This window comes from Xylocopa sonorina, unplaced genomic scaffold (genome assembly GCF_050948175.1).
Source record: "Xylocopa sonorina isolate GNS202 unplaced genomic scaffold, iyXylSono1_principal scaffold0027, whole genome shotgun sequence".
In the NCBI taxonomy this organism is placed as follows: Eukaryota; Metazoa; Arthropoda; class Insecta; order Hymenoptera; family Apidae; genus Xylocopa; species Xylocopa sonorina.
In genome coordinates, this window is record NW_027490098.1 from 1530366 (window position 1) to 2107081 (window position 576716).

The following is a 576716-nucleotide window of genomic DNA, read 5'->3' on the forward strand; positions in this document are numbered from 1 at the left end:
CAAATGAATGTAGATGCGACACTTCCTTGCAAGGAAATAGCGTTTGCGGATGTCTACGTATCGTAGCAATAGATTTCTAAAACTTCTTAAAACGCGATATCGCATGCCATTTCTATGTTTCATGGTAAGATATAATGTGATTTGCGAAGTGTCATTTATTCCTCGTCTACACTTCAAATGAATGTAAATGTTACACTTCCTTGCTAGGAAATAGTGTCTGCAGATGTCTAGGTATTGTAGCAATAGTGTTCTAATGCTTCTTAAAACGCGATATCGCATCTCATTTCCATGTTTCATGGTAAGATATAATATGATTTGCGAAGTGTCATGTATTCCTCGTCTACACTTCAAATGAATGTAGATGCGACACTTCCTTGCAAGGAAATAGCGTCTGCAAATGTCTAGATATCGTAGCAATAGAGTTCTAATGCTTCTTAAAACGCGATATCGCATCTCATTTCTATGTTTCATGGTAAGATATTATATGATTTGCGATGTGTTATGTATTCCTCGTCTACACCTCAAATGGATGCAAATGCGACACTTCCTTGCAAGGAAATAGCGTTTGCAGATGTCTACCTATCGTAACAATAGATTTCTAATGCTTCTTAAAACGCGATATCGCATCTCATTTCTATGTTTCATTGTAAGATATAATATGATTTGCGAAGTGTTATGTATTCCTCGTCTACTCTTCAAATGAATGTAAATGCGACACTTCCTTGATAGGAAATAGCGTCTGCAGATGTCTAGGTATCGTAGCAATAGAGTTCAAATGCTTCTTAAAACGAGATATAGCATGTCATATCTATGTTTCATGATAAGATATAATATTCATTGCGAAGTGTTACGTATTCCTCGTCTACACTTCAAATGAATGTAAATGCGACACTTCCTTGCAAGGAAATAGCGTTTGCAGATGTCTACCTATCGTAACAATAGATTTCTAATGCTTCTTAAAACGCGATATCGCATCTCATTACTATGTTGCATGATAAGATATAATATTCATTGCGAAGTGTTATGCATTCCTCGTCTACGATTCAAATGAATGTAAATGCGACACTTCCATGCAAGGAAATAGCGTTTGCAGATGTCTACCTATCGTAGCAATAGGGTTCTAAAGCTTCTTAAAACGCGATATCGCATCTCATTTCTATGTTTCATGGTAAGATATAATATGATTTGCGAAGTGTTATGTATTCCGCGTCTACACTTCAAATGAATGTAAATGCGACACTTCCTTGCAAGGAAATAGCGTCTGCTGATGTCTAGGTATCGTAGCGATAGAGTTCTAATGCTTCTCAAAACACAACACCGCACCTCATTTCTATGTTTCATGGTAAGATATAATATGATTTACGAAGTGTTATGTATTCCTCGTCTACACTCCAAGTGAATGTAAATGCGACACTTCCTTGCAAAGTAATTGCGTTTGCAGATGTCTACGTATCGTAGCAATAGATATCTAATGCTTCTTAAAAGGCGATATCGCATCTCATTCCTATGTTTCATGGTAAGATATAATATGATTTGCGAAGTGTCATGTATTCCTCGTCTACACTTCAAATGAATGTAAATGCGACACTTCCTTGCAAGGAAATAGCGTTTGCAGATTTCTACGTATCGTAGCAATAGAGTTCTTATGATTCTTAAAACGCGATATCGCATCTCATTTCTATGTTTCATGGTAAGATATAATATGATTTGCGAAGTGTCATGTATTCCTCGTCTACACTTCAAATGAATGTAAATGCGACACTTCCTTGAAAGGAAATAGCGTTTGCAGATTTCTACGTATCGTAGCAATAGAGTTCTTATGATTCTCAAAGCGCGATATCGCATCTCATTTCTATGTTTCATGGTAAGATATAATATGATTTGCGAAGTGTCATGTATTCCTCGCCTACACTTCAAATGAATGTAAGTGCGACACTTCCTTGCAAGGAAATAGCGTTTGCAGATTTCTACGTATCGTAGCAATAGAGTTCTTACGATTCTCAAAACGCGATATCGCATCTCATTTCTATGTTTCATGGTAAGATATAATATGAATTGCGAAGTGTTATCTACTCCTCGTCTACACTTCAAATGAATGTAAATGCGACACTTCCTTGAAAGGAAATAGCGTCTGCTGATGTCTAGGTATCGTAGCGATAGAGTTCTAATGCTTCTCAAAACACAACATCGCATCTCATTTCTATGTTTCATGGTAAGATATAATATGATTTGCGAAGTGTTATGTATTCCTCGTCTACACTTCATATGAATGTAAATGCGACACTTCCTTGCTAGGATGTAGCGTCTGCAGATGTCTACGTATCGTAGCAATAGAGTTCTAATGCTTCTCAAAACGCGATATCGCATCTCATTTCTATGTTTCATGGTAAGATAGAATATGATTTGCGAAGTGTTATGTATTCCTCGTCTACACTTCATATGAATGTAAATGCGACACTTTCTTGCAAGGAAATAGCGTTTGCAGATGTCTACCTATCGTAGCAATAGAGTTCTAATGCTTCTTAAAACGCGATATCGCATCTCATTTCTATGTTTCATGGTAAGATACAATATGATTTGCGAAGTGTTATGTATTCCTCGTCTACACTTCAAATGAATGTAAATGCGACATTTCCTTGAAAGGAAATAGCGTTTGCAGATTTCTACGTATCGTAGCAATAGAGTTCTTATGATTCTCAAAACGCGATATCGCATCTCATTTCTATGTTTCATGGTAAGATATAATATGATTTGCGAAGTGTCATGTATTCCTCGTCTACACTTCAAATGAATGTAAATGCGACACTTCCTTGCTAGGAAATAGCGTCTGCAGATGTCTAGGTATCGTAGCAATAGAGTTCTAATGCTTCTTAAAACGCGATATCGCATCTCATTTGTATGTTTCATGGTAAGATATTATATGATTTGCGAAGTGTTACGTATTCCTCGTCTACACTTCAAATGAATGTAGATGCGACACTTCCTTGCAAGGAAATAGCGTTTGCGGATGTCTACGTATCGTAGCAATAGATTTCTAAAACTACTTAAAACGCGATATCGCATGTCATTTCCATGTTTCATGGTAAGATATAATATGATTTGCGAAGTGTCATGTATTCCTCGTCTACACTTCAAATGAATGTAAATGCGACACTTCCTTGCTAGGAAATAGCGTCTGCAGATGTCTAGGTATCGTAGCAATAGAGTTCTAATGCTTCTTAAAACGCGATATCGCATCTCATTTCTATGTTTCATGGGAAGATATAATATGATTTGCGAAGTGTTATGTATTCCTCGTCTACACTTCAAATGAATGTAAATGCGACACTTCCTTGCAAAGAAATAGCGTTTGCAGATGTCTACGTATCGTCGCAATTGATTTCTAATGCTTCTTAAAACGCGATATCGCATCTCATTTCTATGTTTCATGGTAAGATATAATATGATTTGCGAAGTGTCATGTATTCCTCGTCTACACTTCAAATGAATGTGAATGCGACACTTCCTCGCTAGGAAATAGCGTTTGCAGATGTCTACCTATCGTAGCAATAGGATTCTAATGCTTCTTAAAATGCGATATCGCATCTCATTTCTATGTTTCATGGTAAGATATAATATGATTTGCGAAGTGTCATGTATTCCTCGTCTACACTTCAAATGAATGTGAATGCGACACTTCCTCGCTAGGAAATAGCGTTTGCAGATGTCTACCTATAGTAGCAATAGAATTCTAATGCTTCTTAAAACGCGATATCGCATCTCATTTCTATGTTTCATGGTAAGATATAATATGATTTTCGAAGTGTTATGTATTCCTCGTCTACACTTCAAATGAATGTAAATGCGACACTTCCTAGCAAGGAAATAGCGTTTGCAGATGTTTACGTATCGTAGCAATGGATATCTAATGCTTCTTAAAACGCGATATCGCATCTAATTTCTATGTTTCATGGTAAGATATAATATTCATTGTAAAGTGTTATGTATACCTCGTATTCACTTCAGAAGAATGTAAATGCGACACTTCCTTGCAAGGAAATAGCGTTTGCAGATGTCTACCTATCGTAACAATAGATTTCTAATGCTTCTTAAAACGCGATATCGCATCTCATTTCTATGTTTCATTGTAAGATATAATATGATTTGCGAAGTGTTATGTATTCCTCGTCTAGTCTTCAAATGAATGTAAATGCGACACTTCCTAGCAAGGAAATAGCGTTTGCAGATGTTTACGTATCGTAGCAATAGATATCTAATGCTTCTTAAAACGCGATATCGCATCTCACTTCTATGTTTCATGATAAGATATAATATGATTTGCGAAGTGTCATGTATTCCTCGTCTACACTTCAAATGAATGTAAATGCGACACTTCCTTGCTAGGAAATAGCGTCTGCAGATGTCTAGGTATCGTAGCAATAGTGTTCAAATGCTTCTTAAAACGAGATATTGCATCTCATATCTATGTTTAATGATATGGTATAATATTCATTGCGAAGTGTCATGTATTCCTCGTCTACACTTCAAATGATTGTAAATGCGACACTTCCTTGCAAGGAAATAGCGTTTGCAGATTTCTACGTATCGTAGCAATAGAGTTCTTATGATTCTTAAAACGCGATATCGCATCTCATTTCTATGTTTCATGGTAAGATATAATATGATTTGCGAAGTGTTATCTACTCCTCGTCTACACTTCAAATGAATGTAAATGCGACACTTCCTTGAAAGGAAATAGCGTTTGCAGATTTCTACGTATCGTAGCAATAGAGTTCTTATGATTCTCAAAACGCGATATCGCATCTCATTTCTATGTTTCATGGTAAGATATAATATGATTTGCGATGTGTCATGTATTCCTCGCCTACACTTCAAATGAATGTAAGTGCGGCACTTCCTTGCAAGGAAATAGCGTTTGCAGATTTCTACGTATCGTAGCAATAGAGTTCTTACGATTCTTAAAACGCGATATCGCATCTCATTTCTATGTTTCATGGTAAGATATAATATGAATTGCGAAGTGTTATCTACTCCTCGTCTACACTTCAAATGAATGTAAATGCGACACTTCCTTGAAAGGAAATAGCGTCTGCTGATGTCTAGGTATCGTAGCGATAGAGTTCTAATGCTTCTGAAAACACAACATCGCATCTCATTTCTATGTTTCATGGTAAGATATAATATGATTTGCGAAGTGTTATGTATTCCTCGTCTACACTTCATATGAATGTAAATGCGACACTTCCTTGCTAGGATGTAGCGTCTGCAGATGTCTACGTATCGTAGCAATAGAGTTCTAATGCTTCTCAAAACGCGATATCGCATCTCATTTCTATGTTTCATGGTAAGATAGAATATGATTTGCGAAGTGTTACGTATTCCTCGTCTACACTTCAAATGAATGTAGATGCGACTCTTCCTTGCAAAGAAATAGCGTTTGCAGATGTCTACGTATCGTAGCAATAGATTTCTAATGCTTCTTAAAACGCGATATCGCATCTCATTTCTATGTTTCATGGTAAGATATAATATGATTTGCGAAGTGTCATGTATTCCTCGTCTACACTTCAAATGAATGTAAATGCGACACTTCCTAGCAAGGAAATAGCGTTTGCAGATGTCTACGTATCGTAACGATAGAGTTCTAATTCTTCTTAAAACGCGACATCGCATCTCATTTCTATGCTTCACGGTAAGATATAATATGATTTGCGAAGTGTTATGTATTCCTCGTCTACACTTCAAATGAATGTAAATGCGACACTTCCTAGCAAGGAAATAGCGTTTGCAGATGTCTACGTATCGTAGCAATAGATTTCTAACGCTTCTTAAAACGCGATATCGCATCTCACTCCTATGTTTCATGGTAAGATATAATATGATTTGCGAAGTGTCATGTATTCCTCGTCTACACTTCAAATGAATGTAAATGCGACACTTCCTTGATAGGAAATAGCGTCTGCAGATGTCTAGGTATCGTAGCAATAGAGTTCAAATGCTTCTTAAAACGCGATATCGCATCTCATTTCTATGTATCATGGTAAGATATAATATAATTGGCGCAGTTTTACGTATTCCTCGTCTACACTTCAAATGAATGTAAATGCGACACTTCCTTGCTAGGAAATAGCGTCTGCAGATGTCTAGGTATCGTAGCAATAGAGTTCTAATGCTTCTTAAAACGCGATATCGCATCTCATTTGTATGTTTCATGGTAAGATATTATATGATTTGCGAAGTGTTATGTATTCCACGTCTACACTTCAAATGAATGTAGATGCGACACTTCCTTGCAAGGAAATAGCGTTTGCGGATGTCTACGTATCGTAGCAATAGATTTCTAAAACTTCTTAAAACGCGAAATCGCATGCCATTTCTATGTTTCATTGTAAGATATAATGTGATTTGCGAAGTGTCATTTATTCCTCGTCTACACTTCAAATGAATGTAAATGTTACACTTCCTTGCTAGGAAATAGTGTCTGCAGATGTCTAGGTATCGTAGCAATAGTGTTCTAATGCTTCTTAAAACGCGATATCGCATCTCATTTCCATGTTTCATGGTAAGATATAATATGATTTGCGAAGTGTCATGTATTCCTCGTCTACACTTCAAATGAATGTAGATGCGACACTTCCTTGCAAGGAAATAGCGTCTGCAAATGTCTAGATATCGTAGCAATAGAGTTCTAATGCTTCTTAAAACGCGATATCGCATCTCATTTCTATGTTTCATGGTAAGATATTATATGATCTGCGATGTGTTATGTATTCCTCGTCTACACCTCAAATGGATGCAAATGCGACACTTCCTTGCAAGGAAATAGCGTTTGCAGATGTCTACCTATCGTAACAATAGATTTCTAATGCTTCTTAAAACGCGATATCGCATCTCATTTCTATGTTTCATTGTAAGATATAATATGATTTGCGAAGTGTTATGTATTCCTCGTCTACTCTTCAAATGAATGTAAATGCGACACTTCCTTGATAGGAAATAGCGTCTGCAGATGTCTAGGTATCGTAGCAATAGAGTTCAAATGCTTCTTAAAACGAGATATAGCATCTCATATCTATGTTTCATGATAAGATATAATATTCATTGCGAAGTGTTACGTATTCCTCGTCTACACTTCAAATGAATGTAAATGCGACACTTCCTTGCAAGGAAATAGCGTTTGCAGATGTCTACCTATCGTAACAATAGATTTCTAATGCTTCTTAAAACGCGATATCGCATCTCATTACTATGTTGCATGATAAGATATAATATTCATTGCGAAGTGTTATGCATTCCTCGTCTACGATTCAAATGAATGTAAATGCGACACTTCCATGCAAGGAAATAGCGTTTGCAGATGTCTACCTATCGTAGCAATAGGGTTCTAAAGCTTCTTAAAACGCGATATCGCATCTCATTTCTATGTTTCATGGTAAGATATGATATGATTTGCGAAGTGTTATGTATTCCGCGTCTACACTTCAAATGAATGTAAATGCGACACTTCCTTGCAAGGAAATATCGTTTGCAGATTTCTACGTATAGTAGCAATAGAGTTCTTATGATTCTTAAAACGCGATATCGCATCTCATTTCTATGTTTCATGGTAAGATATAATATGATTTGCGAAGTGTTATCTACTCCTCGTCTACACTTCAAATGAATGTAAATGCGACACTTCCTTGAAAGGAAATAGCGTCTGCTGATGTCTAGGTATCGTAGCGATAGAGTTCTAATGCTTCTCAAAACACAACACCGCACCTCATTTCTATGTTTCATGGTAAGATATAATATGATTTGCGAAGGGTTATGTATTCCTCGTCTACACTCCAAGTGAATGTAAATGCGACACTTCCTTGCAAAGTAATTGCGTTTGCAGATGTCTACGTATCGTAGCAATAGATATCTAATGCTTCTTAAAAGGCGATATCGCATCTCATTCCTATGTTTCATGGTAAGATATAATATGATTTGCGAAGTGTCATGTATTCCTCGTCTACACTTCAAATGAATGTAAATGCGACACTTCCTTGCAAGGAAATAGCGTTTGCAGATTTCTACGTATCGTAGCAATAGAGTTCTTATGATTCTTAAAACGCGATATCGCATCTCATTTCTATGTTTCATGGTAAGATATAATATGATTTGCGAAGTGTCATGTATTCCTTGTCTACACTTCAAATGAATGTAAATGCGACACTTCCTTGCTAGGAAATAGCGTCTGCAGATGTCTAGGTATCGTAGCAATAGAGTTCTAATGCTTCTTAAAACGCGATATCGCATCTCATTTGTATGTTTCATGGTAAGATATTATATGATTTGCGAAGTGTTACGTATTCCTCGTCTACACTTCAAATGAATGAAGATGCGACACTTCCTTGCAAGGAAATAGCGTTTGCGGATGTCTACGTATCGTAGCAATAGATTTCTAAAACTACTTAAAACGCGATATCGCATCTCATTTCTATGTTTCATGGGAAGATATAATATGATTTGCGAAGTGTTATGTATTCCTCGTCTACACTTCAAATGAATGTAAATGCGACACTTCCTTGCAAAGAAATAGCGTTTGCAGATGTCTACGTATCGTAGCGATAGAGTTCTAATGCTTCTTAAAACGCGATATCGCATCTCATTTCTATGCTTCATGGTAAGATATAATATGATTTGCGAAGTGTGATGTATTCCTCGTCTACACTACAAATGATTGTAAATGCGGCACTTCCTTGCAAAGTAATTGCGTTTGCAGATGTCTACGTATCGTAGTCAAATGAATGTAAATGCGACACTTCCTTGCTAGGAAATAGCGTCTGCAGATGTCTAGGAATCGTAGCAATAGAGTTCTAATGCTTCTTAAAACGCGATATCGCATCTCATTTCTATGTTTCATGGTAAGATATTATATGATTTGCGAAATGTTATGTATTCCTCGTATACACTTCATATGAATGTAAATGCGACACTTCCTTGCAAGGAAATAGCGTTTGCAGATGTCTACCTATCGTAGCAATAGAGTTCTAATGCCTCTTAAAACGCGATATCGCATCTCATTTCTATGTTTCATGGTAAGATACAATATGATTTGCGAAGTGTTATGTATTCCCCGTCTACACTTCAAATGAATGTAAATGCGACACTTCCTAGCAAGGAAATAGCGTTTGCAGATGTCTACGTATCGTAGCGATAGAGTTCTAATGCTTCTTAAAACGCGATATCGCATCTCATTTCTGTGTTTCATGGTAAGATATAATATGATTTGCGAAGTGTCATGTATTCCTCGTCTACACTTCAAATGAATGTAAATGCGACACTTCCTTGCAATGAAATAGCGTTTGCAGATGTCTACGTATCGTAGCAATAGGTTTCTAATGCTTCTTAAAACGCGATATCGCATCTCATTTCTATGTTTCATGGTAAGATATAATATGATGTGCGAAGTGTCATGTATTCCTCGTCTACACTTCAAATGAATGTAAATGCGACACTTCCTAGCAAGGAAATAGCGTTTGCAGATGTCTGCGTATCGTAGCAATAGATTTCTAACGCTTCCTAAAACGCGATATCGCATCTCATTTCTATGTTTCATGGTAAGATATAATATGATTTGCGAAGTGTCACGTATTCCTCGTCTACACTTCAAATGAATGTAAATGCGACACTTCCTAGCAAGGAAATAGCGTTTGCAGATGTCTACGTATCGTAGCGATAGAGTTCTAATGCTTCTTAAAACGCGATATCGCATCTCATTTCTGTGTTTCATGGTAAGATATAATATGATTTGCGAAGTGTCATGTATTCCTCGTCTACACTTCAAATGAATGTAAATGCGACACTTCCTTGCAAGGAAATAGCGTTTGCAGATTTCTACGTATCGTAGCAATAGAGTTCTTATGATTCTTAAAACGCGATATCGCATCTCATTTCTGTGTTTCATGGTAAGATATAATCTGATTTGCGAAGTGTTATCTACTCCTCGTCTACACTTCAAATGAATGTAAATGCGACACTTCCTTGAAAGGAAATAGCGTTTGCAGATTTCTACGTATCGTAGCAATAGAGTTCTTATGATTCTCAAAACGCGATATCGCATCTCATTTCTATGTTTCATGGTAAGATATAATATGATTTGCGAAGTGTCATGTATTCCTCGTCTACACTTCAAATGAATGTAAATGCGACACTTCCTTGCAAGGAAATAGCGTTTGCAGATTTCTACGTATCGTAGCGATAGAGTTCTAATGCTTCTTAAAACGCGATATCGCATCTCATTTCTATGCTTCATGGTAAGATATAATATGATTTGCGAAGTGTGATGTATTCCTCGTCTACACTACAAATGATTGTAAATGCGGCACTTCCTTGCAAAGTAATTGCGTTTGCAGATGTCTACGTATCGTAGTCAAATGAATGTAAATGCGACACTTCCTTGCTAGGAAATAGCGTCTGCAGATGTCTAGGAATCGTAGCAATAGAGTTCTAATGCTTCTTAAAACGCGATATCGCATCTCATTTCTATGTTTCATGGTAAGATACAATATGATTTGCGAAGTGTTATGTATTCCCCGTCTACACTTCAAATGAATGTAAATGCGACACTTCCTAGCAAGGAAATAGCGTTTGCAGATGTCTACGTATCGTAGCGATAGAGTTCTAATTCTTCTTAAAACGCGATATCGCATCTCATTTCTATGCTTCACGGTAACATATAATATGATTTGCGAAGTGTTATGTATTCCTCGTCTACACTTCAAATGAATGTAAATGCGACACTTCCTAGCAAGGAAATAGCGTTTGCAGATGTCTACGTATCGTAGCAATAGATTTCTAACGCTTCTTAAAACGCGATATCGCATCTCATTTCTATGTTTCATGGTAAGATATAATATGATTTGCGAAGTGTCACGTATTCCTCGTCTACACTTCAAATGAATGTAAATGCGACACTTCCTAGCAAGGAAATAGCGTTTGCAGATGTCTACGTATCGTAGCGATAGAGTTCTAATGCTTCTTAAAACGCGATATCGCATCTCATTTCTGTGTTTCATGGTAAGATATAATATGATTTGCGAAGTGTCATGTATTCCTCGTCTACACTTCAAATGAATGTAAATGCGACACTTCCTTGCAAGGAAATAGCGTTTGCAGATTTCTACGTATCGTAGCAATAGAGTTCTTATGATTCTTAAGTCGCGATATCGCAACTCATTTCTATGTTTCATGGTAAGATATAATCTGATTTGCGAAGTGTTATCTACTCCTCGTCTACACTTCAAATGAATGTAAATGCGACACTTCCTTGAAAGGAAATAGCGTTTGCAGATTTCTACGTATCGTAGCAATAGAGTTCTTATGATTCTCAAAACGCGATATCGCATCTCATTTCTATGTTTCATGGTAAGATATAATATGATTTGCGAAGTGTTATCTACTCCTCGTCTACACTTCAAATGAATGTAAATGCGACACTTCCTTGAAAGGAAATAGCGTCTGCTGATGTCTAGGTATCGTAGCGATAGAGTTCTAATGCTTCTCAAAACACAACATCGCATCTCATTTCTATGTTTCATGGTAAGATATAATATGATTTGCGAAGTGTTATGTGTTCCTCGTCTTCACTTCAAATGAATTTGAATGCGACACTTCCTCGCTAGGAAATAGCGTTTGCAGATGTCTACCTATCGTAGCAATAGATTTCTAATGCTTCTTAAAACGCGATACTGCATCTCATTTCTATGTTTCATGGTAAGATATAATATTCATTGCGAAGTGTTATGCATTCCTCATCTACGATTCAAATGAATGTAAATGCGACACTTCCTAGCAAGGAAATAGCGTTTGCAGATGTCTGCTTATCGTAGCAATAGATTTCTGATGCTCCTTAAAACGCGATATCGCATCTCACTTCTATGTTTCATGGTAAGATATAATATGATTTGCGAAGTGTCATGTATTCCTCGTCTACACTTCAAATGAATGTAAATGCGGCACTTCCTTGCTAGGAAGTAGCGTCTGCAGATGTCTAGGTATCATAGCAATAGTGTTCAAATGCTTCTTAAAACGAGATATAGCACCTCATATCTATGTTTCGTGATAAGATATAATATTCATTGCGAAGTGTTATGTATTCCTCGTCTACCCTCCAAATGAATGCAAATGCGACACTTCCTTGCAAAGAATTTGCGTTTGCAGATGTCTACGTATCGTAGCAATAGATATCTAGTGCTTCTTAAAAGGCGATATCGCATCCCATTTCTATGTTTCATGGTAAGATATAATATGATTTGCGAAGTGTCATGTATTCCTCGTCTACACTTCAAATGAATGTAAATGCGACACTTCCTTGCAAGGAGATAGCGTTTGCAGATAACTACCTATCGTAGCAATAGTGTTCTAATGCTTCTTAAAACGCGATATCGCAAGTCATTACTATGTTTCATGATAAGATATAATATTCATTGCGAAGTGTTATGCATTCCTCGTCTACGATTGAAATGGACGTAAATGCGACACTTCCTTGCTAGGAAATAGCGTTTGCAGATGTCTACGTATCGTAGCAATAGATTTCTAACGCTTTTTAAAACGCGATATCGCATCTCATTTCTATGTTTCATGGTAAGATATAATATGATTTGCGAAGTGTCACGTATTCCTCGTCTACACTTCAAATGAATGTAAATGCGACACTTCCTAGCAAGGAAATAGCGTTTGCAGATGTCTACGTATCGTAGCGATAGAGTTCTAATGCTTCTTAAAACGCGATATCGCATCTCATTTCTGTGTTTCATGGTAAGATATAATATGATTTGCGAAGTGTCATGTATTCCTCGTCTACACTTCAAATGAATGTAAATGCGACACTTCCTTGCAAGGAAATAGCGTTTGCAGATTTCTACGTATCGTAGCGATAGAGTTCTAATGCTTCTTAAAACGCGATATCGCATCTCATTTCTATGCTTCATGGTAAGAAATAATATGATTTGCGAAGTGTGATGTATTCCTCGTCTACACTACAAATGATTGTAAATGCGGCACTTCCTTGCAAAGTAATTGCGTTTGCAGATGTCTACGTATCGTAGTCAAATGAATGTAAATGCGACACTTCCTTGCTAGGAAATAGCGTCTGCAGATGTCTAGGAATCGTAGCAATAGAGTTCTAATGCTTCTTAAAACGCGATATCGCATCTCATTTCTATGTTTCATGGTAAGATACAATATGATTTGCGAAGTGTTATGTATTCCCCGTCTACACTTCAAATGAATGTAAATGCGACACTTCCTAGCAAGGAAATAGCGTTTGCAGATGTCTACGTATCGTAGCGATAGAGTTCTAATTCTTCTTAAAACGCGATATCGCATCTCTTTTCTATGCTTCACGGTAAGATATAATATGATTTGCGAAGTGTTATGTATTCCTCGTCTACACTTCAAATGAATGTAAATGCGACACTTCCTAGCAAGGAAATAGCGTTTGCAGATGTCTACGTATCGTAGCAATAGATATCTAGTGCTTCTTAAAAGGCGATATCGCATCCCATTTCTATGTTTCATGGTAAGATATAATATGATTTGCGAAGTGTCATGTATTCCTCGTCTACACTTCAAATGAATGTAAATGCGACACTTCCTTGCAAGGAGATAGCGTTTGCAGATAACTACCTATCGTAGCAATAGTGTTCTAATGCTTCTTAAAACACGATATCGCAAGTCATTTCTATGTTTCATGATAAGATATAATATTCATTGCGAAGTGTTATGCATTCCTCGTCTACGATTGAAATGGACGTAAATGCGACACTTCCTTGCTAGGAAATAGCGTTTGCAGACGTCTACGTATCGTAGCAATAGATTTCTAACGCTTCTTAAAACGCGATATCGCATCTCATTTCTATGTTTCATGGTAAGATATAATATGATTTGCGAAGTGTCACGTATTCCTCGTCTACACTTCAAATGAATGTAAATGCGACACTTCCTAGCAAGGAAATAGCGTTTGCAGATGTCTACGTATCGTAGCGATAGAGTTCTAATGCTTCTTAAAACGCGATATCGCATCTCATTTCTGTGTTTCATGGTAAGATATAATATGATTTGCGAAGTGTCATGTATTCCTCGTCTACACTTCAAATGAATGTAAATGCGACACTTCCTTGCAAAGAAATAGCGTTTGCAGATGTCTACGTATCGTAGCAATAGATTTCTAATGCTTCTTAAAACGCGATATCGCATCTCACTTCTATGTTTCATGGTAAGATATAATATGATTTGCGAAGTGTCATGTATTCCTCGTCTGCACTTCAAATGAATGTAAATGCGGCACTTCCTTGCTAGGAAGTAGCGTCTGCAGATGTCTAGGTATCATAGCAATAGAGTTCAAATGCTTCTTAAAACGCGATATCGCTACTCATTTCTATGCTTCATGGTAAGATATAATATGATTTGCGAAGTGTGATGTATTCCTCGTCTACACTACAAATGATTGTAAATGCGGCACTTCCTTGCAAAGTAATTGCGTTTGCAGATGTCTACGTATCGTAGTCAAATGAATGTAAATGCGACACTTCCTTGCTAGGAAATGGCGTCTGCAAATGTCTAGGAATCGTAGCAATAGAGTTCTAATGCTTCTTAAAACGCGATATCGCATCTCATTTCTATGTTTCATGGTAAGATACAATATGATTTGCGAAGTGTTACGTATTCCCCGTCTACACTTCAAATGAATGTAAATGCGACACTTCCTAGCAAGGAAATAGCGTTTGCAGATGTCTACGTATCGTAGCGATAGAGTTCTAATGCTTCCTAAAACGCGATATCGCATCTCATTTCTGTGTTTCATGGTAAGATATAATATGATTTGCGAAGTGTCATGTATTCCTCGTCTACACTTCAAATGAATGTAAATGCGACACTTCCTTGCAAGGAGATAGCGTTTGCAGATAACTACCTATCGTAGCAATAGTGTTCTAATGCTTCTTAAAACGCGATATCGCAAGTCATTTCTATGTTTCATGATAAGATATAATATTCATTGCGAAGTGTTATGCATTCCTCGTCTACGATTGAAATGGACGTAAATGCGACACTTCCTTGCTAGGAAATAGCGTTCGCAGATGTCTACGTATCGTAGCAATAGATTTCTAACGCTTTTTAAAACGCGATATCGCATCTCATTTCTATGTTTCATGGTAAGATATAATATGATTTGCGAAGTGTCACGTATTCCTCGTCTACACTTCAAATGAATGTAAATGCGACACTTCCTAGCAAGGAAATAGCGTTTGCAGATGTCTACGTATCGTAGCGATAGAGTTCTAATGCTTCTTAAAACGCGATATCGCATCTCATTTCTGTGTTTCATGGTAAGATATAATATGATTTGCGAAGTGTCATGTATTCCTCGTCTACACTTCAAATGAATGTAAATGCGACACTTCCTTGCAAGGAAATAGCGTTTGCAGATTTCTACGTATCGTAGCGATAGAGTTCTAATGCTTCTTAAAACGCGATATCGCATCTCATTTCTATGCTTCATGGTAAGAAATAATATGATTTGCGAAGTGTGATGTATTCCTCGTCTACACTACAAATGATTGTAAATGCGGCACTTCCTTGCAAAGTAATTGCGTTTGCAGATGTCTACGTATCGTAGTCAAATGAATGTAAATGCGACACTTCCTTGCTAGGAAATAGCGTCTGCAGATGTCTAGGAATCGTAGCAATAGAGTTCTAATGCTTCTTAAAACGCGATATCGCATCTCATTTCTATGTTTCATGGTAAGATACAATATGATTTGCGAAGTGTTATGTATTCCCCGTCTACACTTCAAATGAATGTAAATGCGACACTTCCTAGCAAGGAAATAGCGTTTGCAGATGTCTACGTATCGTAGCGATAGAGTTCTAATTCTTCTTAAAACGCGATATCGCATCTCTTTTCTATGCTTCACGGTAAGATATAATATGATTTGCGAAGTGTTATGTATTCCTCGTCTACACTTCAAATGAATGTAAATGCGACACTTCCTAGCAAGGAAATAGCGTTTGCAGATGTCTACGTATCGTAGCAATAGATATCTAGTGCTTCTTAAAAGGCGATATCGCATCCCATTTCTATGTTTCATGGTAAGATATAATATGATTTGCGAAGTGTCATGTATTCCTCGTCTACACTTCAAATGAATGTAAATGCGACACTTCCTTGCAAGGAGATAGCGTTTGCAGATAACTACCTATCGTAGCAATAGTGTTCTAATGCTTCTTAAAACACGATATCGCAAGTCATTTCTATGTTTCATGATAAGATATAATATTCATTGCGAAGTGTTATGCATTCCTCGTCTACGATTGAAATGGACGTAAATGCGACACTTCCTTGCTAGGAAATAGCGTTTGCAGATGTCTACGTATCGTAGCAATAGATTTCTAACGCTTCTTAAAACGCGATATCGCATCTCATTTCTATGTTTCATGGTAAGATATAATATGATTTGCGAAGTGTCACGTATTCCTCGTCTACACTTCAAATGAATGTAAATGCGACACTTCCTAGCAAGGAAATAGCGTTTGCAGATGTCTACGTATCGTAGCGATAGAGTTCTAATGCTTCTTAAAACGCGATATCGCATCTCATTTCTGTGTTTCATGGTAAGATATAATATGATTTGCGAAGTGTCATGTATTCCTCGTCTACACTTCAAATGAATGTAAATGCGACACTTCCTTGCAAAGAAATAGCGTTTGCAGATGTCTACGTATCGTAGCAATAGATTTCTAATGCTTCTTAAAACGCGATATCGCATCTCACTTCTATGTTTCATGGTAAGATATAATATGATTTGCGAAGTGTCATGTATTCCTCGTCTGCACTTCAAATGAATGTAAATGCGGCACTTCCTTGCTAGGAAGTAGCGTCTGCAGATGTCTAGGTATCATAGCAATAGAGTTCAAATGCTTCTTAAAACGCGATATCGCTACTCATTTCTATGCTTCATGGTAAGATATAATATGATTTGCGAAGTGTGATGTATTCCTCGTCTACACTACAAATGATTGTAAATGCGGCACTTCCTTGCAAAGTAATTGCGTTTGCAGATGTCTACGTATCGTAGTCAAATGAATGTAAATGCGACACTTCCTTGCTAGGAAATGGCGTCTGCAAATGTCTAGGAATCGTAGCAATAGAGTTCTAATGCTTCTTAAAACGCGATATCGCATCTCATTTCTATGTTTCATGGTAAGATACAATATGATTTGCGAAGTGTTACGTATTCCCCGTCTACACTTCAAATGAATGTAAATGCGACACTTCCTAGCAAGGAAATAGCGTTTGCAGATGTCTACGTATCGTAGCGATAGAGTTCTAATGCTTCCTAAAACGCGATATCGCATCTCATTTCTGTGTTTCATGGTAAGATATAATATGATTTGCGAAGTGTCATGTATTCCTCGTCTACACTTCAAATGAATGTAAATGCGACACTTCCTTGCAAAGAAGTAGCGTTTGCAGATGTCTACGTATCGTAGTCAAATGAATGTAAATGCGACACTTCCTTGCTAGGCAATAGCGTCTGCAGATGTCTAGGAATCGTAGCAATAGAGTTCTAATGCTTCTTAAAACGCGATATCGCATCTCATTTCTATGTTTCATGGTAAGATATTATATGATTTGCGAAGTTTTATGTATTCCTCGTATACACTTCATATGAATGTAAATGCGACACTTCCTTGCAAGGAAATAGCGTTTGCAGATGTCTACCTATCGTAGCAATAGAGTTCTAATGCCTCTTAAAACGCGATATCGCATCTCATTTCTATGTTTCATGGTAAGATACAATATGATTTGCGAAGTGTTATGTATTCCCCGTCTACACTTCAAATGAATGTAAATGCGACACTTCCTTGCAAAGAAATAGCGTCTGCAGATGTCTACGTATCGTAGCAATAGATTTCTAATGCTTCTTAAAACGCGATATCGCATCTCATTTCTATGTTTCATGGTTAGATATAATATGATTTGCGAAGTGTCATGTATTCCTCGTCTACACTTCAAATGAATGTAAATGCGACACTTCCTAGCAAGGAAATAGCGTTTGCAGATGTCTACGTATCGTAGCGATAGAGTTCTAATTCTTCTTAAAACGCGATATCGCATCTCATTTCTATGCTTCACGGTAAGATATAATATGATTTGCGAAGTGTTATGTATTCCTCGTCTACACTTCAAATGAATGTAAATGCGACACTTCCTTGAAAGGAAATAGCGTTTGCAGATTTCTACGTATCGTAGCAATAGAGTTCTTATGATTCTCAAAACGCGATATCGCATCTCATTTCTATGTTTCATGGTAAGATATAATATGATTTGCGAAGTGTTATCTACTCCTCGTCTACACTTCAAATGAATGTAAATGCGACACTTCCGTGAAAGGAAATAGCGTCTGCTGATGTCTAGGTATCGTAGCAATAGTGTTCTAATGCTTCTTAAAACGCGATATCGCAAGTCATTTCTATGTTTCATGATAAGATATAATATTCATTGCGAAGTGTTATGCATTCCTCGTCTACGATTGAAATGGACGTAAATGCGACACTTCCTTGCTAGGAAATAGCGTTTGCAGATGTCTACGTATCGTAGCAATAGATTTCTAACGCTTCTTAAAACGCGATATCGCATCTCATTTCTATGTTTCATGGTAAGATATAATATGATTTGCGAAGTGTCACGTATTCCTCGTCTACACTTCAAATGAATGTAAATGCGACACTTCCTAGCAAGGAAATAGCGTTTGCAGATGTCTACGTATCGTAGCGATAGAGTTCTAATGCTTCTTAAAACGCGATATCGCATCTCATTTCTGTGTTTCATGGTAAGATATAATATGATTTGCGAAGTGTCATGTATTCCTCGTCTACACTTCAAATGAATGTAAATGCGACACTTCCTTGCAAAGAAATAGCGTTTGCAGATGTCTACGTATCGTAGCAATAGATTTCTAATGCTTCTTAAAACGCGATATCGCATCTCACTTCTATGTTTCATGGTAAGATATAATATGATTTGCGAAGTGTCATGTATTCCTCGTCTGCACTTCAAATGAATGTAAATGCGGCACTTCCTTGCTAGGAAGTAGCGTCTGCAGATGTCTAGGTATCATAGCAATAGAGTTCAAATGCTTCTTAAAACGCGATATCGCTACTCATTTCTATGCTTCATGGTAAGATATAATATGATTTGCGAAGTGTGATGTATTCCTCGTCTACACTACAAATGATTGTAAATGCGGCACTTCCTTGCAAAGTAATTGCGTTTGCAGATGTCTACGTATCGTAGTCAAATGAATGTAAATGCGACACTTCCTTGCTAGGAAATGGCGTCTGCAAATGTCTAGGAATCGTAGCAATAGAGTTCTAATGCTTCTTAAAACGCGATATCGCATCTCATTTCTATGTTTCATGGTAAGATACAATATGATTTGCGAAGTGTTACGTATTCCCCGTCTACACTTCAAATGAATGTAAATGCGACACTTCCTAGCAAGGAAATAGCGTTTGCAGATGTCTACGTATCGTAGCGATAGAGTTCTAATGCTTCCTAAAACGCGATATCGCATCTCATTTCTGTGTTTCATGGTAAGATATAATATGATTTGCGAAGTGTCATGTATTCCTCGTCTACACTTCAAATGAATGTAAATGCGACACTTCCTTGCAAAGAAGTAGCGTTTGCAGATGTCTACGTATCGTAGTCAAATGAATGTAAATGCGACACTTCCTTGCTAGGCAATAGCGTCTGCAGATGTCTAGGAATCGTAGCAATAGAGTTCTAATGCTTCTTAAAACGCGATATCGCATCTCATTTCTATGTTTCATGGTAAGATATTATATGATTTGCGAAGTTTTATGTATTCCTCGTATACACTTCATATGAATGTAAATGCGACACTTCCTTGCAAGGAAATAGCGTTTGCAGATGTCTACCTATCGTAGCAATAGAGTTCTAATGCCTCTTAAAACGCGATATCGCATCTCATTTCTATGTTTCATGGTAAGATACAATATGATTTGCGAAGTGTTATGTATTCCCCGTCTACACTTCAAATGAATGTAAATGCGACACTTCCTTGCAAAGAAATAGCGTCTGCAGATGTCTACGTATCGTAGCAATAGATTTCTAATGCTTCTTAAAACGCGATATCGCATCTCATTTCTATGTTTCATGGTTAGATATAATATGATTTGCGAAGTGTCATGTATTCCTCGTCTACACTTCAAATGAATGTAAATGCGACACTTCCTAGCAAGGAAATAGCGTTTGCAGATGTCTACGTATCGTAGCGATAGAGTTCTAATTCTTCTTAAAACGCGATATCGCATCTCATTTCTATGCTTCACGGTAAGATATAATATGATTTGCGAAGTGTTATGTATTCCTCGTCTACACTTCAAATGAATGTAAATGCGACACTTCCTTGAAAGGAAATAGCGTTTGCAGATTTCTACGTATCGTAGCAATAGAGTTCTTATGATTCTCAAAACGCGATATCGCATCTCATTTCTATGTTTCATGGTAAGATATAATATGATTTGCGAAGTGTTATCTACTCCTCGTCTACACTTCAAATGAATGTAAATGCGACACTTCCGTGAAAGGAAATAGCGTCTGCTGATGTCTAGGTATCGTAGCAATAGTGTTCTAATGCTTCTTAAAACGCGATATCGCAAGTCATTTCTATGTTTCATGATAAGATATAATATTCATTGCGAAGTGTTATGCATTCCTCGTCTACGATTGAAATGGACGTAAATGCGACACTTCCTTGCTAGGAAATAGCGTTTGCAGATGTCTACGTATCGTAGCAATAGATTTCTAACGCTTCTTAAAACGCGATATCGCATCTCATTTCTATGTTTCATGGTAAGATATAATATGATTTGCGAAGTGTCACGTATTCCTCGTCTACACTTCAAATGAATGTAAATGCGACACTTCCTAGCAAGGAAATAGCGTTTGCAGATGTCTACGTATCGTAGCGATAGAGTTCTAATGCTTCTTAAAACGCGATATCGCATCTCATTTCTGTGTTTCATGGTAAGATATAATATGATTTGCGAAGTGTCATGTATTCCTCGTCTACACTTCAAATGAATGTAAATGCGACACTTCCTTGCAAAGAAATAGCGTTTGCAGATGTCTACGTATCGTAGCAATAGATTTCTAATGCTTCTTAAAACGCGATATCGCATCTCACTTCTATGTTTCATGGTAAGATATAATATGATTTGCGAAGTGTCATGTATTCCTCGTCTGCACTTCAAATGAATGTAAATGCGGCACTTCCTTGCTAGGAAGTAGCGTCTGCAGATGTCTAGGTATCATAGCAATAGAGTTCAAATGCTTCTTAAAACGCGATATCGCTACTCATTTCTATGCTTCATGGTAAGATATAATATGATTTGCGAAGTGTGATGTATTCCTCGTCTACACTACAAATGATTGTAAATGCGGCACTTCCTTGCAAAGTAATTGCGTTTGCAGATGTCTACGTATCGTAGTCAAATGAATGTAAATGCGACACTTCCTTGCTAGGAAATGGCGTCTGCAAATGTCTAGGAATCGTAGCAATAGAGTTCTAATGCTTCTTAAAACGCGATATCGCATCTCATTTCTATGTTTCATGGTAAGATACAATATGATTTGCGAAGTGTTACGTATTCCCCGTCTACACTTCAAATGAATGTAAATGCGACACTTCCTAGCAAGGAAATAGCGTTTGCAGATGTCTACGTATCGTAGCGATAGAGTTCTAATGCTTCCTAAAACGCGATATCGCATCTCATTTCTGTGTTTCATGGTAAGATATAATATGATTTGCGAAGTGTCATGTATTCCTCGTCTACACTTCAAATGAATGTAAATGCGACACTTCCTTGCAAAGAAGTAGCGTTTGCAGATGTCTACGTATCGTAGTCAAATGAATGTAAATGCGACACTTCCTTGCTAGGCAATAGCGTCTGCAGATGTCTAGGAATCGTAGCAATAGAGTTCTAATGCTTCTTAAAACGCGATATCGCATCTCATTTCTATGTTTCATGGTAAGATATTATATGATTTGCGAAGTTTTACGTATTCCTCGTATACACTTCATATGAATGTAAATGCGACACTTCCTTGCAAGGAAATAGCGTTTGCAGATGTCTACCTATCGTAGCAATAGAGTTCTAATGCCTCTTAAAACGCGATATCGCATCTCATTTCTATGTTTCATGGTAAGATACAATATGATTTGCGAAGTGTTATGTATTCCCCGTCTACACTTCAAATGAATGTAAATGCGACACTTCCTTGCAAAGAAATAGCGTCTGCAGATGTCTACGTATCGTAGCGATAGAGTTCTAATGCTTCTCAAAACACAACATCGCAACTCATTTCTATGTTTCATGGTAAGATATAATATGATTTGCGAAGTGTTATGTATTCCTCGTCTACACTTCAAATGAATGTAAATGCGACAATTCCTTGCTAGGAAATAGCGTCTGCAGATGTCTAGGTATCGTAGCAATTGAGTTCAAATCCTTCTTAAAACGAGATGTTGCATCTCATATCTATGTTTCATGATAAGATATAATATTCATTGCGAAGTGTTACGCATTCCTCGTCTACGATTCAAATGAATGTAAATGCGACACTTCCTTGCAAGGAAATAGCGTTTGCAGATGTCTACGTATCGTAGCAATAGAGTTCTTATGATTCTTAAAACGCGATATCGCATCTCATTTCTATGTTTCATGGTAAGATATAATATGATTTGCGAAGTGTCATGTATTCCTCGTCTACACTTCAAATGAATGTAAATGCGACACTTCCTTGCTAGGAAATAGCGACTGCAGATGTCTAGGTATCGTAGCAATAGAGTTCTAATGCTTCTTAAAACGCGATATCGCATCTCATTTCTATGTTTCATGGTAAGATATTATATATTTTGCGAAGTGTTATCTACTCCTCGTCTACACTTCAAATGAATGTAAATGCGACACTTCCTTGAAAGGAAATAGCGTCTGCTGATGTCTAGGTATCGTAGCGATAGAGTTCTAATGCTTCTCAAAACACAACACCGCATCTCATTTCTATGTTTCATAGTAAGATATAATATGATTTGCGAAGTGTTATGTATTCCTCGTCTACACTCCAAGTGAATGTAAATGCGACACTTCCTTGCAAAGTAATTGCGTTTGCAGATGTCTACGTATCGTAGCAATAGATATCTAATGCTTCTTAAAAGGCGATATCGCATCTCATTCCTATGTTTCATGGTAAGATATAATATGATTTGCGAAGTGTCACGTATTCCTCGTCTACACTTCAAATGAATGTAAATGCGACACTTCCTTGCTAGGAAATAGCGTCTGCAGATGTCTAGGTATCGTAGCAATAGATATCTAATGCTTCTTAAAAGGCGATATCGCATCTCATTTCTATGTTTGATGGTAAGATATAATATGATTTGCGAAATGTCATGTATTCCTCGTCTACACTTCAAATGAATGTAAATGCGACACTTCCTAGCAAGGAAATAGCATTTGCAGATGTCTACGTATCGTAGCAATAGATTTCTGATGCTTCTTAAAACGCGATATCGCATCTCATTTCTATGTTTCATGGTAAGGTATAATATGATTTGCGAAGTGTCACGTATTCCTCGTCTACACTTCAAATGAATGTAAATGCGACACTTCCTAGCAAGGAAATAGCGTTTGCAGATGTCTACGTATCGTAGCGATAGAGTTCTAATGCTTCTTAAAACGCGATATCGCATCTCATTTCTGTGTTTCATGGTAAGATATAATATGATTTGTGAAGTGTCATGTATTCCTCGTCTACACTTCAAATGAATGTAAATGAGACACTTCCTTGCAAGGAAATAGCGTTTGCAGATTTCTACGTATCGTAGCAATAGAGTTCTTATGATTCTTAAAACGCGATATCGCATCTCATTTCTATGTTTCATGGTAAGATATAATATGATTTGCGAAGCGTCACGTATTCCTCGTCTACACTTCAAATGAATGTAAATGCGACACTTCCTTGCTAGGAAATAACGTTTGCAGATGTCTAGGTATCGTAGCAATTGAGTTCAAATCCTTCTTAAAACGAAATATTGCATCTCATATCTATGTTTCATGATAAGATATAATATTCATTGCGAAGTGTTATGTATTCCTCGTCTACCCTCCAAATGAATGCAAATGCGACACTTCCCTGCAAAGAAATTGCGTTTGCAGATGTCTACGTATCGTAGCAATAGATATCTAATGCTTCTTAAAAGGCGATATCGCATCTCATTTCTATGTTTCATGGTAAGATATAATATGATTTGCGAAGTGTCATGTATTCCTCGTCTACACTTCAAATGAATGTAAATGCGACAATTCCTTGCTAGGAAATAGCGTCTGCAGATGTCTAGGTATCGTAGCAATTGAGTTCAAATCCTTCTTAAAACGAGATGTTGCATCTCATATCTATGTTTCATGGTAAGATATAATATGATTTGCGAAGTGTCATGTATTCCTCGTCTACACTTCAAATGAATGTAAATGCGACACTTCCATGCAAGGAAATAGCGTTTGCCGATGTCTGCCTATCGTAGCAATAGGGTTCTAATGCTTCTTAAAACGCGATATCGCATCTCATTTCTGTTTCATGGTAAGATATAATATGATTTGCGAAGCGTCACGTATTCCTCGTCTACACTTCAAATGAATGTAAATGCGACACTTCCTTGCTAGGAAATAGCGTCTGCAGATGTCTAGGTATCGTAGCAATTGAGTTCAAATCCTTCTTAAAACGAAATATTGCATCTCATATCTATGTTTCATGATAAGATATAATATTCATTGCGAAGTGTTATGTATTCCTCGTCTACCCTCCAAATGAATGCAAATGCGACACTTCCTTGCAAAGAAATTGCGTTTGCAGATGTCTAGGTATCGTAGCAATAGATATCTAATGCTTCTTAAAAGGCGATATCGCATCTCATTTCTATGTTTCATGGTAAGATATAATATGATTTGCGAAGTGTCATGTATTCCTCGTCTACACTTCAAATGAATGTAAATGCGACAATTCCTTGCTAGGAAATAGCGTCTGCAGATGTCTAGGTATCGTAGCAATTGAGTTCAAATCCTTCTTAAAACGAGATGTTGCATCTCATATCTATGTTTCATGATAAGATATAATATTCATTGCGAAGTGTAATGCATTCCTCGTCTACGATTCAAATGAATGTAAATGCGACACTTCCTTGCAAGGAAATAGCGTTTGCAGATGTCTACGTGTCGTAGCAATAGAGTTCTTATGATTCTTAAAACGCGATATCGCATCTCATTTCTATGTTTCATGGTAAGATATAATATGATTTGCGAAGTGTCATGTATTCCTCGTCTACACTTCAAATGAATGTAAATGCGACACTTCCTTGCTAGGAAATAGCGACTGGAGATGTCTACGTATCGTAGCAATAGAGTTCTAATGCTTCTTAAAATGCGATATCGCATCTCATTTCTATGTTTCATGGTAAGATATAATATGATTTGCGAAGTGTTATGTATTCCTCGTCTACACTTCAAATGAATGTAAATGCGACACTTCCTTGCAAGGAAATAGCGTTTGCAGATTTCTACGTATCGTAGCAATAGAGTTCTTATGATTCTTAAAACGCGATATCGCATCTCATTTCTATGTTTCATGGTAAGATATAATATGATTTGCGAAGTGTTATCTACTCCTCGTCTACACTTCAAATGAATGTAAATGCGACACTTCCTTGAAAGGAAATAGCGTCTGCTGATGTCTAGGTATCGTAGCGATAGAGTTCTAATGCTTCTCAAAACACAACACCGCATCTCATTTCTATGTTTCATAGTAAGATATAATATGATTTGCGAAGTGTTATGTATTCCTCGTCTACACTCCAAGTGAATGTAAATGCGACACTTCCTTGCAAAGTAATTGCGATTGCAGATGTCTACGTATCGTAGAAATAGATATCTAATGCTTCTTAAAAGGCGATATCGCATCTCATTCCTATGTTTCATGGTAAGATATAATATGATTTGCGAAGTGTCATGTATTCCTCGTCTACACTTCAAATGAATGTAAATGCGACACTTCCTTGCTAGGAAATAGCGTCTGCAGATGTCTAGGTATCGTAGCAATAGATATCTAATGCTTCTTAAAAGGCGATATCGCATCTCATTTCTATGTTTGATGGTAAGATATAATATGATTTGCGAAATGTCATGTATTCCTCGTCTACACTACAAATGAATGTAAATGCGACACTTCCTAGCAAGGAAATAGCATTTGCAGATGTCTACGTATCGTAGCAATAGATTTCTAATGCTTCTTAAAACGCGATATCGCATCTCATTTCTATGTTTCATGGTAAGATATAATATGATTTGCGAAGTGTTATGTGTTCCTCGTCTTCACTTCAAATGAATGTGAATGCGACACTTCCTCGCTAGGAAATAGCGTTTGCAGATGTCTACCTATCGTAGCAATAGATTTCTAATGCTTCTTAAAACGCGATACTGCATCTCATTTCTATGTTTCATGGTAAGATATAATATTCATTGCGAAGTGTTATGCATTCCTCATCTACGATTCAAATGAATGTAAATGCGACACTTCCTAGCAAGGAAATAGCATTTGCAGATGTCTACGTATCGTAGCAATAGATTTCTAATGCTTCTTAAAACGCGATATCGCATCTCATTTCTATGTTTCATGGTAAGATATAATATGATTTGCGAAGTGTTATGTGTTCCTCGTCTTCACTTCAAATGAATGTGAATGCGACACTTCCTCGCTAGGAAATAGCGTTTGCAGATGTCTACCTATCGTAGCAATAGATTTCTAATGCTTCTTAAAACGCGATACTGCATCTCATTTCTATGTTTCATGGTAAGATATAATATTCATTGCGAAGTGTTATGCATTCCTCATCTACGAATCAAATGAATGTAAATGCGACACTTCCTAGCAAGGAAATAGCGTTTGCAGATGTCTACTTATCGTAGCAATAGATTTCTGATGCTCCTTAAAACGCGATATCGCATCTCATTTCTATGTTTCATGGTAAGATATAATATGATTTGCGAAGTGTCATGTATTCCTCGTCTACACTTCAAATGAATGTAAATGCGGCACTTCCTTGCTAGGAAGTAGCGTCTGCAGATGTCTAGGTATCGTAGCAATTCAGTTCAAATCCTTCTTAAAACGAGATGTTGCATCTCATATCTATGTTTCATGATAAGATATAATATTCATTGCGAAGTGTTATGCATTCCTCGTCTACGATTCAAATGAATGTAAATGCGACACTTCCTTGCAAGGAAATAGCGTTTGCAGATGTCTACGTATCGTAGCAATAGAGTTCTTATGATTCTTAAAACGCGATACTGCATCTCATTTCTATGTTTCATGGTAAGATATAATATTCATTGCGAAGTGTTATGCATTCCTCATCTACGATTCAAATGAATGTAAATGCGACACTTCCTAGCAAGGGAATAGCGTTTGCAGATGTCTACTTATCGTAGCAATAGATTTCTGATGCTCCTTAAAACGCGATATCGCATCTCATTTCTATGTTTCATGGTAGGATATAATATGATTTGTGAAGTGTCATGTATTCCTCGTCTACACTTCAAATGAATGTAAATGAGACACTTCCTTGCAAGGAAATAGCGTTTGCAGATTTCTACGTATCGTAGCAATAGAGTTCTTATGATTCTTAAAACGCGATATCGCATCTCATTTCTATGTTTCATGGTAAGATATAATATGATTTGCGAAGCGTCACGTATTCCTCGTCTACACTTCAAATGAATGTAAATGCGACACTTCCTTGCTAGGAAATAACGTTTGCAGATGTCTAGGTATCGTAGCAATTGAGTTCAAATCCTTCTTAAAACGAAATATTGCATCTCATATCTATGTTTCATGATAAGATATAATATTCATTGCGAAGTGTTATGTATTCCTCGTCTACCCTCCAAATGAATGCAAATGCGACACTTCCTTGCAAAGAAATTGCGTTTGCAGATGTCTACGTATCGTAGCAATAGATATCTAATGCTTCTTAAAAGGCGATATCGCATCTCATTTCTATGTTTCATGGTAAGATATAATATGATTTGCGAAGTGTCATGTATTCCTCGTCTACACTTCAAATGAATGTAAATGCGACAATTCCTTGCTAGGAAATAGCGTCTGCAGATGTCTAGGTATCGTAGCAATTGAGTTCAAATCCTTCTTAAAACGAGATGTTGCATCTCATATCTATGTTTCATGATAAGATATAATATTCATTGCGAAGTGTTACGCATTCCTCGTCTACGATTCAAATGAATGTAAATACGACACTTCCTTGCAAGGAAATAGCGTTTGCAGATGTCTACGTATCGTAGCAATAGAGTTCTTATGATTCTTAAAACGCGATATCGCATCTCATTTCTATGTTTCATGGTAAGATATAATATGATTTGCGAAGTGTCATGTATTCCTCGTCTACACTTCAAATGAATGTAAATGCGACACTTCCTTGCTAGGAAATAGCGACTGCAGATGTCTAGGTATCGTAGCAATAGAGTTCTAATGCTTCTTAAAACGCGATATCGCATCTCATTTCTATGTTTCATGGTAAGATATTATATATTTTGCGAAGTGTTATGTATTCCTCGTCTACACTTCAAATGAATGTAAATGCGACACTTCCATGCAAGGAAATAGCGTTTGCCGATGTCTGCCTATCGTAGCAATAGGGTTCTAATGCTTCTTAAAACGCGATATCGCATCTCATTTCTATGTTTCATGGTAAGATATAATATGATTTGCGAAGCGTCACGTATTCCTCGTCTACACTTCAAATGAATGTAAATGCGACACTTCCTTGCTAGGAAATAGCGTCTGCAGATGTCTAGGTATCGTAGCAATTGAGTTCAAATCCTTCTTAAAACGAAATATTGCATCTCATATCTATGTTTCATGATAAGATATAATATTCATTGCGAAGTGTTATGTATTCCTCGTCTACCCTCCAAATGAATGCAAATGCGACACTTCCTTGCAAAGAAATTGCGTTTGCAGATGTCTAGGTATCGTAGCAATAGATATCTAATGCTTCTTAAAAGGCGATATCGCATCTCATTTCTATGTTTCATGGTAAGATATAATATGATTTGCGAAGTGTCATGTATTCCTCGTCTACACTTCAAATGAATGTAAATGCGACAATTCCTTGCTAGGAAATAGCGTCTGCAGATGTCTAGGTATCGTAGCAATTGAGTTCAAATCCTTCTTAAAACGAGATGTTGCATCTCATATCTATGTTTCATGATAAGATATAATATTCATTGCGAAGTGTAATGCATTCCTCGTCTACGATTCAAATGAATGTAAATGCGACACTTCCTTGCAAGGAAATAGCGTTTGCAGATGTCTACGTGTCGTAGCAATAGAGTTCTTATGATTCTTAAAACGCGATATCGCATCTCATTTCTATGTTTCATGGTAAGATATAATATGATTTGCGAAGTGTCATGTATTCCTCGTCTACACTTCAAATGAATGTAAATGCGACACTTCCTTGCTAGGAAATAGCGACTGCAGATGTCTACGTATCGTAGCAATAGAGTTCTAATGCTTCTTAAAATGCGATATCGCATCTCATTTCTATGTTTCATGGTAAGATATAATATGATTTGCGAAGTGTTATGTATTCCTCGTCTACACTTCAAATGAATGTAAATGCGACACTTCCTTGCAAGGAAATAGCGTTTGCAGATTTCTACGTATCGTAGCAATAGAGTTCTTATGATTCTTAAAACGCGATATCGCATCTCATTTCTATGTTTCATGGTAAGATATAATATGATTTGCGAAGTGTTATCTACTCCTCGTCTACACTTCAAATGAATGTAAATGCGACACTTCCTTGAAAGGAAATAGCGTCTGCTGATGTCTAGGTATCGTAGCGATAGAGTTCTAATGCTTCTCAAAACACAACACCGCATCTCATTTCTATGTTTCATAGTAAGATATAATATGATTTGCGAAGTGTTATGTATTCCTCGTCTACACTCCAAGTGAATGTAAATGCGACACTTCCTTGCAAAGTAATTGCGATTGCAGATGTCTACGTATCGTAGAAATAGATATCTAATGCTTCTTAAAAGGCGATATCGCATCTCATTCCTATGTTTCATGGTAAGATATAATATGATTTGCGAAGTGTCATGTATTCCTCGTCTACACTTCAAATGAATGTAAATGCGACACTTCCTTGCTAGGAAATAGCGTCTGCAGATGTCTAGGTATCGTAGCAATAGATATCTAATGCTTCTTAAAAGGCGATATCGCATCTCATTTCTATGTTTGATGGTAAGATATAATATGATTTGCGAAATGTCATGTATTCCTCGTCTACACTTCAAATGAATGTAAATGCGACACTTCCTAGCAAGGAAATAGCATTTGCAGATGTCTACGTATCGTAGCAATAGATTTCTAATGCTTCTTAAAACGCGATATCGCATCTCATTTCTATGTTTCATGGTAAGATATAATATGATTTGCGAAGTGTTATGTGTTCCTCGTCTTCACTTCAAATGAATGTGAATGCGACACTTCCTCGCTAGGAAATAGCGTTTGCAGATGTCTACCTATCGTAGCAATAGATTTCTAATGCTTCTTAAAACGCGATACTGCATCTCATTTCTATGTTTCATGGTAAGATATAATATTCATTGCGAAGTGTTATGCATTCCTCATCTACGATTCAAATGAATGTAAATGCGACACTTCCTAGCAAGGAAATAGCATTTGCAAATGTCTACGTATCGTAGCAATAGATTTCTAATGCTTCTTAAAACGCGATATCGCATCTCATTTCTATGTTTCATGGTAAGATATAATATGATTTGCGAAGTGTTATGTGTTCCTCGTCTTCACTTCAAATGAATGTGAATGCGACACTTCCTCGCTAGGAAATAGCGTTTGCAGATGTCTACCTATCGTAGCAATAGATTTCTAATGCTTCTTAAAACGCGATACTGCATCTCATTTCTATGTTTCATGGTAAGATATAATATTCATTGCGAAGTGTTATGCATTCCTCATCTACGAATCAAATGAATGTAAATGCGACACTTCCTAGCAAGGAAATAGCGTTTGCAGATGTCTACTTATCGTAGCAATAGATTTCTGATGCTCCTTAAAACGCGATATCGCATCTCATTTCTATGTTTCATGGTAAGATATAATATGATTTGCGAAGTGTCATGTATTCCTCGTCTACACTTCAAATGAATGTAAATGCGGCACTTCCTTGCTAGGAAGTAGCGTCTGCAGATGTCTAGGTATCGTAGCAATTCAGTTCAAATCCTTCTTAAAACGAGATGTTGCATCTCATATCTATGTTTCATGATAAGATATAATATTCATTGCGAAGTGTTATGCATTCCTCGTCTACGATTCAAATGAATGTAAATGCGACACTTCCTTGCAAGGAAATAGCGTTTGCAGATGTCTACGTATCGTAGCAATAGAGTTCTTATGATTCTTAAAACGCGATACTGCATCTCATTTCTATGTTTCATGGTAAGATATAATATTCATTGCGAAGTGTTATGCATTCCTCATCTACGATTCAAATGAATGTAAATGCGACACTTCCTAGCAAGGGAATAGCGTTTGCAGATGTCTACTTATCGTAGCAATAGATTTCTGATGCTCCTTAAAACGCGATATCGCATCTCATTTCTATGTTTCATGGTAGGATATAATATGATTTGCGACGTGTCATGTATTCCTCGTCTACACTTCAAATGAATATAAATGCGGCACTTCCTTGCTAGGAAGTAGCGTCTGTAGATGTCTAGGTATCATAGCAATAGGGTTCAAATGCTTCTTAAAACGAGATATAGCACCTCATATCTATGTTTCGTGATAAGATATAATATTCATTGCGAAGTGTTATGTATTCCTCGTCTACCCTCCAAATGAATGCAAATGCGACACTTCCTTGCAAAGAATTTGCGTTTGCAGATGTCTACGTATCGTAGCAATAGATATCTAGTGCTTCTTAAAAGGCGAAATCGCATCTCATTTCTATGTTTCATGGTAAGATATAATATGATTTGCGAAGTGTCATGTATTCCTCGTCTACACTTCAAATGAATGTAAATGCGACACTTCCTTGCATGGAGATAGCGTTTGCAGATAACTACCTATCGTAGCAATAGTGTTCTAATGCTTCTTAAAACGCGATATCGCAAATCATTTCTATGTTTCATGATAAGATATAATATTCATTGCGAAGTGTTATGCATTCCTCGTCTACGATTGAAATGGACGTAAATGCGATACTTCCTTGCTAGGAAATAGCGATTGCAGATGTCTACGTATCGTAGCAGTAGAGTTCTTATGCTTCTTAAAACGCGATATCGCATCTCATTTCTATGTTTCATGGTAAGATATAATATGATTTGCGAAGTGTCACGTATTCCTCGTCTACACTTCAAATGATTGTAAATGCGACACTTCCTAGCAAGGAAATAGCGTTTGCAGATGTCTACGTATCGTAGCGATAGAGTTCTAATGCTTCTTAAACCGCGATATCGCATCTCATTTCTGTGTTTCATGGTAAGATATAATATGATTTGCGAAGTGTCATGTATTCCTCGTCTACACTTCAAATGAATGTAAATGCGACACTTCCTTGCTAGGAAATAGCGTCTGCAGATGTCTAGGTATCGTAGCAATTGAGTTCAAATCCTTCTTAAAACGAGATATTGCATCTCATATCTATGTTTCATGATAAGATATGATATTCATTGCGAAGTGTTATGTATTCCTCGTCTACCCTCCAAATGAATGCAAATGCGACACTTCCTTGCAAAGAATTTGCGTTTGCAGCTGTCTACGTATCGTAGCAATAGATATCTAATGCTTCTTAAAAGGCGATATCGCATCTCATTTCTATGTTTCATGGTAAGATATAATATGATTTGCGAAGTGTCATGTATTCTTCGTCTACACTTCAAATGAATGTAAATGCGACACTTCCTTGCTAGGAAATAGCGTCTGCAGATGTCTAGGTATCGTAGCAATTGAGTTCAAATCCTTCTTAAAACGAGATGTTGCATCTCATATCTATGTTTCATGATAAGATATAATATTCATTGCGAAGTGTTATGCATTCCTCGTCTGCGATTCAAATGAATGTAAATGCGACACTTCCTTGCAAGGAAATAGCGTTTGCAGATGTCTACGTATCGTAGCAATAGAGTTCTTATGATTCTTAAAACGCGATATCGCATCTCATTTCTATGTTTCATGGTAAGATATAATATGATTAGCGAAGTGTCATGTATTCCTCGTCTACACTTCAAATGAATGTAAATGCGACACTTCCTTGCTAGGAAATAGCGACTGCAGATGTCTGGGTATCGTAGCAATAGAGTTCTAATGCTTCTTAAAACGCGATATCGCATCCCATTTCTATGTTTCATGGTAAGATATTATATGATTTGCGAAGTGTTATGTATTCCTCGTCTACACTTCAAATGAATGTAAATGCGACACTTCCATGCAAGGAAATAGCGTTTGCAGATGTCTACCTGTCGTAGCAATAGGGTTCTAAAGCTTCTTAAAACGCGATATCGCATCTCATTTCTATGTTTCATGCTACGATATAATATGATTTGCGAACTGTTATGTACTCCTCGTCTACACTTCAAATGAATGTAAATGCGACACTTCCTCGCTAGGAAATAGCGTTTGCAGATGTCTACGTATCGTAGCAATAGAGTTCATATGATTCTTAAAACGCGATATCGCATCTCATTTCTATGTTTCATGGTAAGATATAACATGATTTGCGAAGTGTTATGTATTCCTCGTCTACACTTCAAATGAATGTGAATGCGATACTTCCTCGCTAGGAAATAGCGTTTGCAGATGTCTACGTATCGTAGCAATAGATTTCTAATGCTTCTTAAAACGCGATATCGCATCTCATTTCTATGTTTCATGGTAAGATAAAATATGATTTGCGAAGTGTCATGTATTCCTCGTCTACACTTCAAATGAATGTAAATGCGACACTTCCTTGCTAGGAAATAGCGTCTGCAGATGTCTAGGTATCGTAGCAATAGATATCTAATGCTTCTTAAAAGGCGATATCGCATCTCATTTCTATGTTTGATGGTAAGATATAATATGATTTGCGAAATGTCATGTATTCCTCGTCTACACTTCAAATGAATGTAAATGCGACACTTCCTAGCAAGGAAATAGCATTTGCAGATGTCTACGTATCGTAGCAATAGATTTCTAATGCTACTTAAAACGCGATATCGCATCTCATTTCTATGTTTCATGGTAAGATATAATATGATTTGCGAAGTGTTATGTGTTCCTCGTCTTCACTTCAAATGAATGTGAATGCGACACTTCCTCGCTAGGAAATAGCGTTTGCAGATGTCTACCTATCGTAGCAATAGATTTCTAATGCTTCTTAAAACGCGATACTGCATCTCATTTCTATGTTTCATGGTAAGATATAATATTCATTGCGAAGTGTTATGCATTCCTCATCTACGATTCAAATGAATGTAAATGCGACACTTCCTAGCAAGGAAATAGCATTTGCAAATGTCTACGTATCGTAGCAATAGATTTCTAATGCTTCTTAAAACGCGATATCGCATCTCATTTCTATGTTTCATGGTAAGATATAATATGATTTGCGAAGTGTTATGTGTTCCTCGTCTTCACTTCAAATGAATGTGAATGCGACACTTCCTCGCTAGGAAATAGCGTTTGCAGATGTCTACCTATCGTAGCAATAGATTTCTAATGCTTCTTAAAACGCGATACTGCATCTCATTTCTATGTTTCATGGTAAGATATAATATTCATTGCGAAGTGTTATGCATTCCTCATCTACGAATCAAATGAATGTAAATGCGACACTTCCTAGCAAGGAAATAGCGTTTGCAGATGTCTACTTATCGTAGCAATAGATTTCTGATGCTCCTTAAAACGCGATATCGCATCTCATTTCTATGTTTCATGGTAAGATATAATATGATTTGCGAAGTGTCATGTATTCCTCGTCTACACTTCAAATGAATGTAAATGCGGCACTTCCTTGCTAGGAAGTAGCGTCTGCAGATGTCTAGGTATCGTAGCAATTCAGTTCAAATCCTTCTTAAAACGAGATGTTGCATCTCATATCTATGTTTCATGATAAGATATAATATTCATTGCGAAGTGTTATGCATTCCTCGTCTACGATTCAAATGAATGTAAATGCGACACTTCCTTGCAAGGAAATAGCGTTTGCAGATGTCTACGTATCGTAGCAATAGAGTTCTTATGATTCTTAAAACGCGATACTGCATCTCATTTCTATGTTTCATGGTAAGATATAATATTCATTGCGAAGTGTTATGCATTCCTCATCTACGATTCAAATGAATGTAAATGCGACACTTCCTAGCAAGGGAATAGCGTTTGCAGATGTCTACTTATCGTAGCAATAGATTTCTGATGCTCCTTAAAACGCGATATCGCATCTCATTTCTATGTTTCATGGTAGGATATAATATGATTTGCGACGTGTCATGTATTCCTCGTCTACACTTCAAATGAATATAAATGCGGCACTTCCTTGCTAGGAAGTAGCGTCTGTAGATGTCTAGGTATCATAGCAATAGGGTTCAAATGCTTCTTAAAACGAGATATAGCACCTCATATCTATGTTTCGTGATAAGATATAATATTCATTGCGAAGTGTTATGTATTCCTCGTCTACCCTCCAAATGAATGCAAATGCGACACTTCCTTGCAAAGAATTTGCGTTTGCAGATGTCTACGTATCGTAGCAATAGATATCTAGTGCTTCTTAAAAGGCGAAATCGCATCTCATTTCTATGTTTCATGGTAAGATATAATATGATTTGCGAAGTGTCATGTATTCCTCGTCTACACTTCAAATGAATGTAAATGCGACACTTCCTTGCATGGAGATAGCGTTTGCAGATAACTACCTATCGTAGCAATAGTGTTCTAATGCTTCTTAAAACGCGATATCGCAAATCATTTCTATGTTTCATGATAAGATATAATATTCATTGCGAAGTGTTATGCATTCCTCGTCTACGATTGAAATGGACGTAAATGCGACACTTCCTTGCTAGGAAATAGCGATTGCAGATGTCTACGTATCGTAGCAGTAGAGTTCTTATGCTTCTTAAAACGCGATATCGCATCTCATTTCTATGTTTCATGGTAAGATATAATATGATTTGCGAAGTGTCACGTATTCCTCGTCTACACTTCAAATGATTGTAAATGCGACACTTCCTAGCAAGGAAATAGCGTTTGCAGATGTCTACGTATCGTAGCGATAGAGTTCTAATGCTTCTTAAACCGCGATATCGCATCTCATTTCTGTGTTTCATGGTAAGATATAATATGATTTGCGAAGTGTCATGTATTCCTCGTCTACACTTCAAATGAATGTAAATGCGACACTTCCTTGCTAGGAAATAGCGTCTGCAGATGTCTAGGTATCGTAGCAATTGAGTTCAAATCCTTCTTAAAACGAGATATTGCATCTCATATCTATGTTTCATGATAAGATATGATATTCATTGCGAAGTGTTATGTATTCCTCGTCTACCCTCCAAATGAATGCAAATGCGACACTTCCTTGCAAAGAATTTGCGTTTGCAGCTGTCTACGTATCGTAGCAATAGATATCTAATGCTTCTTAAAAGGCGATATCGCATCTCATTTCTATGTTTCATGGTAAGATATAATATGATTTGCGAAGTGTCATGTATTCTTCGTCTACACTTCAAATGAATGTAAATGCGACACTTCCTTGCTAGGAAATAGCGTCTGCAGATGTCTAGGTATCGTAGCAATTGAGTTCAAATCCTTCTTAAAACGAGATGTTGCATCTCATATCTATGTTTCATGATAAGATATAATATTCATTGCGAAGTGTTATGCATTCCTCGTCTGCGATTCAAATGAATGTAAATGCGACACTTCCTTGCAAGGAAATAGCGTTTGCAGATGTCTACGTATCGTAGCAATAGAGTTCTTATGATTCTTAAAACGCGATATCGCATCTCATTTCTATGTTTCATGGTAAGATATAATATGATTAGCGAAGTGTCATGTATTCCTCGTCTACACTTCAAATGAATGTAAATGCGACACTTCCTTGCTAGGAAATAGCGACTGCAGATGTCTGGGTATCGTAGCAATAGAGTTCTAATGCTTCTTAAAACGCGATATCGCATCCCATTTCTATGTTTCATGGTAAGATATTATATGATTTGCGAAGTGTTATGTATTCCTCGTCTACACTTCAAATGAATGTAAATGCGACACTTCCATGCAAGGAAATAGCGTTTGCAGATGTCTACCTGTCGTAGCAATAGGGTTCTAAAGCTTCTTAAAACGCGATATCGCATCTCATTTCTATGTTTCATGCTACGATATAATATGATTTGCGAACTGTTATGTACTCCTCGTCTACACTTCAAATGAATGTAAATGCGACACTTCCTCGCTAGGAAATAGCGTTTGCAGATGTCTACGTATCGTAGCAATAGAGTTCATATGATTCTTAAAACGCGATATCGCATCTCATTTCTATGTTTCATGGTAAGATATAACATGATTTGCGAAGTGTTATGTATTCCTCGTCTACACTTCAAATGAATGTGAATGCGATACTTCCTCGCTAGGAAATAGCGTTTGCAGATGTCTACGTATCGTAGCAATAGATTTCTAATGCTTCTTAAAACGCGATATCGCATCTCATTTCTATGTTTCATGGTAAGATAAAATATGATTTGCGAAGTGTCATGTATTCCTCGTCTACACTTCAAATGAATGTAAATGCGACACTTCCTTGCAAGGAAATAGCGTTTGCAGATTTCTACGTATCGTAGCAATAGTGTTCTTATGATTCTTAAAACGCGATATCGCATCTCATTTCTATGTTTCATGGTAAGATACAATATGATTTGCGAAGTGTTATGTATTCCTCGTCTACACTTCAAATGAATGTAAATGGGACACTTCCATGCAAGGAAATAGCGTCTGCAGATGTCTAGGTATCGTAGCAATAGAGTTCTAATGCTTCTTAGAACGCGATATCGCATCTCATTTCTGTGTTTCATGGTAAGATAGAATATGATTTGCGAAGTGTCATGTATTCCTCGTCTACACTTCAAATGATTGTAAATGCGACACTTCCTTGCTAGGAAATAGCGCCTGCAGATGTCTACGTATCGTAGCGATAGAGTTCTAATGCTTCTTAAAACGCGATATCGCATCTCATCTCTGTGTTTCATGGTAAGATATAATATGATTTGCGAAGTGTCATGTATTCCTCGTCTACACTTCAAATGAATGTAAATGCGACACTTCCTCGCTAGGAAATAGCGTTTGCAGATGTCTTCGTATCGTAGCAATAGATTTCTAATGCTTCTTAAAACGCGATATCGCATCTCATTTCTATGTTTCATGGTAAGATATAATATGATTTGCGAAGTGTCATATATTCCTCGTCTACACTTCAAATGAATGTAAATGGGACACTTCCTTGCAAGGAAATAGCGTTTGCAGATGTCTACGTATCGTAGCAATAGATTTCTAATGCTTCTTAAAACGCGATATCGCATCTCATTTCTATGTTTCATGGTAAGATATAATATGATTTGCGAATTGTCATGTATTCCTCGTCTACACTTCAAATGAATGTAAATGCGACACTTCCTTGCTAGGAAATAGCGTCTGCAGATGCCTAGGTATCGTAGCAATAGTGTTCTAATGCTTCCTAAAACGCGATATCGCATCTCATTTCTATGTTTCATGGTAAGATATAATATGATTTGCGAAGAGTCATGTATTCCTCGTCTACACTTCAAATGAATTTAAAAGCGACACTTCCTTGCAAGGAAATAGCGCTTGCAGATGTCTACCTATCGTAGCAATAGAGCTATAATTCTTCTTAAAACGCAATATAGCATCTCATTTCCATGTTTCATGGTAAGATATAATATGATTTGCGAAGTGTTATGTATTCCTCGTCTACACTTCAAATGAATGTAAATGCGACACTTCCTTGCAAGGAAATAGCGTTTGCAGATGTCTACGTATCGAAGCAATAGAGTTCAAATGCTCCTTAAAACGAGATAATGCATCTCATATCTATGTCTCATGATAAGATATAATATTCATTGCGACGTATTATGCATTCCTCGTCTACGATTCAAATGAAAGTAAATGCGACACTTCCTTGCAAGGAAATAGCGTTTGCAGATGTCTACGTATCGTAGCAATAGAGTTCTTATGATTCTTAAAACGCGATATCGCATCTCATTTCTATGTTTCATGGTAAGATATAATATGATTTGCGAAGTGTTATGTATTCCTCGACTACATTTCAAATGAATGTAAATGCGACACTTCCTAGCAAGGAAATAGCGTTTGCAGATGTCTGCGTATCGTAGCAATAGATTTCTAATGCTTCTTAAAACGCGATATCGCATCACATTTCTATGTTTCATGGTAAGATATAATATGATTTGCGAAGTGTTATGTATTCCTCGTCTACACTTCAAATGAATGTAAATGCGACACTTCCTAGCAAGGAAATAGCGTTTGCAGATGTCTACGTATCGTAGCAATAGTGTTCTAATGCTTCCTAAAACGCGATATCGCATCTCATTTCTATGTTTCATGGTAAGATATAATATGATTTGCGAAGTGTCATCTATTCCTCGTCTACGCTTCAAATGAATGTAAATGCGACACTTCCTTGCTAGGAAACAGCGTCTGCAGATTTCTAGGTATCGTAGCAATAGATATCTAGTGCTTCTTAAAAGGCGACATCGCATCTCATTTCTATGTTTCATGGTAAGATATAATATGATTTGCGAACTGTTATGTATTCCTCGTCTACACTTCAAGTGAATGTAAATGCGACACTTCCTTGCAAGGAAATAGCATTTGCAGATGTCTACGTATCGTAGCAATAGATTTCTAATGCTTCTTAAAACGCGATATCGCAACTCATTTCTATGTTTCATGGTAAGGTATAATATGATTTGCGAAGTGTTATGTATTCCTCGTCTACACTTCAAATGAATTTAAATGCGACACTTCCTTGCAAGGAAATAGCGTTTGCAGATGTCTACGTATCGTAGCAATAGATTTCTAATGCTTCTTAAAACGCGATATCGCATCTCATTTCTATGTTTCATGGTAAGATATAATATGACTTGCGAACTGTTATGTATTCCTCGTCTACACTTCAAATGAATGTAAATGCGACACTTCCTTGCAAGGAAATAGCATTTGCAGATGTCTACGTATCGTAGCAATAGATTTCTAATGCTTCTTAAAACGCGATATCGCATCTCATTTCTATGTTTCATGGTAAGATATAATATGATTTGCGAAGTGTCATGTATTCCTCGTCTACACTTCAAATGAATGTAAATGCGACACTTCCTTGTTAGGAAATAGCGTCTGCAGATGTCTAGGTATCGTAGCAATAGAATTCTAATGCTTCTTAAAACGCGATAACGCATCTCACTTCTACGTTTCATGGTAAGATGTAATATGATTTGCGAAGTGTTATGTATTCCTCGTCTACACTTCAAATGAAAGTAAATGTGACACTTCCTTGCATGGAAATATCGTTTGCAGATGTCTACGTATCGAAGCAATAGAGTTCAAATGCTTCTTAAAACGAGATATTGCAACTCATATCTATGTTTCATGATAGGATATAATATTCATTGCGAAGTGTTATGCATTCCTCGTCTACGATTCAAATGAATGTAAATGCGACACTTCCTTGCAAGGAAATAGCGTTTGCAGATGTGTACGTATCGAAGCAATAGAGTTCAAATGCTTCTTAAAACGAGATATTGCAACTCATATCTATGTTTCATGATAAGATATAATATTCATTGCGAAGTGTTATGTATTCCTCGTCTACACTTCAAATGAATGTAAATGCGACACTTCCTTGCAAGGAAATAGCGCTTCCAGATGTCTACGTATCGAAGCAATAGAGTTCAAATGCTTCTTAAAACGAGATATTGCATCTCATATCTATGTTTCATGATAAGATATAATATTCATTGCGAAGTGTTATGTATACCTCGTCTAGACTGTAAAAGGATGTAAATGCCACACATCCTTGCTAGGAAATGTGTTTCCAGACGTCTACGTATCGAATAAATAGAGTTCCAATGCTTCCTGTAGCACCATATCGCAACTCATTTCTATGTGTCAGGATAAGATATAATATTCATTGCGAAGTGTTATGTTTACCTCGTCTACAATACCAAAGGTTGCGAATACCGCACTTCCTTCTTAGGAAATAACGTTTCCAGATGTCTGCGTATCCAAGCAATGGAGTTCTAATGCTGCTTAAAATGTGATATCGCATCTCATTTCTACGTATCATGATAAGATGCAATATTCTTTGCGAAGAGCTATGTGGACCTCGTATACACTTCAAAAAAATGTGAAGGCCACACATCCTTGCTAGGAAATAGTGTTCTCTGATGTCTACGTACACAAGCAATAGGGTTCCACTGCTTCTTAAAACGCGATATCGCATCTCATTTCTGGGTTTCAAGATAAGCTATAATATTCATTGGGAAGTGTTATGTATACCTCGACTACACATCTAAACATTGTAAACGCCACGCTTCCTTGCTAGGAAATAGCGTTCCCTGATGTCTACGTATCGAAGCAATGGAGTTCTAATGCTTCCTAGAACGCGATATCGCATCTCATGTTTCATGATAAGATATAATATTCATTGCGAAATTCATTGTGTTATGTATACCTCGTCTACACTTCAAAAGAATACAAATGCCACACTTCTTGGTTAGGAAATTGCGTTTCTAGATGTCTACGCATCGAAGCAATAGATTTCTAACTCTTTATAAAACGCGATATCGCATATCAATTCTAAGTCACATGATAAGATGTAATTTCAATGCAACGCGTTATGTATATCTCCTCTACACTTCAAATGAATGTAAATGGATCACTTCCTTGCTACGGAATATCATTTCTATATCTGAAGGTTTAGAAGCAATAGAGTTCTAATGCTTCGTAAAACGCGGCTGCGCAACTTACTTCTATATTTCATGATAAAATGTAATATTCATAGCATCGCGTTATGTTTATCTGCTTCGGCATATGAATTGAGTGTGAACCCTACACTTTCTTGCCCGGGGATAGCGTTTCTAGATGTCCAGGTGCCGAAGCATTTAATTTGTCATGCTTCATGCACCTCAATATTGCATTTCATATAAACAGTTCAAAGTAGGTTAGAAGGTTGTAAAGCTCTATGCATCGCATTATCCTTATCTGCTTTTGTGCTTTATAATGCTCTGGGATGTGAGAAGGTCCTCGACCATCCTTAACCCCCTAAAGAGAAGTCAAAAGTCCAGCGGCCCTGCAGGTGGGCCATGGGAATGTAATGACAAACGCATTCTCAAATAGCCTATACCAACACGGCCATAATCTCGCTAGAGGAAACACACAAGAGTCACCCGCCTGACGCATCCCGTTTATATTATCATACCCTAATTCCAAAGAGCAGGGTTAAGGTCCTACCCCTACTCCAGAAAAACATAACGTATAAAAGACCTATGGATTGTCTAGGTCAGTAGTCTTAAATTTATCATCGGCGTACATCCTGAAACTCTGCCCTACAAATGGTAATATAAAAGTTTATATCTTGTGTTAAATAAAGAGTCGAGTGAACAGTTATTCACTCTCGCTTCATTCTAAGTCATTTCTCTCAATTTTACGTGACAGGAGCGCGGCGCGCGAGGCGCTACGCAATTTAAATGATCAGGAGGATCCCCTCAGGGACACCCAAAGGGGCGAGAAGAGGAAATCGCCGAAATCCACTGATCGATGGACTCGAACAATACCGAAGCCTACAGCCCACTCCACCAAGGAGCCCCGAGGAGGATGCAGGAGACCCGAGGACCACCAGCGAATTCAAGGAACCTGAAGAAGAGAACGTGAGAGCTTATTCGCTAAAGCGTCCCATTTCTTGTGTCGCATATTGTATATTGTATCTTATATCGTGAAGCGTGTTATGATACCCGGTAATTTGCGGCGTGTTGCGTAGTTTCCCGTAGCCCTTCTTAGTTAAACCCACGTCGAGACCATAAATAAACATGCCGTGACTTCAGTATCTTGCGACCTGAGTGTGTGTACTTGGCTAGGCGTAGTCGAGAGGAGGACCATTTCGAAGTTTCAAGGGTTGTTCCGCCCCAGGGTTCCCGGGGTCGTGTAGTCTATCCCTTTGCTACTTTCTGAACAGCTGGCGCCCAAGAATAGTTGTACGTGAGCGGATACCTTGGAACGATAGATCGCTTTAGATTAAAGTACGTTTTACACTTTAAAGCATTTAGATAATTAACCCCTTCGAGCTTCCCTGACTTACTATATATAGGTTTCCGTCACAACTAATAGGAACCATCACTTTACATAGATATATAGAACACACATAGTTTTAAACGTAGAACTTAGAATTTGAGAACTTACTTTGAAACGTTAGTAGTGAGAAATTCCATAGGATTTCATAGAAATTCAGAACTTACTTGCTATGAAACATAGGCAGATAAGGGCCATCGCGTTGCTTAGAACTTTAGAACTTGCTTACTTCAACAAAGATTTCTATTGGCTTCGTCCGTTCTTTTAGAAGAGTTTTTGATAAACCACATACTTTTCACGCTTCTGATATCTTTGAAAGTTTGCGAGATGTAATCGTTTAAGTTTTAAAATGATTACTTAGTGTGGATTATTATTTAGTAACTCGCTCATAAACGAGTCTGCATAGGATTTAATCCATAAGTTTTTAAGCCTGGAATTTATGCAGTTACTTGTTATTCACTTATTGCTCAAACGACAAAGATTCTGTCCACTTCAAAATGGTTGACTTTCATCAATTTTCTTAAAAATTGAAATACTGCCCAACTGCTTGCATTAAAGACTGTAATTAAAGCTTTCGAAACATTTTACCTCTTATAGATGAATTCTGGAATTGAAATTGAATGTTTGACTTTTCTAGCTCCTGTTTAGACATCTTTCTATTGGAATGTTCAAGTATTTTTCATATTCGTAATTATTAAAAACGTTTTACTTGATTCTTTTATTTAATATTTAGAATTTTCTGAGAAATATTTTTTATCGTAATGAACTATATAATTGCAATTATAATTCTTTATGAAATAATAATAACAGAAAGGTATGTATCCATTCTTGTAGTTTTGTAAAGAGTATTTAATCTTACTATCTAAAATGAAACATTGAGATCTGTTTACAATCTAATGGAATTTAATTACCTTTTGATTCAAATTCACAATGATAATCTTCCATAGTTCAACAATTTTGTGAGCTGTGCTCAGGAATCCGCAGCTCAATACTTATAAAATGAACGACACAAAGAACAGCCTAACCAAACGTATTCGAACCGATTTTCTCAGTACTAATCTTATCATGTTTAACTTATGCTGCAAACTATTGAAATGCCCTTCGAAAAGTGTTTATTCACAGTGAAGTAAACGGTAAGTATTACGCCTTCCACCACGGTTTACAATACGTATGTTTCATTTACTATCAAAACCATGAGTATTATCGCCTTTCTTTACTTTTTGTAACCTTCAATGCCTTCATGTTACAGATCGTTAAACTTGCTTTAAAATGCTCTATCGTATTACGGAAGAATGGACATACCAATTCATTTTAAAAAATGAAGGTAACCTTCATATGTCCAACATAACTCCACTTACAAAAAAACTATTTTCATTAACGGATGGCCCCTTTGTACTATGCAATTTTATATTAGCAAAAACTTCTATGAAACTTGTAGTTTCGTGGATATCTGAGGTGTTAATTATTACTGCCCCACCCTGTATATTGTTATGGATGTGTCCAACAAGGCAACGATATACAGAGTTAAATTTAATATTATGATGTTTATTATTTTACTTATAGTATATTTGTTTTTCTGGAATTTTGCCATAAAACAATGTTCACGATGTCGACAGGTGAATATATTTGCCTTAGAATTACAAGAGCCAACAATTTCGAAAGTAGAATATTACTTTACTTCGCTAACCGAATCATTGCAAACGTTAAGTAAAGTGCGTGCCTTTCAAAACAGTCAGATGCAAATTACGATACAACGTTTCTAAGAAATGGTACGTGCCACTGTTTTTTAATTTCCGTTTATTTAATCAAAGGAAATTTAATTGAAATATCAGCAAAATTTGAGGACAAAAGTTATTGTAATTTTACGCAACATATATGATGGTGATAAAGGATAAGTATACGGAACTGAAAATGGAAAGTAACGAGCAGAAAAAGAAACTGATGGAGCTACAAAGTAGATTGATACATCCGTCAAATGATGATTCTAGGTTAATAAAATCTGTTAATGAAAGAACTATTGCAAAAATCAAGTATAATCAATATTACTTCTGCTCAAAGGCTATAATAGAATTGGACCGAAATGGGTACAAAACAGGCAATTATATCTATACGTTCTATTCTATGCAAAGGCAAATATTTCAAAGAGAAAAGATGTGTTACTTACAAATTACTTATGTTCCTAGATATCTCACTAATTCAGGCTTCTTGTCTTGCAGAACTTATCATTCATGTAACATGTAAAGGGGTCGAAGAATAGTAAAAGATTTTTATATTTCATAGCCTCACTTGATACGTCGATTGGATCACGTAAAATATCGGACATTAATTGCATCTACATCTTCAGACCTTAAATATATAATTGCAACAACATATTTAATAGCGTTTTAATAACATTTTTCTAATTGTTTATATCTATGTCTAATAAATATATATTAATCGAATAAGTTGCTTTACCAAAGAATAAAAGTATCTGAGGCTTACAAATCGGAGCATTACATAACAAACGTGCATCACATATATAATATTACATGTAACAAAAGATGAAGACCAAAAAGATCGTACATAAGTTGAATCCACAATGCGGTCATAGAGATACAGAAACGGCAAAAATTCCAAACAATAATTTAAAAAATTCAAAAAGGGGGGAGTGAAAATCCATCTCCTTGACGATGATAAGGAACAAGTCTGCCTCATGCACTACAATATCCCAAACAGCCAGCGATTGGCACGCCAATGACAACGGATGGAACGAATTCCGTGTCAGAACTGTGCTAACAAAGTGCTCCTACTCAGCTCTCGACATGGCATACTGTTAGTACTGGGGCGGCATTCGTATCACGGCACTATTAAAGCACCGAGATATAGCACACGGGCTACACGGCCGTGACAATGACACTATCAGCTCACCATAGCTACACGCGTGGTTGTGGCGTAGGCTGACATTTACTAATGGGGAAGCTGTTTCCGTAAAAATTATAAGCAAATATGAAAAATGACTAAACTGTGCAATTTATTTATTTTGATTCCAATATAGATACACCGGCACAACACAAAGATATAAGAACTCGATTTATTATTTTCTATAAACTAGCTCGATAGGGCGATTTTTTCCATAAAGTCGATAATTACTTTGTCATAAAAATATATACACTTATTTTATATATATTTTCTTCAATTTATTGTTACAAATTCATGCAATTGAGGGTTACATTAAATACGATGACAGCATGTTATTTCAAAAATTACACAAGGCGAAGTTAGGGACGCAACAGCATGAATTTTTATTTTATAAGTAATATTTTTCTTATAAATAATATTTTTAGTCTATGATGGATTGAAAGAAATATATACGAGTCGCTCAATAACTATAAATATAGGAAAACGACCATCAAAATGTCTATCAATACTCATATGCTGAACATCTACTGACATCTAACGGTTCTAATTTGTATGAAAGCACAGGTTCCCCATTGCCAAATGTGATCCTGCGTCATTGCTGAGGAGATTCATGAATGGAGCGATGATACGCGTGTCACCATGGTGCTGGTTCTGCGCGATTCGCTTGTCTAGAACGTGCTGGTAACACGTTCTGGCATTTTAGTCAACGAATCCGGTCACAGATGACTACGAATCAGTTAACACTCCTCGGAAGTGGCAATATAGTGCCGGCATGGTGTCGCTACCATCTTGCCGTTTGTTATCTGGGATGCTTTTTAGTGCATTATTCGGAATTGAATTTGAACACATAGCTACTTAATCGCAAATTTGTATGTACTGTGACGTGGTGAAGTCACAAGGCTCGCTCACACCCCCCCCCCCCCCCCCCTGCTTCGGTTAGACTAGCTCGCAGATCACAACCCCATGCGAGAAGCGCGACACGGACCATCGCGATAGCTGTATTTGAGAGGAGCGTGAAATACACGACGGTAGAACCTTCCCCCCCCCCCCTTCCGTTCGTTTCTCTCTCACCGTTCTACGGATTAGACTGGCGAGCTGATGGAAGAAGCGACCCATAAGACAACTCTTCGGCGGATAATAAGACCGCAGGTTCGCGGAAGGGCTGTGCGCCGAGGTAGCGTGACGGGCTCGACGGTGGAGGAGTCGGGAAGTGAGCAAGAAGAGACCCTGAAGCCCGAAGGATACGATCCAAAGCCCTGCAACGATAAGACCGCTGCTATAGTCCATGGAGACGAACGGGATGGTTCTCGGGTGTGAGAAGGACCTCCACCCCTCCCCTGAGCCCATGGAGAGGAAAACTCAAGATGCGCAGCGGAATTGCAGATGAGCCGTGGAAAGCGCGGCGCGCGACACGCGCCGCAGTTCAAATAATCCAGAGGACCCCCTCTAGACACACCAGAGGGGGCGATCAGGCAAGATCGCCGAAATCCACCGATCGATGCCCCGAACAATACCGAAGCGTATGGCCCCACCCCACCAAGGAGCCCTAAGGAGGATCTAAGGGGATCCGAAGACCCCCAGCAAACCTATATAATGAGCTAGTCAGCACGAAGACAGCCTCTTATTCTTCTCAACGACTTAGCGACTACTTAGCGAGCAACCGAGCAAGCGATTAGACGGAGCGATTCGGAGGAGAGAGAGAGGGAGAGGGAGAGAGAGGTAGACGGACTGAACGAGATCCATACTTGTTGGAAACGAGAACGTGAGTCCTTATACGCTAAAGAGTCCCATTTGTTCCCTGCCGCAATTGTGATATCGCGTATTGTAATTTGTATTGTATAACGGGTGGTGATCCACGGTCATTCGCGACGTGTCGTATACCCTTTTGTAATACCGCGTCGAGGCAATCTAGAAAGAAGCCGTGAGTTCAGTATCCCGCGACCCTAATTTGCGCACTCGGCTAGAAGCAATCGAGCGAAAGAGTATTTCGAAATTTCGAGGGTTATCTTGAACCGGGTTTCTCCGGGTTGCGTGGTTTACTAGTTTTTGCTACTTTTTGAGTAGCTGGCGCCCAAAAAGTCCCAGCCCTCGCAGCTTCGAAATACTCGCTGGATAGGAAATTTATTTTTCTGTACTTCGCGTTGCCGAATCACGCGGATATTCTGTACCCCGATATAACCCCGGATTAAACATCTGATACCCCGTTATTATTGGTTCTATATACCCTTTTCTTGAGGATTGAAACGGGAAAAACCGTCACAGTACATAATTATACATGACTGCATAAGAAGAATATCATATACTTTTATAATGAATGCGATATAAGAATATAAAACGAAGAACTATCCACTCCCATCAGGAGTAAAAACAATGTTTGGTACGCAAAGTTCATTGCAAAATATAATCAAGCAGTTAATATATCAAATCACAGCACACAATAAATCACTGAATGTATAATGATATGATAGTAAGAAAAACATATTTACCTGTTAGATGTTTATAAATTCAAATTTAAAAGTCCAAATCACATTTAATATATTATTGTTTAACAAGGTGATTTAATGTTGTTTACAAATAGGCGTGCAGAACTAGCTCGTACTTCTGTCAATGTAATTTCATTCGAAAAATACAAAGGATAAGAGGAAATATTCTCCAATATATAACATATATAAATCAATGGATGCAAGAGAGAACATTTGATCTCGGTGTAACGAGACCGGGGCGTCATCCTGCAGTAATCGTATAAAGCCTTGTACCGAGATGGTGTAGAGAGGGAATGTGGAGGGTGAAAAGCATAAAATAACAACAATGTAACTAAAGAGAAAGAGAAAAGAAAATATGTGGAAGCATTGCATTTATTAGGAGGAAATCCTAGAAATATCAAACAACAGATTATATACCATACTGTAAGGGTAAGGTACAACGAAATAGACGATATCGTGAGAGAAACTAAAAAAATCGAGAAACTTAAAAAGAAAATAATAATTTAGATGAGCGAATCAATATCACTGATCCCGGCAAGCTTAATGGAAAACGCATAACGATGAATCGGTTAGAGTATAAGATAGATGTTGGTCGCGGTTTGAGTGGCCCTGGGAATCCTTTGCCCGCATCAGGGCAGGCAGTAGGATGGTGGAGGGGCCTGCCCTCCTGTTGCTTGGATCTACAGAATTCACATTCTATTGTAGAGTAGAAGCAGATAATTATAATGCTTTTCATAGAAGATTACAGCTTACTTAACTCGAAACGTTGAAATGAGATGAGTCATGGCATTGTTATAATGCATTAGTACTCTATTGTCTCGACATGTAGACACTACGAAGGGCAATCCTGTTGCATGGAACTGTAGAATTTACATTCTTATGAAGTTTCAAAGCAGATAAGCATAGAGCTATGCATAAGAGATTACAGCATTCTTACTTTAAAACGATGAAATGGGATGCGCCAGCGCATTGCATTGAGAATTCTAGCTCGATTGCTTTAACAGACAGACACTACGGAGCGCCATGCCGTTGCATGGAATTATATAGTTCACATTCCATTGAAGACCTCTAACAGTTAAGCATAATGTTATGGATATATGATTACAGATTCCTTGCTTTGAAACGTTGAAATGAGATGCGACATTGCGTTGCATGAAGTATTATAAATGTCTTGCTTGGACACGTAGAGATCTGGAAAAGACATTCTGTTGCAAGTAAGTATAGGATTCACATCCTTCTAAGGTCTAGATGCAGACAAATGTAACATATTGCATAGAACAATGCAATTTACCATGAATCATTAATGACTTGCGACATCGTGTTGAATGAAGCAATAGAACTCCATTGCTCCGATAAGTAAACAACTGGAAACGCTATTTCCTAGCAAGGAAGTGTGGCATTTACATCCTTTTGGAGTGTAGTCGAGGTATACATAACACTTCGCAATGAATATTATATCTTATCATGCAACATAGAAATGAGATGCGATATCGCGTTTTGAGAAGCATTGGAATTGTATTCCTACGATACGTAGACATTTGCAAACGCTATTTCCTAGCAAGGAAGTGTCGCATTTACATTCTTTTGAAATGAGTACGAGGTATACATGAATCTTCGCAATGAATATTATATCTTATCATGAAACATAGAAGTAAGATGCGATATCACGTTTTAAGAAGCATTAGAACTCTATTGCTTCGATACGTAAACATGTGCAAACGCTATTTCCTAGCACGGAAGTGTCGCGTTTACAATTCATTTGAAGTGAACACGAGGTATACATGACTCTTCGCAATGATTATTATATCTTATCACGAAACATAGAAATGAGATGCGATATCGCGATTTAAGAAGCATTAGACCTCTATTGCTACGATACGTAGGCATCTGCAAACGCTATTTCCTAGCAAGGAAGTGTTGCGTTTACATTCATTTGAAGTGTATACGCTGTATACATGACACTTCGCAATGAATATTATATCTTATCATGAAACATAGAAAGGGGATGCGATATCGCGTTTTAAGAAGCACTAGTACTCTGTTGCTACGATACGAAGATATCTGGAGACGCTATTTCCTAGCAAGCAAGTGTCGCATTTACATTCTTTTGAAGTGAATACCGGGTATACATGACACTTCGCAATGGATATTATATCTTATCACGAAACATAGAAATGATACGCGACATCTCGTTTTAAGAAGCATTGCAACTATATTGTTTCGATTCGTAGATATCTGGTGACGCTATTTCCTAGCAAGGGAGTGTCGCATTTACATTCTTTTGAAGAGAATGCTGGGTATACATGACACTTCGCAATGGATATTATATCCTATCTTGAAACATAGTAGTGAAAAGCGATGTCGCGGTTTAGGCAGTATTAGAACATTATTCCTACGATACGTAGACATCTGCAAACGCTATTACCTAGCATGGAAGTGTTGCATTTACATTCTTTTGAAGTGAATACAATGTATACATGACACTTCGCAATGAATATTATATCTTATCTTGAAACATAGAAACGAAATGCGATATCGCGATTTAAGCAGCATTAGAACTCTATTGCTTGGATACGAAGACATGTGCAAACGCTACTTCCTAGCAAGGAAGTGTCGCATTTACATCCATTTGAAGTGAATACGGGGTATAAGTGACACTTCGCAATGGATATTATATCTTATCATGAAACGTAGAAATGAGATGCGATATCGCGTTTTAAGAAGCATTCGTACTCTATTCCTACGATACGTAAATATCTGGAGACGCTATTTCCCAGGAAGGAAGTGTCGCATTTACATTCTTTTGAAGTGAATAGGGTTATACATGACAATTCGCAATGGATATTATATCTTATCATGAAACATAGAAACGAGATGCGACATCTCGTTTTAAGATGCATTAGATCTCTATTGCTATGATACGTAGACATCTGCAAACGCTATTTCCTAGAAAGGAAGTGTCGCACTTACATTCTTTTGAAGTGAATACGATGTATACATGACACTTCGCAATGAATATTATATCTTATCTTGAAACATAGAAACGAGATGAGATATCACGATTTAAAAAACATTAGAACTCTATTGCTACGATACATAGATATATGGAGACGCTATTTCCTAGCAAGGAAGTGTCCCGTTTATATTCTTTTGAAGTGAATACGAGGTATACATAACACTCCACAATGAATATTATATATTATCATGAAACATAGAAACGAGATGCGACATCTCGTTTTAAGATGCATTAGATCTCTATTGCTATGATACGTAGACATCTGCAAACACTATTTCCTAGAAAGGAAGTGTCGCATTTACGTTCTGTTGAAGTGAATACGAGGTATACATGACACTTCGCAAATGGATATTATATCTTATTATGAAACATAGGACAGAGATGCGATATCGCGTTTTAAGCAGTACTAGAACACTATTGCTACGATACGTAGACATCTGCAAACGCTATTTCCTAGCATGGAAGCATCCATTTACTTTCTTTTGAAGTGAATACGAGGTACACGTGACATTTCGCAATGTATACTATTTCTTATCACTAAACATAGAAATGGAATGCGACATCTCGTTTTACGAAGCATTAGATCTCAATTGCTACGATACGTGGACATCTGCAAACGCTATTTCCTAGCATGGAAGCGTCCATTTACTTTCTTTTGAATTGAATACGAGGTATTCGTGACATTTCGCAATGAATACTATTTCTTATCACGAAACATAGAAATGGAATGCGACATCTCGTTTTAAGATGCATTAGATCTCTATTGCTGCGATACGTAGACATCAGCAAACGCTATTTCCTAGGAAGGAAGTATCGCATTTACAATCGTTTGATGAGTATGCGAGGTACACATGACACTTCGCAATGAATATTATATCCAATCATGAAACATGGAAATGAGGTGCGCCATCTCGTTTTAAGAAGCATTAGAAATGTATTGCTTCGATACGTAGACATCTGCCTGCGATGTTTCCTAGCAAGGAAGTATCGCATTTACATTCATTTGATGTGTAGACGAGGAATACATAAGATTTCGCAATCAATATTATATCATATCATGAGACATAGAAATGAGATGCGATATCGCGATTTAAGAAGCATTAGAACTCTACTGCTTCGATACGTAGACATCTGCAAACGCTAATTCCTAGCAAGGAAGCGTCGCATTTACATTCATCTGAAGTGTATGCGAGGTATACACGACACTTCGCAATGAATGTTATACCTTTTCATGAGACATAGAAATGGGATGCGATATCACGTTTTAGGAAGCATTAGATCTATTGCTTCGTTACATTAACATCTGCAAACGCTATTTCCTGGCAAGGAAGTGTCGTATTTACATTCATTAGATGTGTATGCGAGGTATACTTAACACTGCACAATGAATATTATATCTTATTGTGAAACATAGAAATCAGATGCGATATTGCGATTTAAGAAGCTTTGGAACTCTATTGCTTCGATACGTAGACATCTGCAAACGCTAGTTCCTCGCAAGGAAGTGTCGCATTTACATTCTTTTCAAGTGAATACGAGGTATGCATGACTCATCGCAATGAATATAATATCTTATCGTGAAACATAGAAATGAGATGCGATATCCCGTTTTAAGAAGCACTAGCACACTATTGCTACGATACGTAGACATCTGCAAACGCTATTTCCTTGCAACGAAGTGTCGCATTTACATTCTTTTGAAGTGAATACGAGGTATACATGACACTTCGCAATGAATATTATACCAAATCATGAAACATAGAAGTGGGATGCGATTTCGTGTTTTAATAAGTATTAGAACTCTATTGCTACGATACGTAGACATCTGCAAACGCTGTTTCCTATCAAGGAATTGTTGCATTTACATCTTTTGAAGTGAATACGAGGTATACATACCACTGCACAATGAAAATTATATCTTATCATGAAACATAGAAATGAGATGCGATATCGCGATTTAGGAAGCATTAGAAATCTATTGCTTCAATACGTAGGCATCTGCAAACGCTTTTTCCTAGGAAGGAAGTGTCGCATTTACATTCTTTTGAAGCGAATACGAGGTATACATAAGACTGTACAATGAATATTATATCTTATCACGAAACGCAGGAATGAGATGCGATATCGCGTTTTAAGATGCATTGGAACTCAATTGCTTGGGTACGTAGGTATCTGGTAAAGCTATTTCCCAGAAAGGAAGTGTCGCATTTACATTCATTTGAAGTGTAGACGTGAAATACACAACACTTCGCAATGAATATTATATCTCATCATGAGACATAGGAATGAGATTCGATATCGCGTTTTAAGAGGCATTGGAACCCTAATGCTACGATACGTAGACATCTGCAAACGCTGTTTGCTAGCAAGGAAGTGTCGCATTTACATTCATTTGAAGTGCATGCGAGGTATACATGACACTCCGCACTGAATATTAAATCTTATCATGAAACATAGAAATGAGATGCGATATCGCGATTTAAGAAGCATTAGAACTCTTTTGCCATGAAACGTAGACATCTGCAAACGATATTTCCTAACAAGGAAGTGGCGCATTTACATTCATTTGAAGTTTATGCGAGGTATACATAACACTTCGCAATGAATATTATATCTTATCATGCAACATAGAAATCAGATGCGATATCTCGTTTTAAGGAGCACTAGAGCAGTATTGCTTCGTCACGGAGACATCTGCAAACGTTATTTGCTAGCAAGGAAGTGTCGCATTTACATTTTTTTGAAGTGTCACGTCCTGAAGTCGCAAAAGCGCTCGTCACGTGGACACTTTTCGTAGCCGTTCCCGAAATCGACGCGAATTGCGCAGAGCTGCGTTTGTCGGTGGACAAGACTCGATTTACCGGGTACAAAGAAGTGCAACTTACCTTTCGATGCTCTTGGCGTCGTAGCTCTCCTCATCCTCATAGCGTGGAGTGGAATCCTCCCTCGCGTATGTGTGGCGTCGCATCCCCGTTCCGTGGCGGCGAGTATACGGGTTGCCAGCGTGTAGGGGATCCCGATGCTGGAGGAGATGCGGATGCAGATCTGTGGCCGTCGAGGTTGGCGGGCGGCGTCTGAGGGTGGCAGGCTGTACGCCTGAAGTCACAAAATGCGACACTTTGCTAGGAAGTAGCGTTAGCAGATATCTACGTATCAAAGCAATAGAGCTCTAATGCTTCTTAAAACGCGATATCGCATCTCATTTCTATGTTTCATAATAGATATATTATTCATTGCGAAGTGTCATGTATACCTCGCATACACTTTAGATGAATGTAAATTCGACACTTCCATGCTAGGAAATAGCGTTTGCAGATGTCTACGTATCGAAGCAATAGAGTTCTAATGCTTCTTAAATCGTTATATCGCATCCCATATCTACGTTTCTTGATAAGATATAATATTCATTGTGGAGTGTTATGTATACCATGTATTCACTTCAAGAGAATGTAAACGCGACACTTCCTTGCTAGGAAATAGCGTTTGCAGATGTCTACGTATCGTAGCATTAGTGCTCTAATGCTTCTCAAAACGCGACATCGTTTCTCATTTCTATGTTTAATGATAGTATATAATATTCATTGCCTAGTGTCATGTACACCTCGCATACACTTCAAATGAATGTAAATGCGACACTTCCTTGCTAGGAAATAGCGTTTGCAGATGTCTACGTATCGAAGCAATAGAATTTTAATGCTTCATAAATCGCCATATCGCATCTCATTTCTATGTTTCATGATAAGATGTAATATTCATTGCGAAGTGCCATGTATACCTCGTATTCCTTTCAAAAGAATGTAAGTGCGGCACTTCCTTGCTTTGCAGATGTCTACGTACCGGAGCAATAGAGTTCTAATGCTTCTTAAATCGCCATATCGCATCTCATTTCTATGTTTCATTATAAGATATAATATTCACTGTGCAGTGTTATGTATGCCTCGTATTCACCTCAAAGTAATGTAAATGCGACACTTCCTTGCTAGGAAATAGCGCTTGCGGATGTCTACGTTTCGAAGCAATAGAGTTCTAATGCTTCTTAAATCGTCATATAGCATCTCATTTCTATGTTTCATGATAAGATGTAATATTCATTGCGATGTGTTATGTATACCTCGCATACACTTCCAACGAATGTAAGTGCGACACTTCCTTGCTAGGAAATAGCGTTTGCAGATGTCAACGTATCTAAGCAATAGAGTTCTAATGCTTCTTAAATCGCCATATCGCATCTCATTTCTATGTTTCATGATAAGATATAATATTCACTGTGCAGTGTAATGTATACCACGTATTCACTTCAAAAGAATGTAATTCGACACTTCCTTGCTAGGAAATAGCGTTTGCAGATGTCTACGTATCGAAGCAATACGGATCTAATGCTTCTTAAATCGCCATATAGCTTCTCATTTCTATGCTCCATGATAAATATAATATTCACTGCGGAGTGTCATGTATACCTCGCATACACTTCAAATGAATGTAAATGCGATACTTCCTTCCTAGGAAGTAGCGTTTGCAGATGTCTACGTATCGAAGAAATAGTTTTCTAATGCTTCTTAAATCGCGATATCGCATCTCATTTCTATGTTTCATGACAATATGTAATATTCATTGCGAAGTGTCATGTATACCTCGCATACACTTAAAATGAATGTAAATGCGACACTACCTTGCTAGGAAATAGCGTTTGCAGATGTCTACGTATCGAAGCAATAGAGTTCTATTGCGTCTTAAATCGCCATATCGCATCTCATTTCTATGTTTCATGATAGGACATAATATTCATTGTGCAGTGTTATCTATGTCTCGTCTATACTTCAAATGGATGTAAATAAGACACTTCCTTGCTAGGAAGTAGCGTTTGCAGATGTTTACGTATCGGACCAAAAGTATTCTAATGCTTCTTAAATCACCATGTCGCATCTCATTTCTATGTTTCATGATAAGATATAATATTCATTGCGAAGGGTCATGTATACTTCGTATTCACTTCAAAAGAATGTAAATGCGACACTTCCTTGCAAGGAAATAGCGTTTGCAGATGTCTACGTATCGAAGCAATAGAGTTCAGATGCTTCTTAAAACGAGATATCGCATCTCATATCAGTGTTTCATGATAAGATATAATATTCATTGCGAAGTGTTATGCATTCCTCGTCTACGATTCAAATGAATGTAAATGCGACACTTCCTTGCTAGGAAATAGCGTTTGCAGATGTCTACGTATCGTAGGGATAGAGTTCTAATGCTTCTTAAAACGTGATATCGCATCTCATTTCTATGTTTCATGGTAAGATATAATATGATCTGCGAAGTGTCATGTATTCCTCGTCTACACTTCAAAGGAATGTAAATGCGACGCTTCCTTGCTAGGAAATTGCGTTTGTTGATATTTACGTATCGTACGGATAGAGTTCTAATGCTTCTTAAAACGCGATATCGCATCTCATTTCTATGTTGCATGTTAGGATATAATATTCATTGTAAAGTGTTATGTATACCTCGTATTCTCTTCAGAAGAATGTAAATGCGACACTTCCATGCTAGGAAATAGCGATTGCAGATGTCTACGTATCGTAGCAGTAGAGTTCTAATGCTTCTTAAAACGCGATATCGCATCTCATTTCTATGTATCATGGTAAGATATAATATAATTGGCGCAGTTTTATGTATTCCTCGTCTACACTTCAAATGAATGTGAATGCGACACTTCCTCGCTAGGAAATAACGTCTGCAGATGTCTAGGTATCGTAGCGATAGTGTTCTAATGCTTCTTAAAACGCGATATCGCATCTCATTTCTATGTTTCATGGTAAGATATAATATGATTTATGAAGTGTTATGTATTCCTCGTCTACACTTCAAATGAATGTAAATGCGACACTTCCTTGCAAGGAAATAGCGTTTACAGATGTCTACCTATCGTAGCAATAGAATTCTAATGCTTCCTAAAACTCGATATCGCATTTCATTTCTATGTTTCATGGTAAGATATAATATGATTTGCGAAGTGTCATGTATTCCTCGTCTACACTTCAAATGAATGTAATTGCTACACTTCCTTGCAAGGAAATAGCGTTTACAGATGTCTACCTATCGTAGCAATAGTGTTCTAATGCTTCTTAAAATGCGATATCGCATCTCATTTCTATGTTTCATGGTAAGATATAATATGATTTGCGAAGTGTCATGTATTCCTCGTCTACACTTCAAATGTATGTAAATGCGACACTTCCTTTCTAGGAAATAGCGTCTGCAGATGTCTAGGTATCGTAGCAATAGAGTTCTAATGCTTCTTAAAACGCGATATCGCATCTCATTTCAATGTTTCATGGTAAGATATTATATGATTTGCGATGTGATATGTATTCCTCGTCTACACTTCAAATGAATGTGAATGCGACACTTCCTCGCTAGGAAATAACGTCTGCAGATGTCTAGGTATCGTAGCGATAGTGTTCTAATGCTTCTTAAAACGCGATATCGCATCTCATTTCTATGTTTCATGGTAAGATATAATATGATTTATGAAGTGTTATGTATTCCTCTTCTACACTTCAAATGAATGTAAATGCGACACTTCCTTGCAAGGAAATAGCGTTTACAGATGTCTACCTATCGTTGCAATAGAATTCTAATGCTTCCTAAAACTCGATATCGCATGTCATTTCTACGTTTCATGGTAAGATATAATATGATTTGCGAAGTGTCATGTATTCCTCGTCTACACTTCAAATGAATGTAATTGCTACACTTCCTTGCTACGAAATAGCGTCTGCAGATGTCTAGGTATCGTAGCAATAGTGTTCTAATGCTTCTTAAAACGCGATATCGCAACTCATTTCTATGTTTCATGGTAAGATATAATATGATTTGCGAAGTGTTATGTATTCCTCGTCTACACTTCAAATGAATGTAAATGCGACACTTCCTTGCAAGGAAATAGCGTTTGCAGATGTCTACGTATCGTAGCAATAGAGTTCTTATGATTCTTAAAACGTGATATCGCATCTCATTTCTATGTTTCATGGTAAGATATAATATGATTTGCGAAGTGTTATGTATTCCGCGTGTACACTTCAAATGAATGTGAATGCGCCACTTCCTTGCTAGGAAATAGCGTCTGCAGATGTCTACGTAACGTAGCAATAGCTTTCTAATGCTTCCTAAAACGCGATATCGCATCTCATTTCTATGTTTCATGGTAAGATATAATATGATTTGCGAAGTGTTATGTATTCCTCGTCTACACTTCAAATGAATGTAAAGGCGACACTTCCTTGCAAGGAAATAGCGTTTGCAGATGTCTACGTATCGTAGCAGTAGAGTTCTTATGATTCTTAAAACGTGATATCGCATCTCATTTCTATGTTTCATGGTAAGATATAATATGATTTGCGAAGTGTTATGTATTCCGCGTGTACACTTCAAATGAATGTGAATGCGCCACTTCCATGCTAGGAAATAGCGTTTGCAGATGTTTGCGTATCGTAGGGATAGAGTTCTAGTGCTTCTTAAAACGTGATATCGTATCTCATTTCTATGTTTCATGATAAGGTATAATATTCATTGCGAAGTGTTATGTAAACCTCGCATTCACTTTAAAGGTATGTAAATGCGACACTTCCTTGCAAGGAAATAGCATTTACAGCTGTCTACGTATCGAGGCAATAGAGTTCTAATGCTTCTTAAAACGCGATATCGCATCTCATTTCTACGTTTCATGAAAAGGTATAGTATTCATTGCGAAGTGTTATGTATACCTATTATTCACTTCAAAAGAATGTAAATGCGACTCTTCCTTGCAAGGAAATAGCGTTTGCAGATGTTAACGTATCGTAGGGATAGAGTTCTAATGCTTCTTAAAACGTGATATCGTATCTCATTTCTGTGTTTCATGGTAAGATATAATATTCATTGCGAAGTGTTTTGCATTCCTCGTCTACATTTCAAATGAATGTAAATGCGACACTTCCTTGCAAGGAAATAGCGTTTGCAGATGTCTACGTATCGCAGCAATAGAGTTCTTATAATTCTTAAAACGCGATATCGCATCTCATTTCTATGTTTCATGGTAAGATATAATATGATTTGCGAAGTGTTATGTATTCCTCGTCTACACTTCAAATGAATGTAAATGCGACACTTCCTTGCAAAGAAATAGCGTTTGCAGATGTCTACGTATCGTCGCAATTGATTTCTAATGCTTCTTAAAACGCGACATCGCATCTCATATCTATGCTTCATGGTAAGATATAATATGATTTGCGAAGTGTCATGTATTCCTCGTCTACACTTCAAATGAATGTAAATGCGACACTTCCTTGATAGGAAATAGCGTCTGCAGATGTCTAGGTATCGTAGCAATAGAGTTCAAATGCTTCTTAAAACGAGATATAGCATCTCATATCTATGTTTCATGATAAGATATAATATTCATTGCGAAGTGTTATGCATTCCTCGTCTACGATTCAAAAGAATGTTAATGCGACACTACCTTGCAAGGAAATTGCGTTTGCAGATGTCTGCCTGTCGTAGCAATAGAGATCTAATGCTTCTTAAAACGCGATATCGCATCTCATTTCTATGTATCATGGTAAGATATAATATAATTGGCGCAGTATTATGTATTCCTCGTCTACACTTCAAATGAATGTGAATGCGACACTTCCTCGCTAGGAAATGGCGATTGCAGATGTCTACGTAACGTAGCAATAGCTTTCTAATGCTTCCTAAAACGCGATATCGCATCTCATTTCTATGTTTCATGGTAAGATATAATATGATTTGCGAAGTGCTATGTATTCCTCGTCTACACTTCAAATGAATGTAAAGGCGACACTTCCTTGCAAGGAAATAGCGTTTGCAGATGTCTACGTATCGTAGCAATAGAGTTCTTATGATTCTTAAAACGTGATATCGCATCTCATTTCTATGTTTCATGGTAAGATATAATATGATCTGCGAAGTGTTATGTATTCCTCGTGTACACTTCAAATGAATGTGAATGCGACACTTCCTTGCTAGGAAATAGCGTCTGCAGATGTCTAGGTATCGTAGTGATAGAGTTCTTATGATTCTTAAAACGCGATATCGCATCTCATTTCTATGTTTCATGGTAAGATATAATATGATTTGCGAAGTGTTATGTATTCCTCGTCTACACTTCAAATGAATGAAAATGCGACACTTCCTTGCAAGGAAATAGCGTTTGCAGATGTCTACGTATCGTGGCAATAGAGTTTTTATGATTCTTAAAACGCGATATCGCATCTCATATCTATGTTTCATGGTAAAATATAATATGATTTGCGAAGTGTTATGTATTCCACGTCTACACTTCAAATGAATGTAAATGCGACACTTCCTTGCTAGGAAATAGCGTTTGCAGATGTCTACGTATCGTAGCAATATATTTCTAATGCTTCTTAAAACGCGATATCGCATCTCATTTCTATGTTTCATGGTAAGATATAATATGATTTGCGAAGTGTTATGTATTCCTCGTCTACACTTCAAATGAATGTGAATGCGACACTTCCTTGCTAGGAAATAGCGTCTGCAGATGTCTAGGTATCGTAGTGATAGAGTTCTTATGCTTCTTAAAAGGCGATATCGCATCTCATTCCTATGTTTCATGGTAAGATATAATATGATTTGCGAAGTGTTATGTATTCCTCGTCTACACTTCAAATGAATGAAAATGCGACACTTCCTTGCATGGAAATAGCGTTTGCAGATGTCTACGTATCGTAGCAATAGAGTTCTTATGATTCTTAAAACGCGATATCGCATCTCATTTCTATGTTTCATGGTAAGATATAATATGATTTGCGAAGTGTTATGTATTCCTCGTCTACACTTCAAATGCATGTAAATGCTACACTTCCTTGCTAGGAAATAGCGTTTGCACATGTCTACGTATCGTTGCAATAGAGTTCTAATGCTCCTTAAAACGCGATATCGCATCTCATTTCTACGTTTCATGAAAAGGTATAGTATTCATTGCGAAGTGTTATGTATACCTATTATTCACTTCAAAAGAATGTAAATGCGACTCTTCCTTGCAAGGAAACAGCGTTTGCAGATGTTTACGTATCGTAGGGATAGAGTTCTAATGCTTCTTAAAACGTGATATCGCATCTCATTTCTGTGTTTCATGGTAAGATATAATATTCATTGCGAAGTGTTAGGCATTCCTCGTCTACACTTCAAATGAATGTAAATGCCACACTTCCTTGCAAGGAAATAGCGTTTGCGGATGTCTACCTATCGTAGCAATAGTGTTCTAATGCTTCTTAAAACGCGATATCGCATCTCATTTCTATGTTTCATGGTAAGATATAATATGATTTGCGAAGTGTTATGTATTCCTCGTCTACACTTCAAATGAATGTAAATGCGACACTTCCTTGCTAGGAAATAGCGTTTGCAGATGTCTACCTATCGTAGCAATAGAGTTCTTATGATACTTAAAACGCGATATCGCATCTCATTTCTATGTTTCATGGTAAGATATAATATGATTTGCGAAGTGTTATGTGTTCCTCGTCTACACTTCAAATGAATGTGAATGCGACACTTCCTTGCAAGGAAATAGCGTTTGCAGATGTCTACCTGTCGTAGCAATAGAGTTCTAATGCTTCTTAAAACGCGATATCGCATCTCATTTCAATGTTTCATGGTAAGATATTATATGATTTGCGATGTGATATGTATTCCTCGTCTACACTTCAAATGAATGTAAATGCGACACTTCCTTGCAAGGAAATAGCGTTTGCAGATGTCTACCTATCGTAGCAATAGAGTTCTAATGCTTCTTAAAACGCGATATCGCAACTCATTTCTATGTTTCATGGTAAGATATAATATGATTTGCGATGTGATATGTATTCCTCGTCTACACTTCAAATGAATGTAAATGCGACACTTCCTTGCAAGGAAATAGCGTTTGCAGATGTCTACCAATCGTAGCAATAGAGTTCTAATGCTTCTTAAAACGCGATATCGCATCTCATTTCTATGTTTCATGGTAAGATATTAAATGCTTTGCGATGTGTTATGTATTCCTCGTCTACACTTCAAATGAATGTAAATGCGACACTTCCTTGCAAGGAAATAGCGTTTACAGATGTCTACCTATCGTAGCAATAGAGTTCTAATGCTTCTAAAACGCGATATCGCATCTCATTTCTATGTTTCATGGTAAGATATAATATGATTTGCGAAGTGTTATGTAATCCTCGTCTACACTTCAAATGAATGTAAATGCGACACTTCCTTGCAAGGAAATAGCGTTTGCAGATGTCTACGTATCGAAGCTATAGAGTTCAAATGCTTCTTAAAACGAGATATTGCATCTCATATCTATGTTTCATGATACGATATATTATTCATTGCGATGTGTTATGCATTCCACATCTACGATTCAAATGAACGTAAATGCGACACTTCCTTGCAGGGAAATAGCGTTTGCTGATGTCTACGTACCGTAACAATAAAGTTCTTATGATTCTTAAAACGCGATATCGCATCTCATTTCTATGTTTCATGGTAAGATATAATATGATTTGCGAAGTGTTATGTATTCCTCGTCTACACTTCAAATGAATGTAAATGCGACACTTCCTTGCTAGGAAATAGCGTCTGCAGATGTCTAGGTATCGTAGCGATAGAGTTCTAATGCTTCTTAAAACGCGATATCGCATCTCATTTCTATGTTTCATGGTAAGATATAATATTCATTGTAAAGTGTTATGTATACCTCGTATTCACTTCAGAAGAATGTAAATGCGACACTTCCTTGCAAGGAAATAGCGTTTGCAGATGTCTACCTATCGTAGCAATGGAGTACTAATGCTTCTTAAAACGCGATAGCGCATCTCATTTCTATGTTTCATGGTAAGATATAATATAATTGGCGCAGTTTTATGCATTCCTCGTCTACACTTCAAATGAATGTAAATGCGACACTTCCTTGCTAGGAAATAGCGTCTGCAGATGTCTAGGTATCGTAGCAATAGAGTTCAAATGCTTCTTAAAACGAGATATAGCATCTCATATCTATGTTTCATGATAAGATATAATATTCATTGCGAAGTGTTATGCATTCCTCGTCTACACTTCAAATGAATGTAAATGCCACACTTCCTTGCAAGGAAATAGCGTTTGCGGATGTCTACCTATCGTAGCAATAGTGTTCTAATGCTTCTTAAAACGCGATATCGCATCTCATTTCTATGTTTCATGGTAAGATATAATATGATTTGCGAAGTGTTATGTATTCCTCGTCTACACTTCAAATGAATGTAAATGCGACACTTCCTTGCTAGGAAATAGCGTCTGCAGAAGTCTAGGTATCGTAGCGATAGAGTTCTAATGCTTCTTAAAACGCGATATCGCATCCCATTTCTATGTTTCATGGTAAGATATAATATTCATTGAAAAGTGTTATGTATACCTCGTATTCACTTCAGAAGAATGTAAATGCGACACTTCCTTGCAAGGAAATAGCGTTTGCAGATGTCTACCTATCGTAGCAATAGAGTTCTTATGATACTTAAAACGCGATATCGCATCTCATTTCTATGTTTCATGGTAAGATATAATATGATTTGCGAAGTGTTATGTGTTCCTCGTCTACACTTCAAATGAATGTGAATGCGACACTTCCTTGCAAGGAAATAGCGTTTGCAGATGTCTACCTGTCGTAGCAATAGAGTTCTAATGCTTCTTAAAACGCGATATCGCATCTCATTTCAATGTTTCATGGTAAGATATTATATGATTTGCGATGTGATATGTATTCCTCGTCTACACTTCAAATGAATGTAAATGCGACACTTCCTTGCAAGGAAATAGCGTTTGCAGATGTCTACCTATCGTAGCAATAGAGTTCTAATGCTTCTTAAAACGCGATATCGCAACTCATTTCTATGTTTCATGGTAAGATATAATATGATTTGCGAAGTGTTATGTATTCCTCGTCTACACTTCAAATGAATGTAAATGCGACACTCCCTTGCAAGGAAATAGCGTCTGCAGATGTTTAGGTATCGTAGCAATAAAGTTCTAATGCTTCTTAAAACGCGATATCGCATCTCATTTCTATGTTTCATGGTAAGATATTAAATGCTTTGCGATGTGTTATGTATTCCTCGTCTACACTTCAAATGAATGTAAATGCGACACTTCCTTGCTAGGAAATAGCGTCTGCAGATGTCTAGGTATCGTAGCAATAGAGTTCAAATGCTTCTTAAAACGAGATATAGCATCTCATATCTATGTTTCATGATAAGATATAATATTCATTGCGAAGTGTTATGCATTCCTCGTCTACACTTCAAATGAATGTAAATGCCACACTTCCTTGCAAGGAAATAGCGTTTGCGGATGTCTACCTATCGTAGCAATAGTGTTCTAATGCTTCTTAAAACGCGATATCGCATCTCATTTCTATGTTTCATGGTAAGATATAATATGATTTGCGAAGTGTTATGTATTCCTCGTCTACACTTCAAATGAATGTAAATGCGACACTTCCTTGCTAGGAAATAGCGTCTGCAGAAGTCTAGGTATCGTAGCGATAGAGTTCTAATGCTTCTTAAAACGCGATATCGCATCCCATTTCTATGTTTCATGGTAAGATATAATATTCATTGAAAAGTGTTATGTATACCTCGTATTCACTTCAGAAGAATGTAAATGCGACACTTCCTTGCAAGGAAATAGCGTTTGCAGATGTCTACCTATCGTAGCAATAGAGTTCTTATGATACTTAAAACGCGATATCGCATCTCATTTCTATGTTTCATGGTAAGATATAATATGATTTGCGAAGTGTTATGTGTTCCTCGTCTACACTTCAAATGAATGTGAATGCGACACTTCCTTGCAAGGAAATAGCGTTTGCAGATGTCTACCTGTCGTAGCAATAGAGTTCTAATGCTTCTTAAAACGCGATATCGCATCTCATTTCAATGTTTCATGGTAAGATATTATATGATTTGCGATGTGATATGTATTCCTCGTCTACACTTCAAATGAATGTAAATGCGACACTTCCTTGCAAGGAAATAGCGTTTGCAGATGTCTACCTATCGTAGCAATAGAGTTCTAATGCTTCTTAAAACGCGATATCGCAACTCATTTCTATGTTTCATGGTAAGATATAATATGATTTGCGAAGTGTTATGTATTCCTCGTCTACACTTCAAATGAATGTAAATGCGACACTTCCTTGCAAGGAAATAGCGTCTGCAGATGTTTAGGTATCGTAGCAATAATGTTCTAATGCTTCTTAAAACGCGATATCGCATCTCATTTCTATGTTTCATGGTAAGATATTAAATGCTTTGCGATGTGTTATGTATTCCTCGTCTACACTTCAAATGAATGTAAATGCGACACTTCCTTGCAAGGAAATAGCGTTTGCAGATGTCTACCTATCGTAGCAATAGAGTTCTAATGCTTCTAAAACGCGATATCGCATCTCATTTCTATGTTTCATGGTAAGATATAATATGATTTGCGAAGTGTTATGTAATCCTCGTCTACACTTCAAATGAATGTAAATGCGACACTTCCTTGCAAGGAAATAGCGTTTGCAGATGTCTACGTATCGAAGCTATAGAGTTCAAATGCTTCTTAAAACGAGATATTGCATCTCATATCTATGTTTCATGATACGATATATTATTCATTGCGATGTGTTATGCATTCCACATCTACGATTCAAATGAACGTAAATGCGACACTTCCTTGCAGGGAAATAGCGTTTGCTGATGTCTACGTACCGTAACAATAAAGTTCTTATGATTCTTAAAACGCGATATCGCATCTCATTTCTATGTTTCATGGTAAGATATAATATGATTTGCGAAGTGTTATGTATTCCTCGTCTACACTTCAAATGAATGTAAATGCGACACTTCCTTGCTAGGAAATAGCGTCTGCAGATGTCTAGGTATCGTAGCGATAGAGTTCTAATGCTTCTTAAAACGCGATATCGCATCTCATTTCTATGTTTCATGGTAAGATATAATATTCATTGTAAAGTGTTATGTATACCTCGTATTCACTTCAGAAGAATGTAAATGCGACACTTCCTTGCAAGGAAATAGCGTTTGCAGATGTCTACCTATCGTAGCAATGGAGTACTAATGCTTCTTAAAACGCGATAGCGCATCTCATTTCTATGTTTCATGGTAAGATATAATATAATTGGCGCAGTTTTATGCATTCCTCGTCTACACTTCAAATGAATGTAAATGCGACACTTCCTTGCAAGGAAATAGCGTTTGCAGATGTCTACCTATCGTAACAATAGATTTCCAATGCTTCTTAAAACGCGATATCGCATCTCATTTCTATGTTTCATGGTAAGATATAATATGATTTGCGAAGTGTCATGTATTCCTCGTCTACACTTCAAATGAATGTAAATGCGACACTTCCTTGATAGGAAATAGCGTCTGCAGATGTCTAGGTATCGTAGCAATAGAGTTCAAATGCTTCTTAAAACGAGATATAGCATCTCATATCTATGTTTCATGATAAGATGTAATACTCATTGCGAAGGGTTATGCATTCCTCGTCTACGATTCAAATGAATGTAAATGCGACACTTCCTTGCAAGGAAATAGCGTTTGCAGATCTCTGCCTGCCGTAGCAATAGAGTTCTAATGCTTCTTAAAACGCGATATCGCATCTCATTTCTATGTATCATGGTAAGATATAATATAATTGGCGCAGTTTTATGCATTCCTCGTCTACACTTCAAATGAATGTAAATGCGACACTTCCTTGCTAGGAAATAGCGTCTACAGATGTCTAGGTATCGTAGCAATAGAGTTCTAATGCTTCTTAAAACGCGATATCGCATCTCATTTGTATGTTTCATGGTAAGATATTATATGATTTGCGAAGTGTTATGTATTCCTCGTCTACACTTCAAATGAATGTAGATGCGACACTTCCTTGCAAGGAAATAGCGTTTGCGGATGTCTACGTATCGTAGCAATAGATTTCTAAAACTTCTTAAAACGCGATATCGCATCTCATTTCCATGTTTCATGGTAAGATATAATATGATTTGCGAAGTGTCATGTATTCCTCGTCTACACTTCAAATGAATGTAAATGCGACACTTCCTTGCAAGGAAATAGCGTCTGCAGATGTCTAGATATCGTAGCAATAGAGTTCTAATGCTTCTTAAAACGCGATATCGCATCTCATTTCTATGTTTCATGGTAAGATATTATATGATTTGCGATGTGTTATGTATTCCTCGTCTACACTTGAAGTGAATGTAAATGCGACACTTCCTTGCAAGGAAATAGCGTTTGCAGATGTCTACCTATCGTAGCAATAGATTTCTAATGCTTCTTAAAAAGCGATATCGCATCTCATTTCTATGTTTCATTGTAAGATATAATATGATTTGCGAAGTGTTATGTATTCCTCGTCTACTCTTCAAATGAATGTAAATGCGACACTTCCTAGCAAGGAAATAGCGTTTGCAGATGTCTACGTATCGTAGCAATAGAGTTCTTATGATTCTTAAAACGCGATATCGCATCACATTTCTATGTTTCATGGTAAGATATAATATGATTTGTGAAGTGGTATGTATTCCTCGTCTACACTTCAAATGAATGTAAATGCGACACTTCCTTGCAAGGAAATAGCGTTTGCAGATGTCTACCTATCGTAACAATAGATTTCTAATGCTTCTTAAAACGCGATATCGCATCTCATTTCTATGTTTCATGGTAAGATATAATATGAATTGCGAAGTGTCATGTATTCCTCGTCTACACTTCAAATGAATGTAAATGCGACACTTCCTTGATAGGAAATAGCGTCTGCAGATATCTAGGTATCGTAGCAATAGAGTTCTAATGCTTCTTAAAACGCGATATCGCATCTCATTTGTATGTTTCATGGTAAGATATTATATGACTTGCGAAGTGTTATGTATTCCTCGTCTACACTTCAAATGAATGTAGATGCGACACTTCCTTGCAAGGAAATAGCGTTTGCGGATGTCTACGTATCGTAGCAATAGATTTCTAAAACTTCTTAAAACGCGATATCGCATATCATTTCTATGTTTCATGGAAAGATATAATATGATTTGCGAAGTGTCATGTATTCCTCGTCTACACTTCAAATGAATGTAAATGCTACACTTCCTTGCTAGGAAATAGCGTCTGCAGATGTCTAGGTATCGTAGCAATAGTGTACTAATGCTTCTTAAAACGCGATATCGCATCTCATTTCCATGTTTCATGGTAGGATATAATATGATTTGCGAAGTGTCATGTATTCCTCGTCTACACTTCAAATGAATGTAAATGCGACACTTCCTTGATAGGAAATAGCGTCTGCAGATGTCTAGGTATCGTAGCAATAGAGTTCAAATGCTTCTTAAAACGAGATATAGCATCCCATATCTATGTTTCATGATAAGATATAATATTCATTGCGAAGTGTTATGCATTCCTCGTCTACGATTCAAATGAATGTAAATGCGACACTTCCTTGCAAGGAAATAGCGTTTGCAGATGTCTGCCTGTCGTAGCAATAGAGTTCTAATGCTTCTTAAAACGCGATATCGCATCTCATTTCTATGTATCATGGTAAGATATAATATAATTGGCGCAGTTTTATGCATTCCTCGTCTACACTTCAAATGAATGTAAATGCGACACTTCCTTGATAGGAAATAGCGTCTGCAGATGTCTAGATATCGTAGCAATAGAGTTCTAATGCTTCTTAAAACGCGATATCGCATCTCATTTCTATGTTTCATGGTAAGATATTATATGATTTGCGATGTGTTATGTATTCCTCGTCGACACTTCAAATGAATGTAAATGCGACACTTCCTTGCAAGGAAATAGCGTTTGCAGATGTCTACCTATCGTAACAATAGATTTCCAATGCTTCTTAAAACGCGATATCGCATCTCATTTCTATGTTTCATGGTAAGATATAATATGATTTGCGAAGTGTCATGTATTCCTCGTCTACACTTCAAATGAATGTAAATGCGACACTTCCTTGATAGGAAATAGCGTCTGCAGATGTCTAGGTATCGTAGCAATAGAGTTCAAATGCTTCTTAAAACGAGATATAGCATCCCATATCTATGTTTCATGATAAGATATAATATTCATTGCGAAGTGTTATGCATTCCTCGTCTACGATTCAAAGGAATGTAAATGCGACACTTCCTTGCAAGGAAATAGCGTTTGCAGATGTCTACCTATCGTAGCAATAGAGTTCTAATGCTTCTTAAAACGCGATATCGCATCTCATTTCTATGTATCATGGTAAGATATAATATAATTGGCGCAGTTTTATGTATTCCTCGTCTACACTTCAAATGAATGTAAATGCTACACTTCCTTGCTAGGAAATAGCGTCTGCAGATGTCTAGGTATCGTAGCAATAGTGTTCTAATGCTTCTTAAAACGCGATATCGCATCTCATTTCCATGTTTCATGGTAAGATATAATATGATTTGCGAAGTGTCATGTATTCCTCGTCTACACTTCAAATGAATGTAAATGCTACACTTCCTTGCTAGGAAATAGCGCCTGCAGATGTCTAGGTATCGTAGCAATAGTGTTCTAATGCTTCTTAAAACGCGATATCGCATCTCATTTCCATGTTCCATGGTAAGATATAATATGATTTGCGAAGTGTCATGTATTCCTCGTCTACACTTCAAATGAATGTAAATGCGACACTTCCTTGCAAGGAAATAGCGTCTGCAGATGTCTAGATATCGTAGCAATAGAGTTCTAATGCTTCTTAAAACGCGATATCGCATCTCATTTCTATGTTTCATGGTAAGATATTATATGATTTGCGATGTGTTATGTATTCCTCGTCTACACTTCAAATGAATGTAAATGCGACACTTCCTTGCAAGGAAATAGCGTTTGCAGATGTCTACCTATCGTAACAATAGATTTCCAATGCTTCTTAAAACGCGATAGCGCATCTCATTTCTATGTTTCATGGTAAGATATAATATGATTTGCGAAGTGTCATGTATTCCTCGTCTACACCTCAAATGAATGTAAATGCGACACTTCCTTGATAGGAAATAGCGTCTGCAGATGTCTAGGTATCGTAGCATTAGAGTTCAAATGCTTCTTAAAACGAGATATAGCATCCCATATCTATGTTTCATGATAAGATATAATATTCATTGCGAAGTGTTATGCATTCCTCGTCTACGATTCAAATGAATGTAAATGCGACACTTCCTTGCAAGGAAATAGCGTTTCCAGATGTTTACGTATCGTAGGGATAGAGTTCTAATGTTTCTTAAAACGTGATATCGTATCTCATTTCTATGTTTCATGATAAGGTATAATATTCATTGCGAAGTGTTATGTAAACCTCGCATTCACTTCAAAAGTATGTAAATGCTACACTTCCTTGCTAGGAAATAGCATTTGCAGATGTCTACGTATCGTAGCAATAGAGTTCTAATGCTTCTTAAAACGCGATATCGCATCTCATTACTATGTTGCATGATAAGATATAATATTCATTGTAAGGTGTTATGTATACCCCGTATTCACTTCAGAAGAATGTAAATGCGACACTTCCTTGCAACGAAATAGCGTTTGCAGATGTCTACGTATCGAAGCAATAGTGTTCAAATGCTTCTTAAAACGAGATATTGCATCTCATATCTATGTTTCATGATAAGATACAATATTCATTGCGAAGTGTTATGCATTCCTCGTCTACGATTGAAATGGACGTGAATGCGACACTTCCTTGCTAGGAAATAGCGTTTGCAGATGTCTACGTATCGTAGCATTAGAGTTCTAATGCTTCTTAAAACGCGATATCGCATCTCATTACTATGTTGCATGATAAGATATAATATTAATTGTAAAGTGTTATGTATACCTCGTATTCACGTCAGAAGAATGTAAATGCGACACTTCCTTGCAAGGAAATAGCGTTTTCAGATGTCGACTTATCGTAGGGATGGAGTTCTAATGCTTCTTAAAACGTGATATCGCATCTCATATCTATGTTTCAAGATAAGATATAATATTCATTGCGAAGTGTTATGCATTCCTCGTCTACGATTCTAATGTATGTAAATGCGACACTTCCTTGCTAGGACATAGCGTTTGCAGATATCTACGTATCGAAGCAATAGAGTTCAAATGCTTCTTAAAACGAGATATCGCATCTCATTTTTACGCTTCATGACAAGGTATAGTATTCATTACGATGTATTATATATACCTATTATTCACTTCGAAAGAATGTAAATGCGACACTTCCTTGCAAGGAAATAGCGTTTGCAGATGTCTACTTATCGTAGGGATGGAGTTCTAATGCTTCTTAAAACGTGATATCGCATCTCATTTCTATGTTTCATGATAAGATGTAATATTCATTGCGAAGTGTTATGTATTCCTCGCCTACACTTCAAATGAATGTAAATGCGACACTTCCTTGCAAGGAAATAGCGTTTGCAGATGTCTACGTATCGTAGCAATGGAGTTCTTATGATACTTAAAACGCGATATCGCATCTCATTTCTATGTTTCATGGTAAGATATAATATGATTTGCGAAGTGTTATGTATTCCTCGTCTACACTTCAAATGAATGTAAATGGAATGTAAATAGGAAATAGCGTCTCCAGCTATCTACGTATCGTAGCAATGGAGTTCTAATGCTTCTTAAAACGCGATATCGCATCTCATTTCTATGTTTCATGGTAAGATGTAATATGATTTGCGAAGTGTTATGTATTCCTCGTCTACACTTCAAATGAATGTAAATGGAATGTAAATAGGAAATAGCGTTTGCAGATATCTACGTATCGTAGCAAGAGAGTTCTAATGCTTCTTAAAACGCGATATCGCATCTCATTTCTATGTTTCATGATAAGATATAATATTCATTGCGAAGTTTTATGCATTCCTCGTCTACGAATGAAATGGACGTAAATGCGACACTTCCTTGCTAGGAAATAGCGTTTGCAGATGTCTTCGTACCGTAGCAATAGAGTTCTAATGCTTCTTAAAACGCGATATCGCATCTCATTACTATGTTGCATGATAAGATATAATATTCATTGAAAAGTGTTGTGTATACCTCGTATTCACTTCAGACGAATGTAAATGCGACACTTTCTTGCAAGGAAATAGCGTTTGCAGATGTCTACGTATCGTAGCAATAGATTTCTAATGCTTCTTAAAACGCGATATCGCATCTCATTACTATGTTGCATGATAAGATACAATATTCATTGTAAAGTGTTATGTATACCTCGTATTCACATAAGGAGAATGTAAATGCGACACTTCCTTGCAAGTAAATAGTGTTTGCAGATGTCTACGAATCTAAGCAATAGAGTTCAAATGCTTCTTAAAACGAGATATCGCATCTCATATCTATGTTTCATGATAAGATATAATATTCAACGCGAAGTGTTATGCATTCCTCGTCTACGACTCAAATGAATGTAAATGCGACACTTCCTTGCTAGGACATAGCGTTTGCAGATGTCTACGTATCGAAGCAATAGAGTTGAAATGCTTCTTAAAACGCGATATAGCTTCTCATTTCTATGTTTCATGGTAAGATATAATATGATTTGCTAAGTGTTATGTAGTCCTCGTCTACACTTCAAATGAATGTAAATGCGACACTTCCTTGCTAGGAAAAAGCGTTTGCAGATGTCTACGTATCGTAGCAATAGATTTCTAATGCTTCTTAAAACGCGATATCGCATCTCATTTCTATGTTTCATGGTAAGATATAATATGATTTGTGAAGTGTTATGTATTCCTCGTCTACACTTCAAATGAATGAAAATGCGACACTTCCATGCAAGGAAATAGCGTTCGCAGATGTCTACGTATCGTAGCAATAGAGATCTTATAATTCTTAAAACGCGATATCGCATCTCATTTCTATGCTTCATGGTAAGATATAATATGATTGGCGAAGTGTTATGTATTCCTCGCCTACACATCAAATGAATGTAAATGCGACACTTCCTTGCTAGGAAATAGCGTTTGCAGATGTCTACGTATCGTAGCAATAGAGTTCTAATGCTTCTTAGAACGCGATATCGCATCTCACTTCTATGTTTCATGGCAAGATATACTATGATTTGCTAAGTGTTATGTATTCCTCGTCTACACTTCAAATGTATGTAAATGCGACACTTCCTTGCTAGGAAAAAGCGTTTGCAGATGTCTGCGTTTCGTAGCAATAGATTACTAATGATTCTTAAAACGCGATATCGCATCTCATTTCTATGTTTCACTGTAAGATATAATATGATTTGCGAAGTGTCATGTATTCCTCGTCTACACCTCAAATGAATGTAAGTGCGACACTTCCTTGCTAGGAAGTAGCGTCTGCAGATGTCTAGGTATCGTAGCAATAGTGTTCTAATGCTTCTTAAAACGCGATATCGCAACTAATTTCTATGTATCATGGTAAGATATAATATGATTGGCGAAGTTTTAAGTATTCCTCGTCTACACTTCAAATGAATGTAAATGCGACACTTCCTTGCAAGGAAATAGCGTTTGCAGATGTCGACTTATCGTAGGGATGGAGTTCTAATGCTTCTTAAAATGTGATATCGCATCTCATATCTATGTTTCAAGATAAGATATAATATTCAATGCGAAGTGTTATGCATTCCTCGTCTACGATTCTAATGGATGTAAATGCGACACTTTCTTGCAAGGAAATAGCGTCTGCAGATGTCTACGTATCGTAGCAATAGAGTTCTAATGCTTCTTAAAACGCGATATCGCATCTCATTTCTATGTTTCATGGTAAGATATAATATGATTTGCGAAGTGTGATGTCTTCCTCGTCTACACTTCAAATGAATGTAAATGCGACACTTTCTTGCAAGGAAATAGCGTTTGCAGATATCTACGTATCGTAGCAATAGTGTTCATATGCTTCTTAAAACGCGATATCGCATCTCATTTCTATGTTTCATGGTAAGATATAATATGATTCGCGAAGTGTTATGTAAACCTTGCATTCACTTCAAAAGTATGTAAATGCTACACTTCCTTGCTAGGAAATAGCATTTGCAGATGTCTTCGTATCGTAGCAATAGAGTTCTAATGCTTCTTAAAACGCGATATCGCATCTCATTACTATGTTGCATGATAAGATATAATATTCATTGTAAGGTGTTATGTATACCCCGTATTCACTTCAGAAGAATGTAAATGCGACACTTCCTTGCAAGGAAATAGCGTTTGCAGATGTCTACGTATCGTAGCTGTAGAGTTCCAATGCTTCTTAAAACACGATATCGCATCTCATTTCTATGTTTCATGGTAAGATATAATATGATTTGCGAAGTGTCATGTATTCCTCGTCCACACTTCAAATGAATGTAAATGCGACACTTCCTTGCAAGGAAATAGCGTTTGCAGATGTCTAGGTATCGTAGCAATAGAGTACTAATGCCTCTTAAAACGCGATATCGCATCTCATTTCTGTGTTTCATGGTAAGATATAATATGATTTGCGAAGTGTTATGTATTCCTCTTCTACACCTCAAATGAATGTAAAAGCCACACTTTCTTGCAAGGAAATAGCGTTTGCAGATGTCTACGTATCGAAGCAATAGTGTTCAAATGCTTCTTAAAACGAGATATTGCATCTCATATCTATGTTTCATGATAAGATACAATATTCATTGCGAAGTGTTATGCATTCCTCGTCTACGATTGAAATGGACGTGAATGCGACACTTCCTTGCTAGGAAATAGCGTTTGCAGATGTCTACGTATCGTAGCATTAGAGTTCTAATGCTTCTTAAAACGCGATATCGCATCTCATTACTATGTTGCATGATAAGATATAATATTAATTGTAAAGTGTTATGTATACCTCGTATTCACGTCAGAAGAATGTAAATGCGACACTTCCTTGCAAGGAAATAGCGTTTTCAGATGCCGACTTATCGTAGGGATGGAGTTCTAATGCTTCTTAAAACGTGATATCGCATCTCATTTCTATGTTTCATGATAAGATGTAATATTCATTGCGAAGTGTTATGTATTCCTCGTCTACGCTTCAAATGAATGTAAATGCGACACTTCCTTGCTAGGAAATAGCGTTTGCAGATGTCTACCTATCGTAGCAATAGAGTCCTAATGCTTCTTAAAACGCGATATCGCAACTAATTTCTATGTATCATGGTAGGATATAATATGATTGGCGAAGTTTTAAGTATTCCTCGTCTACACTTCAAATGAATGTAAATGCGACACTTCCTTGCTAGGAAAAAGCGTTTGCAGATGTCTACGTATCGTAGCAATAGATTTCTAATGCTTCTTAAAACGCGATATCGCATCTCATTTCTATGTTTCATGGTAAGATATAATATGATTTGCGAAGTGTGATGTCTTCCTCGTCTACACTTCAAATGAATGTAAATGCGACACATTCTTGCAAGGAAATAGCGTTTGCAGATATCTACGTATCGTAGCAATAGTGTTCATATGCTTCTTAAAACGCGATATCGCATATCATTTCTATGTTTCATGGTAAGATATAATATGATTCGCGAAGTGTTATGTTTACCTCGTCTACACTTCAAATGAATGTAAATGCGACACTTCCTTGCTAGGAAATAGCGTTTGCAGATGTCTACGTATCGTAGCAATAGAGTTCTAATGCTTCTTAAAACGCGATATCGCATCTCATTACTATGTTGCACGATAAGATATAATATAATTTGCGAAGTGTTATGTATTCCTCGTCTACACTTCAAATGAATGTGAATGCGACACTTCCTCGCTAGGAAATAGCGTTTGCAGATGTCTACGTATCGTAGCAATAGATTTCGAACGCTTCTTAAAACGCGATATCGCATCTCATTTCTATGTTTCATGGTAAGATATAATATGATTTGCGAAGTGTCATGTATTCCTCGTCCACACTTCAAATGAATGTAAATGCGACACTTCCTTGCAAGGAAATAGCGTTTGCAGATGTCTAGGTATCGTAGCAATAAAGTTCTAATGCTTCTTAAAACGCGATATCGCATCTCATTTCTATGCTTCATGGTAAGATATAATATGATTTGCGAAGTGTTATGTATTCCTCTTCTACACCTCAAATGAATGTAAAAGCGACACTTCTTTGCAAGGAAGTAGCGTTTGCAGATGTTTACGTATCGTAGGGATAGAGTTCTAATGTTTCTCAAAACGTGATATCGTATCTCATTTCTATGTTTCATGATAAGGTATAATATTCATTGCGAAGTGTTATGTAAACCTCGCATTCACTTCAAAAGTATGTAAATGCTACACTTCCTTGCTAGGAAATGGCATTTGCAGATGTCTACGTATCGTAGCATTAGAGTTCTAATGCTTCTTAAAACGCGATATCGCATCTCATTACTATGTTGCATGATAAGATATAATATTCATTGTAAAGTGTTATGTATACCTCGTATTCACGTCAGAAGAATGTAAATGCGACACTTCCTTGCAAGGAAATAGCGTTTTCAGATGCCGACTTATCGTAGGGATGGAGTTCTAATGCTTCTTAAAACGTGATATCGCATCCCATATCTATGTTTCAAGATAAGATATAATATTCATTGCGAAGTGTTATGCATTCCTCGTCTACGATTCAAATGAATGTAAATGCGACACTTCCTTGCAAGGAAATAGCGTTTGCAGATGTTTACGTATCGTAGGGATAGAGTTCTAATGTTTCTTAAAACGTGATATCGTATCTCATTTCTATGTTTCATGATAAGGTATAATATTCATTGCGAAGTGTTATGTAAACCTCGCATTCACTTCAAAAGTATGTAAATGCTACACTTCCTTGCTAGGAAATAGCATTTGCAGATGTCTACGTATCGTAGCAATAGAGTTCTAATGCTTCTTAAAACGTGATATCGCATCTCATTTCTATGTTTCATGATAAGATGTAATATTCATTGCGAAGTGTTATGTATTCCTCGTCTACGCTTCAAATGAATGTAAATGCGACACTTCCTTGCTAGGAAATAGCGTTTGCAGATGTCTACCTATCGTAGCAATAGAGTCCTAATGCTTCTTAAAACGCGATATCGCAACTAATTTCTATGTATCATGGTAAGATATAATATGATTGGCGAAGTTTTAAGTATTCCTCGTCTACACTTCAAATGAATGTAAATGCGACACTTCCTTGCAAGGAAATAGCGTTTGCAGATGTCGACTTATCGTAGGGATGGAGTTCTAATGCTTCTTAAAATGTGATATCGCATCTCATATCTATGTTTCAAGATAAGATATAATATTCAATGCGAAGTGTTATGCATTCCTAGTCTACGATTCTAATGGATGTAAATGCGACACTTCCTTGCTAGGAAATAGCGTCTGTAGGTGTCTAGGTATCGTAGCAATAAAGTTCTAATGCTTCTTAAAACGCGATATCGCATCACATTTCTATGTTTCATGGTAAGATATAATATTATTTGCGAAGTGTGATGTCTTCCTCGTCTACACTTCAAATGAATGTAAATGCGAAACTTCCTTGCAAGGAAATAGCGTTTGCAAATGTCTACCTATCGTAGCAATAGCGTTCTAATGCTTCTTAAAACGCGATATCGCATCTCATTTCTATGTTTCATGGTAAGATATAATATGATTTGCGAAGTGTTATGTATTCCTCGTCTACACATCAAATGAATGAAAATGCGACACTTCCTTGCAAGGAAATAGCGTTTGCAGATGTCTACGTATCGCAGCAATAGAGTTCTTGTGATTCTTAAAACGCGATATCGCATCTCATTTCTATGTTTCATGATAAGATATAATATTCATTGCGAAGTTTTATGCATTCCTCGTCTACGAATGAAATGGACGTAAATGCGACACTTCCTTGCTAGGAAATAGCGTTTGCAGATGTCTTCGTACCGTAGCAATAGAGTTCTAGTGCTTCTTAAAACGCGATATCGCATATCATTACTATGTTGCATGATAAGATATAATATTCATTGAAAAGTGTTGTGTATACCTCGTATTCACTTCAGGCGAATGTAAATGCGACACTTTCTTGCAAGGAAATAGCGTTTGAAGATGTCTACGTATCGTAGGGATAGAGTTCCAATGCTTCTTAAAACGCGATATCGCATCTCATATCTATGTTTCATGGTAAGATATAATATGATTTGCGATGTGTTATGTATTCCTCGTCTACACTTCAAATGAATGTATATGTGACACTTCCTTGCTAGGAAATAGCGTTTGCAGATGTCTACGTATCGTAGGGATAGAGTTCTAATGCTTCTTAAAACGCGATATCGCATCTCATTACTATGTTGCATGATAAGATATAATATTCATTGCAAAGTGTTATGTATACCTCGTATTCACTTCAGAAGAATGTAAATGCGACACTTCCTTGCAAGGAAATAGTGTTTGCAGATGTCTACGAATCGAAGCAATAGAGTTCAAATGCTTCTTAAAACGAAATATCGCACCTCATTTCTATGTTTCATGATAAGATATAATATTCATTGCGAAGTGTTATGTATTCCTCGTCTACACTTCAAATGAATGTAAATGCGACACTTCCTTGCAAAGAAATAGCGTTTGCAGATGTCTACGTATCGTAGCAATAGTGTTCTTATGCTTCTTAAAACGCGATATCGCATCTCATTTCTACGTTTCATGGTAAGATATAATATGATTTGCGAAGTGTCATGTATTCCTCGTCTACACTTCAAATGAATGTAAATGCGACACTTCCTTGCTAGGAAATAGCGTTTGCAGATGTCTACGTATCGTACGGATAGATTTCCAATGCTTCTTAAAACGCGATATCGCATCTCATTACTATGTTGCATGATAAGATATAATATTCATTGCAAAGTGTTATGTATTCCTCGTCTACACTTCAAATGAATGTGAATGCGATACTTCCTCGCTAGGAAATAGCGTTTGCAGATGGCTACTTATCGTAGCAATAGATTTCTAATGCTTCTTAAAACGCGATATCGCATCTCATTTCTATGTTCCATGGTAAGATATAATATGATTTGCGAAGTGTCATGTATTCCTCGTCTACACTTCAAATGAATGTAAATGCGACACTTCCTTGCTAGGAAATAGCGTCTGCAGATGTCTAGGTATCGTAGCAATAGATTTCTAATGCTTCTTAAAACGCGATATCGCATCTCATTTCTATGTTCCATGGTAAGATATAATACGATTTGCGAAGTGTCATGTATTCCTCGTCTACACTTCAAATGAATGTAAATGCGACATTTCCTTGCTAGGAAATAGCGTTTGCAGATGTCTACGTATCGTAGGGATAGATTTCCAATGCTTCTTAAAACGCGATATCGCATCTCATTACTATGTTGCATGATAAGATATAATATTCATTGCAAAGTGTTATGTATACCTCGTATTCACTTCAGAAGAATGTAAATGCGACACTTCCTTGCAAGGAAATAGTGTTTGCAGATGTCTACGAATCGAAGCAATAGAGTTCAAATGCTTCTTAAAACGAAATATCGCACCTCATTTCTATGTTTCATGATAAGATATAATATTCATTGCGAAGTGTTATGTATTCCTCGTCTACACTTCAAATGAATGTAAATGCGACACTTCTTTGCTAGTAAATAGCGTTTGCAGATGGCTACTTATCGTAGCAATAGATTTCTAATGCTTCTTAAAACGCGATATCGCATCTCATTTCTATGTTTCATGGTAAGATATAATATGATTTGCGAAGTGTCATGTATTCCTTGTCTACACTTCAAATGAATGTGAATGCGACACTTCCTCGCTAGGAAATAGCGATTGCAGATGTCTACGTATCGTGGCAATAGCTTTCTAATGCTTCTTAAAGCGCGATTCGCATCTCATTTCTACGTTGCATGGTAAGATGTAATATTCATTGCGAAGTGTTATGCATTCCTCGTCTATGATTCAAATGAAAGTAAATGCGACACTTCCTTGCAAGGAAATAGCGATTGCAGATGTCTACGTATCGTAGCAGTAGAATTTATATGATGCTTAAAACGCGATATCGCATTTCATTTCTATGTTTCATGGTAAGATATAGTATGATTTGCGAAGTGTCATGTATTTCTCGTCTACACTTCTAATGAATGTAAATGCGACACTTCCTTGCTAGGCAATAGCGTCTGCAGATGTCTAGGTATCGTAGCTATTGAGTTTAAATGCTTCTTAAAACGAGATATTGCATCTCATATCTATGTTTCATGATAAGATATAATATTCATTGCGAAGTGTTATGCATTCCTCGTCAGCGATTCAAATGAATGTAAATGCGACACTTCCTTGCAAGGAAATAGCGTTTGCAGATGTCTACGTATCGTAGCAATGGAGTTCTTATGATACTTAAAACGCGATATCGCATCTCATTTCTATGTTTCATGGTAAGATATAATATGATTTGCGAAGTGTCATGTATTCTTTGTCTACACTTCAAATGAATGTGAATGCGACACTTCCTCGCTAGGAAATAGCGTTTGCAGATGTCTACGTATCGTAGCAATAGCTTTCTAATGCTTCTTAAAGCGCGATATCGCATCTCATTTCTATGTTGCATGGTAAGATGTAATATTCATTGCGAAGTGTTATGCATTCCTCGTCTACGATTCAAATGAAAGTAAATGCGACACTTCCTTGCAAGGAAATAGCGATTGCAGATGTCTACGTATCGTAGCAGTAGAATTCATATGATGCTTAAAACGCGATATCGCATCTCATTTCTATGTTTCATGGTAAGATATAACATGATTTGCGAAGTGTTATGTATTCCTCCTCTACACTTCAAATGAATGTAAATGCGACACTTCCTTGCAAGGAAATAGCTTTTGCAAATCTCTACCTATCGTAGCAATAGTGTTCTAATGCTTCTTAAAACGCGATATCGCATCTCATTTCTATGTTTCATGGTAAACTATAATATGATTTGCGAAGTGTTATGTATTCCTCGTCTACACTTCAAATGAATGTAAATGCGACACTTCCTTCCAAAGAAATAGCGTTTGCAGATGTCTACGTATCGTAGCAATAGATATCTAATTCTTCTTAAAACGCGATATCGCATCTCATTTCCATGTTTCATGGTAAGATATAACATGATTTGCGAAGTGTTATGTATTCCTCGTCTACACTTCAAATGAATGTGAATGCGACACTTCCTCGCTAGGAAATAGCGTTTGCAGATGTCTACGTATCGTAGCAATAGCTTTCTAATGCTTCTTAAAGCGCGATATCGCATCTCAATTCTACGTTGCATGGTAAGATGTAATATTCATTGCGAAGTGTTTTGCAATCCTCGTCTACGATTCAAATGAAAGTAAATGCGACACTTTCTTGCAAGGAAATAGCGATTGCAGATGTCTACGTATCGTAGCAATAGAGTTCATATGATTCTTAAAACGCGATATCGCATCTCATTTCTATGTTTCATGGTAAGATATAACATGATTTGCGAAGTGTTATGTATTCCTCGTCTACACTTCAAATGAATGTGAATGCGATACTTCCTCGCTAGGAAATAGCGTTTGCAGATGGCTACTTATCGTAGCAATAGGTTTCTAATGCCTCTTAAAACGCGATATCGCTTCTCAATTCTATGTTTCATGGTAAGATATAATATGATTTGCGAAGTGTCATGTATTCCTCGTCTACACTTCAAATGAATGTGAATGCGACACTTCCTCGCTAGGAAATAGCGTTTGCAGATGTCTACGTATCGTAGCAATAGCTTTCTAATGCTTCTTAAAGCGCGATATCGCATCGCAATTCTACGTTGCATGGTAAGATGTAATATTCATTGCGAAGTGTTTTGCAATCCTCGTCTACGATTCAAATGAAAGTAAATGCGACACTTTCTTGCAAGGAAATAGCGATTGCAGATGTCTACGTATCGTAGCAATAGAGTTCATATGATTCTTAAAACGCGATATCGCATCTCATTTCTATGTTTCATGGTAAGATATAACATGATTTGCGAAGTGTTATGTATTCCTCGTCTACACTTCAAATGAATGTGAATGCGATACTTCCTCGCTAGGAAATAGCGTTTGCAGATGGCTACTTATCGTAGCAATAGATTTCTAATGCTTCTTAAAACGCGATATCGCATCTCATTTCTATGTTCCATGGTAAGATATAATATGATTTGCGAAGTGTCATGTATTCCTCGTCTACACTTCAAATGAATGTAAGTGGGACACTTCCTTGCAAAGAAATAGCGTCTGCGGATGTCTACGTATCGTAGCAATGGAGTTCTTATGATGCTTAAAACGCGATATCGCATCTCATTTCTATGTTTCATGGTAAGATATAACATGATTTGCGAAGTGTTATGTATTCCTCGTCTACACTTCAAATGAATGTAAATGCGACATTTCCTTCCAAAGAAATAGCGTTTGCAGATGTCTACGTATCGTGGCAATAGATATGTAATTCTTCTTAAAACGCTATATCGCATCTCATTTCCATGTTTCATGGTAAGATATAATATGATTTGCGAAGTGTCATGTATTCCTCGTCTACACTTCAAACGAATGTAAATGCGACACTTCCTTGCTAGGAAATAGCGTCTGCAGATGTCCAGGTATCGTAGCAATAGTGTTCTAATGCTTCTTAAAACGCGATATCGCATCTCATTTCTATGTTTCATGGTAAGATATAATATGATTTGCGAAGTGTCATGTATTCCTCGTCTACACTTCAAATGAATGTAAATGCGACACTTCCTTGCTAGGAAATAGCGTCTGCAGATGTCTAGGTATCGTAGCAATAGATTTCTAATGCTTCTTAAAACGCGATATCGCATCTCATTTCTATGTTCCATGGTAAGATATAATACGATTTGCGAAGTGTCATGTATTCCTCGTCTACACTTCAAATGAATGTAAATGCGACATTTCCTTGCTAGGAAATAGCGTTTGCAGATGTCTACGTATCGTAGCAATAGAGTTCATATGATTCTTAAAACGCGATATCGCATCTCATTTCTATGTTTCATGGTAAGCTATAACATGATTTGCTAAGTGTTATGTATTCCTCGTCTACACTTCAGATGAATGTGAATGCGATACTTCCTCGCTAGGAAATAGCGTGTGCAGATTTCTACGTATCGTAGCAATAGCTTTCTAATGCTTCTTAAAACGCGATATCGCATCTCATTTCTACGTTTTATGGTAAGATGTAATATGATTTGCGAAGTGTTATGTATTCCTCGTCTACACTTCAAATGAATGTAAATGTGACACTTCCTTGCAAGGAAATATCGTTTGCAGATGTCTACGTATCGAAGCAATAGAGTTCAAATGCTTCTTAAAACGAGATATTGCATCTCATATCTATGTTTCATGATAAGATATAATATTCATTGCGAAGTGTTATGCATTCCTCGTCTACGATTCAAATGAATGTAAATGCCACACTTCCTTGCAAGGAAATAGCGTTTGCAGATGTCTACGTATCGTAGCAATAGAGATCATATGATTCTTAGGACGCGATATCGCATCTCATTTCTATGTTTCATGGTAAGATATAACATGATTTGCGAACTGTTATGTATTCCTCGTCTACACTTCAAATGAATGCGAATGCGATACTTCATCGCTAGAAAATAGCGTTTGCAGATGTCTACGTATCGTAGCAATAGATTTCTAATGCTTCTTAAAACGCGATATCGCATCTCATTTCTATGTTTCATGGTAAGGTATAATATGATTTGCAAAGTGTTATGTATTCCTCGTCAACACTTCAAATGAATTTAAATGCGACACTTCCTTGCAAGGAAATAGCGTTTGCAGATGTCTACGTATCGTAGCAATAGATTTCTAATGCTTCTTAAAACGCGATATCGCATCTCATTTCTATGTTTCATGGTAAGATCTAATATGATTTGCGAAGTGTCATGTATTCCTCGTCTACACTTCAAATGAATGTAAATGCGACACTTCCTTGCTAGGAAATAGCGTCTGCAGATGTCTAGGTATCGTAGCAATAGAGTTCTAATGCTTCTTGAAACGCGATATCGCATCTCATATCTATGTTTCATGGTAAGATATAATATGATATGCAAAGTGTTATGTATTCCTCGTCTACACTTCAAATGAATGTGAATGCGATACTTCCTCGCTAGAAAATAGCGTTTGCAGATGTCTAGGTATCGTAGCTACAGAGTTCTAATGCTTCTTAAAACGCGATATCGCATCTCATTTCTATGTTTCATGGTAAGATATAATATGATTTGCGAAGTGTCATGTATTCCTCGTCTACACTTCAAATGAATGTAAATGCGACACTTCCTTGCTAGGAAATAGCGTCTGCAGATGTCTAGGTATCGTAGCAATAGATTTCTAATGCTTCTTAAAACGCGATATCGCATCTCATTTCTATGTTCCATGGTAAGATATAATACGATTTGCGAAGTGTCATGTATTCCTCGTCTACACTTCAAATGAATGTAAATGCGACATTTCCTTGCTAGGAAATAGCGTTTGCAGATGTCTACGTATCGTAGCAATAGAGTTCATATGATTCTTAAAACGCAATATCGCATCTCATTTCTATGTTTCATGGTAAGCTATAACATGATTTGCGAAGTGTTATGTATTCCTCGTCTACACTTCAAATGAATGCGAATGCGATACTTCCTCGCTAGAAAATAGCGTTTGCAGATGTCTACGTATCGTAGCAATAGATTTCTAATGCTTCTTAAAACGCGATATCGCATCTCATTTCTATGTTTCATGGTAAGGTATAATATGATTTGCAAAGTGTTATGTATTCCTCGTCAACACTTCAAATGAATTTAAATGCGACACTTCCTTGCAAGGAAATAGCGTTTGCAGATGTCTACGTATCGTAGCAATAGATTTCTAATGCTTCTTAAAACGCGATATCGCATCTCATTTCTATGTTTCATGGTAAGATCTAATATGATTTGCGAAGTGTCATGTATTCCTCGTCTACACTTCAAATGAATGTAAATGCGACACTTCCTTGCTAGGAAATAGCGTCTGCAGATGTCTAGGTATCGTAGCAATAGAGTTCTAATGCTTCTTGAAACGCGATATCGCATCTCATATCTATGTTTCATGGTAAGATATAATATGATATGCAAAGTGTTATGTATTCCTCGTCTACACTTCAAGTGAATGTGAATGCGATACTTCCTCGCTAGAAAATAGCGTTTGCAGATGTCTAGGTATCGTAGCTACAGAGTTCTAATGCTTCTTAAAACGCGATATCGCATCTCATTTCTATGTTTCATGGTAAGATATAATATGATTTGCGAATTGTCATGTATTCCTCGTCTACACTTCAAATGAATGAAAATGCCACACTTCCTTGCTAGGAAATAGCGTCTGCAGATGTCTAGGTATCGTAGCAATAGTGTTCTAATGCTTCTTAAAACGCGATATCGCATATCATTTCTATGTTTCATGGTAAGATATAATATGATTTGCGAAGTGTCATGTATTCCTCGTCTACACTTCAAATGAATGTAAATGCGACACTTCCTTGCTAGGAAATAGCGTTTGCAGACTTCTACGTATCGTAGCAATGGATTTCTAATGCTTCTTAAAAGGCGATATCGCATCTCATTTCTATATTTCATGGTAAGATATAATATGATTTGCGAAGTGTCATGTATTCCTCGTCTACACTTCAAATGAATGTAAATGCGATACTTCCTTGCTAGGAAATAGCGTCTGCAAATGTCTAGGTATCGTAGCTACAGAGTTCTAATGCTTCTTAAAACGCGATATCGCATCTCATTTCTATGTTTCATGGTAAGGTATAATATGATTTGCAAAGTGTTATGTATTCCTCGTCAACACTTCAAATGAATTTAAATGCGACACTTCCTTGCAAGGAAATAGCGTTTACAGATGTCTACGTATCGTAGCAATAGATTTCTAATGCTTCTTAAAACGCGATATCGCATCTCATTTCTATGTTTCATGGTAAGATATAATATGATTTGCGAAGTGTCATGTATTCCTCGTCTACACTTCAAATGAATGTAAATGCGACACTTCCTTGCTAGGAAATAGCGTCTGCAGATGTCTAGGTATCGTAGCAATAGAGTTCTAATGCTTCTTGAAACGCGATATCGCATCTCATATCTATGTTTCATGGTAAGATATAATATGATTTGCAAAGTGTTATGTATTCCTCGTCTACACTTCAAATGAATGTAATTGCGACACTTCCTTGCAAAGAAATAGCGTTTGCAGATGTCTACGTATCGTAGCAATGGATTTCTAATGCTTCTTAAAACGCGATATCGCATCCCATTTCTATGTTTCATGGTACGATATAATATGATTTGCGATGTGTCATGTATTCCTCGTCTACACTTCAAATGAATGTAAATGCGACACTTCCTTGCTAGGAAATAGCGTCTGCAGATGTCTAGGTATCGTAGCAATAATGTTCTAATGCTTCTTAAGACGCGATATCGCATCTCATTTCTATGTTTCATGGTAAGATATAATATGACTTGCGAAGTGTCATGTATTCCTCGTCTACACTTCAAATGAATGTAAATGCGACACTTCCTTGCTAGGAAATAGCGTCTGCAGATGTCTAGGTATCGTAGCAATAGAGTTCTAATGCTTCTTGAAACGCGATATCGCATCTCATATCTATGTTTCATGGTAAGATATAATATGATTTGCAAAGTGTTATGTATTCCTCGTCTACACTTCAAATGAATGTAATTGCGACACTTCCTTGCAAAGAAATAGCGTTTGCAGATGTCTACGTATCGTAGCAATAGATTTCTAATGCTTCTTAAAACGCGAAATCGCATCTCATTTCTATGTTTCATGGTAAGATATAATATGATTTGCGAAGTGTCATGTATTCCTCGTCTACACTTCTAATGAATGTAAATGCGACACTTCCTTGCTAGGAAATAGCGTCTGCAGATGTCTAGGTATCGTAGCTACAGAGTTCTAATGCTTCTTAAAACGCGATATAGCATCTCATTTCTATGTTTCATGGTAAGATATTATATAATTTGCGAAGTGTTATGTATTCCTCGTCTATACTTCAAATGAATGTAAATGCGACACTTCCTTGCTAGGAAATAGCGTCTGCAGATGTCTACATATCATAGCAATAGATTTCTAATGCTTCTTAAAACGCGATATCGCATCTCATTTCTATGTTTCATGGTAAGGTATAATATGATTTGCAAAGTGTTATGTATTCCTCGTCAACACTTCAAATGAATTTAAATGCGACACTTCCTTGCAAGGAAATAGCGTTTGCAGATGTCTACGTATCGTAGCAATAGATTTCTAATGCTTCTTAAAACGCGATATCGCATCTCATTTCTATGTTTCATGGTAAGATCTAATATGATTTGCGAAGTGTCATGTATTCCTCGTCTACACTTCAAATGAATGTAAATGCGACACTTCCTTGCTAGGAAATAGCGTCTGCAGATGTCTAGGTATCGTAGCAATAGAGTTCTAATGCTTCTTGAAACGCGATATCGCATCTCATATCTATGTTTCATGGTAAGATATAATATGATATGCAAAGTGTTATGTATTCCTCGTCTACACTTCAAATGAATGTGAATGCGATACTTCCTCGCTAGAAAATAGCGTTTGCAGATGTCTAGGTATCGTAGCTACAGAGTTCTAATGCTTCTTAAAACGCGATATCGCATCTCATTTCTATGTTTCATGGTAAGATATAATATGATTTGCGAATTGTCATGTATTCCTCGTCTACACTTCAAATGAATGTAAATGCCACACTTCCTTGCTAGGAAATAGCGTCTGCAGATGTCTAGGTATCGTAGCAATAGTGTTCTAATGCTTCTTAAAACGCGATATCGCATATCATTTCTATGTTTCATGGTAAGATATAATATGATTTGCGAAGTGTCATGTATTCCTCGTCTACACTTCAAATGAATGTAAATGCGACACTTCCTTGCTAGGAAATAGCGTTTGCAGACTTCTACGTATCGTAGCAATGGATTTCTAATGCTTCTTAAAAGGCGATATCGCATCTCATTTCTATATTTCATGGTAAGATATAATATGATTTGCGAAGTGTCATGTATTCCTCGTCTACACTTCAAATGAATGTAAATGCGATACTTCCTTGCAAGGAAATAGCGTTTGCAGATGTCTACGTATCGTAGCAATAGATTTCTAATGCTTCTTAAAACGCGATATCGCATCTCATTTCTATGTTTCATGGTAAGGTATAATATGATTTGCAAAGTGTTATGTATTCCTCGTCAACACTTCAAATGAATTTAAATGCGACACTTCCTTGCAAGGAAATAGCGTTTACAGATGTCTACGTATCGTAGCAATAGATTTCTAATGCTTCTTAAAACGCGATATCGCATCTCATTTCTATGTTTCATGGTAAGATATAATATGATTTGCGAAGTGTCATGTATTCCTCGTCTACACTTCAAATGAATGTAAATGCGACACTTCCTTGCTAGGAAATAGCGTCTGCAGATGACTAGGTATCGTAGCAATAGTGTTCTAATGCTTCTTAAGACGCGATATCGCATCTCATTTCTATGTTTCATGGTAAGATATAATATGACTTGCGAAGTGTCATGTATTCCTCGTCTACACTTCAAATGAATGTAAATGCGACACTTCCTTGCTAGGAAATAGCGTCTGCAGATGTCTAGGTATCGTAGCAATAGAGTTCTAATGCTTCTTGAAACGCGATATCGCATCTCATATCTATGTTTCATGGTAAGATATAATATGATTTGCAAAGTGTTATGTATTCCTCGTCTACACTTCAAATGAATGTAATTGCGACACTTCCTTGCAAAGAAATAGCGTTTGCAGATGTCTACGTATCGTAGCAATAGATTTCTAATGCTTCTTAAAACGCGAAATCGCATCTCATTTCTATGTTTCATGGTAAGATATAATATGATTTGCGAAGTGTCATGTATTCCTCGTCTACACTTCTAATGAATGTAAATGCGACACTTCCTTGCTAGGAAATAGCGTCTGCAGATGTCTAGGTATCGTAGCTACAGAGTTCTAATGCTTCTTAAAACGCGATATAGCATCTCATTTCTATGTTTCATGGTAAGATATTATATAATTTGCGAAGTGTTATGTATTCCTCGTCTATACTTCAAATGAATGTAAATGCGACACTTCCTTGCTAGGAAATAGCGTCTGCAGATGTCTACATATCGTAGCAATAGATTTCTAATGCTTCTTAAAACGCGATGTCGCATCTCATTTCTATGTTTCATGGTAAGATATAATATGATTTGCGAAGTGTCATGTATTCCTCGTCTACACTTCAAATGAATGTAAATGTGACACTTCCTTGCAAGGAAATATCGTTTGCAGATGTCTACGTATCGAAGCAATAGGGTTCAAATGCTTCTTAAAACGAGATATTGCATCTCATATCTATGTTTCATGATAAGATATAATATTCATTGCGAATTGTTGTGCATTCCTCGTCTACGATTCAAATGAATGTAAATGCCACACTTCCTTGCAAGGAAATAGCGTTTGCAGATGTCTACGTATCGTAGCAATAGAGTTCATATGATTCTTAAGACGCGATATCGCATCTCATTTCTATGTTTCATGGTAAGATATAACATGATTTGCGAACTGTTATGTATTCCTCGTCTACACTTCAAATGAATGTGAATGCGATACTTCCTCGCTAGAAAATAGCGTTTGCAGATGTCTAGGTATCGTAGCTACAGAGTTCTAATGCTTCTTAAAACGCGATATCGCATCTCATTTCTATGTTTCATGGTAAGATATAATATGATTTGCGAATTGTCATGTATTCCTCGTCTACACTTCAAATGAATGTAAATGCCACACTTCCTTGCTAGGAAATAGCGTCTGCAGATGTCTAGGTATCGTAGCAATAGTGTTCTAATGCTTCTTAAAACGCGATATCGCATATCATTTCTATGTTTCATGGTAAGATATAATATGATTTGCGAAGTGTCATGTATTCCTCGTCTACACTTCAAATGAATGTAAATGCGACACTTCCTTGCTAGGAAATAGCGTTTGCAGACGTCTACGTATCGTAGCAATGGATTTCTAATGCTTCTTAAAACGCGATATCGCATCTCATTTCTATATTTCATGGTAAGATATAATATGATTTGCGAAGTGTCATGTATTCCTCGTCTACACTTCAAATGAATGTAAATGCGATACTTCCTTGCTAGGAAATAGCGTCTGCAAATGTCTAGGTATCGTAGCTACAGAGTTCTAATGCTTCTTAAAACGCGATATCGCATCTCATTTCTATGTTTCATGGTAAGGTATAATATGATTTGCAAAGTGTTATGTATTCCTCGTCAACACTTCAAATGAATTTAAATGCGACACTTCCTTGCAAGGAAATAGCGTTTGCAGATGTCTACGTATCGTAGCAATAGATTTCTAATGCTTCTTAAAACGCGATATCGCATCTCATTTCTATGTTTCATGGTAAGATATAATATGATTTGCGAAGTGTCATGTATTCCTCGTCTACACTTCAAATGAATGTAAATGCGACACTTCCTTGCTAGGAAATAGCGTCTGCAGATGTCTAGGTATCGTAGCAATAGAGTTCTAATGCTTCTTGAAACGCGATATCGCATCTCATATCTATGTTTCATGGTAAGATATAATATGATTTGCAAAGTGTTATGTATTCCTCGTCTACACTTCAAATGAATGTAATTGCGACACTTCCTTGCAAAGAAATAGCGTTTGCAGATGTCTACGTATCGTAGCAATGGATTTCTAATGCTTCTTAAAACGCGATATCGCATCCCATTTCTATGTTTCATGGTAAGATATAATATGATTTGCGATGTGTCATGTATTCCTCGTCTACACTTCAAATGAATGTAAATGCGACACTTCCTTGCTAGGAAATAGCGTCTGCAGATGTCTAGGTATCGTAGCAATAGTGTTCTAATGCTTCTTAAGACGCGATATCGCATCTCATTTCTATGTTTCATGGTAAGATATAATATGACTTGCGAAGTGTCATGTATTCCTCGTCTACACTTCAAATGAATGTAAATGCGACACTTCCTTGCTAGGAAATAGCGTCTGCAGATGTCTAGGTATCGTAGCAATAGAGTTCTAATGCTTCTTGAAACGCGATATCGCATCTCATATCTATGTTTCATGGTAAGATATAATATGATTTGCAAAGTGTTATGTATTCCTCGTCTACACTTCAAATGAATGTAATTGCGACACTTCCTTGCAAAGAAATAGCGTTTGCAGATGTCTACGTATCGTAGCAATAGATTTCTAATGCTTCTTAAAACGCGATATCGCATCTCATTTCTATGTTTCATGGTAAGATATAATATGATTTGCGAAGTGTCATGTATTCCTCGTCTACACTTCTAATGAATGTAAATGCGACACTTCCTTGCTAGGAAATAGCGTCTGCAGATGTCTAGGTATCGTAGCTACAGAGTTCTAATGCTTCTTAAAACGCGATATAGCATCTCATTTCTATGTTTCATGGTAAGATATTATATAATTTGCGAAGTGTTATGTATTCCTCGTCTATACTTCAAATGAATGTAAATGCGACACTTCCTTGCTAGGAAATAGCGTCTGCAGATGTCTAGGTATCGTAGCAATAGTTTTCTAATGCTTCTTAAAACGCGATATCGCATCTCATTTCTATGTTTCATGGTAAGATATAATATGATTTGCGAAGTGTCATGTATTCCTCGTCTACACTTCAAATGAATGTAAATGCGACACTTCATTGCTAGGAAATAGCGTCTGCAGATGTCTAGGTATCGTAGCTATAGAGTTCTAATGCTTCTTAAAACACGATATCGCATCTCATTTCTATGTTTCATGGTAAGACATTATATAATTTGCGAAGTGTTATGTATTCCTCGTCTACACTTCAAATGAATGTAAATACGACACTTCCTTGCAAGGAAATAGTGTAACGTCCGCCGAGCCTCACGGCACCTCCCACACCCCCCGGCAGAGCCACACGCACTGCCTACCGCCATTGCAGAGACGAGAACACGAACGCACGGTAACACAGAATGATCGCCGAGCTAAGGCAGCCACCCTCGCACCCTGGAGTTGGACCTCATCAACGCGTCACGACGCGTACCCGTCAAACACCTGGAGCACGAGCGAGCCACAGCCTCCGTACGAGGACCATTCCACATATTACGAAGAGTCGTCCGCCGTTACGCACCCATATGCGTACTTCACATATTGTTATAATTAAAATTAAGCAAGTCCTAGTTTCTAAAAACACTACACTCTATGTACATACACGACACAACACACACAAGTTAGCATAAGACATCGCGTGTGTAATTCTAATTTTAAAACGTATTTAATAGAAATAGAGGATAAGCAAAGCGCGCAAGCGAGCGCCCGACGCGCGTGACTCACGCTGAACGCGCGCGCCCCACCTCGACCGTCCATCCCACTCCGCGGGCCGAGCGTCCACCCCACTCTGGCGCCCCGCGACTCGCGCGCCTCGCGATCCGAGGAGGTCGCGTGCTCGCGAGTTGAGAGTCATTTCGAGCCATCCGCTCCAAGCGAGCGGACCTCTCTCAATTCGAATCACTAATCCAAACTCTAATTCTACTATTCCAACTCAAACTCAAATTCAACTTCAAATCCAAACTCTAACTCTAATTATATTTTAAATCATCGAATTCTAGAACTTAGTTATCTTTAGCATAGGGAAGTAACAGTGTAAGCTTAGTTTTATTTTAGAATATACTTTATTTTTACCAGTACTTACAATTCTCGTTATTCGAAACATTCCTTTCTTTTATTATCGTTATAAATCCATTTATTCCGAAGTTTTCCACGAGTTCTCGCGTCTTCGTGATCATTCGCTCTGACCTTTAGTCAAACTTGGTAACCGACCAGTTAGAGCGGACCGCCGCTTAGCTGTATCGACCCACAGCGAGACTAAAGCAAGGATCTCTGTCGATTTTCCATATTTCTGGACCGGTAAACTAGAGCGGACCGCCGCTTAGTGGACACGTATCTGGACATTTGGAATCCGACTCGAATGCATCGTTCCGGTACATGCAAACGAACTCGTCGCGCGGGAAGGAAAAACTTCATACGTTCATTGGTGCGCGAATACATTGGTGCAACAGTCACCTCGTACATACATCTCTGCACCGTCTCTTCTTCCGCTTCACACAGGCCGCACAGCCGTCCAGCATCGCCGCATCCATCGCCGATCCGCTCGACCGAGCCGATCCGCACTCGAGAGCAGCCTACCTGGGTACTCGTTCCGCTGACGATTCCGCCTCGCAGTCCGAACGCTGGTTCCATACCCCAGGACGATCCGCGCCGACGACGATACCTGGAAGAAGGGTATTAAGTATTAGCAACAATCAAGAATTCAAAGGTAAGCGAATATTTTCTTATCCGCGTTCGTGGCTTCCTCGATCCGTGTTCCGCAAGTCAAAAAGAACCCGGTCTTCGACGCAATTGTGCGAGCCGAAACCGTTCGAGGCTGCGTGTCGCTCCGGCCAACGGTAAGTTTTCCGCGACCCGAGACGTGACAGTATCGTAGCAATAGAGTTCTAATGCTTCTTAAAACGCGATATCGCATCTCATTTCTATGTTTCATGGTAAGATATAATATGATTTGCGAAGTGTCATGTATTCCTCGTCTACACTTCAAATGAATGTAAATGCGACACTTCCTTCCAAGGAAATAGCGTTTGCAGATGTCTACGTATCGTAGCAATAGATTTCTAATGCTTCTTAAATCGCGATATCGCATCTCATTTCTATGTTTCATGGTAAGATATAATATGATTTGCGAAGTGTCATGTATTCCTCGTCTACACTTCAAATGAATGTAAATGCGACACTTCCTTGCTAGGAAATAGCGTCTGCAGATGTCTAGGTATCGTAGCAACAGAGTTCTAATGCTTCTTAAAACGCGATATCGCATCTCATTTCTATGTTTCATGGTAAGATATAATATGATTTGCGAACTGTTATATATTCCTCGTCTACACTTCAATTGAATGTAAATGCGACACTTCCTTGCAAGGAAATAGCGTTTGCAGATGTCTACGTATCGTAGCAATAGATTTCTAATGCTTTTTAAAACGCGATATCGCATCTCATTTCTATGTTTCATGGTAAGATATAATGTGATTTGCGAAGTGTTATGTATTCCTCGTCTACACTTCAAATGAATGTAAATGCGACACTTCCTTGCAAGGAAATAGCGTTTGCAAATGTCTACCTATCGTAGCAATAGTGTTCTAAAGCTTTTTAAGACGCGATATCGCATCACATTTCTATGTTTCATGGTAAGATATAATACGATTTGCGAAGTGTCATGTATTCCTCGTCTACACTTCAAATGAATGTAAATGTGACACTCCCTAGCAAGGAAATAGCGTTTGCAGATGTGTACGTATCGTAGCAATAGATTTCTAATGCTTCTTAAATCGAGATATCGCATCTCATTTCTATGTTTCATGGTAAGATATAATATGATTTGAGAAGTGTCATGTATTCCTCGTCTACACTTCAAATGAATGTAAATGCGACACTTCCTTGCTAGGAAATTGCGTCTGCAGATATCTAGGTATCGTAGCAATAGTGTTCTAATGCTTCTTAAAACGCGATATCGCATCCCATTTCTATGTTTCATGGTAAGATATAATATGATTTGCGAAGTGTTATGTATTCCTCGTCTACACTTCAAATGAATGTGAATGCGACACTTCCTCGCTAGGAAATAGCGTTTGCAGATGTCTACGTATCGTTGCAATAGCTTTCTAATGCTGCTTAAAACGCGATATCGCATCTCATTTCTATGTTTCATGATAAGATATAATATGATTTGCGAAGTGTCATGTATTCCTCGTCTACACATCAAATGAATGTAAATGCGACACTTCCTTGCAAGGAAATAGCGTTTGCAGATGTCTACCTATCGTAGCAATAGAGTTCTGATGCTCCTTAAAACGCGATATCGCACCTCATTTCTATGTTTCATGGTAAGATATAATATGATTTGCGAAGTGTCATGTATTCCTCGTCTACACTTCAAATGAATGTAAATGCGACACTTCCTTGTTAGGAAATAGCGTCTGCAGATGTCTAGGTATCGTAGCAATAGAGTTCTAATGCTTCTTAAAACGCGATATCGCATCTCATTTCTACGTTTCATGGCAAGATGTAATATGATCTGCGAAGTGTTATGTATTCCACGTCTACACTTCAAATGAATGTAAATGCGACACTTCCTTGCAAGGAAATAGCGTTTGCACATGTCTACCTATCGTAGCAATAGTGTTCTAAAGCTTTCTAAAACGCGATATCGCATCACATTTCTACGTTTCATGGTAAGATATAATATGATTTGCGAAGTGTCATGTATTCCTTGTCTACACTTCAAATGAATGTAAATGCGACACTTCCTTGCAAGGAAATAGCGTTTGCAGATGTCTGCGTATCGTAGCAATAGATTTCTAATGCTTCTTAAATCGCGATATCGCATCTCATTTCTATGTTTCATGGTAAGATATAATATGATTTGCGAAGTGTCATGTATTCCTCGTCTACACTTCAAATGAATGTAAATGCGACACTTCCTTGCTAGGAAATAGCGTCTGCAGATGTCTAGGTATCGTAGCAACAGAGTTCTAATGCTTCTTAAAACGCGATATCGCATCTCATTTCTATGTTTCATGGTAAGATATAATATGATTTGCGAACTGTTATATATTCCTCGTCTACACTTCAAATGAATGTAAATGCGACACTTCCTTGCTAGGAAATAGCGTCTGCAGATGTCTAGGTATCGTAGCAATAGAGTTCTAATGCTTCTTAAAACGCGATATCGCATTTCATTTCTATGTTTCATGGTAAGATATAATATGATTTGCGAAGTGTTATGTATTCCTCGTCTACACTTCAAATGAATGTAAATGCGACACTTCCTAGCAAGGAAATAGCGTTTGCAGATGTCTACGTATCGAAGAAATAGAGTTCAAATGCTTCTTAAAACGAGATATTGCATCTCATATCTATGTTTCATGATAAGATATAATATGCATTGCGAAGTGTTATGTATTCCTCGTCTACGATTCAAATGAAAGTAAATACGACACTTCCTTGCAAGGAAATAGCGTTTGCAGATGTCTACGTATCGTAGCAATAGATTTCAAATGCTTCTTAAAACGCGATATCGCATCCCATTTCTATGTTTCATGGTAAGATATAATATGATTTGCGAAGTGTCATGTATTCCTCGTCTACACTTCAAATGAATGTAAATGCGACACTTCCTTGCTAGGAAATAGCGTCTGCAGATATCTAGGTATCGTAGCAATAGAGTTCTAATGCTTCTTAAAACGAGATATTGCATCTCATATCAATGTTTCATGATAAGATATAATATTCATTGCGAAGTGTTATGCATTCCTCGTCTACGATTCAAATGAAGGTAAATGCGACACTTCCTTGCTAGGAAATAGCGTCTGCAGATGTCTAGGTATCGTAGCAATAGAGTTCTAACGCCTCTTAAAACGCGATATCGCATTTCATTTCTATGTTTCATGGTAAGATATAATATGATTTGCGAAGTGTCATGTATTCCTCGTCTACACTACAAATGAATGTAAATGCGACACTTCCTTGCTAGGAAATAGCGTCTGCAGATGTCTACGTATCGTTGCAACAGATTTGTAATGCTTCTTAAAACGCGATGTCGCATCTCATTTCTATGTTTCATGGTAAGATATAATATGATTTGCGAAGTGTCATGTATTCCTCGTCTACACTTCAAATGAATGTAAATGCGACACTTCCTTGCTAGGAAATTGCGTCTGCAGATGTCTAGGTATCGTAGCAATAGTGTTCTAATGCTTCTTAAAACGCGATATCGCATCTCATTTCTATGTTTCATGGTAAGATATAATATGATTTGCGGAGTGTTATGTATTCCTCGTCTACACTTCAAATGAATGTAAATGCCACACTTCCTTGCTAGGAAATAGCGTCTGCAGATGTCTAGGTATCGTAGCAATAGAGTTCTAATGCTTCTTAAATCGCGATATCGCATCTCATTTCTATGTTTCATGGTAAGATATAATATGATTTGCGAACTGTTATGTATTCCTCGTCTACACTTCAAATGAATGTAAATGCGACACTTCCTTGCAAGGAAATAGCGTTTGCAGATGTCTACGTATCGTAGCAATAGATTTCAAATGCTTCTTAAAACGCGATATCGCATCTCATTTCTATGTTTCATGGCAAGATGCAATATGATTTGCGAAGTGTTATGTATTCCTCGTCTACACTTCAGATGAATGTAAATGCGACACTTCCTTGCAAGGAAATAGCGTTTGCAAATGTCTACCTATCGTAGCAATAGTGTTCTAAAGCTTTTTAAAACGCGATATCGCATCACATTTCTATGTTTCATGGTAAGATATAATATGATTTGCGAAGTGTCATGTATTCCTCGTCTACACTTCAAATGAATGTAAATGCGACACTTCCTTGCAAGGAAATAGCGTTTGCAGATGTCTACGTATCTTAGCAATGGAGTTCTTATGATTCTAAAAACGCGATATCACATCTCATTTCTATCTTTCATGGTAATATATAATATGATTTGCGAAGTATCATGTATTCCTCGTCTACACTTCAAATGAATGTAAATGCGACACTTCCTTGCTGTGAAATAGCGTCTGCGGATGTCTAGGTATCGTAGCAATAGAGTTCTAATGCTTCTCAAAACGCGATATCGCATCACATTTCTATGTTTCATGGAAAGATATAATATGATTTGCGAAGTGTTATGTATTCCTCGTCTACACTTCAAATGAATGTAAATGCGACACTTCCTTGCAAGGAAGTAGCGTTTGCAGATGTCTACGTATCGTAGCAATAGAGTTCTTATGATTCATAAAATGCGATATCGCATCTCATTTCTATGTTTCATGGTAAGATATAACATGATTTGCGAAGTGTTATGTATTCCTCGTCTACACCTCAAATGAATGTGAATGCGATACTTCCTCGCTAGGAAATACCGTTCGCAGATGTCTACGTATCGTAGCAATAGCTTTCTAGTGCTTCTTAAAACGCAATATCGCATCTCATTTCTATGTTTCATGGTAAGATATAATATTCATTGCGAAGTGTTATGCAATCCTCGTCTACGATTCAAATGAATGTAAATGCGACACTTCCTTGCTAGGAAGTAGCGTCTGCAGATGTCTAGGTATCGTAGCAATAGTGTTCTAATGCTTCTTAAAACGCGATATCGCATCTCATTTCTATGTTTCATGGTAAGATATAATATGATTTGCGAAGTGTCATGTATTCCTCGTCTACACTTCAAATGAATGTAAATGCGACACTTCCTAGCAAGGAAATAGCGTTTGCAGATGTCTACGTATCGAAGAAATAGAGTTCAAATGCTTCTTAAAACGAGATAGTGCATCTCATATCTATGTTTCATGATAAGATATAATATTCATTGCGAAGTGTTATGCATTCCTCGTCTACGATTCAAATGAAAGTAAATGCGACACTTCCTTGCAAGGAAATAGCGTTTGCAGATGTCTACGTATCGTAGCAATAGAGTTCATATGATTCTTAAAACGCGATATCGCATCTCATTTCTATGTTTCATTGTAAGATATAACATGATTTGCGAAGTGTTATGTATTCCTCGTCTACACTTCAAATAAATGTGAATGAGATACTTCCTCGCTAGGAAATAGCGATTGCAGATATCTACGTATCGTAGCAATAGAGTTCTAATGCTTCTTAAAACGAGATATTGCATCTCATATCAATGTTTCATGATAAGATATAATATTCATTGCGAAGTGTTATGCATTCCTCGTCTACGATTCAAATGAAGGTAAATGCGGCACTTCCTTGCTAGGAAATAGCGTCTGCATATGTCTAGATATCGTAGCAATAGAGTTCTAACGCTTCTTAAAACGCGATATCGCATTTCATTTCTATGTTTCATGGTAAGATATAATATGATTTGCGAAGTGTCATGTATTCCTCGTCTACACTTCAAATGAATGTAAATGCGACACTTCCTTGCTAGGAAATAGCGTCTGCAGATGTCTACGTATCGTAGCAATAGATTTCTAATGCTTCTTAAAACGCGATGTCGCATCTCATTTCTATGTTTCATGGTAAGATATAATATGATTTGCGAAGTGTCATGTATTCCTCGTCTACACTTCAAATGAATGTAAATGCGACACTTCCTTGCTAGGAAATTGCGTCTGCAGATGTCTAGGTATCGTAGCAAAAGGGTTCTAATGCTTCTTAAAACGCGATATCGCATCTCATTTCTATGTTTCATGGTAAGATATAATATGATTTGCGGAGTGTCATGTATTCCTCGTCTACACTTCAAATGAATGTAAATGCGACACTTCCTTGCTAGGAAATAGCGTCTGCAGATGTCTAGGTATCGTAGCAATAGAGTTCTAATGCTTCTTAAAACGCGATATCGCATCTCATTTCTATGTTTCATGGTAAGATATAATATGATTTGCGAACTGTTATGTATTCCTCGTCCACACTTCAAATGAATGTAAATGCGACACTTCCTTGCAAGGAAATAGCGTTTGCAGATGTCTACGTATCGTAGCAATATATTTCAAATGCTTCTTAAAACGCGATATCGCATCTCATTTCTATGTTAAATGGTAAGATATAATATGATTTGCGAAGTGTCATGTATTCCTCGTCTACACTTCAAATGAATGTAAATGCGACACTTCCTTGCTAGGAAATTGCGTCTGCAGATATCTCGGTATCGTAGCAATAGAGTTCTAATGCTTCTTAAAACGCGATATCGCATCTCATTTCTACGTTTCATGGCAAGATGTAATATGATTTGCGAAGTGTTATGTATTCCTCGTCTACACTTCAGATGAATGTAAATGCGACACTTCCTTGCAAGGAAATAGCGTTTGCAAATGTCTACCTATCGTAGCAATAGTGTTCTAAAGCTTTTTAAAACGCGATATCGCATCACATTTCTATGTTTCATGGTAAGATATAATATGATTTGCGAAGTGTCATGTATTCCTCGTCTACACTTCAAATGAATGTAAATGTGACACTTCCTTGCAAGGAAATAGCGTTTGCAGATGTGTACGTATTGTAGCAATAGAGATCTTATGATTCTTAAAACGCGATAACGCATCTCATTTCTATGTTTCATGGTAAGATATAATATGATTTGCGAAGTGTCATGTATTCCTCGTCTACACTTCAAATGAATGTAAATGCGACACTTCCTTGCTAGGAAATTGCGACTGCAGATATCTAGGTATCGTAGCAATAGTGTTCTAATGCTTCTTAAAGCGCGATATCGCATCTCATTTCTATGTTTCATGGTAAGATATAATATGATTTGCGAAGTGTTATGTATTCCTCGTCTACACTTCAAATGAATGTGAATGCGACACTTCCTCGCTAGGAAATAGCGTTTGCAGATGTCTACGTATCGTTGCAATTGCTTTCTAATGCTTCTTAAAACGCGATATCGCATCTCATTTCTATGTTTCATGATAAGATATAATATGATTTGCGAAGTGTTATGCATTCCTCATCTACACTTCAAATGAATGTAAATGCGACACTTCCTTGCAAGGAAATAGCGTTTGCAGATGTCTACGTATCGTAGAAATAGCTTTCTAATGCTTCTTAAAACGCGATATCGCATCTCATTTCTATGTTTCATGGTAAGATATAATATGATTTGCGAAGTGTCATGTATTCCTCGTCTGCACTTCAAATGAATGTAAATGCGACACTTACTTGTTAGGAAATAGCGTCTGCAGATGTCTAGGTATCGTAGCAATAGAGTTCTAATGCTTCTTAAAACGCGATATCGCATCTCATTTCTATGTTTCATGGTAAGATATAATATGATTTGCGAAGTGTCATGTATTCCTCGTCTACACTTCAAATGAATGTAAATGCGACACTTCCTTGCTAGGAAATAGTGTCTGCAGATGTCTACGTATCGAAGAAATAGAGTTCAAATGCTTCTTAAAACGAGATAGTGCATCTCATATCTATGTTTCATGATAAGATATAATATTCATTGCGAAGTGTTATGCATTCCTCGTCTACGATTCAAATGAAAGTAAATGCGACACTTCCTTGCAAGGAAATAGCGTTTGCAGATGTCTACGTATCGTAGCAATAGAGTTCATATGATTCTTAAAACGCGATATCGCATCTCATTTCTATGTTTCATTGTAAGATATAACATGATTTGCGAAGTGTTATGTATTCCTCGTCTACACTTCAAATAAATGTGAATGAGATACTTCCTCGCTAGGAAATAGCGATTGCAGATATCTACGTATCGTAGCAATAGGGTTCTAATGCTTCTTAAAACGCGATATCGCATCTCATTTCTATGTTTCATGGTCAGATATAATATGATTTGCGGAGTGTCATGTATTCCTCGTCTACACTTCAAATGAATGTAAATGCGGCACTTCCTTGCTAGGAAATAGCGTCTGCAGATGTCTAGGTATCGTAGCAATAGAGTTCTAATGCTTCTTAAAACGCGATATCGCATCTCATTTCTATGTTTCATGGTAAAATATAATATGATTTGCGAACTGTTATGTATTCCTCGTCCACACTTCAAATGAATGTAATTGCGACACTTCCTTGCAAGGAAATAGCGTTTGCAGATGTCTACGTATCGTAGCAATAGATTTCAAATGCTCCTTAAAACGCGATATCGCATCTCATGTCTATGTTTCATGGTAAGATATAATATGATTTGCGAAGTGTCATGTATTCCCCGTCTACACTTCAAATGAATGTAAATGTGACACTTCCTTGCAAGGAAATAGCGTTTGCAGATGTCTACGTATCGTAGCAATAGATTTCTAATGCTTCTTATATCGCGATATCGCATCTCATTTCTATGTTTCATGGTAAGATATAATATGATTTGCGAAGTGTCATGTATTCCTCGTCTACACTTCAAATGAATGTAAATGCGACACTTCCTTGCTAGGAAATAGTGTCTGCAGATGTCTAGGTATCGTAGCAACAGAGTTCTAATGCTTCTTAAATCGCGATATCGCATCTCATTTCTATGTTTCATGGTAAGATATTATATAATTTGCGAAGTGTTATGTATTCCTCGTCTACACTTCAAATGAATGTAAATGTGACACTTCCTTGCAAGGAAATAGGGTTTGCAGATGTGTACGTATCGTAGCAATAGAGTTCTTATGATTCTTAAAACGCGAAATCGCATCTCATTTCTATGTTTCATGGTAAGATATAATATGATTTGCGAAGTGTCATGTATTCCTCGTCTACACTTCAGATGAATGTAAATGCGACACTTCCTTGCAAGGAAATAGCGTTTGCAAATGTCTACCTATCGTAGCAATAGTGTTCTAAAGCTTTTTAAAACGCGATATCGCATCACATTTCTATGTTTCATGGTAAGATATAATATGATTTGCGAAGTGTCATGTATTCCTCGTCTACACTTCAAATGAATGTAAATGTGACACTTCCTTGCAAGGAAATAGCGTTTGCAGATGTGTACGTATTGTAGCAATAGAGATCTTATGATTCTTAAAACGCGATAACGCATCTCATTTCTATGTTTCATGGTAAGATATAATATGATTTGCGAAGTGTCATGTATTCCTCGTCTACACTTCAAATGAATGTAAATGCGACAGTTCCTTGCTAGGAAATTGCGTCTGCAGATATCTAGGTATCGTAGCAATAGTGTTCTAATGCTTCTTAAAACGCGATATCGCATCTCATTTCTATGTTTCATGGTAAGATATAATATGATTTGCGAAGTATCATGTATTCCTCGTCTACACTTCAAATGAATGTAAATGCAACACTTCCTTGCAAGAAAATAGCGTTTGCAGGTGTCTACGTATCGAAGCAATAGTGTTCTAATGCTTCTTAAAACGCGATATCGCATCTCATTTCTATGTTTCATGGTAAGATATAATATGATTTGCGGAGTGTCATGTATTCCTCGTCTACACTTCAAATGAATGTAAATGCGACACTTCCTTGCTAGGAAATAGCGTCTGCAGATGTCTACGTATCGTAGCAATAGCTTTCTAGTGCTTCTTAAGACGCGATACCGCATCTCATTTCTATGTTTCTTGGTAAGATATAATATTCATTGCGAAGTGTTATGCATTCCTCGTCTACGATTCAAATGAATGTAAATGCGACACTTCCTTGCTAGGAAATAGCGTCTGCAGATGTCTAGGTATCGTAGCAATAGAGTTCTAATGCTTCTTAAAACGCGATATCGCATTTCATTTCTATGTTTCATGGTAAGATATAATATGATTTGCGAAGTGTTATGCATTCCTCGTCTACACTTCAAATGAATGTAAATGCAACACTTCCTAGCAAGGAAATAGCGTTTGCAGATGTCTACGTATCGAAGAAATAGAGTTCAAATGCTTCTTAAAACGAGATAGTGCATCTCATATCTATGTTTCATGATAAGATATAATATTCATTGCGAAGTGTTATGCATTCCTCGTCTACGATTCAAATGAAAGTAAATGCGACACTTCCTTGCAAGGAAATAGCGCTTGCAGATGTCTACGTATCGTAGCAATAGAGTTCTTATAATTCTAAGAACGCGATATCACATCTCATTTCTATGTTTCATGGTAAGATATAATATGATTTGCGAAGTATCATGTATTCCTCGTCTACACTTCAAATGAATGTAAATGCAACACTTCCTTGCAAGAAAATAGCGTTTGCAGGTGTCTACGTATCGAAGCAATAGTGTTCTAATGCTTCTTAAAACGCGAAATCGCATCTCATTTCTATGTTTCATGGTAAGATATAATATGATTTGCGAAGTGTCATGTATTCCTCGTCTACACTTCAAATGAATGTAAATGCGACACTTCCTTGCTAGGAAATTGCGTCTGCAGATATCTAGGTATCGTAGCAATAGTGTTCTAATGCTTCTTAAAGCGCGATATCGCATCTCATTTCTATGTTTCATGGTAAGATAAAATATGATTTGCGAAGTGTTATGTATTCCTCGTCTACACTTCAAATGAATGTGAATGCGACACTTCCTCGCTAGGAAATAGCGTTTGCAGATGTCTACGTATCGTTGCAATTGCTTTCTAATGCTTCTTAAAACGCGATATCGCATCTCATTTCTATGTTTCATGATAAGATATAATATGATTTGCGAAGTGTTATGCATTCCTCATCTACACTTCAAATGAATGTAAATGCGACACTTCCTTGCAAGGAAATAGCGTTTGCAGATGTCTACGTATCGTAGAAATAGCTTTCTAATGCTTCTTAAAACGCGATATCGCATCTCATTTCTATGTTTCATGGTAAGATATAATATGATTTGCGAAATGTCATGTATTCCTCGTCTACACTTCAAATGAATGTAAATGCGACACTTCCTTGTTAGGAAATAGCGTCTGCAGATGTCTAGGTATCGTAGCAATAGAGTTCTAATGCTTCTTAAAACGCGATATCGCATCTCATTTCTATGTTTCATGGTAAGATATAATATGATTGGCGAAGTGTCATGTATTCCTCGTCTACACTTCAAATGAATGTAAATGCGACACTTCCTTGCTAGGAAATTGCGTCTGCAGATATCTAGGTATCGTAGCAATAGAGTTCTAATGCTTCTTAAAACGCGATATCGCATCTCATTTCTACGTTTCATGGCAAGATGTACTATGATTTGCGAAGTGTTATGTATGCCTCGTCTACACTTCAGATGAATGTAAATGCGACACTTCCTTGCAAGGAAATAGCGTTTGCAAATGTCTACCTATCGCAGCAATAGTGTTCTAAAGCTTTTTAAAACGCGATATCGCATCACATTTCTATGTTTCATGGTAAGATATAATATGATTTGCGAAGTGTCATGTATTCCTCGTCTACACTTCAAATGAATGTAAATGCGACACTTCCTTGCTAGGAAATAGCGTCTGCAGATGTATACGTATCGTAGCAATAGATTTCTAATGCTTCTTAGAACGCGATGTCGCATCTCATTTCTATGTTTCATGGTAAGATATAATATGATTTGCGAAGTGTCATGTATTCCTCGTCTACACTTCAAATGAATGTAAATGCGACACTTCCTTGCTAGGAAATTGCGTCTGCAGATGTCTAGGTATCGTAGCAATAGGGTTCTAATGCTTCTTAAAACGCGATATCGCATCTCATTTCTATGTTTCATGGTAAGGTATAATATGATTTGCGGAGTGTCATGTATTCCTCGTCTACACTTCAAATGAATGTAAATGCGGCACTTCCTTGCTAGGAAATAGCGTCTGCAGATGTCTAGGTATCGTAGCAATAGAGTTCTAATGCTTCTTAAAACGCGATATCGCATCTCATTTCTATGTTTCATGGTAAAATATAATATGATTTGCGAACTGTTATGTATTCCTCGTCCACACTTCAAATGAATGTAATTGCGACACTTCCTTGCAAGGAAATAGCGTTTGCAGATGTCTACGTATCGTAGCAATAGATTTCAAATGCTCCTTAAAACGCGATATCGCATCTCATGTCTATGTTTCATGGTAAGAAATAATATGATTTGCGAAGTGTCATGTATTCCTCGTCTACACTTCAAATGAATGTAAATGCGACACTTCCTTGCTAGGAAATTGCGTCTGAAGATGTCTAGGTATCGTAGCAATAGTGTTCTAATGCTTCTTAAAACGCGATATCGCATCTCATTTCTATGTTTCATGGTAAGATATAATATGAATTGCGAAGTGTCATGTATTCCTCGTCTACACTTCAAATGAATGTAAATGCGGCACTTCCTTGCTAGGAAATAGCGTCTGCAGATGTCTAGGTATCGTAGCAATAGAGTTCTAATGCTTCTTAAAACGCGATATCGCATCTCATTTCTATGTTTCATGGTAAGATATTATATAATTTGCGAAGTGTTATGTATTCCTCGTCTACACTTCAAATGAATGTAAATGTGGCACTTCCTTGCAAGGAAATAGCGTTTGCAGATGTGTACGTATCGTAGCAATAGAGTTCTTATGATTCTTAAAACGCGAAGTCGCATCTCATTTCTATGTTTCATGGTAAGATATAATATGATTTGCGAAGTGTCATGTATTCCTCGTCTACACTTCAAATGAATGTAAATGCGACACTTCCTTGCTAGGAAATTGCGTCTGCAGATACCTAGGTATCGTAGGAATAGAGTTCTAATGCTTCTTAAAACGCGATATCGCATCTCATTTCTACGTTTCATGGCAAGATGTAATATGATTTGCGAAGTGTCATGTATTCCTCGTCTACACTTCAAATGAATGTAAATGTGACACTTCCTTGCAAGGAAATAGCGTTTGCAGATGTGTACGTATTGTAGCAATAGAGATCTTATGATTCTTAAAACGCGATATCGCATCTCATTTCTATGTTTCATGGTAAGATATAATATGATTTGCGAAGTGTCATGTATTCCTCGTCTACACTTCAAATGAATGTAAATGCGACAGTTCCTTGCTAGGAAATTGCGTCTGCAGATATCTAGGTATCGTAGCAATAGATTTCTAATGCTTCTTAAAACGCGATATCGCATCTCATTTCTATGTTTCATGGTAAGATATAATATGATTTGCGAAGTGTTATGCATTCCTCGTCTACACTTCAAATGAATGTAAATGCGACACTTCCTAGCAAGGAAATAGAATTTGCAGATGTCTACGTATCGTAGCAATAGCTTTCTAGTGCTTCTTAAGACGCGATACCGCATCTCATTTCTATGTTTCTTGGTAAGATATAATATTCATTGCGAAGTGTTATGCATTCCTCGTCTACGATTCAAATGAATGTAAATGCGACACTTCCTTGCTAGGAAATAGCGTCTGCAGGTGTCTAGGTATCGTAGCAATAGAGTTCTAATGCTTCTTAAAACGCGATATCGCATTTCATTTCTATGTTTCATGGTAAGATATAATATGATTTGCGAAGTGTTATGCATTCCTCGTCTACACTTCAAATGAATGTAAATGCGACACTTCCTAGCAAGGAAATAGCGTTTGCAGATGTCTACGTATCGAAGAAATAGAGTTCAAATGCTTCTTAAAACGAGATAGTGCATCTCATATCTATGTTTCATGATAAGATATAATATTCATTGCGAAGTGTTATGCATTCCTCGTCTACGATTCAAATGAAAGTAAATGCGACACTTCCTTGCAAGGAAATAGCATTTGCAGATGTCTACGTATCGTAGCAATAGAGTTCACATGATTCTTAAAACGCGATATCGCATCTCATTTCTATGTTTCATGGTAAGATATAATATGATTTGCGAAGTGTCATGTATTCCTCGTCTACACTTCAAATGAATGTAAATGCGACACTTCCTTGCATGGAAATAGCGCTTGCAGATGTCTACGTATCGTAGCAATAGAGTTCTTATAATTCTAAAAACGCGATATCACATCTCATTTCTATGTTTCATGGTAAGATATAATATGATTTGCGAAGTGTTATGCATTCCTCGTCTACACTTCAAATGAATGTAAATGCGACACTTCCTAGCAAGGAAATAGCGTTTGCAGATGTCTACGTATCGTTGCAATAGATTTCTAATGCTTCTTAAATCGCGATATCGCATCTCATTTCTATGTTTCATGGTAAGATATAATATGATTTGCGAAGTGTCATGTATTCCTCGTCTACACTTCAAATGAATGTAAATGCGACACTTCCTTGCTAGGAAATTGCGTCTGAAGATGTCTAGGTATCGTAGCAATAGTGTTCTAATGCTTCTTAAAACGCGATATCGCATCTCATTTCTATGTTTCATGGTAAGATATAATATGAATTGCGAAGTGTCATGTATTCCTCGTCTACACTTCAAATGAATGTAAATGCGACACTTCCTTGCTAGGAAATAGCGTCTGCAGATGTCTAGGTATCGTAGCAACAGAGTTCTAATGCTTCTTAAATTCGCGATATCGCATCTCATTTCTATGTTTCATGGTAAGATATTATATAATTTGCGAAGTGTTATGTATTCCTCGTCTACACTTCAAATGAATGTAAATGTGGCACTTCCTTGCAAGGAAATAGCGTTTGCAGATGTGTACGTATCGTAGCAATAGAGTTCTTATGATTCTTAGAACGCGAAATCGCATCTCATTTCTATGTTTCATGGTAAGATATAATATGATTTGCGAAGTGTCATGTATTCCTCGTCTACACTTCAAATGAATGTAAATGCGACACTTCCTTGCTAGGAAATTGCGTCTGCAGATACCTAGGTATCGTAGGAATAGAGTTCTAATGCTTCTTAAAACGCGATATCGCATCTCATTTCTACGTTTCATGGCAAGATATAATATGATTTGCGAACTGTTATGCATTCCTCGTCTACACTTCAAATGAATGAAAATGCGACACTTCCTAGCAAGGAAATAGCGTTTGCAGATGTCTACGTATCGAAGAAATAGAGTTCAAATGCTTCTTAAAACGAGATAGTGCATCTCATATCTATGTTTCATGATAAGATATAATATTCATTGCGAAGTGTTATGCATTCCTCGTCTACGATTCAAATGAAAGTAAATGCGACACTTCCTTGCAAGGAAATAGCATTTGCAGATGTCTACGTATCGTAGCAATAGAGTTCATATGATTCTTAAAACGCGATATCGCATCTCATTTCTATGTTTCATTGTAAGATATAACATGATTTGCGTAGTGTTATGTATTCCTCGTCTACACTTCAAATGAATGTAAATGCGACACTTCCTTGCTAGGAAATAGCGTCTGCAGATGTCTAGGTATCGTAGCAATAGAGTTCTAATGCTTCTTAAAACGCGATATCGCATCTCATTTCTATGTTTCATGGTAAGATATAATATGATTTGCGAACTGTTACGTATTTCTCGTCTACACTTCAAATGAATGTAAATGCGACACTTCCCTGCAAGGAAATAGCGTTTGCAGATGTCTACGTATCGTAGCAATAGATTTCAAATGCTTCTTAAAACGCGATATCGCATCTCATTTCTATGCTTCATGGTAAGATATAATATGATTTGCGAAGTGTCATGTATTCCCCGTCTACACTTCAAATGAATGTAAATGTGACACTTCCTTGCAAGGAAATAGCGTTTGCAGATGTCTACGTATCGTAGCAATAGATTTCTAATGCTTCTTAAATCGCGATATCGCATCTCATTTCTATGTTTCATGGTAAGATATAATATGATTTGCGAAGTGTCATGTATTCCTCGTCTACACTTCAAATGAATGTAAATGCGACACTTCCTTGCTAGGAAATAGCGTCTGCAGATGTCTAGGTATCGTAGCAACAGAGTTCTAATGCTTCTTAAAACGCGATATCGCATCTCATTTCTATGTTTCATGGTAAGATATTATATAATTTGCGAAGTGTTATGTATTCCTCGTCTACACTTCAAATGAATGTAAATGTGTCACTTCCTTGCAAGGAAGTAGCATTTGCAGATGTCTACGTATCGTAGCAATAGCTTTCTAGTGCTTCTTAAAACGCGATATCGCATCTCATTTCTATGTTTCATGGTAAGATATAATATTCTTTGCGAAGTGTTATGCATTCCTCGTCTACGATTCAAATGAATGTAAATGCGACACTTCCTTGCTAGGAAATAGCGTCTGCCGATGTCTAGGTATCGTAGCAATAGAGTTCTAATGCTTCTTAAAACGCGATATCGCATCTCATTTCTATGTTTCATGGTAAGATATAATATGATTTGCGAACTGTTACGTATTTCTCGTCTACACTTCAAATGAATGTAAATGCGACACTTCCTTGCAAGGAAATAGCGTTTGCAGATGTCTACGTATCGTAGCAATAGATGTCAAATGCTTCTTAAAACGCGATATCGCATCTCATTTCTATGTTTCATGGTAAGATATAATATGATTTGCGAAGTGTCATGTATTCCTCGTCTACACTGCAAATGAATGTAAATGCGACAGTTCCTTGCTAGGAAATTGCGTCTGCAGATATCTAGGTATCGTAGCAATAGAGTTCTAATGCTTCTTAAAACGCGATATCGCATTTCATTTCTATGTTTCATGGTAAGATATAATATGATTTGCGAAGTGTTATGCATTCCTCGTCTACACTTCAAATGAATGTAAATGCGACACTTCCTAGCAAGGAAATAGCGTTTGCAGATGTCTACGTATCGTAGCAATAGAGTTCTTGCAATTCTAAAAACGCGATATCACATCTCATTTCTATGTTTCATGGTAAGATATAATATGATTTGCGAAGTGTTATGCATTCCTCGTCTACACTTCAAATGAATGTAAATGCGACACTTCCTAGCAAGGAAATAGCGTTTGCAGATGTCTACGTATCGTAGCAATAGATTTCTAATGCTTCTTAAATCGCGATATCGCATCTCATTTCTATGTTTCATGGTAAGATATAATATGATTTGCGAACTGTTACGTATTTCTCGTCTACACTTCAAATGAATGTAAATGCGACACTTCCTTGCAAGAAAATAGCGTTTGCAGGTGTCTACGTATCGAAGCAATTGTGTTCTAATGCTTCTTAAAACGCGATATCGCATCTCATTTCTATGTTTCATGGTAAGACATAATATGATTTGCGGAGTGTCATGTATTCCTCGTCTACACTTCAAATGAATGTAAATGCGACACTTCCTTGCTAGGAAATAGCGTCTGCAGATGTCTAGGTATCGTAGCAATAGAGTTCTAATGCTTCTTAAAACGCGATATCGCATCTCATTTCTATGTTTCATGGTAAGATATAATATGATTTGCGAACTGTTACGTATTTCTCGTCTACACTTCAAATGAATGTAAATGCGACACTTCCTTGCAAGGAAATAGCGTTTGCAGATGTCTACGTATCGTAGCAATAGATTTCAAATGCTTCTTAAAACGCGATATCGCATCTCATTTCTATGCTTCATGGTAAGATATAATATGATTTGCGAAGTGTTATGTATTCCTCGTCTACACTTCAAATGAATGTAAATGCGACACTTCCTAGCAAGGAAATAGCGCTTGCAGATGTCTACGTATCGATGAAATAGAGTTCAAATGCTTCTTAAAACGAGATAGTGCATCTCATATCTATGTTTCATGATAAGATATAATATTCATTGCGAAGTGTTATGCATTCCTCGTCTACGATTCAAATGAAAGTAAATGCGACACTTCCTTGCAAGGAAATAGCGTTTGCAGATGTCTACGTATCGTAGCAATAGAGTTCATATGATTCTTAAAACGCGATATCGCATCTCATTTGTATATTTCATTGTAAGATATAACATGATTTGCGAAGTGTTATGTATTCCTCGTCTACACTTCAAATGAATGTGAATGCGATACTTCCCCGCTAGGAAATAGCGTTTGCAGATATCTACGTATCGTAGCAATAGAGTTCTAACGCTTCTTAAAACGCGATATCGCATTTCATTTCTATGTTTCATGGTAAGATATAATATGATTTGCGAAGTGTCATGTATTCCTCGTCTACACTTCAAATGAATGTAAATGCGACACTTCCTTGCAAGGAAATAGCGTCTGCAGATGTCTAGGTATCGTAACAATAGATTTCTAAAGCTTTTTAAAACGCGATATCGCATCACATTTCTATGTTTCATGGTAAGATATAATATGATTTGCGAAGTGTTATGCATTCCTCGCCTACACTTCAAATGAATGTAAATGCGACACTTCCTAGCAAGGAAATTGCGTTTGCAGATGTCTACGTATCGAAGAAATAGAGTTCAAATGCTTCTTAAAACGAGATAGTGCATCTCATATCTATGTTTCATGATAAGATATAATATTCATTGCGAAGTGTTATGCATTCCTCGTCTACGATTCAAATGAAAGTAAATGCGACACTTCCTTGCAAGGAAATAGCATTTGCAGATGTCTACGTATCGTAGCAATAGAGTTCATATGATTCTTAAAACGCGATATCGCATCTCATTTCTATGTTTCATTGTAAGATATAACATGATTTGCGAAGTGTTATGTATTCCTCGTCTACACTTCAAATGAATGTGAATGCGATACTTCCTCGCTAGGAAATAGCGTTTGCAGATATCTACGTATCGTAGCAATAGAGTTCTAATGCTTCTTAAAACGAGATATTGCATCTCATATCAATGTTTCATGATAAGATATAATATTCATTGCGAAGTGTTATGCATTCCTCGTCTACGATTCAAATGAAAGTAAATGCGACACTTCCTTGCAAGGAAATAGCATTTGCAGATGTCTACGTATCGTAGCAATAGCTTTCTAGTGCTTCTTAAGACGCGATACCGCATCTCAATTCTATGTTTCTTGGTAAGATATAATATTCATTGCGAAGTGTTATGCATTCCTCGTCTACGATTCAAATGAATGTAAATGCGACACTTCCTTGCTAGGAAATAGCGTCTGCAGATGTCTAGGTATCGTAGCAATAGAGTTCTAATGCTTCTTAAAACGCGATATCGCATTTCATTTCTATGTTTCATGGTAAGATATAATATGATTTGCGAAGTGTTATGCATTCCTCGTCTACACTTCAAATGAATGTAAATGCGACACTTCCTAGCAAGGAAATAGCGATTGCAGATGTCTACGTATCGAAGAAATAGAGTTCAAATGCTTCTTAAAACGAGATAGTGCATCTCATATCTATGTTTCATGATAAGATATAATATTCATTGCGAAGTGTTATGCATTCCTCGTCTACGATTCAAATGAAAGTAAATGCGACACTTCCTTGCAAGGAAATAGCATTTGCAGATGTCTACGTATCGTAGCAATAGAGTTCACATGATTCTTAAAACGCGATATCGCATCTCATTTCTATGTTTCATGGTAAGATATAATATGATTTGCGAAGTGTCATGTATTCCTCGTCTACACTTCAAATGAATGTAAATGCGACACTTCCTTGCATGGAAATAGCGCTTGCAGATGTCTACGTATCGTAGCAATAGAGTTCTTATAATTCTAAAAACGCGATATCACATCTCATTTCTATGTTTCATGGTAAGATATAACATGATTTGCGAAGTGTTATGTATTCCTCGTCTACACTTCAAATGAATGTGAATGCGATACTTCCTCGCTAGGAAATAGCGTTTGCAGATATCTACGTATCGTAGCAATAGAGTTCTAATGCTTCTTAAAACGAAATATTGCATCTCATATCAATGTATCATGATAAGATATAATATTCATTGCGAAGTGTTATGCATTCCTCGTCTACGATTCAAATGAAAGTAAATGCGACACTTCCTTGCAAGGAAATAGCATTTGCAGATGTCTACGTATCGTAGCAATAGCTTTCTAGTGCTTCTTAAGACGCGATACCGCATCTCATTTCTATGTTTCTTGGTAAGATATAATATTCATTGCGAAGTGTTATGCATTCCTCGTCTACGATTCAAATGAATGTAAATGCGACACTTCCTTGCTAGGAAATAGCGTCTGCAGATGTCTAGGTATCGTAGCAATAGCTTTCTAGTGCTTCTTAAAACGCGATATCGCATCTCATTTCTATGTTTCATGGTAAGATATAATATGATTTGCGAACTGTTATGTATTTCTCGTCTACACTTCAAATGAATGTAAATGCGACACTTCCTTGCAAGGAAATAGCGTTTGCAGATATCTACGTATCGTAGCAATAGATTTCAAATGCTTCTTAAAACGCGATATCGCATCTCATTTCTATGTTTCATGGTAAGGTATAATATGATTTGCGAAGTGTCATGTATTCCTCGTCTACACTTCAAATGAATGTAAATGCGACACTTCCTTGCTAGGAAATAGCGTCTGCAGATGTCTACGTATCGTAGCAATAGATTTCTAATGCTTCTTAAAACGCGATGTCGCATCTCATTTCTATGTTTCATGGTAAGAAATAATATGATTTGCGAAGTGTCATGTATTCCTCGTCTACACTTCAAATGAATGTAAATGCGACACATCCTTGCTAGGAAATAGCGTCTGCAGATGTCTAGGTATCGTAGCAATAGAGTTCTAATGCTTCTTAAAACGCGATATCGCATCTCATTTCTATATTTCATGGTAAGATATAATATGATTTGCGAACTGTTACGTATTTCTCGTCTACACTTCAAATGAATGTAAATGCGACACTTCCTTGCAAGGAAATAGCGTTTGCAGATGTCTACGCATCGAAGCAATAGATTTCTAACTCTTTATAAAACGCGATATCGCATATCAATTCTAAGTCACATGATAAGATGTAATTTCAATGCAAGGCGTTATGTATATCTCCTCTACACTTCAAATGAATGTAAATGGATCACTTCCTTGCTACGGAATATCGTTTCTATATCTGAAGGTTTAGAAGCAATAGAGTTCTAATGCTTCGTAAAACGCGGCTGCGCATCTTACTTCTATATTTCATGATAAGATGTAAGATTTATAGCATCGCGTTATGTTTATCTGCTTCTGCATATGAATTGAGTGTGAACCCTATACTTTCTTGCCCGGGGATAGCGTTTCTAGATGTCCAGGTGCCGAATCATTTAATTTGTCATGCTTCATGCACCTCAATATTGCATTTCATATAAACAGTTCAAAGTCAGTTAGAAGGTTGTAAAGCTCTATGCATCGCATTGCTTATCTGCTTTTGTGCTTTATAATGCTCTGGGATGTGAGAAGGTCCTCAACCATCGTTAACCCCCTAAAGAGAAGTCAAAAGTCCAGCGGCCCTGCAGGTGTGCCATGGGAGCGCGAGGCGCTACGCAATTTAAATGATCAGGAGGATCCCCTCAGGGACACCCAAGGGGGCGAGAAAAGGAAATCGCCGAAATCCACTGATCGATGGACTCGAATTCAAGGAACCTGAAGAAGAGAACGTGAGAGCTTATTCGCTTAAGCGTCCCATTTCTTGTGTCGCATATTGTATATTGTATCTTATATCGTAAAGCGAGTTATGATACCCGGTAATTTGCAGCGTGTTCCGTAGTTTCCCGTAGCCCTTCTTAATTAAACCCACGTCGAGACCACAGATAAACATGCCGTGACTTCAGTATCTCGCGACCTGAGTGTGTGTACTTGGCTAGGCGTAGTCGAGAGGAGGACCATTTCGAAGTTTCAAGGGTTGTTCCGCCCCAGGGTTCCCGGGGTCGTGTAGTCTATCCCTTTGCTACTTTCTGAGCAGCTGGCGCCCAAGAAAAGTTGTACGTGAGCGGATACCTTGGAACGATAGATCGCTTTAGATTAAAGTACGTTTTACACCTTAAAGCATTTAGATAATTAACCCCTTCGAGCTTCCCTGACTTACTATATATAGGTTTCCGTCACAACTAATAGGAACCATCACTTTACATAGATATATAGAACACACATAGTTTTAAACGTAGAACTGAGGATTTGAGAACTTACTTTGAAACGTTAGTAGTGAGAAATTCCATCGGATTTCATAGAATTTCAGAACTTACTTGCTATGAAACATAGGCAGATAAGGGCCATCGCGTTGCTTAGAACTTTAGAACTTGCTTACTTCAACAAAGATTTCTGTTGGCTTCGTCCGTTCTTTTAGAAGAGTTTTTGATAAACCACATAATTTTCACGCTTCTGATATCTTTGAAAGTTCGCGAGATGTAACCGTTTACGTTTTAAAATGATTACTTATTGTGGATTATTATTTAGTAACTCGCACATAAACGAGTCTGCATAGTATTTAAACCATAAGTTTTTAAGCCTGGAATTTATGCAGTTATTTGTTATTCACTTATTGCTCAAACGACAAAGATTCTGACCACTTCAAAATGGTTGACTTTCATCAATTTTCTTAAAAATTGAAATACTGCCCAACTGCTTGCATTAAAGACTGTAATTAAAGCTTTCGAAACATTTTACCTCTTATAGATGAATTCTGGAATTGAAATTGAATGTTTGACTTTTCTAGCTCCTGTTTAGACATCTTTCTATTGGAATGCTCAAGTATTTTTCATATTCGTAATTATTAAAAATGTTTTACTTGATTCTTTTATTTAATATTTAGAATTTTCTGAGAAATATTTTTTATCGTAATGAACTATATAATTGCAATTATAATTCTTTATGAAGTAATAATAACAGAAAGGTATGTATCCATTCTTGTAGTTTTGTAAAGAGTATTTAATCTTACTATCTAAAATGAAACATTGAGATCTGTTTACAATCTAATGGAATTTAATTACCTTTTGATTCAAATTCACAATGATAATCTTCCATAGTTCAACAATTTCGTGAGCTGTCCTCAGGAATCCGCAGCTCAGTACTTATAAAATGAACGACACAAAGAACAGCCTAACCAAACGTATTCGAACCGATTTTTCAATACTAATCTTATCATGTTTAACTTATGCTGCAAACTATTGAAATGCCCTTCGAAAAGTGTTTATTCACAGTGAAGTAAACGGTAAGTATTACGCCTTCCACCACTGTTTACAATACGTATGTTTCATTTACTATCAAAACCGTGAGTATTATCGCCTTTCTTTACTTTTTGTAACCTTCAATGCCTTCATGTTACAGATCGTTAAACTTGCTTTAAAATGCTCTATCGTATTACGGAAGAATGGACATACCAATTCATTTTAAAAAATGAAGGTAACCTTCATATGTCCAACATAACTCCACTTACAAAAAAACTATTTTCATCAACGGATGGCCCCTTTGTACTATGCAATTTTATATTAGCAAAAACTTCTATGAAACTTATAGTTTCGTGGATATCTGAGGTGCTAATTATTACTGCCCCACCCTGTATATTGTTATGGATGTGTCCAACAAGGCAACGATGAACAGAGTTAAATTTAATATTATGATGTTTATTATTTTACTTATAGTATATTTGTTTTTCTGGAATTTTGCCAAAAAACAATGTTCACGATGTCGACAGATGAATATATTTGCCTTAGAATTACAAGAGCCAACAATTTCGAAAGTAGAATATTACATTACTTCGCTAACCGAATCATTGCAAAGGTTAAGTAAAGTGCGTGCCTTTCAAAACAGTCAGATGCAAATTACGATACAACGTTTCCAAGAAATGGTACGTGCCACTGTTTTTTAATTTCCGTTTATTTAATCAAAGGAAATTTAATTGAAATATCCGCAAAATTTGAGGAAATTTAATTGAAATATCCACAAAAAGTTATTGTAATTTTACGCAACATATATGTTGGTGATAAAGGATAAGTATACGGAACTGAAAATGGAAAGTAGCGAGCAGAAAAAGAAACTGATGGAGCTACAAAGTAGATTGATACATCCGTCAAATGATAATTCTAGGTTAATAAAATCTGTTAATCAAAGAACTATTGCAAAATTCAAGTATAATCAATATTACTTCTGCTCAAAGGCTATAATAGAATTGGACCGAAATGGGTACAAAACAGGCAATTATATCTATACGTTCTATTCTATGCAAAGGCAAATATATCAAAGAGAAAAGATGTGTTACTTACAAATTACTTATGTTCCTAGATATCTCACTAATTCAGGCTTCTTGTCTTGCAGAACTAATCATTCATGTAACATGTAAAGGGGTCGAAGAATAGTAAAAGATTTTTATATTTCATAGCCTCACTTGATACGTCGATTGGATCACGTAAAATATCGGACATTAATTGCATCTACATCTTCAGACCTTAAATATATAATTGCAACAACATATTTAATAGCGTTTTAATAACATTTTTCTAATTGTTTATATCTATGTCTAATAAATATATATTAATCGAATAAGTTGCTTTACCAAAGAATAAAAGTATCTGAGGCTTACAAATCGGAGCATTACATAACAACCGTGCATCACATATATAATATTACATGTAACAAAAGATGAAGACCAAAAAGATCGTACATAAGTTGAATCCACAATGCGGTCATAGAGATACAGAAACGGCAAAAATTCCAAACAATAATTTAAAAAATTCAAAAAGGGGGGACTGAAAATCCATCTCCTTGACGATGATAAGGAACAAGTCTGCCTCATGCACTACAATATCCCAAACAGCCAGCGATTGGCACGCCAATGACAACGGATGGAACGAATTCCGTGTCAGAACTGTGCTAACAAAATGCTCCTACTCAGCTTTCGAAATGGCATACTGTTAGTACTGGGGCGGCAATCGTATCACGGCACTATTAAAGCACCGAGATATAGCACACGGGCTACACGGCCGTGACAATGACACTATCAGCTCACCATAGCTACACGCGTGGTTGTGGCGTAGGCTGACATTTACTAATGGGGAAGCTGTTTCCATAAAAATTATAAGCAAATATGAAAAATGACTAAACTGTGCAATTTATTTATTTTGATTCCAATATAGATACACCGGCACAACACAAAGATATAAGAACTCGATTTTATTATTTTCTATAAACTAGCTCGATAGGGCGATTTTTTCCATAAAGTCGATAATTACTTTGTCATAAAAATATATACACTTATTTTATATATATTTTCTTCAATTTATTGTTACAAATTCATGCAATTGAGGGTTACATTAAATACGATGACAGCATGTTATTTCAAAAATTACACAAGGCGAAGTTAGGGACGCAACAGCATGAATTTTTATTTTATAAGTAATATTTTTCTTATAAATAATATTTTTAGTCTATGATGGATTGAAAAAAATATATACGACTCGCTCAATAACTATAAATATAGGAAAACGACCATCAAAATGTCTATCAATACTCATATGCTGAACATCTACTGACATCTAACGGTTCTAATTTGTATGAAAGCACAGGTTCCCCATTGCCAAATGTGATCCTGCGTCATTGCTGAGGAGATTCATGAATGGAGCGATGATACGCGTGTCACCATGGTGCTGGTTCTGCGCGATTCGCTTGTCTAGAACGTGCTGGTAACACGTTCTGGCATTTTAGTCAACGGATTCCGGTCACAGATGACTACGAATCAGTTGACACTCCTCGGAAGTGGCAATATAGTTGCGGCATGGTGTCGATACCATCTTGCCGTTTGTTATCTGGGATGCTTTTTAGTGCATTATTCGGAATTGAATTTGAACACATAGCTACTTAATCGCAAATTTGTATGTACTGTGACGTGGTGAAGTCACAAGGCTCGCTCACCCCCCCCCCCCTGCTTCGGTTAGACTAGTTCGCAGATCACAACCCACGCGAGAAGCGCGACACGGACCATCGCGATAGCTGTATTTGAGAGGAGCGTGAAATACACGATGGTAGAACCTTCCCCCCCCCCCCCCCCGTTCGTTTCTCTCTCACCGTTCTACGGATTAGACTGGCGAGCTGATGGAAGAAGCGACCCATAAGACAACTCTTCGGCGGATAATAAAACCGCAAGTTCGCGGAAGGGCTGTGCGCCGAGGTAGCGTGACGGGCTCGACGGTGGAGGAGTCGGGAAGTGAGCAAGAAGAGACCCTGAAGCCCAAAGGATAGGATCGAGAGCTCTGCAACGATAAGACCGCTGCCATAGTCCATGGAGACAAACAGGATGGTTCTCGGGTGTGAGAAGTACCTCTACCCCTCCCCCATTAGAACTCTATTGCTTCGATACGTAGACATCTGGAAACGCTATTCCCTAGCAAGGAAGTGTTGCATTTATATTTTTTTGACGTGTAGACGAGAATACATGACACTTCCCAATGAATATTATATCTTATGTCACGTCCGGGACCGGGAGAATTTCCGGAGTCGACCGTACGAAACGAAATATAAAACACAGGGCCGATCACTCGATTGTGATGGGTACCGTGGTTTCCTTTTATGGGACGCGAGCGGTAATTTTACCCTTTTCGATGCGGTAAAGTGAAATTTACTTACCTTTCGTCGATTAACACCTTAATATCCCCTTTCCAGGTACCGCTGTCGTCGAGGGTCACCGGCTGGGACAGTGGACGCGTAAGATGGGCGTTGAGGGAGCGTCAATGGAGTGAGGGTCCAGCGACGTTGACCGGACTCGGATGCTGGCGTCGGAGATGTCGGTGGTGCTGCAGGAGGCTGGATGCGGACAGCAGTAACAGCAATCACGGAATGGTAGGCTGGGCACGCCTGGGATCCGTTATATTCCCGCACAAGTTGTCGCAAGAAATTCTTTCTACCGGCGCGGCGCGTCTTCTTGGTAGCGGTGCGACACATACGAGATCTTCTTCTCCTAACTAGATTCGAGTCGGATAAGCGGCGGTCCGCTCTATCGTCGTCGGTCCAGGAGGGCGAAGAATGATCGTCCACTCGGAAGATCTTCCACTTGTATTCGGCACAGATAAGCGGCGGTCCGCTCTATCTAATGCAGAGGTTCAAGTATCTGTATCTCCGCAAAGTAGCGCTGTGTATGGTTGTACGCGAGAACCGGAGGGTGTCGCGTAGATATAAAATGAATAAGGACTCGAATGCAGAAATAAAATAAAGATATATTCTTGATTAATCCTAGCTATACACTTACTTCCCTATCTAGATTTAGAGTAACTTAATGAACTAGAAATAGAACTTAGATTTAGAAATAGAATAGGAACTTGAATACGATTTGAGTTAGAATTCGAGGTTTGAGAGAGGTCTGAAGTCGGGTGATGCCCGGGATGAAGTCGGAAGAGAACCGGAGTCGGGCGATGCCCGGGACGAAGTGACGATCCACTCGCGTGCACGAGACCTCCTCGGTTCTCGTGGCGCGCGAGTCGCTGAGCCCTTCGAGTGGGGCGGACGGTAGGAGTAGGGCGGACGGCCCTTGCGGTGGGGCGCGGCTCGCGTTACGCGTGAGCCGCGCGCGTCGAGTGCGCGCGCGAGCGCATCGCTTCTTAGAGAGTATTGATTATAAATATATCTTAAAATTATGTGTGAGTGTTGTTCGTGTTACATCGAATAGTGTCGTGTGTACTTAGATCTAGACTTAATATGTATAATTATATATGTTGGAGAAAATGAAGTATGGCTGAGTTACGGTGGGCGATTCGGTGAGTCGTTGTTGCGAAGGTGGATCGTGAGTGCTGTGATTTGCGCGGTAGCGCAAATGATTGGTCCATCTCCGGGGCGTGATTTGCGGGTCGGCTGCCTTAGCTCGGCGAAAGGGGTGTTTACCCGTGCGCTTGGCCGTGGACGGGTGCAGGTAATTCGTCCCTGCTCTCTGTGGGAGGCGCCGGAGGGTGGACGGCGATACGCCGGACGTCACACTTATCATGTAACACAGAAATGAGATGCGATATCGCGTATTGAGAAGCATTAGATATCTATTGCTACGATACGTAGACATCTGCAAGCGCTATTTCCTAGCAAGGAAGTATCGCATTTACATTCTTTTGAAGTGAATACGAGGTATACATATCACACCACAATGCATATTATATCTTATCATGAAACATAGAAATGAGATGCGATATCACGATATATGAAGCACTATAACCCTGTTGCTTCGATACGTAGACATCTGCAAACGCTATTTCCTAGCAACGAAGTGTTGCATTTACATTCTTTTGATTTGTAGACGAGAATACATGACACTTCGCAATGAATATTATATCTTATCGTGAAACACAGAAGTGAGATGCGATATCGGGTTTTAACAAGCATTAGATCTCTATTGCTCCGATACGTAGCCAACAGCAAACGCTATTTCCTAGCAAGGAAGTGTCGCATTTACATTTTTTTGAGGTGAATACGAAGTAGACATAACGCTCCACAATGAATATTATATCTTATCCTGAAAAATAAAAATGAGATGCGATATGGCGATTTAAGAAGCATTAGAACTCTATTGCTTCGATACGTAGACATCTGCAAACGCTACTTCCTAGCAAGGAAGTGTCGCATTTACTTTCTTTTGAAGTGTGTATGAGGTATTCATGACACTTCGCAATGAATATTATACCTTATCCTGAAACATAAAAATGAGATGCGATATGGCAATTTAAGAAGCATTAGAACTCTATTGCTTCGATACGTAGACATCTGCGAACGGTATTTCCTAGCAAGGAAGTGTCGCATTTACATTCTTTTGAAATGAACACGAGGTATACATAACACTGCACAATGAATATTATTTCTTATCATGAAACATAGAAATGGGATGCGATATCGCGATTCAAGAAGCATTTGAACTCTATTGCTTCGATACGTAGACATCTGCAAACGCTACTTCCTAGCAAGGAAGTGTCGCATTTACTTTCTATTTAAGTGAATACGGGGTATACATATCACTTGCACAATGAATATTATATCTTATCGTGAAACATAGAAATGAGATGCGATATGGCGATTTAAGAAGCATTAGAACTCTATTGCTTCGATTCGTAGACATCTACCAACGCTATTTGCTAGCAAGGAACTGTCGCATTAACATTCATTTGAAGTGCAGACGTGGAATACATAACACTTCGGAATGAATATTATATCTTATCATGAGACATAGAAATGAGATGCGATATCGCGTTTTAAGATGCACTAGAACTCCATTGCTTCGATACGTAGACATCTAAAAACGCTATTTCCTAGCAAGGAAGTGTTGCATTTACATTCTCTTGGAGTGCGTACGAGGTATTCATAACACTGCAGAATGAATACTATATCATATAATGAAACATGTTAACTAGATGCGATATGACTATTTAAGAAGCATTAGAACTCTGTTGCTTCGATACGTATACATCTGCAAGCGCTATTTCCTAGCAAGGAAGTGTCGCATTTACAATTATTTGAAGTGTTTGCGATGTATACATGGCACTTCGCAATGAATATTATATATTATCATGAAACATAAAAATGAGATGCGATATGGCGATTTAAGAAGCATTAGAGCTCTATTGCTTCGATCCGTAGACATCAGCAAACGCTGTTTCCTGGCAAAGAGGTGTCTCATTTACATTCTTTTGAAGTGAATACGAGGTATACATGACACTTCGCAATGGATATTATATCTTATCATGAAACATAGGAATGTGATGCGATATCGCATTATAAGTAGCATTAGAACTCTATTGCTTCGAAACGTATACATCTAGAAACGCTTTACGTAGCATGGAAGTGTGGGATTTATATTCTTTTGAAGTGTTGACGAGATATACAAAACGCGTTGCATTGAAGATTACATCTTATCATGAGACATAGAATTGATAAGCGATATTGCTTTCTATGAAGCATTAGAACTCCATTGCTCCGATATGTAGACATCTAGAAACCCTGTTCCGTAGCAAGTGTGGCAGTTACATTGTATTGAATTGTATACGCTGCAGAACTTGAGGACGACGTGTTTGCAACCAACAACAGAATGTGAATTCCGACTCCAGCAAACGTAAAACTAGCAGATTCACAATTTCATCGACCGGCAAATGTGGATATGTTAATCGGCACCGGCCCCGTTTTATCATCCCTTAGCATCGGCCAGTACAAGCTTTCTCCTCGCAACTATTCTGAATTAATCCTCCAAAGGACTCAATTTGGATGGATCATCGGGAGGAGCGTATCCACATCGGCGTCGTGGAGGAGACATCAAACGTTCGTTACAACCCTGAATTTCGAACTTCAAAAATTCTGGGTGCTAGTAGAGGGTCCACACGTACGACAGCTATTTTCCGCGAAGCAGGAATGCGAGCAGTATTTTCACGACCACGTTAAACAGACACGAACCGGTCGTTACATTGTCGCACTGCCGTTCAGTGAAAAGAAGATGCAGTTAGGCGAAACTCGGTCGCGCGCCCTCAACCTTCTTCTTTCGCTCGAACGAAAATTCATGAAAGATCCAGAGCTGAAACGAGAATACTCCACCGTCACCGAGGAATATCTCGAGATGGGACACATGAGCCAGTTAGGGCACGCGATTCGGATGGCTTCTACCTCATCCACTACGCCGTCATCAAACTGTCCAGCTCAACAACGAAGGTTCGCGTCGTCTTCGATGGATCTGCAAGATCGAGCAGTAGACTGACATTGAACGATACGCTTTTGGCAGGACCGACGATACAGGACGACATATTCGCTTTTCTCATAGGGTTCCGTCAACACACCTATGTCTTAACCGGAGTCATATCGAGAAGATGTATCGGCAGTTCCTCGTAAGACCGGAAGACCGCCGATACCAGCCGATATTGTGACGAGATAACAAGGGAAAGGTGAAAACGTACGAGCTGAACACGATCGCGTTCGGACTATCTTCAGCGCCTTTCCTCGTCATCAGGTATATTCATCAGCTAGCGGACGACGAAAAGGTGAATGCTCCTTTCGCATCGACCGTGCTCCAGCGAGATCTATACGTCGACGATCTCCTAACTGGCACAGATAATTACGAAGACGCTAGACAACTACGGGACCAGGTAATAAAGCTACTTAACGGCGGCAACCTCCACATTCAACAATGGGTCTCGAACGAACCGAAACTTTTAGTAGGACTTCCGGAAGGCGAAATTCACCCAAAGTATTTTGGAGACTCCACAATGAAAGCTCTTGGCGTTTCGTGGCACGCGTAGAACGACCGAATCATCTATTCCGTGGATCCAAACATCGATACGAGGATCACCAAACGCACGATCTTATCCACCATGACAAAAATATTCAACCCGTTAGGTTTACTGGCGCCAGTAATAATAACGGCAAAAATATTTATGCAACACCTTTGGAAACTGCAATTGGCCTGGGACGAATCGCTACCAACTATCCTCCATACAGAATGGTCCACGTACGTGAAGGAAATGCAGTTATATAACGAAACATTCTTCGAGTGACACGTATGCCAATCGAAGGTGCGAAGGGTGGAATTACACAGGTTCTGCGACGCGAGCGAACGAGCATACGGAGCGTGCGTGTATCTACGGTCAGTCGACAATCGCGGACGAATTAAAACGAGACTATTATGCGCGAAATTTCGGGTAGCACCAGTAAAAGTTGTCAGCCTCGCACGTCTCGAACTTTGCGGTGCGGTGCTACTGACGTCATTATTGTCTAACGTCCGAGATAATAATGCACGCCGATTCGACTCGATTAACTTCTGGACGCATTCCACGATAGTTTTAAATTGGCTGTGTGACGTCCGGCGTATCGCCGTCCACCCTCCGACGCCTCCCACAGAGAGCAGGGACGAATTACCTGCACCCGTCCACGGCCAAGCGCACGGGTAAACACCCCTTTCGCCGAGCTAAGGCAGCCGACCCGCAAATCACGCCCCGGAGATGGACCAATCATTTGCGCTACCGCGCAAATCACAGCACCCACGATCCACCTTCGCAACAACGACTCACCGAATCGCCCACCGTAACTCAGCCATACTTCATTTTCTCCAACATATACAATTATACATATTAAGTCTAGATCTAAGTACACACGACACTATTCGATGTAACACGAACAACACTCACACATAATTTTAAGATATATTTATAATCAATATTCTCTAAGAAGCGATGCGCTCGCGCGCGCACTCGACGCGCGCACTCGACGCGCGCGGCTCACGCGTAACGCGAGCCGCGCCCCACCGCAAGGGCCGTCCGCCCTACTCCTACCGTCCGCCCCACTCGAAGGGCTCAGCGACTCGCGCGCCACGAGAACCGAGGAGGTCTCGTGCACGCGAGTGGATCGTCACTTCGTCCCGGGCATCGCCCGACTCCGGTTCTCTTCCGACTTCATCCCGGGCATCACCCGACTTCAGACCTCTCTCAAACCTCGAATTCTAACTCAAATCGTATTCAAGTTCCTATTCTATTTCTAAATCTAAGTTCTATTTCTAGTTCATTAAGTTACTCTAAATCTAGATAGGGAAGTAAGTGTATAGCTAGGATTAATCAAGAATATATCTTTATTTTATTTCTACATTCGAGTCCTTATTCATTTTATATCTACGCGACACCCTCCGGTTCTCGCGTACAACCATACACAGCGCTACTTTGCGGAGATACAGACACTTGAACCTCTGCATTAGATAGAGCGGACCGCCGCTTATCTGTGCCGAATACATGTGGAAGATCTCCCGAGTGGACGATCATTCTTCGCCCTCCTGGACCGACGACGATAGAGCGGACCGCCGCTTATCCGACTCGAATCTAGTTAGGAGAAGAAGATCTCGTATGTGTCGCACCGCTACCAAGAAGACGCGCCGCGCCGGTAGAAAGAATTTCTTGCGACAACTTGTGCGGGAATATAACGGATCCCAGGCGTGCCCAGCCTACCATTCCGTGATTGCTGTTACTGCTGTCCGCATCCAGCCTCCTGCAGCACCACCGACATCTCCGACGCCAGCATCCGAGTCCGGTCAACGTCGCTGGACCCTCACTCCATTGACGCTCCCTCAACGCCCATCTTACGCGTCCACTGTCCCAGCCGGTGACCCTCGACGACAGCGGTACCTGGAAAGGGGATATTAAGGTGTTAATCGACGAAAGGTAAGTAAATTTCACTTTACCGCATCGAAAAGGGTAAAATTACCGCTCGCGTCCCATAAAAGGAAACCACGGTACCCATCACAATCGAGTGATCGGCCCTGTGTTTTATATTTCGTTTCGTACGGTCGACTTCGGAAATTCTCCCGGTCCCGGACGTGACACGAATTTGGTGACAGCGGTGGGATAGCCTCGCGATTTCCGTCAGAAATTCTGCTCGATCGGGAACGCGACCAACTATGGCGACGCGAACGCCGGTAAAGACCCGTCACCAGCCGCCTCGAGGCACCGCCGCAACTAGTGAAGCCGACAAAGAGCACCTCGCAGCTCGAACAATAGACTTCCAAGACGCACTTGCCGAACCTCTTCCGCGAACCACCGATACGACTGAAAGCAATCGGGCCGCTGATAACACTATCGCGTTACTTCAGCAGTTAGATCAGATGCGTCGCGAACTGGAAGCGCTCCGACGATCTCAAAATCTCACTAGGACCGATACAGCGTCTCTCGAATTTCCCGGTCTTAATTCAACGCCACCGCGAAGCGCGTACGTGGATAATCTCAATTCACACGACGAGCTATCTTTAAAACAGGCATTAGAATCCGTCCCGCAGTACGATGGCCAAAATATACCCGTGTTGCAATTTACGCGTGCATGTAAGCGCGCGTACGACTTGATCCCGAACGGATGCGAGAGCACATTTACGCGTCTCGTGAAAAGTAAATTGAAAGGTCGCGCATATTTAGCCGTAGAGGATGAGCCATGCAATTCCATTCTTGAGCTGACAGACATCCTTAGAAATTCATTCGGAGCCATTCGATCCGCCGATCACTATAGAGGTGAATTAACGAACATCTTTATGAAGCCCGGGGAACATATCCTTGATTACGTTAGTAGAGTTAAAGATCTTCGGTCAGCGATAATTGATTGCGAGAGACTTTCCCCATACGTTTCGCAATCAGCCTCCAACGTGGATGAGCTGACGCTCCGTTGTTTTATAGACGGATTGATCCCCGAAATTAGATTACAAATTCCGTTGTCGCAGGTACAGTCTCCGCAAGACGCGTTCGCGCGCGCTCGAGAACTCTACAAACGTCATATTCTAGATTGCGAACGTTTAACATCCTCTCGACCCCGCGCTGAATCAAAAATTGTTCGCAACGAAATAATTTGTTCCGTCTGTAACAATATTGGTCACTACGCTAGAGACTGTCGCTCCAGATCCATGCCGCGACAAATCTCGAACGCGCCTCGTCCGATCATTCCACGCGATGTCCCCACGAATAGGGCATCTTACGAAAATCCCCGTCCTTTAATGTCACAGGACAGATACTGCAGATACTGCAAAAATCCGGGCCATACCATCGAAGAGTGCCGCAAAAGGCAATTCAACAATAATCTTCGGCAATCGGGAAACGAATACGGCCTCCAGCCGCGCCGCGAGACAGGTCGCGAGGCCGCCCGGAATATAAAAACTCTCGCGATAAACGACCAACAATCTATAATAGACAACCCAGCGCCTCAATAAAACTGACTGGGAAAACTAATACTCCCAGCGTAATTCTACGTTCAGCCGCCTTATTAAAAGACACGGAATTTATGATAGACACGGGCGCGGAAATTAACATTATAAAAAAATCGGCACTATCTCCTTCCGCACGTGTAGACCGGTCCGAAATATTAGTTATTACCGGTGTAACCAACGTGCAAACTAATACGATAGGTTCCGTAAATATCGTCCTATTCGGCCGCGTAGTACCGTTTAACGTTGTTAACAACGATTTTCCATTAAAACCAGACGGTATTCTAGGGTCAGGTTTCTGCGCTGACGCAGAAATTTCTTTCATTAAGAAACAAGTCAGGTGGCACGGAACGACTATACCGTTTTGTCGCGATATAATTTCCACGGAAATAATACAAAATCCTAATTCAGGACAAATCATTCCGAGAAATCGCGAAATACCGAAACCGACAGTCGAAAAGCCGCCAGTACCAATTCCAAATCCAAAATCTGTTACGAAATCGCAAAAAGAGCCGCGGAAAACCGCGAAAAATTTTTTCAAAAAGGATAAATTCTCCATTCCACCACGCGCAAATGTCGGAATTAAAGTCCGTATAATAAATACTCACATTTCCGAGGGAATAATTCCCCGAATCGACATCGCGCCGGGTGTTTATTTCGGTGACGCATTAGTCAAAGTAAACGGAGATAAGGCGATCGCGAGAATTACAAACTCCACCGACCAGACAGTCGAATTCGCTTTATCTCCGATCGAACTCGAACCGTTGGAAATATCGGATAACCTAACGGAAAAGAATAACACGCTGTTTCCAACGTTCTCACGAACGACAAATACTCGTTCAAATTCTAATTCTATTTCTGCCGAACGGTCCGGCAAAACCCAGAAGGGTAATTCGAATCTTTCCAATTCTAATTCAACGCCACGTCTTGAGCACGGATTCCCTCCTTCAGCGGAAAGCAAACGAACGTACGCACAAGTGACGAAATCTGCCGTGAAAGATAACTCGACGAAATCTCGACTCCACAAAATAATAGAATCACTTCGACTCGAACACTTAAATATAGAAGAGAGAAACCATGTAATAGAATTAATAGATAAGAGTCAAGATTTGTTTTATATCGAGGGAGATAGGTTAGGCCATACCACGGCAGCGTCGCACAAAATTCCTACGGTTGACGAAAAACCGATTAATGTAAAGCAATACCGATTCCCACCCGCTCACAAGGAGGAAATTCGAAAGCAAATAGAGTCCCTTCTACATAACGGCATTATTAAAGATTCAAAATCCCCTTATAATTCTCCTCTTTGGGTCGTCCCCAAAAAGGCGGATTCCCAGGGAAAAAAGAGATGGAGGGTAGTTATAGATTACTGCGCACTGAATGAAAAGTCGATCGCGGACGCGTACCCATTGCCATGCATAACCGAGATATTAGATCAACTCGGGAGTGCAAAATATTTTAGTACGTTCGATCTGGCCAGTGGCTTCCACCAGATTCCCATGGAACCCACTGACGCGCACAAAACAGCATTTTCAACACCCAACGGTCATTACGAATTCACTCGAATGCCATTCGGTTTGAAAAACGCACCGGCAACCTTTCAACGTCTTATGGACAGCGCGCTCTCAGGCCTACAGGGAAACGAATTGTTCGTATATCTCGACGATATTGTTGTGTATGCCAGCTCTCTCCAAGAGCACGCTGCGAAGTACTCGAAACTCGTAAATAAACTCAGAGAGGCTAACCTATCCCTGCAGCCTGATAAGTGCGAGTTCCTCCGGCGAGAAGTAAGCTACTTGGGACACATCATAAGCGAGAATGGTGTGAAACCCGATCCGGGTAAAATAAGCGCAGTCCAGAATTTTCCACGTCCGAATAACCAAAAACAGATCAAACAATTTCTAGGCTTAGCGGGATACTATAGACGCTTCATCCCAAATTTTTCAAACACGGCGAAACCACTAACTAATCTATTGAAGAAAGACGCACCGTTCGTCTGGCGTAACGAACAGCAAAACGCTTTTGTAAAACTCCGAGATGCGCTATGCGAGGCGCCAATTCTTCAATATCCTAACTTCAAACTCCCATTTGTTATCACCACAGATGCATCAACGGATGCGATAGGCGCCGTACTGAGCCAAGGGCAAATAGGTCGCGATTTACCGATAGCGTATACGTCTAGACTCTTAAATTCAGCCGAGAGAAATTATTCGACGATAGAAAAGGAGTGTCTCGCTATCATTTACGCAGTTCATCAATTCAGGCCATACGTCTATGGCAATCAATTCAAGCTGGTAACAGACCATCGTCCACTGGTGTGGATGAACTCTGTTAAGGACCCATCCAGCCGTCTCGTCAGGTGGAGATTAAAACTCGCGGAGTACGATTATGAAATTGTATACAAATCGGGTAAAACGAATTTAAACGCAGATGCATTATCGCGAAATCCAGCGAAAGTCTGTCCCTTGATTCAACCATCCTCTTCCGACGAAGACATATTTGATATTCCTCCAAAATCTCGAAAACAACAAGAATCCACAATGTCTCTGCCTCCTCCGCCTCCTCCACCTTCACCCGTTACGGATCAACCCACCTCGGATAACTTACCGACGGAACACACGAGATACGAACCATTGTTTAAATTCACACGCGACAATATCGCCATGAGACGTGATAACGTTGTTCTCTTCATTACCAAGTCCGGACAGCCTTATGACGCAGGAGCTAAACAAATTGATGAAGCGGGAAAATTCTTTTCACATAAAACGGGAATCAACCTCACAAAAGCCAAAGTAGTCCAAGTCGATAATTTTTACCAAATCCAATTGCCAGTCGTAGAACACGAAAAACGCGCAATCGATTTCGATTTAGTAGTAGAAGCTCTACGTTCTCTCTTCGATGTCGTTTCAGAATTACAACTAACTTCAATAAGCATAGCTCAAACGTACTTAGATTCAATTTCATGGTCGCGAATTCAGAAAATATTACAAGATTTATTTTACGAAACCTCGCTTCAAATTACCGTTTGCCAAGGCTTGATACTCATTCCACCCGAACAACATAGAGAGAGTATCATAAAAACAAATCACGATACACCGGTTGGCGGACACAAAGGCGTAAACAAAACATACTCGCGCGTCAGAGAACGTTATTATTGGCCAAACATGAAGGCCCAAATTCAAGAGTATATAAGTAAATGCAAGAGCTGCCAATCCGAAAAACTAGTCCGAGTCAAAACCAAACAACCTTTAACCTTAACGGATACCCCAGGATGCGCCTTCGATAAAATATCGATGGACGTCATGGGTCCGCTTCCAACCACTCCCGAAGGCTTTACAAATATCCTAACAATACAAGATCTATTAACAAAATACTCCGTCGCAATTCCACTCAAACAGACATCTGCGGTCGATACTGCAGATGCCTTGATTACCCAATTTATATGCAAGTTCGGATGCCCAAAAGGGATTTTAACCGACCAAGGCACAAACTTCATAAACAGCCTTATAAAAGCAATAGCAATCAAATTTCGAATTAAACAATATAAATCAACTGCATTCCACCCTCAGACAAACGGTTCGGTGGAAAGATCCCACCACGTGCTCGCTGAATATCTTAAACATTTCATCAGCACCAGTGGCGATTGGGAAAGATGGCTCCCATACGCCATGTTTTCATATAACACCAGCGTTCACGAAGGCACTTTGTACACACCCCACGAGTTAGTTTTCGGGCGTATCGCCAGAACGCCTTCGGAAACACCGTTCCAAGATCTGTCGGAAAACGAGACATACTCGGATTATTTAATCGAACTCAATCAGAAAATTTCTAACTCTCAGAAAATAGCGAAAGAAAATCTGGACCGTGCAAAACAGCGAGCGAAGCATTATTATGATAAAAAACAAAATGTATAGAAATTCGAGACCGGACAATGGGTGTTCCTATTAAGAGAACCACTCAAACACAAGTTCCAATCACAATACGTGGGCCCATACCGGATTCTCGAAGTTCTAAGCAATAATAATGTCAAATTGTCAATCAAAGGGAAAACAAAAATTGTCCACGCGAACAAATTGAAACTGTGTAAACGCATGAATGAATTCGAAAAGAAAAAGACTGAAAATGAAACGAGTGAGAGCGAGACAGGTGCGAGAATTAGTGCTAATCGTATCAGTACAACTGACAAAGACAGTGATAGTGCTAGTTCCGACCCAATGCGAAACGAAGGTGCAATCCACAACAAAAGAGGCCACTCCATAGAGGCAGAACGAGCACGGTACACCAATAAAAGCAGGGACTCAGCGGTACCACGGCAGCCAACCGGCAGCGCAGCAAACTTCGAGGCCCACCCCGACAGGTATCGGCCAGTCAGGAGATCTTGGCCCCGCCAAGATTCCTTTTCGAGGGGGGGAGGTGTGACGTCCGGCGTATCGCCGTCCACCCTCCGACGCCTCCCACAAAGAGCAGGGACGAATTACCTGCACCCGTCCACGGCCAAGCGCACGGGTAAACACCCCTTTCGCCGAGCTAAGGCAGCCGACCCTCAAATCACGCCCCGGAGATGGACCAATCATTTGCGCTACCGCGCAAATCACAGCACCCACGATCCACCTTCGCAACAACGACCCACCGAATCGCCCACCGTAACTCAGCCATACTTTATATTTTCTAATATATATAACTATACATATTAATTCTAGATCTAAGTACACACGACACTATTCGATGTAACACGAACAACACTCACACATAATTTTAAGATATATGTATAGTCAATATCCTCTAAGAAGCGATGCGCTCGCGCGCGCACTCGACGCGCGCGGCTCACGCGTAACGCGAGCCGCGCCCCACCGCAAGGGCCGTCCGCCCTACTCCTACCGTCCGCCCCACTCGAAGGGCTCAGCGACTCGCGCGCCACGAGAACCGAGGAGGTCTCGTGCACGCGAGTGGATCGTCACTTCGTCCCGGGCATCGCCCGGCTCCGGTTCTCTTCCGACTTCATCCCGGGCATCACCCGACTTCAGACCTCTCTCAAACCTCGAATTCTAACTCAAATCGTATTCAAGTTCCATTTCAAGTTCCTATTCTATTTCTAAATCTAAGTTCTATTTCTAGTTCATTAAGTTACTCTAAATCTAGATAGGGAAGTAAGTGTATAGCTAGGATTAATCAAGAATATATTTTTATTTTATTTCTACATTCGAGTCCTTATTCATTTTATATCTACGCGACACCCTCCGGTTCTCGCGTACAACCATACACAGCGCTACTTTGCGGAGATACAGACACTTGAACCTCTGCATTAGATAGGGCGGACCGCCGCTTATCTGTGCCGAATACAAGTGGAAGATCTCCCGAGTGGACGATCATTCTTCGCCCTCCTGGACCGACGACGATAGAGCGGACCGCCGCTTATCCGACTCGAATCTAGTTAGGAGAAGAAGATCTCGTATGTGTCGCACCGCTACCAAGAAGGCGCGCCGCGCCGGTAGAAAGAATTTCTTGCGACAACTTGTGCGGGAATATAACGGATCCCAGGCATGCCCAGCCTACCATTCCGTGATTGCTGTTACTGCTGTCCGCATCCAGCCTCCTGCAGCACCACCGACATCTCCGATGCCAGCATCCGAGTCCGGTCAACGTCGCTGGACCCTCACTCCATTGACGCTCCCTCAACGCCCATCTTACGCGTCCACTGTCCCAGCCGGTGACCCTCGACGACAGCGGTACCTGGAAAGGGGATATTAAGGTGTTAATCGACGAAAGGTAAGTAAATTTCACTTTACCGCATCGAAAAGGGTAAAATTACCGCTCGCGTCCCATAAAAGGAAACCACGGTACCCATCACAATCGAGTGATCGGCCCTGCGTTTTATATTTCGTTTCGTACGGTCGACTTCGGAAATTCTCCCGGTCCCGGACGTGACACTAGGAAATAGCAATTGTAGATGTCTACGTATCGTGGTATTAGAGTTCTAATGCTTCTCAAAACACGATATCGCTTCTCATTCCTATGTTTCATGATAATATATAATATTCATTGCGAAGTGCCATGCATACCTCGCATACACTTCAATTGAATGTACACGCGACACTTCCTTGCTAGGAAATAGCGTTTGCAGATGTCTACGTATCGAAGCAATAGAATTTTAATGCTTCTTAAATCGTCATATCGAATCTCATTTCTATGTTTCATGATGAGATATAATATTCATTGCGAAGTGTCATGTATACCTGGTTTACCTTTCAAAAGAATGTAAAGGCGACACTTCCTTGTTAGGAAGTAGCGTTTGGAGATGTCTACGTATCGAAGCAATAGAGTACTAATGCTTCTTAAATCGCCATATTACATCTCATTTCTATGTTTCATAATGAGATATAATATTCATTGTGGAGTGCTATGTATACCACGTATTCACTTCAAAAGAATGTAAACGCGACACTTCCTTGCTAGGAAATAGCGTTCGCAGATGTCTACGTATCGTAGCATTAGAGTGCTAATGCTTCTCAAAACGCGATATCGCTAGTCATTACTATGTTTCATGATAATATATAATATTCATTGTGGAGTGTTATGTATACCTCGTATTCACTTCAAAAGAATGTAAATGCGACACTTCCTTGCTAGGAAGTAGCGTTTACAGATGTCTACGTATCGAACCAATAGATTTCTAATGCTTCTTAAATCGCCATATCGCATCTCATTCCTATGTTTCATGATAAGATATAATATTCATTGTGCAGTGTTATGTGTATCTCGTCTATACTTCAAATGAATGTAAACGCGACACTTCCTTGCTAGGAAATAGCGTTTGCAGATGTCTACGTATCGAAGCAATAGCTTTCTAATGCTTCTTAAATCGTCATATCGCATCCCATATCTACGTTTCATGATGAGATATAATATTCATTGCGAAGTGTCATGTATACCTCGTATTCCTTTCAAAAGAATGTAAATGCGACACTTCCTTGCTTTGAAATAGCGTTTACAGATGTCTGCGTATCGAAGCAATAGAGTTCTCATGCTTCTTAAATCGCCATATAATATCTCATTTCTATGTTTCACGATAAGATATAGTATTCATTGTGGAGTGCTATTTATACCCCGTATTCACTTCAGACGAATGTAAACGCGACACTTCCTTGCCAGGATATAGCGTTTGCAGATGTCTACGTATCGTAGCATTAGAGTTTTAATGCTTGTCAAAACGCGATATCGCTACTCATTACTATGTTTCATGATAATATATAATATTCATTGTGCAGTGTTATGTATACCTTGTATTCACTTCAAAAGAATGTAAACGCGACACTTTCTTGCTAGGAAATAGCGCTTGCAGATGTCTACGTATCGTAGCATTAGAGTTCTAATGCGTCTCAAAACGCGATATCGCATCTCATTACTATGTTTCACGATAAGATATAATATTCATTGCGAAGTGTTATGTATTCCTCGTATTCACTTCAATTGAATGTAAATGCAACATTTCCTTGCCAGGAAATAGGGCTTGCAGATGTCTACGTATCCAAGCAATAGAGTTCTAATGCTTCTTAAAACGCGACATCGCATCTCATTTCTATGTTTCATGATATGATATAATATACCTAGCGAATACCTGCCATGTATACCTCGTATTCACTTCAAGTGAATGTAAATACGACACTTCCTTGCTAGGAAATAGCGCTTCCAGATGTCTACGTATCGTAGTAATAGAGTTTTAACGCTTCTTAAAAAGCGATATAGGATTCCATTTCTATGTTTCATGATAGGATATAATATTCATTGCGAAGTGTCATGTACACCTCGTATTCACATCAAAAGAATGTGAATGCGACACTTCCTTGATAGTGTCACGTCCGGGACCGGGAGAATTTCCGGAGTCGACCGTACGAAACGAAATATAAAACACAGGGCCGATCACTCGATTGTGATGGGTACCGTGGTTTCCTTTTATGGGACGCGAGCGGTAATTTTACCCTTTTCGATGCGGTAAAGTGAAATTTACTTACCTTTCGTCGATTAACACCTTAATATCCCCTTTCCAGGTACCGCTGTCGTCGAGGGTCACCGGCTGGGACAGTGGACGCGTAAGATGGGCGTTGAGGGAGCGTCAATGGAGTGAGGGTCCAGCGACGTTGACCGGACTCGGATGCTGGCGTCGGAGATGTCCGTGGTGCTGCAGGAGGCTGGATGCGGACAGCAGTAACAGCAATCACGGAATGGTAGGCTGGGCACGCCTGGGATCCGTTGTACTCCCGCACAAGTTGTCGCAAGAAATTCTTTCTACCGGCGCGGCGCGTCTTCTTGGTAGCGGTGCGACACATACGAGATCTTCTTCTCCTAACTAGATTCGAGTCGGATAAGCGGCGGTCCGCTCTATCGTCGTCGGTCCAGGAGGGCGAAGAATGATCGTCCACTCGGGAGATCTTCCACATGTATTCGGCACAGATAAGCGGCGGTCCGCTCTATCTAATGCAGAGGTTCAAGTGTCTGTATCTCCGCAAAGTAGCGCTGTGTATGGTTGTATGCGAGAACCGGAGGGTGTCGCGTAGATATAAAATGAATAAGGACTCGAATGTAGAAATAAAATAAAGATATATTCTTGATTAATCCTAGCTATACACTTACTTCCCTATCTAGATTTAGAGTAACTTAATGAACTAGAAATAGAACTTAGATTTAGAAATAGAATAGGAACTTGAAATGGAACTTGAATACGATTTGAGTTAGAATTCGAGGTTTGAGAGAGGTCTGAATTCGGGTGATGCCCGGGATGAAGTCGGAAGAGAACCGGAGCCGGGCGATGCCCGGGACGAAGTGACGATCCACTCGCGTGCACGAGACCTCCTCGGTTCTCGTGGCGCGCGAGTCGCTGAGCCCTTCGAGTGGGGCGGACGGTAGGAGTAGGGCGGACGGCCCTTGCGGTGGGGCGCGGCTCGCGTTACGCGTGAGCCGCGCGCGTCGAGTGCGCGCGCGAGCGCATCGCTTCTTAGAGAGTATTGATTATAAATATATCTTAAAATTATGTGTGAGTGTTGTTCGTGTTACATCGAATAGTGTCGTGTGTACTTAGATCTAGACTTAATATGTATAATTATATATGTTGGAGAAAATGAAGTATGGCTGAGTTACGGTGGGCGATTCGGTGAGTCGTTGTTGCGAAGGTGGATCGTGAGTGCTGTGATTTGCGCGGTAGCGCAAATGATTGGTCCATCTCCGGGGCGTGATTTGCGGGTCGGCTGCCTTAGCTCGGCGAAAGGGGTGTTTACCCGTGCGCTTGGCCGTGGACGGGTGCAGGTAATTCGTCCCTGCTCTCTGTGGGAGGCGTCGGAGGGTGGACGGCGATACGCCGGACGTCACACCTCCCCCCCTCGAAAAGGAATCTTGGCGGGGCCAAGATCTCCTGACTGGCCGATACCTGTCGGGGTGGGCCTCGAAGTTTGCTGCGCTGCCGGTTGGCTGCCGTGGTACCGCTGAGTCCCTGCTTTTATTGGTGTACCGTGCTCGTTCTGCCTCTATGGAGTGGCCTCTTTTGTTGTGGATTGCACCTTCGTTTCGCATTGGGTCGGAACTAGCACTATCACTGTCTTTGTCAATTGTACTGATACGATTAGCACTAATTCTCGCACCTGTCTCGCTCTCACTCGTTTCATTTTCAGTCTTTTTCTTTTCGAATTCATTCATGCGTTTACACAGTTTCAATTTGTTCGCGTGGACAATTTTTGTTTTCCCTTTGATTGACAATTTGACATTATTATTGCTTAGAACTTCGAGAATCCGGTATGGGCCCACGTATTGTGATTGGAACTTGTGTTTGAGTGGTTCTCTTAATAGGAACACCCATTGTCCGGTCTCGAATTTCTATACATTTTGTTTTTTATCATAATAATGCTTCGCTCGCTGTTTTGCACGGTCCAGATTTTTTTTCGCTATTTTCTGAGAGTTAGAAATTTTCTGGTTGAGTTCGATTAAATAATCCGAGTATGTCTCGTTTTCCGACAGATCTTGGAACGGTGTTTCCGAAGGCGTTCTGGCGATACGCCCGAAAACTAACTCGTGGGGTGTGTACAAAGTGCCTTCGTGAACGCTGGTGTTATATGAAAACATGGCGTATGGGAGCCATCTTTCCCAATCGCCACTGGTGCTGATGAAATGTTTAAGATATTCAGCGAGCACGTGGTGGGATCTTTCCACCGAACCGTTTGTCTGAGGGTGGAATGCAGTTGATTTATATTGTTTAATTCGAAATTTGATTGCTATTGCTTTTATAAGGCTGTTTATGAAGTTTGTGCCTTGGTCGGTTAAAATCCCTTTTGGGCATCCGAACTTGCATATAAATTGGGTAATCAAGGCATCTGCAGTATCGACCGCAGATGTCTGTTTGAGTGGAATTGCGACGGAGTATTTTGTTAATAGATCTTGTATTGTTAGGATATTTGTAAAGCCTTCGGGAGTGGTTGGAAGCGGACCCATGACGTCCATCGATATTTTATCGAAGGCGCATCCTGGGGTATCCGTTAAGGTTAAAGGTTGTTTGGTTTTGACTCGGACTAGTTTTTCGGATTGGCAGCTCTTGCATTTACTTATATACTCTTGAATTTGGGCCTTCATGTTTGGCCAATAATAACGTTCTCTGACGCGCGAGTATGTTTTGTTTACGCCTTTGTGTCCGCCAACCGGTGTATCGTGATTTGTTTTTATGATACTCTCTCTATGTTGTTCAGGTGGAATGAGTATCAAGCCTTGGCAAACGGTAATTTGAAGCGAGGTTTCGTAAAATAAATCTTGTAATATTTTCTGAATTCGCGACCATGAAATTGAATCTAAGTACGTTTGAGCTATGCTTATTGAAGTTAGTTGTAATTCTGAAACGACATCGAAGAGAGAACGTAGAGCTTCTACTACTAAATCGAAATCGATTGCGCGTTTTTCGTGTTCTACGACTGGCAATTGGATTTGGTAAAAATTATCGACTTGGACTACTTTGGCTTTTGTGAGGTTGATTCCCGTTTTATGTGAAAAGAATTTTCCCGCTTCATCAATTTGTTTAGCTCCTGCGTCATAAGGCTGTCCGGACTTGGTAATGAAGAGAACAACGTTATCACGTCTCATGGCGATATTGTCGCGTGTGAATTTAAACAATGGTTCGTATCTCGTGTGTTCCGTCGGTAAGTTATCCGAGGTGGGTTGATCCGTAACGGGTGAAGGTGGAGGAGGCGGAGGAGGCAGAGACATTGTGGATTCTTGTTGTTTTCGAGATTTTGGAGGAATATCAAATATGTCTTCGTCGGAAGAGGATGGTTGAATCAAGGGACAGACTTTCGCTGGATTTCGCGATAATGCATCTGCGTTTAAATTCGTTTTACCCGATTTGTATACAATTTCATAATCGTACTCCGCGAGTTTTAATCTCCACCTGACGAGACGGCTGGATGGGTCCTTAACAGAGTTCATCCACACCAGTGGACGATGGTCTGTTACCAGCTTGAATTGATTGCCATAGACGTATGGCCTGAATTGATGAACTGCGTAAATGATAGCGAGACACTCCTTTTCTATCGTCGAATAATTTCTCTCGGCTGAATTTAAGAGTCTAGACGTATACGCTATCGGTAAATCGCGACCTATTTGCCCTTGGCTCAGTACGGCGCCTATCGCATCCGTTGATGCATCTGTGGTGATAACAAATGGGAGTTTGAAGTTAGGATATTGAAGAATTGGCGCCTCGCATAGCGCATCTCGGAGTTTTACAAAAGCGTTTTGCTGTTCGTTACGCCAGACGAACGGTGCGTCTTTCTTCAATAGATTAGTTAGTGGTTTCGCCGTGTTTGAAAAATTTGGGATGAAGCGTCTATAGTATCCCGCTAAGCCTAGAAATTGTTTGATCTGTTTTTGGTTATTCGGACGTGGAAAATTCTGGACTGCGCTTATTTTACCCGGATCGGGTTTCACACCATTCTCGCTTATGATGTGTCCCAAGTAGCTTACTTCTCGCCGGAGGAACTCGCACTTATCAGGCTGCAGGGATAGGTTAGCCTCTCTGAGTTTATTTACGAGTTTCGAGTACTTCGCAGCGTGCTCTTGGAGAGAGCTGGCATACACAACAATATCGTCGAGATATACGAACAATTCGTTTCCCTGTAGGCCTGAGAGCGCGCTGTCCATAAGACGTTGAAAGGTTGCCGGTGCGTTTTTCAAACCGAATGGCATTCGAGTGAATTCGTAATGACCGTTGGGTGTTGAAAATGCTGTTTTGTGCGCGTCAGTGGGTTCCATGGGAATCTGGTGGAAGCCACTGGCCAGATCGAACGTACTAAAATATTTTGCACTCCCGAGTTGATCTAATATCTCGGTTATGCATGGCAATGGGTACGCGTCCGCGATCGACTTTTCATTCAGTGCGCAGTAATCTATAACTACCCTCCATCTCTTTTTTCCCTGGGAATCCGCCTTTTTGGGGACGACCCAAAGAGGAGAATTATAAGGGGATTTTGAATCTTTAATAATGCCGTTATGTAGAAGGGACTCTATTTGCTTTCGAATTTCCTCCTTGTGAGCGGGTGGGAATCGGTATTGCTTTACATTAATCGGTTTTTCGTCAACCGTAGGAATTTTGTGCGACGCTGCCGTGGTATGGCCTAACCTATCTCCCTCGATATAAAACAAATCTTGACTCTTATCTATTAATTCTATTACATGGTTTCTCTCTTCTATATTTAAGTGTTCGAGTCGAAGTGATTCTATTATTTTGTGGAGTCGAGATTTCGTCGAGTTATCTTTCACGGCAGATTTCGTCACTTGTGCGTACGTTCGTTTGCTTTCCGCTGAAGGAGGGAATCCGTGCTCAAGACGTGGCGTTGAATTAGAATTGGAAAGATTCGAATTACCCTTCTGGGTTTTGCCGGACCGTTCGGCAGAAATAGAATTAGAATTTGAACGAGTATTTGTCGTTCGTGAGAACGTTGGAAACAGCGTGTTATTCTTTTCCGTTAGGTTATCCGATATTTCCAACGGTTCGAGTTCGATCGGAGATAAAGCGAATTCGACTGTCTGGTCGGTGGAGTTTGTAATTCTCGCGATCGCCTTATCTCCGTTTACTTTGACTAATGCGTCACCGAAATAAACACCCGGCGCGATGTCGATTCGGGGAATTATTCCCTCGGAAATGTGAGTATTTATTATACGGACTTTAATTCCGACATTTGCGCGTGGTGGAATGGAGAATTTATCCTTTTTGAAAAAATTTTTCGCGGTTTTCCGCGGCTCTTTTTGCGATTTCGTAACAGATTTTGGATTTGGAATTGGTACTGGCGGCTTTTCGACTGTCGGTTTCGGTATTTCGCGATTTCTCGGAATGATTTGTCCTGAATTAGGATTTTGTATTATTTCCGTGGAAATTATATCGCGACAAAACGGTATAGTCGTTCCGTGCCACCTGACTTGTTTCTTAATGAAAGAAATTTCTGCGTCAGCGCAGAAACCTGACCCTAGAATACCGTCTGGTTTTAATGGAAAATCGTTGTTAACAACGTTAAACGGTACTACGCGGCCGAATAGGACGATATTTACGGAACCTATCGTATTAGTTTGCACGTTGGTTACACCGGTAATAACTAATATTTCGGACCGGTCTACACGTGCGGAAGGAGATAGTGCCGATTTTTTTATAATGTTAATTTCCGCGCCCGTGTCTATCATAAATTCCGTGTCTTTTAATAAGGCGGCTGAACGTAGAATTACGCTGGGAGTATTAGTTTTCCCAGTCAGTTTTATTGAGGCGCTGGGTTGTCTATTATAGATTGTTGGTCGTTTATCGCGAGAGTTTTTATATTCCGGGCGGCCTCGCGACCTGTCTCGCGGCGCGGCTGGAGGCCGTATTCGTTTCCCGATTGCCGAAGATTATTGTTGAATTGCCTTTTGCGGCACTCTTCGATGGTATGGCCCGGATTTTTGCAGTATCTGCAGTATCTGTCCTGTGACATTAAAGGACGCTGATTTTCGTAGGATGTCCTATTCGTGGGGACTTCGCGTGGAATAATCGGACGAGGCGCGTTCGAGATTTGTCGCGGCATGGATCTGGAACGACAGTCTCTAGCGTAGTGACCAATATTGTTGCAAACCGAACAAATTACTTCGTTGCGAATAATTCTTGGCTCAGCGCGGGGTCGAGACGATGTTGAACGTTCGCAATCTAGAATATGACGCTTGTAAAGTTCTCGAGCGCGTGCGAACGCGTCTTGCGGAGACTGTACTTGCGACAACGGAATTTGCAGTCTAATTTCTGGGATCAGTCCGTCTATAAAACAACGGAGCGTCAGCTCATCCACGTTGGAGGCTGATTGCGAAACGTATGGAGAAAGTCTCTCGCAGTCAATTATCGCTGAGCTATCCTTAACCCTACTGACGTAATCGAGGATATGCTCTCCGGGCTTCATAAAGATATTCGTTAGTTCACCTCTATAGTGATCGGCGGATCGAATGGCTCCAAATGAATTTCTAAGGATGTCTGTCAGCTCAAGAATGGAATTGCATGGCTCATCCTCTACGGCTAAATATGCGCGACCTTTCAGTTTACTTTTCACGAGACGCGTAAATGTGCGCTCGCATCCATTCGGGATCAAGTCGTACGCGCGTTTACATGCACGCGTAAATTGCAACACAGGTATATTTTGGCCATCGTACTGCGGGACGGATTCTAAAGCCTGTTTTAAAGATAGTTCGTCGTGGGAATTCGGATTATCCGTGTACGCGCTTCGCGGTGGCGTTGAATTAAGACCGGGAAATTCGAGAGATGCTGTATCGGTCCTAGTAAGATTTTGAGAACGGCGGAGCGCTTCCAGTTCGCGACGCATCTGATCTAACTGTTGAAGCAACGCGATAGTGTTATCAGCGGCCCGATTACTTTCTGCTGTATCGGTAGTTCGTGGAAGAGGCTCGGCAAGTGCGTCTTGGAAGTCTATTGTTCGAGCTGCGTGGTGCTCTTTGTCGGTTTCACTAGTAGCGGCGGTGCCTCGAGGCGGATGGTGACGGGTCTTTACCGGCGTTCGCGTCGCCATAGTTGGTCGCGTTCCCGATCGAGCGGAATTTCTGACGGAAATCGCGAGGCTTATGCGCTCGCTCAAGCGCTATTTCCCAGCAAGAAAGTGTCGCATTTACATTCACTTGAAGTGTAGACGAGGAATACATAACACATCGCAATGAATATTATATCTTATCATGAATCACAGAAGTGAGATGGGATATCGCGATTTGTGAAGCATTAGAACTCTATTGCTACGATACGTAGACATGTGAAAACGCTATTTCCTAGCATGGAAGTGTCGCACTTATATTCTTTTGAAGTGAATACGAGGTATACATTTCACTTCGCAATGAATATTATATCTTATCATGAAACATAGAAGAGAGATGCGATATCGCGTTTTAAGAAGCATTAGAACTCTACGGCCTCGATGCGGAGACACCTGCAAACGCTATTTCCTAGTATGGAAGTGTCGCACTTACATACTTTTGAAGTGAATACGAGGTATACATGACACTTCGCAATGAATATTATATCTTATTACGAAGCATATAAATGAGATGTGATATCGCGATTTAAGTAGCATTAGAACGCTAATGCTACGAAACGTAGACATCTTCAAACGCTATTTCCTAGCAAACAATAGTCGCATTTACATTCTTTTGAAGTGAATACGAGGTATACATGACACTTCGCAATGTATATTATATCTTATCGCGAAACATAGAAATGAGATGCGATATCGCGATTTAAGTAGCATTAGAACTCTATTGCTACGATACGTAGACATCTGAATACGTTATTCCCTAGCAAGGAAGTGTCGCATTTATATTCGTTTGGAGTGAATACGAGGTATAAGTGAAACTTTGCAATGAATATTATATCTTACCATGAAGCATAGAATTGAGATGCGATATCGCGTTTTAAGAAGCGTTAGAACTCTATTGTTTCGATACTTAGACATCTGGAAACGCTATTTCCTAGCAAGGAAGTTTCGCATTTACTTTCTTTTGAAGTGAATACGAGATATACGTGACACTTCGCAATGAATATTATATCTTATCGTGAAACAGGGAAATGAGGTGCGACATCACATTTTATGAAGCATTAGAACTCTATTGTTTCGATACTTAGATATCTGCAAACGCTATTTCCTAGCAAGAAAGTGTCGCATTTACATTCTTTTGAAGTGAATACGAGGTATATATGACACTTCGCAATGAATATTATATCTGATCATGAAACAGAGATACGAGATGCGATATCGCGTTTTGAGAAGCATTAGAACTTTATTGCTACGATACGTAGACATCTGCAAACGGTATTTCCTAGCAAGGAATAGTCGCATTTACATTCTTTTGAAGTGAATACGAGGTATACATGACACTTCGCAATGAATATTATATCTTATCATGAAACATAGAACTGAGATGCGATATCGCATTTTAAGAAGCATTCGAACTCCATTGCCTCTACGATTATGCATCTGCAGACGCTATTTCCTAGCATGGAAGTGCCGCATTTACATTCTTTTGAAGTGAATACGAGGTGTACATGACACTGCGCAATGAATATTATATCTTATCACGAAACATAGAAATGAGATGCGATATCGCATTTTGAGAAGCATTAGAACACAAATGCTACGATACGTAGACATCTGCAAACGCTATTTCCTGGCAAGGAAGTGCCGCGTTTACATTCTTTTGAATTGAATACGAGGTTTACATAACACTCCACAATGAATATTATATCTTATCATGAAACATAGAAATGAGATGCGATATGACGATTTCAGAAGCATTAGAACTCTATTGCTTCGATACGTAGACATCTGCAAACGCGACTTCCTAGCAAGGAAGTGTCGCAATTACATTCCTTTGAAGTGAATACGAGCTATACATAACACTCCACGATGAATATTATATATTATCATGAAACATAGAAATGAGAAGCGATATCGCGTTTGAGAAGCATTAGAACTCTAATGCCACGATACGTGGACATCTGCAAACGCTACTTCCTAGCAAGGAAGTGTCGCATTTACATTCTTTTGACAGGAATACGAGGTACACATGACACTTCGCAAGGAATATTATATCTTATCATGAAACGTGGATATGAGATGCGATATGACGATTTAACAAGCATTAGAAAACTATTGCTTCGATACGTAGACATCTGCAAACGCTAATTCCTAGCAAGGAAGTTTCGCATTTACATTCTTTTGAAGTGGATACGAGGTATTCATAACACTGCACAATGAATATTATATCTTATCATGAAACATAGAAATGAGATGCGATATCGCGATTTAAGAAGCTTTGGAACTCTATTGCTTCGATACGTAGATATCTGCAAACACTATATCCTAGCAAGGAATTGTCGCATTCACATTCATTTGAAGTGTATGCGAGGTATACATGACACTTCGCAATGTATATTATATATTATCATGAAACATAGAAATGAGATGCGATATCGCAAATTAACCAGCTTTAGAAATCTATTGCTTCGATACGTAGACATCTGCAAACGCACTTCCTAGCAAGGAAGTGTCGCATTTACATTCTTTTGAAGTGAATACGAGGTATACATAACACTCCACAGTGAATATTATATATTATCATGAAACATAGTAATGTGTAGCGATATCGCGTTTGAGAAGCATTAGAACACTAATGCTACGATACATAGACACCTGCAAACGCTATTTCCTGGCAAGGAAGTGTCGCGTTTACATTCTTTTGTATTGAATACGAGGTATACATAACACTCCACATTGAATATTATATCTTATCATGAAGCATAGAAATGAGATGCCATATTGCGATTTAAGAAGCATTAGAACTCTAATACCACGATACGTAGACATCTGCCAACGCTATTTCCTAGCAAGGAAGTGTCGCATTTACATTCATTTGAAGTATAGACGAGATATACATAACACTGCACAATGAATATTATATCTTATCATGAATCATAGATATGAGATCCGATATGACGATTTGAGAAGCATTAGAACTCTATTGCTTCGATGCGTAGACATCTGCAAACGCTATTTCCTATCATGGTAGTCTCGCATTTACATTCTTTTGAAGTGCATACGAGGTATTCATAACACATCGCAACTAATATTATTTCATATCATGAAGCAGAGAAATGAGATGCGATATCTCGTTTTAAGAAGCATTAGAATTCTATTGCTTCGATGCGTGGACATCTGCAAACGCAATCTCCTAGCAAGAAAGTGTCGCATTTACATTCATTTGAAGTGTAGACGAGGAATACATAACACTTCGCAATGAATATAATACCATATCATGAATCATAGAAATGAAATGCGACATCTCGTTCTAAGAACCGTTAGAACTCTATTGCTTTGATACGTGGACATCTGCAAACGCTGTTTCCTAGCATGTAAGTGTCGCATTTACATTCTTATGAAGTGAATACGAGGTATTCACGACACTTTGCAATTAATATCATATCATATCATGAAACAAAGAAATGAGATGCGATATCCCGTTTTAAGAAGCATTAGCACTCTGTTGCTTCGATACGTACACATCTGCAAACACCCTTTCCTAGCAAGGAAGTGTCGCATTTACATTCATTTGAAGTGTATGCGAGTTTAAGTGACACATCGCGATGAATATTATGTCTTATCATGAAACATAGAAATGAGATGCGATACCTCGTTTTAAGAAATATTAAAACTCCATTGCTTCGATCCGTAGACATCTGCAAACGTTATTTCCTAGCAACGAAGTGTCGCATTCACATTCTTCTGAAGTGAATACCAGGTATTCGTGACGCTTCGCAATTAATATTATATCTTATCATGGAACATAGATGTGAGATGCAATATCTCGTTTTAAGTAGCATTAGAACTCTATTGCTTAGATACGCAGATATCTGCAAACACTATTTCCAAGCAAGGAACTGTCGCATTCACATTCTTTAGAAGTGTATGTAAGGTATACATGACACTTCGCAATGGATATTATATATTATCATGAAACATGGTAATGAGTAGCGATATCGCGTTATGAGAAGCATTAGAACTCTAATGCCACGATACGTAGACATCTGCAAACGCTATTTCCTAGCAAGGAAGTGTCGCATTTACATCCATTTGAAGTATAGACGAGATATACAAAACACTGCACAATGAATTGTACATCTTATCACGAAACATAGAAGTGAGATGCGATACGGCGATTTAAGAAGCATTAGAACTGCATTGCTTCGATACGTAGACATCTGCAAACGCTACTTCCTAGCAAGGAAGTGTTGCATTTACATTTTTTTGAAGTACAGGCGAGATAAAGATAACAGTGCACAATGAATATTATATCTAATGATGAAACATAGAAATGAGATGCGACATCGCGATTTAAGAAGCATTCGACCACTATTGCTTCGATACGTAGACATCTGCAAACCCTATTTCCTAGTAAGGAAGTGACGCATTTACATTCATTTGAAGTGTATGCGAGGTATACATGGCACATCGCAGTGAATATTATATATTATCATTAAACATAGAAATGAGAAGCGACATGGCGATATAAGAAGCATTAGATCCCTTCTGCATCGATACGTAGACAACTGCAAACGCTACTTCCCAGCAAGGAAGTGTCGCATTTACATTCTTTTGAAGGGAATACGAGGTATACATGACACTTCGCGAGGAATATTATATCTTACCATGAAACGTAGATATGAGATGCGATATGACGATTTAAGAAGCATTAGAAAACTATTGCTTCGATACGTAGACATCTGCAAACGCTTTTTCCTAGCAAGGAAGTGTCGCATTTACATTCTTTTGGCGTGAGTACGAGGTAATCATAACACTGCACAATGAATATTATATCTTATCATGAAATATAGAAATGAGATGCGATATCGCGATTTAAGTAGCTTTGGAACTCTATTGCTTCGATACGTAAATATCTGCAAACACTATTTCCTAGCAAGGAATTGTCGCATTCACATTCATTTAAAGTGTATGCGAGATATGCACGACACTTCGAAATGAATATTATATATTATCACGAAACATAGATATGAGATGCGATATCGCGAATTAGCAAGCTTTAGAAATCTATTGCTTCGATGCGTAGACATCTGCAAACGCTATTTCCTGGCAAGGATGTGTCGCATTTACATTCATTTGAAGTGTATGCGAGGTATACATGACACTGCGCAGTTAATATTACATATTATCGTGAAACATAGAAATGAGATGCGATATGGCGATTTATGAAGCATTAGATGTCTATTTCTTCGATACGTAGACATCTGCAAACGCTACTTCCTAGCAAGGAAGTGTCGCATTTACATTCATTTGATGTATAGACGAGATATACATAACACTGCACAATGAATATTATATCTTATCATGAAACATAGAAATGAGATGCGATATGACGATTTAAGAAGCATTAGAATTCTATCTCTTCGATACGTAGACATCTGCAAACGCTACTTCCTAACAAGGAAGTGTCGCATTTACACTCTTTTGAAAGGAATACGAGGTATACATGACACTTCACAACGAATATTATATCTTATCATGAAACATAGAAATGAGCTGCGGTATGACGATTTGAGAAGCACTAGGACTCTATTGCTTCGATACGTAGACATCTGCAAACGCCATTTCCTAGTAAGAAAGTGCCGCATTTACGTTCATTTGAAGTACGGACGAGATATACATAACACTGCACAATGAATATTATATCTTATCATAAAACATAGAAACGAGTTGCGATATGGCGATTTAAGAAGCATTAGAACACTACTGTTTCGATACGTAGACATCTGCAAACGCTACTTCCAAACAGGGAAGTGTCGCATTTACATTCTTTTGAAAGGAATACGAGGTTTACATGACACTTCACAATGAATATTATATATTATCATGAAACATAGAAATGAGAAGTGATATCGCGTATTGAGAAGCATTAGAACTCTATTGCTTCGATACTAAGACATCTGCGAACGCTACTTCCTAGCAAGGAAGTGTCGTATTTACTTTCTTCAGATGTGAGTACGAGGCATACATAACACTCCACAATGAATATTATATCTTATCATGGAACGTAGAAATGTGATGCGATATGGCGATTTAAGAAGCATCAGAAATCTATTGGATCGATACGTAGACTTCTGCAAACGCTACTTCCAAGCAAGGAAGTGTCGCATTTACATTCTTTTGAAAGGAATACGAGGTATACATGACACTTCGCAATGAATATTATATCTTATCATGAAACATAGAAATGAGATGCGATATGACGATTTAAGAAGCATTAGGATTTTATTGCTTCGATACGTAGACATCTGCAACCGCTATTTCCCAGCAAGGAAGTGTTGCATGTACATTAAATTGAAGTGTATGCGAGGTATACATGGCACTTCGCAATGAATATTATATATTATCATGAAACATAGAAATGAGAAGCGATATCGCGTTTTGAGAAGCATTAGAACTCTAATGCCACGATACGTAGATGTCTGCAAACGCTATTTCCTAGCATGGAAGTGTCGCATTTACATCCATTTGAAGTATAGACGAGATATACATAACACTGCACAGTGAGTATTATATCTTATAATGAAACATGGAAATGAGATACGATATCGCGATTTATGAAGGACAAGATCTCTCGTGCTTCGATACGTAGACATCTCCAATCGCTGCTTCCTAGCAGGGAAGTGTCGCATTTGCATTCCTTTGAAGTGAATACGAGGTATTCATGACACTTCGCAATGAATATTATACCTTGTCATGAAACATAGAAATGAGATGCTATATCTCGTTTTAAGAAGCATTAGAACTCTATTGCTTCGATACGTAAACATTAGCAAGCTCTAATTAATAGCATGGAAGTGTCGCATTTACATTCTTTTGAAGTGAATACGAGGTATTCATGACACTTCGCAATGAATATTATACCTTGTCATGAAACATAGAAATGAGATGCTATATCTCGTTTTAAGAAGCATTAGAACTCTATTGCTTCGATACCAAGACTTCTGAAAACAATATTTCCTAGCAAGGAAGTGTCGCATTGTCATTCTTTTGAAGTGTATACGAGGTGTACATAACACTCCACGATGAATATTATATCCTATGCTGAAACATAAATATGAGATGCGATATTGCGATTTAAGCAGCATTAGAACTCTATTGCTTCGATACGTAGACATCAGCAAACGCTGTTTCCTAGCGAGGAGCTGTCGCATTTACATTCTTTTGAAGTGAATATGAGGTATACATAACACTGCACAATGAATATTATATCTTATCATCAAACATAGAAATAAGATGCGATATTGCGTTTTAAGAAGCATTAGAATTCTGTTGCTTCGATACGTAGACATCTGCAAGCGCTATTTCTTAGCAAGGATGTGTCGCATTTACATTCATTTGAAGTGTATACGAGGTATACATGACACTTCGCAATGAATATTATATCTTATCATGAAACATAGAAATGAGATGCGATATGACGATATAAGAAGCATTAGAATTCTATTGCTTCGATACGTAGACATCTGCAAACACTATCTGCTAGCAAGGAAGTGCCGCATTTACGTTCATTTGAAGTGTATGCGAGGTATACATGACACCACGCAATGAATATTATATCTTATCATGAAACATAGAAATGAGGAGCGAATTCGCGTTTTAAGAAGCATTAGAACTCTATTGCCACGATACGTAGACATCTGCAAACGCTATTTCCTAGCAAGGAAGTGTCGCGTTTACATTAAGTTCAAGTGTATGCGAGGTATACATGACACTTCGCATTGAATATTACATCTTATCATGAAACATAGAAGGGAGATGCGATGTCGCGATTTAAGAAGCATTAGAACACTATAGTTACGATACGTACACGACTGCAAACGAAATTTCGTAGAAAGTCAGTGTTGCATTTACAATCTTTTCAAGTGAATACGAGGTATGCAATGCACTGCACAATGTATATTATATCTTATCATGTAACTTACAAATGAGATGCGATATCGCTATTTAAGAAGCATTAGAAATCCAATGTTACGATACGTAGACATCTGCAAACGCTACTTCCTTGCAAGGAATTGTCGCATTTACATCTTTTTGAAGTGAATACGAGGCACACATGACACTTCGCAATGAATATTATATCTTATTATGAAACAGAGAAATGAGATGCGATATGGCGATTTAAGAAGCATTAGAACACTATTGCTTCGATACGTAGACATCTGCAAACGCTACTTCCTATCAAGGAAGTGTCGCATTTACAATCTTTTGAAGTGAATACGAGGCATACATAGCACTCCACAATGAATATTATATCTTATCATGAAACATAGAAATGAGGAGCGATTTCGCGTTTTAAGAAGCATTAGAACTCTATTGCAACGATACGTAGACATCTGCAAACGCTATTTCCTAGCAAGGAAGTGTTGCATTTACATTAAGTTCAAGTGTATGCGAGGTATACATGACACTTCGCAATGAATATTACATCTTATCATGAAACATAGAAGTGAGATGCGATATCGCGATTTTAGAAGCTTTAGAACACTATAGTTACGATACGTACACGACTGCAAACGCAATTTCCTAGAAAGTCAGTGTTGCATTTACAATCTTTTGAAGTGAATACGAGGTATACAAAACACTGCACAATGTATATTATATCTTATCATGTAACTTAGAAATGTGATGCGATATCGCTATTTAAGAAGCATTAGAAATCCAATGTTACGATACGTAGACATGTGCAAACTCTACTTCCTTGCAAGGAATTGTCGCATTTACATCTTTTTGAAGTGAATACGAGGCACACATGACACTTCGCAATGAATATTATATCTTATCATGAAACACAGAAATGAGATGCGATATGGCGATTTAAGAAGCATTAGAACTCTATTGCTTCGATACGTAGACGTCTGCAAACGCTACTTCCTATCTAGGAAGTGTCGCATTTACATTCTTTTGAAGTGAATACTAGGTATACATAGCACTCCACAATGAATATTATATCTTATCATGAAACATAGAAATGAGGAGCGATTTCGCGTTTTAAGAAGCATTAGAGCACTAATGCTACGATATGTAGCATTTACATTCATTTGAAGTGTATGCTAGGTATACATAACACTTCGCAATGAATATTATATATTATCATGGAACATAGAAATGAGATGCGATATCGCGAATTAGCAAGCTTTAGAACTCTAATGCCACGATACGTAGACATCTGCAAACGCTATTTCCTAGCAAGGAAGTGTCGTATTGACATTCTTTTGAAGCGAATACGAGGTATGCATAATACTCCACAATGAATATTATGTCTTATCATGAAACATAGAAATAAGACGCGATATCTCGTTTTAAGAAGCACTAGAACTCTCTCGCTTTGATACGTAGATATCTTCCGACGCTATTTCCTAGAAAGGAAGTGTCCCATTTACATTCAGTTGAAGTGTATGCGAGGTGTACATGACACTTCGCCATGAATACTATATCTTATCATGAGACACAGAGATGATATGCTATATCGCATTTTAAGATGCATCAGAACTCTATTGCTTCAACAAGTAGACATCTGCAAACGCTACTTCCTAGCAAGGAAGTGTCACATTTACATGCATTTGAAGTGAATACAAGGTATACATAACGCTCCACAATGAATATAATATCTTATCATGAATTATAGAAATGAGATGCAATATTTCGTTTTAAGAAGCATTAGAAATCTATTGCTACGAATCGTAAACATCTTCCGACGCTATTTCCTAGAAAACAAGTGTCGCATTTACATTCTTTTGAAGTTAAAACGTGGTATACATAAGCACTCCACAATGAATATTATATCTTATCATGAAACATAGAAATGAGATGCGGTATGGCGATTTAAGCAGCATTAGAACTCTATTGCTTCTACACGTAGACTTCTGCCAAAGCTCTTTCCTAACAAGGAAGTTTCGCATTTACATTCATTTGAAGTGTAGACGAGGAATACATATCACTTCGCAATGAATATCTTATCATGAGACGTAGAAGTGAGATCCGATATCGCGTTTTAAGAAGCACTAGAACAGTATTGCTTCGTTACGGAGACGTCTGCAAACGTTATTTCCTAGCAAGGAAGTGTCGCATTTACATTTTTTTGAAGTATCACGTCCTGAAGTCGCGAAAGCGCTCGTCACGTGGACACTTTTCGTAGCCGTCCCCGAAATCGACGCGAATTGAGCAGAGCTACGTTCGTCGGTGAACAAGTCTCGATTTACCGGGTACGAAGAAGTGCAACTTACCTTTCGATGCTCTTGGCGCCGTAGCTATCCTCATCCTCGTAGAGTGGAGTGGAATCCTCCCTCGCGTATGTGTGGTGTCGCATCCCCGTTCCGTGGCGGCGAGTATACGGGTTGCCAGCGTGTAGGGGATCCGGATGCTGGAGGAGATGCGGATGCTGATCTGTGGCCGTCGAGGTTGGCGGGCGGCGTCTGAGGATGGCAGGCGGTACACCTGAAGTCACAAAATGCGACACTTTGCGAGGAAGTAGCGTTAGGAGATATCTACGTATCAAAGCAATAGAGCTCTAATGCTTCTTAAAACGCGATATCGCATCTCATTTCTATGTTTCATGATAATATATAATATTCATTCTACAGTGTTATGTATATCTCGTCTACACTTCAAATGAATCTAAATGCGACAATTCCTTGCTAGGAAATAGCGTTTGCAGATGTCTACGTATCGCAGCAATGGAGTTCTAATGCTTCTCAAAACGCGATATGGCATCACATTTCTCTGTATCATGACAAGATATAATATTCATGACGAAGTGTCATGTATACATCGCATACACTTCAAATGAATGTAAATGCGACACTTCCTTGCTAGGAAATAGCGTTTGCAGATGTCTACGTATCGAAGTAATAGAGTTCAAATGCTTCTTAATACGAGACATCGCATCTCACTTCTATCTTTCATGATAAGATATAATATGATTTGAAGTGTTATGTATTCCTCGTCTACACTTCAAATGAATGTAAACGCGACACTTCCTTGCTAGGAAATTGCGTTTGAAGATGTCTACGTATCGTAGAAATAGATTTCTAATGCTTCTTAAAACGCGATATCGCATCTCATTTCTACGTTTCATGACAAGGTATAGTATTCATTGCGAAGTGCTGTGTATACCTATTATTCACTTCAAAAGAATGTAAATGCTACACTTCCTTGCTAGGAAATAGCGATTGCAGATGTCTATGTATCGTAGGGATAGAATTTTGAATGCTTCTTAAAACGTAATATCGCATCTCACTTCTATGTTGCATGATAAGATATAATATTCATTGCGAAGTGTTATGTATACCTCGTATTCACTTCAGAGGAATGTAAATGCGACATTTCCTGCAAGGAAATAGCGTTTGCAGATGTCTACGTATCGAAGCAATAGAGTTCAAATGCTTCTTAAGACGAGATATTGCATCTCATTTCTATGTTTCATGGTAAGATATAATATGATTTGCGAAGTGTTATGCATTCCTCGTCTACGATCCAAATGAACGTAAATGCGACACTTCCTTGCTAGGAAATAGCGTCTGCAGATGTCTAGGTATCGTAGCAATAGAGTTCTAATTCTTCTTAAAACGCGATATCGCATCTCATATCAGTGTTTCATGATAAGATATAATATTCATTGCAAAGTGTTATGTATACCTCGTATTCTCTTCAGAAGAATGTAAATGCGACACTTCCTTGCTAGGAAATAGCGTTTGCAGATGTCTACGTATCGAAGCAATAGAGTTCAGATGCTTCTTAAAACGAGATATCGCATCTCATATCAGTGTTTCATGATAAGATATAATATTCATTGCGAAGTGTTATGCATTCCTCGTCTACGATTCAAATGAATGTAAATGCGACACTTCCTTGCAAAGGAATAGCGTTTGCAGATGTCTACGTATCGTAGCAACAGATTTCTAATGCATCTTAAAACGCGATATCGCATCTCATTTCTATGCTACAAATTAAGATATAATATGATTTGAGAAGTGTTATGTATTCGTCGTCTACACTTCAAATGAATGTAAATGCGACACATCCTTGCAAAGAAATAGCGTTTGCAGATGTCTACGTATCGTAGCAATAGATTTCTAATGCTTCTTAAAACGCGATATCGCATCTCATTTCTATGTTTCATGGTAAGATATAATATGATTTGCGAAGTGTTATGTATTCCTCGTCTACACTTCAAATGAATGTAAATGCGACACTTCCTTGCATGGAAATAGCGTTTGCAGATGTCTAGGTATCGTAGTAATAGAGTTCTAATGCTTCTTAAAACGCGATATCGCATCTCATTTCTATGTTACATGGTAAGATATAGTATGATTTGCGTAGTGTTATGCATTCGTCGTCTACACTTCAAATGAATGTAAATGCGACACTTCCTTGCAAAGAAATAGCGTTTGCAGATGTCTACGTATCGAAGCAATAGAGTTCAGATGCTTCTTAAAACGAGATGTCGCATCTCATATCAGTGTTTCATGATAAGATATAATATTCATTGCGAAGTGTTATGCATTCCTCGTCTACGATTCAAATGAATGTAAATGCGACACTTCCTTGCAAAGGAATAGCGTTTGCAGATGTCTACGTATCGTAGCAACAGATTTCTAATGCATCTTAAAACGCGATATCGCATCTCATTTCTATGCTACAAATTAAGATATAATATGATTTGAGAAGTGTTATGTATTCGTCGTCTACACTTCAAATGAATGTAAATGCGACACTTCCTTGCAGAGAAATAGCGTTTGCAGATGTCTACGTATCGTAGCAATAGATTTCTAATGCTTCTTAAAACGCGATATCGCATCTCATTTCTATGTTACATGGTAAGACATAATATGATTTGCGAAGTGTTATGTATTCGTCGTCTACACTTCAAATGAATGTAAATGCGACACTTCCTTTCAAAGAAATAGCGTTTCCAGATGTCTACGTATCGTAGCAATAGAGTTCTTATGATTCTTAAAACATGATATCGCATCTCATTTCTATGTTTCATGGTAAGATATAATATGATTTGCGAAGTGTCATGTATTCCTCGTCTACACTTCAAATGAATGTAAATGCGACACTTCCTTGCAAGGAAATAGCGTTTGCAGATGTCTAGGCACCGTAACATTAGAGTTCTTATGATTCTTAAAACGCGATATCGCATCTCATTTCTATGTTTCATGGTAAGATATAATATGGTTTGCGAAGTGTCATGTATTCCTCGTCTACACCTCAAATGAATGTAAATGCGACACTTCCTTGCTAGGAAATATCGTCTGCAGATGTCTACGTATCGTAGCAATAGATTCCTAATGCTTCTTAAAACGCGATATCGCATCTCATTTCTATGTTTCATGGTAAGATATAATATGATTTGCGAAGTGTCATGTATTCCTCGTCTACACTTCAAATGAATGTAAATGCGACACTTCCTTGCAAGGAAATAGCGTTTGCAGATGTCTACGTATCGAATCAATAGAGTTCAAATGCTTCCTAAAACGCGATATCGCATCTCATTTCTATGTTACATGGTAAGATATAATATGATTTGCGAAGTGTTATGTATTCGTCGTCTACACTTCAAATGAATGTAAATGCGACACTTCCTTGGAAAGAAATAGCGTTTGCAGATGTCTACGTATCGTAGCAATAGATTTCTAATGCTTCTCAAAACGCGATATCGCACCTCATTTCTATGTTTCATGGTAAGATATAATATTCATTGCGAAGTGTTTTGCATTCCTCGTCTACGATTCAACTGAATGTAAATGCGACACTTCCTTGCAAGGAAATAGCGTTTGCAGATGTCTACGTATCGTAGCAATAGAGTTCTTACGATTCTTAAAATGCGATATCGCATCTCATTTCTATATTTCATGGTAAGATATAATATTCATTGCGAAGTTGTATGCATTCCTCGTCTACGATTCAAATGAATGTAAATGCAACACTTCCTTGCAAGGAAATAGCGTTTGCAAATGTCTACGTATCGTAGCAATAGAGTTCTTACGATTCTTAAAATGCGAAATCGCATCTCATTTCTATGTTTCATGGTAAGATATAATATGATTTGCGAAGTGTTATGCATTCCTCGTCTACGATCCAAATGAACGTAAATGCGACACTTCCTTGCTAGGAAATAGCGTCTGCAGATGTCTAGGTGTCGTAGCAATAGAGTTCTAATTCTTCTTAAAACGCGATATCGCATCTCATTTCTATGTTTCATGGTAAGATATAATATGGTTTGCGAAGTGTCATGTATTCCTCGTCTACACTTCAAATGAATGTAAATGCGACACTTCCTTGCTAGGAAATATCGTCTGCAGATGTCTACGTATCGTAGCAATAGATTTCTAAAGCTTCTTAAAACGCGATATCGCATCTCATTTCTATGTTTCATGGTAAGATATAATATGATTTGCGAAGTGTCGTGTATTCCTCGTCTACACTTCAGATGAATGTAAATGCGACACTTCCTTGCAAGGAAATAGCGTTTGCAGATGTCTACGTATCGTAGCAATAGATTTCTAATGCTTCTTAAAACGGGATATCGCATCTCATTTCTATGTTTCATGGTAAGATATAATATGATTTGCGATGTGTCATGGATTCCTCGTCTACACTTCAAATGAATGTAAATGCGACACTTCCTTGCAAGGAAATAGCGTTTGCAGATGTCTACGTATCGAAGCAATAGAGTTCAAATGCTTCTTAAAACGAGATATTGCATCTCATATCTATGTTTCATGATAAGATATAATATTCATTGCGAAGTGTTATGCTTTCCTCGTATACGATTCAAATGAATGTAAATGCGACACTTCCTTTCAAGGAAATAGCGTTTGCAGTTGTCTACGTATCGTAGCGATAGAGTTCTAATGCTTCTTAAAACGCGATATCGCATCTCATTTCCGTGTTTCATGGTAAGATATAATATGATTTGCGAAGTGTCATGTATTCCTCGTCTACACTTCAATTGAATGTAAATGCGACACATCCTTGCAAAGAAATAGCGTTTGCAGATGTCTACGTATCGTAGCAATAGATATCTAATGCTCCTTAAAACGCGATATCGCATCTCATTTCTATGTTTCTCGATAAGATATAATACGATTTGCGAAGTGTCATGTATTCCTCGTCTACACTTCAAATGAATGTAAATGCGACACTTCCTCGCTAGGAAATGGCGTTTGCAGATGTCTACGCATCGTAGCAATAGATTTCTAATGCTTCTCAAAACGCGATATCGCATCTCATTTCTATGTTTCATGGTAAGATATAATATGATTTGCGAAGTGTCATGGATTCCTCGTCTACACTTCAAATGAATGTAAATGCGACACTTCCTTGCAAGGAAATAGCGTTTGCAGATGTCTACGTATCGTAGCAATAGAGTTCTTATGATTCTTAAAATGCGATATTGCATCTCATTTCTATGTTTCATGGCAAGATATAATATGATTTGCGAAGTGTTATGCATTCCTCGTCTACGATTCAAATGAACGTAAATGCGACACTTCCTTGCTAGGAAATAGCGTCTGCAGATGTCCAGGTATCGTAGCAATAGAGTTCTAATGCTTCTTAAAACGCGATATCGCATCTCATTTCTATGTTACATGGCAAGATATAATATGATTTGAGAAGTGTTATGTATTCCTCGTCTACACTTCAAAGGAATGTAAATGCGACACTTCCCTGCTAGAAAATAGCGTGTGCAGATGTCTAGGTATCGTAGCGATAGAGTTCTAATGCTTCTTAAAACGCGAAATCGCATCTCATTTCTATGTTTCATGGTAAGATAAAATATGATTTGCGAAGTGTTATGTATTCCTCGTCTACACTTCAAATGAATGTAAACACGACACTTCCTTGCTAGGAAATAGCGTCTGCAGATGTGTAGGTATCGTAGCGATAGAGTTCTAATGCTTCTTAGAACGCGATATCGCATCTCATTTCTATGTTTCATGGTAAGATATAATATGATTTGCGAAGTGTTACGTATTCCTCGTTTACACTTCAAATGAATGTAAATGCGACACTTCCTTGCAAGGAAATAGCGTTTGCAGATGTCTACGTATCGTAGCAATAGAGTTCTTATGATTCTTAAAACGCGATATTGCATCTCATTTCTATGTTTCATGGCAAGATATAATATGATTTGCGAAGTGTTATGCATTCCTCGTCTACGATTCAAATGAATGTAAATGCGACACTTCCTGGCAAGGAAATAGCGTTTGCAGTTGTCTACGTATCGTAGCAATAGAGTTCTTATGATTCTTAAAACGCGATATCGCATCTCATTTCTATGTTTCATGGTAAGATATAATATGATTTGCGAAGTGTTATGTATTCCTCGTCTACACTTCAAATGAATGTAAATGCGACACTCCCTCGCAAGGAAATAGCGTTTGCAGATGTCTACGTATCGTAGCAATAGATTTCTAATGCTTCTTAAAACGCGATATCGCATCTCATTTCTATGTTTCATGGTAAGATATAATATGATTTGCGAAGTGTTATGTATTCCTCGTCTACACTTCAAATGAATGTAAATGCGACACTTCCTTGCTAGGAAATAGCGTCTGCAGATGTGTAGGTACCGTAGCGATAGATTTCTAATGCTTCTTAAAACGCGATATCGCATCTCATTTCTATGTTTCATGGTAAGATATAATATGATTTGCGAAGTGTTACGTATTCCTCGTTTACACTTCAAATGAATGTAAATGCGACACTTCCTTGCAAGGAAATAGCGTTTGCAGATGTCTACGTATCGTAGCAATAGAGTTCTTATGATTCTTAAAACGCGATATTGCATCTCATTTCTATGTTTCATGGCAAGATATAATATGATTTGCGAAGTGTTATGCATTCCTCGTCTACGATTCAAATGAATGTAAATGCGACACTTCCTGGCAAGGAAATAGCGTTTGCAGTTGTCTACGTATCGTAGCAATAGAGTTCTTATGATTCTTAAAACGCGATATCGCATCTCATTTCTATGTTTCATGGTAAGATATAATATGATTTGCGAAGTGTTATGTATTCCTCGTCTACACTTCAAATGAATGTAAATGCGACACTCCCTCGCAAGGAAATAGCGTTTGCAGATGTCTACGTATCGTAGCAATAGATTTCTAATGCTTCTTAAAACGCGATATCGCATCTCATTTCTATGTTTCATGGTAAGATATAATATGATTTGCGAAGTGTTATGTATTCCTCGTCTACACTTCAAATGAATGTAAATGCGACACTTCCTTGCTAGGAAATAGCGTCTGCAGATGTGTAGGTACCGTAGCGATAGATTTCTAATGCTTCTTAAAACGCGATATCGCATCTCATTTCTATGTTTCATGGTTTGATGTAATATGATTTGCGAAGTGTTATGTATTCCTCGCCTACACTTCAAAGGAATGTAAATGCGACACTTCCTCGCTAGGAAATAGCGTTTGCAGATGTCTACGTATCGTAGCAATAGATTTCTAATGCTTCTTAATACGCGATATCGCATCTCATTTCTATGTTTCATGGTAAGATATAATATGATTTGCGAAGTGTTATGTATTCCTCGTCTACACTTCAAATGAATGTAAACGCGACACTTCCTTGCTAGGAAATAGCGTCTGCAGATGTGTAGGTATCGTAGCGATAGAGTTCTAATGCTTCTTAAAACGCGATATCGCATCTCATTTCTATGTTTCATGGTAAGATATAATATGATTTGCGAAGTGTCATGTATTCCTCGTCTACACTTCAAATGAATGTAAATGCGACACTTCCTCGCAAGGAAATAGCGTTTGCAGATGTCTACGTATCGTAGCAATAGATTTCTAATGCTTCTTAAAACGCGATATCGCATCTCATTTCTATGTTTCATGGTAAGATATAATATGATTTGCGAAGTGTCATGTATTCCTCGTCTACACTTCAAATGAATGTAAATGCGACACTTCCTTGCAAAGAAATAGCGTTTGCAGATGTCTACGGATCGTAGCAATAGAGTTCTTATGATTCTTAAAACGCGATATCGCATCTCATTTCTATGTTTTATGGTAAGATATAATATGATTTGCGAAGTGTTATGTATTCCTCGTCTACACTTCAATGGAATGTAAATGCGACACTTCCTTGCTAGGAAATAGCGTCTGCAGATGTCTACGTATCGAATCAATAGAGTTCAAATGCTTCCTAAAACGCGATATCGCATCTCATTTCTATGTTTCATGCTAAGATATAATATGATTTGCGAAGTGTTATGTATTCCTCGTTTACACTTCAAATGAATGTAAATGCGGCACTTCCTTGCAAGGAAATAGCGTTTGCAGATGTCTACGTATCGTAGCAATAGGGTTCTTATGATTCTTAAAGCGCGATATCGCATCTCATTTCTATGTTTCATGGTAAGATGTAATATGATTTGCGAAGTGTTATGTATTCCTCGTCTAAACTTCAAATGAATGTAAATGCGACACTTCCTTGCAAAGAAATAGCGTTTGCAGATATCTACGTATCGTAGCAATAGGTTTCTAATGCTTCTTAAAACGCGATATCGCATCTCATTTCTATGTTTCATGGTAAGATATAATATGATTTGCGAAGTGTCATGTATTCCTCGTCTACACTTCAAATGAATGTAAATGCGACACTTCCTTGCAAGTGTAACGTCAGGCGTACCGCCTGCCACCCTCCGGCGACCACCTCATCATCCCCAGTATCCGTATCCGGAGCCCCTGCACACGGGCCACCCGCCGACTCGCCGTCCCTACAGAAGGAGACAAAGGTACGAGAGGGAAGAAGGATACAGCATGCCGCGCCCACGCGCGATCTCCACACACGAGGGGGAGGACTTCACCCGGTATTACGAGGGCGAGGAGCTCTCCGACACATACTGGGTCGAATCCCCAGCGATCACGAAGCCCTATACGTACTTCTCGTACATGTGGGATTAGAATAAGCACACTACTCACCTATGTACATACACACCAACACACACCTAGATTTAAGTGAATATATGTATATATTTCATGCATGCACGGTTATGTTCCGTTGCACTCGCGCGCACACTCGACGCTCGCGGCTCACGCTTAACGCGGGCCGCGCCCCACTCCGAACGGCCGCCCCACCGCGAGGGCCGAGCGGCCGCCCTACTCCGACCGTCCGCCCCACCGCGAGGGCCCAGCGACTCACGCGCCGCGCGACCCGAGGAGGTCGCGGACGCGAGATCCGAGAGTCAGTTCCTATCTCACCTCCGAACCGGAGAGTTCCTATCTCATCTCCGAACCGGAGAGTTCCGAACTCGCCTCCGAACCGAGGAGTTCTAATCCAGCATCCGAACGATGCACTTTCGATCCGAGCAATAGGCTCATTCGCAACGAGCAATTAGCTCTAATGCATTCGTCTCTATCCATATTCCCATAGCGGAGTCCATTCGATACTTCATACTATTTCTAATTCTCATTGTAATCGTTAGTCAGTAACTTAGAATTTAGTCAAGTGTATTTAGTATATGAAATCATAGAATATAGTTTATTTTTACCAGATTCAAAGTATCTTTATTCGAGTTCAAATACAATTCCTTAATTCTAATCCACGGGTACGCTCGCGATTATTCTAATTCTATATCTCATCTGCGATAGTCTTGAGGCTCGACGACTAGAGCGAACCAGCGCTTAGTTGCTCCATCCTCACTTCTACCGTGTACCGAATATCTTGCGCCCAGGTCGATCCCGGTAAGCTAGAGCGAACCAACGCTTAGCCGTGCCGTACTCAACCGAAGTTCAAGTATTCTCGATGAGCCTTGCACCTCCGACAAAGCGTACACGACGCGCGGGGAGGAGAGAGTTCATTCGTCGTCTCGCTCGGGAATACGTGGGTGATGCACCAGAATATTCAATTTCCTACGTCCGAGTCCTGGTTCCTGCGAAGGAGGTTTCCTTCGCCACACGACCCGTACGAGTCGCCAATCGTCAGGGCCAAACGCCGATACCTGCCAGCCGGAGTCAACCCGCCTGGACGCTTATTCCCGTAGACGTACCTCCGTTCCAGCCGTACGCCGCCGCCATCCCGGTTGCGGATCCAAGGCGCTCCAGGTACCTGGAAAGAGAAATCAGACAGCGGAATCAAGCCTTCGCAAGGTAAGTTAAGTGTTAATTATCGTTTTATCGAGTCCGAAACGCCAACGAACCCGGCCCGGACGCAATTCGCGTTATTCTCGGGAACGGTTACAACTTTGTGCCACCGTTGCGAGCGCAACCGCACCTCGGGACGTGACAGAAGACATCTGCAAACGCTATTTCCTTGCAAGGAAGTGTCGCATTTACATTCATTTGAATCGTAGACGAGGAATGCATAACACTTCGCAAATCATATTATATCTTGCCATGAAACATAGAAATGAGCTGCGATATCGCGTTTTAAGAAACATTAGAAATCTATTGCTACGATACGTAGACATCTGCAAACGCTATTTCTTTGCAAGGAAGTGTCGCATTTCCATTCATTTGAAGTGTAGACGAGGAATACATAACACTTCGCAAATCATATTATATCTCACCATGAAACATAGATATGAGATGCAATATCTCGTTTTAAGAAGCATTTGAACTCTATTGCTACGGTACCTAGACATCTGCAGACGCTATTTCCTAGCAAGGAAGTGTCGCATTTACATTCATTTGAAGTGTAGACGAGGAATACATGACACTTCGCAAATCATATTATATCTTACCATGAAACATAGAAATGAGATGCAATATCGCTTTTTAAGAATCATAAGAACTCCATTGCTACGATACGTAGACATCTGCAAACGCTATTTCCATGCAAGGAAGTGTCGCATTTACATTCATTTGAAGTGTAGACGAGGAATACATAACACTTCGCAAATCATATAATATCTTACCATGAAACATAGAAATGAGATGCGATATCGCGTTTTAAGAAGCATTAGAACTCTATCGCTACGATACCTAGACATCTGCAGACGCTATTTCCTAGCAAGGAAGTGTCGCATTTACATTCATTTGAAGTGTAGGCGAGGAATACATGACACTTCTCAAATCATATTATATCTTACCATGAAACATAGAAATGAGATGCGATATCGCGTTTTAAGGGAGCATTAGAACTCTATTGCTACGATAGGTACACATCTGCAAACGCTATTTCCTTGCAAGGAAGTGTCGCATTTACATTCATTTGAATCGTAGACGAGGAATGCATAACACTTCGCAAATCATATTATATCTTGCCATGAAACATAGAAATGAGATGCGATACCGCGTTTTAAGAATCATAAGAGCTCCATTGCTACGATACGTAGACATCTGCAAACGCTATTTCCATGCAAGGAAGTGTCGCATTTACATTCATTTGTAGTGTAGACGAGGAATACATGACACTTCGCAAATCATATTATATCTTACCATGAAACATAGAAATGAGATGCGATATCGCGTTTTAAGAATCATAAGAACTACATTGCTACGATATGTAGACATCTGCAAACGCTATTTCCATGCAAGGAAGTGTCGCATTTACATTCATTTGAAGTGTAGACGAGGAATACATAACACTTCGCAATTCATATAATATCTTACCATGAAACATAGAAATGAGATGCGATATCGCGTTTTAAGAAGCATTAGAACTCTATCGCTACGATACCTAGACATCTGCAGACGCTATTTCCTAGCAAGGAATTGTCGCATTTACATTCATTTGAAGTGTAGACGAGGAATACATAACACTTCGCAATTCATATAATATCTTACCATGAAACATAGAAATGAGATGCGATATCGCGTTTTAAGTAGCATTAGAACTCTATCGCTACGATACCTAGACATCTGCAGACGCTATTTCCTAGCAAGGAATTGTCGCATTTACATTCACTTGAAGTGTAGGCGAGGAATACATGACACTTCTCAAATCATATTATATCTTATCATGAAACATAGAAATGTGATGCGATATCGCGTTTTAAGAAGCATTAGAAATCTTTTGCTACGATACGTAGACATCTGCAAACGCTATTTCCTTGCTAGGAAGTGTCGCAATTACATTCATTTGAAGTGTAGACGAGGAATACATAACACTTCGCAAATCATATTATATCTTACCATGAAACATAGAAATGAGATGCGATATCGCGTTTTAAGAAGCATTAGAACTCTATTGCTACGATAGGTAGACATCTGCAAACGCTATTTCCTTGCAAGGAAGTGTCGCATTTACATTCATTTGAATCGTAGACGAGGAATGCATAACACTTCGCAAATCATATTATATCTTGCCATGAAACATAGAAATGAGATGCGATATCGCGTTTTAAGAAGCATTAGAAAACTATTGCTACAATACCTAGACATCTGCAAACGCTATTTCTTTGCAAGGAAGTGTCGCATTTCCATTCATTTGAAGTGTAGACGAGGAATACATAACACTTCGCAAATCATATTATATCCTACCATGAAACATAGAAATGAGATGCGATATCGCGTTTTAAGAAGCATTAGAACTCTATTGCTACGATAGGTAGACATCTGCAAACGCTATTTCCTTGCAAGGAAGTGTCGCATTTACATTCATTTGAATCGTAGACGAGGAGTGCATAACACTTCGCAAATCATATTATATCTTGCCATGAAACATAGAAATGAGATGCGATATCGCGTTTTAAGAATCATAAGAACTCCATTGCTACGATACGTAGACATCTGCAAACGCTATTTCCATGCAAGGAAGTGTCGCATTTCCATTCATTTGAAGTGTAGACGAGGAATACATAACACTTCGCAATTCATATTATATCTTACCATGAAACATAGAAATGAGATGCGATATCGCGTTTTAAGAATCATAAGAACTCCATTGCTACGATACGTAGACATCTGCACACGCTATTTCCATGCAAGGAAGTGTCGCATTTACATTCATTTGAAGTGTAGACGAGGAATACATAACACTTCGCAAATCATATAATATCTTACCATGAAACATAGAAATGAGATGCGATATCGCGTTATAAGAAGCATTAGAACTCTATCGCTACGATACCTAGACATCTGCAGACGCTATTTCCTAGCAAGGAAGTGTCGCATTTACATTCATTTGAAGTGTAGGCGAGGAATACATGACACTTCTCAAATCATATTATATCTTATCATGAAACATAGAAATGAGATGCGATATCGCGTTTTAAGAATCATAAGAACTCTATTGCTATGATAGGTAGACATCTGTAAACGCTATTTCCTTGCAAGGAAGTGTCGCATTTCCATTCATTTGAAGTGTAGACGAGGAATACATAACACTTCGCAAATCATATTATATCCTACCATGAAACATAGAAATGAGATGCGATATCGCGTTTTAAGAAGCATTAGAACTCTATTGCTACGATAGGTAGACATCTGCAAACGCTATTTCCTTGCAAGGAAGTGTCGCATTTACATTCATTTGAATCGTAGACGAGGAGTGCATAACACTTCGCAAATCATATTATATCTTGCCATGAAACATAGAAATGAGATGCGATATCGCGTTTTAAGAATCATAAGAACTCCATTGCTACGATACGTAGACATCTGCAAACGCTATTTCCATGCAAGGAAGTGTCGCATTTCCATTCATTTGAAGTGTAGACGAGGAATACATAACACTTCGCAAATCATATTATATCTTACCATGAAACATAGAAATGAGATGCGATATCGCGTTTTAAGAAGCATTAGAACTCTATTGCTACGATAGGTAGACATCTGCAAACGCTATTTCCTTGCAAGGAAGTGTCGCATTTACATTCATTTGAATCGTAGACGAGGAATGCATAACACTTCGCAAATCATTTTATATCTTGCCATGAAACATAGAAATGAGATGCGATATCGCGTTTTAAGAATCATAAGAACTACATTGCTACGATACGTAGACATCTGCAAACGCTATTTCCATGCAAGGAAGTGTCGCATTTACATTCATTTGTAGTGTAGACGAGGAATACATGACACTTCGCAAATCATATTATATCTTACCATGAAACATAGAAATGAGATGCGATATCGCGTTTTAAGAATCATAAGAACTACATTGCTACGATACGTAGACATCTGCAAACGCTATTTCCATGCAAGGAAGTGTCGAATTTACATTCATTTGAAGTGTAGACGAGGAATACATAACACTTCGCAATTCATATAATATCTTACCATGAAACATAGAAATGAGATGCGATATCGCGTTTTAAGAAGCATTAGAACTCTATCGCTACGATACCTAGACATCTGCAGACGCTATTTCCTAGCAAGGAATTGTCGCATTTACGTTCATTTGAAGTGTAGGCGAGGAATACATGACACTTCTCAAATCATATTATATCTTACCATGAAACATAGAAATGAGATGCGATATCGCGTTTTAAGAATCATAAGAACTCTATTGCTACGATAGGTAGACATCTGCAAACGCTATTTCCTTGCAAGGAAGTGTCGCATTTACATTCATTTGAATCGTAGACGAGGAATGCATAACACTTCGCAAATCATATTATATCTTGCCATGAAACATAGAAATGAGATGCGATATCGCGTTTTAAGAAGCATTAGAACTCTATTGCTACGATAGGTACACATCTGCAAACGCTATTTCCTTGCAAGGAAGTGTCGCATTTACATTCATTTGAATCGTAGACGAGGAATGCATAACACTTCGCAAATCATATTATATCTTGCCATGAAACATAGAAATGAGATGCGATATCGCGTTTTAAGAAGCATTAGAAAACTATTGCTACGATACCTAGACATCTGCAAACGCTATTTCTTTGCAAGGAAGTGTCGCACTTCCATTCATTTGAATTATAGACGAGGAATACATAACACTTCGCAAATCATATTATATCTTACCATGAAACATAGAAATGAGATGCGATATCGCGTTTTAAGAATCATAAGAACTCTATTGCTATGATAGGTAGACATCTGTAAACGCTATTTCCTTGCAAGGAAGTGTCGCATTTCCATTCATTTGAAGTGTAGACGAGGAATACATAACACTTCGCAAATCATATTATATCCTACCATGAAACATAGAAATGAGATGCGATATCGCGTTTTAAGAATCATAAGAACTCCATTGCTACGATACGTAGACATCTGCAAACGCTTTTTCCATGCAAGGAAGTGTCGCATTTACATTCATTTGAAGTGTAGACGAGGAATACATAACACTTCGCAAATCATATAATATCTTACCATGAAACATTGAAATGAGATGCGACATCGCGTTTTAAGAAGCATTAGAACTCTATCGCTACGATACCTAGACATCTGCAGACGCTATTTCCTAGCAAGGAAGTGTCGCATTTACATTCATTTGAAGTGTAGGCGAGGAATACAAGACACTTCTCAAATCATATTATATCTTATCATGAAACATAGAAATATGATGCGATATCGCGTTTTAAGAATCATAAGAACTCTATTGCTATGATAGGTAGACATCTGCAAACGCTATTTCCTTGCAAGGAAGTGTCGCATTTCCATTCATTTGAAGTGTAGACGAGGAATACATAACACTTCGCAAATCATATTATATCTTACCATGAAACATAGAAATGAGATGCGATATCGCGTTTTAAGAATCATAAGAACACTATTGCTACGATAGGTAGACATCTGCAAACGCTATTTCCTTGCAAGGAAGTGTCGCATTTACATTCATTTGAATCGTAGACGCGGAATGCATAACACTTCGCAAATCATATTATATCTTGCCATGAAACATAGAAATGAGATGCGATATCGCGTTTTAAGAAGCATTAGAAAACTATTGCTACGATACCTAGACATCTGCAAACGCTATTTCTTTGCAAGGAAGTGTCGCACTTCCATTCATTTGAAGTGTAGACGAGGAATACATAACACTTCGCAAATCATATTATATCTTACCATGAAACATAGAAATGAGATGCGATATCGCGTTTTAAGAAGCATTAGAACTCTATTCCTACGATAGGTAGACATCTGCAAACGCTATTTCCTTGCAAGGAAGTGTCGCATTTACATTCATTTGAATCGTAGACGAGGAATGCATAACACTTCGCAAATCATATTATATCTTGCCATGAAACATAGAAATGAGATGCGATATCGCGTTTTAAGAATCATAAGAACTCCATTGCTACGATACGTAGACATCTGCAAACGCTTTTTCCATGCAAGGAAGTGTCGCATTTCCATTCATTTGAAGTGTAGACGAGGAATACATAACACTTCGCGAATCATATTATATCTTACCATGAAACATAGAAATGAGATGCGATATCGCGTTTTAAGGAGCATTAGAACTCTATTGCTACGATAGGTAGACATCTGCAAACGCTATTTCATTGCAAGGAAGTGTCGCATTTACATTCATTTGAATCGTAGACGAGGAATGCATAACACTTCGCAAATCATATTATATCTTGCCATGAAACATAGAAATGTGATGCGATATCGCGTTTTAAGAATCATAAGAACTCCATTGCTACGATACGTAGACATCTGCAAACGCTATTTCCTTGCTAGGAAGTGTCGCAATTACATTCATTTGAAGTGTAGACGAGGAATACATAACACTTCGCAAATCATATTATATCTTACCATGAAACATAGAAATGAGATGCGATATCGCGCTTTAAGAATCATAAGAACTCTATTGCTACGATAGGTAGACATCTGCAAACGCTATTTCCTTGCAAGGAGGTGTCGTATTTACATTCATTTGAATCGTAGACGAGGAATGCATAACACTTCGCAAATCATATTATATCTTGCCATGAAACATAGAAATGAGATGCGATATCGCGTTTTAAGAAGCATTAGAACTCTATTGCTACGATAGGTAGACATCTGCAAACGCTATTTCCTTGCAAGGAAGTGTCGCATTTACATTCATTTGAATCGTAGACGAGGAATGCATAACACTTCGCAAATCATATTATATCTTGCCATGAAACATAGAAATGAGATGCGATATCGCGTTTTAAGAAGCATTAGAAAACTATTGCTACGATACCTAGACATCTGCAAACGCTATTTCTTTGCTAGGAAGTGTCGCACTTCCATTCATTTGAAGTGTAGACGAGGAATACATAACACTTCGCAAATCATATTATATCTTACCATGAAACATAGAAATGAGATGCGATATCGCGTTTTAAGAAGCATTAGAACTCTATTCCTACGATAGGTAGACATCTGCAAACGCTATTTCCTTGCAAGGAAGTGTCGCATTTACATTCATTTGAATCGTAGACGAGGAATGCATAACACTTCGCAAATCATATTATATCTTGCCATGAAACATAGAAATGAGATGCGATATCGCGTTTTAAGAATCATAAGAACTCCATTGCTACGATACGTAGACATCTGCAAACGATAATTCCATGCAAGGAAGTGTCGCATTTACATTCATTTGAAGTGTAGACGAGCAATACATAACACTTCGCAAATCATATAATATCTTACCATGAAACATAGAAATGAGATGCGATATCGCGTTTTAAGAAGCATTAGAACTCTATAGCTACGATACCTAGACATCTGCAGACGCTATTTCCAAGCAAGGAAGTGTCGCATTTACATTCATTTGAAGTGTAGGCGAGGAATACATGACACTTCTCAAATTATATTATATCTTATCATGAAACATAGAAATGTGATGCGATATCGCGTTTTAAGAAGCATTAGAAACCTTTTGCTACGATACGTAGACATCTGCAAACGCTATTTCCTTGCTAGGAAGTGTCGCATTTACATTCATTTGAAGTGTAGACGAGGAATACATAACACTTCGCAAATCATATAATATCTTACCATGAAACATTGAAATGAGATGCGATATCGCGTTTTAAGAAGCATTAGAACTCTATCGCTACGATACCTAGACATCTGCAGACGCTATTTCCTAGCAAGGAAGTGTCGCATTTACATTCATTTGAAGTGTAGGCGAGGAATACAAGACACTTCTCAAATCATATTATATCTTATCATGAAACATAGAAATATGATGCGATATCGCGTTTTAAGAATCATAAGAACTCTATTGCTATGATAGGTAGACATCTGCAAACGCTATTTCCTTGCAAGGAAGTGTCGCATTTCCATTCATTTGAAGTGTAGACGAGGAATACATAACACTTCGCAAATCATATTATATCTTACCATGAAACATAGAAATGAGATGCGATATCGCGTTTTAAGAATCATAAGAACACTATTGCTACGATAGGTAGACATCTGCAAACGCTATTTCCTTGCAAGGAAGTGTCGCATTTACATTCATTTGAATCGTAGACGAGGAATGCATAACACTTCGCAAATCATATTATATCTTGCCATGAAACATAGAAATGAGATGCGATATCGCGTTTTAAGAAGCATTAGAAAACTATTGCTACGATACCTAGACATCTGCAAACGCTATTTCTTTGCTAGGAAGTGTCGCACTTCCATTCATTTGAAGTGTAGACGAGGAATACATAACACTTCGCAAATCATATTATATCTTACCATGAAACATAGAAATGAGATGCGATATCGCGTTTTAAGAAGCATTAGAACTCTATTCCTACGATAGGTAGACATCTGCAAACGCTATTTCCTTGCAAGGAAGTGTCGCATTTACATTCATTTGAATCGTAGACGAGGAATGCATAACACTTCGCAAATCATATTATATCTTGCCATGAAACATAGAAATGAGATGCGATATCGCGTTTTAAGAATCATAAGAACTCCATTGCTACGATACGTAGACATCTGCAAACGATAATTCCATGCAAGGAAGTGTCGCATTTACATTCATTTGAAGTGTAGACGAGCAATACATAACACTTCGCAAATCATATAATATCTTACCATGAAACATAGAAATGAGATGCGATATCGCGTTTTAAGAAGCATTAGAACTCTATAGCTACGATACCTAGACATCTGCAGACGCTATTTCCAAGCAAGGAAGTGTCGCATTTACATTCATTTGAAGTGTAGGCGAGGAATACATGACACTTCTCAAATCATATTATATCTTATCATGAAACATAGAAATGTGATGCGATATCGCGTTTTAAGAAGCATTAGAAATCTTTTGCTACGATACGTAGACATCTGCAAACGCTATTTCCTTGCTAGTAAGTGTCGCATTTACATTCATTTGAATCGTAGACGAGGAATGCATAACACTTCGCAAATCATATTATATCTTGCCATGAAACATAGAAATGAGATGCGATATCGCGTTTTAAGAAGCATTAGAAAACTATTGCTACGATACCTAGACATCTGCAAACGCTATTTCTTTGCAAGGAAGTGTCGCACTTCCATTCATTTGAAGTGTAGACGAGGAATACATAACACTTCGCAAATCATATTATATCTTACCATGAAACATAGAAATGAGATGCGATATCGCGTTTTAAGAAGCATTAGAACTCTATTCCTACGATAGGTAGACATCTGCAAACGCTATTTCCTTGCAAGGAAGTGTCGCATTTACATTCATTTGAATCGTAGACGAGGAATGCATAACACTTCGCAAATCATATTATATCTTGCCATGAAACATAGAAATGAGATGCGATATCGCGTTTTAAGAATCATAAGAACTCCATTGCTACGATACGTAGACATCTGCAAACGCTATTTCCATGCAAGGAAGTGTCGCATTTACATTCATTTGAAGTGTAGACGAGCAATACATAACACTTCGCAAATCATATAATATCTTACCATGAAACATAGAAATGAGATGCGATATCGCGTTTTAAGAAGCATTAGAACTCTATAGCTACGATACCTAGACATCTGCAGACGCTATTTCCAAGCAAGGAAGTGTCGCATTTACATTCATTTGAAGTGTAGGCGAGGAATACATGACACTTCTCAAATCATATTATATCTTATCATGAAACATAGAAATGTGATGTGATATCGCGTTTTAAGAAGCATTAGAAATCTTTTGCTACGATACGTAGACATCTGCAAACGCTATTTCCTTGCTAGGAAGTGTCGCATTTACATTCATTTGAATCGTAGACGAGGAATGCATAACACTTCGCAAATCATATTATATCTTGCCATGAAACATAGAAATGAGATGCGATATCGCGTTTTAAGAAGCATTAGAAAACTATTGCTACGATACCTAGACATCTGCAAACGCTATTTCTTTGCAAGGAAGTGTCGCATTTCCATTCATTTGAAGTGTAGACGAGGAATACATAACACTTCGCAAATCATATTATATCTTACCATGAAACATAGAAATGAGATGCGATATCGCGTTTTAAGAAGCATTAGAACTCTATTGCTACGATAGGTAGACATCTGCAAACGCTATTTCCTTGCAAGGAAGTGTCGCATTTACATTCATTTGAATCGTAGACGAGGAATGCATAACACTTCGCAAATCATATTATATCTTGCCATGAAACATAGAAATGAGATGCGATATCGCGTTTTAAGAATCATAAGAAATCCATTGCTACGATACGTAGACATCTGCAAACGCTATTTCCTTGCTAGGAAGTGTCGCAATTACATTCATTTGAAGTGTAGACGAGGAATACATAACACTTCGCAAATCATATTATATCTTACCATGAAACATAGAAATGAGATGCGATATCGCGCTTTAAGAATCATAAGAACTCTATTGCTACGATAGGTAGACATCTGCAAACGCTATTTCCTTGCAAGGAAGTGTCGTATTTACATTCATTTGAATCGTAGACGAGGAATGCATAACACTTCGCAAATCATATTATATCTTGCCATGAAACATAGAAATGAGATGCGATATCGCGTTTTAAGAATCATAAGAACTCCATTGCTACGATACGTAGACATCTGCAAACGCTATTTCCATGCAAGGAAGTGTCGCATTTACATTCATTTGAAGTGTAGACGAGGAATACATAACACTTCGCAAATCATATAATATCTTACCATGAAACATAGAAAAGAGATGCGATATCGCGTTTTAAGAAGCATTAGAAAACTATTGCTACGATACCTAGACATCTGCAAACGCTATTTCTTTGCAAGGAAGTGTCGCATTTCCATTCATTTGAAGTGTAGACGAGGAATACATAACACTTCGCAAATCATATTATATCTTACCATGAAACATAGAAATGAGATGCGATATCGCGTTTTAAGAAGCATTAGAACTCTATCGCTACGATACCTAGACATCTGCAGACGCTATTTCCAAGCAAGGAAGTGTCGCATTTACATTCATTTGAAGTGTAGGCGAGGAATACATGACACTTCTCAAATCATATTATATCTTATCATGAAACATAGAAATGTGATGCGATATCGCGTTTTAAGAAGCATTAGAAATCTTTTGCTACGATACGTAGACATCTGCAAACGCTATTTCCATGCAAGGAAGTGTCGCATTTACATTCATTTGAAGTGTAGACGAGGAATACATAACACTTCGCAAATCATATAATATCTTACCATGAAACATAGAAAAGAGATGCGATATCGCGTTTTAAGAAGCATTAGAAAACTATTGCTACGATACCTAGACATCTGCAAACGCTATTTCTTTGCAAGGAAGTGTCGCATTTCCATTCATTTGAAGTGTAGACGAGGAATACATAACACTTCGCAAATCATATTATATCTTACCATGAAACATAGAAATGAGATGCGATATCGCGTTTTAAGAAGCATTAGAAAACTATTGCTACGATACCTAGACATCTGCAAACGCTATTTCTTTGCAAGGAAGTGTCGCACTTCCATTCATTTGAAGTGTAGACGAGGAATACATAACACTTCGCAAATCATATTATATCTTACCATGAAACATAGAAATGAGATGCGATATCGCGTTTTAAGAAGCATTAGAACTCTATTGCTACGATAGGTAGACATCTGCAAACGCTATTTCCTTGCAAGGAAGTGTCGCATTTACATTCATTTGAATCGTAGACGAGGAATGCATAACACTTCGCAAATCATATTATATCTTGCCATGAAACATAGAAATGAGATGCGATATCGCGTTTTAAGAAGCATTAGAAAACTATTGCTACGATACCTAGACATCTGCAAACGCTATTTCTTTGCAAGGAAGTGTCGCATTTCCATTCAGTTGAAGTGTAGACGAGGAATACATAACACTTCGCAAATCATATTATATCTTACCATGAAACATAGAAATGAGATGCGATATCGCGTTTTAAGAAGCATTAGAACTCTATTGCTACGATAGGTAGACATCTGCAAACGCTATTTCCTTGCAAGGAAGTGTCGCATTTACATTCATTTGAATCGTAGACGAGGAATGCATAACACTTCGCAAATCATAATATTATATCTTGCCATCAAACATAGAAATGAGATGCGATATCGCGTTTTAAGAATCATAAGAACTCCATTGCTACGATACGTAGACATCAGCAAACGCTATTTCCATGCATGGAAGTGTCGCATTTACATTCATTTGAAGTGTAGACGAGGAATACATAACACTTCGCAAATCATATAATATCTTACCATGAAACATAGAAAAGTGATGCGATATCGCGTTTTAAGAAGCATTAGAAAACTATTGCTACGATACCTAGACATCTGCAAACGCTATTTCTTTGCAAGGAAGTGTCGCATTTCCATTCATTTGAAGTGTAGGCGAGGAATACATGACACTTCTCAAATCATATTATATCTTATCATGAAACATAGAAATGTGATGCGATATCGCGTTTTAAGAAGCATTAGAAATCTTTTGCTACGATACGTAGACATCTGCAAACGCCATTTCCTTGCTAGGAAGTGTCGCAATTACATTCATTTGAAGTGTAGACGAGGAATACATAACACTTCGCAAATCATATTATATCTTACGATGAAACATAGAAATGAGATGCGATATCGCGTTTTAAGAATCATAAGAACTCTATTGCTACGATAGGTAGACATCTGCAAACACTATTTCCTTGCAAGGAAGTGTCGCATTTACATTCATTTGAATCATAGACGAGGAATGCATAACACTTCGCAAATCATATTATATCTTGCCATGAAACATAGAAATGAGATGCGATATCGCGTTTTAAGAAGCATTAGAACTATATCGCTACTATACCTAGACATCTGCAGACGCTATTTCCTAGCAAGGAAGTGTCGCATTTACATTCATTTGAAGTGTAGACGAGGAATACATAACACTTCGCAAATCATATTGTATCTTACCATGAAACATAGATATGAGATGCGATATCGCGTTTTAAGAATCATAAGAACTCTAATGTTACGATACGTAGACATCTGCAAACGCTATTTCCTTGCAAGGAAGTGTCGCATTTACATTCATTTGAATCGTAGACGAGGAATGCATAACACTTCGCAAATCATATTATATCTTGCCATGAAACATAGAAATGAGATGCGATATCGCGTTTTAAGAATCATAAGAAATCCATTGCTACGATACGTAGACATCTGCAAACGCTATTTCCTTGCTAGGAAGTGTCGCAATTACATTCATTTGAAGTGTAGACGAGGAATACATAACACTTCGCAAATCATATTATATCTTACCATGAAACATAGAAATGAGATGCGATATCGCGCTTTAAGAATCATAAGAACTCTATTGCTACGATAGGTAGACATCTGCAAACACTATTTCCTTGCAAGGAAGTGTCGCATTTACATTCATTTGAATCGTAGACGAGGAATGCATAACACTTCGCAAATCATATTATATCTTGCCATGAAACATAGAAATGAGATGCGATATCGCGTTTTAAGAAGCATTAGAACTCTATTGCTACGATAGGTAGACATCTGCAAACGCTATTTCCTTGCAAGGAAGTGTCGCATTTACATTCATTTGAATCGTAGACGAGGAATGCATAACACTTCGCAAATCATATTATATCTTGCCATGAAACATAGAAATGAGATGCGATATCGCGTTTTAAGAAGCATTAGAAAACTATTGCTACGATACCTAGACATCTGCAAACGCTATTTCTTTGCAAGGAAGTGTCGCATTTCCATTCATTTGAAGTGTAGACGAGGAATACATAACACTTCGCAAATCATATTATATCTTACCATGAAACATAGAAATGAGATGCGATATCGCGTTTTAAGAAGCATTAGAACTCTATTGCTACGATAGGTAGACATCTGCAAACGCTATTTCCTTGCAAGGAAGTGTCGCATTTACATTCATTTGAATCGTAGACGAGGAATGCATAACACTTCGCAAATCATAATATTATATCTTGCCATCAAACATAGAAATGAGATGCGATATCGCGTTTTAAGAAGCATTAGAACTCTATCGCTACGATACCTAGACATCTGCAGACGCTATTTCCAAGCAAGGAAGTGTCGCATTTACATTCATTTGAAGTGTAGGCGAGGAATACATGACACTTCTCAAATCATATTATATCTTATCATGAAACATAGAAATGTGATGCGATATCGCGTTTTAAGAAGCATTAGAAATCTTTTGCTACGATACGTAGACATCTGCAAACGCTATTTCCATGCAAGGAAGTGTCGCATTTACATTCATTTGAAGTGTAGACGAGGAATACATAACACTTCGCAAATCATATAATATCTTACCATGAAACATAGAAATGAGATGCGATTTCGCGTTTTAAGAAGCATTAGAACTATATCGCTACTATACCTAGACATCTGCAGACGCTATTTCCTAGCAAGGAAGTGTCGCATTTACATTCATTTGAAGTGTAGACGAGGAATACATAACACTTCGCAAATCATATTATATCTTACCATGAAACATAGAAAAGAGATGCGATATCGCGTTTTAAGAAGCATTAGAAATCTATTGCTACGATACGTAGACATCTGCAAACGCTATTTCCTTGCTAGCAAGTGTCGCAATTACATTCATTTGAAGTGTAGACGAGGAATACATAACACTTCGCAAATCATATTGTATCTTACGATGAAACATAGAAATGAGATGCGATATCGCGTTTTAAGAATCATAAGAACTGCATTGCTACGATACGTAGACATCTGCAAAGGCTATTTCCATGCAAGGAAGTGTCGCATTTACATTCATTTGAAGTGTAGACGAGGAATACATAACACATCGCAAATCATATAATATCTTACCATGAAACATAGAAAAGAGATGCGATATCGCGTTTTAAGAAGCATCAGAAATCTATTAATACGATACGTATACATCTGCAAACGCTATTTCCTTGCTAGGAAGTGTCGCAATTACATTCATTTGAAGTGTAGACGAGGAATACATAACACTTCGCAAATCATATTATATCTTACGATGAAACATAGAAATGAGATGCGATATCGCGTTTTAAGAAGCATTAGAAAACTATTGCTACGATACCTAGACATCTGCAAACGCTATTTCTTTGCAAGGAAGTGTCGCATTTCCATTCATTTGAAGTGTAGACGAGGAATACATAACACTTCGCAAATCATATTATATCTTACCATGAAACATAGAAATGAGATGCGATATCGCGTTTTAAGAAGCATTAGAAATCTATTGCTACGATACGTAGACATCTGCAAACGCTATTTCCTTGCTAGGAAGTGTCGCAATTACATACATTTGAAGTGTAGACGAGGAATACATAACACTTCGCAAATCATATTATATCTTACGATGAAACATAGAAATGAGATGCGATATCGCGTTTTAAGAAGCATTAGAAATCTATTGCTACGATACGTAGACATCTGCAAACGCTATTTCCTTGCTAGGAAGTGTCGCAATTACATTCATTTGAAGTGCAGACGAGGAATACATAACACTTCGCAAATCATATTGTATCTTACGATGAAACATAGAAATGAGATGCGATATCGCGTTTTAAGAATCATAAGAACTGCATTGCTACGATACGTAGACATCTGCAAACGCTATTTCCATGCAAGGAAGTGTCGCATTTACATTCATTTGAAGTGTAGACGAGGAATACATAACACATCGCAAATCATATAATATCTTACCGTGAAACATAGAAAAGAGATGCGATATCGCGTTTTAAGAAGCATCAGAAATCTATTAAAACGATACGTAGACATCTGCAAACGCTATTTCCTTGCTAGGAAGTGTCGCAATTACATTCATTTGAAGTGTAGACGAGGAATACATAACACATCGCAAATCATATTATATCTTACCATGAAACATAGAAATGAGATGCGTTATCGCGTTTTAAGAATCATAAGAACTCCATTGCTACGATACGTAGACATCTGCAAACTCTATTTCCATGGAAGGAAGTGTCGCATTTACATTCATTTGAAGTGTAGACGAGGAATACATAACACTTCGCAAATCATATAATATCTTACCATGAAACATGGAAAAGAGATGCCATATCGCGTTTTAAGAAGCATTAGAAATCTATTGCTACGATACGTAGACTGCTGCAAACGCTATTTCCTTGCTAGGAAGTGTCGCAATTACATTCATTTGAAGTGTAGACGAGGAATACATAACACTTCGCAAATCATATTATATCTTACGATGAAACATAGAAATGAGATGCGATATCGCGTTTTAAGAATCATAAGAACTCCATTGCTACGATACGTAGACATCTGCAAACGCTATTTCCATGCAAGGAAGTGTCGCATTTACATTCATTTGAAGTGTAGACGAGGAATATATAACACTTCGCATATCATATTACATCTTACCATGAAACATAAATATGAGATGCGATATCCCGTCTTAAAAAGCATTAGAACTCTATTGCTACGATACGTAGACATCTGCAAACGCTATTTCTTTGCAAGGAAGTGTCGCATTTACATTCATTTGAAGTGTAGACGAGGAATACATGACAATTCGCAAATCATATTATATCTTACCATGAAACATAGAAATGAGATGCGATATCGCGTTTTAAGAATCATAAGATATCCATTGCTACGATACGTAGACATCTGCAAACGCTATTTCCATGCAAGGAAGTGTCGCATTTACATTCATCTGAAGTGTAGACGAGGAATACATAACACTTCGCAAATCATATTATATCTTACCATGAAACATAGAAATGAGATGCGATATCGCGTTTTAAGAAGCATTAGAAATCTATTGCTACGATAACTAGACATCTGCAAACGCTATTTCCTTGCGAGGAAGTGTCGCATTTACATTCATTTGAAGTCTAGACGAGGAATACATGACACTTCGCAAATCATATTATATCTTACCATGAAACATAGAAATGAGATGCGATATCGCGTTTTAAGAATCATAAGAACTCTATTGCTACGATACGTAGACATCTGCAAACGCTATTTCTTTGCAAGGAAGTGTCGCATTTACATTCATTTGAAGTGTAGACGAGGAATACATGACACTTCGCAAATCATATTATATCTTACCATGAAACATAGAAATGAGATGCGATATCGCGTTTTAAGAAGCATTAGAAATCTATTGCTACGATACGTAGACATCTGCAAACGCTATTTCCTTGCGAGGAAGTGTCGCATTTACATTCATTTGAAGTGTAGACGAGGAATACATGACACTTCGCAAATCATATTATATCTTATCATGAAACATAGAAATGAGATGCGATATCGCGTTTTAAGGATCATAAGAACTCTATTGCTACGATACGTAGACATCTGCAAACGCTATTTCCTTGCAAGGAAGTGTCGCATTTACGTTCATTTGAATCGTAGACGAGGAATACATAACACTTCGCAGTGAATATTATATCTTACCATGAAACATAGAAATGAGATGCGATATCGCGTTTTAAGAAGCATTAGAACTCTATTGCTACGATAGGTAGACATCTGCAAACGCTATTTCATTGCAAGGAAGTGTCGCATTTACATTCATTTGAATCGTAGACGAGGAATGCATAACACTTCGCAAATCATATTATATCATGCCATGAAACATAGAAATGAGCTGCGATATCGCGTTTTAAGAAGCATTAGAAATCTATTGCTACGATACGTAGACATCTGCAAACGCTATTTCCTTGCGAGGAAGTGTCGCATTTACATTCATTTGAAGTGTAGACGAGGAATACATGACACTTCGCAAATCATATTATATCTTATCATGAAACATAGAAATGAGATGCGATATCGCGTTTTAAGGATCATAAGAACTCTATTGCTACGATACGTAGACATCTGCAAACGCTATTTCCTTGCAAGGAAGTGTCGCATTTACGTTCATTTGAATCGTAGACGAGGAATACATAACACTTCGCAGTGAATATTATATCTTACCATGAAACATAGAAATGAGATGCGATATCGCGTTTTAAGAAGCATTAGAACTCTATCGCTACGATACCTAGACATCTGCAGACGCTATTTCCTAGCAAGGAAGTGTTGCATTTACATTCATTTGAAGTGTAGGCGAGGAATACATGACACTTCTCAAATCATATTATATCTTATCATGAAACATAGAAATGAGATGCGATATCGCGTTTTAAGAAGCATAAGAAATCTTTTGCTACGATACGTAGACATCTGCAAACGCTATTTCCTTGCTAGGAAGTGTCGCAATTACATTCATTTGAAGTGTAGACGAGGAATACATAACACTTCGCAAATCATATTGTATCTTACGATGAAACATAGAAATGAGATGCGATATCGCGTTTTAAGAATCATAAGAACTGCATTGCTACGATACGTAGACATCTGCAAACGCTATTTCCATGCAAGGAAGTGTCGCATTTACATTCATTTGAAGTGTAGACGAGGAATACATAACACTTCGCAAATCATATAATATCTTACCATGAAACATAGAAAAGAGATGCGATATCGCGTTTTAAGAAGCATTAGAAATCTATTGCTACGATACGTAGACATCTGCAAACGCTATTTCCTTGCTAGGAAGTGTCGCAATTACATTCATTTGAAGTGTAGACGAGGAATACATAACACTTCGCTAAACATAATATATCTTACGATGAAACATAGAAATGAGATGCGATATCGCGTTTTAAGAATCATAAGAACTCTAATGTTACGATACGTAGACATCTGCAAACGCTATTTCCTTGCAAGGAAGTGTCGCATTTACGTTCATTTGAATCGTAGACGAGGAATACATAACACTTCGCAGTGAATATTATATCTTACCATGAAACATAGAAATGAGATGCGATATCGCGTTTTAAGAAGCATTAGAACTCTATTGCTACGATAGGTAGATATCTGCAAACGCTATTTCATTGCAAGGAAGTGTCGCATTTACATTCATTTGAATCGTAGACGAGGAATGCATAACACTTCGCAAATCATATTATATCATGCCATGAAACATAGAAATGAGCTGCGATATCGCGTTTTAAGAATCATAAGAACTCCATTGCTACGATACGTAGACATCTACAAACGCTATTTCCATGCAAGGAAGTGTCACATTTACATTCATTTGAAGTGTAGACGAGGAATACATAACACTTCGCAAATCATATTATATCTTACCATGAAACATAGAAATGAGATGCGATATCGCGTTTTAAGAATCATAAGAACTCCATTGCTACGATACGTAGACATCTGCAAACTCTATTTCCATGCAAGGAAGTGTCGCAATTACATTCATTTGAAGTGTAGACGAGGAATACATAACACTTCGCAAATCATATTATATCTTACGATGAAACATAGAAATGAGATGCGATATCGCGTTTTAAGAATCATAAGAACTCCATTGCTACGATACGTAGACATCTGCAAACGCTATTTCCATGCAAGGAAGTGTCGCATTTACATTCATTTGAAGTGTAGACGAGGAATATATAACACTTCGCATATCATATTACATCTTACCATGAAACATAAATATGAGATGCGATATCGGGTCTTAAGAAGCATTAGAACTCTATTGCTACGATACGTAGACATCTGCAAACGCTATTTCTTTGCAAGGAAGTGTCGCATTTACATTCATTTGAAGTGTAGACGAGGAATACATGACAATTCGCAAATCATATTATATCTTACCATGAAACATAGAAATGAGATGCGATATCGCGTTTTAAGAATCATAAGATATCCATTGCTACGATACGTAGACATCTGCAAACGCTATTTCCATGCAAGGAAGTGTCGCATTTACATTCATTTGAAGTGTAGACGAGGAATACATAACACTTCGCAAATCATATTATATCTTACCATGAAACATAGAAATGAGATGCGATATCGCGTTTTAAGAATCATAAGAACTCTATTGCTACGATACGTAGACATCTGCAAACGCTATTTCTTTGCAAGGAAGTGTCGCATTTACATTCATTTGAAGTGTAGACGAGGAATACATGACACTTCGCAAATCATATTATATCTTACCATGAAACATAGAAATGAGATGCGATATCGCGTTTTAAGAAGCATTAGAAATCTATTGCTACGATACGTAGACATCTGCAAACGCTATTTCCTTGCGAGGAAGTGTCGCATTTACATTCATTTGAAGTGTAGACGAGGAATACATGACACTTCGCAAATCATATTATATCATATCATGAAACATAGAAATGAGATGCGATATCGCGTTTTAAGAATCATAAGAACTCTATTGCTACGATACGTACACATCTGCAAACGCTATTTCCTTGCTAGGAAGTGTCGCACTTACATTCATTTGAAGTGTAGACGAGGAATACATAACACTTCGCAAATCATATTGTATCTTACGATGAAACATAGAAATGAGATGCGATATCGCGTTTTAAGAATCATAAGAACTGCATTGCTACGATACGTAGACATCTGCAAACGCTATTTCCATGCAAGGAAGTGTCGCATTTACATTCATTTGAAGTGTAGACGAGGAATACATAACACATCGCAAATCATATAATATCTTACCATGAAACATAGAAATGAGATGCGATATCGCGTTTTAAGAATCATAAGAACTCTATTGCTACGATACGTAGACATCTGCAAACGCTATTTCTTTGCAAGGAAGTGTCGCATTTACATTCATTTGAAGTGTAGACGAGGAATACATGACACTTCGCAAATCATATTATATCTTACCATGAAACATAGAAATGAGATGCGATATCGCGTTTTAAGAATCATAAGAACTCCATTGCTACGATACGTAGACATCTGCAAACGCTATTTCCATGCAAGGAAGTGTCGCATTTACATTCATTTGAATCGTAGACGAGGAATGCATAACACTTCGCAAATCATATTATATCTTACCATGAAACATAGAAATGAGATGCGATATCGCGTTTTAAGAAGCATTAGAACTCTATTGCTACGGTAGGTAGACATCTGCAAACGCTATTTCCATGCAAGGAAGTGTCGCATTTACATTCATTTGAAGTGTAGACGAGGAATACATAACACTTCGCAAATCATATTATATCTTACCATGAAACATAGAAATGAGATGCGATATCGCGTTTTAAAAATCATAAGAACTCCATTGCTACGATACGTAGACATCTGCAAACGCTATTTCTTTGCAAGGAAGTGTCGCATTTACATTCATTTGAAGTGTAGACGAGGAATATATAACACTTCGCATATCATATTACATCTTACCATGAAACATAGATATGAGATGCGATATCGCGTTTTAAGAATCATAAGAACTCTAATGTTACGATACGTAGACATCTGCAAACGCTATTTCCTTGCAAGGAAGTGTCGCATTTACGTTCATTTGAATCGTAGACGAGGAATACATAACGCTTCGCAATGAATATTATATCTTACCATGAAACATAGAAATGAGATGCGATATCGCGTTTTAAGAAGCATTAGAACTCTATTGCTACGATAGGTAGACATCTGCAAACGCTATATCCTTGCAAGGAAGTGTCGCATTTACATTCATTTGAATCGTAGACGAGGAATGCATAACACATCGCAAATCATATTATATCTTGCCATGAAACATAGAAATGAGCTGCGATATCGCGTTTTAAGAAGCATTAGAAATCTATTGCTACGATACGTAGACATCTGCAAACGCTATTTCTTTGCAAGGAAGTGTCGCATTTCCATTCATTTGAAGTGTAGACGAGGAATACATAACACTTCGCAAATCATATTATATCTTACCATGAAACATAGATATGAGATGCAATATCTCGTTTTAAGAAGCATTTGAACTCTAATGCTACGGTACCTAGACATCTGCAGACGCTATTTCCTAGCAAGGAAGTGTCGCATTTACATTCATTTGAAGTGTAGACGAGGAATACATGACACTTCGCAAATCATATTATATCTTACCATGAAACATAGAAATGAGATGCGATATCGCGTTTTAAGAATCATAAGAACTCCATTGCTACGATACGTAGACATCTGCAAACGCTATTTCCATGCAAGGAAGTGTCGCATTTACATTCATTTGAATCGTAGACGAGGAATGCATAACACTTCGCAAATCATATTATATCTTACCATGAAACATAGAAATGAGATGCGATATCGCGTTTTAAGAAGCATTAGAACTCTATTGCTACGGTAGGTAGACATCTGCAAACGCTATTTCCATGCAAGGAAGTGTCGCATTTACATTCATTTGAAGTGTAGACGAGGAATACATAACACTTCGCAAATCATATTATATCTTACCATGAAACATAGAAATGAGATGCGATATCGCGTTTTAAAAATCATAAGAACTCCATTGCTACGATACGTAGACATCTGCAAACGCTATTTCTTTGCAAGGAAGTGTCGCATTTACATTCATTTGAAGTGTAGACGAGGAATACATGACAATTCGCAAATCATATTATATCTTACCATGAAACATAGAAATGAGATGCGATATCGCGTTTTAAGAATCATAAGATATCCATTGCTACGATACGTAGACATCAGCAAACGCTATTTCCTTGCAAGGATGTGTCGCATTTACATTCATTTGAAGTGTAGACGAGGAATATATAACGCTTCGCATATCATATTACATCTTACCATGAAACAGAGATATGAGATGCGATATCGCGTTTTAAGAATCATAAGAACTCTAATGTTACGATACGTAGACATCTGCAAACGCTATTTCCTTGCAAGGAAGTGTCGCATTTACGTTCATTTGAATCGTAGACGAGGAATACATAACACTTCGCAGTGAATATTATATCTTACCATGAAACATAGAAATGAGATGCGATATCGCGTTTTAAGAAGCATTAGAACTCTATTGCTACGATAGGTAGACATCTGCAAACGCTATTTCATTGCAAGGAAGTGTCGCATTTACATTCATTTGAAGTGTAGACGAGGAATATATAACACTTCGCATATCATATTACATCTCACCATGAAACATAAATATGAGATGCGATATCGCGTCTTAAGAAGCATTAGAAATCTATTGCTACGATACGTAGACATCTGCAAACGCTATTTCCTTGCGAGGAAGTGTCGCATTTACATTCATTTGAAGTGTAGACGAGGAATACATGACACTTCGCAAATCATATTATATCTTATCATGAAACATAGAAATGAGATGCGATATCGCGTTTTAAGAATCATAAGAACTCTATTGCTACGAAACGTAGACATCTGCAAACGCTATTTCCTTGCTAGGAAGTGTCGCAATTACATTCATTTGAAGTGTAGACGAGGAATACATAACACTTCGCAAATCATATTGTATCTTACGATGAAACATAGAAATGAGATGCGATATCGCGTTTTAAGAATCATAAGAACTGCATTGCTACGATACGTAGACATCTGCAAACGCTATTTCCATGCAAGGAAGTGTCGCATTTACATTCATTTGAAGTGTAGACGAGGAATACATAACACATCGCAAATCATATAATATCTTACCATGAAACATAGAAAAGAGATGCGCTATCGCGTTTTAAGAAGAATCAGAAATCTATTAATACGATACGTAGACATCTGCAAACGCTATTTCCATGCAAGGAAGTGTCGCATTTACATTCATTTGAAGTGTAGACGAGGAATACATAACACATCGCAAATCATATAATATCTTACCATGAAACATAGAAAAGAGATGCGATATCGCGTTTTAAGAAGCATCAGAAATCTATTAATACGATACGTAGACATCTGCAAACGCTATTTCCTTGCTAGGAAGAGTCGCAATTACATTCATTTGAAGTGTAGACGAGGAATACATAACACTTCGCAATGAATATTATATCTTACCATGAAACATAGATATGAGATGCAATATCTCGTTTTAAGAAGCACTTGAACTCTATTGCTTCGATACGTAGACATCTGCAAACGCTATTTCCATGCAAGGAAGTGTCGCATTTACATTCATTTGAAGTGTAGACGAGGAATACATATCACTTCGCAAATCATATAATATCTCACCATGAAACATAGAAATGAGATGCGATATCGCGTTTTAAGAAGCATTAGAACTCTATTGCTACGATACGTAGACATCTGCAAACGCTATTTCTTTGCAAGGAAGTGTCGCATTTACAATCATTTGAAGTGTAGACGAGGAATACATGACACTTCGCAAATCATATTATATCTTACCATGAAACATAGAAATGAGATGCGATATCGCGTTTTAAGAAGCATTAGAAATCTATTGCTACGATACGTAGACATCTGCAAACGCTATTTGCTAGCGAGGAAGTGTCGCATTTACATTCATTTGAAGTTTAGACGAGGAATACGTAACACTTCGCAAATCATATTATATCTTACCATGAAACATAGAAATGAGATGCGATATCGCGTTTTAAGAAGCATTAGAAATCTATTGCTACGATACGTAGACATCTGCAAACGCTATTTCCTAGCGAGGAAGTGTCGCATTTCCATTCATTTGAAGTGTAGACGAGGAATACATAACACTTCGCAAATCATATTATATCTTACCATGAAACATAGATGTGAGATGCAATATCTCGTTTTAAGAAGCATTTGAACTCTATTGCTACGGTACCTAGACATCTGCAGACGCTATTTCCTAGCGAGGAAGTGTCGCATTTCCATTCATTTGAAGTGTAGACGAGGAATACATAACACTTCGCAAATCATATTATATCTTACCATGAAACATAGATGTGAGACGCAATATCTCGTTTTATGAAGCATTTGAACTCTATTGCTACGGTACCTAGACATCTGCAGACGCTATTTCCTAGCAAGGAAGTGTCGCATTTACATTCATTTGAAGTGTAGACGAGGAATACATGACACTTCGCAAATCATATTATATCTTACCATGAAACATAGAAATGAGATGCGATATCGCGTTTTAAGAATCATAAGAACTCCATTGCTACGATACGTAGACATCTGCAAACGCTATTTCCATGCAAGGAAGTGTCGCATTTACATTCATTTGAAGTGTAGACGAGGAATACATAACACTTCGCAAATCATATAATATCTTACCATGAAACATAGAAATGAGATGCGATATCGCGTTTTAAGAAGCATTAGAACTCTATCGCTACGATACCTAGACATCTGCAGACGCTATTTCCTAGCAAGGAAGTGTCGCATTTACATTCATTTGAAGTGTAGGCGAGGAATACATGACACTTCTCAAATCATATTATATCTTATCATGAAACATAGAAATGTGGTGCGATATCGCGTTTTAAGAAGCATTAGAAATCTTTTGTTACGATACGTAGACATCTGCAAACGCTATTTCCTTGCTAGGAAGTGTCGCAATTACATTCATTTGAAGTGTAGACGAGGAATACATAACACTTCGCAAATCATATTATATCTTACGATGAAACATAGAAATGAGATGCGATATCGCGTTTTAAGAATCATAAGAACTGCATTGCTACGATACGTAGACATCTGCAAACGCTATTTCCATGCAAGGAAGTGTCGCATTTACATTCGTTTGAAGTGTAGACGAGGAATACATAACACATCGCAAATCATATAATATCTTACCATGAAACATAGAAAAGAGATGCGATATCGCGTTTTAAGAAGCATCAGAAATCTATTAATACGATTCGTAGACATCTGCAAACGCTATTTCCATGCAAGGAAGTGTCGCATTTACGTTCATTTGAAGTGTAGACGAGGAATACATAACACATCGCAAATCATATAATATCTTACCATGAAACATAGAAAAGAGATGCGATATCGCGTTTTAAGAAGCATCAGAAATCTATTAATACGATACGTAGACATCTGCAAACGCTATTTCCTTGCTAGGAAGAGTCGCATTTACATTCATATGAAGTGTAGACGAGGAATACATATCACTTCGCAAATCATATAATATCTCACCATGAAACATAGAAATGAGATGCGATATCGCGTTTTAAGAAGCATTAGAACTCTATTGCTACGATACGTAGACATCTGCAAACGCTATTTCTTTGCAAGGAAGTGTCGCATTTACATTCATTTGAAGTGTAGACGAGGAATACATGACACTTCGCAAATCATATTATATCTTACCATGAAACATAGAAATGAGATGCGATATCGCGTTTTAAGAAGCATTAGAAATCTATTGCTACGATACGTAGACATCTGCAAACGCTATTTGCTAGCGAGGAAGTGTCGCATTTACATTCATTTGAAGTTTAGACGAGGAATACGTAACACTTCGCAAATCATATTATATCTTACCATGAAACATAGAAATGAGATGCGATATCGCGTTTTAAGAAGCATTAGAAATCTATTGCTACGATACGTAGACATCTGCAAACGCTATTTCCTAGCGAGGAAGTGTCGCATTTCCATTCATTTGAAGTGTAGACGAGGAATACATAACACTTCGCAAATCATATTATATCTTACCATGAAACATAGATGTGAGATGCAATATCTCGTTTTAAGAAGCATTTGAACTCTATTGCTACGGTACCTAGACATCTGCAGACGCTATTTCCTAGCAAGGAAGTGTCGCATTTACTTTCATTTGAAGTGTAGACGAGGAATACATGACACTTCGCAAATCATATTATATCTTACCATGAAACATAGAAATGAGATGCGATATCGCGTTTTAAGAATCATAAGAACTCCATTGCTACGATACGTAGACATCTGCAAACGCTATTTCCATGCAAGGAAGTGTCGCATTTACATTCATTTGAAGTGTAGACGAGGAATACATAACACTTCGCAAATCATATAATATCTTACCATGAAACATAGAAATGAGATGCGATATCGCGTTTTAAGAAGCATTAGAACTCTATCGCTACGATACCTAGACATCTGCAGACGCTATTTCCTAGCAAGGAAGTGTCGCATTTACATTCATTTGAAGTGTAGGCGAGGAATACATGACACTTCTCAAATCATATTATATCTTATCATGAAACATAGAAATGTGGTGCGATATCGCGTTTTAAGAAGCATTAGAAATCTTTTGCTACGATACGTAGACATCTGCAAACGCTATTTCCTTGCTAGGAAGTGTCGCAATTACATTCATTTGAAGTGTAGACGAGGAATACATAACACTTCGCAAATCATATTATATCTTGCCATGAAACATAGAAATGAGATGCGATATCGCGTTTTAAGAATCATAAGAACTCTATTGCTACGATAGGTAGACATCTGCAAACGCTATTTCCTTGCAAGGAAGTGTCGCATTTACATTCATTTGAATCGTAGACGAGGAATGCATAACACTTCGCAAATCATATTATATCTTGCCATGAAACATACAAATGAGATGCGATATCGCGTTTTAAGAAGCATTAGAACTCTATTGCTACGATAGGTAGACATCTGCAAACGCTATTTCCTTGCAAGGAAGTGTCGCATTTACATTCATTTGAATCGTAGACGAGGAATGCATAACACTTCGCAAATCATATTATATCTTGCCATGAAACATAGAAATGAGATGCGATATCGCGTTTTAAGAAGCATTAGAACTCTATTGCTACGATAGGTAGACATCTGCAAACGCTATTTCCTTGCAAGGAAGTGTCGCATTTACATTCATTTGAATCGTAGACGAGGAATGCATAACACTTCGCAAATCATATTATATCTTACCATGAAACATAGAAATGAGATGCGATATCGCGTTTTAAGAATCATAAGAACTCTATTGCTACGATACGTAGATAACTGCAAACACTATTTCCTTGCAAGGAAGTGTCGCATTTAGATTCATTCGAAGTGTAGACGAGGAATACATAACACTTCGCAATGAATATTATATCTTACCATGAAACATAGATATGAGATGCAATATCTCGTTTTAAGAAGCATTTGAACTCTATTGCTTCGATACGTAGACATCTGCAAACGCTATTTCCTTGCAAGGGAGTGTCGCATTTACATTCATTTGAAGTGTAGGCGAGGAATCCATGACACTTCGCAAATCATATTATATCTTACCATGAAACATAGAAATGAGATGCGATATCGCGTTTTAAGAAGCATTAGAAATCTATTGCTACGATACGTAGACATCTGCAAACGCTAATTCCTAGCGAGGAAGTGTCGTATTTACATTCATTTGAAGTGTAGACGAGGAATACATAACACTTCGCAATGAATATTATATCTTACCATGAAACATAGATATGAGATGCAATATCTCGTTTTAAGAAGCACTTGAACTCTATTGCTTCGATACGTAGACATCTGCAAACGCTATTTCCTTGCAAGGAAGTGTCGCATTTACATTCATTTGAAGTGTAGACGAGGAATACATAACACTTCGCAATGAATATTATATCTTACCATGAAACATAGATATGAGATGCAATATCTCGTTTTAAGAAGCATTTGAACTCTATTGCTTCGATACGTAGACATCTGCAAACGCTATTTCCTTGCAAGGGAGTGTCGCATTTACATTCATTTGAAGTGTAGACGAGGAATCCATGACACTTCGCAAATCATATTATATCTTACCATGAAACATAGAAATGAGATGCGATATCGCGTTTTAAGAAGCATTAGAAATCTATTGCTACGATACGTAGACATCTGCAAACGCTAATTCCTAGCGAGGAAGTGTCGTATTTACATTCATTTGAAGTGTAGACGAGGAATACATAACACTTCGCAATGAATATTATATCTTACCATGAAACATAGATATGAGATGCAATATCTCGTTTTAAGAAGCACTTGAACTCTATTGCTTCGATACGTAGACATCTGCAAACGCTATTTCCTTGCAAGGAAGTGTCGCATTTACATTCATTTGAAGTGTAGACGAGGAATCCATATCACTTCGCAAATCATATTATATCTTACGATGAAACATAAAAATAAGATGCGATATCGCGTTTTAAGAATCATAAGAACTCCATTGCTACGATACGTAGACATCTGCAAACGCTATTTCCAAGCAAGGAAGTGTCGCATTTCCATTCATTTCAAGTGTAGACGAGGAATACATAACACTTCGCGAATCATATTATATCTTACCATGAAACATAGATATGAGATGCAATATCTCGTTTTAAGATGCATTTGAACTCTATTGCTACGGTACCTAGACATCTGCAGACGCTATTTCCTAGCAAGGAAGTGTCGCATTTACATTCATTTGAAGTGTAGACGAGGAATACATGACACTTTGCAAATCATATTATATCTTACCATGAAACATAGAAATGAGATGCGATATCGCGTTTTAAGAATCATAAGAACTCCATTGCTACGATACGTAGACATCTGCAAACGCTATTTCCATGCAAGGAAGTGTCGCATTTACATTCATTTGAAGTGTAGACGAGGAATACATGACACTTCGCAAATCATATTATATCTTACCATGAAACATAGAAATGACATGCGATATCGCGTTTTAAGAAGCATTAGAACTCTATTGCTACGATACGTAGATAACTGCAAACTCTATTTCCTTGCAAGGAAGTGTCGCATTGACATTCATTTGAAGTGTAGACGAGGAATACATAACACTTCGCAATGAATATTATATCTTACCATGAAACATAGATACGAGATGCAATATCTCGTTTTAAGAAGCATTTGAACTCTATTGCTTCGATACGTAGACATCTGCAAACGCTATTTCCTTGCAAGGGAGTGTCGCATTTACATTCATTTGAAGTGTAGACGAGGAATCCATGACACTTCGCAAATCATATTATATCTTACCATGAAACATAGAAATGAGATGCGATATCGCGTTTTAAGAAGCATTAGAAATCTATTGCTACGAAACGTAGACATCTGCAAACGCTATTTCCTAGCGAGGAAGTGTCGCATTTACATTCATTTGAAGTGTAGGCGAGGAATACATAACACTTCGCAATGAATATTATATCTTACCATGAAACATAGATATGAGATGCAATATCTCGTTTTAAGAAGCACTTGAACTCTATTGCTTCGATACGTAGACATCTGCAAACGCTATTTCCTTGCAAGGAAGTGTCGCATTCACATTCATTTTAAGTGTAGACGAGGAATCCATATCACTTCGCAAATCATATTATATCTTACGATGAAACATAGAAATGAGATGCGATATCGCGTTTTAAGAATCATAAGAACTCCATTGCTACGATACGTAGACATCTGCAAACGCTATTTCCATGCAAGGAAGAGTCGCATTTCCATTCATTTCAAGTGTAGACGAGGAATACATAACACTTCGCAATGAATATTATATCTTACCATGAAACATAGATATGAGATGCAATATCTCGTTTTAAGAAGCACTTGAACTCTAATGCTTCGATACGTAGACATCTGCAAACGCTATTTCCATGCAAGGAAGTGTCGCATTTACATTCATTTGAAGTGTAGACGAGGAATACATATCACTTCGCAAATCATATAATATCTCACCATGAAACATAGAAATGAGATGCGATATCGCGTTTTAAGAAGCATTAGAAATCTATTGCTACGATACGTAGACATCTGCAAACGCTATTTCCTAGCGAGGAAGTGTCGCATTTAGATTCATTTGAAGTGTAGACGAGGAATACATAACACTTCGCAAATCATATTATATCTTACCATCAAACATAGAAATGAGATGCGATATCGCGTTTTAAGAAGCATTAGAAATCTATTGCTACGATACGTAGACATCTGCAAACGCTATTTCTTTGCAAGGAAGTGTCGCATTTACATCCATTTGAAGTGTAGACGAGGAATACATGACACTTCGCAAATCATATTATATCTTACCATGAAACATAGAAATGAGATGCGATATCGCGTTTTAAGAAGCATTAGTACTCTATTGCTACGGTACCTAGACATCTGCAGACGCTATTTCCTAGCAAGGAAGTGTCGCATTTACATTCATTTGAAGTGTAGACGAGGAATTCATATCACTTCGCTAATCATATTATATCTTACGATGAAACATAAAAATAAGATGCGATATCGCGTTTTAAGAATCATAAGAACTCCATTGCTACGATACGTAGACATCTGCAAACGCTATTTCCAAGCAAGGAAGTGTCGCATTTCCATTCATTTCAAGTGTAGACGAGGAATACATAACACTTCGCAAATCATATTATATCTTACCATGAAACATAGATATGAGATGCAATATCTCGTTTTAAGAAGCATTTGAACTCTATTGCTACGGTACCTAGACATCTGCAGACGCTATTTCCTAGCAAGGAAGTGTCGCATTTACATTCATTTGAAGTGTAGACGAGGAATACATGACACTTCGCAAATCATATTATATCTTACCATGAAACATAGAAATGAGATGCGATATCGCGTTTTAAGAATCATAAGAACTCCATTGCTACGATACGTAGACATCTGCAAACGCTATTTCCATGCAAGGATGTGTCGCATTTACATTCATTTGAAGTGTAGACGAGGAATACATGACACTTCACAAATCATATTATATCTTACCATGAAACATAGAAATGAGATGCGATATCGCGTTTTAAGAAGCATTAGAACTCTATTGCTACGATACGTAGATAACTGCAAACACTATTTCCTTGCAAGGAAGTGTCGCATTTACATTCATTTGAAGTGTAGACGAGGAATACATAACACTTCGCAATGAATATTATATCTTACCATGAAACATAGATACGAGATGAAATATCTCGTTTTAAGAAGCATTAGAAATCTATTGCTACGAAACGTAGACATCTGCAATCGCTATTTCCTAGCGAGGAAGTGTCGCATTTACATTCATTTGAAGTGTAGACGAGGAATACATAACACTTCGCAATGAATATTATATCTTACCATGAAACATAGATACGAGATGCAATATCTCGTTTTAAGAAGCATTTGAACTCTATTGCTTCGATACGTAGACATCTGCAAACGCTATTTCCTTGCAAGGGAGTGTCGCATTTACATTCATTTGAAGTGTAGACGAGGAATCCATGACACTTCGCAAATCATATTATATCTTACCATGAAACATAGAAATGAGATGCGATATCGCGTTTTAAGAAGCATTAGAAATCTATTGCTACGAAACGTAGACATCTGCAAACGCTATTTCCTAGCGAGGAAGTGTCGCATTTACATTCATTTGAAGTGTAGGCGAGGAATACATAACACTTCGCAATGAATATTATATCTTACCATGAAACATAGATATGAGATGCAATATCTCGTTTTAAGAAGCACTTGAACTCTATTGCTTCGATACGTAGACATCTGCAAACGCTATTTCCTTGCAAGGAAGTGTCGCATTCACATTCATTTGAAGTGTAGACGAGGAATCCATATCACTTCGCAAATCATATTATATCTTACGATGAAACATAGAAATGAGATGCGATATCGCGTTTTAAGAATCATAAGAACTTCATTGCTACGATACGTAGACATCTGCAAACGCTATTTCCATGCAAGGAAGTGTCGCATTTCCATTCATTTCAAGTGTAGACGAGGAATACATAACACTTCGCAACGAATATTATATCTTACCATGAAACATAGATATGAGATGCAATATCTCGTTTTAAGAAGCACTTGAACTCTAATGCTTCGATACGTAGACATCTGCAAACGCTATTTCCATGCAAGGAAGTGTCGCATTTACATTCATTTGAAGTGTAGACGAGGAATACATATCACTTCGCAAATCATATAATATCTCACCATGAAACATAGAAATGAGATGCGATATCGCGTTTTAAGAAGCATTCGAACTCTATTGCTACGATACGTAGACGTCTGCAAACGCTATTTCTTTGCAAGGAAGTGTCGCATTTACATTCATTTGAAGTGTAGACGAGGAATACATGACACTTCGCAAATCATATTATATCTTACCATGAAACATAGAAATGAGATGCGATATCGCGTTTTAAGAAGCATTAGAAATCTATTGCTACGATACGTAGACATCTGCAAACGCTATTTGCTAGCGAGGAAGTGTCTCATTTACATTCATTTGAAGTTTAGACGAGGAATACATAACACTTCGCAAATCATATTATATCTTACCATGAAACATAGAAATGAGATGCGATATCGCGTTTTAAGAAGCATTAGAAATCTATTGCTACGATACGTAGACATCTGCAAACGCTATTTCCTAGCGAGGAAGTGTCGCATTTAGATTCATTTGAAGTGTAGACGAGGAATACATAACACTTCGCAAATCATATTATATCTTACCATCAAACATAGAAATGAGATGCGATATCGCGTTTTAAGAAGCATTAGAACACTATTGCTACGATAGGTAGACACCTGCAAACGCTATTTCCTTGCAAGGAAGTGTAGCATTTACATTCATTTGAAGCGTAGACGAGGAATACATGACACTTCGCAAATCATATTATATCTTACCATGAAACATAGAAATGAGATGCGATATCGCGTTTTAAGAAGCATTAGTATTCTATTGCTACGGTACCTAGACCTCTGCAGACGCTATTTCCTAGCAAGGAAGTGTCGCATTTACATTCATTTGAAGTGTAGACGAGGAATACCTGACACTTCGCAAATCATATTATATCTTACCATGAAACATAGAAATGTGATGCGATATCGCGTTTTAAGAAGCATTAGAAATATATTGCTACGACACGTAGACATCTGCAAACGCTAATTCGTTGCAAGGAAGTGTCGCATTTACATTCATTTGAAGTGTATTCGAGGAATACATAACACTTCGCAAATCATATTATATCTTACCATGATACATAGAAATGAGATGCGATATCGCGTTTTAAGAAGCATTAGAAATCTATTGCTACGATACGTAGACATCTGCAAACGCTATTTCTTTGCAAGGAAGTGTCGCATTTACATCCATTTGAAGTGTAGACGAGGAATACATGACACTTCGCAAATCATATTATATCTTACCATGAATCATAGAAATGAGATGCGATATCGCGTTTTAAGAAGCATTAGTACTCTATTGCTACGGTACCTAGACATCTGCAGACGCTATTTCCTAGCAAGGAAGTGTCGCATTTACATTCATTTGAAGTGTAGACGAGGAATCCATATCACTTCGCAAATCATATTATATCTTACGATGAAACATAAAAATAAGATGCGATATCGCGTTTTAAGAATCATAAGAACTCCATTGCTACGATACGTAGACATCTGCAAACGCTATTTCCAAGCAAGGAAGTGTCGCATTTCCATTCATTTCAAGTGTAGACGAGGAATACATAACACTTCGCAAATCATATTATATCTTACCATGAAACATAGATATGAGATGCAATATCTCGTTTTAAGAAGCATTTGAACTCTATTGCTACGGTACCTAGACATCTGCAGACGCTATTTCCTAGCAAGGAAGTGTCGCATTTACATTCATTTGAAGTGTAGACGAGGAATACATGACACTTCGCAAATCATATTATATCTTACCATGAAACATAGAAATGAGATGCGATATCGCGTTTTAAGAATCATAAGAACTCCATTGCTACGATACGTAGACATCTGCAAACGCTATTTCCATGCAAGGATGTGTCTCATTTACATTCATTTGAAGTGTAGACGAGGAATGCATGACACTTCACAAATCATATTATATCTTACCATGAAACATAGAAATGAGATGCGATATCGCGTTTTAAGAAGCATTAGAACTCTATTGCTACGATACGTAGATAACTGCAAACACTATTTCCTTGCAAGGAAGTGTCGCATTTACATTCATTTGAAGTGTAGACGAGGAATACTTAACACTTCGCAATGAATATTATATCTTACCATGAAACATAGATACGAGATGCAATATCTCGTTTTAAGAAGCATTAGAAATCTATTGCTACGAAACGTAGACATCTGCAATCGCTATTTCCTAGCGAGGAAGTGTCGCATTTACATTCATTTGAAGTGTAGACGAGGAATACATAACACTTCGCAATGAATATTATATCTTACCATGAAACATAGATATGAGATGCTATATCTCGTTTTAAGAAGCACTTGAACTCTATTGCTTCGATACGTAGACATCTGCAAACGCTATTTCCTTGCAAGGAAGTGTCGCATTCACATTCATTTGAAGTGTAGACGAGGAATCCATATCACTTCGCAAATCATATTATATCTTACGATGAAACATAGAAATGAGATGCGATATCGCGTTTTAAGAATCATAAGAACTCCATTGCTACGATACGTAGACATCTGCAAACGCTATTTCCATGCAAGGAAGTGTCGCATTTCCATTCATTTCAAGTGTAGACGAGGAATACATAACACTTCGCAAATCATATTATATCTTACCATGAAACATAGATATGAGATGCAATATCTCGTTCTAAGAACCATGTGAACTCTATTGCTACGGTACCTAGACATCTGCAGACGCTATTTGCTAGCAAGGAAGTGTCGCATTTACATTCATTTGAAGTGTAGACGAGGAATACATAACACTTCGCAAATCATATTATATCTTACCATGAAACATAGAAATGAGATGCGATATCGCGTTTTAAGAATCATAAGAACTCCATTGCTACGATACGTAGACATCTGCAAACGCTATTTCCATGCAAGGAAGTGTCGCATTTACATTCATTTGAAGTGTAGACGAGGAATCCATGACACTTCGCAAATCATATTATATCTTACCATGAAGCATAGAAATGAGATGCGATATCGCGTTTTAAGAAGCATTAGAAATCTATTGCTACGATACGTAGACATCTGCAAACGCTATTTCCTAGCGAGGAAGTGTCGCATTTACATTCATTTGAAGTGTAGACGAGGAATACATAACACTTCGCAATGAATATTATATCTTACCATGAAACATAGATATGAGATGCAATATCTCGTTTTAAGAAGCACTTGAACTCTATTGCTTCGATACGTAGACATCTGCAAACGCTATTTCCATGCAAGGAAGTGTCGCATTTACATTCATTTGAAGTGTAGACGAGGAATACATAACACTTCGCAAATCATATAATATCTCACCATGAAACATAGAAATGAGATGCGATATCGCGTTTTAAGAAGCATTAGAACTCTATTGCTACGATACGTAGACATCTGCAAACGCTATTTCTTTGCAAGGAAGTGTCGCATTTACATTCATTTGAAGTGTAGACGAGGAATACATGACACTTCGCAAATCATATTATATCTTACCATGAAATATAGAAATGAGATGCGATATCGCGTTTTAGGAAGCATTAGAAATCTATTGCTACGATACGTAGACATCTGCAAACGCTATTTCCTTGCAAGGGAGTGTCGCATTTACATTCATTTGATGTGTAGACGAGGAATCCATGACACTTCGCAAATCATATTATATCTTACCATGAAACATAGGAATGAGATGCGATATCGCGTTTTAAGAATCATAAGAACTCTATTGCTACGATCCGTAGATAACTGCAAATACTATTTCCTTGCAAGGAAGTGTCGCATTTACATTCATTTGAAGTGTAGACGAGGAATACATAACACTTCGCAATGAATATTACATCTTACCATGAAACATAGATATGAGATGCAAAATCTCGTTTTAAGAAGCATTTGAACTCTATGGCTTCGATACGTAGACATCTGCAAACGCTATTTCCTTGCAAGGGAGTGTCGCATTTACATTCATTTGATGTGTAGACGAGGAATCCATGACACTTCGCAAATCATATTATATCTTACCATGAAACATAGGAATGAGATGCGATATCGCGTTTTAAGAAGCATTAAAAATCTATTGCTACGATACGTAGACATCTGCAAACGCTATTTCCTAGCGAGGAAGTATCGCATTTACATTCATTTGAAGTGTAGACGAGGAATACATAACACCTCGCAAATCATATTATATCTTACCATGAAACATAGAAATGAGATGCGATATCGCGTTTTAAGAAGCATTAGAAATCTATTGCTACGATACGTAGACATCTGCAAACGCTATTTCCTTGCAAGGAAGTGTCGCATTTACATTCATTTGAAGTGTAGACGAGGAATACATAACACTTCGCAAATCATATTATATCTTACCATCAAACATAGAAATGAGATGCGATATCGCGTTTTAAGAAGCATTAGAACTCTATTGCTACGATAGGTAGACACCTGCAAACGCTATTTCCTTGCAAGGAAGTGTCGCATTTACATTCATTTGAAGCGTAGACGAGGAATACATGACACTTCGCAAATCATATTATCTCTTACCATGAAACATAGAAATGAGATGCGATATCGCGTTTTAAGAAGCATTAGTATTCTATTGCTACGGTACCTAGACATCTGCAGACGCTATTTCCTAGCAAGGAAGTGTCGCATTTACATTCATTTGAAGTGTAGACGAGGAATACATGACACTTCGCAAATCATATCATATCTTACCAGGAAACATAGAAATGTGATGCGATATCGCGTTTTAAGAAGCATTAGAAATCTATTGCTACGACACGTAGACATCTGCAAACGCTAATTCGTTGCAAGGAAGTGTCGCATTTACATTCATTTGAAGTGTATTCGAGGAATACATAACACTTCGCAAATCATATTATATCTTACCATGAAACATAGAAATGAGATGCGATATCGCGTTTTAAGAAGCATTAGAAATCTATTGCTACGATACGTAGACATCTGCAAACGCTATTTCTTTGCAAGGAAGTGTCGCATTTACATTCATTTGAAGTGTAGACGAGGAATACATGACACTTCGCAAATCATATTATATCTTACCATGAAGCATAGAAATGAGATGCGATATCGCGTTTTAGGAAGCATTAGAAATCTATTGCTACGATACGTAGACATCCGCAAACGCTATTTCCTAGCGAGGAAGTGTCGCATTTACATTCATTTGAAGTGTAGACGAGGAATACATAACACTTCGCAATGAATATTATATCTTACCATGAAACATAGATATGAGATGCAATATCTCGTTTTAAGAAGCACTTGAACTCTATTGCTTCGATACGTAGACATCTGCAAACGCTATTTCCATGCAAGGAAGTGTCGCATTTACATTCATTTGAAGTGTAGACGAGGAATACATAACACTTCGCAAATCACATAATATCTCACCATGAAACATAGAAATGAGATGCGATATCGCGTTTTAAGAAGCATTAGAACTCTATTGCTACGATACGTAGACATCTGCAAACGCTATTTCTTTGCAAGGAAGTGTCGCATTTACATTCATTTGAAGTGTAGACGAGGAATACATGACACTTCGCAAATCATATTATATCTTACCATGAAATATAGAAATGAGATGCGATATCGCGTTTTAGGAAGCATTAGAAATCTATTGCTACGATACGTAGACATCTGCAAACGCTATTTCCTTGCGAGGAAGTGTCGCATTTACATTCATTTGAAGTGTAGACGAGGAATACATGACACTTCGCAAATCATATTATATCTTACCATGAAACATAGAAATGAGATGCGATATCGCGTTTTAAGAATCATAAGAACTCTATTGCTACGATCCGTAGATAACTGCAAACACTATTTCCTTGCAAGGAAGTGTCGCATTTACATTCATTTGAAGTGTAGACGAGGAATACATAACACTTCGCAATGAATATTACATCTTACCATGAAACATAGATATGAGATGCAAAATCTCGTTTTAAGAAGCATTTGAACTCTATGGCTTCGATACGTAGACATCTGCAAACGCTATTTCCTTGCAAGGGAGTGTCGCATTTACATTCATTTGAAGTGTAGACGAGGAATCCATGACACTTCGCAAATCATATTATATCTTACCATGAAACATAGGAATGAGATGCGATATCGCGTTTTAAGAAGCATTAAAAATCTATTGCTACGATACGTAGACATCTGCAAACGCTATTTCCTAGCGAGGAAGTATCGCATTTACATTCATTTGAAGTGTAGACGAGGAATACATAACACCTCGCAAATCATATTATATCTTACCATGAAACATAGAAATGAGATGCGATATCGCGTTTTAAGAAGCATTAGAAATCTATTGCTACGATACGTAGACATCTGCAAACGCTATTTCCTTGCAAGGAAGTGTCGCATTTACATTCATTTGAAGTGCAGACGAGGAATACATAACACTTCGCAAATCATATTATATCTTACCATCAAACATAGAAATGAGATGCGATATCGCGTTTTAAGAAGCATTAGAACTCTATTGCTACGATAGGTAGACACCTGCAAACGCTATTTCCTTGCAAGGAAGTGTCGCATTTACATTCATTTGAAGCGTAGACGAGGAATACATGACACTTCGCAAATCATATTATCTCTTACCATGAAACATAGAAATGAGATGCGATATCGCGTTTTAAGAAGCATTAGTATTCTATTGCTACGGTACCTAGACATCTGCAGACGCTATTTCCTAGCAAGGAAGTGTCGCATTTACATTCATTTGAAGTGTAGACGAGGAATACATGACACTTCGCAAATCATATTATATCTTACCATGAAACATAGAAATGTGATGCGATATCGCGTTTTAAGAAGCATTAGAAATCGATTGCTACGACACGTAGACATCTGCAAACGCCAACTCGTTGCAAGGAAGTGTCGCATTTACATTCATTTGAAGTGTATTCGAGGAATACGTAACACTTCGCAAATCATATTATATCTTACCATGAAACATAGAAATGAGATGCGATATCGCGTTTTAAGAAGCATTAGAAATCTATTGCTACGATACGTAGACATCTGCAAACGCTATTTCTTTGCAAGGAAGTGTCGCATTTACATTCATTTGAAGTGTAGACGAGGAATACATGACACTTCGCAAATCATATTATATCTTACCATGAAACATAGAAATGAGATGCGATATCGCGTTTTAAGAAGCATTAGTTCTCTATTGCTACGGTACCTAGACATCTGCAGACGCTATTTCCTAGCAAGGAAGTGTCGCATTTACACTCATTTGAAGTGTAGACGAGGAATACATGACACTTCGCAAATCATATTATATCTTACCATGAAACATAGAAATGAGATGCGATATCGCGTTTTAAGAAGCATTAGAAATCTATTGCTACGATACGTAGACATCTGCAAACGCTATTTCCTTGCAAGGAAGTGTCGCATTTACATTCATTTGAAGTGTAGACGAGGAATACATAACACTTCGCAAATCATATTATATCTTACCATGAAACATAGAAATGAGATGCGATATCGCGTTTTAGGAAGCATTAGAAATCTATTGCTACGATACGTAGACATCTGCAAACGCTATTTCTTTGCAAGGAAGTGTCGCATTTACATTCATTTGAAGTGTATTCGAGGAATACATAACACTTCGCAAATCATATTATATCTTACCATGAAACATAGAAATGAGATGCGATATCGCGTTTTAAGAAGCATTAGAAATCTATTGCTACGATACGTAGACATCTGCAAACGCTATTTCCTTGCAAGAAAGTGTCGCATTTACATTCATTTCAAGTGTAGACGAGGAATACATGACACTTCGCAAATCATATTATATCTTACCATGAAATATAGAAATGAGATGCGATATCGCGTTTTAGGAAGCATTAGAAATCTATTGCTACGATACGTAGACATCTGCAAACGCTATTTCCTTGCGAGGAAGTGTCGCATTTACATTCATTTGAAGTGTAGACGAGGAATACATGACACTTCGCAAATCATATTATATCTTACCATGAAACATAGAAATGAGATGCGATATCGCGTTTTAAGAATCATAAGAACTCTATTGCTACGATCCGTAGATAACTGCAAACACTATTTCCTTGCAAGGAAGTGTCGCATTTACATTCATTTGAAGTGTAGACGAGGAATACATAACACTTCGCAATGAATATTATATCTTACCATGAAACATAGATATGAGATGCAAAATCTCGTTTTAAGAAGCATTTGAACTCTATGGCTTCGATACGTAGACATCTGCAAACGCTATTTCCTTGCAAGGGAGTGTCGCATTTACATTCATTTGAAGTGTAGACGAGGAATCCATGACACTTCGCAAATCATATTATATCTTACCATGAAACATAGAAATGAGATGCGATATCGCGTTTTAAGAAGCATTAAAAATCTATTGCTACGATACGTAGACATCTGCAAACGCTATTTCCTAGCGAGGAAGTGTCGCATTTACATTCATTTGAAGTGTAGACGAGGAATACATAACACCTCGCAAATCATATTATATCTTACCATGAAACATAGAAATGAGATGCGATATCGCGTTTTAAGAAGCATTAGAAATCTATTGCTACGATACGTAGACATCTGCAAACGCTATTTCCTTGCAAGGAAGTGTCGCATTTACATTCATTTGAAGTGTAGACGAGGAATACATAACACTTCGCAAACCATATTATATCTTACCATCAAACATAGAAATGAGATGCGATATCGCGTTTTAAGAAGCATTAGAACTCTATTGCTACGATAGGTAGACACCTGCAAACGCTATTTCCTTGCAAGGAAGTGTCGCATTTACATTCATTTGAAGCGTAGACGAGGAATATATGACACTTCGCAAATCATATTATCTCTTACCATGAAACATAGAAATGAGATGCGATATCGCGTTTTAAGAAGCATTAGTATTCTATTGCTACGGTACCTAGACATCTGCAGACGCTATTTCCTAGCAAGGAAGTGTCGCATTTACATTCATTTGAAGTGTAGACGAGGAATACATGACACTTCGCAAATCATATTATATCTTACCATGAAACATAGAAATGTGATGCGATATCGCGTTTTAAGAAGCATTAGAAATCTATTGCTGCGACACGTAGACATCTGCAAACGCTAATTCGTTGCAAGGAAGTGTCGCATTTACATTCATTTGAAGTGTATTCGAGGAATACATAACACTTCGCAAATCATATTATATCTTACCATGAAACATAGAAATGAGATGCGATATCGCGTTTTAAGAAGCATTAGAAATCTATTGCTACGATACGTAGACATCTGCAAACGCTATTTCTTTGCAAGGAAGTGTCGCATTTACGTTCATTTGAAGTGTAGACGAGGAATACATGACACTTCGCAAATCATATTATATCTTACCATGAAACATAGAAATGAGATGCGATATCGCGTTTTAAGAAGCATTAGTTCTCTATTGCTACGGTACCTAGACATCTGCAGACGCTATTTCCTAGCAAGGAAGTGTCGCATTTACACTCATTTGAAGTGTAGACGAGGAATACATGACACTTCGCAAATCATATTATATCTTACCATGAAACATAGAAATGAGATGCGATATCGCGTTTTAAGAAGCATTAGAAATCTATTGCTACGATACGTAGACATCTGCAAACGCTATTTCTTTGCAAGGAAGTGTCGCATTTACATTCATTTGAAGTGTAGACGAGGAATACATGACACTACGGAAATCATATTATATCTTACCATGAAACATAGAAATGAGATGCGATATCGCGTTTTAAGAAGCATTAAAAATCTATTGCTACGATACGTAGACATCTGCAAACGCTATTTCCTAGCGAGGAAGTGTCGCATTTACATTCATTTGAAGTGTAGACGAGGAATACATGACACTTCGCAAATCATATTATATCTTACCATGAAACATAGAAATGAGATGCGATATCGCGCTTTAAGAAGCATTAGAAATCTATTGCTACGATACGTAGACATCTGCAAACGCTATTTCCTTGCAAGGAAGTGTCGCATTTACATTCATTTGAAGCGTAGACGAGGAATACATGACACTTCGCAAATCATATTATCTCTTATCATGAAACATAGAAATGAGATGCGATATCGCGTTTTAAGAAGCATTAGTATTCTATTGCTACGGTACCTAGACATCTGCAGACGCTATTTCCTAGCAAGGAAGTGTCGCATTTACATTCATTTGAAGTGTAGACGAGGAATACATGACACTTCGCAAATCATATTATATCTTACCATGAAACATAGAATTGAGATGCGATATCGCGCTTTAAGAAGCATTAGAAATCTATTGCTACGATACGTAGACATCTGCAAACGCTATTTCCTTGCAAGGAAGTGTCGCATTTACATTCATTTGAAGCGTAGACGAGGAATACATGACACTTCGCAAATCATATTATCTCTTACCATGAAACATAGAAATGAGATGCGATATCGCGTTTTAAGAAGCATTAGTATTCTATTGCTACGGTACCTAGACATCTGCAGACGCTATTTCCTAGCAAGGAAGTGTCGCATTTACATTCATTTGAAGTGTAGACGAGGAATACATGACACTTCGCAAATCATATTATATCTTACCATGAAACATAGAAATGTGATGCGATATCGCGTTTTAAGAAGCATTAGAAATCTATTGCTACGACACGTAGACATCTGCAAACGCTAATTCGTTGCAAGGAAGTGTCGCATTTACATTCATTTGAAGTGTATTCGAGGAATACATAACACTTCGCAAATCATATTATATCTTACCATGAAACATAGAAATGAGATGCGATATCGCGTTTTAAGAAGCATTAGAAATCTATTGCTACGATACGTAGACATCTGCAAACGCTATTTCTTTGCAAGGAAGTGTAGCATTTACATTCATTTGAAGTGTAGACGAGGAATACATGACACTTCGCAAATCATATTATATCTTACCAGGAAACATAGAAATGTGATGCGATATCGCGTTTTAAGAAGCATTAGAAATGTATTGCTACGACACGTAGACATCTGCAAATGCTAATTCGTTGCAAGGAAGTGTCGCATTTACATTCATTTGAAGTGTATTCGAGGAATACGTAACCCTTCGCAAATCATATTATATCTTACCATGAAACATAGAAATGAGATGCGATATCGCGTTTTAAGAAGCATTAGAAATCTATTGCTACGATACGTAGACATCTGCAAACGCTATTTCTTTGCAAGGAAGTGTCGCATTTACATTCATTTGAAGTGTAGACGTGGAATACATGACACTTCGCAAATCATATTATATCTTACCATGAAACATAGAAATGAGATGCGATATCGCGTTTTAAGAAGCATTAGAAATCTATTGCTACGATACGTAGACATCTGCAAACGCTATTTCCTTGCAAGGAAGTGTCGCATTTACATTCATTTGAAGTGTATTCGAGGAATACATAACACTTCGCAAATCATATTATATCTTACCATGAAACAAAGAAATGAGATGCGATATCGCGTTTTAAGAAGCATTAGAAATCTATTGCTACGATACGTAGACATCTGCAAACGCTATTTCCTAGAGAGGAAGTGTCGCATTTACATTCATTTGAAGTGTAGACGAGGAATACATGACACTTCGCAAATCATATTATATCTTACCATGAAACATAGAAATGAGATGCGATATCGCGCTTTAAGAAGCATTAGAAATCTATTGCTACGATACGTAGACATCTGCAAACGCTATTTCCTTGCAAGGAAGTGTCGCATTTACATTCATTTGAAGCGTAGACGAGGAATACATGACACTTCGCAAATCATATTATCTCTTACCATGAAACATAGAAATGAGATGCGATATCGCGTTTTAAGAAGCATTAGTATTCTATTGCTACGGTACCTAGACATCTGCAGACGCTATTTCCTAGCAAGGAAGTGTCGCATTTACATTCATTTGAAGTGTAGACGAGGAATACATGACACTTCGCAAATCATATTATATCTTACCATGAAACATAGAAATGAGATGCGATATCGCGCTTTAAGAAGCATTAGAAATCTATTGCTACGATACGTAGACATCTGCAAACGCTATTTCCTTGCAAGGAAGTGTCGCATTTACATTCATTTGAAGCGTAGACGAGGAATACATGACACTTCGCAAATCATATTATCTCTTACCATGAAACATAGAAATGAGATGCGATATCGCGTTTTAAGAAGCATTAGTATTCTATTGCTACGGTACCTAGACATCTGCAGACGCTATTTCCTAGCAAGGAAGTGTCGCATTTACATTCATTTGAAGTGTAGACGAGGAATACATAACACTTCTCAAATCATATTATATCTTACCATCAAACATAGAAATGAGATGCGATATCGCGTTTTAAGAAGGATTAGAAATCTATTGCTACGATACGTAGACATCTGCAAACGCTATTTCTTTGCAAGGAAGTGTCGCATTTACATTCATTTGAAGTGTAGACGAGGAATACATGACACTTCGCAAATCATATTATATCTTACCATGAAACATAGAAATGTGATGCGATATCGCGTTTTAAGAAGCATTAGAAATCTATTGCTACGACACGTAGACATCTGCAAACGCTAATTCGTTGCAAGGAAGTGTCGCATTTACATTCATTTGAAGTGTATTCGAGGAATACATAACACTTCGCAAATCATATTATATCTTACCATGAAACATAGAAATGAGATGCGATATCGCGTTTTAAGAAGCATTAGAAATCTATTGCTACGATAGGTAGACACCTGCAAACGCTATTTCCTTGCAAGGAAGTGTCGCATTTACATTCATTTGAAGCGTAGACGAGGAATACATGACACTTCGCAAATCATATTATATCTTACCATGAAACATAGAAATGAGATGCGATATCGCGTTTTAAGAAGCATTAGTACTCTCTTGCTACGGTAGCTAGACATCTGCAGACGCTATTTCCTAGCAAGGAAGTGTCGCATTTACATTCATTTGAAGTGTAGACGAGGAATACATGACACTTCGCAAATCATATTATATCTTACCATGAAACATAGAAATGTGATGCGATATCGCGTTTTAAGAAGCATTAGAAATCTATTGCTACGACACGTAGATATCTGCAAACGCTAATTCGTTGCAAGGAAGTGTCGCATTTACACTCATTTGAAGTGTATTCGAGGAATACATAACACTTCGCAAATCATATTATATCTTACCATGAAACAAAGAAATGAGATGCGATATCGCGTTTTAAGAAGCATTAGAAATCTATTGCTACGATACGTAGACATCTGCAAACGCTATTTCCTAGCGAGGAAGTGTCGCATTTACATTCATTTGAAGTGTAGACGAGGAATACATGACACTTCGCAAATCATATTATATCTTACCATGAAACATAGAAATGAGATGCGATATCGCGTTTTAAGAAGCATTAGTACTCTATAGCTACGGTACCTAGACATCTGCAAACGCTATTTCCTTGCTAGGAAGAGTCGCATTTACATTCATATGAAGTGTAGACGAGGAATACATATCACTTCGCAAATCATATAATATCTCACCATGAAACATAGAAATGAGATGCGATATCGCGTTTTAAGAAGCATTAGAACTCTATTGCTACGATACGTAGACATCTGCAAACGCTATTTCTTTGCAAGGAAGTGTCGCATTTACATTCATTTGAAGTGTAGACGAGGAATACATGACACTTCGCAAATCATATTATATCTTACCATGAAACATAGAAATGAGATGCGATATCGCGTTTTAAGAAGCATTAGAAATCTATTGCTACGATACGTAGACATCTGCAAACGCTATTTGCTAGCGAGGAAGTGTCGCATTTACATTCATTTGAAGTTTAGACGAGGAATACGTAACACTTCGCAAATCATATTATATCTTACCATGAAACATAGAAATGAGATGCGATATCGCGTTTTAAGAAGCATTAGAAATCTATTGCTACGATACGTAGACATCTGCAAACGCTATTTCCTAGCGAGGAAGTGTCGCATTTCCATTCATTTGAAGTGTAGACGAGGAATACATAACACTTCGCAAATCATATTATATCTTACCATGAAACATAGATGTGAGATGCAATATCTCGTTTTAAGAAGCATTTGAACTCTATTGCTACGGTACCTAGACATCTGCAGACGCTATTTCCTAGCAAGGAAGTGTCGCATTTACTTTCATTTGAAGTGTAGACGAGGAATACATGACACTTCGCAAATCATATTATATCTTACCATGAAACATAGAAATGAGATGCGATATCGCGTTTTAAGAATCATAAGAACTCCATTGCTACGATACGTAGACATCTGCAAACGCTATTTCCATGCAAGGAAGTGTCGCATTTACATTCATTTGAAGTGTAGACGAGGAATACATAACACTTCGCAAATCATATAATATCTTACCATGAAACATAGAAATGAGATGCGATATCGCGTTTTAAGAAGCATTAGAACTCTATCGCTACGATACCTAGACATCTGCAGACGCTATTTCCTAGCAAGGAAGTGTCGCATTTACATTCATTTGAAGTGTAGGCGAGGAATACATGACACTTCTCAAATCATATTATATCTTATCATGAAACATAGAAATGTGGTGCGATATCGCGTTTTAAGAAGCATTAGAAATCTTTTGCTACGATACGTAGACATCTGCAAACGCTATTTCCTTGCTAGGAAGTGTCGCAATTACATTCATTTGAAGTGTAGACGAGGAATACATAACACTTCGCAAATCATATTATATCTTGCCATGAAACATAGAAATGAGATGCGATATCGCGTTTTAAGAATCATAAGAACTCTATTGCTACGATAGGTAGACATCTGCAAACGCTATTTCCTTGCAAGGAAGTGTCGCATTTACATTCATTTGAATCGTAGACGAGGAATGCATAACACTTCGCAAATCATATTATATCTTGCCATGAAACATACAAATGAGATGCGATATCGCGTTTTAAGAAGCATTAGAACTCTATTGCTACGATAGGTAGACATCTGCAAACGCTATTTCCTTGCAAGGAAGTGTCGCATTTACATTCATTTGAATCGTAGACGAGGAATGCATAACACTTCGCAAATCATATTATATCTTGCCATGAAACATAGAAATGAGATGCGATATCGCGTTTTAAGAAGCATTAGAACTCTATTGCTACGATAGGTAGACATCTGCAAACGCTATTTCCTTGCAAGGAAGTGTCGCATTTACATTCATTTGAATCGTAGACGAGGAATGCATAACACTTCGCAAATCATATTATATCTTACCATGAAACATAGAAATGAGATGCGATATCGCGTTTTAAGAATCATAAGAACTCTATTGCTACGATACGTAGATAACTGCAAACACTATTTCCTTGCAAGGAAGTGTCGCATTTAGATTCATTCGAAGTGTAGACGAGGAATACATAACACTTCGCAATGAATATTATATCTTACCATGAAACATAGATATGAGATGCAATATCTCGTTTTAAGAAGCATTTGAACTCTATTGCTTCGATACGTAGACATCTGCAAACGCTATTTCCTTGCAAGGGAGTGTCGCATTTACATTCATTTGAAGTGTAGGCGAGGAATCCATGACACTTCGCAAATCATATTATATCTTACCATGAAACATAGAAATGAGATGCGATATCGCGTTTTAAGAAGCATTAGAAATCTATTGCTACGATACGTAGACATCTGCAAACGCTAATTCCTAGCGAGGAAGTGTCGTATTTACATTCATTTGAAGTGTAGACGAGGAATACATAACACTTCGCAATGAATATTATATCTTACCATGAAACATAGATATGAGATGCAATATCTCGTTTTAAGAAGCACTTGAACTCTATTGCTTCGATACGTAGACATCTGCAAACGCTATTTCCATGCAAGGAAGTGTCGCATTTACATTCATTTGAAGTGTAGACGAGGAATACATATCACTTCGCAAATCATATAATATCTCACCATGAAACATAGAAATGAGATGCGATATCGCGTTTTAAGAAGCATTAGAACTCTATCGCTACGATACCTAGACATCTGCAGACGCTATTTCCCAGCAAGGAAGTGTCGCATTTACATTCATTTGAAGTGTAGGCGAGGAATACATGACACTTCTCAAATCATATTATATCTTATCATGAAACATAGAAATGTGGTGCGATATCGCGTTTTAAGAAGCATTAGAAATCTTTTGCTACGATACGTAGACATCTGCAAACGCTATTTCCTTGCTAGGAAGTGTCGCAATTACATTCATTTGAAGTGTAGACGAGGAATACATAACACTTCGCAAATCATATTATATCTTACGATGAAACATAGAAATGAGATGCGATATCGCGTTTTAAGAATCATAAGAACTCTATTGCTACGATAGGTAGACATCTGCAAACGCTATTTCCTTGCAAGGAAGTGTCGCATTTACATTCATTTGAATCGTAGACGAGGAATGCATAACACTTCGCAAATCATATTATATCTTGCCATGAAACATACAAATGAGATGCGATATCGCGTTTTAAGAAGCATTAGAACTCTATTGCTACGATAGGTAGACATCTGCAAACGCTATTTCCTTGCAAGGAAGTGTCGCATTTACATTCATTTGAATCGTAGACGAGGAATGCATAACACTTCGCAAATCATATTATATCTTGCCATGAAACATAGAAATGAGATGCGATATCGCGTTTTAAGAAGCATTAGAACTCTATTGCTACGATAGGTAGACATCTGCAAACGCTATTTCCTTGCAAGGAAGTGTCGCATTTACATTCATTTGAATCGTAGACGAGGAATGCATAACACTTCGCAAATCATATTATATCTTACCATGAAACATAGAAATGAGATGCGATATCGCGTTTTAAGAATCATAAGAACTCCATTGCTACGATACGTAGACATCTGCAAACGCTATTTCCATGCAAGGAAGTGTCGCATTTACATTCATTCGAAGTGTAGACGAGGAATACATAACACTTCGCAATGAATATTATATCTTACCATGAAACATAGATATGAGATGCAATATCTCGTTTTAAGAAGCATTTGAACTCTATTGCTTCGATACGTAGACATCTGCAAACGCTATTTCCTTGCAAGGGAGTGTCGCATTTACATTCATTTGAAGTGTAGACGAGGAATCCATGACACTTCGCAAATCATATTATATCTTACCATGAAACATAGAAATGAGATGCGATATCGCGTTTTAAGAAGCATTAGAAATCTATTGCTACGATACGTAGACATCTGCAAACGCTAATTCCTAGCGAGGAAGTGTCGTATTTACATTCATTTGAAGTGTAGACGAGGAATACATAACACTTCGCAATGAATATTATATCTTACCATGAAACATAGATATGAGATGCAATATCTCGTTTTAAGAAGCACTTGAACTCTATTGCTTCGATACGTAGACATCTGCAAACGCTATTTCCTTGCAAGGAAGTGTCGCATTTACATTCATTTGAAGTGTAGACGAGGAATCCATATCACTTCGCAAATCATATTATATCTTACGATGAAACATAAAAATAAGATGCGATATCGCGTTTTAAGAATCATAAGAACTCCATTGCTACGATACGTAGACATCTGCAAACGCTATTTCCAAGCAAGGAAGTGTCGCATTTCCATTCATTTCAAGTGTAGACGAGGAATACATAACACTTCGCGAATCATATTATATCTTACCATGAAACATAGATATGAGATGCAATATCTCGTTTTAAGATGCATTTGAACTCTATTGCTACGGTACCTAGACATCTGCAGACGCTATTTCCTAGCAAGGAAGTGTCGCATTTACATTCATTTGAAGTGTAGACGAGGAATACATGACACTTTGCAAATCATATTATATCTTACCATGAAACATAGAAATGAGATGCGATATCGCGTTTTAAGAATCATAAGAACTCCATTGCTACGATACGTAGACATCTGCAAACGCTATTTCCATGCAAGGAAGTGTCGCATTTACATTCATTTGAAGTGTAGACGAGGAATACATGACACTTCGCAAATCATATTATATCTTACCATGAAACATAGAAATGACATGCGATATCGCGTTTTAAGAAGCATTAGAACTCTATTGCTACGATACGTAGATAACTGCAAACTCTATTTCCTTGCAAGGAAGTGTCGCATTGACATTCATTTGAAGTGTAGACGAGGAATACATAACACTTCGCAATGAATATTATATCTTACCATGAAACATAGATACGAGATGCAATATCTCGTTTTAAGAAGCATTTGAACTCTATTGCTTCGATACGTAGACATCTGCAAACGCTATTTCCTTGCAAGGGAGTGTCGCATTTACATTCATTTGAAGTGTAGACGAGGAATCCATGACACTTCGCAAATCATATTATATCTTACCATGAAACATAGAAATGAGATGCGATATCGCGTTTTAAGAAGCATTAGAAATCTATTGCTACGAAACGTAGACATCTGCAAACGCTATTTCCTAGCGAGGAAGTGTCGCATTTACATTCATTTGAAGTGTAGGCGAGGAATACATAACACTTCGCAATGAATATTATATCTTACCATGAAACATAGATATGAGATGCAATATCTCGTTTTAAGAAGCACTTGAACTCTAATGCTTCGATACGTAGACATCTGCAAACGCTATTTCCATGCAAGGAAGTGTCGCATTTACATTCATTTGAAGTGTAGACGAGGAATACATATCACTTCGCAAATCATATAATATCTCACCATGAAACATAGAAATGAGATGCGATATCGCGTTTTAAGAAGCATTAGAAATCTATTGCTACGATACGTAGACATCTGCAAACGCTATTTCCTAGCGAGGAAGTGTCGCATTTAGATTCATTTGAAGTGTAGACGAGGAATACATAACACTTCGCAAATCATATTATATCTTACCATCAAACATAGAAATGAGATGCGATATCGCGTTTTAAGAAGCATTAGAAATCTATTGCTACGATACGTAGACATCTGCAAACGCTATTTCTTTGCAAGGAAGTGTCGCATTTACATCCATTTGAAGTGTAGACGAGGAATACATGACACTTCGCAAATCATATTATATCTTACCATGAAACATAGAAATGAGATGCGATATCGCGTTTTAAGAAGCATTAGTACTCTATTGCTACGGTACCTAGACATCTGCAGACGCTATTTCCTAGCAAGGAAGTGTCGCATTTACATTCATTTGAAGTGTAGACGAGGAATTCATATCACTTCGCTAATCATATTATATCTTACGATGAAACATAAAAATAAGATGCGATATCGCGTTTTAAGAATCATAAGAACTCCATTGCTACGATACGTAGACATCTGCAAACGCTATTTCCAAGCAAGGAAGTGTCGCATTTCCATTCATTTCAAGTGTAGACGAGGAATACATAACACTTCGCAAATCATATTATATCTTACCATGAAACATAGATATGAGATGCAATATCTCGTTTTAAGAAGCATTTGAACTCTATTGCTACGGTACCTAGACATCTGCAGACGCTATTTCCTAGCAAGGAAGTGTCGCATTTACATTCATTTGAAGTGTAGACGAGGAATACATGACACTTCGCAAATCATATTATATCTTACCATGAAACATAGAAATGAGATGCGATATCGCGTTTTAAGAATCATAAGAACTCCATTGCTACGATACGTAGACATCTGCAAACGCTATTTCCATGCAAGGATGTGTCGCATTTACATTCATTTGAAGTGTAGACGAGGAATACATGACACTTCACAAATCATATTATATCTTACCATGAAACATAGAAATGAGATGCGATATCGCGTTTTAAGAAGCATTAGAACTCTATTGCTACGATACGTAGATAACTGCAAACACTATTTCCTTGCAAGGAAGTGTCGCATTTACATTCATTTGAAGTGTAGACGAGGAATACATAACACTTCGCAATGAATATTATATCTTACCATGAAACATAGATACGAGATGAAATATCTCGTTTTAAGAAGCATTAGAAATCTATTGCTACGAAACGTAGACATCTGCAATCGCTATTTCCTAGCGAGGAAGTGTCGCATTTACATTCATTTGAAGTGTAGACGAGGAATACATAACACTTCGCAATGAATATTATATCTTACCATGAAACATAGATACGAGATGCAATATCTCGTTTTAAGAAGCATTTGAACTCTATTGCTTCGATACGTAGACATCTGCAAACGCTATTTCCTTGCAAGGGAGTGTCGCATTTACATTCATTTGAAGTGTAGACGAGGAATCCATGACACTTCGCAAATCATATTATATCTTACCATGAAACATAGAAATGAGATGCGATATCGCGTTTTAAGAAGCATTAGAAATCTATTGCTACGAAACGTAGACATCTGCAAACGCTATTTCCTAGCGAGGAAGTGTCGCATTTACATTCATTTGAAGTGTAGGCGAGGAATACATAACACTTCGCAATGAATATTATATCTTACCATGAAACATAGATATGAGATGCAATATCTCGTTTTAAGAAGCACTTGAACTCTATTGCTTCGATACGTAGACATCTGCAAACGCTATTTCCTTGCAAGGAAGTGTCGCATTCACATTCATTTGAAGTGTAGACGAGGAATCCATATCACTTCGCAAATCATATTATATCTTACGATGAAACATAGAAATGAGATGCGATATCGCGTTTTAAGAATCATAAGAACTTCATTGCTACGATACGTAGACATCTGCAAACGCTATTTCCATGCAAGGAAGTGTCGCATTTCCATTCATTTCAAGTGTAGACGAGGAATACATAACACTTCGCAACGAATATTATATCTTACCATGAAACATAGATATGAGATGCAATATCTCGTTTTAAGAAGCACTTGAACTCTAATGCTTCGATACGTAGACATCTGCAAACGCTATTTCCATGCAAGGAAGTGTCGCATTTACATTCATTTGAAGTGTAGACGAGGAATACATATCACTTCGCAAATCATATAATATCTCACCATGAAACATAGAAATGAGATGCGATATCGCGTTTTAAGAAGCATTCGAACTCTATTGCTACGATACGTAGACGTCTGCAAACGCTATTTCTTTGCAAGGAAGTGTCGCATTTACATTCATTTGAAGTGTAGACGAGGAATACATGACACTTCGCAAATCATATTATATCTTACCATGAAACATAGAAATGAGATGCGATATCGCGTTTTAAGAAGCATTAGAAATCTATTGCTACGATACGTAGACATCTGCAAACGCTATTTGCTAGCGAGGAAGTGTCTCATTTACATTCATTTGAAGTTTAGACGAGGAATACATAACACTTCGCAAATCATATTATATCTTACCATGAAACATAGAAATGAGATGCGATATCGCGTTTTAAGAAGCATTAGAAATCTATTGCTACGATACGTAGACATCTGCAAACGCTATTTCCTAGCGAGGAAGTGTCGCATTTAGATTCATTTGAAGTGTAGACGAGGAATACATAACACTTCGCAAATCATATTATATCTTACCATCAAACATAGAAATGAGATGCGATATCGCGTTTTAAGAAGCATTAGAACACTATTGCTACGATAGGTAGACACCTGCAAACGCTATTTCCTTGCAAGGAAGTGTAGCATTTACATTCATTTGAAGCGTAGACGAGGAATACATGACACTTCGCAAATCATATTATATCTTACCATGAAACATAGAAATGAGATGCGATATCGCGTTTTAAGAAGCATTAGTATTCTATTGCTACGGTACCTAGACCTCTGCAGACGCTATTTCCTAGCAAGGAAGTGTCGCATTTACATTCATTTGAAGTGTAGACGAGGAATACCTGACACTTCGCAAATCATATTATATCTTACCATGAAACATAGAAATGTGATGCGATATCGCGTTTTAAGAAGCATTAGAAATATATTGCTACGACACGTAGACATCTGCAAACGCTAATTCGTTGCAAGGAAGTGTCGCATTTACATTCATTTGAAGTGTATTCGAGGAATACATAACACTTCGCAAATCATATTATATCTTACCATGATACATAGAAATGAGATGCGATATCGCGTTTTAAGAAGCATTAGAAATCTATTGCTACGATACGTAGACATCTGCAAACGCTATTTCTTTGCAAGGAAGTGTCGCATTTACATCCATTTGAAGTGTAGACGAGGAATACATGACACTTCGCAAATCATATTATATCTTACCATGAATCATAGAAATGAGATGCGATATCGCGTTTTAAGAAGCATTAGTACTCTATTGCTACGGTACCTAGACATCTGCAGACGCTATTTCCTAGCAAGGAAGTGTCGCATTTACATTCATTTGAAGTGTAGACGAGGAATCCATATCACTTCGCAAATCATATTATATCTTACGATGAAACATAAAAATAAGATGCGATATCGCGTTTTAAGAATCATAAGAACTCCATTGCTACGATACGTAGACATCTGCAAACGCTATTTCCAAGCAAGGAAGTGTCGCATTTCCATTCATTTCAAGTGTAGACGAGGAATACATAACACTTCGCAAATCATATTATATCTTACCATGAAACATAGATATGAGATGCAATATCTCGTTTTAAGAAGCATTTGAACTCTATTGCTACGGTACCTAGACATCTGCAGACGCTATTTCCTAGCAAGGAAGTGTCGCATTTACATTCATTTGAAGTGTAGACGAGGAATACATGACACTTCGCAAATCATATTATATCTTACCATGAAACATAGAAATGAGATGCGATATCGCGTTTTAAGAATCATAAGAACTCCATTGCTACGATACGTAGACATCTGCAAACGCTATTTCCATGCAAGGATGTGTCTCATTTACATTCATTTGAAGTGTAGACGAGGAATGCATGACACTTCACAAATCATATTATATCTTACCATGAAACATAGAAATGAGATGCGATATCGCGTTTTAAGAAGCATTAGAACTCTATTGCTACGATACGTAGATAACTGCAAACACTATTTCCTTGCAAGGAAGTGTCGCATTTACATTCATTTGAAGTGTAGACGAGGAATACTTAACACTTCGCAATGAATATTATATCTTACCATGAAACATAGATACGAGATGCAATATCTCGTTTTAAGAAGCATTAGAAATCTATTGCTACGAAACGTAGACATCTGCAATCGCTATTTCCTAGCGAGGAAGTGTCGCATTTACATTCATTTGAAGTGTAGACGAGGAATACATAACACTTCGCAATGAATATTATATCTTACCATGAAACATAGATATGAGATGCTATATCTCGTTTTAAGAAGCACTTGAACTCTATTGCTTCGATACGTAGACATCTGCAAACGCTATTTCCTTGCAAGGAAGTGTCGCATTCACATTCATTTGAAGTGTAGACGAGGAATCCATATCACTTCGCAAATCATATTATATCTTACGATGAAACATAGAAATGAGATGCGATATCGCGTTTTAAGAATCATAAGAACTCCATTGCTACGATACGTAGACATCTGCAAACGCTATTTCCATGCAAGGAAGTGTCGCATTTCCATTCATTTCAAGTGTAGACGAGGAATACATAACACTTCGCAAATCATATTATATCTTACCATGAAACATAGATATGAGATGCAATATCTCGTTCTAAGAACCATGTGAACTCTATTGCTACGGTACCTAGACATCTGCAGACGCTATTTGCTAGCAAGGAAGTGTCGCATTTACATTCATTTGAAGTGTAGACGAGGAATACATAACACTTCGCAAATCATATTATATCTTACCATGAAACATAGAAATGAGATGCGATATCGCGTTTTAAGAATCATAAGAACTCCATTGCTACGATACGTAGACATCTGCAAACGCTATTTCCATGCAAGGAAGTGTCGCATTTACATTCATTTGAAGTGTAGACGAGGAATCCATGACACTTCGCAAATCATATTATATCTTACCATGAAGCATAGAAATGAGATGCGATATCGCGTTTTAAGAAGCATTAGAAATCTATTGCTACGATACGTAGACATCTGCAAACGCTATTTCCTAGCGAGGAAGTGTCGCATTTACATTCATTTGAAGTGTAGACGAGGAATACATAACACTTCGCAATGAATATTATATCTTACCATGAAACATAGATATGAGATGCAATATCTCGTTTTAAGAAGCACTTGAACTCTATTGCTTCGATACGTAGACATCTGCAAACGCTATTTCCATGCAAGGAAGTGTCGCATTTACATTCATTTGAAGTGTAGACGAGGAATACATAACACTTCGCAAATCATATAATATCTCACCATGAAACATAGAAATGAGATGCGATATCGCGTTTTAAGAAGCATTAGAACTCTATTGCTACGATACGTAGACATCTGCAAACGCTATTTCTTTGCAAGGAAGTGTCGCATTTACATTCATTTGAAGTGTAGACGAGGAATACATGACACTTCGCAAATCATATTATATCTTACCATGAAATATAGAAATGAGATGCGATATCGCGTTTTAGGAAGCATTAGAAATCTATTGCTACGATACGTAGACATCTGCAAACGCTATTTCCTTGCAAGGGAGTGTCGCATTTACATTCATTTGATGTGTAGACGAGGAATCCATGACACTTCGCAAATCATATTATATCTTACCATGAAACATAGGAATGAGATGCGATATCGCGTTTTAAGAATCATAAGAACTCTATTGCTACGATCCGTAGATAACTGCAAATACTATTTCCTTGCAAGGAAGTGTCGCATTTACATTCATTTGAAGTGTAGACGAGGAATACATAACACTTCGCAATGAATATTACATCTTACCATGAAACATAGATATGAGATGCAAAATCTCGTTTTAAGAAGCATTTGAACTCTATGGCTTCGATACGTAGACATCTGCAAACGCTATTTCCTTGCAAGGGAGTGTCGCATTTACATTCATTTGATGTGTAGACGAGGAATCCATGACACTTCGCAAATCATATTATATCTTACCATGAAACATAGGAATGAGATGCGATATCGCGTTTTAAGAAGCATTAAAAATCTATTGCTACGATACGTAGACATCTGCAAACGCTATTTCCTAGCGAGGAAGTATCGCATTTACATTCATTTGAAGTGTAGACGAGGAATACATAACACCTCGCAAATCATATTATATCTTACCATGAAACATAGAAATGAGATGCGATATCGCGTTTTAAGAAGCATTAGAAATCTATTGCTACGATACGTAGACATCTGCAAACGCTATTTCCTTGCAAGGAAGTGTCGCATTTACATTCATTTGAAGTGTAGACGAGGAATACATAACACTTCGCAAATCATATTATATCTTACCATCAAACATAGAAATGAGATGCGATATCGCGTTTTAAGAAGCATTAGAACTCTATTGCTACGATAGGTAGACACCTGCAAACGCTATTTCCTTGCAAGGAAGTGTCGCATTTACATTCATTTGAAGCGTAGACGAGGAATACATGACACTTCGCAAATCATATTATCTCTTACCATGAAACATAGAAATGAGATGCGATATCGCGTTTTAAGAAGCATTAGTATTCTATTGCTACGGTACCTAGACATCTGCAGACGCTATTTCCTAGCAAGGAAGTGTCGCATTTACATTCATTTGAAGTGTAGACGAGGAATACATGACACTTCGCAAATCATATCATATCTTACCAGGAAACATAGAAATGTGATGCGATATCGCGTTTTAAGAAGCATTAGAAATCTATTGCTACGACACGTAGACATCTGCAAACGCTAATTCGTTGCAAGGAAGTGTCGCATTTACATTCATTTGAAGTGTATTCGAGGAATACATAACACTTCGCAAATCATATTATATCTTACCATGAAACATAGAAATGAGATGCGATATCGCGTTTTAAGAAGCATTAGAAATCTATTGCTACGATACGTAGACATCTGCAAACGCTATTTCTTTGCAAGGAAGTGTCGCATTTACATTCATTTGAAGTGTAGACGAGGAATACATGACACTTCGCAAATCATATTATATCTTACCATGAAGCATAGAAATGAGATGCGATATCGCGTTTTAGGAAGCATTAGAAATCTATTGCTACGATACGTAGACATCCGCAAACGCTATTTCCTAGCGAGGAAGTGTCGCATTTACATTCATTTGAAGTGTAGACGAGGAATACATAACACTTCGCAATGAATATTATATCTTACCATGAAACATAGATATGAGATGCAATATCTCGTTTTAAGAAGCACTTGAACTCTATTGCTTCGATACGTAGACATCTGCAAACGCTATTTCCATGCAAGGAAGTGTCGCATTTACATTCATTTGAAGTGTAGACGAGGAATACATAACACTTCGCAAATCACATAATATCTCACCATGAAACATAGAAATGAGATGCGATATCGCGTTTTAAGAAGCATTAGAACTCTATTGCTACGATACGTAGACATCTGCAAACGCTATTTCTTTGCAAGGAAGTGTCGCATTTACATTCATTTGAAGTGTAGACGAGGAATACATGACACTTCGCAAATCATATTATATCTTACCATGAAATATAGAAATGAGATGCGATATCGCGTTTTAGGAAGCATTAGAAATCTATTGCTACGATACGTAGACATCTGCAAACGCTATTTCCTTGCGAGGAAGTGTCGCATTTACATTCATTTGAAGTGTAGACGAGGAATACATGACACTTCGCAAATCATATTATATCTTACCATGAAACATAGAAATGAGATGCGATATCGCGTTTTAAGAATCATAAGAACTCTATTGCTACGATCCGTAGATAACTGCAAACACTATTTCCTTGCAAGGAAGTGTCGCATTTACATTCATTTGAAGTGTAGACGAGGAATACATAACACTTCGCAATGAATATTACATCTTACCATGAAACATAGATATGAGATGCAAAATCTCGTTTTAAGAAGCATTTGAACTCTATGGCTTCGATACGTAGACATCTGCAAACGCTATTTCCTTGCAAGGGAGTGTCGCATTTACATTCATTTGAAGTGTAGACGAGGAATCCATGACACTTCGCAAATCATATTATATCTTACCATGAAACATAGGAATGAGATGCGATATCGCGTTTTAAGAAGCATTAAAAATCTATTGCTACGATACGTAGACATCTGCAAACGCTATTTCCTAGCGAGGAAGTATCGCATTTACATTCATTTGAAGTGTAGACGAGGAATACATAACACCTCGCAAATCATATTATATCTTACCATGAAACATAGAAATGAGATGCGATATCGCGTTTTAAGAAGCATTAGAAATCTATTGCTACGATACGTAGACATCTGCAAACGCTATTTCCTTGCAAGGAAGTGTCGCATTTACATTCATTTGAAGTGCAGACGAGGAATACATAACACTTCGCAAATCATATTATATCTTACCATCAAACATAGAAATGAGATGCGATATCGCGTTTTAAGAAGCATTAGAACTCTATTGCTACGATAGGTAGACACCTGCAAACGCTATTTCCTTGCAAGGAAGTGTCGCATTTACATTCATTTGAAGCGTAGACGAGGAATACATGACACTTCGCAAATCATATTATCTCTTACCATGAAACATAGAAATGAGATGCGATATCGCGTTTTAAGAAGCATTAGTATTCTATTGCTACGGTACCTAGACATCTGCAGACGCTATTTCCTAGCAAGGAAGTGTCGCATTTACATTCATTTGAAGTGTAGACGAGGAATACATGACACTTCGCAAATCATATTATATCTTACCATGAAACATAGAAATGTGATGCGATATCGCGTTTTAAGAAGCATTAGAAATCGATTGCTACGACACGTAGACATCTGCAAACGCCAACTCGTTGCAAGGAAGTGTCGCATTTACATTCATTTGAAGTGTATTCGAGGAATACGTAACACTTCGCAAATCATATTATATCTTACCATGAAACATAGAAATGAGATGCGATATCGCGTTTTAAGAAGCATTAGAAATCTATTGCTACGATACGTAGACATCTGCAAACGCTATTTCTTTGCAAGGAAGTGTCGCATTTACATTCATTTGAAGTGTAGACGAGGAATACATGACACTTCGCAAATCATATTATATCTTACCATGAAACATAGAAATGAGATGCGATATCGCGTTTTAAGAAGCATTAGTTCTCTATTGCTACGGTACCTAGACATCTGCAGACGCTATTTCCTAGCAAGGAAGTGTCGCATTTACACTCATTTGAAGTGTAGACGAGGAATACATGACACTTCGCAAATCATATTATATCTTACCATGAAACATAGAAATGAGATGCGATATCGCGTTTTAAGAAGCATTAGAAATCTATTGCTACGATACGTAGACATCTGCAAACGCTATTTCCTTGCAAGGAAGTGTCGCATTTACATTCATTTGAAGTGTAGACGAGGAATACATAACACTTCGCAAATCATATTATATCTTACCATGAAACATAGAAATGAGATGCGATATCGCGTTTTAGGAAGCATTAGAAATCTATTGCTACGATACGTAGACATCTGCAAACGCTATTTCTTTGCAAGGAAGTGTCGCATTTACATTCATTTGAAGTGTATTCGAGGAATACATAACACTTCGCAAATCATATTATATCTTACCATGAAACATAGAAATGAGATGCGATATCGCGTTTTAAGAAGCATTAGAAATCTATTGCTACGATACGTAGACATCTGCAAACGCTATTTCCTTGCAAGAAAGTGTCGCATTTACATTCATTTCAAGTGTAGACGAGGAATACATGACACTTCGCAAATCATATTATATCTTACCATGAAATATAGAAATGAGATGCGATATCGCGTTTTAGGAAGCATTAGAAATCTATTGCTACGATACGTAGACATCTGCAAACGCTATTTCCTTGCGAGGAAGTGTCGCATTTACATTCATTTGAAGTGTAGACGAGGAATACATGACACTTCGCAAATCATATTATATCTTACCATGAAACATAGAAATGAGATGCGATATCGCGTTTTAAGAATCATAAGAACTCTATTGCTACGATCCGTAGATAACTGCAAACACTATTTCCTTGCAAGGAAGTGTCGCATTTACATTCATTTGAAGTGTAGACGAGGAATACATAACACTTCGCAATGAATATTATATCTTACCATGAAACATAGATATGAGATGCAAAATCTCGTTTTAAGAAGCATTTGAACTCTATGGCTTCGATACGTAGACATCTGCAAACGCTATTTCCTTGCAAGGGAGTGTCGCATTTACATTCATTTGAAGTGTAGACGAGGAATCCATGACACTTCGCAAATCATATTATATCTTACCATGAAACATAGAAATGAGATGCGATATCGCGTTTTAAGAAGCATTAAAAATCTATTGCTACGATACGTAGACATCTGCAAACGCTATTTCCTAGCGAGGAAGTGTCGCATTTACATTCATTTGAAGTGTAGACGAGGAATACATAACACCTCGCAAATCATATTATATCTTACCATGAAACATAGAAATGAGATGCGATATCGCGTTTTAAGAAGCATTAGAAATCTATTGCTACGATACGTAGACATCTGCAAACGCTATTTCCTTGCAAGGAAGTGTCGCATTTACATTCATTTGAAGTGTAGACGAGGAATACATAACACTTCGCAAACCATATTATATCTTACCATCAAACATAGAAATGAGATGCGATATCGCGTTTTAAGAAGCATTAGAACTCTATTGCTACGATAGGTAGACACCTGCAAACGCTATTTCCTTGCAAGGAAGTGTCGCATTTACATTCATTTGAAGCGTAGACGAGGAATATATGACACTTCGCAAATCATATTATCTCTTACCATGAAACATAGAAATGAGATGCGATATCGCGTTTTAAGAAGCATTAGTATTCTATTGCTACGGTACCTAGACATCTGCAGACGCTATTTCCTAGCAAGGAAGTGTCGCATTTACATTCATTTGAAGTGTAGACGAGGAATACATGACACTTCGCAAATCATATTATATCTTACCATGAAACATAGAAATGTGATGCGATATCGCGTTTTAAGAAGCATTAGAAATCTATTGCTGCGACACGTAGACATCTGCAAACGCTAATTCGTTGCAAGGAAGTGTCGCATTTACATTCATTTGAAGTGTATTCGAGGAATACATAACACTTCGCAAATCATATTATATCTTACCATGAAACATAGAAATGAGATGCGATATCGCGTTTTAAGAAGCATTAGAAATCTATTGCTACGATACGTAGACATCTGCAAACGCTATTTCTTTGCAAGGAAGTGTCGCATTTACGTTCATTTGAAGTGTAGACGAGGAATACATGACACTTCGCAAATCATATTATATCTTACCATGAAACATAGAAATGAGATGCGATATCGCGTTTTAAGAAGCATTAGTTCTCTATTGCTACGGTACCTAGACATCTGCAGACGCTATTTCCTAGCAAGGAAGTGTCGCATTTACACTCATTTGAAGTGTAGACGAGGAATACATGACACTTCGCAAATCATATTATATCTTACCATGAAACATAGAAATGAGATGCGATATCGCGTTTTAAGAAGCATTAGAAATCTATTGCTACGATACGTAGACATCTGCAAACGCTATTTCTTTGCAAGGAAGTGTCGCATTTACATTCATTTGAAGTGTAGACGAGGAATACATGACACTACGGAAATCATATTATATCTTACCATGAAACATAGAAATGAGATGCGATATCGCGTTTTAAGAAGCATTAAAAATCTATTGCTACGATACGTAGACATCTGCAAACGCTATTTCCTAGCGAGGAAGTGTCGCATTTACATTCATTTGAAGTGTAGACGAGGAATACATGACACTTCGCAAATCATATTATATCTTACCATGAAACATAGAAATGAGATGCGATATCGCGCTTTAAGAAGCATTAGAAATCTATTGCTACGATACGTAGACATCTGCAAACGCTATTTCCTTGCAAGGAAGTGTCGCATTTACATTCATTTGAAGCGTAGACGAGGAATACATGACACTTCGCAAATCATATTATCTCTTATCATGAAACATAGAAATGAGATGCGATATCGCGTTTTAAGAAGCATTAGTATTCTATTGCTACGGTACCTAGACATCTGCAGACGCTATTTCCTAGCAAGGAAGTGTCGCATTTACATTCATTTGAAGTGTAGACGAGGAATACATGACACTTCGCAAATCATATTATATCTTACCATGAAACATAGAATTGAGATGCGATATCGCGCTTTAAGAAGCATTAGAAATCTATTGCTACGATACGTAGACATCTGCAAACGCTATTTCCTTGCAAGGAAGTGTCGCATTTACATTCATTTGAAGCGTAGACGAGGAATACATGACACTTCGCAAATCATATTATCTCTTACCATGAAACATAGAAATGAGATGCGATATCGCGTTTTAAGAAGCATTAGTATTCTATTGCTACGGTACCTAGACATCTGCAGACGCTATTTCCTAGCAAGGAAGTGTCGCATTTACATTCATTTGAAGTGTAGACGAGGAATACATGACACTTCGCAAATCATATTATATCTTACCATGAAACATAGAAATGTGATGCGATATCGCGTTTTAAGAAGCATTAGAAATCTATTGCTACGACACGTAGACATCTGCAAACGCTAATTCGTTGCAAGGAAGTGTCGCATTTACATTCATTTGAAGTGTATTCGAGGAATACATAACACTTCGCAAATCATATTATATCTTACCATGAAACATAGAAATGAGATGCGATATCGCGTTTTAAGAAGCATTAGAAATCTATTGCTACGATACGTAGACATCTGCAAACGCTATTTCTTTGCAAGGAAGTGTAGCATTTACATTCATTTGAAGTGTAGACGAGGAATACATGACACTTCGCAAATCATATTATATCTTACCAGGAAACATAGAAATGTGATGCGATATCGCGTTTTAAGAAGCATTAGAAATGTATTGCTACGACACGTAGACATCTGCAAATGCTAATTCGTTGCAAGGAAGTGTCGCATTTACATTCATTTGAAGTGTATTCGAGGAATACGTAACCCTTCGCAAATCATATTATATCTTACCATGAAACATAGAAATGAGATGCGATATCGCGTTTTAAGAAGCATTAGAAATCTATTGCTACGATACGTAGACATCTGCAAACGCTATTTCTTTGCAAGGAAGTGTCGCATTTACATTCATTTGAAGTGTAGACGTGGAATACATGACACTTCGCAAATCATATTATATCTTACCATGAAACATAGAAATGAGATGCGATATCGCGTTTTAAGAAGCATTAGAAATCTATTGCTACGATACGTAGACATCTGCAAACGCTATTTCCTTGCAAGGAAGTGTCGCATTTACATTCATTTGAAGTGTATTCGAGGAATACATAACACTTCGCAAATCATATTATATCTTACCATGAAACAAAGAAATGAGATGCGATATCGCGTTTTAAGAAGCATTAGAAATCTATTGCTACGATACGTAGACATCTGCAAACGCTATTTCCTAGAGAGGAAGTGTCGCATTTACATTCATTTGAAGTGTAGACGAGGAATACATGACACTTCGCAAATCATATTATATCTTACCATGAAACATAGAAATGAGATGCGATATCGCGCTTTAAGAAGCATTAGAAATCTATTGCTACGATACGTAGACATCTGCAAACGCTATTTCCTTGCAAGGAAGTGTCGCATTTACATTCATTTGAAGCGTAGACGAGGAATACATGACACTTCGCAAATCATATTATCTCTTACCATGAAACATAGAAATGAGATGCGATATCGCGTTTTAAGAAGCATTAGTATTCTATTGCTACGGTACCTAGACATCTGCAGACGCTATTTCCTAGCAAGGAAGTGTCGCATTTACATTCATTTGAAGTGTAGACGAGGAATACATGACACTTCGCAAATCATATTATATCTTACCATGAAACATAGAAATGAGATGCGATATCGCGCTTTAAGAAGCATTAGAAATCTATTGCTACGATACGTAGACATCTGCAAACGCTATTTCCTTGCAAGGAAGTGTCGCATTTACATTCATTTGAAGCGTAGACGAGGAATACATGACACTTCGCAAATCATATTATCTCTTACCATGAAACATAGAAATGAGATGCGATATCGCGTTTTAAGAAGCATTAGTATTCTATTGCTACGGTACCTAGACATCTGCAGACGCTATTTCCTAGCAAGGAAGTGTCGCATTTACATTCATTTGAAGTGTAGACGAGGAATACATAACACTTCTCAAATCATATTATATCTTACCATCAAACATAGAAATGAGATGCGATATCGCGTTTTAAGAAGGATTAGAAATCTATTGCTACGATACGTAGACATCTGCAAACGCTATTTCTTTGCAAGGAAGTGTCGCATTTACATTCATTTGAAGTGTAGACGAGGAATACATGACACTTCGCAAATCATATTATATCTTACCATGAAACATAGAAATGTGATGCGATATCGCGTTTTAAGAAGCATTAGAAATCTATTGCTACGACACGTAGACATCTGCAAACGCTAATTCGTTGCAAGGAAGTGTCGCATTTACATTCATTTGAAGTGTATTCGAGGAATACATAACACTTCGCAAATCATATTATATCTTACCATGAAACATAGAAATGAGATGCGATATCGCGTTTTAAGAAGCATTAGAAATCTATTGCTACGATAGGTAGACACCTGCAAACGCTATTTCCTTGCAAGGAAGTGTCGCATTTACATTCATTTGAAGCGTAGACGAGGAATACATGACACTTCGCAAATCATATTATATCTTACCATGAAACATAGAAATGAGATGCGATATCGCGTTTTAAGAAGCATTAGTACTCTCTTGCTACGGTAGCTAGACATCTGCAGACGCTATTTCCTAGCAAGGAAGTGTCGCATTTACATTCATTTGAAGTGTAGACGAGGAATACATGACACTTCGCAAATCATATTATATCTTACCATGAAACATAGAAATGTGATGCGATATCGCGTTTTAAGAAGCATTAGAAATCTATTGCTACGACACGTAGATATCTGCAAACGCTAATTCGTTGCAAGGAAGTGTCGCATTTACACTCATTTGAAGTGTATTCGAGGAATACATAACACTTCGCAAATCATATTATATCTTACCATGAAACAAAGAAATGAGATGCGATATCGCGTTTTAAGAAGCATTAGAAATCTATTGCTACGATACGTAGACATCTGCAAACGCTATTTCCTAGCGAGGAAGTGTCGCATTTACATTCATTTGAAGTGTAGACGAGGAATACATAACACTTCGCAAATCATATTATATCTTACCATGAAACATAGAAATGAGATGCGATATCGCGTTTTAAGAAGCATTAGAAATCTATTGCTACGATACGTAGACATCTGCAAACGCTATTTCTTTGCAAGGAAGTGTCGCATTTACATTCATTTGAAGTGTAGACGAGGAATACATGACACTTCGCAAATCATATTATATCTTACCATGAAACATAGAAATGAGATGCGATATCGCGTTTTAAGAATCATAAGAACTCCATTGCTACGATACGTAGACATCTGCAAACGCTATTTCCATGCAAGGAAGTGTCGCATTTACATTCATTTGAAGTGTAGACGAGGAATCCATGACACTTCGCAAATCATATTATATCTTACCATGAAGCATAGAAATGAAATGCGATATCGCGTTTTAAGAAGCATTAGAAATCTATTGCTACGATACGTAGACATCTGCAAACGCTATTTCCATGCAAGGAAGTGTCGCATTTACATTCATTTGAAGTGTAGACGAGGAATACATAACACTTCGCAAATCATATAATATCTCACCATGAAACATAGAAATGAGATGCGATATCGCGTTTTAAGAAGCATTAGAACTCTATTGCTACGATACGTAGACATCTGCAAACGCTATTTCCTAGCGAGGAAGTGTCGCATTTACATTCATTTGAAGTGTAGACGAGGAATACATGACACTTCGCAAATCATATTATATCTTACCATGAAACATAGAAATGAGATGCGATATCGCGTTTTAAGAAGCATTAGTACTCTATAGCTACGGTACCTAGACATCTGCAGACGCTATTTCCTAGCAAGGAAGTGTCGCATTTACATTCATTTGAAGTGTAGACGAGGAATACATGACACTTCGCAAATCATATTATATCTTACCATGAAACATAGAAATGAGATGCGATATCGCGTTTTAAGAAGCATTAGAAATCTATTGCTACGATACGTAGACATCTGCAAACGCTATTTCCTTGCAAGGAAGTGTCGCATTTACATTCATTTGAAGTGTAGACGAGGAATACATAACACTTCGCAAATCATATTATATCTTACCATCAAACATAGAAATGAGATGCGATATCGCGTTTTAAGAAGCATTAGAAATCTATTGCTACGATACGTAGACATCTGCAAACGCTATTTCTTTGCAAGGAAGTGTCGCATTTACATTCATTTGAAGTGTAGACGAGGAATACATGACACTTCGCAAATCATATTATATCTTACCATGAAACATAGAAATGTGATGCGATATCGCGTTTTAAGAAGCATTAGAAATCTATTGCTACGACACGTAGATATCTGCAAACGCTAATTCGTTGCAAGGAAGTGTCGCATTTACACTCATTTGAAGTGTATTCGAGGAATACATAACACTTCGCAAATCATATTATATCTTACCATGAAACAAAGAAATGAGATGCGATATCGCGTTTTAAGAAGCATTAGAAATCTATTGCTACGATACGTAGACATCTGCAAACGCTATTTCCTAGCGAGGAAGTGTCGCATTTACATTCATTTGAAGTGTAGACGAGGAATACATAACACTTCGCAAATCATATTATATCTTACCATGAAACATAGAAATGAGATGCGATATCGCGTTTTAAGAAGCATTAGAAATCTATTGCTACGATACGTAGACATCTGCAAACGCTATTTCTTTGCAAGGAAGTGTCGCATTTACATTCATTTGAAGTGTAGACGAGGAATACATGACACTTCGCAAATCATATTATATCTTACCATGAAACATAGAAATGAGATGCGATATCGCGTTTTAAGAATCATAAGAACTCCATTGCTACGATACGTAGACATCTGCAAACGCTATTTCCATGCAAGGAAGTGTCGCATTTACATTCATTTGAAGTGTAGACGAGGAATCCATGACACTTCGCAAATCATATTATATCTTACCATGAAGCATAGAAATGAAATGCGATATCGCGTTTTAAGAAGCATTAGAAATCTATTGCTACGATACGTAGACATCTGCAAACGCTATTTCCATGCAAGGAAGTGTCGCATTTACATTCATTTGAAGTGTAGACGAGGAATACATAACACTTCGCAAATCATATAATATCTCACCATGAAACATAGAAATGAGATGCGATATCGCGTTTTAAGAAGCATTAGAACTCTATTGCTACGATACGTAGACATCTGCAAACGCTATTTCCTAGCGAGGAAGTGTCGCATTTACATTCATTTGAAGTGTAGACGAGGAATACATGACACTTCGCAAATCATATTATATCTTACCATGAAACATAGAAATGAGATGCGATATCGCGTTTTAAGAAGCATTAGTACTCTATAGCTACGGTACCTAGACATCTGCAGACGCTATTTCCTAGCAAGGAAGTGTCGCATTTACATTCATTTGAAGTGTAGACGAGGAATACATGACACTTCGCAAATCATATTATATCTTACCATGAAACATAGAAATGAGATGCGATATCGCGTTTTAAGAAGCATTAGAAATCTATTGCTACGATACGTAGACATCTGCAAACGCTATTTCCTTGCAAGGAAGTGTCGCATTTACATTCATTTGAAGTGTAGACGAGGAATACATAACACTTCGCAAATCATATTATATCTTACCATCAAACATAGAAATGAGATGCGATATCGCGTTTTAAGAAGCATTAGAAATCTATTGCTACGATACGTAGACATCTGCAAACGCTATTTCTTTGCAAGGAAGTGTCGCATTTACATTCATTTGAAGTGTAGACGAGGAATACATAACACTTCGCAAATCATATTATATCTTACCATGAAACATAGAAATGAGATGCGATATCGCGTTTTAAGAATCATAAGAACTCCATTGCTACGATACGTAGACATCTGCAAACGCTATTTCCATGCAAGGAAGTGTCGCATTTACATTCATTTGAAGTGTAGACGAGGAATCCATGACACTTCGCAAATCATATTATATCTTACCATGAAGCATAGAAATGAGATGCGATATCGCGTTTTAAGAAGCATTAGAAATCTATTGCTACGATACGTAGACATCTGCAAACGCTATTTCCTAGCGAGGAAGTGTCGCATTTACATTCATTTGAAGTGTAGACGAGGAATACATAACACTTCGCAATGAATATTATATCTTACCATGAAACATAGATATGAGATGCAATATCTCGTTTTAAGGAGCACCTGAACCCTATTGCTTCGATACGTAGACATCTGCAAACGCTATTTCCATGCAAGGAAGTGTCGCATTTACATTCATTTGAAGTGTAGACGAGGAATACATAACACTTCGCAAATCATATAATATCTCACCATGAAACATAGAAATGAGATGCGATATCGCGTTTTAAGAAGCATTAGAACTCTATTGCTACGATACGTAGACATCTGCAAACGCTATTTCTTTGCAAGGAAGTGTCGCATTTACATTCATTTGAAGTGTACACGAGGAATACATGACACTTCGCAAATCATATTATATCTTACCATGAAATATAGAAATGAGATGCGATATCGCGTTTTAAGAAGCATTAGAAATCTATTGCTACGATACGTAGACATCTGCAAACGCTATTTCCTAGCGAGGAAGTGTCGCATTTACATTCATTTGAAGTGTAGACGAGGAATACATGACACTTCGCAAATCATATTATATCTTATCATGAAACATAGAAATGAGATGCGATATCGCGTTTTAAGAAGCATTAGTACTCTATAGCTACGGTACCTAGACATCTGCAGACGCTATTTCCTAGCAAGGAAGTGTCGCATTTACATTCATTTGAAGTGTAGACGAGGAATACATGACACTTCGCAAATCATATTATATCTTACCATGAAACATAGAAATGAGATGCGATATCGCGTTTTAAGAAGCATTAGAAATCTATTGCTACGACACGTAGACATCTGCAAACGCTATTTCCTTGCAAGGAAGTGTCGCATTTACATTCATTTGACGTGTAGACGAGGAATCCATGACACTTCGCAAATCATATTATATCTTACCATGAAACATAGAAATGAGATGCGATATCGCGTTTTAAGAAGCATTAGAAATCTATTGCTACGAATCGTAGACATCTGCAAACGCTATTTCCTTGCAAGGAAGTGTCGCATTTACATTCATTTGAAGTGTAGACGAGGAATACATAACACATCGCAAATCATATTATATCTTACCATCAAACATAGAAATGAGATGCGATATCGCGTTTTAAGAAGCATTAGAACTCTATTGCTACGATAGGTAGACACCTGCAAACGCTATTTCCTTGCAAGGAAGTGTCGCATTTACATTCATTTGAAGCGTAGACGAGGAATACATGACACTTCGCAAATCATATTATATCTTACCATGAAACATAGAAATGAGATGCGATATCGCGTTTTAAGAAGCATTAGTACTCTCTTGCTACGGTACCTAGACATCTGCAGACGCTATTTCCTAGCAAGGAAGTGTCGCATTTACATTCATTTGAAGTGCAGACGAGGAATACATAACACTTCGCAAATCATATTATATCTTACCATGAAACAAAGAAATGAGATGCGATATCGCGTTTTAAGAAGCATTAGAAATCTATTGCTACGATACGTAGACATCTGCAAACGCTATTTCCTAGCGAGGAAGTGTCGCATTTACATTCATTTGAAGTGTAGACGAGGAATACATAACACTTCGCAATGAATATTATATCTTACCATGAAACATAGATATGAGATGCAATATATCGTTTTAAGAAGCACTTGAACTCTAATGCTTCGATACGTAGACATCTGCAAACGCTATTTCCTTGCAAGGAAGTGTCGCATTTACATTAATTTGAAGTGTAGACGAGAAATACATAACACTTCGCTAATCATATTATATCTTACCATCAAACATAGAAATGAGATGCGATATCGCGTTTTAAGAAGCATTAGAAATCTATTGCTACGATACGTAGACATCTGCAAACGCTATTTCTTTGCAAGGAAGTGTCGCATTTACATTCATTTGAAGTGTAGACGAGGAATACATGACACTTCGCAAATCATATTATATCTTACCATGAAACATAGAAATGAGATGCGATATCGCGTTTTAAGAAGCATTAGAAATCTATTGCTACGATACGTAGACATCTGCAAACGCTATTTCTTTGCAAGGAAGTGTCGCATTTACATTCATTTGAAGTGTAGACGAGGAATACATAACACTTCGCAAATCATATTATATCTTACCATCAAACATAGAAATGAGATGCGATATCGCGTTTTAAGAAGCATTAGTACTCTATTGCTACGGTACCTAGACATCTGCAGACGCTATTTCCTAGCAAGGAAGTGTCGCATTTACATTCATTTGAAGTGTAGACGAGGAGTACATGACACTTCGCAAATCATATTATATCTTACCAGGAAACATAGAAATGTGATGCGATATCGCGTTTTAAGAAGCATTAGAAATCTATTGCTACGACACGTAGACATCTGCAAACGCTAATTCGTTGCAAGGAAGTGTCGCATTTACATTCATTTGAAGTGTAGACGAGGAATACATGACACTTCGCAAATCATATTATATCTTACCATGAAACATAGAAATGAGATGCGATATCGCGTTTTAAGAAGAATTAGAAATCTATTGCTACGATACGTAGACATCTGCAAACGCTATTTCCTTGCAAGGAAGTGTCGCATTTACATTCATTTGAAGTGTAGACGAGGAATACATAACACTTCGCAAATCATATTATATCTTACCATCAAACATAGAAATGAGATGCGATATCGCGTTTTAAGAAGCATTAGAACTCTATTGCTACGATAGGCAGACACCTGCGAACGCTATTTCCTTGCAAGGAAGTGTCGCATTTACATTCATTTGAAGCGTAGACGAGGAATACATGACACTTCGCAAATCATATTATATCTTACCATGAAACATAGAAATGAGATGCGATATCGCGTTTTAAGAAGCATTAGAAATCTATTGCTACGATACGTAGACATCTGCAAACGCTATTTCTTTGCAAGGAAGTGTCGCATTTACATTCATTTGAAGTGTAGACGAGGAATACATGACACTTCGCAAATCATATTATATCTTACCATGAAACATAGAAATGAGATGCGATATCGCGTTTTAAGAAGCATTAGAAATCTATTGCTACGATACTTAGACATCTGCAAACGCTATTTCCTTGCAAGGAAGTGTCGCATTTACATTCATTTGAAGTGTAGACGAGGAATACATAACACTTCGCAAATCATATTATATCTTACCATCAAACATAGAAATGAGATGCGATATCGCGTTTTAAGAAGCATTAGAACCCTATTTCTACGATAGGTAGACACCTGCAAACGCTATTTCGTTGCAAGGAAGTGTCGCATTTACATTCATTTGAAGCGTAGACGAGGAATACATGACACTTCGCAAATCATATTATATCTTACCATGAAACATAGAAATGAGATGCGATATCGCGTTTTAAGAAGCATTAGTACTCTATTGCTACGGCACCTAGACATCTGCAGACGCTATTTCCTAGCAAGGAAGTGTCGCATTTACATTCATTTGAAGTGTAGACGAGGAATACATGACACTTCGCAAATCATATTATATCTTACCATGAAACATAGAAATGTGATGCGATATGGCGTTTTAAGAAGCATTAGAAATCTATTGCTACGACACGTAGATATCTGCAAACGCTAATTCGTTGCAAGGAAGTGTCGCATTTACATTCATTTGAAGTGTATTCGAGGAATACATAACACTTCGCAAATCATATTATATCTTACCATGAAACATAGAAATGAGATGCGATATCGCGTTTTAAGAAGCATTAGAAATCTATTGCTACGATACGTAGACATCTGCAAACGCTATTTCCTAGCGAGGAATTGTCGCATTTACATTCATTTGAAGTGTAGACGAGGAATACATGACACTTCGCAAATCATATTATATCTTACCATGAAACATAGAAATGAGATGCGATATCGCGCTTTAAGAAGCATTAGAAATCTATTGCTACGATACGTAGACATCTGCAAACGCTATTTCCTTGCAAGGAAGTGTCGCATTTACATTCATTTGAAGTGTAGACGAGGAATACATAACACTTCGCAAATCATATTATATCTTACCATGAAACATAGAAATGAGATGCGATATCGCGTTTTAAGATGCATTAGAAATCTATTGCTACGATACGTAGACATCTGCAAACGCTATTTCTTTGCAAGGAAGTGTCGCATTTACATTCATTTGAAGTGTAGACGAGGAATACATAACACTTCGCAAATCATATTATATCTTACCATCAAACATAGAAATGAGATGCGATATCGCGTTTTAAGAAGCATTAGAACTCTATTGCTACGATAGGTAGACACCTGCAAACGCTATTTCCTTGCAAGGAAGTGTCGCATTTACATTCATTTGAAGCGTAGACGAGGAATACATGACACTTCGCAAATCATATTATATCTTACCATGAAACATAGAAATGAGATGCGATATCGCGTTATAAGAAGCATTAGTATTCTATTGCTACGGTACCTAGACATCTGCAGACGCTATTTCCTAGCAAGGAAGTGTCGCATTTACATTCATTTGAAGTGTAGACGAGGAATACATGACACTTCGCAAATCATATTATATCTTACCATGAAACATAGAAATGTGATGCGATATCGCGTTTTAAGAAGCATTAGAAATCTATTGCTACAACACGTAGACATCTGCAAACGTTAATTCGTTGCAAGGAAGTGTCGCATTTACATTCATTTGAAGTGTAGACGAGGAATACGTGACACTTCGCAAATCATATTATATCTTACAATGAAACATAGAAATGAGATGCGATATCGCGTTTTAAGAAGCATTAGTACTCTATTGCTACGGTACCTAGACATCTGCAGACGCTATTTCCTAGCAAGGAAGTGTCGCATTTACATTCATTTGAAGTGTAGACGAGGAATACATGACACTTCGCAAATCATATTATATCTTACCAGGAAACATAGAAATGAGATGCGATATCGCGTTTTAAGATGCATTAGAAATCTATTGCTACGATACGTAGACATCTGCAAACGCTATTTCTTTGCAAGGAAGTGTCGCATTTACATTCATTTGAAGTGTAGACGAGGAATACATAACACTTCGCAAATCATATTATATCTTACCATCAAACATAGAAATGAGATGCGATATCGGGTTTTAAGAAGCATTAGAACTCTATTGCTACGATAGGTAGACACCTGCAAACGCTATTTCCTTGCAAGGAAGTGTCGCATTTACATTCACTTGAAGCGTAGACGAGGAATACATGACACTTCGCAAATCATATTATATCTTACCATGAAACATAGAAATGAGATGCGATATCGCGTTTTAAGAAGCATTAGTATTCTACTGCTACGGTACCTAGACATCTGCAGACGCTATTTCCTAGCAAGGAAGTGTCGCATTTACATTCATTTGAAGTGTAGACGAGGAATACATGACACTTCGCAAATCATATTATATCTTACCATGAAACATAGAAATGTGATGCGATATCGCGTTTTAAGAAGCATTAGAAATCTATTGCTACAACACGTAGACATCTGCAAACGTTAATTCGTTGCAAGGAAGTGTCGCATTTTCATTCATTTGAAGTGTATTCGAGGAATACATAACACTTCGCAAATCATATTATATCTTACCATGAAACATAGAAATGAGATGCGATATCGCGTTTTAAGAAGCATTAGAAATCTATTGCTACGATACGTAGACATCTGCAAACGCTATTTCTTTGCAAGGAAGTGTCGCATTTACTTTCATTTGAAGTGTAGACGAGGAATACATGACACTTCGCAAATCATATTATATCTTACCATGAAACATAGAAACGAGATGCGATATCGCGTTTTAAGGAGCATTAGAAATCTATTGCTACGATACGTAGACATCTGCAAACGCTATTTCCTTGCAAGGAAGTGTCGCATTTACATTCATTTGAGGTGTAGACGAGGAATACATAACACTTCGCAAATCATATTATATCTTACCATCAAACATAGAAATGAGATGCGATATCGCGTTTTAAGAAGCATTAGAACCCTATTGCTACGATAGGTAGACACCTGCAAACGCTATTTCCTTGCAAGGAAGTGTCGCATTTACATTCATTTGAAGCGTAGACGAGGAATACATGACACTTCGCAAATCATATTATATCTTACCATGAAACATAGAAATGAGATGCGATATCGCGTTTTAAGAAGCATTAGTACTCTATTGCTACGGTACCTAGACATCTGCAGACGCTATTTCCTAGCAAGGAAGTGTCGCATTTACATTCATTTGAAGTGTAGACGAGGAATACATGACACTTCGCAAATCATATTATATCTTACCAGGAAACATAGAAATGAGATGCGATATCGCGTTTTAAGATGCATTAGAAATCTATTGCTACGATACGTAGACATCTGCAAACGCTATTTCTTTGCAAGGAAGTGTCGCATTTACATTCATTTGAAGTGTAGACGAGGAATACATAACACTTCGCAAATCATATTATATCTTACCATCAAACATAGAAATGAGATGCGATATCGGGTTTTAAGAAGCATTAGAACTCTATTGCTACGATAGGTAGACACCTGCAAACGCTATTTCCTTGCAAGGAAGTGTCGCATTTACATTCATTTGAAGCGTAGACGAGGAATACATGACACTTCGCAAATCATATTATATCTTACCATGAAACATAGAAATGAGATGCGATATCGCGTTTTAAGAAGCATTAGTATTCTACTGCTACGGTACCTAGACATCTGCAGACGCTATTTCCTAGCAAGGAAGTGTCGCATTTACATTCATTTGAAGTGTAGACGAGGAATACATGACACTTCGCAAATCATATTATATCTTACCATGAAACATAGAAATGTGATGCGATATCGCGTTTTAAGAAGCATTAGAAATCTATTGCTACAACACGTAGACATCTGCAAACGTTAATTCGTTGCAAGGAAGTGTCGCATTTTCATTCATTTGAAGTGTATTCGAGGAATACATAACACTTCGCAAATCATATTATATCTTACCATGAAACATAGAAATGAGATGCGATATCGCGTTTTAAGAAGCATTAGAAATCTATTGCTACGATACGTAGACATCTGCAAACGCTATTTCTTTGCAAGGAAGTGTCGCATTTACTTTCATTTGAAGTGTAGACGAGGAATACATGACACTTCGCAAATCATATTATATCTTACCATGAAACATAGAAATGAGATGCGATATCGCGTTTTAAGAAGCATTAGAAATCTATTGCTACGATACGTAGACATCTGCAAACGCTATTTCCTTGCAAGGAAGTGTCGCATTTACATTCATTTGAAGTGTAGACGAGGAATACATAACACTTCGCAAATCATATTATATCTTACCATGAAACATAGAAATGAGATGCGATATCGCGTTTTAGGAAGCATTAGAAATCTATTGCTACGATACGTAGACATCTGCAAACGCTATTTCTTTGCAAGGAAGTGTCGCATTTACATTCATTTGAAGTGTAGACGAGGAATACATGACGCTTCGCAAATCATATTATATCTTACCATGAAACATAGAAATGGGATGCGATATCGCGTTTTAAGAAGCATTAGTACTCTATTGCTACGGTACCTAGACATCTGCAGACGCTATTTCCTAGCAAGGAAGTGTCGCATTTACATTCATTTGAAGTGTAGACCAGGAATACATGACACTTCGCAAATCATATTATATCTTACCATGAAACATAGAAACGAGATGCGATATCGCGTTTTAAGGAGCATTAGAAATCTATTGCTACGATACGTAGACATCTGCAAACGCTATTTCCTTGCAAGGAAGTGTCGCATTTACATTCATTTGAAGTGTAGACGAGGAATACATAACACTTCGCAAATCATATTATATCTTACCATCAAACATAGAAATGAGATGCGATATCGCGTTTTAAGAAGCATTAGAACCCTATTGCTACGATAGGTAGACACCTGCAAACGCTATTTCCTTGCAAGGAAGTGTCGCATTTACATTCATTTGAAGCGTAGACGAGGAATACATGACACTTCGCAAATCATATTATATCTTACCATGAAACATAGAAATGAGATGCGATATCGCGTTTTAAGAAGCATTAGTACTCTATTGCTACGGTACCTAGACATCTGCAGACGCTATTTCCTAGCAAGGAAGTGTCGCATTTACATTCATTTGAAGTGTAGACGAGGAATACATGACACTTCGCAAATCATATTATATCTTACCATGAAACATGGAAATGAGATGCGATATCGCGTTTTAAGAAGCATTAGAAATCTATTGCTACGATACGTAGATGTCTGCAAACGCTATTTCCTTGCAAGGAAGTGTCGCATTTACATTCATTTGAAGTGTAGACGAGGAATACATAACACTTCGCAAATCAAATTATATCTTACCATGAAACATAGAAATGAGATGCGATATCGCGTTTTAAGAAGCATTAGAAATCTGTTGCTACGATACGTAGACATCTGCAAACGCTATTTCTTTGCAAGGAAGTGTCGCATTTACATTCATTTGAAGTGTAGACGAGGAATACATGACACTTCGCAAATCATATTATATCTTACCATGAAACATAGAAATGAGATGCGATATCGCGTTTTAAGAAGCATTAGTACTCTATTGCTACGGTACCTAGACATCTGCAGACGCTATTTCCTAGCAAGGAAGTGTCGCATTCACATTCATTTGAAGTGTAGACGAGGAATACATGACACTTCGCAAATCATATTATATCTTACCATGAAACATAGAAATGTGATGCGATATGGCGTTTTAAGAAGCATTAGAAATCTATTGCTACGACACGTAGATATCTGCAAACGCTAATTCGTTGCAAGGAAGTGTCGCATTTACATTCATTTGAAGTGTATTCGAGGAATACATAACACTTCGCAAATCATATTATATCTTACCATGAAACATAGAAATGAGATGCGATATCGCGTTTTAAGAAGCATTAGAAATCTATTGCTACGATACGTAGACATCTACAAACGCTATTTCCTAGCGAGGAAGTGTCGCATTTACATTCATTTGAAGTCTAGACGAGGAATACATGACACTTCGCAAATCATATTATATCTTACCATGAAACATAGAAATGAGATGCGATATCGCGCTTTAAGAAGCATTAGAAATCTATTGCTACGATACGTAGACATCTGCAAACGCTATTTCCTTGCAAGGAAGTGTCGCATTTACATTCATTTGAAGTGTATTCGAGGAATACATAACACTTCGCAAATCATATTATATCTTACCATGAAACAAAGAAATGAGATGCGATATCGCGTTTTAAGAAGCATTAGAAATCTATTGCTACGATACGTAGACATCTGCAAACGCTATTTCCTAGAGAGGAAGTGTCGCATTTACATTCATTTGAAGTGTAGACGAGGAATACATGACACTTCGCAAATCATATTATATCTTACCATGAAACATAGAAATGAGATGCGATATCGCGCTTTAAGAAGCATTAGAAATCTATTGCTACGATACGTAGACATCTGCAAACGCTATTTCCTTGCAAGGAAGTGTCGCATTTACATTCATTTGAAGCGTAGACGAGGAATACATGACACTTCGCAAATCATATTATCTCTTACCATGAAACATAGAAATGAGATGCGATATCGCGTTTTAAGAAGCATTAGTATTCTATTGCTACGGTACCTAGACATCTGCAGACGCTATTTCCTAGCAAGGAAGTGTCGCATTTACATTCATTTGAAGTGTAGACGAGGAATACATGACACTTCGCAAATCATATTATATCTTACCATGAAACATAGAAATGAGATGCGATATCGCGCTTTAAGAAGCATTAGAAATCTATTGCTACGATACGTAGACATCTGCAAACGCTATTTCCTTGCAAGGAAGTGTCGCATTTACATTCATTTGAAGCGTAGACGAGGAATACATGACACTTCGCAAATCATATTATCTCTTACCATGAAACATAGAAATGAGATGCGATATCGCGTTTTAAGAAGCATTAGTATTCTATTGCTACGGTACCTAGACATCTGCAGACGCTATTTCCTAGCAAGGAAGTGTCGCATTTACATTCATTTGAAGTGTAGACGAGGAATACATAACACTTCTCAAATCATATTATATCTTACCATCAAACATAGAAATGAGATGCGATATCGCGTTTTAAGAAGGATTAGAAATCTATTGCTACGATACGTAGACATCTGCAAACGCTATTTCTTTGCAAGGAAGTGTCGCATTTACATTCATTTGAAGTGTAGACGAGGAATACATGACACTTCGCAAATCATATTATATCTTACCATGAAACATAGAAATGTGATGCGATATCGCGTTTTAAGAAGCATTAGAAATCTATTGCTACGACACGTAGACATCTGCAAACGCTAATTCGTTGCAAGGAAGTGTCGCATTTACATTCATTTGAAGTGTATTCGAGGAATACATAACACTTCGCAAATCATATTATATCTTACCATGAAACATAGAAATGAGATGCGATTTCGCGTTTTAAGAAGCATTAGAAATCTATTGCTACGATACGTAGACATCTGCAAACGCTATTTCTTTGCAAGGAAGTGTAGCATTTACATTCATTTGAAGTGTAGACGAGGAATACATGACACTTCGCAAATCATATTATATCTTACCAGGAAACATAGAAATGTGATGCGATATCGCGTTTTAAGAAGCATTAGAAATCTATTGCTACGACACGTAGACATCTGCAAATGCTAATTCGTTGCAAGGAAGTGTCGCATTTACATTCATTTGAAGTGTATTCGAGGAATACATAACACTTCGCAAATCATATTATATCTTACCATGAAACATAGAAATGAGATGCGATATCGCGTTTTAAGAAGCATTAGAAATCTATTGCTACGATACGTAGACATCTGCAAACGCTATTTCTTTGCAAGGAAGTGTCGCATTTACATTCATTTGAAGTGTAGACGAGGAATACATGACACTTCGCAAATCATATTATATCTTACCATGAAACATAGAAATGAGATGCGATATCGCGTTTTAAGAAGCATTAGAAATCTATTGCTACGATACGTAGACATCTGCAAACGCTATTTCCTTGCAAGGAAGTGTCGCATTTACATTCATTTGAAGTGTATTCGAGGAATACATAACACTTCGCAAATCATATTATATCTTACCATGAAACATAGAAATGAGATGCGATATCGCGTTTTAAGAAGCATTAGAAATCTATTGCTACGATACGTAGACATCTGCAAACGCTATTTCCTAGCGAGGAAGTGTCGCATTTACATTCATTTGAAGTGTAGACGAGGAATACATGACACTTCGCAAATCATATTATATCTTACCATCAAACATAGAAATGAGATGCGATATCGCGTTTTAAGAAGCATTAGAACTCTATTGCTACGATAGGTAGACACCTGCAAACGCTATTTCCTTGCAAGGAAGTGTCGCATTTACATTCATTTGAAGCGTAGACGAGGAATACATGACACTTCGCAAATCATATTATATCTTACCATGAAACATAGAAATGAGATGCGATATCGCGTTTTAAGAAGCATTAGTACTCTCTTGCTACGGTACCTAGACATCTGCAGACGCTATTTCCTAGCAAGGAAGTGTCGCATTTACATTCATTTGAAGTGTAGACGAGGAATACATAACACTTCGCAAATTATATTATATCTTACCATGAAACAAAGAAATGAGATGCGATATCGCGTTTTAAGAAGCATTAGAAATCTATTGCTACGATACGTAGACATCTGCAAACGCTATTTCCTAGCGAGGAAGTGTCGCATTTACATTCATTTGAAGTGTAGACGAGGAATACATAACACTTCGCAATGAATATTATATCTTACCATGAAACATAGATATGAGATGCAATATATCGTTTTAAGAAGCACTTGAACTCTAATGCTTCGATACGTAGACATCTGCAAACGCTATTTCCTTGCAAGGAAGTGTCGCATTTACATTAATTTGAAGTGTAGACGAGAAATACATAACACTTCGCTAATCATATTATATCTTACCATCAAACATAGAAATGAGATGCGATATCGCGTTTTAAGAAGCATTAGAAATCTATTGCTACGGTACGTAGACATCTGCAAACGCTATTTCTTTGCAAGGAAGTGTCGCATTTACATTCATTTGAAGTGTAGACGAGGAATACATGACACTTCGCAAATCATATTATATCTTACCATGAAACATAGAAATGAGATGCGATATCGCGTTTTAAGAAGCATTAGAAATCTATTGCTACGATACGTAGACATCTGCAAACGCTATTTCTTTGCAAGGAAGTGTCGCATTTACATTCATTTGAAGTGTAGACGAGGAATACATAACACTTCGCAAATCATATTATATCTTACCATCAAACATAGAAATGAGATGCGATATCGCGTTTTAAGAAGCATTAGTACTCTATTGCTACGGTACCTAGACATCTGCAGACGCTATTTCCTAGCAAGGAAGTGTCGCATTTACATTCATTTGAAGTGTAGACGAGGAGTACATGACACTTCGCAAATCATATTATATCTTACCAGGAAACATAGAAATGTGATGCGATATCGCGTTTTAAGAAGCATTAGAAATCTATTGCTACGACACGTAGACATCTGCAAACGCTAATTCGTTGCAAGGAAGTGTCGCATTTACATTCATTTGAAGTGTAGACGAGGAATACATGACACTTCGCAAATCATATTATATCTTACCATGAAACATAGAAATGAGATGCGATATCGCGTTTTAAGAAGCATTAGAAATCTATTGCTACGATACGTAGACATCTGCAAACGCTATTTCCTTGCAAGGAAGTGTCGCATTTACATTCATTTGAAGTGTAGACGAGGAATACATAACACTTCGCAAATCATATTATATCTTACCATCAAACATAGAAATGAGATGCGATATCGCGTTTTAAGAAGCATTAGAACTCTATTGCTACGATAGGCAGACACCTGCGAACGCTATTTCCTTGCAAGGAAGTGTCGCATTTACATTCATTTGAAGCGTAGACGAGGAATACATGACACTTCGCAAATCATATTATATCTTACCATGAAACATAGAAATGAGATGCGATATCGCGTTTTAAGAAGCATTAGAAATCTATTGCTACGATACGTAGACATCTGCAAACGCTATTTCTTTGCAAGGAAGTGTCGCATTTACATTCATTTGAAGTGTAGACGAGGAATACATGACACTTCGCAAATCATATTATATCTTACCATGAAACATAGAAATGAGATGCGATATCGCGTTTTAAGAAGCATTAGTAATCTATTGCTACGATACTTAGACATCTGCAAACGCTATTTCCTTGCAAGGAAGTGTCGCATTTACATTCATTTGAAGTGTAGACGAGGAATACATAACACTTCGCAAATCATATTATATCTTACCATCAAACATAGAAATGAGATGCGATATCGCGTTTTAAGAAGCATTAGAACCCTATTGCTACGATAGGTAGACACCTGCAAACGCTATTTCGTTGCAAGGAAGTGTCGCATTTACATTCATTTGAAGCGTAGACGAGGAATACATGACACTTCGCAAATCATATTATATCTTACCATGAAACATAGAAATGAGATGCGATATCGCGTTTTAAGAAGCATTAGTACTCTATTGCTACGGCACCTAGACATCTGCAGACGCTATTTCCTAGCAAGGAAGTGTCGCATTTACATTCATTTGAAGTGTAGACGAGGAATACATGACACTTCGCAAATCATATTATATCTTACCATGAAACATAGAAATGTGATGCGATATGGCGTTTTAAGAAGCATTAGAAATTTATTGCTACGACACGTAGATATCTGCAAACGCTAATTCGTTGCAAGGAAGTGTCGCATTTACATTCATTTGAAGTGTATTCGAGGAATACATAACACTTCGCAAATCATATTATATCTTACCATGAAACATAGAAATGAGATGCGATATCGCGTTTTAAGAAGCATTAGAAATCTATTGCTACGATACGTAGACATCTGCAAACGCTATTTCCTAGCGAGGAATTGTCGCATTTACATTCATTTGAAGTGTAGACGAGGAATACATGACACTTCGCAAATCATATTATATCTTACCATGAAACATAGAAATGAGATGCGATATCGCGCTTTAAGAAGCATTAGAAATCTATTGCTACGATACGTAGACATCTGCAAACGCTATTTCCTTGCAAGGAAGTGTCGCATTTACATTCATTTGAAGTGTAGACGAGGAATACATAACACTTCGCAAATCATATTATATCTTACCATGAAACATAGAAATGAGATGCGATATCGCGTTTTAAGATGCATTAGAAATCTATTGCTACGATACGTAGACATCTGCAAACGCTATTTCTTTGCAAGGAAGTGTCGCATTTACATTCATTTGAAGTGTAGACGAGGAATACATAACACTTCGCAAATCATATTATATCTTACCATCAAACATAGAAATGAGATGCGATATCGCGTTTTAAGAAGCATTAGAACTCTATTGCTACGATAGGTAGACACCTGCAAACGCTATTTCCTTGCAAGGAAGTGTCGCATTTACATTCATTTGAAGCGTAGACGAGGAATACATGACACTTCGCAAATCATATTATATCTTACCATGAAACATAGAAATGAGATGCGATATCGCGTTATAAGAAGCATTAGTATTCTATTGCTACGGTACCTAGACATCTGCAGACGCTATTTCCTAGCAAGGAAGTGTCGCATTTACATTCATTTGAAGTGTAGACGAGGAATACATGACACTTCGCAAATCATATTATATCTTACCATGAAACATAGAAATGTGATGCGATATCGCGTTTTAAGAAGCATTAGAAATCTATTGCTACAACACGTAGACATCTGCAAACGTTAATTCGTTGCAAGGAAGTGTCGCATTTACATTCATTTGAAGTGTAGACGAGGAATACGTGACACTTCGCAAATCATATTATATCTTACAATGAAACATAGAAATGAGATGCGATATCGCGTTTTAAGAAGCATTAGTACTCTATTGCTACGGTACCTAGACATCTGCAGACGCTATTTCCTAGCAAGGAAGTGTCGCATTTACATTCATTTGAAGTGTAGACGAGGAATACATGACACTTCGCAAATCATATTATATCTTACCAGGAAACATAGAAATGAGATGCGATATCGCGTTTTAAGATGCATTAGAAATCTATTGCTACGATACGTAGACATCTGCAAACGCTATTTCTTTGCAAGGAAGTGTCGCATTTACATTCATTTGAAGTGTAGACGAGGAATACATAACACTTCGCAAATCATATTATATCTTACCATCAAACATAGAAATGAGATGCGATATCGGGTTTTAAGAAGCATTAGAACTCTATTGCTACGATAGGTAGACACCTGCAAACGCTATTTCCTTGCAAGGAAGTGTCGCATTTACATTCACTTGAAGCGTAGACGAGGAATACATGACACTTCGCAAATCATATTATATCTTACCATGAAACATAGAAATGAGATGCGATATCGCGTTTTAAGAAGCATTAGTATTCTACTGCTACGGTACCTAGACATCTGCAGACGCTATTTCCTAGCAAGGAAGTGTCGCATTTACATTCATTTGAAGTGTAGACGAGGAATACATGACACTTCGCAAATCATATTATATCTTACCATGAAACATAGAAATGTGATGCGATATCGCGTTTTAAGAAGCATTAGAAATCTATTGCTACAACACGTAGACATCTGCAAACGTTAATTCGTTGCAAGGAAGTGTCGCATTTTCATTCATTTGAAGTGTATTCGAGGAATACATAACACTTCGCAAATCATATTATATCTTACCATGAAACATAGAAATGAGATGCGATATCGCGTTTTAAGAAGCATTAGAAATCTATTGCTACGATACGTAGACATCTGCAAACGCTATTTCTTTGCAAGGAAGTGTCGCATTTACTTTCATTTGAAGTGTAGACGAGGAATACATGACACTTCGCAAATCATATTATATCTTACCATGAAACATAGAAACGAGATGCGATATCGCGTTTTAAGGAGCATTAGAAATCTATTGCTACGATACGTAGACATCTGCAAACGCTATTTCCTTGCAAGGAAGTGTCGCATTTACATTCATTTGAAGTGTAGACGAGGAATACATAACACTTCGCAAATCATATTATATCTTACCATCAAACATAGAAATGAGATGCGATATCGCGTTTTAAGAAGCATTAGAACCCTATTGCTACGATAGGTAGACACCTGCAAACGCTATTTCCTTGCAAGGAAGTGTCGCATTTACATTCATTTGAAGCGTAGACGAGGAATACATGACACTTCGCAAATCATATTATATCTTACCATGAAACATAGAAATGAGATGCGATATCGCGTTTTAAGAAGCATTAGTACTCTATTGCTACGGTACCTAGACATCTGCAGACGCTATTTCCTAGCAAGGAAGTGTCGCATTTACATTCATTTGAAGTGTAGACGAGGAATACATGACACTTCGCAAATCATATTATATCTTACCAGGAAACATAGAAATGAGATGCGATATCGCGTTTTAAGATGCATTAGAAATCTATTGCTACGATACGTAGACATCTGCAAACGCTATTTCTTTGCAAGGAAGTGTCGCATTTACATTCATTTGAAGTGTAGACGAGGAATACATAACACTTCGCAAATCATATTATATCTTACCATCAAACATAGAAATGAGATGCGATATCGGGTTTTAAGAAGCATTAGAACTCTATTGCTACGATAGGTAGACACCTGCAAACGCTATTTCCTTGCAAGGAAGTGTCGCATTTACATTCATTTGAAGCGTAGACGAGGAATACATGACACTTCGCAAATCATATTATATCTTACCATGAAACATAGAAATGAGATGCGATATCGCGTTTTAAGAAGCATTAGTATTCTACTGCTACGGTACCTAGACATCTGCAGACGCTATTTCCTAGCAAGGAAGTGTCGCATTTACATTCATTTGAAGTGTAGACGAGGAATACATGACACTTCGCAAATCATATTATATCTTACCATGAAACATAGAAATGTGATGCGATATCGCGTTTTAAGAAGCATTAGAAATCTATTGCTACAACACGTAGACATCTGCAAACGTTAATTCGTTGCAAGGAAGTGTCGCATTTTCATTCATTTGAAGTGTATTCGAGGAATACATAACACTTCGCAAATCATATTATATCTTACCATGAAACATAGAAATGAGATGCGATATCGCGTTTTAAGAAGCATTAGAAATCTATTGCTACGATACGTAGACATCTGCAAACGCTATTTCTTTGCAAGGAAGTGTCGCATTTACTTTCATTTGAAGTGTAGACGAGGAATACATGACACTTCGCAAATCATATTATATCTTACCATGAAACATAGAAATGAGATGCGATATCGCGTTTTAAGAAGCATTAGAAATCTATTGCTACGATACGTAGACATCTGCAAACGCTATTTCCTTGCAAGGAAGTGTCGCATTTACATTCATTTGAAGTGTAGACGAGGAATACATAACACTTCGCAAATCATATTATATCTTACCATGAAACATAGAAATGATATGCGATATCGCGTTTTAAGTATCATAAGAACTCTATTGCTACGATACGTAGATAACTGCAAACACTATTTCCTTGCAAGGAAGTGTCGCATTTACATTCATTTGAAGTGTAGACGAGGAATACATAACACTTCGCAATGAATATTATATCTTACCATGAAACATAGATATGGGATGCAATATCTCGTTTTAAGAAGCATTTGAACTATATTGCTTCGATACGTAGACATCTGCAGACGCTATTTCCTTGCAAGGAAGTGTCGCATTTACATTCATTTGAAGTGTAGACGAGGAATCCATGACACTTCGCAAATCATATTATATCTTACCATGAAACATAGAAATGAGATGCGATATCGCGTTTTAAGAAGCATTAGAAACCTGTTGCTACGATACGTAGACATCTGCAAACGCTATTTCCTTGCGAGGAAGTGTCGCATTTACATTCATTTGAAGTGTAGACGAGGAATACATGACACTTCGCAAATCATATTATATCTTACCATGAAACATAGATATGGGATGCAATATCTCGTTTTAAGAAGCATTTGAACTATATTGCTTCGATACGTAGACATCTGCAGACGCTATTTCCTTGCAAGGAAGTGTCGCATTTACATTCATTTGAAGTGTAGACGAGGAATCCATGACACTTCGCAAATCATATTATATCTTACCATTAAACATAGAAATGAGATGCGATATCGCGTTTTAAGAAGCATTAGAAATCTATTGCTACGATACGTAGACATCTGCAAACGCTATTTCCATGCAAGGAAGTGTCGCATTTACATTCATTTGAAGTGTAGACGAGGAATACATGACACTTCGCAAATCATATTATATCTTACCATGAAACATAGAAATGAGATGCGATATCGCGTTTTAAGAATCATAAGAACTCTATTGCTACGATACGTAGACATCTGCAAACGCTATTTCCTTGCAAGGAAGTGTCTAATTTACATTCATTTGAAGTGTAGACGAGGAATACATGACTCTTCGCAAATCATATTATATCTTACCATGAAACATAGGAATGAGATGCGATATCGCGTTTTAAGAAGCATTAGAAATCTATTGCTACGATACGTAGACATCTGCAAACGCTATTTCCTTGCAAGGAAGTGTCGCATTTACATTTATTTGAAGTGTAGACGAGGAATACATAACACTTCGCAAATCATATTATATCTTACCATGAAACATAGAAATGAGATGCGATATCGCGTTTTAAGAAGCATTAGAAATCTGTTGCTACGATACGTAGACATCTGCAAACGCTATTTCTTTGCAAGGAAGTGTCGCATTTACATTCATTTGAAGTGTAGACGAGGAATACATGACACTTCGCAAATCATATTATATCTTACCATGAAACGTAGAAATGAGATGCGATATCGCGTTTCAAGAAGCATTAGAAATCTATTGCTACGATACGTAGACATCTGCAAACGCTATTTCCTTGCGAGGAAGTGTCGCATTTACATTCATTTGAAGTGTAGACGAGGAATACATGACACTTCGCAAATCATATTATATCTTACCATGAAACATAGAAATGAGATGCGATATCGCGTTTTAAGAAGCATTAGAAATCTGTTGCTACGATACGTAGACATCTGCAAACGCTATTTCCTTGCAAGGAAGTGTCGCATTTACATTCATTTGAAGTGTAGACGAGGAATCCATGACACTTCGCAAATGATATTATATCTTACCATGAAACATAGAAATGAGATGCGATATCGCGTTTTAAGAAGCATTAGAAATCTATTGCTACGATACGTAGACATCTGCAAACGCTATTTCCTTGCAAGCAAGTGTCGCATTTACATTCATTTGAATTGTAGACGAGGAATACACAACACTTCGCAATGAATATTATATCTTACCATGAAACATAGATATGAGATGCAATATCTCGTTTTAAGAAGCACTTGAACTCTATTGCTTCGATACGTAGACATCTGCAAACGCTATTTCCACGCAAGGAAGTGTCGCATTTACATTCATTTGTAGTGTAGACGAGGAATACATAACACTTCGCAAATCATATAATATCTCACCATGAAACATAGAAATGAGATGCGATATCGCGTTTTAAGAAGCATTAGAACTCTATTGCTACGATACGTAGACATCTGCAAACGCTATTTCTTTGCAAGGAAGTGTCGCATTTACATTCATTTGAAGTGTAGACGAGGAATACATGACACTTCGCAAATCATATTATATCTTACCATGAAACATAGAAATGAGATGCGATATCGCGTTTTAAGAAGCATTAGAAATCTATTGCTACGATACGTAGACATCTGCAAACGCTATTTCCTTGCGAGGAAGTGTCGCATTTACATTCATTTGAAGTGTAGACGAGGAATACATGACACTTCGCAAATCATATTATATCCTACCATGAAACATAGAAATGAGATGCGATATCGCGTTTTAAGAATCATAAGAACTCTATTGCTACGATACGTAGATAACTGCAAACACTATTTCCTTGCAAGGAAGTGTCGCATTTACATTCATTTGAAGTGTAGACGAGGAATACATAACACTTCGCAATGTATATTATATCTTACCATGAAACATAGATATGCGATGCAATATCTCGTTTTAAGAAGCATTTGAACTATATTGCTTCGATACGTAGAAACCTGCAGACGCTATTTCCTTGCAAGGAAGTGTCGCATTTACATTCATTTGAAGTGTAGACGAGGAATCCATGACACTTCGCAAATCATATTATATCTTACCATGAAACATAGAAATGAGATGCGATATCGCGTTTTAAGAAGCATTAGAAATCTATTGCTACGATACGTAGACATCTGCAAACGCTATTTCCTTGCAAGGAAGTGTCGCATTTACATTCATTTGAAGTGTAGACGAGGAATCCATGACACTTCGCAAATCATATTATATCTTACCATTAAACATAGAAATGAGATGCGATATCGCGTTTTAAGAAGCATTAGAAATCTATTGCTACGATACGTAGACATCTGCAAACGCTATTTCCTTGCAAGGAAGTGTCGCATTTACATTCATTTGAAGTGTAGACGAGGAATCCATGACGCTTCGCAAATCATATTATATCTTACCATTAAACATAGAAATGAGATGCGATATCGCGTTTTAAGAAGCATTAGTATTCTACTGCTACGGTACCTAGACATCTGCAGACGCTATTTCCTAGCAAGGAAGTGTCGCATTTACATTCATTTGAAGTGTAGACGAGGAATACATGACACTTCGCAAATCATATTATATCTTACCATGAAACATAGAAATGTGATGCGATATCGCGTTTTAAGAAGCATTAGAAATCTATTGCTACAACACGTAGACATCTGCAAACGTTAATTCGTTGCAAGGAAGTGTCGCATTTTCATTCATTTGAAGTGTATTCGAGGAATACATAACACTTCGCAAATCATATTATATCTTACCATGAAACATAGAAATGAGATGCGATATCGCGTTTTAAGAAGCATTAGAAATCTATTGCTACGATACGTAGACATCTGCAAACGCTATTTCTTTGCAAGGAAGTGTCGCATTTACTTTCATTTGAAGTGTAGACGAGGAATACATGACACTTCGCAAATCATATTATATCTTACCATGAAACATAGAAACGAGATGCGATATCGCGTTTTAAGGAGCATTAGAAATCTATTGCTACGATACGTAGACATCTGCAAACGCTATTTCCTTGCAAGGAAGTGTCGCATTTACATTCATTTGAAGTGTAGACGAGGAATACATAACACTTCGCAAATCATATTATATCTTACCATCAAACATAGAAATGAGATGCGATATCGCGTTTTAAGAAGCATTAGAACCCTATTGCTACGATAGGTAGACACCTGCAAACGCTATTTCCTTGCAAGGAAGTGTCGCATTTACATTCATTTGAAGCGTAGACGAGGAATACATGACACTTCGCAAATCATATTATATCTTACCATGAAACATAGAAATGAGATGCGATATCGCGTTTTAAGAAGCATTAGTACTCTATTGCTACGGTACCTAGACATCTGCAGACGCTATTTCCTAGCAAGGAAGTGTCGCATTTACATTCATTTGAAGTGTAGACGAGGAATACATGACACTTCGCAAATCATATTATATCTTACCAGGAAACATAGAAATGAGATGCGATATCGCGTTTTAAGATGCATTAGAAATCTATTGCTACGATACGTAGACATCTGCAAACGCTATTTCTTTGCAAGGAAGTGTCGCATTTACATTCATTTGAAGTGTAGACGAGGAATACATAACACTTCGCAAATCATATTATATCTTACCATCAAACATAGAAATGAGATGCGATATCGGGTTTTAAGAAGCATTAGAACTCTATTGCTACGATAGGTAGACACCTGCAAACGCTATTTCCTTGCAAGGAAGTGTCGCATTTACATTCATTTGAAGCGTAGACGAGGAATACATGACACTTCGCAAATCATATTATATCTTACCATGAAACATAGAAATGAGATGCGATATCGCGTTTTAAGAAGCATTAGTATTCTACTGCTACGGTACCTAGACATCTGCAGACGCTATTTCCTAGCAAGGAAGTGTCGCATTTACATTCATTTGAAGTGTAGACGAGGAATACATGACACTTCGCAAATCATATTATATCTTACCATGAAACATAGAAATGTGATGCGATATCGCGTTTTAAGAAGCATTAGAAATCTATTGCTACAACACGTAGACATCTGCAAACGTTAATTCGTTGCAAGGAAGTGTCGCATTTTCATTCATTTGAAGTGTATTCGAGGAATACATAACACTTCGCAAATCATATTATATCTTACCATGAAACATAGAAATGAGATGCGATATCGCGTTTTAAGAAGCATTAGAAATCTATTGCTACGATACGTAGACATCTGCAAACGCTATTTCTTTGCAAGGAAGTGTCGCATTTACTTTCATTTGAAGTGTAGACGAGGAATACATGACACTTCGCAAATCATATTATATCTTACCATGAAACATAGAAATGAGATGCGATATCGCGTTTTAAGAAGCATTAGAAATCTATTGCTACGATACGTAGACATCTGCAAACGCTATTTCCTTGCAAGGAAGTGTCGCATTTACATTCATTTGAAGTGTAGACGAGGAATACATAACACTTCGCAAATCATATTATATCTTACCATGAAACATAGAAATGATATGCGATATCGCGTTTTAAGTATCATAAGAACTCTATTGCTACGATACGTAGATAACTGCAAACACTATTTCCTTGCAAGGAAGTGTCGCATTTACATTCATTTGAAGTGTAGACGAGGAATACATAACACTTCGCAATGAATATTATATCTTACCATGAAACATAGATATGGGATGCAATATCTCGTTTTAAGAAGCATTTGAACTATATTGCTTCGATACGTAGACATCTGCAGACGCTATTTCCTTGCAAGGAAGTGTCGCATTTACATTCATTTGAAGTGTAGACGAGGAATCCATGACACTTCGCAAATCATATTATATCTTACCATGAAACATAGAAATGAGATGCGATATCGCGTTTTAAGAAGCATTAGAAACCTGTTGCTACGATACGTAGACATCTGCAAACGCTATTTCCTTGCGAGGAAGTGTCGCATTTACATTCATTTGAAGTGTAGACGAGGAATACATGACACTTCGCAAATCATATTATATCTTACCATGAAACATAGATATGGGATGCAATATCTCGTTTTAAGAAGCATTTGAACTATATTGCTTCGATACGTAGACATCTGCAGACGCTATTTCCTTGCAAGGAAGTGTCGCATTTACATTCATTTGAAGTGTAGACGAGGAATCCATGACACTTCGCAAATCATATTATATCTTACCATTAAACATAGAAATGAGATGCGATATCGCGTTTTAAGAAGCATTAGAAATCTATTGCTACGATACGTAGACATCTGCAAACGCTATTTCCATGCAAGGAAGTGTCGCATTTACATTCATTTGAAGTGTAGACGAGGAATACATGACACTTCGCAAATCATATTATATCTTACCATGAAACATAGAAATGAGATGCGATATCGCGTTTTAAGAATCATAAGAACTCTATTGCTACGATACGTAGACATCTGCAAACGCTATTTCCTTGCAAGGAAGTGTCTAATTTACATTCATTTGAAGTGTAGACGAGGAATACATGACTCTTCGCAAATCATATTATATCTTACCATGAAACATAGGAATGAGATGCGATATCGCGTTTTAAGAAGCATTAGAAATCTATTGCTACGATACGTAGACATCTGCAAACGCTATTTCCTTGCAAGGAAGTGTCGCATTTACATTTATTTGAAGTGTAGACGAGGAATACATAACACTTCGCAAATCATATTATATCTTACCATGAAACATAGAAATGAGATGCGATATCGCGTTTTAAGAAGCATTAGAAATCTGTTGCTACGATACGTAGACATCTGCAAACGCTATTTCTTTGCAAGGAAGTGTCGCATTTACATTCATTTGAAGTGTAGACGAGGAATACATGACACTTCGCAAATCATATTATATCTTACCATGAAACGTAGAAATGAGATGCGATATCGCGTTTCAAGAAGCATTAGAAATCTATTGCTACGATACGTAGACATCTGCAAACGCTATTTCCTTGCGAGGAAGTGTCGCATTTACATTCATTTGAAGTGTAGACGAGGAATACATGACACTTCGCAAATCATATTATATCTTACCATGAAACATAGAAATGAGATGCGATATCGCGTTTTAAGAAGCATTAGAAATCTGTTGCTACGATACGTAGACATCTGCAAACGCTATTTCCTTGCAAGGAAGTGTCGCATTTACATTCATTTGAAGTGTAGACGAGGAATCCATGACACTTCGCAAATGATATTATATCTTACCATGAAACATAGAAATGAGATGCGATATCGCGTTTTAAGAAGCATTAGAAATCTATTGCTACGATACGTAGACATCTGCAAACGCTATTTCCTTGCAAGCAAGTGTCGCATTTACATTCATTTGAATTGTAGACGAGGAATACACAACACTTCGCAATGAATATTATATCTTACCATGAAACATAGATATGAGATGCAATATCTCGTTTTAAGAAGCACTTGAACTCTATTGCTTCGATACGTAGACATCTGCAAACGCTATTTCCACGCAAGGAAGTGTCGCATTTACATTCATTTGTAGTGTAGACGAGGAATACATAACACTTCGCAAATCATATAATATCTCACCATGAAACATAGAAATGAGATGCGATATCGCGTTTTAAGAAGCATTAGAACTCTATTGCTACGATACGTAGACATCTGCAAACGCTATTTCTTTGCAAGGAAGTGTCGCATTTACATTCATTTGAAGTGTAGACGAGGAATACATGACACTTCGCAAATCATATTATATCTTACCATGAAACATAGAAATGAGATGCGATATCGCGTTTTAAGAAGCATTAGAAATCTATTGCTACGATACGTAGACATCTGCAAACGCTATTTCCTTGCGAGGAAGTGTCGCATTTACATTCATTTGAAGTGTAGACGAGGAATACATGACACTTCGCAAATCATATTATATCCTACCATGAAACATAGAAATGAGATGCGATATCGCGTTTTAAGAATCATAAGAACTCTATTGCTACGATACGTAGATAACTGCAAACACTATTTCCTTGCAAGGAAGTGTCGCATTTACATTCATTTGAAGTGTAGACGAGGAATACATAACACTTCGCAATGTATATTATATCTTACCATGAAACATAGATATGCGATGCAATATCTCGTTTTAAGAAGCATTTGAACTATATTGCTTCGATACGTAGAAACCTGCAGACGCTATTTCCTTGCAAGGAAGTGTCGCATTTACATTCATTTGAAGTGTAGACGAGGAATCCATGACACTTCGCAAATCATATTATATCTTACCATGAAACATAGAAATGAGATGCGATATCGCGTTTTAAGAAGCATTAGAAATCTATTGCTACGATACGTAGACATCTGCAAACGCTATTTCCTTGCAAGGAAGTGTCGCATTTACATTCATTTGAAGTGTAGACGAGGAATCCATGACACTTCGCAAATCATATTATATCTTACCATTAAACATAGAAATGAGATGCGATATCGCGTTTTAAGAAGCATTAGAAATCTATTGCTACGATACGTAGACATCTGCAAACGCTATTTCCTTGCAAGGAAGTGTCGCATTTACATTCATTTGAAGTGTAGACGAGGAATCCATGACGCTTCGCAAATCATATTATATCTTACCATTAAACATAGAAATGAGATGCGATATCGCGTTTTAAGAAGCATTAGAAATCTATTGCTACGATATGTAGACATCTGCAAACGCTATTTCCTTGCAAGGAAGTGTCGCATTTACATTCATTTGAAGTGTAGACGAGGAATCCATGACACTTCGCAAATCATATTATATCTTACCATGAAACATAGAAATGAGATGCGATATCGCGTTTTAAGAAGCATTAGAAATCTATAGCTACGATACGTAGACATCTGCAAACGCTATTTCTTTGCAAGGAAGTGTCGCATTTACATTCATTTAAAGTGTAGACGAGGAATACATGAAACTTCGCAAATCATATTATATCTTACCATGAAACATAGAAATGAGATGCGATATCGCGTTTTAAGGAGCATTAGAAATCTATTGCTACGATACGTAGACATCTGCAAACGCTATTTCCTTGCAAGGAAATGTCGCATTTACATTCATTTGAAGTGTAGACGAGGAATCCATGACACTTCGCAAATCATATTATATCTTACCATGAAACATAGAAATGAGATGCGATATCGCGTTTTAAAAATCATAAGAACTCTATTGCTACGATACGTAGATAACTGCAAACACTATTTCCTTGCAAGGAAGTGTCGCGTTTACATTCATTTGAAGTGTAGACGAGGAATACATAACACTTCGCAATGAATATTATATCTTACCATGAAACATAGATATGAGATGCAATATCTCGTTTTAAGAAGCATTTGAACTCTATTGCTTCGATACGTAGACATCTGCAAACGCTATTTCCACGCAAGGAAGTGTCGCATTTACATTCATTTGTAGTGTAGACGAGGAATACATAACACTTCGCAAATCATATTATATCTTACCAGGAAACATAGAAATGTGATGCGATATCGCGTTTTAAGAAGCATTAGAAATCTATTGCTACGACACGTAGACATCTGCAAACGCTAATTCGTTGCAAGGAAGTGTCGCATTTACATTCATTTGAAGTGTAGACGAGGAATACATGACACTTCGCAAATCATATTATATCTTACCATGAAACATAGAAATGAGATGCGATATCGCGTTTTAAGAAGCATTAGTACTCTATTGCTACGGTACCTAGACATCTGCAGACGCTATTTCCTAGCAAGGAAGTGTCGCATTTACATTCATTTGAAGTGTAGACGAGGAATACATGACACTTCGCAAATCATATTATATCTTACCATGAAACAAAGAAATGAGATGCGATATCGCGTTTTAAGAAGCATTAGAAATCTATTGCTACGATACGTAGACATCTGCAAACGCTATTTCCTAGCGAGGAAGTGTCGCATTTACATTCATTTGAAGTGTAGACGAGGAATACATGACATTTCGCAAATCATATTATATCTTACCATGAAACATAGAAATGAGATGCGATATCGCGTTTTAAGAAGCATTAGAAATCTATTGCTACGATACGTAGACATCTGCAAACGCTATTTCCTTGCAAGGAAGTGTCGCATTTACATTCATTTGAAGTGTAGACGAGGAATACATAACACTTCGCAAATCATATTATATCTTACCATGAAACATAGAAATGAGATGCGATATCGCGTTTTAAGAAGCATTAGAAATCTATTGCTACGATACGTAGACATCTGCAAACGCTATTTCTTTGCAAGGAAGTGTCGCATTTACATTCATTTGAAGTGTAGACGAGGAATACATGACACTTCGCAAATCATATTATATCTTACCATGAAACATAGAAATGAGATGCGATATTGCTTTCTAAGAAGCATTAGTACTCTATTGCTACGGTACCTAGACATCTGCAGACGCTATTTCCTAGCAAGGAAGTGTCGCATTTACATTCATTTGAAGTGTAGACGAGGAATACATGACACTTCGCAAATCATATTATATCTTACCAGGAAACATAGAAATGTGATGCGATATCGCGTTTTAAGAAGCATTAGAAATCTATTGCTACGACACGTAGACATCTGCAAACGCTAATTCGTTGCAAGGAAGTGTCGCATTTACATTCATTTGAAGTGTATTCGAGGAATACATAACACTTCGCAAATCATATTATATCTTACCATGAAACATAGAAATGAGATGCGATATCGCGTTTTAAGAAGCATTAGAAACCTATTGCTACGATACGTAGACATCAGCAAACGCTATTTCCTTGCAAGGAAGTGTCGCATTTACATTCATTTGAAGTGTAGACGAGGAATACATAACACTTCGCAAATCATATTATATCTTACCATCAAACATAGAAATGAGATGCGATATCGCGTTTTAAGAAGCATTAGAAATCTATTGCTACGATACGTAGACATCTGCAAACGCTATTTCTTTGCAAGGAAGTGTCGCATTTACATTCATTTGAAGTGTAGACGAGGAATACATGACACTTCGCAAATCATATTATATCTTACCATCAAACATAGAAATGAGATGCGATATCGCGTTTTAAGAAGCATTAGAAATCTATTGCTACGATACGTAGACATCTGCAAACGCTATTTCCTTGCAAGGAAGTGTCGCATTTACATTCATTTGAAGTGTAGACCAGGAATCCATGACACTTCGCAAATCATATTATATCTTACCATGAAACATAGAAATGAGATGCGATATCGCGTTTTAAGAATCATAAGAACTCTATTGCTACGATACGTAGATAACTGCAAACACTATTTCCTTGCAAGGAAGTGTCGCGTTTACATTCATTTGAAGTGTAGACGAGGAATACATAACACTTCGCAATGAATATTATATCTTACCATGAAACATAGATATGATATGCAATATCTCGTTTTAAGAAGCATTTGAACTCTATTGCTTCGATACGTAGACATCTGCAAACGCTATTTCCACGCAAGGAAGTGTCGCATTTACATTCATTTGTAGTGTAGACGAGGAATACATAACACTTCGCAAATCCTATTATATCTTACCAGGAAACATAGAAATGTGATGCGATATTGCGTTTTAAGAAGCATTAGAAATCTATTGCTACGACACGTAGACATCTGCAAACGCTAATTCGTTGCAAGGAAGTGTCGCATTTACATTCATTTGAAGTGTAGACGAGGAATACATGACACTTCGCAAATCATATTATATCTTACCATGAAACATAGAAATGAGATGCGATATCGCGTTTTAAGAAGCATTAGTACTCTATTGCTACGGTACCTAGACATCTGCAGACGCTATTTCCTAGCAAGGAAGTGTCGCATTTACATTCATTTGAAGTGTAGACGAGGAATACATGACACTTCGCAAATCATATTATATCTTACCAGGAAACATAGAAATGTGATGCGATATCGCGTTTTAAGAAGCATTAGAAATCTATTGCTACGACACGTAGACATCTGCAAACGCTAATTCGTTGCAAGGAAGTGTCGCATTTACATTCATTTGAAGTGTATTCGAGGAATACATAACACTTCGCAAATCATATTATATCTTACCATGAAACATAGAAATGAGATGCGATATCGCGTTTTAAGAAGCATTAGAAACCTATTGCTACGATACGTAGACATCTGCAAACGCTATTTCCTTCCAAGGAAGTGTCGCATTTACATTCATTTGAGGTGTAGACGAGGAATACATAACACTTCGCAAATCATATTATATCTTACCATCAAACATAGAAATGAGATGCGATATCGCGTTTTAAGAAGCATTAGAAATCTATTGCTACGATACGTAGACATCTGCAAACGCTATTTCTTTGCAAGGAAGTGTCGCATTTACATTCATTTGAAGTGTAGACGAGGAATACATGACACTTCGCAAATCATATTATATCTTACCATGAAACATAGAAATGAGATGCGATATCGCGTTTTAAGAAGCATTAGAAATCTATTGCTACGATACGTAGACATCTGCAAACGCTATTTCCTTGCAAGGAAGTGTCGCATTTACATTCATTTGAAGTGTAGACGAGGAATACATAACACTTCGCAAATCATATTATATCTTACCATGAAACAAGGAAATGAGATGCGATATCGCGTTTTAAGAAGCATTAGAAATCTATTGCTACGATACGTAGACATCTGCAAACGCTATTTCCTAGCGAGGAAGTGTCGCATTTACATTCATTTGAAGTGTAGACGAGGAATACATGACACTTCGCAAATCATATTATATCTTACCATGAAACATAGAAATGAGATGCGATATCGTGTTTTAAGAAGCATTAGTACTCTATTGCTACGGTACCTAGACATCTGCAGACGCTATTTCCTAGCAAGGAAGTGTCGCATTTACATTCATTTGAAGTGTAGACGAGGAATACATGACACTTCGCAAATCATATTATATCTTACCATGAAACATAGAAATGTGATGCGATATCGCGTTTTAAGAAGCATTAGAAATCTATTGCTACGACACGTAGATATCTGCAAACGCTAATTCGTTGCAAGGAAGTATCGCATTTACACTCATTTGAAGTGTATTCGAGGAATACATAACACTTCGCAAATCATATTATATCTTACCATGAAACAAGGAAATGAGATGCGATATCGCGTTTTAAGAAGCATTAGAAATCTATTGCTACGATACGTAGACATCTGCAGACGCTATTTCCTAGCGAGGAAGTGTCGCATATACATTCATTTGAAGTGTAGACGAGGAATACATGACACTTCGCAAATCATATTATATCTTACCATGAAACATAGTAATGAGATGCGATATCGCGTTTTAAGAATCATAAGATCTCTATTGCTACGGTACGTAGATAACTGCAAACACTATTTCCTTGCAAGGAAGTGTCGCATTTACATTCATTTGAAGTGTAGACGAGGAATACATAACACTTCGCAATGAATATTATATCTTACCATGAAACATAGATATGAGATGCAATATCTCGTTTTAAGAAGCATTTGAACTCTATTGCTTCGATATGTAGACATCTGCAGACGCTATTTCCTTACAAGGAAGTGTCGCATTTACATTCATTTGAAGTGTAGACGAGGAATCCATGACACTTCGCAAATCATATTATATCTTACAATGAAACATAGAAATGAGATGCGATATCGCGTTTTAAGAAGCATTAGAAATCTATTGCTAGGATACGTAGACATCTGCAAACGCTATTTCCTAGCGAGGAAGTGTCGCATTTACATTCATTTGAAGTGTAGACGAGGAATACATGACACTTCGCAAATCATATTATATCTTACCATGAAACATAGAAATGAGATGCGATATCGCGTTTTAAGAAGCATTAGAAATCTATTGCTACGATACGTAGACATCTGCAAACGCTATTTCTTTGCAAGGAAGTGTCGCATTTACATTCATTTGAAATGTAGACGAGGAATACATGACTCTTCGCAAATCATATTATATCTTACCATAAAACATAGAAATGAGATGCGATATCTCGTTTTAAGAAGCATTAGAAATCTATTGCTACGATACGTAGACATCTGCGCACGCTACTTCCTTGCAAGGAAGTGTCGCATTTACATTCATTTGAAGTGTAGACGAGGAATACATAACACTTCGCAAATCATATTATATCTTACCATGAAACATAGAAATGAGATGCGATATCGCGTTTTAAGAAGCATTAGAAATCTATAGCTACGATACGTAGACATCTGCAAACGCTATTTCTTTGCAAGGAAGTGTCGCATTTACATTCATTTGAAGTGTAGACGAGGAATACATGACTCTTCGCAAATCATATTATATCTTACCATAAAACATAGAAATGAGATGCGATATCTCGTTTTAAGAAGCATTAGAAATCTATTGCTACGATACGTAGACATCTGCGCACGCTACTTCCTTGCAAGGAAGTGTCGCATTTACATTCATTTGAAGTGTAGACGAGGAATACATAACACTTCGCAAATCATATTATATCTTACCATGAAACATAGAAATGAGATGCGATATCGCGTTTTAAGAAGCATTAGAAATCTATAGCTACGATACGTAGACATCTGCAAACGCTATTTCTTTGCAAGGAAGTGTCGCATTTACATTCATTTGAAGTGTAGACGAGGAATACATGACACTTCGCAAATCATATTATATCTTACCATGAAACATAGAAATGAGATGCGATATCGCGTTTTAAGAAGCATTAGAAATCTATTGCTACGATACGTAGACATCTGCAAACGCTATTTCCTTGCAAGGAAGTGTCGCATTTACATTCATTTGAAGTGTAGACGAGGAATCCATGACACTTCGTAAATCATATTATATCTTACCATGAAACATAGAAATGAGATGCGATATCGCGTTTTAAGAATCATAAGAACTCTATTGCTACGATACGTAGATAACTGCAAACACTATTTCCTTGCAAGGAAGTGTCGCGTTTACATTCATTTGAAGTGTAGACGAGGAATCCATGACACTTCGCAAATCATATTATATCTTACCATGAAACATAGTAATGAGATGCGATATCGCGTTTTAAAAAGCATTAGAAATCTATTGCTACGATACGTAGACATCTGCAAACGCTATTTCCTTGCGAGGAAGTGTCGCATTTACATTCATTTGAAGTGTAGACGAGGAATATATGACGCTTCGCAAATCATATTATATCTTACCATGAAACATAGTAATGAGATGCGATATCGCGTTTTAAGAATCATAAGAACTCTATTGCTACGGTACGTAGATAACTGCAAACACTATTTCCTTGCAAGGAAGTGTAGCATTTACATTCATTTGAAGTGTAGACGAGGAATACATAACACTTCGCAATGAATATTATATCTTACCATAAAACATAGATATGAGATGCAATATCTCGTTTTAAGAAGCATTTGAACTCTATTGCTTCGATATGTAGACATCTGCAGACGCTATTTCCTTGCAAGGAAGTGTCGCATTTACATTCATTTGAAGCGTAGACGAGGAATCCATGACACTTCGCAAATCATATTATTTCTTACCATGAAACATAGAAATGAGATGCGATATCGCGTTTTAAGAAGCATTAGAAATCTATTGCTACGATACGTAGACATCTGCAAACGCTATTTCATAGCGAGGAAGTGTCGCATTTACATTCATTTGAAGTGTAGACGAGGAATACATGACACTTCGCAAATCATATTATATCTTACCACGAAACATAGAAATGAGATGCGATATCGCGTTTTAAGAAGCATTAGAAATCTATTGCTACGATACGTAGACATCTGCAAACGCTATTTCCTTGCAAGGAAGTGTCGCATTTACATTCATTTGAAGTGTAGACGAGGAATCCATGACACTTCGCAAATCATATTATATCTTACCATGAAACATAGAAATGAGATGCTATATCGCGTTTTAAGAAGCATTAGAAATCTATTGCTACGATACGTAGACATCCGCAAACGCTATTTCTTTGCAAGGAAGTGTCGCATTTACATTCATTTGAAGTGTAGACGAGGAATACATTACTCTTCGCAAATCATATTATATCTTACCATAAAACATAGAAATGAGATGCCATATCACGTTTTAAGAAGCATTAGAAATCTATTGCTACTATACGTAGACATCTGCACACGCTATTTCCTTGCAAGGAAGTGTCGCATTTACATTCATTTGAAGTGCAGACGAGGAATACATAACACTTCGCAAATCATATTATATCTTACCATGAAACATAAAAATGAGATGCGATATCGCGTTTTAAGGATCATAAGAACTCTATTGCTACGATACGTAGACATCTGCAAACGCTATTTCCATGCAAGGAAGTGTCGCATTTACATTCATTTCAAGTATAGACAAGGAATACATAACACTTCGCAAATCATATAATATCTCACCATGAAACATAGAAATGAGATGCGATATCGCGTTTTAAGAAGCATTAGAACTCTATTGCTACGATACGTAGACATCTGCAAACGCTATTTCTTTGCAAGGAAGTGTAGCATTTACATTCATTTGAAGTGTAGACGAGGAATACATAACACTTCGCAATGAATATTATATCTTACCATAAAACATAGATATGTGATGCAATATCTCGTTTTAAGAAGCATTTGAACTCTATTGCTTCGATATGTAGACATCTGCAGACGCTATTTCCTTGCAAGGAAGTGTCGCATTTACATTCATTTGAAGTGTAGACGAGGAATCCATGACACTTCGCAAATCATATTATTTCTTACCATGAAACATAGAAATGAGATGCGATATCGCGTTTTAAGAAGCATTAGAAATCTATTGCTACGATACGTAGACATCTGCAAACGCTATTTCATAGCGAGGAAGTGTCGCATTTACATTCATTTGAAGTGTAGACGAGGAATACATGACACTTCGCAAATCATATTATATCTTACCACGAAACATAGAAATGAGATGCGATATCGCGTTTTAAGAAGCATTAGAAATCTATTGCTACGATACGTAGACATCTGCAAACGCTATTTCCTTGCAAGGAAGTGTCGCATTTACATTCATTTGAAGTGTAGACGAGGAATCCATGACACTTCGCAAATCATATTATATCTTACCATGAAACATAGAAATGAGATGCGATATCGCGTTTTAAGAAGCATTAGAAATCTATTGCTACGATACGTAGACATCTGCAAACGCTATTTCTTTGCAAGGAAGTGTCGCATTTACATTCATTTGAAGTGTAGACGAGGAATACATGACTCTTCGCAAATCATATTATATCTTACCATAAAACATAGAAATGAGATGCGATATCACGTTTTAAGAAGCATTAGAAATCTATTCCTACGATACGTAGACATCTGCACACGCTATTTCCTTGCAAGGAAGTGTCGCATTTACATTCATTTGAAGTGTAGACGAGGAATACATAACACTTCGCAAATCATATTATATCTTACCATGAAACATAAAAATGAGATGCGATATCGCATTTTAAGGATCATAAGAACTCTATTGCTACGATACGTAGACATCTGCAAACGCTATTTCCATGCAAGGAAGTGTCGCATTTACATTCATTTGAAGTATAGACAAGGAATACATAACACTTCGCAAATCATATAATATCTCACCATGAAACATAGAAATGAGATGGGATATCGCGTTTTAAGAAGCATTAGAACTCTATTGCTACGATACGTAGACATCTGCAAACGCTATTTCTTTGCAAGGAAGTGTCGCATTTACATTCATTTGAAGTGTAGTCGAGGAATACATGACACTCCGCAAATCATATTATATCTTACCATGAAGCATAGAAATGAGATGCGATATCGCGTTTTAAGAAGCATTAGAAATCTATTGCTACGATACGTAGACATCTGCAAACGCTATTTCCTTGCGAGGAAGTGTCGCATTTACATTCATTTGAAGTGTAGACGAGGAATACATGACACTTCGCAAATCATATTATATCTTACCATGAAACATAGAAATGAGATGCGATATCGCGTTTTAAGAAGCATTAGAAATCTATTGCTACGATACGTAGACATCTGCAAACGCTATTTCCTTGCGAGGAAGTGTCGCATTTACATTCATTTGAAGTGTAGACGAGGAATACATGACACATCGCAAATCATATTATATCTTACCATGAAACATAGTAATGAGATGCGATATCGCGTTTTAAGAATCATAAGAACTCTATTGCTACGGTACGTAGATAACTGCAAACTCTATTTCCTTGCAAGCAAGTGTCGCATTTACATTCATTTGCAGTGTAGACGAGGAATACATAACACTTCGCAATGAATATTATATCTTACCATGAAACATAGATATGAGATGCAATATCTCGTTTTAAGAAGCATTTGAACTCTATTGCTTCGATACGTAGACATCTGCAAACGCTATTTCCTTGCGAGGAAGTGTCGCATTTACATTCATTTGAAGTGTAGACGAGGAATACATGACACTTCGCAAATCATATTATATCTTACCATGAAACATAGAAATGAGATGCGACATCGAGTTTTAAGAATCATAAGAACTCTATTGCTACGATACGTAGATAACTGCAAACACTATTTCCTTGCAAGGAAGTGTCGCATTTACATTCATTTGAAGTGTAGACGAGGAATACATAACACTTCGCAATGAATATTGTATCTTGCCATGAAACACAGATATGAGATGCAATATCTCGTTTTAAGAAGCATTTGAACTCTATTGCTTCGATACGTAGCAGACATCTGCAAACGCTATTTCCTTGCGAGGAAGTGTCGCATTTACATTCATTTGAAGTGTAGACGAGGAATACATGACACTTCGCAAATCATATTATATCTTACCATGAAACATAGAAATGAGATGCGACATCGAGTTTTAAGAATCATAAGAACTCTATTGCTACGATACGTAGATAACTGCAAACACTATTTCCTTGCAAGGAAGTGTCGCATTTACATTCATTTGAAGCGTAGACGAGGAATACATGACACTTCGCAAATCATATTATACCTTACCATGAAACATAGAAATGAGATGCGATATCGCGTTTTAAGAAGCATTAGAAATCTATTGCTACGATACGTAGACATCTGCAAACGCTATTTCTTTGCAAGGAAGTGTCGCATTTACATTCATTTGAAGTGTAGACGAGGAATACATGACTCTTCGCAAATCATATTATATCTTACCATGAAACATAGAAATGAGATGCGATATCGCTTTTTAAGAAGCATTAGAAATCTATTGCTACGATACGTAGACATCTGCAAACGCTATTTCCTTGCAAGGAAGTGTCGCATTTACATTCATTTGAAGTGTAGACGAGGAATACATAACACTTCGCAAATCATATAATATCTCACCATGAAACAGAAATGAGATGCGATATCGCGTTTTAAGAAGCATTAGAAATCTATTGCTACGATACGTAGACATCTGCAAACGCTATTTCCTTGCGAGGAAGTGTCGCATTTACATTCATTTGAAGTGTAGACGAGGAATACATGACACTTCGCAAATCATATTATATCTTACCATGAAACATAGAAATGAGATGCGATATCGCGTTTTAAGAAGCATTAGAAATCTATTGCTACGATACGTAGACATCTGCAAACGCTATTTCCTTGCGAGGAAGTGTCGCATTTACATTCATTTGAAGTGTAGACGAGGAATACATGACACATCGCAAATCATATTATATCTTACCATGAAACATAGTAATGAGATGCGATATCGCGTTTTAAGAATCATAAGAACTCTATTGCTACGGTACGTAGATAACTGCAAACACTATTTCCTTGCAAGCAAGTGTCGCATTTACATTCATTTGAAGTGTAGACGAGGAATACATAACACTTCGCAATGAATATTATATCTTACCATGAAACATAGATATGAGATGCAATATCTCGTTTTAAGAAGCATTTGAACTCTATTGCTTCGATACGTAGACATCTGCAAACGCTATTTCCTTGCGAGGAAGTGTCGCATTTACATTCATTTGAAGTGTAGACGAGGAATACATGACACTTCGCAAATCATATTATATCTTACCATGAAACATAGAAATGAGATGCGACATCGAGTTTTAAGAATCATAAGAACTCTATTGCTACGATACGTAGATAACTGCAAACACTATTTCCTTGCAAGGAAGTGTCGCATTTACATTCATTTGAAGTGTAGACGAGTAATACATAACACTTCGCAATGAATATTGTATCATGCCATGAAACACAGATATGAGATGCAATATCTCGTTTTAAGAAGCATTTGAACTCTATTGCTTCGATACGTAGACATCTGCAAACGCTATTTCCTTGCGAGGAAGTGTCGCATTTACATTCATTTGAAGTGTAGACGAGGAATACATGACACTTCGCAAATCATATTATATCTTACCATGAAACATAGAAATGAGATGCGACATCGAGTTTTAAGAATCATAAGAACTCTATTGCTACGATACGTAGATAACTGCAAACACTATTTCCTTGCAAGGAAGTGTCGCATTTACATTCATTTGAAGTGTAGACGAGGAATACATAACACTTCGCAATGAATATTGTATCTTGCCATGAAACACAGATATGAGATGCAATATCTCGTTTTAAGAAGCATTTGAACTCTATTGCTTCGATACGTAGTAGACATCTGCAAACGCTATTTCCTTGCAAGGAAGTGTCGCATTTACATTCATTTGAAGTGTAGACGAGTAATCCATGACACTTCGCAAATCATATTATATCTTACCATGAAACATAGAAATGAGATGCGATATCGCGTTTTAAGAAGCATTAGAAATCTATTGCTACGATACGTAGACATCTGCAAACGCTATTTCCTAGCGAGGAAGTGTCGCATTTACATTCATTTGAAGCGTAGACGAGGAATACATGACACTTCGCAAATCATATTATACCTTACCATGAAACATAGAAATGAGATGCGATATCGCGTTTTAAGAAGCATTAGAAATCTATTGCTACGATACGTAGACATCTGCAAACGCTATTTCTTTGCAAGGAAGTGTCGCATTTACATTCATTTGAAGTGTAGACGAGGAATACATGACTCTTCGCAAATCATATTATATCTTACCATGAAACATAGAAATGAGATGCGATATCGCTTTTTAAGAAGCATTAGAAATCTATTGCTACGATACGTAGACATCTGCAAACGCTATTTCCTTGCAAGGAAGTGTCGCATTTACATTCATTTGAAGTGTAGACGAGGAATACATAACACTTCGCAAATCATATAATATCTCACCATGAAACAGAAATGAGATGCGATATCGCGTTTTAAGAAGCATTAGAAATCTATTGCTACGATACGCAGACATCTGCAAACGCTATTTCCTTGCGAGGAAGTGTCGCATTTACATTCATTTGAAGTGTAGACGAGGAATACATGACACTTCGCAAATCATATTATATCTTACCATGAAACATAGAAATGAGATGCGATATCGCGTTTTAAGAAGCATTAGAAATCTATTGCTACGATACGTAGACATCTGCAAACGCTATTTCCTTGCGAGGAAGTGTCGCATTTACATTCATTTGAAGTGTAGACGAGGAATACATGACACTTCGCAAATCATATTATATCTTACCATGAAACATAGAAATGAGATGCGATATCGCGTTTTAAGAAGCATTAGAAATCTATAGCTACGATACGTAGACATCTGCAAACGCTATTTCTTTGCAAGGAAGTGTCGCATTTACATTCATTTGAAGTGTAGACGAGGAATACATGACACTTCGCAAATCATATTATATCTTACCATGAAACATAGAAATGAGATGCGATATCGCGTTTTAAGAAGCATTAGAAATCTATTGCTACGATACGTAGACATCTGCAAACGCTATTTCCTTGCAAGGAAGTGTCGCATTTACATTCATTTGAAGTGTAGACGAGGAATCCATGACACTTCGCAAATCATATTATATCTTACCATGAAACATAGAAATGAGATGCGATATCGCGTTTTAAGAATCATAAGAACTCTATTGCTACGATACGTAGATAACTGCAAACACTATTTCCTTGCAAGGAAGTGTCGCGTTTACATTCATTTGAAGTGTAGACGAGGAATACATAACACTTCGCAATGAATATTATATCTTACCATGAAACATAGATATGAGATGCGATATCTCGTTTTAAGAAGCATTTGAACTCTATTGCTTCGATACGTAGACATCTGCAAACGCTATTTCCATGCAAGGAAGTGTCGCATTTACATTCATTTGAAGTGTAGACGAGGAATACATAACTCTTCGCAATGAATATTATATCTTACCATGAAACATAGATATGAGATGCAATATCTCGTTTTAAGAAGCATTTGAACTCTATTGCTTCGATACGTAGACATCTGCAGACGCTATTTCCTTGCAAGGAAGTGTCGCATTTACATTCATTTGAAGTGTAGACGAGGAATCCATGACACTTCGCAAATCATATTATATCTTACCATGAAACATAGAAATGAGATGCGATATCGCGTTTTAAGAAGCATTAGAAATCTATTGCTACGATACGTAGACATCTGCAAACGCTATTTCCTTGCGAGGAAGTGTCGCATTTACATTCATTTGAAGTGTAGACGAGGAATACATGACACTTCGCAAATCATATTATATCTTACCATTAAACATAGAAATGAGATGCGATATCGCGTTTTAAGAAGCATTAGAAATCTATTGCTACGATACGTAGACATCTGCAAACGCTATTTCCTTGCAAGGAAGTGTCGCATTTACATTCACTTGAAGTGTAGACGAGGAATCCATGACACTTCGCAAATCATATTATATCTTACCATTAAACATAGAAATGAGATGCGATATCGCGTTTTAAGAAGCATTAGAAATCTATTGCTACGATACGTAGACATCTGCAAACGCTATTTCCTTGCGAGGAAGTGTCGCATTTACATTCATTTGAAGTGTAGACGAGGAATACATGACACTTCGCAAATCATATTATATCTTACCATGAAACATAGAAATGAGATGCGATATCGCGTTTTAAGGAGCATTAGAAATCTATTGCTACGATACGTAGACATCTGCAAACGCTATTTCCTTGCAAGGAAGTGTCGCATTTACATTCATTTGAAGTGTAGACGAGGAATACATAACACTTCGCAAACCATATTATATCTTACCATGAAACATAAAAATGAGATGCGATATCGCGTTTTAAGAAGCATTAGAAATCTGTTGCTACGATACGTAGACATCTGCAAACGCTATTTCCTTGCAAGGAAGTGTCGCATTTACATTCATTTGAAGTGTAGACGAGGAATCCATGACACTTCGCAAATCATATTATATCTTACCATGAAACATAGAAATGAGATGCGATATCGCGTTTTAAGAAGCATTAGAAATCTATTGCTACGATACGTAGACATCTGCAAACGCTATTTCCTAGCGAGGAAGTGTCGCATTTACATTCATTTGAATTGTAGACGAGGAATACATAACACTTCGCAATGAATATTATATCTTACCATGAAACATAGATATGAGATGCAATATCTCGTTTTAAGAAGCACTTGAACTCTATTGCCTCGATACGTAGACATCTGCAAACGCTATTTCCACGCAAGGAAGTGTCGCATTTACATTCATTTGTAGTGTAGACGAGGAATACATAACACTTCGCAAATCATATAATATCTCACCATGAAACATAGAAATGAGATGCGATATCGCGTTTTAAGAAGCATTAGAACTCTATTGCTACGATACGTAGACATCTGCAAACGCTATTTCTTTGCAAGGAAGTGTCGCATTTACATTCATTTGAAGTGTAGACGAGGAATACATGACACTTCGCAAATCATATTATATCTTACCATGAAACGTAGAAATGAGATGCGATATCGCGTATGAAGAAGCATTAGAAATCTATTTCTACGATACGTAGACATCTGCAAACGCTATTTCCTTGCGAGGAAGTGTCGCATTTACATTCATTTGAAGTGTAGACGAGGAATACATGACACTTCGCAAATCATATTATATCTTACCATGAAACATAGAAATGAGATGCGATATCGCGTTTTAAGAATCATAAGAACTCTATTGCTACGATACGTAGATAACTGCAAACACTATTTCCTTGCAAGGAAGTGTCGCATTTACATTCATTTGAAGTGTAGACGAGGAATACATAACACTTCGCAATGAATATTATATCTTACCATGAAACATAGATATGCGATGCAATATCTCGTTTTAAGAAGCATTTGAACTATATTGCTTCGATACGTAGACACCTGCAGACGCTATTTCCTTGCAAGGAAGTGTCGCATTTACATTCATTTGAAGTGTAGACGAGGAATCCATGACACTTCGCAAATCATATTATATCTTACCATGAAACATAGAAATGAGATGCGATATAGCGTTTTAAGAAGCATTAGAAATCTATTGCTACGATACGTAGACATCTGCAAACGCTATTTCCTTGCAAGGAAGTGTCGCATTTACATTCATTTGAAGTGTAGACGAGGAATCCATGACACTTCGCAAATCATATTATATCTTACCATTAAACATAGAATTGAGATGCGATATCGCGTTTTAAGAAGCATTAGAAATCTATTGCTACGATACGTAGACATCTGCAAACGCTATTTCCTTGCAAGGAAGTGTCGCATTTACATTCATTTGAAGTGTAGACGAGGAATCCATGACACTTCGCAAATCATATTATATCTTACCATTAAACATAGAAATGAGATGCGATATCGCGTTTTAAGAAGCATTAGAAATCTATTGCTACGATATGTAGACATCTGCAAACGCTATTTCCTTCAAGGAAGTGTCGCATTTACATTCATTTGAAGTGTAGACGAGGAATCCATGACACTTCGCAAATCATATTATATCTTACCATGAAACATAGAAATGAGATGCGATATCGCGTTTTAAGAAGCATTAGAAATCTATAGCTACGATACGTAGACATCTGCAAACGCTATTTCTTTGCTAGGAAGTGTCGCATTTACATTCATTTAAAGTGTAGACGAGGAATACATGACACTTCGCAAATCATATTATATCTTCCCATGAAACATAGAAATGAGATGCGATATCGCGTTTTAAGGAGCATTAGAAATCTATTGCTACGATACGTAGACATCTGCAAACGCTATTTCCTTGCAAGGAAGTGTCGCATTTACATTCATTTGAAGTGTAGACGAGGAATCCATGACACTTCGCAAATCATATTATATCTTACCATGAAACATAGAAATGAGATGCGATATCGCGTTTTAAGAATCATAAGAACTCTATTGCTACGATACGTAGATAACTGCAAACACTATTTCCTTGCAAGGAAGTGTCGCGTTTACATTCATTTGAAGTGTAGACGAGGAATACATAACACTTCGCAATGAATATTATATCTTACCATGAAACATAGATATGGGATGCAATATCTCGTTTTAAGAAGCATTTGAACTATATTGCTTCGATACGTAGACACCTGCAGACGCTATTTCCTTGCAAGGAAGTGTCACATTTACATTCATTTGAAGTGTAGACGAGGAATCCATGACACTTCGCAAATCATATTATATCTTACCACGAAACATAGAAATGAGATGCGATATCGCGTTTTAAGAGGCATTAGAAATCTATTGCTACGATACGTAGACGTCTGCAAACGCTATTTCCTTGCAAGGAAGTGTCGCATTTACATTCATTTGAAGTGTAGACGAGGAATCCATGACACTTCGCAAATCATATTATATCTTATCATTAAACATAGAAATGAGATGCGATTTCGCGTTTTAAGAAGCATTAGAAATCTATTGCTGTGATACCTAGACATCCCCAGACGCTATTTCCTACCAAGGAAGTGTCGCATTTACATTCATTTGAATCGTAGACGAGGAATACATAACACTTCGCAAATCACATTATATCGCACGATGAAACATAGAAATGGGATGCGATAACGCGTTTTATGAAGCATTAGAAATCTATTGCTACGATACGTAGACATCTGCAAACGCTATTTCCTTGCAAGGAAGTGTCGCATTTACATTCATTTGAAGTGTAGACGAGGAATCCATGACACTTCGCAAATCATATTATATCTTACCATGAAACATAGAAATGAGATGCGATATCGCGTTTTAAGAAACATTAGAAATCTATAGCTGCGATACGTAGACATCTGCAAACGCTATTTCTTTGCAAGGAAGTGTCGCATTTACATTCATTTAAAGTGTAGACGAGGAATACATGACACTTCGCAAATCATATTATATCTTACCATGAAACATAGAAATGAGATGCGATATCGCGTTTTAAGGAGCATTAGAAATCTATTGCTACGATACGTAGACATCTGCAAACGCTGTTTCCTTGTAAGGAAGTGTCGCATTTACATTCATTTGAAGTGTAGACGAGGAATCCATGACACTTCGCAAATCATATTATATCTTACCATGAAACATAGAAATGAGATGCGATATCGCGTTTTAAGAATCATAAGAACACTATTGCTACGATACGTAGATAACTGCAAACACTATTTCCTTGCAAGGAAGTGTCGCGTTTACATTCATTTGAAGTGTAGACGAGGAATAAAATACACTTCGCAATGAATATTATATCTTACCATGAAACATAGATATGAGATGCAATATCTCGTTTTAAGAAGCATTTGAACTCTATTGCTTCGATACGTAGACATCTGCAAACGCTATTTCCACGCAAGGAAGTGTCGCATTTACATTCATTTGTAGTGTAGACGAGGAATACATAACACTTCGCAAATCATATAATATCTCACCATGAAACATAGAAATGAGATGCGATATCGCGTTTTAAGAAGCATTAGAACTCTATTGCTACGATACGTAGACATCTGCAAACGCTATTTCTTTGCAAGGAAGTGTCGCATTTACATTCATTTGAAGTGTAGACGAGGAATACATGACACTTCGCAAATCATATTATATCTTACCATGAAACGTAGAAATGAGATGCGATATCGCGTTTTAAGAAGCATTAGAAATCTATTGCTACGATACGTAGACATCTGCAAACGCTATTTCCTTGCGAGGAAGTGTCGCATTTACATTCATTTGAAGTGTAGACGAGGAATACATGACACTTCGCAAATCATATTATATCTTACCATGAAACATAGAAATGAGATGCGATATCGCGTTTTAAGAATCATAAGAACTCTATTGCTACGATACGTAGATAACTGCAAACACTATTTCCTTGCAAGGAAGTGTCGCATTTACATTCATTTGAAGTGTAGACGAGGAATACATAACACTTCGCAATGAATATTATATCTTACCATGAAACATAGATATGCGATGCAATATCTCGTTTTAAGAAGCATTTGAACTATATTGCTTCGATACGTAGACACCTGCAGACGCTATTTCCTTGCAAGGAAGTGTCGCATTTACATTCATTTGAAGTGTAGACGAGGAATCCATGACACTTCGCAAATCATATTATATCTTACCATGAAACATAGAAATGAGTTGCGATATCGCGTTTTAAGAATCATAAGAACTCTATTGCTACGATACGTAGATAACTGCAAACACTATTTCCTTGCAAGGAAGTGTCGCATTTACATTCATTTGAAGTGTAGACGAGGAATACATAACACTTCGCAATGAATATTATATCTTACCATGAAACATAGATATGGGATGCAATATCTCGTTTTAAGAAGCATTTGAACTATATTGCTTCGATACGTAGACACCTGCAGACGCTATTTCCTTGCAAGGAAGTGTCGCATTTACATTCATTTGAAGTGTAGACGAGGAATCCATGACACTTCGCAAATCATATTATATCTTACCATGAAACATAGAAATGAGATGCGATATCGCGTTTTAAGAAGCATTAGAAATCTATTGCTACGATACGTAGACATCTGCAAACGCTATTTCCTTGCAAGGAAGTGTCGCATTTACATTCATTTGAAGTGTAGATGAGGAATCCATGACACTTCGCAAATCATATTATATCTTACCATTAAACATAGAAATGAGATGCGATATCGCGTTCTAAGAAGCATTAGAAATCTATTGCTACGATATGTAGACATCTGCAAACGCTATTTCCTTGCAAGGAAGTGTCGCATTTACATTCATTTGAAGTGTAGACGAGGAATCCATGACACTTCGCAAATCATATTATATCTTACCATGAAACATAGAAATGAGATGCGATATCGCGTTTTAAGAAGCATTAGAAATCTATAGCTACGATACGTAGACATCTGCAAACGCTATTTCTTTGCAAGGAAGTGTCGCATTTACATTCATTTGAAGTGTAGACGAGGAATACATGACACTTCGCAAATCATATTATATCTTACCATGAAACATAGAAATGAGATGCGATATCGCGTTTTAAGAAGCATTAGAAATCTATTGCTACGATACGTAGACATCTGCAAACGCTATTTCCTTGCAAGGAAGTGTCGCATTTACATTCATTTGAAGTGTAGACGAGGAATCCATGACACTTCGCAAATCATATTATATCTTACCATGAAACATAGAAATGAGATGCGATATCGCGTTTTAAGAATCATAAGAACTCTATTGCTACGATACGTAGATAACTGCAAACACTATTTCCTTGCAAGGAAGTGTCGCGTTTAGATTCATTTGAAGTGTAGACGAGGAATACATAACACTTCGCAATGAATATTATATCTTACCATGAAACATAGATATGAGATGCGATATCTCGTTTTAAGAAGCATTTGAACTATATTGCTTCGATATGTACACATCTGCAGACGCTATTTCCTTACAAGGAAGTGTCGCATTTACATTCATTTGAAGTGTAGACGAGGAATCCATGACACTTCGCAAATCATATTATATCTTACCATGAAACATAGAAATGAGATGCGATATCGCGTTTTAAGAAGCATTAGAAATCTATTGCTGGGATACGTAGACATCTGCAAACGCTATTTCCTAGCGAGGAAGTGTCGCATTTACATTCATTTGAAGTGTAGACGAGGAATACATGACACTTCGCAAATCATATTATATCTTACCATGAAACATAGAAATGAGATGCGATATCGCGTTTTAAGAAGCATTAGAAATCTATTGCTACGATACGTAGACATCTGCAAACGCTATTTCCTTGCAAGGAAGTGTCGCATTTACATTCATTTGAAGTGTAGACGAGGAATCCATGACACTTCGCAAATCATATTATATCTTACCATGAAACATAGAAATGAGATGCGATATCGCGTTTTAAGAAGCATTAGAAATCTATTGCTACGATACGTAGACATCTGCAAACGCTATTTCTTTGCAAGGAAGTGTCGCATTTACATTCATTTGAAGTGTAGACGAGGAATACATGACTCTTCGCAAATCATATTATATCTTACCATAAAACATAGAAATGAGATGCGATATCACGTTTTAAGAAGCATTAGAAATCTATTGCTACGATACGTAGACATCTGCGCACGCTATTTCCTTGCAAGGAAGTGTCGCATTTACATTCATTTGAAGTGTAGACGAGGAATACATATCACTTCGCAAATCATATTATATCTTACCATGAAACATAGAAATGAGATGCGATATCGCGTTTTAAGAAGCATTAGAAATCTATTGCTACGATACGTAGACATCTGCAAACGCTATTTCTTTGCAAGGAAGTGTCGCATTTACATTCATTTGAAGTGTAGACGAGGAATACATGACTCTTCGCAAATCATATTATATCTTACCATAAAACATAGAAATGAGATGCGATATCACGTTTTAAGAAGCATTAGAAATCTATTGCTACGATACGTAGACATCTGCGCACGCTATTTCCTTGCAAGGAAGTGTCGCATTTACATTCATTTGAAGTGTAGACGAGGAATACATATCACTTCGCAAATCATATTATATCTTACCATGAAACATAGAAATGAGATGCGATATCGCGTTTTAAGAAGCATTAGAAATCTATTGCTACGATACGTAGACATCTGCAAACGCTATTTCTTTGCAAGGAAGTGTCGCATTTACATTCATTTGAAGTGTAGACGAGGAATACATGACTCTTCGCAAATCATATTATATCTTACCATAAAACATAGAAATGAGATGCGATATCACGTTTTAAGAAGCATTAGAAATCTATTGCTACGATACGTAGACATCTGCGCACGCTACTTCCTTGCAAGGAAGTGTCGCATTTACATTCATTTGAAGTGTAGACGAGGAATACATAACACTTCGCAAATCATATTATATCTTACCATGAAACATAGAAATGAGATGCGATATCGCGTTTTAAGGATCATAAGAACTCTATTGCTACGATACGTAGACATCTGCAAACGCTATTTCCATGCAAGGAAGTGTCGCATTTACATTCATTTGAAGTGTAGACGAGGAATACATGACACTTCGCAAATCATATTATATCTTACCATGAAACATAGAAATGAGATGCGATATCGCGTTTTAAGAAGCATTAGAAATCTATTGCTACGATACGTAGACATCTGCAAACGCTATTTCCTTGCGAGGAAGTGTCGCATTTACATTCATTTGAAGTGTAGACGAGGAATACATGACACATCGCAAATCATATTATATCTTACCATGAAACGTAGTAATGAGATGCGATATCGCGTTTTAAGAATCATAAGAACTCTATTGCTACGGTACGTAGATAACTGCAAACGCTATTTCCTTGCAAGCAAGTGTCGCATTTACATTCATTTGAAGTGTAGACGAGGAATACATAACACTTCGCAATGAATATTATGTCTTACCATGAAACATAGATATGAGATGCAATATCTCGTTTTAAGAAGCATTAGAACTCTATTGCTACGATACGTAGACATCTGCAAACGCTATTTCTTTGCAAGGAAGTGTCGCATTTACATTCATTTGAAGTGTAGACGAGGAATACATGACACTCCGCAAATCATATTATATCTTACCATGAAACATAGAAATGAGATGCGATATCGCGTTTTAAGAAGCATTAGAAATCTATTGCTACGATACGTAGACATCTGCAAACGCTATTTCCTTGCGAGGAAGTGTCGCATTTACATTCATTTGAAGTGTAGACGAGGAATACATGACACTTCGCAAATCATATTATATCTTACCATGAAACATAGAAATGAGATGCGTTATCGCGTTTTAAGAATCATAAGAACTCCATTGCTACGATACGTAGACATCTGCAAACGCTATTTCCATGCAAGGAAGTGTCGCCTTTACATTCATTTGAAGTGTAGACGAGGTATACATAACACTTCGCAATGAATATTATATCTTACCATGAAACATAGATATGAGATGCAATATCTCGTTTCAAGAAGCATTTGAACTCTATTGCTTCGATACGTAGACATCTGCAAACGCTATTTCCTTGCAAGGAAGTGTCGCATTTACATTCATTTGAAGTGTAGACGAGGAATACATAACACTTCGCAATGAATATTATATCTTACCATGAAACATAGATATGAGATGCAATATCTCGTTTTAAGAAGCACTTGAACTCTATTGCTTCGATACGTAGACATCTGCAAACGCTATTTCCATGCAAGGAAGTGTCGCATTTACATTCATTTGAAGTGTAGACGAGGAATACATAACACTTCGCAAATCATATAATATCTCACCATGAAACAGAAATGAGATGCGATATCGCGTTTTAAGAAGCATTAGAAATCTATTGCTACGATACGTAGACATCTGCAAACGCTATTTCCTTGCGAGGAAGTGTCGCATTTACATTCATTTGAAGTGTAGACGAGGAATACATGACACTTCGCAAATCATATAATATCTCACCATGAAACATAGAAATGAGATGCGATATCGCGTTTTAAGAAGCATTAGAAATCTATTGCTACGATACGTAGACATCTGCAAACGCTATTTCCTTGCGAGGAAGTGTCGCATTTACATTCATTTGAAGTGTAGACGAGGAATACATGACACTTCGCAAATCATATTATATCTTACCATGAAACATAGAAATGAGATGCGACATCGAGTTTTAAGAATCATAAGAACTCTATTGCTACGATACGTAGATAACTGCAAACACTATTTCCTTGCAAGGAAGTGTCGCATTTACATTCATTTGAAGTGTAGACGAGGAATACATAACACTTCGCAATGAATATTGTATCTTGCCATGAAACATAGATATGAGATGCAATATCTCGTTTTAAGAAGCATTTGAACTCTATTGCTTCGATACGTAGTAGGCATCTGCAGACGCTATTTCCTTGCAAGGAAGTGTCGCATTTACATTCATTTGAAGTGTAGACGAGGAATCCATGACACTTCGCAAATCATATTATATCTTACCATGAAACATAGAAATGAGATGCGATATCGCGTTTTAAGAAGCATTAGAAATCTATTGCTACGATACGTAGACATCTGCAAACGCTACTTCCATGCAAGGAAGTGTCGCATTTACATTCATTTGAAGTGTAGACGAGGAATACATGACACTTCGCAAATCATATAATATCTCACCATGAAACATAGAAATGAGATGCGATATCGCGTTTTAAGAAGCATTAGAAATCTATTGCTACGATACGTAGACATCTGCAAACGCTATTTCCTTGCGAGGAAGTGTCGCATTTACATTCATTTGAAGTGTAGACGAGGAATACATGACACTTCGCAAATCATATTATATCTTACCATGAAACATAGAAATGAGATGCGACATCGAGTTTTAAGAATCATAAGAACTCTATTGCTACGATACGTAGATAACTGCAAACACTATTTCCTTGCAAGGAAGTGTCGCATTTACATTAAGTTGAAGTGTAGACGAGGAATACATAACACTTCGCAATGAATATTGTATCTTGCCATGAAACATAGAAATGAGATGCGATATCGCGTTTTAAGAAGCATTAGAAATCTATTGCTACGATACGTAGACATCTGCAAACGCTATTTCCATGCAAGGAAGTGTCGCATTTACATTCATTTGAAGTGTAGACGAGGAATACATGACACTTCGCAAATCATATAATATCTCACCATGAAACATAGAAATGAGATGCGATATCGCGTTTTAAGAAGCATTAGAAATCTATTGCTACGATACGTAGACATCTGCAAACGCTATTTCCTTGCGAGGAAGTGTCGCATTTACATTCATTTGAAGTGTAGACGAGGAATACATGACACTTCGCAAATCATATTATATCTTACCATGAAACATAGAAATGAGATGCGACATCGAGTTTTAAGAATCATAAGAACTCTATTGCTACGATACGTAGATAACTGCAAACACTATTTCCTTGCAAGGAAGTGTCGCATTTACATTCATTTGAAGTGTAGACGAGGAATACATAACACTTCGCAATGAATATTGTATCTTGCCATGAAACATAGATATGAGATGCAATATCTCGTTTTAAGAAGCATTTGAACTCTATTGCTTCGATACGTAGTAGGCATCTGCAGACGCTATTTCCTTGCAAGGAAGTGTCGCATTTACATTCATTTGAAGTGTAGACGAGTAATCCATGACACTTCGCAAATCATATTATATCTTACCATGAAACATAGAAATGAGATGCGATATCGCGTTTTAAGAATCATAAGAACTCTATTGCTACGGTACGTAGATAACTGCAAACACTATTTCCTTGCAAGGAAGTGTCGCATTTACATTCATTTGAAGTGTAGACGAGGAATACATGACACTCCGCAAATCATATTATATCTTACCATGAAACATATAAATGAGATGCGATATCGCGTTTTAAGAAGCATTAGAAATCTATTGCTACGATACGTAGACATCTGCAAACGCTATTTCCTTGCGAGGAAGTGTCGCATTTACATTCATTTGAAGTGTAGACGAGGAATACATGACACTTCGCAAATCATATTATATCTTACCATGAAACATAGAAATGAGATGCGATATCGCGTTTTAAGAATCATAAGAACTCCATTGCTACGATACGTAGACATCTGCAAACGCTATTTCCATGCATGGAAGTGTCGCATATACATTCACTTGAAGTGTAGACGAGGAATACATAACACTTCGCAATGAATATTATATCTTACCATGAACCATAGATATGAGATGCAATATCTCGTTTTAAGAAGCATTTGAACTCTATTGCTTCGATACGTAGACATCTGCAAACGCTATTTCCTTGCAAGGAAGTGTCGCATTTACATTCATTTGAAGTGTAGACGAGGAATACATAACACTTCGCAATGAATATTATATCTTACCATGAAACATAGATATGAGATGCAATATCTCGTTTTAAGAAGCACTTGAACCCTATTGCTTCGATACGTAGACATCTGCAAACGCTATTTCCGTGCAAGGAAGTGTCGCATTTACATTCATTTGGAGTGTAGACGAGGAATACATAACACTTCGCAAATCATATAATATCTCACCATGAAACATAGAAATGAGGTGCGATATCGCGTTTTAAGAAGCATTAGAACTCTATTGCTACGATACGTAGGCATCTGCAAACGCTATTTCTTCGCAAGGAAGTGTCGCATTTACATTCATTTGAAGTGTAGACGAGGAATAAATGACACTTCGCATATCATATTATATCTTACCATGAAACATAGAAATGAGATGCGATATCGCGTTTTAAGGAGCATTAGAAATCTATTGCTACGATACGTAGACATCTGCAAACGCTATTTCCTTGCGAGGAAGTGACGCATTTACATTCATTTGAAGTGTAGACGAGGAATACATGACACTTCGCAAATCATATTATATCTTACCATGAAACATAGAAATGAGATGCGATATCGCGTTTTAAGAATCATAAGAACTCTATTGCTACGATACGTAGATAACTGCAAACACTATTTCCTTGCAAGGAAGTGTCGCATTTACATTCATTTGAAGTGTAGACGAGGAATACATAACACTTTGCAATGAATATTATATCTTACCATGAAACATAGATATGAGATGCAATATCTCGTTTTAAGAAGCATTTGAACTCTATTGCTTCGATACGTAGACATCTGCAGACGCTATTTCCTTGCAACGAAGTGTCGCATTTACATTCATTTGAAGTGTAGACGAGGAATCCATGACACTTCGCAAATCATATTATATCTTACCATGAAACATAGAAATGAGATGCGATATCGCGTTTTAAGAAGCATTAGAAATCTATTGCTACGATACGTAGACATCTGCAAACGCTATTTCCTAGCGAGGAAGTGTCGCATTTACATTCATTTGAAGTGTAGACGAGGAATACATGGCACTTCGCAAATCATATTATATCTTACCAAGAAACATAGAAATGAGATGCGATATCGCGTTTTAAGAATCATAAGAACTCTATTGCTACGATACGTAGATAATTGCAAACACTATTTCCTTGCAAGGAAGTGTCGCGTTTACATTCATTTGAAGTGTAGACGAGGAATACATAACACTTCGCAATGAATATTATATCTTACCATGAAACATAGATATGAGATGCAATATCTCGTTTTAAGAAGCACTTGAACTCTATTGCTTCGATACGTAGACATCTGCAAACGCTATTTCCATGCAAGGAAGTGTCGCATTTACATTCATTTGAAGTGTAGACGAGGAATACATAACACTTCGCAAATCATATTATATCTCACCATGAAACATAGAAATGAGATGCGATATCGCGTTTTAAGAAGCATTAGAACTCTATTGCTACGATACGTAGACATCTGCAAACGCTATTTCTTTGCAAGGAAGTGTCGCATTTACATTCATTTGACGTGTAGACGAGGAATACATAACACTTCGCAATGAATATTATATTGTAACGTCAGGCGTACCGCCTGCCACACTCCGGCGTCCACCTCATCATCCCCAGCATCCGTATCCGGAGCCCCTGCACACGGGCCACCCGCCGACTCGCCGTCCCTACAGAAGGAGACAAAGGTACGAGAGGGAAGAAGGATGCAGCATGCCGCGCCCACGCGCGGTCTCCACACACGAGGGGGAGGACTTCACCCCGTATTACGAGGGCGAGGAGCCCTCCGACACGTACTGGGTCGAATCCCCAGCGATCACGAAGCCCTATACGTACTTCTCGTACATGTGGGACTAGAATAAGCACACTACTCACATTTGTACACACACACCAACACACACCTAGATTTAAGTAAATATATGTATATATTTTATTCATGCACGGCTATGTTCCGTGCACTCGCGCGCACACTCGACGCTCGCGGCTCACGCTTAACGCGTGCCGCGCCCCACTCCGAACGGCCGCCCCACCACGAGGGCCGAGCGGCCGCCCTACTCCGACCGTCCGCCCCACCGCGAGGGCCCAGCGACTCGCGCGCCGCGCGACCCGAGGAGGTCGCGGACGCGAGATCCGAGAGTCAGTTCGTATCTCACCTCCGAACCGGAGAGTTCCCATCTCATCTCCGAACCGGAGAGTTGCTAACTCATCTCCGAACTGGAGAGTTCCCATCTCATCTCCGAACCGAGGAGTTCTCATCCAGCATCCGAACGATGCACTTCCGATCCGAGCAATAGGCTCATTCGCAACGAGCAATTAGCTCTAGTGCATTCGTCTCTATCCATACTCCCATAGCGGAGTCCATTCGATACTTATACTATTTCTAATTCTCATTGTAATCGTTAGTCAGTAACTTAGAATTTAGTCAAGTGTATTTAGTATAGTGAAATCATAGAATATAGTTTATTTTTACCAGATTCAAAGTATCTTTATTCGAGTTCAAATATAATTCCATAATTCTAATCCACGGGTACGCTCGCGATTATTCTATTTCTATATCTCATCTGCGATAGTCTTGAGGCTCGACGACTAGAGCGAACCAGCGCTTAGTTGCTCCATCCTCACTTCTACCGTGTACAGAATATCTTGCGCCCAGGTCGATCCCGGTAAGCTAGAGCGAACCAACGCTTAGCCGCGCCGTACTCCACCGAAGTTCAAGTATTCTCGATAAACCTTGCACCTCCGACAAAGCGTACACGACGCGCGGGGAGGAGAGAGTTTATTTGTCGTCTCGCTCGGGAATACGTGGGTGATGCACCAGAATATTCAATTTCCTGCGTTCGAGTCCTGGTTCCTGTGAAGGAGGTTTCCTTCGCCGCACGACCCGTACGAGTCGCCAATCGTCAGGGCCAAACGCCGATACCTGCCAGCCGGAGTCAACCCGCCTGGACGCTTATTCCCGTAGACGTACCTCCGTTCCAGCCGTACGCCGCCGCCATCCCGGTTGCGGATCCAAGGCGCTCCAGGTACCTGGAAAGAGAAATCAGACAGCAGAATCAAGCCTTCGCAAGGTAAGTTTAGTGTTAATTACCGTCTTATCGAGTCCGAAACGCCAACGAACCCGGTCCGGACGCAATTCGCGTTATTTTCGGGAACGGTTACGACTTTGTGCCACCGTTGCGAGCGCAACCGCACCTCGGGACGTGACAATGGTAAGATATAATATGATTTGCGAAGTGTTATGTATTCCTCGTCTACACTTCAAATGAATGGAAATGCGACACTTCCTTGCAAAGAAATAGCGTTTGCAGATGTCTACGTATCGTAGCAATAGTTTTCTAATGCTTCTTAAAACGCGATATCGCATCTCATTTCTATGTTTCATGGCAAGATATAATATGATTTGCGAAGTGTCATGTATTCCTCGTCTACACTTCAACTGAATGTGTATGCGACACTTCCTCGCTAGGAAATAGCGTTTGCAGATGTCTACGTATCGTAGCAATAGAGTTCTTATGATCCTTAAAACGCGATATCGCATCTCATTTCTATGTTTTATGGTAAGATATAATATGATTTGCGAAGTGTTATGCATTCCTCGTCTACGATTCAAATGAACGTAAATGCGACACTTCCTTGCAAGGAAATAGCGTTTGCAGATGTCTACCCATCGTAGCAATAGAGTTCTAATGCTTCTTAAAACGCGATATCGCATCTCATTTCTATGTTTCATGGTAAGATATAATATTCATTGCGAAGTGTTATGTATTCCTCGTCTACGATTCAAATGAACGTAAATGCGACACTTCCTTGCATGGAAATAGCGTTTGCAGATTTCTACGTATCGTAGCAATGGAGTTCTTATGATTCTTAAAACGCGATATCGCATCTCATTTCTATGTTTCATGGTAAGATATAATATGATTTGCGAAGTGTTATGTATTCCTCGCCTACACTTCAAATGAATGTAAATGCGACACTTCCTTGCATGGAAATAGCGTTTGCAGATGTCTACGTATCGTAGCAATAGGGTTCTAATGCTTCTTAAAACGCGATATCGCATCTCATTTCTATGTTTCATCGTAAGATATAATATGATTTGCGAAGTGTTATGTATTCCTCGTCTACACTTCAAATGAATGTAATTGCGACACTTCCTAGCAAGGAAATAGCGTTTGCAGATGTCTACGTATCGTAGCAATAGATTTCTAATGCTTCCTAAAACGCGATATCGCAGCTCATTTCTATGCTTCATGGCAAGATATAATATGATCTGCGAAGTGTTATGCATTCCTCGTCTACGATTCAAATGAATGTAAATGCGACACTTCCTTGCTAGGAAATAGCGTCTGCAGATGTATAGGTACCGTAGCAATAGAGTTCAAATGCTTCTTAAAACGAGATATTGCATCTCATATCTATGTTTCATGGTAAGATGTAATATGATATGCGAAGTGTTATATAATCCTCGTCTACACTTCAAATGAATGTAAATGCGACACTTCCTTGCATGGAAATAGCGTTTGCAGATGTCTACGTATCGTAGCAATGGTGTTCTTATGATTCTTAAAACGCGATATCGCATCTCATTTCTATGTTTCATCGTAAGATGTAATATGATTTGCGAAGTGTTATGTATTCCTCGTCTACACTTCAAATGAATGTAATTGCGACACTTCCTAGCAAGGAAATAGCGTTTGCAGATGTCTACGTATCGTAGCAAAAGATTTCTAATGCTTCTTAAAACGCGATATCGCATCTCATTTCTATGTTTCATCGTAAGATATAATATGATTTGCGAAGTGTTATGTATTCCTCGTCTACACTTCAAATGAATGTAAATGCGACACTTCCTTGCATGGAAATAGCGTTTGCAGATGTCTACGTATCGTAGCAATGGAGCTCTTATGATTCTTAAAACGCGATATCGCATCTCATTTCTATGTTTCATGGTAAGATATAATATGATTTGCGAAGTGTCATGTATTCCTCGTCTACACTTCAAATGAATGTAAATGCGACACTTCCTTGCTAGGAAATAGCGTCTGCAGATGTATAGGTACCGTAGCAATAGAGTTCAAATGCTTCTTAAAACGAGATATTGCATCTCATATCTATGTTTCATGGTAAGATATAATATGATTTGCGAAGTGTTATGTATTCCTCGTCTACACTTCAAATGAATGTAAATGCGACACTTCCTTGCTAGCAAATAGCGTCTGCAGATGTCTAGGTACCGTAGCAATAGAATTCAAATGCTTCTTAAAACGCGATATCGCATCTCATTTCTATGTTTCATGGTAAGATATAACATGATTTGCGAAGTGTCATGTATTCCTCGTCTACACTTCAAATGAATGTAAATGCGACACTTCCTCGCAAGGAAATAGCGTTTGCAGATGTCTACGTATCGTAGCAAAAGATTTCTAATGCTTCTTAAAACGCGATATCGCATCTCATTTCTATGTTTCATGGTAAGATATAATATGATTTGCGAAGTGTTATGTATTCCTCGTCTACACTTCAAATGAATGTAAATGCGACACTTCCTTGCATGGAAATAGCGTTTGCAGATGTTTACGTATCGTAGCAAAGGAGTTCTTATGATTCTTAAAACGCGATATCGCATCTCATTTCTATGTTTCATGGTAAGATATAATATGATTTGCGAAGTGTTATGTATTCCTCGTCTACACTTCAAATGAATGGAAATGCGACACTTCCTTGCAAAGAAATAGCGTTTGCAGATGTCTACGTATCGTAGCAATGGAGTTCTTATGATTCTTAAAACGCGATGTCGCATCTCATTTCTATGTTTCATGGTAAGATATAATATGATTTGCGAAGTGTTATGTATTCCTCGTCTACACTTCAAATGAATGTAAATGCGACACTTCCTTGCTAGCAAATAGCGTCTGCAGATGTCTAGGTACCGTAGCAATAGAATTCAAATGCTTCTTAAAACGCGATATCGCATCTCATTTCTATGTTTCATGGTAAGATATAACATGATTTGCGAAGTGTCATGTATTCCTCGTCTACACTTCAAATGAATGTAAATGCGACACTTCCTCGCAAGGAAATAGCGTTTGCAGATGTCTACGTATCGTAGCAATAGATTTCTAATGCTTCTTAAAACGCGATATCGCATCTCATTTCTATGTTTCATGGTAAGATATAATATGATTTGCGAAGTGTCATGTATTCCTCGTCTACACTTCAAATGAATGTAAATGCGACACTTCCTTGCAAAGAAATAGCGTTTGCAGATGTCTACGTATCGTAGCAATAGAGTTCTAATGCTTCTTAAAACTCGATATCGCATCTCATTTCTATGTTTCATGGTGAGATATTATATGATTTGCGAAGTGTTATGTATTCCTCGTCTACACTTCAAATGAATGTAAATGCGACACTTCCTTGCATGGAAATAGCGTTTGCAGATGTCTACGTATCGTAGCAATGGAGTTCTTATGATTCTTAAAACGCGATATCGCATCTCATTTCTATGTTTCATGGTAAGATATAATATGATTTGCGAAGTGTCATGTATTCCTCGTCTACACTTCAAATGAATGTAAATGCGACACTTCCTTGCTAGAAAATAGCGTCTGCAGATGTCTAGGTACCGTAGCAATAGAGTTCAAATGCTTCTTAAAACGAGATATTGCATCTCATATCTATGTTTCATGGTAAGATATAATATGATTTGCGAAGTGTTATGTATTCCTCGTCTACACTTGAAATGAATGGAAATGCGACACTTCCTTGCATGGAAATAGCGTTTGCAGATGTCTACGTATCGTAGCAATGGAGTTCTTATGATTCTTAAAACGCGATATCGCATCTCATTTCTATGTTTCATGGTAAGATATAATATGATTTGCGAAGTGTCATGTATTCCTCGTCTACACTTCAAATGAATGTAAATGCGACACTTCCTTGCTAGCAAATAGCGCCTGCAGATGTCTAGGTACCGTAGCAATAGAGTTCAAATGCTTCTTAAAACGAGATATTGCATCTCATATCTATGTTTCATGGTAAGATATAATATTCATTGCGAAGTGATATGTATTCCTCGCCTACACTTCAAATGAATGTAAATGCGACATTTCCTTGCCAGGAAATAGTGTTTGCAGTTATCTACGTATCGTAGCAATAGAGTTCTTATGATTCTTAAAACGCGATATCGCATCTCATTTCTATGTTTCATGGTAAGATATAATATGATTTGCGAAGTGTCATGTATTCCTCGTCTATACTTCAAATGAATGTAAATGCGACACTTCCTCGCAAGGAAATAGCGTTTGCAGATGTCTACGTATCGTAGCAATAGATTTCTAATGCTTCTTAAAACGCGATATCGCATCTCATTTCTATGTTTCATCGTAAGATATAATATGATTTGCGAAGTGTCATGTATTCCTCGTCTACACTTCAAATGAATGTAAACGCGACACTTCCTTGCAAAGAAATAGCGTTAGCAGATGTCTACGTATCGTAGCAATAGTGTTCTAATGCTTCTTAAAACGCGATATCGCATCTCATTTCTATGTTTCATGGTAAGATATAATATGATTTGCGAAGTGTCATGTATTCCTCGTCTACACTTCAACTGAATGTGTATGCGACACTTCCTCGCTAGGAAATGGTGTTTGCAGATGTCTACGTATCGTAGCAATAGAGTCCTTATGATCCTTAAAGCGCGATATCGCATCTCATTTCTATGTTTTATGGGAAGATATAATATTCATTGCGAAGTGATATGTATTCCTCGCCTACACTTCAAATGAATGTAAATGCGACACATCCTTGCAAGGAAATAGCGTTTGCAGATGTCTACGTATCGAAGCAATAGAGTTCTTATGATTCTTAAAACGCGATATCGCATCTCATTTCTATGTTTCATGGTAAGATATAATATTCATTGCGAAGTGTCATGTATTCCTCGTCTACACTTCAAATGAATGTAAATGCGGCACTTCCTTGCAAGGAAATAGTGTTTGCAGTTGTCTACGTATCGTAGCAATAGAGTTCTTATGATTCTTAAAACGCGATATCGCATCTCATTTCTATGTTTCATGGTAAGATATAATATGATTTGCGAAGTGTCATGTATTCCTCGTCTACACTTCAAATGAATGTAAATGCGACACTTCCTCGCAAGGAAATAGCGTTTGCAGATGTCTACGTATCGTAGCAATAGATTTCTAATGCTTCTTAAAACGCGATATCGCATCTCATTTCTATGTTTCATGGTAAGATATAATATGATTTGCGAAGTGTCATGTATTCCTCGTCTACACTTCAAATGAATGTAAATGCGACACTTCCTTGCAAAGAAATAGCGTTAGCAGATGCCTACGTATCGTAGCAATAGTGTTCTAATGCTTCTTAAAACGCGATATCGCATCTCATTTCTATGTTTCATGGTAAGATGTAATATGATTTGCGAAGTGTTATGTATTCCTCGTCTACACTTCAAATGGATGTAATTGCGACACTTCCTAGCAAGGAAATAGCGTTTGCACATGTCTACGTATCGTAGCAAAAGATTTCTAATGCTTCTTAAAACGCGATATCGCATCTCATTTCTATGTTTCATCGTAAGATATAATATGATTTGCGAAGTGTTATGTATTCCTCGTCTACACTTCAAATGAATGGAAATGCGACACTTCCTTGCAAAGAAATAGCGTTTGCAGATGTCTACGTATCGTAGCAATAGATTTCTAATGCTTCCTAAAACGCGATATCGCAGCTCATTTCTATGCTTCATGGCAAGATATAATATGATCTGCGAAGTGTTATGCATTCCTCGTCTACGATTCAAATGAATGTAAATGCGACACTTCCTAGCTAGGAAATAGCGTCTGCAGATGTCTAGGTACCGTAGCAATAGAGTTCAAATGCTTCTTAAAACGAGATATTGCATCTCATATCTATGTTTCATGGTAAGATATAATATGATTTGCGAAGTGTTATGTATTCCTCGTCTACACTTCAAATGAACGTAAATGCGACACTTCCTTGCAAGGAAATAGCGTTTGCAGATGTCTACGTATCGTAACATTAGAGTTCTTATGATTCTAAAAACGCGATATCGCATCTCATATCTATGTTTCATGGTAAGATGTAATATGATATGCGAAGTGTTATATATTCCTCGTCTACACTTCAAATGAATGTAAATGCGACACTTCCTTGCATGGAAATAGCGTTTGCAGATGTCTACGTATCGTAGCAATGGAGTTCTTATGATTCTTAAAACGCGATATCGCATCTCATTTCTATGTTTCATGGTAAGATATAATATGATTTGCGAAGTGTTATGTATTCCTCGTCTACACTTCAAATGAATGTAATTGCGACACTTCCTAGCAAGGAAGTAGCGTTTGCAGATGTCTACGTATCGTAGCAATAGATTTCTAATGCTTCTTAAAACGCGATATCGCATCTCATTTCTATGTTTCATCGTAAGATGTAATATGATTTGCGAAGTGTTATGTATTCCTCGTCTACACTTCAAATGAATGTAAATGCGACACTTCCTTGCATGGAAATAGCGTTTGCAGATGTTTACGTATCGTAGCAAAGGAGTTCTTATGATTCTTAAAACGCGATATCGCATCTCATTTCTATGTTTCATGGTAAGATATAATATGATTTGCGAAGTGTTATGTATTCCTCGTCTACACTTCAAATGAATGGAAATGCGACACTTCCTTGCAAAGAAATAGCGTTTGCAGATGTCTACGTATCGTAGCAATGGAGTTCTTATGATTCTTAAAACGCGATGTCGCATCTCATTTCTATGTTTCATGGTAAGATATAATATGATTTGCGAAGTGTTATGTATTCCTCGTCTACACTTCAAATGAATGTAAATGCGACACTTCCTTGCTAGCAAATAGCGTCTGCAGATGTCTAGGTACCGTAGCAATAGAATTCAAATGCTTCTTAAAACGCGATATCGCATCTCATTTCTATGTTTCATGGTAAGATATAACATGATTTGCGAAGTGTCATGTATTCCTCGTCTACACTTCAAATGAATGTAAATGCGACACTTCCTCGCAAGGAAATAGCGTTTGCAGATGTCTACGTATCGTAGCAATAGATTTCTAATGCTTCTTAAAACGCGATATCGCATCTCATTTCTATGTTTCATGGTAAGATATAATATGATTTGCGAAGTGTCATGTATTCCTCGTCTACACTTCAAATGAATGTAAATGCGACACTTCCTTGCAAAGAAATAGCGTTTGCAGATGTCTACGTATCGTAGCAATAGAGTTCTAATGCTTCTTAAAACTCGATATCGCATCTCATTTCTATGTTTCATGGTGAGATATTATATGATTTGCGAAGTGTTATGTATTCCTCGTCTACACTTCAAATGAATGTAAATGCGACACTTCCTTGCATGGAAATAGCGTTTGCAGATGTCTACGTATCGTAGCAATGGAGTTCTTATGATTCTTAAAACGCGATATCGCATCTTATTTCTATGTTTCATGGTAAGATATAATATGATTTGCGAAGTGTCATGTATTCCTCGTCTACACTTCAAATGAATGTAAATGCGACACTTCCTTGCTAGAAAATAGCGTCTGCAGATGTCTAGGTACCGTAGCAATAGAGTTCAAATGCTTCTTAAAACGAGATATTGCATCTCATATCTATGTTTCATGGTAAGATATAATATGATTTGCGAAGTGTTATGTATTCCTCGTCTACACTTGAAATGAATGGAAATGCGACACTTCCTTGCATGGAAATAGCGTTTGCAGATGTCTACGTATCGTAGCAATGGAGTTCTTATGATTCTTAAAACGCGATATCGCATCTCATTTCTATGTTTCATGGTAAGATATAATATGATTTGCGAAGTGTCATGTATTCCTCGTCTACACTTCAAATGAATGTAAATGCGACACTTCCTTGCTAGCAAATAGCGTCTGCAGATGTCTAGGTACCGTAGCAATAGAGTTCAAATGCTTCTTAAAACGAGATATTGCATCTCATATCTATGTTTCATGGTAAGATATAATATTCATTGCGAAGTGATATGTATTCCTCGCCTACACTTCAACTGAATGTAAATGCGACATTTCCTTGCCAGGAAATAGTGTTTGCAGTTATCTACGTATCGTAGCAATAGAGTTCTTATGATTCTTAAAACGCGATATCGCATCTCATTTCTATGTTTCATGGTAAGATATAATATGATTTGCGAAGTGTCATGTATTCCTCGTCTACACTTCAAATGAATGTAAATGCGACACTTCCTCGCAAGGAAATAGCGTTTGCAGATGTCTACGTATCGTAGCAATAGATTTCTAATGCTTCTTAAAACGCGATATCGCATCTCATTTCTATGTTTCATCGTAAGATATAATATGATTTGCGAAGTGTCATGTATTCCTCGTCTACACTTCAAATGAATGTAAACGCGACACTTCCTTGCAAAGAAATAGCGTTAGCAGATGTCTACGTATCGTAGCAATAGTGTTCTAATGCTTCTTAAAACGCGATATCGCATCTCATTTCTATGTTTCATGGTAAGATATAATATGATTTGCGAAGTGTCATGTATTCCTCGTCTACACTTCAACTGAATGTGTATGCGACACTTCCTCGCTAGGAAATGGTGTTTGCAGATGTCTACGTATCGTAGCAATAGAGTCCTTATGATCCTTAAAGCGCGATATCGCATCTCATTTCTATGTTTTATGGGAAGATATAATATTCATTGCGAAGTGATATGTATTCCTCGCCTACACTTCAAATGAATGTAAATGCGACACATACTTGCAAGGAAATAGCGTTTGCAGATGTCTACGTATCGAAGCAATAGAGTTCTTATGATTCTTAAAACGCGATATCGCATCTCATTTCTATGTTTCATGGTAAGATATAATATTCATTGCGAAGTGTCATGTATTCCTCGTCTACACTTCAAATGAATGTAAATGCGGCACTTCCTTGCAAGGAAATAGTGTTTGCAGTTGTCTACGTATCGTAGCAATAGAGTTCTTATGATTCTTAAAACGCGATATCGCATCTCATTTCTATGTTTCATGGTAAGATATAATATGATTTGCGAAGTGTCATGTATTCCTCGTCTACACTTCAAATGAATGTAAATGCGACACTTCCTCGCAAGGAAATAGCGTTTGCAGATGTCTACGTATCGTAGCAATAGATTTCTAATGCTTCTTAAAACGCGATATCGCATCTCATTTCTATGTTTCATGGTAAGATATAATATGATTTGCGAAGTGTCATGTATTCCTCGTCTACACTTCAAATGAATGTAAATGCGACACTTCCTTGCAAAGAAATAGCGTTAGCAGATGCCTACGTATCGTAGCAATAGTGTTCTAATGCTTCTTAAGACGCGATATCGCATCTCATTTCTATGTTTCATGGTAAGATATAATATGATTTGCGAAGTGTCATGTATTCCTCGTCTACACTTCAACTGAATGTGTATGCGACACTTCCTCGCTAGGGAATAGCGTTTGCAGATGTCTACGTATCGTAGCAATAGAGTTCTTATGATCCTTAAAACGCGATATCGCATCTCATTTCTATGTTTTATGGTAAGATATAATATGATTTGCGAAGTGTTATGTATACCTCGTCTACACTTCAAATGAATGTAAATGCGACACTTCCTTGCTTGGAAATAGCGTATGCAGATGTCTACTTATCGTAGCAATGGAGTTCTTATGATTCTTAAAACGGGATATCGCATCTCATTTCTATGTTTCATGGTAAGATATAATATGATTTGCGAAGTGTTATGTATTCCTCGTCTACACTTCAAATGAATGTAATTGCGACACTTCCTAGCAAGGAAATAGCGTTTGCAGATGTCTACGTATCGTAGCAATAGATTTCTAATGCTTCTTAAAACGCGATATCGCATCTCTTTTCTATGTTTCATGGTAAGCTATTATATGATTTGCGAAGTGTTATGTATTCCTCGTCTACACATCAAATGAACGTAAATGCGACACTTCCTTGCAAGGAAATAGCGTTTGCAGATGTCTACGTATCGTAACATTAGAGTTCTTATGATTCTAAAAACGCGATATCGCATCTCATATCTATGTTTCATGGTAAGATGTAATATGATATGCGAAGTGTTATATATTCCTCGTCTACACTTCAAATGAATGTAAATGCGACACTTCCTTGCATGGAAATAGCGTTTGCAGATGTCTACGTATCGTAGCAATGGAGTTCTTATGATTCTTAAAACGCGATATCGCATCTCATTTCTATGTTTCATCGTAAGATATAATATGATTTGCAAAGTGTTATGTATTCCTCGTCTACACTTCAAATGAATGTAAATGCGACACTTCCTTGCTAGCAAATAGCGTCTGCAGATGTCTAGGTACCGTAGCATTAGAGTTCAAATGCTTCTTAAAACGAGATATTGCATCTCATATCTATGTTTCATGGTAAGATATAATATGATTTGCGAAGTGTTATGTATTCCTCGTCTACACTTGAAATGAATGGAAATGTGACACTTCCTTGCATGGAAATGGCGTTTGCAGATGTCTACGTATCGTAGCAATGGAGTTCTTATGATTCTTAAAACGCGATATCGCATCTCATTTCTATGTTTCATGGTAAGATATAATATGATTTGCGAAGTGTCATGTATTCCTCGTCTACACTTCAAATGAATGTAAATGCGACACTTCCTTGCTAGCAAATAGCGTCTGCAGATGTCTAGGTACCGTAGCAATAGAGTTCAAATGCTTCTTAAAACGAGATATTGCATCTCATATCTATGTTTCATGGTAAGATATAATATTCATTGCGAAGTGTCATGTATTCCCCGTCTACACTTCAAATGAATGTAAATGCGGCACTTCCTTGCAAGGAAATAGTGTTTGCAGTTGTCTACGTATCGTAGCATTAGAGTTCTTATGATTCTTAAAACGCGATATCGCATCTCATTTCTATGTTTCATGGTAAGATATAATATGATTTGCGAAGTGTCATGTATTCCTCGTCTACACTTCAAATGAATGTAAATGCGACACTTCCTCGCAAGGAAATAGCGTTTGCAGATGTCTACGTATCGTAGCAATAGATTTCTAATGCTTCTTAAAACGCGATATCGCATCTCTTTTCTATGTTTCATGGTAAGCTATTATATGATTTGCGAAGTGTTATGTATTCCTCGTCTACACATCAAATGAACGTAAATGCGACACTTCCTTGCAAGGAAATAGCGTTTGCAGATGTCTACGTATCGTAACATTAGAGTTCTTATGATTCTAAAAACGCGATATCGCATCTCATATCTATGTTTCATGGTAAGATGTAATATGATATGCGAAGTGTTATATATTCCTCGTCTACACTTCAAATGAATGTAAATGCGACACTTCCTTGCATGGAAATAGCGTTTGCAGATGTCTACGTATCGTAGCAAGGGAGTTCTTATGATTCTTAAAACGCGATATCGCATCTCATTTCTATGTTTCATCGTAAGATATAATATGATTTGCAAAGTGTTATGTATTCCTCGTCTACACTTCAAATGAATGTAAATGCGACACTTCCTTGCTAGCAAATAGCGTCTGCAGATGTCTAGGTACCGTAGCATTAGAGTTCAAATGCTTCTTAAAACGAGATATTGCATCTCATATCTATGTTTCATGGTAAGATATAATATGATTTGCGAAGTGTTATGTATTCCTCGTCTACACTTGAAATGAATGGAAATGCGACACTTCCTTGCATGGAAATGGCGTTTGCAGATGTCTACGTATCGTAGCAATGGAGTTCTTATGATTCTTAAAACGCGATATCGCATCTCATTTCTATGTTTCATGGTAAGATATAATATGATTTGCGAAGTGTCATGTATTCCTCGTCTACACTTCAAATGAATGTAAATGCGACACTTCCTTGCTAGCAAATAGCGTCTGCAGATGTCTAGGTACCGTAGCAATAGAGTTCAAATGCTTCTTAAAACGAGATATTGCATCTCATATCTATGTTTCATGGTAAGATATAATATTCATTGCGAAGTGATATGTATTCCTCGCCTACACTTCAAATGAATGTAAATGCGACATTTCCTTGCCAGGAAATAGTGTTTGCAGCTATCTACGTATCGTAGCAATAGAGTTCTTATGATTCTTAAAACGCGATATCGCATCTCATTTCTATGTTTCATGGTAAGATATAATATGATTTGTGAAGTGTCATGTATTCCTCGTCTACACTTCAAATGAATGTAAATGCGACACTTCCTTGCTAGCAAATAGCGTCTGCAGATGTCTAGGTACCGTAGCAATAGAGTTCAAATGCTTCTTAAAACGAGATATTGCATCTCATATCTATGTTTCATGGTAAGATATAATATTCATTGCGAAGTGTCATGTATTCCCCGTCTACACTTCAAATGAATGTAAATGCGGCACTTCCTTGCAAGGAAATAGTGTTTGCAGTTGTCTACGTATCGTAGCATTAGAGTTCTTATGATTCTTAAAACGCGATATCGCATCTCATTTCTATGTTTCATGGTAAGATATAATATGATTTGCGAAGTGTCATGTATTCCTCGTCTACACTTCAAATGAATGTAAATGCGACACTTCCTCGCAAGGAAATAGCGTTTGCAGATGTCTACGTATCGTAGCAATAGATTTCTAATGCTTCTTAAAACGCGATATCGCATCTCATTTCTATGTTTCATGGTAAGATATAATATGATTTGCGAAGTGTTATGTATTCCTCGTCTACACTTCAAATGAATGGAAATGCGACACTTCCTTGCAAAGAAATAGCGTTTGCAGATGTCTACGTATCGTAGCAATAGTTTTCTAATGCTTCTTAAAACGCGATATCGCATCTCATTTCTATGTTTCATGGCAAGATATAATATGATTTGCGAAGTGTTATGCATTCCTCGTCTACGATTCTAATGAATGTAAATGCGACACTTCCTTGCAAGGAAATAGCGTTTGCAGATGTCTACGTATCGTAGCAATAGAGTTCTTATGATTCTTAAAACGCGATATCGCATCTCATACCTATGTTTCACGTTAAGATGTAATATGATATGCGAAGTGTTATATATTCCTCGTCTACACTTCAAATGAATGTAAATGCGACACTTCCTTGCATGGAAATAGCGTTTGCAGATGTCTACGTATCGTAGCAATAGATTTCTAATGCTTCTTAAAACGCGATATCGCAGCTCATTTCTATGTTTCATGGCAAGATATAATATGATTTGCGAAGTGTTATGCATTCCTGGTCTACGATTGAAATGAATGTAAATGCGACACTTCCTTGCAAGGAAATAGCGTTTGCAGATATCTACCTATCGTAGCAATAGAGTTCTAATGCTTCTTAAAACGCGATATCGCATCTCATTTCTATGTTTCATGGTAAGATATAATATTCATTGCGAAGTGTTATGTATTCCTCGTCTACGATTCTAATGAACGTAAATGCGACACTTCCTTGCAAGGAAATAGCGTTTGCAGATGTCTACGTATCGTAACATTAGATTTCTTATGATTCTAAAAACGCGATATCGCATCTCATATCTATGTTTCATGGTAAGATGTAATATGATATGCGAAGTGTTATATGTTCCTCGTCTACACTTCAAATGAATGTAAATGCGACACTTCCCAGCAAGGAAATAGCGTTTGCAGATGTCTACGTATCGTAGCAATAGATTTCTAATGCTTCTTAAAACGCGATATCGCATCTCTTTTCTATGTTTCATGGTAAGATATTATATGATTTGCGAAGTGTTATGTATTCCTCGTATACACTTCAAATGAATGTAAATGCGACACTTCCTTGCATGGAAATAGCCTTTGCAGATGTCTACGTATCGTAGCAATAGAGTTCTTATGATTCTTAAAACGCGATATCGCATCTCATTTCTATGTTTCATGGTAAGATATAATATGATTTGTGAAGTGTTATGCATTCCTCGTCTACACTTCAAATGAATGTAAATGCGACACTTCCTTGCATGGAAATAGCGTTTGCAGATGTCTACGTATCGTAGCAATGGAGTTCTTATAATTCTTAAAACGCGATATCGCATCTCATTTCTATGTTTCATGGTAAGATATAATATGATTTGCGAAGTGTCATGTATTCCTCGTCTACACTTCAAATGAATGTAAATGCGACACTTCCTTGCAAAGAAATAGCGTTTGCAGATGTCTACGTATCGTAGCAATAGATTTCTAATGCTTCTTAAAACGCGATATCGCATCTCATTTCTATGTTTCATGGCAAGATATAAAATGATTTGCGAAGTGAAATGCATTCCTCGTCTACGATTCAAATGAATGAAAATGCGACACTTCCTTGCAAGGAAATAGCGTTTGCAGATGTCTACCTATCGTAGCAATAGAGTTCTAATGCTTCTTAAAACGCGATATCGCATCTCATTTCTATGTTTCATGGTAAGATATAATATTCATTGCGAAGTGTTATGTATTCCTCGTGTACGATTCAAATGAACGCAAATGCGACACTTCCTTGCAAGGAAATAGCGTTTGCAGATGTCTACGTATCGTAACATTAGAGTTCTTATGATTCTTAAAACGCGATATCGCATCTCATATCTATGTTTCATGGTAAGATGTAATATGATATGCGAAGTGTTATATATTCCTCGGCTACACTTCAAATGAATGTAAATGCGACACTTCCTTGCATGGAAATAGCGTTTGCAGATGTCTACGTATCGTAGCAATGGAGTTCTTATGATTCTTAAAACGCGATATCGCATCTCATTTCTATGTTTCATCGTAAGATATAACATGATTTGCGAAGTGTTATGTATTCGTCGTCTACGATTCAAATGAATGTAAATGCGACACTTCCTTGGTAGGAAATAGCGTCTGGGGATGTCTAGGTATCACAGCAATAGAGCTCTAATGCTTCTTAAAACGCGATATCGCATCCCATTTCTATGTCTCATGGTTAGATATAATATGATTTGCGAAGTGTCATGTATTCCTCGTCTACGCTTCAAATGAATGTAAATGCGACACTTCCTTGCATGGAAATAGCGTTTGCAGATGTCTACGTATCGTAGCAATGGAGTTCTTATGATTCTTAAAACGCGATATCGCATCTCATTTCTATGTTTCATGGTAAGATATAATATGATTTGCGAAGTGTCATGTATTCCTCGTCTACACTTCAAATGAATGTAAATGCGACACTTCCTTGCAAGGAAATAGCGTTTGCAGATGTCTACGTATCGTAGCAATAGATTTCTAATGCTTCATAAAACGCGTTATCGCATCCCATTTCTATGTTTCATCGTGCGATATAATATGATTTGCGAAGTGTTATGTATTCCTCGTCTACACTTCAAATGAATGTAAATGCGACACTTCCTTGCAAGGAAATAGCGTTTGCAGATGTCTACGCATCGAAGCAATAGAGTTCAAATGCTTCTTAAAACGAGATATTGCATCTCATATCTATGTTTCATGGTAAGATATAATATTCATTGCGAAGTGTCATGTATTCCTCGTCTACGCTTCAAATGAATGTAAATGCGACACTTCCTTGCATGGAAATAGCGATTGCAGATGTCTACGTATCGTAGCAATGGAGTTCTTATGATTCTTAAAACGCGATATCGCATCTCATTTCTATGTTTCATGGTAAGATATAATATGATTTGCGAAGTGTCATGTATTCCTCGTCTACACTTCAAATGAATGTAGATGCGACACTTCCTCGCATGGAAATAGCGTTTGCAGATGTCTACGTATCGTAGCAATAGATTTCTAATGCTTCTTAAAACGCGATATCGCATCTCATATCTATGTTTCATGGTAAGATGTAATATGATATGCGAAGTGTTATATATTCCTCGTCTACACTTCAAATGAATGTAAATGCGACACTTCCTTGCATGGAAATAGCGTTTGCAGATGTCTACGTATCGTAGCAATGGAGTTCTTATGATTCTTAAAACGCGATATCGCATCTCATTTCTATGTTTCATCGTAAGATATAACATGATTTGCGAAGTGTTATGTATTCGTCGTCTACGATTCAAATGAATGTAAATGCGACACTTCCTTGGTAGGAAATAGCGTCTGGGGATGTCTAGGTATCACAGCAATAGAGCTCTAATGCTTCTTAAAACGCGATATCGCATCTCTTTTCTATGTTTCATGGTAAGATATTATATGATTTGCGAAGTGTTATGTATTCCTCGTATACACTTCAAATGAATGTAAATGCGACACTTCCTTGCATGGAAATAGCCTTTGCAGATGTCTACGTATCGTAGCAATAGAGTTCTTATGATTCTTAAAACGCGATATCGCATCTCATTTCTATGTTTCATGGTAAGATATAATATGATTTGTGAAGTGTTATGCATTCCTCGTCTACACTTCAAATGAATGTAAATGCGACACTTCCTTGCATGGAAATAGCGTTTGCAGATGTCTACGTATCGTAGCAATGGAGTTCTTATAATTCTTAAAACGCGATATCGCATCTCATTTCTATGTTTCATGGTAAGATATAATATGATTTGCGAAGTGTCATGTATTCCTCGTCTACACTTCAAATGAATGTAAATGCGACACTTCCTTGCAAAGAAATAGCGTTTGCAGATGTCTACGTATCGTAGCAATAGATTTCTAATGCTTCTTAAAACGCGATATCGCATCTCATTTCTATGTTTCATGGCAAGATATAAAATGATTTGCGAAGTGAAATGCATTCCTCGTCTACGATTCAAATGAATGAAAATGCGACACTTCCTTGCAAGGAAATAGCGTTTGCAGATGTCTACGTATCGTAGCAATGGAGTTCTTATGATTCTTAAAACGCGATATCGCATCTCATTTCTATGTTTCATGGTAAGATATAATATGATTTGCGAAGTGTCATGTATTCCTCGTCTACACTTCAAATGAATGTAGATGCGACACTTCCTTGCATGGAAATAGCGTTTGCAGATGTCTACGTATCGTAGCAATAGATTTCTAATGCTTCTTAAAACGCGATATCGCATCTCATATCTATGTTTCATGGTAAGATGTAATATGATATGCGAAGTGTTATATATTCCTCGTCTACACTTCAAATGAATGTAAATGCGACTTTTCCTTGCATGGAAATAGCGTTTGCAGATGTCTACGTATCGTAGCAATGGAGTTCTTATGATTCTTAAAACGCGATATCGCATCTCATTTCTATGTTTCATCGTAAGATATAACATGATTTGCGAAGTGTTATGTATTCGTCGTCTACGATTCAAATGAATGTAAATGCGACACTTCCTTGGTAGGAAATAGCGTCTGGGGATGTCTAGGTATCACAGCAATAGAGCTCTAATGCTTCTTAAAACGCGATATCGCATCTCTTTTCTATGTTTCATGGTAAGATATTATATGATTTGCGAAGTGTTATGTATTCCTCGTATACACTTCAAATGAATGTAAATGCGACACTTCCTTGCATGGAAATAGCCTTTGCAGATGTCTACGTATCGTAGCAATAGAGTTCTTATGATTCTTAAAACGCGATATCGCATCTCATTTCTATGTTTCATGGTAAGATATAATATGATTTGTGAAGTGTTATGCATTCCTCGTCTACACTTCAAATGAATGTAAATGCGACACTTCCTTGCATGGAAATAGCGTTTGCAGATGTCTACGTATCGTAGCAATGGAGTTCTTATAATTCTTAAAACGCGATATCGCATCTCATTTCTATGTTTCATGGTAAGATATAATATGATTTGCGAAGTGTCATGTATTCCTCGTCTACACTTCAAATGAATGTAAATGCGACACTTCCTTGCAAAGAAATAGCGTTTGCAGATGTCTACGTATCGTAGCAATAGATTTCTAATGCTTCTTAAAACGCGATATCGCATCTCATTTCTATGTTTCATGGCAAGATATAAAATGATTTGCGAAGTGAAATGCATTCCTCGTCTACGATTCAAATGAATGAAAATGCGACACTTCCTTGCAAGGAAATAGCGTTTGCAGATGTCTACCTATCGTAGCAATAGAGTTCTAATGCTTCTTAAAACGCGATATCGCATCTCATTTCTATGTTTCATGGTAAGATATAATATTCATTGCGAAGTGTTATGTATTCCTCGTGTACGATTCAAATGAACGCAAATGCGACACTTCCTTGCAAGGAAATAGCGTTTGCAGATGTCTACGTATCGTAACATTAGAGTTCTTATGATTCTTAAAACGCGATATCGCATCTCATATCTATGTTTCATGGTAAGATGTAATATGATATGCGAAGTGTTATATATTCCTCGGCTACACTTCAAATGAATGTAAATGCGACACTTCCTTGCATGGAAATAGCGTTTGCAGATGTCTACGTATCGTAGCAATGGAGTTCTTATGATTCTTAAAACGCGATATCGCATCTCATTTCTATGTTTCATCGTAAGATATAACATGATTTGCGAAGTGTTATGTATTCGTCGTCTACGATTCAAATGAATGTAAATGCGACACTTCCTTGGTAGGAAATAGCGTCTGGGGATGTCTAGGTATCACAGCAATAGAGCTCTAATGCTTCTTAAAACGCGATATCGCATCCCATTTCTATGTTTCATGGTTAGATATAATATGATTTGCGAAGTGTCATGTATTCCTCGTCTACGCTTCAAATGAATGTAAATGCGACACTTCCTTGCATGGAAATAGCGTTTGCAGATGTCTACGTATCGTAGCAATGGAGTTCTTATGATTCTTAAAACGCGATATCGCATCTCATTTCTATGTTTCATGGTAAGATATAATATGATTTGCGAAGTGTCATGTATTCCTCGTCTACACTTCAAATGAATGTAAATGCGACACTTCCTTGCAAGGAAATAGCGTTTGCAGATGTCTACGTATCGTAGCAATAGATTTCTAATGCTTCATAAAACGCGTTATCGCATCCCATTTCTATGTTTCATCGTGCGATATAATATGATTTGCGAAGTGTTATGTATTCCTCGTCTACACTTCAAATGAATGTAAATGCGACACTTCCTTGCAAGGAAATAGCGTTTGCAGATGTCTACGTATCGAAGCAATAGAGTTCAAATGCTTCTTAAAACGAGATATTGCATCTCATATCTATGTTTCATGGTAAGATATAATATTCATTGCGAAGTGTCATGTATTCCTCGTCTACGCTTCAAATGAATGTAAATGCGACACTTCCTTGCATGGAAATAGCGTTTGCAGATGTCTACGTATCGTAGCAATGGAGTTCTTATGATTCTTAAAACGCGATATCGCATCTCATTTCTATGTTTCATGGTAAGATATAATATGATTTGCGAAGTGTCATGTATTCCTCGTCTACACTTCAAATGAATGTAGATGCGACACTTCCTTGCATGGAAATAGCGTTTGCAGATGTCTACGTATCGTAGCAATAGATTTCTAATGCTTCTTAAAACGCGATATCGCAGCTCATTTCTATGTTTCATGGCAAGATATAATATGATTTGCGAAGTGTTATGCATTCCTGGTCTACGATTGAAATGAATGTAAATGCGACACTTCCTTGCAAGGAAATAGCGTTTGCAGATATCTACCTATCGTAGCAATAGAGTTCTAATGCTTCTTAAAACGCGATATCGCATCTCATTTCTATGTTTCATGGTAAGATATAATATTCATTGCGAAGTGTTATGTATTCCTCGTCTACGATTCTAATGAACGTAAATGCGACACTTCCTTGCAAGGAATTAGCGTTTGCAGATGTCTACGTATCGTAACATTAGAGTTCTTATGATTCTAAAAACGCGATATCGCATCTCATATCTATGTTTCATGGTAAGATGTAATATGATATGCGAAGTGTTATATGTTCCTCGTCTACACTTCAAATGAATGTAAATGCGACACTTCCCAGCAAGGAAATAGCGTTTGCAGATGTCTACGTATCGTAACATTAGAGTTCTTATGATTCTTAAAACGCGATATCGCATCTCATATCTATGTTTCATGGTAAGATGTAATATGATTTGCGAAGTGTTCTGTATTCCTCGTCTACACTTCAAATGAATGTAAATGCGACACTTCCTTGCAAGGAAATAGCGTTTGCAGATGTCTACGTATCGTAGCAATAGATTTCTAATGCATCTTAAAACGCGATATCGCATCTCTTTTCTATGTTTCATGGTAAGATATTATATGATTTGCGAAGTGTTATGTATTCCTCGTATACACTTCAAATGAGTGTAAATGCGACACTTCCTTGCATGGAAATAGCCTTTGCAGATGTCTACGTATCGTAGCAATAGAGTTCTTATGATTCTTAAAACGCGATATCGCATCTCATTTCTATGTTTCATGGTAAGATATAATATGATTTGTGAAGTGTTATGCATTCCTCGTCTACACTTCAAATGAATGTAAATGCGACACTTCCTTGCATGGAAATAGCGTTTGCAGATGTCTACGTATCGTAGCAATGGAGTTCTTATAATTCTTAAAACGCGATATCGCATCTCATTTCTATGTTTCATGGTAAGATATAATATGATTTGCGAAGTGTCATGTATTCCTCGTCTACACTTCAAATGAATGTAAATGCGACACTTCCTTGCAAAGAAATAGCGTTTGCAGATGTCTACGTATCGTAGCAATAGATTTCTAATGCTTCTTAAAACGCGATATCGCATCTCATTTCTATGTTTCATGGCAAGATATAAAATGATTTGCGAAGTGAAATGCATTCCTCGTCTACGATTCAAATGAATGAAAATGCGACACTTCCTTGCAAGGAAATAGCGTTTGCAGATGTCTACGTATCGTAACATTAGAGTTCTTATGATTCTTAAAACGCGATATCGCATCTCATATCTATGTTTCATGGTAAGATGTAATATGATATGCGAAGTGTTATATATTCCTCGTCTACACTTCAAATGAATGTAAATGCGACACTTCCTTGCATGGAAATAGCGTTTGCAGATGTCTACGTATCGTAGCAATGGAGTTCTTATGATTCTTAAAACGCGATATCGCATCTCATTTCTATGTTTCATCGTAAGATATAACATGATTTGCGAAGTGTTATGTATTCGTCGTCTACGATTCAAATGAATGTAAATGCGACACTTCCTTGGTAGGAAATAGCGTCTGGGGATGTCTAGGTATCACAGCAATAGAGCTCTAATGCTTCTTAAAACGCGATATCGCATCTCATTTCTATGTTTCATGGCAAGATATAAAATGATTTGCGAAGTGAAATGCATTCCTCGTCTACACTTCAAATGAATGTAAATGCGACACTTCCTTGCATGGAAATAGCGTTTGCAGATGTCTACGTATCGTAGCAATGGAGTTCTTATAATTCTTAAAACGCGATATCGCATCTCATTTCTATGTTTCATGGTAAGATATAATATGATTTGCGAAGTGTCATGTATTCCTCGTCTACACTTCAAATGAATGTAAATGCGACACTTCCTTGCAAAGAAATAGCGTTTGCAGATGTCTACGTATCGTAGCAATAGATTTCTAATGCTTCTTAAAACGCGATATCGCATCTCATTTCTATGTTTCATGGCAAGATATAAAATGATTTGCGAAGTGAAATGCATTCCTCGTCTACGATTCAAATGAATGAAAATGCGACACTTCCTTGCAAGGAAATAGCGTTTGCAGATGTCTACCTATCGTAGCAATAGAGTTCTAATGCTTCTTAAAACGCGATATCGCATCTCATTTCTATGTTTCATGGTAAGATATAATATTCATTGCGAAGTGTTATGTATTCCTCGTGTACGATTCAAATGAACGTAAATGCGACACTTCCTTGCAAGGAAATAGCGTTTGCAGATGTCTACGTATCGTAACATTAGAGTTCTTATGATTCTTAAAACGCGATATCGCATCTCATATCTATGTTTCATGGTAAGATGTAATATGATATGCGAAGTGTTATATATTCCTCGTCTACACTTCAAATGAATGTAAATGCGACACTTCCTTGCATGGAAATAGCGTTTGCAGATGTCTACGTATCGTAGCAATGGAGTTCTTATGATTCTTAAAACGCGATATCGCATCTCATTTCTATGTTTCATCGTAAGATATAACATGATTTGCGAAGTGTTATGTATTCGTCGTCTACGATTCAAATGAATGTAAATGCGACACTTCCTTGGTAGGAAATAGCGTCTGGGGATGTCTAGGTATCACAGCAATAGAGCTCTAATGCTTCTTAAAACGCGATATCGCATCCCATTTCTATGTTTCATGGTTAGATATAATATGATTTGCGAAGTGTCATGTATTCCTCGTCTACGCTTCAAATGAATGTAAATGCGACACTTCCTTGCATGGAAATAGCGTTTGCAGATGTCTACGTATCGTAGCAATGGAGTTCTTATGATTCTTAAAACGCGATATCGCATCTCATTTCTATGTTTCATGGTAAGATATAATATGATTTGCGAAGTGTCATGTATTCCTCGTCTACACTTCAAATGAATGTAAATGCGACACTTCCTTGCAAGGAAATAGCGTTTGCAGATGTCTACGTATCGTAGCAATAGATTTCTAATGCTTCATAAAACGCGTTATCGCATCCCATTTCTATGTTTCATCGTGCGATATAATATGATTTGCGAAGTGTTATGTATTCCTCGTCTACGATTCAAATGAATGTAAATGCGACACTTCCTTGGTAGGAAATAGCGTCTGGGGATGTCTAGGTATCACAGCAATAGAGCTCTAATGCTTCTTAAAACGCGATATCGCATCTCATTTCTATGCTTCATGGTAAGATATAATATGATTTGCGAAGTGTCATGTATTCCTCGTCTACACTTCAAATGAATGTAAATGCGACACTTCCTTGCATGGAAATAGCGTTTGCAGATGTCTACGTATCGTAGCAATAGATTTCTAATGCTTCATAAAACGCGTTATCGCATCCCATTTCTATGTTTCATCGTACGATATAATATGATTTGCGAAGTGTTATGTATTCCTCGTCTACGATTCAAATGAATGTAAATGCGACACTTCCTTGCAAGGAAATAGCGTTTGCAGATGTCTACGTATCGTAGCAATAAATTTCTAATGCTTCTTAAAACGCGATATCGCATCTCTTTTCTATGTTTCATGGTAAGATATTATATGATTTGCGAAGTGTTATGTATTCCTCGTCTACACTTCAAATGAATGTAAGTGCGACACTTCCTTGCATGGAAATAGCGTTTGCAGATGTCTACGTATCGTAGCAATAGAGTTCTTATGATTCTTAAAACGCGATATCGCATCTCATTTCTATGTTTCATGGTAAGATATAATATGATTTGTGAAGTGTTATGTATTCCTCGTCTACACTTCAAATGAATGTAAATGCGGCAATTCCTTGCATGGAAATAGCGTTTGCAGATGTCTACGTATCGTAGCAATGGAGTACTTATAATTCTTAAAACGCGATATCGCATCTCATTTCTATGTTTCATGGTAAGATATAATATGATTTGCGAAGTGTCATGTATTCCTCGTCTACACTTCAAATGAATGTAAATGCGACACTTCCTTGCAAAGAAATAGCGTTTGCAGATGTCTACGTATCGTAGCAATAGATTTCTAATGCTTCTTAAAACGCGATATCGCATCTCATTTCTATGTTTCATGGCAAGATATAATATGATTTGCGAAGTGTTATGCATTCCTCGTCTACACTTCAAATGAATGTAAATGCGACACTTCCTTGCAAAGAAATAGCGTTTGCAGATGTCTACGTATCGTGACATTAGAGTTCTTATGATTCTTAAAACGCGATATCGCATCTCATATCTATGTTTCATGGTAAGATGTAATATGATATGCGAAGTGTTATATATTCCTCGTCTACACTTCAAATGAATGTAAATGCGACACTTCCTTGCATGGAAATAGCGTTTGCAGATGTCTACGTACCGTAGCAATGGAGTTCTTATGATTCTTAAAACGCGATATCGCATCTCATATCTATGTTTCATGGTAAGATATAATATTCATTGCGAAGTGTTATGTATTCCTCGTCTACGATTCAAATGAACGTAAATGCGACACTTCCTTGCAAGGAAATAGCGTTTGCAGATGTCTACGTATCGTAACATTAGTGTTCTTATGATTCTTAAAACGCGATATCGCATCTCATATATATGTTTCATGGTAAGATGTAATATGATATGCGAAATGTTATATATTCCTCGTCTACACTTCAAATGAATGTAAATGCGACACTTCCTTGCATGGAAATAGCGTTTGCAGATGTCTACGTATCGTAGCAATAGATTTCTAATGCTTCTTAAAACGCGTTATAGCATCTCATTTCTATGTTCATGGTAAGATATAATATGATTTGCGAAGTGTCATGTATTCCTCGTCTACACTTCAAATGAATGTAAATGCGACACATCCTTGCATGGAAATAGCGTTTGCAGATGTCTACGTATCGTAGCAATAGATTTCTAATGCTTCTTAAAACGCGAGAACGCATATCATTTCTATGTTTCATGGTAAGATATTATATGATTTGCGAAGTGTTATGTATTCCTCGTCTGCACTTCAAATGAATGTAAATGCGACACTTCCTTGCATGGAAATAGCGTTTGCAGATGTCTACGTATCGTAGCAATGGAGTTCTTATGATTCTTAAAACGCGATATCACATCTCATTTCTATGTTTCATGGTAAGATATAATATGATTTGCGAAGTGTTATGTATTCCTCGTTTACACTTCAAATGAATGTAAATGCGGCACTTCCTTGCATGGAAATAGCGTTTGCAGATGTCTACGTATCGTAGCAATAGATTTCTAATGCTTCTTAAAACGCGATATCGCAGCTCATTTCTATGTTTCATGGCAAAATATAATATGATTTGCGAAGTGTTATGCATTCCTCGTCTACGATTCAAATGAATGTAAATGCGACACTTCCTTGCAAGGAAATAGCGTTTGCAGATGTCTACGTATCGTAGCAATAGATTTCTAATGCTTCTTAAAACGCGATATCGCATCTCTTTTCTATGTTTCATGGTAAGATATTATATGATTTGCGAAGTGTTATGTATTCCTCGTATACACTTCAAATGAATGTAAATGCGACACTTCCTTGCATGGAAATAGCCTTTGCAGATGTCTACGTATCGTAGCAATAGAGTTCTTATGATTCTTAAAACGCGATATCGCATCTCATTTCTATGTTTCATGGTAAGATATAATATGATTTGTGAAGTGTTATGCATTCCTCGTCTACACTTCAAATGAATGTAAATGCGACACTTCCTTGCATGGAAATAGCGTTTGCAGATGTCTACGTATCGTAGCAATGGAGTTCTTATAATTCTTAAAACGCGATATCGCATCTCATTTCTATGTTTCATGGTAAGATATAATATGATTTGCGAAGTGTAATGTATTCCTCGTCTACACTTCAAATGAATGTAAATGCGACACTTCCTTGCAAAGAAATAGCGTTTGCAGATGTCTACGTATCGTAGCAATAGATTTCTAATGCTTCTTAAAACGCGATATCGCATCTCATTTCTATGTTTCATGGCAAGATATAAAATGATTTGCGAAGTGAAATGCATTCCTCGTCTACGATTCAAATGAATGAAAATGCGACACTTCCTTGCAAGGAAATAGCGTTTGCAGATGTCTACGTATCGTAACATTAGAGTTCTTATGATTCTTAAAACGCGATATCGCATCTCATATCTATGTTTCATGGTAAGATGTAATATGATATGCGAAGTGTTATATATTCCTCGTCTACACTTCAAATGAATGTAAATGCGACACTTCCTTGCATGGAAATAGCGTTTGCAGATGTCTACGTATCGTAGCAATGGAGTTCTTATGATTCTTAAAACGCGATATCGCATCTCATTTCTATGTTTCATCGTAAGATATAACATGATTTGCGAAGTGTTATGTATTCGTCGTCTACGATTCAAATGAATGTAAATGCGACACTTCCTTGGTAGGAAATAGCGTCTGGGGATGTCTAGGTATCACAGCAATAGAGCTCTAATGCTTCTTAAAACGCGATATCGCATCTCTTTTCTATGTTTCATGGTAAGATATTATATGATTTGCGAAGTGTTATGTATTCCTCGTATACACTTCAAATGAATGTAAATGCGACACTTCCTTGCATGGAAATAGCCTTTGCAGATGTCTACGTATCGTAGCAATAGAGTTCTTATGATTCTTAAAACGCGATATCGCATCTCATTTCTATGTTTCATGGTAAGATATAATATGATTTGTGAAGTGTTATGCATTCCTCGTCTACACTTCAAATGAATGTAAATGCGACACTTCCTTGCATGGAAATAGCGTTTGCAGATGTCTACGTATCGTAGCAATGGAGTTCTTATAATTCTTAAAACGCGATATCGCATCTCATTTCTATGTTTCATGGTAAGATATAATATGATTTGCGAAGTGTCATGTATTCCTCGTCTACACTTCAAATGAATGTAAATGCGACACTTCCTTGCAAAGAAATAGCGTTTGCAGATGTCTACGTATCGTAGCAATAGATTTCTAATGCTTCTTAAAACGCGATATCGCATCTCATTTCTATGTTTCATGGCAAGATATAAAATGATTTGCGAAGTGAAATGCATTCCTCGTCTACGATTCAAGTGAATGAAAATGCGACACTTCCTTGCAAGGAAATAGCGTTTGCAGATGTCTACGTATCGTAACATTAGAGTTCTTATGATTCTTAAAACGCGATATCGCATCTCATATCTATGTTTCATGGTAAGATGTAATATGATATGCGAAGTGTTATATATTCCTCGTCTACACTTCAAATGAATGTAAATGCGACACTTCCTTGCATGGAAATAGCGTTTGCAGATGTCTACGTATCGTAGCAATGGAGTTCTTATGATTCTTAAAACGCGATATCGCACCTCATTTCTATGTTTCATCGTAAGATATAACATGATTTGCGAAGTGTTATGTATTCGTCGTCTACGATTCAAATGAATGTAAATGCGACACTTCCTTGGTAGGAAATAGCGTCTGGGGATGTCTAGGTATCACAGCAATAGAGCTCTAATGCTTCTTAAAACGCGATATCGCATCTCTTTTCTATGTTTCATGGTAAGATATTATATGATTTGCGAAGTGTTATGTATTCCTCGTATACACTTCAAATGAATGTAAATGCGACACTTCCTTGCATGGAAATAGCCTTTGCAGATGTCTACGTATCGTAGCAATAGAGCTCTTATGATTCTTAAAACGCGATATCGCATCTCATTTCTATGTTTCATGGTAAGATATAATATGATTTGTGAAGTGTTATGCATTCCTCGTCTACACTTCAAATGAATGTAAATGCGACACTTCCTTGCATGGAAATAGCGTTTGCAGATGTCTACGTATCGTAGCAATGGAGTTCTTATAATTCTTAAAACGCGATATCGCATCTCATTTCTATGTTTCATGGTAAGATATAATATGATTTGCGAAGTGTCATGTATTCCTCGTCTACACTTCAAATGAATGTAAATGCGACACTTCCTTGCAAAGAAATAGCGTTTGCAGATGTCTACGTATCGTAGCAATAGATTTCTAATGCTTCTTAAAACGCGATATCGCATCTCATTTCTATGTTTCATGGCAAGATATAAAATGATTTGCGAAGTGAAATGCATTCCTCGACTACGATTCAAATGAATGAAAATGCGACACGTCCTTGCAAGGAAATAGCGTTTGCAGATGTCTGCCTATCGTAGCAATAGAGTTCTAATGCTTCTTAAAACGCGATATCGCATCTCATTTCTATGTTTCATGGTAAGATATAATATTCATTGCGAAGTGTCATGTATTCCTCGTCTACACTTCAAATGAATGTAAATGCGACACTTCCTTGCAAAGAAATAGCGTTTGCAGATGTCTACGTATCGTAGCAATAGATTTCTAATGCTTCTTAAAACGCGATATCGCATCTCATTTCTATGTTTCATGGCAAGATATAATATGATTTGCGAAGTGTTATGCATTCCTCGTCTACACTTCAAATGAATGTAAATGCGACACTTCCTTGCAAAGAAATAGCGTTTGCAGATGTCTACGTATCGTGACATTAGAGTTCTTATGATTCTTAAAACGCGATATCGCATCTCATATCTATGTTTCATGGTAAGATGTAATATGATATGCGAAGTGTTATATATTCCTCGTCTACACTTCAAATGAATGTAAATGCGACACTTCCTTGCATGGAAATAGCGTTTGCAGATGTCTACGTACCGTAGCAATGGAGTTCTTATGATTCTTAAAACGCGATATCACATCTCATATCTATGTTTCATGGTAAGATATAATATTCATTGCGAAGTGTTATGTATTCCTCGTCTACGATTCAAATGAACGTAAATGCGACACTTCCTTGCAAGGAAATAGCGTTTGCAGATGTCTACGTATCGTAACATTAGTGTTCTTATGATTCTTAAAACGCGATATCGCATCTCATATATATGTTTCATGGTAAGATGTAATATGATATGCGAAGTGTTATATATTCCTCGTCTACACTTCAAATGAATGTAAATGCGACACTTCCTTGCATGGAAATAGCGTTTGCAGATGTCTACGTATCGTAGCAATAGATTTCTAATGCTTCTTAAAACGCGTTATAGCATCTCATTTCTATGTTCATGGTAAGATATAATATGATTTGCGAAGTGTCATGTATTCCTCGTCTACACTTCAAATGAATGTAAATGCGACACATCCTTGCATGGAAATAGCGTTTGCAGATGTCTACGTATCGTAGCAATAGATTTCTAATGCTTCTTAAAACGCGAGAACGCATATCATTTCTATGTTTCATGGTAAGATATTATATGATTTGCGAAGTGTTATGTATTCCTCGTCTGCACTTCAAATGAATGTAAATGCGACACTTCCTTGCATGGAAATAGCGTTTGCAGATGTCTACGTATCGTAGCAATGGAGTTCTTATGATTCTTAAAACGCGATATCACATCTCATTTCTATGTTTCATGGTAAGATATAATATGATTTGCGAAGTGTTATGTATTCCTCGTTTACACTTCAAATGAATGTAAATGCGGCACTTCCTTGCATGGAAATAGCGTTTGCAGATGTCTACGTATCGTAGCAATAGATTTCTAATGCTTCTTAAAACGCGATATCGCAGCTCATTTCTATGTTTCATGGCAAAATATAATATGATTTGCGAAGTGTTATGCATTCCTCGTCTACGATTCAAATGAATGTAAATGCGACACTTCCTTGCAAGGAAATAGCGTTTGCAGATGTCTACGTATCGTAGCAATAGATTTCTAATGCTTCTTAAAACGCGATATCGCATCTCTTTTCTATGTTTCATGGTAAGATATTATATGATTTGCGAAGTGTTATGTATTCCTCGTATACACTTCAAATGAATGTAAATGCGACACTTCCTTGCATGGAAATAGCCTTTGCAGATGTCTACGTATCGTAGCAATAGAGTTCTTATGATTCTTAAAACGCGATATCGCATCTCATTTCTATGTTTCATGGTAAGATATAATATGATTTGTGAAGTGTTATGCATTCCTCGTCTACACTTCAAATGAATGTAAATGCGACACTTCCTTGCATGGAAATAGCGTTTGCAGATGTCTACGTATCGTAGCAATGGAGTTCTTATAATTCTTAAAACGCGATATCGCATCTCATTTCTATGTTTCATGGTAAGATATAATATGATTTGCGAAGTGTCATGTATTCCTCGTCTACACTTCAAATGAATGTAAATGCGACACTTCCTTGCAAAGAAATAGCGTTTGCAGATGTCTACGTATCGTAGCAATAGATTTCTAATGCTTCTTAAAACGCGATATCGCATCTCATTTCTATGTTTCATGGCAAGATATAAAATGATTTGCGAAGTGAAATGCATTCCTCGTCTACGATTCAAGTGAATGAAAATGCGACACTTCCTTGCAAGGAAATAGCGTTTGCAGATGTCTACGTATCGTAACATTAGAGTTCTTATGATTCTTAAAACGCGATATCGCATCTCATATCTATGTTTCATGGTAAGATGTAATATGATATGCGAAGTGTTATATATTCCTCGTCTACACTTCAAATGAATGTAAATGCGACACTTCCTTGCATGGAAATAGCGTTTGCAGATGTCTACGTATCGTAGCAATGGAGTTCTTATGATTCTTAAAACGCGATATCGCACCTCATTTCTATGTTTCATCGTAAGATATAACATGATTTGCGAAGTGTTATGTATTCGTCGTCTACGATTCAAATGAATGTAAATGCGACACTTCCTTGGTAGGAAATAGCGTCTGGGGATGTCTAGGTATCACAGCAATAGAGCTCTAATGCTTCTTAAAACGCGATATCGCATCTCTTTTCTATGTTTCATGGTAAGATATTATATGATTTGCGAAGTGTTATGTATTCCTCGTATACACTTCAAATGAATGTAAATGCGACACTTCCTTGCATGGAAATAGCCTTTGCAGATGTCTACGTATCGTAGCAATAGAGTTCTTATGATTCTTAAAACGCGATATCGCATCTCATTTCTATGTTTCATGGTAAGATATAATATGATTTGTGAAGTGTTATGCATTCCTCGTCTACACTTCAAATGAATGTAAATGCGACACTTCCTTGCATGGAAATAGCGTTTGCAGATGTCTACGTATCGTAGCAATGGAGTTCTTATAATTCTTAAAACGCGATATCGCATCTCATTTCTATGTTTCATGGTAAGATATAATATGATTTGCGAAGTGTCATGTATTCCTCGTCTACACTTCAAATGAATGTAAATGCGACACTTCCTTGCAAAGAAATAGCGTTTGCAGATGTCTACGTATCGTAGCAATAGATTTCTAATGCTTCTTAAAACGCGATATCGCATCTCATTTCTATGTTTCATGGCAAGATATAAAATGATTTGCGAAGTGAAATGCATTCCTCGACTACGATTCAAATGAATGAAAATGCGACACGTCCTTGCAAGGAAATAGCGTTTGCAGATGTCTACCTATCGTAGCAATAGAGTTCTAATGCTTCTTAAAACGCGATATCGCATCTCATTTCTATGTTTCATGGTAAGATATAATATTCATTGCGAAGTGTTATGTATTCCTCGTGTACGATTCAAATGAACGCAAATGCGACACTTCCTTGCAAGGAAATAGCGTTTGCAGATGTCTACGTATCGTAACATTAGAGTTCTTATGATTCTTAAAACGCGATATCGCATCTCATATCTATGTTTCATGGTAAGATGTAATATGATATGCGAAGTGTTATATATTCCTCGGCTACACTTCAAATGAATGTAAATGCGACACTTCCTTGCATGGAAATAGCGTTTGCAGATGTCTACGTATCGTAGCAATGGAGTTCTTATGATTCTTAAAACGCGATATCGCATCCCATTTCTATGTTTCATGGTTAGATATAATATGATTTGCGAAGTGTCATGTATTCCTCGTCTACGCTTCAAATGAATGTAAATGCGACACTTCCTTGCATGGAAATAGCGTTTGCAGATGTCTACGTATCGTAGCAATGGAGTTCTTATGATTCTTAAAACGCGATATCGCATCTCATTTCTATGTTTCATGGTAAGATATAATATGATTTGCGAAGTGTCATGTATTCCTCGTCTACACTTCAAATGAATGTAAATGCGACACTTCCTTGCAAGGAAATAGCGTTTGCAGATGTCTACGTATCGTAGCAATAGATTTCTAATGCTTCATAAAACGCGTTATCGCATCCCATTTCTATGTTTCATCGTGCGATATAATATGATTTGCGAAGTGTTATGTATTCCTCGTCTACACTTCAAATGAATGTAATTGCGACACTTCCTAGCAAGGAAATAGCGTTTGCAGATGTCTACGTATCGTAGCAATAGATTTCTAATGCTTCTTAAAACGCGATATCGCATCTCATTTCTATGTTTCATGGTAAGATATAATATGATTTGAGAAGTGTCATGTATTCCTCGCCTACACTTCAAATGAATGTAAATGCGACACTTCCTTGCTAGGAAATAGCGTCTGCAGATGTCTAGGTATCGTAGCGATAGAGTTCTAATGCTTCTTAAAACGCGATATCGCATCTCATTTCTATGTTTCATGGTAAGATATTATATGATTTGCGAAGTGTTATGTATTCCTCGTCTACACTTCAAATGAATGTAAATGCGACACTTCCTTGCATGGAAATAGCGTTTGCAGATGTCTACGTATCGTAGCAATGGAGTTCTTATGATTCTTAAAACGCGATATCGCATCTCATCTCTATGTTTCATGGTAAGATATAATATGATTTGCGAAGTGTCATGTATTCCTCGTCTACACTTCAAATGAATGTAAATGCGACACTTCCTTGCTAGGAAATAGCGTCTGCAGATGTCTAGGTACCGTAGCAATAGAGTTCGAATGCTTCTTAAAACGCGATATCGCATCTCATATCTATGTTTCATGGTAAGATGTAATATGATTTGCGATGTGTTATGTATTCCTCGTCTACGATTCAAATGAATGTAAATGCGACACTTCCTTGCAAGGAAATAGCGTTTGCAGATGTCTACGTATCGTAGCAATAGATTTCTAATGCTTCTTAAAACGCGATATCGCATCTCTTTTCTATGTTTCATGGTAAGATATTATATGATTTGCGAAGTGTTATGTATTCCTCGTCTACACTTCAAATGAATGTAAGTGCGACACTTCCCTGCATGGAAATAGCGTTTGCAGATGTCTACGTATCGTAGCAATAGAGTTCTTATGATTCTTAAAACGCGATATCGCATCTCATTTCTATGTTTCATGGTAAGATATAATATGATTTGTGAAGTGTTATGTATTCCTCGTCTACACTTCAAATGAATGTAAATGCGGCAATTCCTTGCATGGAAATAGCGTTTGCAGATGTCTACGTATCGTAGCAATGGAGTACTTATAATTCTTAAAACGCGATATCGCATCTCATTTCTATGTTTCATGGTAAGATATAATATGATTTGCGAAGTGTCATGTATTCCTCGTCTACACTTCAAATGAATGTAAATGCGACACTTCCTTGCAAAGAAATAGCGTTTGCAGATGTCTACGTATCGTAGCAATAGATTTCTAATGCTTCTTAAAACGCGATATCGCATCTCATTTCTATGTTTCATGGCAAGATATAATATGATTTGCGAAGTGTTGTGCATTCCTCGTCTACACTTCAAATGAATGTAAATGCGACACTTCCTTGCAAAGAAATAGCGTTTGCAGATGTCTACGTATCGTGACATTAGAGTTCTTATGATTCTTAAAACGCGATATCGCATCTCATATCTATGTTTCATGGTAAGATGTAATATGATATGCGAAGTGTTATATATTCCTCGTCTACACTTCAAATGAATGTAAATGCGACACTTCCTTGCATGGAAATAGCGTTTGCAGATGTCTACGTACCGTAGCAATGGAGTTCTTATGATTCTTAAAACGCGGTATCGCATCTCATATCTATGTTTCATGGTAAGATATAATATTCATTGCGAAGTGTTATGTATTCCTCGTCTACGATTCAAATGAACGTAAATGCGACACTTCCTTGCAAGGAAATAGCGTTTGCAGATGTCTACGTATCGTAACATTAGAGTTCTTATGATTCTTAAAACGCGATATCGCATCTCATATATATGTTTCATGGTAAGATGTAATATGATATGCGAAGTGTTATATATTCCTCGTCTACACTTCAAATGAATGTAAATGCGACACTTCCTTGCATGGAAATAGCGTTTGCAGATGTCTACGTATCGTAGCAATAGATTTCTAATGCTTCTTAAAACGCGTTATAGCATCTCATTTCTATGTTCATGGTAAGATATAATATGATTTGCGAAGTGTCATGTATTCCTCGTCTACACTTCAAATGAATGTAAATGCGACACTTCCTTGCATGGAAATAGCGTTTGCAGATGTCTACGTATCGTAGCAATAGATTTCTAATGCTTCTTAAAACGCGAGAACGCATATCATTTCTATGTTTCATGGTAAGATATAATATGATTTGCGAAGTGTTATGTATTCCTCGTCTGCACTTCAAATGAATGTAAATGCGACACTTCCTTGCATGGAAATAGCGTTTGCAGATGTCTACGTATCGTAGCAATGGAGTTCTTATGATTCTTAAAACGCGATATCACATCTCATTTCTATGTTTCATGGTAGGATATAATATGATTTGCGAAGTGTCATGGATTCCTCGTCTACACTTCAAATGAATGTAAATGCGACACTTCCTTGCAAGGAAATAGCGTTTGCAGATGTCTACGTATCGTAGCAATAGATTTCTAATGCTTCTTAAATCGCGATATCGCATCTCATTTCTATGTTTCATGGTAAGATATAATATGATTTGCGAAGTGTTATGTATTCCTCGTCTACACTTCAAATGAATGTAAGTGCGACACTTCCTTGCATGGAAATAGCGTTTGCAGATGTCTACGTATCGTAGCAATAGAGTTCTTATGATTCTTAAAACGCGATATCGCATCTCATTTCTATGTTCCATGGTAAGATATAATATGATTTGTGAAGTGTCATGTATTCCTCGTCTACACTTCAAATGAATGTAAGTGCGACACTTCCTTGCATGGAAATAGCGTTTGCAGATGTCTACGTATCGTAGCAATAGAGTTCTTATGATTCTTAAAACGCGATATCGCATCTCATTTCTATGTTTCATGGTAAGATATAATATGATTTGTGAAGTGTTATGTATTCCTCGTCTACACTTCAAATGAATGTAAATGCGACACTTCCTTGCATGGAAATAGCGTTTACAGATGTCTACGTATCGTAGCAAAGGAGTTCTTATGATTCTTAAAACGCGATATCGCATCTCATTTCTATGTTTCATGGTAAGATATAATATGATTTGCGAAGTGTCATGTATTCCTCGTCTACACTTCAAATGAATGTAAATGCGACACTTCCTTGCAAAGAAATAGCGTTTGCAGATGTCTACGTATCGTAGCAAAGGAGTTCTTATGATTCTTAAAACACGATATCGCATCTCATTTCTATGTTTCATGGTAAGATATAATATGATTTGCGAAGTGTCATGTATTCCTCGTCTACACTTCAAATGAATGTAAATGCGACACTTCCTTGCAAAGAAATAGCGTTTGCAGATGTCTACGTATCGTAGCAATACATTTCTAATGCTTCTTAAAACGCGATATCGCATCTCATTTCTATGTTTCATGGCAAGATATAAAATGATTTGCGAAGTGAAATGCATTCCTCGTCTACGATTCAAATGAATGAAAATGCGACACTTCCTTGCAAGGAAATAGCGTTTGCAGATGTCTACCTATCGTAGCAATAGAGTTCTAATGCTTCTTAAAACGCGATATCGCATCTCATTTCTATGTTTCATGGTAAGATATAATATTCATTGCGAAGTGTTATGTATTCCTCGTGTACGATTCAAATGAACGTAAATGCGACACTTCCTTGCAAGGAAATAGCATTTGCAGATGTCTACGTATCGTAACATTAGAGTTCTGATGATTCTTAAAACGCGATATCGCATCTCATATCTATGTTTCATGGTAAGATGTAACATGATTTGCGAAGTGTTATGTATTCGTCGTCTACGATTCAAATGAATGTAAATGCGACACTTCCTTGGTAGGAAATAGCGTCTGGGGATGTCTAGGTATCACAGCAATAGAGCTCTAATGCTTCTTAAAACGCGATATCGCATCCCATTTCTATGTTTCATGGTTAGATATAATATGATTTGCGAAGTGTCATGTATTCCTCGTCTACGCTTCAAATGAATGTAAATGCGACACTTCCTTGCATGGAAATAGCGTTTGCAGATGTCTACGTATCGTAGCAATGGAGTTCTTATGATTCTTAAAACGCGATATCGCATCTCATTTCTATGTTTCATCGTAAGATATAATATGATTTGCGAAGTGTCATGTATTCCTCGTCTACACTTCAAATGAATGTAAATGCGACACTTCCTTGCATGGAAATAGCGTTTGCAGATGTCTACGTTTCGTAGCAATAGATTTCTAATGCTTCATAAAACGCGTTATCGCATCCCATTTCTATGTTTCATCGTACGATATAATATGATTTGCGAAGTGTTATGTATTCCTCGTCTACACTTCAAATGAATGTAATTGCGACACTTCCTAGCAAGGAAATAGCGTTTGCAGATGTCTACGTATCGTAGCAATAGATTTCTAATGCTTCTTAAAACGCGATATCGCATCTCATTTCTATGTTTCATGGTAAGATATAATATGATTTGAGAAGTGTCATGTATTCCTCGCCTACACTTCAAATGAATGTAAATGCGACACTTCCTTGCTAGGAAATAGCGTCTGCAGATGTCTAGGTATCGTAGCGATAGAGTTCTTGTGATTCTTAAAACGCGATATCGCATCTCATATCTATGTTTCATGGTAAGATGTAATATGATTTGCGAAGTGTTATGTATTCCTCGTCTACACTTTAAATGGATGTAAATGCGACACTTCCTTGCATGGAAATAGCGTTTGCAGATGTCTACGTATCGTAGCAATGGAGTTCTTATGATTCTTAAAACGCGATATCACATCTCATTTCTATGTTTCATGGTAAGATATAATATGATTTGCGAAGTGTTATGTATTCCTCGTTTACACTTCAAATGAATGTAAGTGCGGCACTTCCTTGCATGGAAATAGCGTTTGCAGATGTCTACGTATCGTAGCAATAGATTTCTAATGCTTCTTAAAACGCGATATCGCATCTCATTTCTATGTTTCATGGTAAGATATAATATGATTTGCGAAGTGTTATGTATTCCTCGTCTACACTTCAAATGAATGTAAGTGCGACACTTCCTTGCATGGAAATAGCGTTTGCAGATGTCTACGTATCGTAGCAATAGAGTTCTTATGATTCTTAAAACGCGATATCGCATCTCATTTCTATGTTTCATGGTAAGATATAATATGATTTGTGAAGTGTTATGTATTCCTCGTCTACACTTCAAATGAATGTAAATGCGGCACTTCCTTGCATGGAAATAGCGTTTGCAGATGTCTACGTATCGTAGCAATGGAGTACTTATAATTCTTAAAACGCGATATCGCATCTCATTTCTATGTTTCATGGTAAGATATAATATGATTTGCGAAGTGTCATGTATTCCTCGTCTACACTTCAAATGAATGTAAGTGCGACACTTCCTTGCATGGAAATAGTGTTTGCAGATGTCTACGTATCGTAGCAATAGAGTTCTTATGATTCTTAAAACGCGATATCGCATCTCATTTCTATGTTTCATGGTAAGATATAATATGATTTGTGAAGTGTTATGTATTCCTCGTCTACACTTCAAATGAATGTAAATGCGACACTTCCTTGCATGGAAATAGGGTTTACAGATGTCTACGTATCGTAGCAAAGGAGTTCTTATGATTCTTAAAACGCGATATCGCATCTCATTTCTATGTTTCATGGTAAGATATAATATGATTTGCGAAGTGTCATGTATTCCTCGTCTACACTTCAAATGAATGTAAATGCGACACTTCCTTGCAAGGAAATAGCGTTTGCAGATGTCTACGTATCGAAGCAATAGAGTTCAAATGCTTCTTAAAACGAGATATTGCATCTCATATCTATGTTTCATGGTAAGATATAATATTCATTGCGAAGTGTTATGTATTCCTCGTCTACTCTTCAAATGAATGTAAATGCGACACTTCCTTGCAAGGAAATAGTGTTTGCAGTTATCTACGTATCGTAGCAATAGAGTTCTTATGATTCTTAAAACGCGATATCGCATCTCATTTCTATGTTTCATGGTAAGATATAATATGATTTGCGAAGTGTCATGTATTCCTCGTCTACACTTCAAATGAATGTAAATGCGACACTTCCTTGCATGGAAATAGCGTTTGCAGATGTCTACGTATCGTAGCAATAGAGTTCTTATGATTCTTAAAACGCGATATCGCATCTCATTTCTATGTTTCATGGTAAGATATAATATGATTTGTGAAGTGTTATGTATTCCTCGTCTACACTTCAAATGAATGTAAATGCGACACTTCCTTGCATGGAAATAGCGTTTGCAGATGTCTACGTACCGTAGCAATGGAGTTCTTATGATTCTTAAAACGCGATATCACATCTCATATATATGTTTCATGGTAAGATGTAATATGATATGCGAAGTGTTATATATTCCTCGTCTACACTTCAAATGAATGTAAATGCGACACTTCCTTGCATGGAAATAGCGTTTGCAGATGTCTACGTATCGTAGCAATAGATTTCTAATGCTTCTTAAAACGCGTTATAGCATGTCATTTCTATGTTCATGGTAAGATATAATATGATTTGCGAAGTGTCATGTATTCCTCGTCTACACTTCAAATGAATGTAAATGCGACACATCCTTGCATGGAAATAGCGTTTGCAGATGTCTACGTATCGTAGCAATAGATTTCTAATGCTTCTTAAAACGCGAGAACGCATATCATTTCTATGTTTCATGGTAAGATATTATATGATTTGCGAAGTGTTATGTATTCCTCGTCTGCACTTCAAATGAATGTAAATGCGACACTTCCTTGCATGGAAATAGCGTTTGCAGATGTCTACGTATCGTAGCAATGGAGTTCTTACGATTCTTAAAACGCGATATCACATCTCATTTCTATGTTTCATGGTAAGATATAATATGATTTGCGAAGTGTTATGTATTCCTCGTTTACACTTCAAATGAATGTAAATGCGGCACTTCCTTGCATGGAAATAGCGTTTGCAGATGTCTACGTATCGTAGCAATAGATTTCTAATGCTTCTTAAAACGCGATATCGCAGCTCATTTCTATGTTTCATGGCAAAATATAATATGATTTGCGAAGTGTTATGCATTCCTCGTCTACGATTCAAATGAATGTAAATGCGACACTTCCTTGCAAGGAAATAGCGTTTGCAGATGTCTACGTATCGTAGCAATAGATTTCTAATGCTTCTTAAAACGCGATATCGCATCTCTTTTCTATGTTTCATGGTAAGATATTATATGATTTGCGAAGTGTTATGTATTCCTCGTATACACTTCAAATGAATGTAAATGCGACACTTCCTTGCATGGAAATAGCCTTTGCAGATGTCTACGTATCGTAGCAATAGAGTTCTTATGATTCTTAAAACGCGATATCGCATCTCATTTCTATGTTTCATGGTAAGATATAATATGATTTGTGAAGTGTTATGCATTCCTCGTCTACACTTCAAATGAATGTAAATGCGACACTTCCTTGCATGGAAATAGCGTTTGCAGATGTCTACGTATCGTAGCAATGGAGTTCTTATAATTCTTAAAACGCGATATCGCATCTCATTTCTATGTTTCATGGTAAGATATAATATGATTTGCGAAGTGTCATGTATTCCTCGTCTACACTTCAAATGAATGTAAATGCGACACTTCCTTGCAAAGAAATAGCGTTTGCAGATGTCTACGTATCGTAGCAATAGATTTCTAATGCTTCTTAAAACGCGATATCGCATCTCATTTCTATGTTTCATGGCAAGATATAAAATGATTTGCGAAGTGAAATGCATTCCTCGTCTACGATTCAAATGAATGAAAATGCGACACTTCCTTGCAAGGAAATAGCGTTTGCAGATGTCTACGTATCGTAACATTAGAGTTCTTATGATTCTTAAAACGCGATATCGCATCTCATATCTATGTTTCATGGTAAGATGTAATATGATATGCGAAGTGTTATATATTCCTCGTCTACACTTCAAATGAATGTAAATGCGACACTTCCTTGCATGGAAATAGCGTTTGCAGATGTCTACGTATCGTAGCAATGGAGTTCTTGTGATTCTTAAAACGCGATATCGCATCTCATTTCTATGTTTCATCGTAAGATATAACATGATTTGCGAAGTGTTATGTATTCGTCGTCTACGATTCAAATGAATGTAAATGCGACACTTCCTTGGTAGGAAATAGCGTCTGGGGATGTCTAGGTATCACAGCAATAGAGCTCTAATGCTTCTTAAAACGCGATATCGCATCTCTTTTCTATGTTTCATGGTAAGATATTATATGATTTGCGAAGTGTTATGTATTCCTCGTATACACTTCAAATGAATGTAAATGCGACACTTCCTTGCATGGAAATAGCCTTTGCAGATGTCTACGTATCGTAGCAATAGAGTTCTTATGATTCTTAAAACGCGATATCGCATCTCATTTCTATGTTTCATGGTAAGATATAATATGATTTGTGAAGTGTTATGCATTCCTCGTCTACACTTCAAATGAATGTAAATGCGACACTTCCTTGCATGGAAATAGCGTTTGCAGATGTCTACGTATCGTAGCAATGGAGTTCTTATAATTCTTAAAACGCGATATCGCATCTCATTTCTATGTTTCATGGTAAGATATAATATGATTTGCGAAGTGTCATGTATTCCTCGTCTACACTTCAAATGAATGTAAATGCGACACTTCCTTGCAAAGAAATAGCGTTTGCAGATGTCTACGTATCGTAGCAATAGATTTCTAATGCTTCTTAAAACGCGATATCGCATCTCATTTCTATGTTTCATGGCAAGATATAAAATGATTTGCGAAGTGAAATGCATTCCTCGTCTACGATTCAAGTGAATGAAAATGCGACACTTCCTTGCAAGGAAATAGCGTTTGCAGATGTCTACGTATCGTAACATTAGAGTTCTTATGATTCTTAAAACGCGATATCGCATCTCATATCTATGTTTCATGGTAAGATGTAATATGATATGCGAAGTGTTATATATTCCTCGTCTACACTTCAAATGAATGTAAATGCGACACTTCCTTGCATGGAAATAGCGTTTGCAGATGTCTACGTATCGTAGCAATGGAGTTCTTATGATTCTTAAAACGCGATATCGCACCTCATTTCTATGTTTCATCGTAAGATATAACATGATTTGCGAAGTGTTATGTATTCGTCGTCTACGATTCAAATGAATGTAAATGCGACACTTCCTTGGTAGGAAATAGCGTCTGGGGATGTCTAGGTATCACAGCAATAGAGCTCTAATGCTTCTTAAAACGCGATATCGCATCTCTTTTCTATGTTTCATGGTAAGATATTATATGATTTGCGAAGTGTTATGTATTCCTCGTATACACTTCAAATGAATGTAAATGCGACACTTCCTTGCATGGAAATAGCCTTTGCAGATGTCTACGTATCGTAGCAATAGAGTTCTTATGATTCTTAAAACGCGATATCGCATCTCATTTCTATGTTTCATGGTAAGATATAATATGATTTGTGAAGTGTTATGCATTCCTCGTCTACACTTCAAATGAATGTAAATGCGACACTTCCTTGCATGGAAATAGCGTTTGCAGATGTCTACGTATCGTAGCAATGGAGTTCTTATAATTCTTAAAACGCGATATCGCATCTCATTTCTATGTTTCATGGTAAGATATAATATGATTTGCGAAGTGTCATGTATTCCTCGTCTACACTTCAAATGAATGTAAATGCGACACTTCCTTGCAAAGAAATAGCGTTTGCAGATGTCTACGTATCGTAGCAATAGATTTCTAATGCTTCTTAAAACGCGATATCGCATCTCATTTCTATGTTTCATGGCAAGATATAAAATGATTTGCGAAGTGAAATGCATTCCTCGACTACGATTCAAATGAATGAAAATGCGACACGTCCTTGCAAGGAAATAGCGTTTGCAGATGTCTACCTATCGTAGCAATAGAGTTCTAATGCTTCTTAAAACGCGATATCGCATCTCATTTCTATGTTTCATGGTAAGATATAATATTCATTGCGAAGTGTTATGTATTCCTCGTGTACGATTCAAATGAACGCAAATGCGACACTTCCTTGCAAGGAAATAGCGTTTGCAGATGTCTACGTATCGTAACATTAGAGTTCTTATGATTCTTAAAACGCGATATCGCATCTCATATCTATGTTTCATGGTAAGATGTAATATGATATGCGAAGTGTTATATATTCCTCGGCTACACTTCAAATGAATGTAAATGCGACACTTCCTTGCATGGAAATAGCGTTTGCAGATGTCTACGTATCGTAGCAATGGAGTTCTTATGATTCTTAAAACGCGATATCGCATCCCATTTCTATGTTTCATGGTTAGATATAATATGATTTGCGAAGTGTCATGTATTCCTCGTCTACGCTTCAAATGAATGTAAATGCGACACTTCCTTGCATGGAAATAGCGTTTGCAGATGTCTACGTATCGTAGCAATGGAGTTCTTATGATTCTTAAAACGCGATATCGCATCTCATTTCTATGTTTCATGGTAAGATATAATATGATTTGCGAAGTGTCATGTATTCCTCGTCTACACTTCAAATGAATGTAAATGCGACACTTCCTTGCAAGGAAATAGCGTTTGCAGATGTCTACGTATCGTAGCAATAGATTTCTAATGCTTCATAAAACGCGTTATCGCATCCCATTTCTATGTTTCATCGTGCGATATAATATGATTTGCGAAGTGTTATGTATTCCTCGTCTACACTTCAAATGAATGTAATTGCGACACTTCCTAGCAAGGAAATAGCGTTTGCAGATGTCTACGTATCGTAGCAATAGATTTCTAATGCTTCTTAAAACGCGATATCGCATCTCATTTCTATGTTTCATGGTAAGATATAATATGATTTGAGAAGTGTCATGTATTCCTCGCCTACACTTCAAATGAATGTAAATGCGACACTTCCTTGCTAGGAAATAGCGTCTGCAGATGTCTAGGTATCGTAGCGATAGAGTTCTAATGCTTCTTAAAACGCGATATCGCATCTCATTTCTATGTTTCATGGTAAGATATTATATGATTTGCGAAGTGTTATGTATTCCTCGTCTACACTTCAAATGAATGTAAATGCGACACTTCCTTGCATGGAAATAGCGTTTGCAGATGTCTACGTATCGTAGCAATGGAGTTCTTATGATTCTTAAAACGCGATATCGCATCTCATCTCTATGTTTCATGGTAAGATATAATATGATTTGCGAAGTGTCATGTATTCCTCGTCTACACTTCAAATGAATGTAAATGCGACACTTCCTTGCTAGGAAATAGCGTCTGCAGATGTCTAGGTACCGTAGCAATAGAGTTCGAATGCTTCTTAAAACGCGATATCGCATCTCATATCTATGTTTCATGGTAAGATGTAATATGATTTGCGATGTGTTATGTATTCCTCGTCTACGATTCAAATGAATGTAAATGCGACACTTCCTTGCAAGGAAATAGCGTTTGCAGATGTCTACGTATCGTAGCAATAGATTTCTAATGCTTCTTAAAACGCGATATCGCATCTCTTTTCTATGTTTCATGGTAAGATATTATATGATTTGCGAAGTGTTATGTATTCCTCGTCTACACTTCAAATGAATGTAAGTGCGACACTTCCCTGCATGGAAATAGCGTTTGCAGATGTCTACGTATCGTAGCAATAGAGTTCTTATGATTCTTAAAACGCGATATCGCATCTCATTTCTATGTTTCATGGTAAGATATAATATGATTTGTGAAGTGTTATGTATTCCTCGTCTACACTTCAAATGAATGTAAATGCGGCAATTCCTTGCATGGAAATAGCGTTTGCAGATGTCTACGTATCGTAGCAATGGAGTACTTATAATTCTTAAAACGCGATATCGCATCTCATTTCTATGTTTCATGGTAAGATATAATATGATTTGCGAAGTGTCATGTATTCCTCGTCTACACTTCAAATGAATGTAAATGCGACACTTCCTTGCAAAGAAATAGCGTTTGCAGATGTCTACGTATCGTAGCAATAGATTTCTAATGCTTCTTAAAACGCGATATCGCATCTCATTTCTATGTTTCATGGCAAGATATAATATGATTTGCGAAGTGTTATGCAATCCTCGTCTACACTTCAAATGAATGTAAATGCGACACTTCCTTGCAAAGAAATAGCGTTTGCAGATGTCTACGTATCGTGACATTAGAGTTCTTATGATTCTTAAAACGCGATATCGCATCTCATATCTATGTTTCATGGTAAGATGTAATATGATATGCGAAGTGTTATATATTCCTCGTCTACACTTCAAATGAATGTAAATGCGACACTTCCTTGCATGGAAATAGCGTTTGCAGATGTCTACGTACCGTAGCAATGGAGTTCTTATGATTCTTAAAACGCGGTATCGCATCTCATATCTATGTTTCATGGTAAGATATAATATTCATTGCGAAGTGTTATGTATTCCTCGTCTACGATTCAAATGAACGTAAATGCGACACTTCCTTGCAAGGAAATAGCGTTTGCAGATGTCTACGTATCGTAACATTAGATTTCTTATGATTCTTAAAACGCGATATCGCATCTCATATATATGTTTCATGGTAAGATGTAATATGATATGCGAAGTGTTATATATTCCTCGTCTACACTTCAAATGAATGTAAATGCGACACTTCCTTGCATGGAAATAGCGTTTGCAGATGTCTACGTATCGTAGCAATAGATTTCTAATGCTTCTTAAAACGCGTTATAGCATCTCATTTCTATGTTCATGGTAAGATATAATATGATTTGCGAAGTGTCATGTATTCCTCGTCTACACTTCAAATGAATGTAAATGCGACACTTCCTTGCATGGAAATAGCGTTTGCAGATGTCTACGTATCGTAGCAATAGATTTCTAATGCTTCTTAAAACGCGAGAACGCATATCATTTCTATGTTTCATGGTAAGATATTATATGATTTGCGAAGTGTTATGTATTCCTCGTCTGCACTTCAAATGAATGTAAATGCGACACTTCCTTGCATGGAAATAGCGTTTGCAGATGTCTACGTATCGTAGCAATACATTTCTAATGCTTCTTAAAACGCGATATCGCATCTCATTTCTATGTTTCATGGCAAGATATAAAATGATTTGCGAAGTGAAATGCATTCCTCGTCTACGATTCAAATGAATGAAAATGCGACACTTCCTTGCAAGGAAATAGCGTTTGCAGATGTCTACCTATCGTAGCAATAGAGTTCTAATGCTTCTTAAAACGCGATATCGCATCTCATTTCTATGTTTCATGGTAAGATATAATATTCATTGCGAAGTGTTATGTATTCCTCGTGTACGATTCAAATGAACGTAAATGCGACACTTCCTTGCAAGGAAATAGCATTTGCAGATGTCTACGTATCGTAACATTAGAGTTCTGATGATTCTTAAAACGCGATATCGCATCTCATATCTATGTTTCATGGTAAGATGTAACATGATTTGCGAAGTGTTATGTATTCGTCGTCTACGATTCAAATGAATGTAAATGCGACACTTCCTTGGTAGGAAATAGCGTCTGGGGATGTCTAGGTATCACAGCAATAGAGCTCTAATGCTTCTTAAAACGCGATATCGCATCCCATTTCTATGTTTCATGGTTAGATATAATATGATTTGCGAAGTGTCATGTATTCCTCGTCTACGCTTCAAATGAATGTAAATGCGACACTTCCTTGCATGGAAATAGCGTTTGCAGATGTCTACGTATCGTAGCAATGGAGTTCTTATGATTCTTAAAACGCGATATCGCATCTCATTTCTATGTTTCATCGTAAGATATAATATGATTTGCGAAGTGTCATGTATTCCTCGTCTACACTTCAAATGAATGTAAATGCGACACTTCCTTGCATGGAAATAGCGTTTGCAGATGTCTACGTTTCGTAGCAATAGATTTCTAATGCTTCATAAAACGCGTTATCGCATCCCATTTCTATGTTTCATCGTACGATATAATATGATTTGCGAAGTGTTATGTATTCCTCGTCTACACTTCAAATGAATGTAATTGCGACACTTCCTAGCAAGGAAATAGCGTTTGCAGATGTCTACGTATCGTAGCAATAGATTTCTAATGCTTCTTAAAACGCGATATCGCATCTCATTTCTATGTTTCATGGTAAGATATAATATGATTTGAGAAGTGTCATGTATTCCTCGCCTACACTTCAAATGAATGTAAATGCGACACTTCCTTGCTAGGAAATAGCGTCTGCAGATGTCTAGGTATCGTAGCGATAGAGTTCTTGTGATTCTTAAAACGCGATATCGCATCTCATATCTATGTTTCATGGTAAGATGTAATATGATTTGCGAAGTGTTATGTATTCCTCGTCTACACTTTAAATGGATGTAAATGCGACACTTCCTTGCATGGAAATAGCGTTTGCAGATGTCTACGTATCGTAGCAATGGAGTTCTTATGATTCTTAAAACGCGATATCACATCTCATTTCTATGTTTCATGGTAAGATATAATATGATTTGCGAAGTGTTATGTATTCCTCGTCTACACTTCAAATGAATGTAAATGCGACACTTCCTTGCATGGAAATAGCGTTTGCAGATGTCTACGTATCGTAGCAATGGAGTTCTTATGATTCTTAAAACGCGATATCGAATCTCATTTCTATGTTTCATGGTAAGATATAATATGATTTGCGAAGTGTTATGTATTCCTCGTCTACACTTCAAATGAATGTAAATGCGACACTTCCTTGGTAGGAAATAGCGTCTGGGGATGTCTAGGTATCGCAGCAATAGAGCTCTAATGCTTCTTAAAACGCGATATCGCAGCTCATTTCTATGTTTCATGGCAAAATATAATATGATTTGCGAAGTGTTATGCATTCCTCGTCTACGATTCAAATGAATGTAAATGCGACACTTCCTTGCAAGGAAATAGCGTTTGCAGATGTCTACGTATCGTAGCAATAGATTTCTAATGCTTCTTAAAACGCGATATCGCATCTCTTTTCTATGTTTCATGGTAAGATATTATATGATTTGCGAAGTGTTATGTATTCCTCGTATACACTTCAAATGAATGTAAATGCGACACTTCCTTGCATGGAAATAGCCTTTGCAGATGTCTACGTATCGTAGCAATAGAGTTCTTATGATTCTTAAAACGCGATATCGCATCTCATTTCTATGTTTCATGGTAAGATATAATATGATTTGTGAAGTGTTATGCATTCCTCGTCTACACTTCAAATGAATGTAAATGCGACACTTCCTTGCATGGAAATAGCGTTTGCAGATGTCTACGTATCGTAGCAATGGAGTTCTTATAATTCTTAAAACGCGATATCGCATCTCATTTCTATGTTTCATGGTAAGATATAATATGATTTGCGAAGTGTCATGTATTCCTCGTCTACACTTCAAATGAATGTAAATGCGACACTTCCTTGCAAAGAAATAGCGTTTGCAGATGTCTACGTATCGTAGCAATAGATTTCTAATGCTTCTTAAAACGCGATATCGCATCTCATTTCTATGTTTCATGGCAAGATATAAAATGATTTGCGAAGTGAAATGCATTCCTCGTCTACGATTCAAATGAATGAAAATGCGACACTTCCTTGCAAGGAAATAGCGTTTGCAGATGTCTACCTATCGTAGCAATAGAGTTCTAATGCTTCTTAAAACGCGATATCGCATCTCATTTCTATGTTTCATGGTAAGATATAATATTCATCGCGAAGTGTTATGTATTCCTCGTGTACGATTCAAATGAACGTAAATGCGACACTTCCTTGCAAGGAAATAGCTTTTGCAGATGTCTACGTATCGTAACATTAGAGTTCTTATGATTCTTAAAACGCGATATCGCATCTCATATCTATGTTTCATGGTAAGATGTAATATGATATGCGAAGTGTTATATATTCCTCGTCTACACTTCAAATGAATGTAAATGCGACACTTCCTTGCATGGAAATAGCGTTTGCAGATGTCTACGTATCGTAGCAATGGAGTTCTTATGATTCTTAAAACGCGATATCGCATCTCATTTCTATGTTTCATCGTAAGATATAATATGATTTGCGAAGTGTTATGTATTCGTCGTCTACGATTCAAATGAACGTAAATGCGACACTTCCTTGCAAGGAAATAGCTTTTGCAGATGTCTACGTATCGTAACACAAGAGTTCTTATGATTCTTAAAACGCGATATCGCATCTCATATCTATGTTTCATGGTAAGATGTAATATGATATGCGAAGTGTTATATATTCCTCGTCTACACTTCAAATGAATGTGAATGCGACACTTCCTTGCATGGAAATAGCGTTTGCAGATGTCTACGTATCGTAGCAATGGAGTTCTTATGATTCTTAAAACGCGATATCGCATCTCATTTCTATGTTTCATCGTAAGATATAATATGATTTGCGAAGTGTTATGTATTCGTCGTCTACGATTCAAATGAATGTAAATGCGACACTTCCTTGGTAGGAAATAGCGTCTGGGGATGTCTAGGTATCACAGCAATAGAGCTCTAATGCTTCTTAAAACGCGATATCGCATCCCATTTCTATGTTTCATGGTAAGATATAATATGATTTGCGAAGTGTCATGTATTCCTCGTCTACGCTTCAAATGAATGTAAATGCGACACTTCCTTGCATGGAAATAGCGTTTGCAGATGTCTACGTATCGTAGCAATGGAGTTCTTATGATTCTTAAAACGCGATATCGCATCTCATTTCTATGTTTCATGGTAAGATATAATATGATTTGCGAAGTGTCATGTATTCCTCGTCTACACTTCAAATGAATGTAAATGCGACACTTCCTTGCAAGGAAATAGCGTTTGCAGATGTCTACGTATCGTAGCAATAGATTTCTAATGCTTCATAAAACGCGTTATCGCATCCCATTTCTATGTTTCATCGTGCGATATAATATGATTTGCGAAGTGTTATGTATTCCTCGTCTACGATTCAAATGAATGTAAATGCGACACTTCCTTGGTAGGAAATAGCGTCTGGGGATGTCTAGGTATCACAGCAATAGAGCTCTAATGCTTCTTAAAACGCGATATCGCATCTCATTTCTATGTTTCATGGTAAGATATAATATGATTTGCGAAGTGTCATGTATTCCTCGTCTACGCTTCAAATGAATGTAAATGCGACACTTCCTTGCATGGAAATAGCGTTTGCAGATGTCTACGTATCGTAGCAATGGAGTTCTTATGATTCTTAAAACGCGATATCGCATCTCATTTCTATGTTTCATCGTAAGATATAATATGATTTGCGAAGTGTTATGTATTCGTCGTCTACGATTCAAATGAATGTAAATGCGACACTTCCTTGGTAGGAAATAGCGTCTGGGGATGTCTAGGTATCACAGCAATAGAGCTCTAATGCTTCTTAAAACGCGATATCGCATCCCATTTCTATGTTTCATGGTAAGATATAATATGATTTGCGAAGTGTCATGTATTCCTCGTCTACGCTTCAAATGAATGTAAATGCGACACTTCCTTGCATGGAAATAGCCTTTGCAGATGTCTACGTATCGTAGCAATAGAGTTCTTATGATTGTTAAAACGCGATATCGCATCTCATTTCTATGTTTCATGGTAAGATATAATATGATTTGTGAAGTGTTATGCATTCCTCGTCTACACTTCAAATGAATGTAAATGCGACACTTCCTTGCATGGAAATAGCGTTTGCAGATGTCTACGTATCGTAGCAATGGAGTTCTTATAATTCTTAAAACGCGATATCGCATCTCATTTCTATGTTTCATGGTAAGATATAATATGATTTGCGAAGTGTCATGTATTCCTCGTCTACACTTCAAATGAATGTAAATGCGACACTTCCTTGCAAAGAAATAGCGTTTGCAGATGTCTACGTATCGTAGCAATAGATTTCTAATGCTTCTTAAAACGCGATATCGCATCTCATTTCTATGTTTCATGGCAAGATATAAAATGATTTGCGAAGTGAAATGCATTCCTCGTCTACGATTCAAATGAATGAAAATGCGACACTTCCTTGCAAGGAAATAGCGTTTGCAGATGTCTACCTATCGTAGCAATAGAGTTCTAATGCTTCTTAAAACGCGATATCGCATCTCATTTCTATGTTTCATGGTAAGATATAATATTCATTGCGAAGTGTTATGTATTCCTCGTGTACGATTCAAATGAACGTAAATGCGACACTTCCTTGCAAGGAAATAGCTTTTGCAGATGTCTACGTATCGTAACATAAGAGTTCTTATGATTCTTAAAACGCGATATCGCATCTCATATCTATGTTTCATGGTAAGATGTAATATGATATGCGAAGTGTTATATATTCCTCGTCTACACTTCAAATGAATGTAAATGCGACACTTCCTTGCATGGAAATAGCGTTTGCAGATGTCTACGTATCGTAGCAATGGAGTTCTTATGATTCTTAAAACGCGATATCGCATCTCATTTCTATGTTTCATCGTAAGATATAATATGATTTGCGAAGTGTTATGTATTCGTCGTCTACGATTCAATTGAATGTAAACGCGACACTTCCTTGGTAGGAAATAGCGTCTGGGGATGTCTAGGTATCACAGCAATAGAGCTCTAATGCTTCTTAAAACGCGATATCGCATCCCATTTCTATGTTTCATGGTAAGATATAATATGATTTGCGAAGTGTCATGTATTCCTCGTCTACGCTTCAAATGAATGTAAATGCGACACTTCCTTGCATGGAAATAGCGTTTGCAGATGTCTACGTATCGTAGCAATGGAGTTCTTATGATTCTTAAAACGCGATATCGCATCTCATTTCTATGTTTCATGGTAAGATATAATATGATTTGCGAAGTGTCATGTATTCCTCGTCTACACTTCAAATGAATGTAAATGCGACACTTCCTTGCAAGGAAATAGCGTTTGCAGATGTCTACGTATCGTAGCAATAGATTTCTAATGCTTCATAAAACGCGTTATCGCATCCCATTTCTATGTTTCATCGTGCGATATAATATGATTTGCGAAGTGTTATGTATTCCTCGTCTACGATTCAAATGAATGTAAATGCGACACTTCCTTGGTAGGAAATAGCGTCTGGGGATGTCTAGGTATCACAGCAATAGAGCTCTAATGCTTCTTAAAACGCGATATCGCATCTCATTTCTATGTTTCATGGTAAGATATAATATGATTTGCGAAGTGTCATGTATTCCTCGTCTACGCTTCAAATGAATGTAAATGCGACACTTCCTTGCATGGAAATAGCGTTTGCAGATGTCTACGTATCGTAGCAATGGAGTTCTTATAATTCTTAAAACGCGATATCGCATCTCATTTTTATGTTTCATGGTAAGATATAATATGATTTGCGAAGTGTCATGTATTCCTCGTCTACACTTCAAATGAATGTAAATGCGACACTTCCTTGCAAGGAAATAGCGTTTGCAGATGTCTACGTATCGTAGCAATAGATTTCTAATGCTTCATAAAACGCGTTATCGCATCCCATTTCTATGTCTCATCGTACGATATAATATGATTTGCGAAGTGTCATGTATTCCTCGTCTACACTTCAAATGAATGTAAATGCGACACTTCCTTGCTAGGAAATAGCGTCTGCAGATGTCTAGGTACCGTAGCAATAGAGTTCGAATGCTTCTTAAAACGCGATATCGCATCTCATATCTATGTTTCATGGTAAGATGTAATATGATTTGCGATGTGTTATGTATTCCTCGTCTACGATTCAAATGAATGTAAATGCGACACTTCCTTGCAAGGAAATAGCGTTTGCAGATGTCTACGTATCGTAGCAATAGATTTCTAATGCTTCTTAAAACGCGATATCGCATCTCTTTTCTATGTTTCATGGTAAGATATTATATGATCTGCGAAGTGTTATGTATTCCTCGTCTACACTTCAAATGAATGTAAGTGCGACACATCCTTGCATGGAAATAGCGTTTGCAGATGTCTACGTATCGTAGCAATAGAGTTCTTATGATTCTTAAAACGCGATATCGCATCTCATTTCTATGTTTCATGGTAAGATATAATATGATTTGTGAAGTGTTATGTATTCCTCGTCTACACTTCAAATGAATGTAAATGCGGCAATTCCTTGAATGGAAATAGCGTTTGCAGATGTCTACGTATCGTAGCAATGGAGTACTTATAATTCTTAAAACGCGATATCGCATCTCATTTCTATGTTTCATGGTAAGATATAATATGATTTGCGAAGTGTCATGTATTCCTCGTCTACACTTCAAATGAATGTAAATGCGACACTTCCTTGCAAAGAAATAGCGTTTGCAGATGTCTACGTATCGTAGCAATAGATTTCTAATGCTTCTTAAAACGCGATATCGCATCTCATTTCTATGTTTCATGGCAAGATATAATATGATTTGCGAAGTGTTATGCATTCCTCGTCTACGATTCAAATGAATGTAAATGCGACACTTCCTTGCAAGGAAATAGCGTTTGCAGATGTCTACCTATCGTAGCAATAGTTTTCTAATGCTTCTTAAAACGCGATATCGCAACTCATTTCTATGTTTCATGGTAAGATATAATATTCATTGCGAAGTGTTATGTATTCCTCGTGTACGATTCAAATGAACGTAAATGCGACACTTCCTTGCAAGGAAATAGCTTTTGCAGATGTCTACGTATCGTAACATTAGAGTTCTTATGATTCTTAAAACGCGATATCGCATCTCATATCTATGTTTCATGGTAAGATGTAATATGATATGCGAAGTGTTATATATTCCTCGTCTACACTTCAAATGAATGTAAATGCGACACTTCCTTGCATGGAAATAGCGTTTGCAGATGTCTACGTATCGTAGCAATAGATTTCTAATGCTTCATAAAACGCGTTATCGCATCCCATTTCTATGTTTCATCGTGCGATATAATATGATTTGCGAAGTGTTATGTATTCCTCGTCTACGATTCAAATGAATGTAAATGCGACACTTCCTTGGTAGGAAATAGCGTCTGGGGATGTCTAGGTATCACAGCAATAGAGCTCTAATGCTTCTTAAAACGCGATATCGCATCTCATTTCTATGTTTCATGGTAAGATATAATATGATTTGCGAAGTGTCGTGTATTCCTCGTCTACGCTTCAAATGAATGTAAATGCGACACTTCCTTGCATGGAAATAGCGTTTGCAGATGTCTACGTATCGTAGCAATAGATTTCTAATGCTTCTTAAAACGCGATATCGCATCTCATTTCTATGTTTCATGGTAAGATATAATATGATTTGAGAAGTGTCATGTATTCCTCGCCTACACTTCAAATGAATGTAAATGCGACACTTCCTTGCTAGGAAATAGCGTCTGCAGATGTCTAGGTATCGTAGCGATAGAGTTCTAATGCTTCTTAAAACGCGATATCGCATCTCATTTCTATGTTTCATGGTAAGATATTATATGATTTGCGAAGTGTTATGTATTCCTCGTCTACACTTCAAATGAATGTAAATGCGACACTTCCTTGCATGGAAATAGCGTTTGCAGATGTCTACGTATCGTAGCATTGGAGTTCTTATGATTCTTAAAACGCGATATCGCATCTCATCTCTATGTTTCATGGTAAGATATAATATGATTTGCGAAGTGTCATGTATTCCTCGTCTACACTTCAAATGAATGTAAATGCGACACTTCCTTGCTAGGAAATAGCGTCTGCAGATGTCTAGGTACCGTAGCAATAGAGTTCGAATGCTTCTTAAAACGCGATATCGCATCTCATATCTATGTTTCATGGTAAGATGTAATATGATTTGCGATGTGTTATGTATTCCTCGTCTACACTTCAAATGAATGTAAGTGCGACACTTCCTCGCATGGAAATAGCGTTTGCAGATGTCTACGTATCGTAGCAATAGAGTTCTTATGATTCTTAAAACGCGATATCGCATCTCATTTCTATGTTTCATGGTAAGATATAATATGATTTGTGAAGTGTTATGTATTCCTCGTCTACACTTCAAATGAATGTAAATGCGGCAATTCCTTGAATGGAAATAGCGTTTGCAGATGTCTACGTATCGTAGCAATGGAGTACTTATAATTCTTAAAACGCGATATCGCATCTCATTTCTATGTTTCATGGTAAGATATAATATGATTTGCGAAGTGTCATGTATTCCTCGTCTACACTTCAAATGAATGTAAATGCGACACTTCCTTGCAAAGAAATAGCGTTTGCAGATGTCTACGTATCGTAGCAATAGATTTCTAATGCTTCTTAAAACGCGATATCGCATCTCATTTCTATGCTTCATCGTAAGATATAATATGATTTGCGAAGTGTTATGTATTCCTCGTCTGCACTTCAAATGAATGTAAGTACGACACTTCCTTGCATGGAAATAGCGTTTGCAGATGTCTACGTATCGTAGCAATAGAGTTCTTATGATTCTTAAAACGCGATATCGCATCTCATTTCTATGTTTCATGGTAAGATATAATATGATTTGTGAAGTGTTATGTATTCCTCGTCTACACATTCAAATGAATGTAAATGCGGCACTTCCTTGCATGGAAATAGCGTTTGCAGATGTCTACGTATCGTAGCAATGGAGTACTTATAATTATTAAAACGCGATATCGCATCTCATTTCTATGTTTCATGGTAAGATATAATATGATTTGCGAAGTGTCATGTATTCCTCGTCTACACTTCAAATGAATGTAAATGCGACACTTCCTTGCAATGAAATAGCGTTTGCAGATGTCAACGTATCGTAGCAATAGATTTCTAATGCTTCTTAAAACGCGATATCGCATCTCATTTCTATGTTTCATGGCATGATATAATATGATTTGCGAAGTGTCATGTATTCCTCGTCTACACTTCAAATGAACGTAAATGCGACACTTCCTTGCAAGGAAATAGCGTTTGCAGATGTCTACGTATCGTGACATTAGAGTTCTTATGATTCTTAAAACGCGATATCGCATCTCATATCTATGTTTCATGGTAAGATGTAATATGATATGCGAAGTGTTATATATTCCTCGTCTACACTTCAAATGAATGTAAATGCGACACTTCCTTGCATGGAAATAGCGTTTGCAGATGTCTACGTATCGTAGCAATGGAGTTCTTATGATTCTTAAAACGCGATATCGCATCTCATATCTATGTTTCATGGTAAGATATAATATTCCTTGCGAAGTGTTATGTATTCCTCGTCTACGATTCAAATGAACGTAAATGCGACACTTCCTTGCAAGGAAATAGCGTTTGCAGATGTCTACGTATCGTAACATTAGAGTTCTTATGATTCTTAAAACGCGATATCGAATCTCATATCTATGTTTCATGGTAATATGTAATATGATATGCGAAGTGTTATATATTCCTCGTCTACACTTCAAATGAATGTAAATGCGACACTTCGTTGCTTGGAAATAGCGTTTGCAGATGTCTACGTATCGTAGCAATGGAGTTCTTATGATTCTTAAAACGCGATATCCCATCTCATATCTATGTTTCATGGTAAGATATAATATTCATTGCGAAGTGTTATGTATTCCTCGTCTACGATTCAAATGAACGTAAATGCGACACTTCCTTGCAAGGAAATAGCGTTTGCAGATGTCTACGTATCGTAACATTAGAGTTCTTATGATTCTTAAAACGCGATATCGCATCTCATATATATGTTTCATGGTAAGATGTAATATGATATGCGAAGTGTTATATATTCCTCGTCTACACTTCAAATGAATGTAAATGCGACACTTCCTTGCATGGAAATAGCGTTTGCAGATGTCTACATATCGTAGCAATAGCTTTCTAATGCTTCTTAAAACGCGTTATCGCATCTCATTTCTATGTATCATGGTAAGATATAATATGATTTGCGAAGTGTCATGTATTCCTCGTCTACACTTCAAATGAATGTAAATGCGACACTTCCTTGCATGGAAATAGCGTTTGCAGATGTCTACATATCGTAGCAATAGATTTCTAATGCTTCTTAAAACGCGAGAACGCATATCATTTCTATGTTTCATGGTAAGATATTATATGATTTGCGAAGTGTTATGTATTCCTCGTCTACACTTCAAATGAATGTAAATGCGACACTTCCTTGCATGGAAATAGCGTTTGCAGATGTCTACGTATCGTAGCAATGGAGTTCTTATGATTCTTAAAACGCGATATCACATCTCATTTCTATGTTTCATGGTAAGATATAATATGATTTGCGAAGTGTTATGTATTCCTCGTTTACACTTCAAATGAATGTAAATGCGGCACTTCCTTGCATGGAAATAGCGTTTGCAGATGTCTACGTATCGTAGCAATAGATTTCTAATGCTTCTTAAAACGCGATATCGCATCTCATTTCTATGTTTCATGGTAAGATATAATATGATTTGCGAAGTGTTATGTATTCCTCGTCTACACTTCAAATGAATGTAAGTGCGACACTTCCTTGCATGGAAATAGCGTTTGCAGATGTCTACGTATCGTAGCAATAGAGTTCTTATGATTCTTAAAACGCGATATCGCATCTCATTTCTATGTTTCATGGTAAGATATAATATGATTTGTGAAGTGTTATGTATTCCTCGTCTACACTTCAAATGAATGTAAATGCGGCACTTCCTTGCATGGAAATAGCGTTTGCAGATGTCTACGTATCGTAGCAATGGAGTACTTATAGTTCTTAAAACGCGATATCGCATCTCATTTCTATGTTTCATGGTAAGATATAATATGATTTGCGAAGTGTTATGTATTCCTCGTCTACGATTCAAATGAACGTAAATGCGACACTTCCTTGCAAGGAAATAGCGTTTGCAGATGTCTACGTATCGTAACATTAGAGTTCTTATGATTCTTAAAACGCGATATCGCATCTCATATATATGTTTCATGGTAAGATGTAATATGATATGCGAAGTGTTATATATTCCTCGTCTACACTTCAAATGAATGTAAATGCGACACTTCCTTGCATGGAAATAGCGTTTGCAGATGTCTACGTATCGTAGCAATAGATTTCTAATGCTTCTTAAAACGCGTTATCGCATCTCATTTCTATGTAACATGGTAAGATATAATATGATTTGCGAAGAGTCATGTATTCCTCGTCTACACTTCAAATGAATGTAAATGCGACACTTCCTTGCATGGAAATAGCGTTTGCAGATGTCTACGTATCGTAGCAATAGATTTCTAATGCTTCTTAAAACGCGAGAACGCATATCATTTCTATGTTTCATGGTAAGATATTATATGATTTGCGAAGTGTTATGTATTCCTCGTCTACACTTCAAATGAATGTAAATGCGACACTTCCTTGCATGGAAATAGCGTTTGCAGATATCTACGTATCGTAGCAATGGAGTTCTAATGATTCTTAAAACGCGATATCACATCTCATTTCTATGTTTCATTGTAAGATATAATATGATTTGCGAAGTGTTATGTATTCCTCGTTTACACTTCAAATGAATGTAAATGCGGCACTTCCTTGCATGGAAATAGCGTTTGCAGATGTCTACGTATCGTAGCAATAGATTTCTAATGCTTCTTAAAACGCGATATCGCATCTCATTTCTATGTTTCATGGTAAGATATAATATGATTTGCGAAGTGTTATGTATTCCTCGTCTACACTTCAAATGAATGTAAGTGCGACACTTCCTTGCATGGAAGTAGCGTTTGCAGATGTCTACGTATCGTAGCAATAGAGTTCTTATGATTCTTAAAACGCGATATCGCATCTCATTTCTATGTTTCATGGTAAGATATAATATGATTTGGGAAGTGTTATGTATTCCTCGTCTACACTTCAAATGAATGTAAATGCGGCACTTCCTTGCATGGAAATAGCGTTTGCAGATGTCTACGTATCGTAGCAATGGAGTTCTTATGATTCTTAAAACGCGATATCCCATCTCATATCTATGTTTCATGGTAAGATATAATATTCATTGCGAAGTGTTATGTATTCCTCGTCTACGATTCAAATGAACGTAAATGCGACACTTCCTTGCAAGGAAATAGCGTTTGCAGATGTCTACGTATCGTAACATTAGAGTTCTTATGATTCTTAAAACGCGATATCGCATCTCATATATATGTTTCATGGTAAGATGTAATATGATATGCGAAGTGTTATATATTCCTCGTCTACACTTCAAATGAATGTAAATGCGACACTTCCTTGCATGGAAATAGCGTTTGCAGATGTCTACATATCGTAGCAATAGCTTTCTAATGCTTCTTAAAACGCGTTATCGCATCTCATTTCTATGTATCATGGTAAGATATAATATGATTTGCGAAGTGTCATGTATTCCTCGTCTACACTTCAAATGAATGTAAATGCGACACTTCCTTGCATGGAAATAGCGTTTGCAGATGTCTACATATCGTAGCAATAGATTTCTAATGCTTCTTAAAACGCGAGAACGCATATCATTTCTATGTTTCATGGTAAGATATTATATGATTTGCGAAGTGTTATGTATTCCTCGTCTACACTTCAAATGAATGTAAATGCGACACTTCCTTGCATGGAAATAGCGTTTGCAGATGTCTACGTATCGTAGCAATGGAGTTCTTATGATTCTTAAAACGCGATATCACATCTCATTTCTATGTTTCATGGTAAGATATAATATGATTTGCGAAGTGTTATGTATTCCTCGTTTACACTTCAAATGAATGTAAATGCGGCACTTCCTTGCATGGAAATAGCGTTTGCAGATGTCTACGTATCGTAGCAATAGATTTCTAATGCTTCTTAAAACGCGATATCGCATCTCATTTCTATGTTTCATGGTAAGATATAATATGATTTGCGAAGTGTTATGTATTCCTCGTCTACACTTCAAATGAATGTAAGTGCGACACTTCCTTGCATGGAAATAGCGTTTGCAGATGTCTACGTATCGTAGCAATAGAGTTCTTATGATTCTTAAAACGCGATATCGCATCTCATTTCTATGTTTCATGGTAAGATATAATATGATTTGTGAAGTGTTATGTATTCCTCGTCTACACTTCAAATGAATGTAAATGCGGCACTTCCTTGCATGGAAATAGCGTTTGCAGATGTCTACGTATCGTAGCAATGGAGTACTTATAGTTCTTAAAACGCGATATCGCATCTCATTTCTATGTTTCATGGTAAGATATAATATGATTTGCGAAGTGTCATGTATTCCTCGTCTACACTTCAAATGAATGTAAGTGCGACACTTCCTTGCATGGAAATAGCGTTTGCAGATGTCTACGTATCGTAGCAATAGAGTTCTTATGATTCTTAAAACGCGATATCGCATCTCATTTCTATGTTTCATGGTAAGATATAATATGATTTGTGAAGTGTTATGTATTCCTCGTCTACACTTCAAATGAATGTAAATGCGACACTTCCTTGCATGGAAATAGCGTTTACAGATGTCTACGTATCGTAGCAAAGGAGTTCTTATGATTCTTAAAACGCGATATCGCATCTCATTTCTATGTTTCATGGTAAGATATAATATGATTTGCGAAGTGTCATGTATTCCTCGTCTACATTTCAAATGAATGTAAATGCGACACTTCCTTGCAAAGAAATAGCGTTTGCAGATGTCTACGTATCGTAGCAATAGATTTCTAATGCTTCTTAAAGCGCGATATCGCATCTCATTTCTATGTTTCATGGTAAGATATAATATGATTTGCGAAGTGTCATGGATTCCTCGTCTACACTTCAAATGAATGTAAATGCGACACTTCCTTGCAAGGAAATAGCGTTTGCAGATGTCTACGTATCGTAGCAATAGATTTCTAATGCTTCTTAAAACGCGATATCGCATCTCATTTCTATGTTTCATGGCAAGATATAAAATGATTTGCGAAGTGAAATGCATTCCTCGTCTACGATTCAAATGAATGAAAATGCGACACTTCCTTGCAAGGAAATAGCGTTTGCAGATGTCTACCTATCGTAGCAATAGAGTTCTAATGCTTCTTAAAACGCGATATCGCATGTCATTTCTATGTTTCATGGTAAGATATAATATTCATTGCGAAGTGTTATGTATTCCTCGTGTACGATTCAAATGAACGTAAATGCGACACTTCCTTGCAAGGAAATAGCGTTTGCAGATGTCTACGTATCGTAACATTAGAGTTCTTATGATTCTTAAAACGCGATATCGCATCTCATTTCTATGTTTCATCGTAAGATATAATATGATTTGCGAAGTGTTATGTATTCGTCGTCTACGATTCAAATGAATGTAAATGCGACACTTCCTTGGTAGGAAATAGCGTCTGGGGATGTCTAGGTATCACAGCAATAGAGCTCTAATGCTTCTTAAAACGCGATATCGCATCCCATTTCTATGTTTCATGGTAAGATATAATATGATTTGCGAAGTGTCATGTATTCCTCGTCTACGCTTCAAATGAATGTAAATGCGACACTTCCTTGCATGGAAATAGCGTTTGCAGATGTCTACGTATCGTAGCAATGGAGTTCTTATGATTCTTAAAACGCGATATCGCATCTCATTTCTATGTTTCATGGTAAGATATAATATGATTTGCGAAGTGTCATGTATTCCTCGTCTACACTTCAAATGAATGTAAATGCGACACTTCCTTGCAAGGAAATAGCGTTTGCAGATGTCTACGTATCGTAGCAATAGATTTCTAATGCTTCATAAAACGCGTTATCGCATCCCATTTCTATGTTTCATCGTGCGATATAATATGATTTGCGAAGTGTTATGTATTCCTCGTCTACGATTCAAATGAATGTAAATGCGACACTTCCTTGGTAGGAAATAGCGTCTGGGGATGTCTAGGTATCACAGCAATAGAGCTCTAATGCTTCTTAAAACGCGATATCGCATCTCATTTCTATGTTTCATGGTAAGATATAATATGATTTGCGAAGTGTCATGTATTCCTCGTCTACGCTTCAAATGAATGTAAATGCGACACTTCCTTGCATGGAAATAGCGTTTGCAGATGTCTACGTATCGTAGCAATGGAGTTCTTATGATTCTTAAAACGCGATATCGCATCTCATTTCTATGTTTCATGGTAAGATATAATATGATTTGAGAAGTGTCATGTATTCCTCGTCTACACTTCAAATGAATGTAAATGCGACACTTCCTTGCAAGGAAATAGCGTTTGCAGATGTCTACGTATCGTAGCAATAGATTTCTAATGCTTCATAAAACGCGTTATCGCATCCCATTTCTATGTTTCTTCGTACGATATAATATGATTTGCGAAGTGTTATGTATTCCTCGTTTACACTTCAAATGAATGTAATTGCGACACTTCCTAGCAAGGAAATAGCGTTTGCAGATGTCTACGTATCGTAGCAATATATTTCTAATGCTTCTTAAAACGCGATATCGCATCTCATTTCTATGTTTCATGGTAAGATATAATATGATTTGAGAAGTGTCATGTATTCCTCGCCTACACTTCAAATGAATGTAAATGCGACACTTCCTTGCTAGGAAATAGCGTCTGCAGATGTCTAGGTATCGTAGCGATAGAGTTCTAATGCTTCTTAAAACGCGATATCGCATCTCATTTCTATGTTTCATGGTAAGATATTATATGATTTGCGAAGTGTTATGTATTCCTCGTCTACACTTCAAATGAATGTAAATGCGACACTTCCTTGCATGGAAATAGCGTTTGCAGATGTCTACGTATCGTAGCAATGGAGTTCTTATGATTCTTAAAACGCGATATCGCATCTCATTTCTATGTTTCATGGTAAGATATAATACGATTTGCGAAGTGTCATGTATTCCTCGTCTACACTTCAAATGAATGTAAATGCGACACTTCCTTGCAAGGAAATAGCGTTTGCAGATGTCTACGTATCGTAGCAATAGATTTCTAATGCTTCATAAAACGCGTTATCGCATCCCATTTCTATGTTTCATCGTGCGATATAATATGATTTGCGAAGTGTTATGTATTCCTCGTCTACGATTCAAATGAATGTAAATGCGACACTTCCTTGGTAGGAAATAGCGTCTGGGGATGTCTAGGTATCACAGCAATAGAGCTCTAATGCTTCTTAAAACGCGATATCGCACCTCATTTCTATGTTTCATGGTAAGATATAATATGATTTGCGAAGTGTCATGTATTCCTCGTCTACGCTTCAAATGAATGTAAATGCGACACTTCCTTGCATGGAAATAGCGTTTGAAGATGTCTACGTATCGTAGCAATGGAGTTCTTATGATTCTTAAAACGCGATATCGCATCTCATATCTATGTTTCATGGTAAGATATAATATTCATTGCGAAGTGTTATGTATTCCTCGTCTACGATTCAAATGAACGTAAATGCGACACTTCCTTGCAAGGAAATAGCGTTTGCAGATGTCTACGTATCGTAACATTAGAGTTCTTATGATTCTTAAAACGCGATATCGCATCTCATATATATGTTTCATGGTAAGATGTAATATGATATGCGAAGTGTTATATATTCCTCGTCTACACTTCAAATGAATGTAAATGCGACACTTCCTTGCATGGAAATAGCGTTTGCAGATGACTACGTATCGTAGCAATAGATTTCTAATGCTTCTTAAAACGCGTTATCGCATCTCATTTCTATGTAACATGGTAAGATATAATATGATTTGCGAAGAGTCATGTATTCCTCGTCTACACTTCAAATGAATGTAAATGCGACACTTCCTTGCATGGAAATAGCGTTTGCAGATGTCTACGTATCGTAGCAATAGATTTCTAATGCTTCTTAAAACGCGAGAACGCATATCATTTCTATGTTTCATGGTAAGATATTATATGATTTGCGAAGTGTTATGTATTCCTCGTCTACACTTCAAATGAATGTAAATGCGACACTTCCTTGCATGGAAATAGCGTTTGCAGATGTCTACGTATCGTAGCAATGGAGTTCTAATGATTCTTAAAACGCGATATCACATCTCATTTCTATGTTTCATTGTAAGATATAATATGATTTGCGAAGTGTTATGTATTCCTCGTTTACACTTCAAATGAATGTAAATGCGGCACTTCCTTGCATGGAAATAGCGTTTGCAGATGTCTACGTATCGTAGCAATAGATTTCTAATGCTTCTTAAAACGCGATATCGCATCTCATTTCTATGTTTCATGGTAAGATATAATATGATTTGCGAAGTGTTATGTATTCCTCGTCTACACTTCAAATGAATGTAAGTGCGACACTTGCTTGCATGGAAGTAGCGTTTGCAGATGTCTACGTATCGTAGCAATAGAGTTCTTATGATTCTTAAAACGCGATATCGCATCTCATATCTATGTTTCATGGTAAGATATAATTTTCATTGCGAAGTGTTATGTATTCCTCGTCTACGATTCAAATGAACGTAAATGCGACACTTCCTTGCAAGGAAATAGCGTTTGCAGATGTCTACGTATCGTAACATTAGAGTTCTTATGATTCTTAAAACACGATATCGCATCTCATTTCCATGTTTCATGGTAAGATATAATAAGATTTGCGAAGTGTTATGTATTCCTCGTCTACACTTCAAATGAATGTAAGTGCGACACTTCCTTGCATAGAAATAGCGTTTGCAGATGTCTACGTATCGTAGCAATGGAGTACTTATAATTCTTAAAACGCGATATCGCATCTCATTTCTATGTTTCATGGTAAGATATAATATGATTTGCGAAGTGTCATGTATTCCTCGTCTACACTTCAAATGAATGTAAGTGCGACACTTCCTTGCAAAGAAATAACGTTTGCAGATGTCTACGTATCGTAGCAATAGATTTCTAATGCTTCTTAAAACGCGATATCGCATCTCATTTCTATGTTTCATGGCAAGATATAATATGATTTGCGAAGTGTTATGCATTCCTCGTCTACGATTCAAATGAATGTAAATGCGACACTTCCTTGCAAGGAAATAGCGTTTGCAAATGTCTACCTATCGTAGCAATAGTTTTCTAATGCTTCTTAAAACGCGATATCGCATCTCATTTCTATGTTTCATCGTAAGATATAATATGATTTGCGATGTGTCATGTATTCCTCGTCTACACTTCAAATGAATGTAAATGCGACACATCCTTGCATGGAAATAGCGTTTGCAGATGTCTACGTGCCGTAGCAATAGAGTTCAAATGCTTCTTAAAACGAGATATTGCATCTCATATCTATGTTTCATGGTAAGATATAATTTTCATTGCGAAGTGTTATGTATTCCTCGTCTACGATTCAAATGAACGTAAATGCGACACTTCCTTGCAAGGAAATAGCGTTTGCAGATGTCTACGTATCGTAACATTAGAGTTCTTATGATTCTTAAAACACGATATCGCATCTCATTTCCATGTTTCATGGTAAGATATAATAAGATTTGCGAAGTGTTATGTATTCCTCGTCTACACTTCAAATGAATGTAAATGCGACACTTCCTTGCAAGGAAATAGCGTTTGCAGATGTCTACGTATCGTAACATTAGAGTTCTTATGATTCTCAAAACGCGATATCGCATCTCATTTCTATGTTTCATCGTAAGATATAATATGATTTGCGAAGTGTTATGTATTCGTCGTCTACGATTCAAATGAATGTAAATGCGACACTTCCTTGGTAGGAAATGGCGTCTGGGGATGTCTAGGTATCACAGCAATAGAGCTCTAATGCTTCTTAAAACGCGATATCGCATCCCATTTCTATGTTTCATGGTAAGATATAATATGATTTGCGAAGTGTCATGTATTCCTCGTCTACGCTTCAAATGAATGTAAATGCGACACTTCCTTGCATGGAAATAGCGTTTGCAGATGTCTACGTATCGTAGCAATGGAGTTCTTATGATTCTTAAAACGCGATATCGCATCTCATTTCTATGTTTCATGGTAAGATATAATATGATTTGCGAAGTGTCATGTATTCCTCCTCTACACTTCAAATGAATGTAAATGCGACACTTCCTTGCAAGGAAATAGCGTTTGCAGATGTCTACGTATCGTAGCAATAGATTTCTAATGCTTCATAAAACGCGTTATCGCATCCCATTTCTATGTTTCATCGTGCGATATAATATGATTTGCGAAGTGTTATGTATTCCTCGTCTACGATTCAAGTGAATGTAAATGCGACACTTCCTTGGTAGGAAATAGCGTCTGGGGATGTCTAGGTATCACAGCAATAGAGCTCTAATGCTTCTTAAAACGCGATATCGCATCTCATTTCTATGTTTCATGGTAAGATATAATATGATTTGCGAAGTGTCATGTATTCCTCGTCTACGCTTCAAATGAATGTAAATGCGACACTTCCTTGCATGGAAATAGCGTTTGCAGATGTCTACGTATCGTAGCAATGGAGTTCTTATGATTCTTAAAACGCGATATCGCATCTCATTTCTATGTTTCATGGTAAGATATAATATGATTTGAGAAGTGTCATGTATTCCTCGTCTACACTTCAAATGAATGTAAATGCGACACTTCCTTGCAAGGAAATAGCGTTTGCAGATGTCTACGTATCGTAGCAATAGATTTCTAATGCTTCATAAAACGCGTTATCGCATCCCATTTCTATGTTTCATCGTACGATATAATATGATTTGCGAAGTGTTATGTATTCCTCGTTTACACTTCAAATGAATGTAATTGCGACACTTCCTAGCAAGGAAATAGCGTTTGCAGATGTCTACGTATCGTAGCAATATATTTCTAATGCTTCTTAAAACGCGATATCGCATCTCATTTCTATGTTTCATGGTAAGATATAATATGATTTGCGAAGTGTCATGTATTCCTCGTCTACACTTCAAATGAATGTAAATGCGACACTTCCTTGCAAGGAAATAGCGTTTGCAGATGTCTACGTATCGTAGCAATAGATTTCTAATGCTTCATAAAACGCGTTATCGCATCCCATTTCTATGTTTCATCGTGCGATATAATATGATTTGCGAAGTGTTATGTATTCCTCGTCTACGATTCAAATGAATGTAAATGCGACACTTCCTTGGTAGGAAATAGCGTCTGGGGATGTCTAGGTATCACAGCAATAGAGCTCTAATGCTTCTTAAAACGCGATATCGCACCTCATTTCTATGTTTCATGGTAAGATATAATATGATTTGCGAAGTGTCATGTATTCCTCGTCTACGCTTCAAATGAATGTAAATGCGACACTTCCTTGCATGGAAATAGCGTTTGCAGATGTCTACGTATCGTAGCAATGGAGTTCTTATGATTCTTAAAACGCGATATCGCATCTCATATCTATGTTTCATGGTAAGATATAATATTCATTGCGAAGTGTTATGTATTCCTCGTCTACGATTCAAATGAACGTAAATGCGACACTTCCTTGCAAGGAAATAGCGTTTGCAGATGTCTACGTATCGTAACATTAGAGTTCTTATGATTCTTAAAACGCGATATCGCATCTCATATATATGTTTCATGGTAAGATGTAATATGATATGCGAAGTGTTATATATTCCTCGTCTACACTTCAAATGAATGTAAATGCGACACTTCCTTGCATGGAAATAGCGTTTGCAGATGTCTACGTATCGTAGCAATAGATTTCTAATGCTTCTTAAAACGCGTTATCGCATCTCATTTCTATGTAACATGGTAAGATATAATATGATTTGCGAAGAGTCATGTATTCCTCGTCTACACTTCAAATGAATGTAAATGCGACACTTTCTTGCATGGAAATAGCGTTTGCAGATGTCTACGTATCGTAGCAATAGATTTCTAATGCTTCTTAAAACGCGAGAACGCATATCATTTCTATGTTTCATGGTAAGATATAATATGATTTGCGAAGTGTTATGTATTCCTCGTCTACACTTCAAATGAATGTAAGTGCGACACTTCCTTGCATGGAAGTAGCGTTTGCAGATGTCTACGTATCGTAGCAATAGAGTTCTTATGATTCTTAAAACGCGATATCGCATCTCATTTCTATGTTTCATGGTAAGATATAATATGATTTGGGAAGTGTTATGTATTCCTCGTCTACACTTCAAATGAATGTAAATGCGGCACTTCCTTGCATGGAAATAGCGTTTGCAGATATCTACGTATCGTAGCAATGGAGTACTTATAATACTTAAAACGCGATATCGCATCTCATTTCTATGTTTCATGGTAAGATATAATATGATTTGCGAAGTGTCATGTATTCCTCGTCTACACTTCAAATGAATGTAAGTGCGACACTTCCTTGCATAGAAATAGCGTTTGCAGATGTCTACGTATCGTAGCAATGGAGTACTTATAATTCTTAAAACGCGATATCGCATCTCATTTCTATGTTTCATGGTAAGATATAATATGATTTGCGAAGTGTCATGTATTCCTCGTCTACACTTCAAATGAATGTAAGTGCGACACTTCCTTGCAAAGAAATAGCGTTTGCAGATGTCTACGTATCGTAGCAATAGATTTCTAATGCTTCTTAAAACGCGATATCGCATCTCATTTCTATGTTTCATGGCAAGATATAATATGATTTGCGAAGTGTTATGCATTCCTCGTCTACGATTCAAATGAATGTAAATGCGACACTTCCTTGCAAGGAAATAGCGTTTGCAAATGTCTACCTATCGTAGCAATAGTTTTCTAATGCTTCTTAAAACGCGATATCGCATCTCATTTCTATGTTTCATCGTAAGATATAATATGATTTGCGATGTGTCATGTATTCCTCGTCTACACTTCAAATGAATGTAAATGCGACACATCCTTGCATGGAAATAGCGTTTGCAGATGTCTACGTGCCGTAGCAATAGAGTTCAAATGCTTCTTAAAACGAGATATTGCATCTCATATCTATGTTTCATGGTAAGATATAATTTTCATTGCGAAGTGTTATGTATTCCTCGTCTACGATTCAAATGAACGTAAATGCGACACTTCCTTGCAAGGAAATAGCGTTTGCAGATGTCTACGTATCGTAACATTAGAGTTCTTATGATTCTTAAAACACGATATCGCATCTCATTTCCATGTTTCATGGTAAGATATAATAAGATTTGCGAAGTGTTATGTATTCCTCGTCTACACTTCAAATGAATGTAAATGCGACACTTCCTTGGTAGGAAATAGCGTCTGGGGATGTCTAGGTATCGCAGCAATAGAGCTCTAATGCTTCTTAAAACGCGATATCGCATCTCATTTCTATGTTTCATGGTAAGATATTATATGATTTGCGAAGTGTTATGTATTCCTCGTCTACACTCCAAATGAATGTAAATGCGACACTTCCTTGCATGGAAATAGCGTTTGCAGATGTCTACGTATCGTAGCAATGGAGTTCTTATGATTCTTAAAACGCGATATCGCATCTCATTTCTATGTTTCATGGTAAGATATAATATTATTTGCGAAGTGTCATGTATTCCTCGTCTACACTTCAAATGAATGTAAATGCGACACTTCCTTGCTAGGAAATAGCGTCTGCAGATGTCTAGGTACCGTAGCAATAGAGTTCAAATGCTTCTTAAAACGAGATATTGCATCTCATATCTATGCTTCATGGTAAGATATAATATGATTTGCGAAGTGTTATGCATTCCTCGTCTACGATTCAAATGAATGTAAATGCGACACTTCCTTGCAAGGAAATAGCGTTTGCAGATGTCTACGTATCGTAGCAATAGATTTCTAATGCTTCTTAAAACGCGATATCGCATCTCTTTTCTATGTTTCATGGTAAGATATTATATGATTTGCGAAGTGTTATGTATTCCTCGTCTACACTTCAAATGAATGTAAATGCGACACTTCCTTGCATGGAAATAGCGTTTGCAGATGTCTACGTATCGTAGCAATGGAGTTCTTATGATACTTAAAACGCGATATCGCATCTCATATCTATGTTTCATGGTAAGATATTATATGATTTGCGAAGTGTTATGTATTCCTCGTCTACACTTCAAATGAATGTAAGTGCGACACTTCCTTGCATGGAAATAGCGTTTGCAGATGTCTACGTATCGTAGCAATGGAGTTCTTATGATTCTTAAAACGCGATATCGCATCACATTTCTATGTTTCATGGTAAGATATAATATGATTTGCGAAGTGTTATGTATTCCTCGTCTACACTTCAAATGAATGTAAATGCGACACTTCCTTGCATGGAAATAGCGTTTGCAGATGTCTACGTATCGTAACATTAGAGTTCTTATGATTCTTAAAACGCGATATCGCATCTCATATCTATGTTTCATGGTAAGATGTAATATGATTTCCGAAGTGTTATGTATTCCTCGTCTACACTTCAAATGAATGGAAATGCGACACTTCCTTGCAAAGATATAGCGTTTGCAGATGTCTACGTATCGTAGCAATAGTTTTCTAATGCTTCTTAAAACGCGATATCGCAGCTCATTTCTATGTTTCAAGGCAAGATATAATATGATTTGCGAAGTGTTATGCATTCCTCGTCTACGACTCAAATGAATGTAAATGCGACACTTCCTTGCAAGGAAATAGCGTTTGCAGATGTCTACCTATCGTAGCAATAGAGTTCTAATGCTTCTTAAAACGCGATATCGCATCCCATTTCTATGTTTCATCGTACGATATAATATGATTTGCGAAGTGTTATGTATTCCTCGTCTACACTTCAAATGAATGTAATTGCGACACTTCCTAGCAAGGAAATAGCGTTTGCAGATGTCTACCTATCGTAGCAATAGATTTCTAATGCTTCTTAAAACGCGATATCGCATCTCATTTCTATGTTTCATGGTAAGATATAATATGATTTCCGAAGTGTTATGTATTCCTCGTCTACACTTCAAATGAATGGAAATGCGACACTTCCTTGCAAAGGAATAGCGTTTGCAGATGTCTACGTATCGTAGCAATAGTTTTCTAATGCTTCTTAAAACGCGATATCGCAGCTCATTTCTATGTTTCATGGCAAGATATAATATGATTTGCGAAGTGTTATGCATTCCTCGTCTACGATTCAAATGAATGTAAATGCGACACTTCCTTGCAAGGAAATAGCGTTTGCAGATGTCTACCTATCGTAGCAATAGAGTTCTAATGCTTCTTAAAACGCGATTTCGCATCTCATTTTTATGTTTCATGGTAAGATATAATATTCATTGCGAAGTGTTATGTTTTCCTCGTCTACGATTCAAATGAACGTAAACGCGACACTTCCTTGCAAGGAAATAGCGCTTGCAGATGTCTACGTATCGTAACATTAGAGTTCTTATGATTCTTAAAACGCGATATCGCATCTCATATCTATGTTTCATGGTAAGATGTAATATGATTTGCGAAGTGTTATGTATTCCTCGTCTACACTTCAAATGAATGTAAATGCGACACTTCCTTGCATGGAAATAGCGTTTGCAGATGTCTACGTATCGTAGCAATGGAGTTCTTATGATTCTTAAAACGCGATATCGCATCTCATTTCTATGTTTCATGGTAGGATATAATATGATTTGCGAAGTGTTATGTATTCCTCGTCTACACTCCAAATGAATGTAAATGCGACACTTCCTTGCAAGGAAATAGCGTTTGCAGATGTCTACGTATCGTAGCAATAGATTTCTAATGCTTCTTAAAACGCGATATCGCATCCCATTTCTATGTTTCATCGTAAGATATAATATGATTTGCGAAGTGTTATGTATTCCTCGTCTACACTTCAAATGAATGTAATTGCGACACTTCCTAGCAAGGAAATAGCGTTTGCAGATGTCTACCTATCGTAGCAATAGATTTCTAATGCTTCTTAAAACGCGATATCGCATCTCATTTCTATGTTTCATGGTAAGATATAATATGATTTCCGAAGTGTTACGTATTCCTCGTCTACACTTCAAATGAATGGAAATGCGACACTTCCTTGCAAAGATATAGCGTTTGCAGATGTCTACGTATCGTAGCAATAGTTTTCTAATGCTTCTTAAAACGCGATATCGCAGCTCATTTCTATGTTTCAAGGCAAGATATAATATGATTTGCGAAGTGTTATGCATTCCTCGTCTACGACTCAAATGAATGTAAATGCGACACTTCCTTGCAAGGAAATAGCGTTTGCAGATGTCTACGTATCGTAACATTAGAGTTCTTATGATTCTTAAAACGCGATATCGCATATCATATCTATGTTTCATGGTAAGATGTAATATGATTTGCGATGTGTTATATATTCCTCGTCTACACTTCAAATGAATGTAAATGCGACACTTCCTTGCATGGAAATAGCGTTTGCAGATGTCTACCTATCGTAGCAATAGAGTTCTAATGCTTCTTAAAACGCGATATCGCATCTCATTTCTATGTTTCATGGTAAGATATAATATTCATTGCGAAGTGTTATGTATTCCTCGTCTACGATTCAAATGAATGTAATTGCGACACTTCCTAGCAAGGAAATAGCGTTTGCAGATGTCTACGTATCGTAACATTAGAGTTCTTATGATTCTTAAAACGCGATATCGCATATCATATCTATGTTTCATGGTAAGATGTAATATGATTTGCGATGTGTTATATATTCCTCGTCTACACTTCAAATGAATGTAAATGCGACACTTCCTTGCATGGAAATAGCGTTTGCAGATGTCTACGTATCGTAGCAATGGAGTTCTTATAATTCTTAAAACGCGATATCGCATCTCATTTCTATGTTTCATCGTAAGATATAATATGATTTGCGAAGTGTTATGTATTCCTCGCCTACACTTCAAATGAATGTAATTGCGACACTTCCTTGCATGGAAATAGCGTTTGCAGATGTCTACGTATCGTAGCAATGGAGTTCTTATGATTCTTAAAACGCGATATCGCATCTCATTTCTATGTTTCATGGTAAGATATAATATGATTTGCGAAGTGTTATGTATTCCTCGTCTACACTTCAAATGAATGTAAATGCGACACTTCCCTGCATGGAGATAGCGTTTGCAGATGTCTACGTATCGTAGCAATGGAGTTCTTATGACTCTTAAAACGCGATATCGCATCTCATTTCTATGTTTCATGGTAAGATATAATATGATTTGCGAAGTGTTATGTATTCCTCGTCTACACTTCAAATGAATGTAAATGCGACACTTCCCTGCATGGAAATAGCGTTTGCAGATGTCTACGTATCGTAGCAATGGAGTTCTTATGATTCTTAAAACGCGATATCGCATCTCATTTCTATGTTTCATGGTAAGATATAATATGATTTGCGAAGTATTATGTATTCCTCGTCTACACTTCAAATGAATGTAAATGCGACACTTCCTTGCATGGAAATAGCGTTTGCTGATGTCTACGTATCGTAGCACTAGATTTCTAATGCTTCTTAAAACGCGATATCGCATCTCATTTCTATGTTTCATGGCAAGATATAATATTCATTGCGAAGTGTTATGTATTCCTCGTCTACGATTCAAATGAACGTAAATGCGACACTTCCTTGCAAGGAAATAGCGTTTGCAGATGTCTACGTATCGTAACATTAGAGTTCTTATGATTCTTAAAACGCGATATCGCATCTCATATCTATGTTTCATGGTAAGATGTAATATGATATGCGATGTGTTATATATTCCTCGTCTACACTTCAAATGAATGTAAATGCGACACTTCCTTGCATGGAAATAGCGTTTGCAGATGTCTACGTATCGTAGCAATGGAGTTCTTATGATTCTTAAAACGCGATATCGCATCTCATTTCTATGTTTCATGGTAGGATATAATATGATTTGCGAAGTGTTATGTATTCCTCGTCTACACTCCAAATGAATGTAAATGCGACACTTCCTTGCAAGGAAATAGCGTTTGCAGATGTCTACGTATCGTAGCAATAGATTTCTAATGCTTCTTAAAACGCGATATCGCATCCCATTTCTATGTTTCATCGTACGATATAATATGATTTGCGAAGTGTTATGTATTCCTCGTCTACACTTCAAATGAATGTAATTGCGACACTTCCTAGCAAGGAAATAGCGTCTGCAGATGTCTACCTATCGTAGCAATAGATTTCTAATGCTTCTTAAAACGCGATATCGCATCTCATTTCTATGTTTCATGGTAAGATATAATATGATTTCCGAAGTGTTATGTATTCCTCGTCTACACTTCAAATGAATGGAAATGCGACACTTCCTTGCAAAGAAATAGCGTTTGCAGATGTCTACGTATCGTAGCAATAGTTTTCTAATGCTTCTTAAAACGCGATATCGCAGCTCATTTCTATGTTTCATGGCAAGATATAATATGATTTGCGAAGTGTTATGCATTCCTTGTCTACGATTCAAATGAATGTAAATGCGACACTTCCTTGCAAGGAAATAGCGTTTGCAGATGTCTACCTATCGTAGCAATAGAGTTCTAATGCTTCTTAAAACGCGATATCGCATCTCATTTCTATGTTTCATGGTAAGATATAATATTCATTGCGATGTGTTATGTATTCCTCGTCTACGATTCAAATGAACGTAAATGCGACACTTCCTTGCAAGGAAGTAGCGTTTGCAGATGTCTACGTATCGTAACATTAGAGTTCTTATGATTCTTAAAACGCGATATCGCATATCATATTTATGTTTCATGGTAAGATGTAATATGGTTTGCGATGTGTTATATATTCCTCGTCTACACTTCAAATGAATGTAAATGCGACACTTCCTTGCATGGAAATAGCGTTTGCAGATGTCTACGTATCGTAGCAATGGAGTTCTTATGACTCTTAAAACGCGATATCGCATCTCATTTCTATGTTTCATGGTAAGATATAATATGATTTGTGAAGTGTTATGTATTCCTCGTCTACACTTCAAATGAATGGAGATGCGACACTTCCTTGCAATGAAATAGCGTTTGCAGATGTCTGCGTATCGTAGCAATAGATTTCTAATGCTTCTTAAAACGCGATATCGCAGCTCATTTCTATGTTTCATGGCAAGATATAATATGATTTGCGAAGTGTTATGCATTCCTCGTCTACGATTCAAATGAATGTAAATGCGACACTTCCTTGCAAGGAAATAGCGTTTGCAGATGTCTACGTATCGTAGCAATAGATTTCTAATGCTTCTTAAAACGCGATATCGCATCTCTTTTCTATGTTTCATGGTAAGATATTATATGATTTGCGAAGTGTTATGTATTCCTCGTCTACACTTCAAATGAATGTAAATGTGACACTTCCTTGCATGGAAATAGCGTTTGCAGATGTCTACGTATCGTAGCAATGGAGTTCTTATGATACTTAAAACGCGATATCGCATCTCATATCTATGTTTCATGGTAAGATATTATATGATTTGCGAAGTGTTATGTATTCCTCGTCTACACTTCAAATGAATGTAAGTGCGACACTTCCTTGCATGGAAATAGCGTTTGCAGATGTCTACGTATCGTAGCAATGGAGTTCTTATGATTCTTAAAACGCGATATCGCATCACATTTCTATGTTTCATGGTAAGATATAATATGATTTGCGAAGTGTTATGTATTCCTCGTCTACACTTCAAATGAATGTAAATGCGACACTTCCTTGCATGGAAATAGCGTTTGCAGATGTCTACGTATCGTAGCAATAGGTTTCTAATGCTTCTTAAAACGCGATATCGCATCTCATTTCTATGTTTCATGGTAAGATATAATATGATTTGCGAAGTGTTATGTATTCCTCGTCTACACTTCAAATGAATGTAAATGCGACACTTCCTTGCATGGAAATAGCGTTTGCAGATGTCTACGTATCGTAGCAATGGAGTTCTTATGATTCTTAAAACGCGATATCGCATCTCATTTCTATGTTTCATGGTAAGATATAATATGATTTGCGAAGTGTCATGTATTCTTCGTCTACACTTCAAATGAATGTAAATGCGACACTTCCTTGCAAAGAAATAGCGTTTGCAGATGTCTACGTATCGTAGCAATAGATTTCTAATGCTTCTTAAAACGCGATATCGCATCTCATTTCTATGTTTCATGGCAAGATATAATATGATTTGCGAAGTGTTATGCATTCCTGGTCTACGATTCAAATGAATGTAAATGCGACACTTCCTTGCAAGGAAATAGCGTTTGCAGATGTCTACCTATCGTAGCAATAGAGTTCTAATGCTTCTTAAAACGCGATATCGCATCTCATATCTATGTTTCATGGTAAGATATTATATGATTTCCGAAGTGTTATGTATTCCTCGTCTACACTTCAAATGAATGTAAGTGCGACACTTCCTTGCATGGAAATAGCGTTTGCAGATGTCTACGTATCGTAGCAATGGAGTTCTTATGATTCTTAAAACGCGATATCGCATCACATTTCTATGTTTCATGGTAAGATATAATATGATTTGCGAAGTGTTATGTATTCCTCGTCTACACTTCAAATGAATGTAAATGCGACACTTCCTTGCATGGAAATAGCGTTTGCAGATGTCTACGTATCGTAGCAATAGGTTTCTAATGCTTCTTAAAACGCGATATCGCATCTCATTTCTATGTTTCATGGTAAGATATAATATGATTTGCGAAGTGTTATGTATTCCTCGTCTACACTTCAAATGAATGTAAATGCGACACTTCCTTGCATGGAAATAGCGTTTGCAGATGTCTACGTATCGTAGCAATGGAGTTCTTATGATTCTTAAAACGCGATATCGCATCTCATTTCTATGTTTCATGGTAAGATATAATATGATTTGCGAAGTGTCATGTATTCTTCGTCTACACTTCAAATGAATGTAAATGCGACACTTCCTTGCAAAGAAATAGCGTTTGCAGATGTCTACGTATCGTAGCAATAGATTTCTAATGCTTCTTAAAACGCGATATCGCATCTCATTTCTATGTTTCATGGCAAGATATAATATGATTTGCGAAGTGTTATGCATTCCTGGTCTACGATTCAAATGAATGTAAATGCGACACTTCCTTGCAAGGAAATAGCGTTTGCAGATGTCTACCTATCGTAGCAATAGAGTTCTAATGCTTCTTAAAACGCGATATCGCATCTCATATCTATGTTTCATGGTAAGATATTATATGATTTCCGAAGTGTTATGTATTCCTCGTCTACACTTCAAATGAATGTAAGTGCGACACTTCCTTGCATGGAAATAGCGTTTGCAGATGTCTACGTATCGTAGCAATGGAGTTCTTATGATTCTTAAAACGCGATATCGCATCACATTTCTATGTTTCATGGTAAGATATAATATGATTTGCGAAGTGTTATGTATTCCTCGTCTACACTTCAAATGAATGTAAATGCGACACTTCCTTGCATGGAAATAGCGTTTGCAGATGTCTACGTATCGTAGCAATAGGTTTCTAATGCTTCTTAAAACGCGATATCGCATCTCATTTCTATGTTTCATGGTAAGATATAATATGATTTGCGAAGTGTTATGTATTCCTCGTCTACACTTCAAATGAATGTAAATGCGACACTTCCTTGCATGGAAATAGCGTTTGCAGATGTCTACGTATCGTAGCAATGGAGTTCTTATGATTCTTAAAACGCGATATCGCATCTCATTTCTATGTTTCATGGTAAGATATAATATGATTTGCGAAGTGTCATGTATTCTTCGTCTACACTTCAAGTGAATGTAAATGCGACACTTCCTTGCAAAGAAATAGCGTTTGCAGATGTCTACGTATCGTAGCAATAGATTTCTAATGCTTCTTAAAACGCGATATCGCATCTCATTTCTATGTTTCATGGCAAGATATAATATGATTTGCGAAGTGTTATGCATTCCTGGTCTACGATTCAAATGAATGTAAATGCGACACTTCCTTGCAAGGAAATAGCGTTTGCAGATGTCTACCTATCGTAGCAATAGAGTTCTAATGCTACTTAAAACGCGATATCGCATCTCATTTCTATGTTTCATGGTAAGATATAATATTCATTGCGAAGTGTTATGTTTTCCTCGTCTGCGATTCAAATGAACGTAAACGCGACACTTCCTTGCAAGGAAATAGCGTTTGCAGATGTCTACGTATCGTAACATTAGAGTTCTTATGATTCTTAAAACGCGATATCGCATCTCATATCTATGTTTCATGGTAAGATGTAATATGATTTGCGAAGTGTTATGTATTCCTCGTCTACACTTCAAATGAATGTAAATGCGACACTTCCTTGCATGGAAATAGCGTTTGCAGATGTCTACGTATCGTAGCAATGGAGTTCTTATGATTCTTAAAACGCGATATCGCATCTCATTTCTATGTTTCATGGTAGGATATAATATGATTTGCGAAGTGTTATGTATTCCTCGTCTACACTCCAAATGAATGTAAATGCGACACTTCCTTGCAAGGAAATAGCGTTTGCAGATGTCTACGTATCGTAGCAATAGATTTCTAATGCTTCTTAAAACGCGATATCGCATCCCATTTCTATGTTTCATCGTACGATATAATATGATTTGCGAAGTGTTATGTATTCCTCGTCTACACTTCAAATGAATGTAAATGCGACACTTCCTTGCATGGAAATAGCGTTTGCAGATGTCTACGTATCGTAGCAATGGAGTTCTTATGATTCTTAAAACGCGATATCGCATCTCATTTCTATGTTTCATGGTAAGATATAATATGATTTGCGAAGTGTCATGTATTCTTCGTCAACACTTCAAATGAATGTAAATGCGACACTTCCTTGCAAAGAAATAGCGTTTGCAGATGTCTACGTATCGTAGCAATAGATTTCTAATGCTTCTTAAAACGCGATATCGCATCTCATTTCTATGTTTCATGGCAAGATATAATATGATTTGCGAAGTGTTATGCATTCCTGGTCTACGATTCAAATGAATGTAAATGCGACACTTCCTTGCAAGGAAATAGCGTTTGCAGATGTCTACCTATCGTAGCAATAGAGTTCTAATGCTTCTTAAAACGCGATATCGCATCTCATATCTATGTTTCATGGTAAGATATTATATGATTTGCGAAGTGTTATGTATTCCTCGTCTACACTTCAAATGAATGTAAGTGCGACACTTCCTTGCATGGAAATAGCGTTTGCAGATGTCTACGTATCGTAGCAATGGAGTTCTTATGATTCTTAAAACGCGATATCGCATCACATTTCTATGTTTCATGGTAAGATATAATATGATTTGCGAAGTGTTATGTATTCCTCGTCTACACTTCAAATGAATGTAAATGCGACACTTCCTTGCATGGAAATAGCGTTTGCAGATGTCTACGTATCGTAGCAATAGGTTTCTAATGCTTCTTAAAACGCGATATCGCATCTCATTTCTATGTTTCATGGTAAGATATAATATGATTTGCGAAGTGTTATGTATTCCTCGTCTACACTTCAAATGAATGTAAATGCGACACTTCCTTGCATGGAAATAGCGTTTGCAGATGTCTACGTATCGTAGCAATGGAGTTCTTATGATTCTTAAAACGCGATATCGCATCTCATTTCTATGTTTCATGGTAAGATATAATATGATTTGCGAAGTGTCATGTATTCTTCGTCTACACTTCAAATGAATGTAAATGCGACACTTCCTTGCAAAGAAATAGCGTTTGCAGATGTCTACGTATCGTAGCAATAGATTTCTAATGCTTCTTAAAACGCGATATCGCATCTCATTTCTATGTTTCATGGCAAGATATAATATGATTTGCGAAGTGTTATGCATTCCTGGTCTACGATTCAAATGAACGTAAACGCGACACTTCCTTGCATGGAAATAGCGTTTGCAGATGTCTACGTATCGTAGCAATGGAGTTCTTATAATTCTTAAAACGCGATATCGCATCTCATTTCTATGTTTCATCGTAAGATATAATATGATTTGCGAAGTGTTATGTATTCCTCGTCTACACTTCAAATGAATGGAAATGCGACACTTCCTTGCAAAGAATTAGCGTTTGCAGATGTCTACGTGTCCTAGCAATAGATTTCTAATGCTTCTTAAAACGCGATATCGCATCTCATATCTATGCTTTATGGTAAGATATAATATGATTTGCGAAGTGTTATGTATTCCTCGTCTACACTTCAAAGGAATGTAAATGCGACACTTCCCTGCTAGGAAATTGCGTGTGCAGATATCTAGGTGTCGTAGCGATAGAGTTCTAATGCTTCTTAAAACGCGATATCGCATCTCATTTCTATGTTTCATGGTAAGATATAACATGATTTGAGAAGTGTTATGTATTCCTCGTCTACACTTCAAATGAATGTAAATGCGACACTTCCTTGCAAAGAATTAGCGTTTTCAGATGTCTACGTGTCGTAGCAATAGATTTCTAATGCTTCTTAAAACGCGATATCGCATCTCATATCTATGTTTCATGGTAAGATGTAATATGATTTGCGATGTGTTATGTATTCCTCGTCTACACTTCAAACGAATGTAATTGCGACACTTCCTAGCAAGGAAATAGCGTTTGCAGATGTCTACGTATCGTACCAATAGATTTCTAATGCTTCTTAAAACGCGATATCGCATCTCTTTACTATGTTTCATGGTAAGATATTATATGATTTGCGAAGTGTTATGTATTCCTCGTCTACACTTCAAATGAATGTAAATGCGACACTTCCTTGCATGGAAATAGCGTTTGCTGATGTCTACGTATCGTAGCAATAGATTTCTAATGCTTCTTAAAACGCGATATCGCATCTCATTTCTATGTTTCATGGCAAGATATAATATTCATTGCGAAGTGTTATGTATTCCTCGTCTACGATTCAAATGAACGTAAATGCGACACTTCCTTGCAAGGAAATAGCGTTTGCAGATGTCTACGTATCGTAACATTAGAGTTCTTATGATTCTTAAAACGCGATATCGCATCTCATATCTATGTTTCATGGTAAGATGTAATATGATATGCGATGTGTTATATATTCCTCGTCTACACTTCAAACGAATGTAAATGCGACACTTCCTTGCTTGGAAATAGCGTTTGCAGATGTCTACGTATCGTAGCAATAGATTTCTAATGCTGCTTAAGACGCGATATCGCATCTCATTTCTATGTTTCATGGTAAGATATAATATGATTTGCGAAGTGTTATGCATTCCTGTTCTACGATTCAAATGAATGTAAATGCGACACTTCCTTGCAAGGAAATAGCGTTTGCAGATGTCTACCTATCGTAGGAATAGAGTTCTAATGCTTCTTAAAACGCGTTATCGCATCTCATTTCTATGTTTCATGGTAAGATATAATATTCATTGCAAAGTGTTATGTATTCCTCGTCTACGATTCAAATGAACGTAAACGCGACACTTCCTAGCAAGGAAATAGCGTTTGCAGATGTCTACGTATCGTAACATTAGAGTTCTTATGATTCTTAAAACGCGATATCGCATCTCATATCTATGTTTCATGGTAAGATGTAATATGATTTGCGAAGTGTTATGTATTCCTCGTCTACACTTCAAATGAATGTAAATGCGACACTTCCTTGCATGGAAATAGCGTTTGCAGATGTCTACGTATCGTAGCAATGGAGTTCTTATGATTCTTAAAACGCGATATCGCATCTCATTTCCATGTTTCATGGTAAGATATAATAAGATTTGCGAAGTGTTATGTATTCCTCGTCTACACTTCAAATGAATGTAAATGCGACACTTCCTTGGTAGGAAATAGCGTCTGGGGATGTCTAGGTATCGCAGCAATAGAGCTCTAATGCTTCTTAAAACGCGATATCGCATCTCATTTCTATGTTTCATGGTAAGATATAATATGATTTGCGAAGTGTCATGTATTCCTCGTCTACACTTCAAATGAATGTAAATGCGACACTTCCTTGCTAGGAAATAGCGTCTGCAGATGTCTAGGTACCGTAGCAATAGAGTTCAAATGCTTCTTAAAACGAGATATTGCATCTCATATCTATGTTTCGTGGTAAGATATAATATGATTTGCGAAGTGTTATGTATTCCTCGTCTACACTTCAAATGAATGGAGATAGGACACTTCCTTGCAATGAAATAGCGTTTGCAGATGTCTGCGTATCGTAGCAATAGATTTCTAATGCTTCTTAAAACGCGATATCGCAGCTCATTTCTATGTTTCATGGCAAGATATAATATGATTTGCGAAGTGTTATGCATTCCTCGTCTACGATTCAAATGAATGTAAATGCGACACTTCCTTGCAAGGAAATAGCGTTTGCAGATGTCTACGTATCGTAGCAATAGATTTCTAATGCTTCTTAAAACGCGATATCGCATCTCTTTTCTATGTTTCATGGTAAGATATTATATGATTTGCGAAGTGTTATGTATTCCTCGTCTACACTTCAAATGAATGTAAATGCGACACTTCCTTGCATGGAAATAGCGTTTGCAGATGTCTACGTATCGTAGCAATGGAGTTCTTATGATACTTAAAACGCGATATCGCATCTCATTTCTATGTTTCATGGTAAGATATAATATGATTTGTGAAGTGTTATGTATTCCTCGTCTACACTTCAAATGAATGTAAATGCGACACTTCCTTGCATGGAAATAGCGTTTGCAGATGTCTACGTATCGTAACATTAGAGTTCTTATGATTCTTAAAACGCGATATCGCATCTCATATCTATGTTTCATGGTAAGATGTAATATGATATGCGAAGTGTTATATATTCCTCGTCTACACTTCAAATGAATGTAGATGCGACACTTCCTTGCATGGAAATAGCGTTTGCAGATGTCTACGTATCGTAGCAATGGAGTTCTTATGATTCTTAAAACGCGATATCGCATCTCATTTCTATGTTTCATCGTAAGATGTAATATTCATTGCGAAGTGTTATGTATTCCTCGTCTACGATTCAAATGAACGTAAATGCGACACTTCCTTGCAAGGAAATAGCGTTTGCAGATGTCTACGTATCGTAACATTAGAGTTCTTATGATTCTTAAAACGCGATATCGCATCTCATTTCTATGTTTCATGGTAAGATATAATATGATTTGCGAAGTGTCATGTATTCTTCGTCTACACTTCAAATGAATGTAAATGCGACACTTCCTTGCAAAGAAATAGCGTTTGCAGATGTCTACGTATCGTAGCAATAGATTTCTAATGCTTCTTAAAACGCGATATCGCATCTCATTTCTATGTTTCATGGTAGGATATAATATGATTTGCGAAGTGTTATGTATTCCTCGTCTACACTCCAAATGAATGTAAATGCGACACTTCCTTGCAAGGAAATAGCGTTTGCAGATGTCTACGTATCGTAGCAATAGAGTTCTTATGATTCTTAAAACGCGATATCGCATGTCATATCTATGTTTCATGGTAAGATATAATATGATTTGCGAAGTGTTATGTATTCCTCGTCTACACTTCAAATGAGTGTAAATGCGACACTTCCATGCATGGAAATAGCGTTTGCAGATGTCTACGTATCGTAGCAATGGAGTTCTTATGATTCTTAAAACGCGATATCGCATGTCATTTCTATGTTTCATGGTAAGATATAATATGATTTGCGAAGTGTTATGTATTCCTCGTCTACACTTCAAATGAATGTAAATTGCGACACTTCCCTGCATGGTGATAGCGTTTGCAGATGTCTACGTATCGTAGCAATGGAGTTCTTATGATTCTTAAAACGCGATATCGCATCTCATTTCTATGTTTCATGGCAAGATATAATATGATTTGCGAAGTGTTATGCATTCCTCGTCTACACTTCAAATGAATGTAAATGCGACACTTCCTTGCATGGAAATAGCGTTTGCAGATGTCTACGTATCGTAGCAATGGAGTTCTTATGATTCTTAAAACGCGATATCGCATCTCATTTCTATGTTTCATGGTAAGATATAATATGATTTGCGACGTGTTATGTATTCCTCGTCTACACTTCAAATGAATGTAAATGCGACACTTCCCTGCATGGAAATAGCGTTTGCAGATGTCTACGTATCGTAGCAATGGAGTTCTTATGATTCTTAAAACGCGATATCGCATCTCATTTCTATGTTTCATGGTAAGATATAATATGATTTGCGAAGTGTCATGTATTCCTCGTCTACACTTCAAATGAATGTAAATGCGACACTTCCTTGCATGGAAATAGCGTTTGCAGATGTCTACGTATCGTAGCTATGGAGTTCTTATGATTCTTAAAACGCGATATCGCATCTCATTTCTATGTTTCATGGTAAGATATTATATGATTTGCGAAGTGTTATGTATTCCTCGTCTACACTTCAAATGAATGTAAATGCGACTCTTCCTGGCTAGGAAATAGCGTCTGCAGATGTCTAGGTATCGTAGCGATAGAGTTCTAATGCTTCTTAAAACGCGATATCGCATCTCATTTCTATGTTTCATGGTAAGATATAATATTCATTGCGAAGTGTTATGTATTCCTCGTCTACGATTCAAATGAACGTAAATGCGACACTTCCTTGCAAGGAAATAGCGTTTGCAGATGTCTACGTATCGTAACATTAGAGTTCTTATGATTCTTAGAACGCGATATCGCATCTCATATCTATGTTTCATGGTAAGATGTAATATGATTTGCGAAGTGTTATATATTCCTCGTCTACACTTCAAATGAATGTAAATGCGACACTTCCTTGCATGGAAATAGCGTTTGCAGATGTCTACGTATCGTAGCAATGGAATTCTTATGATTCTTAAAAACGCGATACCGCATCCCATTTCTATGTTTCATCGTAAGATATAATATGATTTGCGAAGTGTTATGTATTCCTCGTCTGCATTTCAAATGAATGTAATTGCGACACTTCCTAGCAAGGAAATAGCATTTGCAGATGTCTACGTATCGTAGCAATAGATTTCTAATGCTTCTTAAAACGCGATATCGCATCTCATATCTATGTTTCATGGTAAGGTATAATATGATTTGCGAAGTGTCATGTATTCCTCGTCTACACTTCAAATGAATGTAAATGCGACACTTCCTTGCAAGGAATTAGCGTTTGCAGATGTCTACGTGTCGTAGCAATAGATTTCTAATGCTTCCTAAAACGCGATATCGCATCTCATTTCTATGTTTCATGGTAAGATATAATATGATTTGTGAAGTGTCATGTATTCCTCGTCTACAATTCAAATGAATGTAAATGCGACACTTCCTTGCTAGGAAATAGCGTTTGCAGATGTCTACGTATCGTAACATTAGAGTTCTTATGATTCTTAAAACGCGATATCGCATCTCATTTCTATGTTTCATGGTAAGGTATAATACGATTTGCGAAGTGTCATGTATTCCTCGTCTACACTTCAAACGAATGTGAATGCGGCACTTCCTCGCTAGGAATTAGCGTTTGCAGATGTCTACGTGTCGTAGCAATAGATTTCTAATGCTTCTTAAAACGCGATATCGCATCTCATTTCTATGTTTCATGGTAAGATATAATATGATTTGTGAAGTGTCATGTATTCCTCGTCTACACTTCAAATGAATGTAAATGCGACACTTCCTTGCATGGAAATAGCGTTTGCAGATGTCTACGTATCGTAGCAATGGAGTTCTTATGATTCTTAAAACGCGATATCGCATCTCATTTCTATGTTTCATGGTAACATATAATATGATTTGCGAAGTGTTATGTATTCCTCGTCTACACTTCAAATGAATGTAAATGCGACACTTCCTTGGTAGGAAATAGCGTCTGGGGATGTCTAGGTATCGTAGCAATAGAGCTCTAATGCTTCTTAAAACGCGATATCGCATCTCATTTCTATGTTCCATGGTAAGATATTCTATGATTTGCGAAGTGTTATGTATTCCTCGTCTACACTTCAAATGAATGTAAATGCGACACTTGCTTGCAAGGAAATAGCGTTTGCAGGTGCCTACGTATCGAAGCAATAGAGTTCAAATGCTTCTTAAAACGAGATATTGCATCTCATATCTATGTTTCACGATAAGATATAATATTCATTGCGAAGTGTTATGCATTCCGCGTCCACACTTCAAATGAATGTAAATGCGACACTTCCTCGCAAGGAAAATAGCGTTTGCAGATGTCTACGTATCGTAGCAATAGATTTCTAATGCTTCTTAAAACGCGATATCGCATCTCATTTCTATGTTTCATGGTAAGATATAATATGATTTGAGAAGTGTCATGTATTCCTCGCCTACACTTCAAATGAATGTAATTGCGACACTTCCTTGCTAGGAAATAGCGTCTGCAGATGTCTAGGTATCCTAGCGATAGAGTTCTAATGCTTCTTAAAACGCGATATCGCATCTCATTCCTATGTTTCATGGTAAGATATAATATGGTTTGCGAAGTGTCATGTATTCCTCGTCTACACTTCAAATGAATGTAAATGCGACACTTCCTCGCAAGGAAATAGCGTTTGCAGATGCCTACCTATCGTAGCAATAGGGTTCTAATGCTTCTTAAAACGCGATATCGCATCTCATTTCTATGTTACATGGTAAGATATAATATGATTTGGGAAGTGTTATGTATTCGTCGTCTACACTTCAAATGAATGTAAATGCGACACTTCCTTGCAAAGAAATAGCGTTTGCAGATGTCTACGTATCGTAGCAATAGATTTCTAATGCTTCTTAAAACGCGATATCGCATCTCATTTCTATGTTTCATGGTAAGATATAATATGAATTGCGAAGTGTTATGCATTCCTCGTCTACGATTCAAATGAACGTAAATGCGACACTTCCCTGCAAGAAAATAGCGTTTGCAGATGTCTGCGTATCGTAGCAATGGAGTTCTTATGATTCTTAAAACGCGATATCGCATCTCATTTCTATGTTTCATGGTAAGATATAATATGATTTGCGAAGTGTTATGTATTCCTCGTCTACACTTCAAATGAATGAAAATGCGACACTTCCTTGCAAGGAAATAGCGTTTGCAGATGTCTACGTATGGAAGCAATAGAGTTCAAATGCTTCTTAAAACGAGATATTGCATCTCATATCTATGTTTCATGATAAAATATAATATTCATTGCGAAGTGTTATGCATTCCTCGTCTACGATTCAAATGAACGTAAATGCGACGCTTCCTTGCAAGGAAATAGCGTTTGCAGATATCTACGTATCGAAGCAATAGAGTTCAAATGTTTCTTAAAACGGGATATTGCATCTCATATCTATGTTTGATGATAAGATATAATATTCATTGCGAAGTGTTATGCATTCCTCGTCTACGATTCAAATGAATGTAAATGCGACACTTCCTTGCAAGGAAATAGCGATTGCAGATGTCTAGGTATCGTAGCAATAGAGCTCTAATGCTTCTTAAAACGCGATACCGCATCTCATTCCTATGTTTCATGGTAAGATATAATATGGTTTGCGAAGTGTCATGTATTCCTCGTCTACACTTCAAATGAATGTAAATGCGACACTTCCTCGCAAGGAAATAGCGTTTGCAGATGCCTACCTATCGTAGCAATAGGGTTCTAATGCTTCTTAAAACGCGATATCGCATCTCATTTCTATGTTACATGGTAAGATATAATATGATTTGAGAAGTGTTATGTATTCGTCGTCTACACTTCAAATAAATGTAAATGCGACACTTCCTTGCAAAGAAATAGCGTTTGCAGATGTCTACGTATCGTAGCAATAGATTTCTAATGCTTCTTAAAACGCGATATCGCATCTCATTTCTATGTTTCATGGTAAGATATAATATGAATTGCGAAGTGTTATGCATTCCTCGTCTACGATTCAAATGAACGTAAATGCGACACTTCCCTGCAAGAAAATAGCGTTTGCAGATGTCTGCGTATCGTAGCAATGGAGTTCTTATGATTCTTAAAACGCGATATCGCATCTCATTTCTATGTTTCATGGTAAGATATAAAATGATTTGCGAAGTGTTATGCATTCCTCGTCTACGATTCAAATGAACGTAAATGCGACACTTCCTTGCTAGGAAATAGCGTCTGCAGATGTCTACCTATCGTAGCAATAGGGTTCTAATGCTTCTTAAAACGCAATATCGCATCTCATTTCTATGTCTCATGGTAAGATATAATATGATTTGCGAAGTGTTATGCATTCCTCGTCTACGATTCAAATGAATGTAAATGCGACACTTCCTGGCAAGCAAATAGCGTTTGCAGTTGTCTACGTATCGTAGCAATAGGGTTCTTATGATTCTTAAAACGCGATATCGCATCTCATTTCTATGTTTCATGGTAAGATATAATATGATTTGCGAAGTGTTATGTATTCCTCGTCTACACTTCAAATGAATGTTTTTGCGACACTTCCTTGCAAGGAAATAGCGTTTGCAGGTGCCTACGTATCGAAGCAATAGAGTTCAAATGCTTCTTAAAACGAAATATTGCATCTCATATCTATGTTTCATGATAAGATATAATATTCATTACGATGTGTTATGCATTCCTCGTCTACGATTCAAATGAACGTAAATGCGACACTTCCTTGCAAGGAAATAGCGTTTGCAGATGTCTACGTATCGTAACATTATAGTTCTTATGATTCTTAAAACGCGATATCGCATCTCATTTCTATGTTTCATGGTAAGATATAATATGATTTGCGAAGAGTCATGCATTCCTCGTCTACACTTCAAATGAATGTAAATGCGACACTTCCTTGCAAGGAAATAGCGTTTGCAGATGTCTACGTATCGTAACATTAGAGTTCTTATGATTCTTAAAACGCGATATCGCATCTCATTTCTATGCTTCATGGTAAGATATAACATGATTTGCGAAGTGTCATGTATTCCTCGTCTACACTTCAAATGAATGTAAATGCGAGACTTCCTTGCAGGGAAATAGCGTTTGCAGTTGTCTACGTATCGTAGTAATAGGGTTCTTATGATTCTTAAAACACGATATCGCATCTCATTTCTATGTTACATGGTAAGATATAATATGATTTGAGAAGTGTTATGTATTCGTCGTCTACACTTCAAATGAATGTAAATGCGACACTTCCTTGCTAAGAAATAGCGTTTGCAGATGTCTACGTATCGTAGCAATAGATTTCTAATGCTTCTTAAAACGCGATATCGCATCTCATTTCTATGTTTCATGGTAAGATATAATATGATTTGCGAAGTGTTATGTATTCCTCGTCTACACTTCAAATGAATGAAAATGCGACACTTCCTTGCAAGGAAATAGCGTTTGCAGATATCTACGTATGGAAGCAATAGAGTTCAAATGCTTCTTAAAACGAGATATTGCATCTCATATCTATGTTTCATGATAAAATATAATATTCATTGCGAAGTGTTATGCATTCCTCGTCTACGATTCAAATGAACGTAAATGCGACGCTTCCTTCCAAGGAAATAGCGTTTGCAGATATCTACGTATCGAAGCAATAGGGTTCAAATGTTTCTTAAAACGGGATATTGCATCTCATATCTATGTTTCATGATAAGATATAATATTCATTGCGAAGTGTTATGCATTCCTCGTCTACGATTCAAATGAACGTAAATGCGACACTTCCTTGCAAGGAAATAGCGTTTGCAGATGTCTGCGTATCGTTGCAATGGAGATCTTATGATTCTTAGAACGCGATATCGCATCTCATTTCTATGTTTCATGGTAAGATATAATATGATTTGCGAAGTGTTATGTATTCCTCGTCTACACTTCAAATGAATGTAAATGCGACACTTCCTTGCAAGGAAATAGCGTTTGCAGATGTCTACGTATCGAAGCAATAGAGTTCAATTGCTTCTTAAAACGAGATATTGCATCTCATATCTATGTTTCATGATAAAATATAATATTCATTGCGAAGTGTTATGCATTCCTCGTCTACGATTCAAATGAACGTAAATGCGACACTTCCTTGCAAGGAAATAGCGTTTGCAGATATCTACGTATCGAAGCAATAGAGTTCAAATGTTTCTTAAAACGGGATATTGCATCTCATATCTATGTTTCATGATAAGATATAATATTCATTGCGAAGTGTTATGCATTCCTCGTCTACGATTCAAATGAATGTAAATGCGACACTTCCTTACAAGGAAATAGCGTTTGCAGATGTCTAGGTATCGTAGCAATAGAGCTCTAATGCTTCTTAAAACGCGATATCGCATCTCATTTCTATGTTTCATGGTAAGATATAATATGGTTTGCGAAGTGTCATGTATTCCTCGTCTACACTTCAAATGAATGTAAATGCGACACTTCCTCGCAAGGAAATAGCGTTTGCAGATGCCTACCTATCGTAGCAATAGGGTTCTAATGCTTCTTAAAACGCGATATCGCATCTCATTTCTATGTTACATGGTAAGATATAATATGATTTGAGAAGTGTTATGTATTCGTCGTCTACACTTCAAATGAATGTAAATGCGACACTTCCTTGCAAAGAAATAGCGTTTGCAGATGTCTACGTATCGTAGCAATAGATTTCTAATGCTTCTTGAAACGCGATATCGCATCTCATTTCTATGTTTCATGGTAAGATATAATATGATTTGCGAAGTGTTATGCATTCCTCGTCTACGATTCAAATGAACGTAAATGCGACACTTCCTTGCTAGGAAATAGAATCTGCAGATGTCTACCTATCGTAGCAATAGGGTTCTAATGCTTCTTAAAACGCAATATCGCATCTCATTTCTATGTTACATGGTAAGATATAATATGATTTGCGAAGTGTTATGTATTCGTCGTCTACACTTCAAATGAATGTAAATGCGACACTTCCTTGCAAAGAAATAGCGTTTGCAGATGTCTACGTATCGTAACATTAGAGTTCTTATGATTCTTAAAACGCGATATCGCATCTCATTTCTATGTTTCATGGTAAGATATAATATGATTTGCGAAGTGTTATGTATTCCTCGTCTACACTTCAAATGAATGTAAATGCGACACTTCCTTGCAAGGAAATAGCGTTTGCAGGTGCCTACGTATCGAAGCAATAGAGTTCAAATGCTTCTTAAAACGAGATATTGCATCTCATATCTATGTTTCATGATAAGATATAATATTCGTTGCGATGTGTTATGCATTCCTCGTCTACGATTCAAATGAACGTAAATGCGACACTTCCTTGCAAGGAAATAGCGTTTGCAGATGTCTACGTATCGTAGCAATAGAGTTCTAATGCTTCTTAAAACGCGATATCGCATCTCATTTCTATGTTTCATGGTAAGATATAATATGATTTGCGAAGTGTTATGTATTCCTCGTCTACACTTCAAATGAATGTAAATGCGTCACTTCCTTGCAAGGAAATAGCGTTTGCAGATGTCTACGTATCGTAGCAATAGATATCTAATGCTCCTTAAATCGCGATATCGCATCACATTTCCATGTTTCTTGGTAAGATATAATATGATTTGCGAAGTGTCATGTATTCCTCGTCTACACTTCAAATGAATGTAAATGCGACACTTTCTTGCAAGGAAATAGCGTTTGCAGATGTCTACGTATCGTACCAATAGATTTCTAATGCTTCTTAAAACGCGATATCGCATCTCTTTCTATGTTTCATGGTAAGATACAATATGATTTGCGAAGTGTCATGTATTCCTCGTCTACACTTCAAATGAATGTAAATGCGACACTTCCTTGCAAGGAAATAGCGTTTGCAGATGTCTACGTATCGTAACATTAGAGTTCTTATGATTCTTAAAACGCGATATCGCATCTCATTTCTATACTTCATGGTAAGATATAACATGATTTGCGAAGTGTCATGTATTCCTCGTCTACACTTCAAATGAATGTAAATGCGAGACTTCCTTGCAGGGAAATAGCGTTTGCAGTTGTCTACGTATCGTAGCAATAGATTTCTTATGATTCTTAAAACACGATATCGCATCTCATTTCTATGTTTCATGGTAAGATATAATATGATTTGCGAAGTGTTATGTATTCCTCGTCTACACTTCAAATGAATGTAAATGCGACACTTCCTTGCTAAGAAATAGCGTTTGCAGATGTCTACGTATCGTAGCAATAGATTTCTAATGCTTCTTAAAACGCGATATCGCATCTCATTTCTATGTTTCATGGTAAGATATAATATGATTTGCGAAGTGTCATGTATTCCTCGTCTACACTTCAAATGAATGTAAATGCGACACTTCCTTGCAAGGAAACAGCGTTTGCAGATGTCTACGTATCGTAGCAATAGATTTCTAATGCTTCTTAAAACGCGATATCGCATCTCTTTCTATGTTTCATGGTAAGATATAATATGATTTGCGAAGTGTCATGTATTCCTCGTCTACACTTCAAATGAATGTAAATGCGACACTTCCTTGCAAGGAAATAGCGTCTGCAGATGTCTAGGTATCGTAGCAATAGTATTCAAATGCTTCTTAAAACGAGATATTCCATCCCACATCTATGTTTCATGATAAGATATAATATACATTGCGAAGTGTTATGCATTCCTCGTATACGATTCAAATGAATGCAAATGCGACACTTCCTTCCAAGGAAATAGCGTTTGCAGTTGTCTACGTATCGTAGCAATAGAGTTCTTATGATTCTTAAAACGCGATATCGCATCTCATTTCTATGTTTCATGGTAAGATATAATATGATTTGCGAAGTGTCATGTGTTCCTCGTCTACGCTTCAAATGAATGTAAATGCGACACTTCCTTGCAAGGAAATAGCGTTTGCAGATGTCTACCTATCGTAGCAATAGAGTTCTAATGCTTCTCAAAACGCGATATCGCATCTCATTTCTATGTTTCATGGTAAGATATAATATGATTTGCGAAGTGTTATGTATTCCTCGTCTACACTTCAAATGAATGTAAATGCGACACTTCCTTGCAAGGAAATAGCGTTTGCAGGTGCCTACGTATCGAAGCAATAGAGTTCAAATGCTTCTTAAAACGAGATATTGCATCTCATATCTATGCTTCATGATAAGATATAATATTCATTGCGATGTGTTATGCATTCCTCGTCTACGATTCAAATGAACATAAATGCGGCACTTCCTTGCAAGGAAATAGCGTTTGCAGATGCCTACGTATCGTAGCAATAGAGTTCAAATGCTTCTTAAAACGAGATATTGCATCCCATATCTATGTTTCATGGTAAGATATAATATGATTTGCGAAGTGTTATGCAGTCCTCGTCTACGATTCAAATGAATGTAAATGCAACACTTCCTTGCAAGGAAATAGCGTTTGCAGATGTCTACGTATCGTAGCAATAGATTTCTAATGCTTCTTAAAACGCGATATCGCATCTCATTTCTATGTTTCATGGTAGGATATTATATGATTTGCGAAGTGTTATGTATTCCTCGTCTACACTTCAAATGAATGTAAATGCGACACTTCCTTGCTAGGAAATAGCGTCTGCAGATGTCTAGGTATCGTAGCAATAGAGTACTAATGCTTCGTAAAACGCGATATTGCATCTCATTTCTATGTTTCATGGTATGATATTATATGATTTGCGAAGTGTTATGTATTCCTCGTCTACACTTCAAATGAATGTAAATGCGACACTTCCTTGCAAGGAAATAGCGTTTGCAGATGTCTACGTATCGTAGCTATAGATTCCTTATGCTTCTTAAAACGCGATATCGAACCTCATTTCTATGTTTCATTGTAAGATATAATATGATTTTTGAAGTGTCATGTATTCCTCGTCTACACTTCAATTGAATGTAAATGCGACACTTCCTTGCTAGGAAATAGCGTCTGCAGATGTCTAGGTATCGTAGCAATAGAGTTCAAATGCTTCTTAAAACGAGATATTGCATCCCATATCTATGTTTCATGGTAAGATATAATATGATTTGCGAAGTGCTATGCAGTCCTCGTCTACGATTCAAATGAATGTAAATGCAACACTTCCTTGCAAGGAAATAGCGTTTGCAGATGTCTACGTATCGTAGCAATAGATTTCTAATGCTTCTTAAAACGCGATATCGCATCTCATTTCTATGTCTCATGGTAAGATATTATATGATTTGCGAAGTGTTATGTATTCCTCGTCTACACTTCAAATGAATGTAAATGCGACACTTCCTTGCAAAGAAATAGCGTTTGCAGATGTCTACGTATCGTAGCAATAGATTTCTAATGCTTCTTAAAACGCGATATCGCATCTCATTTCTATGTCTCATGGTAAGATATAATATGATTTGCGAAGTGTTATGCATTCCTCGTCTACGATTCAAATGAATGTAAATGCGACACTTCCTGGCAAGGAAATAGCGTTTGCAGGTGCCTACGTATCGAAGCAATAGAGTTCGAATGCATCTTAAAACGAGATATTGCATCTCATATCTATGTTTCATGGTAAGATATAATATTCATTACGATGTGTTATGCATTCCTCGTCTACGATTCAAATGAACGTAAATGCGACACTTCCTTGCAAGGAAATAGCGTTTGCAGATGTCTACGTATCGTAACATTAGAGTTCTTATGATTCTTAAAACGCGATATCGCATCTCATTTCTATGTTTCATGGTAAGATATAATATGATTTGCGAAGAGTTATGCATTCCTCGTCTACACTTCAAATGAATGTAAATGCGACACTTCCTTGCAAGGAAATAGCGTTTGCAGATGTCTACGTATCGTAACATTAGAGTTCTTATGATTCTTAAAACGCGATATCGCATCTCATTTCTATGCTTCATGGTAAGATATAACATGATTTGCGAAGTGTCATGTATTCCTCGTCTACACTTCAAATGAATGTAAATGCGAGACTTCCTTGCAGGGAAATAGCGTTTGCAGTTGTCTACGTATCGTAGCAATAGAGTTCTTATGATTCTTAAAACACGATATCGCATCTCATTTCTATGTTTCATGGTAAGATATAATATGATTTGCGAAGTGTCATGTATTCCTCGTCTACACTTCAAATGAATGCAAATGCGACACTTCCTTGCAAGGAAATAGCGTTTGCAGATGTCTACGTATGGAAGCAATAGAGTTCAAATGCTTCTTAAAACGAGATATTGCATCTCATATCTATGTTTCATAATAAAATATAATATTCATTGCGAAGTGTTATGCACTCCTCGTCTACGATTCAAATGAACGTAAATGCGACACTTCCTTCCAAGGAAATAGCGTTCGCAGATGTCTACGTATCGAAGCAATAGATTTCTAATGCTTCTTAAAACGCGATATCGCATCTCATTTCTATGTTTCATGGTAAGATATAATATGATTTGCGAAGTGTCATGGATTCCTAGTCTACATTTCAAATGAATGTAAATGCGACACTTCCTTGCAAGGAAATAGCGTTTGCAGATGTCTACGTATCGAAGCAATAGAGTTCAAATGCTTCTTAAAACGAGATATTGCATCTCATATCTATGTTTCATGATAAGATATAATATTCATTGCGAAGTGTTATGCATTCCTCGTCTACGATTCAAATGAACGTAAATGCGACACTTCCTTGCTAGGAAATAGCGTCTGCAGATGTCTAGGTATCGTAGCAATAGAGTTCTAATGCTTCTTAAAACGCGATATCGCATCTCATTTCTATGTTTCATGGTAAGATATAATATGGTTTGCGAAGTGTCATGTATTCCTCGTCTACACTTCAAATGAATGTAAATGCGACACTTCCTTGCTAGGAAATAGCGTCTGCGGATGTCTAGGTATCGTAGCAATAGAGTACTAATGCTTCTTAAAACGCGATATCGCATCTCATTTCTATGTTTCATGGTAAGATATAATATGGTTTGCGAAGTGTCATGTATTCCTCGTCTACACTTCAAATGAATGTAAATGCGACACTTCCTTGCTAGGAAATAGCGTCTGCAGATGTCTACGTATCGTAGCAATAGATTTCTAATGCTCCTTAAAACGCTATATTGCATCTCATTTCTATGTTTCATGGTAAGATATTATATGATTTGCGAAGTGTTATGTATTCCTCGTCTACACTTCAAATGAATGTAAATGCGACACTTCCTTGCATGGAAATAGCGTTTGCAGATGTCTACGTATCGTAGCAATGGAGTTCTTATGATTCTTAAAACGCGATATCGCATCTCATTTCTATGTTTCATGGTAAGATATAATATGATTTGCGAAGTGTTATGTATTCCTCGTCTACACTTCAAATGAATGTAAATGCGACACTTCCTTGCAAGGAAATAGCGTTTGCAGGTGCCTACGTATCGAAGCAATAGAGTTCAAATGCTTCTTAAAACGAGATATTGCATCTCATATCTATGTTTCATGATAAGATATAATATTCATTGCGATGTGTTATGCATTCCTCGTCTACGATTCAAATGAACGTAAATGCGACACTTCCTTGCAAGGAAATAGCGTTTGCAGATGGCTACGTATCGTAGCAATAAAGTTCTAATGCTTCTTAAAACGCGATATCGCATCTCATTTCTATGTTTCATGGTAAGATATAATATGATTTGCGAAGTGTTATGTATTCCTCGTCTACGATTCAAATGAATGTAAATGCGACACTTCCTTGCAAGGAAATAGCGTTTGCAGATGTCTACATATCGTAGCAATAGAGTTCTAATGCTTCTTAAAACGCGATATCGCATCTCATTTCTATGTTTCATGGTAAGATATAATATGATTTGCGAAGTGTTATGTATTCCTCGTCTACACTTCAAATGAATGTAAATGCGACACTTCCTTGGTAGGAAATAGCGTCTGCGGATGTCTAGGTATCGTAGCAATAGAGTACTAATGCTTCTTAAAACGCGATATCGCATCTCATTTCTATGTCTCATGGTAAGATATTATATGATTTGCGAAGGGTTATGTATTCCTCGTCTACACTTCAAACGAATGTAAATGCGACACTTCCTTGCATGGAAATAGCGTTTGCAGATGTCTACGTATCGTAGCAATGGGGTTCTTATGATTCTTAAAACGCGATATCGAATCTCATTTCTATGTTTCATTGTAAGATATAATATGATTTGCGAAGAGTTATGCATTCCTCGTCTACACTTCAAATGAATGTAAATGCGACACTTCCTTGCAAGGAAATAGCGTTTGCAGATGTCTACGTATCGTAACATTAGAGTTCTTATGATTCTTAAAACGCGATATCGCATCTCACTTCTATGCTTCATGGTAAAATATAACATGATTTGCGAAGTGTCATGTATTCCTCGTCTACACTTCAAATGAATGTAAATGCGAGACTTCCTTGCAGGGAAATAGCGTTTGCAGTTGTCTACGTATCGTAGCAATAGAGTTCTTATGATTCCTAAAACACGATATCGCATCTCATTTCTATGTTTCATGGTAAGATATAATATGATTTGCGAAGTGTCATGTATTCCTCGTCTACACTTCAAATGAATGCAAATGCGACACTTCCTTGCAAGGAAATAGCGTTTGCAGATGTCTACGTATGGAAGCAATAGAGTTCAGATGCTTCTTAAAACGAGATATTGCATCTCATATCTATGTTTCATGATAAAATATAATATTCATTGCGAAGTGTTATGCACTCCTCGTCTACGATTCAAATGAACGTAAATGCGACACTTCCTTCCAAGGAAATAGCGTTCGCAGATGTCTACGTATCGAAGCAATAGATTTCTAATGCTTCTTAAAACGCGATATCGCATCTCATTTCTATGTTTCATGGTAAGATATAATATGATTTGCGAAGTGTCATGTATTCCTCGTCTACACTTCAAATGAATGTAAATGCGACACTTCCTTGCTAGGAAATAGCGTCTGCAGATGTCTAGGTATCGTAGCAATAGAGTACTAATGCTTCTTAAAACGCGATATTGCATCTCATTTCTATGTTTCATGGTAAGATATTATATGATTTGCGAAGTGTTATGTATTCCTCGTCTACACTTCAAATGAATGTAAGTGCGACACTTCCTTGCATGGAAATTGCGTTTGCAGATGTCTACGTATCGTAGCAATGGAGGTCTTATGATTCTTAAAACGCGATATCGCATCTCATATCTATGTTTCATGGTAAGATATAATATGATTTGCGAAGTGTTATGTATTCCTCGTCTACACTTCAAATGAATGTAAATGCGACACTTCCTTGCTAGGAAATAGCGTCTGCAGATGTCTACGTATCGTAGAAATAGATTTCTAATGCTTCTTAAAACGCGATATCGCAGCTCATTTCTATGTTTCATGGCAAGATATAATATGATTTGCGAAGTGTTATGCAGTCCTCGTCTACGATTCAAATGAATGTAAATGCGAATAATATCGCATCTCATTTCTATGTTTCATGGTAAGATATAATATGATTTGCGAAGTGTTATGTATTCCTCGTCTACACTTCAAATGAATGTAAAAGCGACACTTCCTTGCAAGGAAATAGTGTCTGCAGATGTCTACGTATCGTAGCAATAGATTTCTAATGCTCCTTAAAACGCGATATTGCATCTCATTTCTATGTTTCATGGTAAGATATTATATGATTTGCGAAGTGTTATGTATTCCTCGTCTACACTTCAAATGAATGTAAATGCGACACTTCCTTGCATGGAAATAGCGTTTGCAGATGTCTACGTATCGTAGCAATGGAGTTCTTATGATTCTTAAAACGCGATATCGCATCTCATTTCTGTGGTAAGATATAATCATGTTTCATGGTAAGATATAATATGATTTGCGAAGTGCTATGTATTCCTCGTCTACACTTCAAATAAATGTAAATGCGACACTTCCTTGGTAGGAAATAGAGTCTGCGGATGTCTAGGTATCGTAGCAATAGAGTTCTAATGCTTCTTTAAACGCGATATCGCATCTCATTTCTATGTTTCATGGTGAGATATAATATGATTTGCGAAGTGTTATGTATTCCTCGTCTACACTTCAAATGAATGTAAATGCGACACTTCCTTGGTAGGAAATAGCGTCTGCGGATGTCTAGGTATCGTAGCAATAGAGTACTAATGCTTCCTAAAACGCGATATCGCATCTCATTTCTATGTCTCATGGTAAGATATTATATGATTTGCGAAGAGTTATGTATTCCTCGTCTACACTTCAAATGAATGTAAATGCGACACTTCCTTGCATGGAAATAGCGTTTGCAGATGACAACGTATCGTAGCAATGGAGTTCTTATGATTCTTAAAACGCGATATCGCATCTCATTTCTATGTTTCATGGTAAGATATAATATGATTTGCGAAGTGTTATGTATTCCTCGTCTACACTTCAAATGAATGAAAATGCGACACTTCCTTGCAAGGAAATAGCGTTTGCAGGTGCCTACGTATCGAAGCAATAGAGTTCAAATGCTTCTTAAAACGAGATATTGCATCTCATATCTATGTTTCATGATAAGATATAATATGATTTGCGAAGTGTTATGCAGTCCTCGTCTACGATTCAAATGAATGTAAATGCGACACTTCCTTGCAAGGAAATAGCGTAGCAATAGATTTCTAATGCTTCTTAAAACGCGATATCGCATCTCATTTCTATGTTTCATGGTAAGATATAATATGGTTTGCGAAGTGTCATGTATTCCTCGTCTACACTTCAAATGAATGTAAATGCGACACTTCCTTGCTAGGAAATAGCGTCTGCAGATGTCTACGTATCGTAGCAATTGATTTCTAATGCTTCTTAAAATGCGATATCGCATCACATTTCTATGTTTCATGGTAAGATACAATATGGTTTGCGAAGTGTCATGTATTCCTCGTCTACACTTCAAATGAATGTAAATGCGACACTTCCTTGGTAGGAAATAGCGTTTGCAGATGTCTACGTATCGTAGCAATGGAGTTCTTATGATTCTTAAAATGCGATATCGCATCTCATATCTATGTTTCATGGTAAGATATAATATGATTTGCGAAGTGTTATGTATTCCTCGTCTACACTTCAAATGAATGTAAATGCGACACTTCCTTGGTAGGAAATAGCGTCTGCGGATGTCCAGGTATCGTAGCAATAGAGTTCCAATGCTTCCTAAACGCGATATCGCATCTCATTTCTATGTTTCATGGTAAGATATAATATGATTTGCGAAGTGTAATGTATTCCTCGTCTACACTTCAAATGAATGTAAAAGCGACACTTCCTTGGTAGGAAATAGCGTCTGCGGATGTCTAGGTATCGTAGTAATAGAGTTCTAATGCTTCTTAAAACGCGATATCGTATCTCATTTCTATGTTTCATGGTAAGATATAATATGATTTGCGAAGTGTCTTGTATTCCTCGTCTACACATCAAATGAATGTAAATGCGACACTTCCTTGCAAGGAAATAGCGTTTGCAGATGTCTACGTATCGTAGCAATAGAGTTCTAATGCCTCTTAAAACGCGATATCGCATCTCATTTCTATGTTTCGTGGTAAGATATAATATGATTTGCGAAGTGTTATGTATTCCTCGTCTACACTTCAAATGAATGTAAAAGCGACACTTCCTTGGTAGGAAATAGCGTCTGCGGATGTCTAGGTATCGTAGTAATAGAGTTCTAATGCTTCTTAAAACGCGATATCGTATCTCATTTCTATGTTTCATGGTAAGATATAATATGATTTGCGAAGTGTCTTGTATTCCTCGTCTACACATCAAATGAATGTAAATGCGACACTTCCTTGCAAGGAAATAGCGTTTGCAGATGTCTACGTATCGTAGCAATAGAGTTCTAATGCCTCTTAAAACGCGATATCGCATCTCATTTCTATGTTTCGTGGTAAGATATAATATGATTTGCGAAGTGTTATGTATTCCTCGTCTACACTTCAAATGAATGGAAATGCGACACTTCCTTGCAAAGAAATAGCGTTTGCAGGTGTCTACGTATCGTAGCAATAGATTTCTAATGCTCCTTAAAACACAATATCGCATCTCATTTCTATGTTTCATGGTAAGATATAATATGGTTTGCGAAGTGTCATGTATTCCTCGTCTACACTTCAAATGAATGTAAATGCGACACTTCCTTGCTAGGAAATAGCGTCTGCAGATGTCTACGTATCGTAGAAATAGATTTCTAATGCTTCTTAAAACGCGATATCGCAGCTCATTTCTATGTTTCATGGCAAGATATAATATGATTTGCGAAGTGTTATGCAGTCCTCGTCTACGATTCAAATGAATGTAAATGCGAATAATATCGCATCTCATTTCTATGTTTCATGGTAAGATATAATATGATTTGCGAAGTGTTATGTATTCCTCGTCTACACTTCAAATGAATGTAAAAGCGACACTTCCTTGCAAGGAAATAGCGTCTGCAGATGTCTACGTATCGTAGCAATAGATTTCTAATGCTCCTTAAAACGCGATATTGCATCTCATTTCTATGTTTCATGGTAAGATATTATATGATTTGCGAAGTGTTATGTATTCCTCGTCTACACTTCAAATGAATGTAAATGCGACACTTCCTTGCATGGAAATAGCGTTTGCAGATGTCTACGTATCGTAGCAATGGGGCTCTTATGATTCTTAAAACGCGATATCGAATCTCATTTCTATGTTTCATTGTAAGATATAATATGATTTTTGAAGTGTCATGTATTCCTCGTCTACACTTCGAATGAATGTAAATGCGACACTTCCTTGCTAGGAAATAGCGTCTGCAGATGTCTAGGTATCGTAGCAATAGAGTACTAATGCTTCTTAAAACGCGATATTGCATCTCATTTCTATGTTTCATGGTAAGATATTATATGATTTGCGAAGTGTTATGTATTCCTCGTCTACACTTCAAATGAATGTAAGTGCGACACTTCCTTGCATGGAAATAGCGTTTGCAGATGTCTACGTATCGTAGCAATGGAGTTCTTATGATTCTTAAAACGCGATATCGCATCTCATATCTATGTTTCATGGTAAGATATAATATGATTTGCGAAGTGTTATGTATTCCTCGTCTACACTTCAAATGAATGTAAATGCGACACTTCCTCGGTAGGAAATAGCGTCTGCGGATGTCTAGGTATCGTAGCAATAGAGTTCCAATGCTTCTTAAAACGCGATATCGCATCTCATTTCTATGTTTCATGGTAAGATATAATATGATTTGCGAAGTGTTATGTATTCCTCGTCTACACTTCAAATGAATGTAAAAGCGACACTTCCTTGGTAGGAAATAGCGTCTGCGGATGTCTAGGTATCGTAGTAATAGAGTTCTAATGCTTCTTAAAACGCGATATCGTATCTCATTTCTATGTTTCATGGTAAGATATAATATGATTTGCGAAGTGTCTTGTATTCCTCGTCTACACATCAAATGAATGTAAATGCGACACTTCCTTGCAAGGAAATAGCGTTTGCAGATGTCTACATATCGTAGCAATAGAGTTCTAATGCTTCTTAAAACGCGATATCGCATCTCATTTCTATGTTTCATGGTAAGATATAATATGATTTGCGAAGTGTTATGTATTCCTCGTCTACACTTCAAATGAATGGAAATGCGACACTTCCTTGCAAAGAAATAGCGTTTGCAGATGTCTACGTATCGTAGCAATAGATTTCTAATGCTTCCTAAAACGCGATATCGCAGCTCATTTCTATGTTTCATGTCAAGATATAATATGATTTGCGAAGTGTTATGCAGTCCTCGTCTACGATTCAAATGAATGTAAATGCGACACTTCCTTGCAAGGAAATAGCGTTTGCAGATGTCTACGTATCGTAGCAATAGATTTCTAATGCTTCTTAAAACACGATATCGCATCTCATTTCTATGTTTCATGGTAAGATATAATATGGTTTGCGATGTGTCATGTATTCCTCGTCTACACTTCAAATGAATGTAAATGCGACACTTCCTTGCTAGGAAATAGCGTCTGCAGATGTCTACGTATCGTAGCAATAGATTTCTAATGCTCCTTAAAACGCGATATTGCATCTCATTTCTATGTTTCATGGTAAGATATTATATGATTTGCGAAGTGTTATGTACTCCTCGTCTACACTTCAAATGAATGTAAATGCGACACTTCCTTGGTACGAAATAGCGTTTGCAGATGTCTACGTATCGTAGCAATAGAGTACTAATGCTTCTTAAAACGCGATATCGCATCTCATTTCTATGTTTCATGGTAAGATATAATATGATTTGCGAAGTGTTATGTATTCCTCGTCTACACTTCAAACGAATGGAAATGCGGCACTTGCTTGCAAAGAAATAGCGTTTGCAGATGTCTACGTATCGTAGCAATAGATTTCTAATGCTTCTTAAAACGCGATATCGCATCTCATTTCTATGTTTCATGGTAAGATATAATATGGTTTGCGAAGTGTCATGTATTCCTCGTCTACACTTCAAATGAATGTAAATGCGACACTTCCTTGCACGGAAATAGCGTTTGCAGATGTCTACGTATCGTAGCAATAGATTCCTTATGCTTCTTAAAACGCGATATCGAATCTCATTTCTATGTTTCATTGTAAGATATAATATGATTTTTGAAGTGTCATGTATTCCTCGTCTACACTTCAAATGAATGTAAATGCGACACTTCCTTGCTAGGAAATAGCGTCTGCAGATGTCTAGGTATCGTAGCAATAGAGTACTAATGCTTCTTAAAACGCGATATTGCATCTCATTTCTATGTTTCATGGTAAGATATTATATGATTTGCGAAGTGTTATGTATTCCTCGTCTACACTTCAAATGAATGTAAATGCGACACTTCCTTGCATGGAAATAGCGTTTGCAGATGTCTACGTATCGTAGCAATGGGGTTCTTATGATTCTTAAAACGCGATATCGAATCTCATTTCTATGTTTCATTGTAAGATATAATATGATTTTTGAAGTGTCATGTATTCCTCGTCTGCACTTCAAATGAATGTAAATGCGACACTTCCTTGCTAGGAAATAGCGTCTGCAGATGTCTAGGTATCGTAGCAATAGAGTACTAATGCTTCTTAAAACGCGATATTGCATCTCATTTCCATGTTTCATGGTAAGATATTATATGATTTGCAAAGTGTTATGTATTCCTCGTCTACACTTCAAATGAATGTATGTGCGACACTTCCTTGCATGGAAATAGCGTTTGCAGATGTCTACGTATCGTAGCAATGGAGTTCTTATGATTCTTAAAACGCGATATCGCATCTCATATCTATGTTTCATGGTAAGATATAATATGATTTGCGAAGTGTTATGTATTCCTCGTCTACACTTCAAATGAATGTAAATGCGACACTTCCTTGGTAGGAAATAGCGTCTGCGGATGTCTAGGTATCGTAGCAATAGAGTACTAATGCTTCTTAAAACGCGATATCGCATCTCATTTCTATGTTTCATGGTAAGATATAATATGATTTGCGAAGTGTTATGTATTCCTCGTCTACACTTCAAACGAATGGAAATGCGGCACTTGCTTGCAAAGAAATAGCGTTTGCAGATGTCTACGTATCGTAGCAATAGATTTCTAATGCTTCTTAAAACGCGATATCGCATCTCATTTCTATGTTTCATGTCAAGATATAATATGATTTGCGAAGTGTCTTGTATTCCTCGTCTACACATCAAATGAATGTAAATGCGACACTTCCTTGCAAGGAAATAGCGTTTGCAGATGTCTACATATCGTAGCAATAGAGTTCTAATGCTTCTTAAAACGCGATATCGCATCTCATTTCTATGTTTCATGGTAAGATATAATATGATTTGCGAAGTGTTATGTATTCCTCGTCTACACTTCAAATGAATGGAAATGCGACACTTCCTTGCAAAGAAATAGCGTTTGCAGATGTCTACGTATCGTAGCAATAGATTTCTAATGCTTCTTAAAACGCGATATCGCAGCTCATTTCTATGTTTCATGTCAAGATATAATATGATTTGCGAAGTGTTATGCAGTCCTCGTCTACGATTCAAATGAATGTAAATGCGACACTTCCTTGCAAGGAAATAGCGTTTGCAGATGTCTACGTATCGTAGCAATAGATTTCTAATGCTTCTTAAAACACGATATCGCATCTCATTTCTATGTTTCATGGTAAGATATAATATGGTTTGCGAAGTGTCATGTATTCCTCGTCTACACTTCAAATGAATGTAAATGCGACACTTCCTTGCTAGGAAATAGCGTCTGCAGATGTCTACGTATCGTAGCAATAGATTTCTAATGCTCCTTAAAACGCGATATTGCATCTCATTTCTATGTTTCATGGTAAGATATTATATGATTTGCGAAGTGCTATGTACTCCTCGTCTACACTTCAAATGAATGTAAATGCGACACTTCCTTGGTACGAAATAGCGTTTGCAGATGTCTACGTATCGTAGCAATGGAGTTCTTATGATTCTTAAAACGCGATATCGCATCTCATTTCTATGTTTCATGGTAAGATATAATATGATTTGCGAAGTGTTATGTATTCCTCGTCTACACTTCAAATGAATGTAAAAGCGACACTTCCTTGATAGGAAATAGCGTCTGGGGATGTCTACGTATCGTAGCAATAGATTTCTAATGCTTCTTAAAACGCGATATCGCATCTCATTTCTATGTTTCATGGTAAGATATAATATGATTTGCGAAGTGTTATGCAGTCCTCGTCTACGATTCAAATGAATGTAAATGCGACACTTCCTTGCTAGGAAATAGCGTCTGCAGATGTCTACATATCGTAGCAATAGAGTTCTAATGCTTCTTAAAACGCGATATCGCATCTCATTTCTATGTTTCATGGTAAGATATAATATGATTTGCGAAGTGTTATGTATTCCTCGTCTACACTTCAAACGAATGGAAATGCGGCACTTGCTTGCAAAGAAATAGCGTTTGCAGATGTCTACGTATCGTAGCAATAGATTTCTAATGCTTCTTAAAACGCGATATCGCAGCACATTTCTATGTTTCATGGCAAGATATAATATGATTTGCGAAGTGTTATGCAGTCCTCGTCTACGATTCAAATGAATGTAAATGCGAATAATATCGCATCTCATTTCTATGTTTCATGGTAAGATATAATATGATTTGCGAAGTGTTATGTATTCCTCGTCTACACTTCAAATGAATGTAAAAGCGACACTTCCTTGCAAGGAAATAGCGTTTGCAGATGTCTACGTATCGTAGCAATAGATTTCTAATGCTTCTTAAAACGCGATATCGCATCTCATTTCTATGTTTCATGGTAAGATATAATATGGTTTGCGAAGTGTCATGTATTCCTCGTCTACACTTCAAATGAATGTAAATGCGACACTTCCTTGCTAGGAAATAGCGTCTGCAGATGTCTACGTATCGTAGCAATTGATTTCTAATGCTCCTTAAAACGCGACATTGCATCTCATTTCTATGTTTCATGGTAAGATATTATATGATTTGCGAAGTGTTATGTATTCCTCGTCTACACTTCAAATGAATGTAAATGCGACACTTCCTTGCATGGAAATAGCGTTTGCAGATGTCTACGTATCGTAGCAATAGATTTCTAATGATTCTTAAAACGCGATATCGCATCTCATTTCTATGTTTCATGGTAAGATATAATATGATTTGCGATGTGTCATGGATTCCTCGTCTACACTTCAAATGAATGTAAATGCGACACTTCCTTGCTAGGAAATAGCGTCTGCAGATGTCTACATATCGTAGCAATAGAGTTCTAATGCTTCTTAAAACGCGATATCGCATCTCATTTCTATGTTTCATGGTAAGATATAATATGGTTTGCGAAGTGTTATGTATTCCTCGTCTACACTTCAAACGAATGGAAATGCGGCACTTGCTTGCAAAGAAATAGCGTTTGCAGATGTCTACGTATCGTAGCAATAGATTTCTAATGCTTCTTAAAACGCGATATCGCAGCTCATTTCTATGTTTCATGGCAAGATATAATATGATTTGCGAAGTGTTATGCAGTCCTCGTCTACGATTCAAATGAATGTAAATGCGGATAATATCGCATCTCATTTCTATGTTTCATGGTAAGATATAAAATGATTTGCGAAGTGTTATGTATTCCTCGTCTACACTTCAAATGAATGTAAAAGCGACACTTCCTTGCAAGGAAATAGCGTTTGCAGATGTCTACGTATCGTAGCAATAGATTTCTAATGCTTCTTAAAACACGATATCGCATCTCATTTCTATGTTTCATGGTAAGATATAATATGGTTTGCGAAGTGTCATGTATTCCTCGTCTACACTTCAAATGAATGTAAATGCGACACTTCCTTGCTAGGAAATAGCGTCTGCAGATGTCTACATATCGTAGCAATAGAGTTCTAATGCTTCTTAAAACGCGATATCGCATCTCATTTCTATGTTTCATGGTAAGATATAATATGATTTGCGAAGTGTTATGTATTCCTCGTCTACACTTCAAATGAATGGAAATGCGACACTTCCTTGCAAAGAAATAGCGTTTGCAGATGTCTACGTATCGTAGCAATAGATTTCTAATGCTTCTTAAAACGCGATATCGCAGCTCATTTCTATGTTTCATGTCAAGATATAATATGATTTGCGAAGTGTTATGCAGTCCTCGTCTACGATTCAAATGAATGTAAATGCGACACTTCCTTGCAAGGAAATAGCGTTTGCAGATGTCTACGTATCGTAGCAATAGATTTCTAATGCTTCTTAAAACACGATATCGCATCTCATTTCTATGTTTCATGGTAAGATATAATATGGTTTGCGAAGTGTCATGTATTCCTCGTCTACACTTCAAATGAATGTAAATGCGACACTTCCTTGCTAGGAAATAGCGTCTGCAGATGTCTACGTATCGTAGCAATAGATTTCTAATGCTCCTTAAAACGCGATATTGCATCTCATTTCTATGTTTCATGGTAAGATATTATATGATTTGCGAAGTGCTATGTACTCCTCGTCTACACTTCAAATGAATGTAAATGCGACACTTCCTTGGTACGAAATAGCGTTTGCAGATGTCTACGTATCGTAGCAATGGAGTTCTTATGATTCTTAAAACGCGATATCGCATCTCATTTCTATGTTTCATGGTAAGATATAATATGATTTGCGAAGTGTTATGTATTCCTCGTCTACACTTCAAATGAATGTAAAAGCGACACTTCCTTGATAGGAAATAGCGTCTGGGGATTTCTACGTATCGTAGCAATAGATTTCTAATGCTTCTTAAAACGCGATATCGCATCTCATTTCTATGTTTCATGGTAAGATATAATATGATTTGCGAAGTGTTATGCAGTCCTCGTCTACGATTCAAATGAATGTAAATGCGACACTTCCTTGCTAGGAAATAGCGTCTGCAGATGTCTACATATCGTAGCAATAGAGTTCTAATGCTTCTTAAAACGCGATATCGCATCTCATTTCTATGTTTCATGGTAAGATATAATATGATTTGCGAAGTGTTATGTATTCCTCGTCTACACTTCAAACGAATGGAAATGCGGCACTTGCTTGCAAAGAAATAGCGTTTGCAGATGTCTACGTATCGTAGCAATAGATTTCTAATGCTTCTTAAAACGCGATATCGCAGCACATTTCTATGTTTCATGGCAAGATATAATATGATTTGCGAAGTGTTATGCAGTCCTCGTCTACGATTCAAATGAATGTAAATGCGAATAATATCGCATCTCATTTCTATGTTTCATGGTAAGATATAATATGATTTGCGAAGTGTTATGTATTCCTCGTCTACACTTCAAATGAATGTAAAAGCGACACTTCCTTGCAAGGAAATAGCGTTTGCAGATGTCTACGTATCGTAGCAATAGATTTCTAATGCTTCTTAAAACGCGATATCGCATCTCATTTCTATGTTTCATGCTAAGATATAATATGGTTTGCGAAGTGTCATGTATTCCTCGTCTACACTTCAAATGAATGTAAATGCGACACTTCCTTGCTAGGAAATAGCGTCTGCAGATGTCTACGTATCGTAGCAATTGATTTCTAATGCTCCTTAAAACGCGATATTGCATCTCATTTCTATGTTTCATGGTAAGATATTATATGATTTGCGAAGTGTTATGTATTCCTCGTCTACACTTCAAATGAATGTAAATGCGACACTTCCTTGCATGGAAATAGCGCTTGCAGATGTCTACGTATCGTAGCAATAGATTTCTAATGATTCTTAAAACGCGATATCGCATCTCATTTCTATGTTTCATGGTAAGATATAATATGATTTGCGATGTGTCATGGATTCCTCGTCTACACTTCAAATGAATGTAAATGCGACACTTCCTTGCTAGGAAATAGCGTCTGCAGATGTCTACATATCGTAGCAATAGAGTTCTAATGCTTCTTAAAACGCGATATCGCATCTCATTTCTATGTTTCATGGTAAGATATAATATGGTTTGCGAAGTGTTATGTATTCCTCGTCTACACTTCAAACGAATGGAAATGCGGCACTTGCTTGCAAAGAAATAGCGTTTGCAGATGTCTACGTATCGTAGCAATAGATTTCTAATGCTTCTTAAAACGCGATATCGCAGCTCATTTCTATGTTTCATGGCAAGATATAATATGATTTGCGAAGTGTTATGCAGTCCTCGTCTACGATTCAAATGAATGTAAATGCGGATAATATCGCATCTCATTTCTATGTTTCATGGTAAGATATAAAATGATTTGCGAAGTGTTATGTATTCCTCGTCTACACTTCAAATGAATGTAAAAGCGACACTTCCTTGCAAGGAAATAGCGTTTGCAGATGTCTACGTATCGTAGCAATAGATTTCTAATGCTTCTTAAAACACGATATCGCATCTCATTTCTATGTTTCATGGTAAGATATAATATGGTTTGCGAAGTGTCATGTATTCCTCGTCTACACTTCAAATGAATGTAAATGCGACACTTCCTTGCTAGGAAATAGCGTCTGCAGATGTCTACGTATTGTAGCAATAGATTTCTAATGCTCCTTAAAACGCGATATTGCATCTCATTTCTATGTTTCATGGTAAGATATTATATGATTTGCGAAGTGTTATGTACTCCTCGTCTACACTTCAAATGAATGTAAATGCGACACTTCCTTGGTACGAAATAGCGTTTGCAGATGTCTACGTATCGTAGCAATGGAGTTCTTATGATTCTTAAAACGCGATATCGCATCTCATTTCTATGTTTCATGGTAAGATATAATATGATTTGCGAAGTGTTATGTATTCCTCGTCTACACTTCAAATGAATGTAAAAGCGACACTTCCTTGGTAGGAAATAGCGTCTGGGGATGTCTACGTATCGTAGCAATAGATTTCTAATGCTTCTTAAAACGCGATATCGCATCTCATTTCTATGTTTCATGGTAAGATATAATATGATTTGCGAAGTGTTATGCAGTCCTCGTCTACGATTCAAATGAATGTAAATGCGAATAATATCGCATCTCATTTCTATGTTTCATGGTAAGATATAAAATGATTTGCGAAGTGTTATGTATTCCTCGTCTACACTTCAAATGAATGTAAAGGCGACACTTCCTTGCAAGGAAATAGCGTTTGCAGATGTCTACGTATCGTAGCAATAGATTTCTAATGCTTCTTAAAACGCGATATCGCATCTCATTTCTATGTTTCATGGTAAGATATAATATGGTTTGCGAAGTGTCATGTATTCCTCGTTTACACTTGAACTGAATGAGTATGCGACACTTCCCCGCTAGGAAATAGCGTTTGCAGATGTCTACGTATCGTAGCAATAGAGTTCTTATGATTCTTAAAACGCGATACCGCATCTCATTTCTATGTTTTATGGTAAGATATAATATGATTTGGGAAGTGTTATGTATTCCTCGTCTACACTTCAAAGGAATGTAAATGCGACACTTCCTGGCTAGGAAATAGCGTGTGCAGATGTCTAGGTATCGTAGCGATAGAGTTCTAATGCTTCTTAAAACGCGATATCGCATCTCATTTCTATGTTTCATGGTAAGATATAATATGATTTGCGAAGTGTCATGTATTCCTCGTCTACACTTCAAATGAATGTAAATGCGACACTTCCTTGCAAAGAAATAGCGTTTGCAGATGTCTAGGTATCGTAGCAATAGATTTCTAATGCTTCTTAAAACGCGATATCGCATCTCATTTCTATGTTTCATGGTAAGATGTAATATGATTTGCGAAGTGTTATTTATTCCTCGTCTACACTTCAAATGAATGTGTATGCGACACTTCCTCGCTAGGAAATAGCGTGTGCAGATTTCTAGGTATCGTAGCGATAGAGTTCTAATGCTTCTTAAAACGCGATATCGCACCTCATTTCTATGTTTCATGGTAAGATATAATATGAGTTGCTAAGTGTCATGGATTCCTCGTCTACACTTCAAATGAATGTAAATGCGACACTTCCTTGCAAGGAAATAGCGTTTGCAGATGTCTACGTATCGAAGCAATAGAGATCTAATGCTTCTTAAAACGCGATATCGCATCTTATTTCTATGTTTCATGGTAAGATATAATATGATTTGCGAAGTGTTATGTATTCCTCGTCTACACTTCAAATGAATGTAAATGCGACACTTCCTCGCTAGGAAATAGCGTTTGCAGATGTCTACGTATCGTAGCAATAGAGTTCTTAGGATTCTTAAAACGCGATATCGCATTTCATTTCTATGTTTTATGGTAAGATATAATATGATTTGCGAAGTGTCATGTATTCCTCGTCCACACTTCAAATGAATGTAAATGCGACACTTCCTTGCAAAGAAATAGCGTTTGCAGATGTCTACGTATCGTAGCAATAGAGTTCTTATGATTCTTAAAACGCGATATCGCATCTCATTTCTATGTTTTATGGTAAGATATAATATGATTTGCGAAGTGTTATGTATTCCTCGTCCACACTTCAAAGGAATGTAAATGCGACACTTCCTTGCTAGGAAATAGCGTGTGCAGATGTCTAGGTATCGTAGCGATAGAGTTCTAATGCTTCTTAGAACGCGATATCGCATCTCATTTCTATGTTTCATGGTAAGATATAATATGATTTGCGAAGTGTTATGTATTCCTCGTCTACACTTCAATTGATTGTAAATGCGACACTTCCTTGCAAGGAAATAGCGTTTGCAGATGTCTACGTATCGTAGCAATAGATTTCTAATGCTTCTTAAAACGCGATATCGCACCTCATTTCTATGTTTCATGGTAAGATATAATATGATTTGCGAAGTGTCATGTATTCCACGTCTACACTTCAAATGAGTGTAAATGCGACACTTCCTCGCAACGAAATAGCGCTCGCAGATGTCTACGTATCGTAGCAATAGATTTCTAATGCTTCTTAAAACGCGATATCGCATCTCATTTCTATGTTTCATGGTAAGATATAATATGATTTGCGAAGTGTCATGGATTCCTCGTCTACACTTCAAATGAATGTAAATGCGACACTTCCTTGCAAGGAAATAGCGTTTGCAGATGTCTACGTATCGAAGCAATAGAGTTCAAGTGCTTCTTAAAACGAGATATTGCATCTCATATCTATGTTTCATGGTAAGATATAATATTCATTGCGAAGTGTAATGTATTCCTCCTCTACACTTCAAATGAATGTAAATGCGACACTTCCTTGCAAGGAAATAGTGTTTGCAGTTATCTACGTATCGTAGCAATAGAGTTCTTATGATTCTTAAAACCCGATATCGCATCTCATTTCTATGTTTCATGGTAAGATATAATATGATTTGCGAAGTGTCATGGATTCCTCGTCTACACTTCAAATGAATGTAAATGCGACACTTCCTTGCAAGGAAATAGCGTTTGCAGATGTCTACGTATCGAAGCAATAGAGTTCAAGTGCTTCTTAAAACGAGATATTGCATCTCATATCTATGTTTCATGGTAAGATATAATATTCATTGCGAAGTGTTATGTATTCCTCGTCTACACTTCAAATGAATGTAAATGCGACACTTCCTTTCAAGGAAATAGTGTTTGCAGTTATCTACGTATCGTAGCAATAGATTTCTTATGATTCTTAAAACGCGACATCGCATCTCATTTCTATGTTTCATGGTAAGATATAATATGATTTGCGAAGTGTTATGCATTACTCGTCTACGATTCAAATGAATGTAAATGCGACACTTCCTGGCAAGGAAATAGCGTTAGCAGATGTCTACGTATCGTAGCAATAGATTTCTAATGCTTCTTAAAACGCGATATCGCATCTCATTTCTATGTTTCATGGCAAGATATAATATGATTTGCGAAGTGTTGTGCACTCCTCGTCTACGATTCAAATGAATGTAAATGCGACACTTCCTGGCAAGGAAATAGCGTTTGCAGTTGTCTACGTATCGTAGCAATAGAGTTCTTATGATTCTTAAAACGCGATATCGCATCTCATTTCTATGTTTCATGGTAAGATATAATATGATTTGCGAAGTGTCATGTATTCCTCGTCTACACTTCAAATGAATGTAAATGCGACACTTCCTTGCAAGGAAATAGCGTTTGCAGATGTCTACGTATCGTAGCAATAGAGTTCTTATGATTCTTAAAACGCGATATCGCATCTCATTTCTATGTTTCATGGCAAGATATAATATGATTTGCGAAGTGTTATGCATTCCTCGTCTACGATTCAAATGAATAGCGTTTGCAGATGTCTACGTATCGTAGCAATAGAGTTCTTATGATTCTTAAAACGCGATATCGCATCTCATTTCTATGTTTCATGGTAAGATATAATATGATTTGCGAAGTGTTATGTATTCCTCGTCTACACTTCAAGTGAATGTAAATGCGACACTTCCTTGCAAAGAAATAGCGTTTGCAGATGTCTACGTATAGTAGCAATAGATTTCTAATGCTTCTTAAAACGCGATATCGCATCTCATTTCTATGTTTTATGGTAAGATATAATATGATTTCCGAAGTGTTATGTATTCCTCGTCTACACTTCAAAGGAATGTAAATGCGACACTTCCTTGCTAGGAAATAGCGTGTGCAGATGTCTAGGTATCGTAAAGCGATAGAGTTCTAATGCTTCTTAAAACGCGATATCGCATCTTATTTCATTATTTCGTGGTAAGATATAATATCATCTGCGAAGTGTTATGTATTCCTCGTCTACACTTCAAATGAATGTAAATGCGACACTTCCTCGCTAGGAAATAGCGTTTGCAGATATCTACGTATCGTAGCAATAGAGTTCTTATGATTCTTAAAACGCGATATCGCATCTCATTTCTATGTTTTACGGTAAGATATAATATGATTTGCGAAGTGTTATGTATTCCTCGTCTACACTTCAAAGGAATGTAATTGCGACACTTCCTTGGTAGGAAATAGCGTGTGCAGATGTCTAGGTATCGTAGCGATAGAGTTCTAATGCTTCTTATAACGCGATATCCCATCTCATTTCTATGTTTCATGGTAAGATATAATATGATTTGCGAAGTGTTATGTATTCCTCGTCTACACTTCAAATGAATGTAAATGCGACACTTCCTTGCAAGGAAATAGCGTTTGCAGATGTCTACGTATCGAAGCAATAAAGTTCGAAGGCTTCTTAAAACGAGATATTGCATCTCATATCTATGTTTCATGGTAAGATATAATATTCATTGCGAAATGTTATGTATACCTCGTCTACACTTCAAATGAATGTAAATGCGACACTTCCTTGCAAGGAAATAGCGTTTGCAGTTGTCTACGTATCGTAGCAATAGAGTTCTTATGATTCTTAAAACGCGATATCGCATCTCATTTCTATGTTTCATGGCAAGATATAATATGATTTGCGAAGTGTTATGAATTCCTCGTCTACGTTTCAAATGAATGTAAATGCGACACTTCCTGGCAGGGAAATAGCGTTTGCAGTTGTCTACGTATCGTAGCAATAGAGTTCTTATGATTCTTAAAACGCGATATCGCATCTCATCTCTATGTTTCATGGTAAGATATAATATGATTTGCGAAGTGTTATGTATTCCTCGTCTACACTTCAAATGAATGTGTATGCGACACTTCCTCGCTAGGAAATAGCGTTTGCATATGTCTACGTATCGTAGCAATAGAGTTCTTATGATTCTTAAAACGCGATAACGCATCTCATTTCTATGTTTCATGGTAAGATGTAATATGATTTGAGAAGCATCATGGACTCCTCGTCTAAACTTCAAATGAATGTAAATGCGACACTTCCTCGCTAGGAAATAGCGTTTGCAGATGTCTACGTATCGTAGCAATAGAGTTCTTATGATCCTTAAAACGCGATATCGCATCTCATTTCTATGTTTTATGGTAAGATATAATATGATTTGCGAAGTGTTATGTATTCCTCGTCAACACTTCAAAGGAATGTAAATGCAACACTTCCTTGCTAGGAAATAGCGTCTGCAGATGTCTAGGTATCGTAGCGCTAGAGTTCTAATGCTTCTTAAAACGCGATATCGCATCTCATTTCTATGTTTCATGGTAAGATATAATATGATTTGCTAAGTGTTATGTATTTCTCGTCTACACTTCAAATGAATGTAATTTCGACACTTCCTTGCAAGGAAATAACGTTTGCAGATTTCTACGTATCGTAGCAATAGATTTCCAATGCTTCTTAAAACGCGATATCGCATCTCATTTCTATGTTTCATGTGTCACGTCCGGGACCGGGAGAATTTCCGAAGTTGCCCGCGACGGCGCGTAGCAGAAATCGCGGAGCCGAGCACTATATTGTGATGGGCACCGTGGTTCCTTTTATGGGACGCTACCGGTAAAAATACCCGAGGACGCGATATAATGAGATTCCACAAACCTTTCGCTGTCTTCACACCTTGATAATTCAATAACTACGTTCCAGGTACAGCTGCTGTCGAGGATCGCCGTCTGGTATAGCTGCGGCGTAGGGTCGGCGTTGCGGAAACGTCAGAGGAACGAGTACCCAACGGCGTTGACCGGAACTGTGAAGTGGAGTCGCAGAGCTCGCCGAATCCGGGAAGACTGGATTTGAACCGAGGTGGCAGCAACGACGACGGAGTGGCAGGCTGAATACGCTGGATCGGCGTAGTCACGCGCTAAACGACGTAGAAAGTTCTTTCTACCAGCACGACGCGTTTCCTTATTAGCGGAGCGACACATCCACGATGAACTTCTCCTAACTGGATTCAAATTGGATAAGCGGCGGTCCGCTCTATCCGCATCGGTCCAGCAGAACGAAGAACGATCGGTTACTTCGAGTAGTCCGTACCTGTAGTCCACACAGTTAAGCGGCGGTCCGCTCTAACTATGTAGAGTTCCAAGTAACGATACTAAATCAAAGTATGGAAGTGATTGTGTATACCCGAGAACCGAAGGTGATCGCGTGGAAATAGAAATGAAACAGAAATTTAAATGTAAAATAACAATAAAGATATATTCTGTATAAAAAACCTATGCTATACACTTTACTTCCCTAAACTAAACTTAGTAGAAATAGAACTTAACTAGAAATCGAAATGGAACTTGAAATAGAATTAGAAGACACCTCGAAGAGGTGATGGAAAGGCACTAAGCCATAAGTTAAACTAGAAGTATCGGGTACTCGGGTCGAGTCCCAGAGAGAGGTCTGAGTCGAATCGAAGTCGGAACTAGAATGTGCTCTTGCTCGCGTGCTCGAGACCTCCTCGGGTCGCGTGGCGCGCGAGTCGCTGGGCCCTCGCGGTGGGGCGGACGGTCGGAGTAGGGCGGCCACGCGGTGGGGCGGCCGGTCGGAGTGGGAGCGGCTCGCGTTACGCGTGAGCCGCGAGCGTCGATTGCGCGCGGGCGCGCATCGCAACTTATGAACTAGAAAATACATATTGAACTTAGAATTATATGCGTGTGTGTTGTTCGTGTTACAATGTGTGTGTCGTGTACTTAGAAATAGGATTTTAGTGTTTATACGTATATACATTAGAATAGTAAACGTAAGGGTAAGTAAGGGCGGATGTATCGATGCGTTGCTGTACTGGTACCTCGTGGATCTCAGGATACGCGCGATAGCGCGTTTGGCCGGTCCATCTCCGGGGCGGATACTGCGGGTCGGCTGCCTTAGCTCGGCGAAGGGGTGATTTGCCCGTGCGCTCGAATGTAGATGTTCCCAGGTAAGAAGGCTCTGCGTGCTGTGGGAGGCGTTGGGGGGTGGAAGGCGGTACGCCGGACGTTACACATGACACTTCGCAAATCATATTATATCTTACCATGAAACATAGAAATGAGATGCGATATTGCGTTTTAAGAAGCATTAGAAATCCATTGCTACGATACGTAGCCATCTGCAAACGCTATTTCTTTGCAAGGAAGTGTCGCATTTACATTCATTTGAAGTGTAGACGAGAAATACATAATACTTCGCAAATCATATTATATCTTACCATGAAACATAGAAATGAGATGCGATATCGCGTTTTAAGAAGCATTAGAACTCTATTGCTACGATACCTAGACATCTGCAGACGCTATTTCCTAGCAAGGAACTGTCGAATTTACATTCATTTGAAGTGTAGACGAGGAATACATGACACTTCGCAAATCATATTATATCTTACCATGAAACATAGAAATGAGATGCGATATCGCGTTTTAAGAATCATAAGAACTCTATTGTTACGATACGTATACATCTGCAAACGCTATTTCCTTGCAAGGAAGTGTCGCATTTACGTTCATTTGAATCGTAGACGAGGAATGCGTAACACTTCGCAATGAATATTATATCTTATCATGAAACATAGATATGAGATGCAATATCTCGTTTTAAGAAGCATTTGAACTCTATTGCTTCGATACGTAGACATCTGCAAACGCTATTTCCTTGCAAGGAAGTGTCGCATTTACATTCATTTGAAGTGTAGACGAGGAAAACATAACACTTCGCAAATCATATCATATCTTACCATGAACCATAGAAATGTGATGCGATATCGCGTTTTAAGAATCATAAGAACTCTATTACTACGATACGTAGACATCTGCAAACGCTATTTCCTAGCGAGGAAGTGTCGCATTTACATTCATTTGAAGTGTAGACGAGGAATACAAAACACTTCGCAAATCATATTATATCTTACCATGAAACATAGAAATGAGATGCGATATCGCGTTTTAAGAAGCATTAGAACTCTATTGCTACGATACCTAGACATCTGCAGACGCTATTTCCTAGCAAGGAACTGTCGAATTTACATTCATTTGAAGTGTAGACGAGGAAAACATGACACTTCGCAAATCATATTATATCTTACCATGAAACATAGAAATGAGATGCGATATCGCGTTTTAAGAATCATAAGAACTCTATTGTTACGATACGTATACATCTGCAAACACTATTTCCTTGCAAGGAAGTGTCGCATTTACGTTCATTTGAATCGTAGACGAGGAATGCGTAACACTTCGCAATGAATATTGTATCTTATCATGAAACATAGGTATGAGATGCAATATCTCGTTTTAAGAAGCATTTGAACTCTATTGCTTCGATACGTAGACATCTGCAAACGCTGTTTCCTTGCAAGGAAGTGTCGCATTTACATTCATTTGAAGTGTAGACGAGGAATACATAACACTTCGCAAATCATATCATATCTTACCATGAACCATAGAAATGTGATGCGATATCGCGTTTTAAGAATCATAAGAACTCTATTGCTACGATACGTAGACATCTGCAAACGCTATTTCCTTGCAAGGAAGTGTCGCATTTACGTTCATTTGAATCGTAGACGAGGAGTGCGTAACACTTCGCAATGAATATTATATCTTATCATGAAACATAGAAATGAGATGTGATATCGCGTTTTAAGAAGCATTAGAAATCTATTGCTACGATACGTACAAATCTGCAAACGTTATTTCCTTGCAAGGAAGTGTCGCATTTACATTCATTTGAAGTGTAGACGAGAAATACATCACACTTCGCAAATCATATTATATCTTACGATGAAACATAGAAATGAGATGCGATATCGCGTTTTAAGAATCATAAGAACTCTATTGTTACGATACGTAGACATCTGCAAACGCTATTTCCTAGCAAGGAAGTGTCGCATTTACATTCATTTGAAGTGTAGACGAGGAATACATAACACTTCGCAAATCATAATATATCTTACCATGAAACATAGAAATGAGATGCGATATCGCGTTTTAAGAAGCATTAGAACTCTACTGCTATGATAGGTAGACATCTGCAAACGCTATTTCCTAGCAAGGAAGTGTCGCATTTACATTCGTTTGAAGTGTAGACGAGGAATACATAACACTTCGCAATGAATATTATATCTTATCATGAAACATAGATATGAGATGCAATATCTCGTTTTAAGAAGCATTAGAACTCTACTGCTACGATAGGTAGACATCTGCAAACGCTATTTCCTAGCAAGGAAGTGTCGCATTTACATTCATTTGAAGTGTAGACGAGGAATACATAACACTTCGCAAATCATAATATATCTTACCATGAAACATAGAAATTAGATGCGATATCGCGTTTTAAGAAGCATTAGAACTCTACTGCTACGATAGGTAGACATCTGCCAATGCTATTTCCTTGCAAGGAAGTCTCGCATTTACATTCATTTGAATCGTAGACGAGGAATGCATAACACTTCGCAATGAATATTATATCTTATCATGAAACATAGATATGCGATGCAATATCTCGTTTGAAGAAGCATTAGAACTCTACTGCTACGATAGGTAGACATCTGCAAACGCTATTTCCTTGCAAGGAAGTGTCGCATTTACATTCATTTGAAGTGTAGACGAGGAATACCTAACACTTCGCAAATCATATTATATCTTACCATAAAACATAGAAATGAGATGCGATATCGCGTTTTAAGAATCATAAGAACTCTATTGCTACGATACGTAGACATCTGCAAACGCTATTTCCTAGCGAGGAAGTGCCGCATTTACATTCATTTGAAGTGTAGACGAGGAATACATAACACTTCGCAAATCATATTATATCTTACCATGAAACATAGAAATGAGATGTGATATCGCGTTTTAAGAAGCATTAGAACTCTACTGCTACGATAGGTAGACATCTGCAAACGCTATTTCCTTGCAAGGAAGTGTCGCATTTACATTCATTTGAAGTGTAGACGAGGAATACATCACATTTCGCAAATCATATTATATCTTACCATGTGTAACGTCCGGCGTACCGCCTTCCACCCCCCAACGCCTCCCACAGCACGCAGAGCCTTCTTACCTGCGAACATCTACATTAGAGCGCACGGGCAAATCACCCCTTCGCCGAGCTTAGGCAGCCGACCCGCAGTATCCGCCCCGGAGATGGACCGGCCAAACGCGCTATCGCGCGTATCCCGAGATCCACGAGGCACCAGCACAGCAACGCATCGAGTCACCCGCCCTTACTTACCCTTACGTTTACTATTCTAATGTATATACGTATAAATACTAAAATCCTATTTCTAAGTACACGACACACACATTGTAACACGAACAACACACACGCATATAATTCTAAGTTCAACATGTATTTTCTAGTTCATAAGTTGCGATGCGCGCCCGCGCGCAATCGACGCTCGCGGCTCACGCGTAACGCGAGCCGCTCCCACTCCGACCGGCCGCCCCACCGCGTGGCCGCCCTACTCCGACCGTCCGCCCCACCGCGAGGGCCCAGCGACTCGCGCGCCACGCGACCCGAGGAGGTCTCGAGCACGCGAGCAAGAGCACATTCTAGTTCCGACTTCGATTCGACTCAGACCTCTCTCTGGGACTCGACCCGAGTACCCGATACTTCTAGTTTAACTTATGGCTTAGTGCCTTTCCATCACCTCTTCGAGGTGTCTTCTAATTCTATTTCAAGTTCCATTTCGATTTCTAGTTAAGTTCTATTTCTACTAAGTTTAGTTTAGGGAAGTAAAGTGTATAGCATAGGTTTTTTATACAGAATATATCTTTATTGTTATTTTACATTTAAATTTCTGTTTCATTTCTATTTCCACGCGATCACCTTCGGTTCTCGGGTATACACAATCACTTCCATACTTTGATTTAGTATCGTTACTTGGAACTCTACATAGTTAGAGCGGACCGCCGCTTAACTGTGTGGACTACAGGTACGGACTACTCGAAGTAACCGATCGTTCTTCGTTCTGCTGGACCGATGCGGATAGAGCGGACCGCCGCTTATCCAATTTGAATCCAGTTAGGAGAAGTTCATCGTGGATGTGTCGCTCCGCTAATAAGGAAACGCGTCGTGCTGGTAGAAAGAACTTTCTACGTCGTTTAGCGCGTGACTACGCCGATCCAGCGTATTCAGCCTGCCACTCCGTCGTCGTTGCTGCCACCTCGGTTCAAATCCAGTCTTCCTCGGTTTCGGCGAGCTCTGCGACTCCACTTCACAGTTCCGGTCAACGCCGTTGGGTACTCGTTCCTCTGACGTTTCCGCAACGCCGACCCTACGCCGCAGCTATACCAGACGGCGATCCTCGACAGCAGCTGTACCTGGAACGTAGTTATTGAATTATCAAGGTGTGAAGACAGCGAAAGGTTTGTGGAATCTCATTATATCGCGTCCTCGGGTATTTTTACCGGTAGCGTCCCATAAAAGGAACCACGGTGCCCATCACAATATAGTGCTCGGCTCCGCGATTTCTGCTACGTGCCGTCGCGGGCAACTTCGGAAATTCTCCCGGTCCCGGACGTGATACGAATTCTGGTGACAGCGGTGGGATTGCTTCGCGTTTTCGCTAGAACTTCTGCTTGATCGAGAACGTGACCAATTATGGCGACGCGTACACCCGTAAAGACCCGATTCCAACCGCCTCGAGGCACAGCCGCGAATAACGAAACCGATAAGGAGCACCCCGTAGCCAGATCTATCGATTTCCAAGACGCTCTCGCCGAGCCACTTCCGCGAACCTCCGATACGATGGAAGGTAACCGATCCGCAGATAATACGTTAGCTTTGATGCAACAGCTAGAACAAATGCGCCGCGAGCTGGACGCCTTGCGTCGTTCTCAGAATATCTCGCGAACCGATACGGCACCCCTCGAATTCCCCGGCGTAAATTCGACACCGCCACAAATAACGCTCACGGATAGCGTAAATCAACACGACGAACTCTCTCTTAAACAAGCTCTAGAGGCCGTTCCACAGTTCGACGGACACAATATCCCGGTGTTACAGTTCACGCGTGCTTGCAAACGCGCGTACGAATTAATACCTAATGGGTGCGAAAGAACGTTTACGCGATTAGTAAGGAGTAAATTAAAAGGTCGAGCGTATTTAGCTTTGGAGGACGAGCCGTGTAATACCGTCCTTGAATTAACCGACACGCTCCGCCATTCATTCGGCTCGATACGATCCGCTGATCATTACAGAGGGGAGCTGACGAATATATTCATGAAATACGACGAACATATTCTTGATTTTATAAGCAGGGTAAAGGACTTACGATCGGCTATAATTGATTGCGAACGAACGTCCCCTTATGCCTCGCGAAACCCTTCCGACGTGGACGAGCTAACGCTACATTGCTTTTTCGACGGGCTAATCCCCGAAATTCGGAATCAAATGCCAATGTCCCAGATACATTCGCCTCAAGAAGCATTCGCGCGCGCCCGCGAACTTTACAAACGCTACGAACGTGATTGTCAGCGATTACCGAACGCTCGTCCCCGCGCCGAAGTTAGAAACAATCGCAGCGATATAACTTGTTCGATCTGTAATAATACCGGACACTATGCTAGGGACTGTCGTTCAAGATTTCCGCCGCGACAAATACCGAACACCGTCGCTCCTGCTTCCCCACGCGAAGCCCCTGCGCGTAGGCAACCGTACGAAAATCCGCGTCCGGTCGTAATACAGGACAAATATTGCAGATATTGCAAAAATCAGGGACATTTAATAGAAGAATGTCGTAAGAGGCTGTTCAATAACAGTAATAGGCAGTCGGGAAACGGATATGGCCTCCCACCGCGCCGCGAGACAGGTCGCGAGGCCACCCGAAACGTGAGGACTCTCGCGACAGACGAACAAACGATCGTACAGGACGATCCAGCGCCTCAGTAAAACTCACGGGCAAAACGAATACACCCAGCGTCATGTTAACCTCAGCCACCTTGCTAACGAATACTGAATTCATGATAGATACAGGCGCTGAGATCAACATCATTAAGCAATCAGCCTTATCCCCTTCGGCACGTGTAGACTCGTCCGAGACCCTAGTTATTACGGGCGTAACGAACGGACAAGCTAAAACAATAGGAACGGTCAATATCATCCTATTCGGACGTTTAGTTCCATTCAATGTCGTTAGCGACAATTTTCCGCTGGGTCCTGATGGAATTCTGGGCTCAAGTTTTTGCGCGGACGCTGAAATTTCCTTTATAAAAAAGCAAGTTAGATGGCACGGGACAACCATCCCATTTTGTCGTGATATCGTTTCGACGGAGATTAAACCGAATCCTAATTCAGGACAAGTAATTTCGGAAAGCCACGAAACGGTCGAGCCCTTAGCCAAAAAGCCGTCGAAAGCCGCCCAAAAACCAAAACGCGCTACGAAATCACGGGAAGAACCGCGGAAAACCGCGGAAAATTTTTTCAAAGGTAAAGATAAATTTTCGATTCCACCCCGTATGAATACCGGAATCAGCGTTCGAGTGGTTAACTCACACATTAACGAGGGAATAATTCCTCGAATCAATATCGCGCCAGGCGTCTATTTTGGAGACGCGTTAGTTAGAGTCACCGGAGATAGAGCGATAGCGAGAATAATTAATTCCACCGACAAAACGGTTAACTTCGCTCTATCCCCGATTGAGTTAGAACCGTTGGAAACATCGGAAAATCCGATAGAAAACAGCCTCGCGCTATTTCCAATGTTCTCGCAAATTCCAAATTCTAATTCCAATTCAATTTCAAACTCAACTTCCAATTCTAACTCAAAGTCAAATTCAACGTCAAATTCTAATTCTAGTTCAAAGTCAAATTCTATTTCCAATTCAAGTTCAAACTCAAGCTCCAATCAAAATTCAAATTCCGCCGAACGATCCGGCAAAACCCAGAAGGGTGACCATAAATTCTTCGCGTCTCATCGAATGCCGTGTCTCGGACACGGATCCCCTCCTTCCGCGCAAGAAAAACCAACGTATGCGCAAATAACAAAGTCAGTCGTAAAAGCCACGCGATCTCAACCAGCGGAGTCTCGCCTAGAAAATATAATAGATCTTCTACGGCTCGAACATCTAAACGTAGAGGAAAAGAATCATGTAATAGATCTTATCAACAAGAGCCAGGATCTGTTCTATATCGAGGGTGACAAGTTGGGGCACACTACGGCAACGACACACAAAATTCCAACGGTCGACGAAAAACCAATTAATGTTAAACAGTACCGGTTCCCACCCGCGCACAAGGAGGAGATCCGGAAGCAAGTAGAGACTTTATTACATAATGGCATAATTAAAAATTCCAAATCTCCGTATAACTCTCCCCTTTGGGTCGTCCCGAAAAAGGCGGACTCTCAGGGAAAGAAAAGATGGAGAATCGTTATAGACTATCGTGCGCTAAACGAAAAATCGATCGCGGACGCGTACCCGTTACCGTGCATTACCGAAATCCTAGATCAACTCGGAAGTGCTAAGTACTTCAGCACATTCGATCTGGCCAGCGGGTTTCATCAGATACCAATGGAACCCGCTGATGCACACAAAACCGCCTTTTCAACACCCAATGGGCATTTCGAGTTTACTCGAATGCCATTTGGATTGAAGAACGCACCCGCAACGTTCCAGCGCCTAATGGATAGCGCGCTCGCAGGCCTGCAGGGGAACGAGCTGTTTGTATATTTGGATGACATCGTGATATACGCTAGCTCACTTCAAGAGCACGCCACGAAATACTTAAAACTCGTAAACAAACTCAGAGAAGCTAATTTATCCCTGCAGCCTGACAAGTGTGAGTTCCTTCGCCGTGAAGTCAATTACTTGGGCCACGTCATAAGCGAAAGCGGCGTGAAACCCGATCCAGCAAAAGTAAGCGCAGTTCGGAATTTCCCGCGTCCCACTAATCAAAAGCAAGTGAAACAATTTCTCGGTCTGGCAGGATATTACAGATGATTCATTCCAAATTTCTCAAATACGGCAAAACCTTTAACAAATTTATTGAAAAAAGACACTTTGTTCATTTGGAGAAACGAACAACAAAACGCTTTCGTGAAATTTCGAGATGCGCTCTGCGAGGCGCCGATTTTACAATACCCTAACTTCAAGCTTCCATTCGTCATTACGACAGACGCATCAGCGGATGCTATAGGCGCAGTGTTAAGTCAGGGTCAAATAGGTCGCGATCTCCCGATAGCGTACACGTCGAGACTTCTCAATTCAGCGGAAAAGAATTACTCAACGATAGAAAAAGAATGTCTCGCGATCATCTATGCCGTCCATCAGTTCAGGCCGTATATTTATGGCAATCAGTTTAAACTCGTAACAGACCATCGTCCACTGGTGTGGATGAATTCTGTTAAGGATCCTTCCAGCCGACTCGTGAGGTGGAGATTGAAACTTGCGGAATATGATTACGAGATCATATATAAAACAGGCAAAACAAATCTAAATGCAGACGCATTGTCACGTAACCCAGTGAAAGTCTGTCCTCTGATCCAACCGTCCTCATCCAACGAGGACATATTCGACCCTTATCCTAAGCCTCGTAAATCAGGAAAAACCGCAATGCCTCCTCCTCCTCCTCCTCCTCCTCCTCCTCCGCCTTCACCCGACTCAAATCGTACCACACCGGATAGGTTACCGACGGAGTACGTTAGATATGAGCCTTTGTTCAAATTCACGCGAGACACAATCGCAACTAGACGCGACAACACCGTTCTTTTTGTTACAAAATCAGGACAGCCGTACGATGCAGGCGCAAGCCAGACAAACAAGGCAGGTAAATTCTTTTCGCACAAATCAGACATAAATCTAACCAAAGCCAAAGTAGTAAAATTGGATAACTTCTATCAGATACAACTACCGGTAGTCGAACATGAGAAACGTGCAATTGACTTTCAATTAGTAATAGAATCTCTACGTTCACTTTTCGACGTAATTTCAGAATTACAAATTACAACAATAAGTATAGCACAAACGTCACTTGATTCAATTCCGTGGTCGCGACTTCAGAAGTTATTGCAAGATCTGTTTTATGAAACTCCTCTGCAAATTACCGTCTGTCAGGGTATTATTCACATTCCAGCTGAACAAAACAGGGAACAAATTATAAGAGAAAATCACGACTCACCTATAGGAGGACACAAAGGTGTCAACAAAACCTATTCGCGGATAAGAGAAAGATTCTATTGGCCGAACATGAAGGCCCAAATTCAAGATTACATAAGCAAATGTAGAAGCTGTCAAACGGAGAAACTAGTTCGGATGAAAACAAGGCAACCGTTAACTCTAACAGATACTCCAGGATGTGCATTCGATAAAATATCGATGGACGTCATGGGCCCACTTCCTACAACTCCCGAAGGTTTCACGAACATCCTTACCATCCAAGATCTACTAACTAAATTTTCCGTCGCGATCCCACTAAAACAGACATCTGCGGTCGATATTGCAGATGCCTTGATTACCAACTTCATTTGCAAATTCGGTTGCCCGAAAGGTATCTTGACCGATCAGGGTTCTAATTTCATTAATTCTTTAATAAAAGCTATCGCAATCAAATTCTGCATAAAACAATACAAGTCAACAGCATTCCATCCTCAAACGAACGGCTCAGTCGAAAGATCGCATCACGTGCTTGCGGAATACCTTAAGCACTTCATTGACACCAGTGGCGATTGGGCAAAATGGCTACCCTACGCCATGTTTTCGTACAATACGAGCGTTCACGAGGGTACACTATACACCACACACGAGTTAGTTTTCGGGCGTATAGCTAGAACGCCATCAGAAACGCCGTTTCAAGACATTTCGGAGAACGAAACCTACTCCGATTACTTACGGGACCTAAACCAGAAAATCACGAATTCACAAAAATTAGCGAAAGAAAATTTAGACCGAGCGAAACAGCGAGCTAAGTACTATTACGACAGGAAACAAAATGTACAGAAATTCGAGGTTGGACAATGGGTATTTCTATTAAGGGAGCCTTGTAAACACAAATTCCAATCCCAGTATGTCGGCCCATTTAGAATCCTCGAAATTCTCAATAATAATAATGTAAAACTATCTATTAAGGGAAAAATTAAAATCGTACATTCAAACAAATTAAAACCTTGTAAACGTAAGAGTGTAATAAAACAGACAAAGACTGACAGTGAGGCAAGGGTGAACGTAACAGGAGCGAATGAAATCAGTGCTAGTGATAGAGACAATTGCAGTGCCAATACCAAACCAATTAGCAGCAAAGGTGCAGCTATCATCAACACGGGCCACTCCCCAGAGGCAAAGCGAATTCGCTATTGCAGGAAAAGCAGAAACTCAGCGGAACCACGGCAGCCAACTGGCAGCGCAGCAACCACCGAGGCACGCCCCTACGGGCACCAACCAGTCAGGAGATCTTGGCACCGCCAAGATTCCTTTTCGAAGGGGGGAGGTGTAACGTCCGGCGTACCGCCTTCCACCCCCCAACGCCTCCCACAGCACGCAGAGCCTTCTTACCTGCGAACATCTACATTCGAGCGCACGGGCAAATCACCCCTTCGCCGAGCTAAGGCTGCCGACCCGCAGTATCCGCCCCGGAGATGGACCGGCCAAACGCGCTATCGCGCGTATCCTGAGATCCACGAGGCACCAGCACAGCAACGCATCGATACATCCGCCCTTACTTACCCTTACGTTTACTATTCTAATGTACATACGTATAAACACTAAAATCCTATTTCTAAGTACACGACACACACATTGTAACACGAACAACACACACGCATATAATTCTAAGTTCAATATGTATTTTCTAGTTCATAAGTTGCGATGCGCGCCCACGCGCAATCGACGCTCGCGGCTCACGCGTAACGCGAGCCGCTCCCACCCCGATCGGCCGCCCCACCGCGTGGCCGCCCTACTCCGACCGTCCGCCCCACCGCGAGGGCCCAGCGACTCGCGCGCCACGCGACCCGAGGAGGTCTCGAGCACGCGAGCAAGAGGACATTCTAGTTCCGACTTCGATTCGACTCAGACCTCTCTCTGGGACTCGACCCGAGTACCCGATACTTCTAGTTTAACTTATGGCTTAGTGCCTTTCCATCACCTCTTCGAGGTGTCTTCTAATTCTATTTCAAGTTCCATTTCGATTTCTAGTTAAGTTCTATTTCTACTAAGTTTAGTTTAGGGAAGTAAAGTGTATAGCATAGGTTTTTAATACAGAATATATCTTTATTGTTATTTTACAATTAAATTTCTATTTCATTTCTATTTCCACGCGATCACCTTCGGTTCTCGCGTATACACAATCACTTCCATACTTTGATTTAGTATCGTTACTTGGAACTCTACATAGTTAGAGCGGACCGCCGCTTAACTGTGTGGACTACAGGTACGAACTACTCGAAGTAACCGATCGTTCTTCGTTCTGCTGGACCGATGCGGATAGAGCGGACCGCCGCTTATCCAATTTGAATCCAGTTAGGAGAAGTTCATCGTGGATGTGTCGCTCCGCTAATAAGAAAACGCGTCGTGCTGGTAGAAAGAACTTTCTACGTCGTTTAGTGCGCGACTACGCCGATCCAGCGTATTCAGCCTGCCACTCCGTCGTCGTTGCTGCCACCTCGGTTCAAATCCAGTCTTCCCCGGATTCGGCGAGCTCTGCGGCTCCACTTCACAGTTCCGGTCAACGCCATTGGGTACTCGTTCCTCTGACGTTTCCGCAACGCCGACCCTACGCCGCAGCTATACCAAACGGCGATCCTCGACAGCAGCTGTACCTGGAACGTAATTACTGAATCAACGAGGTGTGAAGACAGCGAAAGGTTAGTCGAATCTTACTATATCGCGTCCTCGGGTATTTTTACCGGTAGCGTCCCATAAAAGGAACCACGGTGCCCATCACAATATAGTGCTCGGCTCCGCGATTTCTGCTACTGTCCCGGACGTGACACATGTATTCCTCGTCTACACTTCAGATGAATGTAAATGCGACACTTCCTTGCAAGGAAATAGCGTTTGCAGGTGCCTACGTATCGAAGCAATAGAGTTCAAATGCTTCTTAAAACGAGATATTGCATCTCATATCTATGTTTCATGATAAGATATAATATTCATTGCGAAGTGTTACGCATTCCTCGTCTACGATTCAAATGAATGTAAATGCGACACTTCCTTGCAAGGAAATAGCGTTTGCAGATGTCTACGTATCGTAGCAATAGAGTTCTTATGATTCTTAAAACGCGATATCGCATCTCATTTCTATGTTTCATGGTAAGATATAATATGATTTGCGAAGAGTTATGTATTCCTCGTCTACACTTCAAATGAATGTAAATGCGACACTTCCTTGCTAGGAAATAGCGTCTGCAGATGTCTAGGTATCGTAGCAATAGAGTTCTAATGCTTCTTAAAACGCGATATCGCATCTCGTTTCTATGTTTCATGATAAGATATAATATGATTTGCGAAGTATTATGTATTTCTCGTCTACACTTCAAATGAATGTAAATGCGACACTTCCTTGCAAAGAAATAGCGTTTGCAGATGGCTACGTATCGTAGCAATGGATTTCTAATGCTTCTTAAAACGCGATATCGCATCTCATTTCTATGTTTCATGGTAAGATATAATATGATTTGCGAAGTGTCATGTATTCCTCGTCTACACTTCAGATGAATGTAAATACGACACTTCCTTGCTAGGAAATAGCGTCTGCAGATGTCTAGGTATCGTAGCAATAGAGTTCAAATGCTTCTTAAAACGAGATATTGCATCTCATATCTATGTTTCATGATAAGATATAATATTCATTGCGAAGTGTTATGCATTCCTTGTCTACGACTCAAATGAATGTAAATGCGACACTTCCTTGCAAGGAAATAGCGTTTGCAGATGTCTACCTATCGTAGAAATAGATTTCTAATGCTTCTTAAAACGCGATATCGCATCTCATTTCTATGTTTCATGGTAAGATATAATATGATTTGCGAAGTGTCATGTATTCCTCGTCTACACTTCAGATGAATGTAAATGCGACACTTCCTTGCTAGGAAATAGCGTCTGCAGATGTCTAGGTATCGTAGCAATAGAGTTCAAATGCTTCTTAAAACGAGATATTGCATCTCATATCTATGTTTCATGATAAGATATAATATTCATTGCGAAGTGTTATGCATTCCTCGTCTACGATTCAAATGAATGTAAATGCGACACTTCCTTGCAAGGAAATAGCGTTTGCAGATGTCTACCTATCGCAGCAATAGATTTCTAATGCTTCTTAAAACGCGATATCGCATTTCATTTCTATGTTTCATGGTAAGGTATAATATGATTTGCGAAGTGTTATGTATTCCTCGTCTACACTTCAAATGAATGCAAATGCGACACTTCCTTGCTAGGAAATAGCGTCTGCAGATGTCTAGGTATCGTAGCGATAGTGTTCTAATGCTTCTTAAAACGCGATATCGCATCTCATTTCTATGTTTCATGGTAAGATATAATATGATTTGCGAAGTGTGATGTATTCCTCGTCTACACTTCAAATGAATGTAAATGCGAAACTTCCTCGCTAGGAAATAGCGTTTGCAGATGTCTACGTATCGCAGCAATAGAGTTCTAATGCTTCTTAAAACGCGATATCGCATCTCATTTCTATGTTTCATGGTAAGATATAATATTCATTGCGAAGTGTTATGCATTCCTTGTCTACGACTCAAATGAATGTAAATGCGACACTTCCTTGCAAGGAAATAGCGTTTGCAGATGTCTACCTATCGTAGAAATAGATTTCTAATGCTTCTTAAAACGCGATATCGCATCTCATTTCTATGTTTCATGGTAAGATATAATATGATTTGCGAAGTGTCATGTATTCCTCGTCTACACTTCAAATGAATGTAAATGCGACACTTCCTTGCTAGGAAATAGCGTCTGCAGATGTCTAGGTATCGTAGCAATAGAGTTCAAATGCTTCTTAAAACGAGATATTGCATCTCATATCTATGTTTCATGATAAGATATAATATTCATTGCGAAGTGTTATGCATTCCTCGTCTACGATTCAAATGAATGTAAATGCGACACTTCCTTGCAAGGAAATAGTGTTTGCAGATGTCTACCTATCGTAGCAATAGATTTCTAATGCTTCTTAAAACGCGATATCGCATTTCATTTCTATGTTTCATGGTAAGGTATAATATGATTTGCGAAGTGTTATGTATTCCTCGTCTACACTTCAAATGAATGCAAATGCGACACTTCCTTGCTAGGAAATAGCGTCTGCAGATGTCTAGGTATCGTAGCGATAGTGTTCTAATGCTTCTTAAAACGCGATATCGCATCTCATTTCTATGTTTCATGGTAAGATATAATATGATTTGCGAAGTGTGATGTATTCCTCGTCTACACTTCAAATGAATGTAAATGCGAAACTTCCTCGCTAGGAAATAGCGTTTGCAGATGTCTGCGTATCGTAGCAATAGAGTTCTAATGCTTCTTAAAACGCGATATCGCATCTCATTTCTATGTTTCATGGTAAGATATAATATTCATTGCTAAGTGTTATGTATTCCTCGTCTACACTTCAAATGAATGTAAATGCGACACTTCCTTGCAAGGAAATAGCGTTTGCAGATGTCTACTTATCGAAGCAATAGAGTTCAAATGCTTCTTAAAACGAGATATTGCATCTCATATCTATGTTTCATGATAAGATATAATATTCATTGCGAATTGTTATGCATTCCTCGTCTACGATTCAAATGAATGTAAATGCGACACTTCCTTCCAAGGAAATAGCGTCTGCAGATGTCTATGTATCGTAGCAATAGAGTTCTAATGCTTCTTAAAACGCAATATCGCATCTCATTTCTATTTTTCATGGTAAGATGTAATATGATTTGCGAAGTGTTATGTATTCCTCGTCTACACTTCAAATGAATGTAAATGCGACACTTCCTTGCAAGGAAATAGCGTTTGCAGATGTCTACGTATCGAAGCAATAGAGTTCAAATGCTTCTTAAAACGAGATATTGCATCTCATATCTATGTTTCTTGATAAGATATAATATTCATTGCGAAGTGTTATGCATTCCTCGTATACGATTCAAATAAATGTAAATGCGACACTTCCTTGCTAGGAAATAGCGTCTGCAGATGTCTAGGTATCGTAGCAATAGAGCTCTAATGCTTCTTAAAACGCGATATCGCATCTCATTTCCATGTTTCATGGTAAGATATTATATGATTTGCGAAGTATTATGTATTTCTCGTCTACACTTCAAATGAATGTAAATGCGACACTTCCTTGCAAAGAAATAGCGTTTGCAGATGGCTACGTATCGTAGCAATGGATTTCTAATGCTTCTTAAAACGCGGTATCGCATCTCATTTCTATGTTTCATGGTAAGATATAATATGATTTGCGAAGTGTCATGTATTCCTCGTCTACACTTCAGATGAATGTAAATGCGACACTTCCTTGCTAGGAAATAGCGTCTGCAGATGTCTAGGTATCGTAGCAATAGAGTTCAAATGCTTCTTAAAACGAGATATTGCATCTCATATCTATGTTTCATGATAAGATATAATATTCATTGCGAATTGTTATGCATTCCTCGTCTACGATTCAAATGAATGTAAATGCGACACTTCCTTGCAAGGAAATAGCGTTTGCAGATGTCTACCTATCGTAGCAATAGATTTCTAATGCTTCTTAAAACGCGATATCGCATCTCATTTCTATGTTTCATGGTAAGGTATAATATGATTTGCGAAGTGTTATGTATTCCTCGTCTACACTTCAAATGAATGCAAATGCGACACTTCCTTGCTAGGAAATAGCGTCTGCAGATGTCTAGGTATCGTAGCGATAGTGTTCTAATGCTTCTTAAAACGCGATATCGCATCTCATTTCTATGTTTCATGGTAAGATATAATATGATTTGCGAAGTGTGATGTATTCCTCGTCTACACTTCAAATGAATGTAAATGCGAAACTTCCTCGCTAGGAAATAGCGTTTGCAGATGTCTACGTATCGTAGCAATAGAGTTCTAATGCTTCTTAAAACGCGATATCGCATCTCATTTCTATGTTTCATGGTAAGATATAATATGATTTGCGAAGTGTTATGTATTCCTCGTCTACACTTCAAATGAATGTAAATGCGACACTTCCTTGCTAGGAAATAGCGTCTGCAGATGTCTAGGTATCGTAGCAATAGAGTTCTTATGATTCTTAAAACGCGATATCGCATCTCATTTCTATGTTTCATGGTAAGATATAATATGATTTGCGAAATGTCATGTATTCCGCGTCTACACTTCAAATGAATGTAAATGCGACACTTCCTTGCTAGGAAATAGCGTCTGCAGATGTCTAGGTATGGTAGCAATAGAGTTCTAATGCTTCTTAAAACGCGATATCGCATCTCATTTCTATGTTTCATGGTAAGATATAATATTCATTGCTAAGTGTTATGTATTCCTCGTCTACACTTCAAATGAATGTAAATGCGACACTTCCTTGCAAGGAAATAGCGTTTGCAGATGGCTACGTATCGAAGCAATAGAGTTCAAATGCTTCTTAAAACGAGATATTGCATCTCATATCTATGTTTCATGATAAGATATAATATTCATTGCGAATTGTTATGCATTCCTCGTCTACGATTCAAATGAATGTAAATGCGACACTTCCTTCCAAGGAAATAGCGTCTGCAGATGTCTATGTATCGTAGCAATAGAGTTCTAATGCTTCTTAAAACGCAATATCGCATCTCATTTCTATTTTTCATGGTAAGATGTAATATGATTTGCGAAGTGTTATGTATTCCTCGTCTACACTTCAAATGAATGTAAATGCGACACTTCCTTGCTAGGAAATAGCGTCTGCAGATGTCTAGGTATCGTAGCAATAGAGCTCTAATGCTTCTTAAAACGCGATATCGCATCTCATTTCCATGTTTCATGGTAAGATATTATATGATTTGCGAAGTGTTATGTATTCCTCGTCTACACTTCAAATGAATGTAAATGCGACACTTCCTTGCAAGGAAATAGCATTTGCAGATGTCTACTGTCACGTCGCGAGGGTGGAAAATTACCGTTTTATTCGCGGATGACACGCAGCCAGAAAACGGACTCGGCACGAAAGATCCTACCCATGCTGTCTTGAATCGTTGTTAATTTAGTATCCCTTCCTGAGATACTGTTGCTGTCGAGGATCGTTTTCCGGAATCGTCCCTGCGTAAGGGCTGCGAGGCTGGATCGTAAGAGGGATGAGTCTCCAACGTAGCTGGTTTCCTGTGCTGATCGGCTTGCCTTGGCCGGAAGAAGGCGACGGAGCAGGTTGTTGAGGAGCCACTGGAACGGTGGTGTTCGAACGAAGAGACGAAAGGGCTTCGATGCCCACGTAATCGCGCACAAGTCGGCGTAGGTAATTCTTCCGTCCCGCACGTCGAGCTTTACGTTTTGGATTGAGACACATTCGCGTCCATTTCCAGCAATCCGGATACGAATCGGATAAGCGGCGGTCCGCTCTAACCAATCGGTCCAGAAGGGTGAAACGTCGACTATATCCGCACGTAGTTTCCGCTGTGGATCGGCGAAGTTAAGCGGCGGTCCGCTCTAACCAGCCGGTTACCAAGGTCAAATAGCGATTGGGCTCGAATGATGGATATCCACGCGATAGCTCGTGGAAGAATTCGTAGATAATAATGAATTTAGAGGATAATAATTAAACTTGTAGATATAAGGTAAAATAAAATATATTCTAATATAAATCTAAGCTTACACTGACTTCCCTAAGACTAAGTTAAAGATAGACTTAACGTTTAGAATTGGAATGAATTGACTTGAGCTAGAATTGAAGTAGAATTAGAAACACCTCCGATTGAGGCATTGAGAGCGAGATTGGAACTCCTCGGTTCGAAGGACTGATCGGAACTGATCTTCAGCTCGCGTGTCCGCGACCTCCTCGAGTCGCATGGCGTGCGAGTCGCTGGACCCCGGAGTGGGGTGGCCGCTCGGCCCGCGAAGTGGGGCGGCCGGTCGGAGTGGGGCGCGGCTTGCGTTAAGCGTGAGCCGCGCGGGTCGAACGGTTGCTTGGACGTATCGAAACTTATGACTATGAGAATTCGCAGATATATTAAGAACTATATGTGTGTTGTTTGCGTATGTACATTAGTTGTGTCGTGTACTTAATTCTAGGACGTTCTTATGAATATACATTATCAAAATAAGAATAATGGGAGGGTGGCGTAGGCGAATCGGTGAGATGCTCGGTGATCTGTTCGTGCGGCTGGAGGCTGCATGTCTCCCAACTCTGGCGATAGCGCGCATCGTCGCGCGGTCGTACGGTCGATCTCCTGGGTGCTCGTGGATATCTGGCTGCCTTAGCTCGGCGTTCGGTCTGCTTTCCCGTGTGTGAAGGCGCTCTTTCCACGCACTTGGATGCGGCTGGCGGTAGATGCGTCGCTGCCGGATGCTGTGGGTGGCGCTGGGGGGTGGAAGGCGGCACGCCGGACGTTACACATAACACTTCGCAAATCATATCATATCTTACCATGAAACATAGAAATGAGATGCGATATCGCGTTTTAAGAATCATATGAACTCTGTTGCTACGATACGTAGACATCTGCAAACGCTATTTCCTTGCACGGAAGTGTCGCATTTACTTTCATTTGAAATGTAGACGAGGAAAGCATAACACTTCGCAATGAATATTATATCTTATCACGAAACATAGGTATGAGATGCAATATCTCGTTTTAAGAAGCATTAGAACTCTATTGCTACCATACCTAGACATCTGCAGACGCGATTTCCTAGCAAGGAAGTGTCGCATTTACATTCATTTGAAGTGTAGACGAGAAATACATGACACTTCGCAAATCATATTATATCTTACCATGAAATATAGAAATGAGATGCGATATCGCTTTTTAAGAAGCATTAGAAATCTATTGCTACGATACGTAGACATCTGCAAACGCTATTTCCTTGCAAGGAAGTGTCGCATTTACTTTCATTTGAATCGTAGACGAGGAATGCATAACACTTCGCAATGAATATTATATCTTATCATGAAACATAGATATGAGATGCAATATCTCGATTTAAGAAGCATTATAACTCTATTGCTACGATACCTAGACATCTGCAGACGCTATTTCCTAGCAAGGTTGTGTGGCATTTACATTCATTTGAAGTGCAGACGAGGAATACATGACACTTCGCAAAACATATATCTTACCATGAAACATAGAAATGAGATGCTATATCGCGTTTTAAGAAGCACTAGAAATCTATTGCTATGATACGTAGACATCTGCAAACGCTATTTCCTAACGAGGAAGTGTCGCATTCACATTCACTTGAAGTGTAGACGAGGAATACATAACACTTCGCAAATCATATTATATCTTACCATGAAACATAGAAATGAGATGCGATAACGCATTTTTAGAATCATAAGAACTCTATTGCTACGATACGTAGACATCTGCAAACGCTATTTCCTTGCAAGGAAGTGTCGCATTTACATTCATTTGAATCGTAGACGAGGAATGCATAACACTTCGCAATGAATATTATATCTTATCATGAAACATAGATATGAGATGCAATATCTCGTTTTAGGAAGCATTTGAACTCTATTGCTTCGGTACGTAGATATCTGCAAACGCTATTTCCTTGCAAAGAAGTGTCGCATTTACATTCATTTGAATCGTAGACGAGGAATACATAACACTTCGCAAATCATATTATATCTTACCATAAAACATAGAAATGAGATGCTATATCGCATTTTAAGAAGCATTAGAAATCTATTGCTACGATATGTAGACATCTGCAAACGCTATTTCCTAGCGAGGAAGTGTCGCATTCACATTCATTTGAAGTGTAGACGAGGAATACATAACACTTCGCAAATCATGTTATATCTTACCACGAAACATAGAAATGAGATGCGATATCGCGTTTTAAGAATCATTAGAAATCTATTGCTACGATACGTAGACATCTGCAAACGCTATTTCCTTGCACGGAAGTGTCGCATTTACTTTCATTTGAAATGTAGACGAGGAACGCATGACACTTCGCAATGAATATTATATCTTATCATGAAACATAGATATGAGATGCAATATCTCGTTTTAAGAAGCATTAGAACTCTATTGCTACGATACCTAGACATCTGCAGACGCTATTTCCTAGCAAGGTTGTGTGGCATTTACGTTCATTTGATGTGCAGACGAGGAATACATGACACTTCGCAAAACATATATCTTACCATGAAACATAGAAATGAGATGCTATATCGCGTTTTAAGAAGCATTAGAAATCTATTGCTACGATACGTAGACATCTGCAAACGCTATTTCCTAGCGAGGAAGTGTCGCATTCACATTCATTTGAAGTGTAGACCAGGAATACATAACACTTCGCAAATCATGTTATATCTTACCATGAAACATAGAAATGGGATGCGATATCGCGTTTTAAGAATCATTAGAAATCTATTGCTACGATACGTAGACATCTGCAGACGCTATTTCCTTGCACGGAAGTGTCGCATTTACTTTCATTTGAAATGTAGACGAGGAACGCATAACACTTCGCAATGAATATTATATCTTATCATGAAACATTGATATGAGATGCAATATCTCGTTTTAAGAAGCATTAGAACTCTATTGCTACGATACCTAGACATCTGCAGACGCTATTTCCTAGCAAGGAAGTGTCGCATTTACATTCATTTGAAGTGTAAACGAGAAATACATGACACTTCGCAAATCATATTATATCTTACCATGAAACATAGAAATGAGATGCGATATCGCTTTTTAAGAAGCATTAGAAATCTATTGCAACGGTACGTAGACATCTGCAAACGCTATTTCCTAGCGAGGAAGTATCGCATTCACATTCATTTGAAGTGTAGACGAGGAATACATAACACTTCGCAAATCATGTTATATCTTACCATGAAACATAGATATGAGATGCGATATCGCGTTTTAAGAATCATATGAACTCTATTGCTACGATACGTAGACATCTGCAAACGCTATTTCCTTGCAAGGAAGTGTCGCATTTACTTTCGTTTGAATCGTAGACGAGAAATGCATAACACTTCGCAATGAATATTATATCTTATCATGAAACATAGATATGAGATGCAATATCTCGTTTTAAGAAGCATTAGAACTCTATTGCTACGATACCTAGATATCTGCAGACGCTATTTCCTAGCAAGGTTGTGTGGCATTTACATTCATTTGATGTGCAGACGTGGAATACATGACACTTCGCAAAACATATATCTTACCATGAAACATAGAAATGAGATGCTATATCGCGTTTTAAGAAGCATTAGAAATCTATTGCTACGATACGTAGACATCTGCAAACGCTATTTCCTAGCGAGGAAGTGTCGCATTCACATTCATTTGAAGTGTAGACGAGGAATACATAACACTTCGCAAATCATGTTATATCTTACCACGAAACATAGAAATGAGATGCGATGTCGCGTTTTAAGAAGCATTAGAAATCTATTGCTACGATACGTAGCCATCTGCAAACGCTATTTCCTAGCGAGGAAGTGTCGCATTCACATTCATTTGAAGAGTAGACGAGGAATGCATAACACTTCGCAATGAATATTATATCTTATCATGAAACATAGCTATGAGATGCATTACCTCGTTTTAAGGAGCATTTGAACTCTATTGCTACGATACCTAGACATCTGCAGACGCTATTTCCTAGCATGGAAGTGTCGCATTTACATTCATTTGAAATGTAGACGAGGAATACATGACACTTCGCAAATCACATTATATCTTACCATGAAACATAGAAATGAGATGCGATATCGCTTTTTAAGAAGCATTAGAAATCTATTGCTACGATACGTAGACATCTGCAAACGCTATTTCCTAGCGAGGAAGTGTCGCATTCAGATTCATTTGAAGTGTAGACGAGAAATACATGACACTTCGCAAATCATATTATATCTTACCATGAAACATAGATATGAGATGCGACATCGCGTTTCAAGAATCATTAGAAATCTATTGCTACGATACGTAGACATCTGCAGACGCTATTTCCTTGCACGGAAGTGCCGCATTTACTTTCATTTGAAATGTAGACGAGGAACGCATAACACTTCGCAATGAATATTATATCTTATCATGAAACATAGATATGAGATGCAATATCTCGTTTTAAGAAGCATTAGAACTCTATTGCTACGATACCTAGACATCTGCAGACGCTATTTCCTAGCAAGGAAGTGTCGCATTTACATTCATTTGAAGTGTAGACGAGAAATACATGACACTTCGCAAATCATATTATATCTTACCATGAAACATAGAAATGAGATGCGATATCGCTTTTTAAGAAGCATTAGAAATCTATAGCAACGATACGTAGACATCTGCAAACGCTATTTCCTAGCGAGGAAGTATCGCATTCACATTCATTTGAAGTGTGGACGAGGAATACATAACACTTCGCAAATCATGTTATATCTTACCACGAAACATAGAAATGAGATGCGATATCGCGTTTTAAGAATCATTAGAAATCTATTGCTACGATACGTAGACATCTGCAAACGCTATTTCCTTGCAAGGAAGTGTCGCATTTACTTTCATTTGAATCGTAGACGAGGAATGCATAACACTTCGCAATGAATATTATATCTAATCATGAAACATAGATATGAGATGCAATATCTCGTTTTAAGAAGCATTAGAACTCTATTGCTACGATACCTAGACATCTGCAGACGCTATTTCCTAGCAAGGTTGTGTGGCATTTACATTCATTTGATGTGCAGACGAGGAATACATGACACTTCGCAAAACATATATCTTACCATGAAACATAGAAATGAGATGCTATATCGCGTTTTAAGAAGCATTAGAAATCTATTGCTACGATACGTAGACATCTGCAAACGCTATTTCCTAGCGAGGAAGTGTCGCATTCACATTCATTTGAAGTGTAGACGAGGAATACATAACACTTCGCAAATCATGTTATATCTTACCACGAAACATAGAAATGAGATGCGATGTCGCGTTTTAAGAAGCATTAGAAATCTATTGCTACGATACGTAGCCATCTGCAAACGCTATTTCCTAGCGAGGAAGTGTCGCATTCACATTCATTTGAAGAGTAGACGAGGAATGCATAACACTTCGCAATGAATATTATATCTTATCATGAAACATAGCTATGAGATGCATTACCTCGTTTTAAGGAGCATTTGAACTCTATTGCTACGATACCTAGACATCTGCAGACGCTATTTCCTAGCATGGAAGTGTCGCATTTACATTCATTTGAAATGTAGACGAGGAATACATGACACTTCGCAAATCACATTATATCTTACCATGAAACATAGAAATGAGATGCGATATCGCTTTTTAAGAAGCATTAGAAATCTATTGCTACGATACGTAGACATCTGCAAACGCTATTTCCTAGCGAGGAAGTGTCGCATTCACATTCATTTGAAGTGTAGACGAGAAATACATGACACTTCGCAAATCATATTATATCTTACCATGAAACATAGATATGAGATGCGACATCGCGTTTCAAGAATCATTAGAAATCTATTGCTACGATACGTAGACATCTGCAGACGCTATTTCCTTGCACGGAAGTGCCGCATTTACTTTCATTTGAAATGTAGACGAGGAACGCATAACACTTCGCAATGAATATTATATCTTATCATGAAACATAGATATGAGATGCAATATCTCGTTTTAAGAAGCATTAGAACTCTATTGCTACGATACCTAGACATCTGCAGACGCTATTTCCTAGCAAGGAAGTGTCGCATTTACATTCATTTGAAGTGTAGACGAGAAATACATGACACTTCGCAAATCATATTATATCTTACCATGAAACATAGAAATGAGATGCGATATCGCTTTTTAAGAAGCATTAGAAATCTATAGCAACGATACGTAGACATCTGCAAACGCTATTTCCTAGCGAGGAAGTATCGCATTCACATTCATTTGAAGTGTGGACGAGGAATACATAACACTTCGCAAATCATGTTATATCTTACCACGAAACATAGAAATGAGATGCGATATCGCGTTTTAAGAATCATTAGAAATCTATTGCTACGATACGTAGACATCTGCAAACGCTATTTCCTTGCAAGGAAGTGTCGCATTTACTTTCATTTGAATCGTAGACGAGGAATGCATAACACTTCGCAATGAATATTATATCTAATCATGAAACATAGATATGAGATGCAATATCTCGTTTTAAGAAGCATTAGAACTCTATTGCTACGATACCTAGACATCTGTAGACGCTATTTCCTAGCAAGGTTGTGTCGCATTTACATTCATTTGCAGTGCAGACGAGGAATACATGACACTTCGCAAAACATATTATATCTTACCATGAAACATAGAAATGAGATGCTATATCGCGTTCTAAGAAGCATTAGAAATCTATTGCTACGATACGTAGACATCTGCAAACGCTATTTCCTAGCGAGGAAGTGTCACATTCACATTCATTTGAAGTGTAGACGAGGAATACATAACACTTCGCAAATCATATTATATCTTACCATGAAACATAGAAATGAGATGCGATATCGCGTTTTAAGAATCATATGAACTCTATTGCTACGATACGTAGACATCTGCAAACGCTATTTCCTTGCAAGGAAGTGTCGCATTTACAATCATTTGAATCGTAGACGAGGAATGCATAACACTTCGCAATGAATATTATATCTCACCATGAAACATAGAAATGAGATGGAATATCGCGTTTTAAGAATCATAAGAACTCTATTGCTACGATACGTAGACATCTGCAAACGCTATTTCCTTGCAAAGAAGTGTCGCATTTACATTCATTTGAATCGTAGACGAGGAATGCATAACACTTCGCAAAACATATTATATCTTACCATGAAACATAGAAATGAGATGCAATATCGCGTTTTAAGAAGCATTAGAAATCTATTGCTACGATACGTAGACATCTGCAAACGCTATTTCCTAGCGAGGAAGTGTCGCATCCACATTCATTTGAAGTGTAGACGAGGAATACATAACACTTCGCAATGAATACTATATCTTATCATGAAACATAGATATGAGATGCAATATCTCGTTTTAGGAAGCATTTGAACTCTATTGCTACGATACGTAGACATCTGCAAACGCTATTTCCTAGCGAGGAAGTGTCGCATTCACATTCATTTGAAGCGTAGACGAGGAATACATAACACTTCGCAAATCATGTTATATCTTACCACGAAACATAGAAATGAGATGCGATATCGCGTTTTAAGAATCATTAGAAATCTATTGCTACGATACGTAGACATCTGCAAACGCTATTTCCTAGCAAGGAAGTGTCGCATTTACATTCATTTGAAGTGTAGACGAGGAATACATGACACTTCGCAAATCATGTTATATCTTACCATGAAACATAGATATGAGATGCGACATCGCGTTTTAAGAATCATATGAACTCTATTGCTACGATACCTAGACATCTGCAGACGCTATTTCCTAGCAAGGTTGTGTCGCATTTACATTCATTTGAAGTGCAGACGAGGAATACATGACACTTCGCAAAACATATTATATCTTACCATGAAACATAGAAATGAGATGCTATATCGCGTTTTAAGAAGCATTAGAAATCTATTGCTATGATACGTAGACATCTGCAAACGCTATTTCCTAGCGCGGAAGTGTCGCATTCACATTCATTTGAAGTGTAGACGAGGAATACATAACACTTCGCAAATCATATTATATCTTACCATGAAACATAGAAATGAGATGCGATAACGCATTTTTAGAATCATAAGAACTCTATTGCTACGATACGTAGACATCTGCAAATGCTATTTCCTAGCGAGGAAGTATCGCATTCACATTCATTTGAAGTGTAGACGAGGAATACATAACAATTCGCAAATCATGTTATATCTTACCAAGAAACATAGATATGAGATGCGATATCGCGTTTTAAGAATCATATGAACTCTATTGCTACGATACGTAGACATCTGCTAACGCTATTTCCTTGCAAGGAAGTGTCGCATTTACTTTCATTTGAATCGTAGACGAGAAATGCATAACACTTCGCAATGAATGTTATATCTTATCATGAAACATAGATATGAGATGCGATATCGCGTTTTAAGGATCATATGAACTCTATTGCTACGATACGTAGACATCTGCAAACGCTATTTCCTTGCAAGGAAGTGTCGGATTTACTTTCATTTGAAGTGTAGACTAGGAATACATAACACTTCGCAAATCATATTATATCTTACCATGAAACACAGAAATGAGATGCGATATCGCGTTTTAAGAATCATAAGAACTCTATTGCTACGATACGTAGACATCTGCAAACGCTATTTCCTTGCAAGGAAGTGTCGCATTTACATTCATTTGAAGTGTAGACGAGGAATACATAACACTTCGCAAATCATGTTATATCTTACCATGAAACATAGAAATGAGATGCGATATCGCGTTTTAAGAATCATATGAACTCTATTGCTACGATACGTAGACATCTGCAATCGCTATTTCCTTGCAAGGAAGTGTAGCATTTACTTTCATTTGAATCGTAGACGAGGAATGCATAACACTTCGCAATGAATATTATATCTTACCATGAAACACAGAAATGAGATGCGATATCGCGTTTTAAGAAGCATTAGAAAACTATTGCTACGATACGTAGCCATCTGCAAACGCTATTTCCTAGCGAGGAAGTGTCGCATTCACATTCATTTGAAGAGTAGACGAGGAATGCATAACACTTCGCAATGAATATTATATCTTATCATGAAACATAGCTATGAGATGCATTACCTCGTTTTAAGGAGCATTTGAACTCTATTGCTACGATACCTAGACATCTGCAGACGCTATTTCCTTGCAAGGAAGTGTCGCATTTACATTCATTTGAATCGTAGACGAGGAATGCATAACACTTCGCAATGAATATTATATCTTATCATGAAACATAGATATGAGATGCAATATCTCGTTTTAAGAAGCATTTGAACTCTATTGCTTCGATACGTAGACATCTGCAAACGCTATTTCTTTGCAAGGAAGTGTCACATTTACATTCATTTGAAGTGTAGACGAGGAATACATAACACTTCGCAAATCATATTACATCTTATCATGAAACATAGAAATGAGATGCGATATCGCGTTTTAAGAAGCATTACAAATCTATTGCAACGATACGTAGACATCTGCAAACGCTATTTCCTAGCGAGGAAGTGTCGCATTCACATTCATTTGAAGTGTAGACGAGGAATACATAACACTTCGCAAATTATATTACATCTTACCATGAAACATAGAAATGAGATGCGATATCGCGTTTTAAGAATCATATGAACTCTATTGCTACGATCCGTAGACATCTGCAATCGCTATTTCCTTGCAAGGAAGCGTAGCATTTACTTTCATTTGAATCGTAGACGAGGAATGCATAACACTTCGCAATGAATATTATAACTTATCATGAAACATTGATATGAGATGCAATATCTCGTTTTAAGAAGCATTAGAACTCTATTGCTACGATACCTAGACATCTGCAGACGCTATTTCCTAGCAAGGAAGTGTCGCATTTACATTCATTTGAAGTGTAAACGAGAAATACATGACACTTCGCAAATCATATTATATCTTACCATGAAACATAGAAATGAGATGCGATATCGCTTTTTAAGAAGCATTAGAAATCTATTGCAACGGTACGTAGACATCTGCAAACGCTATTTCCTAGCGAGGAAGTATCGCTTTCACATTCATTTGAAGTGTAGACGAGGAATACATAACACTTCGCAAATCATGTTATATCTTACCATGAAACATAGATATGAGATGCGATATCGCGTTTTAAGAATCATATGAACTCTATTGCTACGATACGTAGACATCTGCAAACGCTATTTCCTTGCAAGGAAGTGTCGCATTTACTTTCATTTGAATCGTAGACGAGAAATGCATAACACTTCGCAATGAATATTATATCTTATCATGAAACATAGATATGAGATGCAATATCTCGTTTTAAGAAGCATTAGAACTCTATTGCTACGATACCTAGACATCTGCAGACGCTATTTCCTAGCAAGGTTGTGTGGCATTTACATTCATTTGATGTGCAGACGAGGAATACATGACACTTCGCAAAACATATATCTTACCATGAAACATAGAAATGAGATGCTATATCGCGTTTTAAGAAGCATTAGAAATCTATTGCTACGATACGTAGACATCTGCAAACGCTATTTCCTAGCGAGGAAGTGTCGCATTCACATTCATTTGAAGTGTAGACGAAGAATACATAACACTTCGCAAATCATGTTATATCTTACCACGAAACATAGAAATGAGATGCGATGTCGCGTTTTAAGAAGCATTAGAAATCTATTGCTACGATACGTAGCCATCTGCAAACGCTATTTCCTAGCGAGGAAGTGTCGCATTCACATTCATTTGAAGAGTAGACGAGGAATGCATAACACTTCGCAATGAATATTATATCTTATCATGAAACATAGCTATGAGATGCATTACCTCGTTTTAAGGAGCATTTGAACTCTATTGCTACGATACCTAGACATCTGCAGACGCTATTTCCTAGCATGGAAGTGTCGCATTTACATTCATTTGAAGTGTAGACGAGGAATACATGACACTTCGCAAATCACATTATATCTTACCATGAAACATAGAAATGAGATGCGATATCGCTTTTTAAGAAGCATTAGAAATCTATTGCTACGATACGTAGACATCTGCAAACGTTATTTCCTAGCGAGGAAGTGTCGCATTCACATTCATTTGAAGTGTAGACGAGAAATACATGACACTTCGCAAATCATATTATATCTTACCATGAAACATAGATATGAGATGCGATATCGCGTTTCAAGAATCATTAGAAATCTATTGCTACGATACGTAGACATCTGCAGACGCTATTTCCTTGCACGGAAGTGCCGCATTTACTTTCATTTGAAATGTAGACGAGGAACGCATAACACTTCGCAATGAATATTATATCTTATCATGAAACATAGATATGAGATGCAATATCTCGTTTTAAGAAGCATTAGAACTCTATTGCTACGATACCTAGACATCTGCAGACGCTATTTCCTAGCAAGGAAGTGTCGCATTTACATTCATTTGAAGTGTAGACGAGAAATACATGACACTTCGCAAATCATATTATATCTTACCATGAAACATAGAAATGAGATGCGATATCGCTTTTTAAGAAGCATTAGAAATCTATTGCAACGATACGTAGACATCTGCAAACGCTATTTCCTAGCGAGGAAGTATCGCATTCACATTCATTTGAAGTGTGGACGAGGAATACATAACACTTCGCAAATCATGTTATATCTTACCACGAAACATAGAAATGAGATGCGATATCGCGTTCTAAGAATCATTAGAAATCTATTGCTACGATACGTAGACATCTGCAAACGCTATTTCCTAGCAAGGAAGTGTCGCATTCACATTCATTTGAAGTGTAGACGAGGAATACATAACACTTCGCAAATCATATTATATCTTACCATGAAACATAGAAATGAGATGCGTTAACGCATTTTTAGTATCATAAGAACTCTATTGCTACGATACGTAGACATCTGCAAACGCTATTTCCTTGCAAGGAAGTGTCGCATTTACATTCATTTGAATCGTAGACGAGGAATGCATAACACTTCGCAATGAATATTATATCTTATCATGAAACATAGATATGAGATGCAATATCTCGTTTTAAGAAGCATTTGAACTCTATTGCTTCGATACGTAGACATCTGCAAACGCTATTTCTTTGCAAGGAAGTGTCACATTTACATTCACTTGAAGTGTAGACGAGGAATACATAACACTTCGCAAATCATATTACATCTTATCATGAAACATAGAAATGAGATGCGATATCGCGTTTTAAGAAGCATTACAAATCTAATGCTACGATACGTAGACATCTGCAAACGCTATTTCCTTGCAAGGAAGTGTCGCATTCACATTCATTTGAAGTGTAGACGAGGAATACATAACACTTCGCAAATCATATTGTATCTTACCATGAAACATAGAAATGAGATGCGATATCGCGTTTTAAGAAGCATTAGAAATCTATTGCAAAGATACGTAGACATCTGCAAACGCTATTTCCTTGCAAGGAAGTGTCGCATTTACATTCATTTGAAGTGTAGACGAGGAATACATGACACTTCGCAAATCATATTATATCTTACCATGAAACACAGAAATGAGATGCGATATCGCGTTTTAAGAATCATAAGAACTCTATTGCTACGATACGTAGACATCTGCAAACGCTATTTCCTTGCAAGGAAGTGTCGCATTTACATTCATTTGAAGTGTAGACGAGGAATACATGACACTTCGCAAATCATATTATATCTTACCATGAAACACAGAAATGAGATGCGATATCGCGTTTTAAGAAGCATTACAAATCTATTGCTACGATACGTAGACATCTGCAAACGCTATTTCCTTGCAAGGAAGCGTCGCATTTACATTCATTTGAAGTGTAGACGAGGAATACATAAAACTTCGCAAATCATATTATATCTTACTATGAAGCATAGAAATGAGATGCGATATCGCGTTTTAAGAATCATATGAACTCTATTGCTACGGTACATAGACATCTGCAGACGCTATTTCCTAGCAAGGAAGTGTCGCATTTACATTCATTTGAAGTGTAGACGAGGAATACATGACACTTCGCAAATCATATTATATCTTACCATGAAACATAGAAATGAGATGCGATATCGCGTTTTAAGAAGCATTAGAAATCTATTGCTACGATACGTAGCCATCTGCAAACGCTATTTCCTAGCGAGGAAGTGTCGCATTCACATTCATTTGAAGAGTAGACGAGGAATGCATAACACTTCGCAATGAATATTACATCTTATCATGAAACATAGATATGAGATGCAATATCTCGTTTTAAGAAGCATTAGAACTCTATTGCTACGATACCTAGACATCTGCAGACGCTATTTCCTAGCAAGGAAGTGTCGCATTTACATTCATTTGAAGTGTAGACGAGGAATACATGACACTTCGCAAATCATGTTATATCTTACCATGAAACATAGATATGAGATGCGACATCGCGTTTTAAGAATCATATGAACTCTATTGCTACGATACGTAGACATCTGCAAACGCTATTTCCTTGCAAGGAAGTGTCGCATTTACTTTCATTTGAATCGTAGACGAGGAATGCATAACACTTCGCAATGAATATTATATCTTATCATGAAACATAGATATGAGATGCAATATCTCGTTTTAAGAAGCATTAGAACTCTATTGCTACGATACCTAGACATCTGCAGACGCTATTTCCTAGCAAGGTTGTGTCGCATTTACATTCATTTGAAGTGCAGACGAGGAATACATGACACTTCGCAAAACATATTATATCTTACCATGAAACATAGAAATGAGATGCGATAACGCATTTTTAGAATCATAAGAACTCTATTGCTACGATACGTAGACATCTGCAAATGCTATTTCCTAGCGAGGAAGTATCGCATTCACATTCATTTGAAGTGTAGACGAGGAATACATAACACTTCGCAAATCATGTTATATCTTACCATGAAACATAGAAATGAGATGCGATATCGCGTTTTAAGAATCATATGAACTCTATTGCTACGATACGTAGACATCTGCAATCGCTAATTCCTTGCAAGGAAGTGTAGCATTTACTTTCATTTGAATCGTAGACGAGGAATGCATAACACTTCGCAATGAATATTATATCTTACCATGAAACACAGAAATGAGATGCGATATCGCGTTTTAAGAAGCATTAGAAAACTATTGCTACGATACGTAGCCATCTGCAAACGCTATTTCCTAGCGAGGAAGTGTCGCATTCACATTCATTTGAAGAGTAGACGAGGAATGCATAACACTTCGCAATGAATATTATATCTTATCATGAAACATAGCTATGAGATGCATTACCTCGTTTTAAGGAGCATTTGAACTCTATTGCTACGATACCTAGACATCTGCAGACGCTATTTCCTAGCAAGGAAGTGTCGCATTTACATTCATTTGAAGTGTAAACGAGAAATACATGACACTTCGCAAATCATGTTATATCTTACCATGAAACATAGAAATGAGATGCGATATCGCTTTTTAAGAAGCATTAGAAATCTATTGCAACGGTACGTAGACATCTGCAAACGCTATTTCCTAGCGAGGAAGTATCGCATTCACATTCATTTGAAGTGTAGACGAGGAATACATAACACTTCGCAAATCATGTTATATCTTACCATGAAACATAGATATGAGATGCGATATCGCGTTTTAAGAATCATATGAACTCTATTGCTACGATACGTAGACATCTGCAAACGCTATTTCCTTGCAAGGAAGTGTCGCATTTACTTTCATTTGAATCGTAGACGAGAAATGCATAACACTTCGCAATGAATATTATATCTTATCATGAAACATAGATATGAGATGCAATATCTCGTTTTAAGAAGCATTAGAACTCTATTGCTACGATACCTAGACATCTGCAGACGCTATTTCCTAGCAAGGTTGTGTGGCATTTACATTCATTTGATGTGCAGACGAGGAATACATGACACTTCGCAAAACATATATCTTACCATGAAACATAGAAATGAGATGCTATATCGCGTTTTAAGAAGCATTAGAAATCTATTGCTACGATACGTAGACATCTGCAAACGCTATTTCCTAGCGAGGAAGTGTCGCATTCACATTCATTTGAAGTGTAGACGAAGAATACATAACACTTCGCAAATCATGTTATATCTTACCACGAAACATAGAAATGAGATGCGATGTCGCGTTTTAAGAAGCATTAGAAATCTATTGCTACGATACGTAGCCATCTGCAAACGCTATTTCCTAGCGAGGAAGTGTCGCATTCACATTCATTTGAAGAGTAGACGAGGAATGCATAACACTTCGCAATGAATATTATATCTTATCATGAAACATAGCTATGAGATGCATTACCTCGTTTTAAGGAGCATTTGAACTCTATTGCTACGATACCTAGACATCTGCAGACGCTATTTCCTAGCATGGAAGTGTCGCATTTACATTCATTTGAAGTGTAGACGAGGAATACATGACACTTCGCAAATCACATTATATCTTACCATGAAACATAGAAATGAGATGCGATATCGCTTTTTAAGAAGCATTAGAAATCTATTGCTACGATACGTAGACATCTGCAAACGTTATTTCCTAGCGAGGAAGTGTCGCATTCACATTCATTTGAAGTGTAGACGAGAAATACATGACACTTCGCAAATCATATTATATCTTACCATGAAACATAGATATGAGATGCGATATCGCGTTTCAAGAATCATTAGAAATCTATTGCTACGATACGTAGACATCTGCAGACGCTATTTCCTTGCACGGAAGTGCCGCATTTACTTTCATTTGAAATGTAGACGAGGAACGCATAACACTTCGCAATGAATATTATATCTTATCATGAAACATAGATATGAGATGCAATATCTCGTTTTAAGAAGCATTAGAACTCTATTGCTACGATACCTAGACATCTGCAGACGCTATTTCCTAGCAAGGAAGTGTCGCATTTACATTCATTTGAAGTGTAGACGAGAAATATATGACACTTCGCAAATCATATTATATCTTACCATGAAACATAGAAATGAGATGCGATATCGCTTTTTAAGAAGCATTAGAAATCTATAGCAACGATACGTAGACATCTGCAAACGCTATTTCCTAGCGAGGAAGTGTCGCATTCACATTCATTTGAAGAGTAGACGAGGAATGCATAACACTTCGCAATGAATATTACATCTTATCATGAAACATAGATATGAGATGCAATATCTCGTTTTAAGAAGCATTAGAACTCTATTGCTACGATACCTAGACATCTGCAGACGCTATTTCCTAGCAAGGAAGTGTCGCATTTACATTCATTTGAAGTGTAGACGAGGAATACATGACACTTCGCAAATCATGTTATATCTTACCATGAAACATAGATATGAGATGCGACATCGCGTTTTAAGAATCATATGAACTCTATTGCTACGATACGTAGACATCTGCAAACGCTATTTCCTTGCAAGGAAGTGTCGCATTTACTTTCATTTGAATCGTAGACGAGGAATGCATAACACTTCGCAATGAATATTATATCTTATCATGAAACATAGATATGAGATGCAATATCTCGTTTTAAGAAGCATTAGAACTCTATTGCTACGATACCTAGACATCTGCAGACGCTATTTCCTAGCAAGGTTGTGTCGCATTTACATTCATTTGAAGTGCAGACGAGGAATACATGACACTTCGCAAAACATATTATATCTTACCATGAAACATAGAAATGAGATGCTATATCGCGTTTTAAGAAGCATTAGAAATCTATTGCTATGATACGTAGACATCTGCAAACGCTATTTCCTAGCGCGGAAGTGTCGCATTCACATTCATTTGAAGTGTAGACGAGGAATACATAACACTTCGCAAATCATATTATATCTTACCATGAAACATAGAAATGAGATGCGATAACGCATTTTTAGAATCATAAGAACTCTATTGCTACGATACGTAGACATCTGCAAATGCTATTTCCTAGCGAGGAAGTATCGCATTCACATTCATTTGAAGTGTAGACGAGGAATACATAACAATTCGCAAATCATGTTATATCTTACCAAGAAACATAGATATGAGATGCGATATCGCGTTTTAAGAATCATATGAACTCTATTGCTACGATACGTAGAAATCTGCAAACGCTATTTCCTTGCAAGGAAGTGTCGCATTTACTTTCATTTGAATCGTAGACGAGAAATGCATAACACTTCGCAATGAATGTTATATCTTATCATGAAACATAGATATGAGATGCGATATCGCGTTTTAAGGATCATATGAACTCTATTGCTACGATACGTAGACATCTGCAAACGCTATTTCCTTGCAAGGAAGTGTCGGATTTACTTTCATTTGAAGTGTAGACTAGGAATACATAACACTTCGCAAATCATATTATATCTTACCATGAAACACAGAAATGAGATGCGATATCGCGTTTTAAAAAGCATTACAAATCTATTGCTACGATACGTAGACATCTGCAGACGCTATTTCCTTGCACGGAAGTGCCGCATTTACTTTCATTTGAAATGTAGACGAGGAACGCATAACACTTCGCAATGAATATTATATCTTATCATGAAACATAGATATGAGAAGCAATATCTCGTTTTAAGAAGCATTAGAACTCTATTGCTACGATACCTAGACATCTGCAGACGCTATTTCCTAGCAAGGAAGTGTCGCATTTACATTCATTTGAAGTGTAGACGAGAAATACATGACACTTCGCAAATCATATTATATCTTACCATGAAACATAGAAATGAGATGCGATATCGCTTTTTAAGAAGCATTAGAAATCTATAGCAACGATACGTAGACATCTGCAAACGCTATTTCCTAGCGAGGAAGTATCGCATTCACATTCATTTGAAGTGTGGACGAGGAATACATAACACTTCGCAAATCATGTTATATCTTACCACGAAACATAGAAATGAGATGCGATATCGCGTTTTAAGAATCATATGAACTCTATTGCTACGATACGTAGACATCTGCAATCGCTATTTCCTTGCAAGGAAGTGTAGCATTTACTTTCATTTGAATCGTAGACGAGGAATGCATAACACTTTGCAATGAATATTATATCTTATCACAAAACATAGATATGAGATGCAATATCTCGTTTTAAGAAGCATTTGAACTCTATTGCTTCGATACGTAGACATCTGCAAACGCTATTTCCTTGCAAGGAAGTGTCGCATTTTCATTCATTTGAATCGTAGACGAGGAATGCATAACACTTCGCAATGAATATTATATCTTATCATGAAACATAGAAATGAGATGCGATATCGCGTTTTAAGAAGCATTAGAAATCTATTGCTACGATACGTAGACATCTGCAAACACTATTTCCTTGCAAGGAAGTGTCGCATTTACATTCATTTGAAGTGTAGACGAGGAATACATAACACTTCGCAAATCATATTATATCTTACCATGAAACATAGAAATGAGATGCGATATCGCGTTTTAAGAAGCATTACAAATCTAATGCTACGATACGTAGACATCTGCAAACGCTATTTCCTTGCAAGGAAGTGTCGCATTTACATTCATTTGAAGTGTAGACGAGGAATACATAACACTTCGCAAATCATATTATATCTTACCATGAAACATAGAAATGAGATGCGATATCGCGTTTTAAGAATCATAAGAACTCTATTGCTACGATACGTAGACATCTGCAAACGCAATTTCCTTGCAAGGAAGTGTCGCATTTACATTCATTTGAATCGTAGACGAGGAATGCATAACACTTCGCAATGAATATTATATCTTATCATGAAACATAGATATGAGATGCAATATCTCGTTTTAAGAAGCATTTGACCTCTATTGCTACGATACCTAGACATCTGCAGACGCTATTTCCTAGCAAGGAAGTGTTGCATTTACATTCATTTGAAGTGTAGACGAGGAATACATGGCACTTCGCAAATCATATTATATCTTACCACGAAACATAGAAATGAGATGCGACATCGCGTTTTAAGAAGCATTAGAAATCTACTGCTACGATACGTAGACATGTGCAAACGCTATTTCCTTGCAAGGAAGTGTCGCATTTACATTCATTTGAATCGTAGACGAGGAATGCATAACACTTCGCATTGAATATTATATCTTACCATGAAACACAGAAATGAGATGCGATATCGCGTTTTAAGAAGCATTAGAAATCTATTGCTACGATACGTAGACATCTGCAAACGCTATTTCCTAGCGAGGAAGTGTCGCATTCACATTCATTTGAAGTGTAGACGAGGAATACATAACACTTCGCAAATCATATTATATCTTACCATGAAACATAGAAATGAGATGCGTTAACGCATTTTTAGAATCATAAGAACTCTATTGCTACGATACGTAGACATCTGCAAACGCTATTTCCTTGCAAGGAAGTGTCGCATTTACATTCATTTGAATCGTAGACGAGGAATGCATAACACTTCGCAATGAATATTATATCTTATCATGAAACATAGATATGAGATGCAATATCTCGTTTTAAGAAGCATATGAACTCTATTGCTTCGATACGTAGACATCTGCAAACGCTATTTCTTTGCAAGGAACTGTCACATTTACATTCATTTGAAGTGTAGACGAGGAATACATAACACTTCGCAAATCATATTACATCTTATCATGAAACATAGAAATGAGATGCGATATCGCGTTTTAAGAAGCATTACAAATCTAATGCTACGATACGTAGACATCTGCAAACGCTATTTCCTTGCAAGGAAGTGTCGCATTTACATTCATTTGAAGTGTAGACGAGGAATACATAACACTTCGCAAATCATATTATATCTTACCATGAAACATAGAAATGAGATGCGATATCGCGTTTTAAGAAGCATTAGAAATCTATTGCTACGATACGTAGACATCTGCAAACGCAATTTCCTTGCAAGGAAGTGTCGCATTTACATTCATTTGAATCGTAGACGAGGAATGCATAACACTTCGCAATGAATATTATATCTTATCATGAAACATAGATATGAGATGCAATATCTCGTTTTAAGAAGCATTTGACCTCTATTGCTACGATACCTAGACATCTGCAGACGCTATTTCCTAGCAAGGAAGTGTTGCATTTACATTCATTTGAAGTGTAGACGAGGAATACATGGCACTTCGCAAATCATATTATATCTTACCACGAAACATAGAAATGAGATGCGACATCGCGTTTTAAGAAGCATTAGAAATCTATTGCTACGATACGTAGACATCTGCAAACGCTATTTCCTTGCAAGGAAGTGTCGCATTTACATTCATTTGAATCGTAGAGGAGGAATGCATAACACTTCGCATTGAATATTATATCTTACCATGAAACACAGAAATGAGATGCGATATCGCGTTTTAAGAAGCATTAGAAATCTATTGCTACGATACGTAGACATCTGCAAACGCTATTTCCTAGCGAGGAAGTGTCGCATTCACATTCATTTGAAGTGTAGACGAGGAATACATAACACTTCGCAAATCATATTACATCTTATCATGAAACATAGAAATGAGATGCGATATCGCGTTTTAAGAAGCATTACAAATCTAATGCTACGATACGTAGACATCTGCAAACGCTATTTCCTTGCAAGGAAGTGTCGCATTTACATTCATTTGAAGTGTAGACGAGGAATACATAACACTTCGCAAATCATATTATATCTTACCATGAAACATAGAAATGAGATGCGATATCGCGTTTTAAGAAGCATTAGAAATCTATTGCTACGATACGTAGACATCTGCAAACGCTATTTCCTTGCAAGGAAGTGTCGCATTTACATTCATTTGAATCGTAGACGAGGAATGCATAACACTTTGCAATGAATATTATATCTTACCATGAAACACAGAAATGAGATGCGATATCGCGTTTTAAGAAGCATTACAAATCTAATGCTACGATACGTAGACATCTGCAAACGCTATTTCCTTGCAAGGAAGTGTCGCATTCACATTCATTTGAAGTGTAGACCAGGAATACATAACACTTCGCAAATCATATTATATCTTACTATGAAACATAGAAATGAGATGCGATATCGCGTTTTAAGAATCATATGAACTCTATTGCTACGATACGTATACATCTGCAATCTCAATTTCCTTGCAAGGAAGTGTAGCATTTACTTTCATTTGAATCGTAGACGAGGAATGCATAACACTTCGCAATGAATATTATATCTTATCACGAAACATAGATATGAGATGCAATATCTCGTATTAAGAAACATTTGAACTCTATTGCTACGATACCTAGACATCTGCAAACGCTATTTCCTTGCAAGGAAGTGTCGCATTTACATTCATTTGAATCGTAGACGAGGAATGCATAACACTTCGCAATGAATATTATATCTTACCATGAAACACAGAAATGAGATGCGATATCGCGTTTTAAGAAGCATTAGAAATCTATTGCTACGATACGTAGACATCTGCAAACGCTATTTCCTAGCGAGGAAGTGTTGCATTCACATTCATTTGAAGTGTAGACGAGGAATACATAACACTTCGCAAATCATGTTATATCTTACCATGAAACATAGAAATGAGATGCGATATCGCGTTTTAAGAATCATGTGAACTCTATTGCTACGATACGTAGACATCTGCAATCGCTATTTCCTTGCAAGGAAGTGTAGCATTTACTTTCATTTGAATCTTAGACGAGGAATGCATAACACTTCGCAACGAATATTATATCTTATCACAAAACATAGATATGAGATGCAATATCTCGTTTTAAGAAGCATTTGAACTCTATTGCTTCGATACGTAGACATCTGCAAACGCTATTTCCTTGCAAGGAAGTGTCGCATTTACATTCATTTGAAGTGTAGACGAGGAATACATGACACTTCGCAAATCATATTATATCTTACCATGAAACACAGAAATGAGATGCGATATCGCGTTTTAAGAAGCATTAGAACACTATTGCTACGATACGTAGACAACTGCAAACGCTATTTCCTTGCCAGGAAGTGTCGCATTTACATTCATTTGAAGTGTAGACGAGGAATACATGACACTTCGCAAATCATATTATATCTTGCCATGAAACATAGAAATGAGATGTGATATCGCGTTTTAAAAAGCAGTAGAAATCTATTGCTACGATACGTAGACATCTGCAATCGCTATTTCTTTGCAAGGAAGTGTCACATTTACATTCATTTGAAGTGTAGACGAGGAATACATAACACTTCGCAAATCATATTATATCTTACCATGAATCATAGAAATGAGATGCGATATCGCGTTTTAAGAATCATAAGAACTCTATTGCTACGATACGTAGACATATGCAAACGCTATTTCCTTGCAAGGAAGTGTCGCATTTACATTCAATTGAATCGTAGACGAGGAATGCATAACACTTCGCAATGAATATTATATCTTATCATGAAACATAGATATGAGATGCAATATCTCGTTTTAAGAAGCATTTGAACTCTATTGCTACGATACCTAGACATCTGCAGACGCTATTTCCTAGCAAGGAAGTGTTGCATTTACATTCATTTGAAGTGTAGACGAGGAATACATGGCACATCGCAAATCATATTATATCTTACCACGAAACATAGAAATGAGATGCGATATCGCGTTTTAAGAAGCATTAGAAATCTATTGCTACGATACGCAGACATCTGCAAACGCTATTTCCTAGCGAGGAAGTGTCGCATTCACATTCATTTGAAGTGTAGACGAGGAATACATAACACTTCGCAAATCATGCTATATCTTACCCTGAAACATAGAAATGAGATACGATATCGCGTTTTAAGAATCATATGAACTCTATTGCTACGATACGTAGACATCTGCAAACGCTATTTCCTTGCAAGGAAGTGTAGCATTTACTTTCATTTGAATCATAGACGAGGAATGCATAACACTTCGCAATGAATATTATATCTTATCACAAAACATAGATATGAGATGCAATATCTCGTTTTAAGAAGCATTTGAAGTCTATTGCTTCGATACGTAGACATTTGCAAACGCTATTTCCTTGCAAGGTAGTGTCGCATTTACATTCATTTGATGTGTAGACGAGGAATACATAACACTTCGCAAATCATATTACATCTTACCATGAAACATAGAAATGAGATGCGATATCGCGTTTTAAGAAGCATTAGAACTCTATTGCTACGATACGTAGACATCTGCAAACGCTATTTCCTTGCAAGGAAGTGTCGCATTTACATTCATTTATATCGTAGACGAGGAATGCATAACACTTCGCAATGAATATTATATCTTATCATGAAACATAGATATGAGATGCAATATCTCGTTTTAAGAAGCATTTGAACTCTATTGCTTCGATACGTAGACATCTGCAAACGCTATTTCTTTGCAAGGAAGTGTCACATTTACATTCATTTGAAGTGTAGACGAGGAATACATAACACTTCGCAAATCATATTACATCTTATCATGAAACATAGAAATGAGATGCGATATCGCGTTTTAAGAAGCATTACAAATCTAATGCTACGATACGTAGACATCTGCAAACGCTATTTCCTTGCAAGGAAGTGTCGCATTTACATTCATTTGAAGTGTAGATGAGGAATACATAACACTTCGCAAATCATATTATATCTTACCATGAAACATAGAAATGAGATGCGATATCGCGTTTTAAGAATCATAAGAACTCTATTGCTACGATACGTAGACATCTGCAAACGCTATTTCCTTGCAACGAAGTGTCGCATTTACATTCATTTGAAGTGTAGACGAGGAATACATAACACTTCGCAAATCATATTGTATCTTACCATGAAACATAGAAATGAGATGCGATATCGCGTTTTAAGAAGCATTAGAAATCTATTGCAACGATACGTAGACATCTGCAAACGCTATTTCCTAGCGAGGAAGTGTCGCATTCACATTCATTTGAAGTGTAGACGAGGAATACATAACACTTCGCAAATTATATTACATCTTACCATGAAACATAGAAATGAGATGCGATATCGCGTTTTAAGAATCATATGAACTCTATTGCTACGATACGTATACATCTGCAATCTCAATTTCCTTGCAAGGAAGTGTTGCATTTACTTTCATTTGAATCGTAGACGAGGAATGCATAACACTTCGCAATGAATATTATATCTTATCACGAAACATAGATATGAGATGCAATATCTCGTATTAAGAAGCATTTGAACTCTATTGCTTCGATACGTAGACATCTGCAAACGCTATTTCCAAGCGAGGAAGTGTCGCATTCACATTCATTTGAAGTGTAGACGAGGAATACATAACACTTCGCAAATCATATTATATCTTACCATGAAACATAGAAATGAGATGCGTTAACGCATTTTTAGAATCATAAGAACTCTATTGCTACGATACGTAGACATCTGCAAACGCTATTTCCTTGCAAGGAAGTGTCGCATTTACATTCATTTGAATCGTAGACGAGGAATGCATAACACTTCGCAATGAATATTATATCTTATCATGAAACATAGATATGAGATGCAATATCTCGTTTTAAGAAGCATTTGAACTCTATTGCTTCGATACGTAGACATCTGCAAACGCTATTTCTTTGCAAGGAAGTGTCACATTTACATTCATTTGAAGTGTAGACGAGGAATACATAACACTTCGCAAATCATATTACATCTTATCATGAAACATAGAAATGAGATGCGATATCGCGTTTTAAGAAGCATTACAAATCTAATGCTACGATACGTAGACATCTGCAAACGCTATTTCCTTGCAAGGAAGTGTCGCATTTACATTCATTTGAAGTGTAGACGAGGAATACATAACACTTCGCAAATCATATTATATCTTACCATGAAACATAGAAATGAGATGCGATATCGCGTTTTAAGAATCATTAGAACACTATTGCTACGATACGTAGACAACTGCAAACGCTATTTCCTTGCCAGGAAGTGTCGCATTTACATTCATTTGAAGTGTAGACGAGGAATACATAACACTTCGCAAATCATATTATATCTTACCATGAAACATAGAAATGAGATGCGTTAACGCATTTTTAGAATCATAAGAACTCTATTGCTACGATACGTAGACATCTGCAAACGCTATTTCCTTGCAAGGAAGTGTCGCATTTACATTCATTTGAATCGTAGACGAGGAATGCATAACACTTCGCAATGAATATTATATCTTATCATGAAACATAGATATGAGATGCAATATCTCGTTTTAAGATGCATTTGAACTCTATTGCTTCGATACGTAGACATCTGCAAACGCTATTTCCTAGCGAGGAAGTGTCGCATTCACATTCATTTGATGTGTAGACGAGGAATACATAACACTTCGCAAATCATGTTATATCTTACCATGAAACATAGAAATGAGATGCGATATCGCGTTCTAAGAAGCATTAGAAATCTATTGCTACGATACGTAGACATCTGCAAACGCTATTTCCTAGCGAGGAAGTGTCGCATTCACATTCATTTGATGTGTAGACGAGGAATACATATCACTTCGCAAATCATGTTATATCTTACCATGAAACATAGAAATGAGATGCGATATCGCGTTTTAAGAATCATATGAACTCTATTGCTACGATACGTAGACATCTGCAATCGCTATTTCCTTGCAAGGAAGTGTAGCATTTACTTTCATTTGAATCGTAGACGAGGAATGCATAACACTTCGCAATGAATATTATATCTTATCACAAAACATAGATATGAGATGCAATATCTCGTTTTAAGATGCATTTGAACTCTATTGCTTCGATACGTAGACATCTGCAAACGCTATTTCCTTGCAAGGAAGTGTCGCATTTACATTCATTTGAAGTGTAGACGAGGAATACATGACACTTCGCAAATCATATTATATCTTACCATGAAACACAGAAATGAGATGCGATATCGCGTTTTAAGAATCATAAGAACTCTATTGCTAGGATACGTAGACATCTGCAAACGCTATTTCCTTGCAAGGAAGTATCGCATTTACATTCATTTGAAGTGTAGACGAGGAATACATGACACTTCGCAAATCATGTTATATCTTACCATGAAACACAGAAATGAGATGCGATATCGCGTTTTAAGAAGCATTACAAATCTATTGCTACGATACGTAGACATCTGCAAACCCTATTTCCTTGCAAGGAAGTGTCGCATTTACATTCATTTGAAGTGTAGACGAGGAATACATAAAACTTCGCAAATCATATTATATCTTACTATGAAACATAGAAATGAGATGCGATATCGCGTTTTAAGAATCATATGAACTCTATTGCTACGGTACCTAGACATCTGAAGACGCTATTTCCTAGCAAGGAAGTGTCGCATTTACATTCATTTGAAGTGTAGACGAGGAATACATGACACTTCGCAAATCATATTATATCTTACCATGAAACATAGAAATGAGATGCGATATCGCGTTTTAAGAAGCATTAGAAATCTATTGCTACGACACGTAGACATCTGCAAACGCAATTTCCTTGCAAGGAAGTGTCGCATTTACATTCGTTTGAATCGTAGACGAGGAATGCATAACACTTCGCAATGAATATTATATCTTATCATGAAACATAGATATGAGATGCAATATCTCGTTTTAAGAAGCATTTGACCTCTATTGCTACGATACCTAGACATCTGCAGACGCTATTTCCTAGCAAGGAAGTGTTGCATTTACATTCATTTGAAGTGTAGACGAGGAATACATGGCACTTCGCAAATCATATTATATCTTACCACGAAACATAGAAATGAGATGCGATATCGCGTTTTAAGAAGCATTAGAAATCTATTGCTACGATACGTAGACATCTGCAAACGCTATTTCCTTGCAAGGAAGTGTCGCATTTACATTCATTTGAATCGTAGACGAGGAATGCATAACACTTCGCAATGAATATTATATCTTACCATGAAACACAGAAATGAGATGCGATATCGCGTTTTAAGAAGCATTAGAAATCTATTGCTACGATACGTAGACATCTGCAAACGCTATTTCCTAGCGAGGAAGTGTCGCATTCACATTCATTTGAAGTGTAGACGAGGAATACATAACACTTCGCAAATCATATTATATCTTACCATGAAACATAGAAATGAGATGCGATATCGCGTTTTAAGAATCATTAGAACACTATTGCTACGATACGTAGACAACTGCAAACGCTATTTCCTTGCCAGGAAGTGTCGCATTTACATTCATTTGAAGTGTAGACGAGGAATACATAACACTTCGCAAATCATATTATATCTTACCATGAAACATAGAAATGAGATGCGTTAACGCATTTTTAGAATCATAAGAACTCTATTGCTACGATACGTAGACATCTGCAAACGCTATTTCCTTGCAAGGAAGTGTCGCGTTTACATTCATTTGAATCGTAGACGAGGAATGCATAACACTTCGCAATGAATATTATATCTTATCATGAAACATAGATATGAGATGCAATATCTCGTTTTAAGATGCATTTGAACTCTATTGCTTCGATACGTAGACATCTGCAAACGCTATTTCCTAGCAAGGAAGTGTCGCATTCACATTCATTTGATCTGTAGACGAGGAATACATAACACTTCGCAAATCATGTTATATCTTACCATGAAACATAGAAATGAGATGCGATATCGCGTTCTAAGAAGCATTAGAAATCTATTGCTACGATACGTAGACATCTGCAAACGCTATTTCCTAGCGAGGAAGTGTCGCATTCACATTCATTTGATGTGTAGACGAGGAATACATATCACTTCGCAAATCATGTTATATCTTACCATGAAACATAGAAATGAGATGCGATATCGCGTTTTAAGAATCATAAGAACTCTATTGCTAGGATACGTAGACATCTGCAAACGCTATTTCCTTGCAAGGAAGTATCGCATTTACATTCATTTGAAGTGTAGACGAGGAATACATGAAACTTCGCAAATCATGTTATATCTTACCATGAAACACAGAAATGAGATGCGATATCGCGTTTTAAGAAGCATTACAAATCTATTGCTACGATACGTAGACATCTGCAAACGCTATTTCCTTGCAAGGAAGTGTCGCATTTACATTCATTTGAAGTGTAGACGAGGAATACATAAAACTTCGCAAATCATATTATATCTTACTATGAAACATAGAAATGAGATGCGATATCGCGTTTTAAGAATCATATGAACTCTATTGCTACGGTACCTAGACATCTGAAGACGCTATTTCCTAGCAAGGAAGTGTCGCATTTACATTCATTTGAAGTGTAGACGAGGAATACATGACACTTCGCAAATCATATTATATCTTACCATGAAACATAGAAATGAGATGCGATATCGCGTTTTAAGAAGCATTAGAAATCTATTGCCACGATACGTAGACAACTGCAAACGCTATTTCCTTGCCAGGAAGTGTCGCATTTACATTCATTTGAAGTGTAGACGAGGAATACATAACACTTCGCAAATCATATTATATCTTACCATGAAACATAGAAATGAGATGCGTTAACGCATTTTTAGAATCATAAGAACTCTATTGCTACGATACGTAGACATCTGCAAACGCTATTTCCTTGCAAGGAAGTGTCGCATTTACATTCATTTGAATCGTAGACGAGGAATGCATAACACTTCGCAATGAATATTATATCTTATCATGAAACATAGATATGAGATGCAATATCTCGTTTTAAGAAGCATTTGAACTCTATTGCTTCGATACGTAGACATCTGCAAACGCTATTTCTTTGCAAGGAAGTGTCACATTTACATTCATTTGAAGTGTAGACGAGGAATACATAACACTTCGCAAATCATATTACATCTTATCATGAAACATAGAAATGAGATGCGATATCGCGTTTTAAGAAGCATTACAAATCTAATGCTACGATACGTAGACATCTGCAAACGCTATTTCCTTGCAAGGAAGTGTCGCATTTACATTCATTTGAAGTGTAGATGAGGAATACATAACACTTCGCAAATCATATTATATCTTACCATGAAACATAGAAATGAGATGCGATATCGCGTTTTAAGAATCATAAGAACTCTATTGCTACGATACGTAGACATCTGCAAACGCTATTTCCTTGCAACGAAGTGTCGCATTTACATTCATTTGAAGTGTAGACGAGGAATACATAACACTTCGCAAATCATATTGTATCTTACCATGAAACATAGAAATGAGATGCGATATCGCGTTTTAAGAAGCATTAGAAATCTATTGCAACGATACGTAGACATCTGCAAACGCTATTTCCTAGCGAGGAAGTGTCGCATTCACATTCATTTGAAGTGTAGACGAGGAATACATAACACTTCGCAAATTATATTACATCTTACCATGAAACATAGAAATGAGATGCGATATCGCGTTTTAAGAATCATATGAACTCTATTGCTACGATACGTATACATCTGCAATCTCAATTTCCTTGCAAGGAAGTGTTGCATTTACTTTCATTTGAATCGTAGACGAGGAATGCATAACACTTCGCAATGAATATTATATCTTATCACGAAACATAGATATGAGATGCAATATCTCGTATTAAGAAGCATTTGAACTCTATTGCTTCGATACGTAGACATCTGCAAACGCTATTTCCAAGCGAGGAAGTGTCGCATTCACATTCATTTGAAGTGTAGACGAGGAATACATAACACTTCGCAAATCATATTATATCTTACCATGAAACATAGAAATGAGATGCGTTAACGCATTTTTAGAATCATAAGAACTCTATTGCTACGATACGTAGACATCTGCAAACGCTATTTCCTTGCAAGGAAGTGTCGCATTTACATTCATTTGAATCGTAGACGAGGAATGCATAACACTTCGCAATGAATATTATATCTTATCATGAAACATAGATATGAGATGCAATATCTCGTTTTAAGAAGCATTTGAACTCTATTGCTTCGATACGTAGACATCTGCAAACGCTATTTCTTTGCAAGGAAGTGTCACATTTACATTCATTTGAAGTGTAGACGAGGAATACATAACACTTCGCAAATCATATTACATCTTATCATGAAACATAGAAATGAGATGCGATATCGCGTTTTAAGAAGCATTACAAATCTAATGCTACGATACGTAGACATCTGCAAACGCTATTTCCTTGCAAGGAAGTGTCGCATTTACATTCATTTGAAGTGTAGACGAGGAATACATAACACTTCGCAAATCATATTATATCTTACCATGAAACATAGAAATGAGATGCGATATCGCGTTTTAAGAATCATTAGAACACTATTGCTACGATACGTAGACAACTGCAAACGCTATTTCCTTGCCAGGAAGTGTCGCATTTACATTCATTTGAAGTGTAGACGAGGAATACATAACACTTCGCAAATCATATTATATCTTACCATGAAACATAGAAATGAGATGCGTTAACGCATTTTTAGAATCATAAGAACTCTATTGCTACGATACGTAGACATCTGCAAACGCTATTTCCTTGCAAGGAAGTGTCGCATTTACATTCATTTGAATCGTAGACGAGGAATGCATAACACTTCGCAATGAATATTATATCTTATCATGAAACATAGATATGAGATGCAATATCTCGTTTTAAGATGCATTTGAACTCTATTGCTTCGATACGTAGACATCTGCAAACGCTATTTCCTAGCGAGGAAGTGTCGCATTCACATTCATTTGATGTGTAGACGAGGAATACATAACACTTCGCAAATCATGTTATATCTTACCATGAAACATAGAAATGAGATGCGATATCGCGTTCTAAGAAGCATTAGAAATCTATTGCTACGATACGTAGACATCTGCAAACGCTATTTCCTAGCGAGGAAGTGTCGCATTCACATTCATTTGATGTGTAGACGAGGAATACATATCACTTCGCAAATCATGTTATATCTTACCATGAAACATAGAAATGAGATGCGATATCGCGTTTTAAGAATCATATGAACTCTATTGCTACGATACGTAGACATCTGCAATCGCTATTTCCTTGCAAGGAAGTGTAGCATTTACTTTCATTTGAATCGTAGACGAGGAATGCATAACACTTCGCAATGAATATTATATCTTATCACAAAACATAGATATGAGATGCAATATCTCGTTTTAAGATGCATTTGAACTCTATTGCTTCGATACGTAGACATCTGCAAACGCTATTTCCTTGCAAGGAAGTGTCGCATTTACATTCATTTGAAGTGTAGACGAGGAATACATGACACTTCGCAAATCATATTATATCTTACCATGAAACACAGAAATGAGATGCGATATCGCGTTTTAAGAATCATAAGAACTCTATTGCTAGGATACGTAGACATCTGCAAACGCTATTTCCTTGCAAGGAAGTATCGCATTTACATTCATTTGAAGTGTAGACGAGGAATACATGACACTTCGCAAATCATGTTATATCTTACCATGAAACACAGAAATGAGATGCGATATCGCGTTTTAAGAAGCATTACAAATCTATTGCTACGATACGTAGACATCTGCAAACCCTATTTCCTTGCAAGGAAGTGTCGCATTTACATTCATTTGAAGTGTAGACGAGGAATACATAAAACTTCGCAAATCATATTATATCTTACTATGAAACATAGAAATGAGATGCGATATCGCGTTTTAAGAATCATATGAACTCTATTGCTACGGTACCTAGACATCTGAAGACGCTATTTCCTAGCAAGGAAGTGTCGCATTTACATTCATTTGAAGTGTAGACGAGGAATACATGACACTTCGCAAATCATATTATATCTTACCATGAAACATAGAAATGAGATGCGATATCGCGTTTTAAGAAGCATTAGAAATCTATTGCTACGACACGTAGACATCTGCAAACGCAATTTCCTTGCAAGGAAGTGTCGCATTTACATTCGTTTGAATCGTAGACGAGGAATGCATAACACTTCGCAATGAATATTATATCTTATCATGAAACATAGATATGAGATGCAATATCTCGTTTTAAGAAGCATTTGACCTCTATTGCTACGATACCTAGACATCTGCAGACGCTATTTCCTAGCAAGGAAGTGTTGCATTTACATTCATTTGAAGTGTAGACGAGGAATACATGGCACTTCGCAAATCATATTATATCTTACCACGAAACATAGAAATGAGATGCGATATCGCGTTTTAAGAAGCATTAGAAATCTATTGCTACGATACGTAGACATCTGCAAACGCTATTTCCTTGCAAGGAAGTGTCGCATTTACATTCATTTGAATCGTAGACGAGGAATGCATAACACTTCGCAATGAATATTATATCTTACCATGAAACACAGAAATGAGATGCGATATCGCGTTTTAAGAAGCATTAGAAATCTATTGCTACGATACGTAGACATCTGCAAACGCTATTTCCTAGCGAGGAAGTGTCGCATTCACATTCATTTGAAGTGTAGACGAGGAATACATAACACTTCGCAAATCATATTATATCTTACCATGAAACATAGAAATGAGATGCGATATCGCGTTTTAAGAATCATTAGAACACTATTGCTACGATACGTAGACAACTGCAAACGCTATTTCCTTGCCAGGAAGTGTCGCATTTACATTCATTTGAAGTGTAGACGAGGAATACATAACACTTCGCAAATCATATTATATCTTACCATGAAACATAGAAATGAGATGCGTTAACGCATTTTTAGAATCATAAGAACTCTATTGCTACGATACGTAGACATCTGCAAACGCTATTTCCTTGCAAGGAAGTGTCGCGTTTACATTCATTTGAATCGTAGACGAGGAATGCATAACACTTCGCAATGAATATTATATCTTATCATGAAACATAGATATGAGATGCAATATCTCGTTTTAAGATGCATTTGAACTCTATTGCTTCGATACGTAGACATCTGCAAACGCTATTTCCTAGCAAGGAAGTGTCGCATTCACATTCATTTGATCTGTAGACGAGGAATACATAACACTTCGCAAATCATGTTATATCTTACCATGAAACATAGAAATGAGATGCGATATCGCGTTCTAAGAAGCATTAGAAATCTATTGCTACGATACGTAGACATCTGCAAACGCTATTTCCTAGCGAGGAAGTGTCGCATTCACATTCATTTGATGTGTAGACGAGGAATACATATCACTTCGCAAATCATGTTATATCTTACCATGAAACATAGAAATGAGATGCGATATCGCGTTTTAAGAATCATAAGAACTCTATTGCTAGGATACGTAGACATCTGCAAACGCTATTTCCTTGCAAGGAAGTATCGCATTTACATTCATTTGAAGTGTAGACGAGGAATACATGAAACTTCGCAAATCATGTTATATCTTACCATGAAACACAGAAATGAGATGCGATATCGCGTTTTAAGAAGCATTACAAATCTATTGCTACGATACGTAGACATCTGCAAACGCTATTTCCTTGCAAGGAAGTGTCGCATTTACATTCATTTGAAGTGTAGACGAGGAATACATAAAACTTCGCAAATCATATTATATCTTACTATGAAACATAGAAATGAGATGCGATATCGCGTTTTAAGAATCATATGAACTCTATTGCTACGGTACCTAGACATCTGAAGACGCTATTTCCTAGCAAGGAAGTGTCGCATTTACATTCATTTGAAGTGTAGACGAGGAATACATGACACTTCGCAAATCATATTATATCTTACCATGAAACATAGAAATGAGATGCGATATCGCGTTTTAAGAAGCATTAGAAATCTATTGCCACGATACGTAGACAACTGCAAACGCTATTTCCTTGCCAGGAAGTGTCGCATTTACATTCATTTGAAGTGTAGACGAGGAATACATAACACTTCGCAAATCATATTATATCTTACCATGAAACATAGAAATGAGATGCGTTAACGCATTTTTAGAATCATAAGAACTCTATTGCTACGATACGTAGACATCTGCAAACGCTATTTCCTTGCAAGGAAGTGTCGCATTTACATTCATTTGAATCGTAGACGAGGAATGCATAACACTTCGCAATGAATATTATATCTTATCATGAAACATAGATATGAGATGCAATATCTCGTTTTAAGAAGCATTTGAACTCTATTGCTTCGATACGTAGACATCTGCAAACGCTATTTCTTTGCAAGGAAGTGTCACATTTACATTCATTTGAAGTGTAGACGAGAAATACATAACACTTCGCAAATCATATTATATCTTACTATGAAACATAGAAATGAGATGCGATATCGCGTTTTAAGAATCATATGAACTCTATTGCTACGATACGTAGACATCTGCAAACGCTATTTCCTTGCAAGGAAGTGTCGCATTTACATTCATTTGAAGTGTAGACGAGGAATACATGACACTTCGCAAATCATATTATATCTTACCATGAAACACAGAAATGAGATGCGATATCGCGTTTTAAGAAGCATTACAAATCTATTGCTACGATACGTAGACATCTGCAAACGCTATTTCCTTGCCAGGAAGTGTCGCATTTACATTCATTTGAAGTGTAGACGAGGAATACATAACACTTCGCAAATCATATTATATCTTACCATGAAACATAGAAATGAGATGCGTTAACGCATTTTTAGAATCATAAGAACTCTATTGCTACGATACGTAGACATCTGCAAACGCTATTTCCTTGCAAGGAAGTGTCGCATTTACATTCATTTGAATCGTAGACGAGGAATGCATAACACTTCGCAATGAATATTATATCTTATCATGAAACATAGATATGAGATGCAATATCTCGTTATAAGATGCATTTGAACTCTATTGCTTCGATACGTAGACATCTGCAAACGCTATTTCCTAGCGAGGAAGTGTCGCATTCACATTCATTTGATGTGTAGACGAGGAATACATAACACTTCGCAAATCATGTTATATCTTACCATGAAACATAGAAATGAGATGCGATATCGCGTTCTAAGAAGCATTAGAAATCTATTGCTACGATACGTAGACATCTGCAAACGCTATTTCCTAGCGAGGAAGTGTCGCATTCACATTCATTTGATGTGTAGACGAGGAATACATATCACTTCGCAAATCATGTTATATCTTACCATGAAACATAGAAATGAGATGCGATATCGCGTTTTAAGAATCATAAGAACTCTATTGCTAGGATACGTAGACATCTGCAAACGCTATTTCCTTGCAAGGAAGTATCGCATTTACATTCATTTGAAGTGTAGACGAGGAATACATGAAACTTCTAAATCATGTTATATCTTACCATGAAACACAGAAATGAGATGCGATATCGCGTTTTAAGAAGCATTACAAACCTATTGCTACGATACGTAGACATCTGCAAACGCTATTTCCTTGCAAGGAAGTGTCGCATTTACATTCATTTGAAGTGTAGACGAGGAATACATAAAACTTCGCAAATCATATTATATCTTACTATGAAACATAGAAATGAGATGCGATATCGCGTTTTAAGAATCATATGAACTCTATTGCTACGGTACCTAGACATCTGAAGACGCTATTTCCTAGCAAGGAAGTGTCGCATTTACATTCATTTGAAGTGTAGACGAGGAATACATGACACTTCGCAAATCATATTATATCTTACCATGAAACATAGAAATGAGATGCGATATCGCGTTTTAAGAAGCATTAGAAATCTATTGCCACGATACGTAGACAACTGCAAACGCTATTTCCTTGCCAGGAAGTGTCGCATTTACATTCATTTGAAGTGTAGACGAGGAATACATAACACTTCGCAAATCATATTATATCTTACCATGAAACATAGAAATGAGATGCGTTAACGCATTTTTAGAATCATAAGAACTCTATTGCTACGATACGTAGACATCTGCAAACGCTATTTCCTTGCAAGGAAGTGTCGCATTTACATTCATTTGAATCGTAGACGAGGAATGCATAACACTTCGCAATGAATATTATATCTTATCATGAAACATAGATATGAGATGCAATATCTCGTTTTAAGATGCATTTGAACTCTATTGCTTCGATACGTAGACATCTGCAAACGCTATTTCCTAGCGAGGAAGTGTCGCATTCACATTCATTTGATGTGTAGACGAGGAATACATAACACTTCGCAAATCATGTTATATCTTACCATGAAACATAGAAATGAGATGCGATATCGCGTTCTAAGAAGCATTAGAAATCTATTGCTACGATACGTAGACATCTGCAAACGCTATTTCCTAGCGAGGAAGTGTCGCATTCACATTCATTTGATGTGTAGACGAGGAATACATATCACTTCGCAAATCATGTTATATCTTACCATGAAACATAGAAATGAGATGCGATATCGCGTTTTAAGAATCATAAGAACTCTATTGCTAGGATACGTAGACATCTGCAAACGCTATTTCCTTGCAAGGAAGTGTCGCATTTACATTCATTTGAATCGTAGACGAGGAATGCATAACACTTCGCAATGAATATTATATCTTATCATGAAACATAGATATGAGATGCAATATCTCGTTTTAAGAAGCATTTGAACTCTATTGCTTCGATACGTAGACATCTGCAAACGCTATTTCTTTGCAAGGAAGTGTCACATTTACATTCATTTGAAGTGTAGACGAGAAATACATAACACTTCGCAAATTATATTACATCTTACCATGAAACATGGAAATGAGATGCGATATCGCGTTTTAAGAATCATATGAACTCTATTGCTACGATACGTAGACATCTGCAAACGCTATTTCCTTGCAAGGAAGTGTCGCATTTACATTCATTTGAAGTGTAGACGAGGAATACATGACACTTCGCAAATCATATTATATCTTACCATGAAACACAGAAATGAGATGCGATATCGCGTTTTAAGAAGCATTACAAATCTATTGCTACGATACGTAGACATCTGCAAACGCTATTTCCTTGCAAGGAAGTGTCGCATTTACATTCATTTGAATCGTAGACGAGGAATGCATAACACTTCGCAATGAATATTATATCTTACCATGAAACACAGAAATGAGATGCGATATCGCGTTCTAAGAAGCATTAGAAATCTATTGCTACGATACGTAGACATCTGCAAACGCTATTTCCTAGCGAGGAAGTGTCGCATTCACATTCATTTGATGTGTAGACGAGGAATACATAACACTTCGCAAATCATATTATATCCTACTATGAAACATAGAAATGAGATGCGATATCGCGTTTTAAGAATCATAAGAACTCTATTGCTACGATACGTAGACATCTGCGAACGCAATTTCCTTGCAAGGAAGTGTCGCATTTACATTCATTTGAATGGTAGACGAGGAATGCATAACACTTCGCAATGAATATTATATCTTATCATGAAACATAGATATGAGATGCAATATCTCGTTTTAAGAAGCATTTGACCTCTATTGCTACGATACCTAGACATCTGCAGACGCTATTTCCTAGCAAGGAAGTGTTGCATTTACATTCATTTGAAGTATAGACGTGGAATACATGGCACTTCGCAAATCATATTGTATCTTACCACGAAACATAGAAATGAGATGCGATATCGCGTTTTAAGAAGCATTAGAAATCTATTGCTACTATACGTAGACATCTGTATTTCCTTGCAAGGAAGTGTCGCATTTACATTCATTTGAATCGTAGACGAGGAATGCATAACACTTCGCAATGAATATTATATCTTACCATGAAACACAGAAATGAGATGCGATATCGCGTTTTAAGAAGCATTAGAAATCTATTGCTACGATACGTAGACATCTGCAAACGCTATTTCCTAGCGAGGAAGTGTCGCATTCACATTCATTTGAAGTCTAGACGAGGAGTACATAACACTTCGCAAATCATATTATATCTTACCATGAAAGATAGAAATGAAATGCGTTAACGCATTTTTAGAATCATAAGAAGTCTATTGCTACGATACGTAGACATCTGCAAACGCTATTTCCTTGCAAGGAAGTGTCGCATTTACATTCATTTGAATCGTAGACGAGGAATGCATAACACTTCGCAATAAATATTATATCTTATCATGAAACATAGATATGAGATGCAATATCTCGTTTTAAGAAGCATTTGAACTCTATTGCTTCGATACGTAGACATCTGCAAACGCTATTTCTTTGCAAGGAAGTGTCACATTTACATTCATTTGAAGTGTAGACGAGGAATACATAACACTTCGCAAATCATATTACATCTTATCATGAAACATAGAAATGAGATGCGATATCGCGTTTTAAGAAGCATTACAAATCTAATGCTACGATACGTAGACATCTGCAAACGCTATTTCCTTGCAAGGAAGTGTCGCATTTACATTCATTTGAAGTGTAGACGAGGAATACATAACACTTCGCAAATCATATTATATCTTACCATGAAACATAGAAATGAGATGCGATATCGCGTTTTTAGAATCATAAGAACTCTATTGCTACGATACGTAGACATCTGCAAACGCTATTTCCTTGCAAGGAAGTGTCGCATTTACATTCATTTGAAGTGTAGACGAGGAATACATAACACTTCGCAAATCATATTGTATCTTACCATGAAACATAGAAATGAGATGCGATATCGCGTTTTAAGAAGCATTAGAAATCTATTGCAACGATACGTAGACATCTGCAAACGCTATTTCCTAGCGAGGAAGTGTCGCATTTACATTCATTTGAATCGTAGACGAGGAATGCATAACACTTCGCAATGAATATTATATCTTACCATGAAACACAGAAATGAGATGCGATATCGCGTTCTAAGAAGCATTAGAAATCTATTGCTACGATACGTAGACATCTGCAAACGCTATTTCCTAGAGAGGAAGTGTCGCATTCACATTCATTTGATGTGTAGACGAGGAATACATAACACTTCGCAAATCATGTTATATCTTACCATGAAACATAGAAATGAGATGCGATATCGCGTTTTAAGAATCATATGAACTCTATTGCTACGATACGTAGACATCTGCAATCGCTATTTCCTTGCAAGGAAGTGTAGCATTTACTTTCATTTGAATCGTAGACGAGGAATGCATAACACTTCGCAATGAATATTATATCTTATCACAAAACATAGATATGAGATGCAATATCTCGTTTTAAGAAGCATTTGAACTCTATTGCTTCGATACGTAGACATCTGTAAACGCTATTTCCTTGCAAGGAAGTGTCGCATTTACATTCATTTGAAGTGTAGACGAGGAATACATGACACTTCGCAAATCATATTATATCATACCATGAAACACAGAAATGAGATGCGATATCGCGTTTTAAGAATCATAAGAACTCTATTGCTACGATACGTAGACATCTGCAAACGCTATTTCCTTGCAAGGAAGTGTCGCATTTACATTCATTTGAAGTGTAGACGAGGAATACATGACACTTCGCAAATCATATTATATCTTACCATGAAACACAGAAATGAGATGCGATATCGCGTTTTAAGAAGCATTACAAATCTATTGCTACGATACGTAGACATCTGCAAACGCTATTTCCTTGCAAGGAAGTGTCGCATTTACATTCATTTGAAGTGTAGACGAGGAATACCTAAAACTTCGCAAATCATATTATATCTTACTATGAAACATAGAAATGAGATGCGATATCGCGTTTTAAGAATCATATGAACTCTATTGCTACGGTACCTAGACATCTGCAGACGCTATTTCCTAGCAAGGAAGTGTCGCATTTACATTCATTTGAAGTGTAGACGAGGAATACATGACACTTCGCAAATCATATTATATCTTACCATGAAACATAGAAATGAGATGCGATATCGCGTTTTAAGAAGCATTAGAAATCTATTGCTACGACACGTAGATATCTGCAAACGCAATTTCCTTGCAAGGAAGTGTCGCATTTACATTCATTTGAATCGTAGACGAGGAATGCATAACACATCGCAATGAATATTATATCTTATCATGAAACATAGATATGAGATGCAATATCTCGTTTTAAGAAGCATTTGACCTCTATTGCTACGATACCTAGACATCTGCAGACGCTATTTCCTAGCAAGGAAGTGTTGCATTTACATTCATTTGAAGTGTAGACGAGGAATACATGGCACTTCGCAAATCATATTATATCTTACCGCGAAACATAGAAATGAGATGCGATATCGCGTTTTAAGAAGCATTAGAAATCTATTGCTACGATACGTAGACATCTGCAAACGCTATTTCCTTGCAAGGAAGTGTCGCATTAACATTCATTTGAATCGTAGACGAGGAATGCATAACACTTCGCAATGAATATTATATATTACCATGAAACACAGAAATGAGATGCGATATCGCGTTTTAAGAAGCATTAGAAATCTATTGCTACGATACGTAGACATCTGCAAACGCTATTTCCTAGCGAGGAAGTGTCGCATTCACATTCATTTGAAGTGTAGACGAGGAATACATAACACTTCGCAAATCATATTATATCTTACCATGAAACATAGAAATGAGATGCGTTAACGCATTTTTAGAATCATAAGAACTCTATTGCTACGATACGTAGACATCTGCAAACGCTATTTCCTTGCAAGGAAGTGTCGCATTTACATTCATTTGAATCGTAGACGAGGAATGCATAACACTTCGCAATGAATATTATATCTTATCATGAAACATAGATATGAGATGCAATATCTCGTTTTAAGAAGCATTTGAACTCTTTTGCTTCGATACGTAGACATCTGCAAACGCTATTTCTTTGCAAGGAAGTGTCACATTTACATTCATTTGAAGTGTAGACGAGGAATACATAACACTTCGCAAATCATATTACATCTTATCATGAAACATAGAAATGAGATGCGATATCGCGTTTTAAGAAGCATTACAAATCTAATGCTACGATACGTAGACATCTGCAAACGCTATTTCCTTGCAAGGAAGTGTCGCATTTACATTCATTTGAAGTGTAGACGAGGAATACATAACACTTCGCAAATCATATTATATCTTACCATGAAACATAGAAATGAGATGCGATATCGCGTTTTAAGAATCATATGAACTCTATTGCTACGATACGTAGACATCTGCAATCGCTATTTCCTTGCAAGGAAGTGTAGCATTTACTTTCATTTGAATCGTAGACGAGGAATGCATAGCACTTCGCAATGAATATTATATCTTATCACAAAACATAGATATGAGATGCAATATCTCGTTTTAAGAAGCATTTGAACTCTATTGCTTCGATACGTAGACATCTGCAAACGCTATTTCCTTGCAAGGAAGTGTCGCATTTACATTCATTTGAAGTGTAGACGAGGAATACATGACACTTCGCAAATCATATTATATCTTACCATGAAACATAGAAATGAGATGCGATATCGCGTTTTAAGAATCATAAGAACTCTATTGCTACGATACGTAGACATCTGCAAACGCTATTTCCTTGCAAGTAAGTGTCGCATTTACATTCATTTGAAGTGTAGACGAGGAATACATGACACTTCGCAAATCATATTATATCTTACCATGAAACACAGAAATGAGATGCGATATCGCGTTTTAAGAAGCATTACAAATCTATTGCTACGATACGTAGACATCTGCAAACGCTATTTCCTTGCAAGGAAGTGTCGCATTTACATTCATTTGAAGTGTAGACGAGGAATACCTAAAACTTCGCAAATCATATTATATCTTACTATGAAACATAGAAATGAGATGCGATATCGCGTTTTAAGAATCATATGAACTCTATTGCTACGGTACCTAGACATCTGCAGACGCTATTTCCTAGCAAGGAAGTGTCGCATTTACATTCATTCGAAGTGTAGACGAGGAATACATGACACTTCGCAAATCATATTATATCTTACCATGAAACATAGAAATGAGATTCGATATCGCGTTTTAAGAAGCATTAGAAATCTATTGCTACGACACGTAGATATCTGCAAACGCAATTTCCTTGCAAGGAAGTGTCGCATTTACATTCATTTGAATCGTAGACGAGGAATGCATAACACTTCGCAATGAATATTATATCTTATCATGAAACATAGATATGAGATGCAATATCTCGTTTTAAGAAGCATTTGACCTCTATTGCTACGATACCTAGACATCTGCAGACGCTATTTCCTAGCAAGGAAGTGTTGCATTTACATTCATTTGAAGTGTAGACGAGGAATACATGGCACTTCGCAAATCATATTATATCTTACCGCGAAACATAGAAATGAGATGCGATATCGCGTTTTAAGAAGCATTAGAAATCTATTGCTACGATACGTAGACATCTGCAAACGCTATTTCCTTGCAAGGAAGTGTCGCATTAACATTCATTTGAATCGTAGACGAGGAATGCATAACACTTCGCAATGAATATTATATATTACCATGAAACACAGAAATGAGATGCGATATCGCGTTTTAAGAAGCATTAGAAATCTATTGCTACGATACGTAGACATCTGCAAACGCTATTTCCTAGCGAGGAAGTGTCGCATTCACATTCATTTGAAGTGTAGACGAGGAATACATAACACTTCGCAAATCATATTATATCTTACCATGAAACATAGAAATGAGATGCGTTAACGCATTTTTAGAATCATAAGAACTCTATTGCTACGATACGTAGACATCTGCAAACGCTATTTCCTTGCAAGGAAGTGTCGCATTTACATTCATTTGAATCGTAGACGAGGAATGCAGAACACTTCGCAATGAATATTATATCTTATCATGAAACATAGATATGAGATGCAATATCTCGTTTTAAGAAGCATTTGAACTCTTTTGCTTCGATACGTAGACATCTGCAAACGCTATTTCTTTGCAAGGAAGTGTCACATTTACATTCATTTGAAGTGTAGACGAGGAATACAGAACACTTCGCAAATCATAGTACATCTTATCATGAAACATAGAAATGAGATGCGATATCGCGTTTTAAGAAGCATTACAAATCTAATGCTACGATACGTAGACATCTGCAAACGCTATTTCCTTGCAAGGAAGTGTCGCATTTACATTCATTTGAAGTGTAGACGAGGAATACATAACACTTCGCAAATCATATTATATCTTACCATGAAACATAGAAATGAGATGCGATATCGCGTTTTAAGAATCATATGAACTCTATTGCTACGATACGTATACATCTGCAATCTCAATTTCCTTGCAAGGAAGTGTAGCATTTACTTTCATTTGAATCGTAGACGAGGAATGCATAACACTTCGCAATGAATATTATATCTTATCACGAAGCATAGATATGAGATGCAATATCTCGTATTAAGAAGCATTTGACCTCTATTGCTACGATACCTAGACATCTGCAGACGCTATTTCCTAGCAAGGAAGTGTTGCATTTACATTCATTTGAAGTGTAGACGAGGAATACATGGCACTTCGCAAATCATATTATATCTTACCACGAAACATAGAAATGAGATGCGATATCGCGTTTTAAGAAGCATTAGAAATCTATTGCTACGATACGTAGACATCTGCAAACGCTATTTCCTTGCAAGGAAGTGTCGCATTTACATTCATTTGAATCGTAGACGAGGAATGCATAACACTTCGCAATGAATATTATATCTTACCATGAAACACAGAAATGAGATGCGATGTCGCGTTTTAAGAAGCATTAGAAATCTATTGCTACGATACGTAGACATCAGCAAACGCTATTTCCTAGCGAGGAAGTGTCGCATTCACATTCATTTGAAGTCTAGACGAGGAATACATAACACTTCGCAAATCATATTATATCTTACCATGAAACATAGAAATGAGATGCGTTAACGCATTTTTAGAATCATAAGAACTCTATTGCTACGATACGTAGACATCTGCAAACGCTATTTCCTTGCAAGGAAGTGTCGCATTTACATTCATTTGAATCGTAGACGAGGAATGCATAACACTTCGCAATGAATATTATATCTTATCATGAAACATAGATATGAGATGCAATATCTCGTTTTAAGAAGCATTTCAACTCTATTGCTTCGATACGTAGACATCTGCAAACGCTATTTCTTTGCAAGGAAGTGTCACATTTACATTCATTTGAAGTGTAGACGAGGAATACATAACACTTCGCAAATCATATTACATCTTATCATGAAACATAGAAATGAGATGCGATATCGCGTTTTAAGAAGCATTACAAATCTAATGCTACGATACGTAGACATCTGCAAACGCTATTTCCTTGCAAGGAAGTGTCGCATTTACATTCATTTGAAGTGTAGACGAGGAATACATAACACTTCGCAAATCATATTATATCTTACCATGAAACATAGAAATGAGATGCGATATCGCGTTTTAAGAATCATAAGAACTCTATTGCTACGAAACGTAGACATCTGCAAACGCTATTTCCTTGCAAGGAAGTGTCGCATTTACATTCATTTGAAGTGTAGACGAGGAATACATAACACTTCGCAAATCATATTGTATCTTACCATGAAACATAGAAAAGAGATGCGATATCGCGTTTTAAGAAGCATTAGAAATCTATTGCAACGATACGTAGACATCTGCAAACGCTATTTCCTAGCGAGGAAGTGTCGCATTCACATTCATTTGAAGTGTAGACGAGGAATACATAACACTTCGCAAATTATATTACATCTTACCATGAAACACAGAAATGAGATGCGATATCGCGTTTTAAGAGTCACATGAACTCTATTGCTACGATACGTAGACATCTGCAATCGCTATTTCCTTGCAAGGAAGCGTAGCATTTACTTTCATTTGAATCGTAGACGAGGAATGCATAACACTTCGCAATGAATATTATATCTTATCATGAAACATAGATATGAGATGCAATATCTCGTTTTAAGAAGCATTTGAACTCTATTGCTACGATACCTAGACATCTGCAGACGCTACTTCCTAGCAAGGAAGTGTTGCATTTACATTCATTTGAAGTGTAGAGGAGGAATACATGGCACTTTGCAAATCATATTATATCTTACCACGAAACATAGAAATGAGATGCGATATCGCGTTTTAAGAAGCATTAGAAATCTATTGCTACGATACGTAGACATCTGCAAACGCTATTTCCTTGCAAGGAAGTGTCGCATTTACATTCATTTGAATCGTAGACGAGGAATGCATAACACTTCGCAGTGAATATTATATCTTACCATGAAACACAGAAATGAGATGCGATATCGCGTTCTAAGAAGCATTAGAAATCTATTGCTACGATACGCAGACATCTGCAAACGCTATTTCCTAGCGAGGAAGTGTCGCATTCACATTCATTTGATGTGTAGACGAGGAATACATAACACTTCGCAAATCATATTATATCCTACTATGAAACATAGAAATGAGATGCGATATCGCGTTTTAAGAATCATAAGAACTCTATTGCTACGATACGTAGACATCTGCAAACGCAATTTCCTTGCAAGGAAGTGTCGCATTTACATTCATTTGAAAGGTAGACGAGGAATGCATAACACTTCGCAATGAATATTATATCTTATCATGAAACATAGATATGAGATGCAATATCTCGTTTTAAAAAGCATTTGACCTCTATTGCTACGATACCTAGACATCTGCAGACGCTATTTCCTAGCAAGGAAGTGTTGCATTTACATTCATTTGAAGTGTAGACGAGGAATACATGGCACTTCGCAAATCATATTATGTCTTACCACGAAACATAGAAATGAGATGCGATATCGCGTTTTAAGAAGCATTAGAAATCTATTGCTACGATACGTAGACATCTGCAAACGCTATTTCCTTGCAAGGAAGTGTCGCATTTACATTCATTTGAATCGTAGACGAGGAATGCATAACACTTCGCAAATCATATTATATCTTACCATGAAACACAGAAATGAGATGCGATATCGCGTTTTAAGAAGCATTACAAATCTATTGCTACGATACGTAGACATCTGCAAACGCTATTTCCTTGCAAGGAAGTGTCGCATTTACATTCATTTGAAGTGTAGACGAGGAATACATAACACTTCGCAAATCATATTATATCTTACTATGAAACATAGAAATGAGATGCGATATCGCGTTTTAAGAATCATATGAACTCTATTGCTACGATACGTATACATCTGCAATCTCAATTTTCTTGCAAGGAAGTGTAGCATTTACTTTCATTTGAATCGTAGACGAGGAATGCATAACACTTCGCAATGAATATTATATCTTATCACGAAACATAGATATGAGATGCAATATCTCGTATTAAGAAGCATTTGAACTCTATTGCTTCGATACGTAGACATCTGCAATCGCTATTTCCTTGCAAGGAAGTGTAGCATTTACTTTCATTTGAATCTTAGACGAGGAATGCATAACACTTCGCAATGAATATTATATCTTATCACAAAACATAGATATGAGATGCAATATCTCGTTTTAAGAAGCATTTGAACTCTATTGCTTCGATACGTAGACATCTGCAAACGCTATTTCCTTGCAAGGAAGTGTCGCATTTACATTCATTTGAAGTGTAGACGAGGAATACATGACACTTCGCAAATCATATTATATCTCACCATGAAACACAGAAATGAGATGCGATATCGCGTTTTAAGAAGCATTACAAATCTATTGCTACGATACGTAGACATCTGCAAACGCTATTTCCTTGCAAGGAAGTGTCGCATTTACATTCATTTGAAGTGTAGACGAGGAATACATAACACTTCGCAAATCATATTATATCTTACTATGAAACATAGAAATGAGATGCGATATCGCGTTTTAAGAATCATATGAACTCTATTGCTACGATACGTATACATCTGCAATCTCAATTTTCTTGCAAGGAAGTGTAGCATTTACTTTCATTTGAATCGTAGACGAGGAATGCATAACACTTCGCAATGAATATTATATCTTATCACGAAACATAGATATGAGATGCAATATCTCGTATTAAGAAGCATTTGAACTCTATTGCTTCGATACGTAGACATCTGCAATCGCTATTTCCTTGCAAGGAAGTGTAGCATTTACTTTCATTTGAATCTTAGACGAGGAATGCATAACACTTCGCAATGAATATTATATCTTATCACAAAACATAGATATGAGATGCAATATCTCGTTTTAAGAAGCATTTGAACTCTATTGCTTCGATACGTAGACATCTGCAAACGCTATTTCCTTGCAAGGAAGTGTCGCATTTACATTCATTTGAAGTGTAGACGAGGAATACATGACACTTCGCAAATCATATTATATCTCACCATGAAACACAGAAATGAGATGCGATATTGCGTTTTAAGAAGCATTACAAATCTATTGCTACGATACATAGACATCTGCAAACGCTATTTCCTTGCAAGGAAGTGTCGCATTTACATTCATTTGAAGTGTAGACGAGGAATACATAACACTTCGCAAATCATATTATATCTTACTATGAAACATAGAAATGAGATGCGATATCGCGTTTTAAGAATCATATGAACTCTAGTGCTACGATACGTATACATCTGCAATCTCAATTTCCTTGCAAGGAAGTGTAGCATTTACTTTCATTTGAATCGTAGACGAGGAATGCATAACACTTCGCAATGAATATTATATCTTATCACGAAACATAGATATGAGATGCAATATCTCGTATTAAGAAGCATTTGAACTCTATTGCTTCGATACGTAGACATCTGCAAACGCTATTTCCTGGCGAGGAAGTGTCGCATTCACATTCATTTGAAGTGTAGACGAGGAATATATAACACTTCGCAAATCATATTATATCTTGCCATGAAACATAGAAATGAGATGTGATATCGCGTTTTAAAAAGCATTAGAAATCTATTGCTACGATACGTAGACATCTGCAATCGCTATTTCTTTGCAAGGAAGTGTCACATTTACATTCATTTGAAGTGTAGACGAGGAATACATAACACTTCGCAAATCATATTATATCTTACCATGAATCATAGAAATGAGATGCGATATCGCGTTTTAAGAATCATAAGAACTCTATTGCTACGATACGTAGACATCTGCAAACGCTATTTCCTTGCAAGGAAGAGTCGCATTTACATTCAATTGAATCGTAGACGAGGAATGCATAACACTTCGCAATGAATATTATATCTTATCATGAAACATAGATATGAGATGCAATATCTCGTTTTAAGAAGCATTTGAACTCTATTGCTACGATACCTAGACATCTGCAGACGCTATTTCCTAGCAAGGAAGTGTAGCATTTACTTTCATTTGAATCGTAGACGAGGAATGCATAACACTTCGCAATGAATATTATATCTTATCACAAAACATAGATATGAGATGCAATATCTCGTTTTAAGAAGCATTTGAAGTCTATTGCTTCGATACGTAGACATCTGCAAACGCTATTTCCTTGCAAGGTAGTGTCGCATTTACATTCATTTGATGTGTAGACGAGGAATACATAACACTTCGCAAATCATATTACATCTTACCATGAAACATAGAAATGAGATGCGATATCGCGTTTTAAGAAGCATTAGAACACTATTGCTACGATACGTAGACAACTGCAAACGCTATTTCCTTGCCAGGAAGTGTCGCATTTACATTCATTTGAAGTGTAGACGAGGAATACATGACACTTCGCAAATCATATTATATCTTGCCATGAAACATAGAAATGAGATGTGATATCTCGTATTAAGAAGCATTTGAACTCTATTGCTTCGATACGTAGACATCTGCAAACGCTATTTCCTAGCGAGGAAGTGTCGCATTCACATTCATTTGAAGTGTAGACGAGGAATACATAACACTTCGCAAATCATATTATATCTTGCCATGAAACATAGAAATGAGATGTGATGTCGCGTTTTAAAAAGCATTAGAAATCTATTGCTACGATACGTAGACATCTGCAATCGCTATTTCTTTGCAAGGAAGTGTCACATTTACATTCATTTGAAGTGTAGACGAGGAATGCATAACACTTCGCAAATCATATTATATCTTACCATGAATCATAGAAATGAGAAGCAATATCTCGTTTTAAGAAGCATTTGAGCTCTATTGCTACGATACCTAGACATCTGCAGACGCTATTTCCTAGCAAGGAAGTGTTGCATTTACATTCATTTGAAGTGTAGACGAGGAATACATGGCACTTCGCAAATCATATTATATCTTACCACGAAACATAGAAATGAGATGCGATATCGCGTTTTAAGAAGCATTAGAAATCTATTGCTACGATACGTAGACATCTGCAAACGCTATTTCCTTGCAAGGAAGTGTCGCATGTACATTCAGCTGAAGTGTATTCGATGTATACATGGCACTTCGCAACGAATGTTATATATTATCATGAAACATAGAAATGAGAAGCGATTTCGCGTTTTGAGAAGCATTAGAACTCTAATGCCACGATACGTAGACATCTGCAAACGCTATTTCCTAGCAAGGAAGTGTCGCATTTGCATCCATTTGAAGTATAGACGAGATATACATAGCACTGCACAATGAATATTATGTCTTATCATGAAACATAGAAATGAGATGCGATATGGCGATTTAAGAAGCATTAGAACTCAATTGTTTCGATACGTAGACATCTGCAAACGCTATTTCCTAGCGAGGAAGTGTCGCATTCACATTCATTTGAAGTGTAGACGAGGAATACATAACACTTCGCAAATCATATTATATCTTACCATGAAACATAGAAATGAGATGCGATATCGCGTTTTAAAAATCATAAAATCTCTATTGCTACGATACGTAGACATCTGCAAACGCTATTTCCTAGCAAGGTTGTGTCGCATTTACATTCATTTGAAGTGCAGACGAGGAATACATGACACTTCGCAAAACATATTATATCTTACCATGAAACATAGAAATGAGATGCGATATCGCGTTTTAAGAAGCATTAGAAATCTATTGCTACGATACGTAGACATCTGCAAACGATATTTCCTTGCAAGGAAGTGTCGCATTTACATTCATTTGAAGTGTAGACGAGAAATACATAACACTTCGCAAATCATATTGTATCTTACCATGAACATAGAAATGAGATGCGATATCGCGTTTTAAGAAGCATTAGAAATCTATTGCTACGACACGTAGACATCTGCAAACGCAATTTCCTTGCAAGGAAGTGTCGCATTTACATTCATTTGAATCGTAGACGAGGAATGCATAACACTTCGCAATGAATATTATGTCTTATCATGAAACATAGATATGAGATGCAATATCTCGTTTTAAGAAGCATTTGACCTCTATTGCTACGATACCTAGACATCTGCAGACGCTATTTCCTAGCAAGGAAGTGTTGCATTTACATTCATTTGAAGTGTAGACGAGGAATACATGGCACTTCGCAAATCATATTATATCTTACCTCGAAACATAGAAATGAGATGCGTTAACGCATTTTTAGAATCATAAGAACTTTATTGCTACGATACGTAGACATCTGCAAACGCTATTTCCTTGCAAGGAAGTGTCGCATTTACATTCATTTGAATCGTAGACGAGGAATGCATAACACTTCGCAATGAATATTATATCTTATCATGAAACATAGATATGAGATGCAATATCTCGTTTTAAGAAGCATTTGAACTCTATGGCTTCGATACGTAGACATCTGCAAACGCTATTTCTTTGCAAGGAAGTGTCACATTTACATTCATTTGAAGTGTAGACGAGGAATACATAACACTTCGCAAATCATATTACATCTTATCATGAAACATAGAAATGAGATGCGATATCGCGTTTTAAGAAGCATTACAAATCTAATGCTACGATACGTAGACATCTGCAAACGCTATTTCCTTGCAAGGAAGTGTCGCATTTACATTCATTTGAAGTGTAGACGAGGAATACATAACACTTCGCAAATCATATTATATCTTACCATGAAACATAGAAATGAGATGCGATATCGCGTTTTAAGAATCATAAGAACTCTATTGCTACGATACGTAGACATCTGCAAACGCTATTTCCTTGCAAGGAAGTGTCGCATTTACATTAATTTGAAGTATAGACGGGGAATACATAACACTTCGCAAATCATATTGTATCTTACCATGAAACATAGAAATGAGATGCGATATCGCGTTTTAAGAAGCATTAGAAATCTATTGCAACGATACGTAGACATCTGCAAACGCTATTTCCTAGCGAGGAAGTGTCGCATTCACATTCATTTGAAGTGTAGACGAGGAATACATAACACTTCGCAAATTATATTACATCCTACCATGAAACATAGAAATGAGATGCGATATCGCGTTTTAAGAATCATATGAATTCTATTGCTACGATACGTAGACATCTGCAATCGCTATTTCCTTGCAAGGAAGCGTAGCATTTACTTTCATTTGAATCGTAGACGAGGAATGCATAACACTTCGCAATGAATATTATATCTTATCATGAAACATAGATATGAGATGCAATATCTCGTTTTAAGAAGCATTTGAACTCTATTGCTTCGATACGTAGACATCTGCAAATGCTATTTCCTTGCAAGGAAGTGTCGCATTTACATTCATTTGAAGTGTAGACGAGGAATACATGACACTTCGCAAATCATATTATATCTTACCATGAGTCATAGAAATGAGATGCGATATCGCGTTTTAAGATGCATTAGAATTCTATTGCTACGATACGTAGACATCTGCAAACGCTATTTCCTTGCAAGGAAGTGTCGCATTTACATTCATTTGAATCGTAGACGAGGAATGCATAACATTTCGCAATGAATATTATATCTTATCATGAAACATAGATATGAGATGCAATATCTCGTTTTAAGAAGCATTTGAACTCTATTGCTTCGATACGTAGACATCTGCAAACGCTATTTCCTTGCAAGGAAGTGTCGCATTTACATTCATTTGAAGTGTAGACGAGGAATACATAACACTTCGCAAATCATATTATATCCTACTATGAAACATAGAAATGAGATGCGATATCGCGTTTTAAGAATCATATGAACTCTATTGCTACGATACGTATACATCTGCAATCTCAATTTCCTTGCAAGGAAGTGTAGCACTTACTTTCATTTGAATCGTAGACGAGGAATGCATAACACTTCGCAATGAATATTATATCTTATCACGACACATAGATATGAGATGCAATATCTCGTATTAAGAAGCATTTGACCTCTATTGCTACGATACCTAGACATCTGCAGACGCTATTTCCTAGCAAGGAAGTGTTGCATTTACATTCATTTGAAGTGTAGACGAGGAATACATGGCACTTTGCAAATCATATTATATCTTACCACGAAACATAGAAATGAGATGCGATATCGCGTTTTAAGAAGCATTAGAAATCTATTGCTACGATACGTAGACATCTGCAAACGCTATTTCCTTGCAAGGAAGTGTCGCATTTACATTCATTTGAATCGTAGACGAGGAATGCATAACACTTCGCAATGAATATTATATCTTACCATGAAACACAGAAATGAGATGCGATATCGCGTTCTAAGAAGCATTAGAAATCTATTGCTACGATACGTAGACATCTGCAAACGCTATTTCCTAGCGAGGAAGTGTCGCATTCACATTCATTTGATGTGTAGACGAGGAATACATAACACTTCGCAAATCATATTATATCCTACTATGAAACATAGAAATGAGATGCGATATCGCGTTTTAAGAATCATAAGAACTCTATTGCTACGATACGTAGACATCTGCAAACGCAATTTCCTTGCAAGGAAGTGTCGCATTTACATTCATTTGAATGGTAGACGGGGAATGCATAACACTTCGCAATGAATATTATATCTTATCACAAAACATAGATATGAGATGCAATATCTCGTTTTAAGAAGCATTTGAACTCTATTGCTTCGATACGTAGACATCTGCAAACGCTATTTCTTTGCAAGGAAGTGTCACATTTACATTCATTTGAAGTGTAGACGAGGAATACATAACACTTCGCAAATCATATTACATCTTATCATGAAACATAGAAATGAGATGCGATATCGCGTTTTAAGAAGCATTACAAATCTAATGCTACGATACGTAGACATCTGCAAACGCTATTTCCTTGCAAGGAAGTGTGGCATTTACATTCATTTGAAGTGTAGACGATGAATACATAACACTTCGCAAATCATATTATATCTTACCATGAAACATAGTAATGAGATGCGATATCGCGTTTTATGAATCATAAGAACTCTATTGCTACGATACGTAGACATCTGCAAACGCTATTTCCTTGCAAGGAAGTGTCGCATTTACATTAATTTGAAGTATAGACGGGGAATACATAACACTTCGCAAATCATATTGTATCTTACCATGAAACATAGAAATGAGATGCGATATCGCGTTTTAAGAAGCATTAGAAATCTATTGCAACGATACGTAGACATCTGCAAACGCTATTTCCTAGCGAGGAAGTGTCGCATTCACATTCATTTGAAGTGTAGACGAGGAATACATAACACTTCGCAAATTATATTACATCCTACCATGAAACATAGAAATGAGATGCGATATCGCGTTTTAAGAATCATATGAACTCTATTGCTACGATACGTAGACATCTGCAATCGCTATTTCCTTGCAAGGAAGCGTAGCATTTACTTTCATTTGAATCGTAGACGAGGAATGCATAACACTTCGCAATGAATATTATATCTTATCATGAAACATAGATATGAGATGCAATATCTCGTTTTAAGAAGCATTTGAACTCTATTGCTTCGATACGTAGACATCTGCAAATGCTATTTCCTTGCAAGGAAGTGTCGCATTTACATTCATTTGAAGTGTAGACGAGGAATACATGACACTTCGCAAATCATATTATATCTTACCATGAGACATAGAAATGAGATGCGATATCGCGTTTTAAGATGCATTAGAATTCTATTGCTACGATACGTAGACATCTGCAAACGCTATTTCCTTGCAAGGAAGTGTCGCATTTACATTCATTTGAATCGTAGACGAGGAATGCATAACACTTCGCAATGAATATTATATCTTATCACAAAACATAGATATGAGATGCAATATCTCGTTTTAAGAAGCATTTGAACTCTATTGCTTCGATACGTAGACATCTGCAAACGCTATTTCCTTGCAAGGAAGTGTCGCATTTACATTCATTTGAAGTGTAGACGAGGAATACATAACACTTCGCAAATCATATTATATCCTACTATGAAACATAGAAATGAGATGCGATATCGCGTTTTAAGAATCATATGAACTCTATTGCTACGATACGTATACATCTGCAATCTCAATTTCCTTGCAAGGAAGTGTAGCACTTACTTTCATTTGAATCGTAGACGAGGAATGCATAACACTTCGCAATGAATATTATATCTTATCACGAAACATAGATATGAGATGCAATATCTCGTATTAAGAAGCATTTGATCTCTATTGCTACGATACCTAGACATCTGCAGACGCTATTTCCTAGCAAGGAAGTGTTGCATTTACATTCATTTGAAGTGTAGACGAGGAATACATGACACTTCGCAAATCATATTATATCTTACCATGAAACACAGAAATGAGATGCGATATCGCGTTTTAAGAAGGATTACAAATCTATTGCTACGATACGTAGACATCTGCAAACGCTATTTCCTTGCAAGGAAGTGTCGCATTTACATTCATTTGAATCGTAGACGAGGAATGCATAACACTTCGCAATGAATATTATATCTTACCATGAAACACAGAAATGAGATGCGATATCGCGTTTTAAGAAGCATTAGAAATCTATTGCTACGACACGCAGACATCTGCAGACGCTATTTCCTAGCGAGGAAGTGTCGCATTCACATTCATTTGAAGTGTAGACGAGGAATATATAACACTTCGCAAATCATGCTATATCTTACCCTGAAACATAGAAATGAGATGCGATATCGCGTTTTAAGAATCATATGAACTCTATTGCTACGATACGTAGACATCTGCAAACGCTATTTCCTTGCAAGGAAGTGTAGCATTTACTTTCATTTGAATCGTAGACGAGGAATGCATAACACTTCGCAATGAATATTGTATCTTATCACAAGACATAGATATGAGATGCAATATCTCGTTTTAAGAAGCATTTGAAGTCTATTGCTTCGATACGTAGACATCTGCAAACGCTATTTCCTTGCAAGGTAGTGTCGCATTTACATTCATTTGATGTGTAGACGAGGAATACATAACACTTCGCAAATCATATTACATCTTACCATGAAACATAGAAATGAGATGCGATATCGCGTTTTAAGAAGCATTAGAACACTATTGCTACGATACGTAGACAACTGCAAACGCTATTTCCTTGCCAGGAAGTGTCGCATTTACATTCATTTGAAGTGTAGACGAGCTATACATGACACTTCGCAAATCATATTATATCTTACCATGAATCATAGAAATGAGATGCGATATCGCGTTTTAAGAATCATATGAACTCTAGTGCTACGATACGTATACATCTGCAATCTCAATTTCCTTGCAAGGAAGTGTAGCATTTACATTCATTTGAATCGTAGACGAGGAATGCATAACACTTCGCAATGAATATTATATCTTATCATGAAACATAGATATGAGATGCAATATCTCGTTTTAAGAAGCATTTGAACTCTATTGCTACGATACCTAGACATCTGCAGACGCTATTTCCTAGCAAGGAAGTGTTGCATTTACATTCATTTGAAGTGTAAACGAGGAATACATGGCACTTCGCAAATCATATTATATCTTACCACGAAACATAGAAATGAGATGCGATATCGCGTTTTAAGAAGCATTAGAAATCTATTGCTACGATACGTAGACATCTGCAAACGCTATTTCCTTGCAAGGAAGTGTCGCATTTACATTCATTTGAATCGTAGACGAGGAATGCATAACACTTTGCAATGAATATTATATCTTACCATGAAACACAGAAATGAGATGCGATATCGCGTTTTATGAAGCATTAGAAATCTATTGCTACGATATGTAGACATCTGCAAACGCTATTACCTAGCGAGGAAGTGTCGCATTCACATTCATTTGAAGTGTAGACGAGGAATACATAACACTTCGCAAATCATGTTATATCTTACTATGAAACATAGAAATGAGATGCGATATCGCGTTTTAAGAATCGTATGAACTCTAGTGCTACGATACGTATACATCTGCAATCTCAATTTCCTTGCAAGGAAGTGTAGCATTTACTTTCATTTGAATCGTAGACGAGGAATGCATAACACTTCGCAATGAATATTATATCTTATCACAAAACATAGATATGAGATGCAATATCTAGTTTTAAGAAGCATTTCAACTCTATTGCTTCGATACGTAGACATCTGCAAACGCTATTTCCTTGCAAGGTAGTGTCGCATTTACATTCATTTGATGTGTAGACGAGGAATACATAACACTTCGCAAATCATATTACATCTTACCATGAAACATAGAAATGAGATGCGATATCGCGTTCTAAGAAGCATTAGAACACTATTGCTACGATACGTAGACAACTGAAAACGCTATTTCCTTGCAAGGAAGTGTCGCATTTACATTCATTTGAAGTGTAGACGAGGAATACATAACACTTCGCAAATCATATTATATCTTACCATGAAACACAGAAATGAGATGCGATATTGCGTTTTAAGAAGCATTAGAAATCTATTGCTACGATACGTAGACATCTGCAAACGCTATTTCCTAGCGAGGAAGTGTCGCATTCGCATTCATTTGGAGTGCAGACGAGGAATACATAACACTTCGCAAATCATATTATATCTTACCATGAAACATAGAAATGAGATGCGATATCGCGCTTTAAGAAGCATTAGAAATCTATTGCTACGATACGTAGACATCTGCAAACGTTATTTCCTAGCGAGGAAGTGTCGCATTCACATTCATTTGAAGTGTAGACGAGGAATACATAACACTTCGCAAATCATATTATATCTTACCATGAAACATAGAAATGAGATGCGATATGGCGTTTGAAAAATCATAAAAACCCTATTGCTACGATACGTAGACATCTGCAAACGCTATTTCCTTGCAAGGAAGTGACGCATTCACATTCATTTGAAGTGTAGACGAGGAATACATAACACTTCGCAAATCATATTATATCTTACCATGAAACATAGAAATGAGATGCGATATCGCGTTTTAAGAATCATATGAACTCTATTGCTACGATACGTAGACATCTGCAATCGCTATTTCCTTGCAAGGAAGCGTAGCATTTACTTTCATTTGAATCGTAGACGAGGAATGCATAACACTTCGCAATGAATATTATATCTTATCATGGAACATAGATATGAGATGCAATATCTCGTTTTAAGAAGCATTTGAACTCTATTGCTACGATACCTAGACATCTGCAGACGCTATTTCCTAGCAAGGAAGTGTTGCATTTACATTCATTTGAAGTGTAGACGAGGAATACATGGCACTTTGCAAATCATATTATATCTTACCACGAAACATAGAAATGAGATGCGATATCGCGTTTTAAGAAGCATTAGAAATCTATGGCTACTATACGTAGACATCTGCAAACGCTATTTCCTTGCAAGGAAGTGTCGCATTTACATTCATTTGAATCGTAGACGAGGAATGCATAACACTTCGCAATGAATATTATATCTTACCATGAAACACAGAAATGAGATGCGATATCGCGTTCTAAGAAGCATTAGAAATCTATTGCTACGATACGTAGACATCTGCAAACGCTATTTCCTAGCGAGGAAGTGTCGCATTCACATTCATTTTATGTGTAGACGAGGAATACATAACACTTCGCAAATCATATTATATCCTACTATGAAACATAGAAATGAGATGCGATATCGCGTTTTAAGAATCATAAGAACTCTATTGCTACGATACGTAGACATCTGCAAACGCAATTTCCTTGCAAGGAAGTGTCGCATTTACATTCATTTGAATGGTAGACGAGGAATGCATAACACTTCGCGATGAATATTATATCTTATCATGAAACATAGATATGAGATGCAATATCTCGTTTTAAGAAGCATTTGACCTCTATTGCTACGATACCTAGACATCTGCAGACGCTATTTCCTAGCAAGGAAGTGTTGCATTTACATTCATTTGAAGTATAGACGAGGAATACATGGCACTTCGCAAATCATATTATATCTTACCACGAAACATAGAAATGAGATGCGATATCGCGTTTTAAGAAGCATTAGAAATCTATGGCTACTATACGTAGACATCTGCAAACGCTATTTCCTTGCAAGGAAGTGTCGCATTTACATTCATTTGAATCGTAGACGAGGAATGCATAACACTTCGCAAATCATATTATATCTTACCATGAAACATAGAAATGAGATGCGATATCGCGTTTTAAGAATCATAAGAACTCTATTGCTACGATACGTAGACATCTGCAAACGCTATTTCCTTGCAAGGAAGTGTCGCATTTACATTCATTTGAAGTGTAGACGAGGAATACATAACACTTCGCAAATCATATTGTATCTTACCATGAAACATAGAAATGAGATGCGATATCGCGTTTTAAGAAGCATTAGAAATCTATTGCAACGATACGTAGACATCTGCAAACGCTATTTCCTAGCGAGGAAGTGTCGCATTTACATTCATTTGAATCGTAGACGAGGAATGCATAACACTTCGCAATGAATATTATATCTTACCATGAAACACAGAAATGAGATGCGATATCGCGTTCTAAGAAGCATTAGAAATCTATTGCTACGATACGTAGACATCTGCAAACGCTATTTAATAGCGAGGAAGTGTCGCATTCACATTCATTTGATGTGTAGACGAGGAATACATAACACTTCGCAAATCATGTTATATCTTACCATGAAACATAGAAATGAGATGCGATATCGCGTTTTAAGAATCATATGAACTCTATTGCTACGATACGTAGACATCTGCAATCGCTATTTCCTTGCAAGGAAGCGTAGCATTTACTTTCATTTGAATCGTAGACGAGGAATGCATAACACTTCGCAATGAATATTATATCTTATCATGAAACATAGATATGAGATGCAATATCTCGTTTTAAGAAGCATTTGAACTCTATTGCTACGATACCTAGACATCTGCAGACGCTATTTCCTAGCAAGGAAGTGTTGCATTTACATTCATTTGAAGTGTAGACGAGGAATACATGGCACTTTGCAAATCATATTATATCTTACCACGAAACATAGAAATGAGATGCGATATCGCGTTTTAAGAAGCATTAGAAATCTATTGCTACGATACGTAGACATCTGCAAACGCTATTTCCTTGCAAGGAAGTGTCGCATTTACATTCATTTGAATCGTAGACGAGGAATGCATAACACTTCGCAATGAATATTATATCTTACCATGAAACACAGAAATGAGATGCGATATCGCGTTCTAAGAAGCATTAGAAATCTATTGCTACGATACGTAGACAACTGCAAACGCTATTTCCTAGCGAGGAAGTGTCGCATTCACATTCATTTGATGTGTAGACGAGGAATACATAACATTTCGCAAATCATATTATATCCTACTATGAAACATAGAAATGAGATGCGATATCGCGTTTTAAGAATCATAAGAACTCTATTGCTACGATACGTAGACATCTGCAAACGCAATTTCCTTGCAAGGAAATGTCGCATTTACATTCATTTGAATGGTAGACGAGGAATGCATAACACTTCGCAATGAATATTATATCTTATCATGAAACATAGATATGAGATGCAATATCTCGTTTTAAGAAACATTTGACCTCTATTGCTACGATACCTAGACATCTGCAGACGCTATTTCCTAGCAAGGAAGTGTTGCATTTACATTCATTTGAAGTATAGACGAAGAATACATGGCACTTCGCAAATCATATTATATCTTACCACGAAACATAGAAATGAGATGCGATATCGCGTTTTAAGAAGCATTAGAAATCTATTGCTACTATACGTAGACATCTGCAAACGCTATTTCCTTGCAAGGAAGTGTCGCATTTACATTCATTTGAATCGTAGACGAGGAATGCATAACACTTCGCAATGAATATTATATCTTACCATGAAACACAGTAATGAGATGCGATATCGCGTTTTAAGAAGCATTAGAAATCTATTGCTACGATACGTAGACATCTGCAAACGCTATTTCCTAGCGAGGAAGTGTCGCATTCACATTCATTTGAAGTCTAGACGAGGAGTACATAACACTTCGCAAATCATATTATATCTTACCATGAAACATAGAAATGAGATGCGTTAACGCATTTTTAGAATCATAAGAACTCTATTGCTACGATACGTAGACATCTGCAAACGCCATTTCCTTGCAAGGAAGTGTCGCATTTACATTCATTTGAATCGTAGACGAGGAATGCATAACACTTCGCAATAAATATTATATCTTATCATGAAACATAGATATGAGATGCAATATCTCGTTTTAAGAAGCATTTGAACTCTATTGCTTCGATACGTAGACATCTGCAAACGCTATTTCTTTGCAAGGAAGTGTCACATTTACATTCATTTGAAGTGTAGACGAGGAATACATAACACTTCGCAAATCATATTACATCTTATCATGAAACATAGAAATGAGATGCGATATCGCGTTTTAAGAAGCATTACAAATCTAATGCTACGATACGTAGACATCTGCAAACGCTATTTCCTTGCAAGGAAGTGTCGCATTTACATTCATTTGAAGTGTAGACGAGGAATACATAACACTTCGCAAATCATATTGTATCTTACCATGAAACATAGAAATGAGATGCGATATCGCGTTTTAAGAAGCATTAGAAATCTATTGCAACGATACGTAGGCATCTGCAAACGCTATTTCCTAGCGAGGAAGTGTCGCATTTACATTCATTTGAATCGTAGACGAGGAATGCATAACACTTCGCAATGAATATTATATCTTACCATGAAACACAGAAATGAGATGCGATATCGCGTTCTAAGAAGCATTAGAAATCTATTGCTACGATACGTAGACATCTGCAAACGCTATTTCCTAGCGAGGAAGTGTCGCATTCACATTCATTTGATGTGTAGACGAGGAATACATAACACTTCGCAAATCATGTTATATCTTACCATGAAACATAGAAATGAGATGCGATATCGCGTTTTAAGAATCATATGAACTCTATTGCTACGATACGTAGACATCTGCAATCACTATTTCCTTGCAAGGAAGTGTAGCATTTACTTTCATTTGAATCGTAGACGAGGAATGCATAACACTTCGCAAATCATATTATATCTTACCATGAAACATAGAAATGAGATGCGATATCGCGTTTTAAGAATCATAAGAACTCTATTGCTACGATACGTAGACATCTGCAAACGCTATTTCCTTGCAAGGAAGTGTCGCATTTACATTAATTTGAAGTATAGACGGGGAATACATAACACTTCGCAAATCATATTGTATCTTACCATGAAACATAGAAATGAGATGCGATATCGCGTTTTAAGAAGCATTAGAAATCTATTGCAACGATACGTAGACATCTGCAAACGCTATTTCCTAGCGAGGAAGTGTCGCATTCACATTCATTTGAAGTGTAGACGAGGAATACATAACACTTCGCAAATTATATTACATCCTACCATGAAACATAGAAATGAGATGCGATATCGCGTTTTAAGAATCATATGAACTCTATTGCTACGATACGTAGACATCTGCAATCGCTATTTCCTTGCAAGGAAGCGTAGCATTTACTTTCATTTGAATCGTAGACGAGGAATGCATAACACTTCGCAATGAATATTATATCTTATCATGAAACATAGATATGAGATGCAATATCTCGTTTTAAGAAGCATTTGAACTCTATTGCTTCGATACGTAGACATCTGCAAATGCTATTTCCTTGCAAGGAAGTGTCGCATTTACATTCATTTGAAGTGTAGACGAGGAATACATGACACTTCGCAAATCATATTATATCTTACCATGAGACATAGAAATGAGATGCGATATCGCGTTTTAAGATGCATTAGAATTCTATTGCTACGATACGTAGACATCTGCAAACGCTATTTCCTTGCAAGGAAGTGTCGCATTTACATTCATTTGAATCGTAGACGAGGAATGCATAACACTTCGCAATGAATATTATATCTTATCATGAAACATAGATATGAGATGCAATATCTCGTTTTAAGAAGCATTTGAACTCTATTGCATCGATACGTAGACATCTGCAAACGCTATTTCCTTGCAAGGAAGTGTCGCATTTACATTCATTTGAAGTGTAGACGAGGAATACATAACACTTCGCAAATCATATTATATCCTACTATGAAACATAGAAATGAGATGCGATATCGCGTTTTAAGAATCATATGAACTCTATTGCTATGATACGTATACATCTGCAATCTCAATTTCCTTGCAAGGAAGTGTAGCACTTACTTTCATTTGAATCGTAGACGAGGAATGCATAACACTTCGCAATGAATATTATATCTTATCACGAAACATAGATATGAGATGCAATATCTCGTATTAAGAAGCATTTGACCTCTATTGCTACGATACCTAGACATCTGCAGACGCTATTTCCTAGCAAGGAAGTGTCGCATTCACATTCATTTGATGTGTAGACGAGGAATACATAACACTTCGCAAATCATATTATATCCTACTATGAAACATAGAAATGAGATGCGATATCGCGTTTTAAGAATCATAAGAACTCTATTGCTACGATACGTAGACATCTGCAAACGCAATTTCCTTGCAAGGAAGTGTCGCATTTACATTCATTTGAATGGTAGACGAGGAATGCATAACACTTCGCAATAAATATTATATCTTATCACAAAACATAGATATGAGATGCAATATCTCGTTTTAAGAAGCATTTGAACTCTATTGCTTCGATACGTAGACATCTGCAAACGCTATTTCTTTGCAAGGAAGTGTCACATTTACATTCATTTGAAGTGTAGACGAGGAATACATAACACTTCGCAAATCATATTACATCTTATCATGAAACATAGAAATGAGATGCGATATCGCGTTTTAAGAAGCATTACAAATCTAATGCTACGATACGTAGACATCTGCAAACGCTATTTCCTTGCAAGGAAGTGTCGCATTTACATTCATTTGAAGTGTAGACGAGGAATACATAACACTTCGCAAATCATATTATATCTTACCATGAAACATAGAAATGAGATGCGATATCGCGTTTTAAGAATCATAAGAACTCTATTGCTACGATACGTAGACATCTGCAAACGCTATTTCCTTGCAAGGAAGTGTCGCATTTACATTAATTTGAAGTATAGACGGGGAATACATAACACTTCGCAAATCATATTGTATCTTACCATGAAACATAGAAATGAGATGCGATATCGCGTTTTAAGAAGCATTAGAAATCTATTGCAACGATACGTAGACATCTGCAAACTCTATTTCCTAGCGAGGAAGTGTCGCATTCACATTCATTTGAAGTGTAGACGAGGAATACATAACACTTCGCAAATTATATTACATCCTACCGTGAAACATAGAAATGAGATGCGATATCGCGTTTTAAGAATCATATGAACCCTGTTGCTACGATACGTAGACATCTGCAATCGCTATTTCCTTGCAAGGAAGCGTAGCATTTACTTTCATTTGAATCGTAGACGAGGAATGCATAACACTTCGCAATGAATATTATATCTTATCATGAAACATAGATATGAGATGCAATATCTCGTTTTAAGAAGCATTTGAACTCTATTGCTTCGATACGTAGACATCTGCAAATGCTATTTCCTTGCAAGGAAGTGTCGCATTTACATTCATTTGAAGTGTATACGAGGAATACATAACACTTCGCAAATCATATTACATCTTATCATGAAACATAGAAATGAGATGCGATATCGCGTTTTAAGAAGCATTACAAATCTAATGCTACGATACGTAGACATCTGCAAACGCTATTTCCTTGCAAGGAAGTGTCGCATTTACATTCATTTGAAGTGTAGACGAGGAATACATAACACTTCGCAAATCATATTATATCTTACCATGAAACATAGAAATGAGATGCGATATCGCGTTTTAAGAATCATAAGAACTCTATTGCTACGATACGTAGACATCTGCAAACGCTATTTCCTTGCAAGGAAGTGTCGCATTTACATTAATTTGAAGTATAGACGGGGAATACATAACACTTCGCAAATCATATTGTATCTTACCATGAAACATAGAAATGAGATGCGATATCGCGTTTTAAGAAGCATTAGAAATCTATTGCAACGATACGTAGACATCTGCAAACGCTATTTCCTAGCGAGGAAGTGTCGCATTCACATTCATTTGAAGTGTAGACGAGGAATACATAACACTTCGCAAATTATATTACATCCTACCATGAAACATAGAAATGAGATGCGATATCGCGTTTTAAGAATCATATGAACTCTATTGCTACGATACGTAGACATCTGCAATCGCTATTTCCTTGCAAGGAAGCGTAGCATTTACTTTCATTTGAATCGTAGACGAGGAATGCATAACACTTCGCAATGAATATTATATCTTATCATGAAACATAGATATGAGATGCAATATCTCGTTTTAAGAAGCATTTGAACTCTATTGCTTCGATACGTAGACATCTGCAAATGCTATTTCCTTGCAAGGAAGTGTCGCATTTACATTCATTTGAAGTGTAGACGAGGAATACATGACACTTCGCAAATCATATTATATCTTACCATGAGACATAGAAATGAGATGCGATATCGCGTTTTAAGATGCATTAGAATTCTATTGCTACGATACGTAGACATCTGCAAACGCTATTTCCTTGCAAGGAAGTGTCGCATTTACATTCATTTGAATCGTAGACGAGGAATGCATAACACTTCGCAATGAATATTATATCTTATCATGAAACATAGATATGATATGCAATATCTCGTTTTAAGAAGCATTTGAACTCTATTGCATCGATACGTAGACATCTGCAAACGCTATTTCCTTGCAAGGAAGTGTCGCATTTACATTCATTTGAAGTGTAGACGAGGAATACATAACACTTCGCAAATCATATTATATCCTACTATGAAACATAGAAATGAGATGCGATATCGCGTTTTAAGAATCATAAGAACTCTATTGCTACGATACGTAGACATCTGCAAACGCAATTTCCTTGCAAGGAAGTGTCGCATTTACATTCATTTGAATGGTAGACGAGGAATGCATAACACTTCGCAATGAATATTATATCTTATCACAAAACATAGATATGAGATGCAATATCTCGTTTTAAGAAGCATTTGAACTCTATTGCTTCGATACGTAGACATCTGCAAACGCTATTTCTTTGCAAGGAAGTGTCACATTTACATTCATTTGAAGTGTAGACGAGGAATACATAACACTTCGCAAATCATATTACATCTTATCATGAAACATAGAAATGAGATGCGATATCGCGTTTTAAGAAGCATTACAAATCTAATGCTACGATACGTAGACATCTGCAAACGCTATTTCCTTGCAAGGAAGTGTCGCATTTACATTCATTTGAAGTGTAGACGAGGAATACATAACACTTCGCAAATCATATTATATCTTACCATGAAACATAGAAATGAGATGCGATATCGCGTTTTAAGAATCATAAGAACTCTATTGCTACGATACGTAGACATCTGCAAACGCTATTTCCTTGCAAGGAAGTGTCGCATTTACATTAATTTGAAGTATAGACGGGGAATACATAACACTTCGCAAATCATATTGTATCTTACCATGAAACATAGAAATGAGATGCGATATCGCGTTTTAAGAAGCATTAGAAATCTATTGCAACGATACGTAGACATCTGCAAACTCTATTTCCTAGCGAGGAAGTGTCGCATTCACATTCATTTGAAGTGTAGACGAGGAATACATAACACTTCGCAAATTATATTACATCCTACCGTGAAACATAGAAATGAGATGCGATATCGCGTTTTAAGAATCATATGAACCCTGTTGCTACGATACGTAGACATCTGCAATCGCTATTTCCTTGCAAGGAAGCGTAGCATTTACTTTCATTTGAATCGTAGACGAGGAATGCATAACACTTCGCAATGAATATTATATCTTATCATGAAACATAGATATGAGATGCAATATCTCGTTTTAAGAAGCATTTGAACTCTATTGCTTCGATACGTAGACATCTGCAAATGCTATTTCCTTGCAAGGAAGTGTCGCATTTACATTCATTTGAAGTGTAGACGAGGAATACATAACACTTCGCAAATCATATTACATCTTATCATGAAACATAGAAATGAGATGCGATATCGCGTTTTAAGAAGCATTACAAATCTAATGCTACGATACGTAGACATCTGCAAACGCTATTTCCTTGCAAGGAAGTGTCGCATTTACATTCATTTGAAGTGTAGACGAGGAATACATAACACTTCGCAAATCATATTATATCTTACCATGAAACATAGAAATGAGATGCGATATCGCGTTTTAAGAATCATAAGAACTCTATTGCTACGATACGTAGACATCTGCAAACGCTATTTCCTTGCAAGGAAGTGTCGCATTTACATTAATTTGAAGTATAGACGGGGAATACATAACACTTCGCAAATCATATTGTATCTTACCATGAAACATAGAAATGAGATGCGATATCGCGTTTTAAGAAGCATTAGAAATCTATTGCAACGATACGTAGACATCTGCAAACGCTATTTCCTAGCGAGGAAGTGTCGCATTCACATTCATTTGAAGTGTAGACGAGGAATACATAACACTTCGCAAATTATATTACATCCTACCATGAAACATAGAAATGAGATGCGATATCGCGTTTTAAGAATCATATGAACTCTATTGCTACGATACGTAGACATCTGCAATCGCTATTTCCTTGCAAGGAAGCGTAGCATTTACTTTCATTTGAATCGTAGACGAGGAATGCATAACACTTCGCAATGAATATTATATCTTATCATGAAACATAGATATGAGATGCAATATCTCGTTTTAAGAAGCATTTGAACTCTATTGCTTCGATACGTAGACATCTGCAAATGCTATTTCCTTGCAAGGAAGTGTCGCATTTACATTCATTTGAAGTGTAGACGAGGAATACATGACACTTCGCAAATCATATTATATCTTACCATGAGACATAGAAATGAGATGCGATATCGCGTTTTAAGATGCATTAGAATTCTATTGCTACGATACGTAGACATCTGCAAACGCTATTTCCTTGCAAGGAAGTGTCGCATTTACATTCATTTGAATCGTAGACGAGGAATGCATAACACTTCGCAATGAATATTATATCTTATCATGAAACATAGATATGAGATGCAATATCTCGTTCTAAGAAGCATTTGAACTCTATTGCTTCGATACGTAGACATCTGCAAACGCTATTTCCTTGCAAGGAAGTGTCGCATTTACATTCATTTGAAGTGTAGACGAGGAATACATAACACTTCGCAAATCATATTATATCCTACTATGAAACATAGAAATGAGATGCGATATCGCGTTTTAAGAATCATATGAACTCTATTGCTACGATACGTATACATCTGCAATCTCAATTTCCTTGCAAGGAAGTGTAGCACTTACTTTCATTTGAATCGTAGACGAGGAATGCATAACACTTCGCAATGAATATTATATCTTATCACGAAACATAGATATGAGATGCAATATCTCGTATTAAGAAGCATTTGACCTCTATTGCTACGATACCTAGACATCTGCAGACGCTATTTCCTAGCAAGGAAGTGTTGCATTTACATTCATTTGAAGTGTAGACGAGGAATACATGGCACTTCGCAAATCATATTATATCTTACCACGAAACATAGAAATGAGATGCGATATCGCGTTTTAAGAAGCATTAGAAATCTATTGCTACGATACGTAGACATCTGCAAACGCTATTTCCTTGCAAGGAAGTGTCGCATTTACATTCATTTGAATCGTAGACGAGGAATGCATAACACTTCGCAATGAATATTATATCTTACCATGAAACACAGAAATGAGATGCGATATCGCGTTTTAAGAAGCATTAGAAATCTATTGCTACGATACGTAGACATCTGCAAACGCTATTTCCTAGCGAGGAAGTGTCGCATTCACATTCATTTGAAGTCTAGACGAGGAATACATAACACTTCGCAAATCATATTATATCTTACCATGAATCATAGAAATGAGATGCGATATCGCGTTTTAAGAATCATAAGAACTCTATTGCTACGATACGTAGGCATCTGCAAACGCTATTTCCTTGCAAGGAAGTGTCGCATTTACATTCATTTGAAGTGTAGACGAGGAATACATAACACTTCGCAAATCATGTTATATCTTACCATGAAACATAGAAATGAGATGCGATATCGCGTTTTAAGAATCATATGAACTCTATTGCTACGATACGTAGACATCTGCAATCGCTATTTCCTTGCAAGGAAGTGTAGCATTTACTTTCATTTGAATCGTAGACGAGGAATGCATAACACTTCGCAATGAATATTATATCTTATCACAAAACATAGATATGAGATGCAATATCTCGTTTTAAGAAGCATGTGAACTCTATTGCTTCGATACGTAGACATCTGCAAACGCTATTTCCTTGCAAGGAAGTGTCGCATTTACATTCATTTGAAGTGTAGACGAGGAATACATGACACTTCGCAAATCATATTATATCTTACCATGAAACACAGAAATGAGATGCGATATCGCGTTTTAAGAATCATAAGAACTCTATTGCTACGATACGTAGACATCTGCAAACGCTATTTCCTTGCAAGGAAGTGTCGCATTTACATTCATTTGAAGTGTAGACGAGGAATACATGACACTTCGCAAATCATATTATATCTTACCATGAAACACAGAAATGAGATGCGATATCGCGTTTTAAGAAGCATTACAAATCTATTGCTACGATACGTAGACATCTGCAAACGCTATTTCCTTGCAAGGAAGTGTCGCATTTACATTCATTTGAAGTGTAGACCAGGAATACATAACACTTCGCAAATCATATTATATCTTACTATGAAACATAGAAATGAGATGCGATATCGCGTTTTAAGAATCATATGAACTCTATTGCTACGATACGTATACATCTGCAATCTCAATTTCCTTGCAAGGAAGTGTAGCATTTACTTTCATTTGAATCGTAGACGAGGAATGCATAACACTTCGCAATGAATATTATATCTTATCATGAAACATAGATATGAGATGCAATATCTCGTTTTAAGAAGCATTTGAACTCTATTGCTACGATACCTAGACATCTGCAGACGCTATTTCCTAGCAAGGAAGTGTTGCATTTACATTCATTTGAAGTGTAGACGAGGAATACATGGCACTTCGCAAATCATATTATATCTTACCACGAAACATAGAAATGAGATGCGATATCGCATTTTAAGAAGCATTAGAAATCTATTGCTACGATACGTAGACATCTGCAAACGCTATTTCCTTGCAAGGAAGTGTCGCATTTACATTCATTTGAATCGTAGACGAGGAATACATGACACTTCGCAAATCATATTATATCTTACCATGAAACACAGAAATGAGATGCGATATCGCGTTTTAAGAATCATAAGAACTCTATTGCTACGATACGTAGACATCTGCAAACGCTATTTCCTTGCAAGGAAGTGTCGCATTTACATTCATTTGAAGTGTAGACGAGGAATACATGACACTTCGCAAATCATATTATATCTTACCATGAAACACAGAAATGAGATGCGATATCGCGTTTTAAGAAGCATTACAAATCTATTGCTACGATACGTAGACATCTGCAAACGCTATTTCCTTGCAAGGAAGTGTCGCATTTACATTCATTTGAAGTGTAGACGAGGAATACATAACACTTCGCAAATCATATTATATCTTACTATGAAACATAGAAATGAGATGCGATATCGCGTTTTAAGAATCATATGAACTCTATTGCTACGATACGTATACATCTGCAATCTCAATTTCCTTGCAAGGAAGTGTAGCATTTACTTTCATTTGAATCGTAGACGAGGAATGCATAACACTTCGCAATGAATATTATATCTTATCACGAAACATAGATATGAGATGCAATATCTCGTATTAAGAAGCATTTGAACTCTATTGCTTCGATACGTAGACATCTGCAAACGCTATTTCCTAGCGAGGAAGTGTCGCATTCACATTCATTTGAAGTGTAGACGAGGAATACATAACACTTCGCAAATCATATTATATCTTACCATGAAACATAGAAATGAGATGCGATATCGCGTTTTAAGATGCATTAGAACTCTATCGCTACGATACCTAGACATCTGCAGACGCTATTTCCTAGCAAGGAAGTGTCGCATTTACATTCAATTGAAGTGTAGACGAGGAATACATGACACTTCGCAAATCACATTTTATCTTACAATGAAACATAGAAATGAGATGCGAAATCGCGTTTTAAGAAGCATTAGAAATCTATTGCTACGATACGCAGACATCTGCAAACGCTATTTCCTAGCGAGGAAGTGTCGCATTCACATTCATTTGAAGTGTAGACGAGGAATACATAACACTTCGCAAATCATGCTATATCTTACCCTGAAACATAGAAATGAGATGCGATATCGCGTTTTAAGAATCATATGAACTCTATTGCTACGATACGTAGACATCTGCAAACGCTATTTCCTTGCAAGGAAGTGTAGCATTTACTTTCATTTTAATCGTAGACGAGGAATGCATAACACTTCGCAATGAATATTATATCTTATCACAAAACATAGATATGAGATGCAATATCTCGTTTTAAGAAGCATTTGAAGTCTATTGCTTCGATACGTAGACATCTGCAAACGCTATTTCCTTGCAAGGTAGTGTCGCATTTACATTCATTTGATGTGTAGACGAGGAATACATAACACTTCGCAAATCATATTACATCTTACCATGAAACATAGAAATGAGATGCGATATCGCGTTTTAAGGAGCATTAGAACACTATTGCTACGATACGTAGACAACTGCAAACGCTATTTCCTTGCCAGGAAGTGTCGCATTTACATTCATTTGAAGTGTAGACGAGGAATACATGACACTTCGCAAATCATATTATATCTTGCCATGAAACATAGAAATGAGATGTGATATCGCGTTTTAAAAAGCATTAGAAATCTATTGCTACGATACGTAGACATCTGCAATCGCTATTTCTTTGCAAGGAAGTGTCACATTTACATTCATTTGAAGTGTAGACGAGGAATACATAACACTTCGCAAATCATATTATATCTTACCATGAATCATAGAAATGAGATGCGATATCGCGTTTTAAGAATCATAAGAACTCTATTGCTACGATACGTAGACATCTGGAAACGCTATTTCCTTGCAAGGAAGTGTCGCATTTACATTCATTTGAATCGTAGACGAGGAATGCATAACACTTCGCAAATCATATTATATCTTATCACGAAACATAGATATGAGATGCAATATCTCGTTTTAAGAAGCATTTGAGCTCTATTGCTACGATACCTAGACATCTGCAGACGCTATTTCCTAGCAAGGAAGTGTTGCATTTACATTCATTTGAAGTGTAGACGAGGAATACATGGCACTTCGCAAATCATATTATATCTTACCACGAAACATAGAAATGAGATGCGATATCGCGTTTTAAGAAGCATTAGAAATCTATTGCTACGATACGTAGACATCTGCAAACGCTATTTCCTTGCAAGGAAGTGTCGCATGTACATTCAGCTGAAGTGTATTCGATGTATACATGGCACTTCGCAACGAATGTTATATATTATCATGAAACATAGAAATGAGAAGCGATTTCGCGTTTTGAGAAGCATTAGAACTCTAATGCCACGATACGTAGACATCTGCAAACGATATTTCCTTGCAAGGAAGTGTCGCATTTACATTCATTTGAAGTGTAGACGAGGAATACATAACACTTCGCAAATCATATTGTATCTTACCATGAAACATAGAAATGAGATGCGATATCGCGTTTTAAGATGCATTAGAAATCTATTGCTACGATACGTAAACATCTGCAAACGCTATTTCCTAGCGAGGAAGTGTGGCATTCACATTCAATTGAATCGTAGACAAGGAATGCATAACGCTTCGCAATGAATATTATATCTTATCATTAAACATAGATATGAAATGCAATATCTCGTTTTAAGAGGCATTTGAACCCTATTGCTACGATACCTAGACATCTGCAGACGCTATTTCCTAGCAAGGAAGTGTCGCATTTACATTCATTTGAAGTGTAGACGAGGAATACATGACACTTCGTAAATCATATGATATCTTACCATGAAACATAGAAATTAGATGCGATATCGCGTTTTAAGATGCATTAGAACTCTATCGCTACGATACCTAGACATCTGCAGACGCTATTTCCTAGCAAGGAAGTGTCGCATTTACATTCATTTGAAGTATAGACGAGGAATACATGACACTTCGCAAATCACATTTTATCTTACAATGAAACATAGAAATGAGATGCGATATCGCGTTTTAAGAAGCATTAGAAATCTATTGCTACGATACGTAGACATCTGCAAACGCTATTTCCTTGCTAGGAAGTGACGCATTTACATTCATTTGAAGTGTTGACGAAGAATACATAACACTTCGCAAATCATATTATATCTTACCATGAAACATAGAAATGAGATGCGATATCGCGTTTTAAGAATCATAAGAAATCTATTGCTACGATACGTAGACATCTGCAAACGCTATTTCCTAGCGAGGAAGTGTGGCATTCACATTCATTTGAAGTGTAAACGAGGAATACATAACACATCGCAAATCATATTATATCTTACCATGAAACATAGAAATGGGATGCGATATCACGTTTTAAAAATCATAAAATCTCTATTGCTACGATACGTAGACAACTGCAAGCGCTATTTCCTTGCAAGGAAGTGTCGCATTTACATTCATTTGAATCGTAGACGAGGAATGCATAACACTTCGCAATGAATATTATATCTTATCATGAAACATAGATATGAGATGCAATATCTTGTTTTAAGGAGCATTTGAACTCTATTGCTACGATACCTAGACATCTGCAGACGCTATTTCCTAGCAAGGAAGTGTCGCATTTATATTCATTTGAAGTGTAGACGAGGAATACGTGACACTTCGCAAATCATATTATATCTTACCATGAAACATAGAAATGAGATGCGATATCGCGTTTTAAGAAGCATTAGAAATCTATTGCTACGATACGTAGACATCTGCAAACGCTAGTTCCTAGCGAGGAAGTGTCGCATTCACATTCATTTGAAGTGTAGACGAGGAATACATAACACTTCGCAAATCATATTATATCTTACCATGAAACATAGAAATGAGATGCGATATCGCGTTCTAAGAAGCATTAGAAATCTATTGCTACGATACGTAGACATCTGCAAACGCTATTTCCTAGCGAGGAAGTGTCGCATTCACATTCATTTGAAGTGTAGACGAGGAATACATAACACTTCGCAAATCATATTATATCTTACCATGAAACATAGAAATGAGATGCGATATCGCGTTTTAAGAAGCATTAGAAATCTATTGCCACGATACGTAGACATCTGCAAACGCTATTTCCTAGCGAGGAAGTGTCGCGTTCACATTCATTTGAAGTGTAGACGAGGAATACATAACACTTCGCAAATCATATTATATCTTACCATGATACATAGAAATGATATGCGATATCGCGTTTTAAGAAGCATTAGAATTCTACTGCTACGATAGGTAGACATCTGCAAACGCTGTTTCCTTGCAAGGAAGTGTCGCATGTACATTCAGCTGAAGTGTATTCGAGGAATACATAACACGTCGCAAATCATATTGTATCTTACCATGAAACATAGAAATGAGATGCGATATCGCGTTTTAAGATGCATTAGAAATCTATTGCTACGATACGTAAACATCTGCAAACGCTATTTCCTAGCGAGGAAGTGTGGCATTCACATTCAATTGAATCGTAGACAAGGAATGCATAACGCTTCGCAATGAATATTATATCTTATCATTAAACATAGATATGAAATGCAATATCTCGTTTTAAGAGGAATTTGAACCCTATTGCTACGATACCTAGACATCTGCAGACGCTATTTCCTAGCAAGGAAGTGTCGCATTTACATTCATTTGAAGTGTAGACGAGGAATACATGACACTTCGTAAATCATATTATATCTTACCATGAATCATAGAAATGAGATGCGATATCACGTTTTAAGTATCATAAGAACTCTATTGCTACGATACGTACACATCTGGAAACGCTATTTCCTTGCAAGGAAGTGTCGCATTTACATTCATTTGAATCGTAGACGAGGAATGCATAACACTTCGCAATGAATATTATATCTTATCACGAAACATAGATATGAGATGCAATATCTCGTATTAAGAAGCATTTGAACTCTATTGCTTCGATACGTAGACATCTGCAAACGCTATTTCCTAGCGAGGAAGTGTCGCATTCACATTCATTTGAAGTGTAGACGAGGAATACATAACACTTCGCAAATCATATTATATCTTACCATGAAACATAGAAATGAGATGCGATATCGCGTTTTAAGATGCATTAGAACTCTATCGCTACGATACCTAGACATCTGCAGACGCTATTTCCTAGCAAGGAAGTGTCGCATTTACATTCATTTGGAGTGTAGACGAGGAATACATGACACTTCGCAAATCACATTTTATCTTACCATGAAACACAGAAATGAGATGCGATATCGCGTTTTATGAAGCATTAGAAATCTATTGCTACGATACGTAGACATCTGCAAACGCTATTACCTAGCGAGGAAGTGTCGCATTCACATTCATTTGAAGTGTAGACGAGGAATACATAACACTTCGCAAATCACGTTATATCTTACCATGAAACATAGAAATGAGATGCGATATCGCGTTTTAAGAATCATATGAACTCTAGTGCTACGATACGTATACATCTGCAATCTCAATTTCCTTGCAAGGAAGTGTAGCATTTACTTTCATTTGAATCGTAGACGAGGAATGCATAACACTTCGCAATGAATATTATATCTTATCACAAAACATAGATATGAGATGCAATATCTCGTTTTAAGAAGCATTTGAACTCTATTGCTTCGATACGTAGACATCTGCAAACGCTATTTCCTTGCAAGGTAGTGTCGCATTTACATTCATTTGATGCGTAGACGAGGAATACATAACACTTCGCAAATCATGTTATATCTTACCATGAAACATAGAAATGAGATGCGATATCGCGTTTTAAGAATCATATGAACTCTAGTGCTACGATACGTATACATCTGCAATCTCAATTTCCTTGCAAGGAAGTGTAGCATTTACTTTCATTTGAATCGTAGACGAGGAATGCATAACACTTCGCAATGAATATTATATCTTATCACAAAACATAGATATGAGATGCAATATCTCGTTTTAAGAAGCATTTGAACTCTATTGCTTCGTTACGTAGACATCTGCAAACGCTATTTCCTTGCAAGGTAGTGTCGCATTTACATTCATTTGATGTGTAGACGAGGAATACATAACACTTCCCAAATCATATTACATCTTACCATGAAACATAGAAATGAGATGCGATATCGCGTTTTAAAAATCATAAAATCTCTATTGCTACGATACGTAGACATCTGCAAACGCTATTTCCTAGCAAGGTTGTGTCGCATTTACATTCAGTTGAAGTGCAGACGAGGAATACATGACACTTCGCAAAACATATTATATCTTACCATGAAACATAGAAATGAGATGCGATATCGCGTTTTAAGAAGCATTAGAAATCTATTGCTACGATACGTAGACATCTGCAAACGATATTTCCTTGCAAGGAAGTGTCGCATTTACATTCATTTGAAGTGTAGACGAGGAATACATAACACTTCGCAAATCATATTGTATCTTACCATGAACATAGAAATGAGATGCGATATCGCGTTTTAAGAACCATAAGAACTCTATTGCTACGATACGTAGACATCTGCAAACGCTATTTCCTTGCAAGGAAGTGTCGCATTTACATTCATTTGAAGTGTAGACGAGGAATACATGACACTTCGCAAATCATATTATATCTTACCATGAAACACAGAAATGAGATGCGATATCGCGTTTTAAGAAGCATTATAAATCTATTGCTACGATACGTAGACATCTGCAAACGCTATTTCCTTGCAAGGAAGTGTCGCATTTACATTCATTTGAAGTGTAGACGAGGAATACATAACACTTCGCAAATCATATTATATCTTACTATGAAACATAGAAATGAGATGCGATATCGCGTTTTAAGAATCATATGAACTCTATTGCTACGATACGTATACATCTGCAATCTCAATTTCCTTGCAAGGAAGTGTAGCATTTACTTTCATTTGAATCGTAGACGAGGAATGCATAACACTTCGCAATGAATATTATATCTTATCACGAAACATAGATATGAGATGCAATATCTCGTATTAAGAAGCATTTGAACTCTATTGCTTCGATACGTAGACATCTGCAAACGCTATTTCCTAGCGAGGAAGTGTCGCATTCACATTCATTTGAAGTGTAGACGAGGAATACATAACACTTCGCAAATCATATTATATCTTACCATGAAACATAGAAATGAGATGCGATATCGCGTTTTAAGATGCATTAGAACTCTATCGCTACGATACCTAGATATCTGCAGACGCTATTTCCTAGCAAGGAAGTGTCGCATTTACATTCATTTGAAGTGTAGACGAGGAATACATGACACTTCGCAAATCACATTTTATCTTACAATGAAACATAGAAATGAGATGCGAAATCGCGTTTTAAGAAGCATTAGAAATCTATTGCTACGATACGCAGACATCTGCAAACGCTATTTCCTAGCGAGGAAGTGTCGCATTCACATTCATTTGAAGTGTAGACGAGGAATACATAACACTTCGCAAATCATGCTATATCTTACCCTGAAACATAGAAATGAGATGCGATATCGCGTTTTAAGAATCATATGAACTCTATTGCTACGATACGTAGACATCTGCAAACGCTATTTCCTTGCAAGGAAGTGTAGCATTTACTTTCATTTGAATCGTAGACGAGGAATGCATAACACTTCGCAATGAATATTATATCTTATCACAAAACATAGATATGAGATGCAATATCTCGTTTTAAGAAGCATTTGAAGTCTATTGCTTCGATACGTAGACATCTGCAAACGCTATTTCCTTGCAAGGTAGTGTCGCATTTACATTCATTTGATGTGTAGACGAGGAATACATAACACTTCGCAAATCATATTACATCTTACCATGAAACATAGAAATGAGATGCGATATCGCGTTTTAAGGAGCATTAGAACACTATTGCTACGATACGTAGACAACTGCAAACGCTATTTCCTTGCCAGGAAGTGTCGCATTTACATTCATTTGAAGTGTAGACGAGGAATACATGACACTTCGCAAATCATATTGTATCTTGCCATGAAACATAGAAATGAGATGTGATATCGCGTTTTAAAAAGCATTAGAAATCTATTGCTACGATACGTAGACATCTGCAATCGCTATTTCTTTGCAAGGAAGTGTCACATTTACATTCATTTGAAGTGTAGACGAGGAATGCATAACACTTCGCAAATCATATTATATCTTACCATGAATCATAGAAATGAGATGCGATATCGCGTTTTAAGAATCATAAGAACTCTATTGCTACGATACGTAGACATCTGGAAACGCTATTTCCTTGCAAGGAAGTGTCGCATTTACATTCATTTGAATCGTAGACGAGGAATGCATAACACTTCGCAAAGAATATTATATCTTATCACGAAACATAGATATGAAATGCAATATCTCGTATTAAGAAGCATTTGAACTCTATTGCTTCGATACGTAGACATCTGCAAACGCTATTTCCTAGCGAGGAAGTGTCGCATTCACATTCATTTGAAGTGTAGACGAGGAATACATAACACTTCGCAAATCATATTATATCTTGCCATGAAACATAGAAATGAGATGTGATGTCGCGTTTTAAAAAGCATTAGAAATCTATTGCTACGATACGTAGACATCTGCAATCGCTATTTCTTTGCAAGGAAGTGTCACATTTACATTCATTTGAAGTGTAGACGAGGAATGCATAACACTTCGCAAATCATATTATATCTTACCATGAATCATAGAAATGAGATGCGATATCGCGTTTTAAGAATCATATGAACTCTAGTGCTACGATACGTATACATCTGCAATCTCAATTTCCTTGCAAGGAAGTGTAGCATTTACATTCATTTGAATCGTAGACGAGGAATGCATAACACTTCGCAATGAATATTATATCTTATCATGAAACATAGATATGAGATGCAATATCTCGTTTTAAGAAGCATTTGAGCTCTATTGCTACGATACCTAGACATCTGCAGACGCTATTTCCTAGCAAGGAAGTGTTGCATTTACATTCATTTGAAGTGTAGACGAGGAATACATGGCACTTCGCAAATCATATTATATCTTACCACGAAACATAGAAATGAGATGCGATATCGCGTTTTAAGAAGCATTAGAAATCTATTGCTACGATACGTAGACATCTGCAAACGCTATTTCCTTGCAAGGAAGTGTCGCATGTACATTCAGCTGAAGTGTATTCGATGTATACATGGCACTTCGCAACGAATGTTATATATTATCATGAAACATAGAAATGAGAAGCGATTTCGCGTTTTGAGAAGCATTAGAACTCTAATGCCACGATACGTAGACATCTGCAAACGATATTTCCTTGCAAGGAAGTGTCGCATTTACATTCATTTGAAGTGTAGACGAGGAATACATAACACTTCGCAAATCATATTGTATCTTACCATGAAACATAGAAATGAGATGCGATATCGCGTTTTAAGATGCATTAGAACTCTATCGCTACGATACCTAGACATCTGCAGACGCTATTTCCTAGCAAGGAAGTGTCGCATTTACATTCATTTGAAGTGTAGACGAGGAATACATGACACTTCGCAAATCACATTTTATCTTACAATGAAACATAGAAATGAGATGCGATATCGCGTTTTAAGAAGCATTAGAAATCTATTGCTACGATACGTAGACATCTGCAAACGCTATTTCCTTGCTAGGAAGTGACGCATTTACATTCATTTGAAGTGTTGACGAAGAATACATAACACTTCGCAAATCATATTATATCTTACCATGAAACATAGAAATGAGATGCGATATCGCGTTTTAAGAATCATAAGAAATCTATTGCTACGATACGTTCACATCTGCAAACGCTATTTCCTAGCGAGGAAGTGTGGCATTCACATTCATTTGAAGTGTAAACGAGGAATACATAACACATCGCAAATCATATTATATCTTACCATGAAACATAGAAATGGGATGCGATATCACGTTTTAAAAATCATAAAATCTCTATTGCTACGATACGTAGACATCTGCAAGCGCTATTTCCTTGCAAGGAAGTGTCGCATTTACATTCATTTGAATCGTAGACGAGGAATGCATAACACTTCGCAATGAATATTATATCTTATCATGAAACATAGATATGAGATGCAATATCTTGTTTTAAGGAGCATTTGAACTCTATTGCTACGATACCTAGACATCTGCAGACGCTATTTCCTAGCAAGGAAGTGTCGCATTTATATTCATTTGAAGTGTAGACGAGGAATACGTGACACTTCGCAAATCATATTATATCTTACCATGAAACATAGAAATGAGATGCGATATCGCGTTTTAAGAAGCATTAGAAATCTATTGCTACGATACGTAGACATCTGCAAACGCTAGTTCCTAGCGAGGAAGTGTCGCATTCACATTCATTTGAAGTGTAGACGAGGAATACATAACACTTCGCAAATCATATTATATCTTACCATGAAACATAGAAATGAGATGCGATATCGCGTTTTAAGAAGCATTAGAAATCTATTGCTACGATACGTAGACATCTGCAAACGCTATTTCCTAGCGAGGAAGTGTCGCATTCACATTCATTTGAAGTGTAGACGAGGAATACATAACACTTCGCAAATCATATTATATCTTACCATGAAACATAGAAATGAGATGCGATATCGCGTTTTAAGAAGCATTAGAAATCTATTGCCACGATACGTAGACATCTGCAAACGCTATTTCCTAGCGAGGAAGTGTCGCGTTCACATTCATTTGAAGTGTAGACGAGGAATACATAACACTTCGCAAATCATATTATATCTTACCATGATACATAGAAATGATATGCGATATCGCGTTTTAAGAAGCATTAGAATTCTATTGCTACGATAGGTAGACATCTGCAAACGCTGTTTCCTTGCAAGGAAGTGTCGCATGTACATTCAGCTGAAGTGTATTCGAGGAATACATAACACGTCGCAAATCATATTGTATCTTACCATGAAACATAGAAATGAGATGCGATATCGCGTTTTAAGATGCATTAGAAATCTATTGCTACGATACGTAAACATCTGCAAACGCTATTTCCTAGCGAGGAAGTGTGGCATTCACATTCAATTGAATCGTAGACAAGGAATGCATAACGCTTCGCAATGAATATTATATCTTATCATTAAACATAGATATGAAATGCAATATCTCGTTTTAAGAGGAATTTGAACCCTATTGCTACGATACCTAGACATCTGCAGACGCTATTTCCTAGCAAGGAAGTGTCGCATTTACATTCATTTGAAGTGTAGACGAGGAATACATGACACTTCGTAAATCATATTATATCTTACCATGAATCATAGAAATGAGATGCGATATCGCGTTTTAAGTATCATAAGAACTCTATTGCTACGATACGTACACATCTGGAAACGCTATTTCCTTGCAAGGAAGTGTCGCATTTACATTCATTTGAATCGTAGACGAGGAATGCATAACACTTCGCAATGAATATTATATCTTATCACGAAACATAGATATGAGATGCAATATCTCGTATTAAGAAGCATTTGAACTCTATTGCTTCGATACGTAGACATCTGCAAACGCTATTTCCTTGCAAGGTAGTGTCGCATTTACATTCATTTGATGTGTAGACGAGGAATACATAACACTTCGCAAATCATGTTATATCTTACCATGAAACATAGAAATGAGATGCGATATCGCGTTTTAAGAATCATATGAACTCTAGTGCTACGATACGTATACATCTGCAATCTCAATTTCCTTGCAAGGAAGTGTAGCATTTACTTTCATTTGAATCGTAGACGAGGAATGCATAACACTTCGCAATGAATATTATATCTTATCACAAAACATAGATATGAGATGCAATATCTCGTTTTAAGAAGCATTTGAACTCTATTGCTTCGTTACGTAGACATCTGCAAACGCTATTTCCTTGCAAGGTAGTGTCGCATTTACATTCATTTGATGTGTAGACGAGGAATACATAACACTTCCCAAATCATATTACATCTTACCATGAAACATAGAAATGACATGCGATATCGCGTTTTAAAAATCATAAAATCTCTATTGCTACGATACGTAGACATCTGCAAACGCTATTTCCTAGCAAGGTTGTGTCGCATTTACATTCAGTTGAAGTGCAGACGAGGAATACATGACACTTCGCAAAACATATTATATCTTACCATGAAACATAGAAATGAGATGCGATATCGCGTTTTAAGAAGCATTAGAAATCTATTGCTACGATACGTAGACATCTGCAAACGATATTTCCTTGCAAGGAAGTGTCGCATTTACATTCATTTGAAGTGTAGACGAGGAATACATAACACTTCGCAAATCATATTGTATCTTACCATGAACATAGAAATGAGATGCGATATCGCGTTTTAAGAAGCATTAGAAATCTATTGCAACGATACGCAGACATCTGCAAACGCTATTTCCTAGCGAGGAAGTGTCGCATTCGCATTCATTTGAAGTGTAGACGAGGAATACATAACACTTCGCAAATCATATTATATCTTACCATGAAACATAGAAATGAGATGCGATATCGCGTTTTAAGAATCATAAAAACACTATTGCTACGATACCTAGACATCTGCAGACGCTATTTCCTAGCAAGGAAGTGTCGCATTTACATTCATTTGAAGTGTAGACGAGGAATACAAGACACTTCGCAAATCATATTGTATCTTACCATGAAACATAGAAATGAGATGCGATATCGCGTTTTAAGAAGCATTAGAACTCTATTGCTACGATATCTAGACATCAGCAGACGCTATTTCCTTGCAAGGAAGTGTCGCATTTACATTCATTTGAAGTGTAGACGAGGAATACATAACACGTCGCAAATCATATTGTATCTTACCATGAAACATAGAAATGAGATGCGATATCGCGTTTTAAGATGCATTAGAAATCTATTGCTACGATACGTAAACATCTGCAAACGCTATTTCCTAGCGAGGAAGTGTGGCATTCACATTCAATTGAATCGTAGACAAGGAATGCATAACGCTTCGCAATGAATATTATATCTTATCATTAAACATAGATATGAAATGCAATATCTCGTTTTAAGAGGCATTTGAACCCTATTGCTACGATACCTAGACATCTGCAGACGCTATTTCCTAGCAAGGAAGTGTTGCATTTACATTCATTTGAAGTGTAGACGAGGAATACATGGCACTTCGCAAATCATATTATATCTTACCACGAAACATAGAAATGAGATGCGATATCGCGTTTTAAGAAGCATTAGAAATCTATTGCTACGATACGTAGACATCTGCAAACGCTATTTCCTTGCAAGGAAGTGTCGCATTTACATTCATTTGAATCGTAGACGAGGAATGCATAACACTTTGCAATGAATATTATATCTTACCATGAAACACAGAAATGAGATGCAATATCGCGTTTTATGAAGCATTAGAAATCTATTGCTACGATATGTAGACATCTGCAAACGCTATTACCTAGCGAGGAAGTGTCGCATTCACATTCATTTGAAGTGTAGACGAGGAATACATAACACTTCGCAAATCATGTTATATCTTACCATGAAACATAGAAATGAGATGCGATATCGCGTTTTAAGAATCATATAAACTCTAGTGCTACGATACGTATACATCTGCAATCTCAATTTCCTTGCAAGGAAGTGTAGCATTTACTTTCATTTGAATCGTAGACGAGGAATGCATAACACTTCGCAATGAATATTATATCTTATCACAAAACATAGATATGAGATGCAATATCTCGTTTTAAGAAGCATTTGAACTCTATTGCTTCGATACGTAGACATCTGCAAACGCTATTTCCTTGCAAGGTAGTGTCGCATTTACATTCATTTGATGTGTAGACGAGGAATACATAACACTTCGCAAATCATATTACATCTTACCATGAAACATAGAAATGAGATGCGATATCGCGTTCTAAGAAGCATTAGAACACTATTGCTACGATACGTGGACAACTGCAAACGCTATTTCCTTGCAAGGAAGTGTCGCATTTACATTCATTTGAAGTGTAGACGAGGAATACATAACACTTCGCAAATCATATTATATCTTACCATGAAACACAGAAATGAGATGCGATATTGCGTTTTAAGAATCATTAGAAATCTATTGCTACGATACGTAGACATCTGCAAACGCTATTTCCTAGCGAGGAAGTGTCGCATTCACATTCATTTGGAGTGCAGACGAGGAATACATAACACTTCGCAAATCATATTATATCTTACCATGAAACATAGAAATGAGATGCGATATCGCGTTTTAAGAAGCATTAGAACACTATTGCTACGATACGTAGACAACTGCAAACGCTATTTCCTTGCCAGGAAGTGTCGCATTTACATTCATTTGAAGTGTAGACGAGGAATACATGACACTTCGCAAATCATATTATATCTTACCATGAATCATAGAAATGAGATGCGATATCGCGTTTTAAGAATCATATGAACTCTAGTGCTACGATACGTATACATCTGCAATCTCAATTTCCTTGCAAGGAAGTGTAGCATTTACATTCATTTGAATCGTAGACGAGGAATGCATAACACTTCGCAATGAATATTATATCTTATCATGAAACATAGATATGAGATGCAATATCTCGTTTTAAGAAGCATTTGAACTCTATTGCTACGTTACCTAGACATCTGCAGACGCTATTTCCTAGCAAGGAAGTGTTGCATTTACATTCATTTGAAGTGTAGACGAGGAATACATGGCACTTCGCAAATCATATTATATCTTACCACGAAACATAGAAATGAGATGCGATATCGCGTTTTAAGAAGCATTAGAAATCTATTGCTACGATACGTAGACATCTGCAAACGCTATTTCCTTGCAAGGAAGTGTCGCATTTACATTCATTTGAATCGTAGACGAGGAATGCATAACACCTTGCAATGAATATTATATCTTACCATGAAACACAGAAATGAGATGCGATATCGCGTTTTATGAAGCATTAGAAATCTATTGCTACGATATGTAGACATCTGCAAACGCTATTACCTAGCGAGGAAGTGTCGCATTCACATTCATTTGAAGTGTAGACGAGGAATACATAACACTTCGCAAATCATGTTATATCTTACCATGAAACATAGAAATGAGATGCGATATCGCGTTTTAAGAATCATATGAACTCTAGTGCTACGATACGTATACATCTGCAATCTCAATTTCCTTGCAAGGAAGTGTAGCATTTACTTTCATTTGAATCGTAGACGAGGAATGCATAACACTTCGCAATGAATATTATATCTTATCACAAAACATAGATATGAGATGCAATATCTCGTTTTAAGAAGCATTTGAAGTCTATTGCTTCGATACGTAGACATCTGCAAACGCTATTTCCTTGCAAGGTAGTGTCGCATTTACATTCATTTGATGTGTAGACGAGGAATACATAACACTTCGCAAATCATATTACATCTTACCATGAAACATAGAAATGAGATGCGATATCGCGTTTTAAGGAGCATTAGAACACTATTGCTACGATACGTAGACAACTGCAAACGCTATTTCCTTGCCAGGAAGTGTCGCATTTACATTCATTTGAAGTGTAGACGAGGAATACATGACACTTCGCAAATCATATTATATCTTGCCATGAAACATAGAAATGAGATGTGATATCGCGTTTTAAAAAGCATTAGAAATCTATTGCTACGATACGTAGACATCTGCAATCGCTATTTCTTTGCAAGGAAGTGTCACATTTACATTCATTTGAAGTGTAGACGAGGAATGCATAACACTTCGCAAATCATATTATATCTTACCATGAATCATAGAAATGAGATGCGATATCGCGTTTTAAGAATCATAAGAACTCTATTGCTACGATACGTAGACATCTGGAAACGCTATTTCCTTGCAAGGAAGTGTCGCATTTACATTCATTTGAATCGTAGACGAGGAATGCATAACACTTCGCAAAGAATATTATATCTTATCACGAAACATAGATATGAAATGCAATATCTCGTATTAAGAAGCATTTGAACTCTATTGCTTCGATACGTAGACATCTGCAAACGCTATTTCCTAGCGAGGAAGTGTCGCATTCACATTCATTTGAAGTGTAGACGAGGAATACATAACACTTCGCAAATCATATTATATCTTGCCATGAAACATAGAAATGAGATGTGATGTCGCGTTTTAAAAAGCATTAGAAATCTATTGCTACGATACGTAGACATCTGCAATCGCTATTTCTTTGCAAGGAAGTGTCACATTTACATTCATTTGAAGTGTAGACGAGGAATGCATAACACTTCGCAAATCATATTATATCTTACCATGAATCATAGAAATGAGATGCGATATCGCGTTTTAAGAATCATATGAACTCTAGTGCTACGATACGTATACATCTGCAATCTCAATTTCCTTGCAAGGAAGTGTAGCATTTACATTCATTTGAATCGTAGACGAGGAATGCATAACACTTCGCAATGAATATTATATCTTATCATGAAACATAGATATGAGATGCAATATCTCGTTTTAAGAAGCATTTGAGCTCTATTGCTACGATACCTAGACATCTGCAGACGCTATTTCCTAGCAAGGAAGTGTTGCATTTACATTCATTTGAAGTGTAGACGAGGAATACATGGCACTTCGCAAATCATATTATATCTTACCACGAAACATAGAAATGAGATGCGATATCGCGTTTTAAGAAGCATTAGAAATCTATTGCTACGATACGTAGACATCTGCAAACGCTATTTCCTTGCAAGGAAGTGTCGCATGTACATTCAGCTGAAGTGTATTCGATGTATACATGGCACTTCGCAACGAATGTTATATATTATCATGAAACATAGAAATGAGAAGCGATTTCGCGTTTTGAGAAGCATTAGAACTCTAATGCCACGATACGTAGACATCTGCAAACGATATTTCCTTGCAAGGAAGTGTCGCATTTACATTCATTTGAAGTGTAGACGAGGAATACATAACACTTCGCAAATCATATTGTATCTTACCATGAAACATAGAAATGAGATGCGATATCGCGTTTTAAGATGCATTAGAAATCTATTGCTACGATACGTAAACATCTGCAAACGCTATTTCCTAGCGAGGAAGTGTGGCATTCACATTCAATTGAATCGTAGACAAGGAATGCATAACGCTTCGCAATGAATATTATATCTTATCATTAAACATAGATATGAAATGCAATATCTCGTTTTAAGAGGCATTTGAACCCTATTGCTACGATACCTAGACATCTGCAGACGCTATTTCCTAGCCAGGAAGTGTCGCATTTACATTCATTTGAAGTGTAGACGAGGAATACATGACACTTCGTAAATCATATTATATCTTACCATGAAACATAGAAATGAGATGCGATATCGCGTTTTAAGATGCATTAGAACTCTATCGCTACGATACCTAGACATCTGCAGACGCTATTTCCTAGCAAGGAAGTGTCGCATTTACATTCATTTGAAGTGTAGACGAGGAATACATGACACTTCGCAAATCACATTTTATCTTACAATGAAACATAGAAATGAGATGCGATATCGCGTTTTAAGAAGCATTAGAAATCTATTGCTACGATACGTAGACATCTGCAAACGCTATTTCCTTGCTAGGAAGTGACGCATTTACATTCATTTGAAGTGTTGACGAAGAATACATAACACTTCGCAAATCATATTATATCTTACCATGAAACATAGAAATGAGATGCGATATCGCGTTTTAAGAATCATAAGAAATCTATTGCTACGATACGTAGACATCTGCAAACGCTATTTCCTAGCGAGGAAGTGTGGCATTCACATTCATTTGAAGTGTAAACGAGGAATACATAACACATCGCAAATCATATTATATCTTACCATGAAACATAGAAATGGGATGCGATATCACGTTTTAAAAATCATAAAATCTCTATTGCTACGATACGTAGACATCTGCAAGCGCTATTTCCTTGCAAGGAAGTGTCGCATTTACATTCATTTGAATCGTAGACGAGGAATGCATAACACTTCGCAATGAATATTATATCTTATCATGAAACATAGATATGAGATGCAATATCTTGTTTTAAGGAGCATTTGAACTCTATTGCTACGATACCTAGACATCTGCAGACGCTATTTCCTAGCAAGGAAGTGTCGCATTTATATTCATTTGAAGTGTAGACGAGGAATACGTGACACTTCGCAAATCATATTATATCTTACCATGAAACATAGAAATGAGATGCGATATCGCGTTTTAAGAAGCATTAGAAATCTATTGCTACGATACGTAGACATCTGCAAACGCTAGTTCCTAGCGAGGAAGTGTCGCATTCACATTCATTTGAAGTGTAGACGAGGAATACATAACACTTCGCAAATCATATTATATCTTACCATGAAACATAGAAATGAGATGCGATATCGCGTTTTAAGAAGCATTAGAAATCTATTGCTACGATACGTAGACATCTGCAAACGCTATTTCCTAGCGAGGAAGTGTCGCATTCACATTCATTTGAAGTGTAGACGAGGAATACATAACACTTCGCAAATCATATTATATCTTACCATGAAACATAGAAATGAGATGCGATATCGCGTTTTAAGAAGCATTAGAAATCTATTGCCACGATACGTAGACATCTGCAAACGCTATTTCCTAGCGAGGAAGTGTCGCGTTCACATTCATTTGAAGTGTAGACGAGGAATACATAACACTTCGCAAATCATATTATATCTTACCATGATACATAGAAATGATATGCGATATCGCGTTTTAAGAAGCATTAGAATTCTATTGCTACGATAGGTAGACATCTGCAAACGCTGTTTCCTTGCAAGGAAGTGTCGCATGTACATTCAGCTGAAGTGTATTCGAGGAATACATAACACGTCGCAAATCATATTGTATCTTACCATGAAACATAGAAATGAGATGCGATATCGCGTTTTAAGATGCATTAGAAATCTATTGCTACGATACGTAAACATCTGCAAACGCTATTTCCTAGCGAGGAAGTGTGGCATTCACATTCAATTGAATCGTAGACAAGGAATGCATAACGCTTCGCAATGAATATTATATCTTATCATTAAACATAGATATGAAATGCAATATCTCGTTTTAAGAGGAATTTGAACCCTATTGCTACGATACCTAGACATCTGCAGACGCTATTTCATAGCAAGGAAGTGTCGCATTTACATTCATTTGAAGTGTAGACGAGGAATACATGACACTTCGTAAATCATATTATATCTTACCATGAATCATAGAAATGAGATGCGATATCGCGTTTTAAGTATCATAAGAACTCTATTGCTACGATACGTACACATCTGGAAACGCTATTTCCTTGCAAGGAAGTGTCGCATTTACATTCATTTGAATCGTAGACGAGGAATGCATAACACTTCGCAATGAATATTATATCTTATCACGAAACATAGATATGAGATGCAATATCTCGTATTAAGAAGCATTTGAACTCTATTGCTTCGATACGTAGACATCTGCAAACGCTATTTCCTTGCAAGGTAGTGTCGCATTTACATTCATTTGATGTGTAGACGAGGAATACATAACACTTCGCAAATCATGTTATATCTTACCATGAAACATAGAAATGAGATGCGATATCGCGTTTTAAGAATCATATGAACTCTAGTGCTACGATACGTATACATCTGCAATCTCAATTTCCTTGCAAGGAAGTGTAGCATTTACTTTCATTTGAATCGTAGACGAGGAATGCATAACACTTCGCAATGAATATTATATCTTATCACAAAACATAGATATGAGATGCAATATCTCGTTTTAAGAAGCATTTGAACTCTATTGCTTCGTTACGTAGACATCTGCAAACGCTATTTCCTTGCAAGGTAGTGTCGCATTTACATTCATTTGATGTGTAGACGAGGAATACATAACACTTCCCAAATCATATTACATCTTACCATGAAACATAGAAATGAGATGCGATATCGCGTTTTAAAAATCATAAAATCTCTATTGCTACGATACGTATACATCTGCAAACGCTATTTCCTAGCAAGGTTGTGTCGCATTTACATTCAGTTGAAGTGCAGACGAGGAATACATGACACTTCGCAAAACATATTATATCTTACCATGAAACATAGAAATGAGATGCGATATCGCGTTTTAAGAAGCATTAGAAATCTATTGCTACGATACGTAGACATCTGCAAACGATATTTCCTTGCAAGGAAGTGTCGCATTTACATTCATTTGAAGTGTAGACGAGGAATACATAACACTTCGCAAATCATATTGTATCTTACCATGAACATAGAAATGAGATGCGATATCGCGTTTTAAGAAGCATTAGAAATCTATTGCAACGATACGCAGACATCTGCAAACGCTATTTCCTAGCGAGGAAGTGTCGCATTCGCATTCATTTGAAGTGTAGACGAGGAATACATAACACTTCGCAAATCATATTATATCTTACCATGAAACATAGAAATGAGATGCGATATCGCGTTTTAAGAATCATAAAAACACTATTGCTACGATACCTAGACATCTGCAGACGCTATTTCCTAGCAAGGAAGTGTCGCATTTACATTCATTTGAAGTGTAGACGAGGAATACAAGACACTTCGCAAATCATATTGTATCTTACCATGAAACATAGAAATGAGATGCGATATCGCGTTTTAAGAAGCATTAGAACTCTATTGCTACGATATCTAGACATCAGCAGACGCTATTTCCTTGCAAGGAAGTGTCGCATTTACATTCATTTGAAGTGTAGACGAGGAATACATAACACGTCGCAAATCATATTGTATCTTACCATGAAACATAGAAATGAGATGCGATATCGCGTTTTAAGATGCATTAGAAATCTATTGCTACGATACGTAAACATCTGCAAACGCTATTTCCTAGCGAGGAAGTGTGGCATTCACATTCAATTGAATCGTAGACAAGGAATGCATAACGCTTCGCAATGAATATTATATCTTATCATTAAACATAGATATGAAATGCAATATCTCGTTTTAAGAGGCATTTGAACCCTATTGCTACGATACCTAGACATCTGCAGACGCTATTTCCTAGCAAGGAAGTGTTGCATTTACATTCATTTGAAGTGTAGACGAGGAATACATGGCACTTCGCAAATCATATTATATCTTACCACGAAACATAGAAATGAGATGCGATATCGCGTTTTAAGAAGCATTAGAAATCTATTGCTACGATACGTAGACATCTGCAAACGCTATTTCCTCGCAAGGAAGTGTCGCATTTACATTCATTTGAATCGTAGACGAGGAATGCATAACACTTTGCAATGAATATTATATCTTACCATGAAACACAGAAATGAGATGCAATATCGCGTTTTATGAAGCATTAGAAATCTATTGCTACGATATGTAGACATCTGCAAACGCTATTACCTAGCGAGGAAGTGTCGCATTCACATTCATTTGAAGTGTAGACGAGGAATACATAACACTTCGCAAATCATGTTATATCTTACCATGAAACATAGAAATGAGATGCGATATCGCGTTTTAAGAATCATATAAACTCTAGTGCTACGATACGTATACATCTGCAATCTCAATTTCCTTGCAAGGAAGTGTAGCATTTACTTTCATTTGAATCGTAGACGAGGAATGCATAACACTTCGCAATGAATATTATATCTTATCACAAAACATAGATATGAGATGCAATATCTCGTTTTAAGAAGCATTTGAACTCTATTGCTTCGATACGTAGACATCTGCAAACGCTATTTCCTTGCAAGGTAGTGTCGCATTTACATTCATTTGATGTGTAGACGAGGAATACATAACACTTCGCAAATCATATTACATCTTACCATGAAACATAGAAATGAGATGCGATATCGCGTTCTAAGAAGCATTAGAACACTATTGCTACGATACGTGGACAACTGCAAACGCTATTTCCTTGCAAGGAAGTGTCGCATTTACATTCATTTGAAGTGTAGACGAGGAATACATAACACTTCGCAAATCATATTATATCTTACCATGAAACACAGAAATGAGATGCGATATTGCGTTTTAAGAATCATTAGAAATCTATTGCTACGATACGTAGACATCTGCAAACGCTATTTCCTAGCGAGGAAGTGTCGCATTCACATTCATTTGGAGTGCAGACGAGGAATACATAACACTTCGCAAATCATATTATATCTTACCATGAAACATAGAAATGAGATGCGATATCGCGTTTTAAGAAGCATTAGAACACTATTGCTACGATACGTAGACAACTGCAAACGCTATTTCCTTGCCAGGAAGTGTCGCATTTACATTCATTTGAAGTGTAGACGAGGAATACAGGACACTTCGCAAATCATATTATATCTTACCATGAATCATAGAAATGAGATGCGATATCGCGTTTTAAGAATCATATGAACTCTAGTGCTACGATACGTATACATCTGCAATCTCAATTTCCTTGCAAGGAAGTGTAGCATTTACATTCATTTGAATCGTAGACGAGGAATGCATAACACTTCGCAATGAATATTATATCTTATCATGAAACATAGATATGAGATGCAATATCTCGTTTTAAGAAGCATTTGAACTCTATTGCTACGTTACCTAGACATCTGCAGACGCTATTTCCTAGCAAGGAAGTGTTGCATTTACATTCATTTGAAGTGTAGACGAGGAATACATGGCACTTCGCAAATCATATTATATCTTACCACGAAACATAGAAATGAGATGCGATATCGCGTTTTAAGAAGCATTAGAAATCTATTGCTACGATACGTAGACATCTGCAAACGCTATTTCCTTGCAAGGAAGTGTCGCATTTACATTCATTTGAATCGTAGACGAGGAATGCATAACACCTTGCAATGAATATTATATCTTACCATGAAACACAGAAATGAGATGCGATATCGCGTTTTATGAAGCATTAGAAATCTATTGCTACGATATGTAGACATCTGCAAACGCTATTACCTAGCGAGGAAGTGTCGCATTCACATTCATTTGAAGTGTAGACGAGGAATACATAACACTTCGCAAATCATGTTATATCTTACCATGAAACATATAAATGAGATGCGATATCGCGTTTTAAGAATCATATGAACTCTAGTGCTACGATACGTATACATCTGCAATCTCAATTTCCTTGCAAGGAAGTGTAGCATTTACTTTCATTTGAATCGTAGACGAGGAATGCATAACACTTCGCTATGAATATTATATCTTATCACAAAACATAGATATGAGATGCAATATCTCGTTTTAAGAAGCATTTGAACTCTATTGCTTCGATACGTAGACATCTGCAAACGCTATTTCCTTGCAAGGTAGTGTCGCATTTACATTCATTTGATGTGTAGACGAGGAATACATAACACTTCGCAAATCATGTTATATCTTACCATGAAACATAGAAATGAGATGCGATATCGCGTTTTAAGAATCATATGGACTCTAGTGCTACGATACGTATACATCTGCAATCTCAATTTCCTTGCAAGGAAGTGTAGCATTTACTTTCATTTGAATCGTAGACGAGGAATGCATAACACTTCGCAATGAATATTATATCTTATCACAAAACATAGATATGAGATGCAATATCTCGTTTTAAGAAGCATTTGAACTCTATTGCTTCGTTACGTAGACATCTGCAAACGCTATTTCCTTGCAAGGTAGTGTCGCATTTACATTCATTTGATGTGTAGACGAGGAATACATAACACTTCCCAAATCATATTACATCTTACCATGAAACATAGAAATGAGATGCGATATCGCGTTTTAAAAATCATAAAATCTCTATTGCTACGATACGTAGACATCTGCAAACGCTATTTCCTAGCAAGGTTGTGTCGCATTTACATTCAGTTGAAGTGCAGACGAGGAATACATGACACTTCGCAAAACATATTATATCTTACCATGAAACATAGAAATGAGATGCGATATCGCGTTTTAAGAAGCATTAGAAATCTATTGCTACGATACGTAGACATCTGCAAACGATATTTCCTTGCAAGGAAGTGTCGCATTTACATTCATTTGAAGTGTAGACGAGGAATACATAACACTTCGCAAATCATATTGTATCTTACCATGAACATAGAAATGAGATGCGATATCGCGTTTTAAGAAGCATTAGAAATCTATTGCAACGATACGCAGACATCTGCAAACGCTATTTCCTAGCGAGGAAGTGTCGCATTCGCATTCATTTGAAGTGTAGACGAGGAATACATAACACTTCGCAAATCATATTATATCTTACCATGAAACATAGAAATGAGATGCGATATCGCGTTTTAAGAATCATAAAAACACTATTGCTACGATACCTAGACATCTGCAGACGCTATTTCCTAGCAAGGAAGTGTCGCATTTACATTCATTTGAAGTGTAGACGAGGAATACAAGACACTTCGCAAATCATATTGTATCTTACCATGAAACATAGAAATGAGATGCGATATCGCGTTTTAAGAAGCATTAGAACTCTATTGCTACGATATCTAGACATCAGCAGACGCTATTTCCTTGCAAGGAAGTGTCGCATTTACATACATTTGAAGTGTAGACGAGGAATACATAACACGTCGCAAATCATATTGTATCTTACCATGAAACATAGAAATGAGATGCGATATCGCGTTTTAAGATGCATTAGAAATCTATTGCTACGATACGTAAACATCTGCAAACGCTATTTCCTAGCGAGGAAGTGTGGCATTCACATTCAATTGAATCGTAGACAAGGAATGCATAACGCTTCGCAATGAATATTATATCTTATCATTAAACATAGATATGAAATGCAATATCTCGTTTTAAGAGGCATTTGAACCCTATTGCTACGATACCTAGACATCTGCAGACGCTATTTCCTAGCAAGGAAGTGTTGCATTTACATTCATTTGAAGTGTAGACGAGGAATACATGGCACTTCGCAAATCATATTATATCTTACCACGAAACATAGAAATGAGATGCGATATCGCGTTTTAAGAAGCATTAGAAATCTATTGCTACGATACGTAGACATCTGCAAACGCTATTTCCTTGCAAGGAAGTGTCGCATTTACATTCATTTGAATCGTAGACGAGGAATGCATAACACTTTGCAATGAATATTATATCTTACCATGAAACACAGAAATGAGATGCGATATCGCGTTTTATGAAGCATTAGAAATCTATTGCTACGATATGTAGACATCTGCAAACGCTATTACCTAGCGAGGAAGTGTCGCATTCACATTCATTTGAAGTGTAGACGAGGAATACATAACACTTCGCAAATCATGTTATATCTTACCATGAAACATAGAAATGAGATGCGATATCGCGTTTTAAGAAGCATTAGAACACTATTGCTACGATACGTAGACAACTGCAAACGCTATTTCCTTGCCAGGAAGTGTCGCATTTACATTCATTTGAAGTGTAGACGAGGAATACATGACACTTCGCAAATCATATTATATCTTGCCATGAAACATAGAAATGAGATGTGATATCGCGTTTTAAAAAGCATTAGAAATCTATTGCTACGATACGTAGACATCTGCAATCGCTATTTCTTTGCAAGGAAGTGTCACATTTACATTCATTTGAAGTGTAGACGAGGAATACATAACACTTCGCAAATCATATTATATCTTACCATGAATCATAGAAATGAGATGCGATATCGCGTTTTAAGAATCATAATAACTCTATTGCTACGATACGTAGACATCTGGAAACGCTATTTCCTTGCAAGGAAGTGTCGCATTTACATTCATTTGAATCGTAGACGAGGAATGCATAACACTTCGCAATGAATATTATATCTTATCACGAAACATAGATATGAGATGCAATATCTCGTATTAAGAAGCATTTGAACCCCATTGCTACGATACCTAGACATCTGCAGACGCTATTTCCTAGCAAGGAAGTGTTGCATTTACATTCATTTGAAGTGTAGACGAGGAATACATGGCACTTCGCAAATCATATTATATCTTACCACGAAACATAGAAATGAGATGCGATATCGCGTTTTAAGAAGCATTAGAAATCTATTGCTACGATACGTAGACATCTGCAAACGCTATTTCCTTGCAAGGAAGTGTCGCATTTACATTCATTTGAATCGTAGACGAGGAATGCATAACACTTCGCAAATCATATTATATCTTACCATGAAACATAGAAATGAGATGCGATATCGCGTTTTAAGAAGCATTAGAACACTATTGCTACGATACGTAGACAACTGCAAACGCTATTTCCTTGCCAGGAAGTGTCGCATTTACATTCATTTGAAGTGTAGACGAGGAATACAGGACACTTCGCAAATCATATTATATCTTACCATGAATCATAGAAATGAGATGCGATATCGCGTTTTAAGAATCATATGAACTCTAGTGCTACGATACGTATACATCTGCAATCTCAATTTCCTTGCAAGGAAGTGTAGCATTTACATTCATTTGAATCGTAGACGAGGAATGCATAACACTTCGCAATGAATATTATATCTTATCATGAAACATAGATATGAGATGCAATATCTCGTTTTAAGAAGCATTTGAACTCTATTGCTACGTTACCTAGACATCTGCAGACGCTATTTCCTAGCAAGGAAGTGTTGCATTTACATTCATTTGAAGTGTAGACGAGGAATACATGGCACTTCGCAAATCATATTATATCTTACCACGAAACATAGAAATGAGATGCGATATCGCGTTTTAAGAAGCATTAGAAATCTATTGCTACGATACGTAGACATCTGCAAACGCTATTTCCTTGCAAGGAAGTGTCGCATTTACATTCATTTGAATCGTAGACGAGGAATGCATAACACCTTGCAATGAATATTATATCTTACCATGAAACACAGAAATGAGATGCGATATCGCGTTTTATGAAGCATTAGAAATCTATTGCTACGATATGTAGACATCTGCAAACGCTATTACCTAGCGAGGAAGTGTCGCATTCACATTCATTTGAAGTGTAGACGAGGAATACATAACACTTCGCAAATCATGTTATATCTTACCATGAAACATATAAATGAGATGCGATATCGCGTTTTAAGAATCATATGAACTCTAGTGCTACGATACGTATACATCTGCAATCTCAATTTCCTTGCAAGGAAGTGTAGCATTTACTTTCATTTGAATCGTAGACGAGGAATGCATAACACTTCGCTATGAATATTATATCTTATCACAAAACATAGATATGAGATGCAATATCTCGTTTTAAGAAGCATTTGAACTCTATTGCTTCGATACGTAGACATCTGCAAACGCTATTTCCTTGCAAGGTAGTGTCGCATTTACATTCATTTGATGTGTAGACGAGGAATACATAACACTTCGCAAATCATGTTATATCTTACCATGAAACATAGAAATGAGATGCGATATCGCGTTTTAAGAATCATATGGACTCTAGTGCTACGATACGTATACATCTGCAATCTCAATTTCCTTGCAAGGAAGTGTAGCATTTACTTTCATTTGAATCGTAGACGAGGAATGCATAACACTTCGCAATGAATATTATATCTTATCACAAAACATAGATATGAGATGCAATATCTCGTTTTAAGAAGCATTTGAACTCTATTGCTTCGTTACGTAGACATCTGCAAACGCTATTTCCTTGCAAGGTAGTGTCGCATTTACATTCATTTGATGTGTAGACGAGGAATACATAACACTTCCCAAATCATATTACATCTTACCATGAAACATAGAAATGAGATGCGATATCGCGTTTTAAAAATCATAAAATCTCTATTGCTACGATACGTAGACATCTGCAAACGCTATTTCCTAGCAAGGTTGTGTCGCATTTACATTCAGTTGAAGTGCAGACGAGGAATACATGACACTTCGCAAAACATATTATATCTTACCATGAAACATAGAAATGAGATGCGATATCGCGTTTTAAGAAGCATTAGAAATCTATTGCTACGATACGTAGACATCTGCAAACGATATTTCCTTGCAAGGAAGTGTCGCATTTACATTCATTTGAAGTGTAGACGAGGAATACATAACACTTCGCAAATCATATTGTATCTTACCATGAACATAGAAATGAGATGCGATATCGCGTTTTAAGAAGCATTAGAAATCTATTGCAACGATACGCAGACATCTGCAAACGCTATTTCCTAGCGAGGAAGTGTCGCATTCGCATTCATTTGAAGTGTAGACGAGGAATACATAACACTTCGCAAATCATATTATATCTTACCATGAAACATAGAAATGAGATGCGATATCGCGTTTTAAGAATCATAAAAACACTATTGCTACGATACCTAGACATCTGCAGACGCTATTTCCTAGCAAGGAAGTGTCGCATTTACATTCATTTGAAGTGTAGACGAGGAATACAAGACACTTCGCAAATCATATTGTATCTTACCATGAAACATAGAAATGAGATGCGATATCGCGTTTTAAGAAGCATTAGAACTCTATTGCTACGATATCTAGACATCAGCAGACGCTATTTCCTTGCAAGGAAGTGTCGCATTTACATACATTTGAAGTGTAGACGAGGAATACATAACACGTCGCAAATCATATTGTATCTTACCATGAAACATAGAAATGAGATGCGATATCGCGTTTTAAGATGCATTAGAAATCTATTGCTACGATACGTAAACATCTGCAAACGCTATTTCCTAGCGAGGAAGTGTGGCATTCACATTCAATTGAATCGTAGACAAGGAATGCATAACGCTTCGCAATGAATATTATATCTTATCATTAAACATAGATATGAAATGCAATATCTCGTTTTAAGAGGCATTTGAACCCTATTGCTACGATACCTAGACATCTGCAGACGCTATTTCCTAGCAAGGAAGTGTTGCATTTACATTCATTTGAAGTGTAGACGAGGAATACATGGCACTTCGCAAATCATATTATATCTTACCACGAAACATAGAAATGAGATGCGATATCGCGTTTTAAGAAGCATTAGAAATCTATTGCTACGATACGTAGACATCTGCAAACGCTATTTCCTTGCAAGGAAGTGTCGCATTTACATTCATTTGAATCGTAGACGAGGAATGCATAACACTTTGCAATGAATATTATATCTTACCATGAAACACAGAAATGAGATGCGATATCGCGTTTTATGAAGCATTAGAAATCTATTGCTACGATATGTAGACATCTGCAAACGCTATTACCTAGCGAGGAAGTGTCGCATTCACATTCATTTGAAGTGTAGACGAGGAATACATAACACTTCGCAAATCATGTTATATCTTACCATGAAACATAGAAATGAGATGCGATATCGCGTTTTAAGAATCATATGGACTCTAGTGCTACGATACGTATACATCTGCAATCTCAATTTCCTTGCAAGGAAGTGTAGCATTTACTTTCATTTGAATCGTAGACGAGGAATGCATAACACTTCGCAATGAATATTATATCTTATCACAAAACATAGATATGAGATGCAATATCTCGTTTTAAGAAGCATTTGAACTCTATTGCTTCGTTACGTAGACATCTGCAAACGCTATTTCCTTGCAAGGTAGTGTCGCATTTACATTCATTTGATGTGTAGACGAGGAATACATAACACTTCCCAAATCATATTACATCTTACCATGAAACATAGAAATGAGATGCGATATCGCGTTTTAAAAATCATAAAATCTCTATTGCTACGATACGTAGACATCTGCAAACGCTATTTCCTAGCGAGGAAGTGTCGCATTCGCATTCATTTGAAGTGTAGACGAGGAATACATAACACTTCGCAAATCATATTATATCTTACCATGAAACATAGAAATGAGATGCGATATCGCGTTTTAAGAATCATAAAAACACTATTGCTACGATACCTAGACATCTGCAGACGCTATTTCCTAGCAAGGAAGTGTCGCATTTACATTCATTTGAAGTGTAGACGAGGAATACAAGACACTTCGCAAATCATATTGTATCTTACCATGAAACATAGAAATGAGATGCGATATCGCGTTTTAAGAAGCATTAGAACACTATTGCTACGATACGTAGACAACTGCAAACGCTATTTCCTTGCCAGGAAGTGTCGCATTTACATTCATTTGAAGTGTAGACGAGGAATACAGGACACTTCGCAAATCATATTATATCTTACCATGAATCATAGAAATGAGATGCGATATCGCGTTTTAAGAATCATATGAACTCTAGTGCTACGATACGTATACATCTGCAATCTCAATTTCCTTGCAAGGAAGTGTAGCATTTACATTCATTTGAATCGTAGACGAGGAATGCATAACACTTCGCAATGAATATTATATCTTATCATGAAACATAGATATGAGATGCAATATCTCGTTTTAAGAAGCATTTGAACTCTATTGCTACGTTACCTAGACATCTGCAGACGCTATTTCCTAGCAAGGAAGTGTTGCATTTACATTCATTTGAAGTGTAGACGAGGAATACATGGCACTTCGCAAATCATATTATATCTTACCACGAAACATAGAAATGAGATGCGATATCGCGTTTTAAGAAGCATTAGAAATCTATTGCTACGATACGTAGACATCTGCAAACGCTATTTCCTTGCAAGGAAGTGTCGCATTTACATTCATTTGAATCGTAGACGAGGAATGCATAACACCTTGCAATGAATATTATATCTTACCATGAAACACAGAAATGAGATGCGATATCGCGTTTTATGAAGCATTAGAAATCTATTGCTACGATATGTAGACATCTGCAAACGCTATTACCTAGCGAGGAAGTGTCGCATTCACATTCATTTGAAGTGTAGACGAGGAATACATAACACTTCGCAAATCATGTTATATCTTACCATGAAACATATAAATGAGATGCGATATCGCGTTTTAAGAATCATATGAACTCTAGTGCTACGATACGTATACATCTGCAATCTCAATTTCCTTGCAAGGAAGTGTAGCATTTACTTTCATTTGAATCGTAGACGAGGAATGCATAACACTTCGCTATGAATATTATATCTTATCACAAAACATAGATATGAGATGCAATATCTCGTTTTAAGAAGCATTTGAACTCTATTGCTTCGATACGTAGACATCTGCAAACGCTATTTCCTTGCAAGGTAGTGTCGCATTTACATTCATTTGATGTGTAGACGAGGAATACATAACACTTCGCAAATCATGTTATATCTTACCATGAAACATAGAAATGAGATGCGATATCGCGTTTTAAGAATCATATGGACTCTAGTGCTACGATACGTATACATCTGCAATCTCAATTTCCTTGCAAGGAAGTGTAGCATTTACTTTCATTTGAATCGTAGACGAGGAATGCATAACACTTCGCAATGAATATTATATCTTATCACAAAACATAGATATGAGATGCAATATCTCGTTTTAAGAAGCATTTGAACTCTATTGCTTCGTTACGTAGACATCTGCAAACGCTATTTCCTTGCAAGGTAGTGTCGCATTTACATTCATTTGATGTGTAGACGAGGAATACATAACACTTCCCAAATCATATTACATCTTACCATGAAACATAGAAATGAGATGCGATATCGCGTTTTAAAAATCATAAAATCTCTATTGCTACGATACGTAGACATCTGCAAACGCTATTTCCTAGCAAGGTTGTGTCGCATTTACATTCAGTTGAAGTGCAGACGAGGAATACATGACACTTCGCAAAACATATTATATCTTACCATGAAACATAGAAATGAGATGCGATATCGCGTTTTAAGAAGCATTAGAAATCTATTGCTACGATACGTAGACATCTGCAAACGATATTTCCTTGCAAGGAAGTGTCGCATTTACATTCATTTGAAGTGTAGACGAGGAATACATAACACTTCGCAAATCATATTGTATCTTACCATGAACATAGAAATGAGATGCGATATCGCGTTTTAAGAAGCATTAGAAATCTATTGCAACGATACGCAGACATCTGCAAACGCTATTTCCTAGCGAGGAAGTGTCGCATTCGCATTCATTTGAAGTGTAGACGAGGAATACATAACACTTCGCAAATCATATTATATCTTACCATGAAACATAGAAATGAGATGCGATATCGCGTTTTAAGAATCATAAAAACACTATTGCTACGATACCTAGACATCTGCAGACGCTATTTCCTAGCAAGGAAGTGTCGCATTTACATTCATTTGAAGTGTAGACGAGGAATACAAGACACTTCGCAAATCATATTGTATCTTACCATGAAACATAGAAATGAGATGCGATATCGCGTTTTAAGAAGCATTAGAACTCTATTGCTACGATATCTAGACATCAGCAGACGCTATTTCCTTGCAAGGAAGTGTCGCATTTACATACATTTGAAGTGTAGACGAGGAATACATAACACGTCGCAAATCATATTGTATCTTACCATGAAACATAGAAATGAGATGCGATATCGCGTTTTAAGATGCATTAGAAATCTATTGCTACGATACGTAAACATCTGCAAACGCTATTTCCTAGCGAGGAAGTGTGGCATTCACATTCAATTGAATCGTAGACAAGGAATGCATAACGCTTCGCAATGAATATTATATCTTATCATTAAACATAGATATGAAATGCAATATCTCGTTTTAAGAGGCATTTGAACCCTATTGCTACGATACCTAGACATCTGCAGACGCTATTTCCTAGCAAGGAAGTGTTGCATTTACATTCATTTGAAGTGTAGACGAGGAATACATGGCACTTCGCAAATCATATTATATCTTACCACGAAACATAGAAATGAGATGCGATATCGCGTTTTAAGAAGCATTAGAAATCTATTGCTACGATACGTAGACATCTGCAAACGCTATTTCCTTGCAAGGAAGTGTCGCATTTACATTCATTTGAATCGTAGACGAGGAATGCATAACACTTTGCAATGAATATTATATCTTACCATGAAACACAGAAATGAGATGCGATATCGCGTTTTATGAAGCATTAGAAATCTATTGCTACGATATGTAGACATCTGCAAACGCTATTACCTAGCGAGGAAGTGTCGCATTCACATTCATTTGAAGTGTAGACGAGGAATACATAACACTTCGCAAATCATGTTATATCTTACCATGAAACATAGAAATGAGATGCGATATCGCGTTTTAAGAAGCATTAGAACACTATTGCTACGATACGTAGACAACTGCAAACGCTATTTCCTTGCCAGGAAGTGTCGCATTTACATTCATTTGAAGTGTAGACGAGGAATACATGACACTTCGCAAATCATATTATATCTTGCCATGAAACATAGAAATGAGATGTGATATCGCGTTTTAAAAAGCATTAGAAATCTATTGCTACGATACGTAGACATCTGCAATCGCTATTTCTTTGCAAGGAAGTGTCACATTTACATTCATTTGAAGTGTAGACGAGGAATACATAACACTTCGCAAATCATATTATATCTTACCATGAATCATAGAAATGAGATGCGATATCGCGTTTTAAGAATCATAAGAACTCTATTGCTACGATACGTAGACATCTGGAAACGCTATTTCCTTGCAAGGAAGTGTCGCATTTACATTCATTTGAATCGTAGACGAGGAATGCATAACACTTCGCAATGAATATTATATCTTATCACGAAACATAGATATGAGATGCAATATCTCGTATTAAGAAGCATTTGAACTCTATTGCTTCGATACGTAGATATCTGCAAACGCTATTTCCTAGCGAGGAAGTGTCGCATTCACATTCATTTGAAGTGTAGACGAGGAATACATAACACTTCGCATATCATATTATATCTTGCCATGAAACATAGAAATGAGATGTGATGTCGCGTTTTAAAAAGCATTAGAAATCTATTGCTACGATACGTAGACATCTGCAATCGCTATTTCTTTGCAAGGAAGTGTCACATTTACATTCATTTGAAGTGTAGACGAGGAATGCATAACACTTCGCAAATCATATTATATCTTACCATGAATCATAGAAATGAGATGCGATATCGCGTTTTAAGAATCATATGAACTCTAGTGCTACGATACGTATACATCTGCAATCTCAATTTCCTTGCAAGGAAGTGTAGCATTTACATTCATTTGAATCGTAGACGAGGAATGCATAACACTTCGCAATGAATATTATATCTTATCATGAAACATAGATATGAGATGCAATATCTCGTTTTAAGAAGCATTTGAACTCTATTGCTACGTTACCTAGACATCTGCAGACGCTATTTCCTAGCAAGGAAGTGTTGCATTTACATTCATTTGAAGTGTAGACGAGGAATACATGGCACTTCGCAAATCATATTATATCTTACCACGAAACATAGAAATGAGATGCGATATCGCGTTTTAAGAAGCATTAGAAATCTATTGCTACGATACGTAGACATCTGCAAACGCTATTTCCTTGCAAGGAAGTGTCGCATTTACATTCATTTGAATCGTAGACGAGGAATGCATAACACTTTGCAATGAATATTATATCTTACCATGAAACACAGAAATGAGATGCGATATCGCGTTTTATGAAGCATTAGAAATCTATTGCTACGATATGTAGACATCTGCAAACGCTATTACCTAGCGAGGAAGTGTCGCATTCACATTCATTTGAAGTGTAGACGAGGAATACATAACACTTCGCAAATCATGTTATATCTTACCATGAAACATAGAAATGAGATGCGATATCGCGTTTTAAGAATCATATGAACTCTAGTGCTACGATACGTATACATCTGCAATCTCAATTTCCTTGCAAGGAAGTGTAGCATTTACTTTCATTTGAATCGTAGACGAGGAATGCATAACACTTCGCAATGAATATTATATCTTATCGCAAAACATAGATATGAGATGCAATATCTCGTTTTAAGAAGCATTTGAACTCTATTGCTTCGATACGTAGACATCTGCAAACGCTATTTCCTTGCAAGGTAGTGTCGCATTTACATTCATTTGATGTGTAGACGAGGAATACATAACACTTCGCAAATCATGTTATATCTTACCATGAAACATATAAATGAGATGCGATATCGCGTTTTAAGAATCATATGAACTCTAGTGCTACGATACGTATACATCTGCAATCTCAATTTCCTTGCAAGGAAGTGTAGCATTTACTTTCATTTGAATCGTAGACGAGGAATGCATAACACTTCGCAATGAATATTATATCTTATCACAAAACATAGATATGAGATGCAATATCTCGTTTTAAGAAGCATTTGAACTCTATTGCTTCGTTACGTAGACATCTGCAAACGCTATTTCCTTGCAAGGTAGTGTCGCATTTACATTCATTTGATGTGTAGACGAGGAATACATAACACTTCCCAAATCATATTACATCTTACCATGAAACATAGAAATGAGATGCGATATCGCGTTTTAAAAATCATAAAATCTCTATTGCTACGATACGTAGACATCTGCAAACGCTATTTCCTAGCAAGGTTGTGTCGCATTTACATTCAGTTGAAGTGCAGACGAGGAATACATGACACTTCGCAAAACATATTACATCTTACCATGAAACATAGAAATGAGATGCGATATCGCGTTTTAAGAAGCATTAGAAATCTATTGCCACGATACGTAGACATCTGCAAACGATATTTCCTTGCAAGGAAGTGTCGCATTTACATTCATTTGAAGTGTAGACGAGGAATACATAACACTTCGCAAATCATATTGTATCTTACCATGAACATAGAAATGAGATGCGATATCGCGTTTTAAGAAGCATTAGAAATCTATTGCAACGATACGCAGACATCTGCAAACGCTATTTCCTAGCGAGGAAGTGTCGCATTCGCATTCATTTGAAGTGTAGACGAGGAATACATAACACTTCGCAAATCATATTATATCTTACCATGAAACATAGAAATGAGATGCGATATCGCGTTTTAAGAATCATAAAAACACTATTGCTACGATACCTAGACATCTGCAGACGCTATTTCCTAGCAAGGAAGTGTCGCATTTACATTCATTTGAAGTGTAGACGAGGAATACAAGACACTTCGCAAATCATATTGTATCTTACCATGAAACATAGAAATGAGATGCGATATCGCGTTTTAAGAAGCATTAGAACTCTATTGCTACGATATCTAGACATCAGCAGACGCTATTTCCTTGCAAGGAAGTGTCGCATTTACATTCATTTGAAGTGTAGACGAGGAATACATAACACGTCGCAAATCATATTGTATCTTACCATGAAACATAGAAATGAGATGCGATATCGCGTTTTAAGATGCATTAGAAATCTATTGCTACGATACGTAAACATCTGCAAACGCTATTTCCTAGCGAGGAAGTGTGGCATTCACATTCAATTGAATCGTAGACAAGGAATGCATAACGCTTCGCAATGAATATTATATCTTATCATTAAACATAGATATGAAATGCAATATCTCGTTTTAAGAGGCATTTGAACCCTATTGCTACGATACCTAGACATCTGCAGACGCTATTTCCTAGCAAGGAAGTGTTGCATTTACATTCATTTGAAGTGTAGACGAGGAATACATGGCACTTCGCAAATCATATTATATCTTACCACGAAACATAGAAATGAGATGCGATATCGCGTTTTAAGAAGCATTAGAAATCTATTGCTACGATACGTAGACATCTGCAAACGCTATTTCCTTGCAAGGAAGTGTCGCATTTACATTCATTTGAATCGTAGACGAGGAATGCATAACACTTTGCAATGAATATTATATCTTACCATGAAACACAGAAATGAGATGCGATATCGCGTTTTATGAAGCATTAGAAATCTATTGCTACGATATGTAGACATCTGCAAACGCTATTACCTAGCGAGGAAGTGTCGCATTCACATTCATTTGAAGTGTAGACGAGGAATACATAACACTTCGCAAATCATGTTATATCTTACCATGAAACATAGAAATGAGATGCGATATCGCGTTTTAAGAATCATATAAACTCTAGTGCTACGATACGTATACATCTGCAATCTCAATTTCCTTGCAAGGAAGTGTAGCATTTACTTTCATTTGAATCGTAGACGAGGAATGCATAACACTTCGCAATGAATATTATATCTTATCACAAAACATAGATATGAGATGCAATATCTCGTTCTAAGAAGCATTTGAACTCTATTGCTTCGATACGTAGACATCTGCAAACGCTATTTCCTTGCAAGGTAGTGTCGCATTTACATTCATTTGATGTGTAGACGAGGAATACATAACACTTCGCAAATCATATTACATCTTACCATGAAACATAGAAATGAGATGCGATATCGCGTTCTAAGAAGCATTAGAACACTATTGCTACGATACGTAGACAACTGCAAACGCTATTTCCTTGCAAGGAAGTGTCGCATTTACATTCATTTGAAGTGTAGACGAGGAATACATAACACTTCGCAAATCATATTATATCTTACCATGAAACACAGAAATGAGATGCGATATTGCGTTTTAAGAATCATTAGAAATCTATTGCTACGATACGTAGACATCTGCAAACGCTATTTCCTAGCGAGGAAGTGTCGCATTCACATTCATTTGGAGTGCAGACGAGGAATACATAACACTTCGCAAATCATATTATATCTTACCATGAAACATAGAAATGAGATGCGATATCGCGTTTTAAGAAGCATTAGAACACTATTGCTACGATACGTAGACAACTGCAAACGCTATTTCCTTGCCAGGAAGTGTCGCATTTACATTCATTTGAAGTGTAGACGAGGAATACATGACACTTCGCAAATCATATTATATCTTACCATGAATCATAGAAATGAGATGCGATATCGCGTTTTAAGAATCATATGAACTCTAGTGCTACGATACGTATACATCTGCAATCTCAATTTCCTTGCAAGGAAGTGTAGCATTTACATTCATTTGAATCGTAGACGAGGAATGCATAACACTTCGCAATGAATATTATATCTTATCATGAAACATAGATATGAGATGCAATATCTCGTTTTAAGAAGCATTTGAACTCTATTGCTACGTTACCTAGACATCTGCAGACGCTATTTCCTAGCAAGGAAGTGTTGCATTTACATTCATTTGAAGTGTAGACGAGGAATACATGGCACTTCGCAAATCATATTATATCTTACCACGAAACATAGAAATGAGATGCGATATCGCGTTTTAAGAAGCATTAGAAATCTATTGCTACGATACGTAGACATCTGCAAACGCTATTTCCTTGCAAGGAAGTGTCGCATTTACATTCATTTGAATCGTAGACGAGGAATGCATAACACCTTGCAATGAATATTATATCTTACCATGAAACACAGAAATGAGATGCGATATCGCGTTTTATGAAGCATTAGAAATCTATTGCTACGATATGTAGACATCTGCAAACGCTATTACCTAGCGAGGAAGTGTCGCATTCACATTCATTTGAAGTGTAGACGAGGAATACATAACACTTCGCAAATCATGTTATATCTTACCATGAAACATAGAAATGAGATGCGATATCGCGTTTTAAGAATCATATGAACACTAGTGCTACGATACGTATACATCTGCAATCTCAATTTCCTTGCAAGGAAGTGTAGCATTTACTTTCATTTGAATCGTAGACGAGGAATGCATAACACTTCGCAATGAATATTATATCTTATCACAAAACATAGATATGAGATGCAATATCTCGTTTTAAGAAGCATTTGAACTCTATTGCTTCGATACGTAGACATCTGCAAACGCTATTTCCTTGCAAGGTAGTGTCGCATTTACATTCATTTGATGTGTAGACGAGGAATACATAACACTTCGCAAATCATGTTATATCTTACCATGAAACATAGAAATGAGATGCGATATCGCGTTTTAAGAATCATTTGAACCCTATTGCTACGATACCTAGACATCTGCAGACGCTATTTCCTAGCAAGGAAGTGTTGCATTTACATTCATTTGAAGTGTAGACGAGGAATACATGGCACTTCGCAAATCATATTATATCTTACCACGAAACATAGAAATGAGATGCGATATCGCGTTTTAAGAAGCATTAGAAATCTATTGCTACGATACGTAGACATCTGCAAACGCTATTTCCTTGCAAGGAAGTGTCGCATTTACATTCATTTGAATCGTAGACGAGGAATGCATAACACTTTGCAATGAATATTATATCTTACCATGAAACACAGAAATGAGATGCGATATCGCGTTTTATGAAGCATTAGAAATCTATTGCTACGATATGTAGACATCTGCAAACGCTATTACCTAGCGAGGAAGTGTCGCATTCACATTCATTTGAAGTGTAGACGAGGAATACATAACACTTCGCAAATCATGTTATATCTTACCATGAAACATAGAAATGAGATGCGATATCGCGTTTTAAGAATCATATAAACTCTAGTGCTACGATACGTATACATCTGCAATCTCAATTTCCTTGCAAGGAAGTGTAGCATTTACTTTCATTTGAATCGTAGACGAGGAATGCATAACACTTCGCAATGAATATTATATCTTATCACAAAACATAGATATGAGATGCAATATCTCGTTTTAAGAAGCATTTGAACTCTATTGCTTCGATACGTAGACATCTGCAAACGCTATTTCCTTGCAAGGTAGTGTCGCATTTACATTCATTTGATGTGTAGACGAGGAATACATAACACTTCGCAAATCATATTACATCTTACCATGAAACATAGAAATGAGATGCGATATCGCGTTCTAAGAAGCATTAGAACACTATTGCTACGATACGTAGACAACTGCAAACGCTATTTCCTTGCAAGGAAGTGTCGCATTTACATTCATTTGAAGTGTAGACGAGGAATACATAACACTTCGCAAATCATATTATATCTTACCATGAAACACAGAAATGAGATGCGATATTGCGTTTTAAGAATCATTAGAAATCTATTGCTACGATACGTAGACATCTGCAAACGCTATTTCCTAGCGAGGAAGTGTCGCATTCACATTCATTTGGAGTGCAGACGAGGAATACATAACACTTCGCAAATCATATTATATCTTACCATGAAACATAGAAATGAGATGCGATATCGCGTTTTAAGAAGCATTAGAACACTATTGCTACGATACGTAGACAACTGCAAACGCCATTTCCTTGCCAGGAAGTGTCGCATTTACATTCATTTGAAGTGTAGACGAGGAATACATGACACTTCGCAAATCATATTATATCTTACCATGAATCATAGAAATGAGATGCGATATCGCGTTTTAAGAATCATATGAACTCTAGTGCTACGATACGTATACATCTGCAATCTCAATTTCCTTGCAAGGAAGTGTAGCATTTACATTCATTTGAATCGTAGACGAGGAATGCATAACACTTCGCAATGAATATTATATCTTATCATGAAACATAGATATGAGATGCAATATCTCGTTTTAAGAAGCATTTGAACTCTATTGCTACGTTACCTAGACATCTGCAGACGCTATTTCCTAGCAAGGAAGTGTTGCATTTACATTCATTTGAAGTGTAGACGAGGAATACATGGCACTTCGCAAATCATATTATATCTTACCACGAAACATAGAAATGAGATGCGATATCGCGTTTTAAGAAGCATTAGAAATCTATTGCTACGATACGTAGACATCTGCAAACGCTATTTCCTTGCAAGGAAGTGTCGCATTTACATTCATTTGAATCGTAGACGAGGAATGCATAACACCTTGCAATGAATATTATATCTTACCATGAAACACAGAAATGAGATGCGATATCGCGTTTTATGAAGCATTAGAAATCTATTGCTACGATATGTAGACATCTGCAAACGCTATTACCTAGCGAGGAAGTGTCGCATTCACATTCATTTGAAGTGTAGACGAGGAATACATAACACTTCGCAAATCATGTTATATCTTACCATGAAACATAGAAATGAGATGCGATATCGCGTTTTAAGAATCATATGAACACTAGTGCTACGATACGTATACATCTGCAATCTCAATTTCCTTGCAAGGAAGTGTAGCATTTACTTTCATTTGAATCGTAGACGAGGAATGCATAACACTTCGCAATGAATATTATATCTTATCACAAAACATAGATATGAGATGCAATATCTCGTTTTAAGAAGCATTTGAACTCTATTGCTTCGATACGTAGACATCTGCAAACGCTATTTCCTTGCAAGGTAGTGTCGCATTTACATTCATTTGATGTGTAGACGAGGAATACATAACACTTCGCAAATCATGTTATATCTTACCATGAAACATAGAAATGAGATGCGATATCGCGTTTTAAGAATCATATGAACTCTAGTGCTACGATACGTATACATCTGCAATCTCAATTTCCTTGCAAGGAAGTGTAGCATTTACTTTCATTTGAATCGTAGACGAGGAATGCATAACACTTCGCAATGAATATTATATCTTATCACAAAACATAGATATGAGATGCAATATCTCGTTTTAAGAAGCATTTGAACTCTATTGCTTCGTTACGTAGACATCTGCAAACGCTATTTCCTTGCAAGGTAGTGTCGCATTTACATTCATTTGATGTGTAGACGAGGAATACATAACACTTCCCAAATCATATTACATCTTACCATGAAACATAGAAATGAGATGCGATATCGCGTTTTAAAAATCATAAAATCTCTATTGCTACGATACGTAGACATCTGCAAACGCTATTTCCTAGCAAGGTTGTGTCGCATTTACATTCAGTTGAAGTGCAGACGAGGAATACATGACACTTCGCAAAACATATTATATCTTACCATGAAACATAGAAATGAGATGCGATATCGCGTTTTAAGAAGCATTAGAACTCTATTGCTAAGATACCTAGACATCTGCAAACGCTATTTCCTAGCAAGGAAGTGTCGCATTTACATTCATTTGAAGTGTAGACGAGGAATACATGACACTTCGCAAATCATATTATATCTTACCATGAAACATAGAAATGAGCTGCGATATCGCGTTTTAAGATGCATTAGAGCCCTATTGCTACGATAGGTAGACATCTGCAAACGCTATTTCCTTGCAAGGAAGTGTCGCATTTACATTCATTTGAAGTGTAGACGAGGAATACATGACACTTCGCAAATCATATTATATGTTACCATGAAACATAGAAATGAGATGCGATATCGCGTTTTAAGAAGCACTAGAAATGTATTGCTACGATACGTAGACATCTGCAAACGCTATTTCCTAGCGAGGAAGTGTCGCATTCACATTCATTTGAAGTGTAGACGAGGAATACATAACACTTCGCAAATCATATTATATCTTACCATGAAACATAGAAATGAGATGCGATATCGCGTTTTAAGAAGCATTAGAAATCTATTGCTACGATACGTAGACATCTGCTAACGCTATTTCCTTGCAAGGAAGTGTCGCATTTACATTCATTTGAAGTGTAGACGAGGAATACATAACACTTCGCAAATCATATTGTATCTTACCATGAAACAGAGAAATGAGATGCGATATCGCGTTTTAAGAAGCATTAGAAATCTATTGCAACGATACGTAGACATCTGCAAACGCTATTTCCTAGCGAGGAAGTGTCGCATTCACATTCATTTGAAGTGTAGACGAGGAATACATGACACTTCGCAAATCATATTATATCTTACCATGAAACATAGAAATGAGATGCGATATCGCGTTTTAAGAAGCATTAGAACACTATTGCTACGATACCTAGACATCTGCAAACGCTATTTCCTAGCGAGGAAGCGTCGCATTCACATTCATTTGAAGTGTAGACGAGGAATACATAACACTTCGCAAATCATATTGTATCTTACCATGAAACAGAGAAATGAGATGCGAAATCGCATTTTAAGAAGCATTAGAAATCTATTGCAACGATACGTAGACATCTGCAAACGCTATTTCCTAGCGAGGAAGTGTCGCATTCACATTCATTTGAAGTGTAGACGAGGAATACATAACACTTCGCAAATCATATTATATCTTACCATGAAACATAGAAATGAGATGCGATATCGCGTTTTAAGATGCATTAGAACTCTATTGCTTCGATACGTAGACATCTGCAAACGCTATTTCCTTGCAAGGTAGTGTCGCATTTACATTCATTTGATGTGTAGACGAGGAATACATAACACTTCGCAAATCATATTACATCTTACCATGAAACATAGAAATGAGATGCGATATCGCGTTCTAAGAAGCATTAGAACACTATTGCTACGATACGTAGACAACTGCAAACGCTATTTCCTTGCAAGGAAGTGTCGCATTTACATTCATTTGAAGTGTAGACGAGGAATACATAACACTTCGCAAATCATATTATATCTTACCATGAAACACAGAAATGAGATGCGATATTGCGTTTTAAGAATCATTAGAAATCTATTGCTACGATACGTAGACATCTGCAAACGCTATTTCCTAGCGAGGAAGTGTCGCATTCACATTCATTTGGAGTGCAGACGAGGAATACATAACACTTCGCAAATCATATTATATCTTACCATGAAACATAGAAATGAGATGCGATATCGCGCTTTAAGAAGCATTAGAAATCTATTGCTACGATACGTAGACATCTGCAAACGTTATTTCCTAGCGAGGAAGTGTCGCATTCACATTCATTTGAAGTGTAGACGAGGAATACATAACACTTCGCAAATCATATTATATCTTACCATGAAACATAGAAATGAGATGCGATATGGCGTTTGAAAAATCATAAAAACTCTATTGCTACGATACGTAGACATCTGCAAACGCTATTTCCTTGCAAGGAAGTGTCGCATTCACATTCATTTTAAGTGTAGACGAGGAATACATAACACTTCGCAAATCATATTATATCTTACCATGAAACATAGAAATGAGATGCGATATCGCGTTTTAAGAAGCATTAGAAATCTATTGCTACGATACGTAGACATCTGCAAACGCTATTTCCTAGCCAGGAAGTGTGGCATTCACATTTATTTGAAGTGTAAATGAGGAATACATAACACTTCGCAAATCATATTATATCTTACCATGAAACATAGAAACGAGATGCAATATCTCGTTTTAAGAAGCATTTGAACCCTATTGCTACGATACCTAGACATCTGCAGACGCTATTTCCTAGCAAGGAAGTGTCGCATTTACATTCATTTGAAGTGTAGACGAGGAATACATGACACTTCGTAAATCATATTATATCTTACCATGAAACATAGAAATGAGATGCGATATCGCGTTTTAAGATGCATTAGAACTCTATCGCTACGATACCTAGACATCTGCAGACGCTATTTCCTAGCAAGGAAGTGTCGCATTTACATTCAATTGAAGTGTAGACGAGGAATACATGACACTTCGCAAATCACATTTTATCTTACAATGAAACATAGAAATGAGATGCGATATCGCGTTTTAAGAAGCATTAGAAATCTATTGCTACGATACGTAGACATCTGCAAACGCTATTTCCTTGCAAGGAAGTGTCGCACTGACATTCATTTGAAGTGTAGACGAGGAATACATGACACTTCGCAAATCATATTATATCTTACCATGAAACATAGAAATGAGATGCAATATCGCGTTTTAAGAAGGATTAGAATTCTACTGCTACGATAGGCAGACATCTGCAAACGCTATTTCCTTGCAAGGAAATGTCGCATTTACATTCATTTGAAGTGTAGACGAGGAATACACAACACGTCGCAAATCATATTGTATCTTACCATGAAACATAGAAATGAGATGCGATATCGCGTTTTAAGATGCATTAGAACTCTATTGCTAAGATACCTAGACATCTGCAAACGCTATTTCCTTGCAAGGAAGTGTCGCATTTAGATTCATTTGAATCGTAGACGAGGAATGCATAATACTTCGCAATGAATACTATATCTTATCATTAAACATAGATATGAGATGCAATATCTCGTTTTAAGAAGCATTTGAACCCTATTGCTTCGATACCTAGACATCTGCAGACGCTATTCCCTAGCAAGGAAGCGTCGCATTTACATTCATTTGAAGTGTAGACGAGGAATACATGACACTTGGCAAATCATATTATATCTTACCATGAAACATAGAAATGAGATGCGATATCGCGTTTTAAAAATCATAAAAACTCTATTGCTACGATACGTAGACATCTGCAAACGCTATTTCCTTGCAAGGAAGTGTCGCATTTACATTCATTTGAATCGTAGACGAGGATTGCATAACACTTCGCAATGAATATTATATCTTATCATGAAACATAGATATGAGATGCAATATCTCGTTTTAAGAAGCATTTGAACTCTATTGCTACGTTACCTAGACATCTGCAGACGCTATTTCCTAGCAAGGAAGTGTCGCATTTACATTCATTTGAAGTGTAGACGAGGAATACATGACACTTCGCAAATCATATTATATCTTACCATGAAACATAGAAATGAGCTGCGATATCGCGTTTTAAGATGCATTAGAGCCCTATTGCTACGATAGGTAGACATCTGCAAACGCTATTTCCTTGCAAGGAAGTGTCGCATTTACATTCATTTGAAGTGTAGACGAGGAATACATGACACTTCGCAAATCATATTATATGTTACCATGAAACATAGAAATGAGATGCGATATCGCGTTTTAAGAAGCACTAGAAATGTATTGCTACGATACGTAGACATCTGCAAACGCTATTTCCTAGCGAGGAAGTGTCGCATTCACATTCATTTGAAGTGTAGACGAGGAATACATAACACTTCGCAAATCATATTATATCTTACCATGAAACATAGAAATGAGATGCGATATCGCGTTTTAAGAAGCATTAGAAATCTATTGCTACGATACGTAGACATCTGCTAACGCTATTTCCTTGCAAGGAAGTGTCGCATTTACATTCATTTGAAGTGTAGACGAGGAATACATAACACTTCGCAAATCATATTGTATCTTACCATGAAACAGAGAAATGAGATGCGATATCGCGTTTTAAGAAGCATTAGAAATCTATTGCAACGATACGTAGACATCTGCAAACGCTATTTCCTAGCGAGGAAGTGTCGCATTCACATTCATTTGAAGTGTAGACGAGGAATACATGACACTTCGCAAATCATATTATATCTTACCATGAAACATAGAAATGAGATGCGATATCGCGTTTTAAGAAGCATTAGAACACTATTGCTACGATACCTAGACATCTGCAAACGCTATTTCCTAGCGAGGAAGCGTCGCATTCACATTCATTTGAAGTGTAGACGAGGAATACATAACACTTCGCAAATCATATTGTATCTTACCATGAAACAGAGAAATGAGATGCGAAATCGCATTTTAAGAAGCATTAGAAATCTATTGCAACGATACGTAGACATCTGCAAACGCTATTTCCTAGCGAGGAAGTGTCGCATTCACATTCATTTGAAGTGTAGACGAGGAATACATAACACTTCGCAAATCATATTATATCTTACCATGAAACATAGAAATGAGATGCGATATCGCGTTTTAAGATGCATTAGAACTCTATTGCTTCGATACGTAGACATCTGCAAACGCTATTTCCTTGCAAGGTAGTGTCGCATTTACATTCATTTGATGTGTAGACGAGGAATACATAACACTTCGCAAATCATATTACATCTTACCATGAAACATAGAAATGAGATGCGATATCGCGTTCTAAGAAGCATTAGAACACTATTGCTACGATACGTAGACAACTGCAAACGCTATTTCCTTGCAAGGAAGTGTCGCATTTACATTCATTTGAAGTGTAGACGAGGAATACATAACACTTCGCAAATCATATTATATCTTACCATGAAACACAGAAATGAGATGCGATATTGCGTTTTAAGAATCATTAGAAATCTATTGCTACGATACGTAGACATCTGCAAACGCTATTTCCTAGCGAGGAAGTGTCGCATTCACATTCATTTGGAGTGCAGACGAGGAATACATAACACTTCGCAAATCATATTATATCTTACCATGAAACATAGAAATGAGATGCGATATGGCGTTTGAAAAATCATAAAAACTCTATTGCTACGATACGTAGACATCTGCAAACGCTATTTCCTTGCAAGGAAGTGTCGCATTCACATTCATTTTAAGTGTAGACGAGGAATACATAACACTTCGCAAATCATATTATATCTTACCATGAAACATAGAAATGAGATGCGATATCGCGTTTTAAGAAGCATTAGAAATCTATTGCTACGATACGTAGACATCTGCAAACGCTATTTCCTAGCCAGGAAGTGTGGCATTCACATTTATTTGAAGTGTAAATGAGGAATACATAACACTTCGCAAATCATATTATATCTTACCATGAAACATAGAAACGAGATGCAATATCTCGTTTTAAGAAGCATTTGAACCCTATTGCTACGATACCTAGACATCTGCAGACGCTATTTCCTAGCAAGGAAGTGTCGCATTTACATTCATTTGAAGTGTAGACGAGGAATACATGACACTTCGTAAATCATATTATATCTTACCATGAAACATAGAAATGAGATGCGATATCGCGTTTTAAGATGCATTAGAACTCTATCGCTACGATACCTAGACATCTGCAAACGCTATTTCCTTGCAAGGAAGTGTCGCATTTAGATTCATTTGAATCGTAGACGAGGAATGCATAATACTTCGCAATGAATACTATATCTTATCATTAAACATAGATATGAGATGCAATATCTCGTTTTAAGAAGCATTTGAACCCTATTGCTTCGATACCTAGACATCTGCAGACGCTATTCCCTAGCAAGGAAGTGTCGCATTTACATTCATTTGAAGTGTAGACGAGGAATACATGACACTTGGCAAATCATATTATATCTTACCATGAAACATAGAAATGAGATGCGATATCGCGTTTTAAAAATCATAAAAACTCTATTGCTACGATACGTAGACATCTGCAAACGCTATTTCCTTGCAAGGAAGTGTCGCATTTACATTCATTTGAATCGTAGACGAGGATTGCATAACACTTCGCAATGAATATTATATCTTATCATGAAACATAGATATGAGATGCAATATCTCGTTTTAAGAAGCATTTGAACTCTATTGCTACGTTACCTAGACATCTGCAGACGCTATTTCCTAGCAAGGAAGTGTCGCATTTACATTCATTTGAAGTGTAGACGAGGAATACATGACACTTCGCAAATCATATTATATCTTACCATGAAACATAGAAATGAGCTGCGATATCGCGTTTTAAGATGCATTAGAGCCCTATTGCTACGATAGGTAGACATCTGCAAACGCTATTTCCTTGCAAGGAAGTGTCGCATTTACATTCATTTGAAGTGTAGACGAGGAATACATGACACTTCGCAAATCATATTATATGTTACCATGAAACATAGAAATGAGATGCGATATCGCGTTTTAAGAAGCACTAGAAATGTATTGCTACGATACGTAGACATCTGCAAACGCTATTTCCTAGCGAGGAAGTGTCGCATTCACATTCATTTGAAGTGTAGACGAGGAATACATAACACTTCGCAAATCATATTATATCTTACCATGAAACATAGAAATGAGATGCGATATCGCGTTTTAAGAAGCATTAGAAATCTATTGCTACGATACGTAGACATCTGCTAACGCTATTTCCTTGCAAGGAAGTGTCGCATTTACATTCATTTGAAGTGTAGACGAGGAATACATAACACTTCGCAAATCATATTGTATCTTACCATGAAACAGAGAAATGAGATGCGATATCGCGTTTTAAGAAGCATTAGAAATCTATTGCAACGATACGTAGACATCTGCAAACGCTATTTCCTAGCGAGGAAGTGTCGCATTCACATTCATTTGAAGTGTAGACGAGGAATACATGACACTTCGCAAATCATATTATATCTTACCATGAAACATAGAAATGAGATGCGATATCGCGTTTTAAGATGCATTAGAACTCTATTGCTACGATACCTAGACATCTGCAAACGCTATTTCCTTGCAAGGAAGTGTCGCATTTAGATTCATTTGAATCGTAGACGAGGAATGCATAACACTTCGCAAATCATATTATATCTTACCATGAAACATAGAAATGAGATGCGATATCGCGTTTTAAGAAGCATTAGAACACTATTGCTACGATACCTAAACATCTGCAAACGCTATTTCCTAGCGAGGAAGCGTCGCATTCACATTCATTTGAAGTGTAGACGAGGAATACATAACACTTCGCAAATCATATTGTATCTTACCATGAAACAGAGAAATGAGATGCGAAATCGCATTTTAAGAAGCATTAGAAATCTATTGCAACGATACGTAGACATCTGCAAACGCTATTTCCTAGCGAGGAAGTGTCGCATTCACATTCATTTGAAGTGTAGACGAGGAATACATAACACTTCGCAAATCATATTATATCTTACCATGAAACATAGAAATGAGATGCGATATCGCGTTTTAAGATGCATTAGAACTCTATTGCTACGATACCTAGACATCTGCAAACGCTATTTCCTTGCAAGGAAGTGTCGCATTTAGATTCATTTGAATCGTAGACGAGGAATGCATAACACTTCGCAAATCATATTATATCTTACCATGAAACATAGAAATGAGATGCGATATCGCGTTTTAAGATGCATTAGAACTCTATCGCTACGATACGTAGACATCTGCAAACGCTATTTCCTTGCAAGGAAGTGTCGCACTTACATTCATTTGAAGTGTAGACGAGGAATACATGACACTTCGCAAATCATATTATATCTTACCATGAAACATAGAAATGAGATGCGATATCGCGTTTTAAGAAGCATTAGAAATGTATTGCTACGATACTTAGACATCTGCAAACGCTATATCCTTGCAAGGAAGTGTCGCATTTACATTCATTTGAAGTGTAGACGAGGAATACATGACACTTCGCAAATCATATTATATCTTACCATGAAACATAGAAATGAGATGCGATATCGCGTTTTAAGAAGCATTAGAACACTATTGCTACGATACCTAGACATCTGCAAACGCTATTTCCTAGCGAGGAAGTGTCGCATTCACATTCATTTGAAGTGTAGACGAGGAATACATAACACTTCGCAAATCATATTATATCTTACCATGAAACATAGAAATGAGATGCGATATCGCGTTTTAAGAAGCATTAGAAATCTATTGCTACGATACGTAGACATGTGCAAACTCTATTTCCTTGCAGGGAAGTGTCGCATTTACATTCATTTGAATCGTAGACGAGGATTGCATAGCACTTCGCAATGAATATTATATCTTATCATGAAACATAGATATGAGATGCAATATCTCGTTTTAAGAAGCATTTGAACCCTATTGCTTCGATACCTAGACATCTGCAGACGCTATTTCCTAGCAAGGAAGAGTCGCATTTACATTCATTTGAAGTGTAGACGAGGCATACATGACACTTCGCAAATCATATTATATCTTACCATGAAACATAGAAATGAGATGCGATATCGCGTTTTAAAAATCATAAAAACTCTATTGCTACGATACATAGACATCTGCAAACGCTATTTCCTTGCAAGGAAGTGTCGCATTTACATTCATTTGAATCGTAGACGAGGATTGCATAACACTTCGCAATGAATATTATATCTTATCATGAAACATAGATATGAGATACAATATCTCGTTTTAAGAAGCATTTGAACTCTATTGCTACGTTACCTAGACATCTGCAGACGTTATTTCCTAGCAAGGAAGTGTCGCATTTACATTCATTTGAAGTGTAGACGAGGAATACATGACACTTCGCAAATCATATTATATCTTACCATGAAACATAGAAATGAGCTGCGATATCGCGTTTTAAGATGCATTAGAGCCCTATTGCTACGATAGGTAGACATCTGCAAACGCTATTTCCTTGCAAGGAAGTGTCGCATTTACATTCATTTGAAATGTAGACGAGGAATACATGACACTTCGCAAATCATATTATATCTTACCATGAAACATAGAAATGAGATGCGATATCGCGTTTTAAGAAGCATTAGAAATGTATTGCTACGATACTTAGACATCTGCAAACGCTATTTCCTAGCGAGGAAGTGTCGCATTCACATTCATTTGAAGTGTAGACGAGGAATACATAACACTTCGCAAATCATATTATATCTTACCATGAAACATAGAAATGAGATGCGATATCGCGTTTTAAGAAGCATTAGAAATCTATTGCTACGATACGTAGACATCTGCAAACGCTATTTCCTTGCAAGGAAGTGTCGCATTTACATTCATTTGAAGTGTAGACGAGGAATGCATAACACTTCGCAAACCATATTGTATCTTACCATGAAACAGAGAAATGAGATGCGAAATCGCGTTTTAAGAAGCATTAGAAATCTATTGCAACGATACGTAGACATCTGCAAACGCTATATCCTAGCGAGGAAGTGTCGCATTCACATTCATTTGAAATGTAGACGAGGAATACATAACACTTCGCAAATCATATTATATCTTACCATGAAACATAGAAATGAGATGCGATATCGCGTTTTAAGATGCATTAGAACTCTATTGCTACGATACCTAGACATCTGCAAACGCTATTTCCTTGCAAGGAAGTGTCGCATTTAGATTCATTTGAATCGTAGACGAGGAATGCATAACACTTCGCAATGAATATTATATCTTATCATTAAACATAGATATGAAATGCAATATCTCGTTTTAAGGGGCATTTGAACCCTATTGCTACGATACCTAGACATCTGCAGACGCTATTTCCTAGCAAGGAAGTGTCGCATTTACATTCATTTGAATTGTAGACGAGGAATACATGACACTTCGTAAATCTTATTATATCTTACCATGAAACATAGAAATGAAATGCGATATCGCGTTTTAAGATGCATAGGAACTCTATCGCTACGATACGTAGACATCTGCAAACGCTATTTCCTTGCAAGGAAGTGTCGCACTTACATTCATTTGAAGTGTAGACGAGGAATACATGACACTTCGCAAATCATATTATATCTTACCATGAAACATAGAAATGAGATGCGATATCGCGTTTTAAGAAGCATTAGAAATGTATTGCTACGATACTTAGACATCTGCAAACGCTATATCCTTGCAAGGAAGTGTCGCATTTACATTCATTTGAAGTGTAGACGAGGAATACATGACACTTCGCAAATCATATTATATCTTACCATGAAACATAGAAATGAGATGCGATATCGCGTTTTAAGAAGCATTAGAACACTATTGCTACGATACCTAGACATCTGCAAACGCTATTTCCTAGCGAGGAAGTGTCGCATTCACATTCATTTGAAGTGTAGACGAGGAATACATAACACTTCGCAAATCATATTATATCTTACCATGAAACATAGAAATGAGATGCGATATCGCGTTTTAAGAAGCATTAGAAATCTATTGCTACGATACGTAGACATCTGCAAACGCTATTTCCTTGCAAGGAAGTGTCGCATTTACATTCATTTGAATCGTAAACGAGGATTGCATAACACTTCGCAATGAATATTATATCTTATCATGAAACATAGATATGAGATGCAATATCTCGTTTTAAGAAGCATTTGAACCCTATTGCTTCGATACCTAGACATCTGCAGACGCTATTTCCTAGCAAGGAAGAGTCGCATTTACATTCATTTGAAGTGTAGACGAGGCATACATGACACTTCGCAAATCATATTATATCTTACCATGAAACATAGAAATGAGATGCGATATCGCGTTTTAAAAATCATAAAAACTCTATTGCTACGATACATAGACATCTGCAAACGCTATTTCCTTGCAAGGAAGTGTCGCATTTACATTCATTTGAATCGTAGACGAGGATTGCATAACACTTCGCAATGAATATTATATCTTATCATGAAACATAGATATGAGATACAATATCTCGTTTTAAGAAGCATTTGAACTCTATTGCTACGTTACCTAGACATCTGCAGACGCTATTTCCTAGCAAGGAAGTGTCGCATTTACATTCATTTGAAGTGTAGACGAGGAATACATGACACTTCGCAAATCATATTATATCTTACCATGAAACATAGAAATGAGCTGCGATATCGCGTTTTAAGATGCATTAGAGCCCTATTGCTACGATAGGTAGACATCTGCAAACGCTATTTCCTTGCAAGGAAGTGTCGCATTTACATTCATTTGAAATGTAGACGAGGAATACATGACACTTCGCAAATCATATTATATCTTACCATGAAACATAGAAATGAGATGCGATATCGCGTTTTAAGAAGCATTAGAAATGTATTGCTACGATACTTAGACATCTGCAAACGCTATTTCCTAGCGAGGAAGTGTCGCATTCACATTCATTTGAAGTGTAGACGAGGAATACATAACACTTCGCAAATCATATTATATCTTACCATGAAACATAGAAATGAGATGCGATATCGCGTTTTAAGAAGCATTAGAAATCTATTGCTACGATACGTAGACATCTGCAAACGCTATTTCCTTGCAAGGAAGTGTCGCATTTACATTCATTTGAAGTGTAGACGAGGAATGCATAACACTTCGCAAATTATATTGTATCTTACCATGAAACAGAGAAATGAGATGCGAAATCACGTTTTAAAAATCATAAAAACTCTATTGCTACGATACGTAGACATCTGCAAACGCTATTTCCTTGCAAGGAAGTGTCGCATTTACATTCATGTGAAGTGTAGACAAGGAATACATAACACTTCGCAAATCATATTGTATCTTACCATGAAACAGAGAAATGAGATGCGAAATCGCGTTTTAAGAAGCATTAGAAATCTATTGCAACGATACGTAGACATCTGCAAACGCTATATCCTAGCGAGGAAGTGTCGCGTTCACATTCATTTGAAATGTAGACGAGGAATACATAACACTTCGCAAATCATATTATATCTTACCATGAAACATAGAAATGAGATGCGATATCGCGTTTTAAGATGCATTAGAACTCTATTGCTACGATTTCTAGACATCTGCAAACGCTATTTCCTTGCAAGGAAGTGTCGCATTTAGATTCATTTGAATCGTAGACGAGGAATGCATAACACTTCGCAATGAATTTTATATCTTATCATTAAACATAGATATGAAATGCAATATCTCGTTTTAAGGGGCATTTGAACCCTATTGCTACGATACCTAGACATCTGCAGACGCTATTTCCTAGCAAGGAAGTGTCGCATTTACATTCATTTGAATTGTAGACGAGGAATACATGACACTTCGTAAATCTTATTATATCTTACCATGAAACATAGAAATGAGATGCGATATCGCGTTTTAAGATGCATTAGAACCCTATCACTACGATACGTAGACATCTGCAAACGCTATTTCCTTGCAAGGAAGTGTCGCATTCACATTCATTTGAAGTGTAGACGAGGAATACATAACACGTCGCAAATCATATTATATCTTACCATGAAACATAGAAATGAGATGCGATATCGCGTTTTAAGAAGCATTAGAAATCTATTGCTACGATACGTAGACATCTGCAAACGCTATTTCCTTGCAAGGAAGTGTCGCATTTACATTCATTTGAATCGTAAACGAGGATTGCATAACACTTCGCAATGAATATTATATCTTATCATGAAACATAGATATGAGATGCAATATCTCGTTTTAAGAGGCATTTGAACTCTATTGCTACGATACCTAGACATCTGCAGACGCTATTTCCTAGCAAGGAAGTGTCGCATTTACATTCATTTGAAGTGCAGACAAGGAATACATGACACTTTGCAAATCATATTATATCTTACCATGAAACATATAACTGAGCTGCGATATCGCGTTTTAAGATGCATTAGAGCCCTATTGCTACGATAGGTAGACATCTGCAAACGCTATTTCCTTGCAAGGAAGTGTCGCATTTAAATTCATTTGAAGTGTAGGCGAGGAATACATAACACTTCGCAAATCATATTATATCTTACCATGAAACATAGAAATGAGATGCGATATCGCGTTTTAAGAAGCATTAGAAATCTATTGCTACGATACGTAGACATCTGCAAACGCTATTTCCTTGCAAGGAAGTGTCGCATTTACATTCATTTGAAGTGTAGACGAGGAATACATAACACTTCGCAAATCATATTGTATCTTACCATGAAACAGAGAAATGAGATGCGAAATCGCGTTTTAAGAAGCATTAGAAATCTATTGCAACGATACGTAGACATCTGCAAACGCTATTTCCTAGCGAGGAAGTGTCGCATTCACATTCATTTGAAGTGTAGACGAGGAATACATAACACTTCGCAAATCATATTATATCTTACCATGAAACATAGAAATGAGATGCGATATCGCGTTTTAAGAAGCATTAGAAATCTATTGCTACGATATGTAGACATCTGCAAACGCTATTACCTAGCGAGGAAGTGTCGCATTCACATTCATTTGAAGTGTAGACGAGGAATACATAACACTTCGCAAATCATGTTATATCTTACCATGAAACATAGAAATGAGATGCGATATCGCGTTTTAAGAATCATATAAACTCTAGTGCTACGATACGTATACATCTGCAATCTCAATTTCCTTGCAAGGAAGTGTAGCATTTACTTTCATTTGAATCGTAGACGAGGAATGCATAACACTTCGCAAATCATATTACATCTTACCATGAAACATAGAAATGAGATGCGATATCGCGTTCTAAGAAGCATTAGAACACTATTGCTACGATACGTAGACAACTGCAAACGCTATTTCCTAGCCAGGAAGTGTGGCATTCACATTTATTTGAAGTGTAAATGAGGAATACATAACACTTCGCAAATCATATTATATCTTACCATGAAACATAGAAACGAGATGCAATATCTCGTTTTAAGAAGCATTTGAACTCTATTGCTACGATACCTAGACATCTGCAGACGCTATTTCCTAGCAAGGAAGTGTCGCATTTACATTCATTTGAAGTGTAGACGAGGAATACATGACACTTCGCAATGTATATTATATCTTATCAGGAAACGTAGATATTTGATGCGATATGACGATTTAAGGAGCATCAGAACTCTATTGCTTCGATACGTAGACATCTGCAAACGCTATTTCCTTGCAAGGAAGTGTCGCATGTACATTCAGCTGAAGTGTATTCGAGGTATACATGGCACTTCGCAACGAATATTATATATTATCATGAAACATAGAAATGAGAAGCGATTTCGCGTTTTGAGAAGCATTAGAACTCTAATGCCACGATACGTAGACATCTGCAAACGCTATTTCCTAGCAAGGAAGTGTCGCATTTACATCCATTTGAAGTATAGACGAGATATACATAGCACTGCACAATGAATATTATGTCTTATCATGAAACATAGAAATGAGATGCGATATGGCGATTTAAGAAGCATTAGAACTCAATTGTTTCGATACGTAGACATCTGCAAACGCTATTTCCTAGCGAGGAAGTGTCGCATTCACATTCATTTGAAGTGTAGACGAGGAATACATAACACTTCGCAAATCATATTATATCTTACCATGAAACATAGAAATGAGATGCGATATCGCGTTTTAAGAATCATAAAAACACTATTGCTACGATACCTAGACATCTGCAGACGCTATTTCCTAGCAAGGAAGTGTCGCATTTACATTCATTTGAAGTGTAGACGAGGAATACAAGACACTTCGCAAATCATATTGTATCTTACCATGAAACATAGAAATGAGATGCGATATCGCGTTTTAAGAAGCATTAGAACTCTATTGCTACGATATCTAGACATCAGCAGACGCTATTTCCTTGCAAGGAAGTGTCGCATTTACATTCATTTGAAGTGTAGACGAGGAATACATAACACGTCGCAAATCATATTGTATCTTACCATGAAACATAGAAATGAGATGCGATATCGCGTTTTAAGATGCATTAGAAATCTATTGCTACGATACGTAAACATCTGCAAACGCTATTTCCTAGCGAGGAAGTGTGGCATTCACATTCAATTGAATCGTAGACAAGGAATGCATAACGCTTCGCAATGAATATTATATCTTATCATTAAACATAGATATGAAATGCAATATCTCGTTTTAAGAGGCATTTGAACCCTATTGCTACGATACCTAGACATCTGCAGACGCTATTTCCTAGCAAGGAAGTGTCGCATTTACATTCATTTGAAGTGTAGACGAGGAATAGGTGACACTTCGTAAATCATATTATATCTTACCATGAAACATAGAAATGAGATGCGATATCGCGTTTTAAGATGCATTAGAACTCTATCGCTACGATACCTTGACATCTGCAGACGCTATTTCCTAGCAAGGAAGTGTCGCATTTACATTCAATTGAAGTGTAGACGAGGAATACATGACACTTCGCAAATCACATTTTATCTTACAATGAAACATAGAAATGAGATGCGATATCGCGTTTTAAGAAGCATTAGAAATCTATTGCTACGATACGTAGACATCTGCAAACGCTATTTCCTTGCAAGGAAGTGTCGCACTGACATTCATTTGAAGTGTAGACGAGGAATACATGACACTTCGCAAATCATATTATATCTTACCATGAAACATAGAAATGAGATGCAATATCGCGTTTTAAGAAGGATTAGAATTCTACTGCTACGATAGGCAGACATCTGCAAACGCTATTTCCTTGCAAGGAAATGTCGCATTTACATTCATTTGAAGTGTAGACGAGGAATACACAACACGTCGCAAATCATATTGTATCTTACCATGAAACATAGAAATGAGATGCGATATCGCGTTTTAAGATGCATTAGAACTCTATTGCTAAGATACCTAGACATCTGCAAACGCTATTTCCTTGCAAGGAAGTGTCGCATTTAGATTCATTTGAATCGTAGACGAGGAATGCATAACACTTCGCAATGAATACTATATCTTATCATTAAACATAGATATGAGATGCAATATCTCGTTTTAAGAAGCATTTGAACCCTATTGCTTCGATACCTAGACATCTGCAGACGCTATTCCCTAGCAAGGAAGTGTCGCATTTACATTCATTTGAAGTGTAGACGAGGAATACATGACACTTCGCAAATCATATTATATCTTACCATGAAACATAGAAATGAGATGCGATATCGCGTTTTAAAAATCATAAAAACTCTATTGCTACGATACGTAGACATCTGCAAACGCTATTTCCTTGCAAGGAAGTGTCGCATTTACATTCATTTGAATCGTAGACGAGGATTGCATAACACTTCGCAATGAATATTATATCTTATCATGAAACATAGATATGAGATGCAATATCTCGTTTTAAGAAGCATTTGAACTCTATTGCTACGTTACCTAGACATCTGCAGACGCTATTTCCTAGCAAGGAAGTGTCGCATTTACATTCATTTGAAGTGTAGACGAGGAATACATGACACTTCGCAAATCATATTATATCTTACCATGAAACATAGAAATGAGCTGCGATATCGCGTTTTAAGATGCATTAGAGCCCTATTGCTACGATAGGTAGACATCTGCAAACGCTATTTCCTTGCAAGGAAGTGTCGCATTTACATTCATTTGAAGTGTAGACGAGGAATACATGACACTTCGCAAATCATATTATATGTTACCATGAAACATAGAAATGAGATGCGATATCGCGTTTTAAGAAGCACTAGAAATGTATTGCTACGATACGTAGACATCTGCAAACGCTATTTCCTAGCGAGGAAGTGTCGCATTCACATTCATTTGAAGTGTAGACGAGGAATACATAACACTTCGCAAATCATATTATATCTTACCATGAAACATAGAAATGAGATGCGATATCGCGTTTTAAGAAGCATTAGAAATCTATTGCTACGATACGTAGACATCTGCTAACGCTATTTCCTTGCAAGGAAGTGTCGCATTTACATTCATTTGAAGTGTAGACGAGGAATACATAACACTTCGCAAATCATATTGTATCTTACCATGAAACAGAGAAATGAGATGCGATATCGCGTTTTAAGAAGCATTAGAAATCTATTGCAACGATACGTAGACATCTGCAAACGCTATTTCCTAGCGAGGAAGTGTCGCATTCACATTCATTTGAAGTGTAGACGAGGAATACATGACACTTCGCAAATCATATTATATCTTACCATGAAACATAGAAATGAGATGCGATATCGCGTTTTAAGAAGCATTAGAACACTATTGCTACGATACCTAGACATCTGCAAACGCTATTTCCTAGCGAGGAAGCGTCGGATTCACATTCATTTGAAGTGTAGACGAGGCATACATGACACTTCGCAAATCATATTATATCTTACCATGAAACATAGAAATGAGATGCGATATCGCGTTTTAAAAATCATAAAAACTCTATTGCAACGATACGTAGACATCTGCAAACGCTATTTCCTAGCGAGGAAGTGTCGCATTCACATTCATTTGAAGTGTAGACGAGGAATACATAACACTTCGCAAATCATATTATATCTTACCATGAAACATAGAAATGAGATGCGATATCGCGTTTTAAGATGCATTAGAACTCTATTGCTACGATACCTAGACATCTGCAAACGCTATTTCCTTGCAAGGAAGTGTCGCATTTAGATTCATTTGAATCGTAGACGAGGAATGCATAACACTTCGCAAATCATATTATATCTTACCATGAAACATAGAAATGAGATGCGATATCGCGTTTTAAGATGCATTAGAACTCTATCGCTACGATACGTAGACATCTGCAAACGCTATTTCCTTGCAAGGAAGTGTCGCACTTACATTCATTTGAAGTGTAGACGAGGAATACATGACACTTCGCAAATCATATTATATCTTACCATGAAACATAGAAATGAGATGCGATATCGCGTTTTAAGAAGCATTAGAAATGTATTGCTACGATACTTAGACATCTGCAAACGCTATATCCTTGCAAGGAAGTGTCGCATTTACATTCATTTGAAGTGTAGACGAGGAATACATGACACTTCGCAAATCATATTATATCTTACCATGAAACATAGAAATGAGATGCGATATCGCGTTTTAAGAAGCATTAGAACACTATTGCTACGATACCTAGACATCTGCAAACGCTATTTCCTAGCGAGGAAGTGTCGCATTCACATTCATTTGAAGTGTAGACGAGGAATACATAACACTTCGCAAATCATATTATATCTTACCATGAAACATAGAAATGAGATGCGATATCGCGTTTTAAGAAGCATTAGAAATCTATTGCTACGATACGTAGACATGTGCAAACTCTATTTCCTTGCAGGGAAGTGTCGCATTTACATTCATTTGAATCGTAGACGAGGATTGCATAGCACTTCGCAATGAATATTATATCTTATCATGAAACATAGATATGAGATGCAATATCTCGTTTTAAGAAGCATTTGAACCCTATTGCTTCGATACCTAGACATCTGCAGACGCTATTTCCTAGCAAGGAAGAGTCGCATTTACATTCATTTGAAGTGTAGACGAGGCATACATGACACTTCGCAAATCATATTATATCTTACCATGAAACATAGAAATGAGATGCGATATCGCGTTTTAAAAATCATAAAAACTCTATTGCTACGATACATAGACATCTGCAAACGCTATTTCCTTGCAAGGAAGTGTCGCATTTACATTCATTTGAATCGTAGACGAGGATTGCATAACACTTCGCAATGAATATTATATCTTATCATGAAACATAGATATGAGATACAATATCTCGTTTTAAGAAGCATTTGAACTCTATTGCTACGTTACCTAGACATCTGCAGACGCTATTTCCTAGCAAGGAAGTGTCGCATTTACATTCATTTGAAGTGTAGACGAGGAATACATGACACTTCGCAAATCATATTATATCTTACCATGAAACATAGAAATGAGCTGCGATATCGCGTTTTAAGATGCATTAGAGCCCTATTGCTACGATAGGTAGACATCTGCAAACGCTATTTCCTTGCAAGGAAGTGTCGCATTTACATTCATTTGAAATGTAGACGAGGAATACATGACACTTCGCAAATCATATTATATCTTACCATGAAACATAGAAATGAGATGCGATATCGCGTTTTAAGAAGCATTAGAAATGTATTGCTACGATACTTAGACATCTGCAAACGCTATTTCCTAGCGAGGAAGTGTCGCATTCACATTCATTTGAAGTGTAGACGAGGAATACATAACACTTCGCAAATCATATTATATCTTACCATGAAACATAGAAATGAGATGCGATATCGCGTTTTAAGAAGCATTAGAAATCTATTGCTACGATACGTAGACATCTGCAAACGCTATTTCCTTGCAAGGAAGTGTCGCATTTACATTCATTTGAAGTGTAGACGAGGAATGCATAACACTTCGCAAATTATATTGTATCTTACCATGAAACAGAGAAATGAGATGCGAAATCGCGTTTTAAAAATCATAAAAACTCTATTGCTACGATACGTAGACATCTGCAAACGCTATTTCCTTGCAAGGAAGTGTCGCATTTACATTCATTTGAAGTGTAGACGAGGAATACATAACACTTCGCAAATCATATTGTATCTTACCATGAAACAGAGAAATGAGATGCGAAATCGCGTTTTAAGAAGCATTAGAAATCTATTGCAACGATACGTAGACATCTGCAAACGCTATATCCTAGCGAGGAAGTGTCGCATTCACATTCATTTGAAATGTAGACGAGGAATACATAACACTTCGCAAATCATATTATATCTTACCATGAAACATAGAAATGAGATGCGATATCGCGTTTTAAGATGCATTAGAACTCTATTGCTACGATACCTAGACATCTGCAAACGCTATTTCCTTGCAAGGAAGTGTCGCATTTAGATTCATTTGAATCGTAGACGAGGAATGCATAACACTTCGCAATGAATATTATATCTTATCATTAAACATAGATATGAAATGCAATATCTCGTTTTAAGGGGCATTTGAACCCTATTGCTACGATACCTAGACATCTGCAGACGCTATTTCCTAGCAAGGAAGTGTCGCATTTACATTCATTTGAATTGTAGACGAGGAATACATGACACTTCGTAAATCTTATTATATCTTACCATGAAACATAGAAATGAAATGCGATATCGCGTTTTAAGATGCATTAGAACTCTATCGCTACGATACGTAGACATCTGCAAACGCTATTTCCTTGCAAGGAAGTGTCGCACTTACATTCATTTGAAGTGTAGACGAGGAATACATGACACTTCGCAAATCATATTATATCTTACCATGAAACATAGAAATGAGATGCGATATCGCGTTTTAAGAAGCATTAGAAATGTATTGCTACGATACTTAGACATCTGCAAACGCTATATCCTTGCAAGGAAGTGTCGCATTTACATTCATTTGAAGTGTAGACGAGGAATACATGACACTTCGCAAATCATATTATATCTTACCATGAAACATAGAAATGAGATGCGATATCGCGTTCTAAGAAGCATTAGAACACTATTGCTACGATACCTAGACATCTGCAAACGCTATTTCCTAGCGAGGAAGTGTCGCATTCACATTCATTTGAAGTGTAGACGAGGAATACATAACACTTCGCAAATCATATTATATCTTACCATGAAACATAGAAATGAGATGCGATATCGCGTTTTAAGATGCATTAGAACTCTATTGCTACGATACCTAGACATCTGCAAACGCTATTTCCTTGCAAGGAAGTGTCGCATTTAGATTCATTTGAATCGTAGACGAGGAATGCATAACACTTCGCAATGTATATTATATCTTATCATTAAACATAGATATGAGATGCAATATCTCGTTTTAAGAGGCATTTGAACTCTATTGCTACGATACCTAGACATCTGAAAACGCTATTGCCTTGCAAGGAAGTGTCGCATTTACATTCATTTGAAGTGTAGACGAGGAATACATGACACTTTGCAAATCATATTATATCTTACCATGAAACATAGAAATGAGATGCGATATCGCGTTTTAAGAAGCATTAGAACACTATTGCTACGATACCTAGACATCTGCAAACGCTATTTCCTAGCGAGGAAGTGTCGCATTCACATTCATTTGAAGTGTAGACGAGGAATACATAACACTTCGCAAATCATATTATATCTTACCATGAAACATAGAAATGAGATGCGATATCGCGTTTTAAGAAGCATTAGAAATCTATTGCTACGATACGTAGACATCTGCAAACGCTATTTCCTTGCAAGGAAGTGTCGCATTTACATTCATTTGAATCGTAGACGAGAATTGCATAACACTTCGCAATGAATATTATATCTTATCATGAAACATAGATATGAGATGCAATATCTCGTTTTAAGAAGCATTTGAACCCTATTGCTTCGATACCTAGACATCTGCAGACGCTATTTCCTAGCAAGGAAGTGTCGCATTTACATTCATTTGAAGTGTAGACGAGGAATACATGACACTTCGCAAATCATATTATATCTTACCATGAAACATAGAAATGAGATGCGATATCGCGTTTTAAAAATCATAAAAACTCTATTGCTACGATACGTAGACATCTGCAAACGCTATTTCCTTGCAAGGAAGTGTCGCATTTACATTCATTTGAATCGCAGACGAGGATTGCATAACACTTCGCAATGAATATTATATCTTATCATGAAACATAGATATGAGATGCAATATCTCGTTTTAAGAAGCATTTGAACTCTATTGCTACGTTACCTAGACATCTGCAGACGCTATTTCCTAGCAAGGAAGTGTCGCATTTACATTCATTTGAAGTGTAGACGAGGAATACATGACACTTCGCAAATCATATTATATCTTACCATGAAACATAGAAATGAGCTGCGATATCGCGTTTTAAGATGCATTAGAGCCCTATTGCTACGATAGGTAGACATCTGCAAACGCTATTTCCTTGCAAGGAAGTGTCGCATTTACATTCATTTGAAGTGTAGACGAGGAATACATGACACTTCGCAAATCATATTATATGTTACCATGAAACATAGAAATGAGATGCGATATCGCGTTTTAAGAAGCACTAGAAATGTATTGCTACGATACGTAGACATCTGCAAACGCTATTTCCTAGCGAGGAAGTGTCGCATTCACATTCATTTGAAGTGTAGACGAGGAATACATAACACTTCGCAAATCATATTATATCTTACCATGAAACATAGAAATGAGATGCGATATCGCGTTTTAAGAAGCATTAGAAATCTATTGCTACGATACGTAGACATCTGCAAACGCTATTTCCTTGCAAGGAAGTGTCGCATTTACATTCATTTGAAGTGTAGACGAGGAATACATAACACTTCGCAAATCATATTGTATCTTACCATGAAACAGAGAAATGAGATGCGAAATCGCGTTTTAAGAAGCATTAGAAATCTATTGCAACGATACGTAGACATCTGCAAACGCTATTTCCTAGCGAGGAAGTGTCGCATTCACATTCATTTGAAGTGTAGACGAGGAATACATAACACTTCGCAAATCATATTATATCTTACCATGAAACATAGAAATGAGATGCGATATCGCGTTTTAAGATGCATTAGAACTCTATTGCTACGATACCTAGACATCTGCAAACGCTACTTCCTTGCAAGGAAGTGTCGCATTTAGATTCATTTGAATCGTAGACGAGGAATGCATAACACTTCGCAATGAATATTATATCTTATCATTAAACATAGATATGAAATGCAATATCTCGTTTTAAGAGGCATTTGAACCCTATTGCTACGATACCTAGACATCTGCAGACGCTATTTCCTAGCAAGGAAGTGTCGCATTTACATTCATTTGAAGTGTAGACGAGGAATACATGACACTTCGTAAATCATATTATATCTTACCATGAAACATAGAAAAGAGATGCGATATCGCGTTTTAAGATGCATTAGAACTCTATCGCTACGATACGTAGACATCTGCAAACGCTATTTCCTTGCAAGGAAGTGTCGCACTTACATTCATTTGAAGTGTAGACGAGGAATACATGACACTTCGCAAATCATATTATATCTTACCATGAAACATAGAAATGAGATGCGATATCGCGTTTTAAGAAGCATTAGAAATGTATTGCTACGATACCTAGACATCTGCAAACGCTATATCCTTGCAAGGAAGTGTCGCATTTACATTCATTTGAAGTGTAGACGAGGAATACATGACACTTCGCAAATCATATTATATCTTACCATGAAACATAGAAATGAGATGCGATATCGCGTTTTAAGAAGCATTAGAACACTATTGCTACGATACCTAGACATCTGCAAACGCTATTTCCTAGCGAGGAAGTGTCGCATTCACATTCATTTGAAGTGTAGACGAGGAATACATAACACTTCGCAAATCATATTATATCTTACCGTGAAACATAGAAATGAGATGCGATATCGCGTTTTAAGAAGCATTAGAAATCTATTGCTACGATACGTAGACATGTGCAAACGCTATTTCCTTGCAGGGAAGTGTCGCATTTACATTCATTTGAATCGTAGACGAGGATTGCATAGCACTTCGCAATGAATATTATATCTTATCATGAAACATAGATATGAGATGCAATATCTCGTTTTAAGAAGCATTTGAACCCTATTGCTTCGATACCTAGACATCTGCAGACGCTATTTCCTAGAAAGGAAGTGTCGCATTTACATTCATTTGAAGTGTAGACGAGGAATACATGACACTTCGCAAATCATATTATATCTTACCATGAAACATAGAAATGAGATGCGATATCGCGTTTTAAGAAGCATTAGAAATGTACTGCTACGATACTTAGACATCTGCAAACGCTATTTCCTAGCGAGGAAGTGTCGCATTCACATTCATTTGAAGTGTAGACGAGGAATACATAACACTTCGCAAATCATATTATGTCTTACCATGAAACATAGAAATGAGATGCGATATCGCGTTTTAAGAAGCATTAGAAATCTATTGCCACGATACGTAGACATCTGCAAACGCTATTTCCTTGCAAGGAAGTGTCGCATTTACATTCATTTGAAGTGTAGACGAGGAATACATAACACTTCGCAAATCATATTGTATCTTACCATGAAACAGAGAAATGAGATGCGAAATCGCGTTTTAAGAAGCATTAGAAATCTATTGCAACGATACGTAGACATCTGCAAACGCTATTTCCTAGCGAGGAAGTGTCGCATTCACATTCATTTGAAGTGTAGACGAGGAATACATAACACTTCGCAAATCATATTATATCTTACCATGAAACATAGAAATGAGATGCGATATCGCATTTTAAGAAGCATTAGAACACTATTGCTACGATACCTAGACATCTGCAAACGCTATTTCCTAGCGATGAAGTGTCGCATTCACATTCATTTGAAGTGTAGACGAGGAATACATAACACTTCGCAAATCATATTATATCTTACCATGAAACATAGAAATGAGATGCGATATCGCGTTTTAAGAAGCATTAGAAATCTATTGCTACGATACGTAGACATCTGCAAACGCTATTTCCTAGCGAGGAAGTGTCGCATTCACCTTCCTTTGAAGTGTAAACGAGGAATACAAAACACTTCACAAATCATATTATATCTTACCATGAAACATAGAAATGAGATGCAATATCGCGTTTTAAGAATCATAATAACTCTATTGCTACGATACATAGACATCTGCAAACGCTATTTCCTTGCAAGGAAGTGTCGCAGTTACATTCATTTGAAGTGTAGACGAGGAATACATAACACTTCGCAAATCATATTATATCTTACCATGAAACATAGAAATGAGATGCGATATCGCGTTTTAAGAAGCATTAGAAATCTGTTGCTACGATACGTAGACATCTGCAAACGCTATTTCCTTGCAAGGAAGTGTCGCATTTACATTCATTTGAAGTGTAGACGAGGAATACATAACACTTCGCAAATCATATTATATCTTACCATGAAACATAGAAATGGGATGCGATATCGCGTTTTGAGAATCATAAGAACTCTATTGCTACGATACGTAGACATCTGCAAACGCAATTCCTAGCGAGGAAGGGTCGCATTCACATTCATTTGAAATGTAGACGAGGAATACATAACACTTCGCAAATCATATTATATCTTACCATGAAACATAGAAATGGGATGCGATAACGCATTTTAAGAAGCAGTAGAAATCTATTGCAACGATACGTAGACATCTGCAAACGCTATTTCCTAGCGAGGAAGTGTCGCATTCACATTCATTTGAAGTGTAGACGAGGAATACATAACACTTCGCAAATAATATTATATCTTACCATGAAACATAGAAATGAGATGCAATATCGCGTTCTAAGAATCATAAGAACTCTATTGCTACGATACGTAGACATCTGCAAACGCTATTTCCTTGCTAGGAAGTGTCGCATTTACATTCATTTGAAGTGTAGACGAGGAATACATAACACTTCGCAAATCATATTATATCTTACCATGACACATAGAAATGAGATGCGATGTCGCGTTTTAAGAAGCATTAGAAATCTATTGCTACGATACGTAGACATCTGCAAACGCTATTTCCTAGCGAGGAAGTGTCGCATTCACATTCATTTGAAGTGTAGACGAGGAATACATAACACTTCGCAAATCATATTATATCTTACCATGAAACATAGAAATGAGATGCGATATCGCATTTTAAGAAGCATTAGAACACTATTGCTACGATACCTAGACATCTGCAAACGCTATTTCCTAGCGATGAAGTGTCGCATTCACATTCATTTGAAGTGTAGACGAGGAATACATAACACTTCGCAAATCATATTATATCTTACCATGAAACATAGAAATGAGATGCGATATCGCGTTTTAAGAAGCATTAGAAATCTATTGCTACGATACGTAGACATCTGCAAACGCTATTTCCTAGCGAGGAAGTGTCGCATTCACCTTCCTTTGAAGTGTAAACGAGGAATACAAAACACTTCACAAATCATATTATATCTTACCATGAAACATAGAAATGAGATGCAATATCGCGTTTTAAGAATCATAATAACTCTATTGCTACGATACATAGACATCTGCAAACGCTATTTCCTTGCAAGGAAGTGTCGCAGTTACATTCATTTGAAGTGTAGACGAGGAATACATAACACTTCGCAAATCATATTATATCTTACCATGAAACATAGAAATGAGATGCGATATCGCGTTTTAAGAAGCATTAGAAATCTGTTGCTACGATACGTAGACATCTGCAAACGCTATTTCCTTGCAAGGAAGTGTCGCATTTACATTCATTTGAAGTGTAGACGAGGAATACATAACACTTCGCAAATCATATTATATCTTACCATGAAACATAGAAATGGGATGCGATATCGCGTTTTGAGAATCATAAGAACTCTATTGCTACGATACGTAGACATCTGCAAACGCAATTCCTAGCGAGGAAGGGTCGCATTCACATTCATTTGAAATGTAGACGAGGAATACATAACACTTCGCAAATCATATTATATCTTACCATGAAACATAGAAATGAGATGCGATAACGCATTTTAAGAAGCAGTAGAAATCTATTGCAACGATACGTAGACATCTGCAAACGCTATTTCCTAGCGAGGAAGTGTCGCATTCACATTCATTTGAAGTGTAGACGAGGAATACATAACACTTCGCAAATAATATTATATCTTACCATGAAACATAGAAATGAGATGCAATATCGCGTTCTAAGAATCATAAGAACTCTATTGCTACGATACGTACACATCTGCAAACGCTATTTCCTTGCTAGGAAGTGTCGCATTTACATTCATTTGAAGTGTAGACGAGGAATACATAACACTTCGCAAATCATATTATATCTTACCATGACACATAGAAATGAGATGCGATATCGCGTTTTGAGAATCATAAGAACTCTATTGCTACGATACGTAGACATCTGCAAACGCTATTTCCTAGCGAGGAAGGGTCGCATTCACATTCATTTGAAGTGTAGACGAGGAATACATAACACTTCGCAAATCATATTATATCTTACCATGAAACATAGAAATGAGATGCGATAACGCATTTTAAGAAGCAGTAGAAATCTATTGCAACGATACGTAGACATCTGCAAACGCTATTTCCTAGCGAGGAAGTGTCGCATTCACATTCATTTGAAGTGTAGACGAGGAATACATAACACTTCGCAAATCATATTATATCTTACCATGAAACATAGAAATGAGATGCGATGTCGCGTTTTAAGAAGCATTAGAAATCTATTGCTACGATACGTAGCCATCTGCAAACGCTATTTCCTAGCGAGGAAGTGTCGCATTCACATTCATTTGAAGAGTAGACGAGGAATACATAACACTTCGCAAATCATATTATATCTTACCATGATACATAGAAATGAGATGCGATAACGCATTTTAAGAAGCATTAGAAATCTATTGCTACGATACGTAGACATCTGCAAACGCTATTTCCTTGCTAGGAAGTGTCGCATTCACATTCATTTGAAGTGTAGACGAGGAATACATAACACTTCGCAAATCATATTATATCTTACCATGAAACATAGAAATGAGATGCGATATCGCGTTTCGAGAATCATAAGAACTCTATTGCTACGATACGTAGACATCTGCAAACGCTATTTCCTAGCGAGGAAGGGTCGCATTCACATTCATTTGAAGTGTAGACGAGGAATACATAACATTTCGCAAATCATATTATATCTTACAATGAAACATAGAAATGAGATGCGATAACGCATTTTAAGAAGCAGTAGAAATCTATTGCAACGATACGTAGACATCTGCAAACGCTATTTCCTAGCGAGGAAGTGTCGCATTCACATTCATTTGAAGTGTAGACGAGGAATACATAACACTTCGCAAATAATATTATATCTTACCATGAAACATAGAAATGAGATGCAATATCGCGTTCTAAGAATCATAAGAACTCTATTGCTACGATACGTAGACATCTGCAAACGCTACTTCCTAGCGAGGAAGTGTCGCATTCACATTCATTTGAAGTGTAGACGAGGAATACATAACACTTCGCAAATCATATTATATCTTACCATGAAACATAGAAATGAGATGCGATAACGCATTCTAAGAAGCATTAGAAATCTATTGCTACGATACGTAGACATCTGCAAACGCTATTTCCTTGCTAGGAAGTGTCGCATTTACATTCATTTGAAGTGTAGACGAGGAATACATAACACTTCGCAAATCATATTATATCTTACCATGAAACATAGAAATGAGATGCGATATCGCGTTTTGAGAATCATAAGAACTCTATTGCTACGATACGTAGACATCTGCAAACGCTATTTCCTAGCGAGGAAGGGTCGCATTCACATTCGTTTGAAGTGTAGACGAGGAATACATAACACTTCGCAAATCATATTATATCTTACCATGAAACATAGAAATGAGATGCGATATCGCGTTTTAAGAAGCATTAGAAATCTATTGCTACGATACGTAGACATCTGCAAACGCTATTTCCTTGCAAGGAAGTGTCGCATTCACATTCATTTGAAGTGTAGACGAGGAATACATAACACTTCGCAAATCATATGATATCTTACCATGAAACATAGAAATGAGATGCGATATCGCGTTTTAAGAAGCATTAGAAATCTATTGCTACGATACGTAGACATCTGCAAACGCTATTTCCTAGCGAGGAAGTGTCGCATTCACTTTCCTTTGAAGTGTAAACGAGGAATACATAACACTTCGCAAATCATATTATATCTTACCATGAAACATAGAAATGAGATGCGATATCGCGTTTTAAGAATCATAATAACTCTATTGCTACGATACGTGGATATCTGCAAACGCTATTTCCTTGCAAGGAAGTGTCGCAGTTACATTCATTTGAAGTGTAGACGAGGAATACATAACACTTCGCAAATCATATTATATCTTACCATGAAACATAGAATTGAGATGCGATATCGCGTTTTAGGAATCATAAGAGCTCCATTGCTACGATACGTAGACATCTGCAAACGCTATTTCCTTGCAAGGAAATGTCGCATTTACATTCATTCGAAGTGTAGACGAGGAATACATAACACTTCGCAAATTATATAATATCCTACCATGAAACATAAAATGAGATGCGATATCGCGTTTTAGGAAGCATTAGAACACTATTGCTACGATACCTAGACATCTGTAGACGCGATTTCCAAGCAAGGAAGTGTCGCATTTACATTCATTTGAAGTGTATACGAGGAATACATGAGACTTCGCAAATCATATTATATGTTACCATGAAACATAGAAATGAGATGCGATATCGCGTTTTAAGAAGCATTAGAAATCTATTGCTACGATACGTAGACATCTGCAAACGCTATTTCCTAGCGTGGAAGTGTCGCATTCACTTTCCTTTGAAGTGTAAACGAGGAATACATAACACTTCGCAAATCATATTATAACTTACCATGAAACATAGAAATGAGATGCAATATCGCGTTTTAAGAATCATAAGAACTCTATTGCTACGAAACGTAGACATATGCAAACGCTATTTCCTTGCAAGGAAGTGTCGCATTTACATTCATTTGAAGTGTAGACGAGGAATACATGACACTTCGCAAATCATATTATATCTGACCATGAAACATAGAAATGAGATGCGATATCGCGTTTTAAGAAGCATTAGAAATCTGTTGCTGCGATACGTAGACATCTGCAAACGCTATTTCCTTGCAAGGAAGTGTCGCATTCACATTCATTTGAAGTGTAGACGAGGAATACATAACACTTCGCAAATAATATTATATCTTACCATGAAACATAGAAATGAGATGCAATATCGCGTTCTAAGAATCATAAGAACTCTATTGCTACGATACGTACACATCTGCAAACGCTATTTCCTTGCTAGGAACTGTCGCATTTACATTCATTTGATGTGTAGACGAGGAATACATAACACTTCGCAAATCATATTATATCTTACCATGAAACATAGAAATGAGATGCGATATCGCGTTTTGAGAATCATAAGAACTCTATTGCTACGATACGTAGACATCTGCAAACGCTATTTCCTAGCGAGGAAGGGTCGCATTCACATTCATTTGAAGTGTAGACGAGGAATACATAACACTTCGCAAATCATATTATATCTTACCATGAAACATAGAAATGAGATGCGATAACGCATTTTAAGAAGCATTAGAAATCTATTGCTACGATACGTAGACATCTCCAAACGCTATTTCCTTGCTAGGAAGTGTCGCATTTACATTCATTTGAAGTGTAGACGAGGAATACATAACACTTCGCAAATCATATTATATCTTACCATGAAACATAGAAATGAGATGCGATAACGCATTTTAAGAAGCAGTAGAAATCTATTGCAACGATACGTAGACATCTGCAAACGCTATTTCCTAGCGAGGAAGTGTCGCATTCACATTCATTTGAAGTGTAGACGAGGAATACATAACACTTCGCAAATCATATTATATCTTACCATGAAACATAGAAATGAGATGCGATGTCGCGTTTTAAGAAGCATTAGAAATCTATTGCTACGATACGTAGCCATCTGCAAACGCTATTTCCTAGCGAGGAAGTGTCGCATTCACATTCATTTGAAGAGTAGACGAAGAATACATAACACTTCGCAAATCATATTATATCTTACCATGAAACATAGAAATGAGATGCGATAACGCATTTTAAGAAGCATTAGAAATCTATTGCTACGATACGTAGACATCTGCAAACACTATTTCCTTGCTAGGAAGTGTCGCATTTACATTCATTTGAAGTGTAGACGAGGAATACATAACACTTCGCAAATCATATTATGTCTTACCATGAAACATAGAAATGAGATGCGATATCGCGTTTTAAGAATCATAATAACTCTATTGGTACGATACGTAGACATCTCCAAAAGCTATTGCCTTGCAAGGAAGTGTCGCATTTACATTCACTTGAATCGTAGACGAGGAATGCATAACACTTCGCAATGAATATTATATCATACCATTAAACATATATATGAGATGCAATATCTCGCTTTAAGAGGCATTTGAACTCTATTGCTACGATACCTGGACATCTGCAGACGCTATTTCCTAGCAAGGAAGTGTCGCATTTACTTTCATTTGAAGTGTAGACGAGGAATACATGACACTTTGCAAATCATATTATATCTTACCATGAAACATAAAAATGAGATGCGATATCGTGTTTTAAGAAGCATTAGAACACTATTGCTACGATACCTAGACATCTGCATACGCTATTTCCTAGCAAGGAAGTGTCGCACTTACATTCATTTGAAGTGTAGAGGAGGAATACATGACACTTCGCAAATAATATTATATCTTACCATGAAACATAGAAATGAGATGCGATATCGCGTTTTAAGAAGCATTAGAAATCTATTGCTACGATACGTAGACATCTGCAAACGCCATTTCCTAGCGAGGAAGTGTCGCATTCACTTTCCTTTGAAGTGTAAACGAGGAATACATAACACTTCGCAAATCATATTATATCTTACCATGAAACATAGAAATGAGATGCGATATCGCGTTTTAAGATGCATTAAAACTCTATCGCTACGTTACCTAGACATCTGCAGACGCTATTTCCTAGCAAAGAAGTGTCGCATATACATTCATTTGAAGTGTAGACGAGGAATACATAACACTTCGCAATGAATATTTTATCTTATCATTAGACATAGATATGAGATGCAATATCTCGTTTTAAGAGGCATCTGAACTCTATTGCTACGATACCTAGACATCTGCAGACGCTATTTCCTAGCAAGGAAGTGTCGCATTCACATTCATTTGAAGTGTAAACGAGGAATACATAACACTTCGCAAATCATATTATATCTTACCATGAAACATAGAAATGAGATGCGATATCGCGTTTTAAGAAGCATTAGAAATCTATTGCCACGATACGTAGACATCTGCAAACGCTATTTCCTTGCAAGGAAGTGTCGCATTTACATTCATTTGAAGTGTAGACGAGGAATACATAACACTTCGCAAATCATATTGTATCTTACCATGAAACAGAGAAATGAGATGCGAAATCGCGTTTTAAGAAGCATTAGAAATCTATTGCAACGATACGTAGACATCTGCAAACGCTATTTCCTAGCGAGGAAGTGTCGCATTCACATTCATTTGAAGTGTAGACGAGGAATACATAACACTTCGCAAATCATATTATATCTTACCATGAAACATAGAAATGAGATGCGATATCGCGTTTTAAGAAGCATTAGAACACTATTGCTACGATACCTAGACATCTGCAAACGCTATTTCCTAGCGATGAAGTGTCGCATTCACATTCATTTGAAGTGTAGACGAGGAATACATAACACTTCGCAAATCATATTATATCTTACCATGAAACATAGAAATGAGATGCGATATCGCGTTTTAAGAAGCATTAGAAATCTATTGCTACGATACGTAGACATCTGCAAACGCTATTTCCTAGCGAGGAAGTGTCGCATTCACCTTCCTTTGAAGTGTAAACGAGGAATACAAAACACTTCGCAAATCATATTATATCTTACCATGAAACATAGAAATGAGATGCGATATCGCGTTTTAAGAATCATAATAACTCTATTGCTACGATACGTAGACATCTGCAAACGCTATTTCCTTGCAAGGAAGTGTCGCAGTTACATTCATTTGAAGTGTAGACGAGGAATACATAACACTTCGCAAATCATATTATATCTTACCATGAAACATAGAAATGAGATGCGATATCGCGTTTTAAGAAGCATTAGAAATCTGTTGCTACGATACGTAGACATCTGCAAACGCTATTTCCTTGCAAGGAAGTGTCGCATTTACATTCATTTGAAGTGTAGACGAGGAATACATAGCACTTCGCAAATCATATTATATCTTACCATGAAACATAGGAATGAGATGCAATATCGCGTTTTAAGAATCATAAGAACTCTATTGCTACGATACGTAGACATCTGCAAACACTACTTCCTTGCTAGGAAGTGTCGCATTTACATTCATTTGAAGTGTAGACGAGGAATACATAACACTTCGCAAATCATATTATATCTTACCATGAATCATAGAAATGGGATGCGATATCGCGTTTTGAGAATCATAAGAACTCTATTGCTACGATACGTAGACATCTGCAAACGCTATTTCCTAGCGAGGAAGGGTCGCATTCACATTCATTTGAAGTGTAGACGAGGAATACATAACACTTCGCAAATCATATTATATCTTACCATGAAACATAGAAATGAGATGCGATATCGCGTTTTAAGAAGCATTAGAAATCTATTGCTACGATACGTAGACATCTGCAAACGCTATTTCCTAGCGAGGAAGTGTCGCATTCACCTTCCTTTGAAGTGTAAACGAGGAATACAAAACACTTCGCAAATCATATTATATCTTACCATGAAACATAGAAATGAGATGCGATATCGCGTTTTAAGAATCATAATAACTCTATTGCTACGATACGTAGACATCTGCAAACGCTATTTCCTTGCAAGGAAGTGTCGCAGTTACATTCATTTGAAGTGTAGACGAGGAATACATAACACTTCGCAAATCATATTATATCTTACCATGAAACATAGAAATGAGATGCGATATCGCGTTTTAAGAAGCATTAGAAATCTGTTGCTACGATACGTAGACATCTGCAAACGCTATTTCCTTGCAAGGAAGTGTCGCATTTACATTCATTTGAAGTGTAGACGAGGAATACATAGCACTTCGCAAATCATATTATATCTTACCATGAAACATAGGAATGAGATGCAATATCGCGTTTTAAGAATCATAAGAACTCTATTGCTACGATACGTAGACATCTGCAAACACTACTTCCTTGCTAGGAAGTGTCGCATTTACATTCATTTGAAGTGTAGACGAGGAATACATAACACTTCGCAAATCATATTATATCTTACCATGAATCATAGAAATGGGATGCGATATCGCGTTTTGAGAATCATAAGAACTCTATTGCTACGATACGTAGACATCTGCAAACGCTATTTCCTAGCGAGGAAGGGTCGCATTCACATTCATTTGAAATGTAGACGAGGAATACATAACACTTCGCAAATCATATTATATCCTACCATGAAACATAGAAATGAGATGCGATAACGCATTTTAAGAAGCAGTAGAAATCTATTGCAACGATACGTAGACATCTGCAAACGCTATTTCCTAGCGAGGAAGTGTCGCATTCACATTCATTTGAAGTGTAGACGAGGAATACATAACACTTCGCAAATAATATTATATCTTACCATGAAACATAGAAATGAGATGCAATATCGCGTTCTAAGAATCATAAGAACTCTATTGCTACGATACGTAGACATCTGCAAACGCTATTTCCTAGCGAGGAAGTGTCGCATTCACATTCATTTGAAGTGTAGACGAGGAATACATAACACTTCGCAAATCATATTATATCTTACCATGAAACATAGAAATGAGATGCGATAACGCATTTTAAGAAGCATTAGAAATCTATTGCTACGATACGTAGACATCTGCAAACGCTATTTCCTTGCTAGGAAGTGTCGCATTTACATTCATTTGAAGTGTAGACGAGGAATACATAACACTTCGCAAATCATATTATATCTTACCATGACACATAGAAATGAGATGCGATATCGCGTTTTGAGAATCATAAGAACTCTATTGCTACGATACGTAGACATCTGCAAACGCTATTTCCTAGCGAGGAAGGGTCGCATTCACATTCATTTGAAGTGTAGACGAGGAATACATAACACTTCGCAAATCATATTATATCTTACCATGAAACATAGAAATGAGATGCGATAACGCATTTTAAGAAGCAGTAGAAATCTATTGCAACGATACGTAGACATCTGCAAACGCTATTTCCTAGCGAGGAAGTGTCGCATTCACATTCATTTGAAGTGTAGACGAGGAATACATAACACTTCGCAAATCATATTATATCTTACCATGAAACATAGAAATGAGATGCGATGTCGCGTTTTAAGAAGCATTAGAAACCTATTGCTACGATACGTAACCATCTGCAAACGCTATTTCCTAGCGAGGAAGTGTCGCATTCACATTCATTTGAAGAGTAGACGAGGAATACATAACACTTCGCAAATCATATTATATCTTACCATGAAACATAGAAATGAGATGCGATAACGCATTTTAAGAAGCATTAGAAATCTATTGCTACGATACGTAGACATCTGCAAACGCTATTTCCTTGCTAGGAAGTGTCGCATTCACATTCATTTGAAGTGTAGACGAGGAATACATAACACTTCGCAAATCATATTATATCTTACCATGAAACATAGAAATGAGATGCGATATCGCGTTTTGAGAATCATAAGAACTCTATTGCTACGATACGTAGACATCTGCAAACGCTATTTCCTAGCGAGGAAGGGTCGCATTCACATTCATTTGAAGTGTAGACGAGGAATACATAACATTTCGCAAATCATATTATATCTTACCATGAAACATAGAAATGAGATGCGATAACGCATCTTAAGAAGCAGTGGAAATCTATTGCAACGATACGTAGACATCTGCAAACGCTATTTCCTAGCGAGGAAGTGTCGCATTCACATTCATTTGAAGTGTAGACGAGGAATACATAACACTTCGCAAATAATATTATATCTTACCATGAAACATAGAAATGAGATGCTATATCGCGTTCTAAGAATCATAAGAACTCTATTGCTACGATACGTAGACATCTGCAAACGCTACTTCCTAGCGAGGAAGTGTCGCATTCACATTCATTTGAAGTGTAGACGAGGAATACATAACACTTCGCAAATCATATTATATCTTACCATGAAACATAGAAATGAGATGCGATATCGCGTTTTAAGAAGCATTAGAAATCTATTGCTACGATACGTAGGCATCTGCAAACGCTATTTCCTTGCAAGGAAGTGTCGCATTCACATTCATTTGAAGTGTAGACGAGGAATACATAACACTTCGCAAATCATATTATATCTTACCATGAAACATAGAAATGAGATGCGATATCGCGTTTTAAGAAGCATTAGAAATCTATTGCTACGATACGTAGACATCTGCAAACGCTATTTCCTAGCGAGGAAGTGTCGCATTCACTTTCCTTTGAAGTGTAAACGAGGAATACCTAACACTTCGCAAATCATATTATATCTTACCATGAAACATAGAAATGAGATGCGATATCGCGTTTTAAGAATCATAATAACTCTATTGCTACGATACGTAGACATCTGCAAACGCTATTTCCTTGCAAGGAAGTGTCGCAGTTACATTCATTTGAAGTGTAGACGAGGAATACATAACACTTCGCAAATCATATTATATCTTACCATGAAACATAGAAATGAGATTCGATATGGCGTTTTAAGAAGCATTAGAACACTATTGCTACGATACCTAGACATCTGCATACGCTATTTCCTACCAGGAAAGTGTCGCATTTACATTCATTTGAAGTGTAGACGAGGAATACATGACACTTCGCAAATCATATTATATCTTACCATGAAACATAGAAATGAGATGCGATATCGCGTTTTAAGAAGCATTAGAAATCTATTGCTACGATACGTAGACATCTGCGAACGCTATTTCCTAGCGAGGAAGTGTCGCATTCACATTCATTTGAAGTGCAGACGAAGGATACATAACACTTCGCAAATCATATTATATCTTACCATGAAACATAGAATTGAGGTGCGTTATCGCGTTTTAAGAATCATAAGAACTCCATTGCTACGATACGTAGACATCTGCAAACGCTATCTCCTTGCAAGGAAGTGTCGCATTTACATTCATTTGAAGTGTAGACGAGGAATACATAACACTTTGCAAATTATATAATATCTTAGCATGAAACATAGAAATGAGATGCGATATCGCGTTTTAAGAAGAATTAGAACTCTATTGCTGCGATACCTAGACATCTGCAGACGCTATTTCCTAGCAAGGAAGTGTCGCATTTACATTCATTTGAAGTGTAGACGAGGAATACATGACACTTCGCAAATCATATTATATCTGACCATGAAACATAGAAATGAGATGCGATATCGCGTTTTAAGAAGCATTAGAAATCTGTTGCTGCGATACGTAGACATCTGCAAACGCTATTTCCTTGCAAGGAAGTGTCGCATTCACATTCATTTGAAGTGTAGACGAGGAATACATAACACTTCGCAAATCATATTATATCTTACCATGAAACATAGAAATGAGATGCGATATCGCGTTTTGAGAATCATAAGAACTCTATTGCTACGATACGTAGACATCTGCAAACGCTATTTCCTAGCGAGGAAGGGTCGCATTCACATTCATTTGAAGTGTAGACGAGGAATACATAACACTTCGCAAATCATATTATATCTTACCATGAAACATAGAAATGAGATGCGATAACGCATTTTAAGAAGCAGTAGAAATCTATTGCAACGATACGTAGACATCTGCAAACGCTATTTCCTAGCGAGGAAGTGTCGCATTCACATTCATTTGAAGTGTAGACGAGGAATACATAACACTTCGCAAATCATATTATATCTTACCATGAAACATAGAAATGAGATGCGATGTCGCGTTTTAAGAAGCATTAGAAATCTATTGCTACGATACGTAGCCATCTGCAAACGCTATTTCCTAGCGAGGAAGTGTCGCATTCACATTCATTTGAAGAGTAGACGAAGAATACATAACACTTCGCAAATCATATTATATCTTACCATGAAACATAGAAATGAGATGCGATAACGCATTTTAAGAAGCATTAGAAATCTATTGCTACGATACGTAGACATCTGCAAACACTATTTCCTTGCTAGGAAGTGTCGCATTTACATTCATTTGAAGTGTAGACGAGGAATACATAACACTTCGCAAATCATATTATGTCTTACCATGAAACATAGAAATGAGATGCGATATCGCGTTTTAAGAATCATAATAACTCTATTGCTACGATACGTAGACATCTCCAAACGCTATTGCCTTGCAAGGAAGTGTCGCATTTACATTCACTTGAATCGTAGACGAGGAATGCATAACACTTCGCAATGAATATTATATCTTACCATTAAACATATATATGAGATGCAATATCTCGTTTTAAGAGGCATTTGAACTCTATTGCTACGATACCTGGACATCTGCAGACGCTATTTCCTAGCAAGGAAGTGTCGCATTTACTTTCATTTGAAGTGTAGACGAGGAATACATGACACTTTGCAAATCATATTATATCTTACCATGAAACATAGAAATGAGATGCGATATCGTGTTTTAAGAAGCATTAGAACACTATTGCTACGATACCTAGACATCTGCATACGCTATTTCCTAGCAAGGAAGTGTCGCACTTACATTCATTTGAAGTGTAGAGGAGGAATACATGACACTGCGCAAATAATATTATGTCTTACGATGAAACATAGAAATGAGATGCGATATCGCGTTTTAAGAAGCATTAGAAATCTATTGCTACTATACGTAGAAATCTGCAAACGCCATTTCCTAGCGAGGAAGTGTCGCATTCACTTTCCTTTGAAGTGTAAACGAGGAATACATAACACTTCGCAAATCATATTATATCTTACCATGAAACATAGAAATGAGATGCGATATCGCGTTTTAAGATGCATTAAAACTCTATCGCTACGTTACCTAGACATCTGCAGACGCTATTTCCTAGCAAAGAAGTGTCGCATATACATTCATTTGAAGTGTAGACGAGGAATACATAACACTTCGCAATGAATATTATATCTTATCATTAGACATAGATATGAGATACAATATCTCGTTTTAAGAGGCATCTGAACTCTATTGCTACGATACCTAGACATCTGCAGACGCTATTTCCTAGCAAGGAAGTGTCGCATTCACATTCATTTGAAGTGTAAACGAGGAATACATAACACTTCGCAAATCATATTATATCTTACCATGAAACATAGAAATGAGATGCGATAACGCATTTTTAGAATCATAAGAACTCTATTGCTACGATACGTAGACATCTGCAAACGCTATTTCCTTGCCAGGAAGTGTCGCATTTACATTCATTTGAAGTGTAGACGAGAAATACATGACACTTCGCAAATCATATTATATCTTACCATGAAACATAGAAATGAGATGCGATATCGCGTTTTAAGAATCATAAGAACTCTATTGCTACGATACCTAGACATCTGCAGACGCTATTTCCTAGCAAGGAAGTGTCGCATTTACATTCATTTGAAGTGTAGACGAGGAATACATGACACTTCGCAAATCATATTATATCTTACCATGAAACATATAAATGAGATGCGATATCGCGTTTTAAGAAGCATTAGAAATCTATTGCTACGATACGTAGACATCTGCAAACGCTATTTCCTTGCTAGGAATTGTCGCATTTACATTCATTTGAAGTGTAGACGAGGAATACATAACACTTCGCAAATCATATTATATCTTACCATGAAACATAGAAATGAGATGCGATATCGCGTTTTGAGAATCATAAGAACTCTATTGCTACGATACGTAGAAATCTGCAAACGCTATTTCCTTGCAAGGAAGTGTCGCATTTACATTCATTTGAAGTGTAGACGAGGAATATATAACACTTCGCAAATCATATTATATCTTACCATGAAACATAGAAATTAGATTCGATATGGCGTTTTAAGAAGCATTAGAACACTATTGCTACGATACCTAGACATCTGCATACGCTATTTCCTAGCAGGGAAGTGTCGCATTTACATTCATTTAAAGTGTAGACGAGGAATACATGACACTTCGCAAATCATATTTTATCTAACAATGAAACATAGAAATGTGATGCGATATCGCGTTTTAAGAAGCATTAGAAATCTATTGCTACCATACGTAGACATCTACAAACGCTATTTCCTTGCAAGGAAGTGTCGCATTTACATTTATTTGAAGTGTAGGCGAGGAATGCATAACACTTCGCAATGAATATTATATCTTACCATGAATCATAGAAATAAAATGCGATATCGCGTTTTAAGATGCATTAGAACTCTATCGCTACGATACCTTGACATCTGCAGACGCTATTTCCTAGCAAGGAAGTGTCGCATTTACATTCATTTGAAGTGTAGACGAGGAATACATGACACTTCGCAAATCATATTATATCTTACCATGAAACATAGAAATGAGATGCGATATCGCGTTTTAAGAAGCATTAGAAATCTATTGCTACGATACGTAGACATCTGCGAACGCTATTTCCTAGCGAGGAAGTGTCGCATTCACATTCATTTGAAGTGTAGACGAAGGATACATAACACTTCGCAAATCATATTATATCTTACCATGAAACATAGAATTGAGGTGCGTTATCGCGTTTTAAGAATCATAAGAACTCCATTGCTACGATACGTAGACATCTGCAAACGCTATCTCCTTGCAAGGAAGTGTCGCATTTACATTCATTTGAAGTGTAGACGAGGAATACATAACACTTTGCAAATTATATAATATCTTAGCATGAAACATAGAAATGAGATGCGATATCGCGTTTTAAGAAGAATTAGAACTCTATTGCTGCGATACCTAGACATCTGCAGACGCTATTTCCTAGCAAGGAAGTGTCGCATTTACATTCATTTGAAGTGTAGACGAGGAATACATAACACTTCGCAAATCATATTATATCTTACCATGAAACATAGATTTGAGATGCGATATCGCGTTTTAAGAATCTTAAGAACTCCATTGCTACGATACGTAGACATCTGCAAACGCTATTTCCCTGCAAGGAAGTGTCGCATTTACATTCATTTGAAGTGTAGACGAGGAATACATAACACTTCGCAAATCATATTATATCTTACCATGAGACATAGAAATGAGATGCGATATCGCGTTTTAAGATGCATTAGAATTCTATTGCTACGATAGGTAGACATCTGCAAACGCTATTTCCTAGCGAGGAAGTGTGGCATTTGTCACGTCCCGAGGTGCGGTTGCGCTCGCAACGGTGGCACAAAGTCGTAACCGTTCCCGAAAATAACGCGAATTGCGTCCGGACCGGGTTCGTTGGCGTTTCGGACTCGATAAAACGGTAATTAACACTGAACTTACCTTGCGAAGGCTTGATTCCGCTGTCTGATTTCTCTTTCCAGGTACCTGGAGCGCCTTGGATCCGCAACCGGGATAGCGGCGGCGTACGGCTGGAACGGAGGTACGGGTCGTGCGGCGAAGGAAACCTCCTTCACAGGAACCAGGACTCGAACGTAGGAAATTGAATATTCTGGTGCTTCACCCACGTATTCCCGAGCG